The 564250-nt window shown below is 40.7% G+C and overlaps 3 protein-coding genes, 1 long non-coding RNA gene and 2 other non-coding genes across 23 annotated transcripts; 2 read left to right on the top strand and 4 right to left on the bottom strand.

Moving 5' to 3' along the window:
- Nucleotides 1–1713: 1713 nt before the first annotated feature.
- On the bottom strand, nucleotides 1714–109158 carry CCDC158 (coiled-coil domain containing 158). Of its 8 annotated transcripts, none has more exons than XM_087434447.1 (24): nucleotides 109061–109158; nucleotides 102355–102394; nucleotides 93508–93650; nucleotides 86688–86905; nucleotides 82770–82879; nucleotides 82329–82656; nucleotides 81895–81971; nucleotides 80694–80804; nucleotides 79763–79877; nucleotides 72442–72561; nucleotides 69982–70179; nucleotides 68350–68832; nucleotides 62320–62509; nucleotides 60347–60499; nucleotides 58345–58457; nucleotides 56149–56307; nucleotides 55096–55188; nucleotides 54136–54261; nucleotides 15843–16003; nucleotides 13345–13404; nucleotides 9229–9296; nucleotides 6667–6825; nucleotides 4561–4660; nucleotides 1714–1922 (listed from the first exon to the last, which is right to left on the bottom strand). In XM_087434447.1, the coding sequence occupies exons 3-24, from the start codon at nucleotides 93575–93577 to the stop codon at nucleotides 1802–1804; spliced, it is 3333 nt and encodes a 1110-aa protein (XP_087290573.1). In that variant the 5' UTR covers nucleotides 93578–93650; nucleotides 102355–102394; nucleotides 109061–109158; the 3' UTR covers nucleotides 1714–1801. The 8 variants fall into 8 exon arrangements, with proteins under 8 accessions (XP_087290573.1, XP_087290577.1, XP_087290575.1 ...); XM_087434451.1 differs by having other exon boundaries at nucleotides 86688–86800; nucleotides 108989–109158; XM_087434449.1 differs by having other exon boundaries at nucleotides 55096–55176; nucleotides 108989–109158.
- On the bottom strand, nucleotides 59733–59839 carry LOC147916482 (U6 spliceosomal RNA). Its single transcript, XR_015553071.1, has one exon. It is a non-coding gene; the product is annotated as a U6 spliceosomal RNA (small nuclear RNA).
- Nucleotides 109159–125878: 16720 nt separating the features above from the next.
- Nucleotides 125879–436630, top strand: SHROOM3 (shroom family member 3). Of its 10 annotated transcripts, none has more exons than XM_087434456.1 (12): nucleotides 125879–126623; nucleotides 241755–241909; nucleotides 374745–374894; nucleotides 377394–377525; nucleotides 395788–395919; nucleotides 402063–405276; nucleotides 411038–411111; nucleotides 414816–415724; nucleotides 416833–417342; nucleotides 419957–420104; nucleotides 430457–430729; nucleotides 435635–436630. In XM_087434456.1, the coding sequence occupies exons 1-12, from the start codon at nucleotides 126456–126458 to the stop codon at nucleotides 436001–436003; spliced, it is 6234 nt and encodes a 2077-aa protein (XP_087290582.1). In that variant the 5' UTR covers nucleotides 125879–126455; the 3' UTR covers nucleotides 436004–436630. The 10 variants fall into 10 exon arrangements, with proteins under 10 accessions (XP_087290582.1, XP_087290580.1, XP_087290581.1 ...); XM_087434454.1 differs by having other exon boundaries at nucleotides 125880–126623; nucleotides 419954–420104; XM_087434455.1 differs by having other exon boundaries at nucleotides 125880–126623; nucleotides 416836–417342; nucleotides 419954–420104.
- Nucleotides 211174–211303, bottom strand: LOC147916483 (small nucleolar RNA SNORA3/SNORA45 family). Its single transcript, XR_015553080.1, has one exon. It is a non-coding gene; the product is annotated as a small nucleolar RNA SNORA3/SNORA45 family (small nucleolar RNA).
- An 82724-nt stretch (nucleotides 436631–519354) lies between the features above and the next one.
- SOWAHB (sosondowah ankyrin repeat domain family member B) lies at nucleotides 519355–523550 on the bottom strand. Its single transcript, XM_004430856.3, has one exon. It carries the CDS (start codon nucleotides 523275–523277, stop codon nucleotides 520899–520901), a length of 2379 nt encoding a protein of 792 aa, XP_004430913.1. The 5' UTR covers nucleotides 523278–523550; the 3' UTR covers nucleotides 519355–520898.
- Nucleotides 523551–523765: 215 nt separating this feature from the next.
- LOC147916484 (uncharacterized) lies at nucleotides 523766–545333 on the top strand. Of its 2 annotated transcripts, XR_015552936.1 has the most exons (4): nucleotides 523766–523831; nucleotides 542051–542278; nucleotides 544091–544392; nucleotides 544626–545333. It is a non-coding gene; the product is annotated as an uncharacterized LOC147916484 (long non-coding RNA). The 2 variants fall into 2 exon arrangements; XR_015552937.1 differs by lacking the exons at nucleotides 542051–542278; nucleotides 544091–544392 and adding an exon at nucleotides 524085–524185 and having other exon boundaries at nucleotides 523768–523831.
- Nucleotides 545334–564250: the final 18917 nt, after the last annotated feature.

Consider the following 564250-nt stretch of genomic DNA (forward strand, 5'->3'; position numbering starts at 1 on the left):
AGTCAAGATTTCTTCTTCTGCGCATGCTCTGGCTATGTGACTTAGCAAATTTTCTGAAAGACAATTTCTTAATTACTCTGGCGATAAGATGGGGTCAGCCAAGCCAGTCCTGGGGGCCCACGGTTACCCCAGGACCTCACTGTCCACTGTATCCAGCCCCTGGAAGGGGAAATACAGTGAGGTAAAACACCAACGCTTACTAAAACTTTTGGCCAGAAAGTGCCACATATTGATCTGTCTACACGCCATTAGTGAGAACTGGTCAGGTGGCCACACCTAGATGTGAGGGGAGGCGGGGGCTGCGGAACAGAGCCTCTAGCTGGACAGCTGTGTCTGTGTCATCTGTACTATGGAACAGGAATACAGACTTTTTTGGGCAGCTAGCCTTCTGCCACATTGTCCCTGTTGTCTTTGGCACAACTGAAACATTTTTGTATCTGTTCTTGTCTCGTTTTATTTGGTTCACATACTGCGGTATACTCAATATATTTGGTCTTTGTCCCCAGTTGCTGGCACAGAGCTCCTCAAACCCTTGGAACTTCCCGAGTGATAGGAGTGTCTTTTGTTATTCATGAGGCCCTTTAGATCAAAGCTTAGTTTATGCTAATGAGGTGACTGGGGGGCGGGGTGGCTCTCGCCAGCCTTAGGATGGGGCTGGTCACCAGAAAGACCAAGTGATTAGAGGATTGGAACTTTCAGCCCTACCTCCCAATCCCCAGAACGGGGAGAGGGGGCTGAAGATTAAGCTCTACAAAAACTCTGAATAATGAGATGTGATGAGCTTCTGGGTCAGTGAACACATCAAGGTGCTGGGAGGGTGACGGGCCCTGAGAGGGCATGAAAGCTTCACACACGGGGACCCCATACCTTGCCCTATGCATTTCTTACATTTGGCTGTTCCTGAGTTGTATCCTTTAAAATAAACCAGTAATAGTAAGCAAAGCTCTTTCCTGAGTTCTGTGTTTGTTCTAGCAAATTACTGAAACTGAGGAGGGGGCTGTGGGAACCTCCAATTCATAGTCAGTCAGAAGTACAGGCGGCCTGGGACTTGTGATTGGCATCTGAAGTGGGGACAGTCTTATGGGACTGAGCCCTTAAATCTGTAGAATGTGACTCTAACTCCAGGTAGTTAGTGTCAGAACTGAATTGACTCATAGGACACCCAGTTGGTGTCCACAGAGAATTGGTTATTGGTGTTGGAAAACACTCCACATACAAAACCCTCTAATTTATTAAAATCTGATTAAAGCAGACTGAATCCATTCAATCTGTAGAAGTTACCCACTGGCTGAAGAACAACAATTTTTTTCTTTCTTTCTTTATAGTTATTAATATGTAAAAGAGAAACTTTTCCAGAAGTTTTGATTAGGGGCCCCAGTGTTTTGTTATCTGATTACATCCACTGATATTGACAGAACAAACAGTGAGTTCAGGATCACCAAAGGAATCCCTGTCAGTACGCTGGAGTTTGTCCTATGTTCTGGACATTATACCACATCTTTCACCTTCACGTGAAAGGAGTTTTTATAAGCTGAAAAAAAAAAAAAATGACTATCGCCTCAGCACCACTAAAGATAATTTTAAAAAATGTAATTATTTCAACACACCGGTATTAGCACAAATTAATATCTTTAAGGTATGAATACTTTCGCATCTAGCTAGTACTGTGTGAAGTTTTACTGTAAGAGCATTCAAGAATAGTTTATTTCAAAATAGAGTTTACAGGACAGGGTATCTTTTATTAAATTTTCACATAAAAAGAAAAAGGTACACAGGGCACTAATTATAAGTAACACCACAATTAATTGGGCATCATTCCTCTGTAAAGAATAGGCAAGCAATGTATCATTTTAGTAACATTTTTTCCTGATCTTTCACTTTCTGTATCCTCTTTTCCTGATTTCTGATCATTGAAGACATTGCTGAAAATGTTGATAAAATAAAGTTAGAATAGCAACATTTACTCAGGCTTTACATTCTATTATGTTCTTCTTAAAAGGTCAGCTGCCACTATACAATACATACATTCTGAGCTCAAGAAGTTCTTAAAAATTGCAAAGTAGCACATTTTTAAAAAGATTTATGTTATGAAACAGAGCTAAGAGTAAATCTTTTTCAGTTGTTTTAAGTGAGCATGATAATTATTATCATAGAAGTAATACATTCTAACTGTACATACTTTGAACACCTCAGAAAGGTACAGAAGGAAGAAGGTCAGTCTCTGTTTCTGTTCTCTTAATCTGCTGAACTCTCCCTCAGAGGTCATCACTGTAAACAGTCTGGTGAATGTCATCATGTACACATACACACACAGGAGTTTTCTTCTTTACACAAATGGAAATATGTGGTATAAACTGTTCTGGAGCTTGCTTTATTCACTTAACCTTTCCAGTTCAGCTGGGAAGATGTTTTGTTATGACTGCATAGTATTCCATTATATGCATGTACCAACATGTTAGTAAATAAATTTTTAAAAGATGCTTTCTTATTTTCGTTTATAAACAATGCTATAGAAGTACTTTTGTAAACAGACTATACATTTGTACAATTATTTCCTGTAGAATAAATTGCTCGAAGTGGAATTTCTGGGTCACAGCATATGTGCACTTTAAATTTTGATAAATTCTCTCCAAAATATTTGTTTCATAATATCCAAGAGACTTCCCATACAGACAATGCATCCAATAAAAAGGTCTTTTTATTTTTTAAACAAATATAACATGTCTCCCATTTGGACTATTACATGGCGGCATTATTCAAATAAACTCAGAAATATAAGTCAAAGTGTGAGTAAAAATGGGGCCAATAAGATAACGCATCTTCCTTAAAAAACTCACAATAAACTTAAAATCACACATTTTTCTTGATGTTTATATACACAGGGATCTGGGGTTATCATAAGGGATTTGGAATTTTCTTTAGTAACAATTTGTTATAGCTTTAGTATATTAAAAATGTGAATCTTGGAATCAGAAATTGCAAGGATCAAGTGTCAGCTCTATTACTCAGCATATGACTTAGAACTTATTGACTGACTACGATCTTATCTCTGTGTCCTCATTTTCAAATGACATAATATTAGTACCCACCTCCCAGTGTCATCATGAGGCTCCCACGAAGAAACATAAGTACAGCACTGAGTACAAGGCCCAGCATATAGCAGGTAAGTGCTCAATAAATGCTAATAGCAACTGCTAGTATTAATAAGGTTAAACTTATTTTATAAGGATTTTGTTCTTAGAAAAACATTTATTATCCTTCATCTAGCAACTTATATTCTCTAGAGATAGAAAGATGGAATAAGAGTAACATGGATACTCCAAAATTAATTTCTCTCTGACAAAGGCTCCTAGATTCATGAATTTATATCAGAAAAGTATAAAACATGATAGCCCTCCTAAATCCATGGGAAAATATCCATATCCTCCATATGCATGGAACACCCACATAGAACTGATACCCAAAAAGTTGCCTATCATCTGCAGAGTACAATAGTTTCTCATTCAAATAGCTTTTGTATATTTATAAGTAGTTTATCTTTTTATTTAGTGATTCATTGAGTGGCATAGTCTCTTATAGCCCATGCTAATTTAAATTCTATGTAAGGCTAAATACCGTAATTTTGTTTTCTGGCTCTTGACTGCCATCTTATCCTGGCTAACGTCATACAAATGCTTGTCTACAGACCTAACAGAAATGAGAAAGATAGTGTGTGGGAAAGTCTCATGTGAAAAACTACTCAAAACATGTGTCCAAGGGCCGGCCTGGTGTCATAGTGGTGAAGTTCTCGCAGTCTGCTTCAGTGGCCCGGGGTTCACAGGTTTGGATCCCGGGTGCAGACTATGCGCCACTTATCAAGCCATGCTGTGACAGATGTCCCACATATAAAGTAGAGGAAGATGGGCACGGATGTTAGCCCAGGGCCAATCTTCCTCAGCAAAAAAGAGGAGGATTGTCAACAGATGTTAGCTCAGGGCTAATCTTCCTCACACACAAACAAAAAAAACCAAAAAAAAAAAACCCAAACAGCAACCACAAAAAAACGTGGGGGCTGGCCTGGTGGCGTAGCAGTTAAGTGTGCATGCTCCACTTCGGTGGCCTGGGGTTTGCAGGTTCGGATCCTGGGCACGTACCAATGCATCACTTGTCAAGCCATGCTGTGCCGGCGTCCCACATAAAGTAGAGGAAGATAGGCACGGATGTTAGCCCAGGGCCAATCTTCCTCGGCAAAAAAAGAGGAGAATTGGCATCTGATGTTAGCTCAGGGCTGATCTTCCTCACACACACACACACACACACACAAGTGTCCCATTGCAGGTTGGTCAGCAGTATCATCCCTATTAGATGAACATTTAGAGCAGCTCTACAGTGACCTGCCCAAGGTCACCCAATTAATCAGGGGTTAGTCATGGTTAATTAAGACCCTCATATTTTGACTAAGGTTTCTAAATTGCTAATTCAATATCCTTTTCAGTGGGTCTATAGATAGGAGGCTTAACCTGAAGGGAAGGTGAATATTCTTTTGAGCAAGGAAGATCTCTCCAAAAATGTACACTGTACCTTGGTTCTTCATCTGTAAATCTTCTACCAGAGTCTGCAAGCTTTCCAGTCTGTTCTGAAGCTTCCTGCATGTTTTTCCTGTTGTTTCTATTGGCTGAGACTGTGAAGCTATTAGAAAAGTGCTTAGATGTGACATTAAAAGGCTATTCAATATTTCTTTTTAGAAATCTTCCAATTACAGGTTAAACAATATTTCCTTTAAAATAATGGAAACTTTAAAACACTATTTTAAAATAAAGAGGTGTCTTATCTAAATATTGCAATACTAGCTTATCTGATTTTGTTTCAAACCAATCTGATTTACTATTATTCCACTATGTAGCATTAAATGGGATGAGTGAGAGGAACGCTTCAAGTTTAATGGTACATTCTGCACTATCAATGACAGCTTTTCATACCAAACCTTAGGGTTTGGAAGAGCAAGATTTAATAGTGATACTGGCAACATTTTTTAATGTGTGTGAGGCCAAGTGTCCATTTTAGTTGCTGTCACCTCAATGAAGATGGTGTTGTATGACGGGAGAGGGTAGTATGGATGTTGACATGGCCACGTGAACCTAGAATAAATGCGACAGTAGCAAATGTAGAGGGGCTAGAAGCATGTAAGCTATTCTCTAATAAGCATGCTAAGTTTTGTTGACCTCTAAAAAATACTTGATTGACAATCTCAAGATTTTAATTTTGCTCTTAGTCTTTGACTTGCTGTTTAATCTTGAAAATATTTTTTGATGGCTCATTTTCCTATCAAAAAATACCCTTTTGAGAGCCAGCCCTGATGGCCTAGTGGGTAAAGTTTGGCGCACTCCACTTTGACGGCCCGGGTTTGCTTCCCAGTTGTGGAACCACACCACTCGTCTGTCAGTAGCCATGTTGTGGTGGTGGCTCACATAGAAGAACTAGAAGGACTTACCACTAGAATATACAACTATGTACTGGGACTTTGGGGAGGAAAAAAAAAGAGAGAGGAAGATTGGTAATAGATGTTAGCTCAGGGAAAATCTTTCCCAGCAAAAAAAAAACAAAAAAAACCCCCTTTTCATTACAGATATTAGTATTACAGACAATCGTCTAGGAATTATTTTAATTTAAGAGGATAAAAAACAATTTCTCAGAGAGAGATTTTTAACATAAATAATATAAAATATGGGATGTATGATGAGTATCTGACAATAGGAAAAAAAAAAGAAAATGCCATGCTATTATGTAACCACAAATTAATAACAAGGTGACCAGCAGCATTGTTCTACTCCTGCAATAAACACTACTGTAATAGTTAAATAATTTGCTACTCTAAATTTTTAAAAATACTAAAGGATAACTTAGAAACATAAGAGATGAAGGAGGACAAAAATTCAGAAAAAAGACAATAAAAAAGAAAATATACTAAAATCTGTGATTAGGTTCTGATTGTCATATTTTTTTAGGATATAGATACATGTTAGGCATTGAATTTCAAAAGACTAAGAACTGACTTAATGATGCAACCACTTGCCTCGTTTATCCTTTATCAGAGGGAATGATGCCATAGAGCACGGGGGCTGTCTGAGTCACTGTCATATATAATGAAAAACATCTCAAGTTCAATTCAACATATATGTATTTAACGTCCACTGTTTATCAGGCACTTATTCTACATCAAACCATTTTCCCATCTGTCTTAGCAAATAACAAATGAACTTAAATTTAAAAAACGAGAACATTTCAACAAATTTGTATGATAGATATGTGCACTTACAAAGGCAGAGACTGAAGAGCCAGGATTTTAGAGCACGTAAATAAGAAAGAAAAGTCACTCACACCATTTAAAAGAAGACCCAAAATCTTATAATGGAGAAGAAAGTTCACTATTCATGTCAGAGAAGGAAAGACATAATATTTACATATAATATCTACGTATATTTACTAAGGGGTGTGTGTGTGTGTGTGTGTGTGTATACAATAGCTATTCTATTTAAATAAGACTCACTTAAGTTACATAGCATCAGTCAGAGCTTGCATATAAGAACACCATGTAAAATCTTATTAATTCTGATAATGGAAAAGAACTTTCAGTTCACCAGAGTAGGAAACCAATTAATCTCATCAGTGATATCAGACCATTCTTACCTTTAACAGAATCAGATGAATGAACAGCTTTGCTGGATCTATATTGTGATGTGGAACCTACTGAATCTTCAACTGAACTAGTTAGGAGTGAGTGAACTGGAGACTTCTTGGGAGAAGAATGGAATGAACGAGAAGCTGAATTTTTCACAGATGGACTTGCTAAAATTTTGCAAGAACAAAATTAAAAGGATATAATTAATTAACAATAGTACATTGCATCTCTTAAAAAGTCAAACTTGAAGGAGAAAATGTTCCCAATGGTGGAGGGAGGGGAAGTTCTGTTAAATATTCAAGGCTTTGGGTTGGAACTGAAAAGGGCCATGCCTTAGAAACAGGATGAACAGGAACAAGACTTGCCCTTGTGGATCCTGAGGTCTAGCTTCAAATCATCTTAATTCCTGACTGGATTAAAGTGCTTTGGGATTGCTGGTGTCCTTAGATGTGTACCAGAAGCAAGCATGAATGCTGTCTGGAGGAAGGTAACCTCATTCTAAGCCTCAAACCATCTGTACAATTTTTCATATATGTCTGTCATACAATAAAAATCAGGCATATGAGGAGACAAAATGACATGGCAGAAAACCAAGAGGAAAAGTACAGATAATAGATATGGACCCACAAAGTCTGGATAATGGAGGCAAGGCTAGCTTAGATTCAAATGGCATTACTCTAAACCCCAAACAGGTTCTTCTTATATAAAGAAAATTGTACCTGGACATATAAAGAATAATTGCTAAAAAAAGACACAAAAAACACCAAACCAAAGACAAAAGCAATCTTAAAGCTGCCAAAGGGCAAAAAAGACAGATTATATTTAAATGAGCAACAATTAAATTTAGAGCTGACTTCTTAATAGAAACAATGCAAGCCAGAAAACAATGGAATAATTTCAAAGTGAAGGAAAAACGTCAACCTAGAATTCTATACTCAGCAAAAATATTCTTCAAAAATGAGGATGAAATAAAGATAACTTCAGAAAAATAGAAACTGAGAGAATATGTCACGAGCAGGACTTACATTAAAGGAAACATTAAAGGCATAAGTAAAATGATACCAGATAGAGGGTAAAGTGTTAACTATGTGGCTATAGATAAATGAATAGTAACTAAACAAAACAATGCAAATAATCCACTGTGGTATTTACATTCATAATTAAAATATGTGACAACCATAAGTTGGAAGCATAGTGAATAGAGTCAACATGTTCTAAGGTACTCACAGTGTATGAGAAAAGGTAAAAGCACTCATTTATATTAATCTAATAAGGCAAAGATACATGTGTTCTCTTGGGTAATCATTAAAACCACAGTAAAAACATACAAATGAAGTAAATCTGAAGGAATTGTTAAACTTCAAATAAATGCTCTTTTCTTCAAAATATTAGTTCTTAAAAGATTTCTCACAAGTTAAACATTATTTAAAAATTAAGAATTTGTATTTATTTATGAATATTATGTTTTGATTTTAGACCTGATTGATACTCTTCTATAAAAGACAAAAAAATTTGGAAACTTATTTTTCTCCTCTTTTACCTCATTTTCCCTATTTACATTATTACTGTCCAGATTATAGCTAAACTTTTATTGAACAGCCATCATTCTCAGTTTCATTCTTTCCCATTTATTTTGTTCTCTTCCATAGGAAGACTGATTATGTGTCTGTTGGTTTGCCTTTGCCTTCCAAATCTAACATATTCTCTATAATTAATTTCTGTTTCTCTTAGTTTAAAAAATTCTTTTTGTGTAATTTTTTCTGGGGGGTGGGGGTCCATCATGTCCCTGACTATGATTTCAGTCACGCCTATCCTAGTTTTTGATTTCTAAGGCTTTTCCCTGTAATGTTTTAATTTTTCTCTTCCATTTCTAGTCTGAGTTATGCCATTTTGCTTTTCAACAGATTCTGTTATCTTTCAATCTCTTCCCTGACCTCCTTGTTTTATAGAGAGCATTCTCTCAGTCTTTAGAAATCATATGGAGAACCATCTGTCTCTACTCTTCTCCTTTTCTTCTCATCCATTCAATAAGTATTTATTGAGCACTTGCTATGTGCTAGGAAGGTTCTAGGTACCTGAGATATATATATCAGAGAACCAAACAATTAAAGACTTCTGTCCTTGTGTAGCTTTTGTCTAGCAGGGGGTGACACGCAATGAATAACATAAGTAAGTTACATAGTATATTAAAAGATACTAAGTGTAATTTAAAAAAAGAAAAGACAAGGGGGAGTGTGAGAGGGTTACAATTTTTACATAAGGTGGGGAGAGTAAGTCTCCCTGGGAAAGTGACATCTGAGCAAAGGCTTTAAAGGAGGTGAGGGGTTAGCAGTGCAGAGGGAACAGCAGGTGTAAAGGCCCTAATATAGAAGCTGCCTGGCATGTCCAAGGAACAATTCAAGGGTGGATAAAGCAGAGTGAATGAAGACAGAATAGTAGGAAATGAGAGCAGAGGGTTACTGGGGACTTCCAGGCTACTGTAATGACTTTGGCTTTTACTCTCAGGGAAGTGGGGAGCCACTGCAGAGTTTTAAGCAGGCCCCATTTCTGTGGTTTCATTGCAAACTCACCTGCAGATGCGAATGTGAAGCTACTAGATGGATCTTCCAGGTCTCCTGCATGCAATGTGACTGGCTCTCTGGAAGCATAAGAACAGTCATGCAAACATTCCATTTCACAAACACAGCGCTAAGATTTATGGACAGAAGCAAGCGATGGCTTAAAATATAAACTCAAGATGACAGTCATAACCCTAAATTGCAGAAGTCCTAAAATACCCTGAGAGAGATTCAAAGTTACATTATCTTTATTCATCCAGTGCCCATGAATGTTTTGCAGAATCAAAATGTTACAATATATAATCTTGGTTAGAAAATTCACTTTTGTATAATAATGGCTATAAAACCCAAATATTTCTCTTACAGATTCTAAGAGATACAATCCTAATGACATATTTAAAAATGAAAAAACCAAAGACAAAAAAACCAAACCTCTTTCAGCAACTGTAGTTATCACTTTACAAAACTATCAGACTTTGTTAAATCAGTAAGTTGAAATAAACCACATAGTTCTTTGTGGGTTGGGTACCAGTACAAGAATAACGTGGCAGTAGTTCCTAAGGTGGTTTCCTTCCAAGGGGTTTGTGAGGTCATCACTATTTTTATTGTAATACTAAGATATTATTTGCTTTTTAATTCTCAGGCTCTCACAAGTATAGTGGAGTTTCCCAGAGGCTCTATGATATCTGATATCACAACAGACTAAATGGAGATGCAGATATGAGAATCCAGCTATCTTTTATTAAGCCATGCATTAAATATTAAAACAATACCTTCTCAATGATATTTTTGTTTAAAAAAAAGTTTGTTTTTTTTTTTGTGAGGAAGATCAGCCCTGAGCTAACATCCATGCCAATCCTCTTCTTTTTGCTGAGGAAGACCAGCCCTGAGCTAACATCTATTACCAATCCTCCTCCTTTTTTTCCCTTTTTCTCCCCGAAGCCCCGGGACATAGTTGTATGTCATAGTTGCACATCCTTCTAGTTGCTGTATGTGGGATGCCACCTCAGCATGGCCAGACAAGCAGTGCATGGGTGCGCGCCCAGAACCGAACCCGGGCCGCCAGTAGCAGAGCACGTGCACTTAACTGCTAAGCCACGGGGCTGGCCCCAAAACAGTTATTTTTCATAATAAAATGTTATTATGATAATATGTACTTTGTTATTTTTAAATGAATAAATATCAAAATGTTTTAAATTCCAAAAATGCTTAAAATTAAAATTTCTTTTCCGATACTTAAAATAGTGGTAGAAATGACCCATATAAACAAAAGCTCTTTAGGATCCTCAATGATATTTGTGAGTGCAAAGAGGTCATGAGACAAAAAAGTTTGAGAATAGCTATATTAGGAGAAAAGCCCAGGAAAGGAAGGTCATGGCTATACTGTGGATAATCTTCATTATCAGGGCAAAGAGTTTGTTCTTGCTGCAGTAGGCAATGGGGAGCTTTTGAAGGTTTTGGGGAACAGACATAGCCTGAGGTGTACTTAAAGCAGATCAATTTGAAATTGATATGAAGAAGTGACTGGACTGTGCAAGAGACTGGATTTAAAGACATCCACAGTGACCACAGCCGAGGCACCACAACAGTCCATAAGAAAGGTAAACAGGCCTAAAGCAGTGTGGCAGGCTGAATAACGGCTGCCAGATATATCCGCGTGGGAATGCCAAGAACTTGTGAATGTCACCTTATGTGGCAATGGAAACTTTACACATGTGATTAAATCAAGGATCTTGAGATGGGGAAATTATCCTGGATTATCTGAATGGGCCCTAAATGCCTTTATAAGAGGGAGGCAGGGGGAGATTTCACACAGAAGAAAGATGATGTGACGATCTCAGCAGAGAGAGAGATTTGAAGATGCTATGGGCTGTGAAAATGGAAGAAGGAGCCCACAAACCAAAGAGTGCAAGGAATAAAGTTCTAGAAGCTGGAAAAAGGTAAGGAAATGGATTAATCCCAAGAGCTTTTGGAGGGAGTGTGGCCCTGCTAACATCTTGACTTTAGCCCAGTGAAACTGACTTAGGACTTCAGGCCTCCAGGACTGTAAGAAAGATAAATTTGTGTTGCTTTAAGCCACTAATTTTGTTACAGCAGCCATAGAAAATTAATATGGGCAGTTCAAGGGGATGAGCAAAGAAGAAAATGGATTTCAGAACTGTTTTAGAGTCAGAATTCATAAGATCTGGTGACTAGAGAAACGAGACAAGGGAGAAAGAAGAATCAAAGATAATGTTAGGATTTAAGCATAGATGCCCCGGGAAAGCAGTGCTGCCATTTACAGAAATAGAACGAGATGGAGGGGAATGGTTTTGCGGAATGACCATCTTTGTTAAGTTTTGGTCATTATGATCTTTAGGTCATTCTGTTTCATCTCCTGAAATATCCATATGGAGATGTGTAAAAGGGAGCTAGATATTTTGAAGCCTTTATTGGAAATACTTCTCAGGGCATAATGTTGCTCATTAAGTTATAATAACATAGAAAAAGAAAAGTCAATTCTCCACAAAACTTCTGAGAGATGTGGCTCTCAGAATAATTCAAGCACAAATCCACATACCAGAGTTACTCATTTCTTTTTTATTCTGTTCTGGGTGTGTAGACTATATTGATTTAGCTTACATGGCTGCAGAAGTTTCTAGATTAAGAAACATTACCATAAGATGTTGATTAAAGAATAGGTCCTACAATTACAGTGAAATGTAGTAAAACAGTGGTATTCTTTCTCATTCATTTAAGTATTAGTTAAAAAATGGCCAATTTGCCATAGTATAGAGCATTCAAATGCATTTTTAATTTTGTAGTATGTTTCATACTTTTCAGAGCTTCTATTAAATATTTATCTCTTCTTCTCATTTGAACACAGGAAGGGGCTAGGTCCCATCTCTTCCTCACCATTCTCTCTTCTTCACAAACACATCAGTGCTGAAGAAAGCAGATTTTTCTAGTCATGGACAAACTACCGCAGAGCTTTACTTCTCCCAGGGAAGCAGCCCCTCTGTGCCCCAGGCCTAGGACTGGGCCCCTTCCCAGGTAGCACAGTCCAGGTACACAGGCAGAACACAGCAGTCATCACAAGCTTGAGCTCCGGAGCCAGCCAGACCCGAGTTCCAATCTGACTCCACTCTTCATAAGCTGTACGACCTTGGCAAGTTGCTTAAGCAATGTGAGTCTTCATTTCCAACCTATATATGGGAATAATTATGCCTACACTCATAAAGTCTCGACAAAGGGATAAGTCTAAAACACCCAGAAAATAGTAAAAATAAAAATATGCAGTAGAAAGCTATAGATATTAACAGGTACAACGGAGAGCTACACAACCAGCTAAGAAAAAAATCAAAACTCACTTCTTTTAGGCTAAGAGAGAGATATATTTAGAAAGATTCAAGTTCACTGTATATTGATCAAGTAGCAGGGATAGGGAGAAAATATTTATAACATTGTCTTAATTCATTCACTAAACAAATATTTGCTAAATGGCTACTATGTGGTAGGCAATATGCTTGGTGCTGAAGAGACAGCAAGGAATAAGCCTCTGTCTAACTGGAATTTAAACAGTAGAATTCATTTTCATATTCTTATGATATAAAAAGGGCTCTGATAGCTCTATTTTTTATACGTTGTGAAAATAGAAAAGATAAAAGTTAAGTGTTTTTTCCAGGCAGCCAGTCAATAAACATGCCTTATGATGGTAAGCAACTTGAGGACAGGGCCCATGTCTGTCTTGCTCACTGTTATATTCGTTGTTTTTTTTTTTTTGAGGAAGATTGGCTCTGAGCTAACATCTGTTGACAGTCTTTCTCTTTTTTTTCCTTTTTTCTCCCCAAAGCCCCGGTAGATAGTTGTACATCCTTCTAGTTGCTCTATGTGGGACGCCGCCTCAGCATGGCTTGATGAGCTGTGTGTAGGTCCACGCCCAAGATCCAAACCGGCAAACCCCGGGCCGCCAAAGTGGAGTGCACTGACTTAACTGCTACACCACCGGGCCAGGCCTCACTGTTACATTCTAAGGGCCTACCATACAGTGTGGCACACCACGGGCAGTTAACGATCTTCTGAATTAATGAATGAACAGTAGGAAAGGGGACACTCTGAAAGTCAGGGGCTGGTAAGATCATTTCTTACCTGCTAAAAGTTTCACTTGACTTGCTGCCTTCCGTGGAGTCCCTTAATGAGTTGTTGCTTCTGTTGGTAGAGGGATAGAAGAAATTAAAGACTATGCAACTCATTTAAACTTAGTGACAAAACAAAATTGTTCCTCTGAAAATTGCTTTTAGACAAACAGATTCAAAAGAGTTAGACTCGGGCACTGGCTCTTCCAGGTGGAGGAAACAGTATGGAAGAAAGCTTGAAGACAAAAAGAAATGAACTCCTGGGAATCACGAGTGGTCTGTTCTGACTAGAGCATAATATAGGAGTAAAGCAAGCTGGTGACAAGTTAGGGAGAGTCTTCAGTGTCAGACTGAGGGACCAGGTACTTAAATGCAGCAGACAGCGAGGAGCTACTGAAGATCTACAAGCAGTGGCCTCTGCATCTCAAATGAATAACAAATTAATATTAGTCTTTTTTCTTTTTTGGTTAAAGTCAGTTCTCAGAAGTTGTCTTTGTATAGGGGTTATGGATTTCATTTCATTATGGTTTTTTTATGATTTCATTTAAAAATTCAGCTACTCGATTATTGATGAAAATAGAATTGTTTTCAGGGAGAGTCTTATAATCCTATATTGAGGTTGTTCTAATTTCCTTCCAGACCACCTTTCTTTCAAAAGTTATGTAAGCCACTATAAATATGTGTAAATGTAGAAAAAGTCTTCCATTTTTGGTACGGCATACCATATATAAATATCTTCATTTGGGTAAACAGCACCAAAATTTAAAATAAGCACCAAAAAAATGCCTATTACGTTGATTTCTAGAAAGTAAATTACTTTAGTACGTCACTGAGACACTTTTTAGTTTCAATTAAATAATGCAACAGCTTTCCTTCAATGAACCCAAAATGCCCATCAAGTCTGTCCAAACAGACTTCCCAAACTACCTGGTCACGTACAAAATTGTTGGACAATTAATCAGATTCAGAATCTCAGATTCTTCTTACCTATGGCATATCTCTAATCTCAGGCTTAATTCAGTAACGCAATCTCTTACTCTATCATCTCGGTATAGATAAATATAACTCTCAGTGAATTATACAAAGGACAATTTCCAGATTCCACGTATTTTTAGACTAATCAATTGCTCACGAGTATTTAACTCTTCTTTAAGGCACAACAGTAGATTTTAGGCCTCCAAGCAAATTTTGCAAAGGGCTACCCCTGGAGTTCATCAACTCAGAATGCTTTCATTCCATGGACTCTTAAAAGCTTTAGGCTGAGTTTGGCTTTGGTGACAAGGTCACTTGTAGGATGACAGCAAGTTAACATAAACTCTTTAAAGGCAAGGACCAAATATATTCATGTTCAGTACAGCCCAATATAGTTCAAGCCCATCATTAGTGGCTGCAGTCATGGTAATCTTGTGGAATGATTAGTCCCGGGAGCAGGGGCTTTAACTTTACTTCTGGCTTTCCCTCTTTGCTTCATAGGAGGTGGCAACTTAATCTGTGCCTAAATTTACTCATCTGTCAAGTGATAATACTTAATAATACTGCCCTGGATTAGATGGCATATTATAGGGTTATGACAAGAATGAAAGTGCTCTGCACATGTAAGTATTTTTTGATAGAGGGGCCAATGAAATGTTTCTGATGTGATTCTGAGGATACAATGTTATGCTGGTAACTGGGCAGTTACTAATATTTTACAATGACTATTAATAATATTATTAATAAAAGTTAAATAAATCCAGGTAATATTTTGCTACCTTAATATATACTAATTGAACATCTTAAGAAACTGGAGATTGTTTATATATAAGTATTATTTCAGAAATTATTACTTTTAGATATTTGCCATATAACCAGAAAACAAATATTATAACAATAGGTTGTTATAATACTAACAACTAGTATACAACTAGCATTATAATACTAAAAATAAAACATATTAAAATGCTTTAATCTAATAACACAATAAAATTTTAAAACACTATTTGAAAAGAATATGAGAATCTCATTGATTTCTGCAGGTATGTACAGGGAAGGGCTGGTGAACTGGCCTTTCCTATTAGCTTACACTTGGAGAGTTATGTAGCAGTTCTCAGGGTTCTAGTTTCAGCTCCAACATCGAACTGTGTTGGCTGTAGGCAAGTCAATCTTTTGAAACTCGTGTTTTTCTCATTTGTAAAATAGGATAAATAAATCCTGCCCTGTCTTATCTCAAACAGTTGTTGTGGTAATCCAATAAGATTATGAGGTGAAGTTATAAATTACTATATGAATGCAACTTTGGGTAATGCTTTGCCCTAACTACTTTCTGAATAGAATAACTGTATTATTTTCTCTTGATGTCAAGTTGTTTTGCTTTTGCTTAACTCCTCCACTTTCTTATTGTTTTCCCTGATAACATCAGATACTCTTCAAAGGTATTTAAACCTCAACCTCTCAGAGAGTAACACACAGACAACTTAATGGCAAACCACTGATAAGAGAAGCTTTCCCATTCTGAAGTATACTCAGTCTTACACAGCCACATATGAAACCCCCAGAGACGGTGTTCTCCCATCTTCCTCGGTCTTGCCCAGAGGCACAGCTGGCTCCTCGTTGATCACACTTCTCAACTCTTGGAGAAGCTGTTTGAGGTCCCTTGTCGGATCTTCCTTCAGTGTGTTAGGTTTCATAGATTGCTGAATTAAAATAATTTACAAAATAAAGTCACTTTGTTTTTTCAGATTTAAATGCTATTTCCTATTATAAAATTAATTCAACTGGTAAATAGAAACTACGGAAGAGAAAGAAGAGGAAAACAAAATCACCTGTAATCTTACTACTGAGGAATAATCAATAATAACCAATCAATAACCAACATAGTGCCATATCTAATTTATAAATGTGTGTATACTTATTTATACATCTATGTATACATATTCATAAATTAGAGTATACACACACAGGATCAAACTATACACATCTATTTTTAAAACTTTTTCTATTTTTTAATTTTAACAATGTAGAATGAACACTGTACTATGTCATTAATATTTACAACTACATCCAGGCAAAATAATTTCAATATTTTGTTTAGGGCTGAACTAATTTTATAAAGCTATAGAACTTTAGAAGTAAGGAACTCTTTAGAGATGAGTTAATCTACTCCCTACATTTTACCGATGAGGAAAGAGACATTCAATATTTTCAAACTGTTAGTTGGTATTTGAGAATAACATAAAAAGATTTTCAGATATATAGTATCATTTGATGAATATATTTGTAATATCATAAGAAGTACAGACGTTCCCAATAGGCACCTCAAAAGTGAAAACCAAATGACAGTCAGAAGTTGCTCTGGTGAGCAGGTGGACTTAGTTGGAGAACGTTCATGGCTATAAAGTCATCAAGCACCATCGGCTATTTTAGCTGGTCTGTCGCCAAATAGATTGGTTGCTGAGGGATGAACACTACAAAATTTTTGTTCTTTAGGCTTTATTTTTCTAGGGTCCAGGCCAACGAAGTGTTGATGTTACTGGTATAACCCTTGCATTCCCCTCCCCTTTCTAACCCCATGACAAACCACACATAATATCCAGCTGAAGATGTCAAGAGTTCTGACTAACTGAATGTGTACTAAGTACGGTCTTTTCAGTTTATTGATGGTCATCTTACCTGGAAACTGCTGTGAGTTCAGAGTTTCATAAATTAGACACCATTAAATTATTAAATGACTCAATTTAAAATATGTAAAGATGTGAATCATTTTTTAATAGATTTTATTTTTTAGAGCAGTTTTAGGTTCATAGCAAAATTGCGTGGAAGGTACATAGATTTCCCATAAACCCCCTGATCCCACACATGCTGAACCAGCTTCTTAATCATGAATAAAAGCATTTGTCTCTAAGTAGATGATCCAATTTTACCAAACACTGGTTTTTGCTCTTGTCCTAGCCCTGGTGGACATATATCTTGATGTGGAATAAAACTTCAAAAACTTTATCAAGAAAACCTTATCCTATCACAATCTTCAGTCACTTTAGTTCTAACCTTGAAATCTCAATGTACCACCCAGACCTTCATATCTTCTGCCTTCAAGAAAGTTTATTTAATAAGTTTTGGCAATTATTAAAAATTTTAAGCCCTTGACACTTATTATAAATGATCAGTATAATAACCTATAAACATATAAACATGCTTTTTTTCCCCCATGGAATCACGACACTCAGGTTCTTTGAGAGTGACTGGTGCTTTGTAAGACATAAAAGTTTAAAAAGCATTCAATTCTAACATTCATTTAGCAATTAATCATAATCAGCCCTACGAATTCTCTTATTGTGACTTTGTCTTAACTTTTGAAATGTGTGTTGCTTCTCCAATTAAAATGTAAGCTCCATAGAGGCAAGGACTTGGTTTGATCATCACTGTCTCTATATACTCCACTAAAAATAACCCATACTTTGCTTGTGTATAAAATCACAGAACTATCAAGGTTGGAGGGGTCTTGAAGATCATTTGGTTCTCATCCAATCTCCAGTCAGATGTGATGATGAATTTTCTCTGTGGCATCCCAGCAATATACTATGTGGCCTTTGCTTGATCACCAAAAACCAAGGAAGGCAGTTTAATTTTTATATAGCTTTAATCCTTTGAAAGAAAGGCTTATTAAACTGAATCTCCTCCAGACAACTTCCATCCCTGGTCATTGTTTTACCTCCTAGGGTCATAGGGCACAAGTCTAACATGATAACCGTTTAGAAATGGATACTTATTTTATCACTCCAAGCTTTCCCTCCCCCACCCTCCACTTTCTAACACACACTCCAGGCTAAATAATCTCAATTCATCTGTTCTTCTCATATGGCATGGGCTCACAACTTCTTATCAGTCTGGTTGTGTTTCTTTTGACAGACTCTGGTTAATCAATGATTTTCTTGAACTCTCATGCCCAAAAAATGAAATAGAGAACTCAGGGAGAGTCTGACCAGAGCAGAGTGGAGAAGACCTGTCCCTTTCCTGGATCTGGATGCTATCCTTAAAACCTTTTTTGGCTGCCAAATAATACTGCTGACTCAGACTGAGCAGGCAGTCAACTGAGGCTCCCCAGGTCTTTTCCACATGTTATTGGTAAGCCACATCTTCCATGTCCTATACCTTTGTATTTTTGTGTATTTAGTACCAAGTTCAAGATTACATTTATTCCAATCAAACTTTCTCTTCATAGACTTGGCTCATTGTTCCAGACTGTCAAGATCAATGAATAGAGGCACGATTATCTAGTGCTTGTCATGTACCAGGCACTCTATAAATGATCTCATTTAAACTTTAATCTTCAAACCAGCCAATAAGGTAGAAATCATCACCTCCATTTTAGAAATGAGAAAACTGAGGCACAGAGAGGTTAAATAACTTGCTAAAAATTACACAAGGGGTAAATGGCAAAGCGAGGATAAAAAGTGTCATCTGTCTGAATTCAAAGCCCACGATCTTTCCACTGTGGTACATTGCTTGATTACCACCAGATATATTCATTAGGAAATGCGATCAGTGTGTTATGAGATGTCCAAATTTAGGATCTCAAAATCACGAAATTGCAGAATATAGGTGAGGATTAAATAATATAGTGGAGTACCTTACCTCAACACACTTATAGTCTGGTTATTACTGAAAGTAATTCGCAAATCACATGAGGGCAATTATCCCAAACTCAGAAGCATTAAACAAAGATTGATTTATAAGTCAAATGCACCTGGGGAATCTTTAAAACTACTGAAGAGACATTAATACAAATGCCAACACCATTTCCTAACCCATTCCTGAGGTGATAGGGAGTGGAGAGGCAGTGTGGAACAGCGGAAAAGACCACAGGCTCTTCAATCATGGCCTCTACCATTCTCCAGCTACGTGATCCAGGGCAAGTTACCCCTCACACACCAACAAACTTTGCAGGGCACCTACTATGTGCCAGACGTTCTGTTAGAAACGAAAGTAAAACGACAAATAAAACCGGGCCCTGCCTGAAGAGACCATGACCATTGTCGGGGGAAGAGGGAGAATCTCCCTCTGCCCTTTCCCTTAAGGTTCTTCTGGCTGGCCAAATAATCAACAAGACAGGTTATCAGGAGAAAATAATACCAAGTTTAATAACATGTATACATGGGAGAAAGCAGGGACACGGCGTTTCCCAACACAATAGCAGAAACTCTCGTCTTAAATATCATTTTCAGCCAATGACAAAGGAGGATTTTGGGGGTGGGGGGAGTCAGTTACAGGAGATTACCACTAAAGCACAGTAAACAAGAGTAAGGTTTATTATGCAGCCCCAAGGCCTCACCTTCCACATTGATAAGTCACTAGAAATGAGCTCATCCCCCCTTTTCCCAATACAGAGAGGGAGATACCTTTACAAATGGAGACTTCCCTTGTAAATGATTGTCTGACAACTCCTTGCAGGGCCATCCAAAGAATGTGGCCAGAGAGACAGAACTCCCGATAAGATGGGCTTGTTGGCGCCTTTTCTATTGTAACCTCTATCCTAAATTATCTTTTATAGCAGTCATGATGATAACTCCTTCCTAAAACAGATCTTTTGTTTTAAATTCTTTAGGCAGTTTGGGAGGGGAAACTCAAATATTTTTCCTCAGTTCTCTGAGTCCTTATTGCCCTCAGCTCGAAATAATCCGCATACCAGAGTGGTGCTTCCTGGGGTAGCTTGCCCTGAGCACCATCGCCATACAGATTAATATGGGAGGCAAATGCATAAACATAATTTCACTATAATAAGTGAAATGCTTCTTTTAATCTCCATTTCCTCATCTGTGAAGACGAGGAAAATAACTCTTACTTTACAAGGATGGTATAAGAAATGAGAAGTACTTAGTGTGCATAGTAAGTATTCAAGAAAGGATGGCTTCCACTTTCCTCTCTCCTTAGTATAAAAACATAAAGTACTTTAAATGCTTCATATTTACTGATCTAGAATCATCAGAAAGGTACTACAACTTAAGGTCCAATGTGTTAGTGCCAGGGCAAAGCCAGGAATACAAAGTTATCAGGGTTAACTGTGCATTCTGGCTACTACGCTCCTCTTATAAGTAGAGACGTTGTCTTCCTTTTTCCTTTTTCTTTCTTTTTATTTATGTTTCAGGGAAAAAATTACATGGACACAGTAAGAAACTTATCTCCTCTTTGTTTCCAAATAGTTTTTTGAACAACTTCTTGCAAGCGAGGAATATGTTCAACATCTTACCTTTTTCTCTGGAACTCTGCTCTACAGGGAGGAAAGCACTTGAGTGTTTTTACCCAATTCCTTCAACACTGCCATTCAAATAAAGATCCTATGGTGGCTCTGGAACTGAACCTACCGTGAGCCCAGAAGAAGATAATTCTTTCTCTCTTTAGTTTTCCCAGTAAGATACGTATAAGTGAGCCATGTGAGGAAATATTAGCAACAGGATAAAAAGGGATTCAGTAACAGGCAAAATTTTCTAGAAGCTCTAATTAAATCTCAGAAAATTAAATATTTACACTATAAGAAAAATAAATAGCCAATAGCATAAATATCTAGGAACAAAAGTGCAGAGCTTGAAAATTACATCTCAGTGACTTTCATAATTACCACCACTTAAAGAAAGTATTTCTTTGCTATAACTATGTGTTCAAATAAAGTATTAGTTTTATTATTTAAAAAGTATAATTACTTTTCTATGCAAACTACATTATTATTTTTAACTACAGGAAAGGTGAACTTGACATAATTGTAACAAATGTTAAACCATTTAATAAACGAATATTTGTTGAGCCATATATATACATATCTCCTGCTTTATGTAAATAATTTTGGTACATGCTGAGGGATAGGAACTATCTTCAGACACCACATGCATTTAGCTCAAACCAAGTAATCTGAAGGTTTTGCAAAGGTCCCCTAAAGGTTGTGGAATCAAAGCAGAAATGTAATATACCTGTAGACACAGTTCTCATGTATCAATAAATTTTAGAGAATTTAGTTCCATCGGAGTATCTTGTGGAGAAAAACCTCCAAGAAATACTAAATGTAAAAAAACAAAGTCACAAAGCAATATGTATAGTATGACTCCATTTACTTAAAAATCTCTGTGTACATATTTAACTGCTTTTACACTGAGGATTTGTTTATATACTACTACTATCCCAAAATTATAGGAGAGTGGTTACTTCTCAGGGGATGGGATGAGGAGGGGCACAGAGGAAAGTTAACTAGTAATGTTCTAGTTGTTAGGCTGGCAATATGTTCAACTATGTTCACTGTTATTTTAAACAATCAAATAAATAAAGCTGTGTAGGGATCAGCAATGACAGTGTTTCATACACCAAGGATTATAACTAATCCAATTCTATGCATCAATTCTGTGCAAGTTCAGTGTGTGGATCAAAAGTTTTCCTTAACAGAAACATAGAAGAGGACAGAGAAGGAACACGTAAATTATCTGGGAACACTTGAGCAGCATGGTATATATCTAGCATGGGATTAGAGTCAAACAGACTTGGGTACTAATCCTGCCTCCTCTATGTACTAGGTGTGGGACCCTGGGCAATGTTACCTCTCTGAGTGCCCCAGTTTCCTCATTTTGAAAATGGAGACAATACAATCTATTTTGCTGGATTACTGTGACGATTAGAAATAATGTATATAGAGCAAATGACCTATAGTCAGTATTAAATCAATAAGAGCTATTTTTTAAATCAAGACAGAATCCATTTTGATGAAAAATAAATACAATTTTAAATTCCCAACCTGATAAATCAAAAAAGAATTCTTATAGAGAACAAGACCTCAAATGAAATTATACCATGCAACAGCATATTTCTGAAGAATTAATTGCCCATTTATATTTTATAGACAACAAATTAATTCTTGAAGGGTCATTATTAAAAAAAATTTTTTTTCTGAATTATATATATGTTTTCTGATTATAAAGGCATTACATTTCAAAAATTTTTGAAATACATGATTAAGAAAATCCCACATGCCAGAAGACAAACACTGTTAACATTTTGATGTATTTCTTTATCTTTTTGCAATGTATAAATTTATAGAATGAGCTGAGAGGTCTGTTGCAGGCTTGGAAGGCTTCAGGGAAGAGGGGTGTAAGTCGCTTTCCCTTTTTGCCTTACTCCTTCCTCACTTGTACGGTGCTGCTTTGGACCCCTCCAAGGTTGACGACAGAGGGAAGTGGAGGGAAGCAGAGTGTGCAGGTGAGGCCCCACTTGAGAGGTCCCTGGGGTGGTGTGTGGGGACTTCAGAAGCAGGTGAGCTGGTTTATGAGCCCCCTGCTGAGCTCCGTAGCAGTTTATACCTCCGTGGATGTCATGTTGGTTCTCTAGCTTGTTCCCTTGGTTAGAGTCCCTTTTAAGATGACCCTTTTCCTCTAGGGCCTGTATTTGGTCCATGGGAAGTATATGCCTTCCTTTGCCCTCCACTGGGGGCAAAGAGGACCAAGGCAGTCCTCTTTTCTACTTTGCCAGTTACAGAGAGGCTGTTGACTACAGATCTCTCAAGAGGAGTCACAAATCAAATCCCAAGGGGCATCTGTCAAGCTCTGGAAGAGTACCCCTGAAACTCCATCTTTCACTTGGGTGGAGGAGGGTAGGAGAACCATGGCATACTGACAAGTCTCTCCCAAATACTTCCCTCTATGGGCCTCTTTAATTCGCAACCTTTCTTCTTTCAAAACCTTGAACTGATGATAAGCCAAGAGCAGTAAAACTAGTTTCACAATCTTTTAGCTAGTGCTACATAGGTGGTCTAGTACCTTGCTTTAGGATGTCTATGTCTTGTTCCTGGCTTTGGGGCCTCAGGTAAAACTGAGAGACAGGCCATCTGCATATGGATATACTTTGTCATCATATTTTTAGTCATCTGATATAACATGAGCATTTTCCCACTAAACATTAGTTAAAAACATAACTGTTAATGGATGCATTGATGTTTCATAATTGTTAACCAGTGCCCTATTGTCAGATAGTTGTATTATTTCCATCTTTTGCAATGATAAATAATGCTTCAATGAATATCTTCATACATTTACCATTGTGCCTTTCTCTACTTATTTTCTCAAGATCATTTTCCAGAGATGATATTACTGAATCAAAGGGCATTTTTAGGACTTCTGATAACTATTTTCTAGAAAAGTCATAACAGTCCAATCCAGTATGCAAGGAGCTTGGAAGTCATCACCTCTGTCCTCGCAACAAGAAAAAAGCTGAACAAACTGATAATCAACAACTCTTCTTAGATCCATCAGAGAATTGAAGTCACAGGGCACACTGCTGCCCTCAAAACTAGAAAATATACAGAATTACAGCTTACTGGAGTAGAAGTCCAGGAACCCTCCACTGAAGTCAGTAATGGGTGGAAAAACTTTAATTGACGATTTGTTAGAGGCTCAGTGTGGACAAGCTTAAGAGTTAAAAACTCCAGGTTGGGACGTGACATCAGCAACATGGTGGAGTGAGCCGTTCCCTTTGTCTCTCCCCGATCAAACTACAACTAAACAGACAGTCATTGTTCAGCAGAGGATACCCACATAGCACATCAGGATGCCTGAGAGACCCACGCAGCTATACAACTGAAGGTGGATGGACTACCCCTGGGGAGGTGGTGGAGATAGGTGAGCACTCTCCAGTCCCCAGGCAGCCCGGTACACGTGTGTGACCGCTCTCCTGGCTGGAGAGTTCATAGCACTGCTGTGGCCCCAAGGGTAGGAGCACACCTCAGCGTGACTGTGGAAATGGTGACCACAGCCCTGAACCCCTGTGTGATCATTTCCCTTCTCGGTGGGAGAGCCTACAGGGCCGCATGGTCCACAAGGAGTGGTTCACGGCTGGACCCAGTGGGGAGGCCCCATGCACCAGGCACAATGGCTGGTGTTACCTAGGAGCAGATAGTGGCAGAGCTGCATGTCTAGGGGAAGGAGCTCCCGGCTGCCTTGAATGCCCATAGTACTGCTGTGGCCCTGAAGGAGGGCGTGCATCTCGGCAGGACTGTGGGAGCAGGCAACAGCAGCACTGAGCCCCCCCAAGTGATTGCTCTCTGGACCAGGGAGCCCACAGTCCCACTGTGGTCCCAGGGAGTGGCTCTGGTTCGGACCCAGTAGGGAGGCCCCACGCACCGAGCACAACAGCTGGTGCAACCTAGGAGCAGACGGTGGTGGATCTGTGGCCCAGGCAAACAAGCTCCTGGCTGCCACAAATGCTCATAGTACCGCTGCGGCCCCGAAATGGGAAGCACAACTTGGTGGGACTATGGGAGCAGGCGGCAGCAGCCTTGAGCCCCCGTGTAATCGCTCTCTTGTCCAGTGGGAGAGCCTATAGTCCCACCACAGTCCCAGGGAGTGGCTCTGGCTTGGACACAGTAGGGAGACCCCATCCACCAAGCACAACAGCTGGTGCGACCTAGGAGCAGACTATGGCGGAGCTATGTGCCCAGGTGAATGAGCTCCTGGCTACTGTGAACGCCCATAGTACCGTGAATGCTGATAGTACCACTGTGGCTCCGAAGGGGGGAGCACAACTGGGTGGGACTATGGGAGCAGGTGGCAGCAGCCCTGAAGCCCTGCATGGTTGCTTTCCCATTTGGTGGGAGAGCCCACAGGGCAGCTACAGTCCCAAGGAGTGGCCCAGGCTCAGATATGCACAGCTGTCAGGGATTGTGGCAGGCTCAGATTACACAGCTCCTACCCCGCTATCCGTGGTGTTAGGTGGAAACTGTGACCAGATACTATCACTATGTGACAGCACAAATCCACTCCATCAACCAGAATGAAGAAATATATTAATACTCCAGACCAGAAGGAAAAACACAAACACCTAGAAATCAATCTTGAAGGCAAAGAAATCTTCCATCTAAATGACAGAGAATTCAAAACAGCTATCATAAAAAAACTCAACGAGTTACAAGAGAACTCAGAAAGATAGTTCAATGAAATCAGGAACAAAATTAATGAACAGAGGGAATTCTTCACAAAAGAGATTGAAACTATAAAGAAAAACCAATCAGAAATGCTGGAGATGAAAAACACAATGGATGAGATAAAGAATAATCTGGAGTCCTTAAATAACAGAGAAGATATTATGGAGGATAGAATTAGTAATCTAGAGGATAGGAATACAGAAATGGTTCAGATGGAGGAGGAGCGAGAACTAGGACTAAAAAGAAACGAAGAAATTCTCTGAGAAATATCTGACTCAATTAGGAAATGCAACATAAGGATTACAAGTATTCCAGAGGGAGAAGTGAGAGAGAAAGGAACAGAGAGCTTGTTCAAAGAAATAATAGCTGAGAACTTCCCAAACATGGAGAAGGAGGTGGAATTACATATAAATGAAGCCAATAGAACTCCTAATTACATCCATGTAAAAAGATCTTCTCCAAGGCATATATTAGTAAAGCTGGAAAAAGTCAATGACAAGGAAAAAATATTAAGGGCAGCAAGACAGAAGAAAATAACCTACAAAGAAACCCCTATCGAGCTTTGAGTGAATTTCTCAGCAGAAACTTTACAGCCTAGCAGAGAGTGGAATGATATATTCAAAATTCTGAAAGACAAAAATTTTCAGCCAAGAATACTCTATCCAGTGAAAATAACCTTCAGATATTATGGAGAAATAAAAACTTTCCCAGATAAACAAAAGCTGAGGGAGTTCATCGCCACAAGACCCCACCTACAAGATATGATCAAGAAGGCCCTCATACCCAATAAAAAAAGAAGAAAGTGTTTACAAAGCCTTGAGCAAGGAGATAAATAGGCAGACAAAATCAGAAAATTGCAATTCTCTATCAGAACACATCAGAAAACATTTAATTATAACTCTAAAGATAAAGGGAAGGAAAACATCAACAATAAATATAATAACTTCATTTTAACCACAAACTCACAACACAAAATGGAATAAGTTGTGACAACAACAACTTAGAAGGGGAAGAGGAAAGGGACAGAACCTGCTTAGACTAAGGGAATAAGAGGCCATCAGAAAACAGACTATCTCACCTATGAGATCTTTTATACAAACCTCATGGTAACCATTAAACAAAAAATCAGAACAGAGAGATGAATGATAAATAAAGACAAAACTGGGGCTGGCCTGGTGGCTTAGAGGTTAAGTGCGTGCGCTCCGCTACTGGCGGCCCGGGTTCAGATCCCGGGCGTGCACCGTGGCACCGCTTCTCCGGCCATGCTAAGGCTGCGTCCCACATACAGCAACTAGAAGGATGTGCAACTATGACATTCAACTATCTACTGGGGCTTTGGGGGGAAAAAAAAAGGAGGAGGATTGGCAATAGATGTTAGCTCAGAGCTGGTCTTCCTCAGCAAAAAAGAAAAGGATTAGCATGGATGTTAGCTCAGGGCTGATCTTCCTCACCAAAAAAAACCAAAAAAAGACAAAACTGAGAAAACCATCAAAGAGAGCCACCAAATTGAATTGGCAGTCTGAAATACACGAGACAAGAAGCAAGGGAAATACAGAACAACTGGAAAACAAGTGATAAAATGGCAGCATTAAGCCCTCATATATCAATAATCATTCTAAATGTAAATGAATTGAATTCCTCAATCAAAAGACAAAAAATGGCTGGATGGATTAAAAAACAAGACCCTATAATATACTGCCTCCAGGGAACACATCTCAGCTCTAAAGACAAAGACTTAGAGTGAAAGGATGGAAGATGATACTCCAAACTAATGGCGAACAAAAGAAAGCAAGTGTACCATACTTATATCAGACAAAGTAGACTTCAAGATAAAAAAGACAATGAGAGACAAAACGGGGCAGTATATAACGATAAAAGGGACACTCCACCAAGAGAACATAACACTTATAAATATATATGCACCTAACACAGTAGCACCAAAGTAGATAAAGCAACTATTAATTGACCTAAAAGGAGATATTAACTGAAACACAATAATAGTAGGGGACCTTAAACCTCACTTTCATCAATGGATAGATCAACCAGACAGAAAGTCAACAAAGAAATAGTGGAACTTAACAAAAAACTAGACCAGATGAACTTAATAGATATACATAGAACACTCCATCCAAAATCAGCAGAATACACATTCTTCCCAAGTGCACATGGAACATTCTCAAAGATAGACTATATGTTGGGAAACAAGGCAGGCCTCAATAAATTTAAGAAGACTGAAATCATATCTGGCACCTTTTCTGACCATAATGCTATGAAACTAGAACTCAACTACATGAGAAAAGCTGGGAAAGTGACAACCATGTGGAGACTAAACAAAATGCTACTGAACAACCAATGGATGGTTGAAGAAATTAAAGGAGAAATCAAAGAATATCTGGAGACAAATGAAAACGAAAATACACCATACCAACTCATATGGGATGAAGCAAAAGCAGTCCTCAGAGGGAAATTCATAGCAATACAGGCCCACCTTAAGAAACAAGAAAAATCTCAAATAAGGAATCTTAAACTACACCTGACAGAATTAGAAAAAGAAGAACAAACAAAGCCCAAAGTGGGCAGAAGGAGGGAAATAATAAAAATTAGAGCAGAAATAAATGAAATTGAAACCAAAAAAACAGTAGAAAGGATCAATGAAAGAGCTGGTTCTTTGAGAACATAACAAAATTTACAAACCCTTAGGCAGAATCACTAACAAAAAAGATAAAAGGCTCAAATAAATAAAATTAGAAATGAAAGAGGAGAAATTACAACAGATACCTCAGAAATACAAAGGATTACAAGACAATACTATGAAAAACTATATGCCAACAAATTGGACAATCCAGAAGAAATGGATAAATTCTTAGACTCATACAACCTCCCAAAACAGAACCAAGAAGAAATAGAGAATTTGAACTCACCAATCACAAGCAAAGAGATTGAAACAGTAATAAAAAATCTCCCAAAAAAGTCCAGGACCAGAAGGTTTCTCTGGAGAATTCTACCAAACATTCAAAGAAGATTTAGTACCCATCCTCCTCAAAATACTCCAAAAAACTGAAAAAGACAGAACACTTCCTAACACATTTTATGAGGCCAACATCACTCTGACCCCAAAGCTAGACAAGGACAACACAAAGAAAGACAACTATAGGCCAATATCGCTGATGAACATAGATACAAAAATCCTCAACCAAATGTAGCAATACCTCAAAAGGATCATACACCATGATCAAGTGGGGATTTATACCAGGGACACAGAGATGGCTCAACATCTGCAAATCAATCAATGTGATACACCACATTAACAAAATGGGAATAAAAACCATATGATTATCTCAATAGACACTGAGAAAGCATTTGACAAGATCCAACATCCATTTAGGATAACAACTCTCAATAAAATGGGTATAGAAGGAAAGTACCGCAATACAATAAAGGCCACACATGACAAACCCACAGCCAACATCATATTCAGCAGGGAAAAACTGAAAGCCATTCCTCTGAGAACAGGAACAAGACAAGGGGGCTCACTCTCACCACTCTTATTCAACATAGTACTGGATGTTTTGGCCACAGCAATTAGGCAAGAAAAAGAAATAAAAGGGATCCAAATTGGCAAGGAAAAAGTAAAACTCTCACTATTGCAGGTGACATGATTCTATATATAGAAAACCCTAAAGAATCCATTGGAAAACTATTAGAAATAATCAACAATAGGGCCGGCCCCGTGGCTTAGTGGTTAAGTGCGCAGGCTCCGCTGCTGGCGGCCCGGGTTCGGATCCCGGGCGTGCACGGATGCACCGCTTCTCCGGCCATGCTGAGGCCGCGTCCCACATACAGCAACTAGAAGGATGTGCAGCTATGACATACAACTATCTACTGGGGCTTTGGAGGGAAAAAATAAATAAATAAAATCTTTAAAAAAAAAAAAAAAAAAGAAATAATCAACAACTATAGCCAAGTTGCAGGATACAAAATCCAGTTGCATTTCTATATGCTAATAATGAACTAGCAGAAAGAGAAGTCAAGAATACAATCCCATTTACAATTGCAACAAAAAGAGTAAAATACCTAGGAATAAATTTAATCAAGGAGGTGAAAGACCTATACACTGAAAACTATAAGACATTATTGAAAGAAACTGAAGAAGACATAAAGAAATGGAAAGATATTCCATGCACATGGATTGGAAGAATGAACATAGTTAAAATGTCCACACTACCTAAGGCAATCTACAGATTCTGTGCAATTCCAATCAGAATCCCAACGACATTCTTCACAGAAATAGAACAAAGAACCCTAAAATTCATATGAGGCACAAATGACCTCGAATAGCTAAAGCAATCATGAGAATAAAGAACAAAGCTGGAGGCATCACAATCCCTGACTTCAAAATATACTACAAAGCTACAGTAATCAATAAAACCACAGATGTACAGACAGCTAATCTTTGACAAAGGAGCTAAGAACATACAATGGAGAAAGGAAAGCCTCTTTAATGAATGGTGGTGGGAAAACTAGACAGCCAGATGCAAAAGAATGAGAGTAGGCCATTATCTTTTGCCATACACAAAAATTAATTCAAAATGGATTAAATACTTGAAGGCAAGACGTGAAACAATAAAACTCCTTGAAGAAAATATAGGCAGTACACTCTTTGACATCAGTCTTAGAAGGATCTTTTCGAATACCATGTCTACTCAGGCCAGAGAAACAAAAGAAAAAATTAACAAATGGGACTTCATCAGACTAAAAAGCTTCTGCAAGGCAAAGGAAACCATCAACAAAATGAAAAGACAATCCATTGACTGGGAGAAAATATTTTCAAATCATATATCTGACAAGGGGTTAATTTCCAAAATACATAAAGAACTCATACAACTCAACAACAAAAAAACAAAGAACCCAATCAAAAAATGGGCAGAGGATATGAACAGACATTTTTCCAAAGAAGACATACGGATGGTGAACAGGCACAGGAAAAGATGTTCAACATCACTAATCATCAGGGAAATGCAAATCAAAACTTCAGTGAGATATCACCTTACACCTGTTAGAATGGCTATAATCATCAAGAAAAAAAACAACAAATGTTGAAGAGGATGTGGAGAAAAGGGAACACTCATACACTGCTTGTGGGCATGCAAACTGGCACAGCCACTATGGAAAACAGTATGGAGATTTCTCAAAAAATTTTGGTATTTTGAATCTGAGGTAGCCTCAAAAAACTAAAAATCAAAACACCCAGCTATTCCACTTCTGAGTATTTATCCAAAGAACTTGAAATCAATAATTCAAAGAGACTTATGCACCTCTATGTTCATTGCAGCATTATTCACAATAGCCAAGACATAGAAGCAACCCAAGTGCCCATCGACTGATGAATGGATAAACAAAATGTGGTGCGTGTATATATATATATATATATATATATATATATATATATATATATATATATATATATATATATATATATATATATATATATAATGGAATAGTACTCAGCCATAAAAAAGGACAAAATCGTACCATATGCAACAACATGGATAGAATTTGAGGGTATTACGTTAAGTGAGATAAGCCAGACAGAGGAAGATAAATACCATGTGATTTCACTTGAATATGGAAGATAAACAAATACATGGACAAAGAGAACAGATTAGTGGTTACCAGAGGGGAAAGGGGTTGGAGGCGGGCATAAGGGGTAAAGGGACACATATATATGGTGACTTGCAAATAATAGTGTACAACTGAAATTTCACAATGTTATAGACCATTATGACCTCAATAAAATTAAAAAAACAAAAAAGCCCAGAAAACTCCAGGTTAGGACCATCACACTTTTGTGAGTTTTACTCCCAGGAGCTCCACTGGGTTCTCAGGGTGAAGATTACACAGAAATCCCCTTGCGCTTCCAGCAGGAGTACGGGAAAAGTAACTATTTTGAAATATGCTCAGAGCATTCTGTTCTTCTTAACAAATCCAGCTGTCAAGGGACAGTATTAAACCAGAGCCTAAAAACCTTGGATTTTACCAGAGCCTGACCAACCTGGAGAAAGGGAAATACTCAATTCAACTCTCTCTATCCCTCCTGTCTCACTTATAGGTGGTGGTGGTTGTGGGGTAACCAAACTGATTACTTGGGAGGGTCCTAGGTGCACAGGCTCACTAAAAGACTGAGACCTAATCATAAGACTATAGAATGCTTCCCCTTCCACCACACCTTACCATGACATCAATAGGGCTTCTGTATAATAACAAGATTATAATGGAAAGGACTGCATGTCAAAGACCTTATTTAAGAGGTCTCCACAGAAACCCAAAGACAACAGGGGAGACAAAAACAAGGATGCCAGAAGAAATTTTAGCCTCTGACACCTATAGTTACAGCAAGCAGTAAGCAAAGCCTAACTCCTACCCAAATAAACATAAAGCATCACACTAAAGGTCTATTTACCTCAGTTTTTTTAACCCAGTACATCATGTCCAGCTTTCAACAAAAAATTACAATGCATACTAAAAGATAAAAAAAACACAGTTTAAAGAGACAGAGTAAGCATCAGAACTAGACTCAGATATGGCAGAGATTCTGGAATTATCAGACTACGAATTTAAAATAACTATGATTAATATGCTAAGGGCGCTAATGGAAAAAGCGGACAACATGCAAGAACAAATGGGTAATGTAGGTAGAAATGCTGAAATTCTAAGAATCAAAAGAAAATGCTAGAAAGAAAAACATTGTAAAGAAATAAAGAAGGCCTTTGTTGGGCTCATAAACAGTCTGGACAAGGCCAAGAAAAGAATCAGTGAGCTTGAAGATATGTCAATGGAAACTTATAAAACTGAAATGCAAAGAGAAAAAATGATGAAAACGATGGAACAAGAATGTCTAAGAACTGTGGACAATAACAAATGGTGTAATATATGCAGAAAAAAGAGAGAAAGAAATAGAAAAAATATTTGAAGTAATAATGGCCGAGAATTTTCCAAGATTAATGACAGACACCAAGCCATAGATCCAGGAAGCTCAGAGAAAACCAAACAATATAAACACCCAAAAGGTCTACACATAGGCATATCATATTCAAATGGCAGAAAATCAAAGACATTAAGAAAAATTTTAAAGTAATCAGAGGAAAAGAACAACTTACCTATAGAGCAGGAAGGATAAAAATTACATCAGACTTCTCTTCAGAAACTATGCAAGCAAGAAGAGAGTTGAGTGAAATATTTAAAGTATTAAGAGAAAAAAACCCCCACAAATCTAGAATTATGTACCCTGCAAAATTATCCTTCAAAAATGAAGGAGAAATAAAGACTTTCTCAGACAAACAAAAATTCAGGGAATTTGTTGCCAACAGACCTGCCGTGCAAAAGATGTTAAAAGAAATTCTTCAGAGAGAAGGAAAATGATATAGGTCAGAAACTCAGATCTACATAAAGAAAGGAAGAGCATTAGAGAAGGAATAAGTGAAGGAAAAATAAAAAAATTTTTCTTAATTGCTTTAACAGCAGTTTGTTCAAATAATAATAGGAATAACGTATTTGATTATGTATACATATTATATATAATATATAATAATAATGTAATATATGATTATTATATATAATATATATGCTTATGTGTAAGTAAAATGAATGACAACACTGATACAAGGGACAAGAGGAATTAGGACTACAGTCATGTGCCACATAATGACATTTCGGTCAATGACAGACAACATATACGACAGTGGTCCCACAAGATTAGTACCATGTAGCCTAGGTGTGTAGTAGGCTATACCATCTACGTTTGTGTAAGTACACTCTGTGATGTTCGCACAACAATGAAATCACCTAACAATGCATTTCTCTCAGAATGTATCCCCGTCATTAAGTGACGCATGACTGTATTTTGTTATTAGAAGGTACTTGCACTACCCGTGACATGGTATAGTGTTATCTGAGAGTAGATTTTGATTAGTTGTAAATGTATATTGCAAACTCTAAGATAACCACTTAAAAAAAAAAAGAAATATAATCGATATGCTAAAAAAGGAGAGAAAATGGAATCATATAAAATGCTCAATTAAAACCACAAAACGTGGGGCCGGCCCCATGGTTTGGCAGTTGGGTGCGCATGCTCTGCTACTGGCGGCCTTGGTTCGGATCCCGGGCGCATACTGACGCACCGCTTGTCCGGCCATGCTGAGGCGGCATCCCACATACAGCAACCGGCAGGATGTACAACTATCACATACAACTATCTACTGGGGCTTTTGGGAGAAAAAGGGAAAAAAAAAAGGAGGATTGGCAATGGATGTTAGCTCAGGGCCGGTCTTCCTCAGCAAAAAGAGGAGGATTAGCATGGATGTTAGCTCAGGGCTGATCTTTCTCCCCCCCCAAAAAAAAAAAACCACAAAAGGCAGAAAAAGAGTGAAAAACAAAAACAGGAACAAAAACAAAGGCAATGACAAGAAAACAGTAACAAATATGGAAGATATTAATCCAGCTATATGAATAATCACTTTAAATGTCAATGGTCTAAATATACCAATTAAAAGACAGAGATTGTCAGCATGCATCAAAAAACAAGACCCAACTATATGTTGTCTACAAGAAACCCAATTTATTTATTTATTTTTTTGTGTGAGGAGAATCAGCCCTGAACTAACATCTGCCAGTCCTCTTCTTTTTGCCGAGTAAGACTGGCCCTGGGCTAACACCTGTGCCCATCTTCCTCCACTTTATATGGGATGCCGCCACAGCATGGATTGATAAGCAGTGCATTGGTGCGCGCCCGGGATCCGAACCGGCGAACCCCGGGCCACCACAGTGGAGCGCGGCACTTAACTGCTTGTGCCACCGGGCCGGCCCCCAAGAAACCCAATTTAAATATATAAACACACATAGATTAAAAGTAAAGAGATAGAGGGGCCTTCAATGCTATATCAGAAAAAAAGAAAGATCCAAAAACAATAATCTGGGTCGCCCCGTGGCTTAGCAGTTAACTGCTCGCACTCTGCTGCTGGCGGCCCAGGTTCGGATCCCAGGCGCGCACCGACGCACCGCTTCTCCGGCCATGCTGAGGCCGTGTCCCACATACAGCAACTAGAAGGATGTGCAGCTATGACACACAACTATCTACTGGGGCTTTGGGGGAAAAAATAAATAAATAAAATTATAAAAAAAAACAAAACAAGACAATAATCTAAGTTCTTCCTTAGAAATCCAGAAAAGGAAGAACAAATGAAACCCAAAGTAAGCAAAGAAAATAAATAATAAAAACTAGAGCAGAAATCAATGGAATTAAAAACAAGAATTCAATAGAGAAAAATCAATAGCCCAAAAGCAGCTTCTTTGAAAAGATGTATAAAATCAATAAGCTTTCTAGCCAGGCTAACTAAAAAAAGAAAAAAAAAAAAAAGAGAGAATACACAAATCACTAATATCAGAAAAGAAAGAGGGGACAATCACTATAGATCTCATGGACATTAAAAGGATAATAAAGAATATTATAACCAACTCTATGCCCACAAATTCAATAACGCAGATGAAATGGACCAATTCCTTGAAAGACATAATCTGCCAAAACTCACAAAAGAAGAAATAAACCATCTGAATAGGCCTATATCTATTAAAAAAATTAAATCAATAATTAATAACCTTTTAAAACGGAAAGCACCAGGCCTAAATGGGTTCACTGGTGAATTCTACCAAACATTTAAGGAAGAAATTACACCAATTCTCTACAACCTCTTCCAGAAAACAGATGTAGAGGGAATATTCCTAACTCATTCTATGAGGCCAGTATTACCCTAATACCAAAACCAAAAACATTACATGAAAAGTACAGACCAATATCTCTCATAAATATAGATACAAAAATACTCAACAAAATATTAGCAAATATAATCCAAAAATTTATAAGAAAAATTATATGCCACAATCAAGTGGGATTTATCCCAGGTATGCAAAGCTTGTTCAACATTCAAAAATCAATTAATATAATCTATCATGTCAAGAGGCTAAAGAACAACAATTACATGATCATATCAATAGATGCAGAAAAGGCATTCAACAAAAGCCAACACTCATTCATGATAAAAACTCTCAGCAAACTGGGAATAGAGGGGAATTTCCTCAGCTGGATAAAGAACATCTATTTAAGAAACTACTGCTAACCTCATACTTAATGGTGAGAAACTAGATGCTTTCCTGCTAAGATCAGAAACAAGGCAAGAATGTCTCCTCTCACCACTTCTAGTCAATATCATACTGAAAGTCATAGCTAACAAAATAAAAAGAAAATTAAAGGTGTACAGATTTGCGAAGGAAGAAATAAAATAGTCTTTCTTCACAAATGACATGATTCTCTATGTAAAAAATCCTGAAGAATCAACAACAAAAAGAACAAAACTCCTGGAACAAATAAGAGATTATTGCAAGGTGGCAGGATACAAGATTAATATGCAAATGCAATTGCTTTCCTACATACCAGCAATGAATAACTGGAATTTAAAATTAAAAACACATAAAAAAACCAAGTTCATAGATACAAAGAACAGATTGGTGGTTGGGAGGTGGGAGAAATGGGTGAAGGGGGTCAAAAGGTACAAACTTTCAATTATAAAATAAATGTCACGGGGATGTAATGTACAGCATGGTGACTACAGTTATTAATACTATATTGCATATTTGAAAGTTGGTAAGAGATTAGATCTTAAAATTTTTCATCATAAGAAAGAAAAATTTTTTGTAACTATGTAAGGTGATGGATGTTAACTAGACTTATTGTGGTGATCATTTCTCAATGTATTCAAATATCAAATCATTATCTTGTACATCTGAAATTAATATGTTATATGTCAATTATACCTCAATTAAAAAAAATTTAAAACACAACACTATTCACATTGATACCAAAAATACAGAATACTTAGGTATAAATCTAACAAAATATGTATAAGAGATAGTCCATGCTATGGATAAGAAGACTCAATATTGTTAAGATGTCAGGTCTTCCCAACCTGATTTATGAATTCAATGCAATCCCAATCAAAATCCCAGTAATTTTTTTTAATTTTGTGGACACTGACAAATTGATTCTAAAGTTTATATTGTTAGAATAGCTAACAAAATATTGAGGGAGAACCAAGTTGGAGAATTGACACTACTCAAGTTCAAGACTTACCACAATAAGACAGGACAAGACAGTACTGGTGAAAGAATAGACAGATGAGTGGAACAGAATAAAACAGTCATAAATAGTCCCATACAAATATAGTCAACTGATCTTTGCCAGAGGAGGAAAGGCAATTTAATGAAGACAAGGCAGTATTTTCAACAAATGGTGCTGAAACAACTGGACATATACATGCAAAAAAATGAATCTAGATGCAGATCTTACATCTTTCATAAAAATTAACTTAAAATGGATCACAGACCTAAATGTAAGACGCAAAACTATAAAACTCATAAATGATAATATAGGAGAAAATCTAGACGACCTTAGGTTTAGTGATGACTTTTTAGATACAATGCCAAAAGCATGATCCATGAAAGAAAAAAATCAGTAAGTTGGACTTCATTAAACTTAAAAACTTTTCTCTGTGAAAGATACTGTTAAAAAAATGAAGACAAGCCACAGACTGGGAGAAAATCTTTTCAAAACACTTACCTGATAAAGGATTGGTATGCAAAATATACCAAAAAAACTCTTTAAAACTCAACAATAAGAAAACAACTCAACTTAAAAAATGGGCAAAAGTTTGTAACAGACATCTCACCATAGAAGATATACAGATGGGAAATAAGCATATGAAAATATGCTCAACATCATATGTCATTAAGGAATTGCAAATTAAAACAACAATGAGATACCACTACACTCCTATGAGAATGGCTAAAATCCAAACACTGACAACACCAAATACTGACAAGGATGTGGAGCAACAAGAACTCTCATTCATTGCTGGTAAGACTGTAAAATGGTACAGCCACTTTGGAAGACAGTTTGGCACTTTCTCACAAAACTAAACATGTCCTTACTATACAATCCAGCAATCATGGTCCTTAGTATTTACCCAATGGAGTTGAAAACTTATGTCCACACAAAAACCTGCACACGGATGTTTATAGCAGCTTTATTCATAACTGCCAAAACTTGGAAGCCATCAAGATGTCTTTCACTAGCTGAATGAATAAACAAACTGTGGTATATTCATACTATGGAATATTATTCACTGATAAAAAGAATTAGCTATTAAGGCACTAAAAGACATCAAGGAATCTTGTAAGCATATTGCTAAGTGAAAGAAGCCAATCTGAAAAGACTACATACTACATGATTTCAACTACATGACATTCTGGAAAATGCAAAACTATGGAGGGAGTAAAAAGATCACTGGTTGCCAGGGGTTCAGGGGAAGGCAGAGAGGGATGAACAGGTTAGGCACAGGGATTACTAGGGCAGTGAAACTATTCTGTATGATACTGTAATGGTGAAAACACGTCATTATACATTTGTCAAAACTCATATGTACAACACAAGGAGTGAACTCCAATGTCAACTATAGACTTTAGTTAATAATAATGTATCAATATTGGCTCATCAATTGTAACAAATGTACCACACTAATGTAAAATGTTAATAATAGGATAAACTGGTGGGGGTTGGGGGGCCAAGGCAAAGGGAGTCTATGGGAGCTCGCTATACTTTCTGCTCAATTTTTCTGTAAACCTAAAACTGCCCCCAAAAATAAAGTCTATTAATTTAAAAAGAGAAAAGAAATCGTGGGCTTTGGAAGACATCAATTTAGAGTGATGACACTATCATGGCAGAGTGAGTCGTTCCCTTTGTCTCTCCCCTCTAAGTTACAAGCAGTCAGACATCCAGTGACCAACAAAGGACTTCCCGCACAGCACACCAGAATGCCTGCGTGAACCACACATCTATACGTCTGAAGATGAGGGGACTGGACCTCAGGAGGCAGTGGAACTAGGGGAGCAGCACCGTCTCTCTCCCTCAGTGGCGGCGATCCAAAACACGGATCCTCACACCAGCACACACGTCAGTGACCACAGGACGCAAGGACAAATACGACAATCATGGCTTGGCCCCTGCCCTGCCCCTAGCAGTGGCGCACATGTTCTGAGGCTTCAGGACACAGAGCAGAGCCAGCGAACCAGCCCTCTCCCCCACCCCCAGCAGTGGTGCCAGTCTTTCCAGCAGTGGGGACTACATCCAAAGTATAAAATTCCCTGGCAGTGGCAGGGTGCCCTGCTCTGAGGTTTCAGAGCAGAACATCAGTGCACACCAGCACCAACAACCAGAGGCTGCAGCCCCTGCTCCCCTTCAGTTGTGGTGGGTGGCACACATGTCCTGAGGCTTCAGGACAGAGCAGTGTCAGTGATCCAGCCCATTCTCCTCCCCTGGCAGTGGTGCTGGTCTCTCCAGCAGTGGGGACAGCAACCAAAACACAGATTTCACTGGCAGGAGCAAGGTGCCCTGACCTGAGGTCTCAAAAAGCACTGTTGGGCACCAGTGACCAGAGACTGCAGGACCCGCAACAACACTTGTGGCTTAGCCCCTACTCCTCCCCCAGCAGTGACAGGTGGCACCTGTGACCTGAGGCTTCAGGAACCACAGCAGAACCTAAGACTCAGCCCCCAGTGGTAGCACCTTCAACATTGGCTTTACCAGCAGTGGGGGCTGCATAAAAGAACTCAGGTTTCCGACAGCAACAGTGACACCTGTGAACCCAGTGCCCCTGGCAGTGGTGCTGCCAGCATCCCCAGATAACCCAGGAGCAGGAGTGCAGGTGGTGCACAGGGCAGCAGCACCCAAGCCTGTGGAAAGCCCATGAAGAGCAAGTGGGGGAATACGAGACCCAGGCGACCCTGGAAACAGCCGATGTGCTTACATCCTGGTGACTCCAGGGGCAACACCTGAAGCTGCAGTGACATCAAAAGCAGCAAGGCACCAGCAACCTCAGAGGCAAAAGCAGCACAAGGAGGGCACCGACGACACCTCTAGCAGAGGCAGTGGAGGGTGGAAAGTGCAGGCTCTCAAAAACAACCAGAAGCAGCCCAGAACCAAAGTAACCAAAGCTGTACCCAAATAAGAAAGGTGATTACAACCACAAATACACTGGAAGAGGATCAATTCATCAAACATCATGTAGAACTACAGTAACATGGCAGAACACAAGGAAAAGGACAGCTTTCCAGAAACCAAACTTGAAGTGACAGAAGATTACAATCTGACTGACAGAGAATTCAAAATAGCTGTCATAAAGGAACCTCAATGCATTATAAGAAAACTCAGAAAGAGAGTTCAATGAGCTGAGAAATAAAATTCATGAACAGAAGGAATACTTCACCAAAGAGATTGAAGCTCTAAAAAAACCCAACCAAATTCTGAATATGAAGAACACAATAAATGAGATAAAAAATAAAGTAGAGGGCATAAAAAATAAAGCAGACCTTATAGAGGAGAGAATCAGTGAGCTCAAAGATAGAAACCTAGAAATGATTCAAGTGTAGGAGAGAGGACTAAGAATTTTTAAAAAATGAGGAAATTCTTTGAGAAATATCCAACTCAATTAGGAAAAGTAACATAAGGATTATAGGTATCCCAGAGTGAGAAGAGTGGGAGAAAGGAATAGAGAGCTTATTCAAAGAAATAATAGCTGAGAACTTCCCAAACCTGGGGAAGGAACTGGACAGGCAAGAACATGAAGCTAATAGAACTCCTAATTACAACAATCCAAAAAGATCTTCTCCAAGGCATATAATATTAAAACTGTCAAAAGTCAATGACAAAGAAAAAATATTAAGGGCAGTAAGAGAGAAGAAATAACGTACAAGGAACCCCCATCAGGCTTTCAGTGGATTTCTCAGCAGAAACCTTACAGGCTAGAAGAAGGTGGAATGATACATCCAAAATACTGAAAGACAAAAAATGTCAGCCAAGAATACTCTTATCCAGGGAAATTATCCTTCAGATATGACGGAGAAATAAAAGCTTTCCTAGACAAACAAAAAGTGAGGGAGTTCTTCGCCACTAGTCCTGCATTACAAGAAATGATGAATGGAGCCCTCCTACCTGAAACAAAAAGGCAAAAGTTTACAAAGCTTTGAGCAAGGAGACAAATAGGCAAAATCAGAAAATTGCAGCTCTCTAACAGAATAGGTTAGCAAACAATTATAAAATACAGGACAAAGGGAAAGAAAGCAACAAAAATAACTATAAACACTTCAATGTGGTGAGAAACTCCTAACATAAAAAAGAATAATTTGTGAGAACAAAAACATAGCAGGGAAAGAGGGAAGGGATAGAACCTACCTAGGCTAATGGAGATTAGAGGCTATCAGAAAATGGACTATCTCATCTATGAGACCTTTTATACAGCCCTCATGGTAACCACAAAACAAAAAATCAGAGCAGAATCACAAATAATAATGAGAAAACCATGACAGAATACTACCAAACTGAAATGGCAGACAGAAATACAAGAGAAAAGAAACAACAGAAATGTAGAACTGGAAAAAAAAATGATAAAATGGCAGTATTAAGCCCTCATATATCAATAATCACTCTAAATGTAAATGGATTGAATTCACCAATCAAAAGACACAGAGTGGCTGGATGGATTTAAAAAAAAGACTCAACAATATGCTGCCTCCAGGAAACACAACTCAGCTCTAAAGACAAACATAGGCTCAGAGTGCAGGGATGGAAGATGATACTCCAAGCAAATGGCAACCAAAAGAAAGTAGGTGTAGCTATACTTATATCAGACAAAGCAGGCTTCAAGATAAAAAAGATAATGAGAGACAAAGATGGCCATTATATAATGATAAAAGAGAAGACAACACTTATCAATATATATGCACCTAACAGAGGAGCACCAAAGTATATACAGCAACTATTAACAGACCTAAAGGGAGAAATTGACAGCAACACAATAATAATAGGGGACCTTAACACTCCACTTACATCAATAGATAGAACATCCAGACAAAAGTCAACAAGGAAACAGTGGCCTTAAATGAAACACTAGACCAGATGGACTTAATACATATACATAGAACATCCCACCCAAAACTAGCAGAATACACATTCTTCTCAAGTGCACATGGAACATTCTTGAAGATAGACCATATGCTGGTAAACAAAGCAAGCTTCAATAAATTTAAGAAGACTGAAATCATATCAAGCATCTTTTCAGACCACAATGCTATGAAACTAGAAACCAACTACAAGAAAAATCTGAGAAAGTCACAAGTATGTGGAGACTAAGCAACATACTACTGAACAACTATTGGATCAATGAAAAAATCAAGGAGAAATCAAAAAATACCTGGAGACAAATGATAATGAAAACACAACATATCAAAACTTATGAGATACAGCAAAAGCAGCACTAAGAGGGAAATTTATAGCAATACAGGCCTACCTCAACAAACAAGAAAAATCTCAAATAAACAAGCTTATCCTATACCTAAAAGAACTAGAAAAAGAAGAACAGACAAAGCCCAAAGTTACTAGAAGGAAAGAAATAATAAAAATCAGAGCAGAAATAACCAAAATAGAGATTAAAAAACAGAAAAGATGAACGAAACTAAGAGCTGGTTCTTTGAGAAGATAAACAAAATTGACAAACTCTTAGCCAGATTCACTAAGAAAAAAGAGAAGACTCTAACAAAATCAGAAATGAAAGAGGAGAAAATACAATGGACAATACAGAAACAGAAAGGATTATAAGAGAATACTATGAAAAGCTATACACCAACAAACCAGACAACCTAGAAGAAAAAGATACATTCTTAGAATCATACAACCTCCCAAAACCAAATCAAGAAGAAATACAGAATCTGAACACACCAATCACAAGCAAAGAGATCAAAACAGTAATCAAAAACCTCCCAGGGCCGGCCCCATGGCTTAGTGGTTAAGTGCGCACGCTCCGCTACTGGTGGCCTGGGTTCGGATCCCAGGTGCGCACCGACGCACCACTTCTCTGGCCATGCTGAGGCCACGTCCCACGTATAGCAACTAGAAGGATGTGCAACTATGACATACAACTATCTACTGGGGCTTTGGGGAAAAAAAAAGGAGGAGGATTGGCAATAGATGTTAGCTCAGAGCCAGTCTTCCTCAGCAAAAAGAGGAGGATTATCATGGATGTTAGCTCAGGAATGATCTTCCTCACACACACACACACAAAAAAAAACCTCCCAGAAAACAAAAGTCCTGGACCAGATGGCTTCTCTGATGAATTCTACCAAACATTCAAAAAAGATTTAATTCCTATCCTTCTCAAATTATTCTGAAAAACTGAAGAGGACAGATGCTTCCTAACTCATTTTACGAGGCCAACATTACCCTGATACCAAAACCAGACAAAGACAACACAAAAACGAAAATTACAGGCTGATATCGCTGATGAACACAGATGCAAAAAATCCTCAACAAAATATTAGCAAATTGAATACAACAATACATTAAAATGATCAAATACCACGGTCAAGTGGGATTTATTCCAGGGATGCTGGGATGGTTCAAGATTTGCAAATCAATCAACACGATACACTACATTAACAAAATGAGTAATAAAGATCACATGGTCATTTCAATAGATGCAGAGAAAGCATTTGACAAGATCCAACATCCATTTAGGATAAAAACTCTCAATAAAATGGGTATAGAAGGAAAGTACCTCAATACAATAAAGGCCACATATGACAAACCCACAGCCAACATCATATTCAGCAGGGAAAAACTGAAAGCCATTCCTCTGAGAACAGGAACAAGACAAGGGTGCTCACTCTCGCCACTCTTATTCAACATAGTACTGGATGTTTTGGCCACAGCAATTAGGCAAGAAAAAGAAATAAAAGGGATCCAAATTGGCAAGGAAGAAGTAAAACTCTCACTATTGCAGATGACATGATTCTATATATAGAAAACCCTAAAGAATCCATTGGAAAACTATTAGAAATAATCAACAACTATAGCCAAGTTGCAGGATACAAAATCCAGTTGCATTTCTATATGCTAATAATGAACTAGCAGAAAGAGAAGTCAAGAATACAATCCCATTTACAATTGCAACAAAAAGAGTAAAATACCTAGGAATAAATTTAATCAAGGAGGTGAAAGACCTATACACTGAAAACTTAAGACATTATTGAAAGAAATTGAAGAAGACATAAAGAAATGGAAAGATATTCCATGCACATGGATTGGAAGAATGAACCCAGTTAAAATGTCCACACTACCTAAGGCAATCTACAGATTCTGTGCAATTCCAATCAGAATCCCAACGACATTCTTCACAGAAATAGAACAAAGAATCCTAAAATTCATATGGGGCAACAAAAGACTCCGAATAGCTAAAGCATTCATGAGACAAAAGAACAAAGCTGGAGGTATCACAATCTCTGACTTCAAAATATACTACAAAGCTATAGTAATCAAAACAGCATGGTACTGGTACAAAAACAAACACACAGATCAATGGAACAGAACTGAAAGTCCAGAAATAAAACCACACATCTATGGACAGCTAATCTTCGACAAAGGAACCAAGAACATACAACAGAGAAAGGAAAGGTTCTTCAATAAATAGCGTTGGGAAAACTGGACAGCCACTTGCAAAAGAATGAAAGTAGACCATTATTTTACACCATACACAAAAATTAACTCAAAATGGATCAAAGACTTGAATGTAAGACCTGAAACCATAAAAATACAGGCAGTACACTCTTTGACATCAGTCTCAGCAGTATCTTTTCGAGTACGTCTACTCAGGCAAGTGAAACAAAAGAAAAAATAAACAAATAGGACTACATCAGACTGAAAAACTTCTGCACAGCAAAGGAAAACATCAACAAAATGAAAAGACAACCCACCAACTGGGAGAAAATATTTGAAAATCACATATTCAACAAGGGTTAATTTCCAAAATATATAAAGAACTCATACAACTCAACAACAAAAAAACAAAGAACCCAATCAAAAAATGGGCAGAGGATATGAACAGACATTTTTCCAAAGAAGATGGCCAACAGACACATGAAAAGATGTTCAACATCACTAATCATCAGAGAAATACAAGTCACAACTACAATGAGATACCATCTCACACCTGTCAGAATGACTATAATTAACAAGACAAGAAATAACAAATGTTGGAAAGGATGTGGAGGAAAGAGAACTCTCATACACTGCTCGTGGGCATGCAAACTGGTGCAGCCACTATGGAAAACAGTATGGAGATTTCTCAAAAAACTAAAAATAGAAATACCATACGATCCAGCTATTCCACCACCGGGTATTTATCCAAAGAACATGAAATTAACAATTTAAAAAGATTTATGCACTCCTACGTTCATCACAACATTATTCACAATAGCCAAGATATGGAAGCAACCCAAGTGCCCATCAATGGATGAATGGATAAAGAAGATGTGGTATATACACAAAGGAATACTACTCAGCCATAAAAAAAAGACAGAATTGCGCCATTTGTGACAACATGGATGGACAACTGAGGGTATTATGCTAAGTGAAATGTCAGACAGAGAAAGACAAATACCATACGATTGCACTCATATGTGGAAGATAAACACATAGATAAGGAGAACAGATTAGTGGTTACCAGAGCAAAAGGGGGTAGGGGTAGGGTAAAAGGGGTAAAGGGACACATGTGTATGGTGATAGATAAAAACCAGACTATTGGTGGTGAACATGATGCAATATACAGAAACCGAAATAACGTACACCTGAAATTTACACAATGTTAAAAGTCAACATGACCTCAATAAAATTAAAAAAAAATAGGTAAATGGTTAAGCAAGCTGTGGTAAAAAAAAAAAAAAAAAAGACATCAATTTATATTTATCCACAGGATATGATACAAGAACGCCCATTATGCCACACCCTTTCCATTACCATTTGACCATTTTTATATGCAAAGTCGGTAGTTTATTTTTGCTTTAATATGTTTGTTGTTGTTTTTTGTTATTTTTTATTTGTTGTTGTTTTTGTTTATAAATAAGTTTGAACATTTTTCATGTTTATTGGCTATACGCATTTCCTATTTGTGAATTTTGTATCCATATCTTTAGTACACTTTTCTTTTAGAGTATATGCTATCTTCATCCAGGTATGTAAAAACTCTATATATTATAGATATTAACCTTTTATCTATTGGAAATATTTTTATAGTTTGTGATTTCCTTTTAATTTTGTATATCATGGTTTTGTGATTTAAGTTTTATCTAGTCAAAATTATCAATCTTTCCTTTTAATGGTTGTATATTTTGTAATATTATTATTGATTCATTTTTAAGAATTTACTGTTTAATTCATATGGAACATATTTTGATTTATAACACAAGCAAAATTTCCTTTTTAAAAAATTAGAAAATAGCTAGGAAATAAACAATTATAAAACACTCTTTACATATGACTCTTGGCTGGGTGGTAAAGTAATAACTAAGCATAAGCTCTTCCTGAAGTTACTGGAGCCCATCAGAGGATCATGTTCTCCACCCCAATCCTTTGACCTTTAGGAACACATTAAGGCTGTCTCTACAGAACATACATTTTCAGGTTTAAGCTTCTACAGGCTTTTGGTTTCAAGGGAAAAATACAAGCTTTTACTGTCGTTGTTGAACTTCAGGTTTACTTTTTTATTTGATTAATTTCCTATTATATTTTGACCCTGAAATCATTTTATGTTAGATTTGTTTCCAAAATAATTCCTAAATTATATCTCTAATGCACCTCCATCTTCTCCAAACACTGTTCTCTCTAATGGCCTGAGTCCACTGCAGGCAAACTTATGAGTTATGATGTAAGATAAGTTATGTCTAGGGAGAGTGTGTTCTTCTCAACTGGCCCTATCTGCATTCTCCAAAGATAGAAGATAAATGTAAAAGCTAAAAATAAAAGCTTGATCTCATTCAGTTTGAATTAGAGTATTCTATTTTGAGAATGTCTGACCAAATCCATCTCTTATACTTGTATTCCTGTTAGAAGACTGTAATAAAAATGGAATATAAATATGCTATTTAGAATACAAATATGCTATTTAGAATACAAATATATTATTTATATTTTATATTAGGCATATATTATATATTATATATATGGGTTAGTAGGAAACTTCCAAGACATAAGTTATAAAGTCTTGCTAAAAATCTTGCCCCAATCATGGGTACTTCAGTAAAAGCAAGCACAGCTAGTACAAATTACAGTGCACGTGTACAGAGTCTGATATAGAAATATAATAAATTATATTATCCTGGAAATATTTCATTTTTATATGCTAAAATAGCCTTTATCTGAAATATTAATCTAAAACACTTCTATGTGAAGCTATCAATTATACATGTGTGTGTATTTGCATGTATGTGTGTGTATGTACACAGACACATACATATATATATACATGTTCTGGTGTTTGAGGTTGGAACAAATCATGTAACATAATTTTTCTGGTTCTCCTCTTTTCTTACCTATAACACAAAGGGAGTCAATTGGATAATTTTAAATGCCTTTGAAGCTCTAAAATAGTATAATCCTCATTCACAAAGACCTAATGAAATACAATATTAGTTCAGGTATAGTATCTACTTACATTATCCATTATTTAAATTATTTTTTTATAAACAGCATTCAGCAGTGTAGTGTAGAGAATCACTACAGTATAATGGTTAAGAACACAGGCTCTAGACTCAGGCTGTCTTGGTTAAGTCTTGGCACAGTTGTGTTTTTGGTGCGTGCACTCTGTAAGTCACTTAGCTTCTCCAAGCTTGTTTCTTTTTTGTTGTTGTTGTTGAGGAAGATTTGCCCTGAGCTAACATCTGTGCCAATCTTCCTCTATTTTGTATGTGGGTTGCCACCACAGCATGGCTGATGAGTGGTGTAGGTCTGCGCCTGAGATCTGAACCCATGAACCCAGGCCGCCAAAGTGGAGGGCACCAAACGTAACCACTACACCATGGGGCCGGCCTCACAAGCCTGTTTTTTCATCTGTAAGATAGGTATAATAACAGTACTTACCTCAAATAGGTAGTTGTGAGGAATAAATTAGATAGTCTACAGAAAGTACTTTGCACAGTGTCTGGTGTTCAGTAAATATCAGCTATTATTAGAATCATGGAATAAGAAGACTAAAATGAAACAAGATAAATTAAGGGGCAATGCAGAACAATGCAAACAGTAATATTCTACTTCTAAAAATAACACTTAGCATTTATTTCTGCTCTATCTGAAGCCCCACTAAAATGACACTAAAGGAATTAAAAAGGATAAAGAAGAAAGGAGAGATAACACTGGATGAGTAATGATAAAATTTGAGGAGATGGAAGGCAAATGGATAATTTATAACTGATACGGCAGAACAAAGAAGGCTAACACCTGCAGAGAAGTAGCCAACAAGAAGCAAGCTGCCCTGCATCAGAGTATTCCAGAAGACTCAGACACGGGAGGCCTCATGTATTTCCGAAGACCAGGGTAAGAGACAGGGCAGCAGGATGGGAGGATTGGCTAAAAGTCTACGGGAGAAGCTGTTAGAATCCCAAATATTCTTCACGTAGTCAGGTAATTACTCATTCTTTTCCCCTAAATGAATTTAGAGGCTTAATCTTAGGCTCCAAAGGGATATCTGGCATAGCAGGAGTAAGGCTGCAAACTGAAAATATGAGCATTAAGACAGATTGGATAGATAGATAGATACCCCAGATGCACTGCCCCACTCACCTCTCAGAATACTGGCAGATGGATTTATACCTACAAGTCAGTAGTAAGAGAATTCCGCTTTAGGGAAAGTGACAGCACCAAGAAAAAAGACCTATAGAAATTTTTGGGGTCCCTCAACAAAAAAGTAATACCTAACCATCTACCAGTCAACAAATCCTGTCAATTTTACAAAGAGCTTTTAATCAGCTTTTTAGGGCCTCAATCTTAAATATGAATGGACAGTAATTGATCACCAAACATTGAAGGATAGTCTCTAACAGGAAGATAGACATCAAAACAAACAAAAAAATAAATTTGAAGAAACATCAATAATTCAGGTTACAGAAGAAATTATCAAAGAACTGAAGTTAATATCCTTAAACGGAGATGAGAAAGTATCACATCCATGAAAGAAGATAAAACTATATAAAGAAAAGAATTAAAGAACAAAATATGGCTTCTGGAAATTAAAAAAATATGTATTATACTAGAAAAAAACTCAACAGATGTTTAGAAGATAGAATTGAGGAAATTTCCCAAAAAGTGAAAATAAAAGATGAGGAGATGGAAAATGGAAGCCAAAATTAAAGACGACCAGAGAATCAATCCAGGAGGTCTAATAGGTGACTAACAGGAATTCCAGAAAGAGAGAACTGAGAAGATGGAGGGAGAAAATGATCAAATAAGTGATATAAGAAAATTTCGGAGAAGAAAGAACACAAGAGCCTGCTAAGTACCCAGCACAATAAAAAGAAAAAGACTCCCAGACTCTCAGCAGGGAACTTCCTGAAATGAATACCAGGGATAAAGGAAAGACCCTAAAAGCTTTAAGAAAAAAACCCCAACAGGTCACATACAAAGCCTCTGGAATCAAAATGGCACAACAGCAACAACATTTTGAGCATCAATCAAATGTAAGTGAAGAATAAAGGTATTTTCAGACATGTAAGGTTTTAAAACACTTAAAGAATGAAACGCACCTTTTCAGAGGAAGCCACTGCATTATATGCTCTACCAAAAGAAAAAAATAAACCAAGAAAGGGAATTAAACCTAAAACACAGAAAAAAAGATGGAAGAAATTCCCTGGATTTTGGTAGAAGGAAAATCCAAGAAGGCAAGCACACAGCAAGTCTAGAGAGCAACCAATCTAGATTAGAACAGGACTATGGAGGGCTCTAAAAGACATATATACATAATAAACAAATAAACGAAATGATAAAATATCTGATTACTTCTGAAGGGGATGGAATATGGCACCCCAAAATGTGCCACTTTGGCATGTGGATTATTTTAAGCTGAGGCAATCAAAATCCAGCAGACTCAGGAAAAACTTATACCTCTCCCTTAACTGCCAAAAAGGATTCAGGTAGCCTGGCCCAGAAAGAGAGCTATTACCAGATATAATTTTTTTTTTATCTGAAAAACCACCTGCACGGTAGGGCAAACGTCTGATTACCAAACATCTGCTCTTCTCATCTTCCTGTGAATTGCCTTCCTCCCACACCTTTGAAGCCCCAGGCTCCTACTCCATTCCTTAGCTCAAGACGGCATATAAAACTCAGTTGCCTGACTACTTTTGAGTCTCACTGTCTTTGTGGGGCTCCTATACATATGAAATTAAATTTGTTTTTCTCCTGTTAATCTGTCTTATGCCAATTTAATTATTAGACCAGCCAAAGAACCCAGAAGTGAAGAAGGGAAAAATTTTATGCCCCTATGCTTTGCTCATAGTAAAAGGAGTTTCATAGTTTTTTTTCAGAGAATTTTGAGAGATAATTAGTTCTAGATGTCTAGAAAACTAAACAAAGTAAAACAAAACAATTAGTAAATCTAAGAGCTAAAAGAAAATATAATCACAGTTCACTGCACACTTCAGCCAGGGAACAATATTTTACATAGTCACAATAATTTGAACACTCAAGGAAACTTAATCAAAATTTATGATATGATTATATGGGGGGGATTAAATAGGGAAAAGAAATGCGTATGTGTGTGAGGTAAAAAGAGCTCAATTTTTATATTCTCTAGTAGTTTATAGATACTGTCTAAAATTATATGAGCAATGAATAACAGTAGAGGAATTCTTTTTCCAGTAATGGTAGACCAATTCTGTTCAGAATTCACTAGAAAAGTATACAAAATATATCTGTTAAGTCTGCCTGACAACATTAGAGAGATACCAACACAGTTAAGAATTATGGGGCCAAAGTCTGAAACAAAAAATCCAGAGAAGGGAGGCATTTGGGGCCATTTTTCTGTAGAAGCATTTGCCAATTCTAAAAGCAGCAGCTGAGAGGCTGAGAAGGTGAGATGAGCTTTTGGCAGAATCAAGGAGCTAGAGCAATAAAAACTGGAACAATATCAAAGAGGTGGGGAATAATTGGTAAATCTCAGGCTTTGAGATAAGAGCCTTAATCCAAATAATCTCAATCCTCAAATCAATTAAGGTGATGTGGGATTGTTAGTGCCCTAAATTTAGCTACCAGCCAGAAGCAAATGTAAATCCTCTATGAAGGAAAAAAAAATCATCTAGAACCCAAAATTATCCTTGTAATTTTTCATATTCAATATCCAGAACTCATTTAAAAAAGAAGCAAATGATTAAAAAATGGGCCAAAGACCTTAACAGATATCTCACTAAAAAAGATATTTAGATGGCAAATAAGTATATGAAAAGATTATCCACAGCATATGTCAATAGGGAAATACAAATTAAAATAACGAGATACCATTACGCACCTATTAGAATGGCCAAAATCCACAACATTGACAACACCAAATGCTGGTGAGGATGTGGAGCAACAGAACATCTTATTCGTTGCTAGTGGGAACGCAAAATGGTACAGCCACTTTGGAAGATAGGTTGGCAGTTTCTTATAAAACTAAACAATACTCTTACCATATGACCCAGCAATTGTGCTCCTTGCTATTTACCCAAAGGAGTTGAAAACATGTCCACACAAAAACTTGGACATGGATGTTTATAGCACCCTTATTTATAATTACCAAAACTTGGAAGCAATCAAGATGCCCTTCAGTAGGTGAATGGATAAACAAACTGTGGTACAGCTGGACAATGGATTATTATTCAGCGCTAAAAAGAAATGAGCTATCAAGCCATGAAAAGACATGGAGGAACCCTAAATGCATATTACTAAGTGAAAGAAGCCAACCTGAAACAGCTACATACTAAATTAAATGATTCCAACTCGATGAGATTTTGGAAAAGGCAAAACTATGGAGACAATAAAAAGATCAGTGGTTGCTAGGGGTGAAATGGGGGGAGGGATGAATACGCAGAGCACAGAGGATTTTTAGGGCAGTGAAAATACTGAGTATATTATAATGATGGATATACGTCATTATACATTGGTCCAAACCCATAGAATGTACAACACCAAGAGCAAACCCCAAGGCAAACTATGGACTTTGGGCGATTATGATGTGTCAATCTAGGTTCATTTTTGGCAACAAATGTACCATTCTGGTGAGTGATGTTGATAATGAGGGAGGCTATGCATGTGTAGCGGCAGGGACTATACGGGAAATCTCTATAGCTTCTTCTCAATTTTGGTGTGAATACAAAACCGCTCTAAAAAAATTAAGTCTTGAAAAAAAGGAAGCAAAAAGACCAGACAACATGACTAGAAACCAAGAGAAACAATGGCCACAGGCCCATAGAGAATTCAGATAATGGATTTACATACTAATTTAAAAAATAACGTTATTTAATAGTACAAGTCCCAGAAAGAAACAAGAAAATGGGGCAGCAAAAATAATCGAGAAGGAAAGGGATAAAAATTTTCCAAAATTAATCAAAGATACCAATCCACACATCCACGAAGATCAGTGAGCCATAAGAAAGATAAATACAAAGAAGACCACAACTAGGCACATCACAGTCAAACTGCTATAACCAAAATAAAGAGAAAATCTTACAAGTGGTCAGAGAAGAAAATTATCTCCAAAAGAGCAACAGTAAGACTTGAAACTGACTTAGTAGTAGAAACAATGAAAACCTGAACACAATGTTACACAAGGAACTGATTCACCCATTAGATAGATATGTGTTGAATACCTACTATATGCCAGACACTGTTCTAGGTACTTGCAACTATCAGTCAACAAAACAAAGAATGTATGTTATTTTTACTGTATAAAATTATATAATAAACATTTCAAGAGAAGAAATTAATTGTATAAAGCATGCTTGACAGTCTATTTAGAAATATAGTTCATTACTGCTGTTAGAATTATAATTTAAAAATTTAATTTAATAGACTTATAACCAGTACTTTTTTAGAGACAGGATGAGATTCCGTATAATCAAGTGGAGTCTATGTACTAAGGAGCTAGGTAAAATCCACTAGGCTGGTTTTGGGGTAATGAAAAGTTATGAAATTTCAGAGCTGATCTTTCTAGATGACCCTAGAGATTATCTAGTCCAGACTCCTCATGAGAGATGGAAAAAGCAAGGCACAATATATTTAACTGAGTTTCCAAGGTCACTCAAAGTAGTTAAGAGACACATCTTGGGTCCCAATGACGCCTGGTCAAATGTTCCTTGTTGTTGTTTTGTTTGTCTGTTTGTTGTTTGGTTCGTGGGGTTATTTTGGGGAAGGGAGTTTAATTTTTATCAATGTAATATGTACATAGTTTTAAAGGTAAAATGATTTTATAACACTTAAAACAAAAAGCAGCAGTCCCCTGCCTTTTCTCTGCCCACCTCCAAGTTCCAGTCTTCTGGTAGAACCATTTAACTTCTAATATTAATATCATTATTCTATTATTTGATAGAATATTCTATTATTTGTTGTAGGATAGCTTGTTTATCAGTACATACATCTTAAGTGTGTGAGAGGAGTCCATTTCAAGTTTTAGTCATTTCACAGTACATACTTTTCATTTAAATGGCACAGGTAGAATAACTGGTAGGTCACTGGTGATCCTGTACATACATCCTGTTGCTGTACATACGATAGGATCATTACCGAATGAAATTGATTTTTATGTGTGATTTATGAAATAAGTCTCATTTCTTTAGAGCTGGAGCTGGATACTGGTTGCAAGAGATTTGTGGTTCCATAAACATATATATCTTCAGAAGAGACAAAGTGTGAATTTTACATTGCACATATTTTTTCCTGAGCTTTAAAAGTATGAAAGGTTAAACTAAAATTTTTCCAAAGTCTCTAACATTTTAAATAAAGGGAATAAAAATGTTTTAAGATTAATACAATTTTTTGATTATACATAAGTTCACATAAAGTTCCTGAAAAGACAATATACAGCAAATCATGTTCATCTTGGTAGCGTATCAAATACACCACTAATTTGCCTTTGCCATTCAAAATGATGCTTATTTTAGCCATCTCTACATTTGCTTTGTAACCTGGAAATGCTTGTGATGGAAAAAATTGAACAAAGGCTATTCAATAATTTACTTTAACAATTATTGTTAACATTAATCCCACTGAATATTTCATGTTGTTTTTCCCAAAGAAAACACCCAGTAGTGAAGAAAACATTTTCATTCATCTGGTCTGTAGAAATCTAAAATCTAGTAATTGAAAATGGCATAACTAAAGATATATATCTTTTCCAGTTATTTAATTGAGGTCATAACGGTTTATAACATTGTGTAATTTCAGGTGTACATTATTATTTATCAGTTTCTATATAAACTGCATCATGCTCACCACCAATAGTCTACTTTTTTGTGTGTGTGAGGAAGATTGACTCTGCGCTAACACCTGTGCCCATCTTCCTCTATTTTATATGTGGGACGCCCCTACACATGGCTTGATGAGCAGTGCGTATGTCTGCAGCCGGGATTCGAACCCGAGAACCCCAGGCCACCAAAGCAGAGCGTGCGAACTTAACCACTACACCACCAGATGGATACTTTTTATCCATCACCATACGTATGCGCCCCTTGATCCCTTTCGTCCAGCCCCCACCCCCTTTCCCTCTGGTAATCATTAATCTGTTCTCTTTATCCATGTGTTTATCTTCCACACGAGTGAAATCATCTGGTGTTTGTCTTAAAGACATGTTTTTAAAATGAAATTCTTCTTAAAAGTATTTACATGTTATGTCATTTGCATCATGGATTATAAGACTAATTACTTACATGAGACAGGAAGCTGGCTATAGACTGGGACGATGGTACATTAGAATGAGAACGGGTAGCAGATGACGACTGTAGAAGGCGTGGTTTCACAGAAGAATTTGAGGTGTACCCAGGGCCCTGAAGTTCCTGGAAAACAATATATTATGTGAGCAAAATAATTGTCAATCTACAATTAGAATTGGGAAATCAAAATCTATTTTTGCAAACATAATTTCAGTCTTACATGTTGAACTTACAAGGTTATAAACCAAAGTATTAAGCAAGATGATTCTGGATGTAGAAGTTACTCCTGGAGGACGAAGTATGTGCTTAGGAAGATGCCTTCACACTTCTGATTGATAAAAGCATCCCAGATGTGAAAACACACCTAGGATGGTATGCTACTACACTGGTTTCTAACTTTTGCCAAAGACTCCCCACTATTCTGGCATACTACTGAGAAAGATCCTCTACAACTATGGAGTGCTTGTGCCTGTGAAAGTATCCATTATTGCAACTTGAAAGTATGTCTGCAACTTTAAAATATACTTGGAAAAGAGACGTATATTTCAATGGAAAATGTACAATTTTTAAAGAACACATGTTTTTGTCATGCAGATTATATCATTTTTGCTATTCTCCAAACAACCCAAACACACTCTCACTTTGGGCCTTTGTACTTGCTTGACCCTTCTGTATACACAACTCTCCCTCAGGTATTCCCAAGGCAGGTACTTTTGTGTTTCCCTCCCTTATTATAAACTTAAACATAAAGCATGGCACTGCAATTTGTTACTATATATGAAAAGGATAGGTATATTGTATAAAAACATTTGTACATATTTTATAATTGCTAGTATCAGATAATGTTAAAAGTACACTTGAATGTATCTAAGGTGCATGAAGAAGATATACAAAAGTATATCAAACAAAGGCATTATTTTTTTAAACTACTATTTATGATGGAAAAAAAGACCTTACTTTTACATCCAAAGTGTGTTGAAGTTTTAAGCGCACAGATTCTTGTTCCTGACGCTGTATTATATCTTGACATTCTGCAAACTGCAAAGATGCCTACAATCAAGCAACCACATGTGGTTTATCCTCTATTCCTTATGCAATTTTATTTTATTAACCTATAAATGCAAAGTCGCCATCTCTTCAAGGAAGTCCCCCACACTTAGCACACTGTATTACATTTATCTGTTTTATTCAGTAAACTGAGAGCAATTGAAGGTCATGTCTTTCTCCTCTATATCCCCAGCATGGCATTTGATATGTAGAGGGCACTCAGAAGAATGAATGAACTAAGGATGAAATGAGCAAACAGCTTTAGCAATGTAAAAATATTTACATAAAAATAACCACAACTGAAATTCATTGAGTCAATATATTCTGTTTGAAGATCAAAGGTGGCATAGATGGGATCACAGATCATTTTATATAATCATGAAGGTTCTGATTTCTTAAGAATCAAGGACTAGTTTTGGTACATTTTTAGGCTTCCAGAGTTTTCAGGTGACAGAAAGAGAGATTTATGTCTCTATAATCAATGGCAATGACAAATATAGTGTCCTTCATCCTTCTCATTCTTTAAGCTGTGTTTTCTACCTGCACTTTCTGGACCCCACAAAGTGTCAGACATTAGCGTTACTTTATCTATTTATTGATATTATTAACAAACTGTATTCTACCTAGTGTTCAAGTCATTCTTTGGTGATAAGGTAGATTGGTGGCATTTTTAATTATTCAGGCCACTAAGGATACCAAGAGCATCTTACATCTTATATCTTACTACCCCTGTGACCATGTTAACCTGAAAAAGAGGCTTTCTAAATGCATACTTTTTACTGTTTTTAAAGCTCAGAAGAGCCTTCTCTATAGGATGTAGTTTTTCCTCGTGCGAGGTGATTGGGATGCAATCCAATTTGACAGATTTCGTTCCTATCAACGTGAAGCTTTCATAAAGAACAATTCTACCCAGTGAATAACTATTTAGTTGACAGCTACTTTATATATTTAGTTAATAACTACCTTATCAAGAGCAACTTCCATATTTGCAACTTTTTCTTTCAAACGGCGTTCCTGAGATCTCAGGACTTCTAGTTCTCCGGCCATCTTGTTTTTTTCTGTTGCAACAGTACTCAATTCTTGGCTTAATTTATTCTTCTCTTCTTTTAGAAAATGCTTTTCCTACAATTATAGAGAAGAAAATATCAGAAATAATATGCTGAGATGTGATGGAAATTTAAAACAATTATATAAAGATCTGAACTACAGTTTAAGTCATATGCCATTTAATTGCTTTGAGTTGGAATTGGGAGCTGCTAGAATTATGTTACCTTGTACTCATTTTTATCACTACTAGTATTATTACTTCTTTCCAGGCTTAATAAATCTTTGATGAAACCTAAAAAATATGTAATAACTATCTTGTCATAAAAAGAGACAATGTTATGACGAATTGAGATTGAGTAATCGTACACTAAATTTTACTGAGAAGTTTAAAATGACAGAAGAGATTTAAAGATGCATTTATTTGAAAGCTTTATGGGTTTCTATTTTGTTTCAAGGTTGAATATTTATTTCACAAATGCCTACTGCAGACCCTCCAACATAAAAAGAAATGGGACACACAGTTCCTGCCCTCAAGTCACTTACGGTCCAGTGATGAGAATGAACTTACTGATATACTTACAGAGAGTCTTTGGTATTCAACAAAATTTCATTAAAATTAGTTCCTTCCTTTAAAAAACATCATAGATTAGGTAGACAAAAAGAAATGCATAGTAGTCAAGTTAAAATAGACCTCAACTTATTGACTCTATATTTCTTTAAATATATAGTTTTCTCACAGAAAAAATCTTTAATGTAAACAAGGGAGAAGGTACTGTAACTATAACACACATTTTGGATGCAAACAATTTTTCCTTTTCTGATTAGTTAGGCAGAAAAGCTTCAGAAAGAAAGAGGGATTAATTTTACAAGCTGCCTCCTTCCTGTTTGAAGGGAATGTCATTGAGTTTTGATGAATGCCTTCCTTCAGGGGGGCAGGCATCTCTGATGACGGCAGCCAGAAACTTCTCAACGCCCCAAGTACCCTCAGGCAGGACGAGGAAAAGTACTGCTCTAGGTTCCAAATAGGCAAATAATGGAAGAAGAAAAAGAAAAAAGCAAATTTAGGATGAGAGAAAAGGAGGGGAGAAAAGAAAGGGAAAGTGCAAAAAAAAGGAATAAGTCCATATGATGTATGCACAAACGTATGTACATATTGCTAATATTTAGCTTCCTTCTAAAAAAGTATTTCAGCAGCTCATTTGGGTATGAGGAAAGCAATTACTTTAGTTGCACTTATTATTTTCTACTTAAGCTCTTTACTTTCTCACCTCCATTATAGTCAGTTCTAATTCTTCTTCTGAAAATGCAAATTTGTTCCAAAGTGATTGATACATCAGGGAATATTCGAGCATAACACAAATTTCACAGTTACTTAAGCGCAGCTTCATTTATGAGAAATACTAGGTCAACAGAGAAAACTGCACCAGCTAAACAGAGCTGCAGAGGAATACACACAAAGCACACGTGCACACTCATCAAACAACTATCTGTCAACTACCTCAGTTTACCTTGTGTTGTGAGCCACATCCATGCACATCTAGTGTTACAGAAAACACACCTTCTAATCCTTCACAATAACTCACAAGCTGCAACCCTTCGATGCACACACCCAAAGGCAAACTTCAGGTCTTTTTTAAGATAAAGAACCTTACTTATTGTAGTATTTATGTATTTCTTAACCATTTAACATGTGTAAAAGTGTGCTACCATTTTCATTAGGTTGCTATTTTTTTGGTGTCACTGATGAAATGTGTTAGTGTGGAGCTCCAATTCTCATAAGTCCTGTGGTTTTCATTGCACAATTTTGATTAGCACACTGATTTTAGGAATACATATGTCACCTTATAGCAGAACTAAATGTGCTTAATTTATAATCAATCCCTGTCTCTGCCACAAATGTCCTTTTGCTCGTTTCCTGTACTTAAAATACTAACTCTTTCGAGATCCTGCTTGAATGTTCCTTCAGGAACTTTTCCCTCATTCTCTCAGTCAGAAATAACCTCTTGTCTTTTCTCCATTGTACTCTGTTATCTCTGCTACGTCTTATTCTGTCTTGTAGTGTATTAATGAATGAACATATTAGCTTCCCCCACTCCAGGGCCAGGGACCCACCTTATTTGCATTTGTCATTGCCTCTTCCAAAAATTGTATCTTGCTCTGAAGGGCATCTATCTGACCTCTTTTAGCTGTGATTTGCTTTTGCATCCCCATTGCCACTTTCATAGCTGGAAAAAAAAAAAGGAAGTAAACTGTGCTTTAGTTTTTAAAGTTTCTAAATTTTGAGAGGCTACTATCATTTGATGGTTAAACATTATGAGAAGGTGACAAGTAAGATTCTCCTAGGCACCTGGACAGTTTCAAGGCAGTGATCACTGAAAAGGGTCTTCATATTTCACAATTTTGTGATATAACAATTTTCAGCAACTACTCAGAGATTTTGAGCTAAGAAATATATATAAATGATGATGTTTTGTGACTTCTTTGCTATTAGAATTCATTTCGTTGACCATCATAATTTGCCATATTTCAACGGTAATAAATAATACTGATCAAATTCATACTTACATGTAGAAAATATATACATAAAAATATATAGCCATATAATGAAAAATGTATATAGTATTTTTACTAAAATAATTTTTCTAGAAACTACAAGACACCTATTATTAGTGATCTTTTTAAAGATTCCAGTGATATCACAAACCATTCAATTTTGATTCTCATGGTCATAGTCATGTGCTTGGAACTCATTACTGTTTCAACAGTCAAATTGGCAGCATGAGCATATATGTGATCATTTTAGTAAAACTGGTGACAGGATGAGAATGTTCTAGACAGGTAGTAGGCACTAAATACTTAAGACATGGCAGGCCATTGAAAAGACACATGAAGCTCATCTTTGCTTGGAAATTCAAAGTCAGGGACCATATGCTTTTCATAGTCAGCTGAGGAAAGAGGTTTGAAAATGCCACTGCTTTGAGTCAGGTCCAGCTATAGCTTAGAGGTTAAAAAGGAAAAAGAAAATGTACCATTGTTTAAAAACAAACTATTGGAGAGGATGAAAGGTCTGATTTCTTGCTAACGAGATATAGTTCCTACAGCTAAACTGTCAAAGACAAGAGTAATATACAAGCACAGTACATTGATCTATTAATAGATCAAAAGTCTGACATGATTTGCTCACCACTCTGAAGAATTCTGGTCTGATTAAGTAGATCATGATTGGCCTTCAAAGGTAATTTCTTAAATCTTTTTATTTTAAGATGATTTTAATCAATGAAAATAAGCATTCAATGCAAATACAGGATTACCTGGTTAATTTAATAATTGTCATGTGACTGGGGCAGTTGTGGAATGCCTGGAGGGCACTGAGGAAGGGACTCTGTCTGGTGGTGGTAGTGGGGTAATCCAAATGGGCCTCTTGAGTGTCATCTCCAAACCCCACCATTTTCTTGGTTAAGTTAACCAGCAAAGAAAGAGCTGAACCTTTGAGGACCACAGAAAATATGGAATGCTTCAAGAATTTGCATACCATCTTTGTGCAGGGGCCATGATAATTCTCTCTATACAGTTCCAATTTTGGTATACGTGCTGCTGAGTCCAACACAAAAATAAATCTTTGAGATTAAAAAAAAACTGAGCAATAGAAAAATGTAGGCTTTACTTAGATATTTATTCTTATAGTCAGCTAATACAGCTATATCAACAACGATATGAATAATATGAAACAGCAACTAACCCTCTCTCTCTGAATTGATACGAGCAGCAAGGTAAAAAGGGAACAGGTCTAAGTGGTGAGAAGGACCCCTCATCCTGGCAGTTCACTTCCCAGGGCTCCGTCCCATCTTTATCTCCGAGAAGGAATCAGGAACTGACAATTAGCCACAGACACATAGTTTATGTAGATAATGAACATGTGAAAAATAAGGGGTTGAATGAAAGTAACTTGTATTTAGTGGAACTACTGCTATATCACACCCATCATTGATACCTATTGCTGTATCTCACACCACGTGGCACTGTGAAGAGGTGACATGCAATGTATCCAGGTCTGTGTTTTAATAAACCTAAACCAATGGAATTAAAAACAGAAGGAAAATCTAATAAAGCATACCATGACCATCAGATCCTTCCATTGACTTTAATGTATTTCTTGTTTGTTCTAATTCAGCCTGTGCAGACTTTAATTGCATTTTCAGCTTATTTGTAGTAGTTTCCATTTCTTCACTTTTGTTTCGAAAATTCCTTTTTAAGACCTCATAGTCCTCTGTACAACATGATAATCAATAACAGATGGTTACATTTTTCTCTCCCATTGTTATGAAGTATATTTTATTTGTAATTAACAATCATAGAATTTTAGAGCTGGAAGAGACTGCATTTAGTTACACTGTCATTTGTTAACAGAAATTAGATGTACATATACATTTCCAGGGACCTGACTTTTTATTTTTAATCTGCTTGGGTGGATTCTCCTTCTCTACCCACTTATTATTCACTGCTTTTTCCCAACCACTGTAATTGGCTCGCATCTTAAACCTTCTTCTTGGATGATCATATCCACTACAACTGATTTAACCACCATCTATAGGCAGATGAATCTCCGCCACACAATAAGTAACCTGAGGCTGCCACATGTCTTATCTTTTTATCTCCAGTAACTATCAAAATACCTGGCACACATTCATCATTCATATACAAGAATACCCACACACACACATACACACAAACTTATTCAAATATCTATTTATTTATATTTATAAGTGCTAGATAGATTTACATACAACAGGGACAAAGAGAGCCAAGACCTCTTTGCTGAACTGTGTCTATGCAGACATTTCCAAGTGGATGTCCTAGTGTCACCCAAACCAACTGTCTCATACTGACTACATCCAACCCTCCAACCCTCCCACCCTCAAGCCTACCCCTCCTTCTGGTTTTTCTCTCTCAGCTGTTATCATTGCTCTCCCAGTATCACAAACTTAAAACCCGAAAAGCATACACAACCCCTCCAACCTCTAAGTACTATTGAGTCCATCTCCAAAAACATTCTTAATTCTTCCCTTTCCTCTCATTCCCACTGCCAATGCCTTAGTTCAGGCTCTCATCAGATTTCCCTGGGATCCCTGCAAAATCCTCCTTAACTCGTTGGCGTCTGTCCTGTTAGTCTTTCTCTATTTACCTGCCGACACTGTGCTTCTGAAATGTAAATTTGATGACAACAATCTCTTATTTAATGTCTTTTGCTGGCTGCTCATTGTCTGGCTGTGCCTATCTATTTTGCTTCATTTCTTAGTCCTTCTTTCTTTGCACTTTCACTCCAACAAATACTTCTGAGGTCAGATTATGTTACTTCATGCCTTCATGCGTTTGCCCATAATGTTCTCTGCCTAGATTGCCCTTCTACCACTTTTTCACCTGCCCAATTCCTTTTCCTCCTTCAAACTAGTACAGATGTCACCTCCTAACGGAGGCTGATTCTTTACCCTCTCCCACATCTGCACTCAGCACAGGTCCACCGTGCCTCACCCACTGTACCGTAACCCACCCCACAGGACTGGCACCCAACTAGCTAGGAGCCTCACTGTTGTGTTTCTAGGTTCTACCTCAGGATCTGGCATAGTACACACTCAGGAATTACCGACTTTGTGTGTGTGTGTGAAGTAAATGATACCTGTACCATACTAATCGTGAACTAGAAGTGTTTCATTTTTAAAGTTAAGGCCTTGGATTTTTCCTTCAAGAAATTTGCATAAGTCTGTTTCACGTGTTGCTTCATTATTAAACCTCTAAACAGCTATTTGACTCAAAGCACTTGAGGTTTCTACTTTCCTCACCCTTCTCTTAGAAACTCAGTGGACTCTGAGGGCTAATTAACGTTAACGGTTAATAAGTGCAAGATATGGAAGCTCTTCAAGGAGAAGTATCAGGATTTCAGGCGCCGAAATACTCCATTGGGGCAGCACAACTATCCATGTTTGTAACGTGGGACGAGGAACCATTCTTTTACAACAGTCCTAGTATCCACATTGGACTTCACTGATAGGACTCTTATTTTTTAGCAGAATTTAAACTGAAGTAACATACCTGTAAGACTGTTTAACTCATTCCTACTGGTTTTCACCTCATTTAATAACTGATCTCTCTCTTGTTTGATGTCCTTTACTGCACGGAGCCGCTCAGAGCCTGCATTCACCAGCTTCACCTTTTCCAGCTCCAGGTCACTCACTCTGGCCTCGAGCTCTCGTATCTTTGCATCTTTTTTATCTTTTAAAATCTAAATATAGGGATAAATACAAAGGATAGAGTAAGAAACAAAAAATATGTACATATACAGTTATATTAGGTATCATATGAGTATCCTATCTATATTTAATATCTTTTCACTATTTCCCAGGATATTAAATTTGTATTTTATTAGAAAGCATCAATACTAAGTGGGAAAACAAAAGGAATATTTGACCTTTCTTTTAACCTTAGATGTCAATTTCCAGTATCACTTGCCACAATCCTTCATTATTCCTATTCCATACATTCATTCATTCAAAAAAAGGTGTATTGAGCATTTCCTTTGTGCCAGGCACTATTTTACACATTGGGGATGGCATAGCAGGGCAGGTACAAGGGTGAGCAGATGCGGCCCTAGGTGAGCGCCTCCTTAGTAGGAGTTTCCCGCCCTAGGCCTCACTCGCCTTACCCTGTCCTGGCCACACAGAGCAGTAAACAAAACAACGTCCTTGTCCTCACGGGGCTTACATTCTAGTGAGAGGAGACAAACAACAACAAATATTTAATAGTGAGGTAATGATAAGTGACAAAAAAAGAATAAAAGAAGGTGAGGGGTAGAGAAGGAATGCATGGGAAAGGCTGCTACTTGAGATAAGCTGGTACAGTTGTCTCCCAGTATTGTGGGGGATTGGTAAGCACAGGACAAAATCCACGGTTGGTTGAATCCGCGGATGTGGAACCTGCAGATTTGGAGGGCAACTGTATGGAGAAGAGAGCCTGACTGCCTTCCTTATTAAAGCCTGCTAACCAGGTTGGCCCTTGGCTGGTGTCTGGGAACTTGGATTCTGGGAGGATTCCCACCACTCTAACTGATAAGAGTGGCTCACTATGCCTAAACTGTTTCTGCAAACAAAATGATTTATGCTGAACACCTGCTTTCCTTCTGGAAGACTGTATTCATCCGCCAGGCTACGAGGGCCTATGTGACCAGCCCCCAATACAAAAACCCTGGGCACTGAGTCTCTAATGAACTTCCCTGGTTGGCAACACTTGACATGTGTTGTCATAACTCGCTGCTGGGGGAATTCAGCCCATCCTGTGGGACTGTAGGAGATGACTTCCAGAAGCCTGGGCCTGGTTTCCTCCATGCACCTCTTCCCTTTGCTGATTTGTTTTATATCCTTTCTTGTAATAAAGTGTGTCCAGGAGCATGACTATATGCTGAGTCCTGTGAGTCCTCCTAGCGAATGACTGAACCTGGGGTGGTCCTGGGGTCCCTGACACAGTTGGTCAGGAAAGGTCTTGGATCAGCAGAAACCTCAAAAAGGTGAAGGAGCAAGCCATGTGACAGGCTGAGGGACAGCTCTAGGCATAGGTAACCTGTTGTAGGAATAGCAAGGCCATCAGAATGCTGGTGGAGGAAACCAGAATATGCCACCCTCAAATATGCCTCTTTGGTATAAGGATTATTTTGAGAAAAAGCACACACAGGAGAAGCTCTGAAAAGAGACTAGAAGTTACCCTTTGAGGGAAATTTACATTTATAAAAGAAATCTCCATTTGTAAGGGTGTCTCCCTCTCTGAACCAGGAAGAGAAGGATGACTAAATCACAAGAAAATCTTATCAATGGAGAAGGCACTGACTTAAATCTGCATAACGGATCTCATCCTTGTTAACCACAGTTTTCCTGGTCAACTTCCCATGACTTGCCTCCCCCATACTCTTCTTTGTATTAGCTAAAGATGGTACTTAAGCCTGAATTCGAAGCCACCTCTCTAAGTTATTCATTTTTCTGGGTTTCTCCCAAGTGTATATGAGACATACATGTTAATAAACTTCTGTTTGTTTTTCTCTGGTTAATGTGTCTTGTTTACGGAGCCCCAACTGAGAATTTAGAAAGATAGAGGGAAAAGGATTTCTCCTCCTCTACACTGGGGTGGAGTGAGTCTTGGGGGAAGTAGTGGGAAACGAAGTCAGACTGGGATCCATGGGCAAGACTGGCCTTAGAGGCAACGTCTTAAGGATGTGAGAGTTCCTTCTGAGTGAGATAAGAAGCCACTGAACAGTTTTGAGCATGGGAGTGATGTAATGTTTTAAAACTACAACTCTGGCTCCTGTGTGAAGCATAAACAGTGGTGGGGGTGGAGGTACAAGTGGAAGCAGGGAGACCAATGAGAAGGCAACTGCGAGAGCAAGTGAGCACGGTGGTAGCTGGATCTGGTCCTTTGAATTGAGCAGGGAATATGAACATGTAAACTGATTTTGCATCTCCAACTGACTCAGAAATTCCCAGCTTGGTATGCTTCTGCAAACTCTGACCAAACCACTCCTATTCCTTCCTCACAGAGGGCTCTTCCTCTTGACTTTTTCCTAGTTCTTCTGTTACAGGTGCTACCTTATTCCAAGTCTCCAGCCACCTAAGTTTGACACTTCAAAGTCTCCTATGACTTCCTCTTCCCCCTTCCTCCTTCTTTTCAACTATTCACGAAGTCCTTCCCAACCTCCAATTTGGATTATCATTACCTCACATGTGGATTCCTACAATCACCTCTATTTGTGTTGGTAAGGCTTCCCAGGATGAACCTTTCTCTTCCCAGGACCTAGCTCTGCACTGTCTAATACAAAGCCACTAGCCACATGTGACTATTGAGCACTTGAAATGTGGCTAATCTAAGTGGAGATGTGCTGTTAAGTGTAAACCACACCAGATTTCAAAGACTTTCTATAAAAAGAATGTAAAATTCTCAATTTGTTATATTGATTGCAATATAAAAATATCACCATATTTTGGATATATCGAGTTAAATAAAATGTTATTAATTTTATGTTTCTTTTTATGTGTCTAATAGAAATTTTAAATTTACATATGTGGCTCACATTATATTTCTAGTGGACAGAGCTGGCCTAGATCCTTCCAAGCAAATACCATTTGAAAAGAAACTTACTTTTTTGGTCATCAGATTGTCCCCTGAAATTAAGGCCTGTTGGCTTTAAATATAATACTAGCTAATACAGTTTGACTATATAATGGCAGTTTAAATGTACAGGCCAATGCTATATTTAAAATGTAAACATATAACAAGCTTTCAGCTGTTTCAAACAGGATTGGTGGAGAGCTGTAGGCTTGGCTCACTGCCCACCTGTGATGGGCTTGGGCAGTAAATGTCCTAAACAAGGCTATCTGATCCCTGCTTGCCCAGCCACTCCCGGTAATTGTCACACTGGATCCAGCTGGCCTCATGAGGCAAGGCAGGGGAAGGGCTTTACCCGAGACAGCCTGAGGCATCACAACATGTACTGGGCCTGTGCTACTCTCGTCCCACCTCGTGGGACCAGCTGATGGACACTCAGTCCTTTCTTATCCTTCTAAGAAAGGATTCAGCTTTGAGGACCTGCAGTTATTGGGAGAAAGCGCTTCTCTGCTGTCAGGGTGAGCAGGGCTCAGCTTTAAGAGAGGAGAGAAACCATATCTTCTAGGGTTAGGATTCCCCTTTCTTCCTCACTGGATTGTGGAGGGAAGTGGAAGTGGCATCAAAGCTCTTATAATAATAATAATAACAATAATAATAATGAGTTTTTAACTTATATTTTTTGTGTCCCTGTGAAGCTCTTCTCATCTAGGAAATCATTCCCTGGAGCTGCTCCAGCTCCATATTTGGGAATTGAACATTAGTTTCTGCTCTCTCCAATCTATCTTTGCATTCTTTATCCAAACTCTGCCTGATTAACCTACCCTCAACATTGCCTTTTTCATGTCACCTCCTCTTCTCTACCCAAAACCTTTAACGGCTCCCACACCACCTCTATGATAAAGTATAGACTGAGCTTCTTCCCCTTGCTAGGAATGCCTTTCTTCCTTCTCTTTGCCTAGTTTTTACCCATTTCAAATTCCCACTCTTCACTGAAGTCTTCATTGGCCACTCTCATCACAGTAATCCACACTGCTCTGAGGTACTCTAATACTAGAACTTCACGTGTGCTCTCTAGACCAGCATTATATGGAAATTTGTTTAGAAACACTGAGTTTCAGGCCCCATTCTAGACCTACTGAAGTAGAAACTCTGGGGGTGGAGCCCAGCAGTCTGGTTTAACCAGCCCTCCAGGTGATTCTTGTTCTCAGTCCAGGGGATTGAAAACTTCTGGTTCTCAGGTGATCGGAGCCACTGCACTATAACATTTTCTCATATACTGCCTAGATTCAAACTCAAGGTAGCATGGTTTTAAGGCAAGTGATTTAATGTCTCCAAGTCTCAATTTCCTCATTTGTAAAATGGGATAATAATGTGCCACCTCATAAGGTTTTTATGAAGATTAAATTGATTTAATTTTTAGAGTATAAGACTCAATAGGATTTTCCCATTTGTTTGTACTCTTAACAATACTAGAAATCCATCTTTTTTCTTTAACAAGAAGGTGGACCAATCATCTTTTCTCCTCTAATATGTTCTGCAAACCTATTCTAAAGTTTTCATTGTAAGGATTGGCCATTGAGAAGCCTTTAAAAGTCTCTTTCATGGCGAGTTTGGCCATTAAAAAAAAGTTCTTAGGATATAATCAAGTAAAAAACTTAAGCACCATAAAATTCTAGTTCTTTATGCAATGAACTTGTATATCTCTATAAGATAGATGATAATCTATCGTTGGCCCTATTTTTAGAATGAGGAAACTCAGGCATCTTAAATTTATGTGAGATTTGTGGTTACCAGAGGCGTGGGATGGAGGGGGAATTGGAAGCAGGTGGTCAAAAGATAAATTTCCAGTTATAAGATAAATAAGTACTAGGGATGAAATGTACAGCAAGGTGACTAGAGTTAACACTGCTGTATGGTATATCTGAAGGCTGCTAAGAGAGTAGATCCTAAAAGTTCTCATCACAAGGAAAAAAACTTTTTTTTTTTTTTATCTATGTGAGATGATGGATGTTAACTTAATTGTGATAATCACTGCGCAATATTTGTAAGTCAAGTCACTATGTTGTATACCTTAAATGTATACAGTGCTGTGTGTCAATTACGTCTCAATAATACTGAAAGAAAGAAAACAAATTATAGGTGATTTGTCTCTTATTAGACACCAAGGCAAAGATACAGGTGACACAGAGCTTAGGAAATCAAATTTTTAAAAAACTCATTCAATCATTTTAAATTTTGATAAATATTTACTGAGCATCTGCTGGGTGCAAGGCACAAAGACGTGGGGCAGGGGGATAAAGATGAATAAGATGTGTGCCCTGCTTGAGAAGTCTGTAGTCTTACAGGGGAGAGGAGACACTGCTATATAAACACACACAGTGCAATATAGAATGTGATCCAGGTTATAACAGGTACAAATAAAGTGTGATAAGGGTCAGACAAAGAATGGAATGGGGGAAGGGAACTAATATTTTCTAAACATCTTCTACGGGCCAGGATCTAGGCTAAGCCCTTGATATATATTTTCTCATTTAAGCCTCAAGTAACCCAATAAGGTTACTGGGGAATTTTTGTTTTGTTTGTTCTTTGATTTCATTTTGTTTTACAGACATAGGAGTCAAGATTCAGCAAAACAGTCCAGTGTTTTACAGTTACTGAGTGGTGAGAGACGGGGTTCAAATTTAGGTGTGTCTGAAAAGAGAGAAAATACTTCAAACTGGCATCAAGAAAGGCTTCCCGAAGAAGCTGGGGTTTCTGACTTTTTCTCTTTCATATGGATAGTTCTGAACCATTCTGGGGCCACTCCTTTTGGAATCTAATAAAAGTACGGATCATCTCTCACAAAAATACACATATGCACAATTTCAGTGTGTCCACAGATCCTCTTTAGAGAACCCCTTTTCAGTAAATTAGGTCATACTTACTTATGGGGAAAAAGATATTTCAAAAGTTAAACCACCAAAAAACTCTACAGACCTTAAATTCCTGTAGTTCCAGTCTCCTATCATTAATCTCTTTCTCGAGCTGAGCTTTTTCTACTTGCATCGCACCAGCCGTCCGTCCATGCTGGCCTACCAACTGTGTCATGTTTTCAATCTGTTGTCGCAAAATCTCGATCACCTTGTCCTTTTCTGCCATCTGTAGCTTGAGGGCCTCACATTCCGTCTGCACGTTTCTGAGGTGATCCCCTTCATTTTTCAAGTGCTGCAGCTCCTGCAACTTCAAGTCCACCCGGGCGCGGAGCTTTGTGATCTCTGCATTGGTAGCCTCGATGGCTCTCTCTTTTTCCTGGAGGGAAGCTGTCAGGTCCGATACAGTCCTCTCTGAGCTCTCCAGGGTCATTTTCTTGGCTGTCAACTCTTCTACTACTTTGCGGAGCATCTCTTTGGTGGATTCAAGCTGAGCAGTCAGGGAGGACACTTTTTCTAGACTTTCATTCTTTCCCTGAATTGCTGCCATCTGATTGTTAAAGAAGACAGAATTTTGTGGATTTGGGCAGACAGGTAGAGGTAACCTCAAGAGATATAACAAGTTAGCTCAAAAATATGAAATCATGACTCAGATAATATCTATTTAAACTAACTCAAATCAGTTTGCTGACAAAACTCCATAAAGACGATAGACCAACGTGTTAATTAGACCAAGGTGGAGATACCTTAAATAATAATGCTCCTCCAGAATGGTTTTCTAGGGTGGGGGGCTTGGGAAGCTTCCTCTGAGGATGTTTTCTGTACCAATTTAAATTAGGACAACACTAGCTATAGGGCAAAGTGTGGAAGGACTGAAGGTAACTGTCTTCTATTTCCTTCCAACCTGCCCCTTAATTCTACCTCTGAGGGAAAAGTGAATAATGGTTTTTATCCAACATACATTTACATTCTCTGGTCCTTGTTTGGAAAAGAGTAAGATCCTAACTTCTAGTCACTCCTTTCATCTTTCTTCCTGCCCATGTTGGGCCAGAGAATAAGAAATTGGCTTTGCCTGGGTCTAAGCCAAGACTGATCCCTCCGGTTTGCTTTCACATTTCGGGAAGCTTACTCTTTTGTGGGATGCTTTTTATGTCTCTGTGGCAATAACTGGCATTGGAGCCACGTCCTTCCAGTATGAAGGTACACTGCTGTTAATAAAGCATTCCACACTTGACTACTGGTGCACTGAACTGGAGTGCCCCCATCCTGTGTATATATGAGTCTCCATCAGTTTGGGGGAAAAGGAGGGGACAGTCTCTTTTGGGGGAGAAACAAAACACAATATGTTAGAAACCTTCCACCCTGCTGTTCCTCAGATTTCCTTATGGTTTGATGCTCTTCTGAAATAATTATTATGTTACCAATTTCTAGGTGAAAATGAAAAGGCAATTGGATGGGAGTTTCACTACTCAACAGTGTACAAAAATGAGACAAAGCTTAACATCTTTAATAAGTGGTCAAAAATATGAAATAAATAACAGGTTTTTATAACTTGTTCATAGAATCCATGGCACTATTTTAGAGCTATTTTAGGCCCACATATGTTTAAAAAGAAAAAATAGCTCTACCAATAAGACATAAAATGCATTGCCCCCGCAGAAGAGACCACTTGGAGAAGCCGGGCCGCGTCCTGCCTGACCTGCCGTTCCATCTGGCCCTGACACTCGCTCTTCATGGCCTTGAGGAGGGCCTCCAGGCGCTGCACCTCCATGTTCCTGTCATCGAGCTCCCGCCGCAAGTGGTCAATGGTGATGCTGTTGCCGGTGTCCCGGTCCCACAGACGCTTATTCTGCTCCTTCTCCAGACTCAGCTCCTTCTCTCTTTTATGAAGATCAGCCTACAAGAAGTGAGGTATGCTTTCCCCCCTAGTATTAAATAATTAAAATAAAATTCTTATTTTCTTTATATCATCTTTGGAGTTTTTATGTGATTTGAGAAGCCTTTGATTTTGGATCTCATTCCTTTTTAATGGCTCGATTAAGAACAATTATTTCCTAGAAAAATAAGTTAATATTTTTCTTACTTATAATTTCTAGCATTATAAGTAAATCTCAATGGATTAGACTCCAAATAACATATAATGAAAAGGAAAATACAGTAGATTTTAAAGGTCATCCTGTTTTTGAGTTTTGAATTTTCTAACAAAGGCATTATGCTTATATCAAGTGTACTCCTGTAATAAAGAAACGCTCAAAAGCTTGAAGGAATAGCAACAGCGATTTGGTTTACTGCTTCAGAAATGGCAGACTAGGGCCGGCCCTGTGGCTTGGTGGTTAAGTGCGCGCGCTGCGATGCTGGTGGCCCGGGTTCGGATCCCGGGTGCGCATCGAGGCACCACTTCTCCGTTCATCCTGAGGCCGAGTCCCACATACAGCAACTAGAAGGATGTGCAGCTACGACACACAACTATCCACTGGGGCTTTGGGGGGAAAAATAAAATAAAATCTTTAAAAAAAAAAAAAAAAAAAAAAAAAGAAATGGCAGACTAGTGTCTGGTTCTGGGATTGGAGTAGTAGTTGGGCTGTGAATAGAATTACCTGCCTCTTCAGTCACTAAAAAAATACACAGTGAGTGTTTACTGTTAGTAAAAACTCAACAGAGTTGAGAAACAAAGACACACAGATCTTCAAATGACTTATCACCCAAAGAGAAAGATAAGACAGATACAAATAACTGGAAGTGGATTTTCAGTAAAGAGACAGAGATAAGGAACAGCAGAGAGAAATCACTAATGAGATCAAAATGCTTCAAGAAGGCATCTGAGCTGGACCTTGAGAACAGCTTGGAGACATAGAGATTAGGAAGAAAGGACTAGAAAGGGGCACGTGTGGCTTGCTTGGAGCACTGGGTATATGCAGAGAAAAAGAACTGGAAAGGCAGGCTGAGGCCAGATCATGAACAGTCTTGAAAGGCAGGGTGTTAGACTTTAGGGGAAAGTAATGTTTGAGTCGAAGAGTGACACCATCAGAGTTATATTTTAGAAAGATGAATATGGCAGCACTTTACAGTGAATTGAAGAGGGGAGAAACCGGAATTAGGAACCCTAGTAAGGAGACACTGTCATGTTTCAGGTGTAATGAGGGCCTTGGACGAAAGGTGGTGGTAAGAATGAAAAGGAGGGGACAGGTTTGAGGACCTTTGAGACATTTAATCTCTAAGATTTTCAAATCAGATATGAGGACATCGGGAAACACACAATAGGAGGGAAAGAAGTGAAGGATTATCCCAAGGTTTAGAGCTTCTCACACACTGCTGCCAGGTCTACCTTTAGCGCATGCTCATCAAGCCCCTTATGAGACTATGAAGGATGGCTCTACCAGCACAGAGCACTATACCCTAGAATGGGGTTTGGTAGTAAGAGAGAAATTTATTCTCCTGTACCACTGATATCACACAAAACAGTACCAAGCATGTCCTTTCCTAAATTTCTCAGCCTGTAGTACCTCTAACGGAGGGCGGAGGCTGGTTCACTATTATCAGAATCCTATTTTCTTTCTTTCTTTTTAAAAAATTTTTTACCTAAACTTACATTCAAATTTTCTAGATACAGTCATATGTTGCTTAACAACGGGGATACATTCTGAGAAATGCGTCATTAGGCAATTTCCTCACTGTGCAAGCATCCTAGAGTGCACTTACACAAACCTAGACGGTACAGCCTACTACACACCTAGGCTATATGGTACTAATCTTATGGGACCACTGATGTATATGTGGTTCATTGTTGACCAAAATGTCGTTATGTGGCACATGACTGTACATAATTTGTATATGTTTTGAATGTTATTTGGCTTTGAAATGAATACTCAATCCTACTTCGATTTAGCAGAATACAGTATCTAATTGAAAGACTATGCCTATCTAAAGATCAACCTCACCTAACTTTTAAGCCATAACAGTTCTGCTTAAGAAAAAAATGGGTATAGAATATTGTATTTTATATGCAAAACTTGAATAGTGTCTAGGATATTCTACTGTGTACGTATGAACAAATATTTTGTAAAATTTTTAATTTTATAAATGAAACAAGTTTTGTGAAATATTTTGGTTAAAAACTTCCCCAAATTAATCTCATGCATTATTTAGAGCATAATCTTACCACCAGCTTTTGAAGTTGATCATCCAGATTTCCAGACTCCTGACTGAACTGATCACGTTCCGTCCGTGCTTCAGTTAGCTCCGAGTTGGCAAGGACTAACTGCTTCTCCAGCTCTTCTATCTAAAAGGAAAGCACAAATCCAACGGTCCGACCATGTCAGTGGGTAATATAAAATAAATACAGTCTTTGGAAAACAAATGGTATTATTTTGGGGTCAAAAATAAAAGTTTATTGTGATGGGTTTTGCAAAGTTTTCTAAACTTAAGATCTATGTAGAATTTAGCCAGGGAAATTAGCCAAAATGAAATATTTGATACTGTTAGATGTGGGCATTGTCTGTAATACATCTCTGTCATTCTCACACTATTCAAGATTTATCTTCAAAGAATGTGTTCTGTAATTTGATATTTAAGGAAGCTTGATGTGGCATAAATAACATTCTGTAGAGCCCACACAAATGAACTATATTATACTTAGAAGAGCTATTTTGTTTCAGAATATCAGAGGTTCAATAATAAAAGGTATTGAATATAAAAGAATGAATGGAAATATCAAGTTTCAGTTTAGTTTTACATTATTAAATATTCACTCTATTTTGAAAGGATGAGTGAATTCATATACATGTATTAAATACATTAATATATTTATATACATATTATATATTCCAGTCTTCATTTTCTTCAACTATAAAATGGGATAAGAGTACCAATTTTATTTATTTTTTTTGCTGAGGAAAATTCGCTCTGAGTTAACATCCGCTGACAATCTTCCTCTTTTCGTATGTGCTGCCACCACAGGATGGCCACTGACAGATGAGTGGTGTAGGTCCACACCTGGGAACCGAACCTGGGCCGCTGAAGCAGAGTGTGCCCAACTTAACACTAGGCCACTGGGGCTCGCCCAAGAGTACCAATTTTCTTTTTTTTTTTTTTTTTTTTTTAGATTTTATTTATTTTATTTTTTCCCCCCAAAGCCCCAGCAGATAGTTGTATGTCATAGCTGCACATCCTTCTAGTTGCGGCATGTGGGACTCGGCCTCAGGATGGACGGAGAAGTGGTGCCTCGATGCGCACCCGGGATCCGAACCCGGGCCGCCAGCATTGCAGCGCGCGCACTTAACCACCAAGCCACAGGGCCGGCCCTTTTTAGCTCTTCTTTCTTTTTTGGTGAGGAAGATCAGCCCTGAGCTAACATCCTTTGCCAATCCTCTCCTTTTGCTGAGGAAGATTGGCCCTGAGCTAACATCTGTGCCCATCTTCCTCTATTTTGTATGTGGGTCACCACCACAGCCTGGCTTGATGAGAAGTGCATAGTTCTGCGCCGGGGATTCGAACCTGAGAACTCCGGGCCACCAAAGTGGAGTATGCGAACTTAACCACTGCACAACTGGGCCGGCCCTAGAGTACCAATTTTCAAAGACTGTTATAGGTGTATTTTCCTCTCATAGACAGGGCAGCTGTTTGATCTGTGTGACTATGCATTTCCATGACATATGCCAGAAGGCCCATCACTATTAATAGCATTCCTCAGCTCTTACTGTGTAGGTACAGTGTGGGCTAAGAGGTTAAGATCTCAGATAATGGAGACTCCTGGTTTGGATTTTGGCTGAGCTGCACAAATTCATAATTTAGACACTGAGATATTAAAATAATGAGAACATGTTGATACTTAATGTTATGAGGTAATACCTGATCTTTAATACGATACCTACAATACCATCATCATCTACTTCCAGTAATAAGAACTCTTCTGCATAAATGCTACATATTCCTTCTTACTTCTAAGGCATCTATTCAACAGGCTTCCAAATCTACGACGTCAAGAATAAAACTTATTCATAGCTGGATGATGAACTGTGATTAAACCTTCTTAGAGAACATATGAGAAAACTAGGTTTTTCTTGATGACTCTAGTTTATTTTTACCTGGACTAGGTTCACTTAAGATCTTTATTTATTAATTCAACACATACTTGTTAATCATATTATATACACACACACATATGCAACTATCTCTTTGATAAATAAGTATGAACACATAAAAGTTATATATATCTCCTTATCTACACATATATATATCACTTAAGAAAGTATTAATGTAGGACTATCAAACAGTTTCACATTTACCTACAGAGTAGTATCACAGCCTACAGGGATCAGAATATAAATTTTAATATTTATACTGGATATATTTTATTTTATTTTATTTTTTTTTTTTTATTTATTTTTTTTTTTTAAAGATTTTATTTATTTTATTTTTTGCCCCCAAAGCCCCAGTAGATAGTTGTATGCCATAGCTGCACACCCTTCTAGTTGCTGTATGTGGGACTCGGCCTCAGGATGGACAGAGAAGTGGTGCCTCGATGCGCATCCGGGATCCGAACCCGGGCCGCCAGCATCGCAGCGTGCGCACTTAACCACCAAGCCACAGGGCCGGCCCATATACTGGATATATTTTAAAACTGACTCTGTATTTGGTTGTATGTTATATATAAAAAAATATTTCACAAGAACTAGATATACATAAAACATTAGGTTACCAATAGAAATGTGTTAATAGATTCTAGTAATCGTATAAAGAAGTACTTTCACTCTTGTGCTCTTCTGAGGGCCTATACAGAAAAAAGCCCAACAATTCAACATCTGTAGCACAAGTAGCTTCCTAAGAAAAATGACTGAATAATATCAGTTGATATAATCTCTTCAGCTCTATTATTATTGAGAAAGACTAAGTCAGCACAGACTTACCAAGGACATTAGGAATACTTAGGAAAAAAACCCCACAAACTTTTACTTTGGGTAGACAAACGTGATCAGAGAGGTAATATGATCAGGCTAAGAGTCAAACACCTTAGGTTCTGATCCAGGTTCTGTCACATAACCTCACTGAGTCTCAATTTTTTTCATCTATAATTTGAAAAGAGCATTCTGGATGATCTTTCAAATTCCTTTCAATTCTGCTTCGCATAATTTTGTATGGGAGAAGAACAGTATTAATAAAGCTGAAATTCTCTATTTTCCACCTATCTTTGGAAACAAAATATGGTCAAAGAAACCACATTTTGAGCTATAAATTTAACAAGAAAACTTCCAATTTGAAAAGTTAATCATATGACTAAAACAAACATTTTCTACTCCTGGCCTGGGCATAAAACCATTTCTATCTTTGAGCAAAGTATTTGTATATGCACTTTAAAAGCTTAAATTAAGACTTGCTATTTCATGTCTGTTTTCATTTTTTTTTTAAATTCTAGATGACCATTTGATAAACTTGATGGTAAAATCTATGAGACCAAAATTTAAGAAAGAAAAAAAAGAAAAGAAAAAGAAAAGAGCCAAGTCTTATATTTCCGTCCTAGTTCATAAAGTATCAGAAGTTCCTCCAGACCCCCACAGGCACATTGGTTTTGTAGCTGTCAGTACTGACTCAACTGCTATAGCTCTGCTTTTACCTTTCACTTTTTAGAGTAAAAATATTTATATTAATTAATGGATCAAAAAGATAGAGAGTGAAAGGGAAAACCATTGAAGTAGCAGCTGAGCTGATACAAACAGCTGTACAAAACACTATAGAGAAAAGCCTTTTAAAATGTCCAGAATAAATCCTGACATCTGAGATATATTAGGTTTTTTCTTTTTCTTTTCTTTTTAAATAGCAGCACTGGTTTTCCCTTTCACCATCTGGAAATGGATTTTTGTTTTGGATGACTGGACAAATAAGTATTGGGATCTCATTCTAATCTGACAGTGATTTTAGAGATATTACCAATCATACCAAATTGTATCTTTTGTTTTCTGTGCTCAAAAAGACACAGCTAGTGGACAGTAAGGAATGCTGCAGGTCCGCACGAGGTGCATTGGCAGAACTATGCAAAGACGTCTGCACAGAATCTTCCTGCACAGTATACAGCTCCAGCCAGTGCTACTAAATCTTTACTTTTTGAGTACGAAATTCAGCCCCAAATGCTTTCAAAGTAGGAAAAATTAACACATAAACAAGATCATGAGATATTTTTGTTGCCAAAAAGCGAAAGTTAAGAGTAAAGCCAAATCTACAGAGCCAATAGTGACAGCTTCTACTGGTCCAAATTCGTAAAGGGGAATTCTGGAGGTTCTCCTAAAATGGAAAAAGAAGAATAGAAAAAAGCATTACAGTAAAACGCTTTCGTAAGCTACAAAAGCTACGTCTAAAATTTTCCTTGAAACACAATTTCTATTTTCATCACTATGAAAATACTTTTGTTAATCTGAAGAGAAACAACGACCTCCTAAATGAGTTTTCTCTAAATTTATGCATTTCAGTTGGAAAGTTTTGTTCAGATCTGTCGTCATCAATTTTTTTAAATAATTAACTTTTTTCTGAAGGAATATGACCTCAAGAGAAAATACTGATACTGCCTCTCATAAAGCATGTTGATGTGTAATATCAATACACTCTTATAAATTTCTTTTCACACAAATCTTATTTTTAATTATAGCTTTTATGTATTATTTTCTTTGATTTTTTTTTCCTTTTTGTTATTTGGACAGTATATACTAAAATGTGCACTGAAGCAGCAGAAAATAAAATAGATTTTAAAATTTTAATAGGCTTTAGCAATGTAAAGTCAAAGTATATGAAAATGAAAGAAATTAAACGAAGAATTTGTGTTTTTTAGATTTTATATTCAACTCATTACAATAAAAACATTTTATAACAATGGAATTTTTCATGACCCAAAAACGAAATCCTTTTGTTAACTAGCTTGCTCAGGTACACCATGAATTAATGCCATTTCAGGCCACAGTATATTCAACTCTATATTACATTTGACAAGATAATCACCTTTCAGTGTTCCCTGAATAAAGGGAGTTACTATTAAGAGAACCTAGTTAACCAATAACTACGTACCAACTTGAACAGGCTGAATACGCTGTATTATAAATCTCAGTGATCTCAATTAAAATTAATTAAGCTGATACATCCTCCCTTACTTCTATTACATGTTGACTATTTAAGACTATCAAAATTTTTGGTGATCCACTATAGAGCAAAATAAGATAATGATTCTAATAGCATATATATATGTATCATTTATCTATATGACCTCAAAACATTCATATAAAAAAGTTTGCACTCATTCATCTGGCTGCTTATGCTTCTACAATGCCAAATAGATAAATATTTATAAAAATTCAATAACTATTTTTGTATTCTTCGGATGGATATTTCAGTATTTGTTAAAATTTCCTACCAAGCCTAAATTTAGAGTTGATCAGCATGATGCTATATATCAGACCATATGCAAATTAGTAAACAATGGGTGATAGCTTACGAAGGGATAATTTTTCCAAGCAACATTACAATGGAAAGCTATAGCAATTTCAAATTATGTAAGAAAACAAACGTGAGTTGAATTTTATTTAGTTATTGTATGGGACTGTAACAGAATAGTTCTCCTATTTCCTCTCTCACTGTCAGATTATCAGAGCTCGTGGCTACCAATGTGCCTACCTCCACTAGACTCGAGCCTCCTTCCACCCTATGCTGCACTGAAATCATGACCATCCTGCAGGGTGAGATTAAGCCCTTTTGTGTAGGCTTGGTCTGCCCAGAATAGGGTGGACATTCTTGCTATCAATCTTCAGAGGAAAAGTTTGTCCTGAGTTAAAAAACACTAGAACACAAACAGCAAGCCTCAGAGAAGCAGAAAAGGACAACTGTTTCTCTCTGGGCTTTTGTTGCTTGGGTTTAGCCTTTAAGCATTGAAAGGTTCCTTAAGGCTGTTCATAGGTGGCAGTGGTTGAAATGACCCTGACACAAGGATTTAGGCTAAGAGCTAAGAAAGGAGGTTTAGTAAGGCAGTGTTATTCAAACTGCAACCCACCAGTGAATCATGAATCAGTTTAGTGAGCATCAAATCAGCATCTGAAGAGAACAGAGAATAGCCAGCGTCATATGTAACGGAGGTAAATAGTGTTTTGTGAAACTTGCTTCAACTGGATTTGTGTACGAGACCATAAGATAAACTATTTCTTAGTGAGGGTAGTGATCGAAAATGTTTGAAAGCCACTGCTGTAGAGGATCTAAATCTCACAACTGAGATTATAGAGTTTCATGTTACTCTATTGTTTAGACTTTAGTAAAGCCATGTCTAAATTTTCCATTCTTATTTTAGCTGTACCACAGGGAATTAAGGTTGAGGTCTTAGATTCTGTGCTTGAACTAGAAAACCAAGGAGGAACTGCCCCCTCCTGTGGCCAGCACAGGAGTGACAGTGGTAATTAAATGAGGGGTGGCCCAAAGGAGGGCAAATGTCTGGAAGAATGAGAGCTGCAATATTCAACTGCTTCTCCCCATGTGAAGCTTTTTTCTTGTACTGTTATCCTGCAGAACTGGGTTACTTTATAAAGAAAATCTGGCAGCTTCCTTATACTCTATTTCTTCCCAATCAGCTAAGGTGTGAGAAATCGGCTAAAAGCGATGGTTAGAACTGTAAGTTCTCTTATAGGTAGGATGACTATATATAGAATTTATCTTCCAAACTGGGACACTTTGGAGATGAAAAGTGGTTTCACAAAACAGGACACTGGGATAGCAGGTGTATACTGGGACCGTCCCAGCAAATGGGCCTGTACGATCACTCTTCTCACAGGAACAAAGAACACAAGCTCCTCTGAATGGTAGCTCTTCACTTGTTTTTTAGGGTCTCTACTGTTTTATAAATGGTTGAAATTAACAAAAGCATAAGTTCTCGATAAACGGTTGATAATGATAGTGAACAGCTCCTCTTTAGCTATGGAAAGTGAGAGAACAAAAACAACAGAATCAAATATTCATTAATATCCAGTTTTAAGAGGAATTATGTGATGAGAGATGAAGATTTATCTTCCTAATTATTTTTTATTTAGACTAATCTTGAAGTTAATTCAGTTTTCTAGCTGCACAATGATTAATAATTAGGAGTTGAAGTAAGAGCTAGGAGGAAGGCCCCTCAAGTACTGAGTGGTAGGGAGAGACCAACCGGTACCAAAGTATTTCCTAAAGCTAAGCCTTGTAAAAATAATTTAAATGGTCTTATTTTTAAATTTATTTTGAGAAACTTACTTGAAGTATGCAAAATTTTTTTTCTAAGAATGAATGAATTTGAGCAAACAATTTAAATTAAAATTATTTATAATTTAACATACAGATATTTGGGATCTTCCTACTTCATCTTACTGACTGCTTTTAGTTTGAAATTATTACTTTGATTCTTCATCTTCAAATAAACTATTAAAAAGTATATAATTGGTTCTGTGTATAACAGTCTCTGGAAGCAGAACAGCAAAATTGAAGCTCACCTTGTCTTCATACATCCTTTTGGCTTCCCTTAATTCAGAACGTAGCTGAGAAACAGTAGATTCCAGATCACTGAGTTGACGCATATACATTGAATTTTGGTTTCTTGCTTGTTCTCTAAGAAGGGTTTAAAGGGAGAATAAAAGCAAGTAGAAACTAAAAATAAGTGTGATACCTAAGTGTACTCTAGCTTTTAGATACTTCCACTAGCTATTTTGTATGGCATTACTAGGCCAAAAGTCTTTTTTTTTTTTTGCTGTGGAAGATTCACCCTGAGCTAACATCTGTTGCAATCTTCCTCTATTTTGTATGTGAGCCACTGACAGACGAGTGGTGTAGGTCTGCATCTGGGAACCAAACCCAGGCTGCCGAAGTGGAGCACACGGAACTTAACCACTAGGCCACCAGGGCTGGCCCAGCCAAAAGTTTTTTATTTTCCAAAATTGCTTCCTAAAAGCTTCACCTCAAAAATGTCGTCAACTGTTGAAGCTGGGTGATGTGTATATAGGAGTCCATTTGTACTATTTTCTCTCTACGTTTGTGTATGATTGAAAACGTCCATATAAAAAGTTTCAACACAAAAGCTCAAATTATAAAATTATTTATATGCATATATATACATTTTATTTATATATATTCACACACACATATATAGTGTGTGTGTCTTTGATTTATCCTATCAGTTGAAATATGAACAATATTTAAAACATCCAATTCCAACAGGTCCAAATATTTGCAATAAAACTTCTGATATGGTCATATATTATCATTTAAATAATCTTTTCTGTTCATTTGAATGTTAGAAAAGTTTTACTTTCTTGTGGAATTATTAAGCAATTTTTAAAAGATCTTAGAACGGAAAAATTAATTAAAATAATATATCTAACATGAAGATAAATGACTATTAATTTCAAACCACCGGGACACACATACTGAATGATTTCCAGTTGACTCTGGATACTGTTGGCTTGGCTTCGAGCACTGCTAGCTTTCTCGGTAAGTCCTGTTACTTCAATTTCATGTTCACTTATTAACTGCTCAATCCTGTAAAAAGAATGTGATGATTGTTATCTGACACACAAGATTTTGCCTGAGTATGAATTATTTCAAAAATTAATAATTTTCAACACTCTCAAATTCAGTATTTTGTTTTGGCTTTGAATATGCTATTCTTTTTATGAGAAGTTTCTAAGATAGGTCCAGAATCCTTTATTTAAATCCTTTGGAGGCCAGCTAGGTTTTGGAATTTAGACTTTTTTTTATTTTACAATGATAATAAATTACAAGTACTATGTATTATATGACACCCCCAGGGAAGTGCCCTATAAGCCAAACATATTACTAATGCAACAACAGGTTTTTAAATATTCACACTAAATCATAAAGACTACAAATAGCTTTATATTAGCTCAGATCAGGTTTTGCAAACAAAGGAGTGACTGAGACTCTCTCCTTGACCAAGCTTCAGTCAGGCTCCTCTGAGCCCTCTTCTAGGCCTTGACCTTGGCACCCTTCCTCCTGCACCTCCCCAACTTTGGCCTGCCTAGCCCAGGCTTAGTAAGAATCCTGTTAAGTCAGTTTAGTGAGAATTTCTCCACCCTAAGAGGATGTCTCCTCTTGGTGATTTTCCATCCACTGACCCCCTCACCCTCCTCCTTGGCTATAAATCCCCACTTTCCTGGTTGTATTGGGAAGTGAGCCTGATCTCTCTTCCCTAATGCAAATTCCTATTACAATAGTCTTGAATAAAATCTTCCTTACCATTTTAACAAGTGCCAGAATAATTTTTTCTTTAACATGAATTTGCCACAAACCTATGAAAAAAAATTCTGTGTTTCAGAGCTTTTTAGATTTTGGAATTGCTGATAAGGGACTGTAGATATGATGTTTAGTTTCACTATGATTTTCTATACAGTCACGCATTGCTTAACGAGGATATGTTCTGAGAAATGCGTCATTAGGCATTTCATTGTGTGAACATTATAGAGTATACTTATACGAACCTAGATGGTATAGCCTACTACACACTAGGCTATGTGGTACTAATCTTATGGGACCACCATCGTATATGTGGTTCATTGTTGACTGAAATATCATTATGTGGCACATAACTGTACTTCAGTCAGAAACCTACCTATCTTGATGTTGTTGAAGAAGTAGTTCTATTTTGTTCTGTGATTCAGATTTCAGTGCTTCAAGCTGATCCTCTACCTGGTTATAAAAAAGAAATGTTGATTTAGGGACTGGTAAATCTAAAGCTTGGAAAATTTAGAGATTTTACAACTAAAGGAATGCTTTAGAAAGATGCAAATAGAATATTAAAATAAGATACATTCTATCACTACATTTTATGAAATTTTTTACTTTGGTTATACTCTCATGAAGCTATATAGGTAAACCAAGCTAGTTCCCTTTATTTATTGAGAGACCACTGTGGAAGTAAATTGTTATTTTAGAGAACAAAAATGAGAACTTGGCTTACTTTCAAGAATTTAAAAATTTATACACCTAATACTATTCTCTTAATGAATTTTAATATGAAATTGAAGTAGTGTTCTCACCACTTACTGGAAATATCCTCCCTTTAAGATAAGAAATCTCTGTGTCTAATTCTCTTAGGATTTTACTAATGGCTGAGCCCATGTTGCGGAAGTGGAGAGTAGACATGGTGTCGTGTTCGTAGACTTTCTTGCCTGAGGCTTCTTCAAAGTCAACTAGGATTGATCGGATTTCTTGAAGCACTCCCTCATGACTAAGCATCATCTTTCTTAGCTGCTCTATCTGTGTGTTGCTATCTTTCAGCATGTCCTCCTTAAGGCATTTGGCAGCTTCAAGTTCATGAATTGTATTTTGAAGCTGATTTCTTAAATCCTCCTGGGACTGACTCTCCCTTCGTCTATGAAATAAATGAAAAAGAAGAAATAATATTGATAAAATTCATATTCACACAAGTAGTTTTATACTACAAAGAGTCAAACTTTAAAATAATTTCAGGTAACAAATCCCAACCTGATGTCAGCCATGGCATCTCTCTCCATTTGCATCTCTTGAAGTTTGGTTTGCAAATCAATGACTGACTGTCGTAAGTAAAACTTTTGTTTCTCATGCAATTCATTGCTCTGAAAATAATACCATGCAAATTAGTCTTCACTAGAGGAACATATTTCCTTATAGCTAATAATTTCCAAAAAACTATATATTAATTTACTTTTATGTGTACTTCCTTCCCCCTTCACCATAGTTCAGGGCCTAATTAATCATTTCACACCTAGATAACTGGAATAATTTAACTAGTCCCATTCTCTCAAGCTTCCCTTCTTTTGATCCATTCTCTACTTTATAAACAAAACACTGTTTCTAAAACAAATCTGACTTCTGGCTCAAGATAGAGACAGGAATAAGATTTGTTCATGAAAACAGGAGAATTGATTGAAATTCTCTCCAGAAAAGTCAACTCCCACTTCCAACCCACTTAAAATACTTGACAGCAGACTACCATCACCCAAAAATCAAGGTGTTCTACTACAAAGAAATTCACTAATATCTCTTAAATCAGGCACTGAGACATCTTCCAGCATAACAACTGATGCCCATCTAACCATCCCAAAGCAAAGCCATCTAGTTCTGCTCATGAATAGAGAGCTTGCCATCAGCTTTCTCATTGTTCATCCTTGAGTTATGAACAAAAAAACCAAAAGCCACTGAAGGAAGATTATTAAAAAAACCCAGAGACCAAGATTAAACAAACAAGCAAACCCTCAGAAAAAAAGATCCAAAAAACAAAATTAATGCAACAATGGAAGAACACTTCCTAAAACTTGTATTTGCAGAGAAATCTGAAAGACATTACAGCCATAAAGTAAGAACAGGATACTATGCCAAAGAAGTGATCAGGGGAGAAGAAAGAATTCGTGGAAATTAAAAATATGTTTGCAAACCAACAAGTCGCAATAGAAATGTTGGAAGTCAAGAAAAGCTCCCCAAAAGTAGAAAAAGTAGACAAAAAATTTGAAAGAAAAGCTAAGAGATTTAGAGGTTCAACCTAGGAGATAATATGTGACTAACAGGAGCTTCAGAAAGAGAGAACTGAGAAAACAGAGGGAAAGAAATTATCAAAGAAAAAACACAACTGAATTCCTCAAAGCTGAAGGGCATGAATCTGCAGACCAAAATGAGCCACTGACTCCCCAGCACAGTGAATGAAAAAACTAAAATCCACACCTAAGCACATTATGGTGAAATTTCAGAGATAAAGAGAAAACTCTAAAGCTTCCAAAGATGAACCTTAATTAAGTAAAAACATATCATCTATAAAGGAACAAGAATCAGACAGACATCTACTTCTCAGTAGCATTACTGAATGCAAGAGCATAGTATTTTCAAAGGATTGAGAAAATATGATTTTTTTATCCAGCTAAAGTCATTCTAAGAATGCCAAGATTCATAAAATGTATGTCCTATACACTCTTTCTTAAGTCTCTAATGATGTGCTTTGACTCTATGAAGAAGCAGATCAAGAAAGAGGAAGACAGGAAACAGTGAATCCTGGAAATCATGGATCCAACCAGGAAAGCAATGATAGGAGTCTCAGGAAAATAGTTATACAACAGAACTAAGGAGAAACTCATCTAGACTGGAAAAAAAGACAGAAGACTCCTGAAGAGTCGTGGGTCAAAGGAGAATTTGAGATAGAACCTATATGACAGTTTTTTTTTTTCAATGAGGATATGATAAAGGCAAATAATATAAGGAAAAAGAAAGGCAATTAGGAACCACCAGAAAAACAAAACACTACACAGGAAAGAAAATGTAATAGGATACTACCTGATTCTGCAGTTGACAACGTTTATATAGTCAATATAAGGTAAGTCCCTTTTCCTTCACCTCTTATAGTCCAGATGAATGATTACAGTAGTCTGAACTTCAGATGGTAACAGTGGAAATGGAAACAGATTTGAGAAATATATACGAGGTATATTGGACGGACCTGGTGATAAAGTGGATGTCAGGGAAGAGGAAGAGGTATCAAGAATGAATCAGGTTTTTGCCTTGCACAACTACATAAAGGTGGCACCATATATAGTTAGAAGGAATACTGGAGGAAGAGTAGTTTTGGGGGAAAGATCATGCATGCAGTTGGAAATGTTGAGTTTATAGAGCCTGAAAAACATTTTAAGTAGAAATATCAAGTCGGTATGTGGGTATACTAACTGGTGTGAAGCTAAGATAAGAGGTCTGCACTAGAAATATAAGTTGAGCATTCACTGGTGTATAAATGGCAACAGAAGTCATGGGAATCACTATGACTATCTATGGAGGGTTTTGCTGGAACAAGAAACTGAAAAAGAATGAGCTTGAGGAAAATCAGGAGAGTATGTTTCCATAAGAACTAGGAAAAAAGAGTGCTTCAAGAGGAAAAGGATAGTCACCTGTGTCAAATGATGTTGAAAAGTCAACTAAGATAAGGAACATAAAGCATCGATTGGATTTAGCATCATTGCTTACCTCTACTGTAGCACAGATCTCACTGTTACTATCATTTTCTATTTTAAATATCTCAGCCACAAGACTGTAAATGTGTACATGGAAAGGACCACATCTTTTCCATCTTTATATATCCAGTACCTAGTACAATATCTGTTATATAGGAGGTTCATGCTAAATATTACAAGTACCCAAATAGCCCTGTTATTTATTTACTGACTTACATATTCATTGGGAGCCAATCAACTGTCAGATACTCTGCCAGAGGATGGACATAGAAAATGAATTAAGACACTGTTTCTTTCCCTCATTGGTACCTCTGTGCTTCATCCATCTATCTATCCATCCATCCGTCCGTCTGTCCATCCATCCATCTTTATTAGTGTACTTATCATAAGGTATTGTCACTATTTGTTTGTATACCAGCTCCCCTTCAAGTCTATGGACTCTTTATGAGTCCTATCTTATTCATCTTTGTATCCCCTGTATATAATCCAATAGTATATAATTTTCAGCACTTAATAAAGTTGTAGTTTTTTCCTCAAAGTGTTCACACATCTGATAAGGTAGAACAATGTGTTAATGAATACAATAAAATGCACTAAATACTACAAGAAACAAGTGCACATAGGCTGTATGGAGAAGAACACACCTAATGCTCTCTAGAGGAAAGGCTTCGGAGAAGGAAATGCTTGAGCCAAGTCTTGATGGATAATGAGAATTTGCCAGGCAGACAAGGTAAAGAAGAGGAAATGGCCCGGGCAAAGGCATGAAGGTCTAGAATAGCATGGTACATCAAGGGAAGAGCAAGTAGCTTGATACTGCTGGAATGGAGGGTACATATGGGGAACAGGTAGCAGACGAGGCTAAAATGTACAAGGAGAGGTTATATCATGAAGGGCCTTGTATCCGATGATAAGTTTGACTTTTATGCTGTAGACAAACAGGACACATGCAATCGTAAAGCTGGCCAAAGCCAGCTTGATTCTACATAAGGTCTACTTAAAATTTTTAGCAAATAACTTCCATATACTATGTGGCTATCATGTATACACATACATCTAAAAATCTATTCCTACCACTGCTTTGTACAGAAAAACCAGGTATTATGACAGCAGGAGAGCAGGCCTGAACCAACTATTAATTATAATTACAGACAAGTGTCATTAATTATAACATTTTGAACTATTCAAGTTTCATTAAAATTTACCATGAAACCAAGGCATTATGACTAATTATTAACAAAAGAAAGATAGGTATATAGACTTTTCATCACCCCAATTTTTAATACTAAAATAGAAGGCATAGACCAAATTAACAAGTTTAACCAATAAATCCATTGTTAAGTTTTTCTTCCAGGAAGTTTAGGTTCTATTCTAAGGCAATGTGCTCCACTGTCATCCCAAAATGGCATAAAGTACTAGAAGAAGGAATGCAACTCACTTCATTTAGTCTTCTCTGCAAATCTTTGACTTGATGTGAATATTCTTCCAAAACACGTTCAATGTGTTCTTTTCCAGGGTAAGGGATGACTTTTCTATGAGAATCAAGTTCCACTTCATATTTAGGGAAAAAAGGAATTTGTGTCAATGTCCCAACTGAAGATGTGTTTTCAATTATTGTACCACGAATAGACGACATAAAAAACGGACTTGAAGAACCTAAATATTAAGGAATTGATCAATTAATTAACTTATTAAATAATTTTGTGGCAAACATTATTCTAGGTGATTCCTTATTGAACTCCGAGGAGCCCAAGGTCTCATGGGGAAAACAAACAAGAGAAAGATTGGTAAGAGCTCTGAGAGAGGTGAGCACAAGGTAAAAAGGTGGCTTAGGGATGAGGAGGGAGTTTTATTTGATAATGTTCAAGTGACACTTGAGCTGAATGAACCCTGAAGTATCGATGAGCAAGAATTAACTAGTATGGAGGACAGAAGAGGAAAGGCATTCCAGGCAGTGGGAGCACCATAATTATTGGTGAAGAGGCTTGAGAAAGCATGGCATATTCCAGCTGAAAAGAAAGTAATCACCAGATACGAGAATGAAAATATACGTCAGATCATGAAGGGTCTTGTGGTCATGCCAAGGAGTTTAGATTTCATCTTGAAAGCTCTGGGGAATCATTAATGGAGTGGAAAGTAGGGGGTAATATAACTAGGTCTGTGGTTTGAAGAGGCTCTCCGGCATCAGTGTGGAGAATGCATTGGATGGAGGAAAAAACTGAAGGCAGAGAATCCAAATAGGAGAAAGCTTTCAATAATGCAGGCAAGAAGTGGCAAGGGTCTGCTCTAGAACAGAGGCAATGGGCCGGCCCTGTGGCTTGGTGGTTAAGTGCGCGCGCTGCGATGCTGGTGGCCCGGGTTCGGATCCCGGGTGCGCATCGAGGCACCACTTCTCCGTTCATCCTGAGGCCGAGTCCCGCATACAGCAACTAGAAGGATGTGCAGCTACGACATACAACTATCCACTGGGGCTTTGGGGGGAAAAAATAAAATAAATAAAATCTTTAAAAAAATAAAAATAAAAATAGAACAGAGGCAATGGTGACAGATGCAAGGGTATGGATTTGAGAAATACATGTGGTAAGTGGGAGAGAGGGAGGTGTCAAAGATTTCTCTTGGGTTTTGAGCTTCAGCAACATCCAAGTAATGACGTTTCATTTGCAAACACTGTACATGGACTTGAAGTTCAAGAGCGTGTTTTGCTTCAGAGAGCAGGATTTGGGAATCATCAGCATATGAATTTTAGTAAATCCTTGGAGTCAATGGGATCATCCAGGGGCAGTGTAGAGTGAAAAGAGAATGGGATTAAGAAGAGTACTCTGAGGAAATACTAATATTTAAAGGAAGACAAAGGAAGTGAAACACAGTAAGATTCACAGAAGACCCACAAAGATTTTAGAGAATTGTAGTCAAGAAGCACTGCTGGTTTGGACTGAGGGACAGAGATAGTGTGAGACGAAAAAAAGCCTTTCTATAAGCAGGCTGAGAAAACCACTCAGCTGAAAACATATGCTACCTTTCACACAAAACGAAGGAGGACTCATAGTCAGACCCAAGAGTCCAGAGGATATAGCCAAGACCCATGGAGAATTATTCCCAGACCTGAGTTCTAATCAAGGAATGGTCAACCTGTGCCCAGCTGGATTTCAGAATTGCAATGGACCCATGTGCTTCCTGTTTTCCCCTTTCTGAATGGTAGTGTTGACAGTGGTTATCCTATGCCTGCCACCATTGTATGCTGGGTGTCACAGGTCTTCAGATTAAGAGGAACCCTACTCAAGGAGCTGTATTTAAGGTATTACAATTGAGGAGTTTCATCCAATCTGAATCTAATTTAGATAAAGAGATTCTGGCCTTCGAGCAGATGCTGTAATGGGATCAGACTGTTAGAGGCCTTCTTGGGAGACAGTGAATATATTTTGCGTGTAAGAGAAATGTAAATAATTTGTGACCAGAGGGCAATGTAGTGGTTTTAAAATATGTCCACAAATTCTTTGATACTCCTCTCTTTTACGGCGGAGATCAATTTCCCTCCTCTTTGTAAGCAAGGAGAAATAAGAGTGTATGTGTGTATGTACACATGTGTGTATGTATAGCATTTGCTTAATGTTGCAAAAAAGAAACAGTGGAAGACTAAGACAGAAACTTGTGAAAACAGTTATCTATCAGGGTATAGGAATGAGTAGAAACAGAATAGAAGGGGTAGAGATGGCAGCAAGATTACTGAATATACCTTTTTATAAAGTTTTTACTTTTGAGCCATATACATGTCATACATATCGAAAAAATAAAATGAAATAAAAATAACATGAAATTGAATACTAACAGAAACAAACCTAACAGCACAGTAAGTTGATAACATAAACCCACAGAGAAAATATTTCCTTCAAATAACTTTGGAACACAGTACCCTGACCGTATGGCCTCAGTGAACTTTACCTAGTAGGTAAGTTGTTAATATGGTAGTGTTGTTATAATTCTGAAATTATTTTGTGTGTTCTGTAGAAGAGAGAAAATGAATAATTATACTGAAGTTTTTGGAAACTAGAGTTTTCACAGTAGGGGAAATACAGATATAGAATGAGGGATGATGGGGAAGAACTCTATGGTACTGGATTTGAATTTGAGTTATCAGTGTGAATTTATGATTTCAAAAAAGTCTATTTCCAAGCTTTAGACACTGAATGCTCCTAGACACACTGACACTTCAGTAGCAATACGCACATGAAATCTTGGTTTCTAAATACTATTCCCTACTAAAAGGAACCAGGGCTCCTTAGCGAAATGGCTGATTCCAGGTCTGGGGGAACCTGCAAAGTACAGTGTGAGCCTGGAACATATTGAGGTACCAGAAAGCAATGAAGTAGGGTCATGTTTTAAAAAGACACAGAAGTTGCCTTAAAGGGGCTGGCCAAATTTGATACAACTGAGCATCAAAAACAATAGTGACAGCAATGCATTATAGCACTTTGAATTAAAAAACAATCTATGGATCTATAGTAATAATAATAAAAGGAAAGCTTTTCTGTCCTGAGGAACGTCAGCTAATAAAATCATCAATACAATAACTGATTCAGGGAAGGATCTTCAATTGATGCTAAAACCATTGAGATGGTTTGGATGAAAGGTTATTTAGTACTAGGATATTCACAAGGTCTCAAAGGCCATCCCACAGATTACTTATTAATTATAAAGGGGAAAATATAACTTTTAATTAGCGGCATCTGACATTATGTGTTTCCTAAAGTATGATGTAAAAGCATACAACGTCACCTATGCAAAACTCTTGCCAAATGAGTTTAATCTGAATCTAAACATGAGAAACAATCAGAAAAATCTAGAATGTAGGACATTCTATAAAACAACTAGTCTGAACTCTCAAAGAAAATGCCATGAGAAACAAAAACAAAAAAAAAGAAGAGAGAGAGAGAGGATGGTTATATTTTTAAAGAGAATAAAGAGACCAAACAACCAAATACAATTCATGATCTTTGATTACATTTTTTAAAAAAGCTAACTAAGAGTTTTTTGGGGACAACTGGGGAAATTTAAATATTAATACAAATTAGATGATACTGCATTGATAATAATGTTCTTAGAGACGATAATGTGGTGATGCAGAAAATCATCCTTATTCTGAAATGTACGTTCAGGTTTTGAGGCAAGAACCACGATGCCTTCAACTTCAGCAAAATGAAACATAAATTGTAGGTAAAGAGATAAAGCAAATATGATAAAATGTGGACAATTAGTGTATCCAGTTGAAGGGTAAATAAGGTATTCAATATACTAGTTTTCAATTTTTCTACCATTATGGAAAAATTCAAAATAAAATGTTGAGGGGAAAGAGTTCACTGGATTTAGCGAAAAAAGGGAAACCTAGTCATAGTGGCCACTGGACTTCATTGGAATAACTGGGTTCAGAAGTCATAAGGCAGTAGCTTGCAGAGTGAATGGATGGTAAAGACGTGAAAGTGAATACAGACTTGTTTTCCGGAAGGCACAGCTATGAAGAAAAGAAGAGATAAGGAAGGCATTGAAGAAAAGGTTTTATTTTTTGTTGTTTTGGTTTGTCCTATTTACTCATCAGTGTTTTTAGGCTGGGAGAGATTAGCACGTTTATATTGATGGATAAGTGCAAATGGAGAGGAAGAGACTGAAGATATCAGAGTGAGTGGGGCCAGAGATTCTGCAGAGATGCTGGAGCCAAATCTCTGAGGATGCTGAGGTGGTGATGGTGGGGATGGGAATTAAAGCATGGGTAGCAAATTAAGAAGCTGCCTCCTCCATTGAACTATGAAGGAAAGAGGCATAGATTGTGAAAAATGGTGGGTCTTAGGGGCAGGATATGAGACGATAAGAGAGCACCAGGCTAATGGCTTTATTTACTCTGGAAATTAGGAAGTGATGTTATCAGAGAGTAAGAAAGAAGGTGGTGGGGTAAGGGACTTGAGAATGGTATAATTTTGAAATAAGCATTGTGGGAAATTGGAGAGACAACTGGCTAAGATCATGAGAAAGATTCCTCAGCAGCATCAAGGACCCAGCTAAGGTGGGAGATTATAACTTGGAAGTGGCAAATTGGTGAAAAATCCACATTTGCGTATTTTCTCTAGCAGAAGCTTCCAGCATCCCAGTACAAAAATGGAGAAGGCAGTCAGCCTAATAAGGATTGGGGTTTTCAAGTAAAAATGCAACAGAAAAATAAGAGAAAAAGGAAGTTGAGGATATTGGCAAGTGATTGGCTGGAATAATGAATGATACAAAAGAAAATAAAGATAGGAAGAGATTGGTAATTTAGGAGAAAATGGCAGAATCTAGAGCAGTTGTTCTCAACCTTTGTTGCAAATCTGGATCATCTGGGGAGCTTTAAAAAAAAAACAAAATAAAACCAGTGGTGCCCAAGCCCTGTTCCAGACCTATTGAATCAGTACCTCCAGGTGTGGATCTAAGCCATTTAAATGTTTAAAATCTCAAAAAGTGATTTTGACATGGGCCGATAGTTGAGAAGCACTACCCTCACAAGGCAGAAAAATAGGTGTTGCAGGAATTAAGAGAGTGAGAGTGCTAGAAGACAGGAGGCTGGATTTCAGAAGTCCAACAGTTCTTAGTAGTAAGACCCAGGATAGGGAAGTGGGTGGCTAGAGAAAAGGTCAAAATGATAAGAACTATAAAGGTCAAGAAGCTGCGAGTCTAAGATCTTAGGTGGGTCACCCATGAGGACAAGGATATTATCAGATGATCATGTACCTAACGAGGGAAAGACAACCCGTGAGCTAAGTGCCAGTGCCTGTGATGAGTATGAGGAATACAGCATAAGCAAGGAGGTGAGGAAGTGGGCAGGGGAGATGGGTATAGTAGGGTGGAGGTGACGATGGCATCTTTGGATGGCATGAGCATCCTCAGAAGCAGAAGCTTTTACAAAATAAGGCTGCTAAAACAAAGGTTTTTAAGCAGACCAGCAAAACAACAGACCTGTAATAGAGAATAAACTCTGGATGCATACTTTCAGATGACAGAGAAGATAGGGAACGCAGTCAGGACTGTGCATTTGCCTGATTGCCAGGAAATCCATTCTCTGTCCTTCCCCTATTCTGCTGTGTGTTGTAGAGAACTACTTTTCCCAGGCTCTCTTCCCAACTTGTTTCCTGGTAGGTTCACAACAGGAGGTGCTGGGAAAAGACCAGAAGGCAGGAGGAGGTGAGATGCTAAGGTATTGCTCCCTCTCACCTCAGATGGGCTTTTGGCAGTTCTGGTGGCTTCAGCTCCCTCTAGGCAGCCCTCTCTGTGGTTCCAGCTCCTGCTTCTATGCCCTTAGAACAGTTCCCTTTCTCATGGTCCTTCTAGCCCAAAGGCTGGTAGCAGCTTCCTGCAGTTGCTAATCTCTGGGTCATCTCATCCATCCCCTGTGCGGCTTCTCAGCTATTTCAACACCTGTATTACCAATTCCCCGTATTAACTTCTGCCTACTTATTCTACCTGTGTCTGTTTTCCTGACTGCTATCTCTTGATTGAAATAATTTCAGTCAGAGGTGATGGGGGCCTGAAATAGGACAGTAGGAATGGGTAAAGAGAAGGAAAAATGGATTCAAGAGACATTTCTGAGAATAGAAGGAGCAGGACTTAGTGCCTGACTGGATGTGGCGGTGGGTAAGGAAAAAGAAGTCAAAATGATACAAATTCTGGCTTAGAGTGGACCGAGGAAAAGAAGGCATTAGGGAGACATGGAATGTGGTGAAGTGCCTCAACATGGAAACAATTTTTAAACCAAAAAAGTAATGTAAACATACACTAAAAAATAGATATGCTATTTTTAAAAGACTAAACAATTGCTTCCTCAAAAAGTAGAACTATAACCAACATAGTAAACACTCATGACCAAGGTCTGTGCCCTGCACGGTTAAAACCAAAACATCTTTAAAAACAGCAACTTGGGGGGCCGGCCCAGTGGTACAGCGGTTAACTGTGCACGCTCTGCTTTGGTGGCCGGGGGTTTTACAGGTTCGATCCTGGGCGCGCACCGACACATCGCTTATCAAGCCATGCTGTGGTGGCCTCCCATATAAAATGGAGGAAGATGGGCATGGATCTTAGCGCAGGGCCAATCTTCCTCAGGAAAAAGAGGAGGATTGGCATCGGATGTTAGCTCAGGGCTGGTTTTCCTCACAAAAACAAAAAAACCCCAGCAACTTGAATGAATATTATGAGACTGCTTAATTCTAATTTTTTTCCCATCTTGTTTTATAGAGAACACATACCTCCATTGGATGTGATGCCACTACTTGATAAAAGATCTTCATTATTTGATTCACAAGCCTTTTGTTCCATATTAAATATTGCTACCTGTTCTTAGAGATCTTGCAATATGAATGCTTCCCTGTTTGGTTCTTTAAGTTCTTATCTATAAAAGACAGAGATTGAATCTTTATTAATAAGGTATTATGTGAAAAAAATTCATAGAAGAGGAACTGACTTTGTTCATATCTGAAATTCAGTAAATAATTTTTCACCAAGAAAATATTTATACAGAAATATTTTATTACATAGAATTAAGTGATTAATAAGTAAAAATTATTGATTTTAATGGCCACGTGGCTTATTAAAGACACCTTGAAAATCAAAAACTAATACTCTAATTATTATGATAATTGGTACTCTGATTTGGGGCACAGGTTTTTCTCTTCTTAAGTCTCTCATAAAGTTACATTGTCAAATAACGGAAGAAAATATCTCCTTAGTAAAAAGTCACGAATTAGTAAAAAAATCACAAATCAGTAATTTGGAAATCATATACAAAAGTTGAAAAAATTCTTTGATATCAAAAAGTGCTCATAATTTTAGATTAGGCCAAGAAGGGACTTCTGGGTTTGGAGAACAATGGTGGTGGCCTAATTCCAAACGTCCCCCTCATCCTCTGAAAACAACCGTAAAATCAACAAGGATAACAAATAAATAAAACCACATGGGCTCCACACCTTCAGCATCACTAGAAGACAGAAAAGAGTGCAACCTTCAAATTATTTGTAAGCAGGGAGAAAATTTTTTTCGAAAAGAGCTGCCACAGTCTACCTGCCAGCATTGCAGGCCAGTGTGTATGGAGAATGGGAGAGAAGAGTCTGAAAAGGAGCAGAGGAGAGCAGAGGGCTGAGAGGAAGTACACACAAACTCACCCCCAGAAAGTGAACAACAAATGCCAGGACACTAAGCACAGGTCGGAACTTGACAGTCCATAGCCCTGGCTATGCAGTAAGGGCTTGAAAGTGTGCGGGGACCAGAAGTAGCAGCCTAGGAGAAGCAGTGTTTCTGGAGGAGAGTCAGATACATGAGAGAAGAGGTGGTCTCCCCTGGATACATGGCAGTAAAGGGAAAGGAGGAAAAGAGAGGGGAAAATTCTAGGACCAGCAGAAACAAAAAGAGGCAACATATGCCAACCCTCCTCCTCCCCCTCCCACTGCAACACCACCACCATCCATAACAGAAACTCCCTGGAAGAGGGCACTCTCAAACTAGGAATCTTGCCCACCAAATAAACAGGAATAGGTAAAAGCAGACCACATCCATAGAAAACTACTATAAAATGTGGAAACGGTGAAAAAAATCTTTTCTGCTGACGAAAAGTACCCCCCTCGCCCACCCCACAGACAAACATGAAGTCAAGGAAACTGTAACACAACACTGCAAACTGAAATAAATAATCTCCAGTGAGCATCTGGGGATATGAAAAATCACCCTTGAATCAGAAATGTAAAACCAAAGGACGGAAGCGGACAAGAAACAAATAAAACAAGCAAACAAACAGGAAGAAATGAAACGAGAGTTGACTGAAGTCAGGAAAGAAAGAGAAGAAAAAGACAAAATTATATCAGAAATGAAGAGCAAATTACAAAGTACACAAGGGAGGAGAGATTGTAATGAAAACTTAATAAAGGCACTGAAGAAAATCAGGACAACAACCAAGAGAATAAAAACAGGTAAAGATAAAGGGTTGGAGAGGAAGTGAATGAAATGGAAGACAGGCAAAGGAGGTTGAACATAACTGGCGTCCCTGAAGAAAAAAATCAAAACAATGAAACAGAACTATTATTTAAAACTATAATCCAAGACAGTTTCCTACAAATAAAAAAAGACCTGAATCTACACATTTTTCATACCAGGGAAAATTGACCAAGAATGATCAACTCTGAAACATATCCTAATAAACCAATATTAAGACTTTAAATATTATGAAAAAATCCTCAGGGCCTTAGGTAAAAAAGATGAAATAATTTACAAAGGCAAGCGATTAGAATGGCATCAGATTATTCAAAAACAACATATGAAGCAAAGCAACAGTAGAGGAGTGTCTTCAAGAAATATAAGGAAAGAAAGTACAAACCAAGGATTGTATATCCAGCCAAGATCTCCTTCAAAAGATTCAAAGCCATATAAAAACAGTTCTGAATGTGCCAGAACACTGTATACATGGGTCCCTTCTGAAGAATCTACTAGGGGGTGAAGCTTCATCCACCCAAAATGTGGCAAAGTGTTAACAACTGGTGAAAATCCTTTCTTTTTTTCTGTAGGTTTTAAATTTTTCATTTTTGGAAACAAAGGTAAAGATGAACATTACAAAAAAAAGATGACTTGGTAAACTTTGCAAAAGGACTGATGGTGAAGATCTAAATATTCAATTGTAGAGTTGAGACTAAAACACAGGTGGGGTAATGGCATTAAAGAATAATATATAAATATTTATTATATGTGTGACAAAGAACAGATGTAACTAAAAATGGGAAGAGAAGAGAGGAAAAAGGGGAAAGTAGATGATGGTCATTGGTTGTCAAAGGATACCATTTAAAGCAGAAAAAAACCAAAAGGTTAAGTAAGAAAAAAAGGGGTTTATAGGTGCACTATAAAAACTATTAATGCAAAGGTAACCACCAGAACAAAAATACAAACTTTCTCAAGTGGCAAAAGAATTTTAAAAAGAAAAAGTAAAGAAGAAACACCAAATAAACACAGTAAATACAATATCATACATACAGTAATTATAACACAAGACAATAATGTAATAATACGAAAGAGTTTAGACCAAACATAATAGTAATGTCAATAAACATGAAGGGATTTAACTTGCCTATTCAAAGAAAAGGATTTTCAAATTGGCTCTTTAAAAAATTCAACTGTATGCTGTATACAAGGGGACACTTAAACAGCACTGACTCAAAAAGACTACAAATAGGGGCCGGCCCAGTAGTGGTTAAGTTCGTGCGCTCTGCTTCGGTGGCCTGGGGGTTCATGGGTTTGGATCCCAGGTGTGGACCTACGCACCACTTATCAAGCCATGCTGTGGCGGCATCCCATATAAAGTAGAGGAAGATGGGCATGGATGTTAGCCCAGGGCCAGTGTTTCTCAGCAAAAAGAGGATTGGCAATGGATATTAGCTCAGGGCTAATCTTCCTCACACACACACAAAAAAATAAGGACTACAAATAAAGTGATGGGCAAAGATTTGCCAGGCAAATGAAAACAGTAAGAAAGCACAGGTTAAAATCCTGATATCAGACCAAGAAGTCTTCAAGCCAAAGAGTATTAAATAAGACAAAGGGCACTTAAAGTGAAAAGCCACATTCCACGATAAAGATATACTACGTCTGACTCTATACACCATATAACACAGCAACCACTTAGATACAACATAAATTATAGGAAATGCAACACGAACTAGAAACACAGTAATAAGAAGAGACTTTAACAAGTCTCTCAGTATGAGATAGGTCAAGTGGACAAAAAAAAAGTAAGGATATAAAAGATTTAGATGAAATAATCACTAAGGTAGACTTTTTGGATATCTATTGAACACCACACTTTAATACTAGAGAATATACCTTCCCCTCAAGTGCAAATGGAACATTCACAAAAGCCAATCATATTCTAGGGCACAGATAAAAGATCAGTAGGTTTGATAAAGCAGAAATGTTACAAACAACATCCTCTGGTCACAATGTAATAAAACTAGAAACTTAAAGTGAAACCCGAAAACAAAAAGGCCTTTCCACCTGGAAATTAAAATGCCTTCTATTAAATAACTCTTGTGTGATAAGGGAAATATAAACAGAAATTAAAGAATTTCTGAAAAATAATGATAATGAAAACACTACACATCAGAATCTGAGATACAGTAAAGCAATGAAAAGAGGAAAATTCCTAGCCTTAAACACTTATTTCAATAAAAAATGAAAGAATGAAAATAAGTGAATTAAAATTTTAACATAAAAAGGTAGGGGGAAAAAAGTAAAACAAAAGAAAGCACATGGTAGGAAATAATAAAGATAAAAGCAGAAATTAACGAGGCAGAAAACAGAAAAACAATAGATCAAATTAATGAATCAGAATTCTAATTCTTTAAAAAAAACACAACAGATACAGGCAAGGATCATCAAAGTGATGGAAAGAGATCACAGATAAATACTGCTTACCTTTTTATAATAATTCATGATTGTAAGCATAGTGTTAAAAATTTTTTTAAAAAACCTGTGATCTAAAGAGAATTTTTATTGTCACTCACAGTTTCTCCCTTTTGATTACTGAGGTACCACCTGTCAAAACTATAACTAGATAAATTCTACCTTAATATGTTTCCTGCTATCATTTTTAGGAAATAAGTAGTAGATAGGAAGACGTTCCATAAAGAATTATAACAAATAGAATGTTAGTCAAGATTGCTAGGCAATTTAAGTGTTCTAAACAGAAGAGACTGCTATTTGGAAAAGAAAAAAATACCCTCATTTAAACAAGTTTTATCACGAATGTTTGCTGTATAATTTAACTCACACACTGAAATGATGCATATGGAGATTCTTCAGGAAAAGGAAAGACCCTAAGAAAATTCAAATTACTGAGTAATGTTACCATCACAAATTACAGATAGATCGAAAGCATGAAGGAATGAGCAGGACAGAATCATAGCTAGTGTTGGGAAATCATACACTAATCCACAAAAACTTGGTATCAAGCAGGAAACAGAACCTACGAGCAAGGTAAGCAGAACTGGAACTAGAAGTTGGAGAAGAGGGAAAAGAAGAAAGGAGAAGGTTTGACTTTAGAACATTGTGATATAGAAACCACGTTTGTTTACTCTGGCATAAGATGATGAATGTAATAAACTCAATAATTGAATGTCCACTGATTGGTAGTAGGCCACTGAAGAGCGGCAGTCCTTCAGAGGGAAATTTTTTTCTTAGAAAATTAATAGTTTAAAGAAGACAGCATAGGTTTATTTACTTAAATAAGAATTTTAAAACAATCATTTATTTGTAAAAAAGATGCTTAGTACTTCTATTTGCCAATGCTGCTAGTTATTTTACCTTAGAGTAATGAAATCTGTCTTTAAAAAATATTTGTAATTCAGATTTTCACTATTTTAGATTGACTGCATCCTCAATTTGGTCAAATCATTCAATGTTTATCTACTTTCATGACTCTATAAAAATTGAAACATTATTCCTATTTTCAGGCATAAAGCTTATTCAATTATTAAGGATTTCTGGAAAAAGGAAGGTTTTTTTGCCTCAATAAGTCTTAGAATTGTTAAAACACTGCACTTTGTTGATTTGGAAATCATAACATGAACTTATGGGTCTGATTTAAATCTCTGCGTAAAGTACAAAGATGAGATCCTGGCCTCTTACGGCATGCCCAAGATTTATGATGAACAATTCTGCCTAATTTAAAGTTAGGAACAGGTTTACACTAAAAGGAGCCTTCAATTTCTGACAAGAAATAGCTAGGTGAAGATTCTACTCTCGTTGGTTGATTGGAGGGTTGCAGAAAAGGCCTTAGAAACCAGAGACCACAAAAAAGGACTTTTAGAGGAAAATAGTTTATAGGCTTTAGTTTTTGTTATACAGTTCAGCTAAAGGACTTAAAAGTATCTCCTGGGTTTTTATCCCTTCTCCTTGGATTCCAAAAGGCCATGAAGGCTGTGCACCTATACTTCCCCTAATGTGAACAGTCCTCACCTTGCTTTCTTTCCTTAAGGCTACTGAAGGTGGACCCCTCTTGTGACTGTGATAGAATGTGACTGTCTCCATAGTAAGTTATTTAGAATCTATGCTCTATTTTACTTTTCTGTTTTTTTGGATTATAGCAAATGTGGCATGGTTCCGGGGCCAAACTCGGTCTCTGAGGCTTGCTGATTTAGCAGAAATGGTGTCTTGATAAGTAGAAAAGATGGCATGATGTGGGACCCTGAAACTACAGCGGTAGCTTCCTGATTTTGCACACAAGGTTTCCTGATTGGAGCACAGTGATGCAGTTCAGGAACCAGTAACTGTAGCGAATTTAGCAGCTCAGACTGAGGCAGTCCTATCTTTATAGGCAGCTCCTTGGGCAGCCTGGTCCTGCAGTATAGACTTGAGAATAGTTTCTGGAATCTCATCCTACAGATTTTTATTCAACCATCTTAATAACTCTGTAAGCCATCTGACATGCTTTAATAAATCGTTTTACTCAAATTGTCTAGGGTGGAATCTATTCTCTGCATCAGCATATTGACTAATACAAAATCCCAAAGAGAACATACAGAAAACATAAAAGGATAATTTTTAAAGGCTATTTTCTAAAGTAAATCAAGTAATTGAGTTGAATAATAATTGACCCTGATAATAGGTCTCCCATTGTGATTTGTCTCTTTTTCACTCCCATGTATTTTCTGCTTCCTTCTCTCTATTCCTCATCTGCTGCCTTGCCATTCTGAGGAAAGGTAAGAGTGGACTGTACATTCAGCTATAACATCTGCAAGGAAATGTTCTTTTGAAATGCAATGTCCTATTTCTAATTTGCATTGTTTGATTCCTCCTCAAAATGGTCTGACTCAATAAGTCAGACAGAGAAAGACAAATACCATATGATCTCTCTTATATGTGGAATCTAAAAACAAAACAAAACAACAACCCAAGCTTATAGATACAGAGAACAGATTGGTAGTTACAAGAGGCCAGGGACGGGAAGCTGGAGAAATAGGTGAACTGTTTTGTTTTTTAGTTTAAATAAATTGAATAAAATTTTTTTGTGTGTGTGAGGAAGATTGGCCCTGAGCTAACATCTGCCAATCCTCCTCTTTTTGCTGAGGAAGACTGGCCGTGGGCTAACATCCATGCCCATCTTCCTCCACATTATATGGGGCGCCGCCACAGCATGGCTTGCCAAGCGGTGCGTCGGTGTGCGCCCGGGATCCGAACCGGCGGACCCCAGGCTGCCGCAGCGGAGTGTGGGAACTTAACCGCTTGCGCAACCGGGTCAGCCCCTGAGTAAAATTTTTTTTAATGCAATTTTTCAAAAGAAAGAAAAGGGAATGAGGACAAAAAGGAAGTTTAGCAGTAAGGATTTTTTTTAAAGTACAAGAAAAAAGTACGACAATGTACACTTGAGGATAAAGTGGAAAATGAGTTTGATTCGAATTAAGATCATACGCGGGCCAGCCCCAGTGGTCTAGTGGTTAAGTTCAGCATGCTCCACTTTGGCGGCCTGGGCCCAGTTCCTGGGTGCAGACCTACACCACTCGTCTGTCAGTGGCCATGCTGTGGTGGCAGCTCACAAACAAAAAGGAAGACTGACAGTGAATGTTAGCTCAGGGCAAATCTTCCTCAGAAAAAAAAAAAAAAGGGCAGCCCCAGCAGCCTAGTGGTTAAGTTCAGTGTGCTCTGCTTTGGCAGCTCGGGTTTGGTTCCTGAGTGTGGACCTACACCACTTGTCTGTTAGCAGCCATGCTGTGGCGGCGGCTCACATAAAAAGGAAAAAAAAAGGAAGATTGGCAATGGATATTAGCTCAGGGTGATTCTTCTTCAGCAAAAAAAAAAAGATCACATGCTTTATTTTGGTTGAGTACAGATTACATATAATGTATGTTATATTTAGATTCCCAATTCATCAACTAATGACTAAAGCCCCTAGGATGTAAACCATCCTACCTTTCACAGAAGCCCGAGACTGGGGATTTTATAAAACTCGTCCATACTCTCCTAGAACCAATCTGCAGGTATGTTTTCCTTTGAAATTCTAAGGTACCCCAAGATTGATCCAAATACAAAATGTCTGGGCTGGTACAGTCTCAGAAATGTCATGAGAACAGTTAATGCTCAACAGCACCTTACTGCCTGAGCTACAATTAACTGCTTATTAACCTCACACCACTCTTAGCGTCTGCTTTCTCAATCACATTCTTTCTCTCTAGATGTTGTCATTGACTGTTAGGGTTCAAATCTTAGCTATGTGATCTACTAGCTATGTGACCTTGAGAGCAATATTTAACCTATATAAGACTAAAAGATGCAGATAAAGAGTATATACCTCAAAAGAATAAGAGTTAATTGAGATAACTCATGTTAACTTATTATACAGTACCTGCCTCAATCTACATGTATATCGTGCTACATAGTAGGATAGTAAAACATGAATTACAATACCGTCTTTATATTTAAGCAGTGTATACTACCTCACTTCCCCATAATGGCTGTATATTTCTATTTATCTAGAAAGAAGATATAAGTTTCATATAGTCCGCTAACAGGAAAGAAAGTGGGTTTAAATTGCATTAAGTAAACACAGGGACTATTATAATGTAATACAAAATTAAGCCATTTAAGGTCATACTTCACCAGTACAGAATACTGTCTTGTAGGGAGGCAGTAGGGAAGAAGCACAGAACTTAGAATCAGGAAACTTAATTCTGTCACTGGTAACCTGTGAGAACATGGGCGAATCTTTTCATATTTCTGAGCCTCAATTTCCACCATTACTAAATGAGATTACAGTTGGGTTTTCCAATCCTTTTTTAAGCGGTGGAAGCCTTTCTTTAAATCTTCAGAGCCCCAGCTACACACCCTCCTCTCTGCCCCAGAGACACCTTTATAGAATGCAGAAGGCTCCACTGGGTAGAGTTTGAAAACTACAGAGATAAAGCCCTTGTAGCTTTACTATCTTAGATATTCCAGCCTAGGCATTCATCAAGTTCGAGCCTTCGAGTTCTAAAATACATTAGATACAGATATAGATATAATAAATAGTATATCAGTTGTGTACGTTCACAATTTTTAAATATAACCCAAAGTAAAACAAAAGATACCTTAGTATCTGGATATTCTTTTCACTTATCCTATTAACACCTGAAAAAAATAAAATATTTTAAAATCTGCTCATTAATATATAATACTCTATTATCTAACATGTATTATTTTCAAAAATTTCAATTCACAAGTTCATTTTCATCACTTAAGATCTTCACAATACCAAACACACACACAAACAACAACAAAAACCTTTAAATTCTTTTTCCTTTGGGCTTATCTTGTATAGGAAAGTATATTTTTAATTAACAGCCTATGGCAATTATCTAGGCTATGTTTGCACAACAGAACTTGTTCAATTATATGCGGCCTGTTACTCCAATGCTAATTTTGTTGCTACAGGTCTTATTGGCATTACGGAGATACACAGCAAGTACACCTACCGGCACATGCCCCCCGTATCTACATTCCCAGGCTTGGCCTTTCTCTAGGTGCAGTCCAAACTGACTTAGACCAGCTGAATGTCTTCTGACCCTTTAAACTGCTTTTCACTGCTTAGGGATGCTTTGACCAGGCAACAGCTCTTGTGCTTCATTAGAAAAATTACTGGGTTGGGCCGGCCCTGTGGCTTGGTGGTTAAGTGCGCGCGCTGCAATGCTGGTGGCCCGGGTTCGGATCCCGGGTGCGCATCGAGGCACCACTTCTCCGTCCATCCTGAGGCCGAGTCCCACATACAGCAACTAGAAGGATGTGCAGCTATGACATACAACTATCTACTGGGGCTTTGGGGGGAAAAAATAAAATAAATAAAATCTTTAAAAAAAAAAAAAGAAAAATTACTGGGTAGAGGAAATTCTGTGAGTCAGAAATAGATCTATCAATTTTAAGCAGTGGAACTGAGATGATAAACAACTAGGAGTTTCGGAATATCTCAGTGGAATCTAAGTGAGCAGTTGTCACTTTGGAAAAATGAATGACATTATTCTATGTGCACAATTAGGACTAATGAGCAGAAGTAAAGGGAGGTTCTAGTTCAGGGTGGAGGTGGACTTTCTAAAATCTAGAGCACCTAGAATGTATACACGGTGGACTTCCTCGTGAGGTGTTCACACTGAGGGTGGATGAGCATTTGTTGGGTTACAACTGTCACTGCCTATTCTCTCTTGGGCACAGTGTTGGACTAGAAAATTTCTAAAATATTCTCCAACTTAGACATTCTATGATTTCCTATGGAAAATATTCAGCCAAAAAAGACCAAAAATATGATAAGCCAAGTGGCTCATTGGTTAAGTTCGCATGTTCCACTTCAGCAGCCTGGGGTGTGCTGCTTTGGATCCTGGGTGTGGACCTACTCACAGCTCATCAAGCCATTTTGAGGTGGCGTCTCACACAGAAGAACTAGAAGGACCTACAACTAGGATCTACTACTATGTCCTGGGGGCTTCGGGGAGAAAAAAGAAAAAGAAGATTGGCAACAGATGTTAGCTCAGGGCCAAACTTCCTCAAAAAAAAAAAAATATATGATGACTTCGCATAGGTGATTTCAGTCAACAGCAAAGCCAGATGGGAACAATTCCACTGCTTCCAGCTAGTTGCACGCTATTTTGTTAAAAAAACTTTGGCTCTAAGAGCCAGCCCAGTGGCATAGTGGTTAAGTTTGCACACTCTGCTTCAGGGGCCCAGAGTTCACAGGTTGGGATCCTGGGCACGGACTGACAGACTGCTCATCCCACGTACAAAGTAGAGGAAGATTGGCACAGATGTTAGCTCAGGGACAATCTTCCTCAAGCAAAAAGATTGGCAACAGATGTTAGCTCAGGGCATATCTCCCTCACCAAAAAAAAAGAACAAGGCAGGAAGGAGCCAGACAAATAAATTCCCTTTAAAAAAAAAGTTGGCTCTATGAGTATCTGTTCCTTTATCACCTCTGCATATATGTTTACAGTCATCTTAAATTCATCTTATCCTGAATCTGGTCTCTTCACATTTCCACCTAATCTGCTTTCTAGGGTGTTCTCAGATAATGACACCATAAACTCAACTTCCCAAGCTAGACATTTCATTGGCTTCATCTATTCAAACTCCACATCCACTTAGTCACCACATTCTGTTGAGTCTATCTCTGTAATATCTTTTAACTCGGTGAAGAAGACTTAAGTGTAGTCATAAGTCATAAGGAAGCAATCCTTGAATATACAATTTAATTTTAGCCTCACTATTCTGTCATGCTTAATCAACTCTTGCCAGACCTACTACAAAATACCTCAAAATGATCTTCTAGCTTCGGTTTCTTATAATCTTTAAGAGTTTCCTTTAAAACCAGAGCCATTTTGCCATATCTTGCTCAAAGACTAAGGTTTGAACTGAGACTGGTACTCAAGACCCTTTATGATCTGACTGATCACCCTCCCAGCTTCATCTCCTTCATCTTCACGCCCCTGACACATACTGTGCTCCAATCGAAGTCTACTTGCTGTGTCCTGAGCATGCCCTGCTCTTTTAGGGCTCTGCTTTTATTTATACTCTTCTTTTTGTTCCTCTTTTCCTTCCTAGCAAAAACCTCTCCAGCTCAGTGTTTAGGGATGTGGAGAAAGAGGTTCAAGACTATATTACCGGGGGCCGGCCCCATGGCATAGCAGTTAAGTGCATGCGCTCTGCTGCTGGTGGCCCAGGGTTCAAATCCCGAGTGCGCACTCAGGCACCACTTGTCAGGCCATGCTGTGGGGGCGTCCCACATAAAGCAGAGGAAGATGGTCACGGATGTTAGCTCAGAGCTGGTCTTCCTCAGCAAAAAGAGGAGGATTGGCACGGATGTTAGGTCAGGACTGATCTCCCTCACAAAAAAAAAAAAAGACTATATTACGGGGTGGGGGGGGCTGGCCCTGTGGCAAAATGGTTAAGTGTGCATGCTCTGCTGCTGGCGGCCCGGGTTCGGATCCTGGGCGTGCACCAACGCACCGCTTGTCAGGCCATGCTGTGGAGGCGTCCCATATAAAGTGGAGGAAGATGGGCACAGATGTTAGCCCAGGGCCAGTCTTCCTCAGCAAAAAGAGGAGAACTGGCAATGCATGTTAGCTCAGAGCTGATCTTCCTCACCAAAAAAAAATACTATATTACCGGTGGCAATGTACACTGAGGCAGTCTTTAAAATCAATGTTCTAATAATGAGAAAGAAAACTGCCCAACGCCTCTGAAAAAAATAATTTAATGTAGGAGACTGAATTTGGAGAACATGCTCCCCTTACTCTTCTCACATTAAAAGTAGTAAGCTTCAATTAAATCATTCATGCATATAAAGCACTTAACACAGGGCCTGGCACATAGTAAGCATTCGATAATTATTAATTCCTGTTGTTGGCATCTTGATAGTTTAAAATGTATTGCTGCTATGAATAGTACTTCTATAAATACTAGAGTTTCTACCCTCGTGGATCTCATATTCTAATGAAGAAAGAGAGACACTAAAGAAACAAATCAAAAGCATAATTTTAGGGAGTGGTTAAGTGCAATGATGAGAATAACACAGGGTAGTAGTATATGGAGAGACGGAGTTGAGGCTACTTAGGGTAGGTCAGGGAAGGACCTTCTGAGGAGGTGATATTTGAGCTGAATGACAAAAAGGAGTCAGTCCCGCAGAGGACTGAGATGAGAAGGGCTCAGTGTTCACTGACTGGTGAGGAAGAAGGCTAGTGAAGCTGCATGTAGTCAAGGGATGATGAAAGGCCTACTTATGGACAGCCAACTGTGTACTGTGCCCAAAGGAATGCTGTGCTTATTATTAGTTCCTTTCCTAAATGAACCTGAGAAGTTGTTGGTGAGGTGGGCAGGGGCGTGGAACTCATGGGGCCTTGAAAAGGCCATACTAAGGACTTTGGGGTTTATTCAAATTGCAATGGAAAGCCATTGAAGGATTTTAATTAGGGGCATATAATCCTCCAGCAGCTAGGTAGAAAACACACTGAGTAGAAGCAGAGGCCAGTTATGAGGCCACTGGAGTAGCCCAGCAGAGAGACTAAAACCTAACTCTAAAGTAGACCAGTGACCAAAAATGGATGGGTGCTGGTGTTGGGAATTGGGGATTGACTGCAAATGGGTTGGAGGGATCTTTTTTGAGTGATGAAATGTTCTTAAACTGAATTGTGGTGATGATTGCACAATTCTGTAAATTTACTAAAAACCATTGGATTTTACACTTAAAATTGGTGAATTTTATGGTAAGTAAATTACACCTCAAAAAAGCAGTTCAAAACAAAAGTGAGAGCCGGCCCGGTGGTGCAGCAGTTAAGTTCACACGTTCAGCTTTGGCGGCCCGGAGCTCACAGGTTCGGATCTTGGGCGTGGACCTACTCACCACTCATCAAGCCATGCTGAGGCAGTGTCCCACATGGAACTAGAAGGACCTACAACTAGGATACACAACTATGTACTGGGGGCTTTGGGGAGAAAAAAGAAAAAAAAAGAGAAAGATTGGCAATAGATGTTAGCTGACAGCCAATTTCCTGCTCCCCCAAAAAAAGATCTATCAAAAAGAAAATGGATTGGCTACTCTTTTATGAATATTTTCACGATGTTTTGTGGGGTAAAAGTGGGGGTGCAAGTTAGCTGCCTGGGTCCCAAAAGTCAATCAATTAAACCTGAACACTGTTTTTTTTCCTGCATCCTGAAAATTCCAAAGTGCCTATGTTTCAAGATGCCTCGAGGTTGCTTTTAGCTAGATTTTAACATCCCCTCACATGGAGGCACTTCTGCACTGCCTCTTGCCCCAGGCCTGGAACTCAATCCCCAGGTGTCTGCAACTCTTATTTGATATACACATGATGGATATCCAGTAACATCTTAGCTAAGGACCAAGCCTCAGTCACTTTGTACCTTTATTCTCTTAACCAGAGCAAATACATGATATATTAATAGGAATATAGATGAAAGTTTTAAAAATTGCTTTAAGTGCTAGACTACCTCTTTCCTAGGCAAGTAATTTATTTTCTCTTTTTACCAAATTCCTTGTTCAAATCTTCTCCTTAGGATTTACAGAGTTCAGGGAAATATTTAATGGTCTCCAGTACTATACCTGTCTCTGCCCTAGCTGGAGAGCTTTAACACACTCATCAACGCAGGACTGATTCTATGTGATTTATAAGCATGACCATAGGTGCTAGTTTCCTGTAGTTGCCATAACAAATTACCACAAACTTGGTGGCTTAAAATAACAGCCATTTATTCTCTCATAGTTTTGGAGGCCAGAAGTCAAACTCAGTCTCACAGGGCTGATATCAAGGTGTTGGCAGGGCTGCACCCCCTCCAGAGGCTCTAGGAAAGAATCCATTCTTTGCCTCTTCCAGCTTCTGCTGGCTGCTGGCATTACTTGACTAGTGGTCTCATCACTCCAACCTGTGCCTCTGTGGTCCTACTGCCTTCTCCTCTTCTGTCTGTACCAAATCTTCCTCTGCCCCTCTCTTATAAAGACACCTGTGTTTGCTTTTAGAGCCCACCCAGATAATCCAGGATAATCTCCCCATTTCAAGATCTATGCAAAGACCCTTTTTCCTTAGAACATGAACAGGTTCCAGGGACTAGGACTTGATATTTTTGGGTGGCCCTTATTCAGCCTACTACACCATATAATTTGGGGCCATCTAGTTTGGGAAGATGGTTCACAAGAGGCCCTATTTAATCAATTGTGGAGTTTTAAAGTGAATGACCCTAACATTAATTAGACAACACTGAGTCCTCTTTGTAAAACACAATAGTAAGGGCTTTGCATATATCAAATAAATTGTCAATTTCTGCCCTCAATTTATTTTGGGGGTAAATAATATCCCTACAGCATAAAAACCATTTTACCCACAACACAAACAAGCAGATAACTGTACAAGATTAAAAACAGTAAGTGTGGTACCGAGGTGAGAGGACCAGGCCGCCCCATCACTCCCCCACCCCCACCCCATGACTTGACACACACAGAAACAGTCCTGACTAGTTGGGCTCTCGGATAAGTGGAAGGCCCTGAACCGCCCTTTCCTGAGAGAGGAAGAAATGGTTGCTAGTCAAAAAACCTTGAGAAATAGCCGACTTCACTTCTCTTCTACTTTACCCTGACCTTAAGGTACACCAAGATGAACGAACAAAACCTGGAACAGCCCAAGTGGGGACTTGGAGCAGAGTTTTGTGGAAAAGGATGAACTTCATTGAAAACTCATTGTTTCTGATTGATGCTGCTAATGCGGCAGAGCCAGACTCCTAATGTCGCTTACAGGGAGGGCTCCAGCTGAACGGGCCCTTGCACAGGATTTAATACAATCTCATTTTGGATGAGAGGCTGATGACTGTGCAAGGTTGGACAGTCCTCTTTACTTCCATGTCATTCCCATCCCTTCTCCCTGCCCTCCGGAAGCGGGGCAGGAACAGGAGTTAGCAGTAATGTTGGGACAGGGCATTCTGCGGTTATTTCCCCCAAATCGAATACTTTGCACAGGGCCCTGTCGTCCCAGAGTTACAGCCACCGTCCCCGGAGGTCTTGCGATCCCCGAAAACAACAGCAGTCCATCTCGGTAAAGAAACAATTTACGGGGCATCTACCATGTGCAAAGCCAACACAGAGGCCTGGAAGGTCCCAGAAATGAAGACGCGCTGCTCCGGGTCCTCGGGAGAACAACCCACCCCTCACCCTGCCGGGGCCGCTCCCCGCCCCTGTACCTGCGACCAACGCCTCATCCTAAGAGACCGGCCGCATGCCCGCGGGGGCGCCGGCAGGCGCGGCGGCCGCACCTGCGTCGACCGGGCGGCGGCGCGGCGACTCCTCCTCGGCGGCGGCGCGGAACGCTGCCCCGCTCCCCCGGCGCCCGCTCCTCGCGGCGCCCGGGCTCAGGCCGCCCCCTCCACGCGGGCCGCGCGGGCGGCCGTTGGGCGCCTCGGCGAGGCGTGGGGAGGGGGAGGGGTGCTGGGCCGGCGCCCGGCGGGGGCTGACTCCCCGTCAACTCCGCCCCCGACCCGCCGTCGCCAGGGCAACCGAGCGCCGCGCCTGCCCAGGAGCCCTGACTAAGGGGGCTGCTTGCGCCCAGCCGGCAGTCAAATCCTGCCAGTCGTACCCCAGAAACGGCCGTGGAGTCAGGCCCCCACTTGTACTCTCTGCCACTCAAGGCCTCTCATTTTTCTACAGCCTCCTAACGGGTCTCCCCATCCTCCTCCTGCCCCCCACCCGAACGCCCCACGCCATTCCCGCAGTTGTCCCCCAAATGCTCTTCCCAGATTCCTACTGACCGGCACAAATCCTGTCTCTACCTGCGCCGCTTCACCCTGCCTCACCATCTGACACTTCCTCCACCCCACCCCCTCCCCCGCCCCCGCCCTTTAAATTTCCCTTTGACCGTTTCAAGTTAACAGAACTCACATTTTGCAGCTCTGCCTCTGCTTGTGCTGATCCTCTGTCGGAAATGTTTTTCAAGGTTCAGATGCGTTCTTCTCAGAATAGCTGACCCTCTTGCATCCCGAGTTGTTTCCTCCGCTGTGCTTCAGTTGCTCTCTGTCGTCATCCCCAATATAGAATTTATCAGGTTATATGGTTACACACTCAAACCTCTCAGTGCTGCCCAAATTACTGCTCAAATGGAAGGAATCCAGAAAGGCGAGTGTGATGGATGCAACCTGGGGCGCTAATACTATTAGCAGTCACATTACACAGACACCCACAGCAAATAACTTTTTGTGTATAAATTATTTGGAAATATTAATAAATCCTACATTAGATAATGTAGTTATAAATTTGAATAAAAATAGTATTAGAGCCAGCCCTAATGGCCTACTGGTTAAAGTTTGGTGTGCTCTGCTTTGGCAGCCCAGGTTGGGTTCCTGGTGCAGAACCACATCACCTGTCTGTCAGTAGCCATGTTTTGGCTCCACCTAGAAGAACTGGAAGGATCTTCAACTAGAATATACAACTGTGTACTGGGGCTTTAGGGAGGAGAAAAAATAGTATTAAATGCCACTAAAGATTGCTTTTTGTGTGTGTGTGTGAGGCAGATCAGCCCTGTGCTAACGTCTGCCAATCCTCCTCTTTTTGCTGAGGAAGACTGGCCCTGGGCTAACATCTGTGCCCATCTTCCTCCACTTTATATGGGACGCCGCCACAGCATGGCCTGACAAGTGGTGCATCGGTGCACGCCTGGGATGAGAACCTGCGAACCCTGGGCTGCCGCAGTGGAGCTTGTGCACTTAACCGCTTGCGCCACCGGGCTGGCCCCTAAAGATTGCTTTTAATCATACTTATAATTTAAATCTTTCCATTTATTGACTTGGAGAGGTCTAAGATTGCCTATAGAATCAAGCATTTTAACAGAGAATGAAGCCAAAAGTATTAAATGGAAAAGTAAATAGTTTAAGTTTGTGGCTAGACAGAAAGTAAATTTTATTTTGTTTTAATCTTTTATGCTATCCAAGCATGAGTGTGTTCCTATGGCAAGAAAAAAGTTTTGTTACCTAGTATGTGATTTCTATTTATGTCTCAAAATAATGTGTTAATTAGAACAGCATAAAACAATTTAAACCCAATTATATGTATGAAAGTTATGTGCACCTAATTTTATTATAAAATTCTTTGCATTTTGAAGTGTCTTGCAGTTTTACTTCATGGTATGTTTTTAATACTGAATTGAAAAGAGCTTCTTAGCTTTTAAAATAAAGAGTTTAGAGAGACAGGAAAGGGTCCAAAGTTTCTTTATCATTCATTCAGTCATTTCACATATATTCATAGAGCACCTGCCACATGCCATCTGAAGGTGAAGGTGCCGTGTGAAAGTATAGCCAAGAACCAAATAAAGTCCCTACCCTCGTGGAGTTTACATTCTTGGGGAGGAAAATGAGCAATGCACAAAGAGACAAGTTCAAATCTGGCAGATGAGGGTAGTGTTATGGAGACAGTAAGGAGGTTAGAGAGTGGGGTGCTGTTTGTGTGTAGTCTGAGAAGTCCTCATTGATAAAGGGACGTTGAGCAGAGGCCTGTAGGACTGGAGGGAGGAGCCATGTGGATATTGTGGGACAGAGCTTCCCAGATGTGTGCTTGGTGTGTTTGAGAATCAGCCAAGAGGCCAGTGAGGCCCGAGCAGAGTGGACTAACAGGAAGAGGTTGGGGGTTCTGGTCATATAGGGCCCAAGTCACCAAGAGCTCTTTAGTGAGAGTCCATTCCTGGATCCAGGGTTATTATTTGTCTCCCTTCGTTGGGTTCCTACTCTGGACCAGACCCTGTGCTGGGCAGTGAGGGAGATACCAAGAAACTCCAGTTTCTGCCCCCAAGTAACCAGTTCCTTATTGTTGTCAGTCCAAATGGCTGCTGGCCTTTCTGAGGTGCAGTTAAGAAGAGTCGGTTGATTTGAGGATGGTTCAGGAATAACGAACCCAGAGCTTTGGCACTAATGACCTCGGGCAAGGGATTTAAGCTTTTGGAGCATTAATATTTTCATCTGCAAAATGTTAGATGCAGAAATTATTGCAAGAGATTTTTTAACTGAAAAAAATACTACGATTCTATAAAATCAAGGAATAGAACTTTATCTCAGTACAAAAACATTTATTAAAATTGTACCAGCAAAGCACTCCAAACATCATATGCATGAATGTATACATAAGGTCACTTAAAATTAAATCATGATTTGCTTAGTTAAAAAAAAAACTTTCTTCACCCAGCGCAATCAGTTTTGTAAATGAGTGGTAGTTAGAAAAATTACAGTGTAGATTTTGAAAAATTTTTAACCATTGTGTTTCCTTTATGATGTAGCCCTTAAAAGTCTTTTGCCAAAGGGCGGAGTCAAGATGGCGGCGTAAGCAGACTCGAACTCACCTCCTCCTGTGGACACAGCCAATTTATAACTACTCGTGGAAAAATTACCCCTGAGACAGAACTGAAAACTGGATGAGAGGAACTCCTGCAACAACGGACAATCCTAACTGAGGTGGAAGAGGCAGAGACTCCCTTCTGGAGAGGAAAAACGCAGCCTTCACAAACCACCAGCTTCACGGCCGCCGGGAGCAGCTCACAGGTACGCAGCCTCCCTGGAGGCGCGGGGCCCTGAGCCGTGGAGCGCCCCCGCTGTGGGCATTTTGTGCACCCAGCACAATCGAGACCAGCGGCATAATATCTGACTGCGCCTGCTACTAAAACACTGGGGAGCACCCCCAGAAAACCCGGTTCACAAAGAAACTAAAACTGGCTCTTAAAGGGCCCACGCGCAAACTCACCCGTTTCAGAAAGCATCCTAAAATCACCAGAAAGAAAGGTGTACAGTGCTTTGGTGACAAGAGACTCACCTAATAGGCCCTGAGTGCATCTCGGTGAGGGGTGAGACTTCTCCAGGGACTGGGACATTGGCGGCGGCCATTGTTGTGGCCTGGTGTGGGCGTGCTGACACAGACACCATTGGAGTTCTCCCTGAGGCCTGCTAGCCCAGGGTCTGCCCCACCCGCTAGAGCACCGATTTAATCCAGCTCAGCCAGGGCAGGCAGCCCACCCTAGAGACTGACCCCACCCAACAACCAGCCCTCAGGCAACTTGTGGGCCTGCATAGATTGGTGACTGGATTCTCTGCAGCCTGGCAAATGAGCCGACTTGAGTGGGGCAGGGTGTGCACAAGGAGCGGGTGGAGAGTGTGGGGCGGTGGCAGAGTGTGTGGGGCTCCCGCCGTGGAGAGACTGGGTCCACTTGGGGAGGTTGGGGCACTCACACGGGGCAGCACTGTGTTGACTGTGTGTGTGGACCTGTTGGCGGCAGGGCTTCTCAGCCGCAGAAGGCTTGTGCTTCTCAAAGACCCACATAGGAGGTTTGCCCCACCTTCCAAAGCCTGAAACAATTGGGTGCTCCTGTGCCTGAGGCCAGCCCCACCCAGCTGCAATCCTCAGAGAGCTGACAAGAGACCTAATAGGCTAGAGGCTTACAGCAATTATAAGGCCCTGAGCCTAACAACCTGCCACGGTGGGGGCCTACTCACTTAAAAGAAATACTGCAACACAAATGTGGTATTAGAACTTGCAGCCAACTGTGCTGGGGCTCCCCACACCTGATAAGAGACTGAAGGGCCCACAACAACTACAAGCAGCTGAGCATTACAACAGCTGGCCAGGAGCATAACTCAGCCTCCCTGGGCGCCTACAGAGAGAGCAAACAGGCCACAGCAAAAGGATACACGTAGCCCACATAGGGGTCACCCCTGGAACATTGAGAACTGAGGGAAGCACACTGGAAGCCTCCTAAGGCATCACTTACATAAGGTCACCTATCCAAGAGCAGGAGACGTAGCTGACCTACCTAATACGTAGACACAAGCACAGGGAAAGAGGCAAAATGAAGAGGCAAAAGAATACATTCCAAGTAAGGGAACAGGACAAAACCCCAGAAAAGGAACTAAGTGAAACAGAAATGAGCAACCACCTGACAGAGAGTTCAAACTAAGAGTGTTAAGGATGCTCACTGATCTGGGGAGAAGAATAGATGAACTCAGTGAGAATGTCAACAAAGAAATGGAAGATATAAAAAAGAACCAATCAGAAATGAAGAATACAATACTGGAAATGAAAAATTCATTAGAGGGACTCAAAAGCAGAGTAGAGGATACAGAAGAACGGATCTGTGAGCTGGACGAAAGACTAGAAGAAATTACCCGAGGTGAACAGGTAAAAGAGAAAAGAATTAAAAAGACTGAGGACAGTCTAAGGGACCTCTGGGACAACTTCAAGCGCACTAACATCCATGTTATAGGTGTCCCGGAAGGAGAAGAGCGAGACAAATGGGCAGAGAATCTATTTCAAGAAATAATAGATGAAAACTTCCCTAACCTAAGGAAGGAAACAGACATCCAGGTACAGGAAGCACAGAGAGCCCCAAACAAGATAAACCCAAAGAGGCCCACACCAAGACACATCATAATCAAAATGTCCAGAATTAAAGATAAAGAGAGAATCCTAAAAGCCGCAAGAGAATGTCAAGTTACACACAAAGGAAACCCCATAAGGCTATCAGCTGACTTCTCAGCAGAAACCTTACAGGCTAGAAGAGAATGGCACGATATATTTAAAGTGCTAAAAGGAAAAACTTACAGCCAAGAATACTCTACCCAGCAAGGTTATCATTCAAAATGGAAGGAGAGATCAAAAATTTCCCAGATAAGCAAAAATTAAAGGAGTTTGTCACCAAGAAACCAGTGCTACAAGAAATGTTAAAGGGACTGATTTAAGGGGAAAAGAGAAGACCACAAATAGGAAAAATCATCTATTTCCATGATTAGAACGTAATGGATACAAATGCACAACAAAGAGGTTAGATATGACATCAAAAACATGAGGGAGGAGGGGAGTTAAAGAGTAGAGCTTTCAGACAGAGGTCAAACTAAAGTGACCATCAATTCTGTATAGAAGAAGAAAGGAACAGAGAAGGACTACTAAAACACTGAGAAAAAAAAAAAGTTAAAAAATGGCAGTAAGTACATACTTATCAATAGCTACTTTAAACATCAATGGACTAAATGCTCCAATTAAAAGGCATAGGGTGACTGACTGGATAAAAAAACAAGACCCATATATATGCTGCATACAAGAGACACACTTCAGACCTAAAGACACTCACAAACTGAAAATGAAGGGATGGAAAAAGATACTCCATGCAAATAGCAATGAAAAGAAAGCTGGGGTAGCAGTACGCATATCAGACAAAATAGACTTTAAAACAAAAACTGTAAAAAGAGACAAAGAAGGGCATTACATAATGATCAAGGGAACAATCCAACAAGAGGATATAACACTTGTAAATATCTACGCACCCAATGTAGGTGCACCTAAATATATAAAACAATTATATTAACAGACATAAAAACAGAAATAGACAGTAACATAATAATAGTAGGGGACTTTAACACTCCACTTACACCAACGGATAGATCATCCAAACAGAAGATCAATAGGGAAACATTGGCCTTAAACGACACACTACAACAGATGGACCTAGTAGATATATACAGAGCATTCCATCCAAAACCCGAAAAATACACGTTCTTTTCAAAGGCACATGGAACATTCTCCAGGATTGATCACATATTAGGCCACAAAACAAGTCTCCATAAATTTAAGAAGATTGAAATAATACCAAGCATCTTTTCTGACCACAACGGTATGAAACTAGAAATCAACTATAGGAAGAAAATCAGAAAAGCCACAAATACGTGGAGATTAAACAAAATGCTACTGAACAACGACTGGGTTAACAAAGAAATCAAAGAAGAAATCAAAAAATACCTGGAGACAAATGAAAATGAAAATACGACATGCCAGAATTTATGGGATACAGCAAAAGCAGCTCTAAGAGGGAAGTTTATAGTGATACAGGCCTATCTCAACAAACAAGAAAAATCTCAAATAAACAATCTAACAATGCACCTGAAGGAACTGGAAAAAGAAGAACAAACAAAGCCCAAAATCAGTAGAAGAAGGGAAATAATAAAAATAAGAGCAGAAATAAATGAAATAGAGAAGGGAAAAAAAAAAAGAAAAAATTAATAAAACCAAGAGCTGGTTCTTTGAAAATATCAACAAAATTGACAAACCTTTAGCTAGACTCACCAAGAAAAAAAAGAGAAGGCACAAATAAGTAAAATCAGAAATGAAAGAGGAGAGGTTACAACAGACACCTCAGAAATACAAAAGATTATAAGAGAATACTATGAAAAGCTATATGCCAACCAATTCGACAATCTGGAAGAAATGGATAAATTCTTAGAATCATACAACCTTCCAAAACTGGATCAAGAAGAAGTAGAGAATTTGAATAGACCAATCACCAGTAAGGAGATTGAAACAGTAATCACAAACCTCCCCAAAAATAAAAGTCCAGGACCAGACGGCTTCCCTGGTGAATTCTACCAAACATTCAAAGAAGACTTAATACCTATCCTTCTCAAACTCTTCCAAAAAATTGAGGAGGGGGGGAAGCTCCCTAACTCATTCTACGAAGCTGACATTACCCTGATACCAAAACCAGACAAGGACAACAAAAAAAAAGAAAATTACAGGCCAATATCACTGATGAACATCGATGCAAAAATCCTCAATAAAATACTAGCAAATCACATACAACAAAACGTTAAAAAGATTATACACCATGATCAAGTGGGATTTATTCCAGGGATGCAGGGATGGTTTAACATTCGCAAATCAATCAACGTAATACACCACATTAATAAAATGAAGAATAAAAATCACATGATCATCTCAATAGATGTAGAGAAAGCATTTGACAAGATACAGCATCCATTTATGATAAAAACTCTGAATAAAATGGGTATAGAAGGAAAGTACCTCAACATAATAAAGACCATATATGAGAAACCCACAGCTAATATCATCCTCAATGGTGAAAAACTGAAAGCCATCCCTCTAAGAACAGGAACCAGACAAGGATGCCCACTGTCACCACTCCTATTGAACATAGTACTGGAAGTCCTAGCCAGAGCAATCAGGCAAGAGAAAGAAATAAAAGGGATCCAAATTGGAAAGGAAGAAGTGAAACTGTCACTATTTGCAGATGACATGATTTTATATATAGAAAACCCCAAAGAATCCACCAGAAAACTTTTAGAAGTAATAAACGAATATGGTAAAGTTGCAGGATACAAAATCAACATACAAAAATCAGTTGCATTTCTGTACACTAACAACGAAGTAGCAGAAAGAGAAATTAAGAATACCATCCCATTTACAATTGCAACAAAAAGAATAAAATACCTAGGAATAAACTTAACCAAAGAGGTGAAAGATCTGTACACCGAAAACTATAAAACATTTCTGAAAGAAATTGAAGAAGACACAAAGAAATGGAAAGATATTCCGTGCTCTTGGATTGGAAGAATTAACATAGTTAAGATGTCCATACTTCCTAAAGCCATCTATAGATTCAATGCAATCCCTATCAAAGTTCCAACAACATTTTTCACAGAAATAGAACAAAGAATCCTAAAATTTATATGGAACAACAAAAGACCCCGAATAGCTAAAGGAATCCTGAGTAAAAAGAACAAAGCTGGAGGTATCACACTCCCTGATTTCAAAATATACTACAAAGCTGTAGTAACCAAAACAGCATGGTACTGGCACAAAAACAGACACACAGATCAATGGAATAGAATCAAAAGCCCAGAAAGAAACCCACACATCTATGGACAGCTAATCTTTGACAAAGGAGCCAAGAACATATAATGGAGAAAATAAAGTCTCTTCAACAAATGGTGTTGGGAAAACTGGATAGCCATATGCAAAAAAATGAAAGTAGACCCTTACCTTACACCATACACAAAAATTAACTCCAAATGGATTAAAGACTTGAATGTAAGACCTGAAACTGTGAAACTTCTAGAAGAAAACATAGGCAGTACGCTCTTCGACATCAGTCTTAGCAACATCTTTTCAAACACCACGTCTGACCGGGCAAGAGAAACAATAGAAAAAATAAACAAATGGGACTACATCAAACTAAAAAGCTTCTGCACAGCAAAGGAAACCATCAAGAAAACGAAAAGACAACCTAACAATTGGGAGAAGATATTTGCAAACCATACTTCTGATAAGGGCTTAATCTCCAAAATATATAAAGAACTCATGCATCTTACCAACAAAAAAACTACCAACCCAATTAAAAAATGGGCAAAAGACCTGAACAGACATTTCTCCAAAGAAGATATACAGATGGCCAACAGACACATGAAAAGATGTTCAAAATCACTATCAGGGAAATGCAAATCAAAACTACAATGAGATATCGCCTGACGCCTGTCAGAATGGCTATAATTAACAAGACAGGAAACAACATGTGTTGGAGAGGATGTGGAGAGAAGGGAACTCTCATACACTGCTGGTGGGAGTGCAAACTGGTGCAGCCACTATGGAAAACAGTGTGGAGATTCCTCAAAAAATCAAGGCTAGAACTACCATATGATCCAGCTATCCCACTGCTGGGTATTTATCCAAAGAACTTGAAAACACCAATTTGTAAAGGTACATGCACCCATGTGTTCATTGCAGCGTTATTCACAATAGCCAAGACTTGGAAGCAACCTAAGTGCCCATCAAAGGACGAATGGATAAAGAAGATGTGGTATATATACACAATGGAATACTACTCAGCCATAAGAAACGATGAAATCCAGCCATTTGTGACATCATGGATGGGCATTGAGGGTATAATGCAAAGTGAAATAAGTCAGAGGGAGAAGGTCAAATACCGTATGATTTCCTTCATTAAGTAGTAGATAATAACAACAATAAACAAACACATAGGGACAGAGATTGGATTGGTGGTTACCAGAGGGGAAGAGGGGAGGGAGGAGGGTGAAAGGGATAATTCGGTACATGTGTGTGGTGATGGGTTGTAATTAGTATTTGGGTGGTGAACATGATGTAATCTATGCAGAAATAGAAGTACAATGATGTACACCTGAAATTTTTACAATGTTATAAACCAATGTTACTGCAATAAACAAAAAATTAAAATAAATAAATAAATTAAAAAAAAAAAAAAAGTATTTTGCCAAAGATCTTCAAAACTAAATGTAATGCCAAACCAGAATTACAGAATACCCTGGATTTTTAGTATAGTTATTTTCTCTTTCTGACTTTTAAAATTCTCTATTTTAAGTCTGGTTTGACAGCCATATTTCCCCCAGTGCCTAGTACAACACAGACACGTAGAAGTGACTCAATATATATTGTAGAAGAAATAAATGGCAAATTATCTCCAACAATTTTTGCAAGTAGATAGGGTATAACATATTAAAGACCATATAGTTAATGTTCTGATATTCTTCTCTCCACCAAGAACACATGGAAAGAAATATATTTAATAATAAAGTTTGAATTGATTCAACAAATATTTATTAAACACCAACCAGAAACATCAGTGAACAAAACAAACCAAACCCTGCCCTCATGGTGCTTAACCTTCTAGTTGGGAGAGACAGATCCTAAATAATCACTATAACCTAACTGAGATATTAGAAGATGTAAGTGCTGCGGAGACAAATAAAGCAGGGAAGAAGAGGGATTGTGGGATGTATGGAAATTTAAATAGAGCAGGGAAAGACCCACCTGCTTCCCAGGAAAATTGTGATTAGATTTCTAGGAACATTTCCTGGCAGGGCGGACTAAGAAGATGAGCAATTTCTAACTTCGGGTTACTTTTGAAACTAATTTTAAAAGAAGACTTGCATATACCATCCTAAGTGCAGGAATGTTTCTACTCTTTAGAGTGCAAGTCTTTAAAATCAGTTGTATTGAGGTGTACTTCACTTACAATAAAATTCATTCATTTTAAGTGTACGGATTGATGACTGTTGAGAAATGTATACACCTAGTAACCAGCCTTCCAATCTAGAGGCAAAACATTTTTGTCTACCCAGAAGGTTCCTTTGCATCCCTTTGCAGTCATTCTCTCTCCCAACACTGATATGAGTTGAGTTTTTTAAAAAATACACGTCCTTGAGTTTGTTTGTTTTGAGGACAAATGCTTTATTTTACAGAAGTCTGAAAAAGGGGATAGAAGTAGGAGACAGAAGTCAAATAGCTAATACAATAAAGACAGACCGTCTTTTGTCCTCTAGGCTATCTTCCTGCAGTTGAGGGCAATCACCATCGTCACTAGCATCTTTAAAGCTGGCTCTGTTTCTTCCAAAGTAAAGAAAACTTATACCCTTTATCATAACCATCCAGTGTTTAAGATCTTAATACTATTGCTTCTGCTAAGTATATTCTTATTAAGATCTTTTACTTCTCATCTAGGAAATAAAATAAGTTTATGGATATATTTCTACCAGCTTTTTTATAGTAACCTATTACAATAATTCCTGTAACAGTTATAACTTCTGTCAGATGTGTAATGTTTAGTACATGTTGTCAGGTATTATTATTATGTGGTTCTTGATGCATCTGGCAATCTTGTGACACCTACCCACAACCTTGCTCAGCGTGGTTAAGTGATGAATAATGAAACGATTAATTATAGTATCATATTTGATAATGTTTCTTTACCTTTTTTTTTTGTGAGAAAGATCAGCCCTGAGCTAACGCCTGCCAATCCCCCTCTTTTTGCTGAGGAAGACTAGCCCTGGACTACATCCATGCCCTGGACTAACATCCGTGCCCTGGGACGCGCCACAGCATGGCTTGACAAGCGGTGCGACGGTGTGCGCCCGGGATCCGAACCGGCGAACCCTGGGCCGCCGCAGAGGAGTGCGCACGCTTAACCACTTGCGCCACCGGGCTGGCCCCTGATAATGCTTCTTTACCTTTTACCAGTGCTTTTTAAAAAACTTTATATTGTGGTAAAATATACATAACATAAAATTTATGCTTTTAACCATGTTTAAGTATACAGTTCAGTGGCATTAAGTATATTCACATTGGTTTACAATCATCACCACCATCCATCTCCAGAACTTTTTCATCTTCCCAAACTGAACTCTGTATCCATTAAACACTAACTCCCCAGTCCCCCTTCCCCAAACCTCTGGCAACCATCATTCTGCTTTCTGTCTCTATGAATTTGACTACTCTGTATACATCATATAAGTGGAATCATACAGTATTTGTCCTTCTGTGACTGGCTTATTTCACTTAGCATAATATCTTCAAGGTTCATCCATGTTATAGCACGTGTCAGAACTGCCTCCTTTTTAAAGGCTGAATAATATTCCATTGTACGTATATACCACATTTTGTTTATCTATTCATCCATTGATGAAGTCCTTGAGTTTTTTAAAAACTAACTTTACTGAGGTATAATTTTCATTCAATAAACTGCATCCGTTTAAAGTGTACCATTTGATGAGTTTTGACGGATATATGCACCTGTGAAACTACTGCCTCAATCCAGACACAGAACATTTTGATCATTCCCAAAAGATTTGAATTGACTGTGCTTTGATGGTTTCGTGACAACTGTTAGGATAGGTGGTGAGGCAGATGCTGTAAACTGCAGACCCAACATCCATTTCCCCATCCTCCTTTCTCAGAGAATCCTGGTGTTGTTTGAGAATTCAACACAACATTCTACAGAGCCATGATATTGCTTCAGGGGAAGTTCTAGCCTGGGTGGATCCACTCAGGGTGGATCCTGAGTATTTTAAACTAATCTTTGGGCTTTCATTCCTCTTCCCAGTGACTGTTTTCAGGGGAGGCTTCTCGGCATTTAGAGTCAGGAAGGTCTGCTGGGAAAGTTTTCCTCAATCTTAAGGAGACACATGAAGAGATGATTCTTTTATGCCTCTGGAGGGTTGCCTAGAGAGATTCTGCAAACTTTAAAATAAGGTTGATTTTTGTCTATTTGGGATGGTTCTGAGATGATCTTTCTCAGACTAAATAACCTTCCAAACCTACAATTTAACAATTTATTGTCCACAGTTACTTTAATGATTACTTAGGGAGCCAGGAGAACCACTAGATGTCACTCTGACTTTATTTTCAGAGGTAATCTAGTGACATTTTCAGTCTTTGAAATATTAAATTGAAAGGCATTAAAAAAATCCGGTAAGTTAAAAATCACATTTGAAATGCTAGCAAAGATAAAGAGAAAAGCATTAGGGATTACTATGAAAAAATAAAATCAATAAATATGAATTTTTAAAAGAATAAGTTAATTTTTTCTTAAATGATGTTAACAAATAGAGTGATGCACAATATCTAAGAAGTCAAAACAGTGATTAGGCAAATGACATAAAAGTGTTTAAGGCCCGGCCCGGCGGCATAGCAGTTAAGTTTGTGTGCTCTGCTTCGGTGGCCCAGGGTTTGCAGGTTTGGATCGCAGGTGCAGACTGACACACTGCTTGTCAGGTCATGCTGTGGTGGCATCCCATATAAAGTAGAGGAAGATGGGCATGGATGTTACCCTAGGGCCAGTCTTCCTCAGCAAAAAAAAAGAGGAGGATTGGCAATGGATGTTAGCTCAGGGCTAATCTTCCTCACACACACACACACACACACACACACACACAAGTATTTCATATAAGAATTCCAGATGAATAGGAGAGTCAATATGATTGAAATATTTTTCTGCCCTGAGGTCATATTCACAGTAACAGAGCAGCATGACCTCAATTACTAACAGTGGGAATTTTTCATATAGAGACAGAAAGTCAAGTTGTGCTGCGTTGGATCTATTTGTCATGAAAGGAAGACTTTGATTAAAAATATGAGTAATTCTAAGCGAGAGGCAGAAGGAAGGAGGGAAGCAATAGAAAGAGAGAAAACAAGATGCAAAGTTGCGTCTGTGGGACTGCAGTAAGCTTCCTTAAACTTTCTCCTAAACCAGGAAGAATCATGAAGTGTTTCATTGTGTATTGCTTAGAACTCTTTCAGTTGCAAGTAGCAGAAACCCAACTCCAGCTGTTTAAGAAAAACATAAACAGATATTTATGGGCTCAAAAACTGGTAGAAGTGGGATGGCTTCAGGTATGGCTGTATCTGGTTAAGGTAGAAATTCTCAAAGTGTGGTCTGGGGACCTCAGGGATCCCCTGAGACCCTTTTGGGTCCACGAGGTCAAAACCATTTTGATAATAATACTAAGACATTGTTTGTTTTTTCCCACTTGTTCTCTCACAAATGTATAGTGGAGTTTTCCAGGGCCTACATGACACGTGATATCGAACAGACAGAATGCAGAAGTAGATAGTGGGATCCAACTGTCTCTACTAAACTGGCCATTAAGGAGAATTGCAAATGTCGTGCTTCTCAGTAATTTTTTTGTTTGAGAAAATATAGTTATTTTACATTAAAATATATTAGTTAACATGTAATAGATTTTTAAAAATTAATTCATAAATATTTTATATGTTCTGTTTTAATTTTCTAGTACAGTAAATATTGATAAATATAACAGACATAAACAAAATTTCTTTGGAGTCCTCAATAATTTTTAAGAATGTAAAAGGGTCCTGAAGCCAAAAAATTTGAGAATTGCTGGCTTAAGTGAGGTAGAGTTGGGCCCAGGACTGAAATGGTATCACCAGAACACTGTCTCCGTATCTTGGACTGATTTCCTAGGGGTTGGCTTCCTGCTCAGGCTTGTGATGGCAAAGATGACCTTCTACAAATCCAGGATTGTATCTACCAGCTTAGCAACCCGTAGGAGAGAATGCCCCTTTTGGATAGCTCCAGTAAAATTTCTAGTTATTACATTGGCCAAGCTTGAGTCACATGCCCATCCATATACCAATCATTTGAGCCAAGGGACAGTTGACATTTGGATCATATGTCGACTCCTGGAGCTGGGGGCAGGGTCAGCCTACCAGCACCACAGGATAGGTGAAGGAGTGGCTCCCCGGAGAGATACTGAGCAGACAAAAATAGTCCTCCCAGAAAGCCTGAATCCAATGCCAAAGATTTAGGGAGACAACTACCCTGTTCTCAGTTAGAATCCCTGTCCCTTCCACTGTCAGCATCTTGAGACAATAGGGTGGTTTTTCTCTCCCTGGGGAGGATAGAGGGTCCAATTTCATTCTCTAATTAGAGTTTGGGTCCAAATCACATGCCCTAACAGAAGTTCTCCCTGTGAATTAGCAATGCTGGCCACATAGAAAGTTGTCTTTTTGCCATAAATTATGCAAAAGACCTACGTTAAGCTGAGATTCCATTCCTAAGTGTCTGAAGATTTTAATTTCATGCCCACTTATGCTGCTTGCAGGATGACTCTGGTCAGGTCACTTAACATTTCCATGGCCTCTGTGTCCGTACCTGTAAAAACAGGATACATTCTTTGAATCTGAGCAATGGAAGATGGAGAAAAAAGTTATTCTAACCCTGATCTATCAGTTGCTACACTGAATATCTGCCAACTGAAGTTTTACATTTTTTTCAGATTATGTATCAATTTTCATTAAATATGTCTGAAATATTTTTGGTGATAATATAAAATAGATTTCATCAGTCTACAAGCACTGAGTTCTATTCTTTACTGCTTACCTTTTTCTCATTTCCTTTGCCTTTTGTTTTCAGCTTCATTACTTTTAATATTAAATGTTGATTCTGTAAAAATCCCATTTTTTACAAAGCGAATCAGGAGCAAGATCGTAAGTGCCACAAAAAATAATTTTCACGAAAAAACTATTCATTTACTTAGGACTTTTATTTAAATATATATATGTACTTTGAATGATGGAGTGAAAGAAAAGCCAATGTTTCTCCTTTTATTCTTAATTTATAAATTAGGCTGAAAAAGAAGCCCCAATAAAAATTGCATAAATTACTCTCAAGAATCAGACAATATTTGCCATATACTTTCATTTGGTACACTTTATATTTTCACTAAAATACTTACATTCATTACATTACATGACAAAATACAAATCATTACATAAAAATGAGATTTTATTTTTTTCTGTCTTTGAGCCCTTCAGATGAAGTTACTACCGAAAATCAAATAACACTTGTCATGTGTTGTACATTAAATATCGCCTAAACTTATTTACATATTATGTCTACTTCTCTATTATATTAACTTTTCGTTAATTATAAGTACAAACACCAAAATTAAATTGGTATCAAAACCCACAGTAATTTTCAACCTCAGTTTCCAACGTAATTCACATTATCACATACTTTTAAACAGAAAAAGTTTTAGCAAACATATCTCTTGCAAAGAATTCTAAGGTGCCAATAACTGAATAGCGGAGGCTTCTGGGTAAAATATATAGTTATTTTACACTATTCAAATTTTTAATAAAAAGTAGTAATTTGAAATTTTATATAACAGTATTACAAAATTCCATTGATAACCCGAAATCAGAACAACATTCAACCTTGGGTGTCTGTTACTTGCCAGGCATTATTTCTTTTCATTTAAAGAATGGATAGCAAACAGTCTGGGAGTAGGTAACAATTAAAATATAGAAGAAAGCCTGCCTCCTGTTTGTATTGAGTCAAACAAGCAGAAATTTGATTGGAGAGTCCGATTTCAACAGGAGAGGCTGGTCATATAGTATGCGATACTTGGTATTTTCTTCTAATGAAAAGAATAAAGCCCTTGTGCCACCAGTTTGACGTTTACATAAATGTTTACCAAAACCGATTAGGGCACAGCTTCTCAAACTTGGCTGCCCAGCAGAATGGCCCAGAGTTTTAAAAAATACCAATGCCTGTGTCTCACCCCCAGGGATTCAGCTTTAATTGGTACAAGGTGGGCTATTCTATCAGCTATTTTCTACTTCTTGGTGATCAGCCATCTGTATGGTAAGAATGTTTTGATTGGTCAGGTCTTTGTGCTGAACTGAACTCTGCGTCGCAGTGCTTGCTGTGCAGAAAGGTCGGGTGCCTCTATTTGCCTTAATCCATTTTCCTCTCACTTCCTTACTCTTTCTCTAAGAGGAAGCAAGTGGCTGCCTCGGCAGCAGCGGTGGCCAAACATCACTAAAAATACCAAAGAAAGAACTAGGCTGCCTCCTGGATTAATTTACCATACTTTTTTCATTTTTCTCTACATCCTGCAAAAACTTTTCTTTATTTTTTGCAAGAAATAAACCATGAACTTATTGCTGAAAAAACATAAGCAAAATGTTTTATCACAGCTTCCCTGTCTCTTTGGGACAAGTTAGAAAATTCTGAAGCGAGCAGAAGCATAGTAAGTGCTTTCTTGTAAAGCTACTTCTGGGGAGGCGGGAGGCTATTGTAATGGTAAATTTCACTTCGAGAGGAAGAAAGGGTTGATAATCAATCAAAAACCAGGTATTCATTTGCGTGTTTGCAATTTTCTTACTATATTGTAAGACTATTTTAATGTTCTCTGTAAAATATGCAGAAAAAGTTTTGGGGGGGGTGTGTGTGAGAGAAAAGCAGTCTTGAGAGAGCCATTAAAAGAAGTAGTTTCAAACAGAGTGGAAAGATATGTACCACTCGGGGGCTTCAGTGAGAACCCGGAATTCCAGGAGAAGAATTTACATTCAGAAATGTTGAAGTGAAAAATCCTCCCGGTTCAGCATCTTGGAGTTAAGCTCCGAAGGACAGTTTACGTCTGAAAGAATTGTTTTCTCAAAACCTCTCTTTTGGCCGGCGTGTGTCATGAAGGATGGGATAACTTGTGCTATAGAAGCACTGCTTTCCTGAATCTGCTTCAGACATTAAGATTTAACTCCAGGGATCATGTGTTTGGCATGATGAGAACCACAGAGAACTTCGATGAGAGTACTGCCGCACGAGACCCTACCACCCCCCCCAAGGGAAGGTACGTTTATCTGGAAGCGTTCCTGCAGGGAGGAGCTCCCTGGGGTTTTACTTTGAAAGGTGGCCTGGAGCATGGAGAACCATTAATCATCTCCAAGGTAGGTTTCTTTTTCCAATATTGTCTTTATTCAAATTGGTTTTTCAACTTTTAATCTTTTGTCAGATCTGTCAAAAATGCAAAAATAATGCTGAAGATTGCTTGAATATTGCTTAATTTACGGTTTCTGATTATATCTGGATATGTTTCTGATTCTATCTGGAAATATTTTGCATAGCTGGTATTTGAAAGAAAAATGTGTCTAGCTCATTTATTCTGTGAAATCCCAGGGAAAAATTTGCTTGTTTGATGGATCATCTCTTTTTGTGAATGAAATAGTGTAGAACCAGCTACCACATGATCTTTTCAGTTATAAATCAGATTAGAGATTAACAGCGTGGTTAAGGCGGTGGCGTGGTAGGTTGACGTCTGTGCGCCTTTATTTAGCATATGCCTAGAAAAATATCTGCTCTTTCTCCCTGCAGTTGAAAATATCTCGCATTCCAAAATATTTTAGAATTTGTAATTCTGGATAATTGATTACATAAATATGATTTATTGCTTTTTGCACACAGGAGAATTAAATCAGCTTTCAGTATAATTCAAGGGCAAAACACCATTTCTGCCTCTTCTATTTATCTGTGTATTTAAACCAATTTTTAAACCTTAGTCATCCTGCAACATGCCTCAATTCTTTATCAATCTTTGGTGTGGGTAGATATATCCATTGAATGAATCCTTTTTATGCATTAGGCTTAATATTTCTGCTTTTCTTTTAAACTACAGAGATTAAGAGAGATTGCAGAGATTTATTTTAAAATTTCAGAACATTAACAGTCTAAAACAACAGAATATAAGTGCTTTTCACACATATGCATTACTCAGGAAACCTCTGTACTTGAGGCGAAAATTTTTTTTCGTTTGAGGGCAGGAAAGAGAAAAATATGCATTTTGCCTGAGCTCTGTTACCTATTTAAGGTTAATTTTCATATCCCCAAAAATGTGTGTTTTGAGAGAGAACAAAATGATTCTTACTGTGGATGATGCAGCGGAAACTGATTTTCAGCAGTCAACCAAGAGTGTGCAGGATACCACTCTAAGCTGTGTGACATTTCCTTATCTTTCCTAAGAAAACAAAATGTATGTGTATATGTGTGTATATCAGTTAAGAAGGCTTCCAGCTATAAGTAACTGAAAATCTGATTTATAGTGGCCTAAGTAAATTGAGGTTTGTTTTTCTCACATTACAAGAAGTCTGGGGGTAGGCTGTCCAGGCGAGGAGTAGCAGCTCAGCAACGTCAACAGGGACTTCACTTATCTCTCCACCTTGCCTTCCTTATGATGTGGGCTTTTGTCTTCATGGTTGCGTGATGGATGCCACACCTCCAGCATTGCATCTTCATTCTGGGCAGGGTTTTGGCTCTTTGCTTGGAAAGGGACACTCTCCCTATCAGACTTTTGCTTATGTCTCATTGACCAGAACTGTGCCACATAGCTATCCTCAGACCAATTACAGACCAAGGGGAATGAGATTACCATGACTAGTTTAAACCAGTCAGGATTTCTCTCCTGGATTCTGCAATGGGAACCTACCATTCCTGATGTCAAGGATTTTCTGCCCACTATTTAAACAAATTAGAGTTCTGTTTTCAAGAAAATGGAGGGAATGGGTGCTGGGTAGACAACTGAAAATGTCTGCCATAAACGTAAATATCTTCTCTGCATTTTAAAACTCTGGTTGTACATTCAATTGGCCTGGCCTTTAATGATAAGATATTATGTATCTGTACACTAGAGTACGGTGTGCTGTTGGACAGGCCTAATGTTACCATTAACGAGCCACTCCTCTATGTCTCCATTTTACCTGCAGAATGGGAGTATCCTATTATCTCCCTTATCGAAAGTGTGGGGGTTAAATGAGACCATGTGCTTAGAGCAGTTAGCATAGTGCCCGGCACACAGAAGGAGCTCAAAAAAATCTTAGCAAAGATTATGATTATTGCTTTTCATTGTTCTAGGGGACATCTGTACTAGGATACAGATTTGGCTGCTGTACAAACATCTAAAATAACAATAGCTTAAACAATATATGAGTTTATATCTCTCTCATGTAGCAATCTGAGCATAAGCCACACTGGAAGATGGCTGCATGGTGTCAGGGACTCAAGGCCCTTCTGCTTTCTTACTTCCACCCTTGGGGTGATGCCCTCTCTACAAGGTCCAAGGTCATTTGCCACATCTGCCTTCCAGTCAGTAAGAAGTAGAAAAAGGGGAAAGAGAAGGTAATCTCTTTCCTTTCAAGGGTATAATCTGATGCAATCTGCTCTGTCCATTATGGTAGCCACCAGCCACATGTGGCTATTTGCATTTCAATTAAAAGTAACTAAAATGAAATAAAATTTAAAAATCTGTTCCTTATATGCCCTAGCCAGACTTCAAGTGCCACATGCTTCAAAGCTCTTGAATATCTCTCCCCATGCTGTCTGTCCAGCAAACTCATATTTATCTAAGCTCCATTTCTTCCTCTCTCTGAAACTTTCCTGATTTTATCAAGCTGAGTTAGGTGGTCTCTCTTCTATACTCCTATAGAATGCACTTAGTACACTGTTTTTTTTTTTATTTATGTTGATTGTCTTCTCAGAAGTCTAAGAGTCCCTTTAGGGCAGGGACTATTTTCTTTTCATCTCTACCACATTTAACTCAGAGCCTGGGTACACAAATATTTGTTTAGTAAATGAAAGGGCATGTGCTATGTCTTCATCTTGCATTTCCAGGATCTAGCAGAGTGCCTGGCACAGAGTAGGTGCTCAATAACTTTTATTGAATTAATAAACAAAGACAAAACAGAGCAGTGGGCAGTTTAAGCAGGGAGGCAGAGTCCCATGAGATGAGGATGCCAGGCAGATCTCCAGAGACAGAGCGTGTATCAGTCTCTCATTGCTGCTGTAACAAATTACCACAAACTTAGTGGCTTAAAACAATACAAATTTATTATCTTAAAGTTCTATAGGTCAGAAGTCTAACACAGGTCTCACTGGGCTATAATCAAAGTATCAGCAAGGCTATGCACCTTTCTGGAGGTTCTAGGGGAGAATATTTTTCCTTGCCCTTTCCAGCTTCTAGAGCCTGCCCACATTCCCTGGCTCATGGTCCCTTCCTCCATCTTCAAATCCAGTGACAGCAGGTTGAGTCCCTCTCATACTGCATCACTCTGATCTCTAACTTCTGCCTCTCTCTTCCAAGTTTAAGTACCCTTGGGATTACATTGGGCCCACCAGGATAATCTCCCTATTTTAAGATGAGCTGAGTAACAACCTTAATTCCATCTGTAACCTTAGTTCTCCTTTGCCATATGACCTTACATATTCACAGTTTCCAGTGATTAGAGTGTGGATGTCTTTAGGGGGAGAGGGCATTATTCTGCCTACCACAAGGCATTTGAGCATTGATGAAAGTCTATGTAATTAGGACAGTACCGAGGATGAGACTAAAGTGAAATTTAGTGGCTGATCGTGCATATCCCAGATCTTCTTTCTAGGACAATGAAAAATGTGCATATTAGCTCATACATTGCTAACCAAATGTCCACTATTCCCCCAGAGAAGGGTGACCCCCACTGTAGGGAAGGGAAGGGGTAGTACACATTGAGTCATACATATGAAAGGCACGTACACTTCTTATTCAAAGCAATCATAAGCTGCCCGGTATGGACGACAATATAATGAATGAACTATCATTTGTCTTTAGGTACAAATAAGGCAGCAGAATGAATGGAAAAAAGGAAGCACAAAAGGGGAGCAATAAAAGAAATCATGTTCAAATCTCTTTCTTTGAGATTTAACATCTTTGAAAAGGAAAGGTGGGGTTGAGGAAAGAGCCTCTGTAATCTGTGAACTTCAAAAAGAAAGGGTAACTTTTAAAAAAAAATAGTGATTGTATGTGGAAGCTCAAGTAATTCAATAGTTCAGGAAGTTGGCAGCATGATTTTATTATGACTCACTCTGTATTGTGGCTGAGAAAAGCAGGTCCACCTGCCGTGGGGATGCACCTGCCCCCAGAGTTCCTAAATAGGTAAGAACTGTAACAACAGTGAACATCATCAACAACAGCTGGCACTTACCGAGTGCTTCCCATGTGCCAGGCTCTGTTCCAAGGGATTCACATGTGCTAACTCATTTAATTTCCAAACTCCACGAGGAAGGTAATATTATTATGCCACTTGTATACGTGAGAAACTGAGACACAGAATTTGAGTGTCTTTCTAAAGCTCTCATAGCTGGTAGGAACCACAGAGCTGGAATTGGAATCCAGGCATTCTGCTTCCCCAGACTCCATGCACTTAACACACTATACCGTTCAGTCACCATTGCCCACCAAATATTTGGCTCTGTTTAGATTCTAGAGCTATTATCGGGGTAAAATATAGGATTGATATATTGTTAAATATGGTTTTAAATTTGTTCCAGGAAAATAATTTAAAAAAACACAACTTAGTCCTATAAGGTCCCATAAAATAGATGTGACTACTGCTCAAGCAAATGCTTTAAGTAATTCAAGACCCGTTTGAGGAGGGCCCCCTTAGCAGTTCTCAGTAAGTATCTTTGTGGTGTCTTCACCAGGAGAGACATCTTTTTGTGCACTTCAAACATGGGCTTCAGAATTTAAGGTAAGCCGTTGCCTGGGTCTCTTATGTCTCTTACGTCGTCGACACTCAGAGCACATGTTCCTGATTCCTACCCCTCTGGAGATATCTGTGCTCTAGCGGGACTCTCTTCTGTGCCATCTCATGTATAAATCCTGCTGGTTCCATCTTCCACACTATCACCCCTCCTTCTCTGAAACTCCTTCCACCTATAACACCACCATCCTCTTCCTGTCAATCCAAATCACAGCCTTCCCTTAGGCTTTGTCTACCAAGGCTCGGCTCAGTAACCCTATCCCATCCCCATCTTCCCATTCTTTTTTTTTTTTTTTATAATTTTATTTATTTATTTATTTATTTTTTCCCCCAAAGCCCCAATAGATAGTTGTATGTCATAGCTGCACATCCTTCTAGTTGCTGTATGTGGGACCCGGCCTCAGCATGGCCGAAGAAGCGGTGCGTCGGTGCGTGCCTGGGATCCGAACCTGGGCCGCCAGCAGCGGAGCGTGCACACTTAACCACTAAGCCATGGGGCCGGCCCCCCATCTTCCCATTCTTTATCTGTGGCGGTGTGTGTGCTATGTGACGTCAGAGGCCTGATCAAACATATGTCCCTAGGCTTCCCGTTGGCTGACACTACTCAGATTTTAAAATGGAGTCTTTCATTGGGTTTTTCTAGCCTTAGAGATATTATCTAATCCCTCTGTCCTCTTTACAATTCCTCCTCTGGAAAGAATCATCCAAAACATCTTAATCAACCTGCCATTTAAAAGTGAAATGAACTGCTTTCCTGCACTGTTAGAAACCTTGGAAATAGAAATAGTCCGTAGGTTAGGAAATTACTCATTGAAAGATAATAAAATTGTTGAGTTTTCCTCATTTCTGGATTTTCTGTATCCATCTGTCCAGATTCAGTACTTTTCAACCTTCTAGCTGCCTTAGTGCTCCTCAGTTTCAACACATTCAATCTCTCTTGGCCCATTTCTTCTGCACTAAAACGAGGATTATTTTACCAGCTCTTCAGCCATGGTCCCTGAATTCAATTTGAATTGATTTTTAGGCAGTTCCCCAAGACCTTGGGCTAGTTTATTTAGTTCATCCAAAGTCATCTTTTTTGCCTCCTTCCGAGCACCAGGCTAGATCAGCTTGTTATCAGCCTTTTCACAGAGCCAATCCTTTCTGAGGTCCTCTCCTTACTTTCTTGCTTTTTCCTTTAACATCCTTTGCCCTTCATACCAGGGTAGCCTCATCTCTCTGCTGTCTTTAAACTAATTTGTTTGTTCCCTCATTGTTCCATCTCCCTTTGTCCTGTATTTGCACCAATTCCTCCTTCCTCTCATCTCCCCAGCACGTTTATTCATGCCATCTTCTGAGACAGGTAGTGGTTTGCATTTGGCATCCTACCAACAAACTGTAATCTGTTTAAAGCCAAATGAGTTTTACTCATGCTGTATATCCTACTTCTCCCAGCAAAATACTTCTCATTTCACACGCAACAAATGCTTAATAGATGTCAGATGATTTATAGGATTTTAGAGCTATAAAGAATCTCGTCAATCATCTAATCTGACTTCCGCATTACACAGAGAGAAAACTGAGACACAATAGAGGTTATTTATTTACCAAGATGGTTTCTGCCTTAGCAAACAAATTTATGTGTGTGTATGTAAAGCTCAGCTAGTAAGGGAATAATTGCTTTCTGGTTGTGCCGTTCATACTTTCGTATGAATCCTAGCTCCCCTGTTAGGCCGTTAACTTCTAGAAGCTAAGGACGTTTTCTGTCTCCCTCCCTCCCTCCCTCCCTTCCTTCCTTCCTTTCTACCTTCCTTTCTTCTTTCCTCTCTTTCTGTTATCCACAGTGCCTAAACTATGCATAACAGTGATGAAAATGTAAATGTATTATCGAATGAAGAGGCAGACAAATGAATATTAAAGAGGATCTTCTTAAAAATCTTTGTTAGAGAGAGTGTAGGGCAGTGTGCAAATATGATACTAGAAAAACCTGTTTAAAAAAGTAAGGCGAGTAAGTTGAGTTTGACTCTCAATTGAATGTCTTGTACATATTTAATGTTTGGTAAACGTCTGTTGAATTGAATTAGATTGAAAATAAAGAGAAATTTGTGGTTTTATTTGACTTTTTAGAAATTACCTAAACTTTGCTTATGTTGTTATGTCTTTTTAGACACAAACTAAGCTTATGATACTATCAATGTTGTTGGAAATATCTTTTATTCAAGTAGCATGCTGAGGTGGTGTGCCAAATGGATCTTAGCATCAGTAAGAACTCTGCTTTGTTTTAAAGCTAATAGATTCCCCAGGCGTTGCCTCCTATGCAGGGAACACAATTTAAGAAATATTTGTCTGTCTTATTTTAGTGAACCCACAATGTGATTGGAGACACATAATGAGAGACTTTCTATCAATCTTTGAAAAAAACAAAACCTCAAAGGACATTCTGGGTTTTAACTAATTCATAGACAGATTTTTCCACATCTCTTCCTTTGATGTACTTCCAAAGAGCAAACATCTTGATCCGAAGAGCTGCAGAGTCAGTGTCCTCCCACCCGGTCCATCCCAGGAGTCCATCCTTCTCTCACGCTCTGACATCCCAGGCTCTTCTCAATGAAACAAAATGAGGCAAAGATTCTCTGCCCAGTCCAAGCACTGTTTCTCCCCCTCTTCTAATGACTTTCCCTGCAAAAGATAACTTGTGTAGAATGGAAGTGACAATTCTTTCCTGCCTTCAGAGGAGGCTTTTCTAACTTGGCAGACTGATGTACAGAACACTCTGTCCTGGGCATCTGAGCCTGACTTTGCTCTTACGTCAACTGCATTTTTTCATTCCTCAGCCATTCATGCATCTATTCATTATATCCTTCTCCATTTTGAACTGAATTTTATCTTAGAGATTTAAAGTCTATTTTTAAATGCTCTTTGGTATGTTTGTATTGATTTAGGGTTGTAGTTTCTGTTATCTTTTTTTAGGCAAGGCTGTCCAGTGTAACAAAATACACATCCAGACAATATAGGACTTGGAGTGAAAATGAACAAGTTTCATTTCTATCATAGTCTTTACTGGCTATGTGACTGTGGGCAAGTAACTTAGCTTTCCTGGACCTCACTTTCCTTATCTTTAAAAATGGAGGGCCGGCCTGGTGGCGTAGCGGTTAAGTGCACGCGCTCCGCTTTGGTGGCCCTGGGGGTTCACAGGTTCGGATCCCAGGCGCGCACCGATGCACTGCTTGTCAAGCCATGCTGTGGCGGCATCCTATATAAAGTAGAGGAAGATGGGCACGGATGTTAGCCCAGGGCCAGTCTTCCTCAGCAAAAAGAGGAGGATTGGTGACAGATGTTAGCTTAAGGCTGATCTTCCACACACACACACACACACACACACACACACACACAAAGCAAAAAAAAGATAAAAATCGAACATTCTCACCTAATGGAGTTCTTATAAGTATCCAGTGGATTAAACCAAATAACAGTGCTTTGAAATGGCAAAACACAATCCAGAGTTTAGTTATGATGATGTGGACTGGTGGGAGAATAACAGGTACTGAATACAAGGTAGCAACTCACATAACAAAGATAATACTTGGCTGATTTTCTGTATCATGACCAGCAGTCGCCACCTCACACTGAAACACTGAACAGATAATTCTCTGCCCTCGTGGAGCTTATATTCCAGTAGAAAGAGACTGGCAATAAATATATTTGTCCATGATAATTTCAGGGTTGGTAAGTGTTATTTAAAAAAAACCGGAGGCTTTTCTAACTTGGCAGACTGATGTGCAGAACACTCTGTCCTGGGCATCTGAGCCTGAATTTGCTCTTACGTCAACTGCATTTAAAAAAACCAAACAATATGATGGTAGTGTGGTAGTGTCTGTGGGGTGTAGGTATGGGGAGCAGAGTTTACTTTAAATAGGGTGATTAGAGAAGAGTTTTATGATAAGATGACATCTGAGCTAAGACTTGATGGATGAGAAATAAGAAATCAGACATGGAAAGAGGTTTATAAGTTGGGCTGAGGCAGGAAAGTCTTGGAATGTTCCAGAAATAAAAAGAAAGTCACTGTTATTGGAGCATGGTAAGTGTCTTAGTCCGTTCAGACTGCGGTAACAGAATGTCATAGACAGAGTGGCTCATAAACAACAGAAATTTATTTCTCAGAGTTCTGGACATCAAGTCCAAGATCAAGATTTGATGTAGATTTGATGTCTGGTGAGTGCTCACTTCCTGGTCCGTAGATGACCATCTTCTCACCGTGTCCTCACATGGCGGAAGGGGCAAGGGAGCTCTCTGGGGTCTCTTTTATAAGGGCATGAATCCCGTTCATGAAGGCTCCGCTCTCATGATTTAATCACCCCCCAAGATTCGTACCTACACATACCATCACACTGGGGGAATTGGTTTCAACATATGAATTTTGGGGGGATACATATTCAGTCTATAGCAGTTAGCAAGAGAGAGTGGTATGATATGAAAATGGAAAAGTAGGCAGGGGTCGGATCATATAGGGCCTTGGGACTTGGATGTTGTGGGAAGGAACTTGGACTGGATTTAAATGCAGGGTGTAAGGGTATATCACATCATGAGTCTTTCTCTACTTATGGTGAGATGGACGGATTGCTTGTATTTAAACTCTGGGAGATTTTTAGTGCTGGCTCTTAAAGCCACCTTCTCTTCTGTCCCTCATATACATTTCTAGGACACTTCGCGGGTCTACGACAGGATAGGGTCTCCCAAAAGACAACTGTCAAAATTCATTGTAATTTATGTAACAATGCCCAAACAAACAGTATTCTTTTTTTTGATTAGAGGAGAAGGTTATTCTCCTCTACCCCATAACTGTTGATCTCTTGGGTTATTTTTCACTTTAAGTCAATAAGATTTGCTGGGGTTGCTTTTGTCACAGTAGTGTGACTAACTTTACTGAGGTCTTGCTCTGTAACAGGCACACTGCCTCACGTAAGCGTCACAAAACTCTGTGAGGTAGAGGTCCTATTATTATTTCCATTTTATAGATGAAGACACTGGGAGCTCCAGGGCCAGCCCGGTGGTGTAATGGTTAAGTTCACGTGGTCTGCTTTGGTGGTCTGGGGTTTGCAGGTTCAGATCCCAGGCGCGGACCTATGCACTGCCTATCAAGCCATGCTGTGGCAGCTGTCCCACATATAAAGTAGAGGAAGATGGGCACGAATGTTAGCTCAGGGCCAATCTTCCTCAGCAAAAAGAGGAGGATTGGCAGCAGATGTTAGCTCAGGGCTAATCTTCCTCAACAAAAAAAAAAAAAAAAAAGAAACTGGAAGCTGGCTTAAGGTCATAAAACTATTTAGGTGTTGATCTCAGACTTTTTAAACTTTACGTCTGAAAAATACTCTTTAAAGTAAAAACTGCATTGTCACTTTGTAGTTCCAAAGAATACTTCCATCTACTTTATCCCATGTCACGATAAACTGGGAGAAGTGGGATGTGTGCACTCTGAAAAGTCAGGTGGCTCAATGGCATTTCGAAGGCAGCTTGTGCTGTGAAATGAGGAGTGCACCCGAGATGTCAGCCTCGAGAATTAAACTGGACTCCCCACATCTTCCCAGACCCTGCTTCCTGCTACCTTTTACTTCTGCGAAGTTCTAACCTGGGTCTCAGTTCACCTCTCTGATTGTTGGTTTTCAACTGGGATCTTGTGTTTCATCTTAATGCACAGCAATCAGCATTGCCTTGGTTTCTCTATCATGCCTTTGTGTCCTTAACTGACTTAAACTCCCCACTCTCCACCAGCCTAAACCCTAAGGCTTGCCTCTTGGGCTGGATACGTTCCATTACCTGGATAAGCCATGGTAAATGAAACCCTAACTTTCAAATCAGGCCTGTCACCCAAGGAGAAACACTGACAAAATGAACGTGTTCAACAGGGGCTGGATCCAGTTAGTACAGGAAATCAGACTTGAGGTTCAAAATGATAGAGCACTGATTTTCTGGGATACTTCAAATTCACGCTTCCCAACTTAGTGAAGAGACCTGGTTATGAGATCAGCACCACAACAGATGGTCTTTCATGGAGGAAGTGGCCATTGCACCAAGCTTTGTTTTGTTTGTCCCTTTCTCACTCTTGCTTAGTTCATAATATAGTGCCTCTGCTCTGCTCTTCCCGCTTGATCTCCTGCTTAGCTGGCTCTCTCTACTCTCCACCTGGTTGCACTGGTTCTATGACTCTCATTAGCACTCACCTTCCCTGAAAGGTATACTTTCTGGTTCTCTCAATAGTACATTCAATTGACATAATCTTGGGACTGCAATTGCTCAAAGCCATTGCTGCCTGGTAGGGTCCTAGCTCAACTGGACTCATCCCTCAGCCATTCTTGGCTCCTGGGAACTTGGTTCAGACAGATCCTAGAATTCTAAAGATCTCCAAATTTAAAAATAACTATGATATGAATTCAGAATCAAAACACAGACAATTTAAGTGAAATAAGCATTCTTTAGGTTAGTTGGACTAAGTGCTTAGCACTTTGGGTACTAAATTATATCCTGAGCCGCACATTTGCTCGAAGGTGGAAAGAAAGATTGGACTTCTAGAACTAATTGTCTTATTCTTTTCCTTTGAAAAGTTGAAATTTTTAATGGAGGAAGTTGTAAAGTCGTATGGGTATAATTTAAGCTTTTATCTTGTTGTGTATAGTTCTCTGAGAAGTTCACATTTTTTAGGCCTTGTCTCATGGAAACTGGGAAATGAGCTGCCAGAATTCAGACCCAGGATCTGGCTGGGTTCCAGAAATAAATACACATGTTGGGTGGTGAGATCGAACATTAAAAGAATAGGAGTGTGAGCAAACTGTTGGGAATAAGAAGGCAGAAAATACTTGACACTTTCATATTATTCCTTGATTTTTTTGTTTTGTTTTTTGTATTTTTACTTTTGAGTATTTACCGACGAGCAGCAGGTCAAAACCAAGGCAGCCATTCACTTAAGTATAAGCAGCAGGAAGGGTAAAAGAATTAGTCTTGTCCTTCAAGAGTGCATTCATAGTTGCGTAGTGGTGCTCTTGGCTCAGTGTTTACAATTAAATAAGGTGTTGGCACTCTCTTGAAAGAATAACTATCACAGTTTCCCATACATATGTAAGTCAATGAATTTGACCTGTAAGAAGAAACCGTTGGTGTGGGCCCTTCCAGTGGGCCAAGATGCATTGCAAATTTCTGAACCCAGGCACTATAAAGTACTACAGCCACCTCTCCTCTTTATAAGAGAAGGCAATATAAAGGAGAGAGGACTGCATGGTAGAAAGAAGGAAATGGACACATAATAACGATATTTATATTTACTCAGTTGCCTCTATGGGTCAGGCACTATGTTAAGTTCTTTTCTTTATTATTTTGTAGAATGAGATTTGTTTTTATATACGAGAAAAGAGGTTTTTCATAAATGAGGAAGCCAGGATTAAAGCTAAGTTACTTCATGCATTCACTAACACATTTAGTCAACACATTGTTTATGGAATGCCTAAAATATGACAGCATAGGGGAAACAGCAAACAAGGTCCCTGCACCCAAAGATGGCGAGCGTTCTGTTTCCTTTTACACGACTTGAAGCTGACCCAGTGGCTGCCACACCCACATTCCCTCACCTTTCACTTCTGTGCACACTGGCTTCACTTTCAACTGTTAGCATCTGCATTTCTTGGCTGAAGGACTTTATTTTGCCTCCTCAATAGCACCTGGTTAATGATTCTGGGAGCAACCCTCAACCCATGACTGAGTGGAGTTGGTGGATAAAGAGCCCAGCTCTCTTAGCCCTCGGATGGGATAACTCTGAGGTGTGTGTTTTCTACTAGCTCTTAGAGTTGCCCCTGCAGAATTAAGCTGCACTTGTCCACGTTGTAGCTGGCTTGATAATGCATCTGTATGGACTGCCTTTCTTTCTCTGACCTTTTCTGCCTACTTCCCTCTGTTTTCTTTACTTCCCAGATTAACTACTTGCCACCATTGAAGAAGTGCTTAGTAAGTGAAAGCCAGAACCTAAAGTCTAATGTAGATCTGTTCCAAAGTCTATGGTCCTTCCACTCTGCTATGGAACTCAAGCAGGAGGAATCCCATGGTATCTTTTTTTTTTTTTAATTTTTTGTTTATTGCAGTAACATTGGTTTATAACATTGTATAAATTTCAGGTGTACATCATTATACTTCTATTTCTGCATAGATTACATCATGTTCACCACCCAAATACTAATTACAACCCATCACCACACACATGTACCGAATTATCCCTTTCACCCTCCTCCCTCCCCCCTTCCCCTCTGGTAACCACCAATCCAATCTCTGTCCCTATGTGTTTGTTTATTGTTGTTATTATCTACTACTTAATGAAGGAAATCATACGGTATTTGACCTTCTCCCTCTGACTTATTTCACTTTGCATTATACCCTCAATGCCCATCCATGATGTCACAAATGGCTGGATTTCATCATTTCTTATGGCTGAGTAGTATTCCATTGTGTATATATACCACATCTTCTTTATCCATTCGTCCCTTGATGGGCACTTAGGTTGCTTCCAAGTTTTGGCTATTGTGAATAACGCTGCAATGAACACAGGGGTGCATGTTCCTTTACAAATTGGTGTTTTCAAGTTCTTTGGATAAATACCCAGCAGTGGAATAGCTGGATCATATGGTAGTTCTATCCTTGATTTTTTGAGGAATCTCCACACTGTTTTCCATAGTGGCTGCACCAGTTTGCACTCCCACCAGCAGTGTATGAGAGTTCCCTTCTCTCCACATCCTCTCCAACACGTGTTGTTTCCTGTCTTGTTAATTACAGCCATTCTGACGGGCGTCAGGTGATATCTCATTGTAGTTTTGATTTGCATTTCCCTAATAGTTAGTGATTTTGAACATCTTTTCATGTGTCTGTTGGCCATCTGTATATCTTCTTTGGAGAAATATCTGTTCAGGTCTTTTGACCATTTTTTAATTGGGTTGTTAGTTTTTTTGTTGTTGAGATGCATGAGTTCTTTATATATTTTGGAGATTAAGCCCTTATCAGATGTATGGTTTGCAAATATCTTCTCCCAATTGTTAGGTTATTTTTTCGTTTTGTTGATGGTTTCCTTTGCTGTGCAGAAGCTTTTTAGTTTGATGTAGTCCCATTTGTTTATTTTTTCTATTGTTTCTCTTGCCGGGTCAGACATGGTGTTTGAAAAGATGTTGTTAAGACCGATGTCGAAGAGTACTGCCTGTTTTCTTCTAGAAGTTTCACAGTTTCAGGTCTTACATTCAAGTCTTTAATCCATTTGGAGTTAATTTTTGTGTATGGTGTAAGGTAAGGATCCACTTTCATTTTTTTGCATATGGCTATCCAGTTTTCCCAACACCATTTGTTGAAGAGACTTTCTTTTCTGCATTGTATGTTCTTGGCTCCTTTGTCATCCCATAGTATCTTAAACCTAATATTTTATTGGGTGCTGAGAAAAGGAGGAATTCATTCCTAGATCTGATGTTTTGCAATTCCCTTTCATCTTTTACCTTCTCACTGATGGACATGCCTTTCTCTTTTTCTCCACTGAATGGGTTGATGAGCCACATTCTGTTTTAATGATCACTTTTTTCCGTATCAATTAAGCACCAAGAGATTTCATCCTCCCCTCTGAGAGGGAGATCCAGTCTATCCTTTTTTCTATAGGTTCTTCTATTCTATAGGTTTTATAGGTTAGTGGGTAAGGAAAATGTGGTCCTCTGAGCAGAATAGACAGAAAATTATATCTGATTTTTTGGGGCTGTCTGAGCATAGCTTCTTTTCTAGAATTTTATTTATGTTGCTTCTTCTCTATCTCAATTCATACTATAAACGTAGCACAAGAAGAAAAGTGGACAGCTTACTGTTTTTAAGCCCAGAATATTAGACAGTGTAACATGGCAGTGGTATGAGGTTTGGCACCTAAGCAAGCAATAAAATATAACATAATTTCCAACCCATCCCAACCCCAAAATAGCAGAATAACTTTCAACACTAAAATGCGTTTTCCTTGCATAACTTGTACCGCTGCCAAATTCAATACAAGAAGCTTCTTTTCTTTTGGAGCTGTTTCCCCACAATATGAATATTCTTTGACTCCCTATGTTGTCCTTCCCCAATTTCCTTGTTTTTTGCTTAGTTCCTTGAAGACTGACAAACAGTAGCTTCATGTGACAGCCATTAGTCTGCCTTAAACTTCAACTTGATCTTGAGTGAATAGAATAATGAATAGATTTCATGTACCATAATTCATGTTGTCAGCTATATGAAATTGGCAGTTCAAGAGAAACTAAATACGCTTCCAGTCCTCTCTTTTCTAAATTCATATTTGAATATAATAATGCAAAGGCATTGTTTCAGTTAAAGCCCTTTTATAGCAGTCTGAACTCTGAATAAGTGAGCAATAAACATATATTCTATCAAAAAACAAAAGGTAAGCAAGATAAGTATTTGCTTCTTTGTGTTAGTGGAAATTAATAAGTGTTTTAAAAAATTGTGTTTGTGTGTGTGTGTGTGAGCATAGAGAGTGGCATTTCATCATAAAGAGGAAGGTCTTGGCAAGTCAATGTTCATTTTAACATCATGACATTGACTGCTGAACACATTTATGCCTACTCTAGCTCCAGGGAGGCAGTGGAATAGAATATAGATTCAGAAAGTAATACAGAGGGGCCGGCCCCATTGCTTAGTGGTTAAGTGCTTGCGCTCCACTACTGGCAGCCGGGGTTCAGATCCCGGGCGCGCACCGACCCACCGCTTCTCCGGCCATGCTGAGGCCGCGTTCCACATACAGCAACTAGAAGGTGTGCAACTATGACACACAACTATCTACTGGGGCTTTGGGGAAAAAGAGGAGGAGGATTGGCAATAGATGTTAGCTCAGAGCCGGTCTTCCTCAGCAAAAAGAGGAGGATTAGCATGGATGTTAGCTCAGGGCTGATCTTCCTCACATACAAAAAAAAAAAGTAGTACAGAAGAAAACCATCTCCCATCCTCCCATCTCTCAAGCAGGGGGAAAGATGCATTCCTTTTTTTTTTTTTTTTTTGGTGAGGAAGATCAGCCCTGAGCTAACATCCGTGCCAATCCTCCTCTTTTTGCTGAGGAAGACCAGCTCTGAGCTAACATCTATTGCCAATCCTCCTCCTCTTTTTTCCCTTTTCCTCCCTAAAACCCCAGTAGATAGTTGTACGTCATAGTTGCACATCCTTCTAGTTGCTGTATGTGGGACGCGGCCTCAGCATGGCCAGAGAAGCGGTGCATCGGTGCGCGCCCGGGATCCAAACCCCGGCCGCCAGTAGCAGAGGGCACGCACTTAACCGCTAAGCCACGGGGCCGGCCTAAAATGCATTCTTTTTTGTTAAAATTCCTTGGTTTGCCCTATTTAGGCTGTCATTTCATGGAGATTAAAAATGCACATCTCTGAGGCCGGCCTGGTGGCATAGTGGTTAAGTTCCCGTGTTTCCCTTCAGTGGCTGGGGTTTGCAGGTTCAACTCCCGGGTGTGGACCTACACACCACTCATCAAGCCATGCTGTGGTTTTACCACACGTACAAAATAGAGGAAGATGGGCACAGATGTTCGCTCAAGGCCAATCTTTCTCACACACACAGAAAAAAAACCACATTTCAATACATCGCTGGCGGGAATGTAAAATAGTACAGCCACTTTGGAAAAACAGTTGGCAGTTTCTTAAAATGTTAAACATAGAGTTACCTTATCATCCAGCTATTATTCTTCTAAGTACATACCAGGAAAAATAAAAACATGTCTTTACAAAGACTTACTCAAATGTTCATAGCCACATTGTTCACAATAGTCACAAAGTGTAAAAAAATCTGAATGCCATCCACTGGATAAATAAAATGTGGTGTAGCCATATAATGGAATACTATTTGGCAATGAAAAGGAACTGAATACTGAAATATGTTACAACATTGATGAACCTCAAAAATATATACTCAGTTAAAGAAGCCAGATACAAAATAATAATATATTATGTAATTCTGTTTATATGAGATGTCCAGAAGAGGCAAATCTATGGAGACAGAAAGTAGGTTAATGGTTGCCTAAGGCTGGGGATGGTGATGGAGAATGGTTATAAATAGGTACCAAGTTTCTTTGTGAGGTGATGAAAATGTTCTGAAAGTAGATCACAGTGATGCTTACGTAATTCTGTAACTATATTAAAAATCAATGAATTGTAATGATTGAATTGTACTTTTTATTCTGGTAATAAAATTAGAAGAAACAAAAAAAGAAAATAAGAATCACAAAGTAGATTATTACTTGCCATGTTAAGCACTCAGTATTGATTCAATTAACTGAACCTTCAAGTAGTAGAGAAGATGACCAAAATGAAGATCTAACAAACATTGCAGTGTCCTAACTATTTATGGAATCAGGACAATCTAAAAAGTTGTTCATAAGGCAATTTAGGGAATGAGATAGAATGAAGTGTTCTGGTTCCCCAGTGAGGAAGCTCTCAACGAGGAAAAAGAGGGCAACTGCTGTCCTTTTGTGTTTTTATGGAGATTTCATTACGTAGTCATGATTGACTAAGTCTTTGGCCATTGGTGACTTATTCAATCTCAAGCCCCCCTCCCCTCCTTGGAAATCAGGGGCTGGGACTGAAAGTTCCAACCCTCTAACCACATGGTCTCGTTTCCTAGTGACCAGCCCCCATCCTTAGGTTCTTTCCAAAAGTCACCTCATTAACATAACAAAAGACACCTTTATTAATTCTAACGCTTAGGAAGTTCCAAGGGTTTTGGGAGCTGTGAGCTAGGAACTGTGAATGAAGACCAAATATATATGAGAAATATATTTTCATCATTCAGATGACCAAAGAAAAATCAGAACATAGCAAAGGGAAAGGATTATTTAAGAATAATATTGGGACCAGGAAAGATAAAAGCTGGATTCACTTGATTTCTAACACCAAAATAAAGCCAGATGAATTAAAGATTCACATATAAAAAGTGAAATAAATTTACTTCACGTATTTCTGTATTGTCTGAATTCTTTCAGAAAGCATATTTTTCTTCAAATTTTTTTTTGTGTGTGAGGAAGATCAGCCCTGAGCTAACATCGGATGCTAATCCTCCTCTTTTTTGCTGAGGAAGATTGGCCCTGGGCTAACATCTGTGCCCATCTTCCTCTACTTTATATGGGACGCCGCCACAGCGTGACTTGATGAGCGGTGCATCAGTGCACGCCTGGGATCCGAACCTGTGCACCCCGGGCCACCAAAGCAGAGCACGTGCACTTAACCGCTGCACCCGCAGGCCGGCCCCTCAAAATTTTTTTGATTATGGTGAAATATACATACCATAAAATTTACCACTTTAGTCATTGTTAAGTGTACATTTCAGTGGTATTAAGTACATTCATTGTTGTGTAACCATCTATCTCCAGAAATTTTTCATCTTCTCAGACTGAAACTCTGTACCCATTAAACAACTCTCCATTCTCCTCTCTCCCCAATCCCTGGCAACCTCTCCCCACAATTCTACTTGCTGTATCTATAAATTTGACTACTCTAGGTACTTCATGTAAGTGGAATCACACAGTATTTGTCCTTCTATGACTGGCTTATTTCACTTAATGTGTCTTCAAGGTCCATCCGTGTTGTAGCGTGTGTCAGAATTTCCTTCATTTTTAAGGCTGAATTGTATTGTATTCCATTGTATTTTGTTTATCCATTCATCCATTGATGGACATGTGGGTTGTTCCCACCTTTTGACTATTGTGAATAATGCTGCTACGAACATAAGTGTACAAATATTGTTCAAGTACCTTCTGTCTTAGTCTACTCGGACTGCCATAACAAAATACTGGGCGGCTTAAACAACAGAAATTTATTTTCTCACAGTTCTTGGAGGCTAGAAGTCCAAGATCAAATTTCTGGCCAATTTGGTTTCTGGTGAGACCTTTCTTCCTGGCTTACAGACAGGGATAGGGTATGGTGGGATTGGAAGGGCGCTCTCTGGTGTCTCTTCTTATAAGGACACTAATTCTATCAGACAAGGTCCCCACCCTTATGACCTCATTTAATCTTAAATACTTCCTTACTCCAGATACAGCCATACATATGAATTTTGGGAGGATACAAACATTCAGTCCATTATATCTTATTCCAATTTTTTTGGGTATATAAGTAGAAGTGGAATTGCTGGATCATGTGGTAATTCTATGTTTAATTTTTTGAGGAACTGCCCACTGTTTCCACAGTGGCTGCACCATTTTACATTCCTACCAGTAATGCACAAAGGGTTTAGTTTCTCCACATCCTTGCCAAGATTTGTTATTTTCCTTCTTCTTCTTTTTTTTTTTAAATAATAGCCCTTCTAACCAGTATGAAGTGGTATCTCATTGTGGTTTTAATTGCATTTCCCTAATGATTAGTGATGTTGAGTATCTTTTCATGTGCTTATTGGCCATCTGTATATCTTCTTTGGAGAAATGTCTATTCAAGTCCATTGCCCATTTTTAATTAGATTGGTTGGTTTTGTTGTTATCATGTTGTAGTTCTTTATATATTCTGGACATTAATCCTTTATCAGATATATGATTTGCAAATATTTTCTCACATTCTGTGGGTTGCCTTTTCACTCTGTTGATAGTGTCGTTTGATGCAGAAAACTTTTAAATTTTGATGGCGCACACTATTTTTTCTTTTGTTGCCTGTGCTTCTGGTGTCATATTCAAGAAATCATTACCAAAGTATCATCATGAAGCTTTTCCTTTGTATCTTCTTTTAAGAGTTTTATAGTTTTAACTCTTATATTTAGGTCTTTGATCAATTTTGAGTTTATTTTCATATGTGGTGTAAAGTAAGGGTCCTACTTCATTCTTTTGCATGTGGTTATCCAGTTTTACCAACATTGTATATTGAAAAGATTGTCTTTCCAATATTGAATAGTCTTGGCACTCTTGTAGAAAATCATTTGACTATATGTGTGAGAGTTTATTCCTGGGCTCTCTATTCTGTTCCATTGGTCCATATGTTTGTCTGTATGTCAGTACAACACTGTTTTGATTATGATAGCTTTGTAGTAAGTTTTGAAATCAAGAAGTGTGAGACCTACAATTTTGTTCTTATTTTTAAAGATTTTTTTGGCTATTTGGGGTCCCTTGAGATTCCACATGAATTTTAGGATAGGGTTTTCTATTTCTGCAATAAATGTCATTGGGATTTTGATAGGGATTGCACTGAATCTGTAGATCGTTTGGGGCAGTATTGACATTTTAACAATATTGAGTCTTCCAATCCGTGAACATGGGATGTCTTTCCATTTATTTGTGTCTTCTTTAGTCTTTCAGCAATGTTTTGTAGTTTTCAGTGTACAAGTCTTTCGCCTCCTTGGTTAAGTTTATTTCTAAGTATTTTTTCTTTTTGATGTTTTTGTAAATGGAATTGTTTTCTAAAGTTCCTTTTCAAATTGTTCATTGTTAGTGTATAGAAACAGAACTAGGGCCGGCCCCATGGCTTAGCGGTTAAGTGCTCGCGCTCCGCTACTGGTGGCCCGGGTTCGGATCCCAGGAGCGCACCAACGCACCACTTCTCCGGCCATGCTGAGGCTGTGTCCCACATACAGTAACTAGAAGGATGTGCAACTATGACATACAACTATCTACTGGGGCTTTGGGGGGGAAATAAATAAATAAATAAAATTATAAAAAAAAAAAGAAACAGAACTAATTTTTGTATGTTGATTTTGTATCCTGCAGCTTTGATGAATTTGTTTATTCTATCTGGGTTTTTTTTTGTGGCTATCTTTGGGGTTTTCTAAATATAAGATCAAATCATCTGCAAACAGAGATAATTTTACTTCTTCCTTTCCAGTTTGGATGACTTTTATTTCTTTTTCTTGCCTAATTGCCCTGGCTAGAATTTTCAACATTATGTTGAACAGACGTGGTGAAAGTAAGCATCTTTGTCTTATTCCTGATCTTAGAGGAAAACGTTCCGTCTTTCACCATTTTTTTTTTAAAGATTTTATTTATTTATTTTTTCCCCCAAAGCCCTAGTAGATAGTCGTATGTCATAGCTGCACATCCTTCTAGTTGCTGTATGTGGGACTCAGCCTCAGGATGGACGGAGAAGTGGTGCCTCGGTGCGCGCCCGAGATCCGAACCCGGGCCGCCAGCATCGGAGCACGCGCACTTAACCACCAAGCCACGGGGCCGGCCCTGTCTTTCACCATTGAGTGCAATGTTAGCTCTGAGTTTTTTATTTTTTTATTTTTTATTTTATTATTTTTTTTTAAACAATGATTTTTAAAGATTTTGTTTATTTTATTTTTTCCCCCACAAAGCCCCAGTGGATAGTTGTGTGTCGTAGCTGCACATCCTTCTAGTTGCTGTATGTGGGACTCAGCCTCAGGATGAACGGAGAAGTGGTGCCTCGATGCGCACCCGGGATCCGAACCCGGGCCACCAGCATCGCAGCGCGCGCACTTAACCACCAAGCCACAGGGCCAGCCCTGAGTTTTTTATATATGGCCTTTATTATGTCACAATTTAAAAAATCTATAAAAGTACTAAAATACTTTTTAACTTACTAAATACTGAAATAAAATATAGATAAGTATTTACATCATTTGGAGGAAGGAAAGCATGATAACCAAAGGCAAAAATTATAAGCAAAAGAAAAGGGTGATAGATTTGACTATGTAAAAAATTGAAAATATCTATACGGCAAAAGCTCCATAAACTAAAATATGACAAATAGGGGTAAGATCCTTAATATAAAAGAACTCTTACATATAAACAAGAGCCCCACCCCCCCAAAAGCTAAATTGGCAAGGACATGAACATGCAATTCACAAGAAAAGAACGATAGGGAGTCAAACAGTATCTAGGAAAAGTGTTTATTTTCCCTAGTAATTACAGAAATAAAATTGAAATGAGATGGAATTTTTTTAATTTTGAAACTTTTTTTTTAACCTGTAAGACTGACAAGGATGAGGAAGAGTAATAACATGCACTTGGTGGTAGTAATTTCATACATTTTCCATGAGAGTACAAATTGATTCAGTCTTTTCTAGAGGGCACCAAGTATTAACTCTTGAAAATTTGCATACGATACACAACAATTATAGAACTCTGAGTTTATCCTAAAGAAAATATCATGGGAGATGTATGCACAAGGATGTCACTGATATGTTATCTAAAAGAGCAAAAAATTGGAAAATATCTAAATGTCCAACAACAATGGGGCCACTAAAAATGATCCTGCAGATGTAGTGTGTATATGAATACACAACCGTATATATGTATATATGTGTACCTATATATATCAGCACAGAAAGATATATAAATTTATATATTTTTGAGTGAGAAGGAGATTGCTAAATAACATGCCTAGTAAACCCAAGTTTTATTAATTTACTTGTTTTCCACAAAATTTGGGAGTATATATATACAAAAGTATTAAAAATAATTGCATCTCGGTAGTGGGATTTTAAGTGATTTATGTTTTCCTCTTTTTTCATTTCTTTTTCTAAGACTTCTACAATGAACAAGTAATCTTGTAGCAATGGTTTTTGTTAATTAAAAAATAGTGATGGCTTTTTTATTATGGTAAAATATACAACACATAATATTTACCATTTTAATCATTTTTCTAAGTATATAATTCAGAGGCATTAAGTACATTCATATTGCTGTGCAACCATCACTACCATCCATCTTCAGAACCTTTTCATCTTCCCAAACTGAAACTCTGTACCCATTAAGCAATAACTTTCCATTACCCCCTCCCCTAGTGATGACTTTTTAAAATTAGGAAAATTCTATATTCAATTACGTTTATCCATTCTTTCCCCTTCCCAACTACACATATACTTTAAAAAAATAATTTTATTGAGATATAATTCACGTACCATACAAATCTCCCATCATACACTTTTGGAGTATTTTAGCCCTGTCCTTTTTTTTGTTTTAATTGGAAACATTTTAACCATGCATGAAGTACAATGTTGGAGGTGAATGCTCTTAGCTTTCTTTGGGAGAAGTTATAGAGGAATAATTATAAGTGAATTTTACCTGCCACAAACCCGTGTTCTATGTTTGGAAATGGGCTCTGGGTATCTTCAAAAACTGTTCAAACTAGTTTTAGGTTCAGCTCCCCTCTGAAAGCTGAGTTAAGCTCAAGAGGAGGAATCCATTAATAGGTCAACAGCAGGAGAGGAAGCCGGGATTGGAAGGCGCCAAGCAGCTGTGGGTCATTTGGTAGTTTAAAATTGGCTTTTCTTTTATTCTCTTATTCCTGCTACCCCCATAGAATCCGCGAAGAATAGGGATGTTTTCTCCTACACATTTGATTATAATAACAGGCCAACATCTCTTTGAACATAACCAGTAAAGAAAAGAAGCATCCGTGGCCATCAAACTGGGGAAAATAGTAACGTAATCTCTGGTTTGTAGTTTGAATCCTATTAATTATAATTGTGTAGAATTGTACAGTGAGAATGCTCTGGGAGTTTTTAAAGCTCGATTTTTCAAAGACTACATTCCTCATTAGACCTTCCCTATTAAGGCATGCTTGAATGATGCTACACAGCCGAATAGTTGGGATTTTTTTCCACTCTTGTCATGGTCTGAAGACAAAGGATTCTTCCGCTTGCCAAAGTTCTGGGGAGCCTAGGTTGAGCGGCTGTGACAGCGCTTCAGCGGGGAGCTTTTTATTCAGGCTTCGGTTTGCTGTCAGGGCTCATTCACTAACAAGATCAAGTTGGAGCAGTATATGGAGAAAAAAAAAATCAATGGAGGAAAATCCCACACAGCCAGATATGGTGCCATGGATCCACTTTTTCCTTTCGCTGATGCTGAGTCATGAGGCAGTCTAGGCTAAGGCACAGAAATCTTTAAAATCCTCGTTCTAGCTGCATTGCCTATTCGCGGTGATGTCAGCTCACTTGACTTGTCTCTGAGAAGCAGTGAGAGTCTCGTAAAAGAGCTGGGGGCCTGCAGTTGATACCAAAGGTCCCTCCTCACGGCCTTACAGTCTCCCTCCTTGTCAATCTCTCCTTGCCTCAATTTCTGCATCTGTAAAGTATGGATATTGGTTCTTGTGAAGATCAAATAGGGTTAACTCATATGTTTGTTACAATATCAAGGTATACTTCTTATTCATTTTCATTAAAATTTTTATATTTGAATCTAGAAGTCATATGTATATGATTCTTCTGGATTATGTGTGTATGGACTTCAGCCATTACCAAGAGAGACAGCTTTTTAAATATTACTTACCCAAGGAAAAGTGTTGAGGGCTATGTAAGTTTAAAAGTGACTTTAACTTAGGTATAAGATCTAAAATGCTGTCTCCATTTGCCTTCAATTCAGTAAAAAGAGCGTATTTGTGAATGGACCACAGGCATCTTTCTCATTTATGCAAAATCGGGCATAGCATAGTGATGAAGAACATCAGCTCCAGAGCCAGAATTTTTGGGCCCAAATCTGAGCTCTGTCACTTGCTAACCGTGTGCCTTGGACAAGTTATTTAACCATTCTGTCTTTCTATTTCCCCATTTATAAAATTGGGATAAAAGGTGGTAATTACTTCATAAGATCATTGTGAAGTTTTAATAAGTTAATGGAAGTAAAGTTCTTGGAACAGTGGTTAACGCAGAGTAAGTATCATTAGTGTCATCTAGTTAATTGGAAGAGAATTTTGGGGAAGGAAGAAGAAAGAGGGGGTCAAATAAAAACCCCCAGCCCCCAAAAAACAAGACAGGAGTCATCAAGAGAGGGAAAGACTGGGGAAGGTGGGGATCCAGATACAGACACAGATGCACAAACACAACGACAAGACACTTTTACCCTTGTATTGTGACCTTTATGTCTGTTATTACTGAAAGTTTTAAAAGCCATATTATATCTTTATACCACGGGCTGTGTGTTAGTTTGCTAGGGCTCCCGTAAAATACCACACATAGACTGGGTGGCTTAAACAACAGAAATATTTCCTACAGTTCTGGAGGCTAGAAGTCCAAGATCAAGGTGTCGGCAGGTTTGATTTCTTCTGAGGCCTCTCTTCTTGGTTTGCAGATAGCACCTTCTCACTATGTCCTCATATAGTCTCCCATCTGTGTGCGCACATCCCTGATGTCTCTTTGTGTGTCCAAATTTCCTCTTCTTATAAGACACCAGTCGTGGGATTAGGGCCCGCTCTAACAGCCTCATTTTAACTTAATCACCTTTTTAAAGGGCCTATTTCCAGATACAGCCGTCCTCTGAGGTACTGAGGATTAGGGATTCAATGTGTGAATTGAAGGGGATACAATTCAGCCCATAACAGGATTTTTGCCCCACAGACAGTGAGGAATTAGCCAAAGGACCAGAATTTACTCCAGTATCATATAGAGTCAAAGGTAATTGTGAGTCCAGTAGCGAAATTAGTTTGAATAGCTCGTGTGGTACTTATATCAATCATATGAAAGATATCTGACTTTTATGGAGAAACTGAGACTTTCATGGAAAAATAATAGACGCTTGGCAATAATGTTTGGTTAGGTTTAGACATTTGGTCCATAATTTTTGGTTTGGAAAGTGGGATTTGGAGTTGTGTCTGATGGGAAAATAGAATTTACACTAGTTATTTCAGCAGAGGAAATTTAATACAGGAAATAAGCATAAGGATATTTACTACTACCTGCTCATGAGGAGCAATTTAGCATGATATCCTCAATGAAGTAGACAAATGATCAAGATCTCTGGGGACTGGACTATGACAGAGGGCAGACGAGGTGACATAGCTCTGAGATAAGAGAGTGAAGGCATATTGTTGTCCCTGTTAGTAGAAAGCAAAAGGCTTGTAATCCTTGAGAATTGTTTGAAGGGAAAAAATTAAATCAATAGCTGCGTACCAGATGCCAGATACTTGTATTCATTTGCTCAAGTACAATTATCACATCTGGAACAGCAGCTCCAATTGGCATTGCCTGATTAAGTTTACAATAATCCAAAATAACTATCCAAGATGAATATATCTTCTGTGCTGGCCAAACAGGTAAGTTAAATGAGAATATTAGGAATTGCCATGCCTGCATCTTTTAAGTCTTTGGTGGTGGCATTAATCTTGGCAGTTCTCCTAGGGATGTGGTATTGCTTTTAGTTTACTGTTTAGGGTGGGGTGGAGGGAGTTCCAAGAGCTTCCACTTGACCCTCCTACAGTATTAGCTCTTTAGACACATCCCAATGTGGTGATTAGAGCAGTTTCCAAGAGTGTCTACATCAATTATACACTGAACTAAAGCAATAACCATAGAGTGGCTCCTGTAAGATAGACTTGAACCCAAACCTCAATTATCATCTGAGCACCATCAGTTTGCTCTTTGACTATTGACCTCCAGTGATGTTTTGGGTCCCCAGGAATTAGTATCCATTAAGAACCAGTATCTTGAAACTTTCAACGATCTAGAGACTTTAATTTCCCTCAATAAAAAGGTCGAGACTTCACTTGACTCTTATTAGGAAGGTTGATCCACATCACTTGTTTATCCAAGGTACGTGTGTATATACTAGGTGATGCCCGATGACTGCTCTGATAGGCAATCTTTGCTCTAGGGCTCTCCATCAGCCTGGCCAAGACTTTCTCAGAGTTGCACTGCAGGCTGAGTCTCCTCTTACTCAGTCCTCCTTCCTTCCCTCTCTCCTTTCACAGGTGTCAGCATGCATTGTAGTCAGAAGACTCCCCCCTCCTATTCCTGATCTCTGCCCTTTACTTTCCACAGATGTTCCCCCTAATGCGTGTCTTGCACGTCTAGTCACTTTGGCGTTTGTTCCTCAGAGGACCTGATTTGACACAGAAATCAACTAATCATGGAAAAAAGCCTAAAGTCCATTGAATATTAGATTGTTGACAAGTACAAGATTGCTGGGCCCTGGGGACCATAATTTTACTCTTTCCTAGTAACTGAAAGTTTTTTGAAAAATTAATTAAATGTGCCATACATAAAACTCCTGAATAGAGTTGGTTTCTTTCCACTAGAAAAACATCTATGCTCTAAAAGGGAAAGTGTCACTCTTGGAAATAAAATTTGAAAGTGGATCCAGGTAAGAGATTAAATTCCTGGGATTGGGAGCAGAAACTGGGAACCTGGACAGCATTTACACATTTATCTGTCTCTGCTCTCTTTATCTTACTCTTTATTTTACTTTCTATTTTATATCATAAAGTGTTAACACAAGATCTAACATGTCCGAAATGAAAAATGTGGGGTTCCTGTGGTGCTCTCAACAGGCTCCTTGAAGAATATTTTTTCCTTCTTTCAAGGATCAGCTAAAATTGAATTTGGCATTGTTTGCCCTTTGTCGCCTAGGCATTCGGGTCAGACTCTGGTCTGACCTAAGTGAGGCAGTGATGGACAGTTCTGTAGAGGGCATTATCACAGCCTAATCAGATAAACTGAAAGCAAAATTGTTTTTCTCTTCTCCCGTGGCATCTGCTCCTCTATGTTCTTTCTCTTTTATGTTCTCTTCTAACGTGCCCTGTGAATTTTCAAGACATAGTACAATTTATTGTTATTTGCGCGATAGAGATTTTGGTTACAGAAACAGTTGCAGGAATCAAGTGTCTTCTCCCTTGTAGACAGACTTCCCCAGGAGCTGAGCACAGGGTCTGTAAGCCACAGGCCCTGTGGCACTGCCAACTCTCTCATATTTTTTACCTAATGCAAATGCAGAAATAAGGGTCCTGCTGTTTCTTGGATGCTTTAGGCTTTCAGTCATTAATGATAATGCATTCAACCATGGGAGACTCTAAAACACTCACTTTGTAATAATAACAATAAGTCTAAGTCTGGATCAGCAGAAGCCTTGCAAAAAACAATCAAACTAAACAAAACTAACAACAACAAAAACCAAGTCCTAAGGGCAATAAAAGAATCTCTTTTTTGTTTGTTCAACTTTACATTTTAGCAATAGTAAGAGATAAGGAAGGAGTAGGCCTGGGTTTGGGGCTGAAGATGCAATGACAGTATAGGCTTAAGAGAAAGTCAAATATTGATAAAATAGCATTTTGCTTCTCTGCCAAGGGAGTAATAGAAGGAAACTATAATTTATTGCATTTGAGGTTTGTGCTAAGCCTTGTGATTGATGGGTTTTACAATATTATCTTGGCCCTCCTCAAAACCCAGAAAGGTCAGCATGTCATCTCCTTGTTATTGGCGAGTAAACTAAGGCTTAGAGAAGTTAGAGAAGCTGCCTCGGGTCACATGGCCTGTTCGTGGTCCCTCTGGGACTCACACCCAGGCCATCTGACCTTAAATTACAGAGGAGAGAGAAGGAGCAGGAAACTATAAAAGAACGAGCCAATACTGGGAAGAAGGAATAACACTGAGACAGCCAAGTAATGAGCTCCAGCCTAGAGCAAGCAAAGGCTGGGGCTCTGGTGGCCGCCCCTATGTAATTTGCTGATCCTGACCAGGGTCTGAGCCCTCACACAGAAAGCCACTGAAACTGCAACTGCTGATCCCCAAGGAAGTAAGTGAGGAGAAAGGGGAAGCGTAGGAAGACTGGAGATGAAGATATATAGTCCCAACTTTCAGAAACCTAGTCATGATTTGAATAATTTTGATTTGCTTTGAGGCGTGCTGACCCCTCAGTTGCACAGGCTTGAGAAAGTTAAAACCAGGACTTAGGGAAATGACTTGGTTATAAGGCTGACTTCCAAGGCATGCCCCCTACTTTCCGATACCTAATACTGAAGATGGAAATGAGGAGTTTAGGCTTGATTTGGGCTGCCTCCATTATTCTAGAAGGTGCGACATGAGGAAATACAGACAGCAGACAATATTTTGAATTGACATAAAGAGGCAACAAAGAGGTTCCCTTAACAGCTTAGATGACTCCAGTGAACAGCTTAGAGGACAAGATTCAGCCCCCTGGAAAAATGTGCTCTCAACTGCAAGGCAGAGTGATAGGGCTCCATCCAAAGGGCTGGGATTAAGTTTTGCCTATCCTATTGGCCAAGATTTGGCAAGAGTGGGGGAAAACATTCTATATATAGGGGACATTCCTATACATTACTAGTGGAAATGTAAACTGATACAACATCTAGAGAGAAAGCATTTTGGCAGCATCTGTTAGCATTACAAATTGACACAATACCACTTCCAGTGTTTGAACTTATAGAAACACTCACTCGTACACAGCGGTGTCTGTTCAAGGATGTTCACTGCATCATTCTTGGAAAGAGCAAACAGACAGAATTTCTTGTCACTGTCGAGGATTTTTTTTGCACAGTTTTATAATTCTCTCTTAGGGCTTTGAGTAGTTATCACTTAGCTGTTATTTTCTATAATAAACGGGTTCATTTTTACATTAGTAGTTTAATTCATAATTATGATAAAGCCAAAACAAAACAATTCATATATACATGTATAGTATATATATAATTCGTACATTAGATTAACCGAGATTATGTTGTTAAAGTTATTTCTAATTTAAAGTGGTACAGTGTTTTGTTTGTTATGGTGATTCAATGTAGGGCTATTGCCATAAGAAGCATTTCAATATTTAATAAGGAAATTCTGGTTGTGACTATAGGTTCTGGTCAACTCCTTCCATAACTGACAAGGCCAACCTCTGTAAAAGGTGGGTCTTAGAAGGTGGGGAGAGAGCGAGGGGCTGCTGACTGGGGACTGTGTAATAAGCTGTTAGGGGCAAGGCCAGCCAGATTGCCCATTTAAATTTCCAATCATCTCCTTTTCTTCTTTTCTCTTTTGCCCATAACCTTTTAACATAGTACCCTAGATGGGTAAGAGATTTAGGGTCAGGAAGAATTGCCGTAGGTCAAGAATGAATCTAGGTTTAATATGAAAAGACAAGACAATGGGCACTTGAAGATTATGGAGCTCTATAGGAAGGAAGATTGAAATTTAAGGTGAAAATATCAAGAATGGGTCAGCTAAGTTCTAGCTGGTAAAATTCTGAAAAGATCTCATTTAAATCTTCACCCTTCATTGACACACACAGATTTAAAAACATTTTTAAAAACAAAAATTATAGCTAACTCTCTCTTTTTTTTTTTGTGAGGAAGATCAGCCCTGGGCTAACATCTGCCAATCCTTCTCTTTTTGCTGAGCAAGACTGGCCCTGGGCTAACATCTGTGCCCATTTTTCTCTACTTTATATGGGACGCCGCCACAGCATGGCCTGACAAGCGGTGTGTCGGTGCGCGCCCGGGATCCAAACCCCGGGCCACCGCAGCGGAGCGCGCGCATTTAACCACTATGCCACCCGGTGGGCCCTATAGCTCACTCTTAATTAGTACTTGATAAGTGCCCAAACTTAGTGCTCTGTGTGCATTAACTCATTTATTCTTTTTTTTTTTTTTAATTTTTTGTTTATTGCAGTAACATTGGTTTATAACATTGTATAAATTTCAGGTGTACATCATTATACTTCTATTTCTGCATAGATTACATCATGTTCACCACCCAAATACTAATTACAACCACTCACCACACACATGGGTCGAATTATCCCTTTCGCCTTCCTCCCTCCCCCCTTCCCCTCTGGTAACCACCAATCCAATCTCTGTCTCTATGTGTTTGTTTATTGTTGTTATTATCTACTACTTAATGAAGGAAATCATACGGTATTTGACCTTCTCCCTCTGACTTATTTCACTTTGCATTATACCCTCAATGTCCATTCATGTGGTCACAAATGGCTGGATTTCATCGTTTCTTATGGCTGAGTAGTATTCCATTGTGTATATATACCACATCTTCTTTATCCATTCGTCGCTTGATGGGCACTTAGGTTGCTTCCAAGTCTTGGCTATTGTGAATAACGCTGCAATGAACACAGGGGTGCATGTTCCTTTACAAATTGGTGTTTTCAAGTTCTTTGGATAAATACCCAGCAGTGGAATAGCTGGATCATATGGTAGTTCTATCCTTGATTTTTTGAGGAATCTCCACACTGTTTTCCATAGTGGCTGCACCAGTTTGTGCTCCCACCAGCAGTGTATGAGAGTTCCCTTCTCTCCACATCCTCTCCAACACATGTTGTTTCCTGTCTTGTTAATTATAGCCATTCTGACGGGCGTGAGGTGATATGTCATTGTAGTTTTGATTTGCATTTCCCTAATAGTTAATGATTTTGAACATCTTTTCATGTGTCTGTTGGCCATCTGTATATCTTCTTTGGAGAAATGTCTGTTCAGGTCTTTTGCCCATCTTTTAATTGGGTTGGTAGTTTTTTTGTTGTTGAGATGCATGAGTTCGTTATATATTTTGGAGATTAAGCCCTTATCAGATGTATGGTTTGCAAATATCTTCTCCCAATTGTTAGGTTGCCTTTTCGTTTTGTTGATGGTTTGCTTTGCTGTGCAGAAGCTTTTTAGTTTGATGTAGTCCCATTTATTTTTTCTATTGTTTCTCTTGCCCGGTCAGACATGGTAGTTGAAAATATGTTGCTAAGACCAATGTCGAAGAGCGTACTGCCTATGTTTTCTTCTAGAAGTTTCATAGTTTCAGGTCTTACATTCAAGTCTTTAATCCATTTGGAGTTAATTTTTGTGTATGGTGTAAGGTAAGGGTCTACTTTCATTTTTTTTGCATGTGGCTATCCAGTTTTCCCAATACCATTTGTTGAAGAGACTTTCTTTTCTCCATTGTATGTTCTTGGCTCCTTTGTCAAAGATTAGGTGTCCATAGACGTGTGGGTTTATTTCTGGGCTTTCGATTCTATTCCATTGATCTGTGTGTCTGTTTTTGTGCCAGTACCATGCTGTTTTGGTTACTATAGCTTTGTAGTATATTTTGAAATCAGGGAGTGTGATACCTCCAGCTTTGTTCTTTTTTCTCAGGATTCCTTTAGCTATTCGGGGTCTTTTGTTGTTCCATATAAATTTTAGGATTCTTTGTTCTATTTCTGTGAAAAATGTTGTTGGAACTTTGGTAGGGATTGCATTGAATCTATAGATTGCTTTAGGAAGTATGGACATCTTAACTATGTTAATTCTTCCAATCCAAGAGCACGGAATATCTTTCCATTTATTTGTGTCTTCTTCAATTTCTTTCAGCAATGTTTTATAGTTTTCCGTGTACAGCTCTTTCACCTCTTTGGTTAAGTTTATTCCTAGGTATTTTATTCTTTTTGTTGCAATTGTAAATGGGATGGTATTCTTAATTTCTCTTTCTGCTACTTTATTCTTAGTGTATAGAAATGCAACTGATTTTTGTATATTGATTTTGTATCCTGCAACTTTACCATATTCGTTTATTACTTCTAAAAGTTTTCTGGTCTTTAGGGTTTTCTATATATAAAATCATGTCATCTGCAAATAGTGACAGTTTCACTTCTTCCTTTCCAATTTGGATCCCTTTTATTTCTTTCTCTTGCCTGATTGCTCTGGCTAGGACTTCCAATACTATGTTAAATAGGAATGGTGACAGTGGGCATCCTTGTCTGGTTCCTGTTCTTAGAGGGATAGCTTTCAGTTTTTCACCATTGAGGATGATATTAGCTGTGGATTTCTCATATATGGTCTTTATTATGTTGAGGTACTTTCCTTCTATACCCATTTTATTCAGAGTTTTTATCATAAATGGATGCTGGATCTTGTCAAATGCTTTCTCTACATCTATTGAGATGATCATGTGTTTTTTATTCTTCATTTTATTGATGTGGTGTATCACGTTGATCGATTTGCGAATGTTAAACCATCCCTGCATCCCTGGAATAAATCCCACTTGATCATGGTGTATAATCTTTTTAACGTATTGTTGTATGCGATTTGCTAGTATTTTGTTGAGGATATTTGCATCGATGTTCATCAGTGATATTGGCCTGTAATTTTCTTTTTTTGTGTTGTCTTTGCCTGGTTTTGGTATCAGGGTAATGTCAGCTTCGTAGAATGAGTTAGGGAGCTTCCCCCCCTCCTCAATTTTTTGGGAGAGTTTGAGAAGGATAGGTATTAAATCTTCTTTGAATGTTTGGTAGAATTCACCAGGGAAGCCGTCTGGTCCTGGACTGTTATTTTGGGGGAGGTTTTTGATTACTGTTTCAATCTCCTTACTGGTGATTGGTCTATTCAAATTCTCTACTTCTTCTTGATCCAGTTTTGGAAAGTTGTATGATTCTAAGAATTTATCCATTTCTTCCAGATTGTCGAATTGGTTGGCATATAGCTTTTCATAGTATTGTCTTATAATCTTTTGTATTTCTGAGGTGTCTGTTGTAACCTCTCCTCTTTCATTTCTGATTTTACTTATTTGTGCCTTCTCTCTTTTTTTCTTGGTGAGTCTAGCTAAAGGTTTGTCAATTTTGTTTATCTTTTCAAAGAAGCAGCTCTTGGTTTTATTAATTTTTTTCTATTGTTTTTTTGGTCTCTATTTCATTTATTTCTGCTCTGATTTTTATTATTTCCCTTCTTCTACTGATTTTGGGCTTTGTTTGTTCTTCTTTTTCCAGTTCCTTTAGGTGCATTGTTAGATTGTTTATTTGAGATCTTTCTTGTTTGTTGAGATAGGCCTGTATTGCCATAAACTTCCCTCTTAGAACCGCTTTTGCTGTATGCCATAAATTCTGGCATGTCGTATTTTCATTTTTATTTGTCTCCAGGTATTTTTTGATTTCTTCTTTGATTTCTTCATTGACCCAGTCATTGTTCAGTAGCATTTTGTTTAATCTCCACGTATTTGTGGCTTTTCTGATTTTCTTCCTATAGTTGATTTCTAGTTTCATACCGTTGTGGTCAGAAAAGATGCTTGGTATTATTTCAATCTTCTTAAATTTATGGAGACTTGTTTTGTGGCCTAATATGTGATCAATCTTGGAAAATGTTCCATGTGCACTTGAAAAGAATGTGTATTCTTCAGTTTTTGGATGGAATGCTCTGTATATGTCTGCTAGGTCCATCTGTTCTAGTGTATCATTTAAGGCCAGTGTTTCCTTATTGATCTTCTGTCTGGATGATCTATCTGTTGGTGTAAGTGGAGTGTTAAAGTCCCCTACTATTATTGTGTTACTGTCTATTTCTGTTTTTATGTCTGTTAATAATTGCTTTATATATTTAGGTGCACCTACATTGGGTGCGTAGATATTTACAAGTGTTATATCCTCTTGTTGGATTGTTCCCCTGATCATTATGTAATGCCCTTCCTTGTCTCTCTTTACAGTTTTTGTTTTAAAGTCTATTTTGTCTGATATGAGTACTGCTACCCCAGCTTTCTTTTCATTGCCATTTGCATGGAGTATCTTTTTCCATCCCTTCACTTTCAGTTTGTGAGTGTCTTTAGGTCTGAAGTGTGTCTCTTGTATGCAGCATATATATGGGTCTTGTTTTTTTATCCAGTCAGCCACCCTATGCCTTTTACTTGGAGCTTTAGTCCATTAACATTTAAAGTAGCAACTGATAAGTATGTACTTACTGCCATTTTTAACTTTTTTTTCTCAGTGTTTTAGTAGTCCTTCTCTGTTCCTTTCTTCTTCTATACCGAATTGATGGTCTCTTTAGTTTGACCTCTGTCTGAAAGCTCTACTCTTTAACTCCCCTCCTCCTTCCTTTTATGTTTTTGATATCATATCTAACCTATTTTTTGTGCATTTGTATCCATTACCCTCTTATCATGGAAATAGATAATTTTTCCTGTTTGTGGTCTTCTCTTTTCCCCTTAAATCAGTCCCTTTAACATTTCTTGTAGCACTGGTTTCTTGGTGACAAACTCCTTTAATTTTTTGCTTATTGGGAAATTTTTGATCTCTCCTTCCATTTTGAATGATAACCTTGCTGGGTAGAGTATTCTTGGCTGTAAGTTTTTTCCTTTTAGCACTTTAAATATATCGTGCCACTCTCTTCTAGCCTGTAAGGTTTCTGCTGAGAAGTCAGCTGATAGCCTTATGGGGTCTCCTTTGTATGTAACTTGACTTTCTCTTGCGGCTTTTAGGATTCTCTCTTTATCTTTAATTCTGGACATTTTGATTATGATGTGTCTTGGTGTGGGCCTCTTTAGGTTTATCTTGTTTGGGGCTTTCTGTGCTTCCTGTACCTGGATGTCTGTTTCCTTCCTTAGGTTACTGAAGTTTTCATCTATTATTTCTTGAAATAGATTCTCTGCCCATTTGTCTCGCTCTTCTCCTCCGGGACACCTATAACATGGATGTTACTGCGCTTGATTTTGTCCCAGAGGTCCCTTAGACTGTGCTCACTCTTTTTAATTCTTTTCTCTTTTACTTGTTCAGCTTGGGTAATTTCTTCTAGTCTTTCGTCCAGCTCACAGATCCGTTCTTCTGTATCCTCTACTCTGCTTTTGAGTCCCTCTAATGAATTTTTCATTTCCAGTATTGTATTCTTCATTTCTGATTGGTTCTTTTTTATATCTTCCATTTCTTTGTTGACATTCTCACTGAGTTCATCTATTCTTCTCCCCAGATCAGTGAGCATCCTTAACACTCTTAGTTTGAACTCTCTGTCGGGTAGGTTGCTCATTTCTGTTTCACTTAGTTCCTTTTCTGGGGTTTTGTCCTGTTCCCTTACTTGGAATGTATTCCTTTGCCTCCTCATTTTGCCTCTTTCCCTGTGCTTGTGTCTACGTATTAGGTAGGTCAGCTACGTCTCCTGCTCCTGGATAGGTGACCTTATGTAAGTAATGGCTTAGGAGGCCTGCAGTGTGCTTCCCTCACTTCTCAACGTTCCAGGGGTGACCCCTATGTGGGCTACGTGTGTCCTTCTGTTGTGGCCTGTTTGCTCTCTCTGTAGGCACCCAGGCAGGCCGAGTTATGCTCCTGGCCAGCTGTTGTAATGCTCAGCTGCTTGTAGTTGTTGTGGGCCCTTCAGTCTCTTTATCAGGTGTGGGGAGCCCCAGCACAGTTGGCTGCAAGTTCTAATACCACATTTGTGTTGCAGTATTTCTTTTAAGTGAGTAGGCCTCCAGCGTGGCAGGTTGTTAGGCTCAGGGCCTTACAATTGCTGTAAGCCTCCAGCCTTTAGGTCTCTTGTCAGCCTTCTGAGGATTGCAGCTGGGTGGGGCTGGCCTCAGGCATGGGAGCACCCAATTGTTTCAGGCTTTTAAAGGTGGGGCAAACCCCCTATGTGGGTCTTTGAGAAGCACAAGTCTTCTGCAGCTGACAAGCCCTGCCACCCACAGGTCCACACACACAGTCAACACAGTCCTGCCCCGTGTGCACACCCCGACCTCCCGAAGCAGACCCAGTCTCTCCATGGCGGGAGCCCCACACACTCCACCACAGCCCCACACTCTCCACCCGCTCCTTGTGCACACCCTGCCCCACTGAAGTCGGCTCAGTTGCCAGGCTGCAGAGAATCCAGTCACCAATCTATGCAGGCCCACAAGTTGCCTGAGGGCTTGTTGTTGGGTGGGGCCAGTCTCTAGGGTGGGCTGCCTGCCCTGGCTGAGCTGGATTAAATCGGTGCTCTAGCGGGTGGGGCAGACCCTGGGCTAGCAGGCCCCAGGGGGAACTCCAATGGTGTCTGTGTCAGCACGCCCACACCAGGCCACAACAATGGCCGCCGCCAATGTCCCAGTCCTGGAGAGGTCTCTCCTCTCACGAGATGCACTCAGGGCCTAACAGGTGAGTCTCTTTTCACCAAAGCACTGTGCACCTTTCTTTCTGGTGATTTTAGGTTGCTTTCTGAAACGGGTGAGTTTGCACGTGGGCCCTTTAAGAGCCGGTTTTCATTTCTTTGTGAACCAGCTTTTCTGGGGGTACTCCCCAATGTTTTAGTAGCAGGCAAAGTCAGTTATTCTGCCACTCGTCTTGATTGTGCTGGGTCCACAAAATGCCCACAGTGTGGGCTCTCGGCTCAGGGCCCCGCGCCTCCAGGGAGGCTGCGTACCTGTGGGCTGCTCCCCGGCGGCCGTGAAGCTGGCGGCTTGTGAAGGCGGCGTTTTTCCTGTCCAGAAGGGAGTTTCTGCCTCTTCCACCTCAGTTAGGATTGTCCGTTGTTGCAGGAGTTCCTCTTATCCAGTTTTCAGTTCTGTCTCAGGGGTAATTTTTCCACGAGTAGTTGTAAATTGGCTGTGTCCGTGGGAGGAGGTGAGTTCAGAGTCTGCCAACGCCGCCATCTTGACTGGAGACCCACATTTATTCTTTATGACACATCCATGAAGTAGGCCCTATTATAAATCCCATTTTACAGTTGAGGAAAGAGACTTAAAGACCAAGGGATTTGACCCCAGACTCATAATACTCACTGTACTTATTCACTGTGTCTCTCTGTCTACCTCACGGTTTCTGTGAGAATCAAGTGAGTTTTTATGTGTGAAAGTACTTTGAAAACCACAAAGCAATAGACACTTAAAAGCTAGTTCTCAAGAGATAGAATGTTATTCACTCTATTCTGTGGAACAATCCTTTAAATACAGTACTTGGAAAGCAAGTTACGGTCGAAGCTAAAATAAAATAACCCACAAATTAGAGGAGCATTTTTGGATAGCAAAATAAGTACTAAGAAGAATACAAGGATAAGAAGAAAAACTGACATACAATCAAGATAAGTTGTAATTTTTTTAAATGGCCTTTTTTGATGGGGTGAGAGTTTTTCACAGAGCTGTAAACTGTGATTGCATTGCCACATTTTATAGAACGGTGTCTGTAACAGGACTGACCTGGCTATCAAAGGATAATTGCATGGCCTAATAGATTGTTCCCACCTTCAACTGCTAATGAAGCTCTTGGAAAATGTATCCCCACTTAATGAATGAGGCTGAAAATGCCAAGAAGGCTTTTGCCAAGGATGTGTTCTTCAGGCTCAAGCGGAATTCATTATATTATTAGAGTACTTACACCAAGCCGACCATGGGCAATTTAGCACAGCACATTTCAAGCAGAATTTAATTCATTGAATACATGCACTTCTGTGTGCCATAAATGAGACAGAGACCCTATGATCAGGTGACAGCCTGTCAGTAATGCCATAAATAGAAAGTAGTGATGTTAATGGAGAGTTGTTTAGTCCAGTCTTGGTTATACTCCCATTAAAAGCTGGTCCAAAGATTTGCCAAGGATATCACGTTCCTATCTTGTGCTGTGTCTGTGCCTTTTTAAGAGGAAGAGGTAGAAGGTGTGTGTGTGTGCGCGCGTGCTCCTTTGTAAAACTCAACTCCACTTTTGTCATGAAAGGTCACTTATCTTCATACCAAAAAAGAATGGGTAAATTTCTTGACCAAAGAAAGCACCTCTGGGTAACCATTAATCTACTATGGATATCTTTTTATGGAATCACACAGCTCTAAGTTTACCTGAAGATAATTATCTCCTATAAGTAGTAGTTCTTGCTTTCTTTATGGCCACATGCTTTCCCTTATGAGGCAAATCTAAAAGCAGAGATGGTTGTAATGTTAACCAAAATGGGAGGGACCTTACTTAGTCCTAACACCCATGAAGCCTGCTATCCCAATCAGAAAGTGACACGTGAGTGCATCAAGAATGGGTCCAACATCTAACAATAGGAAAATGTGTTATAATAAACACCATTTATTGAACACTTACTGTTCCCAGGCTCTGACATCTGAAAGACCATCTGAAGAGACACCAGGGAGCCAGTGAGCACCTTTTTACGTAAACAGATTTAAGGGCAGCTCTCAGGTACTTTGGGCATCAAAATTACCTGGGAAGAGTTGAGGGTTGTATCATATAGGCTCTGGAGTCAGACTGCCTGGATTTGCATCCTGTCTTTGCTGTTTGTTAGTTGTGTGACCTGGGTTGTGTTACATAGCCTTGGTAAGCCTTAGTGCTTCTGCTGGCAAAAATAAAAGAAGGAGAGGGGATGGGGAGGGGAGTAGGGGGGGATAAAAATAGACTTATCCCATTAAAGGTGTTGTGAAGATTGGCTGATATAGTTCTTGACACAGTTTCAGGTATATGGTAAGCATGTAATAAATAAATATAAGCTATTTTATTATTAATATTATTATTTTCCTTCCCCTACATAGAGTGAGCCATTAATTGATCAAAATGCATCATATACCTCAGGTGGATTGGGGCAAAACAAAAAACAAAACCAGATTGAGAAACACAGCGTTGTGCAATAATTTAAACCTCTTCACCAATCAAATATTTACAGGAAATGCTATTAGATAGTAAAGTTAACTGACTTTCTATTTTTGTTCTTCATTTAGCAATATTTACTATCAAATACTGTAATAAATGCTGTAGGAGCACAAATATGGATCTAACTTGGGACTTGCCTTCAAGAACCACAATCTTGTCGTGGAGATGAGAGAGTGTTATGATTGGGAAGCAGTGGTGGGGCAGTGGAGGAAGCCTTCTGGGGATCTGGCAATACTATTTCTTGACCTGGGTGGTGGTTCTATAATAATTACGTTATGCATTTATGTTGTATGTACTTTTTTTTTTTTTGAGGAAGATTGGCCCTGTGCTAACATCTGTTGCCAATCTTTCACTTTTTTCTTTTTTCTCCCCAAAGCCCCAGTGCATAGTTGTGTATCATAGTTGTAGAGTTGTAGCTCTTCTATATGGAATACTGCCTCAGCATGGCTTGATGAGCAGCGAGTAGATCTGCTCCCAGGATCTGGACCAGTGAACCCCAGGCTGCCTAAGCAGAACGTGCAAACTTAACTGCTACGCCACCAGGCTGGCCCTGTTGTGTGTGCCTTTTGGTGTATGTGCTATATTCACAATAAGAAGTCTTTAAGTATGGTATGTGAATTATATCTCAATAAAAAAAATTATGGGATATTTCTGACCTTGCATTAGGGAATGGTTTCTTGGATCTGGCACCAAAAGCATAAGCAACCAAAGGAAAAAAACAGATAAATTGGCTTTATCAAAATTAAAACTTTTGCTTCAAAGGACACTATCAAGAAAGTGAAAAGACAACCCACAGAATGAGAGAAATATTTTCAAATCATATATCTGATAAAAGTCTAGTATCTAGAATATGTAAAGAACTATTACATTTATTAATTATATCTCAAAAAAGCTAAAATAAAAAAAGAAAAGAAGAAAGAGCTATTACAATTTAACAATGAAAAGAGACAAACCCATTAAAAATGAGCAAGAGATTTCAATAGACATTTCTCCAAAAAAGATATACAAATGGCCAACAAGCACGTGAAAAGAGAGTCAACATCCCTTGTCATCAGAGAAATGCAAATCAAAACCACAATGAGGTACCACTTCACACCCACTAGGATGGCTATAATGAAAAAGACAGACAATAACTAGTGTTGGCAAGGATGTGGAGAAATTGGAATCCTCATACATTGCTGGTGGGAATATAAAATGGTATAGCCACTTTGGAAAACAATTGGGTAGTTCCTCAAAAAGTTAAACATGGAGTTACCACATGACCTAGAAATTCCACTCCTAGCTATATATCCGAGAGAAATAAAAACATATGTCCACACAAAAAATTACACATGAATATTTATAACAGCACTATTGTAATAGTCAAAAAGTGGGGAAAAAACCCTAATGTTCATCAACTGATGGATAAACAAAATATGGTATATCCATACAATTGAATATTATTCAATCATACAAAAGAATGAAGTACTGATTCCTGCTACAACATGGATGAACCTTGACAACATTATGCTAAGTGAGAGACCCAGTTACAATAGGCCACACATTGTATGATCCCATTTGTATGGGATGTCCAGAATAGGCAAATCCATAGAAACAGAAAGTAGATTAGTGTTTGCCAAGGATGGTGGGGAGGGTGGATTAGAGAGCGACTGCTAATGAGTACAGAATTTCTTTTGGGGGTAATAAAAAATGTTGTGGAATTAGATAGTGGTAATGGTTGCAAAGCTCTGTGAATATACTAAAAACCATGGACCTGTACACTTTAATAAGGTGAATATCGTGGTAGGTGAATTATATCCCAATAAAATAAATAAAATATAGAGTATAGGACAGTTTCATGCTTTGTAACGGTTATATTTGACTAAATTGTAAAGTGTATAAAGAAAGTAATAGGAAATAAATTTGAAAATATAAATTGGAATCAAATTATAAAGGCCTTCCATTGCTGGAAGTGGAGAACCATTAAAGGTTATTGAGAAAGTAAGTAATGTGATTAGAGTTTAGTTGAGGAATTTAGTCCAGCATTATTTTCATCACCATCTCTGCATCTTTCCTAGGTTTTGTATTAAAGACTATAAGTTGTTTTGTATTTGGCAGTTTAGTTTTGTGTTGGGGTATATATATAATTTTAGATATTTTCCCCCAAAGGACTTGATCATATTAGCCTGGTAAATTGAATTATATAAACCTTCACAATAATATAAAGCATTATAGATATATATAGACATGACTTTCCTTCACAGGAAAGAAGTGATAGGTAAAATTAGAAGATGAAAGTGAGATTTTTGTCATGTTCACTAATATAGATGCCTGATTTGGAGAGCAGGAAAGGGAAAATATGTTAGTGTATCCATCCAGGTCTCAGCAGGACACATATTATGTTAATTCAGTGAGAGTTGTCAAGAACTGTGAAAGATCTGAGAATTTACCCTACTAGCAAGCTAACAAGTTAGCCTGCCCCAGTTGCATGGATGCTGGTAGAAGACACAAGACTCCTGGGTCAGAGACAAAGGGCTTTTTTACTCTATATTTTACTGTAGTCAATTTCTACTTTTGTTGAAGAGTTAACTGTTTATAGAATTTTTAGAAATATGATCAAATTAGTATTTGGAAGCTTTAATAAATATATTTTAAAGTAAAATATTAAATGCAGAAGATGTATAAAATCTGCTTCCCACATTGCTCTTTGAGTATACTGGACATTTTGAAAGCTTATAGAGCAAATATTGGCTTTTTGGGTTGAAAACTACAGGCTGAACTAGAATGTTAAGGAATTCAAATCAAACCACTTGAACTTATACACAACACTTAACTTCCTCAACACAGTTCTTCAGAAGGACAGGTTCAGTAAAATATAACTGCCAATTCATCGTTCACACCAGCCTTCTTTAATCTAACATTCCATGGTGGGAAAAAAATTTGAATGTGAATGAGTGAATGAGAAAACATTCAGTAGTAAATTCTTCTAGTGTTTTCTACAATAATCCCTGGAATCCATGTGTTTTCTTTGTGTGGGGAAGATTAGCCCTGAGCTGACATCCATGCCCATCCTTCTCTACTTTATATGGGACGCCGCCACAGCATGGCTTGATGAGCGATGCGTCGGTCTGCGCCCAGCATCAGAACCAGCGAACCCCGGGCAGCCAAAGTGGAGCTCGTGAACTTAACTGCTATGCCACTGGGCCGGCCTTGAGATCCATGCGTTTTAGTCAACACAAAACGATACTGTTCTAAAAAAAACCTCCTCTTTCTAGAAATCCCGTGAAACAATCTTGCCTGTATTACAATTCTATTTTATTTTATTTAAACCTGATGAACTGCATAGGTATACAAAACAATCTTAGGGCAGCTGTGCCAGCAGAATATTGCTATGAGTCAGGCAGTATACTGAGTACTAGCATATGTGGGAGAATGAGACTTTGGTGGGAGGACCTCGTATCTGAATCAGGCAGCAATTTTTTAGAGTAATTTGAAAGCTTTTGTTTTGGAGGAGTTAGCTACCTAATTAGGTTAGAGAGGCATGTGTGTTTCATATACAAGGAGAGATGATCTCTCCACTCTTTTCCTAGACTCTCAAAGCCATTTGCTTCGATTGTATGACCTCTCCCGAAGACTGAAGGTCTGGCTTAGGATCTGTTTTCTGTATGCTGATCCATCCATTATTAAAGAGACTTGGCCTCTGAGCATCAGATTACTGCATTTCTTGTAAACCAGCTTAGTGGCAACAAAATCCAGTTCATCTCTAGACATTGAGTTTTTTAGCTGAGCCTCTCTATTTTTCTGTTTCTTGGTTACAGAAGAGCTGCAAATAAGTCCGTGGGCCTATTTGGTTATCAACTTTACTTAATTTCTAAAGATCTGACCATATAACCTGTCTTAGATATTTACTGTGTGTAAATTTTTTTTTTTTTTTTGGTCTACTGTAACGCCTTTATTTTTCTTAAGCACAAATAGCAGAAGATTACAAATTAGGATATGTAGCCTCTCCTTTCATCTCTTAATCCCCCATGTATAACCTATTGCATTAAGATAATGCTTCCTGGAATGTGTTATGGGTTTCTACGATGTGCGTGTCTGCTGGTGAGCTGGGATAGGCTTGGCTACAATTTCTATGAATCTGGAGTTCCTATGAGTTTAGAGGAATAATTAAGAATTAGAGATATAAGAGCATGTTCATGAAATCTATCTTAACTAGTTCAAATGGCTGAAATAAGACAGAGAGACTGGGAGCAACATTTCTTAAACTAAATAAGATTTGCTTAACTTGATGTATCGAAAGAGAAAAGAACAGCCCCCTTTAGGTAAACTCAGACCACTGCCCCTTGCTACAAGACTATGCACAACTTATTGTTTTTCCATTTTTGCCTGCATTGTCTCGAGGCTCAAAACTAATGCTCAGTTACAGCGACTGTATTAATTTTTAAATTTTTAAGTCATTGTCATGATTTTTCCTTTCTACTTTATCATATAGGTGTATGTATGGTTTGCATGATATATATGTGAGTGTATATGTATGTGTGTGTATATATATATTTCTTTCTTATGATGTCATCCATGATTGTTTTTGGAAAGAAGTGAGAAATAAATACGTGGTAAAGAACACATGGTGCAGGGTGGTTCTTTTTCTGTCTATACTTTTAGTTAGCATTTTCTTTTATATCAAGGGAACACTAAGCTCATTGTGAGCAGGAAATATAGAAAGATGACACGAAACAAAGAGTGAATAAAAAAATAGGTCTTGAGAGAGTTGATTATGGTTCAGCAGGAGCAGCCTTTCAACTTTCTTTTCTTTCTAACACTAGGGATTTTACTCAGATTGCAAAGATGTGGTTGTGATGTAGTGACTTGGAGACTCAACATCTGTTAGCAGAAAATAAGAGGGCTGTGATTATAATCTAAGTTTCAGAGCCTGGGCGGTGGGCGACATTTGAGAAAATGGACAGGGCCAGCCCTTTTGTCTCCCTCCTCCCCTCCCCCACTTTCCTCTCTAGGACCCCAGTTCTCATGCTGCCCAGCCAGGCCTGTCAAATCGAGAAAGCACTGAAGCTCTCCATTCTTTCTTCTCTATGCTGCTGACCAAAGCGTAGCCGGCCTCGGTCTGTTCCCTCAGGTCTCTGTTAGGAGATAGTATCTAATGCAATAAACAAATTCACAGTCAATATTAGATCACAGAGGAACTCATTCCCTTCTCAGATCACAGAGGAAACCCATTATAGTCAACTTTCCATGTTGTTTCAACGTCCTGTGTGTTCTCTGGCTTCAGGAGTTGAGATGTCAAATTAGGGGTCAACCATCTCTTACTCCCCCTATCTTATGTCCTCACCTTCCTGCCTCTCACTGACAGCAGCTGCCTGCAATAGCCTGGGCTCTGGGCTTTTTTTTTTTTTCCCACGTGAATAGGACGATTCAAAACTCTCTTTGGCCAGAATTAGTAAGAAGGTTTGGAAAGTAGGTAAGCTCCTAATTGAGTATTTTTTTCCTAAATATAAATAGAAAAATTGATGGAACATTTATGAGAGAAGAGTTATATGTTTAGTTGTTTGTAACATTTTGTTTCAGAAACAAATATTCAGAGATATAGCCATTCTTGGTGTTTTCATGAAGCTGTCCGCTATGAACGGGTAAGATGTGTTTATTGACCTCTGTATGGAGGCTCTGCTGCTGTGGCATAAAAGAGGAACTAGGAGTATTTGAGACATCCTGGCAGAAAGGATCTGGGGCAGCAGAGTGAGCTTAGGCCAGGTAATCCCTTTATATCAGACTATAAAAGGCAGTATCTTTACAGAATGCTGGCTGGGCTGTGACTCATGTTTTGCCCTGCAGTTCCTGAAAAGGATTGTGCATCACCTTTTTGTCCTTTCCCAAGTCATTTGAAAACAAATAGCAGAGAGAATAATGTGATCAGGGGCTCCAATTGTATTTATTGCTTATGTAGGGTGGTAGTAGACACAGGGATGTTTCATTATTCTTTATGCTTTATATGTCTGAAATGTATTATAATAATTAATTAAAAAAAAAAAAAAAAAAAACTAAATACGGGCCTGCCTGGTGGCATAGTGGTTAAGATCATGCATTCCACTTCGGCAGCCCGGGGTTCGCAGGTTCGGATCCTGGGCATAGACCTATGCACCACTCATTAAACCATGCTGTGGCAGCGTCCCACATACAAAATAGAGGAAGATGGGCACAGATGTTAGCTCAGGGAGAATCTTCCTCAGCAAAAAGAGAAAGATTGGCAACAGTTGTTAGCTCAGTGTCAATCTTCCTCACCAAAAAACGAAAAAAAAAAAAAAAACCCACTTAAATAGAACAAATTATTTTGGGAAATTAGTCCTACATAGTGATATGATTCATTTGCATAGGTCCTAATATGGTCGCAGTTTGGTCATTTCCATTTTCTGCTTTCCTACCCCTTAAACAAACACAAATGCTATTCTACGGATGTGACTAGTTGCTTCCTACTGTCTCTGACTTACAGAAGAAAAAATGTGTCCACTGCCATTTGCTTAAACATCAGTGGCTTCCATCACTGTGGGCTGGGATGGAAGTGAACACAAATGTGTTTGATCAATAAGCATAAGTATTTGCATTGCTAACTATATTTACTTCAAAAGTGCAGAAAGTTGTATATTTAATTGGCAATTCAAAAAACCAGAGCAGACAGTGGATGGCAATTAGTATATTTTGAAAAAGATGTTTAAAATATACAGAAGAAGATTGTTTGCCTGTAAATAAGATTGACGATTTATAACCACATGGTAGATTGGCATCTCTTTCATAAATATTTGAATGAGATGGAGTCAAGGCAGTAGGATTGATCATGGAACATTTCCTTGTAGATCCTTATGAGTGCTGGATTCCCTGTGGGGAATAAACCATATAGCCTGGCTGACCAACCACTATCCTTATCCCACTCCATTGGCACATATTCAATAATTCTTGTCAAGTAAAAAAAAAAAAAAAAAAGAACTCGTACTTTGATAGTGATGGGGAGGGGGAGTTCCAGGAAAGAAAGCCACATGTTAGCATCTTAGTGGTAGCCAGGACCACCCTGTATGGCCATGAGATTTTGCTCTGCCAGCCTCCTGGGGGCACCATTCGCATAGATTCCAAAATGAATGACACCCCCTGTAGTTGTGCAATGTCTCAGCTCTAGTGGTAATCATTTATTTGGCGATTTGGAAATATTTCCAGAAGTATCCCTTGTGAGGACAAAGATCTACTGTGTATCTTATATACTTCACTATTAACCCTGTAATTTATACTGAGTAACTACTTCAGAAATACCTATTCAGTGAAGAAATGAGAGAAAAGCAACTTAAAAAAAATCGGTTTATTGAAATGTAATTCATATATCATAAAATTCACCCATTTAAGGTATATAAGTCAATGATTTTTAGTACATTTATGGAGTAGTATAACCATCACCACAATCAATTTTAAAACATTTCATCACTTTCCCCAAAAAACCGCATCCTCATTAGTAGTTACTCCCTGTTCCCTCCTTCCCCCAGCTCCTGGCAACCATAATCTACTTTTTGTCCCTGTAGATTTGCCTCCTCTGGACATTTCATATAAATGGAACCACACATTGTGTGGCCTCTTGTGATTGGCTTCTTTCACTTGGCACAATGTTTTCAAGGTTCATCTACGGTTTAACATGTATCACTACTTTATTTCTTTTTATCGCCAAATTGTATTCCATTATGTGGGTATAACACATTTTATTTATCCATTCATCAGTTAGTGGCTATCTGAGTTATTTCCATTTTTTGGCTGTTATGAATAATGCTGTTAGGAACATTCATGTATCGATTGTGTGGGCATATATTTTCAATTCTCTTGGGTATATACCTAGGAGTAGAATTGCTGGGGAGAAAGGCAATTTTTAATTTAAAAATATCTCCATTATTAACTATTATATTAGAAGTCATCTTATTAATGGTTTGCATCTCGCTTGGCTGGTACTTCTTGGTTCTAAACCAACCTTCTACTCCCCACCCCAGCCATGTTGTGAACCAGTAGGTAAACCAAAAAAAACTGAATTGTGCTAAATGTTTAGTCTCTTCGAATGGGGTCATACTTACATTGAATTCACTCTGATTTATTATTTTGCTACTGCACTTGGAACACAGACAGTATTCACTAAGAATTAGAGCTATAGAGTGGAAACAGAGGTTCCCTGTTTCCATTAGTCAACTCTCAAAGGATGGATGGAGCCAACTTCAGATTATTCTAAGGCCTTTGCTCCCTTAGTTCCTTGCCATCCTTCTTTCTTTTGGCGTTTTCGCTTTTCATTAGTGCCACTTACTAAGCTAAGAGACCTGAAACACAGATAATTCAGCCAAAGTATTTTTATGGTCATTAGGTGAAAAGAACTTTTAATAAGTATGTCATCATGGTTTTTATGTGTCTTGTAAATTGTGTTGTTTATCCTGAAACTATGAAGAAGTTCCAGCCTGCTTCTTTCAACCTATGCTAAGTTTCTAGTATTGTGCTATTAGAGGTATTATTAAGGATGGTAAAAAGAAGTTACAGTATTGGAGGCAAATTGTTTAAGTGTATAAATTATAGCATTATTTTTTTAAAAAAAGGATGTCTAAGTGAGAATAAGAACCACCAGAAAGATTTTTAAAAACAGACCATATTTTTATCATAAGAGTAACTTTATACATAGGTGCTCTGGTTATGACTTTGCAAAGTGAACATTACCTTACAGCTGAAATCCTAGGATTAATGGACTTGTCAAAAGTCTGGTTTTTAATGATCCAAAGCTATTTGAACTGTGCAAACATTAACAATTTTCTTAGTGGCATGTGTATTTGAGAAGGAGGTTATAAACAGTAGGCAGTGAGAGGGATGCTGTTTGACTTTTAAGGAGAACATTCTTGCATTGAAGAGGAATAAAATATGGACTCCCCTTTAAGCAAAGCAGTTTGCATTTCTATTGTCCAGATTTCTTAAGAACATGATAAAGCATGAGCCCCACCGTATCCAGCATTCCCCATTTATTCTTCTTGGACTCTTTTCCACAGAATGAAATTGGTCGATTCATAGGCTGGCCTGAGGTTTTGAATAGAGAGCTTTGGAGGAATGTTTAGGAAGTGTTCCAGCAAGCCATCAAGACTGTTGACAGCTAGCCCAGCCAAAGGAAGGAGTATTAGTGATAACAACAGCTCACACCTACATAGCTCTTAATCCTGTGCAGTGCCCTAAGCATGTTACATGTATTTTTTTTGTGTGTGTGAGGTAGATCAGCTCTGAGCTAACATACATGCCAATCCTCTTCTCTTTTGCTGAGGAAGACTGGCCCTGGGCTAACACCTGTGCCCATCTTCCTCCACTTTATATGGGATGCCGCCACGGCATGGCCTGACAAGCGGTGCATCGGTGCGCACCCGGATCTGAACCCCAGGCCGCCAGCAGCGGAGCGCAAGCACTTAACCGCTATGCCACTGGGGCCAGCCCGCATGTTATGTGTATTAACTCATGTGATTCTCACAGCAATCCTATGAGGCCAGTCAGTTTTTATCCTTAATTTAGATGAGGGAACTCTGGCACAAATAAGTTAAGGAACTTGCCCAAGGTCACACAGCCGTGATTTGAACCCAGGTCGTCTAGTTCTAGAGTCAGTACCCCTAAACACTTAAGTGTTCCTGCACAGACTGGAAATATGGAGAAACTCTCACATCTGCCTCTGGCCAGAGCTCTGGAGAAAGGAGAGAGGGTAGGACTCGGCTGTGTACTAGCACTTTGCCAAAATGAACTGGTGAACTGAAGTGTCCTGGCCTTTCACTGCTTGGATAATTTCAGAGGGCAAAAGAAGCATCAGTTACGTGAAATTCTTTTGTGGCTAGAAAGTATCAGCAGGGTACAGATCTTGCTTGTCTTTAAGATATACCTTTTGTTATTATTATTATTAATTAATTAATTAATTTTTTGTGAGGAAGATCAGCCCTGAGCTAACACCTGCCAGTCCTCCTCTTTTTGCTGAGGAAGACTGGCCCTGGGCTAACATCCATGCCCATCTTCCTCCACTTTATATGGGATGCCGCCACAGCATGTCCTGACAAGCAGTGTGTTACTGTGTGCCCGGGATCCGAACTCTGGGCCACGGCAGAGGAGCACACGCACTTGACTGCTGCGCCACCGGGCCGGCCCCTATTATTTTTTTAAACAGAGAATGAGTACCCTAGTACACAGTATTGTCTTTTATTATGGCTGGTTTGTGGGAACTGGTACAAGAGTCAAATTAAGAGGTGTCAAAATTCGAAGATGAAAAAGCTAAGTCACAAGACCACAGCCAAGTGAGAAGAATGTAATTTGTGTGTCCATTTAATCCCTGGTGTGACCTTTAACCTCCAGTACTTAAAATTTACAGAAACAATCTAACTGTGATATAAGGAAACAAAGAGCCACCATGTTTCATTTCTGCTTTTTAAACTTGCACAGATGTCAGATGAAGATAAACACTGTTAACAGCTCTAGAAGTGTAGTGTGCTTTGAAAGAGTGAGTCAAGACATGAGCCACGGTTTATGGCCTCAAAGCAAATGAAGTCTTCTTGACGACAAAATGAGGTTTTGGGATTTTGGAGGGAGCTTCCTTGAAGAATGAGCATGACCAAAAATGGTGCTACCCTTGGGACTGCCCTTAGTCAAGTAGAGAAAGACAAAGAATCAGTTTATAAAATGGATATTGAGTGGTGAACTAGAGGTGCATCCAGCCAATGGGATAGTTGAATTTTATTTCAGCAATTGAAATCACATTGTCCTTGAAGACAGGCACCAAATATATATTACCCACTCATACATCCTAATATCTAGTAGAATGTCTGCTACTTAATAACAAGAACAACAGCAAAAATAATAATACCATTTATTGACACTTACCATGTGTGCTGTGTGTTATTGTCACCTCCATTTTATGAATGAATAAACTGAGTCTTGGAGCGTTAAGTCAGTGGCCAAATATCACACAAGTCATTTAATTACGGTCAGCTTCCTTATCCACTGCAGCCTACTGTGGCTGACCTCAAGGATTAGGCTGAAAGTTTTGAAATATGTTCTGTGGTTCACGGAGGAATCCTTGAAAGATTTCTGAAGAGGAAACATGAAAAAGTAGAGTCTGGAATGAGGGCAGAATAGTTTGGTGGCTTTTGCACGTTAGTCTGACTGTGAAGTGATGAGTCTGAATTAATATGCTGGGTTAGAACCAAAAGGAGGGGAGGGATAGGGATGATGATTCCTGAGAAGGGGTGATGATCTTGAGACATGGAGACTGATTGGTTGTGGGAACTAGGAAAAGGAAGGAGTCCAAGATGAATCTGGGGTCTCCAGAATAGTGACAGAAAGATTGCTGGCATCACGAATGGAAACAGAGAAATCAGGAGATAAAGCCAGTTTGGAAAGACTTTTAGGCCTGTTTTGGGCCTGTAGTGACAGTGGGGCACTGATGTGCAAGGGATACAAGTTAGGGAAAAGTGTGGCGGTTCTTTCCTTGCTCTCAGAGCCTTCGTCTCACTCCATAGAAGCTAAAAATTCTGGATTCTTGCTTTCCTAGACTCCCTTGCATGTGACTGGTCTGAGACTGTTCATGAGACTGGTCTGAGCTCTGGTCATGGGACACAAGTGGGTACCTGCTGGGGGTTTCTGGGAAAGATTTTCTCTCTGATGACAAAAAGTCTAGTGAGAAAAATCTCTTTCTGCTTTGGGTTTCAAAAGCAAGTTTATCATATAGGGGCGGCTACAGTCATCTTGTGGTCTTGAGGCGTATGTCAAGAAAACAGGTGGGAAGTTGACTCAGAGCCCTAACATTGAGGAGCCTCTGAAACAACACCAGGACCATCCATCTCTTGTCGTGTGAAAAAAACAAACCCCCGTTGTTCAAGCCATTTTCAGATGGGTGTTCTGTTATTTGTAGCCAGAGCATCCAAATTGATGTAGACTTTATGCAGGTCCCAGAATACCTTGGGATCCAAGTCTGGCTATATTTTCTCTTTTAGATACCAACTTTGGAAAAATACCATATGGGGAGTGATCATCAGAATTGTCCACTGAAGCCTCCAAAATAGCAGGAGTTCCTAAAGAGGAGAACACACTTTGGATACCATTTCTAGAAAATGAGGGCTTTTTAACAAAAGTCTGTAATGGTCAAACAGCCTGGCCCCATTCTTAGGCCCAGTTTGCTGCTAGGTGAGGGTCCTTGTGAGGTTTCAGTGTTGCAATGTGCTTCTTAAATGACAACAGGGCTCATTAGTAAATTGAGGCTGTCCCACAGCCCCTAGATACAAACCAGGCCAAGAAGCATTTTCTTCTTTCACAACTGCTGCTGCTCTTTTCATTTGCTTCCTCCCACCTTCCGTGCGTTTGCTGCTGTGTGCGGGCGGGGAGGCATGTTTAGGCCAGTGATGGATGTGCGCTGCTGAGAATTAGCCTGCTTTGGGGAGCTTTTGAATTGGAGCAAGTACGCGTTCTGGAGGTCTGAAGGACTGATTGACCGAAAAGTAATCGATTGCAGAATTTCAAAATGAGATTGAAAAGGTACATTATAAATTAGATTTCACAAAAGCCAGTACTTTCTTTATTACACTCCTCTTTTTACTCACTTTATACTTTTTAAGTTTACAAAACTAGTTTAGAATTTAGTACCCACTTCGCCATCTGGCTCCTGAAGTTTTCTGTGCTATACATAAAGTTTATGATAAGAAAATTCTTGTGAGAAAGGAAGGGAAAAAAAACATAGATTCTAGTCTGCATTAATAACTACCACCCAGGCATTTAATCTTTTAATCTTCCTGAAAATTGTTTAATTTTTCTGAGCTTCCATATTTGTCAACGAAAATGTTTGCCTAAATCATGTGTAAGATCCTGTCCGCACGGGCTTAGAGTTTCTACACCCGTGGGCACAGATTCCTGTGTTCTGCATGACAGGTGGTGTGGGCTGTGGGTCTTCTCTACACTCCTCTCTGACGGAACACGCTGGGAAACAAATAAGAATCTTGCTAGAGGTATAGTCCCAACAAAATTTGGTTCTGATGGTGGGATTCTGGGTGGAGATGCCAGATAAAATACAGGACTCCTAATTAAATTTGAATTTCAGGTAAACAAAAATTTTATTTTTTAGTATAAGTGTGTCCCAAATAGTGCACGGGGCATACTTATACTAAAAAATGATTCATTATCTATTTGAAATTCAGATTTAACTGAGAGTCCTGTATTTTGTGTTTGGTAAATCTGGCAACCCTAATTCTGGGAGGAATAATTCATGGTAATAACATTAGCCTAAGTTGCTCAAGAAGGGGTAAAGGATGAGCTTCCGGAGGATTCTGTAGGTTTGATAGAACTGATGTCCTGGGAGGAGGCTGAGTGAGTTCAGCCAAAGGTGAGGGAAATAAGAAGAGTGGGGTATATATCAGAAACTAGAGAAGAGAGCCCTCCCTCTCCTTTCTAGTTCTTCATTTGTCCTTGAACATCTCTACCCCCTTTCCCTTTTCACCTTTAACTGGCTTTACAAAAATGAAAATATTAACTTCTTATTGTAGGCTATAGTTATGACATCTTTTTTTATGGTCCTTGTTCTGAATTTTGAAATGAGTGGGTTGGCCCCTGTTTATTTTTTTCCTTCTCCATGCTCACTGCTCCCTCCCTAATTGAATTGATTTCTGCTGGTATGTGGCCCAGATTGATTTTTTTCCCCCGGTGGACTAGCTATTTCTCAATAGAAAAATGATTACCAAATTTCTCAAATTCTTTTCTAAATTTCTGAGCCTTTTCAGATTTTATTTATGCTTGTCATTCAGTTGTCTGTACACTCTTTACCCCCAGAGCATGTCTTTAAGGAAGTAAGAAGCAGGAGTCTTTACAGCAAATGGAAGGATGACATTGCACTTGGTTTCCGCCCTGGTGTGTAGCGAGCTGCCTGTAGCACTTCAGAGGCGGAATCAACATTGTGCACTGCTAGGTTTGTTCCTATTTGTCAAACAAGTTCACTTAACACCTCTGGGTTGGGTAACTGTACTTTCCCATGAAACGAGAGGACTGCTGAGCTGGAGAAATAGAAGAGGCCTCTCCCAGATGGTAAGCATTCCAGGGTACAAGGCCCTTATGTTAAAAGTAGCAAAAGAATGAACGAGAAAAAGACAGAACATGCTGATACTGACACACATGTGGCACGAGAAATGGCTGAGGTAGGTGCCTAATGATAAGGGGAAGTCCCCATCCCCCCGAAATATTGGTAACTCAAGAGCAGCCACAAACCCTGGCTTTTTAGTTATTTATTCCAAGGATGAGTAGTAGGAAGGGCTCTTTGTGGTACCTTCTGTGTGCTGCTCTCAGTGGTCCTTGTGTTGTAGCCTTTGGTGCCCAGCATGCCAGATATGGAATTTGGCAAATGGAGGTCATTGGTCAAGGTCGGTTCTAAAGGGGCTGCGTAAGTTCGTCATCTATGCAATCTGATTCAAAGGGTGGAAGGCTCTTCTCTTTTTAAGAAACTCTTACCTAAGTGACTTGAAATTCATGAGACTTGAACCACTAATGAGTGGAAAACATTCATTTGGAACAGCTTTCTTCTATGTGCTAGGCAGCAGGGATACTGAGAAGAATGAATGGCCCCCACTCTCTGGGAGCTTATGAAAGAGAGAAAGCTGATGGTTAAACTACAGTGTAATGGGTGCAGTGGTGATAGTTCTTGGGTGCAGCATATTGGGGGTAGCAGACACTGAGGAGTTCAGCAGCAAGAGGAAGACTATAGATGTAGGTAAGGTTGTGGGATTAGATGCTATAAGAGCTGCTGTTGGTGCTGTGCCCAGGCCCCCTTGATTGATGGGTGTCCCCAACCTTGAGCTGTTGTGTCGGCTGTAAGGCTCCCAGCTGTACTCTCCCATGGAAAATTACTCTCTGCTGAAAGGAGCAGAAAATGCCTAGAGGTTATGTACTTTCCCCCGGGGATGGCCCATAGCCAATGACTGATTGATAAGAAAGTACAAAAATCTGGCCCTCTTGCCTCAAAGTGGACAACTCTGTGGTGCTCTTCATGCTGATCCTATGAGATCAGGCTGAGAATAGACTTCAGCTGGAACCACATCTTCTGTGCCATCCTGCCTCCTTCACTTCCTTAAGGTTTCTCCTGAGAACACCTCTCAGTAAATTACTTGTGCGTGAATCTCTGTCACTGGCTCTACTTCTAGGAAACCCTATCTGATAGTAGAGGAGCAGGAAGTTGATGTGGTTCTGGTGTTGTAGGCTCTTATTTTCTCTGAAGTGGGAGACATAATAGTCAAAGTCGTTGAGAAGGTTAGTGAACGTCTGATGTGGGGAATATGTGGCTAATGTGGGGAATGGGATCAGCTTTGATTGTCAACTTACATGAGAGACCATGATATTTTTGCAGCACCAATCAGTATTGTGGTATCATTTCCTTCAGCACTCAGCAACCTGTATATAAAAACAGGGAAGTAAATGGCACAAGTAGAAGTAGATGAAGATGGAAGTAGATGAATGTCATAGGAAGACAAGGGGCCAGGCATGATAAGAAAGGACTTGAAGGTAGGAAGGAACAAATAGTTTGGGAGAAAATGGTGGTGCCAATGGACCAAAGATATTGTTAAGAACGAAGAATATATGTGATGAGCACAACGCGGAGAACATGTGGCAAGATTAAGCCACTAGGAGGGTGTGTTCAGAGTTCAGAATGTAAAAATTTAAGATTTGTGGGTTAGAGCATTTCTGCCTAATGACAGGTCTAGGATATGCGTGGGCACAGGGGTCTGAATCAAGTGGAGGGAAAGTTTCCGGGGCGAGGAGGTCAAGGCACTGCAGGGTTAGGGAGTTGGACAGGCCATCCTCACGGACACTGTCAGCACAGAGGACTGGCAGTTACCCGAGAAATTCGCACTGAACATGCAGCTCTTACCTGTCCCAGGCCCCCGAGATGCCATCATTTCTTGCATCTGAGCCTTTGGACAGTAGGTATCCCTAATGAAGGCAATGGGCAAAGACAGATTATTGGAGGTACAGGATTTCCTAGTGAGACCCTTCTTCTTGAGGGTATATAACCCAAACCATTTTTTTTTTTTAAAGATTTTATTTTATTTATTTTTTTCCCCCCAAAGCCCCAGTAGATTGTTGTACGTCATAGTTGCACATCCTTCTAGTTGCTGTATGTGGGACGTGGCCTCAGCATGGCCGGAGAAGCGGTGCGTCAGTGCGCGCCCGGGATCCGAACCCAGGCCGCCAGCAGCGGAGCGCGCGCACTTAACCGCTAAGCCACGGGGCTGGCCCGAAACCATTTTTTAACAGCTTAAATATTTTCCATCTTTCAGTTTTCATGGTGTCACAGGTTCCCTTGGACTACTCGATTTCCCAGTTAAATCTCTGTCAGGAGAATTCCCCTCTTATTTGATCTCTCTCTCTCTCTCTCTTTTTTACTATATATTTCCACTTGCTATTCTTATCTCCTAATTATCTTACTGACCGAGGCATTGAAGACTAAGGACCATCACACTATCATGTGAGCGGCAGCTGACGTAGTGTAAAGGATATGTGCCTTTACTTCTGCCTGGAATGTTCCCCATTCCCTTCTTCATTCAGTTAATTCTTACTTGTCTTTTAGATTTAGCTTAACGGTCTCTTTCTGTTTTCCCCAGACTATGTCAGAACCCCGTCCCCCTATTTTATACTCTCAAAACACCCTGTTCCCCTTTGTGACTCTTATCACAGTTGTAATTAAACAAACAAAAAATTAAGTAATTCATTGCTTAAGGTCTGTCTCCTCTGATGGAATGTAACCTCTCTAATGACAAGGACCATCTCTGTATCCCCGGTTCCTGGCCTAATGCCTCACATAAAGAATGTGCTCAATAAATATTTGTAGCACAAATGACGCATAGTGAGCTGAGTGTTAGACAGCTCCAGTTCTATTCCTAGATCTGTTCCTACTTAGCTGTGTGATCTTGGACAAGTCACTTCAGCTCTCTGAGCAAAAGATGTTTTTACTCATTTTAACATTGTATGATTTCTGATCTCACGACATATCAGCCAAACACCATAGCAACTCTTAACCCCAACAGTATGTCTGGGCTAACTAAAACTTCTCCCGGAACCTCTTAAAGTAGCTTATTTGTAGAAAAACTATTTTCCTTTGTATTTCAGTAATCTATTGCTAAGTAACAAAATAATTCCCACATTTAGTGCTTTAAAAATAATTTATTATCTCAAAGTAAGCAGAAAAACAGTAATAATAAAGATTAGAATGAAAATCAATGAAATAGAAAAACAAGGAGGTAAGGCAGTGGACCATGGGGAATTTGAGAAAAGAATATTCAAGGCAGAGGGTACTGCTAGTCCAAGGGTCCTGAGCAGGGCATGCCTGACGTGCTAGGAGATCAGGAAATGGGCCCTGAGTGGCTGGAGCAGAGCAAGCGAGGAGGACAGTAGTGGGCAGCCAGATGGTGTTGGGACCCTTGGCCAGTCTGAGGACTTTGGCATGGAGAACCACTGGAGGGTTTTGAGCAAGGCAGTGTGATTTGAAGTCTTCAGTCTTTTCTTTTGGTGTGAATTCTAGTTTGTTCTCTTGACCCTAATCATGTAGGTTTGTATTTTCCTGGGTAGTGAGATAGAACAATCTAATTTATATGATCAGAGATAGGCTGCTTCTTTGGGCAGGTTTTTATTTCATGTTTACAGATTGAGATTTTGTACTTTCAGTTCACTCAGATGAGTGAACTCAGAGAGTTCACTCAGATAGGGGTAACTTGTTCTAATTGCAATTTTCCTGCTGTATGCCTACCTTCCTTGTGCTGGACTGAGTCTCAGATGGATAGATAGCTCAAGGAAGATAGATAGATAGGTGGATGAATGAATAGATAGATAGAAAGACAGATAGATAGATAGACAGATGAATGTAGAGATGGATGGATGGATGGATGGATGGATGGATGGATGGATGGATGGATGGATGGTTGGATGGATGGATGGATGGATCGATAGAGGTACAGATGGATGGATGGATGGAAAGACAGACAGATAGATAGATAGATAGATAGATAGATAGATAGATAGATAGATAGATAGATAGAAAGGAAGGGAAGGATGAGGAAGAGATCTTCCTCTTTTAGGCAGCATATAAGGAGGAATGGTTGACTTTTTCTTTCTTTGTGAATCACAAACATACTGTTTAGAAGTTGCATGGCTGAATTAATGCTACCTTAATTCCACTCCTTTAATCAACAAATATATTCTAGTTTAACAAAATAGTAATTGGATGTCTGCTTATCTCCCAAAGGCAATGGGAAAGCTAGAGAGATCTGGCACTGGGATATTACCAGTGGATGAGAGGCATATTTGCTAAACAATGAGAGCAGCTAACAAAACTGAACTTTGCCCTTTCAGTGTGAAAATACTCAATAATGCCTGGATCTTTTCTTTTGTGTTCTGGTTTTATGTAAACACAAATTACACTCTTGTTGACTTCACTGTAACCCATGAAACTGAAGCAGGGGAAATTTGAGCCCCATAGGAGGCAGTTTCACAAACCTGCCTCTTGCATTTGCGTGATGGAAACCAAGAACACTTGTTATTTTCTAACTGATTTTATGAAGGAAGAAATGTCCCCAGCAGTAATCAACACAGGCACATGATAGGAATAGGCAAAGCTACTTCTTTAAAATTATATGTTTTAGAACTGGAAGCAATCTAAGAGAGCATCCAATCCTCTCTCATTGTACAAATGAAGCAAGTAGGTAAAGCCCAGAGCACCTGTTCACACCTGACATCAGTCTGTACTAATTGTAGGAAGCTATGTGGGATCATAGAAATAGCAGAGGCTTTGTGGAGGTCTGGGTGGGAATCACAGCTCTGCCACTTACTAGCTGCTGTGGCCTTGGGCAAATCACATGATCTCTTTGAGCCTTACTTCCCTCATCTGTCCCTAGCTCATGGGCTGGTTGTGCGAATTACATGACGTAATATGTGAAGCCCTGGCACAGAATAGACGCTCAGTAAAAAGTAGTTACAATTAGATTCCTTTTGTTGCCAGAGATGATACAGAATAAAAACCAACTCAACAAATACTCAGTATAACTAAGGGATTTTAAAATGTCGACCAATGGTGAACCTGTTTCAAGCAATATTCAATACATCAAAATTCCAATATAATTCAGGGTAACAAACATTTGTAGATAAAGTATTGTGTTAGGCACTATAGTTATCCCCAAAATAAATAAGAATGAGATATGGTTCCTGCTTTTAAGGAAATGAGAATAGACATGTGCACACTGGGCTGTATCTCTGTGAGGACTGTGGTAAGCACCACTGGAGAGGAGTGGGCATGGGTCTCTGGGTGCACAGAAGAGGCTCCTTCTGGGTGAGAGGCCCAGGGAGGTCTTTTTGGAGAAAGCCACATATGAGAGGCATCTCGGAAGCTTCTAGAAAAAAGATTGGGGCACATACGTGTTGAAAGGGGCTCCATAAGCATAGGCACATATATAGGGTTGATTTTTTTTTCCTGGGTAAGTTTCACTCTGAGCTAACATCTGTTGCCAATCTTCCTCTTTTTTTTTCCCTCCCCAAAGCCCCAGTACCTAGTTGTATATTCTAGTTGTAAGTCCTTCTAGCTCTTCTATGTGAGCTGCTGCCACAGCTTGGCTGCTGACAGACGAGTGGTGTGGTTCCGTGCCCGGGAACCGAACCTGGGCTGCCGAAGCGGAGTGCACCGCACTTTAACCACTAGGCCATCAGAACTGTCTCAGGGTATATGTAGATTTAATGAATTTCTCTGTTTAAATGAGCATAGGATAAGTGAAGGGGAATGCTTAAAATAGTGATAGCTACTGCTTATAGGATACTTGTTACATGCTAAATACTTCATGTATTCATTCTTTTGCTTATTATACAACTCTGTGAGGTAGATTATTATTATTATCTCCATTTTATAGATGAGGAAACTGAGGCATAAAGAGGTTAATTGTATTGCCTAAAGGCCTCACAGCTGGTATGCGGGAGACCCAATCTTGAACCCAGGTTACCTGATGCCAGAGTCCGTGCTCCAGTTTTGACACTAGACAGTGTGCTCAACTTCTTCCTTTTACTCCTCCAGATCCATGCTCTGCCCTTCACCCTGCTCTGGGCCCCAGGAGGCTGAGCTGTATGGACTGTATCAACTGGCTCCTTTGCCCTCTGGTTTCCAGTTGGAATAATGGAAGGGAAATTGGAGAGAGGGCCTCAGGTTTCTGGGGCTGCATTCCTCTATGCAAGGCCACAGGTCCTGTTGGCTGGCCTCTCCTACAGCTACAGTTCTTGCTGTGTTTCAGAACCTCCCCTCTCCTTGTCCCTGGGAAGCTATTGCAGAGAGGTTAGCTCAGGGTGCTTCAACATCCTTTGTTGGTTCCTTTAACTCTTTCCCTGTCTTTGTGAAGAGCGGAATTTTGGGGTCATAGGATAATCATATGTTCAGCTCTAATAGAAACTGCCAGATACTTTTCCAAAGTGGTTATACCAATTGATACTCCCACTAAGCAGTGTATGAGAGTTCCAGTTGCTCCACACCCTTGCCAACTCTTGTTGTTTTCTGTCCTTTTCATTTTGGTCATTTTAGTGGGGATATAGTAGTATCTCATTGTGGTTTTAATTTGCATTTCTCTGATAACTAAGGAAGTTGGGCGCATTTTTACGTGTTAATTGTCCATTTGGATATCTTTTTTGGTGAAATGTCAATGTCTTTGCCCATTTTAAAATTGGGTTTCCTGTCTTTTTCTTATTAATTTGTGAAAGTGATTTATATAGTATGGGTACAAGTTCTTTGTTAAAGATATGTATTGCAAATATCTCATCTCACTCTGAGGCTTGCCTTTGTATTCTCTTAATGATATCTTTTGATGAACAGATGTTCTTAATTTTAATACACTCCAATTAAAAATTTTTCATTCTTTATACTCAATACTTTTTTTAATTTTTCAAAGATATGTTTGCTACTCCAATATCATAAGGATGTTTTCCTGTGCTCTAAAAGCTTTATGCTTTTATCTTTCACATTTGGATCTGCAATTTATCTTTGTGTGTGGTGTGAGATTAGCATCCTGACACTTTCTTTCTCATATGGCTATCTAGTGGACCCAGAACCCTGTCCCATAGTTCACTGTAATGTCACTCTTTTCATAAATTGTGTGACTGTATACGTGTGGTTTTACTTTTGAACTCTGTATTATATTTCATTGGTCAGCTTCCTTGTGCCAATATTGCACAATCTTGATTATTATAGTTTTATAATGAGTCTTGACATCTGGAAGTGGAAGTCTCCAGCAGTGTTCTTCTTTAAGGTTGCCTCAGCTATTCTTGGCCCTTTGCATTTTTATATGTATTTTAGAATCAGCTTGTCAATTTCCACAAAAAATCTACTTGGACATTGATTGTGGTGAATGTATAGAGAAATTCATGGAAAATTAACATCTTAACATTATTGAGTCTTTCAATCCATGAACATAGTATATCTCTGCATTTATTTAGCTTTTTTTTTTTTTTTTGTGAGGAAGATTAGCTCTGAGCTAACATCCACTGCCAATCCTCCTCTGTTTGCTGAGGAAGATTGGCCCTGGGCTAACATCCATGCCCATCTTCCTCTACTTTATATGGGATGCTGCCACAGCATGGCTTGACAAGCAGTGTGTTGGTTCACACCCGGGATCCGAACCCGCAAACCCCGGGCTGCCGAAGTGGAATGCACGAACTTAACCACTATTCCATCGGGTTGGCCCCTTATTTAGCTCTTCTTTAATTTTGCCCAATAATATTGTAGTAATCAGTGTAGAGGTCTTGTACATATTTTATCCGATTTATTCCTAGACGTTTGATTTGCTATAGTAAATAGAATTATTTTTAAAAATTTGTTTTCTATTTGTTTGTTCCTAATCTATGTATAATTGATTTTTATATATTTACCCTTTATCTTAGTGATCTTGTAATTTCAATAAAGTATGATATTAATAGAAGGCTTTATGTAGATGTCCTTTACTAGTATAAGAAAGTACCTTTCTATCCCTAGTTTCCTAAGATTTTGTTTAAAACCATGAGTGGGTGCTGACTTTTATCAAATGCTTTTTCTGCATCTCTCAAGATGTCCACTTCTGTTTTGACTCAGCCTTAGAATCCAGTGCTACAGCCCTTTCCTTGGGCTTGACTCTACCCCCACAATCACAAAAGTCCATGAATCAAAACTGGGCAAACAAGGACTTGAACAAGGGAATGGCAGTAAACATGGAAAGGAGAAGATGAATGTGAGAGACCTTGATGTGCTGTAATAGAAAATATTTTGTACAATCCCCAATGGGTTTAAATGAGATAGAACCAACCAGACTTCCCAATTTTTTAAACTCCTGCCTCCTTTTGATAAACATAAAAAGACCCTCATACCTTTAACATTTGTATTATAGAAACAATAAGCAACTTTCCTAATATAAAATTTAATGTCGATTAAGCTTTTTTCAAATTGTAGACATATTTCCCCATTCCCAATGTCTGATACGTTCTCCCTAGAAGAGTCCTCTTCCACACCGCATTCTCCTAGTTGAAAATCATTGAAATAGCATCCACACATTACCACTACAAGGGGGAGGTGCCAACCAGCAGGTTATGCAGTCTATTCTTAATATGGCCTGGGTGTCCCTGGAGGGTTGGGATAGGGAGAAGTGTATGGAGACTCTAACTACAACGGGATTTTATCACTGAAAGGTGCAGAGCTGGTCAATTCTGACCCAAATTGCAAATGAACCCTGAAGTATAGACACTTGTCGGTTTCCAAATTTACTAATATTTAAATAGTTTGATACTATACAGTTACTTCATTCTTTGAACATTGAACTGGAATTTAAACGAGCCCTACTGCCCTCTTGTGGACATAAGAGAATGTACAAAGTATAGCTTGGTGTTTTCTTCTTTTCATTCTAAGGACTACCTTGCGTGCCTGTGTCCCAGTAATCTAAGGTGAACCTGGTGGTAGAAAGACCTCGGTCATGGAGCCAGGCAGAGTGTTGCCACTTACAAGCCCTGTGAACTTAAGATTCCTTATCTGATAAATGGCAATAATAACAGTACTTACCTTACTAAGGTTCTTGAGAAGATTAAAGGAGGTTTAAGGAAGGTCTCTTCCATTCCTAGTTTCCTAAGATTTTGTTTGAAACTATGAATGGGTGTTAAATTTGTTCAAATACTTTTTTCTGGATCTTTTAGGATGTCCACTTCTGTTTTGACTCTAGGACCCAATACTACAGCCCTTTCCCAGTGCTTGGCTTTACTCCCACTTTATATACGTATAATACTTAGCCCGGTACATAGTAGGTTCTCAATAAATGGCCTGTGTAAATATTACCAATAATCTTAACAGTGAACCCAGAGAGCAGGGAAGGTATGTAGAATATAGTATCCTAAAACAATCGGGCTACAGGTACTAGTACCCTCTCCTCCCCCAATCCCATTCTACCTCATTCCTGACTCTCTGAGGCAACCACTCAACTATTTCTTTTTATATTTGCAACCGTATTTTTAATAACATGCCTATATGGCTTTTCCTTGATTTTTTTCAGATGTAGGTACTAATTATTGACTTTCTATTATAGAAGATGAAAATTTAGCTCTCTTACAGTACTCCTCCTATACTCCCCCTCCCACTCTTCCCCATTTATGATCCTATTTATGTAAAGATAATTTAATTACATATTTGTATATTTGGCCCTCCCCCCAATAACCAAAAGGATAGAAAGAAGTATAAAAAGGTGAATACTAACAAAAGAAACCTAGATTCACATTATTAATGTGAAACGAGACTGAACTTGCGTCTTAAATGAGGCAAAGAGATAAATTAATAATGAAAAAGTTACAATTTACAAAGACAATAGAGTTTTCATATAACTCTATGCAGCAATGGTCAGAAAGAACAGGAGAAGATTTTAGTCACCTCTGTTAGTCCATATGTAATCCAACAGAGGAAAACCAAGAAGGATGTGGAAGATCTGAATAATGTCATGAAGATAAATCCAAACATGCCTCCAGATAGATTCACGTGACCAAGTATGAGTAACACATACAAAAATGGACCTTATATCAGGTTACCAATACCGTTTTCTAAAGCAGCTGCTCCTTTTCACGTTCCCACTAGCGAGGTACATGGGCTCCAATTTCTCCACATCCTCACCAACACTTGTTATTATCTGTCTTTGGATTAGAGCAATCCTACTGGGGGTGAAGTGATATGTCATTGTGGTTTTGATTTGCATTTCCCTGATGGTTAATGATGTTATGCATCTTTTCCTGTGCTTATTGGCCATTTGTGTATCTTCTTCAGAGAAATATCTATGTAAATCCTTTGCCCATTTAAAAAATTGGGTTATCTTTTTATTGTTGAGTTCTAAGAGTTCTTTATTTTATTTATGTATTTTTTTTGTGAGGAGGATCAGCCCTGAGCTAACATCCACACTAATCCTTCTCTTTTTGCTGAGGAAGACCGGCTCTGAGCTAACATCTATTGCCAATCCTCCTCCTCCCCCCACCCCCCGCAAAGCCCCAGTAGATAGTTGTACGTCATAGTTGCACGTCCTTCTAGTTGCTGTGTGTGGGACACGGCCTCAGCGTGGCCGGAGAAGCGGTGCCTCGGTGCGCGCTCAGGATCCGAACCCGGGCCGCCAGTAGCGGAGCGCGCGCACTTAACCGCTAAGCCACGGGGCCGGCCCTAAGAGTTCTTTATATATTCTGGATACAAGTCCCTTATCATATATATGACTTATAAAAATGTTCTCCCATTCTGAGGATTGTCTTTGTACTTTCTTAATGGTGTCATTTGAAACACAAAAGTTTTAAATTTTGATAATGTCCAATTTATCAATTTTTTTCTTTCGTTACTTGTGCTTTTGCTATCACATCCAAGAAACCATTGTCTAATTCAGCATCATGAAGATTTACGCCTGTATTTTTTTCTAAAAGCTTTACAGTTTTAGCTCTTACATTTAGGTCTTTGATATTTTGAGTTAATTTTGAATATGGTATGAGTTAAGGGTCCAACCTCTTCTTTTACCCATGGATATCCAGTTGTCTTAGCACTATTTGTTGAAACGATTATTCTTTCCCCCATTTAATTATCGTGGTGCCCTTGTCAAAAATCAATTGAACATAAACGTGAGGGTTTATATTTGGACTTTCAATTCTATTCCATTCTATTTATATCTGTCCTCCTACCAGTACTATACTGTCTTGATGGCTTTCTGGTAAGTTTTTAATTGAAAAGCATTAGTCCTCCAACTTTGGTCTTTTTCAAGATTATTTTGGATATTCTGGGTTCCTTGAATTTATACATGAATTTTATTTTATTTTGTGAGGAATATTGGCCCTGGGCGAACATCTATTGCCAATCTTCCTCTTTTGCTTGAGGAAGATTGTCCCTGAGCTACCATCTGTGCCAATCTTCCTCTCTTTTGTATATGGGACGCCGCCACATGGCTTGATGAGTGGTGTGTAGGTCTGCACCCAGGATCTGAACCTGTGTACCCCAGGCTGCTGAAGCAGAGCGCACAAACTTCACTATGCCACTGGGCCAGCCCCAGCATACATATGAATTTAGAATCAGCTTGTCAGTTTCTGCAAAGAAGCCAAATTGGATTTTGATAGGGATTGCACTGAATCTGTAGATCAATTTGGGGAATATTGCCATCATAACAATATAAAGTTTCCCAATCCATGAATATGGGATGTCCTTCCATTTAATTAGGTTTTCTTTAATTTCTTTTGACAGTGTTTTGTAGTTTTCAGAGTATATGTTTTGCACTTCCTTTGTTAAATTTATTCCTAAGTATTTTCTTCTTTTTGATGCCATTATACATGGAATTATTTTTTAAATTTCATTTTTAGATTGCTCATTGCAACTGTATACAGATTATTTTTTAAATATGAATTTGAATGCCTTTCCTCTGATATACAGTCTACATTTACTGCAAACTGCTGCCTATTTTATTTCTCTGGTTTGTTTTATTAATTTATTTACCTGCCTGACTCCTGAGAACATTTGAGTTTTTGAATCCTGATTTAAAGCATTTAAAAGGTTATTTTTATGTAAACAAGTTAATAAGGATAATTAGCAGGTACTTCTTAGGCTCTTTAAATACTCCATTGGGAATTTTTGGACATTTATCTAATCTTTTCCATACAGAGTTTTATGTATCCAGAAGTGAACTTGTTCTAATTTGATCATTTAGGTTACCCTAGGTCTGGAATTCTCAGATAGAGAAGGATAATGAGATACATGTTGTTCTCATCTTCCAGATCCTTGAATATTGCCAAAATTCAGATTACTCTCAGCAAAGTTGAGAAAATCTGAACACTTCCAACATTGATGAGCAAGGGTTAAAATGAGTACTTTCATGTACGACTGACATAAAATGGGACATAAAATGGTACAGGCTCTTTGAAATCAGTTCGCCGATAACAAAAGCCTCAATAAATGTTGTAACCTTTAACCCTGTAATTCCCTTTCTAGAAGTCTATCATAAAAGTTCTAATATTCAGACAAAGATTTATATATAAAGATCTCATTGGTATTATTTTATAGTACAAAAATGTTGAAATCAATTTAAATGTGCCATAAAAAATATTTATCTCTGCATAGAAGAAAGCTGGCAGGAAATGTACCAAATTGTTAATAACATTATCTCTGAGGAATGGGGGAATGGGTGACTTTAACTTTCTTTATAGTTTTCTAAAGTTTTCGGATTACTAACATGGATTACTTTTATCATCAAAAAAATGTTGTTAAAAAGTGGTTTGAGAGTTTTAGAACACTGTCCAAAACGCCAGGGAGCTTTACTGATATAGCACTTAGCCAGTGTCACTCCTCCTCCACCCCCACCCCAAGGAGAGGCGTCATGATGATGGTGCTGAATGTCACATGAGGAAGGTGCGGGGTGGGTGTGTGTGTGGGGGGGGGAGTGGTGTTTGTCTCCTTTTCTATTGGTCCCACCTGTGCCCAGAGGCAGCTGTTCCTTTTCTGCTTCTCTTGGTGGGTGGCAGACCCTTATCTCTCAAGGCCAAAAGGTAAAAGATCAAGGGGATTTAGAAGAAACTGCAAAAATTGCAAGAGCATTTTCCCTCTAGCTAAATAAGATTGGAGTCTCACTTCTCCTAAATAAAATCTGTTTTCTGTTTTCAGACAGATACCTAAATTACCGTGTCCATTCTTTTTTTTAACTTCAAACCGTTGTTGGAGTACCTAGATGTTCTCAGCAGTAGATCACAAGCTTGAGTGACATCAAAATACCCTGAGGGCTTGTTAAAGCTCAGATTGTCAGGCCCAACTAGCAGAGCTACTGATTCAGGGCTGGCATGCTGGCCGAGAATCTGTGTTTCTAACAAGTTTGTAGGTGATGGTGAAGCTGCTGGTCTGAGGACCACAGTACAGGAGAGCAAAGGGAAGGAAGATCATGGGAAGTAGACAAAGAAAGGCCGGAAGTGAACGAGCCCCTAAGGGATCTCTTCTAGCTTGAACTTTGTGAAGTGGAACTAGACTGGGTAAAGTCAATGTGATGTGTGATGATGAGGAGTTAAGAGCAGACTTTGTAGTGTGCAGACCCAAGTTTGAATTCTCTCTCTACCAGCTGTGGCTGTGTGACTTTGGGCAAGTTACTAAACCACTCTAAGCCTCAGTTTCCTTAAGTGTAAGATGGGGATAATAATAGTTGTTGCCTTATAGGTGACTGGAAGAATTAAGTGAGATAATAGACAGTGCTTAACACAGTACCTGATCCATAGTGAGTGCTCTGTAAGTGTTAGCTCGTGATCGTTTACTTGGCCCTGTCACACACGACTGCAATCCGTTGGAAATGGTTTTGCTTTTTTTTTTAAGCTTCAGTTCATGGTTGTATCCTAGTCCTTAGTTTAATTCTCTACGTGAGCTGCCGCCACAGTATGACAACTGACAGATGGGTGGTGCAGTTCCACACACAAATCGGGGCCGCAGTGGTGAGAGCACTGAATCTTAACCACTAGACGACCAGGGCTGGCTAGGAAATGTTCTTAACGGATGAGACGTGTACAGATTTGGACACGCTGGTTTTCGCTGCCATGTGCATCGATGGCCTGAGTTGTTGAGGAGTTGACCCAAGGCCGTATGCTGTTAGTGTCATTGTCCAGAGAAGTGGTGGCACAGGGGAAGGAGTGTGTGGCTCTTGGTTCCAGTCTCAGTCTTGGTTTCCTTATCTGTGAATTACAGAAAGTTGGATTAGAGAATTTCTAACATGTCTTCCAGCTCTAAAATGCTGGTTTCTCATTGCCAGAGCAACTCTATGAATTTAGACTTTTTTCTCTTAAACACAAGGTGGCAGCAGAAGACAAGACTCTTAGCTGCCATTTGCTACAACCAGTAGGATACACTGATATTCCCCAACTTACACCATGTTATAAAACAAAGGCGGCAAATGGCTTAAGATCACTGCCTGCTCTCAGTGGTTTCTATGAGGCCAAGGTTAGATGTCCCTAGAATGATGCTTCTATCACTATAATCAGGATTTTCCTGTTCTTCTATTATAGCCACAGAAGGTATGGAGCCACCACTCAGCACCTGCCTCCCGTGCACCCACACACCAGCCTCTCCCAAGGCCTTTTCTATGCTGGCTACTGCTTCTCAGAAAAATATCTGTCAAATTCTCACCTGTAATGAGCTGGGGGCTGCATGGCAGGGTGGCAGCTGTATGCTTTACAAGGTGAAAACAACCACTTCTTTCTTCCAGGATCTGGGAGGGTTTGAGGTATCTGGTAGTGCTCACCCAGGGAAATAAGTTTCAAATAAAACACCCCTGTGTTGCCGTTCTATTCAAATGTGTCCTGGTTACAGATGGTGGTAGGACATGCAGACCTGTGGGTTGGGGGACCAGGATCCTTGGTTGGCTGATGACCCCTGGCCAGGTGGGCTGGGAAGGGGTGGGGAGAAGGCGGGAGGCAGACCGTTAAGTGAGATGGGCAACTCTGTGGTGGAAACAGAGTGAGGGGCCTGTCCTCAGAATCTAGAGAAGGTGCTTCTGAGGATCCCTAGGGGCAGAGTCAGGGCCTGGTTCAGGTACAAGTGACCTTTAGGAGAGGAATTTCAACCTGAGGCCAAAGGGAGTGGTGTGAGGCCAAAATAACAAGATCACCTTTCTCTAGGGTCTTAGAGGACTTCAAGACAGAAATTGGCCCAAGCGTGCAGTGAAAGTAGAATGGAAGGGCTGAAAAGATAGGGTCAAGGGTCCAGTAAAGGAAAGGCATGTAGACTAGAAGGAAATTGACATATAAACACCAGGAAGAAGTTGTTTAACAGTTTAGACGTATGCCATATGCCTTGAGCAACTTGAGACTGCGCTTATAATCCCCCTTAACAGCATTCAGCCTGTTTCCTGAGATTTGCTCCCATGATGGTAAAGAATGATGATTGTGAACTTGTACAGATTCTTGGAATGCTCCAGATTTTCCTGGGGAGGGCATCTCCAGAGGAGGAGAAGGAGGGCCATCTTACTGTCAGGCCATGAACTGAGTTGTGATTTTCAGAGATGATCCTCTTCCTTCTTTACTTTTCTTCCTGCAAAGTGGTAAGAACAGAATAATCAGGGAAAGCAGCAGCAGGAAAATGGTAGATTTGGAATGTGGACTATTTTCTGAAAATTCCCTTGCTTTCCACCTTCACACGCTTGCTTTAGAGATCATACCCTTTGCAGGGTGCTTGGAGTTGGAGGGACAAAGAGGGAAAATGCTTAACCTCTGAATTTGGTGGCTTTTTTGGGAGTCTCTACACAAATTACCTCAAAATGAGTGGAGGTGGTGAGGGGAAAGAAAACCTAAGGCCCTGAGGGCTGGGGGTGGAGGGGCACTGCAATGAATGCTGAATCACTCATTTCTCTTAGAACTTGATGAGGCTTTCCCAGGGAGGGAGAATTAGCAGAAAATTTGGTCAAGGCCTTATCACAGACCTGAATTATTACTAACTGGGGAGAGGTTTATGGAGGGGCTAAGGTGGAAAATGGTTAATATTTTGCTAAAACACAGGGAAGAAAGAAGGTGGATTGGATCATAATTGACTTCCTTGGCAATTTCATAAACATACCCCAACCGTAGATCACGCCCATATCTGCGTGGACGAGTCCTGTAAAATGCCTTGATGCTTTGCAGCATGCCACCCACCTCAGGCCAGCATGGTGCTAAGTTACCTTAGCCAATGCTGGGCTCCCAGCTCCCATCTGGGGAGCTGGAGCAGGTGGTTGACTTTGTGTCAAAGACTCGTCATGGATTTCCGTTGACTTCAGAGGACCCTCTGTGGCACTGTTGTACTGTTGGGCCTTTCATGATTCCCTAACAGATATTTGCATGTAAGCTTTAGCCTCTGAAAGGGAGAGAACCCCAACTAAACACAAGAAAAAGCTGTTCAGTCTGATTGTTAGAGAAGGGGAAGCTGGTTGCTGCTTCCAATTCTAACATTTGAGGAAAAGGTAATATTTTTATCTTGTAGTCACGTTTATAGGTAGTTGCTTCAAAGGGGAAAGAAGAGCTGGATAATTGCTGAAGTAAGGCCTTTAAAAGAAAATGACTTCATTGTCATGAGCCACCACCCACAGAGACAAAATCTCTGTCCTTCCCTGGTAGGCACTGAGAAATTGCCAAAGATAAGGGGGAAATTTGGAGGACTTGGGACTTTGACTTTTCTTATCTGGGTCAGACATTGATCTTTAAAAAGTGATACACTACTGTATAGTCATTAGCTAAATATTTAAAATGTTCTGCAATAAAGTCCCTAGAGTAGGGGTAGAACCCTTGAGTTTATTGAGCACCAATGACTCACATTACAAATCAGTCAAAGGCTAAAAGGAAGCAAGAGGCAACTTAACCGACTTAAAAAAATTTTTTTTTCTAAAAGCCATTCACTGGATAAATATTTAAGTGAAAAATATAAAGCATAGTAACATTTTACAGCTACTTTAGAAAACTTCGGAAATTCCTCAAAAAGTTAAACATAGAGTTACCATACGAAGAGGAATTCCACTCTTAAATATATACCCAAGAGAAATGAAAGGGTATATCCACACAAATGTTCATATGAATGTTCATAGCAGTATTATTCATAATACCCGAAAAGTGGGGGAAACCCAGATGTCCATTAACTGATGATGGATAAACTAAATGTGGTATATCCATACAGTGGAATATTATTCAGCAATAAAAAAGGCACAAATGACTGATACATGCTACAACGTAGAGAAACCTTGAAAACATTATTCTAAGTGAAAGAAGCCAGACACAAAAGGCCACATATTATATGACTCCATTTATGTGAAATGTCCAGAATAGGCAAATCCATAGAGATGAAAGGTAGATTAGTGGTTGCCAGGAGCTGGATGGAGGGGAGAATGAAGAGTGACAGCTAATAGATATGGAAGTCTCTTTTAGGGTGATGAAATGTTCTGAAATTAGGTAGAAGTGATGGTTGCACAACAATGTGAATATACTAAAAACCACTGAATTGTATAATTAAAAATGGTGAATTTTATGGTATGCAAATTTCATTTTATGGTGTATAAATTATATCACAATAAAATATGAAGCATGAAACTTTAATCAAGAAATATAGGTTGCCAAGAGAGTAGGTATTAAAAGTTCTCATCAAAAAAAATTTGTAGCTATGTGTGGTGATGGACGTTAACTAGACTTATTGTGGTGTCATTTCACAATATATACAAATATCAAATCGTTATGTTATACACCTGAAACTAATAGAATGCTGTATGTCAATTACATCTTAATAAAAGAAGAAAGAAAAAAGAAATATATTAAACATTTAAAGTATAACCCAATTACAATTAAAAGTGAAGTACGGGAGAGAAGAAAAAGACAATAGGGAAAGATGGAAAACATTTGACACAAGAAAGAAAATGAAAACAAAGAAGAAAAAGGGTGGCTGATTCCACGATTTTTGACATGACAGAAAATTTCTCACATTGTTCTCTGGGGGTCACTTGCCTGTGGTCTTCAGATTGTTACTACCTATTTATTATTGCCTTTTGAACTTTTCTAATGGACACATTGACCATTGTTTCCAGGTCTTCTAATTGCCCTTAAACTCTTCAGTGGCTTGGTTTTTATTCCAATGGAATGAATGAACTGAGGATATGAAATTTTTCTCAGTTTGCAGCATCAGTTAGCGACCAGAGTTAAATATTACATTTAAAAACTGTGTAAAAATCTAGCTGAGACTTGTCTGGATAAAAGTTCTCCATTGCCAAATTTAATTCTATTATTTATAGTCATATTGAGAAATCCAATAGGTGATCTTTTTTTTGACCTTAGATAGACTTATCACTCTCACCCAACTGTTACAATTTTATGAGGTGAGTAATTAATTTGAGGTCTTGGACGTGAGTTGCTCTGGACCTGTTCTCACACTCTAGATGGGTAGAAAGCTCAGCTTATCAACATAGGGCCTGACGTGGACTATGATTATGGAGTAAGCCACTTCTAATAATCAGAAAGGATACTTCATAATGAAACAAAGACAACGAGAGAAGTTGGGAAAGAGTCAGGTTAGTGGAAAATTATGGAAACTAGCAGGAGACTAAGGATGTGGGTTCTGGTCCTTCTTAGAAGTCACCATGGAGTCTTCCCTCTCTTTTATCCACTATGGTCAATCAATCACCAAGGCTGCTGATTTTACATTCTACTATTACTCGAATTTATTGCTTTTTCTCCATCCTTTCTCTCAGTCAGTCCTCTTCATCTCTAGCCTGGTCAATTGCAATAGCTTCGTAACAAGTTTTCTAGTCTCTAATCGTGCCCCCTTAAAATCCATCCTTCACATTATGAAAATGATATTTCTAAAGTCCAAATCATACCATGTCCCTGCCCCATTAGTTCCCTGTGTTGAAAGCAGATGAAGCTATAAGCAGAGATGCTTATTGTATGAATGACTGGGGTTCCCTTGCAAGGCCATCAGACTTTACCTTACCTGAGCCCCCACCCAGGAACCTGGAGGAATCCCTGCACTGAATGGCCTGAGTCAGCTGACACTCTCTGGTAACAGCACTTTGGTCACAATATATAAAAAAAGGAATAGGATGGGAAAAAAAAAAAAGGAAATCAAAACCATCAGCTAATAGATATTATGTAATCAGCACATCACAGGAGTACAAAGTCCCAGTGTACATTTCCAGTGCCAAGCCCTGAGGAAAGTCCAGTCATTAAGTATACTTGAGTTCTGTCTCCAGCCCTGGTTCTCTAAGTTTCTGGTCCTGGGTCCTTTCATGAATTATAGCTTCTACCTCTAATTCTAGCCCCAGTCCCACAAACACAGGGGAAATCTGTGAAAAAAGTTTTACAGGGAGGCATGGGAACCTCCTCTGAGCTAGCCAATGCTGAGAGTTTTGTTTCCAGCCAAATTTTCATCTTACCCAGAATTCAGTGATGAGTTACTTTCTGACTTGTGGAAATCCTTTCCTACCCTGTGAAACTTCTGCTCGTTTCATTGTCATTAAAACTGTCTTCAAGTAGGTTCCCTGGTGCTACACAACAGATTTGGTAACTGTCTCACTCCCTCTTATAAAGGGATTAGGTACTTATTGCCCAAAGGACCATTCCAAGGGTAGCAGTGAGGTTTCTTCTTCTTTTTTTTTTGTGAGGAAGATCAGCCCTGAGCTAACATCTGATGCCGGTCCTCCTCTTTTTTGTTGTTTTTTTTATTTTTTGCTGAGGAAGATTGGCCCTGGGCTAATATCTGTGCCCATCTTCCTCTACTTTATATGGGACACTGCCACAGCATGGCTTGACAAGCGATGTGCCCGGGATCTGAACCTGCAAACCCTGGGTCGCTGCAGCAGAGCGCGCGCACCTAACTGCTACGCCACTGGGCCGGCCCCAGTAAGGTCTCTTCTAAGTGACAGCTGACCGGTCTGCTCTGTTCTAAAAGGAGTCTGACTTTGATAGGTGGAAAATGCCTGCCATGGGCACAGGTGGGGAAGAGTCCACGTATTTGCCCATCCTGGACCACACCCTTGTTGTCCAGGAACTGGCGAGTCACTCCAGTTTACTCGAAATGAGCATTGAATGGGTGTAGACAAATTACCTGGATTATTAAAGACAGAATGTCCAGAGGCCCACTCCCTTCCCTCCCACCTCCCCAGCAGTAAAGCTGTACCCCGAATACAGAACATTCCTAATCCTGCATGTCCAGTGGACTGTTCTCAGCTTTGTTATTCTAAGCTCTGACTGGATGGCTTCTCAGAATTCCTGCCTGGCTAACTGGTCATTTTTCCAGATGATGTGCTAGATAGAGAGATAAGATTTAGGATTCTTGTCCATGCAAATGAAATTTAAAGTATTTCTCTTGGTTGAGTTGTTGACTTTATAGAGAATTCTTAAGGTTTCTTTTGGACATTAAGGCTTCAGTCAGCAGCTGAGGTCATCCTGGAAATTTCTTAAACATCACGGGATCTGTTCCGGAAATTCCCAGATCAATGAGGGCCTATGTGTGCTAGCAGAGAGAGGAAAAGAACCGGTGTTTGCAGAGTAGGACCCTGGGCCAGAACTTGTCACCACCTGACCGTGGACCACTCATTGAACTAAGGCTTCCCAGCCACACCCCCTGTGTGGGGGTGTTGAATTGAATGATCTACTGCATGTAGGAATGGGACTCACAACCTTTTTCCTTCCAAAGTAAATGCTATGAACTGTTTTTGATAAATTTCCTTAAATCAGTTTTTTTTCCTAATTCAGAAGGACAGATTTTAAAATGAGATTTATTTAGGTTATAAGGAAGTGTCTACTCAAATAATTCCCAGAAATTGCAAGATGATTATTTTGATACTGTGTATCTATGTTCCTAGTGAAGAGTGAGAGCTAGACTCTTAAGAATCATATCAAATGTCAAATATCTCAACTCCTGATAAATAGGGGAAAAAAGAATCAATGAACCTGTTAGAGGTATTTTGGGGAGGCTCACAACTCAAGAATCCTCTAGGTGCTGAGCCCCCTGAGGGCAGGGAGTACCTGTATTCCTAGGTATAGACTCTTCCGTGCCACATCAGCATTTGGCACATAACAGGCACTCAACGAATGTTTGTTGGGGTTAAATGAGAGCCTTTCTCCTATGACTTTGAAAGACGGGCAAAGGCGGATTGAATTCTCCTTAAAATACAGGGTTTTCTTTCATTTTCTCTCTTCTCCTCTCCTCCCCTCCCCCTCCCTCCCTCCTTTTCCTTCCTCCCTCCTTTTCTCTCCCACTCTCTTTCTTTCTTGTGTTAGATAATCTGAACAATTTGAGAGGATTTAAGACAGCTCCTCACATTTGGTAGGACTCTATGGAGCCTGCCTGAAAATGAACATATTTCCAAATGTGTGCTGTAACGAGCAGGGGACCAGGCATCCAAACCTATTCTGTGTACACTCTCTTGCCCAGAGAATATTGAGATTGGTACAGGTCAGGGAATCAAATTCTTGAGGACTGTATTAAAATTCCATTTATTGGAAGTGATGGAAACCCAATTAAGCAAAAAGAAAATATTTATTGCATCACCACAGGAAGGGCAGTGACATGCCAGACCCTCGAGTTTACTGGAACATGGACAAGAGTGCAGCCAGGAACCCTCTCTCATCTCTCAACACTGCCTCTTCTGCTTGTCCTCTTCCTTCAACCCACAGGCCGGAACTACTCTCTGGTTGCAAGTGCAGAAATCCCAGCGGAGGCTTCTGATTGGCCTCGCTTAGGTCACAGCCCACCCATGTGGCTAGAATCACTGACTGCAGTGGGGGGAAGGGGCAGACCCCAAAAGAAGGGGTGCCTTTCCCGGAAGAAAGGAGGGTGCTGGGTTAACAAGCACGTGCATCTCCAGGGGCCAGGGAGTAGTCATAGAAACAGTGGACTGAATGAGAGCTATTGCTGACTAAGAAGCCCTGGTTTGCTCCTAAATATTCAGAGAAGTGGGATTAACTTCAGTGACTTCAACTCCGTGCACTTGGATACATAGAAAAAAGAAAAGAAATAGACAAAATAGAAAAATAGCAATATAAACGGTGCAATCAATTCAGCTGGACGTTCTACTCACTGAGAACACATGAGAATGAGTGGGTAACATGAGTCTCATTGGTCTCATTTCCCGAAAAACAAATATCTCCTCTCCCTGACTGAGTGTACCATTTAAACATACGTATTTTTCGTAGAAACTGACACTTAAATTCAAGCCAACTCCTTTATTTACTGCTGAACCAGAAAAGCAGACATCAATTCCAACACTAGAAGGAAGCCAACCGTGCTGGGCTTACAAAGAGGCAGCTACTCAGGTGGTGCCTCCCTAGAATGTTCAGGGCCGTTTAGACTCTATGTGATTTTACCATATACACTGACTGATTTTAGAAACCAAACTCCTATAAGATAAGGTGCTTCTTATGTTTTTGTATGTGCACTTGAGTGTGTTATTCAGATGAAATCTTACTGCGTCTCTTTCCTGTTTATGTAGGTATAGGGTGGAAATGGGAAGGATGACTAATGAGTAGATATGGGAGGTGGGAGATGTGACAGTATTGCAACAGAGGAGTTTTTATTTGTGTAGAGCTTCTTACATTTGAATCGTTTTTTAAAATTCTGCTTGATGCTTTAATAAGTGTTTTTGATTATAGACTCACAAGGCTAGGTTCTTTCGGATCATCCAATTCGGTCTTCCAGCTAATTCTTAAATCCCAAGGGATCATCCAGTGTGGGATCGAATACCCCAGGAACCTAGGACACCCCTCATTTAGAGCAAGCCTCTGGTCTTCAGATAACTCTGACCATTAGAGCGATGTTCCCTGTATATTGCGCCCAAATCTGAATTCCCGTAATTTATACCCTCTGATATTATATGTGCTCCCAGGGTCACATGGAAATCATCTAATCCCTCTTCCTCTTGGCAGCACTTCAAGCCTTTGAGGAGACAAGTCATGTCCCTACAAATCTCCTTTCTGTCTTCCCCTCCTTTATTTTCACCAGTTGTTCTTGATGAGGATGGTGATGATGATGACACTAGTAACAATAATCAACATTTATTGGTTACATATTATGTGCCTGGTGTCGTTTAAGCAATTTATATATATTAACTCATATAAATCTTGTAATAACCCTATGAGGTAAATACTATCCCCATTTTATAGATGAGGAAACTGAGGCAAGAGAGGTTAAGTAATGTGCCCAAAGTTATACAGCCTGTGAGTAACAGAGCCCCACTTTGAACCCAGGTGATTTGGCTCGTGAGACTTCCCTCTTAACACCAGTGCTGGATGACCCTCCTGTGATGTCAGGTTGTCCCCATCTCTGTTAGGATGACATCCAGAAGTGGATACAGTGGTATGAGTCCTGTCTATGGACTGCATTTTTCTACTTAGTAAATTTCTATTAATGCTGTTTCCATTAGCTGCACGCTGTACCTTGTAAACACTGATGAGAAACGATGCTCATCAACGTTCTTTGCCAATGTGGTTATGCCTGTGCCTCATTCAATGTGTGAGTTAACTCAGACCAAGCCAATTAAGACAATCACCACAGCTTTTTCCTGGTATTTGGGCAGCTAAAACTAGGGACCACATATCATAGAAGAGAATTCTCATTGTGTGTGAGAAACAACAACTTCTATTATAGCAGTCAGAGTCCATTATTTCCATCTTTGGATCTGGGGTAGCTTTCTGTAGCTGCTGTTAAATTCAAGAGAGTTAGCTAAATCATATGACTTCATTAGTATTTGGTTCTATAACCAGAGGCTTTTTTTAATTAATTAATTTATTTATTTATTTTTGTGAGGAAGATCAGCCCTGAGCTAACATCCATGCCAATCCTCCTCTTTTTTGCTGAGGAAGACTGGCCCTGGGCTAACATCTGTGCCCATCTTCCTCTACTTTATATGGGACGCCGCCACAGCATGGCCTCACAAGCGGTGCCACCGTGCACGCCTGGGATCTGAACCCGGGCCGCCAGCAGCAGAGCACGCACTTAACCGCTACGCCACCAGGCCGGCCCCCAGAGCCTTTTATTTTTTAAATGATTCCTGGTCTAATCTCTAACAGTCTCTTTAAGAATTTGATTAAAGTTGAGTATCTTTGTAAAAATATTGACCAATTATTAAATATGGTGGACAGAAACTGATTTACAGGAAATAAACCCTGGGGTGTGTGTCGAAAGATAGACAGTTTTCAGAATTAACATTTTATAATGTTGCTATTACAAACATATTGGCTAACTCTGGAAACTGGCCTAAATTGCTGGGACCTAAAATAAAAAAATCTTGGAAGAAAATAATGACATTCAAGTCAGTAACACATAACTTGCTTTATTTTTGAGTGTTATATACAACCACCCTGAGAGCTATGTTCCAAAGCTCCCAAGCTCACAGTTGAATTTATATAAGCCAATACAACTCTGCTTGCACAATAGATTTTAAATTTTAGTGCAGATCATTAACATTGTAGAAGTGGGGATGGCAAAGTTACTGTGCCCTAGTGATGTCCTTGATTAATAAGAGGTGATGTAGATGATTAATAAGAAGTTGCACATATTGCCAAATTTTTAAATTTTTTAGTTTCAGTATGGAGCACTGTACTTCATAAGTCTCATTCATTTATCCATTCATGCATTCATTCAATGAACAATTAAGGGCTCATAGTCCTATTGATAAGTACTGGGAATACAATAAGACACAACCCTGCACCTTAACCATGTGATCAAATTTACCATTACCAATAATGGGTATTGGTAATCAAATCAAACATCACAATGTGCCTCCTGAGGTGATGCGCTCAGACAGACACAAGATCACTCTGTTGTTCCTTGCCAAACTTGTTTCACCGGAATCTAATCATGAGGAAACAATCAGGCAAATCCCACTTTGGGGACGGTATACAAAACTGGTCTGGACTCTGTAAAAATATCAATGTCAAGAAAAGAAAAAAATAGGAAAAAAAGGCAGGGGACTGTTGCAGGATAACATTATAGAACATAATTGAATGCAATGAATGAACCTTGATTAGATCCTGGATTTTTTTAAAAGCTATGAAAGTTTGGATCATTGGGAAGTTTGAATATCTACTCTATATATTATATTATATTATATTATATTATATTATATTATATTATATTATATTGTGTTATATTATATTATCTCTATATTATATATTATCTTATTGTATTAATGTTACATTTTTGGAGTATGATAATGATATTGTAATTATATAAGAGAATGTCTTTCTTTTTAGAAGATATATACTAAAGTATTAAGAGGTAAATGTCATGATGCCTAAAGCTTACTTTCAAATAGTTCAGCAAAAAAAAGATTTTATATCTGTATTGATATATTAATATTCATTTTATATTATACATTGATTTTATATTATTAGATATATTAATGTCTATATTATGTGTATATCTAGCTATATATAATTATTTTATTAATTTCCTAGGGCTACCGTAACAAATTACCACAAGCTGGGTGGCTTAAAACAACAGAAATTTATTTTCTCATTGTTTTGGAGGCTAGAAATCTGAAATCAGGGTGGTGGTGGGGCCATGCTCCCTCTGAAGTGGGGCAGGATCCTTCCTCGCCTCTTCCAGCTCCTGGTGGCTGCCAGCAATCCTTGGCATTCCTTGGTTTGCAACTGTTTTGCTCCAATCATTGCCTCTGTTGTCACTTGATATTGCTTCTGTGTGTCTTTGTCCAAATTTCCCTCTTATTATAAGGATACCAGTCATTGGATTAAAGCCCATCCTACTCCAGTATGACCTCATCTTGTCTTGATTATATCTGCAAAGACCCTGTTTCCAAATAAGGTCATATTCCTAGGGACTGGGTAGACATGAATTCTGGGGGAACACTATTCAACACAGTACAGTGTATAAAGATTTTATGGGGGGAGGGGAGAGGAAGGAAGAGTGTACAATGTGGCAAAATGTTAACAAATGAATTTTGATGAAGGGTGTGTGTTTATTGTACCATTCTTTCAAATTTTCTAAAGATTTTAAATATTTCAAAATAAAATAAAATTTGGAAAAAAATGCTATGCAAAAAAAAAAGGGACACTGCCCTTGCCTCTAAGGCTATCTTGATGTTGTGGAGGGACATGCAACATGGTGATCTCAGTGCACGTGTGACAGGAACAGAGATGACTGTGTTAACTCAGCTTGGGCACGTTAGGAAGGGTTTCCATGAGAAGTGACACCCAACTGAACAGAGTTTTGAAGGACAGTGTAGGAATCAGCTGCAGGGTTGAGGGTGCACTTGGGGAACTGCCCGCAGGCCAGAATGCTTGGAGCAAAGGGCATGTGTGTAAAATAGTGGGCGTGGAGCCCGGAGAGATGCAGGAAGCGTGTCATCGAGGATGCTGCATGGAGAGAATTGGCTTTCACCATGAAGACCAGGGGGAGCCAAGGTGGGACTTTAAGCAAGGTATAACCTGAGAAAATTTTTGTTTGGGGGCTGGGAGTGTGTAGAAGCCTGGAGACAAACCAGTTAGGAGACTAGTGAGACAAGCCAGGTAAGAAACCAGGGGCATCAGAGGAGAGGAGGGTGTGTGAGAGCTGCGGAGGAGCTAGAACTGAAAGGGCTTGGCTGCTGAATGGGTGAAGAGGTTGCAGAAGAGAGAGGGAGAGGGAGGCTGGGGTGACTGGGTGGGAGGTGCCGCCCTTCCCTGCAGCGATACAGGAGGAAGAGAAGGAAGGGCTGCAGACAGAGGCTGGTGGAGGATAAAGGCTATGCTCCATTTGGACGTTCTGAGCTTGAAGGGTTAGGTAATGGGCCTCAGTGAGGTCACCTGAAGTCCAGGAAATGGACCTGGCCTGGTGACTCATGCACATATTGGTATTAAGTGAAATCGTGGATTTTGAAGAGATTTCCCAGTTAGAGTAGAGAGAAGACAAATATAGTGACAAGTAGAAAACTGGGCATGGAACCGTGAGAAACAGGGCAAAAGGAGAAGGCCCAGCAAAGGAGACCAAGGAGAAGCGGACAGAGAGGAGGAAGGAAAGCAAGGAGCATGGCGTCAGGGAAGTCCAGGAGGAGGGTTTTGTGAGAAGGAAGTGGACAGCAATGTCACACAGCACACAGGGGCCAAGGACAATGAGACTGACGTGAGACCTCTCCATTTTGCAATTGGGAAGTCTGAGAGAATAGTTTCAATAGGGCAGAGACCAGATGGCCAAGGACTGGGCATTTAATTAAAAATGAGGGAGCATAGAGCCAATCAAGGCAGAATGTTCATTCTAGAAACTTGGCTGAGAAGAGTGGACAGATAGGACAATCGTTCCCACAGGGCAATAGTTCCGGTTTTCACTGAGATGGTGAGGCCGGGGGCTAGAGGAGAGGGAAGGTGTGGGCCTTGGACCTCCTCAGGGCCTCAAGAGGGACAAGGGAGAGGAGGACAGAGACCAGGCGAGGTCATAACCACAGAGACTGTGATTGGGTTGGACAGGAGAAAGGAGGAGGAGTTAGCCAAAAGGAGGTAAGAACAGAGTTACACATGAGGGAATTTGGAAGCAAAATGATCAGCAAAATGAAAATTCAAAATGAAATGTGGAGTTGGAGGGAGAGATGGGGGCCTAAACATTATCAGCCGAAGGGATCAGTATTCCTCCTTAATTAATGCAACATGACTTCTCCCTGCCCCATTCATCAGGTACCTGCATGGAGGCTGTTAGGTTTCAACGTCACCTCTTACAAGGGTTGCTTCGATAGATTTGTGGCCAGGAGTCCCAGAGAACAGCTTTCCATTAATACCACTGATACAGGGAGTTGGGTTAGTGGGCAGCCACTGAGAGCTTTTTTGTTTGTTTATGAGAGAGTAAAACATTTTCCCTCCCTGTATTACATTAACTGTTAAATATCCAAGTGTTGTGGTAACTGGCAGAGGGCTGCCTGCTCTGGAATTTATGAGATGTGTTGGCTCACAAACAGAGCAGTGTGAAGGCAGGCATGACTGGACGGACGCAGGGCTCAAATGATTTCCTCTGAAATGAATTTCTTTCTCCATTTCTCTTTCATGCTTCCCTGGCAACAGTGCCATGTGCAGCCCCCTCGTGGGGTTCCCAGACCTCCATCCTTCCAGATTTGAGTCCAGTGCAAGAGAGCAATCATCTCTATCCCAGCTCCAGCAGAAGCCCAGCCTAGACTGGCTTAAGGGAATGTGATGTGCTGACCACTCAGGCCCAGGCCCACTGTCTGGGCTGACAGTGGCAAAGAGGGGTCCCACTGAGGAAATGTGGGCACAGTGAACGGGAAACCATTGATGAAGGGATGCTGGAGACTCAAAACCACAGAATTCACAGCATCTGGCTTAGGTCCAGAAACTCTGGGTAGAATTTTAAAAAAATTGTTTAAATGATTATAGATTTACAGGAAGTTGCAAAAAATAATACAAAGAATCCTTCACCCAATTGCCCCCATGGGTATATCTTACATAATTACAGTACAATATCAAATCCAAGAATTTGTCATTGATACAATGGGTGTGTATAGTTCCATGCCATTTTGTCACATATTTAAATTCATGTAATCACCATTGCATTCAAGACACAGGACTTTTCCATCACCACAAAGATCCCCCTCATGCTACCCCCATCATGTCATTCCTCACCACCCCTAACTCCTGGCAACCATTAATCTGCTTTCCATTTCTAATTTTGTCATGTTAAGAATGTTATATAAATGCCATTCCTTTTTATTGCTGAGTAGTATTCCATGGTATGGATGTACCACAGTTTGTTTAACCACTCACCTACTGAGGACTATATGGTTGTTTTTAGTTATGGGCTATTACAAATAAAGCTGCTGTGAATAATGGTGTACAGGTTATTGTGTGGACACAAGTTTTCATTTCTCTGGGATAAGAGCCTAGGAGTGCAATTGCTGGGTCATATGCTAAGTGTATGTTTAGTTCTTAAAGAAACTACCAAACTATTTTCCAGAGGGGCTATAGCATTTTGCATTCTCACCAGCAACGTATAAGTGGTCAAGTTTCTCCATATCTTTGCCAGCATTTGGCACTATCACTAACAGATATATAATGATATCTCAATGCAATCTTTTTTTTTTTTTTTTTTAAAGATTTTATTTATTCAGTTTTTTCCCCCCAAAGCCCCAGTAGATAGCCGTATGTCATAGGTTCACATCCTTCCAGTTGCTGTACGTGGGACTCGGCCTCACGTTGGACGGAGAAGCGGTGCCTCGGGGCGCTCCCGGGATCCGAACCCGGGCCGCCAGCATCAGAGCGCGCACACTTAACCGCTAAGCCACGGAGCCGGCCCTCTCAATGCAATCTTAACTTGCACTTCCCTAATGGCTAGTGATGTTGAACACCTTTTCATGTGCTCATTTACTACCATATATCCTCTTCGTTTGAATGTCTTTTCATGTCTTTTGCTCATTTTCCAATTGGATTGTTTGGTGTTTTTTTTAATGTGGAGTTTTAAGAGTTCTTTTAGTAGAATTATTCAAGGTTCTTTTTTTTTTTTTTTTTGGTAAGGAAGATAAGCCCTGAGCTAACATCTATTGCCAACCTTCCTCTTTTTGCTGAGGAAGATTGGCACTGATCTAACACCTGTGCCCATCTTCCTCTATTTTATATGGGATGCCTGCCACACCATGGCTTGATAAGCTGTGTGTAGGTCCATGCCCAGGATCTGAACCTGCGAACCCTGGGCCGCCAAAGTGGAGCGCAAGAACTTAACCACTACGCTAAGAGGCTGGCCCCTTTCAAGGTTCTTAAATGTCCTTCTTCCAACCATAGAACCTATTCTAATTTAGCTCTTATGAGCAGAGTGTTGATATTAAACCCATCCTTTTTTCAATATGGATGCAAGGATCCAATCCTTTATTATTCGACAGGGCCATTTTCCCCTACATAACATTTGAAAATATTCTGCTGCATCCTCTTCTCTTCCCCAGCCATGCCTGGAGCCTTCCCCATGTGCTGCCTGCAGAGCAGCCTGACCTCTAGCCTTAGACGTCCTCCTGAGCTTATCTTGTTTCGTGAGCTGAAACCAAGCCTTGGGATTTGTACCTCTTTTCCTGGATCCACAAGCCTCAGGATGCAAAAAAAAATGCTAGTAGGTTTCTGTGCGCTGCTGCTCTGTGTACCAGCTAGTTTGGGGTCTGTCTGCTATCCCAAAAGGCAAAGAGTAAATGGGAGAGGGCAGAAACTTACAAATCTGTTGTCCTAAAGACAGTGGCCCCCCCCTTAACCTTGTCAATTTGCAGCCACAGGAAGGAAATAAAAGAATGTGAGAGAGAAGGCCTCTGGGAGGAAGTCTTGAGTACACTGTACACCCACAGGACAATGGCCTTCCCTGACGCACTGAGTCTCTGGCAGGCTATTTTTAACTGCCACATTGTAAGGTCAATGTTTGCACTTTGATAAGTATCCTGTCCAATGGTTTATTCTAAACGCTGGCCTGGGAGGTTACCATAAGAGCCTAAGAGTGGTACGTGAGAGAGAAATGGGTGAGTGAAATACAATAATCCTGTAGCTGCCCGCCCTGATATCCATGACAGATCAAACACTCAGTGTGCATTGTGTTCCACTGCTTGCATCACCTGGTCATGAGTTGTCAGTGGAATTTGTGGAATGGACTGTTCTCTTGGAGTCACCCAATATCCCTGAACAATGAGAGCACACATTCTTAGTTTTATGTAAGAGCTAATAAGAAATGTTCCATCCATCAGATCTGAAGCAGGGAGCCGTCACTAATGCTTGACTGCCTCCCTACCTGCCTTCCTTCTCGCTCTTTCTCCTTCTCCTCATCCTCCTCTCCTGTCTTTAAGGACAAATATTTCTTTGTTGGTTTTTCTCATTGAATACTCTTCTAGAAAAAAGGCATTAAGTTATGAGGTAACTATTGTGAGGCCCAACCTTACTCATACACTGAGATTTAGGAGCTGAGAAAGTCCCTTCTCCAACTGCAATATTTCAGGGTTTTTTGGTTGCAGGTAACACAAAGCCCAACTCAATGCAGGCTAAATAAAAGAGACTGACTGACTCAGCCTGGAAAGTTCAGAAGCAGTGGTTTTAGTGTCGATTTGATTTAGTAACTCACCAGACGTCATTTCTTTACCTTCTATGTTGTCAGTTTCAAGCTAAGGCTGGCTGCATGTTTCAGCGTTCATCTCCAGAGAGAGGACGCCTGTCCTTAGTGCTGGCTGATCGCCCAGGACCGACCCTTCTGGCCCAGGAACCAGTCCCTGCAGCAGCAGAGGGGGGCTCACCCTGGAGACGAGACGTTGTCACCATGGCTGCTTCACAGTGGAGGAAGGGTGGAGTGGATACCAGGGTGACAACCACAATGCCCACTGCTACATCTCTTAAAAAGTTTCTTCTAATTCCTGCACTGAGGATTAAAACTCCTTTAAGAGGGCATCAAGTCTCACATTCGGAATTTGAGATAAAATTGAAATAGAAGCAGCGAATATACACTAAAATGTGTTGAGGGAGTAAATTTTTATTATCTCAAATGTCAATTGAGATAACACATAATTTTATTTTTCTGTAATTGAATTAAATTAACTTATGAGCCCCAATTTCTATTTGTTAATAGAAAACTCAATCTTTCTAATTCAAGATAAATTCAATTACTTCTGGTTTAAAACCTGGTCTTTTTTTTTTTTTTGAAAAGCACTGGTGAGCATTTAATGAACCTCCCTCCACATGACACCAAGCCACCAGGAGACACACCCTTGATCTTCTCCTCGGCTCTTCTGCTGAGGAATTTGGCCTTCACCATGACAGTCTGCTTTTGGGAGCTTTTCCTTCCCCAGAACTTTGTAGTAGCCCTAGAAGAACAGAGAAAAAGGTTGATAATACACCTGGCAGGTACCAACCCCCTGATAGGTATGAGGAAAGATGCCCACTAGCCCACTCCATCTAGGAGCCAGTGAGGCGTGTTCTGATCTGGGCACTACTGGGGGCACTGATTGCCCTCACCTGTGAATCAAGATCAGCAGATTGTCTCCGAGGACGCCAGCACACCAGGACAAGGGTTGTGTCAGAATGTGACTCTAGTCTCAGGAAACCTAGTCCTTCGTGAGTAAATTCTTAGTCAATTCAAGATTCTTCTCCACCTCCCCCTCTTTTTTTTTTTTTAAACCATCTCCCTAAGGATGGTCTTGGTTCCTGGCATTCTTATGTATGATCTTGACGTTTAAGGAGTGGGCAACTGTGAGGTCCTCCTTGTGAGGAGGCCTCTTCTGAGCTGGCTTTGGCTTTTGTCATCTGTCCTCACTGCCATCCACTTTTTTGATGTCCATAGTCTACCCCTGCTGTTTGGCTTCTAGTCTACCATAAGGGCATTCCCAGTCCATTGGCTTTCTCTCACCCAAACTCTTGCCCAGTCTCATGGGGGCAGGGTGTGAGGGAAGCCATGGGAAGAGGTTTGCTGCTCTTCTGTGCTGTTTTGATGCTGCAGGAAACATGGAGGTGGAGGTGGTGGGTCTATCTCAGATGGTCTCTCTGGCTTGACCTGTCCTGCTGCCATTGCTTCTCTTCTAGATCCCTGAATGTTGCATAGGGCTCTCTGTGAGAATATTTCCTTGCAGGATTCTTGATGGGGAATGTAGGCACAAGTCCTGCTCTGAGATCCTCAAATCCTTCTGAGAGTTTCTATCACCCCTACCCCAGGGTTTGGACTTTCCATCAGCCATCCTGAAAAATAACTTGCTTTCTGATTTTTTTTCTTGCTTTTTTTCCAGCCCAGCAAAGATTTTTCAAAAAAGTCAACTCTCTGTCTAGTTGGAGGGAGGGGAGGTTTACATTATTTTCATTCTTTTGACTCTCTTGGTTATGGCATAATCCCTACTACTTAGTAGTTTTGCTCTAGGTCTGGACATTGACCACAGTCATGTGATTTGGAACTGTTCTCTCAGCTTTAGCAATATAATAGATCATTCTCACAAATTGAAGAGTATGGTATACTCAAGCTTTATTTGTTATTGATTTTGTTCCTGGAAACACATTTGTCACAATTTCCCCTTTGCTGGGGCTCCTGGTCCAATTCTCTTGGAGTGGTGATCTATAGAGATCTGATATTCACTTTTTTCTTCAGAGATTCTCATTTTTAACATTGAAAAAAATGGTCTTGTCTGAAAAAGCCATTGCTTGCAAGGCAAATGGGAAGGCATTTAGGAGTAAATGACATCTGTTTCTGCTATTTCAGTAATAGGCTAGTTTTATAAAGCACAGATTAGGAAAGCATTGGATAAACATTGGGTAAAGTCTGGTTGAATACTTTCAGTGTGTGGTGTTGCAACTTCATGTCCATTTCCCTTTTTCTGTGGGGAATATGCTTCATGAAGAGGCACCTAGATATTCTAGGCTCCTAGAACAAGGCTTAGATCAGCTACTATGATGGCCAGTTCACAGCCGCAGCTGTTAATAGGTCTTGTTAATAGATACACACCTCTTGGTTCCTTCAATGTTTAACTGAGAGTAAATACCACTGAAATGGGTAGGAGTTTCCTTAGGATTAAATCTTGTGTATAGTTCTGTTATCTTTAAATATTTAGTTGCTTTTCTTCTTTTGTCAGTAGATATTGAATCTAACATTCTAGGTGAGTAAGTAATAAACATTCACAAGATGAAAAATATAACTTGGAGGAAGAAAACCCAAGGAGATGTTTTGTCTCCAGGTAGACGGACAGAGCACAGGAGGTCTTTAACTCTCACACCCATACAAGCTTCTGATAAACTGACCACGGATCAGAGAGGACCAGCTGAACAAGTAACACTCAGATGAGAAGCCCTGCTCACCCTTGTGGACAGGGATGGTCACACATGGGAGGCTGGGTACTGACTAGCTGGTCTGTAGAGGAATATCCTCCTAACCAGCTTCTCAGTGGACTCAGATGTATAAAAAGGAATGTACTCACTTTCCCAGATTGCCCTGGGGTATGTTAAATTAGGCTGCACAATGACCCCCAATCGTTCTAGTGTAGTAATAGCTGGGCTGTTTGCTTGGCTTTGCTATTTCAACCTCCCACACTCTCCCAATCAGAGTGTACATGTAATAGAATCATTTTACAGTGTAGCCAATGAGACGACACCATTTCCATTAAAACATGAGTCAGATGATGACCCTAAAAGCCCTGAACACTAAAAATACAATCCAATAGGATAACTCAATAAAGTGAGGGTGTGGGCCGGCCCCGTGGCTTAGCAGTTAAGTATGCGTGCTCCGCTGCTGGTGACCCGAGTTCGGATCCCGGGCGTGCACTGACGCACCACTTCTCCGGCCATGCTGAGGCCGCGTCCCACATACAGCAACTAGAAGGATGTGCAACTATGACATACAACTATCTACTGGGGCTTTGGGGGAAAAAATAAATAAATAAATAAAATTATTTAAAAAATAAATAAATAAAAATAAAGTGAGAGTGTGTCCCATGTCCCAACGACAGCATCATAGAGGAACTCAGCTACATTCACTCTTCAAACAAAGACAAATATGTTTGTGAGAATTTTACAACACCATACAAATGAGTTGATGGCACACCGTGGTAGAAAGCAGTGGTCGAGAGCACAGTTTTTGTAGTTATAGCCTGGGATTTATTTATTTTTTTTTATAATTTTATTTATTTATTTTTCCCCCAACGCCCCAGTAGATAGTTGTATGTCATAGCTGCACATCCTTCTAGTTGCTGTATGTGGGACGCGGCCTCAGCATGGCTGGAGAAACAGTGAGTCGGTACACGCCCGGGATCCGAACCCAGGCTGCCAGCAGTGGAGCGCGCGCACTTAACCTCTAAGCCATGGGGCCGGCCCATAGCCTGGGATTTAAATCTCAGCTTGGCCACTTTCCTAATCCCCACAAGAGACTTACTCCTGTCCAAACTTGAGCTTTTCCTCCAGTGTTCTGTGAATGATGTACACATGTGCCGAGAGATTGTTCCTCTCAGCCCTTGGGGAGGTACTGAGATGGGAAAAAAATTGAAAACGTCACCAAAATCTGAGCTTCCACATCTACCAATCATAATTGTATTTTCCTCATGGAGTTGGTTTAAGGATTAAATGCAGATGCCCCCAATGTGTTCAGTACAGCACTTATTAAGCAATTACCAAATGACAGCGTACCCTGTCCGTACAGTCTTCAGCCAGCCATCCAATTTAGCCAGGATTTGGAAAATGTCTAAAAGATAATTAGTTCCCACTTCATTGCACAAAGAGAATCCTGAAAGCCATGAGCAAGGCCATCAAACAAATAATTCCTTTCCAGGAAGGTCATTGGAAGCAACCTCAGCTCTCTCTGCCAACTTGCTCTTAAAGGCTTCCTTCTTTTATAATAAGTAGCTGGAAAGCGTAAACACTTCAATTTCCTCTTCCACTGGGAATAAAATAATTTCCTCAAATTTGAGAGCCTGCTGCAGTTCATTTCCAATATGTGGGAAGAATCAGGGCCAGGATTTATTTTTCCTCGTATAGCAAGTCTTGATGAGCTATCATTTTGTTTTGTTTTACTTATGGACACCTTATAGTAATTTACTTCACTGTTCTGTGCTTATTGTAGGGACGTATATATTAGGGTCAGAGAAGTGGTAAGACTTTAGAAGGGTCACTGAAGTCAGAAACCATTGTTCTCATCACTCTAAAGCCTGTTTCCATTTGTCTCCATGGGGCCGGCTGCTCCAGTAGCTAAGCAGATAGGTGACTGCGGGCAAAAGACAGAGGTGAAGAGTCTGTGGGCATCATCTTAGAGAATATTGTTGTGGAAAAGCCAAGAATGAGCTCAGAACTGGTGCAGAATGTTTAAAAGCAACACATCCTGCAAAGGTTTCATATTTAAAAAACAAAGAGATAAGCATATAAAACCACCACCCTCTCTTCTTGACCCAATCAGCTGTTTGGATGTGAAAAATAATAACCAAATATTACACGCATTTAATTTTTTTTAACAGTTGCACACAATCTGGGAAGCTGTCAACTAAGTGGAAATTAAGGGAGTCTTACTTTAGTCAAGTTTTATTTTTTGCAACTGCAGAACACGCTCCTGTGTCTGGGGTAGCTAGTGTCTTAGAGCAGAGATGGGAATCTGGAGACTGGGTTTCCAATTCCTGCTCTGCAACTAATTAGTTCTAAGGCCCTGGGCAGGACAAAGAAAATCTTGCATCATTCTCCACCCGTAAAATCAGGTTCAAGTGTCCATGGAATGAAATTCAGAGACCCAGGGGTCCAATAAAGGAGATTATGCATGGAAAGACCTACCCAGTGTGTGGTATGTAACTAGATGCACCATAAGGTGGTCTTCTGGTGTGTGTGTAGAGCACAGAGTCTCAGGATTTCAGAGCTGGGTGGAGCCTTAGGAGTTATTCCATCTCTTTCATTTGTCTTTGCTTGTCTCTACTGACCCATTGTGCATTGATTTTACAGATTAAACCCTCATAAAACAATCCAAATTTCCAAATTATTGGGGGTGGGTGTGACCCTCCTTGGAGCTCCCAGGTTCAAACATACGTGCTGACTGTGGTCACAGCACTTACCACATAGCAGATAAATTGTCTGTTTTGTCGTCTGTTTCCCCTTGACCGAGAGTTCCTTGGCATACAGGGCCTCTCACTTTTTGAGCTCTATATCCCCAGGTCTGAGTACAACGTCTGAGGCAGAGCAGATGCTCAATAGTGTTTATTGTTGTCATTGTCAGTTGAAACACAAAGAAAGATGTAGCCCAATCCAACTGAATTTAGACTTATCTGAAGACATAGTAAGTTAGCAAAAGAGTGATGCCCTCGTGGAGCCTAGGGAATGATGGAACACCAAGGGGCAAGCACTGGTCACTGTTATCCGGCACTGCAGGGCGGTCAGCATCGTTAGCCTGCAGTTTCTCATGATGGGCACAAGAGAAGCACAATCTCTGATGAGTGCTCTGTCCTGTGTCCTGTCCTTAAAGCCAGTCTCTCTAGTCAGCCGGCTTCTGGCAGGGTTTGGCCAGTGGGAGACGGATGATTGGAGGGTGGGAGGAAGGCAGAGCCAGGTGTTTCTCCTGTCTCTTGATCTCAGACAGTATCTGTGACAGTGGTTTTGTCTTCTCCAGGACACTAGATCCTGCCTGCCGTGGCTCCACCAGGCTGACCTCCAGCTCCCTGGGGGTGGGGGTGGTGGTAGCTGCCTGCTGTGGCTTGGGAGCTCATCCACTGTCTACATAACCAATTCCCTCTGTTATATTCCCTCTGTTTTAAATATTTAGAGTAATTTCTATTTTTTTAGATCGACTTTGACCAACACATGCACTGTTCTAGCTTCCCCCAACTGGCAGGAAATTAACCAATACATACAGCAGTACGTATTGGACACTTATTTTATGCCACAAACTGTGCTAGGCACTGAGGATACAAAAATGAATAAGATGTTGTCCCTGCCCTGGAGGAGCTTACAGTCTGATTGAGGAGACAGACATGTCAGCAAAGACTCTGTGAGTCAGTGAAACAAATTTATTAGTGAAGTTCACTAAGTTCACAGTGGTACAGGAGCCCCGAGGGAGAAATGACTAACCTAGGGGAAGGGAGAGTCTGGAGGGAAGGGTTTTAAGGAGGAAAGAGTTTAATGTAGTGTTTAGACACTATACAGACTCCGGAAACTGCTAGATTCAAATCCTGCTTACAAAATTTATTAGCTGTATAACCACAAACAAGTGGGCTTGTTGTTTCTTTTTAGTTTTTTAAATCTCCATATGTCTCAATGTCCTTATTGGTCCAATGTAAATAATAATAGTAACTATATCATAGTGTTATATGAAGATTAAATGACTTAATAGACATAAAGCATTTAATACAGTAAATACATAATGCTTTATGTCTAGTAAATGACTTAATAAACTTAATAGACATAAAGCATTTAATACAGTGCCTTGCTCATGGCAAGCCCTAATAAATATTAGCTATTATCATGATTATTGTTGCTTGAACAGCGAGGGAAGTATGGGTGTTCAGCTGCTAATACAGTACCTGGCACACAGGAGGTACTCAACAGATATTGGCTAACTCAATAAATGAATTGACTAAATAAATAAATGAATGAGTGGGTTTACCAAGCAAATGATGAGGGATGGGAAGAAGGGCATTCAGACACTGGGCAAAAGCATGGTGGTTTGGAACGCCACAATTCTGATTGGTTTGGATATACACATCAGTCTCTTATGAGTTTGATTCATGTGAGGTTGCCCACCCTGAACTCACCTCTGGCTGTAATGACCAAATCGAGCTCCCAGTCAGAGAAGTTGAATGGTCTCCTTCCTCTTTCTAATGGTTCTTCTTTTCAAAGTCAATAAAAAACATTCAAGGAAGGCAGTCCTCAATGGGATGTGGTGATGAAAGTAGGATTGCCAGATTTAGTAAATAAAAATACTGGACATCGAGTTAAATTTGAATTTCAGATAAATAATGAATAATTTCTAGACATTAAGACAGCTGTTTTAAAGTCTGTGCCGTGCACACATGGCCTATGACCCATCAGCATTTTTCTAAAAGGAGAAATTGGCCCTTAATACGACATGTGCTCCCCTGTCCTTGTTTCAATTTCCTCCTTGGGACTGTGGAAAAGATTTTCTCTCTGGCGCGTGTTTTATATAATTCAAGAGCCCTTATAGCAAATGGCCTAAGAGCTTTCCAGGTCCAGGCCAATACCCCTTCCCTCCAAAAGACCATCCTAGTCCTGCCTGGCCTCAGTGGTTACTCTCTGGTCTGAACGCGCACATAGAACTTCCCATTTCTAATTCATATTTGACACTTGGGATATGCTACTTTGCATTGCTAGCTATCTTTCTTTTTTATAGGTCATTCCTTTTCAACTAGATTACAAGGGAGCAGAGTCCATTACTGTTTTTGTTATCTTCCAGCCTAGCACACAGCAGGTGCTCAATATGTTGGGTTTTTTACACGCCAAGACATGCAGAAAAAAATGATCATTTCCGTTGGATGTTACCAGCCATCAGGAGGCGCGTTGCCTAATGGACTTTGGAGTTGAACTGAGTCTGAATTACAGCTCCTCCTCCATATTTAATATTGGACTTCGGGCAAGTTACTTCACATTCCTCCTTTGTAAAATGGGTACAATACTAATTGACTTCTCAGGATTGTTATTTGGATTAAATTGATTCACTTTAGACTAATTAGCACCTGGGAAACATTTCCAATTGTTATAGTTATAGTTATATATATATATAACTATATATATATAACTATATGTATATAACTATATATAACTATAGTTATACTAATGGCAATTAATAAAACTTAGGGGACTGCTCCATAATAGCCTGACCACCATTTCATTCCCAAACTTCAACTGTGGGATGTAGAAACCAGTTTTGGTAAGACATTTTCAATTAGCTATTTTGTTGAATTGATTTAATGTTTATAGAAAACCAACCTATGATAGAAACCAGTTCCTCACAGATGGTTCATGGTCATTTAATCAATAACTCATCACCATAAAATAAGTAGGAAGAGACTGGCCAGGAGGCATGCTGCAAACAATTCTATATGAGTCGCTTGATTGTCACTGCTCCCCCACGTCCATCTCCCTCCTTACAGCACAGAGTTTTTGAGTGATTGAAGTTAGTTTGGTCAAGGATTCCAGACAGGGAAAAGCAAATACATGAGTCAGAGGTCAGGCGAGAAGAATAGGCCAGAGGGGGAGGAAGAAATGCCGAGCTGATGACTGAAAGATAATGGATGTGGGGGGTGCCTTACAGCAGCATAATAACAGGGGAGCCAGACACCCCGAGCTTTCTCAGGCATCTGCACAACACCCGGGGTTACAACTCATCTTAAAAGAAGATCTATGGAGCATGGATTTCTAAATATTTGGGCCACCCAGCACGGCATTTTGGAAAATGGCACTGTTGAGTAAGGCCATTAACAAATTACTTTCCTTTCGTTTCCTTCACGGCCAGGACCTTCTGTTTATACCTTCTTAGTAGCAACGGGAAGGAGTAAATTTGCTGACAAGCATTCGTGTGCAGTAGGCCTCTCGATGGAATTTTTATCTTGCAAAAATGATCCCAGATAATTAGTTGAAAGATTGCTGGGAATCTCCGGAATCTAATTAACCCTCCGTTGAGCATACAGAAGTTTCATTTTAGGGTAGAGTCAAGGTGAAGAACTTATAATGATAAGCCATATTGATTACTTTTGCAAATATTTGAATATTGTGATAGGCATCCATTCCCAGCTTGCTCTCAACTACGTAGAAAACTGGAAATCTGTGATGTAGTCGACCAAGGATAGGTTTTGAGGTTAGATTTTTGATTATACACCGAGCTCCACCATTTATTAGAGATTTATTAGAGATTACGACTTAATCCGTTGGTGTCTCTATCTCGTCTGTAAAATGGATATAACCATTCTCATCCCAGAGGTTGTGAGGATTAAACCAAATAATAAAGCAACCAGACCCTGGCCTAATGAGAGGCACTCAGAGTTTAAATATCCCTTTTATTTTCTCTTCTCTTTCTTCTTCCAACCTGCCCCAGCAATTTTCTGCGACTACTCTGTGTATCTGATTAGGAACAGCTTTTGCTAAATTTATGAATAACACAACGGACCTGAAGGAGTAGAGGGAATGAGCCATGAGGCTACCTGGGGGAAGGTGTTCCAAACAAAGAGACCATCAAACGCAGAGACCATGCGGTAGATGTATACTTGGACAGGTCAGGGAATCTCAGGGAAGCCAGGTTGGCTGAACTAGAGTAAGCCCAAGAGAGAATGAAAGGGGAAGAGGTCAAGGAGATACAGAGGGCCAGATTGTGTGCTTGTGTAGGGCCTTGAAGGCCAGTAAGAGGATTTGAGTTTTACTCCAAGTGCATTGGGAAGCATTAGATGGTTCTAAGCTGAGGAATGATGTGTTTGACTTAGTGTTAAAAAGATCATTCTGGCTGCTGTGCTGAAAATACATTATAGGATGTGTATCAAATCATCACATTGTATACTTTAAAGATTTTATTTATTTATTTTTTCCCCCCAAAGCCCCAGTAGATAGTTGTGTGTCATAGCTGCACATCCTTCTAGTTGCTGTATGTGGGACGCGGCCTCAGCATGGCCAGAGAAGCAGCGCGTCGGTGCGAGCCCAGGATCGGAACCCGGGTCGCCAGCAGTGGAGCGCGCTCACTCAACCACCAAGCCACGGGGCCGGCCCTTGTATACTTTAAACTTACATATGTTATATGTCAATAATATCTCAATAAAGCTAGAAAAAATGCAAAAGAAGGAAAACACACTATGGGGTAGGGATGTGGAGTGGTTAGAAGAGATACATGGACAGAAGCAGGAACACCAGTTATGATCCCACTAATTATTCAGGCGGAAGATGGTGGCAGGTCAGAGCAGGTCAGTAGCGGTGTAAATGGTGAGAAGTAGTCAGATTGTGAACGTATTTTGAAGGTAGCAATTTAGGCTTAGCTGATAGATTTGATGTGTCATGAGAGAGAGACTTTCTTAAAGTTTTTGGTCTGAGAAATTGGAAGATAGTGATGCTATTTGCCATAAAAGAGCAGGTTTGAGGGGAACACCAGGAGATTAACTTTAGCCTTGTAAAATTTAAGATGCCAAATAAACATCCAACAGCAGGCAATTGAATATATGAGCCTGGAGTTCAAATGAGATACAGGCTATAGAGTGAAAAAGGGATATAGGTAGATGAGGATGTAGGATTGAAAGGTTTGCTGTTTTTTTTCCCAAGCGGGAGAAATAATAGAATGCCATTTTGTGATGAGAATAATCCAATAGAGGGGGGAAATGTGATAATACCTGAGAAGGGACAATTGTGGAGTAGTGTCCTTGAGTAAGTGATAAAGGATGGAATCTAGTGAACAAATGGTGCAGGTAGCTATAGAGCATAATGTAGCTGGTCCACCCTTTAACAGAAAGGATGACAAAGTATATATAGAGATAAAGATCGAGAGGTCCATGTGGTGGTACAAGTTTGAGAAGTTTTCTTCTGATTGCAGCTGTTTTCTTGGTGAAATAGGAAGCAAAGACGATGTGAGGATGGTAATGAAGGGTTGGAAGTTTCAGGACAGTGACAAAGCTGTGAAATTGAACAGGGGAGTGGAAGAATCCATTTGAGATTGCTAAATTAATGGATTTAGAATTGCCAGGTAGCATTAAGGGCTGACTTGAGGGGCTGGCCCAGTGGCACAAGTGGTTAAGTGTGTGTGCTCTGCTTCAGCGGCCCAGGGTTCGTGGGTTCAGATCCCGGGCACGCACCAATGCACCACTTGTCAAGCCATGCTGTGGCAGTGTCCTATATAAAGTAGAGGAAGATGGGCAAGGATGTTAGCTCAGGGCCAATCTTCCTCAGCAAAAAAAAAAAAAAGAAAGAAAAGAAAGAAAAGAAAAAAAGAAGAGGATTGGCGTCAGATGTTAGCTCAGGACTGATCTTCCTCACAAAAAAAAAAGGGGCTGACTTGAGGTTGAAGGTCATGGATTTAAACTGAGACCAGCCACTTTCATCTGTGTAGGTAAAAATGTGGAGTAGGTGGAGAGCTGGATTTAGCTAAGACTGGAGTTTTGCCAATTGAATATGAGGAAGGGAAAGAAGAGCAAAAGAGCTGAGGGTTTGTGCAAATAACTGATTATAATGATAGTCCATGGACATTAAGATGGGTAAGGAAGGAAGCGAGCACATGAAATGGGTGAGAAGCAGTGAAAGAGCCATAGGACCAATGAAAGGTATGTTTTTATGGGATCAAAACATTGTTGGAGTCAGAGTATTAGAGCAAATAAACTGAAAAGAGAAGGGGGGAAATGCAAATCAAAACCACAATGAGATATCACTTCATACCCATCAGGATGACTATAATAAAAGAGACAGATAGTAACAAGTGTTGAGGAGGATGTAGAGAAATTGGAACACTCATTCACAGCTGGTGGGGTTATAAAATGGTACAGTGATTTTGGAAAACAGTACGGCAATTCCTCAAAATGTTAGACATTGAATTACAATATGAACCAGCAATTCCACTCCTAGGTATAGACCCAAGAGAAACGAAAGCATACATCCACATAAAAAGTTGTACACAAATGTTTTTGGCAGCATTATTTATTATAGCAAAAAAGTGAAAACAACCCAAATGTCCATCAACTGATGAATGGATAAATAAAATATAGGATATCCATACAATAGAATATTATTTGGCAATAAAAACGTATGAATTTCTGATACATGCTATAATTTGGATGAACCTTGAAAACATAAGTGAAAGCAGCCAGTCACAAAAAGCCATGTATTGTATGATATGAAATGTTCAGAATAGACAAATATATAGAGAGAGAAAGTAGATTGGTGGTTGCCTAGGACTGGGAGCAATGGGAGGGTTGGGAGGAGGGGTTGAAGGCTAATAGGTATGGTGTTTGCGGGGGGGAGGTGATTAAAATATTCTAAAGTTGATTATGGTGGTGGTTGTACAACTCTGTGAATACACTAAAAACCATTCAATTATATACTTTAAAAGGGTGAATTTTATGATATGTGAATTATATCTCAATAAAACTGTTACAAAAAAAAGATAGGAGGAGATGGTCAGAGAGCGGCGTGTTTGAAATCGAGATTATGGAGGGTTTGCATATTGGTAATGACAAGAGCTAGGGTCTGACCATGGAAGCGAGTAGCAAGTTGGGTTGGAGGAGGGAGTCAAGGAAGACGGAGGCCCAAGTACCGGCGGATCACCTATGAGGTTATGGGTATCATAAGCGTGGTGGCAGGAGTAATGTTGGTGACAGGTCTCACAGCGAGTCAGTGGGTAAAAATCTTCAGGGAATGAGGAGGAGTGACCTGAGGTTTGCAGATGACTACAATAAGGAAGCATCATAGCAGTGGGAATCTGATGGCAGGCCGTTCAAAGCTGGGGTGGGGTTAGAGAAAATGTTCTGGAATTTGGGTATTTGTGAAGGACTTAAAATATCCTTAAGTGTTAAGGGCTTACTGTACTTTTCCTTCATTCATTTATTCATTCATGCAACACATATTTATTCTCTTTCTGGCACCATTATCTACTCATTTGGCCATCTCTGTCAATGCAGTCAAGTGTGATAGAGCTGACTCTTGGTTGCTGGAGTGTCCCAACTGCTGGATAATGATCTCATTTCAGTGAGCTTCCCCAGAACCTGTTGCTCACTAGTAGGGTGGAGGGCTATACTGATCAGTCGTAACCTTTCCTCGATAACTGTCATCATATTGGCCGTCACTATTGTTTAGTTCCACTAACACAGTGAATGGCTTTATTCTTTTGAAGGAGTGGGTGCTGCCTTTTTTTAAGGTTGAGTGGGAGAATGGGTGATGGGCTTTGGCTTTGGACAGACCTGGGTTTGGATTTGGCTCTGCTATTTACAACTTTGTGACCTTGGGCAACTTACATAATCTTCTAAGTCCTAGTTTTGTTGTTGACAAAATACCTACCTCAAAGAGTTGGTGAGAATTAATTGACATTATGCCTGTCAAGCTCCTAATAGATAGTAGCCACAGCCAGAGATATTCTTTTCCCTCCTTCTATCTTTCCTTCCTTTGCCTTAATGCTGCTGTTGCTTCTACTGTTTTCTTCCCAGCTTCCAGCTGTTCCAGCACCTGGCTTCTAATCAGAAGCCTTCTTCTAGGGATGGTTGAAATTATGAAGCCGACCTCCAGATTGACGTAGAGTCACCCTAATAGTTTACTGTAGTGTACCATGCTACAAAATTCATAAAATTTTTCTAATCTTAACTTAAAATAACCAGTGAGGTATATAAAAGAGGTATTAGGATTCCTAATTTATGGAAGAGAATTTAAGCTACTGAGAGTAACAAACATTTACTGGGTATTTACTAAACAGCATTTTTCTAAGCACTTTACATGCATTAACTTACTTAATCCTCACAACAATCCTGTGAAGGGTATTATTAACCTTATCTCGTGGAAAGAGAAACAGGCACAGAGAGGTCAAATAACTTGTTGAAGGTCGCATAGCTTCTGAGCGCGGGGGCAGGATTTGAACCTGGGCAGTCTGGTTCCAAAGCTTAACCACTATATGGCTCTGATAGAAAGATAAATAAACAAATCATTGTTCAAAACTCCAGAGTGAAGAAATCTTTTTGCCAGTTACTGCTCAGGTATCTTTCTGGCCTCTGGAATGTCATCCAACTTGAAAATGTTGGTCGTTCACAATGGTGACTAATAGAACACTATTGTTATCTTGTACAGGTGGGGAGCCTGCATGAGTTTTATTACTGGTTTCCTTCCAGCTCAGCCACCCCTGAGAATTCTTTTGTAGAGACAAAGAAGTTAGTCCCGCTGAGCTAATAGCAGTAAGAGTAGCCACCCTTGTCCCATTACAGTTGTTTGTCGCAAGCCAAAACTCTCTCAATATCATAAATTTTAAAACATGGGGGAAACTTTGGGAAACAAATAGTTCATGAGGTTAAAATGAATCTCATACTGATTCTCTGATCAAATGGACTTTTCCTTAGGAAGCAGTAGAATATCCAGTTGAACCATTAGGCGCTTAACGAAATGCGTCTTGGAACAATAGAACTAGGGTATCTTTACTAAGTGCTAGCGATCCAATAGCTCAGGCATTTTTTTTAGGAGTGGATGATCAAACATTCAAAACATCTCAAGATTTGTCATTTTTCTTCTTCCTGCCACTGATTTTAGTTTTTGATCACTAGAATTACTCCCAGACCAGGAGTAGGGAAAAAAAGAGAAGATGAAACTAAAGCCTGATCACTTTAGTATGTCAGTAACTTTGACATAAATCTGATGAAGGAAGAGTTGAAAATTGTTAGCTAAAATGAGATGACGTGTGTGTTTTATGTGTGTGTGCATGTGCGTACACTTAACTATTGTCCTATGATTCCTATTCCTATTCGATTGGTGATAAGAAGTGGACTTATCTATACACTTATGAAATGTGTGAAATACATGCGTAATTTGTAGATTGTATTTGTTTTCCAAAGATCCAAGCTCTCCATTGATGGGTTAATGAAAAGAAGTTCTCTTTCTTTTATTTGTAAAACGGTTAATATATGCACTCTCTATATATGTACATTATAATAGGTGTTCTATGCATATATGTACATTTTACATAATATGCTATACTTCCATGAATAAATACAGCAGAATCAGTCTAATGAAAGAAAACATTATGACTTAAACGTAAACAAATGGGGCAACTGAAAGGGTCTTTCTTAAGAACATGGAATAACCATGCCAACTAAGATGCCCAAAATTATTTGAAGAATGGGGTAAGATATAAATAAATGCCTTTAAATTTAAAGAAAGTGCTCGTCCAAGTCTTTGATCTGAATGGAGCAGAAAGAGGGGATTGAGGCCTAGCCGGCTTTGGCCTCTGGTTCTCTGACCAGGCCTGGCCTCTCTCCTCGTTGTAGTTCCGTGGAGTTCACTGGGGTGCGGCACATAATGACTGCAGGGCTCAGGGACTTCACTGAGAGGGAAAACAATACCAGGTACTTGCTGAGGAGGCAAGGACTCACACACACATGGGTACACACAGACACATGGCCACACTCACCCCCGCCCCCCCAGGAACTGGGGAGTTTTGCCCCTGTCACAGCCTAGGGGTTCCCAGGGCTCCTCCGCGTGTTCAGGGGACTCTGAGAAACTTCTTTGGAACTGGAACTACCTCACAAGCCCCTTCTTATGATGTGAGAGCCCAGTGGCCAACTTCAGAGAGAGTTCAAACACCAGAAGCTCAAAGGACTCAACTTGGAGTCCGTGGCCCCTTGTCTGCTGGTGTTGCTCCTCTTTATTGCACCCACTTGAAATAAGGGTAAGGCAAAGAGGATGGGGGAAAGGCAGGAGGCCTCTAGAGGATGCTCCTTCCACTCCAGTAAGGAGTAGAGCATGGAGTGTGTATAACCTCTTTGCCTGCTTCCCCCCTAGCAACGATGATGATGATGATGATGATGATAAAGGCTAACATATATTGATCCCTTACTCTGTGTCAGGTATCGTGCTAAATTTGACATTCATTATCACAACCTACTTTTATTCTCTCAACAATCCCCAGGGGTAGGTGCTGTTATTATCACTTTCTCTATTTTTCAGGAAAGTAAACTAAGGTTTAGAGGAAAGAAATAACTAGCCTAAGGTCACGCAGCTAGTAAGCGGTTATGGTAAGGAGAATAATTCCCCTTCCCCAAAGATGGCCACATCCTAATCCCTGGAACCTGTGAATATGCTATATTACATAGCAAAGAGGAATTAAGGTTGCAGTTGGAATTAAGGTTGCTGATCAGCGGCCCTTGAGATTGGGGCGATTCTCCTGGATTATCTGGGTGGGACTGGTGTAATCATGAGGGTGCTCATGAATGAAAGAGGGAGGCGGGAGAGTCAGTGTTGGAGTGATGCAACATGAGCAAGGCTCGACTGGCCATTGCTGGCTTTGCAGATGGAGGAAAGGGGCCATGAGCCAAGAAATGTGGGCAGCCTCTAGAAGCTAGAAAAGGCAAGAAAATAGATTTGTCCCTAGAGCCTCCAGAAAGAATACAGCTCTGATGATACCTTGGTTTTAGCCCAGTGAGATCCATTTTGGAATTCTGACCTCCATAACTGTAAAATAATTTGTGTTGCTTTAAGCCACTAAGTTTGCAGTAATTTTTTTGTGTTTGTGAGGAAGATCGGCCCTGAGATAACACCTGCTGCCAATCCGCCTCTTTTTGCTGAGGAAGACTGGCCCTGGGCTAACATCCATGCCCATCTTCCTCTACTTTATATGGGACGCCGCCACAGCATGGCTTAACAAGCAGTGCGGCGGCGTGCCCGGGATCTGAACCGGCGAACCCCAGGCTGCCGCAGCGGGGCGTTCACACTTAACCGCTTGCGCCACTGGGCCGGCCCCTGCAGTAATTTGTTATAGCAGCAATAGGAAACTAATACAGTGATAAAGCCGAGGTCTGATGTCTGGAGCTGTGGTCCTTGCTACTAGCCTTATAGTGCAGAGCTGATGTGAGCCATAGGGATAGAGAGTAGCATAGGCCTTGGTAGAAGAGAATATGCCAATCTGCTTAGAGCTCCACTGGAAGGGCCCAGGGCCTAAAAAACCTGGGGAAACACCAAAGAGACTATGAACACTCCAGGAATGGCAGACTTTCTCTCCCCATCAGATAAGGAAATGATGGGGTGGGGTAGGGGCAGGGCAAGCAAGTTCTCATCCAAACAGGAAAGCTCGGGACCATGGCATTCCCCCATTTACCACATTTATTCTTCAAACAGATGTTGAACATCTGCTATGACTCGGCCACTGTGTTAGGTGCAAAGGATACCCAAACAAGTAAGTTGTGTCTGGTCCTTCGAGGAGGTAACAGTGTAGTGGGGGACACAGTCAAGAAAACAGACAACTACCTCAGTGGGGTGGTGCTGTGACAGAGTACAGAGGGATGCATAGGAAAGGCATGTGACCAGTCTCTGGGGTTCAGGTATGGCTCCCTAGAGAAGGTGATCACTGAACTAAGTCTTGAAAGATGAGTTTGAGGGTTGTGGGGTTCTGAGGGTTGGAGAGGAGGCAGCTACATGTGGAAAGTTCTGGAGGCATATGAGAACATGGCTTACCCAAAAGCCGTACACAGATTCGGTGTAGCTGAAGGGGAGGGAGTGGCGAAAAATAAGGCAGGAGAAGCAGGCAGGGACCAGAAAGTGAAGAGCTTAGCTGTCAAGCTCAGGAATTTGGACCATCTCATGAAAAATGTGAAGCCACAAAAGGATTTTACGTCTGGAAGTGCTCTAGTCAGACTTGCTACAGTTAGGCCTCTCTGGTGACCTGTGGAGGACCAATATGGGGCCAGAGGTGGGGCAGGGACTAGACAACTGTCAGGAAGACCAGCCAGGAAGTTGTTGCATGCCTCAGGCGTCCTCTTTGGTTCCCTAACAGGCAGCTGCATATAGTGCAGAAAGGACCTCACTGCGGTGTGTGAAGAGACCTCCTTGAATATTGACCCAGAATCGCTTTACTTAAATGAACCTGAGGATGTGTAAATAATAAGACAATTTAAAAGCCTGGAACTCTGTATGTTTCGAGGGTTGGCTTGGTTCCCTAACCCTAATCCACATGATAGTACCTTCCCTAGGCCTAGTCAGAACTCACTCCCCTCAGCTCACTTGGCTACATAGGAAACCCTCCTGCATAGGGTTCTAGTCCCAGGTTCACCCCTCGATTCTAGAATGAGTGAAGGGCCACCCTGTGGCTTAGCGGTTAAGTGTGCGCGCTCTGATACCGGCGGCCCGGGGTTCGGATCCCGGGTGCGCACCGACGCACCGCTTCTCCGGCCATGCTGAGGCCGCGTCCCACATACAGCAACTAGAATGATGTGCAACTACGATATACAACTATCTACTGGGGCTTTGGGGGAAAAAAAAAGGAGGAGGATTGGCAATAGATGGTAGCTCAGAGCCGGTCTTCCTCAGCAAAAAGAGGAGGATTAGCATGGATGTTAGCTCAGGGCTGATCTTCCTCAAAAATAAATAAATAAATAAATAAATAAAATAAATAAAATGAGTGAACTCTGACCTTGCTTTCTCAATTACTGTCCTGAAGTCCACTCCTGGATTCAGTCCTCAGAATTTCTCTGCCTGGGCCCTAGTATCTTGCAGTCAGTGTTCACTCTCTTTTTCGTGTGTGTGGTTCCCCATTCTTTTGCTTTCAGGATTGCATACTTTTTCTAGCATCCATTCTTTGCAGCCATTCTTACTTTTATTAGCTATAGTTTCTCCAAAACAGGCCCTCTTTCTTTTATCTCTACTTCTGTATTCTCTTTTATGATTAATAAATTTTCCCCAGAGTTGTCCATCCATTTGTTGATAATAATCTTTCAGTCCATCCCAGCTCAATAGGAATAGTTGCATTTCTAAAGCTTAATCTACATTACAAGTATTCACTACATATGTAAGAAGTAGGGACTCTCATGGCCACATATATTTGGGCAAGATTCACATGCCACAAAATGAAGGGAGAAAAATAGGCTGGAGCACACGTCAGAGATCCAGTTTTGTTCCTGGGCCTACTTTTGCCTAAATTATCTAAAATATCATCATTTCCAGGTGAAATCTTTATTGTGGGATCTGAGCAGCATATGCAATTTGTCTCTGCACAACTCATTTATTTTATTTTTTATTTTCTATCACTGGCATGATGATATTTGTATCAGTCAGAAGAGACTAGATTATGCTGCAGTAACAAACAACCCCAGATCTCAGTGGCTTAAACCATAGATTTATCTCTTGCTCGTTCTAAATGCTCATGATATGTCTTCAGGGGGACAGCTCATTTTAGTTACTCAGGGACCCTAGCTGACAGAGCATTCAGCATCTCAAATGTTGCCAGTCACCATGCCAAAGGGAAAGAAAACTCTGGAGGGTCTCTGTCTGGAGGTGACATGTTTCTTCTGCCTAATTTTTTTTTTTTTTTGTGAGGAAGATCAGCCCTGAGCTAACATCCATGCTAATCCTCCTCTTTTTGCTGAGGAAGACCAGCTCTGAGCCAACATCTATTGCCAATCCTCCTCCTTTTTTTCCCCCAAAGCCCCAGTAGATAGTTGTATGTCATAGCTGCACATCCTTCTAGTCGCTGTATGTGGGACGCGGCCTCAGTATGGCCGGAGAAGCGGTGTGTCGGTGCGCGCCTGGGATCCGAACCCTGGCCGCCAGTATTGGAGCACGCGCACTTAACCGCTAAGCCACGGGGCCAGCCCATGTTTCTGCTTAAAACACATTTACTAGAAATAGCTACATGGCTCCAGTGAACTGCAAGAGTCCCAGCCAAGGAAAGACTCAGAGAAAGAGGAACACTTTCACTGCAGCCAAGGTAGAGAGCCAGGAATACTTGTTAAACAGCATTAATGACCACCACTGTGTTCATTAGGCATTTAGCATGTGACGCTGTTAAGCTAAACACAAAGCAATTTAGAAAGAATGGTCTCTACCCTCTTAGAACTCTTCCTAGCCACTAAGGGTCTTAAGTCTCCTCCAAGAGTAGATTTCAATACTATCATCCCAACGCTCCACAATGATTTCCCGTTTTTATATTATGCCCCTATGACTTTTCTTTTCTTTTTTTTCCCCCCTGTTTCTCCCCAAAGCCCCAGTACATAGTTGTATGTCATAGCTGCACATCCCGCCAGCTGCTGTATGTGGGACGCTGCCTCAGCACGGCCGGACAAGTGGTGCGTCGGTGCGCTCCCGGGAGCCGGACCCGGGCTGCCAGTAGCGGAGCGCGTGCACTTAACCGATAAGCCACGGGGCTGGCCCCCTCTATGACATTTCTAATTAAGCCTGCTTTCTTTTTGCTTTTGCCACCAAGAAGCTGAGAGCCAAAACTGCACTATACTATACTCCAGGTAGTTCTTATTAGCTGCAAACAACTGTACTAGAAAAAAACTATCTGAAGGGAATTCACTTTAAAACAGGGACCAAAATATGATTTTATATTATGTCGTTGAAAAACAAAACTAACTTTATTCAACCTTACTTTTAAAATATTTTAAGTTACGATTGCAAGCATGCGCTAAATCCTCAGAATGAAGAATTGATTATGTTTACTTTTTTGGTCCTAATTTTCTCACAAAATTTTAAGATAGCTCGATGTTTTATCTTTTATAGTTTGCCTCTTTTGAAAGATATTCAAGTTAAGTACGCAGTTGATTTGCATTTTATTTTATAGCCCGCCTCTTTTGAAAGATATGCAAATTAACTGCAATTGATTTGCATTTTATTTGCTTGTTGTAATGGTTGTTTGCAACTCCACATCCAACCAGACTGACAAACACATGGATGCAAGAGCAGGAGATGGAGGCTGGTGCTAAACTGTTTGAGTGGGGCCTTATGTCAAAGCTGGTCTCTTCACTAGTGAATATTTTTGAACTATAAGGACTCTGCCTCCGTATGAATCCTTGTAACTGTGAAGGCCTGGATAATGAATGCTCAGATAATAAGAATCCCCATGCATGGAATGCATTTCTTGCAGTTAATCTTATTCTTAGCTTTTATGTTATTGCTTTTTTCCTTTTTGCTCAGATTCCCTCAACTGTTTCCTTTGTTCTTTTGTATTTACAAGGAGTTGCCTCAAATCTTTTGTAAGATGAGGCAGGGTATATATAAACAAACATATAAATGGAAATAAATACTGACTACTCAACTTTTTACAACCCAAACTTGTTTTTTCTTTGGAATCAACCATCCTGGGGGAGATGGGGTCTGTGAACTTTTCTTCAGGCAGTGAGGAAAGTTGAGTGACTGAGGTGAAATCAGTGACGCTTGACTTTTATCCTACCTCTGCCATCAGTACCTTCCGCTCAGTGAGCAGTAAATCAAGAACTGTGGGCATGTCTTGGTTTTCCAGGGCTGCAGCTCATTTGGATGGTCCATAGAGCGTCACTGGGTAACTTCCTGCCCCAGGACCTCTCTCTGAAATAAAAGCTTCCCTCCAAAGGGGACACTGTCTCCTCTTTCACTTATAAATCAAGTTAACTCCTGTTCTTTGACTAAGAAAATAACCTCTCTCCTTCTTCCAGCGAATTTCTTCCCTTTGGTCTCTTGCAGTCGCTAACACATATATTCTTGTGGTGAAAACAGTCAGAAAAGTATTAAACTTATTAAATAAAACCAGAAAACCCCACAATTCATGAAACACACCTTTATGAAGCCCTTGCTCTGTGTAAAGAAACTTCTATGTGTTAGTTCATGTAATCCTCACACTAACTCTGTGTGGTGAGTCTTCTTGTCCCATATTTAGGCTAAAGAAACGGATGCTCAGAGATGATGCATCTTTTGCCCAAGATCGCCCAGTAATGGAAGTGAGATTGACACCCACTTTGGTCTGACTCTAGAACGCCCATCTTTAAACACCACACTGCTTCCACCTCTCTTTTTAGGCTTTCCATCCAGGTGACGAACTTTGCAAAATAAATAATATACCTCCTATTTAGAAAATATCAGGGGCCGGCCCCATGGTGTAGCAGTTAAGTGTGCGTGCTCCGCTGCTGGCGGCCCGGGTTCGGATCCCGGGCGCGCACTGAGGCACCGCTTGTCAGGCCATGCTGTAACGGCATCCCATATAAAGCGGAGGAAGATAGGCACAGATGTTAGCCCAGGGCCAGTCTTCCTCAGCAAAAAGAGGAGGATTGGCATGGATGTTAGCTCAGGGCTGATCTTCCTCACAAAAGAAAAAAGAAAGAAAGAAAATAACAAAAGAAAGTGATTATATAATTTTAATAGCAACAGTTGTATATGTATTTCAATTTAAAATAAAATTATGGAATTTTCCCTGTTGGTCATTTTAAGTGTGAGAAACACACATTTCCATTTCTAAGGCACTGTCTCATCATAATGCACAGCAACAATATTACCCATATTTTATGGATGAGAGACTCATATGGGGCCCTACAGACAAAAAGGGCCAGAGTCGGGATTAGAGCACAGGACCTGACTCCTAACCCAGTGGTCTTTCTTCTACTACAATACATACCATTTTATGATCCAAAAAAGGAATTTTCAACAGTATAAACCTCATGATTTGGGGTTGGATGAGAAGCGGGTGGGGAGAACGGAGGCCTCACGGCTGTACCCTCATGTCACTCGGTGCAACTCATGGGAATGTTTCTCTGTTTTGTTTCAAGCCCAGCAGTTAGTCCTGCATTCCAAAAAATGCTTATTAATTTCATAGGACCTGAGAGCCAGATAGAGTTCCTGGGAGGAACTTTTATTTATTTTGTTTTATTTCATTGTCCCCATTTTACATACAGCTTAAAATCAAGAATACCCACCAGGTTGTGAGTAATGATAATCCCCAGTTAATAAAAAACAACACTCAAAAGCTTTGTTTGAGAGATTCTTAATATATTTCTTTATCTACTTATCTTTCTATCTTTCTGTCTTTTGCTTATTGCTTTAAATACAATTTTTGCACTTATAGAGAACGTATTTGTCATCAAATCACCAACTGCACAAAACAAACAACAAATTGCACGTCATGTTGCATTGACTGTGAATTATTGAATTACCCCTTCCTCCCATGCTCCTACCTCGTCATCATCTAGGAATGAAAGTAGTCAGGAAAGGAAAAAAAATCATTCAAGAATTTAGACATTAGAATGCAGGTGAAATTCAATTGTGGTAGACTTCTGCAGGATGAGTTCAATTTTAATTAAAACTCCAAATTGAATTGCACACAAATGGAAGTCATTACATATTGTATGTGGCAAGGCCATCTCCCTGCCCTGGGAGCAGTGCGTGCCAACTCTTTTTCTCATGTGTAAGCTGTGAGTTCTGCTGACCTGTGAGCTCATATAATAGCTTCAGAGTTCTTAGGATCTCTGAAAGAGAAGGGTCAGAACACAGAAGTACTGGGTGTCAGGTTTCTTGGGCACTGGAAGGATTAGGCAGACAAGTAAAGAAGTGTGAGTTTGGGGACAAAGATATGGGGGTTTCTCAGAGGCACCAGGCTGGATAGCGTGGGCTCTGAAGTCAGAGTCTTGAATTTCAGTCCCAGGTCTGTTGTTTTACTGACTCTGCAACCCTGAGCAAATTGTTTGACTCTTCTGGGCCTTAGTGTTCGCATTTGTATGAAAAGGAGATGATAATGTCTTACAGAGTCTTTGTGACTTTTTTTTTTTTTGGTGAGGAAAATTCCCCTTGAGCTAACATCTGTTGCCAATCTTCCTCTTTTTGCTTGAGGAAGATTCACCCTGAGCTGACATCTGTGCCCATCTTCCTCTATTTTGTATGTGGGCTGACAAGTGGTATAGGTCCACTGCATGGCTGACAAGTGGTATAGGTCCATGCCTGGGATCCAAATCCCTGAACTCAGGCTGCTGAAGTTGAGTGCACTGAACTTAACCACTAGGCCATAGGGCCAGCCCTCTTTGTGACTTTTAAGAAGATGTGATGAAGTTGTTGGAACTGAAAAGGCATTCAACAGCTGGTAGCAATGACAATGAGGATATGTTCACTCTTAGAATAAATATTGAGCGCCTCTGTGTGCCCCACACTGTTCCGGGCACTGAAGATACAGCAGTGAACAAGACAGACACAAATCCCTGCCCTCTTGGGGCTGACAATCTAGTGGGGAGACAGATGACAAACAAAATACATAAGTAAAAAACACAGCGAGTTAGATCATGATTTAAGTGCTAAAGAAAAAAATAAAGACAAGAAGGAAGATAAGTAGTATTAGAGGAGGTGGAAATTTTAGTGGGAGATCAAGAAAGGCCCCCTCCAGAAGCTAAATTTGTGTAAAGACCTGGAGGAGGTGAGGGAGAAAGGTAAATGGTTATCAGAGGGAAAAGTATTCCAGGTTGAGGGAACAGCTGGTACAAGGACGGAGGCGGGAGTGGGCCTGGCATACTCCACATGCCACCAGGAGGCCAGGGGGCTGGTGTTGAGTGAGCAAGGGGGAGAACAGGAGGAGGTGGAGGTGAGGGGGCCAAATCCAGCAGGGTCCTTGGTGCAGAGGGAGGACTTTGGTTTCTACTCTGAGTGTGATGAGGAAGGTCATGTGGAAAGGTGTGACCTGATCTAATTGAGGTTGTAACAGGGTCACTAGGTTGCTGCCAACGACATGCTTATTGATCATGGTAATGCTGCTACGATGATATAAGATGGAGAACAGGGCTGGGGAGGCAGAGGGTCAAGGCGTTTGAGTTTGGAGGGCACAAAACCTGGAGAAGCAGAGCATAGGACCAATCTCCAAATGGCAGTTTCACGCTTCCTCATAGATTGGGCCAGAGGAATTAGGAGAGAGGGCAGGAGACGGGCCTGGCTTCCTGCCCCTCCACACACCATTTCCAGCCGCTGACACGGGCACACACAACTCCCCCTTTGGGCCTATATCTATATTTTGAATGTGTTTTTATAATGGAGTGGGTCGCCCAGTACTGTATTTATTTCTTTATAGTCAGCTTCCCCAGATTTTCTCAACAAATGTTTATCAATCACCTATTTATATGCAGGCACTCTGTTAGGTGCTGAATTTACAGCAACATAAAATGCTATGAATGATTCAAAAACCAACCTCTCACATGGTCATCAAAGCAAAATCAATTTAATCCTATACATGTGGATACATTTAGGATTTGAGACGGGAAGAAGGATGCCAATTTTCCAGGTGTGTACTCACCAGTTCGCTGGCTTAGGGATTTCCCACCCAGTCGTACATGGTGTATTATCTGAAGTCATTTAACCTTTTGACAATCACATTCTTGGAATAAGTAAATTCCATGCAGGTGAAATTCTACAAACAATGCCAGTGACCCCTTTAGCCGCTCAAGTATTGGTCTTAAGGTTTAAAATAATAAGCTTCGTTTTTCACTGAGTCTTGTTGACAGACAGTATCAGCAGGGCTTGGGGTTAGAAGAAGTATAATCCTCTTTGATGAATAGTTCAAGGAAATTATTGTTAAATCTTCTGTAAATATTTTTTTTAAACGTCATAATAATGATTTTAGATAAACTGTGTGAATAATTGACATAAACTTAAGATGCATGCATTTAGTGAGCCTCAGGACATTGAAATCAATTATGTTGTCACCAGTGCACCAGCAAAAGCAGCTCAGTATCTCAATTTATCATTTGTGATAACAAATGGAGACAACCAAATGGATTAAGGTAATTCACAGCCTTGTTTTAGCGAATAGCTTCAATTTTCTTGGCAACCAGGTTTATTACGTGAGTGGCCAACAAACAGGATAGCCACTGACACTGATGCTACCAAACAGAAAGACGGTGAAAGGACCAGCAGCAGCAAGGGAGGAGGAGGGGAACATGAGGGTCCTAAGTAATCCACAAACTGATAGAGCAGCCCTTAATTCAGTTAGCTGAAATGCGTTAGACGAGGGGTCTATACCTCGTGCCCAACTCGCTCAATTCAAGGCCTCACTTGGGGCTACTGGGACTCTACCTTCTGAAGTAGAGCCCCTGGGGGAGTCCTAGGACCAAGCAAACCTCCCAGGGCTCCTTTGATTCCCTAGAAATTGCCTGACCTCCCAGGGAGAGTTATTTATATGGATGAATTTAAGGACCCTAAGAACAGAAGGAATCCAGCCTTGATTTTATCCTGGTGGGCTCTCTGACCTGCCTCAGTGAATGTGCATGTTTTTTAATACATAGGTATGAAATATTTTTAAAATATACTAGAATGTAAATTTCAGAGAGAATACAGTTTGTTTCCTTCATTGACATTTCCCCAGGCCCAGAACAGTGCCTGACACGCGGTAGATGCTCAAAAGATGTCTGTGGGTGAGTAAAAGAATGAGTGTGTTCACCCAGTTTCTGACCTCAAGGAGTTTAAAACCTAGAAGAGGGAATAGGGCATGATCAGCAATACCCACCACGACAAAGGTGGTGATGTGGCTTGTCTCAAGACAGGCAGAAATCAGTTAGAGGAGAAAGAGAGCGATTCTGTCTGGGTTGATAAAGAGAAGTTTCATGATGAAGGAGGGGTATTTGGAGGAAAAATGGAGGAAGAGGAAAAAAACTGAAAATACACGATAGGGGTTTATGGAAAAGATCAGTATTAGAGAAAAGATCTAAAAGTTATCTCTGGTAATAATTAAATCCCAAGACAGCATGAATCACTAAGAGAGAGTATGGAGAGATCTGAGAATCAAAATATACAGTAGGTGCCCAACTAATGTTTGATAAATAAATACCATTTCAAAAAATCGTCCCAGCCCCCACTTTTTTCAAATTTATAAACAATTATATTAATTGACTTTTTAAAAGTAAGCATTTTAAACCTAAAATTTCTGTGCAAAGTGAAAAGAGATGTGAAACTCTGTAAATACAGAGGGTTATAGAAATAGTTCATGAGACCAGTGAACAACAATGAAACTCTTTAATTTTTATTTATTTATTTTTTCCCCCAAAGCCCCAGTAGACAGTTGTATGTCATAGTTGCACATCCTTCTAGTTGCTGAAACTCTTTATATGACATTCTTCCTCATAATGTTTGCTTTCACATTAATCAGTCACAAGAAGGACATAATATAAACTATACAAATGAGCTTTCTTGACTTCCTTTTTTTACATAAGAAGTAGATCATTTCCTAGGTCTCATTTCATTCTCATTTTATTGAAAATATTGGTAAATAATACAAAGAGGATTCAATTCCACAAACTGCCGTTTGAGCAGGACCACATCTGTGGTGTTCATCTTCGTAGCTCCAGCTTTTAGCTCCACACCTGGCACACAGTAGATGCTCAGTAAATCTCTGTTGAATGAGTGAACCAATATTTTCTGAGGAGGTCCTATGTGCAAAGCTCTGGGGAGGCATCCTGGGGTAAGTAAAGACGGAGTAATGGTTCCAATCTTCAAAGAGTACACAGCCCACGCCGGGGATGGGGTGGGACTGTGGTCAGGGAACGGGCACAGACATAAATACTTCTGCCAAAAGCCAGGGTGTGATGACCACAAGCAGCATGTTGAAATAGTATAAAAATAATAAACTATTTAGAAGTCACTTCACAGTTTATGTATTATTTTATTCATTTGATTCTCTGAAAATAGGGAAAAGAGGGATTACTTCTTTTTTTTTTTTTTGTGAGGAAGATCAGCCCTGAGCTAACATCCATGCTAATCCTCCTCGTTTTGCTGAGGTAGACTGGCCCTGAGCTAACATCTATTGCCAGTCCTACTCCTTTTTCCCCCCTTCTCCCCAAAGCCCCAGTAAATAGTTGTACGTCATAGTTGCACATCCCTCTAGTTGCTGTATGTGGGACGCCGCCTCAGCGTGGCCGGACAAGTGGTGCGTCAGTGCACGCCCGGGATCCGAACCCGGGCCACCGGTAGCAGAGCGCGTGCACTTAACCGCTAAGCCAAGGGGCCGGCCCCAAGGGATTACTTCTTAAAGGACAGATTGCAGGGGCAAGGGGATGGGGTGGCTATTGATGAGAGACCTGGAAAGGCTTAAAGGAGACAGGATTTGAACTTGGCCTCAAGGGATGGGTAGTAATTAGAGCTAACCTTTATTGAATATGTACTCTGTGCCGGGCATTGTTTACACACTTGCTTAATCAGTAAATGATGAACTCACATAATGAACTCACTTAATTCTTACAACACTCTCTGTGGTAAGTACTATCACCTTACAGGAGAGGAAACTGAGGACAATAAAGTTAAATAACCTGCTCAAAGTCACACAGCTAGTAAATGACAGAGCCATACAGTCTGGTTCCAGAGCACCAGCTCTTAACCATAATGGTACATTGCAGTCTTTATAGGTGGCTCAAGGGTGCTGCAGATCCGGGGGAGCCATTCAGGTAGAAGGAAACCTGAGCAGCTTGTGTACAGGCCTTGAGGTTAGAGTGTGCCCAGTGTATTTGGGAAGATTGGCAGGGAAGGTTAGTAGGATGAAAAGGGTGGAAAGGAAAGAGGAAATAACCTTCAATAGAAGATGGCTAAATACACCATGTTACGTTCATACCAAGATGTTATAGTAGAATTTTTAGTGTGTGTGTGAGGAAGATCAGCCCTGAGCTAACACCCGTGCCAATCCTCCTCTTTTTGCTGAGGAAGACTGGCCCTGGGCTAACATCCATGCCCATCTTCCTCCACTTTATATGGGATGCCACCACAGCATGGCCTGACGAGCGGTGCCTCAGTGCATGCCGGGGATCCTAACCCTGACCACCAGCCGCTGAGTGCATGCACTTAACCGCTACACCACCGGGCCGGCCCCATATAGTAGAATATTTTATGAATGGAAATATCTTCATGATATGTGATTTATAAAAACAATAACTACTACTTTTGAAATTTTACCACAAGCCAGGAACTGTGTTTACCCATCTAGGTAGCTCATCTCAGTAATCCTCACTGTGGCTCTGTGAAGTGGGTGCTATGATTGTCCCGACTTCATAGATGAGGAGTTGGAAGCCTACAGAGAATAAGTGACTTCCTCTTACTTAGGGTATCTGACTCCTCAAACTCTTTTTTTTTTAAGTTTTTTATTAAGGTAACATTGGTTTATAACATTATATAAATTTCAACTGTACATCATTATATTTCGATTTCTGTGTAGATTACATTGTGTTCACCACCCAAAGTCTAGTTGCCATCCGTCACTGCATACACGTGCCCTTTTACCCCTTTGGCCCTCTCCCCTACCCGCTTCCCCTCTGGTAACCACCAATCTAATCTCCGTGTTTGTGTCTGTTTGTTGTTGCTGCTGTTTTTTTTTATCTTCCACATATGAGCAAAATCATATGGTATTTGGCTTTCTCTGTCTGATTTATTTCATTTAGCATAATACCCTCAAGGTCCATCCATGTCGCAAATGGCAAGATTTCATCTTTTTGTTATGGCCGAGTAGTATTCTATTGTATATATACCTATACCACAACTTCTTTATCCATTCAACTGTTGATGGGCACTTAGGTTGTTTCCAAGTCTTGGCTATTGTGAATAAGGCTGCAATGAACATAAGGGTGCAAATATATTTTCAAATTAGTGTTTTCATGTTCTTTGGATAAATACCCAAAAGTGGAACAGCTGGATCACATGGTAGTTCTTAATTTTTTGAGGACTCTCCGTACGGTTTTCCATAGTGGTTGTACCAGTTTATATCCCTACCAGCAGTGCATGAGGGTTCTCTTTTCTCCACATTGTCTTGTTATTTCTATCTCCACTTTGTTATTTCTTGTCTTTTTAATGAGAGCCATTCTGACAGGCATGAGGTGATATTGTAGTTTCGATTTGCATTTCCCTAATAATTAGTGATGTTGAACGTCTTTTCATGTGCCTGTGGCCATCTGTATATCCTCTTTGGAAAAATGTTTGTTCAGACTCCTCAAACTCACAACCATCTCACTTTAATGCCTCTCTGTTAATGCCAAAAGATGGTTCAGGAGGTACATATAGTGTGATATCAGTTTTGTAAAAAGAAAAAAATATACATATGCAATTCATAAACTAAACTGTAAACAGTGGTTACCTTTAGAGAGTGGCACCAGGGAGCAGGGGTAAGACTCACTTTCTGTATTATTTTCATCCTTTATAATAAATTAATGAATATGTAATGATTTAATAAATTAGTAAACATTACTAATAAACTAAATTATTGATTTTAGCATACATTATTTTAATAGTTAAAAATAAGATAACAGCTAGCAAGGGCGAAATTTAAAAATTCATTATAAGAATTTGGTCCATTTTGTATATGTTAAGACCTATTGAAGGTTTTTGAAAATGTGGGCAATTCTGGAGAGTAATTATCGAAAAAAGAGAAAATATGGGTCAGGTTTTGTTTACTTATTTTTTGTTTCTATTATATTTTTTCCCTTTTTATTCCCTTTCATCATTATTGACATCCTACAAGCACCCATTGGCATATGGCGCTGAATCAAGCATTATTTTGCTCTGTTAGTTTCCAAAGCACGTCCTCAACTTCTAACATCCTACATCAGTTACTTGTTGATTATGTTTAGTGTTTGCTTCCCCATTTCTGCCGTAAGCACCAGATAAGCACGGCTTTCTGTCTGTTTTGTCCACTGTTACAGCCTCAGCACCTGGAACAATTTCTGGCATAAGGCAAGTGTTGAATGACTTTGTTGAATGAATTATAGTTTTTTAATAGACAATTTTTTATAGCAGTTTTAGGTTCACAGCAAAATTGAGCGGAAAGTAGAGAGAGTTCCCATATACCCCAGTTCTCCCCTTCCTTGCATAGCCTCCCCCATTATCAACATCCCCCACCAGAGCCGTACGTTTGTTATAGCTGATGAACCTACACTGACACATCATTACCATCCCAAGTCCATGGTTTACATTAGGGTTCATTCTTGGTGGTGTACATTCTATGCTATCATGTTACATATCCTCCCTTAGAGCATCATACAGAGTAGTCTCACTGCCCTAAACGTCCTCTGTGCTCCCCCTATTCATCCCTCCCTCCCCCCAACCCTGGCAATCACTGATCTTTTCACTGTGTCCATAGTTTTGCCTTTTCCAGAATGTCATATAGTTGGAATTATACAGTACGTAGCCTTTTCAGATTGGCTTCTTTATCACTTAGTTAACATGCATTTAAGGATTCTCCATATCTTTTCATGGCTTAATCGTTCATTTCTTTTTAGTGCTGAGTAATATTCTACTGTCTGGGTGTACCACAGTTTCTTTATCCAATAAATTATAATTTTAGACCAAAAAATGAGGCAAGAAGAACTCAGCTTCTAAAGGAATATAACAGTTGCTTTGAGTGGCCTTGGGGAGTTGAAGATGTAAAGGGCGGTGAGGTGGTGAGCACCGTAGGATAGAGGCTTTTGGATGGAAACTGAGTTCCTGCGTCCCTTCAGCTAATGCTGCTGAGCGCCCTCTGTGGGCAGGCAGGGTGCTGGGTGCTAGAGGGTGTGGAAGACAGGAGGCTGTCTGGCCTTCTCGCAGGCCGCCTACTCTCAGGTTGGGCGCCAGTGGGGTGTGGTCGCAGGTGGTGTGTCGAGGTCTGCGGGTGTCCAGGCAGGGCGCAGGGCTGCTCACGCATGGTTTTCTCTTTTTCCGAGCAGATCGAAGAAGGGGGCAAAGCGGACTTGGTGAGCTCCAAACTGCGGGCCGGGGACGAGGTCGTGCACATCAACGAGGTCGCGCTGAGCAGCTCCAGACGGGAGGCCGTTTCCCTGGTGAAAGGATCCTACAAGACGCTCAGGCTGGTGGTGCGCAGGTAGGCTGGGCAGCGAGCGCCCCACTGTTCCTCCCACACCTGCCCCCGCCCACCCCGCCCTGCCGCACCTCCAGGGAGAGCGCTGGGTTGGGTAGCCTGTTCTTTAAACCTCGCCGTGTGATCCTTCTGCCTCCCCACCCCCCTGTGGCATGTGAGGAGGAAGTTGGGTGAAGACGTTTCACACTCTACTCCCCTTTTGAAACACTGGCTTTCCCAGCAGGTATTGGCTTGGCAGAGGTCCGCCTCACTGTACGTCTTAAATTTCTGGGCTTGATGAAAAGTGACCCTGATTCCAGATGTGGTCAGAGCTCTATGAAGCCTCTCGTTGTGGGACTGGAGACAGCAAGTGGCTTGGAGCTTTAGGTGGCCTTCCCTCCGCTAGCCTCACCTACACCACCACCATCATCAAAACAAATTTCTTCTGTTTGTTTTCTTTAGTGTTTCGGGTTGTGATCGGGGTGGTTCCTTTGTTGGAAAAGGTTTGGCTTGTAACTTTTAATGCCTTAAAGTAAGAAGTTCCCTACTCCCAGGAAACCAGCTCTTTTTTTTTTTTTTTTTTTTTTTAAAGATTTTATTTATTCATTTTTTCCCCCCAAAGCCCCAGTAGATAGTTGCATGTCATAGGTTCACATCCTTCTAGTTGCTGTACGTGGGACTCGGCCTCGCGTTGGAAGGAAACCAGCTCTTGGTGGAGGGAATTGCTCACGGAAAAGGGAAAGGAGTTCATTTTTTTTACTCATTCTTACAAACCAAGCACTGATCCAGGTGTTTTACCTATGTTAGCTCATTTACTCTGCGCAAGAACAGGGTGAGAGAGCTCACTAGCCCTATTTTATAGTAAGAGTTTTCCGAAGGTAGCAGAGCTGATAAATGGAAGAGCCAGAAAAGAGTCTAGATGCCCCTGGTTCCACTTGAGCATCAATACCTTGACCTACCAAGCCCTAGGCTTATTTTTGTTTTTTTGAATATTTCTTCGATAATCAGGTTTCAGCTGCCTCATATGGCAACTAAATCTTATAATGTTTGAGAATGTTCAAGTTGGCTGAAACTTTAGGAGTCACATCGTTTTCAAGATGGGACAAGTTAGCTGGTCTTCTCATCACTCACTCCATAGAGAGTCTATTATGGGACATCCACTCCTACATTCATTCATTCCTCAAACTTTACTGAGTGAGCCCTTGCTCAGGGCAACAGCAGCTCCTCCCAAGTGCAAAACACAGCTGTGGGTGTGGTCCCACCATGTCCCCAGGCTCTAATAACTCTCTGCAGTGTTCTGGGCTATCTGGTTCCTCTTTGGGGCCATCTAACCAGACGTTGCTTCTCTGGTGGCCAGTGATGGAGAGTGGCTCAAAGCATGGGTGCCAGAGTCAGATCAGACCTGGGTTTAAATTCCAGGGCTGTCATCTTCTAGCTGTGTGACCTTGGGCAAATTACTTAACCTCATTGAAGATGCAGTTTCCTCATCTTTAGATGGGATTAAAATATCTACTTTATGAGGTGATTGGAAAGATTAAATGAAATACTCTGCATGGTAACAACAGATGCTGCTATGATTTTTATTATTATTGGCCAACTCTAGGCATAGGCCCATTCCTGGTCAAGATTTCAGTAAAGCAAGCAGTCATCCGAAACATGGTGGTTGGTTTCTCAGATGGGTAGGAAGGCTCAGAACCATTAGACCTATTCCATGTGTCCGGAAGAGTGTTGAAGGTTTTGAACTCACTGTGGCATAGGAACCCAAAACCCAGCCTCAGAACACTGGCGTTTGTCTGTTGAGGACTGAAAGTGGAATCCACACTACCGATGTGTTTTGACAGGACCCTGGTGAGAGATTAACTCCTGGGGAGGGCAGCTCTGTTTCCTGCTGTTAAATAACAAAAATTCAACTGAGTAAATTTTTTTTTTTGGTGAGGATGATTAGCCCTGAGCTAACATCTGTTGCCAATCCTCCCCTTTTTACTTGAGGAAGATTGTTGCTGAGCTAACATCTGTGCCAATCTTCCTCTATTTCTTGTATGTGGGATGCCACCACGGCATGGCTTAGTGAGTGGTGTATAGCTCCGTGCCTGGGATGTGGAGTGTGCAAACTTAACCACTACGCCACTGGGCTGGCCCCTCAACTGAGTAAATTTTAAAGATCTAATTGACTTTATTGAACGACATGAATCGGGCAGTGTGCCATCTAGCAAGTGGAGAGGAGCTCCAAAGGGCTATAGAAAGGGAAAGGTTTTTTAAAGGCAAGACAAGGAAGTCATAAACGAGAAAGATTATTTCAGGCTTCAGTAACCTACCTGTGGAGGACAGAAGGGGTCTATGTGGCAGATTAACTCATCTTCCTTTGGGTGATGGAAAGGATTACCTCAATGGTACTGACCAGAAAATTCCACACTGACTGGTTAATACTACATTACTGGGGAAAGTTGTAACTGCAATTAGGCTAGGGATTAAGTCTTGATTTGCTTAGCACAAGTGACTCCATTTTGGGCCTGTTGTTTCATTTTAACACTGCTATGAAAAGAAGTCTTGCTGGCTTCTGGTTATGCCTGGTGGTTGATGGTAACATGAGATTAGAATTACTTCTTCTAGCATAACAGGAAACAGTTTGGGGTTGAAATCTGGCCTTGTCATTTGCAACTTGTGTGCCATTGGGCCTCTCTAAACCTTAATTTCCTCATTTATAAAATGGAAATAATAATTCCTGCCTCGAAAGGGCAGTATGAGGATTTAATGAATAAAGTATAAGTACATAGTAGATATGCAATACTCGATCATTATTATTCTGGATTGGGTTAGAGAGAAGCATGTGATAACATGGACGAGTATTGCCATATTACCAAATATACTGGCTGCCTGGTTGTCAAGAAGCTCTCCCCTCACCCCCTTATTTCCTTGGTGAATTTACCACCATTAAGGGGCTGGTCCCCAGACTTATAGGTACAGAACTAGTCATGACAGTGCCCAGGAGCTCATGGAATTTAAGAATGTTAATTTACATTATGCAAACTCACAGGGTATTGAAGGATATACACCAGAATGTCAATGTGTTAACTCATTTTGAAAAAGACAACTCTTAAGTGGAACAAGTATCCCAAGTGGACCAAGAATCAGTATACTTTATCTCCACAAGAAAACTAAATAGGAAGTCTGACCATAACTGGGTCAGGAGGTTACATGGTGATGTCAGACTCAGAGTGAAAAGAGTGTGTCTAAGGCACCAGTGTGTGCTGGCATCTGCTCTGACAGCCAGACGGTCCATCATTCCATTAAGGGAAATGTGTGTCGGCGGCCCAGACCTCACACTGCTGAGTCAGGGCACTTTCCCCTCTGGACACAGGGAATCATGCTGCCAAAGTGCTCCTCTCCAATCTCATTTCTTCTCTGAGCCTCCACCCCAAATCCCCTTTCTGAATGACACATTCTTTCTATAGATATGCTAATGTGATCGATAAGGTTACTGGAGAGTCCTTGCACTCTCTGCTTTTGCTGTGGGAAATATTTTGTCTCTAAAATGCCTGTTGAATATGTCTTATCTCATCTATTATGTGTTGATTTTTATAGTTGAACTCTCAGAATTTGAGGAAAAGAGGCTGTCTTTTCTTCTCACACTTACTTAGAGATGGGGATTATGAACATGCTGTGGTAGACATGGGTGGACATTCCTCCCCTACCTTTCAGAGAACTGGGTAAAAGCCCCTCTGCTCTGGATTAATGTGGCTTTGTATTTAGCAGAGCTGTCACTTTCTATTTCCTAGGAATGAACTATTATACCTTGGCACATGTCGTGCCCTAAGATTTCATTTCCTTCTATTTATTCATAAATAGACTTGTGATATTTCATTTATTAGCTTTCCTTCTTTTCCTAAGTGATCTCTATTCTTTTAAAAAAGATTGAGGTGGCTTCCTGGAAACATAATTGAGGGGTCTGTTTCCTGGAGAAAATATTTGCATAGTGAAAATTTTTGTATCAGCAGCTCCATCTGTACCTGCCTCTTTTTCTCTTAAAGTTAGTTTTAGGTGGGTGAGGGCAACACCTCTTGTCAGCTGGCTTCCACGTCCTTCATAAAAATGCCAAGAATGCAGAGCAGAGTAGTGGTGTTGATATAAGTTTGGAGGGTGTCTTACCCAGTGACCAAAAACAATGAAAATTAGAAACACCTTCTTAAAAGGCTACAGTGACAAGAGAAATGCCAAGTCTCAAGTGAGTTGTGGGTCAAAGACCTTGGAAGATCTGCTGACCCATAAAGAAGGCAGAGTTTAGTGCTCTGGGAGGAGGGAATGAAGGGGGCCGTGTGGATGCTGCAAGAGCAGAGAATGTGTGTGCTGCTGGGTCCACAAAGAGGGGAGGTCTGCTGCTAGTGGTGGATAAATGGAGAAGCAATGATAAATAAGAAGTGGGCCAAAGACCTCCCAAAAGGAAAACCAACATCTCCCAGCTGAAGGAAAATTGAAGAGAGAATACCTTTGTGGAATGCAAGGACAGTACAAAGGCTGTAAATTAGGAAAGCAGACATGTACACAAGTAGGAGTCAATACTCCAAACCCCTCTGAGTTCGACGAGACTTTATTGGGCATATAGGTGTCAAATACATGTCCTAGAAGCAGTAACATTTAGAATGGAAACTGAAGACTAAAGGAAGGGTCTTCAGGTTTAATCTAACATCCCTGAGGGGGATGCAAGGTGCTTTTAGTCCAGGGAATACTCACTGCTATTCTCAGATAGCCTAAAATTTAAATTTAAAAAATCAGAGGCTACATTGCCCCTTCAGAACAGACTGGGGGTTAATTACTGGGTATTCACCTAAATTCATGTTTTTACCCTGAATTGGGACTCAGATTCCTGTCCTGAATCGGATAATCAGAAGGCACTGTAATCAATGGATCTGTAATCCCAATTCTCATCTCCCCTACCCCCATTTTTCTTGGCAAATCCAGCCCAACCTTCTGCATCAAAGTGCTGTTTTTGCCAAATACTATCCTACTACTAAGTTTGGTATCAATGGTTTGTTTGTGTGGCAAAGAAAAGTTTGGGGGTGTAAATGTTATGTACTTTTTTTGCAAGGCTCACATAAACCATTTGAAAGTCAGCCTCATTCTTCCTAGGAGAGAGGATGCATGAGATGGGGATGCAGGTTTGATGCTGCCTGGGTTTGAGGTCTGATGGCATTAGGTATCAGATGTGTGGCCCTGGGCAAGCCATTTAATTGATTTGATTCTTGCCTCACAGGATTGTTGTGAGGATTAAGTGAGAAGTGTGTACCTTTGGTATATAGCGTGGTGATTAAAGCACGAACTCTCCTGAAAATAAAATGCATATTTGTTAAGTAACTTATCTCCTGTGAGAAGTCCATTTTAATCTCTAGAACACAGCATACGATTGGAGGTCCCAGTTAATGTGAGGGCTGGGGTGGGGAAATGGTCTTTCTGGGCAGAGGAGGCAGCCTGTCTGATTCATAACAGGAAGCAGCGGGTGGGAAAAAGGGAGTCCCTTTTCAAAATGGAGTCGTACTCCTAACCTTCCCACCAGCTCTGCAAATTTGAAGTAGCTTTTCCCCTTTCCATTCATTTATTCTATGAGTTGACATGTTAGCAGGGAACGTTTATTTCTTATTTGACTGAGTATATGTGTGTGTGTGAGGAGGAGAAGGAGGAGTACGAGTAGATCACATTTTACTGGGAAAAGAGAGATTGAGGAGAAAGGAGGGTTGAATTCGCAAAAGCACGATGAGCATTTGCCTAAAATTTGTGTCCTCCCAGGCTTTGTGACTTGCCCTGTGTTTGGAGTCAGATTCCTGTCCTGCACTATCACAATTATCAGAATTAGTGATTATCAGAATTAGTCAGGCCAGAGTGAGAATCCAGGTCTTGTCACTTTCAGCCCACGGCTCGGCCTGGAGGTAGAAACACGAGAACTGCATCCAAAGATGTGTGGGGACTTGCCTGAGGCCACATGCTAATGGCCAAAATGAGGGTCTAGGTCTCTGAGGAGCCAGTCTTGGAGACTTCTGGCACCTCAAGCAGTGAACTAGTGCTTTCCACCCAACTGTCTCCTCCACTTAGAAATATTTGTGATGCCTAAAAAATAGACTGGAAACAAAAACAAGAAAAACCAAATAAACTGATTTTTAATTCACCTTGGAAAAACTGTTAAATGAGAGGCCATTCCCCGCTGACTTTGAACTTCCTGTGGGAGTTCAGAGGAAACGCACTTCACGGCTGGTGCACCCTGCTGAGTGCACCCCGCTGATGGGAGGGTCTCCATCAGCCTCTGGAAAGAAAACTATTTGTTGCTTTACAGCTGCTTCCTTCCCGCTAACAAGAAATTAAGTTTGCCACAACCCTTGGGCCCACACTCCCCCCAAAAAACCCATCCCACATTTCTGAGGGTTAGCAGAATAGTTCTTTTTATAAATGGGTAAGATGACATTATTGGAATGGAATGGGATGGGTGGCTCACACACTTGTCACCTCCAGGTCAGATTTCTGTGACCTTTTTATGTCTAGATTGAGTTGTGAGACTGTAACTTGCCCAGGATTTGCAAGTCAGTGATCTTGAAAGAAGTATCTGATAATGAACAGAATGCTTTTTAAAGCCCTCTTAAAGGAAACAAAATTAACTCTATTAACTATTAATAAAAAAAGGACTTTGCAAATTAGTTCCTTTTCCAACTCATGGTTACAGTTTATCAGAGAAAATAATTTCTTAGAATATTATTGCTACCTCCTCCCCACATCCTTCACACTGTTTTACCACCTACCCATCCCCCCCTCAGTCTAACTCTATTCCCTTAAAAAGCATCTATATTCTTAAAGCAGCTTACTCTGCTTAACCACCTGATGTCTCTTTTTTACTATTTTAAAGCAGTTTAAAGAAACCGTTCACTAAGAGCTTTAAAAAGTAAATTGAACAGAACTCCCTATTTTTAAAGCAACGAAGTTTGAAGGGAGGGTTGAAACTTTTCTAGAACATAAAACGCATCTGTTTTTTCCTTATAAATTGGCAATCTCTAAACCAGATCGTGCAGCACCAAGTTGCCAGTTCTCAGATATGAAACGGTAAACGGCGTGCGGAAGGGAACTGCAGATCGTTTGGATTCCAGTCTCAGCTCTGCTGTGTTCTGGCCGTGGTATCGTGGGCACAACTCAATCTCTCTGAGACTAAGTTTCTTCTTAAAATGGAGAACAGTAATAATACCTTTCCTATTGAGTTGCTATAAGGATGAAATAAGATAGTGTATATGAAAATGCTTCATTGTAATAAAATATTAAATCATTTTTCCACCAGGAGCTTCTATTGCACAGTCTCAGCTCATGAAAATTTACCTGACTGCATTCTCTTATTATTGTTCTATTTAATGCACTGATTTGACTTGTTTGTGCAAATGAGAACATACTGGTTTTAAAGTTTCTGATTATAACCTTTTTGCTAAGAGGAAATGTAGTTTTAAAGGACAGTACCAACTAGGCCCAAGTTTAGAATGGGGATTTTGAAAAAAAGACCATATTCTCCGGAGAATTTAAGTAGAAAGAGTTTTGATTCTGAAGCAAATCAAAGCTCATTGGTGGGAGGCTGAGCTGCAGAAAAGGATCCAGAGACTGCAGAAGGCAAATGTCTTTCATCCTCTGGTACACCTTTGTTCCAAGGATTCGTCTTTGTTCTGTTGAGTTAACTGGTCAGGTTGTATAGGCATCCATGGCACAGGCTAAGCCGTTTGAAAATGTAATGTTCTTCGGACAGCACAGTATGTGGCCTTTGGAAAAATTACGATGTCCAAGTATAACCATCAAGTGGCTGGCAGTAGGAGTTGAGGACAAGTAGAAAAGGAGCCATGATCTTTTCATAGGCAATTGCAAAAGTGTTCTTGAAGCTCCAGGTCCTCACTCGTGTGCACAATGCATGTGGCCTCCTCCACCTCACCTGGACACAGAAGCCAAGTGAGAAAGATTTTTGCTCCATGTAAGTTCCAAGAATTGCCTCTCAAGATATAAAATAGGGCCCCAGGCTGTGCTCTATGGCTCAGTCCTCTCCGGAGGTGCAGGAAGGGGGTGTGTTATACCAGCCAGCAACCTCTGAGGAGAGCACGGAGCTGCGGTGGCAGCCTATATGGTGGGCAGTCTAACTCTTGTGACTTCCCTGTTGGGAGCTTTTCATGGCTCGCATGATACCTCCCACCTCACATGGCTCCCTAACACTTGTGATGACCCTCTCATCACCCCCATCAGCCCCCACCTTTACTTTACTTGTCCTTTCGCTCTTCTGCTCTGTGTAGTTCTTAATTTGAACAAAGCGCTGGCAAATACCTGGGACGTGAAGACAAATCCCACACTGCAGTACAGTTGGCATCCCATCTTAGGACCCAGGATTAGACTTCCCCAGAGGGGAAATCAGTATAACTGAGAACTGTGGTAACTTAAACATTTTTTCCACTTGAGCAAGTGGTTGAGAGGAGGGGAAGGAGGCAGCTGCAGTGGCCTTTGACCCCTAGAAACTTTCCAAGAGGCCTGGCATCATGGGAATTTGCTCAGTATGCTTTGAGGAGGTATTTCAATCCTGCTGGGACCATACTTAGAGCAGTTTTTGGCTTCCCTGGAGTCCTAGGTTTGAATGTCACTGTCTAGAAGTATAGTATTTGATTTCCTAACCAGTTGTTCCTTCCCATGGAAAATTCATGTAACACATTATTAGGTTTCCTGAGAGGTATGCAATAAGACTCCCTTACTGTAATGTGAAAAGGGACATTTTTTCCTGTAGCACATAATGATAACCACTATTTTTACTCAATGGGTTACATATGCTCACCGGCTATGCACTGAACACTAGCCACATACAAAGGAATGCCATATTGTTTCCCAACGAAGGAGATTTGATGATAAAAGACCTCGTTTCGTTCCTGGGATAACATGGTTTTATTTCAGACAAATGTATTCCAAGCAGGAGTCACTGCACTGTGCCCACCCATTAAAGAATGACACTCAAATATCTGTCTGAGCCTTTATAGGATATGCAGTCTGAGAGCTGAGATCACACACAAGTTATGGTGGAATCCTTTCCCCCAATTCTAAATGTGGGCACATCTGCTAGAATAAGTTTGGATGATTCTGACTTAGAAGATGAACCAAACATTTGTAATTCTGCATCCTTGAATCAAAATGGCTTAAGGCTGCCCTTTCTCAAACTTGGCCACACATTGGAATTATGTAGGGAGTTAATAAAACACAAACAAACAAACTGATGCCTGGGTCCTACCCCGAAAGATTCTAATTTAATTGATATAGGGTGTAGCCCGGCATTGGACATTTTTAAAGCTGCCTGGGTGATTCTAATGTGCAGTCAAGTTTGACACCCACTGGTTTAAGCCATAGGTTGAAATGATCAAGAGAAACAATGAGGAAGTAGAAGATGAGAAGTAGAAGAAAGATATGCAGAGTGGAAGGGGACATAAGGATAGCGGCAGGCAGAGAATCAAGAAGGCGAACCAAGAGAGGCAGGAGTGGAGCAGAGCCTTGTTAAGGGTGGGCAACTCAAGTGCAACAGCATAGAGCCTGGCTGCTGAGGTCTCAGGCCTGCCCGGGGGCCAGGGAGGCCTGCTGGGGTCGGGCCACATCACCGGTGGCTCATGTGCTTGTATTTCTGTGAGCCCTGTTTCTCATTACTGCTGTATAGAGGGGTAATTTTTTCAAAAGCTCAGACAGTGATGTTACTGCTGATAAATGGGTGTGGTGGGGGAGGGGTTGTGGAGGGCCAGCACTTGTTCTGGCCTTCCCTCAGGAACATCTGTGACCTGAGCTGTTACCACATGCCGTTGCTCTGGGAGCTCATCTTCACCGGCAAGTTTTGGGACCGTCCCGACGTTTGAGGGGGTAAAATCATACCCATCATACTGCAGTGGCCATGTGCCCTCTACGAGTCATTTCTGGATGCTGCCCTCAGGAAACAAACCATGAAGGAAAGATGGCTCGATGCCATTGAACTTAGTCTAACGGGACATACGACATGAAGACGTGTCAAGAGGGGCTAGAGTGGAACTAGCATGCGAGCATCTATCTATCCTTATGGAATATTCATTTACTTCATCAGTCCCTGATTTTTTTTTTTTAATTTTTATTTATTTATTTTTTTCCCCCAAAGCCCCAGTAGACAGTTGCATGTCATAGTTGCACAACCTTCTAGTTGCTGTATGTGGGACGCGGCCTCACATGGCCTGAGAAGCAGTGTGTCGGTGCTGGCCTGGGATCCGAACCCCGGCCCCCAGTAGCGGAGCGCGCGCACTTAACCACTAAGCCACGGGGCCGGCCCAGTCCCTGATTTTTAAAAATGACATGTTGGATAACCTTAGCACAAGTCCCCCATTTCTTGGGAGTGAGGGGTAGAGAAATGGTTTCTGGAAAGAATTGTTATATACCACACACTACCCATATCCTTAATGGGACACCAGAGCTTCAAAGGTCTTGGCAGTTTTGTCTTATTCTGGACAATTTCATTGTTTTACTGTTTCCTTTCCTTCTGGGTTATATACTTGTATGTCATTTAATTATAACTACTCCAAGATCACAGGTGTCCTAGCAAGTTCCCGGGAAAAGGCTTTGGTATAGGTCTGGAAGCGCTGAGAGCCCTACGCTGGTACTTAGCCTTAAGGCAGAGAGCCCCTGGGTCTATCTGACTTGAGATGACCCCTAAGATTCTTCTGCCTTTGACCATTGCTAATTAAAGTGGCAACCTCAAATATGTATTTGTCACCACCTGTCTCCTCATGGTTCTATGCCTCTGGTGCCCTAGTGTGGGATGGTTTTGAAAAGCCTAGTTAGTCCTTGGTAAAATTATACCTTTAAAACTAGCCTCGGGGCCGGCCCCGTGGCTTAGCGGTTAAGTGTGCATGCTCCGCTACTGGCGGCCAGGGTTCGGATCCCGGGCGCGCACCGACGCACTGCTTGTCTGGCCATGCTGAGGCAGTGTCCTACATATAGCAACTGGAAGGATGTGCAACTATGACATACAACTATCTACTGGGGCTTTAGGGAGAAAAAGGGGGAAAAAAAAAAGGAGGATTGGCAATAGATGTTAGCTCAGGGCCGGTCTTCCTCAGCAAAAAAAAAAAAAAAGAGGAGGATTGGCATGGATGTTAGCTCAGGGCTGATCTTCCTCAAAATAAATAAATAAATAAATAAATTAATTAATTAAATTAAACTAGCCTCTTTGTGCCTTTGCCTCTGTCACCAAAAGTTTGTTCTACTGCCTTGCTGGTCTAGAGGCCCACGTCACTCTCTCCACTAGCTGCCAGATTGCTTTGTACAGTTCGTCAGTGCATTTGAAAAATGCAACTTTTCCACTCCCCCTTTATTCTGCTGTCAAACTCCTGTCTGATGCTGTTTGCTCAGTGGGTGGGAGGTGTAAAATTATGCTGGCGGGTATGACGGTTGCTTGGTTAATGTGTTTATTGTTTATGTAGGAAGGTTGCTATGTTGTTTTCATGAAGACTGTGATTCTAAGGAGCATTTTAAAAGGATTCTTTGGAATTTTGGAATGTTTCTTTAAAGGTGTCTCTGAGGAATCAGCCATTGTTATTTGTTGATTGTAAATAAGTGGCCCGCAAGCCCTGGCCACCTAGAGTCTTCTATGGAATTGTCACAGGAGTGAGGCATTTTCATAACTCTTCGTCCTTCCCTGCATGACTTAAAGGAGCAAATGGTGAAAGAGAAGCATTGCTTTTTCACTAGTGGCTGTATGTTACTCAAGTTGTTTTAAAAAATAAATTATAATTTTTATCAGTTATGCCCTTTTGACTCGCTCCCTTACTTCTGTCAGAGATTTGCTCAAATCGCGGCCTTCCCTGTACAGCCAATTAAACATTGCAGCCCCCTTCCTACCATATCCCAACACTCCTTGTTTTTTATTTTTCACCTGTGAGACATACACTCACAAAATTATTCATTCTGTTTCCTCTCATCAGAATACAAACTCCGAGCTGACAGAGATTTTGTTCAGTGTGGGGTCCCCAGTGCCTGAGATGGTTCCTGGCACATGATAGGTGCTCCCTGAATATTGGTGAAATGAAACAAAAATATACTCGATAGCAGCTGTGTAGCATGGTGGTTATGAGCACGGGCTCTCAGCCAGTTGCCTGACTTTGAATCCCAGCTTTACTATTTATAAGTCTGGAGTATACGAGTGCCTTAACCTCTACCTTTAGTTTCGTCATCTGTAAAATGGGTACTGTGTAACAACGGTATCTCCCTCACGGGTGTGGTGAGTTATGCATTATGTCATTAGACAGGGTTAGTAGTTTTGGCTGGGCTTATGCTCACTGCCCTCTCGGTCAAGAGTCTCATCACTACACCAACCACACTGCTCACCTGCACCCCCCACTGAGAAGGATGGGATTTGAAAGTTTCTCTCTGTGAAATGAGATCCACCTAACCCCTCCCACCTGTATGCCCCGGGCCTCCCCTCAGTAAGGCAACCGGCTCCAGGCCTCGCTTGGAGGTTAGGTCCTGGGAGCCTGGCCTTCCGGATGCTTCCCGTGGCAGGACCGGCCCTTCTCCGTGCCCCCATCTTCTGCAAGCCTCACTGGAACAAGTGGCCTTTGTAGTCACCTCGTCACGTGGAGGTTGGGTTCCCTTCCAGTACCCCCACTCTCGGGGCAGCGCTGTGCAGTGTCAGGAGCCCTGGCTTAGAATCTGACAGAACTTGGTTTGTGACTCAGCCCCTGACCCTGAGGTCTGGGCCCACTGACTTCACTTCACTTTCCCTTTTTTGCTCTGAGAAGTGAAGACAATCATCTCGCCTTTGTCTGAAGGTTGTGACAATAAAGACAACATATGTAAAGAAAAGAAAAAAACTCGGCCCTGGGTTTAGTGCATTTCCATCCATTCAGTGAGTAGTTATCAAGCAGTTGCTGGCACCAGAACTCAGCAATTACTTGTCAGGTGGAGGTAGCTCCATCCTTTATTAAGAGAAATGGTGTCTTCCCTACTTTTAGCCCAGTTTTACTGCCCCAAAGCCCAAAACATGTGGGTGGGAGAGCAAGATTCAAGGTGGATGGGGGCTATGGTTCCTGCCAGTGAAAGTCAAACCAAACTGGACAGAAATCAAATTTGTCAGAAAAAAAAAGGAATAAGAGGTGACCTGCTAATGACTGTAGATGTAAAGGACTTTAGTGTGGGGGTGGGGGGTCAGAGGTCACTGGCAAAGCCTCTCTCCTGACCCCCAGAGGGGTCGTTCTGGAGAGACTGCTGCCTACTTTATGGAAGTCGAAGCACCCAGAAATTGAAGGACGTAGCCTTAGGTCACAGGACTGGAAACAGACTCAGGAAGAGAAGGCAGGTTTTCTAACACCACGTTGGCTCTCTCAGTGCATGCATGACCACTCCAAGGCCGGTGCTCTTTTTCGCTTTAATCTTAGGGCTTTTCCTCTCTCATTGATGGCAGGAATTGATAATTTGGTGTTTTCATGTTTTATTTAATGATTCTCCCTTCTCACTCTTCAGCTGCTTTCATGTGTTCCTATCTTCTTCCTGTAACAGCTTTTCCTCAAAGTGTGAACTTTAGACAGCTTGCTTCAAAATCAGCTGTGGTCTGTTAACGTGCAAATCCCTGTACTCTTCCCTAAATCAGACTCTCTGGGGGGAAGCCTGCTTTTTAACCAAGTGATTCTAATGCCCACTGAGGCCTGTAGCCTGCAGCGTTGGAAGATGTGCTTCCCAGCCTTCCCCTGGCTGGGGGAAGCCATTCCTGTGGATCTTTCCTTGTCTCTTTGGCCCACATAACACCGCAAAGGATGGGATCAGTGTCAATTTGAGCGACTCCATGGTTATTCCTCAAAATGAAAGAATAGCTTTATGCCTCTTCTTGGCCATGATGTATAAGTAAAATTCAAAACTCAGATTTTCAACTTTAAATAGAGATTGAGGATGGTTCTTATCTTCTCTGAACTCCTTCACAAGCATTGTAGAACACAGCCCAAATGCACAGAAATGTTCAAAAATAGCAGTAATGTGTGGCCTGCCTTCTTTCCAAGGGCATAGCAACTTGCAGCAGTTTCTAAAAATAGACCTTTCTGGTACAGGTCACTAAGCAGGAATGGCCTCCATGTCATTCTGTTTGCACAGTTTCACGTCTGACACCTTCATAACAACAATGCTGACTTGATGAGGCGTGAGGACCAGCATTGGTCTGTGGGAATCCTCGGTAAACACAACCTGGGGCTGCAGCCCGGGAACATTCAGCAGCATCCCTGCTGAGACCCCCGGTGTTTGGATTAAGGGCCCTTTCAACCTTTGCTTCATGATTCCACATCCCCTTTCCATCACTGTCTCAAAGTCAGGGGCAGAGGTCAAAAATGCCAAGTCATTCCACAAGATACTAACCAACAGAAAAATAAGCTCATGTTCAGGAATTTAAGACCCACAGTGTTTTATTTTGTTTTGTTTAATCTATCTTGCATTTTTCCTCTTTGCAAACTTGTGAGTTTACAAGGTATCATATAGTTGCAAATTTAATTTTGAGACCTTTCAATAAAATGTTCAGAAAAGGCTTACTTATCTTTGATATTTTGGGAACAGCCCTACAATGGTGAGAAGTCTTTTTGTGTGTGTGTAATAATGCATGGACACTCCTGTCTTGTCCCCTAAATGCAGACGATGTGGGTGGTATCAGAATTAAAATTTCTTGGGATTAACATTCTAAAATTAAGGAAATGAGATAAAAGAATGGGGGCACTTGAAGTTGAATATACATGAGGTTGTTGAACTGGACCACCGGGCATTCACATTCATAAGATTCATAGCAGGTTCCGAAGAAGTGGATTAATTTGGATCAAATGTAGAATATCATCTCTAGGAATCAATTTTGATTTATGAATTAGCCCACCACCTTTAAATAAAGAATTCTAGTAAGCTCTCTCCTGTTAGCTTTGGGTTTCTAAGCATTTCATTCTCTCATTTAATTCTCACAACAACCCCATGAAATAGGTATTATTATTACTCTATTTTACAGACGAGGAAACAGACTTTCAGTAGGGCAGCCTGGCTAAGGAGATACATCTATTAAGTGTGGATTGCAACTCCAGTCTATCCCACACAAAAGCCCAAGATTTTAAGCCAGTAGGTATTCAGACGAGCTGGTATTCTGTGAATGTTGAAACCCCAAACCAGCGTGAGTTCTTCAGCCTCTGGGTGACCACAGTTTGGGTTCCACCAATGCTTTAATTTGTTTTGCTTTAAAGACAGCACACACTGGTGCCTTGTGTTTTCCCAGCAGTGTTGATTAACATTCCCTTCCATAAATTAACCTTCCCATCTTGTCTAACTCATTTGATGGGAGCAAGTCCACATGCCAATAAAAATAGAAACGGGAGAAACAACACAGCAAGAAGGGAGAAGTGACAGAGGGTTTTATGGTTATTAAGATATGAATACAGGCTCATCATTTTCAACTTTCCCACAAAACAAAACAAAAAAACCCCACAGCTTGATTCCAATCACAGTTTGTTCTGTAATTTTTAAATGGTTGAAATACCTGACTAGTACTGAAATGTTGGAACCTTCATTGTTTTGTAAGAACATTTGAGATTTTATCACCTCTCACTCAAATAATAGATGCTTGATAAATGCTGTTGGGTTTAAGTGCTAGACTCACGAGTCCTTACCCAGAGCCCTAAAAGACTCTGTCCATGGCAGGATAGGCTTGACTGAGGTCTAATGCAGCTTCTGAAGGAGATGGAATTTGTCTTGGTGCTCTGCTCTTGCCAGCACCCTGGTGAAGCCTCCTGGCTTCTCCCCATTTCAGCCCCACTGCTCTCTGCACTCCCCACCCCATCTCTCTCAAATCTTTCCTCTTCTAGGAATTGTTCCTAGACACCTGTCTCTCTCCTGGGTCCTCATTCAGACTTGCCTTTCCATTTCTCGTTCCATCAGAACCTTGCTGGGGGGTTACTTGATAAGTTCTAAAGACATAGCTAAGAATAGATGAAGTCCTTTGAAAACAGTACAATCTTACGCTAAAATAAAATGGCAGTAATAAAGCTATTATTCATATTTTTAACAGCGATTTTGCAGGTTATCAATATCTTAACATAAAGAAATGTGTTCCCAATGGTGTTATCTCTGTGACAAATAGGTTGGCGCTATCTGTGGATAGTGAGGTGGCTGTTGTCATTAGACTCCTTCCAGTCATGGTCAGCAGGTGACCTCAACCTCATAAGGCTGACCTGGGCCGTGTCAGCCTGCAGGGCTGACATAGCCCCCATGAGCTCCTGGCACAGTTGGCAGGAAGCCTTAGTGGCCAGTGACAGTGGGCCCTGGAGATGGGGAGAGAGGATACCTCAGATATCCCGACAGTATAGTTAAAATGCTCGTTTCACAATTTTGGAAATCGTCTTACAGGTGTGTTGTGATACTTCAATTGCGAATATCCATGTTTGAATATATATTGTGAAAGGAAAGTGATCAGTATGTTTCAGGTATGGATTTGCCCCCTTGTAGATTGTCTGCAGGGATGATTTTATCCTGAGCTAGTTTTCCTCTGCTACTTGACTGTTTCTGAAATATTAACACAAGCTTGAAACCCACTATGCGCAGATTGGGGTTTAGCTCTGTCAATTGCCCTCCGTTGGCACAATAAAGAGACTGTATCATGGTCGAGGTTTGTGGGCTGAAGTAGGCAGTGCGATGAAGGGACACTCTGATAACCTTATCACCACATGTGCCCATGCAATAGTAGGTCACATGCAGGGTTGGCAGATTTAGCAAATCACAATACAGGAAGCCCAGTTATATTTGAATTTCAGATAACAAATAATTTTTTAGTGAAAGTATGTTCCTGATTTTATCTAACAACCCTCGTCACATGACAGATATACAGAAAAAAATGTGCGTTCTTTATTCTGTCTAAATCTGGTCTTTTTCACAAACTCACACTTGTTGGTTAGCAAGAAAACAAAACAGTAACTGTTAGTCCCAGCCAAGTTAAGAGCTAGCCTGGTCTAATCGTTTGAGTGGTTCCTTGAGGTAATGCTCAGGCTCTGACATGAAATGTTCCCTTCTCAGATGTCATCTTCATCTCCACTGCCCAGCTGCTTCTGCAAAATAGTGTCTGGGGGTTTGGGGCGGTGGTGACTGCAGGTCTTTGGGCACACCGTCCCCTGGTCCCTAGGTTCTATCCGTGGTCCCCTCTGTCACTGCTGAATTCTGCATCTGGTGAATCTGTGGTCAGCATTGGCCTGGGTGATGCCCCTGGGGATCCCTGGCCACCTCCCACTGGCAGACTCAGCCTCTGCTCAGCACCCATTGGCTTCAGACACCTTAGTGTCTGCCTAGTTCTCCAACCCGGCAACCCCTGGCCCAGGGGTCTACCCCAGGATCATCTCACCCCATCATAGCTGCCTCATTCCAAGTCTGCTGGCTGGGATCTGACGTCTGTCTAAATTGAGCTGGGCCAGGCGCTCCTCGCAGTGACCTTCTCCTAGACTCTCAAACGGAGCCAAGATTCCCTGACTCCCTGCACACTCCCCTCATTTACTCACATGCTTGCCCTCTTCTTCCTGAGACCAGAGAGCTGAAACCAGAGCTGGGTTCTGACGGTGTAGCTTGCCACCATCCTTTCCCTCATTCCCACAATACCCTGGAATCGCAAGGGCTGGACTTTCTCACTCCTTCTTATTCTGCTCTAGGCTTCCCTTCTTCTATAACTGCAAGCCTCCTGTCTTAGGTGGGAGGGGTATCTTCTTTGCACTATGGGAAATATTTGGTGATTGGAATCCTCCAGGCCTAACCCTGGATAGGTTACAGTGGTTCTCAAAAGTGTGGTCACTGGCCAAGAACTCCTAGGAAATGCACATTCTCAGGCCCTACTCTAGACCTTGTCTATCAAACTCTGGGGTTGTGGCCCCGCAATCGATGGTTTACCACGCTTTCCAGGTGATTTTGATGCATCCTAAAGAACCACAGCTTTAAAGATTTCAGTAAATTATATCACTCCCTCTCTTACGGTCTCCAAACCTCAAATCTTATTAAACAGACCAAATACAGATCTTCCTTGACTTACGATGGGATTACCTCCTGATATACCCATCATAAGCTGAAAAGATTGTAACTTGAAGATGCATTTAATACTTCTAACCTACTGAACATCATAGCCTAGCCTAGCCTACTTTAAATGTGCTCAGAACACTTACATTAGCCTACAGTTGGGTAGAATCATCTAACACAAAGCCTATTTTATAATCAAGTGTTGAATATCTTATGAAATTTACTGAATACCATACTGAAAGTGAAAAACAGAGTGGCTGTGTGGGTACAGAATAGTGTGGGTTGTCAGTGTATCGGTTGTTCACCCTCGTGATCGCGTGGCTGACTGGAAGCTACAGCTTGCTGCCGCTACCCAGCATCATGAGAGAGGATCGTACCACATATTGCCAGCCCGGGAAAAGATCAAAATTCAAAATTAGAAGTATGGTTTCTACTGAATGAGCATTGATCTTGTACCATCGCAAAATTGTAAGTGGAACCATCATGAGTCAGCGTACTCCCCTTCAATCTAGTTGATTGACTTGCTACATAAACTTGAAACATTTAATGGTTAAAAAAAGGAATTTGCAGGCTTAAAAAAAAGGAAATTCTGACAAATGCTACAACATGGAGGAACCTTGAGGACATTATGCGAAGTGAAATAAGCCAGTCACAAAAAGACAAATACTGTATGTTTCCACTTATGTGAGGTACCTAGAGTAGTGAAATTCATAGCTACAGAAAGTAGAATGGTGGTTGCCAGGGCCTGGGGGGAGGGGTTACTGGGGAGTTAGTGTTTTATGGGTACAGAGTTTCAGTTTTGTAAAATGAAGGGAGTTCTGAACATGGATGGTGGTGATGGTTGCACAACAATGTGAATGTACTTAATATCGCTGAACTGTACACTTAAAAATGGTTGAGGATAGGGGCTGGCCTGGTGGTGCATAGTGGTTAAGTTTGTGCACTCCACTTCTGTGGCCCGGGGTTCGCAGGTTTGAATCCTGGGCGTGGACCTACACACCACTCATCAAGCCATGCTTTGGTGGCATCCCACATACAACATAGAGGAAGATTGGCACAGATATTAGCTCAGTGACAATCTTCCTCAAGCAAAAAGAGGAAGATTGGCAACAGATGTAAGCTGAGGGCTAGTCTTCTTCACCAAAAAAAAAAAAAAAATGGTTGAGGGTAAATTTTATGTTATCTGTATTTTACCACAATTAAAAATTTTTTTAATTAAAAATAAAATTAGCAAAAGGAATTTGGTGACTAAAGCAAAGATTAAAGTTGTGAGTTAAAAATGGCTTAAGTTCTTAAGCCACAGGTATTGATCTGAGTGAAGGTGGCACGGCTAACTCAGCTAGTTATCCACAAAACATAATCCTGGACATTAGAGTTCAGATCTGAATTTTGAAACAGATGTTTCTGGTAAATTTGGGTATTTCACCAGATCTTAGTTGAGTTTCTAAGCTACCTAAAGTGTAAGAAGCTGGTCAAATAGATCTGACTCTAGAATTTAAATAGGATAGTTGGTCTCAGTGTGGCTATTGAGATAAAAGGTAATATATACTTGGAATTTTTGCATATCTTAGGCTAAAAAGCCTTGGGCATAAATGAACTCCTAGTGGTCTGTATCCTTTTACATAAAAAGTATTGGAACGCCATAAGTTTCTCCCCATCTGCTGAGAGGATGTGCTACCCGGGAGGGCCTGGCAATTTACTCTGCCCATTGGTTTGAATAGGACCCTTCTAGGTCCCTTTATTGTTCTGCTATTCCAATCACTTGGCATCCAGTGAATGAGCCCATTCTCCCTGGAGGTAGCAATGGGGGTGCTATTGGCAGATGGTGGGGCTTTAGAAACCCTCCCCACCACCCAATAATATGCATTAGTTGCCCACCCAATAAAATAATATTCTTTACTGTAAACAATTCATGCTTTCTGAATCTTGTTAAAGGATAGGTGAAAGCATCTTTAGAAAACTGCTCTGGTCTAAGTAAAAACAGTAAACTTACTATGGAGGACACAGCTTCAAGACCAGTTCCCTGCAACTTCTGCATAATCCACTGCCACCAGGAACCCTTCTCATAGGAAATCTGTAGCCACCACTGTTCTGATCTCATTTCTATCCTGCACAAATTTCCTGAGAGACAGGAAAATCTTTAAACACCCAAGTCTGCCTCCTGTCTCAGAACTATATTTGTACAAGATGATGTGTCATAAGCTCCAGGAAATTAGTTTAGGTAAATAAAGAAAGATAAGACCTATGCTAGTAAAAGGTAGTGAGAGAGATATATATATATATATGTATGTATATGTGTGTGTGTATATATATATATTTACTGTGTTTATTAAGTTGTTTTAAAAATAAAAGTACCTAGATAATAAATATCAGCTTTGAATACTTCTACCACTACCACCAATCCTTACAATGTGAAGCATGAACTCCTAGTCAGATTCTAAATTGAATAAGGTTCATTATGTTCCTGGTTAAGAATTAAAGTTTATCTTATTCTTGTGGAAGAATTAAGAAAACACCCATTTATGAATTTTATGGGGGGCCATGTAGTCCGGTGGAAAAGTCCCTGGGCTTTGTAATAGCCCTGCCTTTGAATCTCGACTTTGCACGTGTTGGCCGTGTGGATCTAGCTGCATAACTACCACAGGGCCAGGTCTCTTGAGCTGTACAGCTGGAATAAATTTTATTTGAATTTGTATCTCAGAGGGTTTTGTAATGTTTAAATGAGGTACTCCACGCAGAATGACAAGTGCCTCCTTGGCATATGGTGTTTGCACAGGAAATGATAGTTATCGGGAAGAACAGGGCTGTGGAAGCAACAAGCATCAGAACTGGAAGAAGCACTGGGCTGAGTTTGTGGGCTCCATTGTATTGTTGGGTTTACCTGACTCTTTTTGGTTGTGCCTTTGTTTAAACCCAGTTTTATTTCTTTTAGACCTGAAGCAACTAAATCTGTTATCAATTTCTCGTTTAATTGATTAAGATTTGAACTAAACAACAGGCAAAGCTAATTGATCATGGAGGCCAAAAAAGGGGGTGAGGAGTCTGGAATAGGCTCAAAAAGTCTGGAAGGAACCTTATGTGGAGGCTAGAAATATTCTATATCATTTTTACTGTTTACTTAAGATTAGTACACTTTATACACTGTGTAGGTTACATCTTAATAAAAATTTTAAAATGATTCAAACTAGATGTAACTAAGGATCAGAAGGTCGACACATACCAAAGCCACTAGGAAAGCTATCAGTTTTATTTTTAAAAAGCCAACTCCTTGAATTTAATAAAGTTCTTTGATTGGCAGAGTTCAAAAACTATATCTTACAGAAGTATTTGGCCTGCAGATGTTTGTTTGATCTAGAAGTATTTGGCTTGCAAACATTTGTTTAATCCACATTAAAAATCTGGCAGTTTTACATAAGAATATGGCTTTCCAGCTTCTGGAAAAATCATACGATCTGGCAGCAGTGGCTTGGAGTCATGTGTACCCATGTCGGGTGAGGCGTACCCTCTCCAGTTTGCTCTGGGGGTCCACTGCTTCCTACGACCTTACACCTGCCACTTTGCCCACTTACTCTGCCTGCCCGGGAGCCCAAACACTGGTTGGCCAGTTGTCTTTTTTCATCTCCAGCCAATTGTTCAGACTGAGTCTTTTCCAGTAGAGGGATGGTTGACAATTTCTAATACTAAACTGGGGCAGGGAATCACTGTGTCTTACTCTCTTTGGTCTCTCCAGTGCCCACCATAGCAAGTACTCATGAAATGTTTGCTGAGTGAGTTGAGAAACCCCACATAATGTGCTGAGTGCCTGCTTGTGTACGTCTCCTGTCACATTTCTTTTCAAGGCATGTGGTTGCCTAGCCCCACTGTGATTCAAACTATCTTTTTCTACTGTAGCATAAGATGGAGGGTTAGCAAAGCGAAAGGAAGAATGTTCTCTACACTGTCTAAGTTATGATTTGAAGCAGGTTTTATTATACCAAATCATCATCAGGCTAATTGCTTGACAGCCTCTCTTGTTACTGCTGGCTGGCGCCATTCTACTGATCTACTCTGCTGATATCTGGCTGGGGGTGGCGTGGCATAGTCTCCCTAAGGAGAAATATGCTAGTCGGAAAAATACCCCAAACTCCTAAACATTGTACATGCCATACACATCCCATTTCTAAGTCACAGCAAATCTAACATATGCAGTGGTGTTTAAGAGCATATACTTTGAAATCAGCCTGCCTGGCTTCAAATCCTGTTACCACCACTTGCTAGTTTTGTGATCTTGGGTGAGTTTTCAATCTCTCTGTGCCTGAGATTCTTCAGCCGTAAAGTAGGTATTATAATAATAGTACTTTCATTGTAGAGCTGTTAGAAGAGTTAAAACAAAATATGTAAAGTACTTAATATCCTGCCTGATACATAGTAAGCCCCCTGCTAAGAAACTTAAGTAGTAGACAAGTATATAAATGTAACTGATATTTGCTATTACCTTTACCCTTTATTCTTTTTTTTTTTTTTTGGTGAGGACGATTAGCCCGGAGCTAACATCCGTTGCCAATCCTCCTCTTTTTGCTGAGGAAGATTGGCCCTGGGCTAACATCCATGCCCATCTTCCTCTACTTTATATGTGGGACGCTTGCCACATCATGGCTTGATAAGAGGTGCATAGGTCCGCGCCTGGGATTTGAACCTGCAAACCCCAGGCTGCCGAAGTGGATCGCGCGAACTTAACCACTACGCCGCCAGGCTGGCCCCCACTTTATTCATTTATTATATTAGCTGTGTAATTTTCCTAGAGGTTGAAATGAATCATTAATAATGCTGTAATTTGTGTTCCACAGTACTCTTTCTCCAGAGTTTTCTTTTCATCCCCAGGGGTAAAATGAGAACCCAAAGGTAACTCCTCTACCTGTTATTCTTAGCACTAAGTGGTGGCTTGGGGCTCGCCATCTGGGATGTGGGGGCTTTGAAGGGATGACTGAGCTCAATGCCTTTATTTGCTACCTTCTGGCCACTAACTTTCTTGTGAAGAAATACCTTGGTTTCCCCAAAGAACTACAGACTGTGAAGACAGCAAAAAGAACAGGAGTGATATGATTACTTTAAGCTTGTTAGTCTCTGAGGTCAAAGGTAGCACGATAGAATCAGAATTTAAATTGAAAAGTGTGACTCGCATCAGCAACCAGCAAAGAAAAAGTATCATGCCTTCTGATTTCTGTCTCATAAGTGGTTTATGTCCTCCGGTTATTATACAGGAAAGGTATTGTGTAATAACACTTTGGACTTAACTGACATCTTTTACAGTGCTAAGAGGCCTATAGGCATTATCTCCTCAACCTTGATGTCAATGTGCGGTCAGATTGGGATAAAAAACTTTTACCTCAGTACAAAGCGAGCATGACTCAGCTGCTGTGTGTCCACGTCCCTTAGCGTGCCCTCAAGGATCTGACTCCTTCAGACACACCTGGAGTTCTCCAACAAATACAATTTCCCATGAAATTAAACAAAAATGGACTAGAAAAGTAACTGAGCTTGTTAAGTTTCTCTCTCTCAGCTCACTGCCCAGTTTTCCTTCAACCCGGAACCCGGATGTGGGAATTTGCAGAGTTGGGCTAAATTAACTCTGAACCCCACAAAAGTTTATTCACTTTTTTCGCCTTACACATCATCATCAGCTGGTCATTGTCACTGTCCTCACCAGTGGGATCTATTCTACGTTGCCTCCTCCTTCTAATGATAGCGTGATTTCTAAAAGTGAGGTGTGCAGGGTACCCGTTCTACCTGAGTCATTTCCAGGATTTTACAAAGTTTCACTTATTTGTTGAGCATCTAGTATATGCCAGTCATTGCTCTAGATGCTTGGGACTCAGCCATGGTCAAAACAAACATCTCTGTCCTCATGGACTTGACATTCACGTGAGCAGAGAAAATGAATGATAAACACAATATGTGTATAAATTATACAGTATGTTAGAAGGTGGTGAGCACTCTATGAAAAGCAAGCAGACCAGAGGCCAAGAGGCTGCTTCCATCTCCTCCACTCACAAAATTCTTTCAATTCCTCCTGGGAGTACTGAGGACAAACTTTTAATTTTTATTTATTTATTTTTTTACTATTTTATTTTATTTTATTTATTTTTTTGTAAGGAAGATCAGCCCTGAGCTAACATCCATGCCAATCCTCCTCTTTTTGCTGAGGAAGACTGGCCCTGGGCTAACATCCATGCCCATCTTCCTCCACCTTATGTGGGACGCCGCCACAGCATGGCCTGACGAGTGGTGTGTCAGTGAGCGCCCGGGATCTGAACCTGGGCCACCAGTAGCAGAGCGCGCGCACTTAACTGCTACGCCACGGGGCCGGCCCCACAAACTTTTAATTTTTAAAAACATACTCTGTGAAAGTACTTTGAGCTTCTGGAGCATACCGTAAAAGTATAAGGCCTGGCAAGTAAGTGCCCTACAGCTATCCAAAACTACCATACGTCGTCGAGGAATCTACCTCACAGCCGCTACAGAACAGTGTAACTGTTGTGCACAGACAAGGACACAAAGAAATTGCAGGTGAGTAAGGAAACCACATTTTCTTCATTATCTTGTGAAGCTTTCTCTCCAGATACCCCCATCTCTAACCACAGACAAGCACCTTACAAGGACATGTGCAAATCATTAAGGAAAAATACCAGTGGAAATCTGGTGTTCTGAAATCAAGGCTATCTATCTTGGTCTGCAGTTTGTCAACAGAGTAATGTAAAACTCCCTGACTGTGGCTTTTTTTTTGAAAGGCAATCAAAAGAAAACAGGATGTGCCTGAGTAGATGAGCTACTAGCTTTTAGAATAAAGGAAAATTGAAAACCCTGTATTTCAAAAACTCAACTACATTTTTTTTCTCTTCACCACAGATATTAGAATTGGCAATAAACTTAGTGATGTTCTGGATTGGAATGAGGACTGGAGCCTAGAGATGATAAGTGACTTGTTCAAGGTCACTTAGCAGGTCAGTGGTAGAACGAGAAGGGAAAGCCAAGCCCCTAACTCCTGGTCCAGTGCACTGTGGGTACCACAGCACTGCCTCCAGATTAGACCATCAATGCTTCTTCATACATGGATAGCAGAACCCTCTACAGCTGATTGCCAAAGAAGCTCGACTTCTCATTTAAGATGAGAAGTCTAAGATATTTGTGAAAGCGTTCCGGATTCTCAATAGAAATCTGAAGAAGAGCAAGCAGGAAGTAGAAGATGGGGCTGAGGACAGGGTTTATGGGGGTGGGATGGGCTGGTGGGCAGCATGGTGTGGATGGTTTCTCTTCTAGATGAGGGGGAGCTGGTGCACATTCCAGGGTGAAGAAATTCCTATGTGCCAAAGTAATGTGCACTGACCGTGAAGGGTGTCGCTTCTGGACTTGAGGACCTCAGACTTCACTGTCCTGCCCACGGGTGGCTGCCGGACCATGAGGGGGTGATGGGGACACACATGCTATCTCACTTCAGGTCCTGGTGAAAGTGGGAGAGTGAGCACTCTGCCCATACCACTGCTCTTAGGTAACATTTGAGCACATCCCCTGGGCCAGACACCGTGATGCTAAGTGCTTTACTTACATCTTCACATTCGGTCCTCACATCAGATAGGTTCTATCATCAGTCCCATTTCAGAGGAGAGAAAACTGAGGCTTGGGGAAGTTTAGTAATTGGCCCAGGGTCACAAAGCTAGTGAATGCATAGGTTAGAATTCAAATTCTCCTTTGCAGAGGGTGGTGGTGCAAGGCAGGGGCTCTGGAGTCAGATTGCCAGGTGAATCCCAGCTCTGCTGCTTGCTAGCTGTGAGGTATTCAACACTTTCCTTAACCTCCTCAAGCCTCTGTTTCCTCATCTGTAAAGTTGTTATCAATAAGTATAGTATTCACCTTATAGAATTGAGGTGATGATTAGAAAATATAACATAGTAACTCTTGACACATAGTTAATTACTAGTTGTATAGTAGTTAACTACAGGTTGAATCACATGAAATTGCTATTTTAGTAGGCCAAAAATTGTCAAATATTTACAATTTAATATGGTTCAATCTAATACTACATGGCCATCCATTCTTTGTAAATATAACAATGGTTCCCTTATTCATCTCATAATTTGTGAAAGGACAGGTGATTTAATTGCTTCAATATAATTATTTTCTTTACTTACCTGTGGTTTTAGCTTCTCTAAAGAATCACATAGAGATATCTTCTTTTTTTTTTTTGGTGACGAAGATTGGCCCTGAGCTAACACTGGTGCCAATCTTCCTCTATTTTGTATACAGGACGCCACCACAGCATGGCTTAATGAGCAGTGTGTAGGTCCACACCTGGGATCTGAACCCACGAACTCTGGGCTGCTGAAGTGGAACACTCGAACTTAACCACTATGCTACCGGGCCAGTCCCATATCTTCTCTTCTAATGTAACATAGCTCCCATGAGGTGCTATACACAGTTCCTGGAGCCACTAATCGGTTGAGGATGTTGTCCCAGGGAACTTGGAGGAGAGTAGATTCGAAGTGGACTTAGATTGGACAGACCTGGGCTATGAGGAAATTACTGGTGAAATGAAAAGAGAGTAGACTCCTGGCTCCTTTCAACCTCTGTGAATGTTCGGCTGTTTGAGGTATGGTCATGGCTAATTGTGATAAACAGATGTCAAGCACTGCCATTTATCATTCCACACTGTGGAGATGAGCTCCTCGTCAGCAGCAGGAGGTTGTTAAATTTGAAACAATAACTTTCAAGGCCTGGCTGCTCTTGAACTCTGGCTTGGTGGGAGTAGCCTACGATGGAAGGACATGCAACGCAGCTGTGGCCTTTGAGGATGTTGTAGGGTGGGGGAGGAAATCATAGAACTGGGATAAGAATGGTGCCTTCCTAAAAGGAAAGAAAGCTAACTTTTGATAGAAGGCATCCATGGTGCATGGTCTAGTGGGAGATTTCTCTTCTGAAAGATGATTCTCTGCCCTGCCTGACCACTGTTCTCATCCCACACTTGCCTCAATCCTATTTCCCTCGATTTCAAGTTATAGGAATATAAATAGCTCTGGAATTCAAGTGGAACATTCTGGAGAGACAGGCTTTCTGGTTAATAAAGGAACAGTATTTAAATAAAATTAGTCTCACCTTTGAGATGTAATGACATCTTTGAGGATGCTTTAGACTTTCTTGGTGTCTGTCTTTAGAGTATAGTGCCCCTGCGATTTCAGAATTCTGCCACGTGTGCGTGAGTGCTCCCTCTCCCTCTTCTTTCTTTCTGCATCGAAAAATAATCTGCAAGTCTTTTTAAGATTCTATAGCAAGGAGGTTTACAAATTATTTGTGGATCCTATGGTTTGTTTTTTCCCACCATGGCAGCTGTAAACTAATGAAAATACATTTACATGCCCACGAACTTAGACACACTTGGTGTCCCGTTTTCTTTCTGCGTGCACTGTTCCTTTTCTTTGTGTCTATGGTTACTGTTAAGCTGACCCCTACAGTCTGGGGCAAATACCAAAACTTGAATCAAGCACTGCTTATCCATACAGCTGCAAAGGATTGTGGTTTCAGGGCCTGGGATGATAGATTGAAGTAAAATTCCTTTAGCTGGTTGCAGTTTAGGAAATGTTTTATTCCATCCACAAAGATGAGCCGCATGGCACTCCACTGTGCTGAATTTTAAAATGCAGTGTTTTGTTAATGTTTTGTTTTTTACAAGCACTATCTTTATAAACTGCTGTGTCTGAGGTGATTTTTACAATATTGAATCTTATTGTTGGAAACAATGACTGTAGAAAAGATTTTTCTTTTTGTTTGATTCTCCCTCCAATTTCCTAGCTTCTGTGAGAAACTGCTGCTTGCAAAAACCATAGCTAATTAAAAATTGAACTGATTCGGCTGCAAGGAAGTCCAAGTGGATCCCGACAAGGGGCGGGAGGAAGAGCAGACAGGTTAATTAAATGGTTAAAGCTGCCAACGCGATTCATTCTTCCTTACCTTCACTTGAATTGTCATCACAGTGCATTGTGTTGTTTATGAGTCAAAGGACCTAGAGCGACACTGTTTGGGGAAGGGCAGGACGTGGCTTTCCCGTTGCCACAAGCTCTCCTTACGGCTTCTCCAGAGTGTGGGGCAGGCGTGCGCGCGAGACCTGGCGTGCCAGCGGCCACTGTGGAAACCGGTTCTAGGGTTCTGGCCGCGTGCACTTCCCCTTCCATCGGGGGCCGGCTGCTGTCAGGCAGGCCGGCCGGCGATTGGTCGGCAGGAGGGCAGTAATCCGAACTGCCTTTTGTACGTGGCTAATCAGGGCAGCCGTTTGATTGCAGGTTCCGAGCAGAGGTGCCTTGGTGGTGTCAGACACCTGTGTCTTAGCTCACGCCTTCCTGGGGCTGGCTCCCGTGGATTCTTTCCGGGCCGGACTCGTGCCTCTATGCCACCTCTCCCAAGCCACTGAGCCCCCTCGGTGGGCCAGCTTGGCCCAGTGTCACGCTGGACAGAGCTGTCCAGCAGACAACCGAGGACACTGGAAATGCCGGCTTAGACTTTCTTAAGGTAAGTCCGTTTTAAACCAGATATTTCTTGAGATTATTTCTACATTTATCTTGATGGAATGCCAGTATTGGGAGGGTAAACTAACAAAAGGCAAGGAAGTTGTTTAGTTTAGGCCTTTCTGATGATATCACTGAGATATACTGCTGTCAAATGTGCTGGCCAAATGATACTAAGGCAAAAATAAATATGTAAACGGGGAGGGGCGTACTTGACAAATTACTGTAGCCCTTGCAGGCAATTGACACCTCATTGTGCACTCCTTCCTATTTGACGAGAAGCTGAAGTGACGATGGAATAAAGTAACTTTTAATTAAGGGCAACAAATAGTATGCTAGCTTGTATAATAATATAGTCAGGCTGAATAGCTTGGCTCCCTCCCGTCACGCAGCCCCAGGATTTATAGTCTAATTCTAATTACTACTTATTTTTAAAGCTGTCTTTAACTTTTTCTCTTGTGGTATGAAAGCAGTTTTTCTTTTTCAGGTTTGTTCAACATAGAGGAATTAGTGAATTTCGCTTCAACTGGGGGTGGGGGAGTTGATATTATGGCTTGGTCACTGTGCTCATCCTTATGTTTCAGAGAAAGTCAGATTCTAAATGCGAGCACCTAAATATGATCAACAGTGAGATGCTTAGGAATATTAAGCCATGATTCTGATTAAGCCTAAGCTCTACTCTGATTTCATTTTACTTGTAAGCTGATTGATAGTTTCTTCAGGGACCCGCCTGTCTTCCCTCTTGGATTGCTGTCAGCATACTTGTACTTCTAGGATTTAGTAATCCAAGGTTGCTAAAAAGACTAGTGGTTTGGGACTAGTGCTTACAGCTCTGCCTGTTTCGTCGTGATAGGGAGGAAGTAATTTTCCCTTCGATTTTGGTTTTTTTAAAGAAAACTTTCTGTAAACGGGTAAAGATTCATTTATAAATCCAAAGTAGTTCCCACCTTATTAATTCCGAAGATATAAACACCTTCATGAAACGAAGGTGTTCAGCAATCCTGAGTGCTTCTGTTCAGGTAGTAAACAGGAGTAGAGAGAACAGATAGAGTTGGTGAAAAAGAGGTGATAAGCTTTCAGGAACCATTCACTCGTCATCGATGTTAATCATCCTGAACTATGTCTTTTTCTTCCAATGTTTTTAGCCAGCTGGAAATTTCCATCTTTCTCAGCTGTGGGGTGAGATGTGAGCGTCACACAAGTCGAGGGCGATCATTTTGAATATAATCTGTGTGCAAATAGCACAGATGGTTGGTGATAATTGAAAAATTAGATCCGTTGGTAGGTAGATAGGTAGATACTAAATGAATTTATAAATGTTGAGGGAGTTGAAGGAGAAATGGATATTGAAAAGCTAAAAAAATATTGTGTATTTAGCATTGATTTAAATTTCAAAATTCTGCCTTCGTTATGAATTACAACCTAGAAGGTGTATAAATCAAAGATGATTTCCTGGGTTAAGTCATTTTTGTATGGGGAAGGATAAATACCATCTTAGCCCCAATCACTATCTTAAAAAAAAAAAACTATCCATAAAAATCCCAGTGTCTTAAAAAGGTACAGAAAGGAAGAGAGCTAGTTGAAAAACTTCATCTTTAGTTAAAAAGTAAAGTCACAAAACCCTACATTTCATATTAAGAGTATAGAAAGCCCTTGTACATATCTACAGAGTACCCCCAAATATGTAATTTGACACAATTGTTAATAACTAAGATACACACATGTATATTTCATCCCAAGAACAGTATCATTAGAGAGTTAGAGTGGGGTGGGGGATTAAGTATGTTAAATTCTTTTTTTCCCCAGTGACAACTTTTAAAAGTCTCCTTTCTGGAGCTGTGGAATGCCTGCCCGGTTCCCTCCGCTGCGGCCTGGCGAGGGTCCCCTTTGGTGTCGTGGACAGCACACAATAGGGCACAATAGAGCGCACTCAGCCCCCGCTCCCAGACACAAACTGTGTGCCCCATTGGCTCTGCTTGAAAGGTTCAGCTATGCAAATGAAAGCTGCATACGTCAGACACCTCCCTCCCCCACCGCTCCCTCTCCCTCCCTCATCAAAACAGCCCCAGATCTCAGCCTTTGCCTCTGACTTTTCTGAGTGGGGGAGCCTGTGAGCTCAGAAGCTGAATAGCAGGGTGAAACCTCCCTTTGCTCAATGTGCTATGGCCATAGGGACCAGACAAGCAAGCTGTAGCCCTAGACACTTGGAAAAAGAAGCAGGTTCCTTATCTCCAGTCCTCTATAGATGGCTTCATTAAAATGTCACTGGTTAATGTTCCTATTAAGGAAAAAGTTGGCGCTCTTGTCATGCCAAACCTCTAAAAGTCATGTGTAAAAAAACAAAAAACAACAACAACAAAAAAAAACTTCCAACAACCCTAAGTTCACATTTTGGAGACAAGAGGGAAGCTATACCTCAGGACAAATGGATGATTTTGGAAGGTGGGAACCTAAGCAATCTCGACTCATTTTTTTTGCTTCTTGGTTGGACAGATTGGATTCAAAAACGAACGTCAGATGAGGGCAGTGGTGCGGTATTTGTGGCGTATCATCTGATATCATTGGGAGAAAAGCTCTCAACGAACTTCTGTGAACTGAAACTGGTAGGATTGCTCTGATGTCCCGTCAAGTGATCAAGAGAGCACTGGCGTCAGACACTTAAGTAGGGCTTCGCTTGTACACTCCAGGCCTGGTTTTAAAGCGAAAACTCTGAGGATGGAATTTAAATGAGCCCCACCCTGAAAAGCTATGGTTGTTTGGAATCACTTGTTTTCTTCCAAGTACCAAAGCTCCTTAGTACCCATAAAGCTACCAGTAGACCCCACCAAAAACCGAGGTCAGCATTCTGGACCAGCCCTCCAGGGGAAGTGGTCCCAACAAGTAGACCCCCAGGTGTAGGTCTCCAGGTTCCTCCCTTATCTTTTCCCTGGCAGGGATGGAGGCTGGTCTTACTGACCTGATATGTATGCAATGATTTCTCTATTGTTTATTTATCATGGCTCATTAAATTCTCTGACGCATGTAGGTCAATATCATTATCCCAGTTTAGAAGGGAGAGAAAGGTGATGAAACGGAATGATTTGTCCAACAACACCAAGAAGTTAGTGAGAAAGTAGAATCTTGAATGCCATGCACTTCTCTTTTCCTTTATGTCTTAATATCAGAAGAGAAACCAGGAATCCTTAAACCTCTCACTCAAAATGCTTCAGTCCAAAAATATGCTGCTCTCTTAACTGGATCACTCTGTGACTGGGAGGGGGTCAGAGGCTTAGAAACAATGAAATTAATTGGGTGTGGAGGGGGGTACATGTGCATGAGTGTGTGTACATATGTGTGCACACGTGTTTGTCTGCTCACAATTCAAAACCCCAGGGGTGTGTTGGTCAAGTTTGTCTGAAGCCTAAACTGAGAAGGACAGCACCCTCTCTGCTACAGCCTTTTCCTAGAGAGGCCTGATCATTCATTTATAGCAAATTTCAACCCAGGCCCCTTGACAAGGGAGGCCAGCCTAGGAGCTGCGGGTGAGCTAGTCTGAAGGCGGCTGGCCCGCATTGCCTCCGAAGGTATTTCAGGAATGTTAATGGTATGCCTGAGTGGAGGGCTTCAGAGCCCAGAGCTCAGGGCTGAGAACTGTTCTGTGGCCATCTGTTGAGGCCCAGGAAGTCTCATAGCAACAGCTTCTCAAGAATGGTGCTTTTTTTTTTTTTTTAATTAAAATTAACTAACACAAAACCCAAAACTGCTCCACTGCTCAGGAAGAATCAGGACAGGATTCAAATTCTTTCTCCAGAGTGATGAGCTTTTAGGGAAGAAAAGCCCCCACATCCTTAAATCCTGTTCTTTAAATGAGCAATTTGTACTGGGTTTTGAGGTCTTAATTTTTTTCCCCGGGGTAGAATTCTTTTTTGGAAAAGAGTAGAGGTGAAAACAAGTGTCCAAAGCTGTGGAGAAATAATTGGCAAAAATATGGTTAAGAAAAAAGTGGTCAGAGCTTTGAGATTTTCCTGGTATTTGTTGCGCGTAGCGATGCTGTCAGCAGCTGCATTTTCTCCTCCGTCATAATGTGAGCTTTATGAACCTGGCTGTTTAGTTAGTGAAATGAACTTCAGACAAAGACGCTCATTCTACCGTGACGACGATGTACACGCTCCAATGTGAATCGCTTGAATCTGTGTAACAGTAGACCTTGGAAAAAGAGGGAGGGGGAGTCATATTTGTAGTTTTTGTTGTTCAGTTGACGAGGCGTTAAGGTAGCCATTTACAAAAACGGAGCTCCTTCCTCGGGATAGAAGATCCTGTAAAATGATAAACACCTGAAGCCTAACCAGCAGCTGTGTGTACAGCGGGAGGCACTCCAGATGGAGACAAAAGATTTATATTCTATTCCAAATTCTACCCCTTACTGGGCTATTTGAGGAAGGTGCATAACCTCTGAGAGCCTCGTACCTCATCTGCAAATTGGGTTTCTGCATTGTTAGGAAGGTTAAATATAATCATATAAAAGGAACTCGGGAAACGATACTTGAATCTGAATGGCGTCTGTAAAAGAGTGTTATAAGCTGTCATTCTTGCTGTTGTGCAACCCTGGGAAAATATTTTCATAAGAACTTTTATATCCTCTTCAGTTTTTAGTTTGACATTTTTTAGTTTCCCTCAAGTCTTATCAAATAAAATTTCCCAGTAGAGTCATAAAATATTCCAACAAGTGGTTGTGCCTACACATATATAATTGAATGTAGTGCCCACATGGAATACTTCTGTGGATTCTTGATTGCTAGTGTGTGTTTCTACTCATGAAGTATTATTCAGATCTAATGCCCCCAATGGTCAGAGATAATGCCACCCACCCTCAGGAAAAGGATATATACTCCAAGTTTGGTTTCTGGAATGTGAGTTCCTAATGAAGGCTATTTGTCTATAAAAAGCATGACTGCTTACCCCCTCTGTATCTATGGCCTCATGTAGAAAATTTAACCAATAAATATTTATGGATATTTATTAATATCCATGTGCCAGCTGTGTTTCTAGGTGCTGGGTTTAGAGTTGTGAACAAAAGTAGACAAAAATCCTTGCATACATTCTGATCAAAGGAGACAGATAACAAACCCCAAAATAAGTCAATTGTGTTGAAGGTTATAAAATGCTATCTGCTATGGAAAAACATACAGCGGGGAAGTATGGTATATGATGGAGGAAGGGGATATTGCAATTTTTCTACAGGTTGGTGGCAGAAGGCCCTGCTGAGAAGGTGATATTTGAAGGAAGACTTGAAGGAGGTGAGAGATTTAGCCTTGGAGTGAGCTGAGAAAGAGCACTCTGAGCTGAGAGAACAGCAAGTACAAAGGCCCTGGGGAAAGTGTGGATGACGTGTCTGAGGAAGAATGAGTGCAGGAGGGACAGAGGTCAGGCCTTCTGGGCCCTGGAAGGCATTTGGCTTTTACTCTGAATGAACCTACGAGAACTTCCTCACAACGCTGTTGCCAGGTTTAAATGAAATAATTCGTGTAAAGCCTTTAGCACAGTGCCTACTACATAGAAAATCTTCCATAATTGTTAGCTATTGTCTATTTGTTTATTGTTACCACTACCTAGGATTTAAAGAGAACGCTGTGAGCACACGGGAGAGAGCTTTGTTCTGATCAAAGCTGATTGTTCTTATGAGAATTGAATCCCAACCCTGGCCTCTTAAGTATTCCATTCTACCACCTAAGAAGGTCCCAAAATCTATATCTTCGCACATACAGAGGGAAAACTTTCTTTTTAAAAACTGGCCTCGTTTAAGCTAAACCATTGTTTCTGTTATGAAAGTACTAAGTCCGCACTCTCTAGGGACCGTTGTATTTTGAGACATTTGGTTTAAATTTCAGCTACAAAAGTCCGGTTGAATTCCACTGGATTCACGTGGTATCGCAATGTACTCATTTTGAGTTTTGCTATCAACACCCTTCTCTAGGCCACAGGATTCAAGGTGGGGAGGAGCCTATTTCAGACATAATGAAAACAAGGAATCAATGTCTTTCCCTTTCTTCAGAGCCCAGAAGCAAGATTGGCTTTCCAGGGTACTTCAAGGACCCTCTCTAAAAATGATCTCCCTGGACACCCCTCTGAGTCTCTATATTCTATTTATTTCCTCCTTAGAACTTGGAGGATTTTGATCATCATTCATGTCAAGTTGTGACTAGCTCAGGAAACTAGGAGAAGAGAGGGAATCCTCTTCTCCAGGCATCTGAAGACCATCATTTAGAATTGGGGTTATTCGTGCTCCAGAACCAGGACAAGTGTGTGGGAGCAATAAAAGGAAGTACTTGATGATAACTAGAAATGATCCATAAAGGAAAAGGCCGTCTAAAAATGTCCCAGGAGTGGCTGGATAACCAATGGTCAGAGGGGTTATCAAACATTTGGATTACAGCTTGACTTCTAAAATCTCTTCCTAATTTCTGATTCTTCTTTTTTTCCAAGATCTGCTTATTGAAAACCAAATTCTCTAGATCAAGTCACCGTAAAATCCATTTAACCGACATCTTAGTTTGGGGATTCTGAGAGCAAGAAACAACTGATTGTGGAGCCTCTATTTTACTTAGCGGTGGAGGCCAGGGGAGTCACCCCCTGCAGTGGTGCCGCTGGTCCTGGTGTCTGGAGCCCCCGTCCTCCCCAACAGTGACAAGGCTGGGCTTCCGTTTGCAGATCCTGAGGTTGGCGTGTTGCCATATCACCACTGCTTGCAGCAAAGTTGCTTGGTTATGATCAGTGGGTAGAAGGAGAATAGACTGCAGCTCATTTTTCCTTTTGAACAAACACTTGTATTGTAATTATCATGTTCTAAGTGATTTAGAAAAATGCTAACTCTCATAACAACCCTATGACAAGGCTACAATTTTAATCCTCATTTAACAAGTTAAACCCTTGAGATACCAGTTCAGTAACTGACCCAGGGTCACACAGGGCAGAGCTGGGATTTGAACCCAGGCAGTCTGCAGCAAGGTCTGTGCTCGTCACTGCTACATTGGATGTGCCTGCAAAATGCTTTATCTAGTCCTGTGCACCTTTTTCATATGTTGTAGCTCTCCTGTTGATTGACAGAAAAAAGTAATCTGGCATATCATTACACTTTATTGCCCTGTGTGAGGACAGAGAAGTAACCTGTTGATACCCAGTGCCTAGTGTAGTGCCTGGGGCACGGCAGATACTCAAATATTTGTTGAGGGTGTGGCGTGAGTAAACAGTGGTAAGGCTATAGAAATGCCTTCTTGGTCTCACAGAGCCATATATGATTGCTGGATGTCACTCAGGGCAAAAACTTTAACTTTGAAAAGTTAAAAAATAGATAAAATTAGAGGTGAAGATCTCATGGGACAGTTATCCCTTGTTGGTGCTCATTGATATTTTAATTAATAAGTCACATCACGCTGGAAATAGAGCCCCCAAAAGACCCCAAACTAATTCCTGCCATGTGACAATTGGGAAAGGAGCAAACCAGGGAACCATGAATTCCACTAAATCAAGGTTTTCATGTGGGATTTGGACTAAGTGCGTTTAACAAATGGACATTGAGACCCACAGATTTATGATGGGTGGAGAAAGAAAGCCTGAGTCTGGCCAATGCCCGTGCCTCAGGGAACATTTGGGTGCAGGGAATGTAAACCCACTCAGACTAGCTCAAATAAAAAGAGGATTCTTTAAAAAGATATAAAACAAGGAATCCAAGGGCAGGAAGCCAGGAACACTTCAAAGTTTCACCTAATGGTTAAGTCAGAAGGAGTCAGAAGCCAAAGTGTGAGTCCCCATCTTGGCATTGCTGAGTTTGTGACCTTGGATAAATTATTCAATGTTTTTGGACCTTGTCTACCCATCTGAAAAGTAGAGAACAATGAAAGTATCTACCTTGTTGGGTTGTTGTGTAGATTAAGTGAGGTAATACATGTAAAGTACTTGGAACACGGCATGACACACGGTAAGAGGCCAATAACCATTAGCCTTTACTTTGATTTGGCAAGTAGGCAACTATTCCCTTTCTTGTTGGCCTGCATAGTCCCTTGTTTCAGTTGACTTTGAACATCAGTTCTATTACTTTCCCTGCAGACTAGCTTCCTGGAAGACATGGTTCCAGGGTTAATTTAACGGCATAGTGACATCATTAAAGTGCCAGGTTTATCGGTTTCCTTTCTACCATCCTTAGCATAGTGATTTTCATCCTCAGATTTTCCCCCACCATGATTACAAGATGGCTGCTGCAGCTCCAGGCATCACATCCTCACATAACTTTGTCCGAAGTCAGGAAGGATTGCCTTTTGTGTATTTTATCAAGAATGATGTACATTTTTCCAAAAACCTTCCTGCATACTTTCCTTTCGGTCAGATCTTAATATATAGGGCTGTGTCCTATACCCATGCCTATACTAGTAACTGGCGGGGGAGTCAGAGTACCATGATTGATGTAGATCAGGAATGATTAATCTCTTGGGGCTATGGAAGGATCTGCCTTCCTGAGCACATAGTCATCTGATACTGCGATGGAATCAGAATTATGTTTATGAGAAAGAAGGGGACAGTGACCTTTGAGTAAACCATTGTAAGGACTTGTTTTAGATGAGCACATGTCCAAGCCAGGCAAATCAGAGTCCTCTCCTGAGATTTTATATATAAATCCAGAGCTTGCTTTCTTTTGAAGTGGCTAATATGGTATGAAATAAACCTGAAGGTCTCTGCTCTGTGGTTGTTTTCTGCATAACCGGCCCCCCCACCCCACCCCCACACACACACTGAAAAGCAATCCTATTTGTTGAGAAAAAATATATATATATGGAGAGAGAGGTAGAGAGACACAGAGACGACAGATACTCACACACGCACACACACACACATAGAGTGAGGGTAGAGTGAGGTGAGGGAGAACCTGACAATATTTTTCAGTCCCTGAGGCCATCTCCACTCTTATACTTCCCAAGAAATGCCCATTTTTGCTTAAATTTCTTTGTGGGTTCACTGTCACTTGTGTCATTTGCAATAATAACAACAAGAAAATCCTGTCTGATGCATTTCCCCGGGTTCTGGGTTTCCATCCTCCCACTCCCATCCTCCTCTTGGCTTGCAGGTGGCCCTGGCTCACACGGAGCCATCGTTGGGTTCTACTCCACGTGTCCTCACAGCTCTCAAGCCTTCATCACCTGAGTAACTCAGCCTCTGGGCCCCAGTTCCAAGTTCCATGGGCAAGAACCTGAACCGCTCTGCTCATAGCCAGGGAAGAGCTGGTCCAGCCTCACCCCTTCAGCAGGGGCTTAGTCAGCGCCATGTTCTTCTGGAATAATTGTGAGCAGGGAGACAATAACCTCTATCTCTGATTTAAAACGTGTGATATCTGCCCAGTTCTTCCTAAAATGGTTCTGCGTAAGAGGCCACCCAAGTGAGGCCACTTATTTTTCATAGATAAAATGACTAGATTTCAGGTATACAGTGTCTTTGATAGGGAGTTAAAGTCTGGTACTCCTTTTGGCCTGACTTAAATACGAGAAGAGAATTCAGATTCATATCAGAAAGGAATTAGTGAGGGATTTGAGGAGGGAGTGACTAGGAGAGCGAGTAAAGTCATAAATGAAACCAATGTGCCCATCAGGCGCAGGCCAATTGGGAGAGTCAAACAGGACTAATGTTGAAAATCTCGTGAAAGGCAGAAATATAAGAAGTCAAGCCTGTGGTTCAGTGAGTATGGATAACTCTTTACTTTTTTAGTATTTATTTTTACTTTTTTCTTATGAAAATGTCCGTAGAGAGTACTACAAATTCCCATGCGCCCACCATCCAGCTGGATGGCTCTTGTTAAGTGGAACAAGTCTGGGAGGGGAGAAGATGAAAGAAGGGAGTGAGATCCAGCGAAGGACAAAACAGTCAGTGACAGATGTATTAGTGAACTTGTTAGGCGGGGACAGGAAGTTGAAATCCAAGATGTTTGTTCTTCTTAATCATAGGTTAATGAAATAATTGCTAAATGAGATCTGGCTTCTTGTTATTTGAGTAGGGATTATGTAATTTGAGGAAGCAGACACCGTGGCCTAATCCCCAAATTGCTGGGGGTTGGGGTGGGGGGACTTTCTTATTACACGATGACAAGGCTAAGAAAGCAAGAGGCATCATTCATTTGACATTCAGCGGCTGTTGATCTGCACTCTCCCAGGCACTGTCTTAGGCTTTACTGGCGTGCAGATCTGAAAGACAGGGTCCTTGCTTTCACAAAATACAGCCTCTAGTGGGAGAAATAGACAAGAAAATCTATACCAGGCATGTACGACGAAGTCTTTCTGGTAGCATAGAGTAGGCGAAAGCTTCTTGTAGGATGATGATTGTCTTGATCATTAGAAGGATGAATAGGAGTTAGGTGGATGGATTTAGTGGGTAAAGGCATTCTAGACAAAGTAAACAGAGAGGTGCTTGAACAGAACTTTGAGTCAGGGCTGTGGGCTGATTGCATGCTCGTGACCTACTAAAGATGGGAGGAGATGAGGTGGGAGCAGGGCTGAAATCAAGCCCAGGCTTTGCTCCCTGGAGCAGCTGCATCCACCTGCAGAAGGAGGTGCCTTTGTCTAATTTGCACAAGGTGCCATGTGGGCTGGGGGTAACGTGTCTGAATGTATGTGGTGTTCTTTAACTGGAGAGCATATGTGAGGATGCTCATGAGTTTGAACAGGACTCTGAAGCTGATGGAGAGCTAGTAAAGAATTTAAAAGGCAGAGCAGTGACAAAATCAGATGTATGTTTGAGAAAGACCATTCTGGTTGCATTTTGGAAGGTGGTTTTGAAGATGGCAAGCCTAGAGGAAAAGAAATTAGTGAGGCAGGACTGGTCCAGGTGAGAAATAATGAGGGCCTGCACTAAGGCTAGGGCAGGGGAAGGAGGAGAAGTGGTGGATTTGCTATCTAGAAGGTCGCATAGGTAGACTTGATGACAGCTGGCTCTTTGGTGAGGGAGAGGGAGATGTTAGGATGGCTCCCAGGTTTTTAACTTCAGCAGCTCAATGGAAGGTTATAGTTTCCCAGCAAAGACTGATAAACCCAAGAACTTTGACATAGTGTGTGGTAAGGTGTTAACCGTTGAATAACAATAAAAGTTCCTTATATAAGTGTTGTGGTTAAAGATTAAAAGGAAGGCTTCAATAGCAGCTTTTGAGACAGAGGAAAAACACCCTGATCTTGAGCTGTGCCCCTTCAGAGAATGGCCAACTGGTGTTAAAGGAATTTGTGACTCCCCCTTTCCAGTACAGCAAAACCTGCTGCAGTGGGTAATCACTCCTTTCAAGATAGGACCCAGGGTAATGCCCAGCTGCAGACAGCCAGTTCGCCACCCTTGTTCTTTTTTTCAAGAATGAAATGAGGGGCCAGCCCAGTGGTGTAGTTGTTAAGTTTGTGCGCTCTGCTTCGGCGGCCCGGGGTTCGCGGGTTCGAATCCCGGGCACAGACTGACGCACTGCTCATCAAGCCATGCTGTGGTGGCGTCCCATATACAAAATGGAGGAAGATTGGCACAGATGTTAGCTCAGGGGTAATCATCCTCAGCAAAACAAGAGGAAGATTGGCAACAGATGTTAGCTCAGGGCCAATCTTCCTTACCAAAAAAAAACAGTGAAATGATATAAACCTAGAATATCCCAAACTCTTTCCCATCCCTTTAGAGAAAGTAGTTTTTTGTTTGTTTTGTTTCTGACAGTGGACATGCCAGCAGCATTCTCTCTGTCTCCCTGTGCTTGTCATGATGGTGTAGTAGCCCAGGCTTTGGAGTTGAATGGTCCTGGGTTTAAATTCCAAGTTCATCACCGTCTGTCACTTTGGGCAGGATACTTATCTCTACAAGCCTCATCTGTAAAATGGGGACATATGACCTACCTCCTAGAGCTGCTGTGAGGGTTCAGGGATCATGAAAGTGAAGTGCTTGGCACTGGGCCTGGCAGGTAGTGTGCTGGTCATGAGTGGTGGGGGTAGAGGCGGCCATTGTTGTTGCTGTTCTTGTTATTAATCCCAGTGTTCAGATACTTAGAAAGCATACAGTTTGCTTTTGCAGACTTTAATTCCTTGGGCCTGCATCTACTAGATGGCCAATATATATCATGTAGCCTTCTTTATGGGTTGGCCCAAGGAGAAAGAGGTGCATGCCACGTGAGTCGCAGGGCAGGTTACATACCCTGCCTGCTCCTTCCTTATGTGCCTTGGGATATTGGGCTGATTATGCTTGGGATAGAGAAGCATACCATTAGACTATAGAAACTACCGGGAAGAAGGCAGAGAACTGTGATACGCTCGGTTTTCACATGACCAAGATGTTTTCCTAGGATACAATAGGCCACTGAAGCTACACTTGATATTACATTTAATAATTCAACCAAGAATATTTATTGTTAACTACCAGCATGTGGTTTCATCAGCCAGTTACGCCCAAAGAAAATGTGCTTAACTTTCTTATCAAGAAACGGTCTTGATAAGATACTCAGTGACTGTAACTGGTCATGGCTCTGGAATGTCCCTGATGGTCCTGCCAGTTTTCATTGCCCATAGGTGTGATGTTTTTGTAAATGCTCCCATTTTATGCTTTCATAAATTAAAAATGTTTTTATGCCGCACTGTAACTGAAAATAAACGAGTGTGCCTCTTATCTCATCCATAAAAGGGGAGTGATGAGAATTCAGAAATTATTATTAAAGTGCTAGGGATAAGAAATACATGTTTAAGCATGAAGTATTATTGTTCTTATTGCTGCTGTATCTTCATGAATAACCATGAGAATCAAACAGAGTCAGAGTTAGGAGAAGTGGAAAGTCTGTTTTCTATACTACTCTGAAATCTGGTATGCCTTTGAGAAAGACAAAAACTTTCAAAATGTTTAAAATTAGCCATCCATAATTTGTTTGCTATGAAATAGAAAGGAGAAAATTCAATGACAGTTAAAAATTTGTCAGTAGTTCTCAACAGAGGTGATTTTGCCTCCCAGGGGACATTTAACAATGTCTGGAGATGTTTTTGGTTGTCACAAGTAGCGGGGTGGGGTGTGTGTGCTACTGGCATCTAGTGGATAGAGGTCAGGGATGCTGCTAAATATCCTACAAAACACAGGACAGCCCCCACAACAAAGAATTATCTGGCCCAAGTGGTGCCAAGGTTGAGAAACCCTGAGTTACATAATATTGGGAGCAACAGGTGGTTATTGTCTAATACTGGACTGTCTCTTTCAGCAAGAAATTAGCCTCCCATTGCTTTCTGAGAATTGAAATTATTTTCCTCAGTCTGTATAGGGTAAAAATCAGTATACCTTCTTATAGCTTTAGTCTGGCCTGTCTTCTTTCTACATAGTTCTCAAATTATCAGACAATTCAGTTCAAAAAATCATCGGGCCAGTTGCTTGGGAGATTGTGGGTGGGAAAAAACAACAACCAGATTGACTAAAGTGTTCACCTTTCAACTGGTTGGTTTAGCACTCTGTGAACACACAGCTGTTTAGTGGTGATAAGGGGAGGAGCAGAAGAGAGAGGCTGGGTGAGGAGATGCCTTCACATTTCAACATTCTCCTGCAAGGAAAGGGAAAGTTGGCTTTTCAGGTACTTGCTAAGTGTGAAGCCATCCAGGAGCAATCACAGAACCTTCCTTTTGTTCTATTTTCTCTGTTCTCCTTGATTATCTTTGTTTCACAAACTGTTTATTGAGTACTTTCCAACCCACTCCCTGTGATAAGTATTGCTCATGATACAAAAAACTCAATGATTCTAAGAATAGCTAAAAGAAAATAACAACGTCCTGTAGGTAATCATGTTACCTCAAAAAGAAAAAGTTGGACAGAGGGCTTTCCCCCCGTATTTTGTGTATTTATATCTTACAAGGTATAAAATTAATCTACATTTTGCTATGCATTTAATTGTCTTTATTGAAAGCTATAAAAATATATAAATTCATGATAAATGACTACTGCAGCCATACATCAATTTTCTTGAATTTGTTCTCTTTAGAGGGTTTTTGCTTTATCTCGGAAAGATTACCCAGGCTTACTATTTGAGGTATATTGGTAAATAGTGGGCAAAAGTAAATTTAATTACAAGAAGTAATCAGTTGTATGAAATGGTTTTTAAGTTGAATCCCTCTCGTTCAGCCTGTAGGAAAGCAAATTACTTTTCATTATGATGAATGTTAATACATCTTTAGATACTTCAATGGAACTCACTGTGAAACATGACATAAGAGTTGGAAGGGAGATGCTAGAGCCAGCCTGCCTGGATTCAGATCCTGGCTCTGTCACTGACTCTCTGTGACTCTGGAACTTGGGAGGGATCACTTCTCTCCCAGTGCCTCAGTTGCCTTATCTTGAAAATGCGGATAATAGTATTTTCCTAAGAGGGTGACTGTAAGGATTAAATGGACTAATGCCTGTAACTAGCACAAAGTAAGTGCTCAATGTGTGTTTGTTGTTTTCATTGTCATCATTATCATGGTTGCATTGTATTTTATTATCCTGTATTTGTACTAAGCAGGAGACTGATGGATGGGGCCACTGCGGCTTGTGCAAATCCAATGTGGTGTAAATGCACCTAACTTTGATCACCTCAGGTTCTTTGAGACAGTTATCTTTTAAAAACACATACTTTGGAACTAACTGGACAGAGATTTATTGATTTATAACCAAATCTTCTGGCTTGCTATGCAGTATGACTGTATGAAATACTGGAATAAGATCAGCATCTTGGATTGCCAAGCCTCAAATGCATCCTAGTCTTCAGGCAACAGGGAACATATATTAGAATTTGAGCTTCTGGTGCCTTGGAAGAGAATACTTCAGGTCTTTTAGCCTGTGTACTACTTGGGGGTATTGGATGATTGTGCTCTAAAGGATGTTGCTATCAAATATATTCTGGCTCTATTTATGCCAAGTTGCCAACATGTTACATTTATTGTCCCTAAAGCAAGATAGGATCAAAATGTTTTTCAGTTTATTTCCTAGAAACGTATCTCACTTGCTTTCTTAAGTAAAGATACATGATTGATGTTGAGCTTAACTGCATCCTTTAGGTATGTACCTCCTACTTAGCGTGATATCTATGTTGCCTGTGTGTTATTCCAGTAAACAAAGGTGCTTGACCAAAATGGTCTCTTGAAAGTCTGACTGTTCTTGTTAAAATGTAAAATGAGCACCATCCATCTAAGGAATGCCTTGAAAATATTAGAAATCATTGTTTTTCAAGGATTGATGGTAGTGATTGTTGGTGTCTGAAATTTTTGAAATCATAACCACCTAAAGCACTATGGAGAAGGGAAGAATAAGCATGTAGAAACACTAAAATTATAAGTGTTGTAAGACAAAAGTGATACTGCATTCAAAATAAGAGATCTGGGAATTCTATTCATTTTAGATTGAATTTCAAATAACTAATTACTTGAATATATAAAGCTAAGGATTTACTCATCTCTAACACCCAAAATATGAACTAGTTGATGTCTGAGGTACAGTTTGTCTTTAAAATGTCAAAATCAATTCAATGTGGCTTTTGGATTGAATTCCTCAAGGGGCAAAGCAGATGGCTGTTTGGTTCAGTACTGAACAAAGCCTTACTAGTAAACATTAAACTGTTTTGGATTAAAATACCCTTTTCTAAACTCAAACATGGGCTGTAAAGGTAACGTCCCCTGGTGGTAAGAGCATCAGCATCAGGGCACCTGTGGAAAGATTGCCGCAGGAGGATCAGTCGGCCCTGTTTCACGATGACGTCAGTGGTGTGGGAGCCACAGTGGAGATGACAGCCTCACGGCATCAGCAGAGTGACCTCTGATTAGAAACATGAGTGGAGAGATCAGGAGCCGAGATTTACCCAGGAAACAACTCAGTGACATTCAGCCCAGAGAGGGATTTTGAAGCCCATTTTATTGCATGTTAGTGGTAGAGAATAGTTCTCATTATAGAAATCCTAAGAAAAGTTGGAAAAATAATGAACACGATAAATTAGCTTTGAATTTGACTGGCATTGTAGCCTCAAATTCTGTATCCCTTTTGTTATGCAGTATCCCTTTAAAGTATGAGTGTGCTGTCAGAGAGCAAGCAAGTGTAACCCATCCATCTCGTTTAGGGAGGCAGAAATTATAATAATCCTATTTCAGATATAAATAGCAAAAGGATGGAATAATAAAGAAATAGTTAAATAGAACTGCCCAAGTAATTGAGAGAACTGTGCAGCTCAGCTAAGTGATGAGAGGAAAAACCTAATGGAATTGCTGAAGAAGGGAAAAATATATTTTCAGTGGCATAAAGACATTTGGTGGAAATTCTAATAGCTACAATTAAATTTCTGTCCAATAATAAAATTTTAGATATAGAGTCATTCTTTATTATTTCAGTTTCCAAAAATTTGTTAAAGGCGCAATACCGTATATTTTTAAACAAATATTTTTAAGAACCATGCTTACTACTGACTTTGCTGTTTACCAGTGTGGTGCAAGATGATTGTACTGAATCTCAGTTTTCTTATCTGTAAAATGGGGCTAAACATCTCAGCATTACCCAGAGTATTAATTACATACATATACATTAAATTAATACATAGTATTGTACTGGGTAGTTGGCAGAAGTCCAGTAAATGCTGTAGGATGTTAAACTCTACACAGACTGACAATTTGCATTTATTTTACCAAATCAATTTACTGAGCCTCAATTTCAAAATCTGCAAAAAGAGTGGGAAAACTGTCACGTGTGTGTGTGTGTGTGTGTGTGTATGAAACGTTTGAAATTTGCAATCTGCTCCTAAATATAAAACATCTTGGAAAAAAGATGCCGCTCAGATATAAATGATTACTTGTCATTTCTCTCCTTTTTGTTGACTAAAAACATCAATTGCAACGTCTCATAATAATCTTATCTATTTCTGTTTTATGGAATTAAAACTTGATTCAAGGCATATTTTGTGGTCTTTCTGGGTCTAGGAGATGAACAGGCTGAACTGGAAATAAACAAAGCCAGGAAACTTAAGCAAGAGTGTAGAGACCTATTCACTCCCACTCCCTGAGGAATTTATGACCAGTAAGTTGTTCTCTAATGAGCGCAGAATGAGAGCATTGCATCTTCTCTTAATTAGTTTGACAGATATTCATTTAAATTTGAAAAGATTCTCAGGCTTGGGATACAAAGGAAGGTTCTGAATTCCTATTGCTTCTTAATTCTGTTTTTGTTGTGGTGGCTCTGGGGAATGGCAACATCTGAAGATGAAGAAAGCCCATGTCTTCATCCAGGGACCTCCACATTTTCTCTTTATAAGTGGCTGCTAACCACCACACTTTTGCTTTGCAGCTATGAAGTCCAACACAAAGCCCCAGGTTCTGCAAGAGTACTGTTGGGCTTGGTTTCTATGAGAGGTGGATTTTTTTCTCAGGCCTAATAAGGAATAGAGTTTCAAGGCTGGCCTTAAATAGCCAGCTTTACATCAGAATAAGTCACTGATTTGGGCACAAGGACGTGAGGTACACACTGAAGTTGATGACTTCACTAAACTACAAATTGTTTTTACCCTAAGTTCTTAAAAACATCCTAGATATTAGGTTACCACCAGCCCTTGGTTATCCACAGAAATGAGTAATCAGGAGGCCATATATACTCCCTGTATATATTAGGCCACATATACCCTTTTAACCAACAGTAACACTAACCTTTATCAGGTTGTTAAGGTATAGCAACAGTGGTGATGACTCTTTCCACCTTATCGCCCTTTATCTCTAGCAGACCACTGGTCAGTGCCCACTGATAGAGCACACAGGGACTGAACCCACCCCCTCGCTGGCCTCTCTGGGCATGGTTATGCTGGCTGCGTAGGTCCTGAGGGGCCCCTTCCCCCCACACACAAAGAAAGGCCCCTATGGGCTAGCTGTGGTCCTGACTGAATGCCATCAAGGAAACGTCTAAACACAGCCAGCCTTGGGAGGAAGGCACAACACTTGCCTAATCTACCAAAGCTAAACATTTAGCTCTTGAGTGAGTTCATCCATCAGGTCAGTCTGGTCTAGTTGTCCTTTGGCCATGTGTCCACCCCCGCCTCCAACCACCACCATTTCCCCAACTGCCTTAAAGCAGATTCCTTTTGCTTTATTTACTTATTTATTTATTCATTCATTCATTCATTTATTTATTTTTGGTGAGGAAGATTAGCCCTGAGCTAACATCTGTTGCCAATTCTCCTCTTTTTGCTGAGCAAGATTGACCCTGGGATCCCATCTGTGCCCATCTTCCCCTACTTTATATGTGGGATGCCTGCCACAGCATGGCTTGATTAGCAGTGCATAGGTCTGTGCCTGGGATCTGAGCCTGCAAACCCTGGGCCGCCGAAGGGGAGCATGTGAACTTAACCACTACGCCACTGGGCTGGCCCCTCCTTTTGCTTTATCAACTCAACTCCATGAGCCAGAACATAACATCCAAAGAAAAGTGTCCAGAATTTTAGTCCTGATTTAAAGAAAGAGAGACAGAGCTTACAAAGCATCACCTGTTTTCTCAAGTCCGTTGACTTGGTCATATTCTCTGTGAACCTTATTTGCCCTATTGTGGCAGAGATGGTGTAGCAATGTGTCAGGTCAGAACAACCCAGTGAAAGCCCCTGCTTTACCACTTATTACTGGAATAACCTTGAGCAAATTTTACCTCTTTGAGCATCCATTTTCTCTTCTGTAAAACAAGGATGATAATGTGAGGCTTACATGAGATAATGTATGTAAAGTGCTTAATAATGTTGCCATAGAGCAGTGGTTCTCAAAGTGTGGGCCCCTGGACCATCAGCGTCACCTGGGAACTTGTTAGAAATGCAAATTCTCAGGCCCCAAATAAAAAACTCAGGGATGTGGGAGAAAATCACATATCTGATAAGGGATTACTATCCAGAATGTATATAAAACTTTTCAACAACAAAACAAACAACCGGATTTTTAAAAAGGGCTAAGGACTTGAATAGACATTTCTCCAAAGATGACATACAAATGGCCAATAAGCACATGAAAAGAAAATGCAGAGTTGTTGTTTCATGGGTATAGAGTTTGAGTTTTTCAAGATGAAAATGGTCCTGAAGATTGTTTGCACAACAGTGTAAATGAACTTAACACTACTGAACTGTACACTTAAGATGGTAAATCTTATTTTACCACAATTGAAAAAGCAACTCAAGGGTGGAGCCCAGCAATCTGAGTTGTAACAAGCCCTCCAGGTAGTTCTGATGCTTACTCAAGTTTGAGAACCACTGATGTTGAGCAAGCATTTGATGAATGGTGGCTGCTATAATAATAATAATTATCATTATTATTATATATTCATCAGTAAACTATAAATGATGTTCAGTGCAGTTTGATTTGAAGTATACTTCCTGATATTCTAATTTTTGAAAATTAGTGGGTTGTATTTGGAAAATCTTGCTAAGTGAATTGGGATATACAATTAACGATACTGCTCTTCCCCAACCATTTTACATTTAGGAAAGCTTGAATGTGTTTATAATTTTCTAATAGCCGAATGGAGAAGGGCAGTTATTTCATTTCTGGAGTTCACATTCAGCCTTGGGAAGCCAAGTAATCATTTTTCCTGGCTCCCAAGACCTCATAGTCCATATAGAACATGTCTAGAATCTATTTCTGCCTATTAGTGTCCCTAGGATCATAGTCCTACTTTTTTTTTTTTAATATGTGAAAAGCCAAATAATGTTGTAAACTTTTCCTTTCCTTTTAAACAGCCCCATCAGGATCAGAATAGATGGTAAGGGCAGTGTTAGCAGGCACGTAAGTCTTTGTGCCCATCTACGACTTTTCTGACACTTAACTAAATAGACAGAGTCTAGAATTGTCATATACCCAGCCCATTTGAGATTCCGACTGAAGTTAACAACAGAAGAGACAGCATTAACTTACTTTTTCAGTAGATTCTGCTGAACTGTAAACTTCTTACTAACCTTGAGTTTAGATTCTCAAACTTGTTTCAGGCAGCTCTTGCCACCTGGTACCCATTTTGCTTTATTTTTATTTATCTTTTGGAGGACAAAGGGCGAAGGGCTTTGACGAATCCCCCAGGCAATCAAGGAGAAGCATTTTGTGGGAGGAAAATTGATGGTGCGTTGTTTTCCTTCAGAAAGGGCAGTGAGGATATCATCTCAACACTACACTTGCCCATCATCTGTCAAACCAAAGCAAATAAGCCAGTGCCAGTCTTTCTTTATTGTAAAACTAGAACAGAAAATAGCCACCATGTGGTGGTTGTCCAGCCAAAGAAAACCACCCTCATTTCAGAAAATGTTTACTTTTCTGCTCTCGTTGAGTGACGTGCCATCAAGGTATGAGTTAAGTTACAGCATTTTGTGGAAAGGCTTTGTTTGTTTAGCAAGAGCACAGGTGTTCGTTTTTGTCATTTTGCCTTTCTGAAAAGGAGACAGTAGGTTCTGAGGATTTTTCTGCTCTGAAAATCAGGAAATTGAAACACCAAAAGGAGAGTAGAGTAGTTAGCGTTTTATGTATTAATGAGAAGTTTGGAGATTTAACCCTCTTTTGCAGAAATAATTGCACTCTCTTTTTTTATGCCCTCCACTTTTACATATTTTATCTTGATACACTCTTGTATTGATTCTTGTTTTGTTTGTATGTGTATTTTTTCCAGTGAGATGCCCCCCCCAAACCCATCCCTAACTTTTCCATGTTCTGTAATCTGGGATTTTATTTTAAAATGCTATTGGCGTCCCTGCAGAGAGATCCTGGTGTTAGTCCTCTCCAAGTCATATCTCAAGATGATCTCCCTCTTTGTTGACTAAGAGATCCAGGGTTAAAGGGGGGTCAGGGATTCTGTGTGCAACCTCTCTCTGATGGACAAGCTCTCCCCAGACCCAGCCAGGGTGGGGCTGACGTTCTGATGATGGGTGGTGTGAGGTGTTGCTTCCATCCAAGTTCAGTAGCCTTTGTTCAAATGAGAAACTGTTGAGAGGTTTAACCATCTCAACCTGTTTGTCCTCCACTGTGGGTGCAGACGGGAGAGGGTCTTGCTTGAAGGGTTATAAGGTGATTTTTTTCCCCATTTAAAAAAATTTGAGGAAAGTATACTGACATAGACTGAATATATATCCCCCCCACCTCAAATTCCTATGTTGAAATCTAATCACCAATGTGATGGTATTTGAAAGTGGGGCCTTTGGGATGTGATAAGGTCATGAGAGTAGAGCCCTCATGAATGGGATTTGTGCTCTTATAAAAGAGACCCCAGAGAACTTCCCCCACCCCTCACCATGTGAGGTTATAGCAAAAAGACCCCCTTCTGCCATGTGAGGTTATAGTGAAAAGACAGCCATCTATGAAGTGGGAAGTGGGTCGTAACCAGACACAGAAGCTACCAGTGCCTTGATCTTGGACTTCTCAGCCTCCAGAACTGTGAAAAATAAATGTCTGTTGTTTAGAAGACACCAGTCTATGATATTCTGTTATGGCAGCCTGAACAGACTAAGACATATACATAACATAAAATTGACAATTTTAACCATTTTTTAAGTGTACAATTCAGTGTCATAAGTACATTCACTTTGTTGTGCAACTACCACCACTCTCCATCTCCAGAACTTCAAGGTGATTTTTTTCAACTTTACTTTTAGCCTCAGCTCTCGAATTCTAGTTGACTTTGTACTGTCTTTCTCTCTCTCAAAGTCTATGTTCTGTCCTGATTATTTAGCTTGGAGAGCAGGAAGGATTTTTTTTTTACATTGCATGATGAATTGGTTTCAGTGGAATTCAAACCATCTTGTTGTTTTGGTTATTTCTTATCGGGAATGCTGACTTTTTTCTGAGTGATGGCAGAGGTGAAGGGGTAAAAGGAAGGCACCTCTTCTGTGAGTCAATTTAGCAAAAGAAAGGAAATGGTGAGGTGATATTAAATCATTCTTGGAAATATATTCTGGGTGCTAAAGGGGCATGTGGGCCCTCTCAAACAACTGAGACTCCTAGTTTTTACCTAGTAAACCTTCTGGCTGTACTGAAGGGCAACCTCCTTAGTGACTTTATATTTGCTCTTCATGGATAAGACCTTCTTAAGGTCATGGTGCCCTTGAGTTCCCATTAAACTGGGTGGAGGGAAGTTCTTTAATATTTACTGAGTGTGCACAGCACACCAGGAACCCTACAGCAGATACACGGGACGTGCCTGGGAGGGAAGACTTCCCTGTAGGTGCACCCTCTGCTGGTTCTAACTTCTGGAGTTTCTGGAAGATACCCGGAGGGATTATGACCTTCTTCACCCAGTGTCTAGATTATTGGCCCTGGAAGTGTTTGTACAATACGGGCTGAATCAGTCACGTGTTGAATAAGATACACTTTGCGTTCTGGAATATTCTTAGAACAATTTTAATTGCATTTTGACCAAAGAGAAACTTACTCGGACACATTTCTTTTTGATCCAAACACCTTGCCCCCCTCTGTCTTCCCCCTCCACCCTGCCCCATTGTTGTAAACCCCACATTTCTAGGCCTCTACTCTAAACCGTCTCTGGGGGAATTCTGCATTTGTTTTGGAGGTACTTTTTCTTCAAAATTTGGCAACGTCCAGGAATATTACAACGGAAGCAAGCAGCAAAATTTTAACCTATGTGCGGCTACTTGCACATCTTGCGTCTCCTAAGGCAGGATTTTCTAGTTAAATCTCTGGCTAATTAAGATGATAATATTAGGTATGGAACTAGTTTGTTTAGCCAAACAATAAAAATATGAGTGGAGGGCCGGCCCCGTGGCTTGGTGGTTAAGTGCGCGCGCTCTGATGCTGGTGGCCCCGGGTTCGGATCCCAGGCGCGCACCGAGGCACCACTTCTCCGTCCATCCTGAGGCCGAGTCCCACATACAGCAACTAGAAGGATGTGCAGCTATGACATACAACTATCTACTGGGGCTTTGGGGGGAAAAAATAAATAAATAAAATCTTAAAAAAAATAAATAAATAAAAATATGAGTGGAAGCAGTTCTCATGATATAAGAATACTTAAAACTTTGTGGACACAAACTGAAAACCTAATGGCATGTCAGCCAGTGAGTTTTAATCTCCTGTATAATTGCTCATGAATCCCAGGGCACCACTTGTGAGACGCTCAGTAGCCTCTAAAGGGGTTGTAGTCAGGCTTAAAAGTGTGTTCTTTTCGCCAGAGCTTTAGTGGTCTTCATATTTTGTACTAGTTGCAATTATTATCAAACTTTCTATACTGAAAAATAGTTGAGTACAATAGTGACATTTATTTCAGACAAGATTTAGTCATATGTCACAAATACTCTGAAAAATACGAAGTTATACATTTAGGTTCTTCTTACAACAAGCACTGTTGAATAACCAAGTCAGAGCCTAATCCATGTACTATCAATCATCCCGGCATCTCATGAGGTGGGTAAAAGCTAAATCAGTGGGCTTCTAAGTTATAGAAAAGAAAAGAAAAAACATAGAGAAAGGAGAATTCCCAGCATATGGAACTGGAGGGGGCCTTATAGGATAGGTAGTCCAATGCTCCCCCAACACTTCCCTAGCCCCCACCCTACCACTGTGTCCAATGCAGAAAACTCCTCTACAGTGTCTAGGACAGATGTTCATCCAACGTCTTCTTGCGTAGTTTCAGGGTCAGGGAGCTCAGTACCTGACGAGTCCGCTCGTTCCTTATTTGCACGGCTCCAATTGTTAGAAAGTTGAAACTGTGAGCCCTCAACTCTACCTTGAGCAACCACTGACCATACTCTTGGCCAAGGCAAGCTGTTATCTTATGCTGTCAAGTTTGGGAAACATATGCGTAGTTCACATAAAGTATTTACCATGGACTGTGAGTGTTTTAGCAGAGTTGTGATATTGCCAAGAGTCATGTAGCAACATTACATGAGAGATGTCTTGTCTGTTTCACTAACATTTTCCTTTGCTTTGATAAAAAGCCCAGGTGGTCCTGGAGACATCCTACAGATGGGCAGGTTGGTATGGAAGTTGGAAAAATCAGATAGGACTTTCATGGAAGTCACCCATTCAAACCTGAACTTCATCTTCAACTTCCATTTCGTTCATCTTGTTAATGGAAAGGCAGAGAGGGCCATACCTAGGTTCAAGTGAAGGGCATATCTGAGAGGAGGGCTGGAGGAGCAGTTGGTCACTCAGTCACAGCTATTATTGGCCATGCTGTGTTCTCCACTCACGATTGAGGAAATGGGATCAAGAATGATAAGATATAACTTCTGCTTGGCAAGCTACTAAATCATATAATCATGGAGCTGAAAGGCCAACTCTGGTATTTTACAGATAGGAAAACAGATTTAATAGCCTTTGACAGAATATCTATCAGGCTTGCAAACTTAAATGGCTACAGGACCAAGGAAGAAACACAAATGAATGAAGTGGGCAAGGTACAAAATGTGAAGAGTCCTTTTCCCAAGAGCACAATGGGGAATGGCTAGGACTGGGGTAAACCAAAGGACTCATGCCCCATCTAAAGGGGGCAGCTGATTCTCAACTCTAATCGGTTATTATTATGATGGAATACAGATCCAGCATTGCTGGAAATCTGGATTTTTATGTGAATGATGCCAAATAATTAAATGTTCAAATTGAAAGAGGAAGATTGGCAACAGATGTTAGCACAGGGCCAATCTTCCTCAAAAAAAAAAATTGAAAGTGCTGTGTGGACTAACACAGTGCAGGCCAACCGAAACAAGCCTGTGAGTCAAATTCTGTTTGCAGATGCTGTTCTAGGGTTGGGGAAGCTCATGGATGGGTTGTGTCCTGAGTAAGGGCATCACAAACTGGGACTGTGCGTGGATCCAGATGGTTTTCTACAGTTAGCCTTTGCCAGTCTCTCCCCCTCTCCATAAAAGACTGAGTTGAGCTCTGTGTCACCCGTAGGGAAATGCCTGGTTGCCCTCTAAGATCGATTGACCTTATCAGGGTGCAAAGGAGGAAGCTAGCTGAGAATGGGAGCCGGGGGAATGAATGTGCAATAAATGAGAGACCACAGAAAGGTCAAGCACATATGAAGAGACGTATAAACTTTTGGTGTTAAAAGCTTTAAAATTTTTTTCTCTTTCCTAAAAAAAGTCCCCGTACTGCATATGCAAGTACCACCTTCAACGAAAAGCGTAATGGATTTGAAGTCAGTGCTCTCTAGTCATCTGGGGCATGGTAACTGACTGCTTACCTGTAATTTCAACTGACCTGTGCTCTTCAGGGGCTCAGAGGGGAAACGTGCCTGACAGAAACGCTGGGGAAGTTCAGTCCTGATTTGAAATGAATGATTTATGCCAACTGATGCTGAAATGCAGTATGTTTCCATTTAAGAGGACCTGCTGGAGGAATGCAGCTTTGTGCCTCTCCTCATTTATCATGGTGTTTACAAATCCTGTTTGAAGTTGAAAGTAAATCATCTTCCTGCTGCTTTGTGGCTGTTTTATAGCTAAGAATTTGAGAGGTGACTGAGCATGAACTCATCGATGGAGTCATGGGAAGGAGTGAAGGGAAGGGGGCCCTAGGGAAGCGCCCACGGCATGTAGGATACATAACCTAGGAAAGGTGCCCACGGCCATGTCCTGAAAGAGACGAAGCACTTCTTCCACTAATTATTGTCCTAGTTGAATGGGATTGTTGTATACGATGCAGAATTAGCTGAGATTGAGAGTTTTAATCAGGTGATAGGATCAAAGAACAGTCTGGTCCCTTGGTTTCAAATACATATATAAAATGTGAGTGGTGCATCAAGTGAGGAAGATAAAGCCTTCACTTCACAGACCCTCATGCTAATCTAACTCCCAAGCTTCACGGTTGTCACATCTGGGCATATTTATCTTAGAGTAGAGATGACTCAGAGGGGTTGTGTCTTCCTTTCAGTATGTCAGAGATCATTATGTGAAAGCAGGATTAGACTCCAGAGGGCAGAATTAGGACCCTTGGGCAGAAGCTAAAGGGAGGCAGAAATCAGGTTTGACATTAGAAGAATTTTCTAACAATTAGAGTTGTTTGAAAATAGGCAAAGCCTTGTGTCAGGGTCGAACAACAGCTTGGTAGCCAATGTTCTAAAAGAGATTCATGCATCCTGTGGGGTCTAGGTAAGATGAAGTCCCTGTTCTTATCTAACCTTGACATTCTATGATTCTAATAATGTGGCTTAGAATCCTGAAAGGATCACCCTCCTGTATTTCCTGCTTCCTAGATCATAAATCGTGTTTTAAAAACAGTAATCCAGCTTCTTCGTCTACCAATTGAATTTCCCTAATGCAGAAATTAACATACAACTGATAGTGAAGTTAAACAGGTAATAAAAACAATTTGAAATGTGAGGAAATCTCAGAAGTCAAAGTTAAGTGGATGTGTATTTAAAAATCAACTTACTTTGCAGTTGAAAGCTTAATCAGAGTGGTTTGTATTTTGTCTAAATAAATACAACTAGTGGTTAAGAACACAGACTCTGGAGCTAGATTGCCTGTGTTAAACTCCTAGTTCTGTCTTAGACTAGACAGTGAGCAAATCACTTAACCCTTCAGTGCCTCAGTTTCTTCATCTGTGAAATGGAATTGATGATAGTACCTACCTCATAAAATTTGCGGGAAGAGTAAGAGGGTCAATGACATATAAAACCTTTAGAGGGGCCGGCCCCGTGGCTTAGCGGTTAAGTGCGCACGCTCCGCTGCTGGCAGCCCGGGTTCGGATCCCGGGCGCGCACCGACGCACCGCTTCTCTGGCCATGCTGAGGCCGTGTCCCACATACAGCAACTAGAAGGATGTGCAACTATGACATACAACTATCTACTGGGGCTTTGGGGTTGGGGGGGACCTTTAGAACTGAGCCTAGCACATAGTATGAGATCAATAGTGCTAGCTGCTGCTGCTATTATTATCCAGCAGAATGATAGGCTGTGCTTACAGAGAAGATCTGATGAACTAAATTTTACTTTTTTTTTCCCTAAAGAATTTATTTAGTTCAAATAATAGCCCATGTTGGTGTTTGAATGGTATATAAATATTTTAACTGAATGTTTTTCTGTCCAAGCTGGTGACTTTATAAAGACTCTTTGTCAGAATGATGATACATTTGATAAAAGGATTAAAAGAAGTTTTTGTTTTTAAGGAAATTTACCTTTGACCACAGTCAGATATTTTTCAAACTTCAACCTTATAGACCTGTACTAATATGTTTGAGTACTTCATTGCATTACAGAAATGTAATTTAATCATTTCAGGGTCTTTTGCTTTGTTAATTATCAAAGCATTTAGTTCTTTAAGATGTAGTCTTAGCCTAGTGGTATATTCTGAGTTATAGGAATTAGCCCACATTTATTTTATTTTTTTAACCAATAATTAACACAGAATCTTAATTAAAATATGATAACTAAATTTAAGATACCTGGGTAGTCCTCTAGAACACTTCTTTTTCAGCACTAAAATATGAACTGTTAGAATGACAATTTGAAACTAATAAATACATATGTTTGTATCATATATTGTATTTTACATATGGTATACGTATTTGTATACCTATACATTATATTATGTAATCCTCAGATTTATTTTCACATTAGTATAATTTGAGCTGAATTTAGGAACAAGATGCTGGAAAGCATGGAAAGTTGAATGTCATGAACATGAATGTTACATAAGCAGTTACTAAATTAAAGAAGGTTCATGCAATGGACATCATTCCTCCAATATTTTTTGATTCTCTGCAATGTACTGGGCTACCCTGCTTATCAATAATACAGATATGAAGACTTAATTCTTTAAAATCTTTTAACTTTTTATTTGAAATAATTTCAAAATTATAGAAAAGTTGCCAGAATAAGAGTAGTGCACAGAACACTCATATATCCTTTACACAGATTCACATATCCCTTACCTTTTACTCTACTTGCTTTATCATATGTGCTGTCTGTCTATAATAGTTTTTGAACACTTGAGGGTAAGTTACAAATGGCCCTTTTACTTCTAAATACTTGTGCGTATTTCCCAAGAGGAGGGATGTTCTCTTTCGTAACTACAGTACAATGATCAACTCTGGTAATCGGAACATGGATACAATACTTTAATCTACTGTTTGTACTTCAGTTTTATCAGTTGACACAACAATCCTTTACAGCATATTTTTTCCTTCCAGTACAGGTTCCAGTCCTGGGCCAGGTATTGCAACTAGTTATCATGTCTTTTTAGCCTCTTTTAATCTGGAACATGTGCACAGCCTTTCCTTGTCTGTAATGAAATTGTCATTTTTGAAGAATATAATCTTCTTTTGTTTCAATAGAATACTGAAGACACTCCATTTGACCTTCTGACTTACATTGCTTTTGAATGAGGGCTGATTTACTCTGATGAGTTCTCAATTCTGGTGAATCCCTATGATGGGGCTTGGACCTGGTATTTGAGCTTTCTATAAGGACCAATCCAGTCTTGGGAGAGCCTCCTGCCCTTAAAGAGGTTTAATGAAGCCGTTGACCAAATGTTCTCACCTCTTAGTGAAATTTGTAAACATAAGAATTCGCCTATTTTTTAAATTTCAAAAATACCATATAATCCCATGGTCTCTTGTTCGTTTATTTTTGTAGAAGCATGACAGCAAGTGGTGCAAGACCTGCATTGTGTGGGAAGAAGTTCAGTGGAAACGTGGGGACTCATACTGTTGAGGAATGGCAGTGAGAGGGCAAGCTAATATTTTTGTTGTAAGAGAAAGACATGTAATAGTTTAGGGGAAAGACGATGAAGATGTGAATGAGGGTGGTGATACTAGGCATGAAAGGGACAGAATGGTCAGGACAGGCCCGGTGAGCTGGAGGAAACAATAGAATTTGATCATTAGTTGTTTGTGTAGGATGTTTGAAACACACTGACTCGTGGAATTCTGAGGTCATTAGTAGAAATAGGCTATTCAGAGGGGTGATCTGGAGCTTTTTTGTTTGGGAAAAGATGAGGATGTTGGTCTTGGACTGGTCTTAGGCTCTGCTGGTGCAGTTGTCCAACAGGCCATTGGAAATGCAGGGCAAAGGCGGGGAAAGCATCTGAAGTAGTGTTATAGATTAGGGAATTCTCTACATAGAGATGATCATAAAGATGAGAACCGTGAGGGCCGGCCCCGTGGCTTAGCGGTTAAGTGCGTGTACTCCGATGCTGGGGGCCCGGGTTGGGATCCTGGGCGCGCACCGACGCACCGCTTCTCCGGCCATGCTGGGGCCGCGTCCCACATACAGCAACTAGAAGAATGTGCAACTATGACATACAACTATCTACTGGGGCTTTGGGGGAAAAAAAATAAATAAATAAAAAATTATCAAAAAAAAAACAACAAAAGATGAGAACGATGAGATCCCTGAGGAAGAGAGCAGAAACAGCAAAGAGAGGAGGGCCTTGTCCCTTAGTACTTAGAGGAAGAAAAAATATTGCAAAAATGACATATGGAGGGATAATAAGAACATGCTATTCTGGAAGGCCAGGGGAAAATCTTTATGGGGAGGGAGTGGTTAGCCATGCCAACACTGAAGAGGCGGGGGAGTATGGACACCGAGGAGAGGCCAGATTTGGCAATGGAGGGGGAGCAGTTCGGACAACGATGAACTCCAAAGCCTGACTGCTGACTGTGGGGGGCGTAATAAATGGACGTAGAGATGGAGGCAGAGGCTGAGAGGGCAGAGGACTCTTCGGAGATGTCCAGCTGTAGGGGCATGGGAAGATGGGAGTGCAGGGTCCCAAGGCTGAGGGACCCCACAAGTGTCTTACAGCATAACTCTCAGTCTTTCATTGCAGCTTGGAGGTATTTCCCCACTCTTTAATGAATCTTTTAAATCATTCAGCAGTCACTTCTATCCCAGGAGCAGCTGAAAGAATGAAGGAGCACTTTTCCCTGAGTCAGCCCTCTGGCCTCATAGCTGAGGTTCTGCCAGAGAACAGCACCTTATCTGCACCATTATAGGATGTGAAGGGACTAAGATGACCCAAATTAAAATCTGCGAGCATTCAGCGCTCAAGAGGGAATGCAAAAACACAAAGCAACCCCTTTTGATGGAAGGGGTCCAGAAAAGTGAAGCTGACTGCAGTGGGATTTTTGTGGTTTTCTCCTTGGTTTTTCTGTTTCCGTCTCCAAGAGCCTCTTATTGCCAAGTTTTTTTTAAAGTCTCCTATCAATCAAGGGCAGAGTCTCAGCACTGCAGAGAGCCCCACACTAGGCCTACGCTTGTCACCAGGAAGTCATGACCACAAGTGCTGGCTCAGGTGATCTGATCAGAACAGGCGCAGTCGCCGGAGGACATTAGACTGCGGTTCCCAAGGGCTCACTTCAGAGAAGTGGAACTGACTTCACTCAGTGCGACAAAACACAAACAGTAATCATTCTTGGTAGAAATCTTTCTTTGAACTGTACAAAAAAGGATTTCTGATAAGAATTATTTTATACACTTTCTTAATTCCCAAACCACCACCTTTACACCAAAGCAAACTTGGGACATTGAGCCTTGGAGGTTGTTTATTTATTTATACAGTGGTTTGAGTGAAGCTTTATTTTCCCTCCCCCATTCTTTTGTTTTCCTTCCACCTTAGGTGGGATGCAGGTCCCAGTTGCATAAAGAATGTAGTTCCAGTGTTTTATTTAGGTCTGATGTAATTTGGATTTTCTTGCACTCTTTATATCCTATTTAGTTTTGGTAATTGGATGAGTAGACTGACAAGTTTTCATAGGGGCATTCCTGTCCTTGGTGTCAAAATTATCCTTTTTTTTTTCCTAGACATTTCTTCTTCGTGACTGTCATTTACAGGGTAGCTACATCACAAAGAACTCATCTAGCACAATACCAGTTTGCAGAACTAGTTCCTGTGCTCGCTCCTACCCTCGTTTCCTGGAGTCAATTCTTACTTAAATGTCAATAAAATGGCAGCTCTCAGCAAGGGAACATTCTTGATTCCTGAGCCAGGGAAGGAAGCCAGGCACTTGTACATTTGTTTTCAAATGAACTGGTTCTTATGTTGTAAATATTTAACTATTCACCATAGTATTCCTACCCAAGTTTCCATTAGGTTTTCAGCTAATTCCATTTCCCACAAGCAGATGAATATTCTCTCACTTTCCAGAACCCTCTTTAAGCAAATAGAGATTATACGCTGGGGAGTTTGGTGTGAGAAGGAACCAAAAAAAGGGATCTGGAAGGTATATTTTTCCCTTGTTGAGGCAAGGAGGCCATGGGGAACTAAGTCTTCCAGCAAAGAATAATGGATGTAAGGGTAAATCTTATTGATGGCCATGAATATTTTTATCATTCTGTATGCTGTCTTTGCTTAAATTGTAAAGGTTTTTTTTCTTCTCAGTTTATGGTTTAGAAAATCAGACAGAGGGGCATTAGCTATTAAAGCTACTGCAGAGGGTCAGGTGATCTTATCTCTCTAATGAAAATGACTTGAGTCAGCTCTCTTCTAACCTCTGAGTAGTCTGGGCTCCTGAACGTCCATTTCTCACTGGCGTTTGCTCTCCGGAAGAAACTCCAGGAATGCATTAGGCAGAAGATTTTGATTTACAGCTCACCTCCGTTTACTCTTTTAGTGATATATTTGTTTATTTTAGGGGAAAAGCCTCCTTATAAGACATATTTTATGCTTTTGACTTCTTTTATGACCCTTCTTTTAAGTTTGGAATATTTTCCCTTCAGGAAATGTATTGTGGTTTTTTCTTTTCCTTTCCTTTCCTCTTCCTTCCTTCCTTCCTCCCCATAACGTGTATCTCCTGCTGTCCCAAGTCTATGGACAGCAAGGCAAGAAATCAACCAAAGTCTGAATGTCTCAGCTTTCCGCTCAGTGCACCGCCTTTCAGAAGGGCTGATGGCACTTGGACCACAAATGACTGTTAAGGTCAAAGACCATAAGCATGAGTCAAATTGGAAACATTACCCTGCAGAGCCAGTCTGTCTGCCTGGTCACTTAGCAGTTTATAAAATTTGACTCCTAGCTCGAAAGCTAATTGCCAGGGGGCCCAAGGAAAGCACTGGGCTCCCACTCAGAATGCTTCCTGTGGCCCAAACAATGACCTGGACCTTTTCAAAGAGTTAAGAACATTCTATATTTTCCTTATCTAATTTACACAAATATTTCTTTTAAGGAAGATATTTTAAAAATTATTATTCAGTTGAATATTTCTTAAAGTCCTTTTTTCTGATAACTGACAAATATGATACAGAACTACTTTCTTTCAAGATTATTATGCTTCAAAATCTTTTTCTTCCTCTTTCCAAACAGCTTTAGATTTGCACGAAACACCAAAGTGTTTTCCAGCAGTGTGAGCTGAGAGTGTGAAACTGACAGAACATTCTTGGAATTTGAAATAAGAGATCTTTGGGGGGTGGAGGGAAGGAGCAAATGTATTCCTGCACACTCCGATGTACCAGAACTGAGGATTCTGCCTTTTCTTTCTAAAGCATTCAGTGGAGAGAGTTTTAAGTCCTGTTCTGAAACTCTTGTTTAGGTTTGTTTTGCTTTTAATCCCCAGCATGTTTATATTTGTAATTCATGTACACCGAGTTACATTTAGGTTATTTCAATTTTTCTAATCAAATATTTTTAGAACATTCATTTATGTTGGAGAGAAATAGACATTCTAAAAGAGTTACCCAGTATTTTTAACACGTAAATAAAATTATCGTAAAACCTTCACATTTCCTCTTTATTTCTCATTAAAATGCCAGATTGAAAAACGATTGCAGACGTGCTCAGCATTCAGACATTTCAGTGTGCTGCGCTCCTGTCCTCCCGTCTGGGGCCGCCTCTCTCTGGTCACTGTTTTGTGCTTGTGATGGAGGTTTTCTTCTGGATGCCGTGCCTGCCCTTGGTCCTGTGGCTTTGACACTGAAGCACTGTTGTCTGCAAAAGACAGTATATTACAGCTCCAGGGTTCACTCAGCTGCCTGCTTTGCTGCCGTTACTTCATTCTTGGGAAGTTTCTGAGTTTCCTGGGAGATGAAGCGTGAGCAACGTTTGCTCCAGCCTGAGTAATTTCAGGAGGGCTTGCGTCCTGTTTTGTTATCAGGTTTCCCAGAGTGGACGTGGGGCCTGAGAATTCCCAGCATGGGCGATTACCACTGCATGTCAAAAATTGGAGCCAAGTACCCCTCCTCTGTCACATTTTTATAAAGGTTATCGTGGTGTTTTTATTTTTTTTAACTTATTTTTTCCCCCAAAGCCCCAGTAGATAGTTGTATGTCATAGCTGCACATCCTTCTAGTTGCTGTATGTGGGACACGGCCTCAGCATGGCCGGAGAAGCAGTGCGTCGGTGCACGCCCGGCATCCGAACCCGGGCCGCCAGCAGCGGAGCGCACGCACTTAACTGCTAAGCCATCGGGCCAGCCCTATCATGGTGTTTTTAAAGTTGGGCTGTGCTTGAAGAAGCCAGAAAGAAATTAGAGCAAAATGTTTGAAACGAATCAGTGTTTTAAAAGTACATCTGGGGCCGGCCCCGTGGCTTGGTGGTTGAGTGAGCGCGCTCCACTGCTGGCGACCCGGGTTCGGATCCCGGGCTCGCACTGACGAGCTGCTTCTCCGGCCATGCTGAGGCCGCGTCCCACATACAGCAACTAGAAGGATGTGCAGCTATGACACACAACTATCTACTGGGGCTTTGGGGAAAAATAAATAAATAAAATCTTTAAAAAAAAAAATAAAATAAAAAAAAAAAAAATAAAAAAATAAAAGTACATCTGAACTAATACGGAGTAAATGTATATGTTGCATATTTCAGAGGTGCCTCAAATCCTTTTTGGATTTAATAATAATATTGAATAATGGAAAGGTTATTTGAATTAAACAAGATGAGACTTGCTATATTTGCAAGAATTATTGAGGTAGTCTGTAATGGAGTTTGATATTTACTGAATTAAAGGGAATAATAGCATATGATTTCTAATTTTTACCTTTATGACATATTGTCCCCTCATTAACCTCAGTGCAATGATATTATTCCATTATTATTGGAGGTGAAAAGGTTTCTATGTGCAAAGCTAATATGTAAGCCTTGCTCAGTAATTCAGGCACCCTTGAATTGTATAAGGAGAGAAGAAATATTATAATGTCAGACTCCTAGTTTATTGACTCCTATAGTGCTTTTGGGATGCAGTTCCTATATTAAATGAGGTATTCAGACAAATCTTTGCCTCCCCAGGAGGCCAAAAAAAGTTCTAAACTACAATGGCAGTATGATTACAGTTTCAGCTTTATCATCCCCAAAGTAAATTCTAATAGGTGCTATCAAACATATGGTTTAAAATATCCTGGTGAAAAACTATAGGCCTTAAATGTTTTGTTTTCAGAATTTTTACCTAATCCCAAATAGCTAGCTACTTAGTCATGCAGCTGTGCCAAAGTGAAATACAAGAGAACATTCTTCTTTTGGGGATATGAGACAAATCTTTCCATTTTCAACAATAATAGTCTCACTCTCTCTGTTCCTCCCTCTCCCTCCTTCTCTCTCTCTTTCTCTCTCTCTCTCTCCCGCCTTCTGCTTCTCCTTCTACCTCTCTCTCTCTCCTCCTTACTCCCTTCCTTTCCTTCTGTCTTTTCTTGACTTACTTAAAGCCCTGATTGCTCCACATTATCTTCAAGGTAGAGTCAGGATTTACACACAGTATGCAAAGTCTTTCTCTCCAGCCTCGCTCCTGACCAGAGCCTGCTTCCTTTCCTCCTTCACACTCCAATCACTTCAAGTCACTTCCAGTGCCTGAGCATACCATGCTCTCTCTCTCCTTCTGCCATGGCACATGTTACTTCTCTAGAATGCTCGTCCTCCCCTCCCTAAAGGCTGATGAGTATTCTCATAATACCACATCTCTGTTTATTCCTATAACTAACCACATTGTATTGTAAACTTATCTGTCTTCCCCTTTAGACTCTAAGGAACTTGTGACCAAGAGCTGTGTCCATTTCGTTCTCTATTGTCCCTCTTAGAGCCTAGCACAGTGCCTGGCATACAGTAGGCGTTCAGTAAATTTTTGTTGAAGCCTCGATTGAGTCTGGTTGTCACTCAGCTTACTTTACATGCAGAGAAATTCCTTGACCTTTCATTTTATTAATGGAGGAAGTAGAGTGGAGGGGCAGAATGTACCCTGAGGTATTTCATAACTGCAGGAGTCAGCTCTTTACAGTTTGAGGGTAGGGATGGCATTATGTAGATCTCAGATTGAAGCACAAAAGAGTTGTCATGAGGAAGCACATGGGGCCGTTTCATCAGGCTAACCCTAAATCATATAACACGTAATGCTCGGAAATCAAAGGAAAGAAAAATCACTTCCTTCAAGTGAACACTGCGTCTAGTGGTAAAAATGATTGTGGAACTTTCCGTCTTTAGGTTGAGATTATTTTAAAATTTGCCTCTTATCTTTAGTGAGATCAGGAGAGGATTGTCTGCTACATTAAGAGTAATGCTACTCGCTTAAACATTAATTGTTGGTATTTAAATAAGTTGAATTTCACAAATGCTGCTTGTTGCCGCATTTCCACTAAACAGGTGACTTAAAACTATTCTTGCTTCAACTATGCCTTCCTAAATATACATACCCACTATCTATCTCAAATACTGCTTATCATTCATCTCCAAGTTGTACTAACAATAAAAATTTTCAATAACAGCAATTGCAGTTAAGAAATTGCAATTAAAAAATTGCTGGAACTAAGAAATATAATCTTAGTTTAGCATGAGTAGAATTACCTAAAGTAGCTAACATGTATGCAAAGTTGACGTCAAGTATTTTATCTGCATCGTTTCTGATCATCTCAACAACCCTAGGTGGGTGATATTGTCTCTATTTACAGATGAAGGAATTGAGGCTCATAAAGGTGAAAAGTTAACCAAGGTCCCATAGTATGTGGCAGATCTAGGATTTGAAATTTGGTTGGTCTCCCCAAGGTCTCTGTTCTCTACTATGTATTTTTGCTTCATGATAAAAGCACCATTGTTTTCCCAAGCATTGGATGTTTACATATATCATTGTAGAATACTGTAATTTGTATGTACCGTGACGACACAGTGGCTGATGGTGGCCACTGACAGCAGCATTGTCTCATCATTCTTGAATTTGTAACCACAGACAATGTTTGCAGAACTTTGGGATTTTGATTCAAATTCTTGGGAGTCTATCCAAAAAGCTCAAATGATTAGTAATTGCCAGGCTGATGAGTCTATGATTGTGTTTCCCAGAATTCTATGGACATGTCACAGTACATGTTCACTCATGTTATATTATTTGTTATTATTTGTTAGGATCACACCACTTTTGGGGATGCTAGCACAAGCTTTTTCTCTAACAGTTTTATCAGACTTTCTCCTAACTTCCGGACTAGTCCCAGAAGGTAAATCAAAGAGCTTCCGGAGAACAGCCTGCAGGGGGAGATCTTAGGGTTCATATAAAGCTTAAAAACAGTCTAAAACCTGGGGCCCAATTGGACCCTCCAGAACTGTGGTTTTATTTCTCAGAATAAGATATAATTCAACAGCCGTGTCTTCACGGACTTGTGGCTGAATTAGTTCTAATGCTTTAAGAAACCTAAGTTTCAGGTCTTATAGTTATGCCAGTGAGATGTCCACTGGGTAAAGAGTCTCTCCAGAGTGGTCTTCTCTATTGTTTGTATTCTCTACATGATAATGGTGGTGACAAAGATTTAGAGAGAATGCCTGTCTTAAGCTCTTTGGAAGTCAACTGCCAAGAAAATCAACAATATTCCTAAGATTATCCACAAAGCCTGTGATCATAGGTTTAAGGGCATATACATTCCTCTGTTTTGCAAAAGTCTTACTATTGCTTTTCATTAACAAAGGTAATTCAGAAGATGGGGTAGTGACTCCAACCTATAGAAGCTGTAAATATCAGAACCAAGTGAATTACTATAATTTGACACCAACAACCTCCCCTTTGATGGGAATCTCCTTTCAAATGATTTCACTTCCTTTCTCTATATTGGATTACCAGACAGGCCTTTTGGAATTAGAAACCCTGCCTCGTGATAGTTGGGCAGACTAACAGGTCCATATGAAAAGGCATAGAAAATATAGATATGATTCCCCCAAAGAAATGGCTTTAAAAATTTTTGGAAGGTGAGATATAAAAAAATTATAGAGTTAAAGTTGATATTAGGAAAGCAATCCAGGAAGGGAGCCTAGATCTTACATTAGAATGATATTTAGTGACTTCTTTCACTATTAACAATTAATTGATTGTGGATCACTGGGTTTTTCCCTATTTCTGAAGTCCACAGTTCAATGGAGGAAATACCTTTAGAATCAAAGAAAGCAAACATTGTCGTCATGTGCCATTGTGGTTCAGTGAGTAGGTCAGATCTCATGAGATCCTTGATAGTAGGATGGGATCAGCCAGGAGGGAATTTGGACAATGCTCAGTGAACCTTGGACAAACTTCTCTAGGAAGTGGGCGCAGTGGGAGCACAGACATTAGGATACTCCTGACCCATAGTGATACTCATTCTTCACTCAATGAATATTTTTTGAGTGTCCATTTGTGTGCTGGGCACAAAACATTCCAAAATCTCTGCCTTTATTGAGATTATATTCAGGGCAGGAGTATAGGCAATAAACACTAAACATGGTACATAGCTACATTATAAAGAATGTTAGAAGATTAGTGCATGGGGAGAAAGTGGAGCAGGGGATCGGGAACTCTGGGGCAGGTTGTAATTTTAAATAGGGAGATCAGGGTAGTCCTCAATGCAAAAGCAATAATTGAAGGAAGTGAAGGAGGTAGTCATGGGGACACTGAGCAAAGGGAATTTTCTGTGCAAAGAACTTAAGGAAGGAGCATGCTTGGTGTGTTTGAGAAATAGCAAGGAGGCCACTGTGGCTGGAGCAAAGTGAGAGGGGGAGAACAGGAGCAGATAAGTCAAAGAAGTGATGGGTGGGTGGTGAGGAGGAGATCATGTGAGCACTTGCAGACCATCATAAGCACTTTAGCTTTTACTCTGACTGAAATGAAGAAACATTGCAGGGTTTGAGCAGAGAGTTGACCTGATTTGACTGGTGTTTTAAAAGAATCACTCTGGCTATGAAAAAACTAGAGATGGGAGGCAAGGGCAAAAGGAATCCCAGTGAGGAGCCTATAGCAGTAATCCAGGAGAGAGATGGTAAGCAGACCTGGATAATAGCAGTGGAGATAGTGAGATACTGTTGGATTCTGGATTTATTTTGCAGATCGAAACAATAGGATCTGCTGGAAGATTAAATGTGGAACGAGAGAAAGGAAGGAGTCAAGGTTTTAGGCTTCAGCACCAGATGGATGGAATTGCCATCTACTGAGATAGAGAAGATGACAAGTTGAACAGGCTTTGGGAAGAGGTTTTAAACATTTTAAAATTGGATATACCTGTGGACATCAGGTGAAGATGTTGACTAGGCAGTTGGGTATATGAATCTGGTGTTTAGGATTGGGAACTGGGCTGGAGATATGAATTTTGGAGTCTTCAGCTCATATATGGTACTTAAAACCATGAAATATCCCATGGGAAGTCACTAATCCCTGGAAGTTCCATCTCTAGAAGCTGTAGCCAACGACATAGAACTCATTCCAATTCTGTGGGCCAAGTTGACCCCCACCTTCTATTGTCTTTTGACTATAGTAGGATAACAACAATCATAACCAGTTATACCTATTAGTTTAATTGTTTTGTATTTACTGGATACAAAACATTTACACACCATGCATAGTTAGAGCTGGAGGTCATCCACTAAAAGTTTCTCATATTACAGATCAAGAAGGGAGGCTCAGAGAAGTTAAATGATTTGCCCAAAATTATAGTAAATGGTTATAGCAGATCCAGGAGTAAACCAGCCTTCTAGCTCAGTACTCTTCTTTATACCATCTAGAGCACTTACGATTTCTTTAGGTGGAACAGGAAAGGTGATAACAGAGAGATAAAGTCAAAGATCATTTCTGCCATCCACTGTTTCCTTCAGAGCAGAACTCACAGTAGTGGAGCTCTCTTACGTGTTAACTTGGGCAGCAGTGGCATCCCTTATTGTAAAAAGCTACAGAGTGAAGTTCAGCTGACCTGCTCTCAAAGGGAGAGTTGGAAAGTGCCTCTGAGTTGCTCATGCCCGGTTTTGAATAAATCAGGGCATGATTTTTGCATTATAGGAAGCTGGAGTGCAGAAGGAAAAATTTCTTTTGTCCCAATCAGTCACAATAAATTATTCTTTTCCTGTTAGACCTGGAAACTAGAGGAGGAATGAGAAGAAAGAGAATGTGGGCAACTCTGCCATCAGCTTTTGATGATTCTTGATGATGAATTGGAGAAGGCTGAAAGAACATAGAACTGCACATAATTTTTATTTGACTGTGGATTGCAGTCAGACGTATACTCCACTTCAATTTGCCCCTGGTTCCAGCCCTTTCTTAGCTGTTGGTGAGTTATTTGGATTGGCTGTTGAGTTCCAATGGGTCATTATATATAATTTGCAAACTTCTCTTACACTTAGAGATAATTCATTCATTCAACAGATTTACGAACTACCCACTATATGGCAGGCATGGGAAATTCAATGGTAAATAAGATAGGTGAAGTATTTCTTTTCATAGAATTTACATTCTCATGGGGGAACATAGACAATAAACAAGTATGTAAACAAATAAGTGAAAAGGATAATTCCAGATAGTAAGTGCTTTAAAGAAAACAGAACAGTCATGGGATAGAGAGAGATTGGGTAGGCTACTCTAGGTAGGAGGGTAAGAGAAGGTCAGGTGACTTTTGAACTAAAACCTAAATAATAAGGAGGATCCTGCCACATGGAATGGTGGGGCACTCTAGGTAGAGGGAAAAATCAAGAGCAAGTTTCTTGAGGTGGGAACGATCTTAGGATTTCGAAGGAAATGAAAGGAAGCCAGTATGGCTGAAGCATAGTGAACAAGGTAGGCTGGGGCCACATCATGTACGGCCTCATGGGCCATATTAAGGAATTAAACTGTGGTCTAAGTGTAGCATGAGGCCATTGGAGGATTTTAAGCAAGGGGACAATATTGTCAAATTTATTTCTTTGAAATAACACTGAGATCCCTTTTTGAGGAATACAGTGTATGAGGGCAAGAGTAGAAGTAGGGACACCAGTTAGAAGCTATTCTACTAATGTAAGGAGATGGTGACTTGCTCTAGGATGATAGCAGTGGAGATGGCTGAAGTGATAAGATTTGAGACAGATTTCTGAGATAGCGTCAACTGACTTGCTGATGGATTGAATAAAAGGATTAAGGGAAAGAATAATGAAGGTGACTGTTGGGTTTTGGACTGTACAATTGGGATGATAGTAGAGCCACTAGTTAAGATGGGGAAAACTGGAGAACTACAAGTTTAGAGCATAGGGGTGGGGTGGAGGGTGCTCAAGGATAGCAGAAGGAAGAGTTCTGTTTCCCATATATTGTATTTGATATACCAATCAGATATCTGGGTAGGTAGTCGTTATTAGAGTTTGGAATCCAAGAGAGAGATCAGAGTTAGAGAGAAAGTTGAGAGTCATCAACATTATATAAATAGTATTTAAGGTCTTAGGACCTGATTCACTCACCAGAGAGAGTGTGGATAGAGAAGAGAGAAGACGTGAAGACCAAACCCTGGGGCACATCAACCTTGAGAAGAGGCAGACCCAGCAAAGGCAACTGAGAAGCAACTGTCAGTGAGTTAGGGGAGGGAGGCAAAACCCAGGAGAGTGTGGTGTTGTGGAAGTCAATAAAGGAAAGTGTTTCTTTTTTTTTTTTTTTAAAGATTTTATTTATTTATTTTTTCCCCCCAAAGCCCCAGTAGATAGTTGTGTGTCATAGCTGCACACCCTTCTAGTTGCTGTATGTGGGACGCGGCCTCAGCATGGCCGGAGAAGCAGCGTGTCGGTGCGAGCCCGGGATCCGAACCCGGGTCGCCAGCAGCGGAGCGCGCTCACTTAACCACCAAGCCACGGGGCCGGCCCAGGAAAGTGTTTCTTAAGGAGGGAATAGTCACCTATGATGAATGCTGCTGTTGCAGGATCCTATGAGATGATCACAAACCATTGACCTTGGCAAATAGAGAGTGATAGGACTTAGAGCCTGCACTTACAGAATGCTAGTCCTGTGCATTACTCAACATTCTCCCTCCAATACCCATTTTCACGCTGCCAATGAATTGCCGCTCAAAATGAAAATAAAATGTCATGCTTATATGTTTTTCTTTTGGAAAGCTTTTTGGTATTTTTCCACCTGACAGCTAGTAAAACAGATGGTTGGTTGATTGGTTGCTTTTATTAGTTTTAAGACTGGCTCTTATTTTGGGTGTGGCCCAAGTAAAAATAAGGGCATTTCCTGAGGAGTAATAAGTCTATAGGAGGAGTCCTTCTCCTTTAAGTTAGAAAAGCCTAGCACTTATTGGGGCCCAGGAAGTGCCCCAGACTGGAATTGTTTTTGTTGTTCTAATCTGAAAATGACAACATAGAACACAGCCAACGGCATGCAGCATTTATTATGGGCGATGCAGCTTTAATTGGTATGTAGAGGGCATGCCGGTGGAATTAGTCCTTGGAATATTGGCCAATCAGATTACTTTCAGCATTTCCCAATGTTTAGTTTCATCTTATAATTAAGTAACAACGATCATTTCCTGGCAGCTAATGACTGGCTAGAGGAGTTAGAAGCCTCATTAGGTTTATAATTTATCAAATTCTAAGCTCTTCATCTGCAGTGTTGCAAAAAGAGAAAGCAGTCTCAAATTCCAAAATGATTAAAGATAATCTTCAACCATATTTCATATGTGTGTGTTAACTTGTTCTTCAAAGGCTGACTTTGTTATTTTTCAAGTTTTTAAAAAATAATTGTGTATTATTATATAAGTAGGACAAAATGTTTGTGACTTTGATAGAGATATACTGAACTATGTTAATATACACACACGTGCACGTGCTAAAATAAAAGTAGAATTGTTAGGCCATGTTTCCTTTAAGTCTCTTTTTGTGACAATTCCACACTCTTTCCTGAGAGCAGGCTTGACTATCCATTAGTTCCAGCAATAGCATCCTTATATTCACTCCACAAGTGTAGATTGAGCACCTACTATGTGTTAGGCACTATTCTAAATGTTGAGGATACAGTTGGAGGGGGATTGGGGAAACAAAACCCCTGTCCTTCCTGGGCTGATGTTATCTTAATAATATCTGTCTTCAAGATCACTTGTCACTAGGCCTGGAAGACTAAAAATTAAAGGTTTTCAAAGTGGTCCAGCTAAAGGTAGAAAGAGGGTCCTCACTGGACCCTACCTCTGACCGTCTTCTCATCAGTATGGTCATTGTATTGTAGCCCCAGCTTCTGCTAATTCCAGGGTCACTCACTGATCAACCCTATTTCGGAGATTATAATCTTCCCTTTAGTGAGAGAAAGTACTTCTCTTCTCCTAGAGGACCTACTGCTTTTCTCTTTATTTTGGGACCTGACGTGAGCTGGACACAAAGGAAACAAGGGCTTCTAATCCCTTGATAAAAACATTCATTTCTACAGCTTGATGTAGGGATAGTCAGACCTATAATCTAGGCTCTGGAATTCTAGAAATGTGGAACTCAAGGTACCATGAATCTTCCAAATGACTTCCATCCTGCCTAGACCAGGTCTAAAAGACCTCTGGCAACATGGAACAATATCTTTCTAAGGGTACCCACCCTTAGACTTTCATGAGAGTTACTGCTGGGAATCCACCGGAAATCGTTCCCCTCCCTATTCTCCTGATTTCCTTAGAGCAGAGTAACCTTAGGTACTCAAAGAAACTCCATGGCTCCTCCACCACAGGAGCAACTCAAGATACGATGTCCTCTGGATCTTCGGGGTTGGCAAAAATGCAGAGCAGAACCCCAGGGAAGCTTCTGGCACTTGGTTTGTGCTATCACATCAATCCTGGATTTCAGCATCAGAGATCCCGCCATTGTCCTGTGTAGAATGTGTGGGCACTGGCCCTGGTGCCTTATGTGAAAATTATCCTGGTATCTCAACCAATTCTCTTGGTTATCGACTGTTCACAACTAAGAATTGGGACTACCCAGTTCTCATGCTGCCAAATCCAATTCTTCAAAATGGTTCCTGGGAACTCTTCCTGCCCTAAGTATATTCTATAAACAATGTGTGCTTGATGTCCCCTTTATTTTATTAGAAGCTTGTTTTCTTCTATAGAAATTCTGAAATTTCAAGATGTTCTTCATTACTTTGTTTTAACTGCCATGTGATAAATATTTGAAGGAACATCCAGCTATTTTAAAATCATTTGGCAGACTTCATGGTGCAAAAACATACACCCATCTCTACCAGTTTAACAAATACCCCAACCATTAGGGACCCAAGTGGAAACACGTTGGTAATTATTTACTGGACATCTTGTGTAGCTACTTTCATATAAAGTATATGTAGGGACTCAGAAATGGGCTTTTATTTCATCCCTGAAATTACTACTAATTTAAAGTCTCTTTTCCTAATGTGCCTGGCAATCCCATTTGCCTATAATTTCCCAAGAATTATAGGCTTTGAATTCATTCCTGGATGGAAGAAAAGATAGTTTTATGTAATACACTCTTTTATGTAAGTAACCAGGAGTTTTCAAAAGAAAGAAAATATTACAGTGCTTTTCTGAATGGGTATACTGTCATGGAAAGATGGGGCTGGAGGGATTGAACCAAACACTTACAGATGCAATAGGGAAAGCCTCTCTGTTTCACATTGTTTTTCCAGGTCAAATGAAAACATAAGGATTGAGGGCTTGGCCTCACCCTGGTGATATAATCAGGACTGGAACCTTGGTAGCAACATTTAAGGACAACAGAAGAATCGTTATGTTTAGGGGAAGGAAAGACCTCAAAAAAGAGAGATTATTCTGAATAACTCAGGCTGCTTTTCTCTTTTTGTTGTGTAAAATTCAATGTTTCCCCACTCCTTTTAGCCTCTACAGATGGTGATATTATTTTGAGAAGGATATGCTCCGGCTTTAGAAGCTGTTGGCAACCTCACAGACACTGGCTCCCCTGGGCAATGAGACACTTGCTAATAGAGAAACAAACTATAAAGATAGAAAATTCTACCCTGAATGACAAATCTGTGTGCTAATGATGAATCCAAGCTTTAGAAGTTGTGGGAATGTCCTTAGTCAGAAGTGAGACAAAACTCTTTCAGTTGCTTTCATTAGGGAAACACCCTAGTCACTAGGCTTAGGAATCATGAGTCAAAGCCAAGGACTGAAACCTAAGTATGTGTGTGTTGGGCCTTGAAAGGGAGTGTGCAGGGTTCTAGGTTCAGCACCTCTTCTATAATGCCTTTCCCCTCCCAAGTCTCCAGGTCAGGTCTGGCAGGATGTAATGACTCTGGATCTCTGCAATGAGTGGCATCTGAATAGCTCAGGGGAACTGGGCAACACCACCCAACCTGCACTGGGATTGGAGGTTGGGTGGAGTGACTGGGAGCTGCACGCCTAAGAGGTTGTCTTCTCCCGGAGGTCAAAGAAAGCTTTTGCCAAGCCTGTTAGGTGAGTCAACAGGAGACTTCAATCTCTACTTTTATCCATCCTAATTTTTTTTTTAATAGCACTAATGTATAGAAACTTCAGAAATGAATTATCTGATATTGCATATCTATATTTACCCCTAAAAAGAGATGTTAGATGGTTGGTTGAGTGGTTGTTATTTTCAATGCATGGGTTGTCTTTATACTCTGGGCATAAGTCTTAAATTAAACAAATCAGGGGCCGCTCGGCGGCGCAGCGGTTAAGTGCGCACTCTCCGCCGTGGTGGCACAGAGTTCGCAGGTTTGGATCCCGAGCACACACCGACACACCACTTGTCAAGCCATGCTGTGGCGGCATCCCATGTAAAGTAGAGGAAGGTGGGCACAAATGTTAGCCCAGGCCCAGTCTTCCTCAGCAAAAAGAGGAGGATTGGCATCAGATGTTAGCTCAGGGCTGGTCTTCCTCACAAAAAAAAAGAAAAAAAATTAATCAAAAATATTTTTAGTCAAAATCTTCTTTCAAAAGACCTAGTTAAATTGTCTAGCATACAATGGGACCAGGCCAAGTGGATTCAACACTTTAAATGGCATGAGTCATCCATGAAGACCATCCCTTCTCCTTTTCTCCTGAGTCTTCATCTACAAAGCTTTGAATTTAGATTACCTTGAGGAAGAAGGCAACATAACTGATTTTTTTTTTTAAGCAAATTCAAAAAGACAGAAATAAAACAATCTCTTCTAATCTGTGCTTCCCCTGCAATCTGACCTAGGGAATGGGTCCTCCATGGATCAGCTCAAGAAAGATGATGGTGTATTTACTACCTCTGAAGACCCTAAAGCTTTTGCCAACCCTAAAAGTGACCTAACCTTTTGGGGAGAGAGGGCCATTAGCTCATGAATGACGTAGACCAATGCAGAACTCCATGGACCTATAAGCTCTTGCCTCTGTAGAAACCAAAGTGGACTTGGGGGAAAGAGAGAGAAAGAGAATCATCATTTCATACTTACATTTGTAAGGCAGTACCCTTGAAGCATCCAGAAGCCAGATCTTTGAGAGGTCTCAGAAACTACCTTACCTTGGGTCTCAAAGAACTGCTGACACCTTTGGCTGGCAGCCCCAAGCAGGCAGCTGGTTCTAGTGACAGGGAGACATTCTGAACAACCCCAAACAGAAGCCCATAGCCATTTACTGAGTACCTAATAAATCCATGTATAACTCCATGGTCTCTGTTCTGGAGGGATGTGCATTTTGTTGACGAGCCCCTAGTATCACAAAGCCCCCCCTGCAATGAATGTTTCTCTGAGGAGTGCTTGGGGTCTCTTGTTTGTTTTCTGCCTGTTGGCCATTTCCCCATATCTACCTCTCTTCCCTTTCATGCCCACAGCAGAGCCTATTACTGCAAATTGGTGATGAGGCAAGGTGGCTGGGAGGTGCTCCTGCATGGAGGAGTTCTGTTGTTTTTATAACCAGTGCCAGCTCTGAGTGGATGGTGAGTAAGAGCCTCTTCCTCTTCCCTCTGGGCTGTCCTCCTCTCCCATACCAATGTTGTTGCTGGCTTGTTTCGGTTATGGTGCGAAGCAAGGGTTGCTGCCTGGCTCTGATGTTCCCCAGGCTTAGGACCCACAACTCGAGAAGGCAGCAAAATCTGTAAGTAAGGGCAGCATTGGCCTGTGTTTCTTATTAGCCAATATTCCGGCATGAGGGCTTCTGGGGAGAAGTGGCAAATGTGAAGGCAATAATACAGCATTCATTACTCTTACTTCCTCCATTAGGTAAATTGAAAGTGCTTGCTTGGCACACAAGAGCCAAATAGATGTAGAATGCATCTTCCAGTGACCTTTGGGCTGATTTTAGGTTAGGCAGCCTTTTCTCTAAGAGAATCATATTTCTGGCAAGTTTCTTTTTTTTAAATATAAATGACATCTGAAATAACATCAAACATTCATTCTCATGTTTGAACATTATAATATAAGAGCAATTATGGTTATCCAGACTTCCCTAGACATTGATTTTGCCATTTTCCATCCTGCTTATAGAGTAGTATTCATTTTGGATTTTAGCTGCTCTTTTGTGTACATTGCTAACATATTTGTCAGCTGCCACATTATTATAAGCAGATATAATGGGGAGTTTTCTTCTAGAGAGACCTCCACAGTTCATGCTCACAGAATTTGTTCTGTACACCCTGTAGGGGAAAAAATAATTCGTTGTTTGTGTATACATGAGTGTGTGGTTTCTTTCTGCGTTTTTTTTGGTAGCTGTAATCTGCAAAGTTTCTGCATCTTTAAGCATAAAGATCGGTTTCTCATTTTGTAACATAGTTCTTTTCAAACTTGTAGTTTAATTGAATCCATCTTAGAGTGACACTTTAAAGAATGCTCTCCTGCATCAGAAGCGCTTCTCCAAACCAGGTGCTCTTTGCGCTCACCTGCTGGCGTGTTTGATGAGTAGCCAGCCACAGCCGGGTGTTCTGATTTGTGCCAAATCCATTCTCTATATGGGAGTCTGTGCTTGAGAAGATGAGTCATGCTAATTATTCAGACCTCTTCCTTGGAAGTATTGTGCCAAAATCACAGAAGCAGAAAAGCCAGAAACAGTATGAGGCTTGGTATTGATGGACCATAAAATCAGAATTTCAACTCATAATGTTGCTTTGTTCTCAGATACATCATCTTTCCAGCTATGAGCTCACCAACTCTTGCTCTATCTCTGGGCCAATTGGCATCATTGCCATTCTACTGATGGAGAATGGGAGATGCAGCTGGGCAAGCCAAATTGCCCCAAAGCCAGGTGATCTAGCTAGAACTGGGAGCCAACTCCCTTGCCTTCTCTCCAGCCCCTTGCTGTCTGAGACAACACGGCTTAGAAGAGAGAGCTAGAGGCTAGGTTGAAACTGCCAATGTTGCCTGAAAGTGCTCTATATTTGAATTATCATTCAGAAGCCAGGAGAAACCAAACAGTGGATACACAAATAGAAATGGAGAGAAGACAGCAGAGAAGAAGGTTAAAAATGAGGAAATTTGGGATCAAGAATGTAGGGAATATGCTTGAATACCCTTTTTATGCAGGCCGTGATGCCTCTGTTAACTGTGGGCTGAAATGTGCTAGATAATATCTGTCTCACAGAAAGTACAGAATATCCTCCAGTAGGAAGTGGTAATTAAAGTAAAGCTAATGCATAAACTTAAATCATGAGTTCAATAAATATTTGAGCATCTCCCATGAGCCAGGTCCTAAAATATTCATCTTTGTAGCCTCACTGCCTATCACATGGTAGATAAATAAGATGAATGGATGGGTTGATGGATAGGTGGACACACGTTGACCATGAAATTTTATTTTAAGGATTCCCTGCCTTCTCCTTGCTCTTCCTTCCTTGGGACAGCCCATACAATCCAACAGAAACTCCTACCTCCCCCCTCCCGGAACCACCCACTCACAGGAAGGCGAATTTCCTTAATGAAGGCAAGTAATTACGGGCCTGTGTGCCCACAGGGAGGAAGGCTTGATGTACTTTTACTCAGACTGAATCTGGGAAAACCATGTCAGGAAGTAGGGCACACCCTAACTGACTCAGGGGAGTAATATTTGCATGTCGTGGGCTTCACTGCAGCAAGGCTGACACAGGTGCGTAATCTCTGGGTCAGGCAATCAGAGCAAATTTGCCTCCGTGGTCTCCAGAGCTCCACACCCTTCATGCACTATCTACTGAGCTTTCCTCCTAGGATCCCACCTTCATCTCAGACATATGCGGCCGGGATCTAGGAAAGGCACACCAGGCACCATTATTTATTGAATGCCCTCAATGCATTGGCCTCAAAACAAATGCAGAAATAGATTACTGTACCTGACCAGTTGGTTCACATTTTAAACAAATAAATAGGCAGATAAAGGTGAATTAAGTAGAAGGGAAGGTGGAAATATACTCCAGAGAGATGCTGGTGCTGGAGAGGGGAAACTGGTCAGAGCCTGTCATTTTGAGAGCTTGAGTAGCACAGGATCTTAAAATGTTTCAGATCCAGCTCCATGTTTTTGATCAGCCAGAGGAAGAGCAAATTTGGTTGGAAGAGAGAAAGACGAGCCACACTTCATGCCCTAACGTTAATTCATTCCTTTGTGGTTGTTTCTGTCTTTGGGCCACCACTGTACCTTGAATGTGCCTCTGACAAAACACGTGGCCAGCCGTGGCCAAGCTATTATTTGTTTACTTTCTATCTCCTCTCGTAGAATGTGAGCTCAATGAAGGCAGGGACTTTGTCGACTTCATCTCTGAATTCCCAAAGCCTGATCAATAAATGCTCGTTGAATTTACATATGATACCCACCCCAGTGACTCTAATTGAGTCTCAAGTGAGAGCTTGGGTGAGAATGTTAGATGCTCTAGAGATTCAAAATAGAAGTAACTGGATTTGAGTGGTCAGACAGCTTCCTGGAATATAGCATTACTCACTGGGACCTTGAGATGATGGGATCAAGAGTGGAGGGTGGGCAATCACCTGAGGCAAAGGCTCAGAACTGGGGATGCTCAGAACTAGGAATAGTGAGTAGACCAGAGTGACTGAAGCAGAGGGCTTGTGTCACATATAAGAAGGGTAGGATGTCACATGTGAGAAAGGTAGGATGAGGCCAATGTGTGAAGGGACAAATGAAGGTGTTTGAAATTTAAATTTTTGACAATGGGAAGCCACTGAAACCATTTAAGCCAAGCTGTAAGAGATAAGGGGAAAGCTCAAAAGAGCTGAATCCAGCAGTGCCAGGCAAGATGGGTTGGAGCATGAGGTTGGAGCCAGAGGCAAGGAGCCTGCGTGGGAAGGTACAGCAACAATCTATGAGTTAAGTGATAAAATTCTGGTCTTAGAGAGGTGGCAGTGGGAATGAATTTCAAGATTGTGGGGTTTTTGTTTTGTTTTGTTTTAAGTTAAATATATCATTTGTATTTACAGTTTTCTCTAAATGAGGATTAAAATAATGATGGCTAAACGCTTTATTTAGGGCTTACTGTATGCCAGTCACTGTTCTAAGCATTTTACATACAGTATGTCAATTCATCCTCACAACACCACTTTGAAGTACTATTAGCCCCATTTGACAGATAAATTAACTGAGGCATAGAGATTAAGAAACGTGCCCATGGTCATAGAGTTAATAAGACATAGAGCCAGGATTCAAACCAGGATGTAAGGCTGCATAGCTCAAAGTCTTAACCACAAATACCCACTTCAGCAGGTTCATGGGAGGATTTATGGTATGATGAAAGAGGTTCTAAAATGTGATGTGAGTTAGCATCATTTTGAAAGGAGAATAAGGAAACATTTCCTGCATCAGCTTATCTATCATCATTAATTGCCTACTCCAGTTTAAGTTGATCAGTATACGGGAAAATTTAAAATCTGTAATAGAATAATAAGCCTTTTCTTTTTAAATGTTGATTTTCCAAATTTAAAAATTAATAATATTCATTATAAAAATTCAAATATTACAGAAATAACAGATATAGAGTGAACGTGCTATGCAGTCCTAATTGCCCGCAAATCATCCATTATTGGGTGGAAATTCCTCCAACTCTTTTCTTCTATACATGCTGACACGTTATCATCATTTATGTTAACAGTAATCCTTTTTTCTCAAAGGTGATTGTAGGGGCCGGCCCTGTGGCATAGCGGTTAAGTGGGAGCGCTCTGCTGCTGGCGGCCTGGGTTTGGATCCCGGACATGTACTGAGGCACCACTTGTCAAGCCGTGCTGTGGCGGCGTCCCATATAAAGTGGAGGAAGATGGGCACAGATGTTAGCCCAGGGCCAGTCTTCCTCAGCAAAAAGAGGAGGATTAGCATGGATGTTAGCTCAGGGCTGATCTTCCTCACACACACAAAAAAAGGTGATTATATTGTTTTGTAACATGCTTTTTCATTTAATATATTTTGGACATCTTTCTGTATCAGGACATACAGCTTTATTTCATTTCCTTTAAAAGTTGTATAGGATTCACCTTAACTTTCAGCATGACCCAGTCTGGATTCATGCTCTTTTCCAATCAGCAGAGCAACAGGTCTGATGTGACCTAGATTCTTACCTCAATGCCACTTTTGTCCCTTTTGTGTCTAGGACTCAAGGCAAGCTCAAGTGGAACTCAGTTTTCTGTTTCTGTGAAAATGATAGAAGCTGGCATTTCTCTAGTACTCACTATGAGCCAGCAATTCTTCCTAGCCCCATGTTATAGTTGAGGAAACTGAGGCCTAGAGAGGTTAAGTAACTTACTTGCTCAAGGTCATACAGCTAGCAATTAGAAAGTCAGAACTTGAACCCTGGCTCTTTGACTCCAAAGCTTGTATATTTAGCACCACACTGTCTCTTGATCTCTTTTAGAAGTCTTTAACCTAAACTAGTTAGTGTGAAGCGTCATGTTGACGTTAACTGGAGGGTAAAAGTTAGTCAATTAAGATGAGCTCTGCTACTTCTCGTGATGGCACCCTTCACAAATACCACTAAGCGTCTGAGTAATGACTCCTGAGGTACCAAATATTGGGGCTTCTTTTTTTTTTTTTTTTTATCTGGGTTGTATTTTATTTTATTTTATTTTATTTTTTTTAATTTTTTGTTTATTGCAGTAACATTGGTTTATAACATTGTAAAAATTTCAGGTGTACATCATTGTACTTCTATTTCTGCATGGACTACATCATGTTCACCACCAAAATACTAATTACAACCCTTCTTAAAACTGTCCTGAAAATTCCAGGGATGAAATATTGTAGAATATGTCTTTATACCAGTGATTCATTGAAGTGGATGAGCCCCTTAAGAACTAGGGTATTTTTTTAGCAGCTCCCCCCACCCTCTTCTTACTGCTGCCTTGATGGAGTCAAGTTTCTGTGAGTTCTTTCAGATTACCTTGAAAGGTTTACAACTTCCCTCCCTCACTGCAGGATTTAGGTACCCACTCCAGATCCAGATTAGTTTTTGTAACACTAGAAGAAAGTAAAGTAATAGAGTAGGTTTCCCTCAAAAAGCTTTCTTTGATTAGAAACTGTGTCCATGTCCATGTAGGATTTGATTACACCTCAGACTTCTCTGGAGAAATTACTGCTAGAATATACAAGACACCATGTGGTTAGGGGTACGTGAAGGTGGGAGAATACGTTAGGTGCCCTTGTATCATTTTCTAAAAAGCATACGATTGGAAGGTCTGTATAGGAGAGTCACTGAAAGTTCTTACATATGAGGAAACCACTGTCAAAATTAACACCGCTTCTCAGCCATTGGCTAAATAAACAAAGGAGGACAAAATCTTAAAGACAAATGAATTTTAAATAAAGGCCAACTAATTATAGCGGGGAATGTGTTGGATAAGAGTGGGTAATTGTAATTATATAGTAACTATGTCAAAAATGTAATCACATGCCACCTAAACATTTGCTAGGGGATGAATCCACCCCCTGCAACCATCCCCTTCTGATCTCAAAGACCCACATTGGCTTTGTAAAATGTGTAATATGGTTTCCTCTTCTTAGAAGGGTGACCTTTTCCAGGCCAATTAAAAGGTGCTGCTTTGAGGATATTGGAACCCACGCTCAAAAGGATAAAAGGAAATTGAAACTTCTATTAAAAGGAGCAAATGATGCCTGGAGCAATTGGGATTAGAAAAGAACAAAGTCAATTCTAAAAAAGATCCCCAAATCAAAGAGCTGCTTCTCTCATCAAATACCGAGAGAAAGTAAAATGATTTTTAATGAAAAATGGGGCTATGGAATCAGCCTTTTGCCTAGATCCTGGATTTCAATGAAAACCAGTGAGAAGTTTTGAGCAAAATCCTTTGAACTTCTTGGGAGAAATGTGCTACGTAAATTTAAGATAATGTCATAAAAGATAAACTAGCTTTCTCCCAAATTAGATAAAATGATCCAGAAAGATATTTAAAGAGTAACAGTAAAAAATAGTGTATTATTAGTATTGATTTATAATTGATTTTCCATCTGACATAAAATAATTCATGGGTTAAAATCTAGCATGTTTTAATTGAGATATAATTCACATATAACATTGTATTAGTTTTAGGTGTACAACATAATGATTTGATATATATTATGAAATGATTACCACAATAAATTAACATTAATCACCACACATAGCTACAATTTTTTTTCTTTTGATGAGAACTTTTAAGATTTACTCTCTTAGCAACTTTCAAATATACAATACAGTATTGTTGACTGTAGTCACAATACTGTACATTACATCCCCAGGACTTATTTATCTTATAGCTGGAAGTTTATACCTTTTGATCACTTTCCTCCACTTCGCCCACCCTCTGCCACTGGCAATCACCAATTTGTTCTCTGTATCTATGAGTTTTGCTTTTTGTGTTTTTTTTTTTTTAGATTCTACGTATAGGTGAGGTCATGTATTTGTTTTTATCCATCTGGCTTATTTCACTTAGCATAATGCCCTCAGGGTCCATCCATGCTGTCACAAATGGCAGGATTTCCTTCTTCTTTTATGGCTGAACAATATTCCATTGTATATATGCACCACAACTTCTTTATCCATTCATCCATCAATGGACACTTAGGTTGTTTCCATGTCTTGGCTATTGTAAATAAATGCTGCAATGAACATGGGGGTGCTGATATCTTTTCGAGTCAGTGTCTTCATTTTCCTTCAGATAAATATGCAGAAGTGGAACTACTGGATCATATAGTATTTCTATGTTTAGTTCTTTGAGGAACCTCCATACTGTTTTCTATGGTGGCTATACCAATTTACATTCCCACCAACAGTGCACAGGTGTTCCCTTTTCTCCACATCCTCGCCAACACTTGTTATTTCTTGTCTTTTTGATGACAGCCATTCTAACAGGTGTGAGATGATAGCTCATTGTGGGTCTCATTTGCGTTTCCCTGATGATTAGTGATGTGGAGCACTTTTTCACTACCTATGGCCATTTGTATATCTTCTTTGGAAAAATGTCTATTCAGTTCCTCTGTCTGTTTCTTTTTTCCTTTGGTGAGGAAGATTGGCCCTGAGCTAACATCTGTGCCCATCTTCCTCTATTTCGTGTGTGGGACACTGCCACAGCCTGGCTTGATGAGTGGTGCATAGGTCCATGCCTGGGATCTGAACCTGTGAACCCCAGGCCACCAAAGTGGAGTGCGCGAACTTAACTCACTGTGCCACCAGGCTGGCCCCCTGCCTGTTTTTTAATTGAATTGTTTGTTTTTTTGCTATTGAGTTGTATGAGTTCTTTATATATTTTGGATATTAACCACGTATTGGATATATAATTTGCAAATATTTTCTCCCATTCCAGTTTGCCTTTTCATTTCGTTGATGGTTTCTTTTGCTGTGCCAAAGCTTTTTAGTTTGATGTAGTCCCCTTGTTTATTTTTGCTTTTTTTTTTTTTTTTGTCAGAAAGATCAGCCCTGAGCTAACATCTATTGCCAATCCTCCTCCTTTTTTTTCCCCCAGAGCCCCAGTAGATAGTTGTATGTCATAGTTGCACATCCTTCTAGTTGCTGTATGTGGGACACAGCCTCAGCATGGTCGGAGAAGCGGTGCATCAGTGCGCACCCAGGATCCGAACCCAGGCCGCCAATAGCAGAGTGTGCGCACTTAGCCGCTAAGCCATGGGGCCAGCCCTATTTTTGCTTTTGTTTCTTTTGCTTTTGGTGTGAAATCCAAAAAATCATTGCCAAGACGTATGTCGAGGAGCTTACCGCCTATCTTTTCTTCTAGGAGTTTTATGGTTTTAGGTCTTATGTTCAAGTCTTTAATCCATTTAGAGTTGATTTTTGTGCCTGGTGTAAGATAGTGGTCCAGTTTCATTCTCTTGCATGTATCTGTCCAGTTTTCCCAACATCGTTTATTGAAGAGACTATGCTTTCCTCATTGTATATTCCTGGCTCCTTTTTCATAAATTAATTTTCCATATATGTGTGGGTTTATTTCTGGACTCTCTATTCTGTTCCGTTGATCTATGTGTCTGTTTTTATGCCAATACCATACTGTTTTGATTACTATAGATTTGTAATATAGTTTGAAATCAGGAATTGTGGTGCCTCCAGCTTTGTTCTTCTCAAGATTGTTCTGGCTCTTTGGGATCTTTTGTGGTTCCATACAAATGATTGTTTGTTCTATTTCTGTGAAAAATGCCATTGGAATTTTGTTAGAGATTGCATTTCACCTGTAGATTGCTTTGGGTAGTATGGACATTTTAACAATGTTAAGTCTTCCAATCCATGGGAACAGAATATCTTGCCATTTATTTGTATCTTCTTCCATTTCTTTCATCAATGTCTTATAGTTTTCAATGTACTGGTCTTTCACTTCCTTGGTTAAATTTATTGATAGGTATTTTATTCTTCTTGATGCAATTGTGAATGGCATTTTCTTAATTTCTAAAATCTAGCATTTTGACAACCCGTGATACACACAGTGACAATCAATAGGTGTTCGCTGTGATGGTAATTGTTATAACCTTAGTAGATGGTTCTCTCCTTAATACAGTTTATAGTAATCATCTGTATTAGTCAGCTCAGTCTGAGATAATAGAATACCACAGCCTGCAGGGCCTAAATAACAGAAATTTATTTTCTCACAGTTCTGGGGGCTGGAAAGTCCGAGATCAAGGTTCCAGCAGGGTTTGGTTTCTGGTGAGAGCTTTCTTCCTGGCTTGTAGACAGCCACTTCCTCACTGTGTCCTCACATGGCCTTTCCTGGGTGCATGCAAAAGTGTGTGAAGAGAGAGAGGAAAAAAAATGAGGTCTTCGGTGTCTCTTATAAGGACACTAATCTTCTTTAAATCAGGGCCCCACCCTTATGACCTCATTTAACCATAATTACTTTCTTAGAGGCCCCCATCTCCAAATATTGCCACACTAGGGGTTAGGGCTTCAACATATGAATTTGGGGGGGAGGGGTGCGGTGGGACACACACAAACATTCAGTCTATAACACCAGGCAACAATAACAAAGTAGTCAGAGAACTCCTGGACTTGGAAAGGCTTCCTACCACACTTGCGTATTAATGGGTAATGCCGTTGCCACTTAGAGGATAGCTGGGTGGCTGGCTGGCAAGCCAGGAAATCTAAGAGCAGGCTAGGGCTGCATTTTCTGTTTGTTTAAACTGTAAATGAACTAATTGCTCAAGCCAAGGAGCGTCACATCCTTGGCACACCCAGCAGAAGGCTCTCCATTACGATTTGTTTGAATTCCCTTAAGATATGTTTAATGGCACTGTAGCCAATGGGAAATTCTCTCTCATAAGACATCACTTTGGGACAGTGCCCAGCAAATCAGGGCATTGGCAAAGGAAGCTTCACAGAGTCCAACTTCACTACCCCTGAACTTCAACCTAGTTTTAATGGTGGATAAAACTATCATTTTATAATTGAAAATAAATTATAATTCTAGAAGAAAGCAGGTCACTCCTACTTATACTGGGACTCAAAGCTACCTTAAAGATCCCAGGATGCCTTATCTCAGCTTGGAAATTCTAGGATGAATTAAGTGTTAAATTTAATTACAAAAAAGAAGTACACAGCCACTTCTGTGCCAGTGCGTATTAAGCAAAGGCAAACGTATCCAGCGTTGGCAGTCAGTTTTAGCGGTTCAATAATTCGAGTTAGATAAAAGGAAAAAGGAGCTGCTGAGACAAGAAAGATGGACAAAAGACATCTGGACTGATAAAAGGCCAACTGAAAGAGGAGCTGAAGATAACCAGAAGAAACTGCTCATAAATTTGCCTCAGGGTTCAGACAGGGTCATGCGGCTGAATTATAGGCAAGGGTCACTGTGGTGAATTTAGAACTTATGTCCTGGTTTTGATACCTCTAGGCAGCCTCCTTCTCCATGTACCTCATCTCTAGGCATTGGGTGGTGCAATATGCACAGATGAAAAGAATTGCCCAGTATGGACCTACATTACAGGTTATGCATAGTTGATGGGACTACAAGGTCCCTGAGAAGTGGGTCAGCCTGCGTCCCATCTCACAGCCTACTGCCTCAGCTGTGTTATGTCAAATGGCTAATAAAAAACTCACCTGACAGCTTAAAAGTTTTAATATTTACATTTCCCTTATGATTCCAGGGAGGCCAGGCCTTCCTGGAGAGGGTGTTCCAGGTTATGAGTTCATACAGGGTGAGAAATACATTTGAGTGTACATACATATATGTGTGTGTGTATGTACATACATATATATGTGTGTGTGTGTGTGTGTGTATGTGTTGATATTTCAACAGCATCATTGCTGGTGAGCAAATATAGGTTTATGCATATGGCCCAGGCATTTGGCTTGTTGTTCAGAGATGTAGGCCTGGAGCAGATAAATCATGATGTGTTTTGAGAGAGAAGAGGGAGGAGAGGGCCATGCATCCTACCCCATTGATCCTGATAGGACCTTTGCTTTATTTAAAGTATGAATATAAAAGTAGAATTGAACTCCTTTAGGTCTGATACTGTGAAATGGGTTAATATCACACAGAGCTGCTCAATAAACTTAAAACTTAAAAGCTCAATAATCTTAAAACTTAGTGTAATTGTATGCTATACAATTACATGATTTATATCAAGCATGATTATCCTTTCTGCCATTGGTGCCACTAAGCTGCCAGGGTTAGGAATCCTATATTAAGGTCTTCCACATGCCAGACCCTGTTCCACATCAGGATTTCTTAATCTTGGCTCTTATTAACATTTTGCGCTGGATAATTCTGTGTGGGGTTGAGGGGGGGAGTGCGGAGGGGGGTCTATCCTGGCTTAGCAGCATCCTGCCCTCTACCTACTAGATGCTAGAAGCACACTTCCTCCACCTCCCATTGTGACAAACCAAATGTCTTTGGACATTGCGAAATGTCCCCTGGGAGCACAGTTGCCCCAGGTTGAGAACCGCTGTTCTAGACACATGATGTGTTTGTTTGAGATGGGATGTGATGTATGCAAAGGGCATGAGCTGGGAGTCACATTGCTGTCTTCATTCCTTCGTTCACTTTATTTACTGAGCCCTTGCTGTGTGCCAGGAACTGTGCCAGTTGATGAGGATATAAGGATGGAGAAGACATGGTTTTTGCCTTAAGGAGAAGAGTCTGGTAAGGGAGAAAAACTCGTAAGTAAATAACCAATCGATGTGGTAAATGCAGTGAAATAGACATGGGAGCACGTGGGAGCACATGAAAATGGTCTAGGAGAGAGAGCTCCTGACTCAGCTTGGGAGTAGAAGCCAGAGGCATCCAGGAAGGCTTTTCTGAGTTGCCTCGTCTGAGCTGAGTCTGAAAAGATAAGTAAATGAAAGAGGTGAGAACATTGAACAGAGGCGTGATTCAGTGTTGCATAGGCAACGTTGAAGCGTAAGACCAGAGGCAGAGGTGAAGACAAGCCTGGAGTGTGTTGCGTGTTGGGCAGGGAATGCTAAAAGTCTGGAGAGGGAGACAGGATGAGCTTGTTGCCTGTACTTTATTCGAGAAGGTGGGGAGCCAGTGAAGGGTTTAAGTGAGGGAGAGACGTGTTTGTTGAAACCGATTGCTTTGGTCGGCATGCTGAGAATGGATTTAAGGGGCACAAGAGTGAGCAGGGAGACCAACTTAGGAGGCCATGAGATAGTGAGGGCCTGAAATAGGGCAATGGAAGTAGGGAGAGATCCGAGAAGTATTTCAGAGATGAAATGGTGTGACTTGGTGTCTCTTGGATATGGGAGATGAGGAAGGGGGAGTATTCAAGGATGACCGCCTGTCACTCTTGTTGTAAGTGCCTCTCTCAGTGTCTAGCATGTAGGAAATGCTCAGTGAGGGTAACCGTTGTATTATGCTATCATATCAACTTCTTCTTATCCCTACTTTGCAAATGAGAAAATTGAAGCTCAGAAGAAAAAAATGGTTAGCCCAAAGTCACACAGCTAGTGAGTAGAGAACCAGAATTTGAGCTCTGTTTGACTGTCTATCTTTCTCCCTATCTTACTATGTGGCTTTGGCTAAGTGTGGATTAAACCGGTGAAAATGGCTTCACTCGGAAAGAAGTGGACTTGGTTACCATTCGCTTTTTATGCTTGGTAGGTGCTCAATATTTACTGAATGGAGGAATGATTGATTTTAATGAAAATTACGCCAATATTTACATATCATTTTCATGCTTTCCAAATTGTTGAGGGGAACAAGAAGTAGCTTACCAAGTATTACATGCAAATATCACCCGCCTGAGCTGCAGCTTTAGTCTCTTCTCAGGTTCCTGGCACCTGCGAGTGAAGTCTTCTTGCCCCACAGTTCATTGTTCTGCCTCTTTGTTTAAATGCTCACGTGTCTCTTCAGACATAGGTATTACAAATACTTGTTAAATGATTCAGTAATTTATATTATTTTTTTAGCATCACCATTAAGTTCTGGGCCAATCAGAGGACCTCCAGTCCTACTGTCATTTCTATCTGAAAATACTAAATGTGATCAAGACCAAGAATGACTGCTGGGCAGGAAAAAGGGGAAGATGGTGACTGGGCTAAAGGTTGAATCTTATGGGATGTCGTTAAGATAAACACAAAGACATTCCTATGTTACTTCTCTCTAGGTTTGCTTCCTTAACCTTTCCTTCTCCAAATCTAGACTTCAAAGCTCCTAGAAAAACCAAGATATAAAAGTATAGGATTAGTTGCCCAATTTACTTATATTTTAAGAAAGTGTCCAAAAAAGGCAGTTAAGCCTGTCTGACAGCAGTGACAGGTCTCATCGTCAGAAAATCCAAGAATGATTATAGCTTGTGACCTGTGATGGTGCTAAAGGCCTATAAGAATTGCCAGGGAATGTCTCTGGTATTTCTCTCTCAGGATCACCTTCTTTGTAACTGCTGGAGAGGGAAAGTTCTGGACTTGGATGGAAGACGATCGACAGCACTTCAGTTACCTGTAGCTGCTTATATCTGTTATCTGTGCATGTGAGGATTTGTACCAGACCTGAAAACAGAGAGACATTCACAATTTTGTACTCATGAAATTATGATATAGAGACACACAGAGCCCAGGGCCCTCTGCAGTGGCCCACAGAATCGGGGATTCTTTGGTTTGGGGTCAGGGCCTCAGAGAAAGTGAGCGTACCAGGAAAGCGCATTCCTCATTCCCTATTCCTGCTGCTCCTGCTTGGGTTCCAACTACAAGGGAGCCCTTGGTGGTATTTTTTATGCATTTGTGGCACCAGAGCCTCTTCACCATTCCCAAGGCAGGGCTTGACTCTCCACCTCAAGCAGGGCCTTGTACTATGGTTCTCCTTAGAAACTATCACTGAGAATGGTTCTTAATGTTATGGTTCACACTCAGTCCAATTTAAAAGAAACAGATTATTCCTTTAAAAAATCATCTTTGAGTTTAAATTATAGGTAACCATAATGTTTCTCCACTGGATGCTTAGGCACTGGATATTCCTCCAGGTAGAACACCCTTGCTCTATATTCTCCTTTGTCTGCCATATTTTATTCATTCTTCAGATCTCAGCTTAGAGGTTACTTCCTCTGGGCCTCTTCTGACCTCTCACTTAGTTGCAGAGCACCTGCCAAAAGCCCTCCTCCCTCTGTGTTGTAATATAATTGTCGAAGGCCTTCAAGTTTCTCTGGGGCGGAGATGGCACCATATTCATTGCAGTATCTCCAGTGATGGACACACGGTGGGCTGTCAAAGATCACTTGAACTGAATTGGAGCAACTTGGAAAGTGCGGAAGCTTTGCAGCCCAATAGACGTGGACTTGCATCCACGTAGTCACTCACCAGCTGTATAACTGAAAATGTCACTTACTCTAACTGTGCCCCAATTTCCCCATATGAAAAATGGAAATAACAATACTTACCTGAAAGAGTTGTGAAAAGTCAAACACTGTTTCTGGCACATAGCGGGTGCCTAAAAATATATTTATTCCTTTGATTATTATACTAGGTTGAGGATTAGAAATTCCTTCCAAAACGTTTATGCTGGGCCACTAATTTGGTGAGAGGTCTCACTCTAAGTATCGGCATACGTATTTTTTAATAATTTTGCATATTATCTAATAGTGAAAGGCAGTCATGAAGGGTGAAAGAAATACAACATTTGAAGTCAGGGGACCTGGTTTGATTCATTTTGCCCTCCTTTCCCCTGCTAAGTGACATATGCATTCATTCGTAGCTACCCACTCTGTTCAAAGCTATTTGCCTTAACTTGAATGATTTGCCTTAATCTGAATGTGCCTGCTCATTACTAGCTCTAAAAATTAAAAATGGAATATTAATTACCATCCCACTAAAAATAGTTTCTATTTGGTTCGAAGTGTGCTCTGCTCTGTTAATGTAAGCAAGTAGTGAGTGTGCTGCCAGTCAAGGTCCCCTTGGGGTCGAGATTCTGTTTCTGTGGTGCAACAGTGACATCCATTGGCCTGTTGTGCTCTTTATGGAGGGAACCTGCTTCTCAGCTCCGTGACCACTGGGTTTCTGGATGCAGAAAATACGAAGAGAACCGTCTCCAAGCCCAACAAGTAAGTCAAGCTAGTGGTCAGCACTGGGTCCCCTGCGGACGGGGCTGCTTTCAAGACCTTCCCAAGGACACGCGTGCTCAGGTCAGTGCCACCTGAGTCTTCCTGTGTGGTCACGTGGGACAGTCCTGGAATTCCTCTCTTTGTGGAGTTCAGTGAGTTCACAGGACTGTGGGGAAAGCACTGGTTTGGGATTCAGACATGCTATTGGATGCATAAGCCAGGACAAATCACTTCACCCCTGAACCTTTTCCACACTGATGAAGTGAAGCTGATAACAATACCTGTTTTGCAGTTGCCAAGGGCTTTTCCATATATTTGATACTACATTTCCAATATTCTACAGCAATTGTTGTGAAAATTAGGAAAGCACACATCACATCTGCGTAGCATCCACCAGACTGTGAAGATGGGAAGCTGAGCACCAAATCACAGGTCTTCAAACCTTGAGCCTTAGTGGCCTATGTTCCCTGCCCTACGTGAAGTTAACCAGGTCATTCAGAAACTCCTGCTTCATTTCTGGAAGAACCCTGGGGAAAGGTTCTAAAGATAGAAAATCAAAGGAAAGATTATGTGGCTAGATATGAGATGGAGCAATGAGTGAATGTCTCCATGTAGGAAAAGATATCCACTGCTGCTTTTCATCTCCCTGGAGAACATAACAGGAAATAGCAAGACTAAAAGTATTTATTTCCACCTACTATGTGTCAGATACTCTGTTAAGCATTAAGAATGAAGGATAAGTAAGACAAACCATTGCATATCCTCAAAGACCTCATTTTCAAGTGAGGGATACAAACCAGGAACAGTGAATTATAATAGTGTGGTAAGTGTTATGTCAAGCATTCCTGCAGGATACTATGGGTACACCCCCAGTGTGTGTGTGTGTGTTCCTGTGTGATTGGTAGGATCTGAGTGGTGACTAACATAGGCACCTTTGGATGGAAAAACAGGTGATTAGTCTCACCTGTTTTTAAAGCCAAAATATCAAACACTTCTCGGTATCAAAATCAAGCAGATTGCAAAACTGGCAGGTCAGATACATAACACTTACATAAAAAAACAAAACTCAGGGATTCGATTGCACTTTATATCATTTCCTAGTAAATCTTTTTTTAGAGATAATTAGGGAATTTGTAACTAATGTGCGTGTACGTAGCCAAACCCATTACTGACTTAGTGGTACGGCTTTCTCAAATCATTGTTACGGTTAAACAAACCAAAAAAAAAAATGACTCATCTAAAAAAGAATCTCATTGAGATTCCATTCTTCCTTCTCCAGTTGGCCACCTAACAGGAAAGCTCGGTTCCAGTGTCTACGATAGTTAAATTGTCTCACTTTAACTCTCATTGTAAATACTCAAGGCCCGTCCTTAGCCCACCTCTCCTCTCCCTAGCAACAGCTTTCCCATGGGGACTTACTGACTCTTCCTCTCTGGAGAAGGCCGAGTATCTATCACTTCCCTTTTACAGGTGGAGCTTTCTGTGGACAGAGGCCAACAGCAGACCCAAGACACCTTGCCAAACAGGTTGGTCCCAGGACTATGAGTTCTCCCCCAACCCCACCCCCTGCCCCACTGTCTAACTATTAGGGCTCCTTAGAAAAAGTGGAGCCCACATTTTAAAACATCACTTCCCGTATTCGTCATTTTGGTTTAGCACCACACGTTACACACTGAGAAAATTGCAGCCTACAGTTGCTGGCTCTGTTTAGAGTCCTTCACAAGCACCAAAGTATAAGTCTAAGGAATCCAGCGAAATTTCTATGGGTTTTGAGAAGCCTCTTTCACAAAGTAAGAAAAGATGAATTCATTTTAACTGAGGCAACCCATCCAAAATATATGTATTTCCCAATGTGTTAACGCTAAAGAAACCAAGAATGTAGCTGCACAGCAGTATCCCCAGAGGCCCTCAGTGCTCAGCATGCTGCTATCACATGGAGGCCTCTCCTGCTGGTTGCTTTCCCTCAGCCATCAGATCTGAAAGCTCCACCCACCCCCTCTCCCTCACACGGGAGTCTCGGGGCATTACCCCTTGTCCCTGTGCATCCCACTCCCTTCCAGAGCCCTTCTTGCTCGGGTAGCCCCAGCACCATCAGCATCTTTGCCATTCACCTTTTAGCATTCTGGACTTGGGCATAAAATAAACTCATAGTAGTACTTTGCAGGATTATTTGATTAAGTATGTGGAGAGATTTGAGGCCCTCTAGATAGGCCGCACTGCTCAACAGTCTTTCACCCGGCTGCTTAGGGCCCCATGCGCCTCTATTAGGGACTAGTCTCTGGGTTAACTCTTGCCCTGTCTGCTTTTGAATAGATACCAGTAGGACAGAGTCATTAACACCTTAATGATAACTAGTCTGTCACATACAGGCTTGAATTATTTTTTAAATTTGTTTATAAATATATTTTTATTGAGAGAGAATTTACAAACTGAAATGTATGTATCTTAAGTATTACAGTTCCATGAGTCCTGACAAATGTATACACCTCTGTAATCCACACTTCTATCAAGATATAGATCATTTCATTACCCCAAAAAGTTCTCATGTGCCCCTTCTCAGTCCATCTCCTACCCCCAGGCATCCACTGTTCTGATTCATTTAACCATAGCTTAGTTCTGTCTATTCTAGAACTTCTTATAAATGAAATGACACAGTGTACTCTTGTGATGGTATTTTTTACTCAACATGTTTTTGCACTTCATCCATGTTGTTGCTTATAAGAGTAGTTCATTGTTTATTCATTCTCCTGTTGATAGATATTTGGGCTGTGTCCAGTTTGGGGCTATTGTGAATAAAGCTGCTGTGGATATTAGTGTACAAGTCTTTTTATAGACATGTATTTTCATTTCTCTTGGTAAATACCTAGGAGTGAAATACTGGATCATAGGGTAGATGTATTTTTGCCTTATGAGAAACTTCCATACCATTTTCCAAAGTGATTGTACCATTTTACAATCCAGTTCCAGTTGCTTTACAACCTTCTCAACATTTGGTGTTTGCAGCTGTATTCATTTTCTATTGCCGTGTAACACATTACCACAGACAGCATCTTAAAGCAGCACAAATGTATGAGCTCACAGTTCTCCAGGTCAGAAGTACCATATGACTCACTTGAGTTCTCTGCTTAGAGTCTCAGAGGCTGAAATGAAGGTGTTGGCTGGGTTGGGTTCTTCTCTGGAAGGTCTCGGGAAGAATCCACATGCAGGCTCATAAAGGTTGTTGGTTGAATTCAATTCCTGTGGTTTCCTTACTGACTGTCGCTAGAGGCAGAACTCTGCTCCTAGAGGCAGCTCACATTCCTTCTCATGTGGCCCCATCCATCTTCAAGCCTGCAAAACACGTTGAATCTCCCTCATGCTTTGAATCTCTCTGATTTCCTCTTCTGCTATCAGCCAGAAAAAAAACTGCTTTTCAAAAGGCTCACCTGGTTGGGTCAGACTTACCTGGATAATCTCTGTATCTTAATGTCAATTGACTTGCGACTTGAATTGCGTCTGCAAACTCTCTTCACGGTAGTACCTAAATTAACGTTTGATTGAATAACCAGGAGACAGGAATCTTGGGGCCATCTTTAGAATTCTGCCTACCACAGCAGTCCATGGTGAAGCCTTAAAACCAGCATTACTTTTCACTATCCAGTTGCTTTCAAAGCTTGAGATTCCAAAAATATTTTCCTCCTAAAGAACCATCCCTACTGTGGTATCAATAATTATCTGTTACCACTTACATCCTATGCATTTATAAAACTCCCTGCATGTGAAAACATCCAAGCGCTTCACCAACGTTGAGTTTGACAGCCCCATCCAACATGATCAAATTAACTAGCTAGCAATAGTAAGACTAGAAAACTTAGACACAGGTTAAAGTGATTTGACCAAGTTGATTTTTGCCATTTGCTGGTGCCTCTTATAACTGGTTGCAAAATTGAAAACTAGTATTTAAATTTGGTAACTAGACTTATAGAATTTAGGGTTGAAAAGTCTCAAGATCTTTATACTTCAAGTGAAGATCAGAGAAATTGATTCAGAGTTAGTTAGTCTGAGATGAGCCTAGGGCCATATCTCTAGATTCCTGGGCTAGAGCACTGTCCACTATACACTGTGCCTCGTTGCTTCTTGAGAGGTGTCTGATCCTGCAAGGGGACTTTGAGATTGAAGTCACCATACAAATCTCTGTCAATCTAGGGCCGGCCCCGTGGCTTAGTGGTTAAGTGTGCGCGCTCTGCTGCTGGCGGCCCGGATTCGGATCCCGGGCGCGCACTGACGCACCGCTTCTCCCGCCATGCTGAGGCCACGTCCCACATACAGCAACTAGAAGGATGTCCAGCTATGACATACAACTATCTACTGGGTCTTTGGGGGAAAAAATAAAAAATAATAAAAAAAAATTATACAAATCTCTGTGAATCTAGAAAACATTTATTGAAAATCATGTGTAGACTGTAGTGTTTTTCTTAGCTCCAAATCAAAAATTTTAAACTAGCTAAATCCATTCCAAGAAAAGTTACGTTTTGTCGGCTTGAAACTAGCTGAGGGAGGGAAGAAGCCAATGGAGTTGACATGCCCCTACTTAGGTGCTAGGGTTTTAGGACTCCTTGATTCTGTGTGCTTGCAATTTCACTGGACTTGAGGACTCTGCATTTCCTCCAATAGAGGATATAAGAATTGTATACCTGACTTTCAAGAAACTCTCATAAAGTCCCCTTATTTTTCAAGATGAATTCCAGAGAAGGTGGTTGCGAAGTCACATAACTTGCCAAGACTAGAACCCAGGTCTCCTTGTGGCTACACTAGAGGCAAACCCAGTCTCTCCTGAAGCTGTTTTATTTGGCCCACAGAATGGTGGTATTTTTTATTTGAATTAATTTCCAACATTTAAAAACTGGAAATTTTCATATAAAAACCCAGATGTCCAGCTTCTTTGTGAGAAGTTGGGAGCTCATGTAACAGGGGCCCCACTTTCCACAAGGCCATGAGACAGGGCATGAGCGCTCCAGGCAGCCACAGCCCCAGCTGGTTCGCTTCATCCATTTCCCGTCTCGGTTTCTATGGGAATTGGTCATGACACCTGCCTCACCCCAAGCTTGGAGTTTGGAGATACCTTGTCTGACTGTGCAAACAATTTCTTATCTGGGCTATAAATACCAAATATGTTTGGCTCTCCTTTCCTGGCAGTTGGAGATAATGAGCCAGATTTTCAAAATAGGTGAGCTACTTCCTGGCATGCATTCTGGCCACTTAAAAGCACATTTTCTCTGTAGGCCCACAGTCAAGTTACCATGTGGGATACTCAGCATTCATATAATTTCAAAAAGTATTCTTTTTCTAATGAGCTAGCTTACTCATCAAGAAATTCTGACTTTAAGTAAATAAAACATTTGATATTTGTGAAATCAAAGAGTTCATTTAGGAAAGCCACTTTCTCAACTAAAGAACTTCTGCTATGGGCTGAATTGTGCTCCCCACCCCAGAGACAAAATTCAGATATTGAGGCCCTAACCCCCAGTACCTCAGAATGTGACTGTATTTGGAGATAGGACCTTTAAAGAGATGATTAAGTTAAAATGAGGCCATTAGGCTGGGCCCTAATGCAATCTGACTGGCGTCCTTAGAAGAAGAAATTTGGACACACCAGGAGTCACTAGGGATACACACAGGAAAGACTGTGAGAGGACACAGCAAGAAGGCAGCCATCTGAAGGCCAAGGAGAGAGGCCTCAGGAGAAACCAAACCTGTTGACATCTTGATCTTGGGCTTCCAGCCTCCAGAACTGTGAAAAAATTAACTTCTGTTGTTTAAACCACCCAGTTTGTGGTATTTTGTTAGGGCAGCCCTAGCTAACTATTACAGCTTCCTAAGTTGTGTTTCTTTGGAAGAACCTCTGTGTAGCCTTATGAAATGTATACGGTAAGATAAGTGATAATTCTTTTTTTTTTTAATTTTATTTATTTATTTTTTCCCCCAAAGCCCCAGTAGATAGTTGTATGTCATAGTTGCACATCCTTCTAGTTGCTGTATGTGGCACGCTGCCTCAGCATGGCCGGAGAAGTGGTACGTCGGTGCGCGCCTGGGATCCGAACCCGGGCCGCCAGCAGCAGAGCGTGCACACTTAACCGCTAAGCCACTGGGCCGGCCCGTGATAATTCTTCTTGAGTTTATGTAGCTAGAATCCCTAGTTGACTGACAGCTGTGACTCTCAATCTTAGTTGCACATGAGAATCATCTGGGAGTTTTAAAAGATAACAGTGCCTGGGATCCATCCCCAAAATTCTGACTCAGAATTTGGGGTTGGTCCTGGGCCTCTGGTTTTAAAAGCTTCCCAGGTGGTTCAGAGGTGCAGCCCGGAGTGAGAACCATTGACCTGGAGGGCAGGATCTCATCCCTAAAGAGGGGCCAAGGCTTCTACAGTTCTCACCTGGGACTCCACAGCTGCCAGTGCCTCCGGAAATAGGTGGGATAGGTTTATTGCCTACATAACAGGACCTCTGAGGGCCTTGAGTAAAAATGAGCCTCTGCCCTTGGGCCTCTTATGGTGGAACGATCTCAAGTCTGCAAGCGGCCACAGCTCTGCCCATGAGGCACTCACTCACACAGTGTGGCCTGGCTGAGATCCATGGGTTTTTGATCTCCTGTCTCCCTGCCACTGATATCCTGTGTTTCATTTCTTGTTCCACCCTCCATACCAGTTGAGGGTGGGGCATCTGGGAGGGTGTTCCAGGAAGCTGTGGCCTTCCCTCAGACCCCTGGGCCTAAAGCTTGGAGCCCCACAGAAGAAATAGCCATTTGGAGAAGGGAGAGTACTATTAAGGCCCAGGCCCATCTGGCTTTCCTTCCCCAGCAGTGGCGAGATCCAGGGCCTTGCCTGCGGTGCTGGACTGTTCTGTGGATTTGGCTGCTTTTTGCCACATCTCTTACAATTAAAACGGTGTTTTCTGATGTTTATGGCTAGTCAAGCTTGCTGATTTTATTAACTTAATTCCTGGCAATTCTCATCTCTCATGAGCCTGGTAGAATGAAAACATTGCCCTGTTTTGGTATTTTCCATGAGCTGCCTGCTCTGTTTATGTGTGGAGAGCACTGGTATTTATTTTTTTATTGAGGTCATAATAGTTTATAATGTTGTGAAATTTCAGTTGTACATTATTATTTGTCAGTCACCATATATATGTGCCCCTTTACCCCTTATGCACACCTCCCAACGCGCTTCCCCTCTGGTAACCACTAATCTTTTCTCTTTGTCCATGGAACACTGGTATTTTTGAGAGACAGATACAAGTTAACAGAGCTGGGAAAATGCTTGCCCCTTCCTTCATAACCTCTCCCTGCTGTTTGCTGGTGTATGTCTAATCTTTCTCTCTGCCATCAGGTATGACATCTTGACCCCATATCATAACTTCATTCCCTGATAAGTGCTGCTCTGGTAAATCCAACTGTGTCAGTGCAGACCTGTCTGACCCAGCATACTACAGAAAACTTTAAGTGCATTAGGAACCCACTGAATACCTTTATCACAAAACCAAACAACTGAGTCACTTTCAGGACCCTACAGATTATTGGGAAAAGAAGGAATTTTATAAGGGGCTTTTGGGCTCAAGTATTGGTTGATTTAAGGTGGTATCACCAAAATCCTAAAAAGAAAAAAAGAGCTATTTGCTGCTTTGTAGGTCTAGAGTTTAAGAAAAGTCCAGTGATACCCAGTGTCTCTGAAAGCTGGAGAAAGTTCTGGCCTCACTCAGTACAGATGGATATTTGTAATTACGATCTTGAACTGGTCATGTGACCACCTATTATTCAAGTGGTTATGTATTACAGCTTGCCTGAGTTAAAGTATGACAGAGATCTTTCAACTCTTATATCTTTTAATTTCTCAAAAGGAAATGCTGAGCAAGCAGGGACTGGAAGACATACTTGTACACCCATGTTCATAGCAGTATTATTTACAATACCCGAAAGGTAGAAGCAACCCAAGCAAGTGTCCATTGACAGTTGAATGGATAAGTAAAATGTGGTGTGTACACATAACAGAATATGATTCAACCTTGAGAAGAAAGGAAATCCTGTCACAGACTACCACATGGATGAACCTCGAGGACATTATGCTAAGTGAAGTAAGCCAGTCACAGAAGAACAACTACTGTATGATTCCACTTATATGACGAACATAGAGGAGTCAAATAAATAGAAACAGAAAGTAGAATGGTGGTTGCCAGGGGCTGGGACGAGGGGGAATGTGGAGTTAGTATTTAATAAGTACAGAGATTCAGTTTGGGACGATGAAACAGTTCTGGAGATGGATGGTGGTAATGTTTGCACAACAATGTGAATGTACTTAATGCCACTGAACAGTACACTTAGACATGGTTAAGATGATAAATTTTATGTTATGTGTATTTTACCACAATTTTTAAAAAGGAAATGCTGAGCAAATAGAAGATGTTATTATAATTATTATGCAAACCAAAGTAAGAATTTGATGTGATGTTTTATGAATTTCTTCTTTGGTCAGATTTATATAGAGAAGAGCTGAAGTTACAGAAAATTGCTTTTATTATGCCTGAGAAATAAGTCTTAAACATGAGACAAGCTGCAGAAAAATTAGGCCTTTGATAGAAATTTTGAGGAAGCTAACCTTCCCATGTGTCCGCCTGCCTACTGGGTGTACCCACTCCTGTCTCACAGGCACTTGCCCAAAACTGAGGTCCACTTTCCCACCAAAGCTGCTCCTCATCTAGTCTTCCCATTTCAGTGAATTGTATCATCATCCATCCAGTTGCCTAAGTCTGAAATCTGGGCATCTTCCCTGACCCCTCTATTTTTCTCACCACCTCCTACATCTAATCCAAATTAACAAGGCCTCTGTCTGTCCACTCAAAGACTTGTACACAATGTCCATAGTAGCATTATTTGTAATAGACAAAATGTGGGACAGTCCAAATGTCCATCAACTGGTAAATGGATAATCGAAATGTGGTATATACACAATGGAATACATTCAATAACAAAAAGGAATAAATGATTGAAACATGCTACAACATGAATCAACCTCAAGAATATTATGCTAAGTGAAAGAAGCCAGACAAAAAAGCTTACATATTGTATGATTCCATTTATTTGAAATATCTAGAAAAGGCAAATCTATAGAGACAAACAGCAGATCATAGTTGCCTGGGGTTGGGGGTGGGAGCAGGGATCAGCACAGGGAACTTTTTGAGGTGATGAAATGACCTAAAACTGGATTATGGTGATGGTTGCACAACTCTGTAAATTTACTAAAAATCATTGATTTACACACTTTAAAAACGGTAGGATTTTATTTGGAAAAATAACAGATCATTTATATTGAATCAAATAGATTTATTATGGAAAGGATGCAAAGGAGCATGACTATTTAAATCAAGAAAGACATTTTGAAGGTTTCGAAAAAGGTTAACAAGGCCTATCCACTCCACTTCCTAATTTTTCTGCCCATTTGCCCCTCCCTTTAATCCCCTCTGGCATTACCCTACCTCAGTCTGTTTTTGCTTGTTCTACAAATATTTGAGCACCTACTATTGTGCCACACACACTGTTCTAGGTACTTGAGATACAGTAAATAGACCAAGCAGAAAGCCCTGCCCTCATGGAGCTTACATTCTGGGCTGGAGGGACTACATCACCTCCAGGCTGTACTCCTGTATCCTAACTGGTCTCTACCCTTGCTCCCTTCCCATTGGTGGCCACTGCAGGCAAAGCAGTCTTTCTAAAATGTAAATCTGATCCTGTCCCTCTGCTTAAAAACTTCCAATGCCTTCCCGCTGCCTTTTGGAAAAGCCTCTAACTCCTAACCAGGACTTGGCCAGACCTGCGTGTCCAGGCTGTGTCTGCCCCCTTTGCCACTTCCTCCTTTGTGCTCTCCTCTAGCCATACTGGTTTCTTTCCATTCCTGGGTCTTGCTGGGCTCTCTTCCCTCAATTCTCTTTGCCTAGCTAACTCCCATTCATTCTCTAGACCTCAGGTTAGAATCCTTTCATAATCCCTCAGTTCCAGTTTAGGATGCCTTCCTGTCATCCTCCAGCCTGCCAGACGGATCCCATCACACAGCGCCCATGGCATAGCGCCCATCAATAAAACATGCGTGTTAGATGAATGAACACCCAGAAGGAAACATCCAGGGAGAGACAGGTTTAGCTGGTATGGACTCTGTTATTGATGTGATGCCAGGGCCTCCACACTTAAGGTAAGAGCATTTTTCAGAGTTCTGATCTAGGAAACAGGAGCTTTGTGTGCAATTTCCCTTCAGGACACAGTGAGAAAGTCAAGATGATATATCCCTCTAAAAAAAAGGGAACATAGCAAGATTTTCTGGTCTCAGTGCATATATGAGACTACTATTGATGAAGTGATATTCATACAAAGCTCTGAGTTCATTTGATTAAAATAAACTAAGGTAATATATTTTCAGAGAGAAATAAAACAGAAAAAGTTCTATCCCTACTGTTGGCATTTAAGGTTATTGCTTTAGTAGGCATACTTCTTAAATGTTTTGATCAGATCCTTCTTACTGTCAATTATTGTTGCTTCAAGTTAGGGACAAAAAGAAGAGAAAATATCCTGTTTACTTCCCTCCCTAGCCTGTGTTGGTAGGAACAGTAAGCTCAAACTGTGTGGGAAGTTTCCTGCTTTCAAATTGATTTACTCCCCAAAGAAAAGCTACTTTTATTTCATTATTTTTTTAAGCATGCATGGGTTTTAATTTGGTGAGAAAGTATCCTTGCCATTAAGAGAATTCTGCCTCATTACCTCTTATAAAAAAGCCCTCCCCTCCAAATTTGCAGGACTAAAGGAACCATAAATTTAAACAACATTTGTTGTTTGTTGCTTTGATCAACAAACACCCATCTCCAAAAGAAAAAAACCCCATAGTAGGCCAGATTCAAAAACAGTCCCTTCCCTAAATTAAATCAGTCAATATAAAGAGCTTAGCCTCCCAACTGGATAAGAAAGAAAAAAATGGGAGGGGGTTGGGGGATAGGAAGAATTAGGAAGGACGTAGAGTTGGGTTCCTTTTTTTTGCCTGTTGGCATGACTGTCCTCGACTATTAGCTCTGTGAATCTCTATAGACTTTGGATTTGGAATCAAGTAGTAAGAACTTAATGTATTCTGTTATTTGGACTTTAAAAGCTTCTTTTCCTATTATGTATTATACTATTACATATACATAAAACTATTATGTAATTTTAAAAATATCCTATTGGCCAGTGGTTCAGAAAGAGATGTTCCTTCAAAGAAAGAGAAAGACCCACAGTTTTCCTCTCTGCTTTTGCAAACTCTTATATCTTGCTTTTTTCCCCCTTTGTCCACATAAAGAGAAAGGATATTTATGCGTAACTACTAGGCAGCCTGCTAAAGGAAAGAAGGGGGAGAGCCAAAGGAGCAGTAATATATTTTCCTCTTCAGAATGTATTTGGCTATTTTCTTCTTTTCCTTATTTGTTCTTTATTTTTTTTTTTTAAGGTATTTTTTCTTTTTCTTTTCTTTTTTTTTTTTGTGAGGAAGATCAGCCCTGAGCTAACATCCATGCTAATCCTCCTCTTTTTGCTGAGGAAGACGAGCCCTGAGCTAATATCTATTGCCAATCCTCCTCCTTTTTTTTTTCCCTTTTTCTCCCCAAAGCCCCAGTGGATAGTTGTATGTCATAGTTGCACATCCTTCTAGCTGCTGTATGTGGGACGCGGCCTCAGCGTGGCCGGACAAGCAGTGCGTCGGTGCGCGCCCGGGATCCGAACCCAGGCCGCCAGTAGCAGAGCTTGCGCACTTAACCGCTAAGCCAGGGGGCCGGACCCTCCTTATTTGTTCTTTAATGTTTCTTTTAAGTTTTCAAAAAAATTTTAATTGTGGTAAAAAACACATAACATAAAATTGACCATCTTAACCATTGTAAAGTGTGTAGTTTAGTAGTGTAAAGTATATTCACATTGTTGTGCAACAGATCTCCAGAACTTTTTCATCTTGCAAAACTAAAACTGTATACCCATAGAACAACTCCCCATTTCCCTCCTTTACTGTTGTTTTTAAATTAGAATTTAAAAGATGGACTCTTCTGATTCTGTATAATGTCCTCATTACCTCATATGTCAGGAAGTCAAACATTTTAAGTGTTTTTTTATGTAAGGTAAAAGATACCTGTTTTCCGTGAACAGTGATTACTTGTTTATATTTCTCTAGGTTACTTATCTTTTCCTCTCTCCTACACATTCTAAGATAGGAGAAGGAGGAAGCACATCCTACCCTGAACCTTTAGCAGACTGGCCTCTCTGACTCTCCCCCTAACATGGGGATCAAGGGTGAGGTGTCCTCTGATCACACAGAACGATACTCTTTACCAGGAGCACATGTCAAATTTCCGAAGCCATTTCCTCCCTCCTACCCACCCAGCCTCCTGTTCCCCCCACTCTCCAGCAACTGTGACAAGCTGGCCTCTGGTCTCACATTTCACACCAGCTGCCAGGGTCCCCACTTGGGTTGGCTCCAGTTTTCTGAAGCCTGGCAGTTAGTTAATAAGGAAACCAGAGATGTCAATCACGGGCTCAGACAGTTTCCTGTGGGGGAGCTTTTAAGTTCCCATCAGATCTTTTTATTCCAGCACATGAAAAGGAGACCATTGCTCCCTTCAGATACAAATACGAATATAGACCAGAGATAAACAAGGTGGGGGGTAGGCAGGGAGCAGAGGGAAGCTCAAAGTCAAGATGCTTAGCACAGGCTTTTATTCTTTTCCCTAAAACACATCCATTTAATGAAGAGTGGGGATCTTATGCTGGATTTTAAAATATATATATCGAGGCTGGCCTGGTGGCATAGTGGTTAAGTTCGCGTGCTCTGCTTCGGTGGCCCGGGGTTCACAGGTTCGGATCCCAGGAGTGGACTGATGCATCACTCATCAAGCCATGCTGTGGTGGTGTCCCATATACAAAGTAGAGGAAGATGGGCACAGATGTTAGCTCAGGGCTAATCTTCCTTAGCAAAAAGAGAAGGATTGGAAGTGGATGTTAGCTCAGAGCCAGTCTTCCTCACAAAAAAAAAAAAGAAAGAAAGAATAAAATATATATATATATCAGAATCCTTAATCTGGCAGTTCCAATACTGATAGGGGAAGGATTCCCACTTGATAATTAGTAATACAGAATTACCACTAGTATTTCTAAAAACTGGTTTTAGAGCATTTTTTGTTTTGTGAACTCGGGAGTTCCAAAACTCCGATGGAACATTTATTGGGGATCTATCCTCTACCATGCACTGCTCTAGACTCTGTAGGTTCCCGAGAGATGTGGCCCCTGCCTCCAGAACTGTACCATCTAGTTGTCAAAACCCTGGAGTATTTTACAGTAGAGGAGGCTGAGGGCTGATAGAGGCTGAGAAACAGTCAGGAGACCCGAAGTTCTATAAGGGATAGGATAAGGTAAACGAAGCACTCAGCAGAGTCCCTGAGACATAGTGGTCAATAAATGAAAGTTGTTAATAGCAAGAAGGATAATAGCATCATCCAGACAGACATTAGCCCCAGGAGGAGATCTACTTGGGACTACAGGGCATACGCATAAAAAATAATGCTTCAAAGCAATATATGATAAGCACCAAAAATTTAGTTCATAAATTGGGAAAAGGTCTTGAAAGAATAGGACTTATGTAAACAAAGGGAGACAAGAACAACCCGGACTAGGGGCCGGCCCCTTGGCTTAGCAGTTGGGTGTGCGTGCTACGCTGCTGGCGGCCGGGGTTCGGATCCTGGGCGCACACCGACGCACCACTTCTCCGGCCATGCTGAGGCAGCATCCCACATACAGCAACTAGAAGGATGTGCAACTATGACATACAACTATGTACTGGGGCTTTAGGGGAAAAATAAATAAATAAATAGAATTATTAAAAAAAAAAAACAACAACCCGGACTCAAAAAATGAGAAGACGGGCATGTGTATAACGATCTGGGAACATTAATTTACCCAATACCAACACGTGCTGTGCCCCATGGGCATCAGAGATGAATGAGGCACAATTCCTGCTCCTGAAACCCTTTAGTCTAGGAGGGGAGAGTTTTGTTTTAATGGCACCAATAGTTCTATTCAAGGTAAGAGGTGATAAGGGCTATGGTAGATGACTGAATGATGTATTTTTTTAACATTCAGAGGAGAGAGAAATTGCTTTTGGTTAAGGATCAGAGAAGTTTCATTGAGAAAGGAATGTTTAGGGCCGGCTCCATGGCTTAGCTGTTAAGTGCGCGCGCTCCGCTGTTGGCGGCCCGGGGTTCGATCCCGGGCGCGCACCGACGCACCGCTTCTCCGGCCATGCTGAGGCCGTGTCCCACATACAGCAACTAGAAGGATGTGCAGCTATGACCTACAACTATCTGCTGGGGCTTTGGGGGGAAATAAATAAATAAAATTAAAAAAAAAAAAAAAGAATGTTTTGCAGGTCCTGGGAGGTTGGCTAGAATTTCCTTAGTAGACATTGGGGTTGAGGAAGGAATCTCAACCCAGACAAAGGAAAATGTGAATAAGGTGCCAAGGAGGGAAACCAAGGCATGTTTGCAAAATGGTAATTATTGGACTCGTTAAAGGTAGTTAGAAAAACTCTGTCCCTTATAGTTGGGACAATTAAGATGGAATCAGGCAAAGTTAAGTGCCCTTCGCTTGGTTAAAGGCATAATTTTTAAAGGAAAAAATATACTAGTTTTCCATTTACTGAGGAAAAAGATCATTCTGGAGAGATCTAAGGCTTTGCTCATCTTCCATTAGATTTATTAGGCAAAAGCGCTTTTAAGTAGCTTTCTTTTTCTTGGTCTTCTGAATAACAGTAAAATCTTTGCCTACAGAGAATGGACTTGTCCACTTTCCTTCACCCTCTAGGAGACAAGCATACCTTGTCCTCTTATTAAAGTAGTTTAACCTGCAGTGTTATCTTGGCCATCCAGGGTGGTATAAGAACAAGGCATGGGCTTTGGAGTCAGGCAGACCTCTCTGATTCTTCATTCTGCCTCTTCTTCACTGTTGGACCCTGGCAAGTTACTTAAAATCTGAGCTTCGTTTTCTCTTTTATAAAACGGGACTGGTGGTAGCTATGTTGAGATATTATTGTAAAAATTAGAATGAGGTATATAAAGCCCAAGGCATGGGTAGGACTAACACTGAGCAGAAATAAATGGTGGCTGTGTCTATTACTGATAGGCTGTGGCTCAGCTCTTTCTGGTCTACCATCGAGAAATGGTGGCCAAGAGCCTGCTAGAATCTGCCCAGGATCCTGTTATCTTCTTGCCTTTGGCCAATATAAGCACACTTTGGACACCTCCCAAAGGTCCTGATTACAGGACCTTTAAAAAGAAATTTTCTCTGCCATCTTATCTTCTGGTTCCTAGGCAAGAGCACTAAAGTATGCAGAATAACACTGACATCCGGCTTGGAGTAGAACAGTTTCCTGAACACCTACTGGGAGAAAGTTGTGCTTACAGACAAATAAGCTGGAAAGTAAAGAAAAAATTTCCCCTTGCTTGAATCTAGGTGTGAAAGTATAATAAAACTATATGCCTTGAAGCAAATGAAAGAGATCCTAGAAAATGAACTATTATCATGGTGCTTGGTGGCTAGAATCTTTTTTAAAAGCATGTTGTTTGTGGGTTTTTAAAGAACAAGGGGAGATGAATTGGCTTCCTTAAGTCAATAAAGTGAGACTGCCAAAAAAGTCAACAAGAGCTACATTTAATTTCTCTGTTTTTCTTTTGAGAGCCAGAGGAGCTAACACTTCAAAACCAAAGAAGCTGCCAACTAGCTAGTGGAAAATTTTATTTTCAAAAATAAGTTTACAGATGAAGATAAGGTGATTTTTTTTTAATTTAAAGCAACAAATAGGACTTAACTCCTTTTGAAAAATATGTAGACATTAAATACCATATTGTCTAAACCTCAGTAGCAATAAATCATCAAAGTAAGTCATCTGCGTGTCAAAAATTCCAGTTGGTTTTATCCTAGCAACTTTCTTGTTTTTATCTGTTGAAGTTACACTTCTATAGCACCTTGGGTTGTTCTTAAAGCAGTGTATGGCAATGCTGATGACATTTAAATATTTAAAATATTTATATGTAGTCAACACAGTTTCATATAATACAGTTTTAGGAAGGAAACTAGCCAGTAGAATAGGTGTCTTGATGCTAGAAATAAAATTAATAAGATGTCCTTTTTGAAAGGCCTGAAATTCTGATACAATACAAAGAGAAGTGCCAAATCAATGAGCAATTTAAAAAAAGTAATTTTGGTTTTGTTGATATTTTGCATGTTACGAAGAAATCATTGTTGGTGACTTTGATGAATTCTCTTGGTCAGGGAAGCAGCTCTTCGCAATAAATAAGTCATAGGTTTGTAAGCATGGAATAACACGATACTTCTAGTCATTAAAACAGTTTTCTATAAATCATTTGTGCAATTTGTATGCCAATTTATAACAGTATCACCTGTCTCTATTTCCAGTTCTGCTATCTCCTTATGTATCCTGTATGATTAGATTCAGATACCTCAACTTGGCCTTAAAACCCTCCACCTACTGCCTTCCAGGCATGCAAGTGTTTTCCATCCCAGGTCTACTCTGCCCAGTCTTTCTTCGTTTTTATCTCTTATCTCCTGCACTGTCTTAATGGCTCTCTCTCCCCACCCAATCATCATGCAGGCTCTCAGACAGGGAAGCAGTTTTTGTTAAAATACAAGTTGAAAACCAATGATAGGAATTGCACTGAATTCCATCTCTAAATGGGTTATGCTTCCCCTTCCTCATACCTCCCCCAATCCTATTTATCTTTATCTTCAGAAACATATGAATATTTCTCTGGAAAGAAAAAAGAAAGGTTTATAGCTTCCATCAGAACATATCAGGTTACGTCCCAGAAAAGATTTCAATCCTCAGTTCTTATGCTTCTTAGACACCATTAATTAAAATACTCACTTCCCTTGACAGAAAATAACGTTCATGCTTCTGCTCAGGCACAGGTGAGGTTGAGAATGCTGGCTGGCTCAGCCCTGTCTGCCCTTGCCCACACCACCTCCCTACTTTCCCTGGGCACATTCTCCCTAGTGAGAAGGACATACCGGTATTTGAATGCACTCCAGCTGAACCTATGCTATTAAGGACCTGTCACTTGTGGAGTTTTACCTTTCAGGATACTGGGCAGTCCAGGACTCATTGGCACCTAGATCATATGTCTTTTTCTAAGAGTCAAATGCCCTTCACATACCAGGCCCACTTCACCTTCTTCCAGAAGGTTGCTGCCGCTAATGGGAGGTGGCAGCTGTTAGTAGTTCGTATCAACCTTGTTCAGAGCTTCAGCGTTGAAAAGGAAAAACTTTTTCTCCAGCACAAATAACTACAATCACTTTTGAGCTGGTGAGGTTTAGTTTAAATTGCAGCTTGACCTCTACCTTTTACAAGTGAATTTACAAAGTGGATTTTCTTCCCTGAAATTTTGCTCGGTGACCAAAATTTAAATAAGTACCATGATGAGTTGAAGACTTTACCATGATTCTCTGACATAATCATTATTGTCTTCCTTACAAAGTCGATCATGATTTTAAATTCAGCCTAATTAATAAGAGCTGGAATTCAATAAGCACTTACTTTATGCCAGGCACTGTTCTAAGTGCTTCATATAAAGCATTACATCTAAAACCCTAGCAACTCTGTGACTCAGGTTCAATTTTTAGCTCTCATTTTACAGATGAGGAAGCTGCCTCATGGAGCAGGTAGTGATTAGCCCAAGGTCATATAGTAGGTGCTACAGCCAGGATTCAAATCTAAGTATTCTGCTCCTAGAGACTGTACTCTTAACCATGATGCAACGCTGGCCCCACAGGAGTGTGATTCTACCTTAGGCATTATGGTCAAAATTAACGAGCCCAGCGCCTTCCACTCAATCCATCCTCCACATACCATCATGTGACTTCTTGAAAGTGCAGGTCTGATCATGACACTGGTGTAAAACTTTTAGTGATTTCTCATTGCCTACAAGATAAAGTCTAACTCCTGAAGATGGCCCAAAAGGCTCGCTTCCATCATCTGCCTTTCCATTGACATCATTTGCCACTGGCCCATGCCTTGGCCATGTTACTTGCAGTTCCCCAATTGGCCTGTGCTATTTGATGCTTTGAGACCTTCAAACTTTCTGCCCCGACCTTTTTCTCCGCCCCTCTTACCCCAGTAAGTTCATGCACAACTTCAGGACCTCTCGCAGACATCTTCTCTATACCCTTCCCTGACATAAACACCCTCTCCTCTGTTTGCTGTCAGTACATAGAACTATGAATCAGAATTAAAATTTTTGAGCTCTCATGTGCTATACACAGTGCTGAGCATTTTGCATGTTTGGTGGTACAAATCTTGAGCAACAAACACAATGATGGAAGAAATGTAACTTTCTTTTTTCAAAAACTGACTATAATTTCTGTTTTGAGACCTCATTCATTGAGGAGACAGAAATTTAATATCAGCCAATTCAGTCTCCTCCAGCTCCTGGGCTTGCAGCTGAGGTGTGAGTCTTAGGCAGAGTCCGTGTGTGTGTGTGTGTAGGCCAGGTGAAGTTGCACCTTTTGTCTCCATGTCACCATCTCGCCATGCTGGTCAGTGCTGGTCACCATCCCGGCTGGGATGGTAGTAACCTCAGCCTCACATCCATCAGGCATCTATGCCCTCTGGGCTTTATCAGAAACATTCTGCCTCTCCTGGACCACCCTGGGTTGGGAGAATTGGTAGAAAGCAAAGCGTGAGGCTCTCTCCTGCCTAGGTACACCACACAGACATTTCTTTGACTCCTACTCTGGGTTCTCAGCAACTCTGGGAATGAGCCAGCTCTCCAGACTCCTGGGAGAGTCTTGGGGAGACTTGGGGTCAGGACCCACGTTCTTTCTGCTCTCAAATCTCTAAGCCTATCTGGAGCTTCCATCTTCCTACTCAGAGTTGCTCCAGCTTCTAACTCTCTTTCTTTTCTCTTCTGAATCTCCTTGCCCTTCTTCAATAGTCCTAGAAAGCTGTAATGTTGGGGAGAAAGACTGGCTCTGAATAATTGCATATTCTTCCAAATGTTAAGTCTATGCCTGGATTCCTTTGTTTTTTGCCGAGTCATCCTTTCCTTAGTCAATGAATGGCCCCGACTGGGAAGAAATACAGGACTATAAGGAAATTCAGTGGAGGGAATAAGAACAATTAATATTTAACTATTACTCCTGTCCTCAAGACACACACGCTCAATGATTATCTCATATAATCTTTGCAAAAACCAATAGGAGATATAATTATTCTTATTTTACAGAGGAAAACCTGAGGCCTAGTGAGATCAATTAACCTTGCCCACAGCTGGGGGGGCCGGCCTGGTGGCTTAGCGGTTAAGTGCGCGTGCTCCATTACCGGCGGCCCGGGTTCAGATCCCGGGCGTGCACCGACGCACCGCTTCTCTGGCCATGCTGAGGCCGCGTCCCACATACAGCAACTAGAGGGATGTGCAGCTATGACATACAACTATCTACTGGGGCTTTGGGGAGAAAAAGGAGGAGGATTGGCAATAGATGTTAGCTCAGAGCTGGTCTTCCTCAGCAAAAAGAGGAGGATTGGCACGAATGTTAGCTCAGGGCTGATCTTCCTCACACACACAAAAAAAAAACAACCTTGCCCACAGCTAACAAGCTCTTGAATCCAGTCGATGCTCTTGACTACCACACTCTACTCTCCTTATCACATGGTATTGAAATAATTTCTTTAATTATCTGAGTTTCTGAATTAAACTGTGATCTCCTTGAAGTCCCCAAAGCCTGGCACTTAGCAGGTACTCAGTAGGTGGTATTTGAATTGAAATGGTTCAAGGAGAGAGAAAAGAAGAGAAGGAGGAGGGGAAAAAAGATGAGTGGGAAAATTCCCTTATTTTAAGCTATTCTGAAACTGCCTGAATGATATGTTTTGTCAACTAAAATATAAATGGAATTGGAAGTTTGATGGTATTATCTAACTCATGTCCAGAACTGACCTTTCCTTACATTATGCTGTCAGATTATTTTAGGCATAGATATTAATTCTGTGTGCCCAGAAAAGAATATAATGTCATTGGTGACACAGCAATAACAAGTGGGGATCACATGCATATGTGAGCAGTGAGCAGAACTGCCGACAGTTGTTATCAGCCAATGCGGTGGTCCTTGTTGATTGTTATTTACTTTCTAGACACTGTCATTTAAGATGGTGGTGGTATGTAAATCTGATAACTTCTGGAATTTCACACTTTTCTGTTACATTTTTGTCTGAAAGCTCTTGTTATCCCACATTACATAAATCCCTGTGATAACAAATATCATACGTATTAAGACTATGTATCTAGGTGAAGGGTGAAGGTTTTAGGCTGTGACCTGCCCATTACAATCAAAGCAGTTTTACTGAATAGTTTTTTCTTCTTCATAATCGTCTATCTACAATGTGTTTTATTTTTTAAATGTTAGTTATTTGATGTTGCAACAAATACCACAACACAATAAAAGTAAAACCAGCAAGTTAACATTTCCCCATTCCACCTCTCCTAGGTAACATCTGTTAACAGCCTGGTGTATGTTCTTCCTTGTGCATTTAACACATGTGTTCAACCACACCTTCATGGTTATAGGAGTTTGATGTTTCTTTTTGTATTCTCTCTCCTGCCCTCCAGCTACTCTCATTCTTTCTCTTTTCTCCTCTCCATTCCTTCTCCATGTCTTTTTTTCTCTCTTTCTCCTATGTTTCATTTTCTACCTTTTCCTCTTTCTTTCCATATTAGCTCTGGAGTACTCAGGCTCATAGGAAATTGAATTCACCCTCAAGGTGTGACAGCTCAGCCTAAGCTTTGGGGATGAACTTTATTTCTTGGGTGCCTTGCTGTCTTACAAAGCCTGCGCATGAGAAAGCGAGAGGCAAGGGTGGGCAGAAAGTAAAATATTCAGTTAATCAAAATTACCTTATTTGGTTGAAATATTTCAGAATCCAGGGTGCTTTTGTAATTATTAAAATTTTTATACATTTAATTCAAAAAGTAAATCATACTTATTGTTTTAAAAAATGCCCCAAAAGCCAAAAGGTAAATTTATATTTATCCCCCAGAATTCCTACTCCCCAGGAATAGTTTAGCATCTCCTTCCAGATGTTTTTCTGGACTTTTATAAAACATATAATAAATATTGTATATAATGTATATATAGACAGCAAATGGGAAACTTTTTCTCTTAACCATATGGACATGTGTCCACGTCACTACATATAGGTCTACCTCTTTCCTTTTAAATGCTGTGTGATATGCTTCACAATTAATTTAACCGTTTGCTATGTGAACATTTAGGTTGCTTCCAATCTCTAGGATGCATTTCTAATCTTTCAGCCAAGACTTTCCAAAGAGAATGCTCTCAATCCTTGTCTCCTTAATGACTTGGGGCCGCCGACCTGAGTGACTGTTACTTAATCAGTGACCACCCCGCCCCCCCCCATAATATTGAAAATGTCCTTTGTCTCCTATGTTTCCATGAGAACAAAAACTTGCTGATTACCTTCACCCTCTGAAGCATCCCTTCTAGTTTTATTCTGCTGGTTTTGTTGTTGTTGTTCTGTTCTTCCTTTTTGCTTCTGTTTAGACCGATACTGGTTTGATGCAGGATCCCAAATCTGACCCACTAAGCCATGCACACTGCAGTTGAGTGCTCTACTAACATATGTTGGTAGTGGCACAAATAGTGAACTTTCACCTACCTAGTCCTCTCCTCTCTTTTCCTTAGGTTCTGACCTCTGCAAGATTCTAAGTAGCTTTAGGGGTAACAGGCAGGTTGCATAAAGGCCTTTACTTGGGACCCAGGTCCTGGGGCTACGAAGAACAGAAAACACCAAGGTGCCCTTGTCACTATGCATCAGCTGCCAGCAGCAGAAATGCCTTAAATAAGGAGAGAGGGTGAGGAAGGTGTAGCTCAGTGGACTTGGGGGCTCGCTGGGCTATTTATGGGAAAGGACTATGCAAGAGGGGTACAAGGTGGTTGTAAAGCGTAAACAACTCTGAGAAGCTGAAAGATATTATAGGGTTTTCCCCTTTCATGTTATCACCACTTCATGAAAAAAATTATTTGTCTGTTTTGGAATGATCTTAAATGCATTTCCTTACTTTAAATTTCCATTTTAACATTTTGTTCACTAGGATGGTTGTTTACTTGTTTTTCACATTTTGCTGTGAGTGGTTCAAAGCAATTAAAATATTTATTAAAGTGAATATTACGTTAGAAGTTATATAATGTTCACACTAAACCCAAACACCCATTTGAAAAGGAAGCACACCATACGTTCTTCCTAATATTTTCTTTCCCAAGCAACAATCCATGATTCAAAGGTATTTTTTCTTGGTTATGAGTTGTTTATATTGACCATTAAACAGTCCCTAGAACTGATTTTCAACATTCAACAGATATTGACATTGTTTTTCTAAGGTGTTAACATCCCAAAGAAGAGTATAGATGAACCAGGGAATTTATTGTACGGCTGGGGCAAGAGCGAATTGCTGTTATTATTATTATTACTTAGCAAAGACTCATGTTTCAAGTAGTTATATTTTTCACATGAAAACTTTATTTATTTGGAATAAGAGAAAGAATGCCAAACTGAATTGGTAAGAAGTAATGGTTTACTATTTCTCAGTGAAATTTAGTTTAATATTCTAAAGTATAGAAGTAATGATACACTGTTTCTTAGTGAAATTTAGTTTCATAAAGTACAACATATATTATAAACTATATTACCATAAAATAGAAAAGAAGCTAAATTAGTGAAAAAATTAATTCAGAACCTAAATTATGTATGATTTCTATATGTAGTTTCTTTAAAGATACAATTAATTAAATTTATTAGACTAACTGAAATTAAATAATTCAAAGAATAATAGCTGAATCTGGAATTTAGAGATATAGGGAAGTAATCCTAAATTTCTTAAGCTTTTTGTTTGAAAAAAAATCCTCATTCTTGGGGCCAGGCCCATGGCATAGTGGTTAAGTTCGCATGCTCCGCTTCGGTGGCCCAGTGTTTGCAGGTTTGGATCCCAGGTGTGGACCTACACACCACTTATCAAGCCATGCTGTGGTGGCGTCCCACATATAAAGTAGAGGAAGATGGGCATGGATATTAGCCCAGGGCCAATCTTCCTCAGCAAAAAGAGGAGGATTGGCAACAGATGGTAGCTCAGGGCTAATCTTCCTCACCAAAAAAAAAAAAAAGGCTCATTCTCACAGGTTTCTTCTTACTAATAAAACTTGACAATTGTAATGGAAAAACAAACTTCTAAATATGTATACAGTATGAATCAAACCATTCTGAATTATGCTAGAGCCTCAATTAGAATAATCTAATTTGATGTGATTTTAAATATTTTTAGGTTATCATATTTATCTCAAACTGAAATTTGGGTTTGTAGGTTGAAATATTTCAGACAGGAGGAGATCCATTTGGCCTCTGAATGCACAAAGTGTCTGTACTGGCTGCCACAGCTGCTATCCTGTCACCACTCCTGTTTTTGACTTATGACCCTGCTCCCATCACCACCTCGGTGGACCTTCCACACCTCACTCTGATGTCTCTGTGTAGGCGGGCACTGTGGTCCCCACTCTGTCAGGGACTTATTCCAGTCTCTCTTATATTTTCCTGCCACCACCCACCCCAGCATCAGAGAAGGGTGGGGGTGGGGGAGCAAAAATGTGCTTTGTTCAAAGTGTAAATTTTATGTAAATATTATATGTAAATATAATATGTAAATATTATATCTCAATAAAGCTGTTTTTTAAAAAAAATCATGACTTTATTTTTTTTTTTTTTAATTTTTTTTTTTTTTTAAATTTTTCTTTTTTTTAGATTTTATTTATTTATTTTTTCCCCCCAAAGCCCCAGTAGATAGTTGTGTGTCGTAGCTGCACATCCTTCTAGTTGCTGTATGTGGGACGCAGCCTCAGCATGGCCGGAGAAGCAGCGCGTCAGTGTGAGCCCGGGATCCAAACCCGGGTCGCCAGCAGTGGAGCGCGCTCACTTAACCACTAAGCCACGGGGCCGGCCCCATGACTTTAAATAAAAGAAAAAGTATGCAAATAGCAGTGTCCTGACTGGCCATGCATGCCCTTGTCTCTAAAAGCAGGTTGTGCATTTTTTTCCTATTTGTTACCTTCTCAGAAAAGATCTTAGGTTTTTTTTTTTTTTTTGGTGAGGAAGATTGGCCCTGAGCTAACATTCACGCCGATCTTCCTCTATTTTTATATGTGGGACAGCTGCTACAGCATGGCTTCAGAAGCAGTGCATATGTCCACACCCAGGATCCGAACCGGCAAGCTCCGGGCCACCAAAACTGGGCGCATGAACTTAACCACTACACTACCTGGCCGGCCCCCAAGATCTTAGCCTTTTTTAAAGCTTTATTTCTCGATCAATATATCTGTTTTCATTGAAAAAAAAAAAAACGCTTTGGATTCTAGTGTGATGCACCATTTCTGAGTGTGGTCTTCATACAGGAACTAAAGGGCAGTGTGACTTGATAGAGAGTGGTCTTCATACAGGAACTAAAGGGCAGTGTGACTTGACAGAGACCGTCTTTAATAACGAGCTTGGAGTTTATCCATACACACACTTGATATGTGGAACTATTTCACGGTCATTTATCAGTTGTGCTTTGTGAAGGAAGGGACAGGCCACTTTGCAGGAGAACTGAGGTACCAGGTGAGGGAACTCGCCCCTAGCTCTTGCGGAGACGTTAGCATAATTTTATACTGCTGTGGAGATTTCTGCATTTCTAGTCTCACCTTTGATCCCCTGAGACAGCTTGTTTTCCTTTCTTCTGCAAATAGCTGATGATGACTCTGGATCACAGTTACAAATAAAAAGCATTTTTCCAGAATCTGTGGTACAGTGGAAGCCCAGGGCCCTCCGTCATAGTGATGGATTTCACTGGTATAAGACAGCCTGTGTGGGAGGTAAGATTTGGACCCAAAATGTGTTTTTAATCAGCAATTTAAAGTGATGTTTCACAGAGGAATAGGGGGATCTGTTCCACCCTTAGGAGATTCCACCTGACCCTGAACACTTAAAAACAAGATAAAGCCGCAGCAGGAGAGGAGGTCTTATCTGTTCTGCCTACAGAGCTCCTGGCTGTGTCCTCCAGCTAACACTTCTTATTTCCTCAACATGGTGGTGGCGGCAGTGTGCTTTGTGAACTGTAAGTCTGACCACTTTTTAAAGCTTAAGTTCTGAACATCATCTGCCTCCGCCCAAAACTAGATTCCCACAGGACATTCGGACACAGGACAGGCAACATTAGCTTCCCTGCTTCCAATGCCTAGCAACAATGTGTGTGGGTACCCCGCTGACTGTGTGACAGGTGTGTATGTTTGTACGTGCTTGTGATACCATATTGAAAACAAAATGCGGTTTTAAGGGGATGATACCGTATGGTGAGGGGGCCTGTCCATGAAGATATCAGTAAAGAGGTTTATTCGGTGGTTGCTGTGGCGGCTGATGCTTCTGCATTCGGCCAGGCTATAACAAAGAGCACAGCCACGTAAACGCAAATGCTCTCAGCTCTACGGGAACTGAGGCTTCCAGTTCCTACCTGATTCGGCATTCTCTTCTTGTGTCTATGTGCACATTTATTGCCTAAAATATATAACCTGAAATTTTAACTACAGGGATTCTGCTTAAGTGAGAAGAAATAAAGCCAATTTCAAACCTTACTGTTATTTTAATCTCTGGAGATGACGTGAAAGCAATTAAGAAAGGTACTCTCTAAGGAAAAGAATCTTACCGCCATTGAAAGAGGCTGGCAGAGCTTTGAAGAAAGATGAAACTGAAAATAGCACCATACCTTCCCTAATAATATTAACTGGGAAACTATATCATAGATGGAAAACAAATGCCAATGTTTATTGTCTAAGGCCCAAGTTTGCAAAACTGAATCAAAAATCTCCCTAGGGATCACAGTCATAACCACTGAAATAATCACCTGTCCCTCATCTAGAAATGATGCGCATGGAAACAAAAAGGGGCTGCAAAGGGGGGTTTCAACAGCGTCAGCCAATCAGCAACAACCTGAGTCTCCCCAGTTCACTTATACTGAAAGGAAGACATACCAAGAAAAAGGATGGTTATTTTCCTCGTAATGTGAGCTTTTTTTTTTTTTGTTAAGCTGTGAACTTTTTACCTTGCTTCATTCATGCTTCATTTGATCAGTTACTAACTGTATAGCCCCGGAAAAGTGAGCGCGGGCTTCTTAAAGTTGATATTTTGCTTTTGGATCCCCTTTAGTTTCAAAATGGGGTGGGGTGGGGGGCGGTGAAGATACCTTTCTGTGAACTGATAAAGGGGAGACTGAGAGTGTGCGTCGGTCCCCTTAATATCACCAAGACCAGAGGACATTGATTGCGGAGGGGCGATCGGAGCCCGACTCTTCCATCCCAGAATCCGTTTTCAAACCTTAGGGAGCCTTCTCTGCCATTGAAATGCAAATCCCGTGCTGAGCGCCCGGGCCAATCCGGGAGGCTTCCTGTGGGATTACCTGGTGGCGAGCGCGGAGCGAGCGCGGCCCCTGCGGCGCGGCCCCCGCGGCGGGGAGGCGTGGTCGTCGGGCGCCCCCGCACCCCTCGGGCCCCCGCGCCCGGATTCAGCCCCCTGGAGCCGCGCGCCCCGGGCCCGCCGCGCCGCAGCCGCAGTAGCCGGGGCGCGGCGGCGCTGGGCGCGGCCGGGCCGCCCATTGTTGAGCTCGGCCGAGCCCGCCGGCGATGCCCCGCGCCGCCTCCTCGGAGCGGCGGCGAGGTTTGAACTTGGCGTCGGCCTGCAGCCCCGCGAGCGGCGATGGTGAGTCCAGGGCTCGGCTCCGCTTCCCCGGGCTGGCGGCCGCGGCGCGAAGGCGCGCTGCTTGCTTTGAAGGAGGGAGGGCGTGTGCCCCGCCGTCTGCTTTCTAAAGGGTGTCTATTTCGGTCCCCGCGGCGACTCTGGAAAACCGTCTCGGTGAGCACGGGTCCCAGGGCTGGCTTTCACTGCCAGCAGCCCGCCTGGTGGGGGTAGGGGCTCCTGACGCTCCGGGCCTTGGCTTTTTTATTAGGGAGGCAGAAACTGCCACTCTAAGAGGAAAAGAATTGCAGATTATTGACAGCATGAAAACTTTTCAGAAGAAATCATCTGTGGAATATTTTAATTTTAATAAATTGCTTCCCACGAGGGCCCCTGCTGAGTTTAGAACGACTTGCCTTTCTTAATTTTACTGGATTTGTTTCTGTAGGAAAGGCCCTAAATGTGTTTTGAAGGGCACGTCCCCCCCACTTGTTCCAGATTTTAAGGCAGTTTTTTAAAAAGTGTGTTCCACTGTTATGTAGCAAAAATTAAATCATGAAAATGAAATTGTACCTGACACATGCTTTACTCTGAGTTGTCAGAGAGAGAGAAGTGCTTTCCTAAGGGGTAGGGGAAAGCTTATAAAATTTCAATACATCCAGCATCCGGTGGGGGTGGGGTATGTCCGTTCTTTCTCTCTCTAATGTATTTTGGCATTACATTTTTTTTTTTAAATCGTAGTGTTGTGGTGCACTTCTGTACACGAAGTGGGGGCGAATGAGTGCCCACATGCCTGTAGTCTCCGTGGAGAGACTGCTGTGAGATATCAAGGTGTGACAGGAAATCTTAGCCCAGAGGTTCCTAAAGACAGTTCTGTGCGTTTTCTATTTCTATTTAGTTAATATTTAAAGGCTAGTTAAATTATCATTTCCAATTAAAAGCATGTTGGTTAGACATATGGCTAAGTCTTCCCCCAAATAATTTCACCAGAAGTTGGTTTACATTTTAATTAATTTTGGTGGATATTTTTGTCTTTTAAAATATGGGTTTTTTTTGGATTATAAAAGTATTACGTGATCATGGCAGAAACGGTGGAGTGTACAGAACTGAGCAAGAAGTAAACTCTTATTCCTGACAATGACATGTATGTTCTGTTTGCTAAGGCCTAGTTGTTCATAGAAGCCTAGTCATTTGAAACTTTGCAGCTATGGACATTTTTTAAATTGCTAACAAACCTGGTTTAGGAAGTAAACTAGGAATTGACAAGGAAATAAATTTGTACTTTAAAAAATGTTATAACCAACAGTAACTTATTCACATGGTTCATGGTTCATGGAGCAGAATTTATTGTGGCAATTTCTCTGAATCAACTTCCCACATCTGCTGCTGACAAATGGTTTCTGTTTGTACAGCCTGTTTTGTAAATACATCTCTCTACCATTAAGGCAAAGTGCCCAAGCACATACCCCTTTCCAGTGCGTGTAGTTAGGCTCATAGGGTTAATATTTTTATTGGTTTTTGCATCAGAACTTCCTCACTATACACTTGATAAAACCCTGGAGAAGGTTACCAAGGGATGTTGTAGAGAATTTACTTCCCTGGAGATTTTAAGAATAGGATAAACATCCATCTGCCTAGGATGGCTTCAGTGCAGTACTGTCTAGATAAAGGAAGGCCAGGTCACCTCTGAGAACCCCAAACTGAGGAATTCTAAACATATTTCAGTCCTCAATAACTTGGGACCAAAGGAAATAAAGATTGCCCCCAAAGCACCTGAGTCCGGCATGAGGCGAAGCCCTGTTTTATGTAAAACAAAGATTCTCTTTTGGTAAGAAAGATTTAAAATTATCACTAGGACTCACCATTCCTTTTCTATTTATAGATAGAAAACCAACAATGATTTAATTACTTTTTACGGAGTTATAGGTTGAATACAGTGTAAGTTCTGTGATTTAAAGTAAAGGAATGAATTGATTCGTGGGAATTAAAAGTTCAGCCTCAAAGGCGGGAAGGGCTGTGTGTGTGTCATAAACCTCTGAGCTAAGGATGGTGTGCCTGAGAGCTTTCTCTACTTTGGACCGGAAGTTCTTTTCAGTATCCTGTCTTGTATGTTAAATCTGGTTACATTTTTACATCAACTTTTTCCTTTCTCCCCCAAATGTCTTCTTGACTTTCCATTTTCAATGTAGAAACTTGGTAGCACTTTTACCAAAACCAGGGATTCCTGTAACTTCTGTTGGCGGCTGTTCCTCTGGGCTCCAGCAGTGCTGCCGCTGTGCTGGTTTCTTTCAGAAGGTCAGGATTTCATGGGTTGCTGCTTCCTCTGCCCTCCTGTTTGACAGAAGTATCCTGTAATTCTAACCACTGTGTGACCTCAATTGCGGTGACACCTTCCTCCCTTTCCATAGTGTTACTTGATCAGGAGCAGCCCCCCCCTCTTTCTCCCTGCAGGGTCACTGGGAGGGATTCACTTTCTAGGAAAGGTTATGTCCAAAAAAAAAAAAAAAAAGGGCAAGCGAGGAGTCTCCTGGCTGGGCAGTTTTTCACTTTGCTTGAATGAGCAGTGCCTCCACCTCACACCTCACACCCTTCAGCTTGTCATATTTCTCCATGCATGCCAAGCATATTTTCTTTTGCTATAGTAACGCCCAGTGAAGGACTAGGTGTATGAACAATGGTCATTCATTTGTCCAGCAAACATTTACTATGTGGGAGGCAGCCCAGGAACTGGGAGATGGGTTCTTTGCCCTCAGGAAGCTTGTCATATAGGAGGAGAAATCAAACATGTTAATACGCTAGTGCCATTCAGAGGGAGTAGAGTACAGGGGTTAAGAATTTAGGTTTGTTCTAAGTTAAACATACACCACCCCATGACCCAACATTTCTATGCCTAGCTATTTATCCAAGATAGATGAAAACAAATGTCCACAGAAAGACTTATACAGAATGTTCATAGCAACCTTATTCATAATTGCCAACAACTGGAAACAACCCTATGTCCATTGACAGGAAAACGGACAAACTGTGGTACATCCATACAATGGAATATTACTCAGCAATCAAAAGGAGCAAACTCAGTAACATGCACAACCACTTGGATGAATCTCAGAATGATTATATTAAACTGAAAGAAGACAGACACAAAAGAATACATAAACAATTCTACTTATGAAGTGCTAGAATAGGCTAAACTGATCTGTGACAACAGAAGTTAGTGGTTGCCTCTGGGGAATTGACTGGAAGGATGTAAGGAGAGATTTTCTGGAGCAATGGAAATGTTCTATGTCTCATTTTGAGTGATGGTTACATGGGTATACACAATTATCAAACTATCAAACTGAACACTTAAGACTTATGCATTTTATTGTATGCAAAGCATTAGTTCAATTAGAAGAATAAGAATTTAGGTTCTAGAGAGAGACAAAGGTACATATCCCATCTCTGCCTCTAGGTATGTTTTACCTTGGGCAAGTTATTAAATGCCTCTGAGCCTCAAAACATTGGGCAATAATAAAACATCTCTTTCGTAGGGTTGTTTTGAGGATTGAGTTAGATAATGAAAGTATTTAGCTTAGTAAGAACTCAATAAATGTCAGCTAATCATTCCGTGCACTGTGATAAATATGTGCTTTTGGTGTTGATAAAATTATTTGCAATTTCTGTGAGTCATTTCATTTATTTAAGGTTATCAAGGATCTTGTAACATGTTAACTGATATCCTTAGCATTGTATGTATCTTCATTCTAATGGGTCCCTTTTTGAGAATGTAGGGAATTAAATTTAAAGTTCTTGCCTATCTGATCAAAATACCACTGGGGCTTTGCTTTGCCGACAGAGATAAATCCCAGAGAGAGGAAGTACCCACTAAGCAAACGCCTCTTTTTTTGAAGACTGATTTAATGATATTAGTTAGACTGAACTTCCAGACTAGGCTCACAGCATCCTCTGGGAATCCAGGTGAAAGGTTTACGTTTCACATCCTCTTTCCAAAGACGTAGGTGGAAAAAAACCTCTTAATCTCTATCAAATCAATATTGTGCTTTTTTTAAGGGGACAAATTATATAACTTGAATTTTCAGTAAAATACCTTGGACAGAGTGGTAAATATGATAATAGTTTACTTAATCTATTAAGCATAAATTATTTAAGTTCAACAAAGTGCTTGGTTTAGACATTGTATACTTTGCCAACTCCAACAGAGGCATTTTGTTGTTGAGTTGGTTTAATTCATTCAGCAAACATTTATCAAACATTTACCGAAACCGTATTAGTCTCTGGGAATTCAATGATGAATAGTAAGACATTTTACACTCAAGGGTTCCTAGGCGCCCTGACTGTGAGTGTGAATGTGTATCCATTTCTCTTGGAAATTTTTAGAGCAGAGGGCTCCGTTTTAGGCTAGTCTTGGTTTTTTATTTTGTTTTGTTTTTAAAGCCTCCTGCTTACAGTGGGAGGCTTAAAATCCTGTTTCTCTTTCGTTAGTGCTATTTTCTTAAACATCAGAGTTTCTTGCTGAGGTTCTCTCTTGTTATTCCTTGCTAAAAATAACAACAATGACAACAATGTGGTCTTCTATAAAGAAGGCAGTTTAGTGTAGGGAAAGGTCTTAGACTGGAGACAGAATGACCTAGGTGTGGATTTGAGCTCTGCTTCCTACTAAGAATTTAGGGCAAGTTCTTAAGTTCCTTAAGCCTGAGTTTCCTCATCTGCAAGATGGTGGTAATGATACCTTGAAAGAGGTATTAATACTTACCAGATTAAGGCTGTTATAAGGATTAAATGACAAAATATATGTAAAAATAAATAGGCTGGCACCTGGTGGGTGTTAGTTTCTACTCTTTATTGAGTACTTGCTAAGAGTCAAGCCCTGTCTGAAACTCCTTGTGCCTTCCTTACACTCCTATGAGGTAGGCACTGTTATTCTCTTTTAAAGGTGAGGAAACAAAACACAAAGGAGATTAAATAGCCAGCTGAGGGCATGGAGGTTGCCAGGGTTAGAACCCCTCAAGATCCTGCCTCGCAACTGACGAGGTTCGCAATAGATTTCAGTTACTTTTAGGTAAAATTATTTTTAAGATTTAATTATTGCAGGGAGAAAGTAAGACCATAAGTGGCACCAGTGCCCCCGGTATGGGCTGCATGCAAGGGCGGGGTAGGGGGCAGGTTGCAGGAGAGGCGCTAATGAACTTGTCAGATTCTTTCCCCAGCCCTCAAAAGTGGGCCTCTCTGAATTGTCCTTCACCCCCTACCCCAGTGACTCCAATTAAGAAGTCGATTTGTGAACAAAAAATGTGGAGAACCAGGCCTGTTAGGATTTGACCCAGACTTTGTGAAGCCCATGTAAGGTTCACATAGATGCAGTATTGTCTTGGTCTCCACAAGGAAGGCAAGGTGGGAAATGTGCTCCAGAGCCCTGTCAGAGTAAGAGGAAAAGTCAACTATTGACCCAAGATAGTTCCTATTTCCCATTTCCATTGGCACCTCCCAGGTTCTGGAGAACCCTGAGATGGTACTTTAAGTCAAAATAAATCCCAGGTGGTAGGTTGAGAACCCTGTTGATTTAATGAAGACATACGAAGTCACATTGGCCAATTTATTAAAATAATGTGTAGATGCCCAGGAGAAAAATGTAGTTAAATAAATATACGGACATGATTTCCTATTTAGATATGAGCCTTTTACTTAATACCACCCCCACTCCCACCCCCAAAGTCCTGGTTTTTTGTGCAAGATGCTCTGTATTAATGTTCTTGACATCCAAGCCTCTCATTTGCAGTGCAGCTAGACAGCCCAAATCTCAGCACCATTTCCTCAACCACCCAGGTGGTGCCAGGTCTGTTTACAGAAGCCCCCCAGCGTGCAGAGGAGGCGCTGCTGGAGGCAGTGGGCTGGAGCCAGGGGGTGTGGGAGGAGCCCCTTGGCAGAGTGTGCCTTGCAGCCCCGTATCTGAAGGAATGTCACTGTGTACCAGTTCTGTCCACCCAGGTGAGCCACATTATCTCAGGGCAGAATTACTGGCAGATGAATCTCTTAGAGCTCTGCCCTCTGAAGGGAGAGAAGAAATCTGGAGGAAAACCTACAAGGATCTTAGCTCTCTGGCTGTCCCTGACTCCTCAAGGCTGCTGTGCTGTATGCAAGCTCCACTCGTCTTTCAGTCTGACTCACAATAGATGTGCATGGCTAAAGTTAGGAGAATTGCAGGATTGTCACTTGAAGTCCCTCTCTGCTTCACCATAGCCTCCAGCCTCCAGCCTCTTTCCCTCAACTTTAAGCCCTTTGTGTCGGTTCCCATGGTTACCTCTTCACCACTAGCAGCTGGAATGCCTTGGTGAGAGGAGGCTGCCTCCCCTACTGAGCCAGGTCTGGCTGGGGCGGAGGCCACGGATCCGCCGCTGGATTCGTGACATGGGGTCACAGTCCAGTACCTTCTCTTTGTCGTGAATTCTGTACCTTTCCCAGGCTTGGTGTGTTGGGGTTATAGTGGGAGAGGAGATGAGGGGTAATACACAGCTCACAGAGTATTTCCTGTCCTAGGCTGGCCTGGCCTGCCTGCCCCATGACCCTGCCAAACTCCTGCCTGATGTGGGCTCCTTCTGTGTATTAGTGCCCAGTGGAGGGGGAAGGAGCTGCTCTGCCCAGTCCAATAAAAATGATCACTCACTTCCCAACCTGCTTTCCCTTCAGCTTTTGTACCCAGTACCATCTGTTTATGGGGTAGTCGACATTAACAAGGCCAGGCTCTGATCTTGAAGGAATTGATATCAAAGGCAGGTTTCATCCATCCTGGAAGACCAGGCAGGCCCTGGAAGCTGGAGGATAGGGTGGGGACTTGAGGTTCGGGATGAGAACACAACTAGCTAAGAGTTTGTCTTGAAGCTGCCTCCTGAGATAGTGTTTGGAGGCCTAAATTCCTTCTCTGTCTAATTGGCCCCAAGTTAAAACAAGAATTATAACTACAGTCCCCTGTAGTAAGGGTAAGGGATAGTAGTTACCAGTGGAAACCATTAAAAATCATCATTCCTGTGGAAGACAATACTGGAAGAATTGTCATGCTCTTCCTGGCATACGGCAACTCTCTTTTTATTTTATTATTTTTGTGTGTGTGTGAGGAAGATCAGCCCTGAGCTAACATCCATGCTAATCCTCCTCTTTTTGCTGAGGAAGACCAGCTCTGAGCTAACATCTATTGCCAATGCTCCTCCTTTTTTTTCCCCCTGAAGCCCCAGTAGATAGTTGTGTGTCATAGTTGCACGTCCTTCTAGTTGCTGTATGTGGGATGCGGCCTCAGCATGGCCGGAGAAGCGGTGCGTCGGTGCACGCCCGGATCCCGGGCCGCCAGTAGCCCAGCACGCGCACTTTACTAAGCCATGGGGCCGGCCCTGCGACTCTCTCTTCTAGGGCTCTTTCAGCCTACAGATATCTAAGCCCTTAGGTGATGGGACTGTTGTAGAAGGTGGTTAAGGGCACACTTTGGAGCCCTATAATGTGTTGGGTCCTGGCTTTACCACTTTCTTTGTGATCTTGAGCAACTTATTTAAATTACCTGTCCCTCAGTTTCCTTTTCTGTGAAAGGGGAAGAACACTTCATAGGGTTGTTATGGGGATTAAATTTATGTAAAAATACTTTGTAAAGCCCAACACAGGTGCCGATTTATAATGTTTTTAAATGATATTTTTGAGAGCGCCATGCTAAACTAGAGACAAAGTTTTTTGTTTTTTTTTTTTTTGGTGAGGAAGATTAGCCCTGAGCTACCATCTGTTGCCAATCCTCCTCTTTTTGCTGAGGAAGATTGGCCCTGGGCTAACATCTGTGCCCATCTTCCTCTACTTTATATGTGGGATGCTTGCCACAGCATGGCTTGATAAGAGGTGCGTAGGTCCACACCCGGGATCCGAACCCGTGAACCCTGGGCTGCCGAAGTGGAGTGTGTGAACTTAACCACTACGCTACCGGGCTGGCCCCAAGACAAAGATTTTGCAGTCCCACTTTTGTGTTACATAATTAAGGGGTCCAGAATTCCCTGAAGAGGATAGGATAGTGTTGGGATGAGTAGAGACATACAGGATTAAAACAAAAAACTCTAGACTGCATTACACTAACCCTGTAGTAACGGAAAGAAAGGAAAAATGATGGAGATAAGTGGAAACTCAGCCAAACACCTGAAAAGGTATGCTGTAAACGGCAGTTACTTTTCCATGAATTGGCTGCATTTTGGTACCTTGTCTTCCATTTAAACTGTGCTTCTAAAGAATATAAAGCAACAGCTGAGGAAAGTTTAGGACACAGAGACCCACTTTGGGTGATAGCAAAGGTTGGAAACATTTAGGTTTGAGATTTGGAGGCATTTATATAGCATGGAATGTCTATTATCTACCCTAAAAAGCAGAATGAATCTTGTATATTGTGGACACAAATGCAGTTGGCACGAGCTTAAAAAAAGTGCATGTGAGCTTCCTTCTAAGACCCAGTAATCCTCTTGGGCAAAGTAAGGATTAGGCCTCCCTCACAAACAAGGGGGCGAGTTCATTTTTGCTAAGATTCCTCAGCTGATGCCAAATTTAGCAAGGGACCTATTTTCTCCCAATGAATGACAATCTCCATTTACATTTTTATTTTTTTTATTTTTATTTTTTTGAGGAAGGTCAGCCCTGAGCTAACGTCCATGCCAATCCTCCTCTTTTTGCTGAGGAAGACTGGCCCTGGGCTAACATCTGTGCCCATCTTCCTCCACTTTATATGGGATGCCGCCACAGCATGGCCTGACAAGCAGTGTGCACCCGGGATCCGAACCCAGGCCACCAGCAGCAGAGTGCACCCAGGCCGCCAGCGGCGGAGCGCATGCACTTAACCCCTATGCCAGCGGGCCGGCCCTTCCATTTACATTTTTAATGTCCACTCCTCTTCTCTAGGCAGGTTGAGGACTGGACTGGAGCAACTTATTTGCATGTAGATGGGAGAGAGAAACCCTGGCTTCCATAGATCACATTGTGATCCCAGGGACCTTCCAGAGCCAGAGTCCCTCCACCTCTTCCCACCTGCAGGAGGGGAGGGGTCTCTCGCCCCAGAGCCTGAAGTGGGGGGTCTCCAGGGGCTCAAAAAAACTGGGCCCAAACTCATTATGTTTTTAAAACAGCCACGAGGATATATTCACTGACATGCCATCCCAGCTCAGTGCCTGAGACTCCCTCGAGTGAGAGGAGGCATCTAGAAGAACTCTTATAGGCTAATTCTGTCATTGTTGATGCTTGAGCAACCATTTCTTTCACACCAGTTGCTCTGTCCTCTGTCTAGTTCCTTCCTAAGGTAATGCCCCATGTTTCCTGTTCTTGTATGCAAAAACCCTCCACTCTGGAGTTTAATACTTAGATCCTTCCCCAAATGCTTTGGACATTTGCAGTTTTCCTTTTTAAGGAATTAAAGAGCCCATCATTATACCATCATCCCCTTATATCCCTTGGGTGACTTCCCATATTCATCTCTCTCAGACCAGTTTGACTGAAGGATGATCAACTCTCGTTTTGTAGTGGTTGTCCATATGCCATGGCAGGCTCATTGGGTCCCATAGCAATGCCACCAGCTGGATAAAACTCTGTCCGCATTTTACAGAGGAGGTCCTGAGGCTCAGAGATAGTAGTGGCCAGCGACTGGCAGAGCCCAGATTGGGACCCAGGTCCATCTGGCTCCAAATCCTGTGTGTCTTTCCAGCGAGACTAGAGGTGAGAAACTGTCTTTTATTCCACACAGATTCCAACTTGGAGCCTGCATGTAGAGAGTGCTTATCACTTGTGGATGGAGGTACTCAGAAATTATGTTTTCTCACCCAAGATTTGTTATTTATGCCCTTTTTTCATAGGCCATTAAAGGTAAGAGGAATCCTAAAGCTTCTCTGCACCAACCTGGTGCTGGTCTCCTGGCTGCTGGTCTAGTACACTTGCCCTCTGTAATAGTGCGTGCATATATGGACACTTTTGGTGTCTATTTAACCATCCAAACGCCTTTTTCCTAATGTTTTGTGGGAATAGGGGAGGAAGTATAACCAAATATATCTTCCTGTGTTACCTCCACCACGTTGCTGCTCGCTCTTGCTGCCCCCCCCCCCAAGTAGATCCTTTCCAATATGCTTTCCTAGAGGTCACTGCTGGTACCACACCATGCAGTGCGGCTTGGGAGAGGTATGTCACAGGAATTGGGACTGGGACGCTCTCTCTTTGGCCCCAACCTTACCCTTCCATAAGGGTCCCATAACGCAGGATGTCAAGATTGTTTTGTGTGCCCTTTGCTGTCTCAGCTGAGGGTCTGGGCACTGGTTGCATTATATTCTGTGCACCCCTGCCCACCTGCCCTAGCAGACCAACAACACACTGATGTGGTCCAGGCAGAGCATCAGCAAGAGAACTTCACTCTGGGAGGACAGTGATGCCCATCCAGATGAGAGAGGGTAGACAACTGCAGGGAGCCTACCAGGAAGCTGGCCTAGTGTCCACTCAGCATATTTTTATTAAGCAGATATTTATTGGGCATCATCTCTTCGAGGAGCACCATACTTGGCCAAAGAAGGAAAGAAAAATTTGTTAAGATTAAGACTGTTGCATAGTGGTTAGGAGCATAGGCTTTGTCATCAGCCAGATCTGGATTCACATTCTTGTTCCAATAGAGCTTGAGCAGTTTCCTCTGCTTCTCTTGAGTTTCACTTTTCTCATCTGTAAAGTAGGGATGTAATAGTAAAAGTACCTGCTTTCAGGATTGGTTGTGAAGATTACAGTAAGCTGTGCAGGTAATAATTTAGCACATGGCCTGCCTCAGAGCACTCCATAAGGTAATTACTTCTGGGACTGCTGCTTTGATACCTGCCCTCCTTGAGGTGTATGAATGGAGGGAAACAAGCATATATACAGACAACGTAAGAGTAAATGGAAAGGAGAAGGAGGTGTGCCGAGTGTGGACTGCTCTTGTGGTCTTGTATACTCTATCCCCCTGGCACTTATCATTGTTTGTAATTATATATTTGTATAATCATTTTGCCTGTCTTCCCCGTTAATTTGTAATTCCACAGAGGGAGGGATCATGTCTATTTTGCCACCATTGCAGTCCCAGTGCCTAATCCATTGTGTGGTCCATGGTTGACTCTTAGCAGTTGTTGATTGAGGGAATGGATGATTGGGCTGGGTATAGAAGTGAGCTGTGAGTCTCAGCTGAAACATGTCCTGTATCATTTCGGCACTGTGACCAGTGTTAGGAAGTTCCAAGTCAGGAGCAGGAATGCAGTCTGGGTGGCAGGGGTAAGGGTGGGAGCCCTTCAGAATCTAACCTCAGCTTTTCTCTAGATCTAGGGACATTTGGGCTAGGGACACAGAGGTTCCCATCTGAATTTCAATAACTTTCCACTTTCTTCTGAAGAAGTTTTCCCTTTAAAGAAGGTTTGGTATTAAATGTTTGTCACCTGTGTCAATGGACTTTTAGGATTGTAGAATCCGAAGGCAATATGAAATAAGAGAGAGTAAAAAACTTAGAGTTAAGGACCATAGCTTCATGTGTCAGTTGTGCAGCTTACAAGTCCTGAACTCAAGCAAGTAACTGTCCCTCTATGAGGCTGTCTCTACATCTGTTAAATGGGGATAAATAATATCTGTTCTACTGGCACTTGAGGATTATTATGAGGGCCAAGTGGAATAATGTATGGAAGGTACTTTCAAGCTATGATGGATGATATCAAAGTAAAGAATTATTATGGTTCGCTGTAGAGATTTGCAAGGTTCTTTGGGAGCACTAGAGAGAGAAAGAGGGTGAAGGAAGAAAGGTGGAGGCTGAATTTTCTCAGGAAGCTTTCATCTCCCTCTCCTGATACGGGTTTCCCAGAAATCCTGCTTCCTCCTCCGGTGAGTATTTTCACTGGTTGCTGGCGCTCCCAAAGTAAACCCACCACCAGTGTGAAGTCTTTCCACTGCCCAAATTTGCCCCCAGGATAGATATATCCACTTCCATTTCCCCACAAAGATTTTCCTTTAAAAATATGGAGAAATTAGACTCTCAGACTCATTAGAGTAGGAAAAAGAAATAAGGCTAATTGACTTTTTCTGGTAATTAGAATAATAAATATTAATTGTAAATAATTTGCAAGATATAGAAAAAGAGAAGAGAAATATCACCTATAATCTTATCCCCCAGTAGTAACATTCTGCTATACTTGCTGGTCTTTTAATTTTACGCGTATCTTTTTGTCTCACATGAGTAGCAAAAGGGTGATGTGGAAGGAATGACAGGCCCGCATGGCTTGGCATGTGGCCGATGCCTAAGAAAAAAGTATGCAAAGCCCAGTGATCCTCAGAGACATTTAATGAGAGGTGGAGTGGAGAGGGCATGGCCTTTGGCTGGACCTCTTTTTACTCGTCTTATTTCATTTTGCTTTCTTTATCTGTAAAATGAGGATCATCACTGTCTCAAATGATAAGATTAACTGAATAACTGTTTTTAAAGCACAGTATCTGGCATTACCATGTGCCCAATAAATGTAAGCTTCCGTTCTATTGGTAACAAGTTAACATTCATTGCCAGGCACTATTCTAAGTGCCTTACACGTATTAATCCATTCAAGCCCCACAACTACCCTTTGATGCAGTGCTATTATTATCATCCTTATTTTATGGAGGAGGAGACTGAGGCACAAGAGGTTCCATGACCTGCCCAAGGTCAAACACCTATGAGATGATGGAGCCCAAATAGGAATCCAAGCAGGAGGCTCCAGAATCCACGTCGTCCATTCACATTATGCAGCCTGCCACTTATCAGAGTTGATTTAAGGTCAGGCTCTGAGTGTTTGTAGCTAGGGCCATGTGCTCCAGTGCTGAAGATACATCATCAGTTTAACCGTAAGCCCTGCATGAGGGCCCTTGATTTTCTCATGCACTTGCCTTGGGCTGGCTATGTCACAGGGCTCAGTGGGTGCAGATTGAAGTCGAAAGTAAATCTGTAGCAGATTAAATATTTGTTAGGTAGGTTAAAAGATTTGGCTAGTCATTTGGCTTTTTCCCCTACCTACCCTTTTCCAGTCTTTTTACAAGGTTGACATAGAGGTCGTTGGCTAAGATCTGGAGATAGTTGAGCATATGGTTTCAGAAAGAATCAGAAATATGCTAAATGGCAGTGGTATAAATTGTACATATGGATCCATTTGGATGGTTTCAGGGGAATCAAATGAGAAAAAGCAGCAGCAAGAGCAGGAGGTACAAATGGACACAGAGCTGAGACATACAAATCACATCTACAAGCAGCTGAAGGGTTACGTGTGGCCCTCCTGTAATAACCAAGCTGCCAGACCAGGGTGGGTGAGCCGCGAGGCAGAGAGGTCTTTAAGTCTGAGTAAGTGGCATGCCTGTGATGGAAAGCAGATAGGATATGGGCCTGAAGGAATGCAGAGTGAGCTTCCTAGATAGTAAGTAATGATTAAAAAAGCAAAGAAGGAGAGTAATGAAGGGACAGTGACCTGGAAGGTTAAGTCTAAATGTATAGCTACCAAAAGGTCAGGAACAGGAACAAGGGGCCTTTAAAGAAAGGGCGATCCATTGAGAATGTCTGTGAAACCCTTGATCGGTGTTCAGCCATCAGAAAATGAAGAACAGCAACGCTGAGCTAAGAACAGAAGTCTGGGGGCCAGCCCGGTGGCGTAGCGGTTAAGTGCGCACACTCAGCTGCTGGCGGCCTGGGTTCGGATCCCAGGCGCACACCGACACACCACTTGTCAAGCCATGCTGTGATGGCGTCCCCCATAAAGTGGAGGAAGATCGGCACGGATGTTAGCTCAGGGCCAGTCTTCCTCAGCAAAAAGAGGAGGACTGGCAGATGTTAGCTCAGGGCTGATCTTCCTCACAAAAAAACAAAAACAGAAGTCTGTACCCAAGGGTAGTTCTTAAAAGTCTTCCTCCAGACACTGAAGAAGCCAAGAATTCAGGCCTTCTCCGCCTCCAGGAGACTGGAGGGAAACTTGCTGGGGAGCCTATGGCGATGACACTAGAGACCTGCTAACAGGATCAGGAGATGATAATAAGGCCAGCGTGATGCATGAAGGACACAGAGCAGGATAAAAAAAAAAAAAAAAAAGAAACACAGGAAACCAAGAACAGGGTTTTTCATAAGGCAAATTATGAAAACGAGTGCACACATGCACCCAGCATAAATCCAGAGGAATTTCTGCAAAGGGCTCTGAGGACAACTTAGCCCTGTGTAAATGCACTTCCATCTGCTTAATCTCAAAAAGCATTCTGGCTGCTTCGAAACATAAGGCAGCAAAACTGCACTGAGCTGTGCCAACTGTTTGTCGAAGGGCTAGGCCATGGTCCCCCAGCACTGGTCCTCTCTACTCCATGAAAGCCAGCTGCGAATGACAGGGACCAAAAGTTAGGACTGAATGCTGTTTCCATGAAGAAACTGACTCATGACCTAAATAGAAAGTGACTAAAAGAAAAGAGATCCCCACCTTCCCCAAAAAGTGTACTGAAAATAATTTAATGCCTTTAAGAGTTTAAGGGCATAGAGCTCCATTTTGGGTGCGTTATACAATTATTCCCTTTACAATTTCCTATGATTCATTCTATAAATCTGTATTGTCTGCCTACCATGAGCCACTCACTGCTAGGTCCTGGGTGTGAAGTGGTTTAAAAACACAAAACTGAAGAAAAGCCAGCCGTGGGCCGGTAGGCACTTCCCTAAGGTTGTAACGGTCCATGCCAAGGAGATAGGATTCCTTCTACCACCACCCCCGGGCCCCCCAGGGACAAAATATAACTATTTAAACTCAATAGAAACCAGAAACTACAGGGGTCTGGAGACACCATTTTAATAGGCCTGGCCCAGCTCCTTATGTCTTTCCCTCCAGTCCCCAGTCCTTCCCCAGTTTTCATGGTGTTTAAGAGAGCCACAGGAACGGAATGATCCAGAACTTTTTCGTCTGCTATTGGCCGAAACAGTTCAGAAAGCAGTTAATGACTCTATTAAAATACCAAATAGTAAAGCAGTCAGTATATATTCAGGAGTTATGCATATTGGATGAGGGGAGAAAATATGAATGTACTCATCATAGGAAGTAGAAATATGTAGGTGGTTGGCCTTGATTTCTTGTTAACTATTTGGGGAAGAAAGATGGTACTGGGATTTTGGATCACAATAATTTTCTTTAGCCCCTGCTAACCCTCCTCAAGTCAGCTTTGATTCCTGTTTTATCACTCCTAGTTTGTGATACTGAGACTGGAGAACAGCAAGAAACAATATAATAAAAATAGCCCTCAAAAACATTTCATTAGTTTTGCCAGCAAGTTACTATGTGAATTAAAGGGAGATAGGAGGGAAGAAAAGTTAGAGATCTATTGAACATTTGGCAGTACTTCACTCAACAAATTTTTATTGAGCAACTCTCTGTGTCCTGCAGCGGGCTGGCCTGCTCGCCTTTGAGCGTGTAGTGGAAGAGGAGAGGGGCAGCAAACGGGTGGTCCCAGAAGAAGGTGTGAATTGCACTTCGAAATGCACATTATAGTCAGTGTGCCCCTCTGCTAGCACGGAGGGGGTCACCTCACCCCGGCTTGCACCCAGAGGAAATGATGTCCAATATGAAACCTGAAGGATGAGTGTGGATAAGCCAGGAGAGGGTGGTACCTTTCCAGATCTGGAAGTAACCCCATTAACGCTGGAGAGCTGGATGGTTTATTTCAGTATTTTTCACTTGAAGCTGTTTCATTGATTCCAAGGCTTCTACGATGTATCTTTGGGTATCTTTTTTAAGTAAAATTATGTACCTTTGAGTATCTTTTAAGTAAAAATAAGCTCATTTGGTAGCATGTTTAATTAATGGCCCCATATCACCATTCTCCACCCATTCTGACCAAATCTGGGTTAGTAAGTCCCAGGCCTACAGAATTTGTGACAAACTGAAAATTTTTGAAGCTGCAAAACTGAAAGGAAGAGTAGTGAGTGGGTCACTGATTTTAGTTCCAAGTGAGTATGATTCTCTGTGTGGTTTGAGCCAAGATATACAACCTCCCTGTATCTCAGTTTGTTCATCTGGAAAATGGGGCTTAAAAAAAGCCCATTAATTCTCACCTTCAAAGAGAAGTTATGAAAATAACTCCTGACTGGTGGGAAGGCATGCATATCCTTTTATAGGAAAGGCTTGGTGTCATCTGCCCCAGTCATGTGGCACCACTGGGGCAACATTTCCTGATGAGATCAAAGCACATTGCAGACTTGGTCGAGTCCAGTCTCTTGTCAGGCAGGTAGCATAGTAACCTCAGGTGGGTGGAAAAATGTGCATTCCAGAGACAGCCGGAGTTCAATGTGCAGATAAGATAACTGGCAGGGAGAGAGAAGGGCAAAGGGACCATTCCAGAGTGGGAGTTTCTGGGACAGTGGGCTTCCCAACACTCATTCCAGGACTATTTTCCACCCAGATTCACTATGAAATTTCTTTTTGTTAGAACACATGAATTAAAAAGTGTTTATTTGTTGTCCAGGTTATTCCAGAAAGAGTTTAAGGCAGAAAAGGTATACTCTGGGTCCTGGCGATCTTCCTGTGCTCTCTCCAGCCTGTTTCCTAGTTGGTGTGATGCATCCAGATGTCCCGCTCAGGAGCCTCCGGAGCCGGCCCATCCAGGGTGGGGGAGGTGAGGATTAGCAGGGAGGCTCTGCCGTGACTTAGCCTGGGGGTTGCAGTCAGCAACAAGCAATGTGTGTTTTACGGGTTTCACGAACCCTAGGGCCCAGTTGCTAACCTCAGCTGGGCCCCTGGAGGTGGCAGGTGGCAAGACAACATGTGACCATGGAGGGCAGTGCTGGGGTGCTGATCTCTGCTTTCCTAGAGTTGAAAAGAATCACGCATTAGGAATCCTTAAGATGAGACGATCTCGTGTTCCTCTTGTACCCATCTCTTTCCCATTTGCCTGTTCTTCCTGCCAGCCCTTCAGTGTGACAGCCGGCACCCCTGGACCTTCCGTCCCTCAGAGCCTCCCAGGAAGGGGGAGTGGGAAAGGAAAGAGACAAGGGCTCAGCCATTGTGCAGAAAAGACAGAGCCAACAGTGGTGGTTTAAGCAAAAAATGAGGAAGTTATTAAATGCCACAGAGGTTTTGTGAAAGCTCAGACCTGGCCTTATTGTTTTCCCGCAGCACACAACATTAGGCTCTGGAGGAGAGCTGGAAAGGACAGCTTGCTATCAGAATGGCCTGTACCAATGGGGGGTCTTGGGTGTGCTGTTCACGTTCATGTATTTGATGATGAGATATTTGAATATGCTTTTTGCCTCAGCTTACGCCAGATGGCCATGAGGTTTGGTGCCTCTGAGGGCTGTAGGAGAAATCCTAATTGGAAACCACATGATAAATTCTGCAAGAGGCTTTCATGTGTTAACTCTCTGGCCAAGGCTCTTCTTGCTATTATTTCCAGTATAAATGAGGTCTTTTTAGTAGTGTCTAGTTTACATAACATCTTACCTGAAAGGTGCTCTAAAATGAAGGTAGTGTTTAAGACAATAATGAAAATAATTAGCGAATTAAGCATATACCATGTATAGACATATGCTAGACAGCTAATAGACATTATCTAGAAACTTTATAGCAACTCTGCAAGATAGGTATATAATAGTGGCTAATTTGCTGAGTGCTGAATATGTGCCAGGCTCTATTCTAAGGGCTTTACCTGAGTTAGTTTATTTAAGTTTCCCAACAACCTATGAAAGTGGTTCTTTTGCACCCACTTCCGAGATGAGAGAACGGAGGCACAGAGAGGACAGAGTCACAGAGCTGGCCAGTGGGTAGAGCCAGGACTCCAGCTCAGAGAGGCTAACTCCAGAGCCATGCTCCTAACCCCATGCGCGCTGCTTCATACTTTCACTTTACAAATGAGGAGCCCAAGGCTCAGATGTCACTCAGTTCGTTAAGTGACAGAACCTCAACCAGGGCTTCAGACATCAAGACTAGGGTTATAATGAATATATTAAAAGCCAGGAATCCTAAATTTGGGGAGAAAAGTCAAGTACAGAAGGAGGTGATGGTGCTTAGATATCACTAAGGTAAAGATGAAAACTAAAATAAAGATGAAAGATGGAAACTCCCTGTTGACTCCCTGGTCATCTCCTTCCATGTCCTGAAATAAAAAGAAATCAGCAGTCATTCAGTAATCCCGTGCCCTCTCAGCCAAGGCTTATGAAGAGGAGAAACAGCATGTGTTTGTGCCTCCTCCAGAGTCCTGCTTATAGGACATGTGTGGGGGCCACCAGTCGGCTCTCAGAGGCTTAGAAAGATCTTTGAAGACAGGTGTTGAAAACACACCCCTAGTACCCAGTGAAGTGGAATGATGGTAAACCTGCTTCAGAGCCTGATGCAGGGGACAGTCTGATCAAGAGGAGGTGTTAAGGGTTCAGTCGGGGTATTTGGAAATTCAGTATCTGAGACTCTCCTACGGAGAAGAGACATGCCTGTTCCCATGGCGGAACACGTTGGCCACACAGGGCTTAAAATTTTTCTCTGACTCCCTGGGAGTATATGGAGGAAAAGATTTATAGGATGGTGTTTGGGACCAAGGGTGGGAGGGTAGATTTCAGTGGACTCACAAAAGGCTTGCCTCCAGCACAGTGGAATCTGAACAATCTGAAATAGCTCAGGCTCAAGAGTTGGCATGTGCTTCTGAGCTGCCACCCACTGAACAGAGCGAGGGCTGCTCTGCTTGGAGATCGCTCTCCTTTCAGTGAAACTGAGACATGAGGCAGCGGGATTGGGTCTCAGGGAAACACCTCATCTGACAGTGAGCTTCAATGAGTCCAATTTTCACATACTTATCAATGGATACTGAATTATTGGGGGAGTTCACCTTCATAATAGTTAATGCATCTTCTCCCTTGGTTGGAAAATCTGGTATTCTAAGATTGGGAGGTACGCTTTATTGCTTTGTACACACATAGATGGGAAAGGATGAAGACCCTCAGTAGCAGATCCACTGCCATTCGGGCAGAGAACCTCAGTGGGTGCAGGGTTAGAAGTCTGCACCTAGCTGTGCTGCTTTGCTCTATCTCCAAGGTTAATTTTCACGCATTTTTCTTGTTAAATTCATTTGTGCCCCCTGCCCATGAACACCATCATGCTCAACTTCCTGTTTTCCTGTTTTTGCCAGAGATGCGTGTGCAGACCCGGGCCCTGCAGATACTGGCACCTCTGACTCCTTCGGCCCAGAGCACCTCACCTCTGACCCCCAGCACAGGAAAGCAGCATGGTCGGGAGGAGCTAAGCTTCGGCTGAAGCACAGGTAAGGGGCACAGAGGTCTGTAATGAGTGGCTCAGAAAAGGCACTCGGCTGCTGGAAGAGGGAATTGGGGGCCAAGGCTGGTCAAGATACAGGCTAGTGAGAGGTAAGGAGGGGCCGAACAAGGAGGTCAGATGGAAGCTCAGAGCTCAGAAGGCTAACCGTCTTAATGGCAGCTTTCAAACTAGGTCCTGAAGAACACTAAAGCTCCTGGGAGATCATCCGGTGGTTCCTCAAATCATTTGATTCAAATAACTTTTAAAAAATGCATCCACAACTGTTTTTAAAACTATAATTAAAAACACTCAAGGCGGTATACCAACGTCTTACACTTTGGAAATGACTAATGTGTTAAATTGTACAGCAAGATTCATTCATCTTGGAATGGATATTCATTTAAAACTTCTGTTGTCATCTCTAATTGAGGAATGTCCTGAGATGGCCAAGTTAGCCTAATAAAAATTTGCAGCTACTTATCTGTGCTGTCCCTGTGCTACGCGGGGTCCTGGGGCTCTGCACGTCTCATCGAATTCTGACACCAGTCCTGTGAAGTCTGCAGCAGTGTAAGGGCATTCAGTGAGGGGGTGGTGGATTCAAATTCAGGCAGTTTGACCAAGCTCATAGCCACTACACTCTATTACCTCAATAACAGCACAACAGAACCTGCTTCATAGGACAACTGTGGGGATTCAATGAGGTAAGGTATTCAAAGCACTTAGGACAGAGCCTGCTCATAGGGAACGAGAACTAAATAAATATCAGGTGGAATAAATATTAGGTGGTGGTGTAATGGTGTTGTGGTTATTATCATCATCATGTAAGTCTGTGTGCCAGCGTGAAGAACAGTATAATATAGTGAGTGAGATGGAGTCTGTGGAATCAGACTACCTAGAATTCAAATCTTGATTCTGCCACTTATTATGTAACTGCAGACATGTTATTTAAGTTCTCTGAGTTTACAGTCTGTAAAATGAGTTTAATAACTAATCATAGGGTTGCTGAAAGGATTGAAAGAGCTAATACATGTAATGCGCATAGGTGGTGCCCAGCACATCTTAAGCACTCAACAAATGTTGGTTATCACTGTTGTTAATTATCCTGATTTCAATGTGGGGGCTTCTTTCATGTAGACACATTGACTTGCGTTATAAATAAGTAAACATGATAAATTTGGATTTATGCAGTTATCCATGTTTATGGATATGCAAATATAATTAATGTAGTTATGTTTTGTATAATAAAACAACACTTGTATCTGGTGTCTACATTAAGGTTCTCTGTAAGATTTCATTTGACAAAAAGATTGAAAAGAAGTTTACCTATTGAGGACAGGGCAAGATTCGCAAAGGGCTCTGACAGCAAGAGAACCAGCTGGCAAAAGGTTGTTCCAGGGACAGCCTGAAGAAGCAGAAACCCGAGGTCATCACTATTCTCTTCAGCCTCCTAGGACCTTCAAAATGTAGAGAACCAGAGCCTTCTATCTAACAAGACTCCATTGGGCTCTGTAGGTTAATGTAGCATCAGTGCCGAAGTACTCGAGGCCAGAACATGGTAGTTAGGAAGTTACTACAACAGCCTAGGAGGAAAATGATCAAGACTTAAACTAAGCAAGTGGTGATGGGACAGGTGATGGGACAAGAGATGAGACAGATTTGAGAAGAATTTAGAAATGATCAAGACTTAAGCTAAGCAAGTGGTGATGGGACAAGAGATGAGACAGATTTGAGAAGAATTTAGGAGGCAGATCAATAGCAGATGAGGGTGGGAGAATGGAGGAGAAGGACTAAAGAGTGTGACTCCTAAGTTTCTGCTGTGGGGCAGTTGGAGGTAATTGTAGGCCATTAGCCAGGGCCATGAGAGCAGAGACTAAGTGGGGTTCAGAGGTTGAGCGCTGAAATCACACAGGCCTAGGTTTGAGCTTGAAAAAATTAAAATATTTTATAAAACAGGCTTTAACAATTGGATGAAAGAAATGAACCTAAATGTATATCATGAGGAGATTGTCTTTAAAACAAGCTGGGGTTGCCCTCATCAGCGTGGTCAAAGCCTGGAAATGGTGCTGTGTCTGTGTGAAGGGAGACTGCAAGGGAGCAGAGAGGCAAGCAATTTCCTCTGGAAAAAGGCGTGACCTAGATGTTGCACACATCACTCCTGCGCATATCCTTGTGGCTGGAATTTTTGCTCTGTTTGTACTCTAAGAATTTTACGTATGTGTCTTGTCTCCACAACTATATTGTAAGCCCCTACAATAGTCCACTTCCTAACGCTTTCCTATCCCCTGGGGTCTCACTGCAACCCACGTGTCACTGATGTAGAACTGAACTTGGAAATTGGAGTGGTTCTCATCCAATTATATTCCAATCCTAAATCCTGCCCATTTTGTTTTTTACTTTTTATTTTTAAATAGTTTTAGACCCAAAAATGTGGCAAAAATTGTACAGAGATTTCCCATACACCCGTCACCCACGTTTCCCTAATGTTAACATCTTTTATAACCATAGTACAAATATCGAAACGAAGAAATTAGCATTGGTGTAATACTATTAACTACAGACTACAAGACTTCATAAACTATAGACTTTATTCAGATTTTACCATTTTTTCCACTACTAATGTCCTTTTTCTGTTCCAGGATCCTACGCTGTGTTTAATTGTCGTGTTTCCTTAGTCTCCACTAATCTGTGATATTTCCTCAGTCTTGCTTTGTCTTTTATGTCTTTGTCTTGACACTTTTGAAGAGTATGGGCCAGTTATTTTGTAGAATGCCTTCTATTTGGGTTTGTGTGATACTGTCTCCTGATTAGATTGTTTATGCATTTTTGGCAAGAATACCATGAAAGTGATGTGGCCTTTGTGTGTCCTATCAGGGGTTACATGATGTTCATACGTTTTATTACTTGTAGTGTTAACCTTGATTACTTGGTTAAGGTGAAGTCTGCCAGGTTTCTCCACTATAATGTTATTTGTCTCTGTAATTAATAAATATATTGGGGGCGATAACTTTGAGGCTATGTAAATATCCTGTTTCTTCTCAAACTTTTTCTCACTGATTTTAGCATCCATCGGTGGATACTGCCTGTGATAATTATTACTGTAATGTTCTAAAGATGAGTCTATTTCCTTCATTCCTTCTACATTTATTAATTGGAATTCTTCTGTAAGGAAGAGCTGTCTCTCTGCTCCACTTATTTATTCAACTATTTATAGCAGTATGGAATCCATCATATTATTTTATTCTGTGAGTTATAATCCAATAGTACTGTTATTTATTTTATTGCTCAAATTGTTCTAGCTTTTGTCACTGAGAGTTCTCTCAAGCTGGCTGAGATCTGAATCCTGTTTTGAAATATGGAAAGGGATGAGATGCTGATGTCTTGTTCTTCCACTGAGAGAGAGCAGACATGATGTGCTTATCATCTTCTTAGTAGTCTTACAAGTGTTGAGGTGGGAGGTTAATAGTGGGCATTGAGCTAGTCTAATTTGTGACAAGTCACAGAAGCCTGTACACTGATTTTAGAATTGAAAAGTGCTAGAGTCACCTCATGAGCCAATTCCAAGTCCAATGGGTCATAGTTATATATAGCTCCTTTTTCATAAAGAAAATAGCCAGAAAGGATTTTCTCACTTATTTATAAGAAAAAGGAAAGAGCAAAAGGAAGAAACTCCCTCCCCCCAGGTATACAGGGACTAGTCAAACAACCAAGTTAAAGAGAGAGAGAGAGAAGCTCTTAGTGGATCAAGGCTTAATATTCTACCAGATCCAATCCCATCCTTCCTTTCCTGCTTAGATCCCTGAATTCTCTCATAACTAACTTGTCAGTAGTAATCTTGTAATCAAATTTATCTTGGCAGAAACTTCTCCCTAAAATCTGTCAAGCCTCAGGGTAGGGTAGCTCAATGAAGTGGTAAAGTAGACAAAATGTTCTAGCTTAAAACTCAAGATTTCCCAAGCCAGTGCTTTCCTCTGTAACCTCTCATCCCTTCCTTACCTTCCGCCACCAGTCACCACCATTATTATAATAACTGTCTCATCTAATTATTAAGCTTTTACCCATACATGGTGATATGTTATGTGCTCTGTAAAGTAAATCAAGATGAATGGATAATAGAAGCTCAGGTTTGACTCTTAATTCATTCTCAGTTGGGCAGCAAGGTTAGTTCAGCTGGCACTTTCACTTCCCTTGGCAATGAGTTCTGTCCCTGTGCTGTTGACTTAGTGTACTCAGGACAGCGTGCCTCAGGAAGCCTCGGTGGGTGTTAGCAGAGAACCCTGCTTCAGTAGCCTCCCAAACTGTGGGAAGCTTACAGCAATTAACACACACTTTTGCAGACAGTGACATTTTTGCATGTGGAGGAGGGTGCTGGTTTAGCAGAAATCATTTCAGGAAGCTTCCTGATTTCAGTTTGATGCATTTTATCATAAGCTGATGATTTTCCTTGCTTCCCTCCTCCTCCAGCCCACAAAATAGAATTCTGGCATTTCTAAGCTGGGTGCTATTGTCTAAGATGCTGGTTCTTCTCAGGAAGAGTCACTAAGGGTCACCTTCTCTTCTTCCTTCTTATAGAGCAGGAATTGAATTTTAATTGGCCAGTTTACAGAGGTGATTGGGAATGAGAGTCCCTCCCACTTGTACGAAGCTCAGCAAGTTCAGGGCGGTTCAGGCTGTCTGACGGGAGGCACATGGAGTTGTTGCGAAGACTTTGCAACCCTGGGAGGAGCAGAAAGAGCGGTAGCAGGGTGAAATGGCTTTTTATCCCTCTCCTGAGTGTGACATTCAGTTGGCCAGAGGGTTGTTATCTAGGATGTTACTGTTTGCCACAAGGTAAGTCTACTCCTGTGTTAGAATGAGATTTAGAATCTTTCATTGCAGGATTCTCAACTGACAAGCCTTTCACAGGTGTCTTTTTGATATTGTGCTATATCTCTTGATAAAGAAAAATAAATAAGCAACCACATATTGAATTTAAGCCCATTTCTCTAAAGTGTCATGAAAATTCTCAATATTTGAGCACCTCATGTAATTCAGTGTACTATTAATATTTCTGTGTGGGAATATGCAATCATTCTTTCTCCTGTATATACAGTTGCCATATTTCTTATGATGTGCGTATTTAGCGTGGCTTTTTATCTCATTCAGATTAGCAGTTGCTTTATGTTGTGTACCTTATAGTTTTGCTTCCCCATTTCTGTAGGGAATTTCAGAGTAACTATTTCCGTTTCTCACAAGCAGTGGCTACTTATCTATGTACTAGTTGGCAAGTTCTTCTCTATTCTCACTGCCAATATTTGTGTAAAGAAGAATTTGTGTAAAGAACCTGTGAATATATTCAATTTTAAAGAAAAGAGATGGTCTTCTATTCACCTTTGAGTTTAAATGAAAAGAAGTGTTTATTGAGATTGCCAGTTGTACATTATTTAACCCCATCACAATTGAAAGTTTAAATACTTGATTATCTTTTCCCTTATTCACAGTAATTTGAATTCTGCTTTTATCCTTCTATAATCTTGATTCAAAATTTTTGTTCAGAGTTATGCTTAATGTCAATGCCTGCAGCTAGGGATGCTTTTGCTTAAAAGAAAATATGACATGGAAAAGAGCAGGTGGATGCAACAGTCATGGTAATGTTCTAGATCTCAAGGTGACTTGAATATTTATTTTATTATACAGGCACTCATTTTATTATTATACCATGTAAAAGGTAGAAAAGAAAATATGAACTGTTTATATTATAAAACATATATAGAGAGAGGGATCACAGGGCTGGTTTTTCAAGTTTTATTTGGCATTCTTTCACTTGAAAGTGAATAAAAGAGAACATTCTTCTGAGTTTTATTATTTTCTCCCCAACAGTGTCAAGTTATGTGTGAGTGGTGGTGGCAGTTAAACTCCTCCTTGTAAAATTTATCATGAAAATATTGGTAGGTAGGGACTGGAGCAAGCGTTCTTCAAGTTTTCAGCTTCTCTGCCTTAAAAACGTCACTATTCCTTTCATTCAGATTTCAATAATATTTGAAAACTTTATTTTAATGAACAAAAGTCTTTTCCAGTATCATTTTTAAAAAATGATCTTTTGACCATTGTTTGAAGTTTTTATCTAAAATAAATGCTTTCTGTCCTTTCCTTTGTTTTTTTTGTTGCCTTTAATTTCTCATTTGTGGCCTATTCCTCTAAATGAGGAGAAAGTGAAATAAGAGGAGAAAACCAATACAGTGCATCAAACTTACTCCAAAAGACAATTCAGTTTCTTTAGTGTTGGAGGTTTGGAGGGCATTTATTTGTTTCCGTTTAATGGAATGGTGTTTAGAAAAAAATCACTACCAAAAGGTGAGGCTTCTGCCTCACAAAAAAAAACCCGTTTCTTAACAATTTCATTTGTTTTGGCAAATGAAATTTAATTTGTACTTTGGCATCGTACAAAAATTAATTAGCTTGATTTTGAAATATCTTGGTTGGTATTTGGACTCCTTTAAACCCTCAAAGGGCAATCTTCTGTGGGTTTATACATTAAGGAGAAGTGTTTCCAGCCATAGTCGGGATACCCTTCTTCTCCCGCCCCTCAGCTCTGCAGCCCAGTGGGTGGAGGAGGAGAACCATACATACCTTTTCCAGTGCCCTGCTGAGCTGCTCCTAAGTTATCCCACAGGAGTCCTCTGGGAGAGGCCCCAAGCAACTTCTCCTTTAAAAAAAACCAAAAAAAATGGGGGCCAGCCCAGTGGTGCAAGCGTTAAGTGCGCGCACTCCACTGTGGCGGCCCGGGGTTTGCCAGTTCGGATCCCAGGTGTGCACCGACGCACCGCTTATCAAGCCATGCTGTGGTGGCATTCCATACAAAGTGGAGAAAGATGGACACGGATATTAGCCCAGGGCCGGTCTTCCTCAGCGGAAAAAAAAAAGAGGAGGATTGGCAGATGTTAGCACAGGGCTGATCTTCCTCACAAAAAAAAGAAAGGTAGTAATTCAGGAGCACACACAATATTTCTAGTTCTCTGTCAACTATCTGACCCTCTCTGAGATCCATGAGAGTGCGTTTGTGGGTGTCTGTGTGTGGAAGATGACAACAAACCAGCATGAAAGTGATTTCTCCTGTCTGCGCTCTAGCAACATATTCTATAGCACAGAGAAGTAGTAGAGAAGATTCTAAAATCATACTGTCTGATAGCTGAAGAAATTGTCGAAGGCCAGTCCCTCCTTCCTCCTCCAACAAATAAAATGTCTGGTCCCAAATTGAGAGTTGAGAAGAAGAAATTATTTATTGATAATCAGAGTTTCTGTTATTCTATTGATGCTGTATAATTCTGTTGTAATTGAGTGTGAAAGTCAATGAAAGACAAAGATGAGTGCTCTTACAGATCAAAGATGTTACAGGGTTTGTGGTAACTTCTGCCATGACTTATATGCAAAAGTGTGGGAAGGAGAGTTGACTATTCTGATTCCTCTGTATGTGTCAGAGTTGAGGGGAGAATGATAAAAAGAGGGAAATATTGGTGAAAAGAACATTTCGATGTCATCACCCATTGGTGACTAAGTGAAAGACACCCATCCCATTGCTAGTTCCTCTATTTTATGGTAATAGTTTTTTGTGGTCATCAATAAAATTTAATTAAAAAAAATGTTTCCAAATGGAGGGTGGTGAGGAGGCAAATTAGTAGTGAAAGGATATTGAGATAAGTGTGGAGGAACGGGGTAATGTATTTTAACAGAAAAGGTTTTTTTGCCTTTTATGCAAAGTTTAGATATTAGGGTCTTATGTCTGTTAGCAGACTTCACTTTTGCTTGTGATTCCATTGTCACAGCCAAAAGTCCCCAGGGCATATTATCAGGATGTGACATTTAAAAAGAACTTCTCTTTCCAGAAGGACTGTCTGTTGCTATGGGGTTATATTACCTAATGCGTACCTTTCCTCCCACCGAACCACTTTTTTAAGACACAGATATTAGTGAGGCAATTATAAAAGCCTTAGAAATGTTTACTTGTTAGATTTTTCTGTGAATCCAAAAAGTCTGAGGTTCAGCCTTGAAAAGCCCAGTAATCATAGAAACTAGAGGTTAGGGATGCTATGAAGGGCTAAGGGATTTCTCAAAAACAATGTCTTTGCCAATGGTGTGTTAAGGGACAATTACCACCTTTTTTTAATATTTTGGAAGATGATGAGTTTTTTCAACTTTTATAAGAATTCTTAAGAGCTTTTCTGTCTCCTGTGGACATGCAAAAACATATCTCAACACAGAGTGATTTTTATTCTGGACATACTTCCATCTGGATCTGTGAATGCAAAAGGGTTATGAGTGCAGCTCAGTTAGCTTGACTTTGTCATGGTTTCCAATTGCTGTATACTTGTATCGTCAGTATTTGGGGCCATCATTTTCCTGTGAACAAGAAATGCCTAAAAAGGCATTGTTGTTCAAATATGAATCATCTATTCTTCTAAAGCAAAGAAGATATAATACCCCCCCCCAAATTACTTGTACAGTGACATTTAATTGTTCATATTGAGTTTGTTTCCTCTTTAAAGTGTGAAAGGGGCAATTTAGCAATAACTATCAAAATTGCAAGCACATTTTACTTTGAGCCGGCAATGCCACTTCTAGGAATTTCTGCAGATATGTTGGCATAGGTGGAAAGCAGTATATGGACATGGTTATTCATTGAAGCATTATTTGTAATGGAAACAAAAAATATCTACAAAAAGGATCTGGTTAAATAAATATGATATATGCACACAATGGAATACTAGGCAGCTAAAAGGAAAACAAGGTATGAGGAAGTTCTCTAAGTACTGAAATAGAATGATCTCCAGTATGTATTGTTAGTTAAAAAAAACAAGGAGTAGAACACTACATATGGTTCCTTTTGTGAAAGGGGCAAAGTGAAATTATATATTCATATTTGCTTGTATTTGCATAACAAAACACTAGGAAAGATACATAAGAAATTAACCACAGTGGTTAGCTGTGGGAGGAAGAGAAATGGGGCTGGGAAACACAGAGAGTAAGACTTCTCAATGGCTTTGATCTTTTTTTTGAAACTATGAGTTAATTACCTGTTCAAAAGCATACCTGAAGTAAATATGGGAAAAATATTAAGATTTGATAAATTTTGGTGATGAGTACCTGGGTGTTCTTTATATTAATTTGAATACATTTGTATATGTTTGAAGTATTGCATAATTTTAAAAATAGATGAGGAACAATAGGGGAAAAAATAGCAACACACAAAAAGAACCTTAAGAAGCCTGCTTTATCCCTGGCTAAGCGTATGGTGTTCAGTAAGTGTATCATGAAGACCCTCAACCTAAATCCATGATATGTTAATTCAGATAGACCAGATAGACCAAATATTTACAGAATATTTTGATATATTATTTTTTCTTTCTGTTTTTCGGTTGGGAGGTTAAGACTAGAACCTTGTTATGGTGGACCTGGTTGTCTATTATAGCATTGTGCACTAAACAAATGATGGCAGATGGGTGGGTTAGTAAGTGGATTAAGAAATAGGATGTTTTATTTGGTAGTGCTGGTAGTCTGAGTATAATTTGTATTCTTACACATTCAACTCATGCCCAGTTGCTAGCTGGCATGGTTTTATAATGTCAGTGCACCCAGAAGAGCCCATGCAAAGTCTCAGCATTTATAGCTCATCGAAGGACAACGCCAACAAAAAAATTAACTCTAGCTCTTAGAATTTTTTATTTTCCAAGTTGTGGTTGTCACCTTCTCCACTTATCCAAAGCATAATCCTTCAAGTTCATCTAAAGTCCCTCTCTACTGCCAGGCCGTTTGGCCAACTTCAGACCCCGTTCTTGATCACTGGCAGCCTGTGACCTTTTTGGTGCTTATATCCAAAATGGCTCCAGAGCCCACATGGCCCAGTATAATCTGATGGCTTCTCCTACCATCTGTTCTTCACTCATAATGCTTCAGCCACACACTGTTCTGCTTCTTGAAAACGCCAAATTTATTCCTGCTTCAAGGCCTTTGCATTTCATTGTTCCTTCTGTGCTAAACACTCTGCCCCCAGCTCTTTGCATGGTTGACTCTTTCTCATTATTTAGATCTTAATTCAAATGTCACTCTCTCAAAGAGGCTGTCCCTGACCCAAAGCAGTACCCTCAGTCACCCTCGCACATTACCCGGTTTTATTTCCTTCAAAGCCCTCATAATTCTATGAAAATATCCTATTTATTTGCTTATTGTCTGGCTCCCAAGTCTACCCACCCTTCTCATTTGTACTGCTCATTGCTTAGGAGTTAAAAACACAGGCTCTGGAGACAGATGCCCAAGTTTAAATATCAGCTCTGCTGCTCACCACTCTTGTGACTGTGGGCTTAGTCTCTCTTTTCTCATTGATAGTCCTATATCATAAAGATAGTATGAAGAGTAAGTGAAAAAATATGCGTCAAGTGCCTCGAATGGTGTTGGGCACTCAGTAGGACTGAAATATTTTTTGAGTGAATGGATACTCTGAATCTGTTTAATACTTTTTCTTGCGTCTAAGACTCCTCAACAAGATTATAAACTCCTTGAGGCCATCTGTGACCTCCCAGAGCTCCAGCTATAGCTCAGCAAGGTAGAAGGCACAGAGTAGGTGATCAAGGAATACTTCTTGAAACACCTGAACTGCTTTATTGTAGATTACTCAGAAATATACTTTGCATTCCTGAGTCTCTGGGTTAGGGCAAAATCATCTAAGAAGGACATCGTGTCACTTGCTAGTTCCAGTTTCATCAGCCTACCCATCCCACGCAGTTAAGCTTCCTTGTTTGTGGTTAGGAATGCAACAAAAGGGCTTTGTTTGAATTACACCCATACACAAAACTTGGTTTGCTCAATTTTAAAATTAAATTGTCTTCTGACTCTTATTGATGTGCTCATGATGTAATGTACTTTAGGAAAATATTTCCTTATCATCTTAAAGTTCAAAGTGATCCCAAAATGTAAAAAGCTTGCTGTGCTCTTTAGGAATGCTTATTAAATTATTTGTGTCGTTGAAAAAGTCAGTAAACAGCTGTTTGAGTTTTTGGTTATCTCAAGATACAATGAATTATAATTTTTTAAATGAGAAGCTGTTTTTAAAATATTTTGCTTTTTAATAGGCAATACATGTACGTGGTACACAATTCAAAGGTTACAAAAAGAAATACAGTGAAAAATAAATTTTCCTCCCTATAAATTTGTTTCAAGTTTCTCAAGTATCCTTCCAGAAATATTCTTTACATTCATAAACGTATAAGTGATTATGTATGTTGTCCCCCACATACTGCAGCATAATGTATGTACAGTTCTGCGTCTTACGATTATCATTTAACCGTATATTTTGGAGATATTTGCATATCAATATGTATAGAGCTACTCCATTCTTTTAATATACTCAAGTATTCTATAATATGGATGTAACGCTGACTTAACTAGTCTGCTACTGATGGGCATTTAGGTTGTTTTTCAATTTTTTGATGGAGATGTTATTTAAAAAATTATTTTGCAAGATGTTGCCAAACTGCTCTTTGTTCAGGTTATACTGATTTACACTCCCCCCACTAAGGTGTGAGAGTTGGTGGGCTATATTTTGGTCATCTTTTTCATTCTTTTTCCTCATTTCATCACTTAGCTGTACATATTAGAAGAATCTTATAAAACAAAGATTTATCTCAGAAGCTTTCTCCCAACATATGTTGTGTGTCCAAAAGAAAGGAATACATTTTTAGGACCTTTTGATTTGTTTCTTTCAAAATCAGCCTGTTCTTCTTAATGTAATTAGACTTGTGATAAAATCTGACCCCACCCCTACCTCAGGGTAAATAGCTTCTCCAGTCTCCTCCAGAGAAAAAGCCCCCCAGGTCGGAGCATTGCAAGTCTTGGGCACTTATTTTATTTTTACTGTAGGAGTTATTTCTCTATGATTTATTATTTACTATAGGATTACTTCATTTGGTCTCCCCACCGGAATGTAAGCTCCGTAAGGGCAGAGACCATATCTTAGTCATTAAATCTTTTAAATATCTCTAATCAGTTTCAACTCTTCTGGTCCTCCTTTACCATGCGCCTTGAGCCCCAACCCACCACATCAATCCCCTTACTTTTCCCTCTTTTAGGCTTCATAATGAAAATAGAAGACAGTGGGTGAGAAGTCCCTTCAACTTTCCTCCCACCCGCTCCCTTACATACTTAAGAGCATCAACATCTTACCACCTCCTCATTTCAGTGGAACTGGCTTTACTCCTACATAAGGCTATACCTTCCTCATGTGCTCTGGAATGCCATTCTTTCCTACTTCCTCATGAGTCTTAAGGAATGCCATATTCTCTTCATTCTCTATTTGCAGCTGCACATGCTTATACTCTGTCTCATATAAACTTTTTCAAACTTCTCATTGTTTAAAATAACACAGCAAGAAGAAAACCTTTTTACCCTCTAGCCCACTCTAGTCTTCTAGCTACCATCCTCTTTCTTCCCTTTAGAGCCAAGTTTTTGAAAGAATTATCTGCCCTTTCTGTCTCCATTTTATCCTTCACTTCTTATCCCACCATAATCAGGCTTCTTCCCTTGTCATTCCATTGCAAAAACTTACTAGTTGTCAAATCCAGTGGACATGTCCAGTGGACACCCTCATCAGACTAACCTCTCTGTAGCAGTTGGGATGGTTGGCAGTTCCTACTCCTTGTTCTCCTTCCTAGGATTCTGTGAAACTTTCCTACTCTCTTAGTTTTCCTCCTTCTTCTCTGGAAGCTCCTTCTTGGGCTATTCCCCCAGTTCTTCCTCCCCTAAATTGTGATTGTTCTCAAAGACTCATCCTTAAACTACTTTCTTTGGCTCCCTATGCATTCTCCCCAAGCAACTTACCTTTTCTCAAAGGCCATTTGGTTTGTGACTCCTAAATTTCTATATACAGTCCAGACTTCAGTCCTCTAGACCCTAGAGCCTACCGTACACCTCACATTTGCATGCCTCAGAGTGAGCCATCAACTTCCCCACTCTATTTCCTTCTTCCCCTCTCCACTCCACCCCCTCCATCTAATAGTTCTTTATATAGGTTAATAATAGTATCATTCTAGTTCAAGCTAGGAATATAAAGGCCAGCCTTCCCCCTGACTATACTCTCTTCTACACCACCTACATCCACGTGGTCACTAGGCTGGGCATTTTGCCTCCTCAGCAGCTCTAAGATCTGTCATCTCTTCAAGTTTGCTGCCACTGCCTTAGCGCTGGGCCTTCATTATCTCTTACCCTGGCCAATACAATAGCCTCCAATTTCGTCTTTCAAATTTATTCTTCTTGTTATTGGCAATATGTTCCTGAAGCTCAAATTTGAATATGCCCCTCCTTGGCTAAGGTTCCTTGGTGGCTTCCAATTCCACAGGATACTGTCCAAAACGTTTAGTGAGGCATCTCAAGATCTGACCCCTCCTACCTCTTCACCTTCATCTACTCCTCTTCCCCTTATTCGTCATCTCCTCTCCAGCTACTTGAGTTGCTTGTACTGTGTTCCTGCACATTTCCATGCATTTATCATGCTATTTCTTCTACCTAGATGCCCTTCCCTTCCTTTTCCCCTTCCATCTGGAGAAATCTTTCATGCTGTAGTAAAAAGTGAAGCCTTCTTGACCTAACCCCACAATGTTAATGACTCCCTCCTCTGAGTTCACCGAGCATCTTGTACTCTGTTTATGGAACCCATCACAGTATTATAGCCGTTTACTTGGCTGTCTCTTCTACTGTGCTGTGAATTATTTGGGTCTAATGATATTTTATTCTTTGTATCCCAGGTGCCAGCATAGTGGCTGGCGTGTAGAAAGTTTCTACGGATGTCCCCTAAATGAATGGGAAGGGAACCAAGGAAAGGTCTAGATAGCTTACATTTAAAAGAAAGCCTTGCTGTTGTCTTCAGAGAACAAAGAGCAATTTTCTTCTCCTCACTTAGGTGGAACAGCTCCATTTATCTTCATTGTTCCGCCCACAGCCTCCTTTTGTACTTCAAAGTCTGATTGAGAACTTTCAGCAAGGTGTCTGATCCTTTGTGAACGAGGTGTACTGACTGATGTTAAGCCTGGGTAGCTATATTGTACTTCAGGGCACCTCCTCTCTTCTCTCCTTCGAGATTTCAGGCTAGAGGGCTTCTCTGGAACTCCTGAAGTTATTGGTTAGCATTATGTCACACCTCATCTCCTTGCCTGGAAGAGGGATCTTTTTTCTGTGGAGCCTGTAGAATTTTTCAGGGCCCATCCATTTCCCTTGAGTGGGAAATGCTTCTCAGCACCAGTGTTTTTAGCTTGGTCTGGGCAGATTCCATTGGGGGAAGAGGGGCCGGCCCCATGGCGTAGCGGTTAAGTGCGCGTGCTCTGCTGCTGGTGGCCCGGGTTCGGATCCCAGACGCACACTGATGCACCGCTTGTCAGGCCATGCTGTGGGGGCGTCCCACATAAAGTAGAGGAAGATGGGCATGGATGTTAGTTCAGGGACGGTCTTTCTCAGCAAAAAGAGGAGGATTGGCATGGATGTTAGCTCAGAGCTGATCTTCCTCACAAAAAAAAAAAAAAAGAAGATTCCACTGGGGGATGAAGCTGCTGAAGAGCCATCCTCAGCGTTACTATACTCTTCACTTACATCCATCGGCCTCTCAAAGCCAGTACCTAGTCCCAGGGCTAGCACCCTACTACTGAGAGGGATCCTGGCAACTCCTCACTCTAGATAGCCGGAACATGGGGCAGGAAGAGGACAGTTTGTTGTTTCTTCTTATGATTTTGGATCCATTTGGGTCCAAAATGATATGTATATGAAATGTCTCCAGGTGCCTCATGCCAAAAAGACTTCATATTTTTTTCATTAAGTTCTGGGCTTTTGCTGTATGATTAACCAATAATATTTGTCGAGCACCTGAAGTCATATGTAACTGGGTTGAACCCTGACTCCGGGACTTATAGGCTGTGTGATTTGGGCCAGCCCCTGAGGGGCCTGGGGTGCCAGGGAGAACTTCTAGTCACTGGAACTGGGTGATAAAGCAGGAATCTAAGTCAGTGAGGAACTGGGGCTCAAGGGGGGTAGTCTGGCTTCGAGGAACTGGTTGAAGAGGCATCAGCCTGGTTTCTAGGGAGCTGGGTGTCCAATGTCAGAGTGGGACTAGCAGCAAGAATGCCCATGTGCTAAGTTACTGAGCCACAGGGCTCCCTGATTTCTCCCTCTGAGAAAACGGTGGATTTAACTTTGGGACAGTGCTGAACCCAAAGGTATGGGTTACCTGGGACCTGTTATGAGGCCTGGAAAGGTATGGGGGCAAGGAGCCAGATGAGTTGTAATATATTGGCTTCCGTTGTTGGTCTCTTGATTTTGCATCCTGCTTCATCCCTTTAGCCCAAGGCTGTGCTACTATTTCCTTTAGTTCTTTGCTAATTTCCAGGTGGGCCAGGTCTATTCCTTCTTGGCATGTGTGTACCTCTGTGACTAGAACTCACAGCCACTGCCCTGGCAGCCTCCCTGCCTCACCAGTGTGGCCAGGGGCTTCTAGGCTGTGACCACAGTAAGTCTCAGACCAGCCTCTGCCATAATTATCGACTAGCAATACCTAACTGGGGAGCTCAGAGCTGGGCCAGCCATCGCCACCAGTAGCTCCTGCCTATTCCCCTCTCCTCCTCCATTCACTCAGCCCCTTTTCTGTCCTTCCTTTTAGATATCTCTGACAGGCTTGTCTCCCTGGCCTCTCTATTCTTTGTCAACTCATTAATAATGAATGACTAATGATAATTATACTTAACATTTATTGAGCTTTTACTATGTATGGGGTACATTATCTAATTTTTAATTTCACATAAAACCCTCTAACATAGGTTCTGTTATAACCTGCCTTTTACGGATGAGGAAACTCAGAATGGTTAAGAAACTTACCTAAAATCCAAAAACTAAAACCAGTGGTATCAGGATTAGAATTCAGGTTTGTCTGACCTCAGAGCTGATATCTTGAGCCACATTTCAGCTTCTTTCCGTCCCCAGAATTTTATCAAGAGAGATGTCAGTTTTTCTCACTTTCCCTGGCCCATCTAGCAACCCAGGCATCAGTCCACCTGACTTAAAGGATCCTTCAGTTCAATAAATGTTTATTCACTGACTGCTACACATCTCCTGTGCCTGTGTCCCTTGCTTCACACAAGACCATTTTCCTATCACCATTATCTCTCTTGGCAAGTCCTTAAATGTCTCTCTTATACATTTTAAATGTTATTTCAGATTAAAATTAGGTTAATCCAACCCCTTTGATTAATGTCTTAATTTTTTAGATGAATAAAGGCTTAGGGAGGCGAAGTGACTTACACAGGGTCATATAGCAAGTTAATAAAGTCACGGTAAGAACCCAAGTCTCCTGACACCTGGGCTAGTATTATTCTGATATACTTAACACTCTTGAAATTTTATTGGCCTTGGGGGAGTGATTTTTCATTTATATTACAAAAGCCAATTTATTTTTTCATGTAAAATGAATAGGTGGGTGTACTTACAGCTTTATCTTCAACATATCAAAGTGGATTCCTGGATTCCTGTAAATATGGGATTCCCATATTTATTTAATCCCAAATATGGGATTTATTTAATTTATTTAAATCCCAAATATGGGATTCCTGGATCCCATAAGTGTTTCTAAACTGCAGAAAAATTCCCCTACAGTCTTCAAGTTCAAAAGTTTTCTGCATGAAATGCCTGATAGCTCACCTCACTTTTTTGCCAAAAATAAAGCACAGCCACGCTCTCTTGTCTCTGACCTTCTATAGTAGTGTAATCCTCCTTACGAAATTCATTCTTCAGTATTGCAGTCTGAAGGACACCCACTTCTTCCCTTGGCTGTGTCATTTCTTTGTGTTATAAGGGCAAGATGTTTAAAACTTGAACTCATTGACTTGCAAAATGCGAAACTATTGAGACCATGTTTATACGATGTAGCTTAGATCAATGTTAACACCAAGGTAGCTGCAAATTTTTATGTAGTTTTTACCAAGAAATTAAAATAATACCATTTATCCAGCATCAGGATATGACAGAGGACTTCAAAATCCCCAGAAAGCTTTTACCATATATCCACACAAAGTCCCTTGGGAGGTGTGAAGGAATTATTGCTCCCATTTTTGTATATGGATAAGCAGAGGCTGAGAAAGACCCAGGTAACTCCATGTGCTTTAAATTAATAAATGTTAACATGCAGGAAATCTAGGTGAAGGTTATATGAGAATTCTTTTTTTTTTCAGCTTTATTGAGATATAATTGATACATAACATTGTGTAAGTTTAAGGTGTACAAGGTATTGACTTGATACCTTTATAAATTGCAAAATGATTACCATCATAGCATTAGCTACCACCTCTATCCCATAATATAGTTACCATTTCTTTTTTATGGTGAGAACATTTAAGATCTCTTCTTAGCAACATTCAAGTATGTGACACAGTATTATTAGCTATAATCACCACACTGTACATTACATCCCCAAACTTGTTAATCTTATCATTTGAAATTTGTACCCTTTGACCAAATCTCCCCATTTCCTCCACCCCCTGCCCCCTGGTAACCACCACTCTATTCTTTTTCTGAGTTTGTCTTTTTTAGATTCCACATTTAAGTGATATCATACAGTATTTGTCTTTCTTCGTCTGGTTTACTTCACTTAGCCTAATGACCCCAAGGTCCATGCAAGTTGTTGCAGATGGCAGGATTTCCTTCTTTCTCATGGCTGAATATATTCCATTGTATATATATATACCACATCTTTATCCATTCATCTGTTGACAGACACGTAGGTTGTTTCCATATCTTGGCTATTGTGAGTAATGCTGCAGTGAATATGGGAGGGCAGATATCTCTGTAAGATCCTAATTTCAGTTCCTTTGGATATATACCCAGAACTGGGACTGCTGGATCATACAGTAGTTCTATTTTTAATTTTTTTAGGAACTTCCATACTATTTTCCGTAGTGGCTGCACCAATTTGTATTCTCACCAACAGTACACTAGAGTTTATGTGGGAATTATTTATACTAAGTTTATAACATTTTTATTTTAAGGCTGAAATTATGTCAAAAGGAAAAGGAAAATAAAAATATTAATAAAGTAGACAATAGCAATGGTAAGTAATAGAAACAAACAGTAAGATCTACTTTCCAGTGTTTCCTTGATTGTTTTTGATCTCTGAGAATACAGCAGTCTGCTTCCAAAATCCATAAACCATATTAGTGAAGAGACTCAGCTGAGAATGCTTCTAATGTTGGGCGTCCCTCCCTGTGTCTCCCCAGGCGCAGTGAACCTGCAGGCCGACCTCACTCTTGGCATTCAACCAAATTTGGGGAGAACCAACCCGATGCCAGCATGATGCAAATATCTCAGAGCATGATTGGCACTCCTTGGCCCCAAAGCTACCATTCCAGGTAAGTGGAGCTGAGACCCAGGGGTTCTTTCTTTCAAATGACTTTTCCCAAAAAAGAACATTTTCTTCCGTTTTGAGAACGTTTTCTTAAACTCACCCCAAGTATTAAATCTCTCTACCCACTACCTTCCTCATCCTCTTAAAACTCCTAACATGTATAGGAGTCATCCTCATATCCTGGGCTAGATTGGTGTGAAGGGAGGCCAGAATTATTTTGAGCACTGGCTGGCCATTTGGGATATTTTTGGGGTCTGTTGATTCTCAGTCAGACATTTCTCAATTACACATTATAACACTATACTAGAAATTTCTCAATTCCACATTATAACACTCTACTAGAAAAATTGACAAACTTCTTCCCTCAATGCTTAATGTCCTTTCTTCTTTAGTCAAATATGTATCTGTTTTTTATCTGCATGATTTTTTTCATGTCTTGAACTCTCCACTTGGTTTTTCTCCCTCTGTTAAGGCTGGTTATCCAACTTAGCCCCAAATGAAAAAACTAACACTGAGGACCACTCAGTGTGTACATTATCTCACGTGGTTCTTCATATATGCCTTTAAAACAGATACAGTATCCTTAACGCCATTTTACAGAACAGGAAATTGAAGGCTGGAGAGACTAATTTGTCCGAGGTCAAACAACTGATCAGTAGCTGAGTCAAGCCTCAAATCCAGGCCATTGCAGGTGACCACTAGTTATATTTCCTCGGCCTTTCTGGTCACTGTGTCAGTCAAGTTTGGTCATAAAAAAGCAGAGCCACCATAAGTGTTGTGGGAGAAGCAATCAGACCTTACACAATTGAGAGGGACTGGGGAGACGGGGAGCCAAACCTGACTCCCCAGGCATGTTCAAGAACTTAGCCAGGACTCCCCCACACTTACTACTGACTTGGAACCCCTGCAAATTGGAATCCATCTTCTGATCCCAGGGAGCCGGACTCCATTGATCATCGCTTTTGGGAAGTGCTTGGATAAGAGTAATGGTAGGCAGCTGGGGGGGGTCAAGTGAATGTGGGTCCTACATATAAATGAGATGCAAGTGCTGATCCATGTGTGTGTCGGCAGAGGGGGGAGTGGCTTCTAGAAGGATTACTTAACTAACAGATGTTGGCTACGCATGTGGCAAGGCCAGGACTCAGGGCGCTTAACACTCATGTCTGGTCAAATCAAGGGCCAAATCCTAGACCTCTCATGGTGGACAGGGCTCCCAGTGTATTAGGGTAGGCTGCAGGCCACAGCAAGAGATAATTTCCTCCTTGTTACAGACACTCTTCTCCCTTGTCCATGTCCCTCTCAATAACTCGGAAAGAATTTATTCTCACCCTCTGAGCCATCTGTGCTCAGAGAACAGGTCCCCTAGCAGGGCCCACCTCCACGCAGGCACAGTGCTCCTGGTCTGTGGGCTTGCACGTGTGGAAGCCTTTAGGAGGTTAGGTGTGGGGGTGTCTAACAGTGTGACGGGAGGACAGCATTATGGCAAGGTACTTGGGCTTTCAAGTCAGACTTAGGTTTAAATCTCAACTTCACCACTTACTGCATGAATTCGAGCAAATCGTTTAACCTCTTTGATCTTAGTTTCCTCATCTGTAAATGAAATTAATAATATATATCTCATTGCATCCTAGCGAGGGTTAAACAAAATAACGTAAAATGTTTAGTGCAGTTCCTGGAACACAGTAAGCACTCAATAATTATGACAACTATTTATAATAATTAGGCTGAAGACTTAACTAGAGGCACGGTGAAACCTGGTAATGAACTTCAAGGTTAATGGCATAAACCAGCACACACTTACAAAATGCAAGTGCAATGTATTGACAGAGTACCCCTGAACAGTGAGGCCCTTTGGAGCCTTCCTGACCCCTAACCTTCTTAGGAGGCCCTAAATCTGAAGTCATACTGTGACCTAAAAAACATGCTGGCCCAAAGGCAGAAATAAGACTACTGCAATCAGTGCTTAGAATACCTGCTTATGGTAACTATGGTGAGCTCCCAGAGCCCTCAGGAGAATGGCGGAGTTGGCATCAGAAGTACAATATTCTGAAGGCTGCACTTCCCCACCTCCTGTGTCCTCCTCCCCATCCCAACCTCCAGAGGGGTTTAGGCGGGTGGATCTGCCCTTGTCCTGTATCTCCCACTCTGTCCCTCTAATTCAGACTTCAGAACAGCTCCCCCTGACACAATGACTGTCAGCACAAAAGCACTGTGTGGGGTACGAAGGGAGAAAGGGAAGCTCAGATTACCCAAAATGCTACAGATGTGTGGGTTCTGTTCTGCCCCGCACACATCATCCTGTGGTCTGTTTATTCCATGCCTCGGCTTGCAGCCCTGGCTGAGGGCTTGTTCTGCTCAGAAGGTCTGGCACTGGCAGCTGCAGATGAAGAAGCACTCTAGGCGCGTTTCTGAGGAGCACAGTGGCATCTAGTGGTCTAGTATGCCGAATCGATTGGTCGGCATCCCTCTGACAGCCGTCATTTAGTTCCAGAAACCTGTCTCAGTCCTAAATTTATGGATCTGTTTCTCAAGAAGAAGCTGGAGAATGGGGGAGCTGGAGGGAGGGGAGGGGCAGGAGAGAGGGAGAGAGAAATACAAAGAGACAGAAGACATGTAATTTTAACTGTCTGCAAGCTGGCTTGGATCTGGAATTTCACTGAAATAATATTTCAGCTGCTTCCCGTCAGACCCTTGTCATGGTCTTTTTGCTGTCCTACAGAAATCTCATGCAATGGTCCTAAAGTATTAAAGTACTATAGAAGAGATCTTGAAAAGTCATGTCGTCCAGACTCCTCAGAAGAGGATACTAAAGTACCAGTACTTGTTCACTGATTCCTTCATTCAACAAACATGCACTGAGTACCTGCTATGTCTCAGATGATTTTGTTATTGAGGGTACAAGGCTGAACAAGACATAAAAAGCCCCCACCCTAAAATATTTGTTTCCCAGTGTGTTCCATGGATTAATAATCCATTAGTTGCTCCTAGGAAAAAAGTTTCTAGGGTCAAATAAGTTTAGAAAACACTGCTTAGTATATTTTCCTTTTAGAACATCCCATGAACAATAGTTTATTAAAGACTCAGAAGTCTTACAGTAAATAAAATTGTTTAACTTATTAGCCCAGTATTTTCCAAACATATTTGATCATCTAAGGAATTAACGTTCTGTAGGTACACTTTAGGAAACGTTTTCATACACTTGTTTTGTGCTCTTTGCTGTGTTCTAAGTATTTAGAAAATGCTTTTAAGTACACAAAATAGAGAGTAACATTATAAGAATGCATGTATGTACCACAGAATTAACAAACATTATGTCATACTTGCTTCAGATCCTAAACATCGTAGATACAATTGAAGTCTCTTTCATATAACCACAGGGGCATGATGTAACATCAGGTAGCAGTAAGTGCTATGAAGACAATAAAGCACAGTAACAGGGAGGAAGGAGAGAAGAGGTACTCTTTAGATAGTGAGTTCCAGAAGTCTTCTCTGATGCAGAGAGTTGAATCAAGGAAGCGAGTGAGCCAGGTGAAGAGCATTCCGTGTGGTGGGAACAGTGGGTACAAAGCCCCTGAGACCCTGACGTGGGAATATATTTCATGGGTTGAGCTATAGTAAGGAGGAGGCTGTCACACCAGAGTGCAGCAGGCGAGAACAGTAGAAAAAGAGGTTGGGGAAGAAAGACCACAGTAAGAACTTTGACACACTCGACGCACTCGTCTTGACAGTAAGGCTATCTCTGTGTGAGCTGGAACTATTGCAGGGATTTAAGACCTTCATTCCAAGTTCTTACCCACTATTAACAGTGCCAGCTTTGGGGCCGGCCTGGTGGCATAGTGGTTAAGTTTGTGCACTCTGCTTCGGCGACCTGGGGTTCGCAGGTTCAGATCCCAGGTGCGGACCTGTGCACCACTGATCAAGCCATGCTGTGGCAGGTGTTCAACATATCAAGTAGAGGAAGATGGGCACAGATGTTAGCCCAGGGCCAATGTTCCTCACAAAAAATAAATAAAGTGCCAGCTTGGAAGCAGGAATGGCAACGGTAATCAAAATAACTACTTCCAGAAAGTGGTAGAAGAACTTGTTTCTAGAGGGCAACGTTAGGGCACTCTATGGCATGGCATATGTCACTTGGTCATAGTCCCAGTCAGTTTGGGAAAGGGAATTCTGAGAGGACGGAGCCCTCCCCAAGTAGGAGGGAAGAGCACAGCACAAAAGTCCTCACGTGACACATTCCTCCTGAGGTTCCTTTAGCTACGGGAAGGAACCTACTCTACCCTTGCTCTGCCTGGCTAGAGAGATGTATAGCAGAGAGTTCATGTTTCTAGACACCATCTCTATATTTTGAGATAGAGTAGTGATGACATTTCCTCCCACTCAAAGGTGAGTGTTTCAGTTAACCCATCAGTTTATTTACTTTTATTTTTTGTGTGTGTGCTCCTTAGTTAGATTTGAATTATCCTTTTGGTGGAAGACTGCTAAAATTCTCAGCAGTTGGAAGGAGGATTAAGCAGTGTCTACCACCTGCATAGAATTGGTGAATGAAACAGCCCTTATGGGATCTACTGTTTCCATTTCCCCTCAAAGTATTAGCTCTGAATCTTCTGTTAGAGGAGATAAAGGGAAGCATAAGTGGGTCGTATGGAATTATCCTCAACTGAGCTATGTCATGTGCATTTTTAACACAACCTCTTCATTTGCAGGGGAATGGGGGTAGGGGTTAAAATCTGGCAGTGACACCTGCCATGCATGCCATTGAGTGCCAGGACTCATTTCCCTGTCTGGCTGGCTTGCGAGCTGTTCCCTTCCTTTCTCCCTTGAATTGATACCTGTCCCTCCCAAAGTAGGATGCTCCATTCAGTAAGTTGACTTTCTCTGATAGAGAAAAATTACATTCTTGAGGTGAGTTGCTGCAAATGTAGTCTTCGTTGAATTCTAGCACCAGTTTTGACTCAGAATATGGTCTTTCTAGTCTCTTGCCATATATTCTAGATTTAGTCCAGCCATAAAGTATTATCACATACTCAGCCAATAAGGCACCATATCTACTTACATGAAGTCTAGAAATATAATAATAGCTCCATGAATTTTAATAGTAGAGCCTTAAATGAATGGAAACTCAGGCAAGAACTCTTAGTGATGTACCCTTCTTTAGAGAGCAGTGAGTCACAAATGTTTGAACTACGGAGACTGCTGTTTGACTTTTGAACGACTTATTCCTTCCTAAATGCCCCCCTCCCCCAGCATGCTGGGTAAAGTCTATTTTGAATTTATAATTAAAGCTAATTATAAGTAATTTTGTTTTGAGGCGACTTTGTGGGGTGTGCCATGCCAGGACTGAGAGTCATTCCCCTTCCCCAAGGCCGGCTCTGAAAGCCACCTGGAGGAGCTTGTTGAATGAGAAGGTCTTTACCTTCCCAAGTGTATGAGCCTTCGTCAGACTTGGGAAGCCATCCATAGGTGATGGACTCCTGTGATTAGGACTTCTTACACAGCTTCCCTCTCACATCAGCTTTTTCTGACTGTGATTTCTCTCATTCAGCTTCATGTTTGGCTTTCTCACCACAAACAAATTGTCTCTGGTACAGTTGAGATTCCAGGAAGATTGCCAGGATGTAGCCCTTCAATTCCATAAAAAGGAAAGATATTAACTAAAAACATATACATGTGCACTCAAAGTCTCCCTCACCCGTTCGCGTGCCTAGTCACTTACTAAGCTTTTCCCCTTCTTCCCATAAACAGCCCCAAGAAACACAAAATTTCCGTTTCAATCACCCTTCATCCTCTTCCTCTCTTCTTTCCTCCCCCACCTCTCTCATTTCTTGGCACGTGCAGAATGTCATTTCCAGCAATTAGCAAATGAAATCAGTGTGCTGCCTGTGCCCAAAGGCCACATGCCTTCTTCTGTCCCTCCCCTTGCAAGCTTGGGTGATTAATTAGAGGCACATAGGTTACAGTGTTGGGCAATTACTCCTGGTGACAACACACAGGGAGGCCGAGCAAGGCCCAAATATGGCCCTTTTCACCCACCCTTCCAAAAGCCAAACATCTTGCACAAGATTACGTTTATAAGCTGGGTCCTGTGCCTAAGCCTACTAAATGATAACAGCTCAGTGATGCTGACTGCTTTGTCTCCCGTTCTTCCAGCTCCTCGACAAGTGACCTCTCCAACTATGACCATGCTTATCTGAGACGGAGCCCTGACCAGTGCAGCTCCCAGGGGAGCATGGAGAGCCTGGAGCCCAGTGGGGGATATCCACCCTGCCATCTTCTTTCCCCTGCAAAGTCCACCAGCAGCATTGACCAGCTCAGCCACCTCCATAACAAGAGAGACTCGGCTTACAGCTCCTTCTCCACCAGTTCTAGCATCCTAGAGTATCCACCCCCTGGCATCTCTGGGCGGGAGCGTTCAGGCTCCATGGACACCACTTCTGCTCGAGGTGGCCTCTTAGAAGGGATGAGGCAGGCAGACATTCGCTATGTCAAGACAGTCTATGATCCCCGGAGGGGGGTCTCAGCAGAATATGAAGTGAACTCTTCTGCCCTGTTTCTTCAAGGTCGGGAAGCCCAAGCATCAGCAGATGGTCAGGGCTATGACAAATGGCATAATGGTCCTCGGGGCAAGGGAGCGCCACCCCCATCCTGGAGCCAGCAGTGCCCCAGTTCCTTGGAGACTACCACTGACAACTTGCCTCCTAAAGGGGGTGTGCCCCTGCCCCCAGCTCGGAGTGACAGTTATGCAGCCTTTCGGCACCGAGAGCGGCCCAGCTCCTTGTCTAGCCTTGATCAGAAACGGTTCTGCCGGCCTCAGGCAAGCTCTGCAGGATCCCTGAAATCTCCCTTCATAGAGGAACAGCTGCATACTGTGCTAGAGAAGAGTCCAGAAAACAGCCCCCCAGTGAAGCCCAAGCATAATTACACCCAGAAGGCCCAACCTGGCCAACCTCTGCTGCCAACTGGCATCTACCCAGTACCTTCCCTGGAGCCACACTTTGCCCAGGTGCCCCAGCATTCCGTGAGTAGTAATGGCACGCTCTACCCTGCACTGGCCAAGGAGAGTGGATATACAGCTCCTCAGGGGACTTGCGACAAGATGGCGACCCTTGATGAGAATGGGAACCAAAATGTATCTGGTAGGCCTGGGTTTGCCTTCTACCCACCCCTAGAACATGACTCAGTGTCCTCAGTAGAGAGGAAACTTGAAACTTCAGCCAAATGTGTCCCCTATAAAGTCCATTTCCCTTCAGTGCCTGAAAACGAGGAGGATACATCCCTGAAGAGACATCTCACCCCTCTCCAGGGCAACAGCCCATATCCCAATGAGAAAAAGAGCACCCACAGCAACAAACCATATTCTAGTTACCACAGCCTCAAATCCCCTCAGGCTCCAGCCTGGCAAGTGGGTGAAGACAAGAGATCTTCCAGGCCCTCGGAGCCTTGGGAGAGCAATTTCCACGAAGACCACAATGCCAACCTCCGGCAGAGGCTGGAGAGAGAAGGCCTAAGCCAGAGCCCGTCAAGCAACTTTGGCAAGACCAAGTCAGCCTTCTCCTCTCTCCAGAACATTCCTGAGAGTCTAAGAAGGCAAAGTAGCCTGGAGCTAGGAGGGGGAGTCCAGGAGGGCTACGTGGATGGCCGGCCCACCTGTGCAGTCAACACCAAGGCAGACTCGGAAAGGAAAGCTGTTCCTGATCACAGGAGCCATCTGGACAGGCCAGTTTCTTATCCAAGGCCAGAGGGGAGAACCAGTACCTTGGCCTCGTTCCACAGTTCAGACCCAGGGTATGAAGAGCCGCACTCGCCACCCCACCAGCAGGCGTCCAGTCTGGGCCGGAGGAGGCTCAGCTCGGGCAGTGCCTCGGCCCTGCAGGGCTTTCAGTATGGGAAGCCCCACTGCTCGGTGCTGGAGAAGGTTTCCAAGATTGAGCAGCGAGAGCAAGGGAGCCAGAGACCCCCGAGTGCGGGCAGCTCTAGTTATGGCTGTAACTATAGGCCCAACAGGACGGTCCCAACTTCCAGTATTTCTGGGAATGACTTCGAGGAGACAAAAGCCAATATCCGGTTTTCTGAATCCAGTGAAGCCCTAGGCAATGGGGAGCAGCACTTCAAAAACGGGGAGCTGAAGCCGGAAGACACTTCCTGGCAGCCATGTGGTCCACAGCTGAGGAGGGGCGCCGAGGGCAGCCGTGGCCCCCCACTCCGAGGCGGTGAGCCCCCGAGGCGGGACACTCGCCTGCTCCGCAGCCAGAGCACCTTCCAGCTCTTCGGCGAGGCCGAGAAGGAGGCCATGTGGCGGGACCACAGGACCGGCTCGCCCGAGTCGCCCGTGCTTGACGCCCCCTTCAGCCGCGCCTACCGGAACAGCATCAAGGACGCACAGTCCCGCGTGCTGGGGGCCACCTCCTTTCGCCGCCGGGACCTCGAGCCGGGGGCACCTGGGGCTTCGAAGCCCTGGCGGCCGCGGCCTGCGTCGGCCCACCTGGGTCTGCGCAGCCCCGAGGCGCCGGCCTCCCCGTCCCCGCACACCCCGCGCGAGCGGCACAGCGTCACCCCGGCCGAGGGCGAGCCGGCCCGGGCCGCGCCCCTCGCCGCCCGGAGGGGGCCGCGCCGGCGCCTGACCCCCGAGCAGAAGAAGCGCTCCTACTCGGAGCCCGAGAAGATGAACGAGGTGGGGGTCTCGGAGGAGGCCGAGCCGGCGCCCTTGGGCCCGCCGAGGAGGGGCCTGTGTTTCCCGGAGAGCACGGTGGCCGACCGGCGCCGCCTCTTCGAGCGCGACAGCAAGGCCTGCTCCACCCTCAGCCTGTCGGGGCCCGAGCTGAAGCAGTTCCAGCAGAGCGCCCTGGCCGACTACATTCAGCGCAAGACCGGCAAGCGGCCCTCGGCCGCCGCCGGCGCCCAGGAGCCCGGGCCGCTGCGGGAGCGCGCGCAGAGCGCTTACCTGCATAGCGGCCCCGCGGCGCCCGAGGGCCCCGGCCTCGCCTCGGCCTCCAGCCTCAGCTCGCTGCGGGAGCCCGGCCTGCAGCCCCGCAGGGATGCCACCGCCCTCCTGCCGGCGGCGGGGGAGCTCTCGCGGGCCCCCCGAGACCGAGACCGCAGCGGCTCCTTCGCCTTCAGCCGCCGCCTCGGGGATCTGCGACGTGCGGACCAAGCTCCGAGGGAGCTGCCCGGTGGAGCTGACGGCGGACTGAAGGACACCCAGAGGATGCACAGGACCCCTCAGGAGCTCTCCTCGTGGGGGGCCGCGGCCGGGAGGGCCGGGAAGTCCCTGTCGGCCGAGGACCTGCTGGAGCGCTCAGACGTCTTGGCCGTCCCGGTCCACGTGAGGTCACGGTCGTCCCCCATCGCAGACAAGAAGCTCCAGGTACGTGCAGCCGGGGGTCCTAGGACTGCCCTCTTAGGCCCCAGAAGCTTTAGTGCCTGCGGCTCCCCTGACCCGTCCTACCCCTTCAGTTTTCCTTTTACAGGCAAGAGTAGCATTTGTTTTCATGAGGTGATTCCTTTCTCAGTGCCCTATCTGATATCCTTACAGAGATACAGATACAGAGAGATATCTATATAGGTGTATAGATATCTTATATAAATACATATATCTTGTATATATACACATAAATATCTATATCTGTATATATAGAGACGTAACTTCATTTTAGGAGGTCACCTATCTCTCAGTGCAAGAATGCATGGTTAAGGAAAAGTTAGGGGTTATCTTGTTTTTTGCTTTTTTGTTTTTTTTTAATTGATGGAATAGAGGCTGTGTCTCATTATTTTAAAGATTTTAGCTTTGCACCCTCTGTGTTTGTATTGGAATTTTATATTTACAAAATAGGCAAAATTACTGACTTTGATAGTTATTGAGTTCCTGGCCCTCATCAAAGTGTGTAGCAGGTCCTCAGGTAAGTATGCTTATCATCTCATTAATCCTCATAATAATCCTACGCAGTAGAGTATATTATCCACATCAAACCTATGTCTCTCTGACTCCCATTGGAGTTCTTTCTGTACACTCTGCTGGTGAGATAGGAGAATCACAGACTTGCACATTGTCACATGAAGGGATTTTCTAATAAAGGCTCCAAACCATGCAAAGATTATGAAGTGCTTTCCACTGGAAATTTCAGGCAGAGCTAGGAACAGAACCTGAGCACCGACTCCCAGGAGTCGGTTGATCTCCCTAATTCTCAGCCCATCCTCAGGCTCCGCTTGCCCTGCAGATCAGTGGCCTGCCTCCCGGTTCCCTTCCCACCAAGAAGACACTAGGAATTCACGTATGTGTTAGCACAGGGGAGAACACCCCTCCATTGCTCCTTCTCCAATTCTGTTTTTCCCAGCAGAGAAGTTAATCGTTCAGCAAGCATTTGTAGAGCGTACATTGTATGAAGGACCGTATTTTAGGAGTGAAGGAAACACAAAGGAAAATAAGGCTCATACCTTTCTGAGGTTCACAATTGAGCAAGAATATGAATGAAGAATATGACTGGTGAATGCTTTGGGAGGAGTGATAAATAATATGCTTTGGGAGGGAAAGTGATTAATTCTGAGGGGATCTTCAGAGCTTCTCTTGAAGGAGATGAGATTTGAACCAGACTGTAAAGGAGGGGCAGGATGTCGGAAAGGATTGGGGGTGGTGTGTGGGAGGCATTAGTTGGAGGAAACAGCTTCAGACAAAGAAAGATTCAGCCGTCACTGCCTGAGAAATTTGTTTGCCGCACAGCTTCTGAAACACACATATACACAGCCTTCTGAGAGAAAATACTGCGCCCTCCCAGATATTTTCTGTTCAGAAATATTTTCTCCCTGGTATAAATCCACAAAAAAAATCTATCAAGGCAATCCTCCATAAGCCTCCAATAGCCACTTTCCTCCCCTGAGAATGAAGAACAGAGCTAATTTCCAGTCCTTACCCTACCACCAAAACACATTTAAAACCCACGTATGTAACGTGTGATTTCAGCTAGTTTGATAGGCTTCGTTAGCTTAGCAAAGCAAACATTTTCTTCATTTCTCTCCGTGTGTTCTAAAGAAAAATAGAAATGTTTAGGTGAAAACCAAATTATCTTCTGTTGTTTATTCCTCACTAGATGTCATTATTCTATCCTGGGGAATTGGTTGGATGGCTATGAATGTTATTTTGCCTTCCCTCCCACCAAATATTTCTCAGGTCTGGTAAATTGGGAAATAGAGCTAAATCATAGGTGGTATAAGAAAGTGAAGAGATTTCTCCAAATCCCAATTAAATACTTCACGTTATTTGAAAAACTTTTTAGAAAGACAACTAAATACAGAACATTATTTAGGTACCCTCCTCAATAAAGACAGTACCATATTGAGATACTTAATTTGAGGAATATGATGCCAGAGGGGGAAAATGTTTCAAAATGAAATACTTTATCTGTGCTGCTTTGCTCTTACGAATTCTGAGAATAGGTTCTCATCCCCCAGATTGTAATTGTGCCAGGACTGTGTTCTTGAGCTTTCTTCTTCATCCCCCCACCCAGCAACCAAACCTTGCCTGCCCTGAGACCTGGACCATGGCAAGGTCTGCTCCTTGAATCTTCTCATACAGCTGTCATCTACCTTATTTGTAGAACTAGTTAAAAAGAAAACAAACCAATCTCCACATAATTATTGTGGTTATTGTTTCAAGATATTATATTCTGTTTTTTTATTTGAATAAATTCCAGGAATTTTAGCATTATCACTAAGCTTTGGTGAAGGTGTTAAATACAAATTTTTCTCATCCCAGCTTTAGAGAACTCTGAGAAATTAAGTGACCCTGTAGAGAGTATCTGCCGGACTTAAACCCAAAATATGGAGTCTGTTTCTGGTGCTGGCTCAGTCCATGGCATCCTGAACAAATGCTACTTGCTCCTGCCAGCCAAATGCTAATAGCAGAGCAGGATTTTACACGCTTTTGACAAGGATTCAGCTCATTTTCAAAAGTCCATTAGTGAAGACAGTTTCTGCCTCCAGAACAAGGTCAGCATGGAAATCAATTCCTCTGTTTATAAAAATTGATCATTCTTGGGCCTGATAGAATGACTGCAGAAGGCGCCACCACTTGTAGCCTGAGACCTGCTCAGATGATACTCAGCAGGGCTGGGCCTTCTCTTAGCCAGCTATGGTCCTCTCTGAAACATGCAGCCTCCCATTACCTCTCCTTTAATTCCTCTTCATTTGAAAGGTGAAATTGCAGAACAAATGAATATTAGTGATAGAGCTGAAGAGCACATCAAATTCTTGCTTATTTCCTACTTTCTATGAGACTTTGGAAAACTTAACCATTTTAAAATGGGTGGGCCCTGCAAAGCTGCAGAAAAATATCCAAGAGATGGAAATATAACAGAGGCTATAGAAAGAAACCTTTTGGAGAAATAAGACTCCTGGTTGGGAATTTTTTTCCCAGATGCTAAGTTGTACGCTTCTATGGTTCTCACAGTATTTTCAGAGACCTTGGTTTCTGATAGGTAAAACATTCACCATGTGATGGTGTGACAAATGTTATTTAATTGCTGAGGAAATTGCTCAGTGCATTCTACAGTGTTGGAAGTAGGCTTGATTCTGTAGGATGCAGCTTGTAAATCGTTTTAGCACCTCTCAACAAGCACCCATTCAAGCTTGTGCATAAATAACAGAATCAACTTTCCACAAAATGTTAAGTTACAAATAGCTACTAATAATCAAATGTGTACTATGTGCCAGTCATTATACTGTTTTATAAGCATAAAATTAATCCTTACATCTATGCAAAGAGGTAGATACTATTGTTATCACTATATTACGAATGAGGGAACTGAGCCACAGAAAGGATGAGAAATTTGCACAGGGTACTGGGAGTGAGGTTTTGACCCCATACTGTCTGATCCAGACTATTCATGTCACTATACCATGCTGCCTCCTTGAATAAAAAAAGGCTGGGGGAGGAGGAGAGAGGCGAGAGTTAAACATTTTATATCTGAAAACTTCAGTCAATGAACTGATTTCATTTTGACATTTATCCATTACTGTTATTTACATTTAAATAATATTTTAAGATTTTTCAAATGGATTTCTAATTCATTTTAGCAGATATTTGAAACTGATATTCGAAAGTAGATAAATATTGTCTTCATATTTTGTTGGTCACAGAGATATTAGGATTTCTAACACAGAACCCAAAGCAAGAGTGAAGACTGGGATTCAGTAGGCTTTAGGTTTATAGTTTTAAGTATGCTATGCCTAATGAAGAATAAGAACTGGTGTATTTTTAGGTCATCGGAAGTCAGAGATAATTAACAAAAACAAATAGACATTAAACAAGTGTCTGTTGGTATAGCTATATCTGGTATTTCTCCCATAGCCACTGCTTTTTTCCAAGTCGCTGTAACAAGTACTTTATACTTCTTACCAGTTTATAGAAAATCAAGTCTTCTTTGACAGTGAATATATGCCCAATCAAAGCAAGGAAATGCAACAGAAATGTATCCTCCTTGGGCTTTTACAAGGTTGGGAAGGCATTTTCCTTCTGTCTAAATGGTATTTCGATAGATGGGAGATTTAGAGAGTTCTCTCAATTGCCAGTTACTGGGTCTCACTTCCTTTATTTTACGCACACTCACATCAGTATCAACTTATGCTCATACTGTAATTCAAGGGAAATAATAGAATGGAAAAATACTTTTAAACGTTACTGGGGTAGAAGCTTAAAGGGGACCTAGAGGCTTTTCCACTTAATTATTGGCAAAACTGCACATTCATGTCAACAGAGGGGGTGGGGTGGGGAAAGACTTTAAAAGAACCATAAGGTTTTGTGGAGAGCAGGAATTCCCATTCCCTATAGTGATATCTGAGCAAATCAGATACACATGGAATTCCTTTGTCTCAAAGCATTGAAGTCTGATTGCAGCCAGCTCAGCTACCACTCAGCTTGTTAAGATTCCAAAGAAAGATCTTGGGCTCTGAAGACATCATGGTTTGGATCCTAGCTCCTCCACTTACTTAACTGTGGGTAACATACTTCACCTCTCTGAGCTGCAGTTACTTCCCCCCTCCTCATTCTTATAGATTAAGTTACAGAAGAAATGGCAGGTGCCTAACACAACTCCAGGCACATAATTGGAGGATTGTAAGGAACTTAGCAGAGTGTCTGGCCCACAGTAAATGCCCACTGAGGAATAGCTGCAATTACTAATGACATTCAGGGTTGTTTCTTCTTCAGGCCTACCACCATCTTTGGCTCTTTTTATTGCTTGTTTGTACCTCTGCCGCTGACTGGGCAAAAAAAAAAGAAAAAGAAAAAGAAGATGGAAAGCAGTTAGCCCTTTGGACAGAGTAAATGGTGAAATAAGTTGCTGAAATTAAGTTTAGGGGTTATATATGGATTTAATTTTTCTGTTCTACCTGTCTCCTATTATCATAAATAATTGCGAGTTGAATGTTTTATCATCAATAGCAACATCATTGTCTTCATCAGGGACCTGTTCACGTGGGCCAAATTTTACACTATCAAAAACTGACCCACGGCCCTTTCAGGAAACCAACATATATGCTTATTAAAACTAACTAACAAATGATTACCCCCGAAAAGTCCCCAGAGTTATTGATATTACATGTGGGTGAGATGTTTTTCCTAGAGAGAATATATTACAAGTCAGATTCATATCTTCTCTAATTATAACTCAGAGCATTTGAGACTTCTGCTAAATTCAATAAACTATCCTTTTCCTGACATCTCCCACATTTCCCTATTGCTGTTTCAAAAGCTTGGCCCTTTGAATTTGTTTTCATCATTATATTTCAAGGATAGTAGTTGTTTTGAACCCTGGAGATAATTGTCATCAGACTTTTTGCTTAGAAAATATCCTTGTTAGGAGAGGCACCTGGTGAGACAGACTGAGATTCAAATCCTAGCTCTGCTGCTTGTGAGCTTGGGAAGGTTAACCTCTTTGGGCCTGTCTCCTCGTCGATGCAGTGGGGTTAACAATACTTCCTGGGGCTTTGAGGATGAAATGGGATAGTATGTCAGAGCACTGCCATGGTGCCTGACAATAAATAGCAGCCTCCAATAAATGCTCTACCTCCACCCCCTTGGTAGATTCAAATACCTGTTTGTTGGTAATAACACTGTGCCTTTCTTGTATTTCAAGGATGTGCTTTTGGGGGAAAACAATGGCTTTGGTCTTGTGAAGGATCCATGTTATTTGGCTGGCCCTGGATCCAGGTATGTATGTATATTTTTGATGCCCTCTGCCTTATGAAGGCTGCTGGAGTTAAATGTTTCTGTTCCTTTCTACAAGAAATTGAAATGTGATGTTGTGATATTTCATAGTGTCATGTGCTGCCTTTCCATCTTATCTAAGCTGTGGGGAACTTTTTTATTTATAGATGACTTTCTCTCAGAATGATATTTATTCAAAATAGGTTTTGAATGTGTGCTATTGAGGCAATAGTTGACTTGTAATAAGTTTAGCATCAAAATAGTTAATGGATATGCTCTTCTCAACATAACCTATGGCTCTCATACATGGACCTCTCTTGTGTGGCTGATCTTTTCCACTTCTGTGCACAAAGGATCAGGTCCAGTGACAAAAGTGCTAGGGGAAAAATGAGCATTTCATGAACAGCTTCACAGAGCAAGACATACTCACAGGAAGCACCTGAAGTAAAAAAATAAAACTCAAAATCATAATTTTTAGGCACTTAGGGATAGAAAATAGCAGGTAAGTCATTTTAAAACAAAAAAAACAAAACATTTGCCATCAAAATCATTTCCCCTAGGTAGAAAAATATAATGGACAATTTTTTAGAATTTGAATTTTTGAACTATTCACATCGAGCTTTAATAAGTAGAAATTTCCGTAAAGAGTTTCTCCTGAACCACATGCCTTGCCTATATGTGGTTTTAATGTGGTGTCATAGGGCTATCTACTATATTATTACTAATGCTAATACATTTAAACTCTCCCTACTACCTTCCATGTTTTTTCAAGCTAGTTCTTTAATTTTTCTTATATTTCATTCAGTCACCATTTCTCTCCCTTTCTATATTCCCTTCTCAATAACTCAACCTAATACTAATACTGTCACTTAGAAGCAGCCAGCATGGTCAGGAAATGGGTATCAAGTTACCTCTTTTATTGCCAAGAGCAGACTTCCACAGTTATGTGCTCTTGCTCGCATAGCTGTGCCTAAAGTGAAGAAAGTATTCAAGGTGAGGCTGAGGACTTTGGTTAGCTTGGGTGCGTTAATTAAAAGCTAGAGACAAGGGAAAACTAATAGTGAACTAGAGCACTGCCAAAAGAGAACTGGTCTGCAGACAAAGGTGAAAGTAAACCACAAAAAAATCAAATAGCTCAGTTACAAAAAGGACTTGAATAGACATTTCTCCACAAATGGTAGACGAAAGACTAACAAGTATATGAAAAGATGCTTCACATAACTAATCATCAGAGAAATGCAAATCAAAACCACAATGAGATACCACCTCACACCCATTAGGATAGCTACTATCAAAAAAACATAAAAGAACAAGTGTTGGTGAGGATGTAGAGAAACTGGAACCCTTGTGCACTGTTGAGAGGGTTGCAAAATGGTGCAACTGCTGTAGAAAACAGTATGGAGGTTCCTCAAAAGATCTACCGTATATAATCCAGGAAAACCACTTCTGAGTATATAGCCAAAAGAATTGAAAGCAGTGTCTTTTGAGATATTTTCATACCCATGTTCATAGCAGCACTATTCACAGTAGCAAAGAGGTGGAAGCAACCCAAATTTCCATCAATGGATAAATAAATGTCATATATGCATACAGTGGAATATTATTTCAGCCTTAAAAAGGTAGGAAATGCTGTCATATGCTACAACATGGATGAACCTTAAGGACATTATGCTAAGTGAAGTAAGCCAGTCACAAAAAGACAAATGCTCTATGATTCCACATATGTGAGGTATCTAAAGTAGTCAAATTCATAGAAACAAAAAGTAGAATGGTGGTTACAAGGGCTGGGGGAGGGGGAAAAGAGGAGTTGTTGCTTTAATAGGTATAGAGTTTCAGATTTGCAAGATGAAAAAGTTCTGGAGTCTGTTTCACAGCAATGTGAATATACTTAATATTACTGAACTGAACATTTAAAAATGGTTCAAGTAGTAAATTATATGTTATATTTTTTACCACATTAAAAAAGGTGCTATGAAGGAAACAGACAATCGCTCTCAAACTCCATTCTTGAATATTAGGATTCCTGGATATGTATCAACAGATGCTTGCCTCTCACACTTTACTATAAAGGAGACTCAAACTAAAGCTTTTTTACTGTATTCTTTGTTCTTGGAAAAATACAAAACAGTCACTAAGGAGAAGCATTCTCAACCAAACTAAGCATTTAACTCAAATATTACCTTCAAAATATGCAGTTTAAGTATGGTTCCTGTAAACTAAAAAGATTAGACATAAACTAAAAACATCACATCAAGGTTTATTTGGGCTGGATCCTTAAAGGATAAATATTATATTATTGTGTGTTTTAGGGATGTCTCCCCTTTTTAAAAAGCCTCAAGATATAATAAATAAAATGAAGGTTCCTGAATTAGTCATTAAAACATCAGATTCCAGTGACTCCATGTCCTATTGGAGGATGCTAAGTTTAAAAATAGTTCATGTCCTACAGTCTGAATAGCAGTGGGGCAGAAGAGACATTGTTTGTTCCACAGACATTTCCTGAGAGGATATTTTGTGCCAGGTGTTTGGGGTACCACATTGAATAAGATGTGGGAGAAGAAAGCACCCCAGCGCATCTCCTGCCTCTGGGTTTCTCGTTTACCCATTTGGGAACCCACCAGGAAGAACGGAGTAGCCAAGCTTGGCTATTGAGAGGTTCCTGGTAAAGAAACCGCCTGTAAATGAAAAGGATTGTGACAGGAGGGGAGGGGCTGCATCTGAGAGAGATGGGCCCCTTATTGAACCATCTGCATTTATAATAAAGAAAAAATAACGGCACGAGAAGAGCTAATTTGGCTCTTTGCGGTCTTTTCCTTCCATGTGCAGCCTGACATTCAGACGATTTTGTGGCAGGCAGGACTCGGGTCTGTAAAATGAAAAGTGCCATCTGCTCTCCAGATTCGCTCACATCCTAAGCAGGGAGCTCCAAATCTGGAATTTACAAACTATGGTGGTTTGCTGGAGACTTGTTTTATCCTCATATTAACTCGCGTGTGGCAGGCAGGCAGTGCTGCAGACTCCTCTTTTCTTTGTTTTGTTCTCCTTTTTTCCTTTAGAACACAATAACAAAAGTATTGGAAATTGTTGGGTTTTTCCTTGGAGCCTAGACAGCAGTTGTTTAAATTACTGGGCACCTTGTCTGCTCATTACTGTCAACCTCTTTCTCCAGAGGTAACTGCATGTTAGTTCCTTAGGTGAGACTCTCCCCCTCCTCCTTACTTTCCATTTTAAGAAATGAAAACACTAGGAGACTAACAGAAAGTTGTAAATAAAACCTCCAGATTTAGCAGCCCATGCAAATGCTTTCCAAACAGACCTCCCCGTGGGGCCCACACTGGGAGAGAATGAGGCAGCATTCCTTTTCCCCAGAGTCAGGAGCTGGTTCCCAAAGTAGTCCTAAAAGGAGGGGAAGAAATGTACCTACTTGTTTCTTTTTATATCCTGAAGCCTGTCCTCAAAAGCTGCCTTATATGGGTGCTGGGGGCGGGAGGTGGGGGCTAATACAAGGAAATGCCTTGTGACCCCAGGCTTGCCATGTGACATTTTCCTGTAGGAGGTTACTCCTGTCTGGTACTTAATTTAAACTTGGTTCTTTGTATGAGCAGCCCAGGGAAGATAGTCTGGGGGCCTTCTCCCCATCAAATGCTTTTTTCTGTGTTTGCCCCTTTCTTCAGAGCTGTAACCCTCGTGTTTGTATCCTGCTGCAGGTCACTCAGTTGTTTGGAAAGAGGCCAAGAAGAGATGCCGTTGCTCAAACACCATCCTAGCCCTCGTTGGGGTGGTTCAGGCTGCAAAGCAGTTAGTGGTGCCTCAGTTCCCAGCGAATGTCCTGGACTGCTGGACCATCAAAGGCAGGCCAGCAGAACGCCTTGCCCCAGGCCGTTGCCCACAGGAATGCAGGGGCATCTCACAGATCCCAGGGCTATACCACTGACCCCCCTCAGCTCTGTTCTGCCTTCCCCTGTCCCCTCCAGCTTCTGCTCACAGGCTGCTGCTGATCAGCCGACTGGAAGGGATGGTCAGATGGGGCAGCAGCCTCTTTTGCCCTACACCCCAGCAGTGACCCACAGAAGCAACGGTCACAGCCTGGCCCAGCCTCCCAGTCCGAGGGGCCATGAGCCCAACAGCCCAGAGCATGGGATAGAAGAGGGAATGAGGAAGCGGGTCTCGCTGCCTCAGAAGCCTGTCCCGCCACGGGTGAAATGGGCCCATGCAGTCAGAGAGGACAGCCTCCCCGAAGAATCCTTGTCGCCTGAGTTTGCTGACCTGAAGCACTACAAAAAACAGCAAAATCTTCCAAGTTCAAGCAGCACTTCTGACCCAGACACGCCTCCTGGGGTCCCAAGCACTCTGGGGAGGATTTCCCTTCGAATATCCGAGTCTGTCCTGCGGACCTCCCCCCCACCTCGGGAGGACTATGATGATGAGGTGTTTGTGAAGGACTTGCACCCCAATGCCACTTCCAGCCCTACATTTGAAGCTCTTCCCCCACCCCCGCCGCCTCCACCTAGCCAGGAAACCCCAGTGAATACCTTGGATGACTTTCCTCCACCTCCGCCCCAAGCTGTGTATGAGGCGCAGCTGGACAGCGAGGATCACAAGGAGCCCCATGCCAGGTGAGTGAGCAGACTCTGGGTAAGAGCCTTCCACGGAGGAGAAAAGGGTTTCCCTCACCAGTAAGAGATTTTCACGCTCCAGGCTTCCCAGAGCCTGCTTCTGTTGGCCACAGGACAGCCCTGGTGTGGGTTTTTTATACAAGCTCAGCTCATGGACCTGGCAGGACTGTTTTACTTGTTTACCTTGGGTGGACGGTGTACTAGTGGTCATTGGGCACCAAGGGGTGGGAGCAGTGAAGATGAAAGGCAAGACCCAGGAGGCATAGTTCACTTCTGTGGACGTGGCCGATTCAAAGGGACCACATAAATAGCATCCCTCTTCCCTGCCCGAGTTCTGAGTCAGTTAACAAATAAGACGAAAGAAGAAGGTACATAGATAACAAAAACATTACATTTATCACTGATACAGCTGAGGCTGGAGTGTTAGTGGGCCTTCTGAAACTGAGCCCCCAGATTAAATAGGTTTACCCGCCTAGTCACAGTCCATGCTAGATACACACACACACACACACACACACACATACACATGGAGTGCGAGCACACAGAGTGAGCCTGGAGGCAGCCTTACTCTTAGAAGAGAAGAGGCTGGACTGTGAATGGTCAGCTTCTCTGTCCAAAGTCACCCCCTGTTCATGGGGAGGAATAAAGAGTAGGGCTAAAGGTCAGTAGTGTTTAGGGAAAACTTCTTCTAGGAAGCCAGAAGAATGGGGAAGAAGCATTTCTCAACACATACTCCCTAGGACAAGGGATCTCTCAACACCAAAAAAACACATTGCCCGACCTCACCTTTGTGGTAACTTCCTCTCAACACCATGTAATTTACCTCCACCACCCTCTGTTCACCTGGACCTTTCAGAAGGCTCTGGGTCTCACAGCAACATTCACCAAAACTGAATTCCTCCTTGATCCATCCCCCTTAAAAAGTCTACAACCTCCCTGTGACCAACTACTAGGCTCAGGAGAAGGCTCCTTTGGTGGTTTTGAGGGAATAATAACCTTAGAAGTGTGACCACCTTGCTCCACTCCTGATATGGGAAGGTACAGCCCTGAGTCTTCCTTCGCCCTTCTCTTGACTCTTCTCTTACCACTCTCTTTTTGGTACCCCCAGCAGCTCCAGCAAATTTGCCAAGGTGACTATTGCCAAGGAAAGGCCCAGGCCTGGTGCAGCCCATTTGGTTGGTAGTCAGCTACTAGCTTCCAGATCCCAAACTTCTATCAAGAGTTCGGAGGCCACTGAGACCAACCTGCCGTCCACCGTGGGCGCTCTGCCCCAACTTGCTGGGTCTCTTGTCCAGCAACCGAGCCCTGGGCAGCTGCCTCCCATCCGGACCCAAAGCCTCATCCATGACCCAGTCAGTGGGACTCAGGGTTTAGAAAAGAATGTCAGTTCTGGTCCTCAGAAGACCTCAGAAGACATCAGAACAGAGGCTCTGGCCAAGGAAATTGTCCACCAAGACAAATCTCTGGCAGACATTTTGGATCCAGACTCCAGAATGAAGACAACTATGGACCTGATGGAAGGTTTGTTTCCCCGAGATGTTAATTTGCTGAAGGAAAACAGCATAAAGAAGAAGGCCACGCAGAGAACTGTCAACTACCTAGGATGTGAAGGCAAGAGGTAAGTCTAGGACCATTTATCTGATGTTTTCCTGCTTCCAAAGATCCTGGCCCAAGAGTGACATTCCATTTCAGCCTTAGGGGAATGGCCCTGAGGAGTAGGATGTGGGACAAACTGACCTTGAGTTACCAGGCACTTACCCAACAAGAAAAATATAGTAATAATAATAATTGCTGTTAATACCTGCTGTTCATGTTATGTCAAGCATTGTATTGATTTCTTTATATAAACATTATCTTATTTAATTTTCCCAAGAACCTTCTGAGATAGCTACCAATTTTATCTCCATTTTACACATGAGGAAATGGAAGCGCAGAGAAATTAAGACCATGCCCAACCAAAGTCAGAGAACACGTGAGTGATGGCATCTGGATTTGACCTCAACACTGTGAGCATGCCTGCTCTCTTAACGATCATACAGTGCCTCTAACTCCACAACTGCCCGTTCTCTGTCAGAGTTAGCTTTACAGAGAGTCCTCCAGGGGTCAGTGCTGAGAGAGGAGCAAGAGAAGTGGTGAGTGTGACAGAAGCCCCCCAGGCGGAGGTGAACACCATCTGTTGAAAAAGGATGAGAGCCTAGAGAAATAGATTTATTTACTACACTGACATTCACCTTTGAAGAGTTAGGGTGGATGTTTGCTCAGATCCTGAAAATCAAGAAAGATCTGAATGGGGGCGCACTCGTGGTTTTGTTCGTGAGCCTCTGCTCCTGAAGCTCCCTGAGCAGCACGTGTCTACTGTCCTGTAACATGTGTCCCAACGCCCGGCCGTGGGGTGAAAGGACTGTGAGCCGTCCGAATTTTTTATTCTTTCAACTTCTCCCGGGTTATTGCAATATTTTCTTGCATGTTTGATTTTTGTAAAGGACTACTATGGGAAAGATTTAGAGTGGTTTTTATTTTCTTTTTAATTTTCTATGAAAACTATGTGGCTAGACAGACTGGGGCTCAGCAGTTAGTGGCTTCCAGACTAAATAAAACAGAACATTTTATCTCAATTTGGGCTTGCATTTTAGAAATTTCCAACTGATCCTAACCAAATTACTAACAAGAATACCGTGTTTTGACTTGGGAGGGCCGGGAGAAAGGAAAGAGCTATGTAAGACTTAGAAGTTACGTGATATGTTATTGGAGGCTCTCCTAATATAAGGCCTGAACAGTCACCTGTCCATCCTTCTTTTTCAGATTTGGCAAACAGAGACTAATTGAGGTGAAGTGACTTACCAAGGGTCATGTGTTTAGCAGACATTTACTGAGCACCTACAACGTGCAAAGCAATCCCCTGGGTGCCACGAAGGACCCAAAGATGTGTTTCTGTGGGTGTGCCAGTCAGTTCACCTCGTGTGGTTGTCACAGGTCAAAGTGAGGGGCTTCCATTTACTTCATTCTGTTCTCTGACCACTTGCTGTAGAAAGACCAAAGTAATTTACAAATACATCCTTTGAGAAGCATTTCCTAGCATTATCATTGAGAATATACCTTCTCAGTCAATTTAGAAGTGAAATGGTCATGTAGCTTTTGCGGCACTGAGACCTTCCAGAGTGCTTTTAAACGAGTGACCTGCGCCATCTTCTGGTGAAGATGAGCATGGTCTTGTTGTGCATGAGACTCAGCAGATAGCCATTGTGAGGTTTAGTTCATCAAATGCCCAAGAAGCCCATTTGTAATGAAATGAATACATGTGGGAGAAAAAACATATCAGAAGACCTTTTTCCTATTTTTTCAATTAACTGGATTAAATGTAACTATATTGCTTAGAGGAATAGTCCCATCAAGCAGGAAACTAGTAAAAATAACTTTTTTGTGGTTCTTTATTCCGTAGTAAAATGATGGTCTAGATGTTAAATAATGTCATAAGATTGAATAGTTGAAATACTTCTCCAAGAGAACCTAACTCACTTCCATAGAGTCATTTATTCAGTGGGTAGGATCTGACCTGTAGTCTGAAAGGCAGCTTGATTATAGTAAAACAGAGAACACTAGATATGAGGAGGTTTCTCAATTCCTAATTTGTTCTCCAGCCTTGAAACCCCCTGATATGTAATGAATGAGTAGATTTCACATCTTGTATTCTTTGACCAGAAAGCTCCCAATTTCCCAGGCTTATATGGGGTATCAGGCTTACATGAGAAGGAACATTGATAAGTGTCCAAGCAACAATTATAGTAGGGATCAGAAAGATTATGGGAAATCCTGGAAGAGTAGGAAATAACCTAAAATCTGAGATTTGTGCAGCATCTTGAATATACTTTAACATTGATTGAGTCATGGCTCCTCATTGTCTTTCTGTGAAATAGGGAGTCAGTATCATTCTTTTACTTATCGCAAAAGGAGGACTATGCAGAGAGGTTAAATGACAGGTCCACGGTCCTAACTCCCACTCCTCTTCCCACTACTGCCTTTGGTGGTTTTCCATCCCGTGTTTGCCTGGCTTCAAGAGCCCTACATATAGTAATCACTCATTAGTAAATATTTATTAGTTGGTTCATCCTAATTTCTAGGAAGAAATTGAATAGAATGTTTTACACATTTCTGAATGGACAGACGTGTGATGAAATGAAGCTTCTGTTATGTGCTATGTGTGGCTGTACTTTTTGTTCTTTATGACCCAGAAGTGAAGACAAGGAAGCGCTGGGCATGTTGGTCAACTGCTCTGCCTACTACAGTGTGTCTGCTCCCAAGGCTGAACTTCTGAACAAAATCAAAGATATGCCAGAAGAGGTGAATGAGGAAGAGGAGCAGGCAGATGTCAATGAAAAGAAGGTAAAGAAAGAATTGGGGCCTATGTTCTGCTCTCCCCAGAAAGATTGTCAAGGTCCTAGCAGGGTTACAGGCCCCTCCCGGCAGGAGGGGAAGGTGCCTGGCCATCACGAACCTCGCCCAAACCACCATTGGATTCTGGACTTGCGTGGTACTTTGAGCAATTTCCTCATAGCTCTTCTGTCATTTTCATTTTTACAAGAGACAAAAGTGAAGGTTACAGGGAATAAGTTATTTTCTCTCTCATAGATGAGACTAGAACCCAGGTCATCTGCCTCCTAGTTCAGCACAGGGACCCCAACACTTTCTCAGAGCTGACCAGCCAGTGCCAATGGTCTGTGTGATTTTCATTTCCTGTTTCACAGTCAAAAGGAAAACTAGAAAATCGAGAAACTTTAAGGAAAGAGAGATCGATTATCAAAAGACATTTCTGAGAAAAGCTAATGTTAATCTTTAGATTCCCCAACTCTCTTTCCAATACCCCAATGACCCAATGAATAGCTTGAAAGCACAGTGTTGGAATTTAGTTGTTAGCTTTGATACTCCTACAGAAATCTTAAATGTTAAGCATTTTAAAAATGACCATGTTGGGGCCGGCCCCGTGGCTTAGCAGTTAAGTGCACGCGCTCTGCTGCTGGTGGCCCGGGTTCGGATCCCGGGTGCGCACTGACACACCACTTCTCCGGCCATGCTGAGGCCGCGTCCCACATACAGCAACTAGAAGGATGTGCAGCTATGACATACAACTATCTACTGGGGCTTTGGGGAAAAAAATAAAATTTAAAAATTTAAAAAAAAATGACCATGATGCTGCTGCTGTCTTCCCACATGCCATGGAGATCTAAGCCCAGCTGTGCCTGCAGGGGAGAAAGTTCTTGCCATTCCTCTTTCCCTACGGTCACAGAGGGGCTGCTTGCCACTGTGCTTACTTACAGTTCTTCATATAACTCAAGCGTGCACGCTGAAAAAGGACTCTTTGTTAAAGCTTGCCTCTCGCTGATCCTGGAATGTAAGTGGTTTTCAGTGGTACCAATTCCAGGAGGAACTTTCTCACGTGATTCTGTTTCATGTATTCTGTAACATGTGCTCTAAGCCCTCTTGCTTATGTGCTAAGATGAGACCACAGGATAATGGACCCTGGGCGCAGGGGGTTATGGGGCAGGAGGATTTCGGGGTTTCAGAAGCACCTCCATTGGTAGTGTTCTTCTCTCTCCTGCTGCTCCAGCTCGGGGCTCACGGCGCACGGCCGACATGCTGGCACAGCCGCTCTAGTAACACACGCTCTCCCCGCCCAAGGTTTTCCCACGTACACACCTGCTCCGTAGCACACTCCTGGCACATCCTTTCCTCAGCACTGCTGAGTGCCCCCATTTAATGAGTCTTCTGACTGGGGGGAAAAAAAACACCTACCTTGCTCTAGTCTGTCTATATTTATCCCAAAGAGGGAGCTGTATAAACACCATTACAAGCGTCAGGTTGCCATGACATCTTGAACTGAACATTTTACACAGTTTTTGTTCTTGTTTTGTTTTTTGCACATAGACATATCCTGCTTTACAGTAACAATGTGGCAGATTACTTGTTGCTTTTTTCTCCCATCTTAATTTTGTTTGTTAACCACTTTTCCATCACTTTATTATCACCCTCTCACTCTGAGGATTATGTGGCAAAAAGTATTTTTAGACTGAGAATATGAAGGAATAGAAGATTAATCCTCATGAGAGGTAACATTAGGTACTATTTCTTGAGCACTTTTTATGTTCTAGGTGTGGGCTATGTTTTTTTATGTAGTGCTGTATTATCTATTTACACAAAACTGCCCTGACACCTGTATTGCCACATTTTACACTGAAGTAATCAGCATGTGTCAGAATGAGTCAGGACAAGAGAAGACGGGACATTTAAGACAAAGGAACAGCATGAGAAAGGCCTAGAGGTGTGAAAACACCATAGGGCGTGTGTGTGCTGAAGAAAGGTACTTCCAGTAGTTTGATATTTTGGAATGTAAAACAAAAAGGCTTGTGATTAAATTAGAAATGACCAAATATAGAGAATAACAAAGGAAGGCCACAAATAGCAGCAGAGGAGGCTGGGAGGATCCACAGGAGCCAGAAAGTCATGCAGATCACATGGGGCTTTGTGTGAAATGCCAAAGAGGTTGAGTTTTACCATGTGACAGTGGAGAACCCTATGAGAATTTTGTTTGTTTTAATGAACTACAAATTTATTAATATGTAATAGAATTTTCATTAATGTCACTTGCATTTACATTCTGATTTGGAAACAGAAAATATGTGAGCTTTAAGTGATGTTGTTGCAGGTGTCTATTAATATGTCCAGCATAAAGCTGAAAGTGCGTTTTTCTTCCTGATATACAACAAGCTTTTCCAAGGACGGTTGTAAAAAATGATGCTTGGTCAAGATTGTTCTGAGGCAGAGTGTAGCCTTCCACCAGCTTTTGCAAAGTAATCATTTGTTACCTAATATTTAAAGTTATTAATAACCTCGGATATATTTCTAGGCATGAAACTCACAAAGAGTCAATGGAAACTAGAGTCCTGATTTATGAATAAATATTTTTAAAATTGAAATCAGCATTTTAAATCAATTCTACTTTAATATAGTTTCTATGTATACATCATAGATAATGAATTATAATGTTCCAAGTAAATACAAAAATTACTTAGAATATGAAACACTTCATTGTCTGAACTTCCGACATACATAAAAACTAGAGACAGCTTAATAATTAGAGCTTTCCATTCTTTGGCTAAACTCTGCTATATCTATTCGGCAAAAATCTTCTTAAACAGATCCCATGATTCTCTATTCTGAACGCCAAAAGGCTTTGGCATAGAGACTTAGTGGAATATTTCAAAAAACAAAAAGAAACTGTTGTTCCTCGGAGCTGACTTTCCCCAAGAGATTGTTGGCGACCCACGTGGTTCTCAGCTGCCTGTTTGCTGTTCTTCCTTCATTCTTGAAGTTCCAGGCTCCCCTCTGGTCTGTCTTCCTTTCGGCCTGAAAAACTTCCTTTAACATTTCTTTTAGAATAGGTCTACTGGTGACAAATTCTTCGTTTTTCTCTCTCTAAGAAGGTCTTTATTCTGCTGTCATTCTTAAAGGCTGTTTCCACTGGATATGGAATTCTGGGTTGACTGTTCTTTTTCTTTCAGCACTTGAAAACTGCTGTTCTGCTTTCTTCTTTTTTCCATGGTTTCTGATGAGAAATGCACTCATTTAAATACTTGTTCCTCCTATAGCAACGTGGTGTTTTTCTCTGGCTGCTTTCAAAATTTTCTTCTTTGTCTTTGATTTTCAGCAGATTGATTTTGATGTGTATGGGCCTCATGTCTTTGGTTTATCCTGTTTGGGGTTTGCTAAGCTTCTTGAATCTGTAAATTTAGGTCTTTCACCAAATTCAGGAAGTTTTCAGCCATTATGTCTTTAAATATTTTTTTATGCACTAATCTCTTTCTCTTCTCATTTTGGGACTCCAGTGACACAAATGTTAGACCTTTTGATATTGCCCCACAAGTCCCTAAAGCTCTGTTCTTTTTTTATTGCAAATATTAATAGTTTTCAGTTTTAAAATTTCCACTCATTTATTTTATTATTTTTTTGTGAGGAAGATCAGCCCTGAGCTAACATCCGATGCCGATCCTCCTCTTTTTTGCCGAGGAAGATTGGCCCTGGGCTAACATCTGTGCCCATTTTCCTCTACTTTATATGGGACACTGCCACAGCATCGTTTGACAAGCAGTGACAAGCATCGGTGTGCACCTAGGATCCGAATTCGTGAACCCCGGGCCGCCGAAGTGGAGCGCATGCGCTTAACTGCTTGCGCCACTGGGCCAGTCCCCACTCAGTTTTTTTTTATAGTGTCTGTTTCTTTGCTGAGAATGTCTATGTTTCCATTCACTTCAAGAGTATTTACTTCTACCATGGAGCATGGTTATAAAAGCTGTTTTAAAGACTTTGGTAATTCCAACATTGGGGTTATCTCTGGGTTAGCACCTGTTGATTGTCTTCCCCTGAGAATTGCTCACATTTTACTCGTTCTTTTTATATCAGGTAATTTTGTATTGTATTCTGAACATTTTGAGTATTATGTTGTGAGACTGCTTTCTGTTGAAATCCTTGGATAATGCTGATTTTTTGTTTTTGTTTTTGTTTTTGTTTTTGTTTTAGCAGGCAATCAACCTAGTTAGGTTCAGACTACAGGTTCTGTCCCACCTTTGGGTGATGGTTCTGATGTCAGTTCCGCTTTCAGAGCCCTTGCTGTGTTGTACAGGTCTGTCCCACACATGCACCGTTCGGGGGCTAGTCTGGGACTGGGTAGTTGTTTCTATCGTAGTTCAGTTCTCAAAACCTTTGCTCTGCTGCTTTGGGTCTGACCCACACATGTGCAGCTTGTGGGTGAGCCTGGGACTTCAGTGAGTTCAGACACAGAATTAGGGCATTTTCTTTTCCAGCTCTCTCCTGTCCGTTATTTTCCCCACACCCTGGCCCCCAGCAGCCCATTTTCCTGGGCCTCTGGCCTGTGTGCATGGCTGGGACCACCCTCAATAAAAGAGAAAGAAAACCTAGTGGGGATTCCCTTCATGCTCTTTGGCACCCAGGGTCCTTTTCCCAGTTCCTCTGACCAGAAAGAAGGGTGTTCTCCGGGGGTTTGAAGTGCCTGTGCCATCACTGTGCAGTACAGCCCTGCACGTGGATCTGTCCTTGGGGCAGGGCTGGGAGAGAAAAAAGAAGAAAAAAGAGAGAAGGGGCGGGGGAAACAGGATTTCCCCCACACTCTTTAGCTCACAGAGCTTTTCTAGTCCTCTGGTTTTAAAGGCAGGGCCTTCTCAGCTTTTGCTGCTGCACGCTCTGTGCGCTTCTGCACTGGGGCTGTCCTCAGGTCAAAGCTAGAAAAGAAGAGAGGGGGGCAGGAAACACCCCCATTCGGGATCACACTGCAGGTCTGGCTCGCCACCCCAGTTGTAACTGGACAGAGCCCTCCTCAGAGTCCAGGGATTTTAGCTGTAGTAAGGATGGGGTGGGGAGAGGCTGCAGTGGGCTTGTGCCATCCTGGCCAGCTTTACAAGTTCCCCTCCTGGGTTTATCAGTAGCAGAGAGAAGTGGCAGCCTTGCGTTTTAGAAAAGTCTGTCTGGCAGCTGTGTGTGGAGTCAGACAGGAGGGAGAGCGGGGAGTTGGAGGGGTGTTACAGCTGTCCAGGAAGGTGGGCATATGGGTCTAGGGCAGTGCAGTAGGAGCAGTAAGAAATAGATGGATTTAAAAAAAAAAGTAAAATAGACATAACCTGGTGACAGATTAGACAGGTAGGATGTGGAGCATGGAAGAAAGGAAATAGTCAAGGACTCCTCAGTTCGTGGCGGTGGGATCGTCATAACTCCAATGGGGAAAACGGGGAGGTCATTCGGGAGGGAGAATGATGAGCTTAGTTGAATTTAAAGAAATTTAATATTGTTTCTAGTGTGTCAAAACTTCCTGGTACCCAGAACCAAGAGATGGTACTAAGTAGATGCGACAACTTTCTGGTCACATGCCTTCCTGATAGGAGATGGTAAAGAACCACTCTTTTTTTAAGAAGAGGAAGATCAGTCCTGAGCTAACATCCATGCCAATCCTCCTCTTTTTGCTGAGGAAGACCGGGCCTGAGCTAACATCTATTGCCAATCCTCCTCCTGTTTTTGTTTTTTTTTTTTCCCTTTTTCTCCCCAAAGCCCCAGTAGATAGTTGTATATCATAGTTGCACATCCTTCTAGTTGCTGTACGTGGAATGCAGCCTCAGCATGGCCGGACAGGCAGTGCATCGGTGCGCACCCAGGATCCGAACCTGAGCTGCCAGTAGTGGAGCGCGCGCACTCAACCGCTAAGCCACGGGGCTGGCCCCTAAAGAACCACTCTTGACAGAGAATGTGCTAGAGAGTATTTGAAGTAGCAGTCGAGTCCCCATGATCTTTCTGCTTTGATCAGGTCACACAAGATGAGATGGAGGTTTGATCCAGTTGCTGTCCTCAGGACAGAAACTGCCCCTGACTTCTCTCTTGGGTGAAACTTCAGCTAAGAAAACAGTCGTGTGTGGCTGCCTGGAGCCTCCCATTTAAAACCGGACAAAGAAAGAAACAGCAACAAAGCCTGTGCTTGAAATGTCTTCATCTAGTCCTAGTTTTTACCAGCAGTAGCCTGAATTCCACTCTGTCCCTGAACTCCAGCCATGTGGCTAGGAGCCGTGAATCGCTCTTGTTTGAAATGATGACAGTCAATCAACAGAGGCCAACTGTGTGTTTGTAGTGACATTATTGGCAGCACAAGTCCTCCGAGCAGAAGGCAAAGCCATGTTGTCATGTGTTGGGGAGAAGTTGGGTATTCCCTGGAGGCATCTACCTAAACTGAGTAGGATACGTTCATCAAATTGTTGCCTAATCTTGATAGCACACACACAAAAATAATAACTTGAATGTGTATAATATCTTTATATTTTCCAAAATGCTTGCACAAGCTTTATTTTATTTGAGCCCCATAACATTCCTATGAGCTATTTTAATGTAGTGATTAAAAGCCTGAACACTAGAGCCAGATGACTTGAGTTTAAGCCTGGCTCTGGCACTTTCTAGCTGCATGAGATTGGGCAAATTAGTAGCCTCTATCCACCTCACTTTCCTCATCAGTAAAATGGAGATAATAATAGTACCCATCTCATCAGGTTATTGTGAGTAGTAATTGAATAGTAAAACACTTTAGTGGTGCCTGGAACAGAGAAGAGCTCGATAGTTAAACATTACTATTAATTTTAGGCAGGTAGTATTATGCCCTTCCTAGGATGAGGAAACAGACACACAAGGTCAAGTGACTTGCCTGCAGGTGAGTTTCCTTGAGCCAGGTTTCCTGACTCCTGGTCCGTGTTGGTTTTGGAGCAGGAAGGAGGTGGGAGAGGGCCCAGCAGGATTGCTGCATGCAGATGGTAAGGTGGGAGGGAGGGTCTCTTAAACTATGTTTAGAGAAAGAACTCATAAATAGCATCTCACTGGGCAAGTTAACAGTTTATGCCAGATGAGAAGTAGACAAATGCCAATGATTTTGCAAATTAAGTAGCTCCTGAGAGACTAATATGTTATTAACAAGACAAAACAAAATCCCAAAGAATAGCTCTTCTCTCTCCCCCAGAGAATTCTGCGGGTAGAAGTTGGTAGTTTTTTTGAAGAGATCTCCCTGGCAAAGAAATGGCTATTTAGTACAGCCAACTTTCCCTTGTTGCCTTTACTTACTCAGATCCCTTTTAACAGCATTTTTAAATCCAAATTTCCATATTTTAAGGGCATGTAAAATAAAAAAAGTCAAATACATCCAAATATGCAGCATTGGAGCCAGGAGTGCCTGCTGGGACTGCTCAGCCATTCTTGCGTTAGCGTATATGGCTGAGCTGTGAGATGTCACATGACAGCCCAGCAAATAGCTTTCAGAGATCAAAATGCCACACAATGTGCATTGGTTCTCCCCACAGAAGCCTCCCTGGATCACTCCTAGACGTTTCATCTCATTCTTTCTTCCTTATACCATGAAGCCTGGAGCATACATCAGCTCCTCTACAGATAGGCTTATCTGCCCAGCATTGAGGTCTTTGAAAACAAAAACGGTCTACAGAGGCAAGACTGAGTGGATGGGACTGCTGAGCCTGATCCCTGTTCAGCTGTGTCACATTCTTTGACCCGTCCTCGCCGGTTGAGCTGTGCTTGCTTGGTGGCTGCCCTTTCAGCTCTGCTGACCTGCATAGGAGCCTGAGAGAGTCGGTGAGCAGAGTCTAGTGGAAACGCGGGGGAAGGGTTCTCCCCTCACCGCACCACGCACCCCCACACGTGAGGGCAGACTAATCCTCACCAGTTCCTGCTCATTTGCAAATTAAAAATCATCACACCTGTCCCCAAAAATACCAGCCTCTGAGTCATGAGGATTTTTTAAAATACCAAATTATTAACAAAAGTGCTTTGAAGTTCCTTCCAGAAATGATGACACACAGTATTAGTTTCAAAAGAAGTCATATTTATAGGAATAATGAAAAACATGAGGCTGTTACCTTCTTTTCTTTCTACTATTTAGTTTTTAAAAAGCTTTTTCTAGAAATTATACTTCTCACAACATGAGGTTAAAATGGATCCCAAATCTGAATAAGCAGAAGGCCTTTTCCTGAGGTTGGAGTGATAAGAATGGTGCTGCTCAGTTCACCACCTCTTTGGATTTGGTATAACCTGGTTTTCTATAAGAGGGTATCGTCCAGTAACATTTAGAGTGGCAAGCCTGGGAAATGCAAGCTACGAGGTTAAAAACTCCATCACATCACCTCATGTGATGTCAGTCTCGCTCTCATTATGGGTCTGAAAAACAGGAACGATGACCTTTGACTTGACTTAACCCTGTCCAGCAGGAATGCTGGGAGATGTGTCAGCAGGTGGTGTTTATTTCTCCTACTGCTCTCCTTTCCAGTATCCTTGCTCTTCTCTTCATAAGAACTGTTACCACAGTGAAAGATTACACCTGCTGGGTGTTTTGCTAGAGGTGCCTCGCAGGTTATCTCACAGGCAAATACCACTGCTGCCAGCCAGCATTGTTTTTTTGGAAGAGGATGAGTTTTCCAGGAGAATATAAGGAAAATTAAACATTAAACACTGTTCTCTCCCACCTGCATTTTTCTAGGCTCAGACTCTTCAGTTGAGGAGTAATATACACAATACAGTTTTTTCCACTACTAAAAATTGTCTTTTGGGTTGACTTTGTCTTAACTAAACAGCTTGAGGAAAGCCAAAGATCGTAACCCCTGATGCAATGGTGCAGCAGATGGGAATTTTTTAGCCACCCTTCAGCCTCTGGGATTAGGCAGGTTGAGAAGACAACACAATGTCACCATTAAATCCAGCACCTGGACATTTCAAAAACATTGTAAGCCTTAGTAAGATCGAAGTACCTCTGGTGGTCCAACTCCAAGATGGGCAGATCATGGAGAAATAAATATTTCTCTGTATCATTGTGATTATTGTATTCTCTGGTGCTGATTTTGAAAAAATAGTAGACAAAGTCATCAGTACTCTTCAATTCTGTTAGTCAAAAATATTTATATTTTTTCCCTTTCTTTAAAAATGAAGATTTACTCTAACATAGAAGTCGTGACCCTTTTTTTTTTTTTTTTTTACCAAGTTTCCAGGTGAAGCCACACAGCTTGGATATATATATAGGTAGATAGATAAGATAGAGATATATAAATTTTTTTATATATATGTATAAAGCTTTTTTTTTTTTTTTGAGCTGGAACCTTTTTAGTGGTAAAGAAATAGGTTTTAACCAAAAAAGGTTATATTCTTTTTCCATCTGGCTACTTTAGGCTAAGAGGAAAATGAAAGGCTAATTTCAAAACCCATGGAGTTTAATTTCTCTTGCAGCAAAAAAGTAGCAGACACTTAATATAAATGAACTCAAACTTGAAACAACTAGGACTTTTACTTCATTTCTTCAGTTAAATATATTGGATATTTGTGTAACTGTTTTATCTGTATAGAAATTTGTAACTAAGGTGGCAAATTACATAGCTCTGGTAACTGAAGGCAGTGGGGTGTAGTGGAAAGAGGGAGGGGCTGAATTCTGATAAAGTTCTTGGTGTGAATATTTATAATGATTGTACAAGCCATGACTAAAGTCAGGCTGACGTGAGTTCAGGGCAGCCCCACCTAATGGTATATGTGTCACCTCACTGAGTCTTAGATTCCTCACCTATTGTATGTGGATAAAATAATATCTCCAAGATTGATGGGAGGACTGAATAAAGTCATCCATGTAGAGTTTCTCCCTTCCTCCCAATCACATAGTAATTGCTCTACAGATGGTAGCTGTGATTAATATTCAACTCAGCTCTGTGGCCTTGGGCAAGTCCCTTCACTCCTTTGACTCTTGGCTTCTCTGTTTGTAAAACAAGAATATTTACCCTACCTGCCTGTGGTTTGTTGTGAGGATCAAATGAGAGCATGTCTCAAAAAGACTTGTAAAAGTGAGTAGTTAACAAACCAGTTGGAAAGGCAGAGCTGTACACAGCATGACACAATTGGAAAACAGTACGAGGATACGTGTGATCAAGTGTTGGCCTGTGAGGACTGAATAGGTTCAGAGACAGGCAGTTGTAGACATTCAGGGAAAGGAAAGAATATTGTGGCCTAATGTTGGAGGCAGTCCATAAAAGTCCATATAGGGGTGCCTTTAGTTGAACCTTGAAGAAAAGACAGGATGTGGCTGGGAGAAGTGAATCCTGCTCCCATTGACCACTCTGGCTGGCTAACGTTGCTGTGTGTCTCCTCTGTGGTTACAGGCCGAGCTGATTGGAAGCCTCACCCACAAGCTTGAGAACCTCCAGGAAGCGAAGGGGAGTCTGCTGATGGACATCAAGCTCAATAACGCCTTGGGAGAAGAGGTGGAGGCCTTGATCAGTGAGTTCTGCAAGCCCAATGAGTTTGACAAGTACAAGATGTTCATCGGGGACTTGGACAAGGTAGTAAACCTGCTGCTTTCCCTCTCGGGGCGCCTGGCCCGTGTGGAGAACGTCCTGAGCGGCCTTGGTGAAGATGCCAGTAATGAAGAAAGGGTAGGTGGCCTAGCAATTCAGTTCAATGTTTCCCTCTGTGCCCATGTGCACAGAGAGGTACGATTAGACATGATCCCTTCTCTCGGGAAGATTAAGATCTCTTTGGAGTAGGGAGAGAGTCCAACATAGAGGCAACCAGGAAACAGAGAAGAAGGCACTTTCCATGCCAAGATGTAATGCTGACACTTCAGGCTCAGGAAATGCTTAGTAAGGTAGAAACATGGGTACCAGAGTTTCTTTCCTTCCTTTCTATCCCAGGAAAAAAAAAACATAAAAGCATGATGGGTGTTGACATTAAAAACAGAGAGGGGGCCCGGTGGCGCAAGCGGTTAAGTGCGCATGCTCTGCTGCGGCAGCCCGGGGTTCGCTGGTTCGGATCCCGGGTGCGCACCGACGCACTGCTTGGCAAGCCATGCTGTGGCAGCGTCCCATATAAAGTGGAGGAGGATGGGCACGGATGTTAGCCCAGGGCCAGTCTTCCTCAGCTAAAAAAAAAGAGGAGGATTGGCAGATGTTAGCACAGGGCTGATCTCACCAAAAAAAAAAAAAGAGAGAGGTACAACAAAACTGTTGGGGATGAGGAGAGGGCACAGGAACGTGAGCTCAAACTCCAGGAATCTGCAGGGGAGGGGCTGCAGGCAGTAAGGGTGCACCCAGGGGTCTCCACTGCACCCCTCACTGGAAGGTAGAGGACAGGGAACAGTCATGGTAATACTGGGTAAAATTCAAGTACTTCTTCTTCATCAGGCACTGTGGGCTTACGTGCTTTGTGTGCAGTCTCAGTGAATCCTCACAACAGACCAGTAGGTGATGGAGCCAGGATATGAGGACTCCTGTTATAGACCCCAAGTTTTATTTACTACATTGAACTTAATTCCATAGCTGCAGAGCATTCTTCATCTACTCATCTGTACATCAAATATTTACTAGGTGTCTAATACATGCCACTTACTGGTGTGGGCACTTGGGATACATCTGTGAACAAAGCAGACAGATCATTGCCCTTATGAAACTTATCAAGGGGAATCAGACAATAAATGGAACTGTAACTATTTCATATATATATATATGTGCCAGAAGGTGATAAGTGCTCCAGCCATCAAGAAGCTCCTTTGCTTTCTGGCTCCTTCTCCTATCTACAGCACTCTCTTTCAGTGCTATTAGGGATTTCCCAATTATTTCTCCTAATATATTGCATTAAAAGGAAAGATGTCTTTTTTCAAATAGATTTTAAAAGGATTAGAACAAGTCTAGATGGTAAGCATTTAGGAATGTGACTCTGAGCATCCAGGAACTTTCTGCAGCTCCACTCCCAGCGAGTGCCCTCCTCATGTAAATGTGCTGAGCCTTAGCTTCCTCTTCTAGAAATTGTCTAATAGTACCTGCCTCAAAAGTGCTGTCCTTTCTTCCACTCAGCAAGCAGCTAACGAGAGCCTGTCAAGTAGCAGGTGCTGTGTGCGCTAGGGATGAACACTGGCTAAAACACAGGCCCCGTCCTCAAGGAGCTCAACATACAGTGAGGAAAATCGGTCTGGAAGAAGCATTGTGTCTAGAAGAAGTGTGTCTAGAAGAATTTCTTAATTCTGGGTAGACTAAGAGGGGAAGGGCTTCACCATTTAGAAGCAATGTCATGGACAAAGTCAAGGAGGAGCATGGCATGTTCAGGAACTGATTTGCATATGGTTGGTATGTCTAGAGCATCGAGTAATTGTTTGGTTTGTTTTTATTTTTATTTATTTATTTTTTTGTGAGGAAGATCAGCCCTGAGCTAACATCCATGCTAATCCTCCTCTTTTTTCTGAGGAAGACCAGCTCTGAGCTAACATCTATTGCCAATCCTCCTCCTTTTTTTTCCCCAAAGCCCCAGTAGATAGTTGTATGTCATAGTTGCACATCCTTCTAGTTGCTGTATACGGGACGCGGCCTCAGCATGGCTGGAGAAGCGGTGCATTGGTGCGTGCCCGGGATCCGAACCCGGGCCGCCAGTCGCGGAGCACGCGCACTTAACCACTGAGCCACGGGGCCAGCCCTGATTTGTTTTTAAAAATAGTAAATTGTAAGGAAATATTAGAAAAGTATGTAGTCAGGGAACTGACAGGAAGTAGATGGCTCAAACAAAAGGAATCAACAAAGAAAGTTCTAAGAAGGTGTGGGAAGGATTAAGGGAGACCAGGAAGGGATAATGAAGCTCCCTGTCCCCCCCAGGGCTAGCATCAGTGGGGAAACCGTTACTACCTCTAGACCTCAAGGAGCAGGAGGAAGGGAGCCCTTATCAGAACTGTAGCCATAGCTGCCCTGCAGCACTGAGGCCTTGGTGAAAGAATGCAGCCACCACCACCTGGCAAGGAGGGAGCCGGGGATAAATGCCCCAATTCCTTTCTTCTCCCACCCTCCAGTCTCCTGCCCATGACTCCCACTGGTGAAACCCAGAGGGCAAGGGAGCCCAAGTGATGCAGCCCTCAGAGTTCAGCTTAGCCAGGCCCAGAGCAGGGCTCAGGAGAGTGGATCTGGAGGGGTCAGCAGTATCCAGTGCAAAAAATAATCATGAAGACCTTCTGTGCCCTACTTAAGACTTTGGACTTGAGCCTGTAGGCTGAGAGAGACGTGAACTAATTTCATGACATAACCAGCCTGGGGAGGGGTGAGGATGATGCTTACAGTTGGGAGACTTATATTGTAAGAGTCCAGCAAGGAGGGTTTAGGCTGTTAGTTTAAGCAATTGTCATGGGGATAGAGAATAGGGAATGAGTTAGAGAGTGAGTTTGAATTGCAGGGTGTGTTAGATGAGGGGAAAGATAGACAGAAGGTAATTCAAGTTTCCTGTTTGGCCGCCTGGATGGATCTGCAGATACCTGAGGTAGGAATCCTGGAGCAGTGTTTAGTTAGGGGAAGATGAGTTGTTCCAGGATTGACTTCACCTCAACACTTAGTGCGCACACACACACACTCTTAAATACAAGTGAAAGCTTGCCCACCTGCCAGGTACTACGGTAGTACTGATTTTTGTAATGATTAGTCTTTGTTAAGAAACTAAAAGTATAAACAAATGAGAAAAGGAAGCATATTTGGTTCAATAAATGCCAAATTCAGGACAATAGTTACCAGTGAAGGGAGAGAGGGGGAAGATGGGGGGATTCGAGAAGTATATATAGGCTTCACCTGAACCTCTGATTTATTTTTAATCTGAAACAAATATGAAAATGTTCATGTTAAGATGTGGCGCTACTAATGATGGGTACATGGATATTATACCATTCTCTATAGATTTCGGATGTTTAAAATATTTCGCAATTTTTTTTAAAGGTGAGAAAGAGGTTCTCACTTGTTAACTTACACCTCTACAATATTTTGATCGGTGTCTTCATTCAAATTCAATCCCTAAGGGGTTTTTTTTAGATGTATTTTTCTGATTGGGAGAAAGAAGCCTGTGAAAATGGAGAAGTTTGTAAGATAAACCTGTAACTTTGCACTTTTCCCCCAGGCAGTATGATGTAAGATCTCACAGGCCAGTTCAAGGGAAGTTAGGGTAAAGACACATGAGCCTTTCATAACCCTACATCAGCTAATTTTTATTGAGGTATATATTTAAATAATCTTATTTCTTGATTAATTTTCATTTTAATGTTTCTCAATCACTTTGGCCTGAAAAGTATGAATGGTTAAATATAAAATTTTTGAAAAATTTTAAATGACATTCATTACGTGTCAGCACATTGGGTAAAAAAACCACATTAAAGATTTTTATAGGGCCGGCCCCGTGGCTTGGTGGTTAAGTGCACGCGCTGCAATGCTGGCGGCCCGGGTTTGGATCCCGGGTGCGCATCAAGGCACCACTTCTCCGTCCATCCTGAGGCCGAGTCCCACATGCAGCAACTAGAAGGATGTGCAGCTATGACATGCAACTATCTGCTGGGGCTTTGGGGGGAAAAAATAAAATAAATAAAATCTTTAAAAAAAAAAAAAAAAAAAAAAAAAAGATTTTTATAAAGTAAATTAGCCCTAAAGATAACATGCTACCTTACCATTGGGTTTGTGTAAGAAACTCTCAGAATACGAAATTGCCATCATTGTTAAATAGAATTTCCTCATGTTAGATTCAGAGGGCTGAAAAATGGAAACTGATTTCTTCAGAGATAGTGAATAAAACGTTCCCATTGTTGATTGTGGATTAGGACAGAGGTTCTCAAACTTCAGCTGCAAAAGAATCACCTGGAAGGCTTTTAAACCACAGATTTCTAGGCCCCACCTTCAGAGCTTTTAATTCCATAGGTGGAATAGGGCCTGATAATTAGCATTTCTAACAAGTTCCCAGGTGCTGCTGCTGGTCCACACTTTGAGAACCACCATAAATGTAAGTACTTGATGACTGGCCCTTTTTTTCCCCTTCAGTTTTTTTATTGTGGTAAACTACACATGACAGAAAATTTGCCATCTTAACCATTTTGAAGTATGCAGTTCAGGAATATTCAGTACATTCATATTATTGTGTATCCATTTCCAGAACTCTTCATCTTGCAAAACTGAAACTCTTTACTCATTAAACAGTAACTCATCTTTCCCCACCCCCTAGTCCCTGTTTTCTGTCCCTATGATTTTGACTAAGAACCTCATATAAGTGGAATCACTGATTGTCCTTTTAAGTCTAGAAGCCTAAAGTCATAACCCCTGCCAATTTAATGTAACCTCTCTCAAATTAAAGCTGCCACAGGACAAGTTAGAGAACCCTATGCATGCAACAGAAGGGTAATAAACTGATTTTCCAAAAATTGTGTCCTTACTTTAGAGTGACAATTGAAATAGAAATGTAGCTATTTTGCAGTCCTGGAAAAAGTGTCTTTGCAGACTGTTTGGCTCTTTCCTTCCTTCCCCTTGCCCTTCGCTGATCTGCTTGTTTCGCCCTGGCAGAGCTCTCTGAACGAGAAGAGGAAGGTCCTGGCTGGACAGCATGAGGATGCCCGGGAGCTCAAGGAGAACCTGGACCGAAGGGAGCGGGTGGTGTTGGACATCCTGGCCAATTACCTTTCAGAGGAGCAACTCCAGGATTACCAGCATTTTGTGAAGATGAAGTCAACACTCCTCATTGAGCAGCGAAAGCTGGACGACAAGATCAAACTTGGCCAGGAGCAGGTCAAGTGTCTGCTGGAGAGTCTTCCCCCGGATTTCATTCCCAAGGCGGGGGCCCTGGCTCTGCCCCCCGACCTCGCCAGTGAAATGACTCCCGTTGGGGGAGGTACTGTCAGTGGTATTTTTCCAACATTAACCTCTCCACTTTAACCTCTTCTAAAATACCCAACCAAAAGATCACCCTTTCTCTCAACACTATTTAATCTGAAAAATGTTTTAGTACAAACCACTGTTTAAACTATATGGGTTATTTGGGGGTTTTTCTGGATAAAAGGAAAAATTCTGTCCAGGAAAAAGCCTGTTTTTTTCTTCTTGCCCTTCATGATTGATCTTCTGAGAGCGTGAATGCTGCTGGGAACTTGCCCCTTTCTATTATTACTTGTAGTAGAAAGAAAATTAATGAAACTGTGAGAACTGATTGGAGGGTGTTTGATCATTAGTTTTTAACAGGCTGAGGCAACACAGATCAGTGTGTGTCACCCTCAGGAATGTATCCACAGTGGCCTTCCTTGCTTGTGGGCAGTGTGTTCTGACGACAGGTACAAGTACTCATTAATGAAGGGTCTGCAACATAAAGCCTTAAAAAGAAACACACAGAAGAAAATTGTAAAACCTTGAACATTGTTGTTATTTATATTTTTAAAAATGAAAAAAGATCATTGTTTTGTGTGCTAACCACTTATTTGATTCTATTTTGTGGTGGACGTAGACAATTATGTTTGAGCTTTGTATTTTGTGACAACCTTAATGAAATGAAGAATTCCAAAGATAGTGACACTGAGTGTGGAGACTTTTGTTTTTTCTTAAACTCGTCTGATTTTTACAAATCTGAGTACACCGTCTACACTTGTGTTAAACTGAGTAGGGGGAATCCTAGTTTCCACTGCTGTCAGTCCTCACCTCTTCACTCCTGCAACAAACAGGAACACACGCGCGTTCCTGGGGAAGAAGGCTTTATCGCATGGGTGTCGCATCATTTCCTAGTGCTTCGTGTCATCATCACTGTGGTGGGAAGATAAAGCTGAATTTTACTAACAAGGACAACAACTCTCCAACCTGTGTGACACGAGGAAGGCCAGGATCCAAGTCAATTCAAAAGTGAATTCATGTTGTCCTCCTGTACGGGATTTGGGCTCAATGCACCCTATATTTAGTGAGATATATTTATCAGGCTGTTTCACTGATGCTTTAAAAAAAAGTTTGTTTTCCTAAAATGTCAAACCTATCAACCACACTTTTATTAAAAACTCCCTCCTTGCCATCAAAGACTGACTTTGCACTATCGTGCTTCAGTAACAATGTCTCAGAGGGGACTCGAGAGCCCAAGTTGTAAGTAAGTCTCTTAAAACGGACTAGGAGCACGGAAGGAGGCTATGGGCCAGTGGCCAGGCCATGTAACAGCTGCTGGAGATGGCAACGGCCTAATCCTTGGAGCAGGTGGTGCATCCCAGGCTCTGCGTTATTTTTTGTTGTTGTTTTCACATGTGCTTAATCCGTGGCTGGTGGCCACCTCCGCTGATTTGGGCTGCAAGTACCATAGCAGCCAGTCCTAGAGTATTGGGAGAGTGAAGTTTGTATGAGGGTACAAAATGCCCTTCTTTCTTCCTTAGTACATTTTCATTACTTAATGAAATTTATCTTCTGGTTAAGAACTTGAAAACTGTAGTTTTGGTCCCAGTACAGATGTCTGTTGAAAAACTTAGAACGAATAGGCCACCCAGCAGTTTCTTGGGAGCAGTCAACCCAAGCAGTTGCTTTGTTCTGTGGCGGTTTTACACTCTCTGACTCCATTGATACAGTAGGACAGGACCTTGGTTTTCAGGAATATTTGTTTTTAAAAGCTTGTATCTTATATTCAGAGGTCCCATCTCCCAGGAAATCAGTGGAACCAGCGACCGCACTCTACAGCCACACTGCATGCTCATTTTGAAGTCAAGGTAAACAGTGCACCTTACTGACATTTCATCAGACTTAGACCAACACAGGAGCCTGAAGTCAACTCCAATTGGTAATTAACTGTCTTGCTGATACTGAGTGGTTCCTTGGGGTCAGATCACGTTGAAGCCAGCCAGCAAATGTCTTCAGCTGTTCTTAGTGAAATTCCTTGGAAGGATTCTGGAGCTCCCAATTCCCAACACTCTTCTGAATGATTATTCTTAAGGATTTGACTGGCAGCATTTTACACATACAGTCTTTTTCCATCCCTTTTGTAATTTATACATGTCAAAGTAAGTGATCCCTCCTCCACACAGTAGAATAGCAGGTAATGCTACTTTGCATGCCACAACACCTGAAAGCTTATGACACTCTTGGGAGAACATCCCTTCTTTTGCTACACTGAAATGTTCTGTGACATGAGTGAGTTACCAAGGGTGACTATGAAATCTAATTCTTAGGTAGATGTGATATTTATTCTAACAGGACTTGACCTCCGTGCTCTGATGAGAAGAAACCACTAACCTAGTTTTCATTGTTAACTTTTAAATGCCTTTAGCTAGAAAATAAGCCTGTTCTTTACCCTTTTTCTATTTTGCATTCTTTTCCCACTATTAAAAAAATAATCATCTACAGTAGAAGCCGTCCTTCTTCCTCCAAACGAATCCTCAGCCATGATCATGACACAGCAACCAGGAACGTGTTGGTCAAGATTTCAGGACACACGTGACATCATCAAGAATGTTTGTTCACAGTCTCTAACTGTCCCTGTGGATGTGGTCTTTTCAGAAATACATGTCAGGTGGGAGTGGGAAGGCCTTGCAGTAATCCAAATGCTGATACTCAAGAAACCTGTGACGTTCCAAGAAAGCACCATGTCCTATGACAAAATTGGGAGGCCTCCAACTTCCTCGGCCACTTAAGAAGTAAGTTCCTGGACATGTTGCTACATGTTGGTTGACAGCCTTTTCTGATGCTGTTTTGTTTCTTCTGGTGGCTGCTTACGCCCAAAGAATGCAGGGAGGAGCCGTAGTGAAGGTGTCCGAGTTTCTCCAAGAGGCGCTGTCGAAACCAAACTTTTTTTCCTTTGCTCCAGGGGAACACTTGAGGTTTTGTTTTGCACAACTGGTGTTCAAACTTGAAGATTAGTGAGTTTGGGTCAACCACTAAGAATGAGTGACTGTTGAGGTGAGGAGTGAGGGCTTAAGTGAGGTCCTTTGGGGAATATAAAGGAGAAACCAGCCTGGGACATCCCAGTTTTCCTATTATCCCATTGTTAATATCTGATCTAAAATCTCTTCTGAGTTTAAAAGGTAGATCATGCTTGTTCTTAATATGAGCTCTACCTTTAAGTTTGTATTTTATTCAAGCATCTTTTATTAAGATATTGGGTTTTTTTCCAGATACCTATGAAAACGTTGGCTTTTTATTCTTAGATGTTTCCAGATTTTTCTCTTTAATTTTCCATGACATTATTGGCTTTATTTTGTTAGGTTGGAATTATTTTTCCTTTTTTAGAACACTATGAGTTTTATTCACCTTACTATTGGAAAGAAAAAGGAAGAACTTCAGCCAGAAATAACTTCTCCATCTCCAGCAAGGTATAAAGTAGTCAGACGAACGCAACAGGCCTTTCTACACAGAGATTATTGGGGACAAGTTATTTATTGCTGCCTTAACTCTTTGGGATGAAGCATGGGATAAAATAATAAAGACCAGTCTAATACCAGAAAGGGACACACGAACAGTTTTCTTACTTATTTCTAAATAAAACCTCACTTTTCTTATGGGAGCTCGTTCAGACACTAAGTCAGTCATGGTTCCTCAAAGTGCGGGCAAGATACCATCTGCATCAGAATCCCAGGGTGCTCAAAAGTGCCAGTTGCTGGGACACAACCAAGTAGGCTGGGAATCTGCATCTTATCAAGTTCCCCAAGTTATTCTGATACACTTAACATTTGAGAGCCACTGACAACAACAGTCATGTGTATAGTTTCCATTGTTATGATCACAGTAATAAGACTAGTAGGAATTCATGTAATAATAATACCAGAAATTCAAAGCCAGTCATGTTACTCTCGTTAACGTCATTATTGTGAGTTAATATTGTCCCTGCTAGTTTTATAATCCCCAAGATTGTGATGGTTTTTTTTTTCCCTGCTCACTTTCTCCTAGATCTGTTTTAAATTTAAACAAGCTAAGCACTTTTTCAGGCTCAATTGCACTAATTATTTTTACTCAGAGGGAATGTCAGGAATTGGAAGTTCTGCCATGATATCTGCACTAATCTGAAATCACGACAGACCTTGTGAGTGGGGACCTTCCTCAGATTTCTGTCGCTTCCTCACATCACAGGTCTCATGCTACCTAGGAGTCAGAATTTCTCTTGGTGTGTATTTGACAGTCTAGCCAATGAAACAAAAATGTGTTAACTTCCTTTGAGAAGTGAAAGGAGCTATCACCCAATTTCAAAACCCTAAAATCAAAATTAGGCAAGAAAAAAGTTGAGTGAAGAAATTGGCTCATTTATTCCTACTTCATTCTGTAAGTTCCTCTCAAATCTTCTCTAAGTGGAAAGGCAGCTGCATTTCTTGCTAAAACATCAATATTGCTGTTGCTTTACACAGTGGGGTGAACAGGGGAAGTTTAAGAAATTATTAAATTCTGATAAACAAGTGACTATAGAATGTAAGGAAATTCTATACAATACCCTGGAGCTACGGGAGAGTACCTAAGGAAAGACGAACTTGGAAAGGGGTGTCCTCCTAAGGCTGACGTTCAGACCTCCTTGGAGAACTCAGCCCACTGATAGCAGAGAATTCTGTTGGTTTGCCCAGGCCAGAGCTGGTCTGCAGTTCCTGGGCAAGCAGGAAGCAGTCCTCCAGAGTGCAGGCCTGGTGAGTTCGCTCAGCACCCATGACATGGATGTGCACGCAAGGCAGGTAGTGGGGGCCTGCAGAGAGAGGTGCTGCTCGGGGGAAACCGTCTGAGTAGTAGGTGATCCGCATGGGGCAGTGGGTGTTGGCAGAATGCCCTCGGGGCATCGATGCACACAAGACTCCTTCAGGGCCCTGGGGTTTCTAGTCCACAAGGCAGGGAGAAGGTTACCACTTGCTGAGACTGCACGGTCACTAAGTGAACCCATGGTTGGGGCAGAGCTCCACCAGATGTCCTCACACCCACAGCACTCATGACCAGGCAACAGCCAAAACAGCAATATAGTCTTTTCCTTCCCTCCTGCCCCTCCAGCACCCTCTACTGAGAAAGCTTAACATCATGCACACTGTAAGGGAGAGACTTAAAGTGATTCTGTCCTCTATCACAGAACATATACTAAAGGGTGATTGTGGAGCTAAGAGGCAATAAATTGATAACTGGCAGAGATTTATTCTGCTAGACTATTACCCTAGTGTTACCTTTTGGTATCACATAGAGTTTTGTAGTTGTTGATTCTGTAAGAACTATTTCTCTGACAATAAAGGAAAAAACAGTACATATCAAATGGATAATTTATAACTCTTTAAGGAGAAAGTTTCCAAAGGAAAGCAGTTCTCATTTATGTTTTCTTTAAATGTACTTCATACACTCATATTCCTCAGAGTACCTAAAGCAATAGATTTGAATTGAGGCCTATTTAAGAGCATGTATAAGCTCTGTGTCTGTCAGTCTGTCTGCCCAGCTCTGCCTCTGCACACCTCTGTGTGTCTGTCTCCCAGAGTGTCTCCATGTGTTATACCTTTCTCTCTCCCTGTCTGTGTTTCTATCTCAACCTCTACAACTGTCATCATCCTGTTCTTGCATTTCCCAAATGATTCTAATTATATTTTTTCTTTCTTTTTTGGGGGTGACTTAGAAAGGATAAAGTTGGAATGAGTGAAGAACTGGAAGGGAAAACCTGTGAGTAAAGTCAAGAATATGCTTTTTTTCAATTTAGGGGAAAAAAATTTCACGTAATTCAAGCAAAAAATAAAAAGAGAGAGATACCTAAAAGAAGCCTTTGTGGTATGTTTAAGTATGTATAAGAGTGAATGAGAGCCATTTCCCTTCTCTAATGAAAACAGAATATAGGAACTGGGTTTGTTTTGTAGTGACAGGAAATGAGTTAAGAAGGAATAACCCAACAAAGCAAGCTCACAGGCATTGGAATGAGAACTTAAAAACATGAATCTTCCTTCTTGACAATTAAAAGAAAACAAAAGAATACAGATCCAGCTGGTATGAACTGGTTTGGAAGCAGATGTATTAAAAGACAGGAGGACAGCCATGATATCCCTTCCAGGACGAGGGTTCTGTGCAAGTAGACAGGCAAAAAATGAGCTTCACCTGAGGATATAAATAGACCTGTTCTAAGGTTACTCAAGAGGTTTAATAGTGAGTTTAATAATAAACTCAATTTAATCAGGCATCACTGGATGTGTTTCGATGTTGTTATTTAAACTGAGGAAACTTTCCCCTTAGCAAAGAATAATTGCTTTCATCTAAGTTTGAAACCCTGAATAGACATATATTTTTCACAATGAGAATGCAAATCCTTTTCTTCCTCTACTTGTTTTTCTTTGCTTCTTTTAAAAATATATTCCTTGAATTTTCTACAAATCTTACTGAAGACCTCTTCTTTTTGAACAATAAATTTGGAAGATGATATAACAGGGTTTAAAGACAAATTGTAAGGCCTTCCTGTAAATGTCAGTTAAAGGCTAAGGAATAATGTGCTTAGGATCTAAGGAAATCAAGATGTGATTAAATAATGTGCCTCCACAGGTAGGAGAGAGAGTAGCATGTTTGGCAGATAGGGCAAGAAATGTGCATGATCATCATTATTCTGGATACTTAAATATGTGCACTGCCATGGCTAATTGAGAACGTATATGATATGCTTGTTGATAAAAATAATCCATATTCAATCTATAAATCAAAATTGGGATGAGTTTATTATATGAGCCAGGTCTGAGAACTATAGCCCAGGGACTTCCTTCCCCAAGGAAGGAAGCACACCAAAGAAGTGGGGTGTACAGAGTGGTTATATACCATCTTGGAACAAAGAGCATACATCACATATGATAGGAATATCTCTTTTACTACTGTCACAATATACTTAGCTAGCACAGCAGATCAGTGGTCACAAGGTGAGCACAGCAGATTGGTAATTAATCCTTAGTTTCCAGGAAGAGATGCTCATCCATAAAGAAATTCCGATATGGGGGGAAGTTAAATCCCTATCTTTAAGGGCATCATTCTTGTCTTGGGACTTAGTAAATGTTTAAAGCAGATGTACAATGCATGCTCAACAGGCCACATCAGGGCTTTCCGGAAAAACAAGGTCAGGCTGAATCAGTTTTAAACCAAATGGCTTTTCATTTATTTATCAGCCTGCTAACAAAAGAAGAACCACAGCTCTTCAGATCAAACTGATCAGAAATCAGTAGGAGGTAGCTAACACAAGGACTTCTGTCCCTAATGCTTAAATACAAATATGCTTGACACATGAATACAAATCAGCAATAAAAAGGCAACCTAATTTTAGAAGCTTGGCAAAAGAAATAGACATTCCACAGAAGAAGATACATGAATGGCCAAGAAGCACATGAAAAGGTGATGGATATTTTTAAATTACCAGGGAAACGCAAATTTAAACCACAGTGAGATTTCATTACTCACTTACTAGAATGACTAAAATCAAGTGTTGGTGAGAATGTGGAACAAATGGAGTTCTTAAGCATTGCTGGTGAGCGTATAACCCGCTTTGGAGAACTGTTTGGTAGTTTTTTACAAAATTAAACATATATTTACCCTATGATCTAGCAATTCCACTTTTATGTAGTTACTCTAGAGAAATAAAAATATATCTCCACAAGAATACTTGTAGAAGAATATCCATAGCAGCTTGAATCACAATAGTCAAAAAACTGAAAACAACCCAAATCTCCATCAACGGGTAAATAGATAACCAAATTACAGTACATTAATTCATGGAATACTATCCATCAATAAAAAAGAATGAACTATTGATACATATGACAACATAGATGAAAAACATTATGTTAAGCAAAAAAAGTTACACACGAAAAAGTGCATACTGTATGATTCCATTTATATCAAGTTCTAGAACAGGCAAAACTAATCTATACTGATAGAAATGAGAAAATGGTTGCCTAGGGATGGAGGGAAGCTAACTGATTGAAATTGAATAAAAGAGAACTTTCTGGGATGATGGAAATATTCTATATCTTGCTTTGGGTGGTGGTTTCATGGGTGTATGTAATTGTCAAAATTCATCAAACTGAGCATTTAAGATCTGTGTGTTTTACTGATTGTTAATTATATCTCAATTAAAAAATAGTGGGAAGAAAAAGTTAAAAACTAGGGCAAACTAGTTATTTGACATTGACTAAATAGGTAACTGGTTTTTATCCTTCATCCAATTACTGGAGATCCTGAAGATAGAAACTCCCAGGGATTTTTTTTATCATAGTTAAGGTGTAACCTAAGCTGCTGTAACAAGTAGATAAAATAAAAATAGAGTCCAGTTCAAGATGGTGACACAGGAGGCTCCTGAACTCACTTCTTCCCACGGACACAATGAATCCACAGCTACATATAGAACAATTCCCTCTGAAAAAAAATCCAGAGCTACTTCTATACATCCGGTGAACAAGAAAAAACCCACATCAAAATGGGTAGGAGAGGCTGAAACACAATCTCACCAAACCCCACCCTGAGCATAGTGACACACAACCGGGAGGGAACTCGCAACACCCAGCTTCTCCCTAAAGAGCGAAATGTTTGGAATGCACATCTGGTGCCCCAGCTTTTAAGACTTCCACCTGAGAGATGGCCCCCCAAAACATCTAGCTCTGAAAGCCAACAGGCCTTGCCTCCACAAGACCCACAAGGCTATAGAAAACTAAGAGGCAGTTCCTAATGGGCTCATACAGACTCACTGTAGCTATCCCCCCAGGGCACAGCACAGAGACACCAGCCTGAAAAGCCCAGTCTTTCTGTGAACAAGGCCTGTTTGCAGATCTTAAAGGCTGTAGCCTCATGGACAGGCTTCCAATTTAACATACATGTAGGAGCCAACTGCAATCCTCTCCAGAGACCAATGAGGCCAAGCAGGTGCCATCTTTGCACTCTCTCTCTGCCCCACCTCAGGTCACCAGTGTCCCTGTGAAAGGAGCTTGAGCATGCGCCTGGTGCCCCGGCTTTTGTGGCTGCCACCCAGAGGACACATCCTTTGATAGCCTGGCTCTCGTGGCCAGCAGCACTTGTGTTCACAGGTTCAACAGGATGGTAGTAAAAAAGAAACAGTTCTTAACTGGCTATCAGCCCAGGGCTCAGTGCAGAGGGAACAGATAGAAATGCCCATCTTCCAGTTTTCCCCTAAAGGAGGAATTTTTGCATATTTTAAAAGCTGCTGCTTGAGAGTCTTGCTTTCAACCAACCTGCATCTAGGTGCTGACTGAGACCCTCCCCTTTGGGACATGCACAGGTCTTGGCACACCCTCCACTACTGGGAACCACTAAGAACAAAGAAAGCTGCTTGAACAATCACAAAGGTTTGAGAGACAACCAAGAGGTAGGGCAGGGTTGAATTTTGAGTTTCATCTCTTACACAAGGCCACTCCTTCAAGACCAGGAGAGGTGGCTGTTTTATCTAATGCACAGAAACAAACACAGAGAGTTGAGGAAAATGAAGTAACAAAGGAGTATGTTCCAACAGAAAGAAAAAGTTAAAACCCCAGAACAAGACCTTAATGAAACAGAGATAAGTGATTTACCCAATAAAGAGTTCAAATTAATGGTCACAATGATACTCACCAAAGTCAGGAGAACAATGCATGAACAAAGTGAGAATTTCAAAAGAGAGCTAGAAAGCATTTCTATACTCTAATAAGGAAATAACAGAAAGAGAACTCAAGAATACAATCCCATTTACAATCACAACAAAAAGAATAAAATATCTAGGAATAAATTTAACCAAGGAGGTGAAAGACCTATACAATGAAAACTATAAGACATTATTGAAAGAAATGGATGATAACATAAAGAAATGGAAAGATATCCCATGCACATGGATTGGAAGAATAAATATAGTTAAAATGTCCATACTACCTAAAGCAATCTACAGATTCAGTGCAATCCCAATCAGAATCCCAATGACATTCTTCACAGAAATAGAACAAAGAATCCTAAAATTCATATGGAGAAACAAAAGACTCTGAATAGCTAAAGCAATCCTGAGAAAAAAGAACAAAGCTGGAGGCATCACAATACCTGACTTCAAAATATACTACAAAGCTATAATAATCAAAACAGCATGTACTGGTACAAAAACAGACATACAGATCAATGGAACAGAATTGAAAGTCCAGAAATAAAATCACATATATATAGACAGCTAATCTTCAACAAAGGAGCTAAGAATATAGAATGGAGAAAAGGAAGTCTCCTCAATAAATGGTGCTGGGAAAACTGGACAGCCACATGCAAAAGAATGAAAGTAGACCATTATCTTTCACCATACACAAAAATTAACTCAAAATGGATCAAAGACTTGAAGGTTAGACCTGAAGCTATAAAACTCCTAGAAGAAAATATAGGCAGAACACTCTTTGACATCAGTCTTAGAGGGATCTTTTCGAATTCCATGTTTACCCGGGCAAGGGAAACAAAAGATAAAATAAACAAGTGGGAATTCATCAGACTAAAGAGTTTCTGCAAGGCAAAGGAAACCAGGATCAAAATGAAAAGACAACCCACCAGCTGGGAGAAGATATTTGCAAATCATATATCCAACAAGGGGTTAATCTCCATAATATATAAAGAACTCACACAACTGAACAACAAAAAAAACAAATAACCCGATCAAAAAATGGGCGGAGGATATAAATAAACATTTTCCCATCAAAGATATATGGATGGCCAACAGGCATATGAAAAGATGTTCAACATCACTAATCATCATGGAAATGCAAATCAAAACTACACTAAGATATAATCTTACACTCATGAGAATGGCTATAATCACTAAGACAAAAACTAACAAATGTTGGGGCTGGCCCCATGGTGTAGTGGTTAAGTGCACGCACTCCGCTGCTGGTGGCCCGGGTTTGGATCCCAGGCATGCACCAATGCACCGCTTGTCAGGCCATGCTGTGGCGGCATCCCATATAAAGTGGAGGAAGATGGGCAAAGATGTTATCCCAGGGCCCGTCTTCTTCAGCAAAAAGAGGAGGACTGGCATGGATGTCAGCTCAGGGCTGATCTTGCTCACAAAAACTAAATAAATAAATAAAATAAAATAAAAATTTACAAATGTTGGAAAGGATGTGGAGAAAAGGGAACCCTCATTCACTGCTGGTGGGAATGCAAACTGGTGCAGCTTCTATGGAAAACAGTATGGAGATTCCTCAAAAAATTAAAAATAGAAATACCCTATGATCCAGCTATCCTACTTCTGGGTATTTATCCAAAGAACTTGAAATCAATAATCCAAAGAAGCTTATGCACCCCTATGTTCATTGCAGCATTATTCACTATAGCCAAGAAGTGGAAGCAACCCAAGTGTCTATCGACAGATGACCGGATAAAGAAGATGTGGTATATATATACAATGGAATACTACTCAGCCATAAAAAAAGACAAAATCATCCCATTTGCAACAACATGGATGGACCTGGAGGGCATTATGTTAAGTGAAATAAGCCAGACAGAGAAAGACAAACACTGTATGACTTCACTCATATGTGGGATATAAACTAACACACAGAAAGAACAGTTTGGTGGTTACCAGGGGCAAGGGAGTTGGGGGGTGGGCACAAGGGATGAAGGGGTGCATTTATGTGGTGAATGACAAATAATAATGTACAGCTGGACCCTCACAATGTTATAAACTATTATGACATGAATTTAAAAAAAAAGAGCTAGAAAAATATGAGAAAATCACAAACAGAAACCACAGAGCTGAGAAGACGATAACTGAATTGAAAAATTCAATAGAGGAGTCCAACAGCAGAATAGATAAAGTGGAAGAAAGGATCAGCGAACTCAAAAACAGGGCAGTGGAATTCATCCAAAGGAACAAAAAGAAAAAAGAATGAAAAAGAGTGAAAATAGCTTAAGGGACTTAAGGGACATCAAGCAGACCAATATTTACATTTCAGGAGTCCCAGAAGGAGAAGAGAGAAAGAAAGGGGCAGGAATGCTTTTTGAAGAAATAATGGCCAAAAAACTTCCCTAACCTGGGGAAGGAAACAGACATCCAAATCCAGGAAGACCACAGAGTTCCAAATAAGAAGAATCCCAAGAGACCCATACCAAGACACATTATAATTAAATTGTCAAAAGTTAAAGACAAGAAGAGAATCTTAAGAGCAGCAAGAGAGAAACAACTTGTTTCATATGAGGGAACCTCCATAAGACTATCAGCAGATTTTTCAGCAGTAACTTTGCAGGCCAGAAGAGAGTGACACAATATATTCAAAGTGCTGAAAGAAAAAACTGCCAACTACAATACTCTACCCAGCAAAGTTGTCCTTCAGAATTGAAGGAGAGATAAAGAGTTTTCCAGGCAAGCAAAAGCTAAAGGGGTTCACCACCATTAAATCAGCCTTACAAGAAATGTTAAAGGGACTTCTTTAAGTTGAAACAAAAGGGCACTAATTAGTAACAGGAAAATATATGAAAGTATAAATCTCACTGGTAAAGGTAAATATGTAGTCCAATTCAGAATAATACAATGTTACAATGGTGATGGGTTAATCACTTATAAATCTAGTATGAACGTTAAAAGACAGAGACAGCCCTGATGGCCTAGTGGTTAAAGTTTGGCACACTTCACTTTGGCAGCCCAGATTTAGTTCTGGGGTGTGGAACCACACCACTCATCTGTCAGTAGCCATGCTGTGGCAGTGCCTCATGTAAAAGAACTAGAAGGACTTACAACTAGAATATACAACTATGTACTGGGGCTTTGGGGAGGAAAAAAGAAAAGAAAGAGAGAAAGATTGGCAACAGATGTTAGCTCAGGGCAAATCTTTCCCAGCAAACAAAAAAAAAAGAAAAAGTAGTAAAAATAACTATAACTAGGATAATTTGTTAATGGATACACAAGATAAAAAGGTATAAACTGTGATGTCAAAAACATAAAACATGGTAGGGGGAGAGTGAAAATCTAGGGCCTTAGAGTGCATTTGAACTTATGTTGTTATCAACTTAAAATAGACTACTATAACTCTATGATATTTTATGTAAGCCTCATGGTAACCACAAAGCAAAAATCTACAGTAGATACACAAAAGAGAAAGAGAAAGAAATCATGGCACTATAAAAAAATTATCAAATCACAAAGAGAAAGCAAGAGAAAAACAAAGGAACAAATTACAAAACAGCCAGAAAACAATTAACAAAATGGTAATAATAAGTCCCTACTTATCAATAGTTACTTTAAATGTAAATAAACTAAATTCTTCAGTCAAAAGACATAGAGTGGCTGAATGGATAAAAAAACAAAACTCCACTACATGCTGCCTACAACAGACTTATATCAGCTTTAAGGACATACACACACTGAAAGTGAAGGGATGAATAAAGATATCCCATGCAAATGAAAACCAAAAAGAAAGCTGGGGTAGCTATACTTGTATCAAACAAAATAAACTTTAAGATAAAGATTGTAATAAGAGATAAAGAAGGTCATTAAATAATGATAAAGATGTCAATCTAACCAGATGACATAACATTGGCAACAAGATGACATAACATTTGTAACAACATGATATAACAAGATGACAGAACATTTGTACAAGATGATATAACATTTATATCAAGATGATATAACATTTGTACATATTTATGGACCCAACATAGGAGCACCTAAATATATAAAGCAAATGTTAACAGACTTAAAGAGAGAAATAGACAGCAATATAATAATAGTAGGGAACCTCAATACCCCACTTTCATCAACAGATTGATCATCCAGACAGAAAATCAATAAGGAAACATTGGCCTTAAACTACACATTAGGCCAGATGGACTTAAAAGACATATATAGAACATTCCATCCAAAAGCAACAGGATACACATTCTTCTCAAGCACACATGGAACATTGTCCAGGACAGATCATATATTAGGCTACAAAACAAGTCTTAATAAATTTAAGAAGATTAAAATCATATCAAGCATCTCTTCTGACCACAATGGTATGAAATCAGAAATCAATTACAACAAAAAAACTAGAAATACACAAATATGTGGAGATTAAACAACATGGTAGTGAACAACCAATGTGGCAAATAAGAAATCAAAAAATATCTTGAGACAAATGAAAACGGAAAACAACATACCAAAACCTAAGGGATGCAACAAAAGCAGCTCTAAAGGGAAGTTCATAGCAATAAATGCCTACCTCAAGAAACAAGAAAGATCTCAAACAAACAACCTAACTTTACACCTCAGGAAACTAGAAAAAGAACAACAAATGAAGCCCAAAGTTAGCAGAAGGGAGGAAATAACAAAGATCAGAATAGAAATAAATAAAATAGAAACTAAAATAGACAACAGAAAAGATCAACGAAACTAAGAGCTGGTTCCTTGAAAACATAAAAAAATAGACAAACCTTTAGCTAGACTACCAAGAAAAAAAGAGAGAGGACTCAAACAAGTAAAATTAGAAATGAAAGAGGAGACATTACAACTGATACCACAGAAATACAAAGGATCATAAGAGACTACAATGAACAATTATATGCCAACAAATTGGACAATCTAGAAGAAATGGATACCTTCCTAGAAATATACAACCTACCGAAGACTAAATCATGAAGAAATAGAAAATCTGAACAGACCAAGTACTAGTAAGGAGATTGCATTAGTACTCAAAAACCACCCAACAAACAAAAGCCCAGGACCAGAGAGCTTCACAGGTGAATTCTACCAGATTTAAAAGAGAACACCAATCCTTCTCAAAGTCTTCCAAAAAATAGAAGAGGAGGGAACATTTTCAGACTCATTTTATGAGGTCGGCATTACCATGACACCAAAACCGACAAGGACACCGCAAGAAAAGAAAATTACAGGCCAATATCCCTGATGAACACAGATGCAAAAATCCTCAACAAAATATTAGCAAACCAAATTCAACAATACATTAAAAGGATCATACACCATGATCAAGTGGAATTTATTCCAGTGATGCAAGGATGGTTCAACATCCACAAATTAATCAATGTGATACACCATATTAACAAAATAAAGGCTAAAAATCATATCATCTCAATATAAGCAGAAAAAAATTTGACAAAATTCAACATCCATTTATGATAAAAACTCTCAACAAAGTGGGTATAGAGGGAACATATCTCAACATAATCAAGGCCATTTATGACAAGCCCACAGCCAACATCATATTCAATGGTAAAAAGCTGAAAGCTTTTCTTCTAACATCAGGAACAAGAGGAGGATGCCCAGTATCACCAATTTTATTCAACATAAGTAATGTTAAGTCATAACCAGAGCAATTAGGCAAGAAAAAGAAATAAAAGACATCCAAATCAGAAAGAAGAAGTAAAATGGTCTCTGTGTGCAGATGACATAATATTATAAATAGAAAACCCTAAAGATTCCATCAAAAAACTGGAGAACTAATAAAAAAATTCAGTAAAGTTGCAGGATACATAATCAATATGCAAAAATATGTTGCATTTCTATAGAGCAATAACAAACTATCAGAAAGAAAAATTAAGGAAACAATCCTATTTATAATTACATCAAAAAGAATAAAATACCTAGCAATAAATTTAACCAAAGTGAAAGACCTGTACACTGTAAACTGTAAGACATTGATGAAAGGAATTGAAGGGCAAGTCTCGTGGTGTAGCGGTTAAGTTTGGCACACTCCACTTCAGTGCCCCGAGTTTGTGGGTTTGGATCCCGGGCGTGGACCTACACCACTAGTCAGCCATGCCATGGCAGCAACCCACATACGAAATAGAGGAAGACTGGCACAGATGTTAGCTCAGGGCGAATCCTCCTCAGCAAAAAAACAGAAACACCAAAAACTTAAATAAATTAAAAAAAAAAAAGAAATTGAAGAAGACACAAATAAATGGTAAGATATTCCATGCTTATGCATTGGAAGAATTAACACAGTCGTGCACAGCATAATGATGTTTCAGTTAACAACAGATTGCATAAACGATGGTGGTCCCACAAGATGAGTACCGTATAACCCAGGTATGTAGTAGGCTATACCATCTATGTTTGTGTAAGTACACTCTCTGATATTTCCACAATGACGAAATCACCTAATGACGCATTTCTCAGAATGTATCCCCATCGCTGAGATACCTGACTATATTGTTAAAATATCCATACCACCCAAAGCAATCTATAGTTTCAACACAATCTCTATCAAAATTCCAATGGCATTTTTCACAGAAATAGAATAAACAATCCTAAAATTTGGATGGAATCACAAAAGATCCCAAATAGCCAAAGTAATTTTGAGAAGAACAAAGCTGAAGGCATCACACTTCCTGATTTCAAACTATATTACAAAGCTATAGTAATCAAAACAGGATGGTATTGGCATAAAGACATATTGACATATAGATCAGTGGAACAGATCTCTCTAGAAATAAACCCATGCATATATGGACAATTAATTTTGGACAAAGAAGCCAGGAATATACAATGAATACAATAAATGAATATATAATTTGTCTCAACAAATGGTGTTGGGAAAAGTGGATAGCCACATACAAAAGAATGAAACTGGACCCCTATCTTACACCATACACAAAAATCAACTCAAAATGGATTAAAGACTTGAATATAAGATCTGTAACCATACTCCTAGAAGAAAACATAGCAGGTAAGCTCCTTGACCCAGGTCTTGGCAATGATTTTTTGGATTTGACAGAAAAAGCAAAAATAAACAAGTGGAAGTACATCAAGCTAAAAAACTTCTGTACAATAAAGGAAACCATCAACAAAATGAAAAGGCAACCTACAGAATAGGAGAAAATATTTGCAAACCACATATCCGATAAGGGGTTAATATCCAAAATATATGAAGAACTCATACAACTCAATAGCAAAAAAACATAAATAACCCAATTTTAAAATAGGCAGAGGAACTGAATAGATATTTTCCCAAAGAAGACATACAGATGGCCAACAGTTACATGAAAAGGTGCTCAACATCAGTAATCATCAGACAAATGCAAATCAAAACTACATCTCACAACTGTCAGAATGGCTATTATCAAAAAGATAAGAAATAACAAGTGTTGGAGAGGATGTGGAGAAAGGCAACTCTGTGCACTGTTGGCGGGAATGTGAATTGGTGCAGCCCCTATGGAAAACAGTATGGAGGTTCCTCAAAAAGTTAAAAATAGAACTGCCATATGATCCAGCAATTCCATTTCTGGGTATCTATCCAAAGGAAACAAAATCACTATCTTGAAAAGATATCATCACCCCATGTTCATTGCAGCATTATTTACAAGAGCCAAGACATGGAAACAACCTCAGTGTCCATCAATGGATGAATGGGTGAATGGGGGAGTGCAAAATGGGTTAGTGGTCAAAAGGTACAAACTTCCAGTTATAAGATGAACACATCCTGGGGATGTAATGTACAGCATGGTAACTATGGTTAACAATACTGCATTGTATATTTGAATGTTGCTAAGAGAGTAGATCTTAAAAGTTCTCATGACAATAAAAAAATATTAACTATGTGTGATAATGAATGTTAACTAAACCTATTGAGGTAATCATGTTGCAATGTATACCCATATCAAATCATTATGTTGTACACCTAAATCTAATACAATGTTAAATGTCAATTATATCTTAAAAAAAAAAAAAACCAATGTTTTTTATAACATTTTCAACTGGATCTGTCAGCAAAAGAATCAGAAATCTATGCATAAAATAGAAAACTTTGCATAGATAATTTTCAATTGTTAATGCCAGAAGTCTCCAGGAGTGAAAACCAGCTGTAGTACTCATTGCACGCTATACAGTTAAAAAATGTACTTAAAATACTATTTTTATCTAATTTTTTCCATCTACTATTTTATTTGGGTGCCTACATAAGTGTAAGTGTGCAGAACACAAAATACCATGTAACTTACGAATTTTCTGTATTTTTATTTGATACGATAGTGTTTTTAAACATTAAGCTCTATTCCTTCCTATTACTGAATGAATTAGGAACACATTAATATGGGTTTGCGGCAGACATTGTTGAGTGACTACCCTAGTCATTCCCTCCTCACTGTTTGCTGGCAGATTTTGGGTATCAATTCCTCCTTACAGGGTAGGGGATAAATCCTGATTAGTTTCAATTATTAATAATAATCCCTTTCTCATTGCCAGCAATTGGTTTAGAGTAGTCACAGGGCCCAATTCTAGACAGATAAACAAAGGAGATATCCGACAGGTTATTTCTGGAAAAGGTTTCCTCAAAGATTCAAGGAATCATGCAGAGTAAAGTGGAATCTTATCTTTTGTTGAACATTTCCTTGTCTGGATGTGATGCCTGGTTACGTCTTTTCAAAAATGAATTATAATTTAAGCACAGGAGAGCAGAAAGAGTGGAATAACCTGGTACCTAAATGATGTTATTGACCCACTGAACCAACCAACCTTATAGGCATTCCACCTCTGGACTATTTCTTTTGTGAAAGATTAAATTTATTTTTAAGCCAGTTGATTTAGGATGCTCTGTTAGTAATAACTTAAAATAGAAAGTTCCACTTTTGTAGGAGTTATGCAATTGAGATGTGGACTTTAGGTAAATCATTTATTTTGAGGTATTCATATGGAGATTTATCTTATTTTCTGTAAATTTTGATGTAAATAGTTTGAGCATTAGAAATCAACTTGAGGGCCGGCCCTGTGGCTTAGCAGTTAAGTGCGCGTGCTCCGCTACTGGCAGCCCAGGTTCGGATCCCGGGCGCGCACCCACGCACTGCTTCTCCGGCCATGCTGAGGCCGCATCCTACATACAGCAACTAGAAGGATGTGCAACTATGACATACAACTATCTACTGGGGCTTTGGGGCAAAAAAAGGAGGAGGATTGGCAATAGATGTTAGCTCAGAGCCGGTCTTCCTCAGCAAAAAGAGGAGGATTAGCATGGATGTTAGCTCAGGGCTGATCTTACTCACAAAAAAAAAAAGAAATCAACTTGAAACAAATGTGTATGCTTCCTTGAATTGTTATATCATTGACCCAAGAAATTAACCTTTGAACCTGACATATTGTCAGCATACCTCCCTTTTTATAATGCATGACGTAAATTTTGTTGGGTTAATCTATATTATTCATGGATCATTGCTCCCATGTTAGTTGACAATATTTAGTGTGAGGTAAGGATCTACTTTCGTTTGCTTTCAAATGATTAGCCTGATAGCCTATATTATTTGAATAATTTACCCCTTTACATATTTTTTCATGTATTAAAATCACTCATGGCTCCTGTTAAAAATAAATAAATAAAAATAATGATATAATAATAACTGAACTGAGATTTGAGCTACTGCCCAAAAGATGGAGCTTGAAATTTGATTCCAACCACATTAATTGCCTGTCAAAACAAAAATATCCACACTCTTCAGAGAAATATATAACAGAATACAGAGTTGCCAGGATATGATATTCACATTATCCAGGTTACAATCTAAAATCACTTGACATAAGCAGCAGCAGGAATTTGTGATCCAATCTCAGGAGAAAAGACAATCCGCAAAGACCAACCCTGAGGAAACTCAGAGGTTAGCATTAGCACAAAAAGATTTTAAACTATTATTAATTATTATTAATAATATATGCCTGTGGCTAAAGAATAACTTAAAATCAAAATAAGACATGTGTATGAATTAAAAATGGAAATATTAGTGAAAGAAATTTGACAATAGGTTGCTTATGGAGAAGCATTGTTTGGGAACTATTTCTACTAATTTAGCAATGGTCAATTTTAAATATTTTTTAAAATAGTCAAGTGGATTATATCAAACTAAGAAAAGATTTAAATCATGATTAAAGTATAATCCTGAGAAAAGACATTTTAGAAACAGTCCCTTAATAAAAGTGTGCAAAGGGTTAGAAGAAAGCCTTCCCACTCCTGAGGCTGTTATACTAGATTGGTTTCCTGAAGGAAGCAGTGGAATCTATTTCTTTGAAGACCCTTGCAAACAGAAAGCATACATTATCAGCAGTTCAGGAAGGTTTAGGTGTGTCTCTGCCAGAAGGCAGCCAGTGGATAACCACTTACGGTTTCACCAAGCCTGGTGACTGCATAATGACACTGTTCTTATAGCTGTGAGGCAAGGGCAACACAGCGGCTTTTCTTTTCCTTGGTGATCAGGAACTGCTGTCCAAAAAGTTGCAGAATAATTTGAATGTAATTAGACGAAATTTTCCCCAACAGAAAAGCAAGAATTAATTTTGACTCTAGTTACTGAAAGAAAACTCAGAAGTTCTACACTGGGCTTTTTAAACATTTATGGCCTCCTTACTTAGAAAGTATTCCTCTATGTAAAACTTACAAGTAGACTCGTTTGCTGGATGACTTTAGGCCTATGAGTTGAATTAATACTAAATAAAAAATTCTGAGCATATCTACAAAAAAAAATAAAATAATAATAATAATATATGCAATAATTATATAATAAATATATTTATTATAAATATAATAATATTATATATAGCTCAGTGAAGTAAAGGAAAACGTTCATTAATAAAGACTCTTGGGCTGGCTCCGTGGTATAGCGGTTAAGTGCCCGTGCTCCACTGCTGGCGGCCCGGGTTCGGATCCCGGGCACGCACCAACGCACTGCTTGTCAGGCCATGCTGTGGCGGCGTCCCACATAAAGCGGAGGAAGATCGGCACGGATGTTAGCTCAGGGCCAGTCTTCGTCAGCAAAAAGAGGAGGATTGGCATGGATGTTAGCTCAGGGCCGATCTTCCTCACAAAAAAAATAAAAATAAAAATAAAAATAAATAAAGGCTCTTCATGAGTGTTTATTAATGAAGCTTATAGTGAAATTTCAGCAGATAAATAGAAACTATAAAAAGGAAACAAATGAAAATTGTAAAACCAAAAAATACAATATCTGAAGTGAAAAATACACTGAATGAATTTAAAGGCAAAATAGAGATGATGAAGGAAAGAGTTGGTGAACTTGAAAATAAATCAATAGAAATTATCCCATTTGAAGAATGGAAAAAAAAATAAAGATTTAATAAATTAAAGAGCATTGTGATCTGTAATTATAATCCCTAGATCATCAATTAAAAAATGCAAAAAGCTATAACTACACAGTCAACTCCTAAGTTAAAGATGAATTTTTTTAAATACTCAAACAATCCAAAAGAAGGCAGAAAAGGAAGAACAGAGAAACAAAGAACAGAGGAGACCATGAGAAAACAAATAAGATGGTAGCCCTATAACTCAACATTATGAATAATTACATTACATTTTAACGGCCTAAACACTCCAATTTAAAGGCAGAAACCATCCAAATAAATTATAAAAAAGCAAGATCCAACTATATGTTTTCTACAAGACATATTTAAAATATAAATATATAAAGAAACCAATAGGTTGAAAGTAATTAGATGAGAAAAGATAAACTATGCAAACTAATCATAAAACTAGAGTGGCTTTATTAATATCAGATAAAATAAACTTCAAGATTAAAAGTATTGGGCCGGCCCCATGGCTTAGCGGTTAAGTGCGCACGCTCTGCTGCTGGCAGCCCGGGTTCGGATCCCCGGCACGCACCGACACACTGCTTCTCCGGCCATGCTGAGGCCGCGTCCCACATACAGCAACTAGAAGGATGTGCAGCTATGACATACAACTATCTACTGGGGCTTTGGGGGAAGAAAATAAAATAAATAAAATTTAAAAGATTAAAAGTATTTCCACAGATAAAAAGGGACATTTCATAAAGATAAAAGTCTCAATTCATCAGCAAGATATAACAATCATAAATACGTATGCACCTGATTAAAAGAACTTCAACATACACAAAGCAAAAATGAACAAATTTAAGAGAGAACAATACAAATTCATGAACATAACATCTCTCCCTCATCAACTGACAGAAAAACTAGACAAAAAATCCAGATGGATGTAGATAAATTGAACACTATCAACCACCTAGATCTAACTATTTACAGAAAATTACAGCGAATGAGAAGAATACAATTCTTTTCGATTACACATGGTATATACACCAAGGTAGACGATATGTGTGGCCATAAAACAAGTCTCAATAGAATTAAAATGAGTAAAACCATACAGATTATGTTCTTTGGCAACGGAATTAAATTAGAAATTAATAACAATAAGATACTTAGGAAAACCCCAAACATTTGGGAATTAAACAACACACTTCTATATTATACCTGGGTCAAAAAACAAGAAATCATAAGGAAAATTAGAAAATATTTTAAACTGAATGACAATGAAACATATTAAAAATTGTGTAATGTATTGAAAGAAGTGAATAGAGGGAAATTTATAGCTTTACATGCTTATATTAGAAAAGAAGAATGGTCTAAAATCAACACCTAAGTTGCCACTTCAAAAAGCTAAAGAAAGAGCAACATATACCAAAAGTAAGAAGTAAGGAAACAACAAAGGCAGAAGTAGAAATCAACAAAACAGAAAACAAACAATTGAGAAAATTTAAAAAGGCAAGAGGCAACAAAATTGATAAATCCCTAGCTAATCTAATCTAGGAAAAACAGTGAGAATACAAATAACTATGTCACAAAGGATCTACAGATCCTACAAATATTAAAAGGATAATAAGAATATTATGAACAACTTTACGCAAAAAAAATCCAACAATATAGATGAAATGGGCACTTCCTTGAAAAATACAACTCACCCAAACATCTACAATTAACATCATATATGCATAGTGAAATACTGAATGTTCTCTCCTAAAACTGGGATCTAGGCAAGGATATCTACTGTAGGGCTGGCCCCGTGGCTTGGTGGTTAAGTGCGCGCGCTCCGCTGCTGGGGGCCCGGGTTCGGATCCGGGCGCGCACCGACTTACCGCTTCTCCCGCCATGCTGAGGTCGCGTCCCATGTACAGCAACTAGAAGGATGTGCATCTATGACATACAACTATCTACTGGGGCTTTGGGGGAAAAAAAATAAATAAAAAAAAAATTTTTAAAAAGGATATCTACTGTAACCACCTCTGTTTTAGATTGTACTGGAGCTCCTAGCCTTTGCCACAAGGCAAAAAGAAGAAATAAAAGGCAAAAGTTTGCATATGACAAAATTGCTTTAAAAAAAAAATCCTAAGCAATCCACAAACAACTGTTAGAACTAATAAGTGAATTTAACAGGGTTTCAAGATACATGGTAAATATACAAAAAATAATTGTATTCTTATACATTAGCAGGAAATCATTGAAAACTGAACTAGAACTACATAGTAGATAAATAAGTCCTGGAGATCTAATGCACAGTATAATGATTATAGACAAAACACCATATTATAAGCACCAAATTTGCTAAGACACTAGATCTGAATTATTCCTGCCACAAAAAAGAAATGATAATTATGTGATGTGATAGAGGTGTTAGCTAATGCTACAATGGCAATCAAATTGTAATATATAAATGTATCAAATCAACATGTTGTACACCTCAAACTTATACAATGTTACATGTCAATTTTATCTTAGTTCAAAAAAAAGAAAATTGAACTAGAAATTTAATTTATAATTATAATATATAATTGTGTAAAAATACAAAATATTTAGGAATAAAGTTAGCCAAAGACATATAAGACCTCTATATATAAGTATAAAACATTGTTGAGAGGAAATTAAAGGAGTTTAAATAAACGGAAAGTTTAAATAATCAATTCTCCCCAAGCTGATCATAAATTCAATGTAATCCAGTCATAATCCCAAGAGACATGTTTTTTTTAATTGACAAACTTGTTCTAAAATTTATATGGGAATTTAAAGACACTAGAATACCTAAAGCATTTTTTAAAATAACAACAAATTTGGAGTACTTATATTACTTGACTTCAAGATTTACTATACAATTAGATTAATCAAGAAAGTGTGGGCCGGCCCCGTGGCTTAGCAGTTGGGTGCGCGCGATCCGATGCTGGCGGCCTGGGTTCGGATCCCGGGCGTGCACCGATGCACCGCTTCTCCGGCCATGCTGAGGCCGCGTCCCACATACAGCAACTAGAAGGACGTGCAGCTATGACATACAACTATCTACTGGGGCTTTGGGGGAAAAATAAATAAATAAATAAAATTATTAAAAAAAAAAAAAAAAAAAGAAAGTGTGATCCTGGCTTAATGATCAACAAACAGATCTATGGAACAGAATAGAGGCCAGAAGTAGGCTGGCACTTACATGGTTATTTGGGGGGAACAAAGGGCACTAAAACAATTAAATAGGGGAAAAAGTTCTTTCAACAAATAATGCTGAAATAACTGCATGTCCATATGGGAAAAAATGAATCTGGTCTCTTCTTCTTCACCATACACAGTTAATTTTAAATGAATCATAGATCTAAACATAAAAGCTAAAATCATAAAGTTTTTAGACGAAAACATAAGAGAATATCTTTGAGACTTGAGGATAGGCAAAGTTTTGTGAAACTGGTCCCAAAAAGCAATAAACATAAATTTAACTTCATCAAAATTAAAAACTTCTGCTCATCACAAGCTATCATTAAGATAATAAATACGCAAGCCACAGACTGGAAGAAAATATTCACAAATCATATATCTGACAAAGGACTGGTATCCAGAATATATAAAAAACTTCTACAACATAAGAAAAAGACAAACAACTGATTTTTTAAATGGGCAAAAGATTTGAGCAAATACTTCACAAAAAAGATATACATTTTTCCATACGAAAAAGTGCTCACCATCATTAATCATCAGGGAAATGCAAATTTAAAACACCATGAGTATCACTACACATGCACCAGAATGGCTAAAATTAGAAAGACTGACAATTCCAAATGGTAAGTATGTGGAGCAACCAAAACTCTACACTGTTGACAGGAGTGTGAAATAGTACAACCACTTTAGGAAAAATACTTGGCAGTTTCTTCTAAAACTAAACATATGTCTACCCTTATGACTCAGCAATTCCAATCGTAGGTATTTACCCCTGAGAAATGAAAACATACGCCCACAAAAAGATGTATAAAAATGTTCATAGCAGCTTTACTCATTATAACCCCAAACGGGATACAGCCCAGGTATCCAGCAACAGGAGAACAAACAATTTGGCATATTCATACAATGGAACACTACTCAGTAATAAAAAGATATGAAGTACTGATACAAGCAACAACATGAATGCATCTCACACATATTATGCTGTGTGACAGAAGCCTTTCACAAAAGAGTGCATACTGTATGATTCCATTTGCCAATCAAATCTGCAGTGGAAAAAAATGAAACCCGTGATTGTCTCTGGCACAGGCAGGAACAGGGGTCGAGTGGGCAGCAGCATGAGGGAGCTTTCTGGGGTGACGGTAATGTTCTATATCTTGATAGGAGTTCGAGTTACACAGGTATATGCATTTGTTAAAATTCAGCAAATACACACTACAGATTTGTGCATTTTACTACATGTAAAAGATAGAAAACTGTAAACATCTATCTCTTATTTATGATATGTATGCTGAAGTATTGGAGAGAAAGAAAGTATTAGAAATGCCTCAAAAATTAGGTGGGTTAATGGATAGATAAACAGATAAATGGAGAGATTGTGATAAAGCAAGTATAAGAAAATGTTAATGGTAAAATCTAGGCGGTGAGTATACAAGGGATCATTATAAAATTCTTTCAACTTTGCTATGTATTTGGAAAACTTTTATAATAAAATATTAAGGAGAAACAGTGCATATACTCTATATTTGTACATTTCATTGTATTTAAATTTTACATCAAAATAAAAAACTAAATAAATATTGAACCCTAGTTAATAATAGACATGCTAAAGAATTTAGGGGGCATCTGGAATTTTCTTTGAAATGCATCAAAAATTTAAACGGATTGATGGAGAGGTACAGGGATAGACAGAATGGACAGATTAGTGATAAAACAAAAAGAGTAAAATTTTAGTGGTAGAATCTAGGTAGTGGGTACATGTGTTTTCACAGTAAAATTCTTGTATTTTTGTTGCATGTTTGAAAATTTTCAAATAAATTGTTGGGTAAAAAAAAACTCAGTAAGGGCAAGGTCCTCTATTACTAAACAGAGGAATTAAAAACAGATACGGGGCGGGGGTGGGGGAGGCCAGCCTGATGGCTTAGTGATTAAGTTCTCGTGCTCCGCTTCGGCAGCCTGGGGTTCACAGGTTTAGATCCCAGGTGTGGATCTGCGCACCACTTATCAAGCCATGCTGTAGCGGCGTCCCACATAAAAATTAGAGGAAGATGGGCACAGATGTTACCCCAGGGCCAATCTTCCTCAGCAAAAAGAGGAGGCTTGGCAACAGATGTTAGCTCACGGCTAATCTTCCTCACAAAAAAAAAAGATACTGGGGACAATTAATAGCCTGCCTCAGTAGATAATGTTTACTTGCTCCCTCACAACACGCCTTGCCTGTGAGTTAAATTCCATCCTTAGAGAGTCATTCTTTTAATGTAAACTTTGACCCTTGTTGAAATTCAAATAGCTTGGTCATTCCTTCTTGTCTCTTTTGACTTCTCCCCTTGACCCCCACCCAGCGCTCTGTATTATTCTGTTTTCCCCCTGAGTGATGGCATTCATTCCATGACACTCACTACCAACATGCATCTGGCTCCTGTACCCAGCACTGACCTCTGTCTGCAAGCTCCATTCGACGACAGCCAGTTTATTCACACACAGAACTCAGAAGTATACTGCTGCCACCTCAAAATCAGTATTTTCAAAACCAAAACTATCTTCCCTCCTAAACCCACTTCATTTCCTGTCTCTATTTCTGTTATTAGCGCTACCATTCTTCCCAGGGCACAGATTTATTTCATTCACTCATTCATTCATTTATTCAACAAACAGTTAAGTCTTACTTTGAAATGTTTCTGCTAGAAGGTATTGAACAAAACAGACATGATCCCTGTTCTTGTGAAGCTCATAGTTTCTTAGCATCTACTTGTTCCTTCTCTCTTTTTACCTTTCCAGGTTTAATGAATAGATGAGTAATATTCATTTCATCTTGATGGCTTCCAGGCCCACTCCCCTCCCCCAGTGTCACCCTGAGCTGTGCCAAGGTTCCAGGGGGCTTAGGCAGTGCTAAGGCCTGGGGGAAGGGGGAGAGTACCATCAAGTAATTGTCACCCAGGTTTACCACTGGGACATCCATCCATCACTCCTATTTGCATGCCCCCTTCAGGCCCAGTGGCTTGATGCTTCCATGCCCTGCTTAGGGCATTCAGATCTTTTCTGAGGCAGCCTCTGTTCCCAGTTTACACATCCCAGTTTACCAGGGACAGTCCTGCTTTATGCTTATTGCCCCAGTGTAATTATCAATAGTGCCTCCTTTCACTGTCAGATGTGTCCTGATTTGGTCAATAAGCTAGGAAAGGGTGGTTGTCCTCTCCTAAACCACACACAGCCATTTCTAATCTGAGCACTTACCACTTTTCTTTTTTTTCTTTTTTAGTGCTTTACATTGGTTATTATTTTTTTATTGAGGTAACATTGGTTTATAACATTATATAAATTTCAGGTGTACATCATTATATTTCAATTTCTATGTAGACTACATCACGCTTACCACCCAAAGACTAATTACCATCCACATGTGGCCTAATTACACATGTGCCCTTTTACTCCTTTCTCCCTCCCCTCTTCCCCCTGTTGGTAACCACCAATCTAATCTCTATATGTGTGTTTGTTTGTTGTTGTTGTTGTTTTTATCTTCCATATATAAGTGAAATCATATGCTACTTGTCTTTCTCCATCTGACATTTCATTTAGCATAATACCCTCAAGGTCCATCCATGTTGTTGCAAATGGCAAGATTTCATCTTTTTTATGGCTAAGTAGTATTCCATTGTGTATATATACCACATTGTCTTTATCCATTCATCCATCGATGGGCATTTAGGTTGTTTCCAAGTCTTGGCTATTGTGAATAATGCTGCAATGATCTTTTCACATTAGCGTTTTTGTGTTTTTTGAATAAATACTCAGAAGTGGAATAGCTGGATCATATGGTAGTTCTATTCTTAATTTTCTGAGGAATCTCCATACTGTTTTCCACAGTAACACAGGCAGTACACTCCTTAACATCAGTCTTAGCAGTATCTTTTTGAATACCATGTCTCCCCAGGCAAAGGAAACAAAAGAAATCATAAAAAAATGGGACTACATCAAACTAAAAATCTTCTGCACAGCAAAGGAAACCATCAACAAAACCAAGACAATCTACCAATTGGGAGAAGATATTTGTAAATCATATATCTGATAAGGAGTTAATATCCAAAATATATAAAGAACTCGTATAACTCAACAACAAAAAAACAAACAACCCAATTAAAAAATAGGCAAAGGATCTGAACAGACATTTTTCCAAAGAAGATATACAGATGGCCAACAGGCACATGAAAAGATGTTCAGCATCACTAATTGTTAGGGAAATGTAAATCAAAACTACAATGAGATATCACTTACTACTTCTTAACACGAGCCAGCAGAGCCCCTCTGTTTCCAGAATCTTTTTTTAATCTGAGGGGTTAGGAAATAACACTCCTCCTCTGCTGTTCTAGGGCATTTCCTTTTCCTAAGAGTTTGAAGTTTCAGACATAAAAACCAAAAAGGATTGCAGCCTCCTTCTAGTTTCCCCAGTCAGTCATATCCCTTGCCTTAGATGGGAGAAGGAAAAGAACATAGAGGAAAAAGACCTGACTTGTGATCTCAAAATATTATCCCAGATTTAGAACCCAGTTATTTGTATATGTGCCTTACCTCCTGTAATGACTAAAAGGTCTTTAGAGACAAAGATTTGTCTTATTCCTTTTTGTACCCATATTCCTTATTCCCCTTTCCCATATAGGAATCAAGGCCTTGACAATTTTCAAACATACAACAAAAATAAACAATTTCACAGTGAAAACACATATACTCACTACCTAGATTCTACCATTAATATTTTTCTGTTCATGTTTTGCCACTAATCTATCCATTCTATGTATCCATCTACCTATCAAGTTGCAGGGTGGGCTCATTAAATGCTTGCTGATATAAATGTTATTGGCCATTTGCACCTTACTGTGAATGAGTTACACTTCTTTTCCCAAGTACAGATCTAGACAGGGAGGAAGAAAGCAGTTGGGTATCTAAGAGATTAGAAAGATCTAGGTGGGAAAATGTAGACAACTCAGGGCAGCAAAAATAAGGCTCAATTGGTTCACATTTGTCCAACTGAATATGGCCCCATCTCTTCGCTTTTGCATGGAGTATAATTCTGTACAAAGATACTAGAACTTAGTTTCCCCCTTTCTGTTCACTCACAGCCCCTCTGCACCATGAGCAATTGTGCCTGCGCCACCTGCTCTGGAATTCAGACAGGCAATCGGCCCAACTCCTGGGAAATCGTAGTGAACACAAAACATGAGCGGGTCTTGTAGGATGCCCTACTCTCAACCACCTGAAGAACAGAGGTATGAAAATAAAAGATTCCCCCCAGCCCCCCAAAAGCCCTCTCAGACTCCTAGTCATTCTTTAAGTCCTGAAGGAAATGCTCCTCAATCTCTGAAGGCCTTAGACTCTCCCCGGGAAATCAATTTCTCATTTCAAAATATCTTCTTTATCTACTTACAGAAGTATGATTAAAAACATAGGTTTTGTAGGCAGATAGCCTATATTCAAAGCCAAATTTACTATGTGACCTTGCACAAGCTACTCGATTATCCCATGCCTTAGTTTGATCATCTATAAAATGCTGCTGATATCTCATAGGGTTATGCATAGGATCAGATGACTTCAATAAAGTATATATGTATACTTATATATACATATATACATATACATGTATGCATATGTATATATGCACATATATACACACACTACATATACATAGTTGTAGTTATATATCATAAGCACTTAGTCAATGGACGCTGTTCTCAATATATTTGCCAGGAGTTATTCTAGGTGGGAGTGATTAAGCAGTGAACAAAACAGACAACCCTTGGCCCCTGCCCTCCTCCAGGTGCTTATAGCCTTCCAAAATAAAAGATCATAAACGTTAAATAAATAATGGTAACAACATTGACAAACTCCCTGCTCTTCGACTGCCCTGTGTGAATATTTGCACCCACCACTCTGTTTTGTAATTCTCTCCCCAAAGCCCATCTCCTCCCAGGCCCGTGAGCCCCCGTGTGTTCCTTACCTTTGCGTCCCTGCCCCCAGCGCTGCGCCCGGCACTGGGCAGGCGCCCCAGGCCCTGGGACTGTCCTTGACGGGAGCGAGAGCTGTGTGGGCGGCACTGACAAGTGAAGGGGTGGTCTGCTCCACGTGCCTAGTCGGAGCCATCTGACTCCATCCCCCCGCAGGGCCTCAGTCTCCCCCCAGGTGTCCCCTCCACAGGCAGCAGCCAACCGTCTGCTCCCGCCTTCACCCCTTCCCTCTGCTCTCGGCTGACTCTCAGGAATCCGAAAGATGAAAAAGCCGCTAATCAAGGTCTCGAACCTTGCTTTTCTCTCTAACTTGCCCTCATTTCCTCCCCTCGCTGTATTTACATAAAATCCCAGGCCCGCCTGGTCGCGGCCACTGGCGCGGTCTTCCTCCAAGTCCCCAGCTGTGATTCCCCCACCACATTTGGCAGCTTCCCCAGGGCGTTCGCATTATCTCAAAGGGGAAACATTCGTTGTTAATTACGTTTCCTTTTAACACTAAGCGTCTGCCGCCCGGCACTTCTTTGAGGAGGAGGGAGCGGAGGGAGGAAACCCTGCACCGCGGGGCCCCGTGAGGATGGGGCGTCGCTGTCGCCAAGAGCGAGACACCGTGCGCGACTCTCTGTGTCTGCCCACCTCCGCCCCAACCCACAAACTCCACTGACAGCTCAGGAGATGCTGTGAAACCAAAGAAAAAAACCGTCCTGGAGACCAAGGGTGCCCCTACAAGATGGATTGTCATCTTCCCCTTCGCTTCTTCGCGAGGCAGGCCACTAATGCGGAGAATTTCTACCCTCCAGTCATCAAGGGCGACGCTGTATGAAAGAAAGAGGCATCTTTGCTGTGCGCGCGCGACAACTGTGCGCTCAAGTCTCCTCAAAAGGTGAAAGAGGCCTGGGCCACTTCATTTGGAGGCTCTGAAGATATTTTTTAAATGAAGACATGCCAAAATAGTTACAAAAATTTTAATTGTTATATCTTAGATATCCTTTAATAAATCAATGCTCTTGACACGCATACACTAACATAATGACTGCACGTGTAAGCTCAGTTGGAGATCATGCCAAAAGGCCATATGTGAGGCCCTCCGTGAACATGAGACCAGAACTAAATGGCCCTTCTGCTCCACTCCCACGCCTGAGACTGGCTCTGTGCCTACAAATGCTAGAAGGGGGCTGGGAATTAAGGCTGTAGCAGAGGTAGTGAGGTCTAAAGAAAAGTCTACTTGAAACCAGGTTCATACTGGGCCTCAGTTTGGATACTTCACCTTCTTCATGCCTCATTGCCCACCTGCAAGCTGAAGAATGTTGAAAGAGGCTAGAAGGAGAACAAAGATAAAAATAGAGTTCTAAAGAAGAAAGATGCCATTGGTGTGGGAGGCGGGAATGCATTACTAAATGCACCCTAAAGATGTTTCCTTCCTCCCTCCCTCCCTCCCATCCTTCCCTCCTTCCTGAGTTGGAATCAAAATGCCTTAACAGGCAGTTGGCAAAGAACGTCATTCATCCCAAACAAGTAGTTTAGTTTTTCCTGTGTTTGGTCTTTATTAAAATCTTGGAATTCCATGCCTCATCCGAATTTCCATGTGGCTTCTCTTTATGCATAAACATCAAAAAGAATGCAGCTTGTTACATAAACTTGTTAGACTGCAAAAGCCTACCATGTGTTTATGCATCACAAAGCCCTGCACAGCTTAAAATCTAACTAGGAGGTGCAAGTCAGAAAAAATTTTGAAATGTTGTTAATAATTATATCGGTGACAAAATCACTTTATTTTTAGATTTCTGAGAAATGCATTTCTGATTTATCATTGCTCATGCTCTCCACACTTGCTACTAGAAAAGAAAAAAAAAGTCATACTCTCTCTCAGTCTATCTTCCCGCCCTCTCCTGCACACCCTCCACAGTGAATCACAGCAGAGGAAAGCATCATGATTGCTATTGTTGAGCTCTCTCACCTTCAGCTGTGTGAACTGCTTCTTAGGCAACACAGTCGCCTGTCATTTAACCCGCCTGGATGGATGAACTCACGAACGAGCCACCCCAGGGGCCTTCCTATTGGCTGTTCTCCCAGACCTTATTCTCTTTCTCCACCCAACAGCCGGCACTGCGTGGTCGTAGGCCTTCCGTGTCTGGTGAAGCGAGTCCTCACACCCGGCTCCCTGTGCGCCCTTCCCCTCCTGGAGGAGAACTCAGGGCGGCCGGGAGCCGTCATGCCAGGCATCCCGCTGAACCTGCACTTTTCACGAAGGCCACCCTCTCTCCAGGACACCACCAACTCTGCAAAGCCCTCCCCTGGCTTCCCAGGGAGGGAGGGTGAACCTAGTCAGCAATTCTTACTTCTTGCTTTGCCAAGGGGCTGCTTCCCCGTCGTGGGTTAGAGCTTGTGTAGTAGGAGACCCTGATTTCCTGTCATTGTTCCCCCTTACGGTGAAGCGGCAGCCGCAGATGGCGGGAAAGCCTCAGGGGATCTGAGAGGGCTCTGTCAGAGCTGCCTGCCGGGGGCGGGGGGAGATGGGAAACCAGGGGTTTCTTTTTCCTTTAAGACGCAGAAATTCAGGCCCTCCCTGTCCATATGTCCTGTGGTGAGTGTCTAAGTCTCTAGAGATTTGCTTTCAAGTTTTAAAAAATTTAATTATTAGGATCCTGGCTTTTTGTGCCTTGGTTTCTGCTCTCTAAGAAAGGCGAAAACATTTGGATTAAATAAAAGCTAAATCCAGATTTCCTTCTGTGGACCCGGAGAGCTTGGTGCGCCTCCCCTTGCTCACAAACTAGTCTCAGTATGTCTGCCTCAGCGCTGTCTTATTTTCTCCTTCTTGCTGCCTCTCCAACAAAACACCTCCTGCCACCTCACGCAATGGCTCTCCGTCATTTTTCCTTTTTTGCCACTCTTGGACTCAATTCTAACCCTGGCACTGTCTCCATCAGCTTCAGACAGGAGCTGCTAGGGAAGAAAACCTGGGACAACACCAACCAGAGCAACTTTTTCTGAATCCTTCTAACCCCCACCAGTCTTTCAAAGGCCAAGAGCATCCCAGGCCACTTCCTTTTGCTGAGGCTCCCAGAATACTTTTTTTAAAAAAAATTGATAAATGCCAAAAAAGTCACAAAAATTGTAGACTATTTTAAATGTTTACATTAAACAAATTAATTCTTAACACACATTCACAAAACAATATAATTGGACTGTTTCCAAAAGACATCATCTAAAGTCTAAATATGACTCATTGTGAATTTGGGGCCCCAATCGAAATCTTGGATACACATTTCCTCTTGAAGAACCTTCTGCAATAATAAAGGTGTGAAAAAAAAAAAGTTAACAGCCTTATCAGGAAGTGTGGAGTAGCGCTGTGAAGTACCCAGAGAAACTCAGAAGCAGCAGCGTCCAGTCGGTAGAAGGGGCGCCAGGAAAGGTTTCTCAGAGAAGCTGGCTTTTAGGCTGAGCCTTGAAGGATAAAAGGAATTTCACCGGACTGGGCCAGTGGGAAGAAGCGGAAGCAGTTATTCCAAGGAGGAATTGCATTATGTGAGTTGAAGTTCCAAGGTGAGGGGCCAACATGTTCCAACATGCCGAGTACTTCTGTGTGTATCTGCAGTGTGTGCCTTTGGGTGGAGGACAATGGGGGCAATGGGGAGGACCAGCCCAAGATGAAGCTGGATAGTAAGGCAAAGGTCAAATTATGAGGAACCTTGTAAACCATGCTAAGAAGTTCAAGCCTTACCCTTTGGGCCAGTAAGTGTGGGATGGGGCCCAGGACTCTGCATTTTAACAAGTACCTTAGGTGATTTTGAGCAGGTGGTCCAGAGCTCTCACTGCGAGAAACACTGCTCAGAGGATGGCCAACGTGTGCTTTGGAAACAAACAGATCTGAGTTCCAGTCTCCCTCTGTCTTGTACTAGCTGTGTGATTTGTGGCAGGTTACATAATATGTCTAAGTATCAATTTCCTCACCTATAAAATGGGAATAATAAAAATACTTGCTTTCTGGGGCCGGCCTGGTGGTGTAGTGGTTAAGTTCGTGCACTCTGCTTGGGTGGCCCCGGGGTTTGCAGGTTTGGATCCCCAGTGCGGATCTACACACTGCTCATCAAGGCATGCTGTGGCAGGTGTCCCACATACAAAATAGGGGAAGATTGGCATGGATGTTAGCTCAGTGACAATCTTCCTGAAGCAAAAAGAGGAAGATTGGCAATAGATGTTAACTCAGGGCCAATCTTCCTCACCAAAAAAAAAAAAACAAAAAACTTCCTAAGGTTGTTGTGAGGATTAAATGAGATATTTAGCACAGTGCCTGGAACATTAGAAGGACTCAAAATATATTAGTTTCTCTAATCATTTTGCTTAAAACGTTAGCCCTGGCAGCTCGGTGGTAGGCAAATGGAATTTGGAGGAAGTGACAGAAGATACAAATTCATAAAATGTCAGGCATGGTATTAGGTGTGAAGCACCAAAGATACATAAAGGTTGAAGTTAACCCTCACACACAATCAAAGTAGATTATTAAGACTTATTAGGGCCACTAGGTATGGTTGTGCAGGTTGTGCACTGCACTACGATCCCACATCTAAGTGGGTACCATTCAGTTTTGACATCATAGATTTGCATATTTATTACAATAATTTTGAGGGGCAGATGACAGTTAAGTGTCTTGTTCTAATAAAATGAGTACACTACAACAATTTTCCAATAGATGGAAATAAAGTGTCTTGAGGAAGGTAATGATAGATTGTTATATTAATGGCTCCAATGAATCATGTTCCCTGGTATCCACCCCTTGGGTAGTCCTCTGCCATACTGATTCTGAGCTTGGCTTTAGCCACGGGGACACCAGCAAATGTGATACAAGCAGAACTTGCAGAACTCCCAGGTATCAGCACCAGCATCTCTGTGATTTTCTAGGACTTTCCCTCATCGTCAAAAGATGGCTGCTGTTGATCCCAAAGAGCTATACGTATCACATCTGCATTCAAAGCAGGAAGAAGAGGTGAGGTACAAGCAATGCCAGCTGGTGCTTCTTTTATGAGAAAAGCAAAATTGTTTCCAGCAACATTTGAGCAGACTTTCATTTACAGCTCATTGACCAGATCTGGGTCACATGACCATCCATAGCTGCAAGGGAGCCTGGAAAATGGAATATCTAGCTTTTCCAGCCTCTGTAGTAAAACATGGTGAGGGAACAGGAGTTTGGGGAAGGCTGATGGGTTGGCTAAACAGCAATGTCTGCTGTAGAACTTTTAATCAGGGATCCCAAATGCAGCCATCTCTTAATACCACAAAGGCATACAATCTGGAGACTATAAACTACTAACTAATTTTCAAGCATGACACGTGAAAGCTTTTTAGAGCTGGTTAACGATCTTTGAGGCCAGGCTCAATTCATTTCTATCAAACATTCATAATAGTGCCTTTACAAAGAGATCAGAAAGCTTATAAATCAAAAGTAGCTTTTTGTTAGGGAAAAAAAAGCCTGAATTATCCATCACCAACTCCTAAGCCAGTGACTGTCAAACTTTATGGACTGAGACTCATTAGAAAGAATTTTGTTTTACCTCATAATCTGGAATACACAAACACATATACATGTTTCATTAAAAAAAACCTATCCTTATTACATGGTACATTCTAATATTTTCTGTTATATTTACATTCAGTTTTTTTTCAAGTTGGTTATGACCCACTAAGTCAATTTCACCATGAACAACGTGTAGTTTGAAAAGCAGTACCATAAGCTGAGGCCAGGAACAACATTTTTCTAGGCAAAGGGAACAGCAGGCGCCAAGGCCCTGAGTTTGGAGTTCTCGGAACCTATGAAGGCCAGCATGGCTGGAGCCTATTGGGTGGGAAATGAGGCGGGGAACATAAGCAGGGGCTGTCATGAAGTCTGCACGCTGCAGCAGGAAGTTTGGGAATTATTTTTATTCTAATGGAAGTTCCCGATGGTTTTAAGCAGAGGAGTGAAATGATATGTTCTATTTTCTAAAATAGTTTCTCCTGATCTCATGCACAGCCAAAGGATGATTCCAGAATGATCTAATTTTCTTTAAATTTAAAACAAGTCTGGAATGACTTGAAGACCCTCTATAGAGGATTCTCTCAGTCTCCCCCACATTCATTCAATCAAATTCGTTTCCTGGTTCCTTTCTCTACACATGAGCTCCTAACCTCTGCTGAGCTCCTCTGGAGATTGGTCTTGCAGAAATACTGAAGTTTAAAATTCTCCTTTGACCAAGTCCAGGACTTTTCTTGTCCTTCTATTTCTAGGTATCCACATACTTGCTGGCCACACTGCTCAGCTGACTGGAGTCATGCACACCCAGAGATTTTTTCCCTGATTTGCACGTCGACACTTGGAAGGACATCTCTAAATTTTGGCAACTGGCTCCTCGCAGCTTGGAAGTGCATCTTCCCTCCCTGTGGGGGTCTCCATGTCTGCTGGGACAGCTGCAGCCCCTGCTATTGGGAGCTGCCACACGTGGCCTAAGTCCTTGGGTCACACAGACTGAAAAGGAGGCTGGGAGGAGGGGACGGAACAGGAGACGAGCAGATTTCCCAGGGCCTGGGCCTCCTTCTGGGCCAGACCCCAGGAGATGAGTTCCAGCTGCTTTCCTTTTCTTAATCGTCCTCCTCTCCCCCACCCCCTTTCCGGTTGGGCCCCCTCTGCCTCCCTCCTCTGGCCAACCCCCAAGCCACACAAGATTGTGGGTAGAAAACATCACTGTCAAAAGGGAGGAGTCCACGGACTGGGCAGCTGAAAAGCAGTGGGGAGCCTCTCCTCTTCTGGAGACCTGTTCCATGGGTCTGCCGACTCTCGTCTGGGGCAGGATGGTGGGGTGCAGGAGACAGTCAAATGTGTTTTCCTTTACCTGGTGAACCCCTCACCTCCCTCCATCCCACACCTCCCCATCCACACTCGTGACTCCCCAAGCCCGTGGAGAACATCCAACCAGATTGCTTTTATTTACTTGTGGTTTCCAAAAGAGACATTTTCAAGGCCCGGGGGGAAAAGATACTTTTAGGAAAGGGAGAGAGGAGGGAGGGGAGGAGGAGAGAAGAAAGAGGTTGAAATGGGGAGCTAGTGAGTCAGTAAATTGTAGTGGTTAAGGGCAGAGGGTCCAGATTCACAGCAAATCTGGTTTACAATCCTGTCTCTGCCACTTAGTCACCCCATGAATTAGAGTTGGCTATTTTAACCTATCTGAGCCTCTGTTTCCTTACCTGTAAAATGGGCATATTTGTACCTGCTTTCAAGGCTGAGAACTAAATGGGATTCTTAATGCAATTGTTATTTACTCTAGTAAGTGTTTGATAAACGGTAGGTTTTTTTTTTTTTAAAGATTTTATTTATTTATTTTTTTCCCCCAAAGCCCCAGCAGACAGCTGCATGTCACAGCTGCACATCCTTCCAGTTGCTGTATGTGGGATGCAGCCCCAGCACGGCCGGAGAAGCGGCGCGTGGGTGCGCACCCGGGATCCAAACCCGGGCCGCCAGCAGCGGAGCGCGAGCACCTAACCACCAAGCCATGGGGCCGGCCCAAAGGGTAGGTTTTTTTGTTTTGTTGTTGTTGTTGTTATTGTTGTTTGGTGAGGAAGATTCACCCTGAGCTGATACCTGTTGCCAATCTTCCTCTTTTTGGTTGAGGAAGATTTCCCTTGAGCTAACGTCTGTGCCAATTTCCCTCTATTTTTTATGTGGGTCACCACCACAGCATGGCCACCGACAAGTGGCGTAGGTCTGCACCTGGGAACTGAACCCTGGCTGCTGAAGCAGAGCACATCAAACTTAACCACTAGACCCCAGGGTGGCTCCTGATAAATGGTAGTTTTATTATAATTAATATTATTCATGTAAAAAAAGCATTGGAATAGGAGCTAGCAGGTACTTTCGAAAAAAAGAAAAACAGGAGAGTAGCTGTTGAGGAGCTTCAGAAATACAAGCTATAAGGTGAATACTATATATATATACACACACACACACACGCGTATATATATATATTTTTTGCTGAGGAAGATTGGCCCTGAGCTAATGTCCGTGCCCATCCTCCTCCATTTTGTATATGGGATGCCGCCACAATGTGGCTTGATGAGCAGTACGTAGGTCCACGCCCGGGATCCAAACCTGCGAACCCCGGGGTGCCGAAGCGGAGTGCGCAAACTTAACCACTACACCACCGAGCTGGCCCCAAATACTGTACATATTTTTAAAACTCAGTTTTGGTAGTTTCCCAGGGGCTCTCATATCTCTTATCAGTCATGGTCTTTACAAGTGTGTGAAGTACAAAAAGGTCAGTAGATATGTTGATCCCCACAGATTAAGAAACTGAGGCCCAGGAGGTGATGATAAGATAATGAATGAAAATTACTTGTATATTGCAACATAGTACACAAAAACAAGATTGTTTCTGGGTTTTTGTGGTCACACAAACTGATAAGCAATGGGACAATGCCCAAAACCCAAGTGGCCTAAGTCTTTCTTCAGTGCTCTTTGCACTGGATCTCAAAAGAGGAAGGAAAACTGGGCTGACGTGTGAAGAGAGACTGTCCCAAGTTTAGAAGATGGAAGAAGGCCTTGGGTTTGAGCTTGATGATTTCTGTGGTTGTATCCTCAAGCCTCGGAGGGCCATGAGAAGGAGGGGACAAGCTGGAAAGGCTAAGGCCAATTCAGTGTCCCCAGAAGTAATGTCTAAAGGTTGTAGCCATAGGGCTAATAGATGTAAAATGGGAGGTAAACATAAATAATCAATCTAAAAACTAAGCAAATTAAATAATGGAAATATCTCCCCCATGAAAATACTTTTGAAGGCAAGTTGAGCTTAGATACAAAGAAACCATTCCCAATAACATAAAATTAGGGGGTTGCGTTTTACAATCCTGAAAACTAAAGGGGCTTATTCCTTCCTTTCAAGCACTGGAAATGATGGCTTGGGTTTCAACCAGGAAGACCACATGACTGGTTCTGGATCCCAATCAGTGATTTTGCTAATAAGAACCAAGAGAAGTGAACTGAGTGTGGGTTACTTGCTGCAAATAAACATAAATCAGAAATCAGACTTGCACAGGAAGATGCCAGAATTATGCAAGCTGCACATCTGGTGCTATATTCTCTTTGGAAGGTTTCTGAGCACCATCTTTTTTCTTTTTTTCAAAATCTCAATCTACTCTCCTAGTGGATCCTTCTGAGACTTCTTTGTATAAAATCAAAACTGATATTTCCTTCAGGGTAACTGGCTCCTTGGATACGTGGTAAGCACCTTAAACTCAGCATGTCCAAAAACAGAAAATAGAGCTCATCATTTCCCCCAACAAATACATTCTTCCTCCTGCACCCCACATCTCAGGAGCAGCCTCCCGTCCACCCAGTCACCCAAACCAGAAACCTGGGTGTCCTCCTTGGGTGCTCCTTTTCCTCCTGCTGCTCTTCCCATAGGTCACTAAGCTCTCTCAACCTTTCTCCAATCCCTACGCTTCTCTCTATCTCCTCCTGCCCATGTCTGGTTCAGGCCCCCATCTTCATTCACCTGGATTGCTAAGTGATAGACACGAAGGCTTCAGACCTCAGCTGCTGCGCCCTAGACTGCCTGCACTTTGCCCCAGTCCAGACCTCAGCAACCTGGACAGCACTGGCAGGATTCCTCCAGCCGCTGGCAGCGACAAGCTACTCTACCAGGCTGCTCCGGCCCCTCTAACGCTCCCTTCTGGCTCCCACAGAGCAGCGCTGAGGGCCAAGAGAAGGGAATGCTTCCAGACTGGCCAAGGAAAAGGAGTGAGGAGATAGGCAGAGGTCATATGAGTGACCAAATAAATGAGCAGGCAAAATTGCCCAGGTCGTGTGCCTCTACCCTGCAGCCTCTTAGCAATTATAGCCATTTTTAAGTGTACAGTTCTGTGACTTGAATCCATTCACATACCTGTGCAACTATCATCACCATCCATCTCCAGTCCTTTTTTCCCACACTGAAACTCTGTGCCCATTAGACACCAACTCTCCCTTCTCTCTTCCCCCAGCCCCTGGCAACCACCATTGTATACTGTCTCTATGAGTTTGCTGTAGGTATCTCATATAAGTGGAATCACACAATATTTGTCCTTTTGTGTCTGGCTTATTTCACTTAGAATAATTCCCTCAAGATTCATCCATGTTGTAGCATGTATCAGAATTTCATTCCTTTTTAAGGTTGAATAATATTCCATTGTATGTATGTACCACATTTTGTTTATCCATTCATCTGTTGATGGACATTTGGGTTGCTTCTACTCTTTGGCTATTGTGAATAATGCTGCTATGAACATTGGTGTACAAATATCTGTTCAAGTTTGTGCTTTCAATTCTTTTGGGTCTATACTCAGAAGTACAATTGCCGAATTATATGGTGTAATTGTCTTTTTTGTGTGTGTGTGAGGAAGATCAGCCCTGAGTTAACATCCATGCTAACCCTCTTCTTTTTGCTGAGGAAGACCGGCTCTCAGCTAAAATCTATTGCCAATCCTCCTCCTTTTTTTTTTTCTCCAAAGCCCCAGTAGATAGTTGTATGTCATAGTTGCACATCCTTCTAGCTGCTATATGTGGGACACGGCCTCAGCACGGCCGGAGAAGCGGTGTGTCGGTGTGCACCTGGGATCCGAACCCGGGCCGCCAGTAGTGGAGCACGCAAACTTAACCGCTAAGCCACAGGGCCGGCCCTGTAATTGTCTTTTAACTTCTTATCTCCCCAACGAGACTGCGAACTCTTAAGTCTTAAGAGACAAAGACTGGGTCTTGACACAAATATTTGTTGAATAACTGATCATTAACTCCAGTAAAAAGGATTTTGTAAGAGTCTGAAAGTTACGAAGATAAATGATGGGGAGGGTGGGAGGGGTTTGGGGCCTTCAAAAGGTCTGATCCCAGCTGAATTTACAAAGCTTTGATTAAGATCTTAAATGGATGAGAGGGCAGGTGGAACGCCCCCAGGGAGGCTTTCTCACTCGTGGTTAAGCTCACAGGCTCTGGAGCCAGACCACCTGGCCCCCAGCCTAGCTCTGCCACATCCTAGTTTTCAACGCTGTAGTACATTACTTAAGCTTTCTCTGTAAAATAGGGATAGTAATGGCACTTAGCTCATAGGGTTGTTGTGAGGTTTGAATGAGTTACACACAAAACCCTTAGAATAGTGCCTGGCACATAGTATGCGCTCAATAAATTCTAGCATCATTAACAAAATCAGAATTGGATCAAAATTAGAGTATGGGTTAAGTTTGGAATATCTCAACAAAGTGCCCATTTCACCGGCGGGGGCGGGGAGTCCACTTTCACACAGCCCATTGGTTGGGAAAGTAAGTTAACATTTTTTTAGGTACCTAGATTGTGTGGGGCCTGATTATTATTATTATTGCATATTACTATTAGAGATTATTAACATTTCAGAGGTATGGAAAATGAGGTGCAGAGATGTTCAAAAATTTGTCCAAAATTACATATCTACCAAGCTGAGACTAGTTTCAAATCTAATCTCAAAGGATAATGGTCAAGTGGTGAAGTAGAGGGATAAAACATTCCAGTTGGATTCAGAAGAGATCCTAGGGTGAGTGTGGGGGCTTGCAGGAGGAGGGGGCAAAGCCTTGTGGACCATTCTTATCTGGGGAAGAGGAGCTGCTAACTCTCAGGACAGTACTTTACCCAGGCCTATTACCCAACAGAGCTTCCCTGAGGGACATAGATGCCCCTCACCCCTGCCCATCATTCACACCTACTCTAACACTCAGAGGCAGGTATGGGGACTGTACACTTGTGGCAGAGATGGCTGCTTGCTACCCCTATATTCATTCTTCCCTTCCTTCTTGGTGATTGAACTGTGGTTTTTCTCTGCACACATGATCACCTAGAATAAAGACTACATTTCCCAGTCTCTTGGAGCCTGGTGTTGCTATGATTATGTTCTGGTCAATGCATTCTGGTATTAGTTAAAAAGTTGGTCAACTTCCAGAAACCTTCTTAAAAGGAAGTGGTGTGAGCTTTTTGCCTCTTTCTTGGTTCCCCCCAGATATGTGGCTGGGGTTCCAGCTGCTATCGTGGAAACTGGAGGACCATACCCTAGGAATGGTGGGGTAGAAAGCTGAAAGGAGCCGACACCAGGGCAAGAGCCATTCTTGCCCTGGAGCATCTTCATCTGGAACTCTCTTATGTAGGAGAGATATCAATTATATCTTGCTTTAGCCACTATTAGTTTAGATTTTCTGTCACATTTTCTGTTAACTGAGTCAACACTCATGCCCTCTATTTAACAGAACCCCATTCGTGGTATGTGCACACTTGGGCCTTCTCATACTCGGACCAGGTTTGAGAGACGAATGTCCTGAAACTGGAGTCCCACCCATGGCTCTACCACCCAGAGAGAGAGAAGAACATAGACTCAGGTTCCAAAAAATGCTTCTTAGCCTTGTGTATCTCTCAGCATCTTCTTTTAGACAAAGGTTGGTAGCCATGGGACCAACAACTTTATTAGTCTGTCTTCTTAGCAGAAAAATAAAACATTGATTTCCTAGTGCTGTGCCTATTAGCAGAGAAGCCAACTATATAAACCCAATCATTCTAGCTCTGTTGATTGAACAGTGGTGAATAAGATGCTAGTCATAAAACTGAAAAAATGTTAATAAATGAGTACAATTCTTTTAGCTTTAATCTATACCTGATTTTATCCTTGAAAAATAAATGTGGTTTGTTTGAGGAACCAATTGTTATAGCCAACACTGTAACTGTGTTTGTTCATTTATTCACTGTTCATTTAAAATATAGTCTTTCATTCTTTCATTCAACAACACTTGTTAATATTTCAAAGTTAAAACAACAACACTTAAGTAGGACTCATTTGTCCATCACGCTACACACTTGAGGAATAAAAATGCATAAACCTCAGCCCCTGACAGTCCCAGGAATGTACAGTTTTGTTGAGAAGAGAAAAATAATACTCAGGAAGGAAGTAGAGTTTATAATCCAGACTGGGCTGAGACTTTCCTGCTAAAAGCTGTTCAAATACAGGGCATATTTTACATATATGAATGTGAAGGCTCCATTGAAATAAACAAAGTGGCTGCCCATGGTGGGGCAAAAAGGAAGGCCAACGGGCTAGGCTAAAGGAACAGGCCTCCTCAAACTCACCTCCAAAGTGCCCATCTTACTTGATGAAAATTCTCAGCCATTTTAACATCTCTCATCCCTCAAAAGTCTCCCTTCTGGGAAGCCTGCCTCTGTCTCTCCAGCTACAGGGTAAGCTCCTTAGCGCTTCAGATCCTAAGGCATAAAATTAGGTGTATGTGCGGGGAATACTGATTAAATAATTTCTAAAATCTCCAAAAGTTTAATTATCTAAAATTCATAAGAATAACTATCATTTATTTGAGCACTTGCTAATATGCCAGATATTTCACACTCATTGTCTCATTTGATTGTAATAACAACTGTAAGAGATACATACTTTTATTATGCCCATCTTACAGATAAAGAAACTGAGACATGGAGAGTTCAATATCACGCCTGAGTTCACAGAGAGGTAGCAGAACCCAGGACTGTCAGACTGTATAGCCTGTGTTCTTTTTTCTTTCTTTCTTTCTTTTGTTTTTTTTGAGGAAGATTGGCCCTGGGCTAACATCCATGCCCATCTTCCTCTACTTTATGTGGGATGCCACCACAGCATGGCTTGACAAGCGGTGCGTCTGTCCACGCCTGGGATCCGAACTGGAGAACCCCAGGCCGCCACTGAAGTGGAGCGTGCGAACTTAACTGCTATGCCACCGGGCCAGCCTCAATATAGCCTGTGTTCTTAATGCCTATGTGTTAGGCACAGGCGCCACCCTCTAAATAACCTCCTCCCCATCTCTGTCTCACAGCATTGGTGGCCCCTCCATCACACTTATCCATTCTCCTTGTTACATTACCACTTACATAAATGTCCTTTCAAAATATGACTTCCTTGGGAGAGAGACAATCTTTTCACCGTCTTTGTAACACTCTCTGCTTAGAACACAGGACCTGGCACACAGTATGTGCTCAAATGTTTAGTTAATTAACTATATCAGTCACCAAAAACTTAACAATCATAAGAACACTTCATACTTTTCAACTGTGCATGAAGGTTTTGCACCTTTCTCCTGCCCTGTCGTGTTATTTTTGGAGAATACATCCCAAAAATAACAGTAAGAAGCTGCTGCTTCTTATTTACGGAGCATCTCCTAAAAACCGAGTACTGTGCTAGGTCTCTTAAGGGATACAGATAATTAAGACATAGCGGCTCTCCCTCTGGCGCCTACAGTTTACAAGACAAGATAGACACATAAACAAATGAGTTGGCTGCAAAGCTGATTGCGATAAGACGTATAGAGTAGACATAAATATATCATTTCATTGAATTTGACACCATGGAAGATGAAATCATTATTTTAAGTATTACCAAAAAAGAAAAATTGCTGGTAATTAAACTATGCACATCATTGATTTGAAGATGGATCCTTATTTCAGAGATATTAAAATGTTTTAAAATATGCCTCTTGGGCCGGCCCCGTGGCTTGGTGGTTAAGTGCACACGCTCCGATGCTGGCGGCCCGGGTTCGGATCCCGGGTGCGCACCGAGGCACCACTTCTCCGTCCATCCTGAGGCCGAGTCCCACATACAGCAACTAGAAGGATGTGCAGCTATGACATACAACTATCTACTGGGGCTTTGGGGGGAAAAATAAATAAATAAAATCTTTAAAAAAAAAATAAAATAAAATAAAATATGCCTCTTGAATGAAGTACTACTGATACATGTAACAACATGGATGAACCTTGAAAACATGCTAAGTAAAAGAAGCCAGTCACGAAAGACCACGTACAGTATGATTCCATTTGTATGAAATGTCCTGAATAGGCAAATCTTGAGAGATAGAAAGTAGATTAGTGGTGGCACAGGGCTGGAGCAGATTGGGGGTGGGGGCGGATTGGTGGCTGATGTCTAAAAAGTACGGGATTTTGGCGGGAGGCATGTTGAAAATATTCTAGAATTGATTGTGGGGATGGTTGTACGACTGTGACTATGCTAAAAGCCTTTGAATTGTACACTTTAAATGGGTGAATTGTACAGTATGTGAATTATATCTCAGCATAACTGTTATCAAAAAAATGTGCCTCTTAGAACTGAGAAAATATAATAGCATGATGGGAGTGCAGGGGCTAGGGAGAGATTAAGTCAGATGGGGGGATGTGGAAAGCTCTCTGGAGTGCACATCGACACTTAGAATATGGGTAGGAACTGTGCCATGCAGAAATAGAAAATGGGTGGGGGAAGGTGAGCCAGACAGAGGTGACAGCTCAAGCAAAGTCCAGGAGGCCAGCGTACTGGACAAAGTGCAAGCAGAGACTGGAGGAAAGCAGCTGTGGTTAGAGGAAAGGCTGGAAGGCAGGCTGGTCCGCGTGGAGGAGGGCATTGAAGACCAGGCTACAGGCTGTGGCTTTTTCAACGTGTAAAGAGAAGCCCTGAAATCTTCTCCAAGTGCCCACTTTTAAAACGTTGGAAACTCCATACACAAAGAGAATGCATTAGTAAGCCTTTTCTTCCAGCCACAGGGCACTGTTACCGACCTGATAGGCAGTAAAATCCCCTTTGGAACTTGGAGCCTGATGACATAAAGGTTAAAAAGGCAAAGGTCATCGCCCCCGGAAGCGCGGTGTTTAGACAGATGCTGGGAAGAACCCGGGTTTCTGGCAGGGAGTCACGAAATTCCAAAGGTCACGTCAGCAGAGCCAGGAAGCTGGAAGCAAGAAGTAATCACCCTGCTAGGAGGCAGCCAGGAGGAATTAGAACCGCACTTCTCCTCCAAGGGACTGAAAACTGAATACAAAAGGAATAGGGTGATGGATGTGTACAGAGTTAAGGGAAGGAAAATAGATGGCATCCCAGGCTGAGGAGCCAACTGATTGAAGCAGGAGCTCCTGAGCTCAAATACTGCCGTTTGTGAGCCAGGCCTGAACTGGTCTGCCCTGAGCTAAGTGGCAGGAGCCTGGGGCCCTGGAGGACACCAAAGTACAAAGGAGGCACAGACCAGGGTCTGAAAGACACACTCACCGGTTGTTCCCCTGAGCCCTGCAGGGAGGAGCAGCCCTGGTGCCCTCTTCCTGACCCTGTTCTTGGGAAGGGGCCTCCAGGCAGCTCTGCTAATTCAGTCCTGCTCCCCAGAGGGAGATGGAGGAGTGTGGAGAGGTGGCAGGACTACAGAACGCACAGCAGCCGGGACCCCCAACTTGGTGTGCCCACCTTCAGGCATCTGCACGAATAGGCTGAGAAGAAAATGACAAGGCCCACCGGGGTCTGTCTGTCCTTTAGCTTCTCTCTTCCGTTTCCGGTAGAGCTTTTGTAAATTTTAAGTGAGCCGATTGCTCAATTTAAATAATATAAACAGCACAGTCCACTCTTATGCTTCCCAAAAATGCTGATGCAGTTCTCAAGATGTACGGAGGACCCTGAACTCAGAAAAGTTGCATAGAGAGCCACGAGTGTGCTCAGGCCTTCTTCCTCAGCGGAAAAAGCCTTTAATTTAGAACATTAGTGTTCAGGCTACTCAGTGCAGAGCACAGTGGCAGGCAAAAAATGTCAGCGATTGGCAATGTGTGCTCAGTGGAAGTATTTATTTACCTGAGTGTACACCCGCCCACTCCTGCAAAGGGCTGGAGGCCGCTGCACTGCAGTTTGTGCCCGGGAGTCCTTGCTGCCCTTGGAGATTAAGTGCTGGCTGACGTCACGCAGTTCTGGGTTTTTCCAAACAAAATCTGAAAAGCCTCTCTTCTTGACCTGTGCCCATGCACCGGTATAGAGCAGTAACAGAAAGAAACACTTAGCCAATCCTGTGGATCTGATAAGGCTCTTGCTTTCTTCCTTAAAGTGAAGAGGCCTATACCCTGCCCCCTTCCTGGATCCACCTCAGCTCTGCTCTTCTCAGCCCAAAGGCTGTGACACCTGGGCTCTGGTTCCAGCCGAAGCCATAAAAGTAAGGCAGGGTGGGGCAGAGGAATCTTAGTCTGGAAGGGCTATGGGGTTTTTTAAGTAACGTGACTGGAAGTGGGCTTTCCTGTCAAAATGGTAGGCAGGCTGAATGTGGGCTTGAAGGATGTCCCGAAATCCACTTGGGCTCAGCCCCAGATGCAAAGTACAAGGACCTACTCCCTTGCAGATTCTGATTCTGTCGGGTCTGGGATGAGTGCAGAAATCGCATGTTTACACTCACTCTCAATTCATGCTCAAAAACCAGAACTAAGGAGTGGTCATGTAACCAAGGTCTAGACAATCCATGAATCCTATTGCCCTGGGCACCATGACTGGTTCAGTGATGGGCACATAACCCAAGCCAGACCAATGAGATTTAATTGTAGGAGTTTTTATTGAGCTACTGAGAAAAAGAGAAGCTCTTTTTCAACTGGACTTGAAACTAGGAGAGTGTGTGCCTGCAGCTGTTAGGGGCCACCATCTGGCAAGAGTCAGATCCAAAGGACTGGGTCGATAACATTGTTGAACCCTTGGACCCAGCTGTGCCAGAAACTTCAAAATTACATAAACCAACAAATTCTGAGTTGGGTTTTCCACCCTTTATAATTAAAAGAACACTGCTTAATGCACCCTCTGAAATTCCAATCAGTATAATCTACACACACAAAGCGAATGTGATTAGCCATCTTCCTGTCAAAATGGAAGAATTTGACTATACTCCCAACTTCAATAAAGGAAGATAAAGGATATTTCTAGGAAATGGGGACTAAAATATCATGGTAATTTAGTAAGTAGAAACACAATGAATTATATAGTGGCCTGAATTGTGGGCTATTTGAACAGAAGAAAGGTGGGCAGCCTGGAGCATGGAGCCCAAAAAGTCAGAAATCAGCAATGAATTTTTTTTTTTTTTTGTGAGGAAGATCAGCCCTGAGCTAACATCCGTGCTAATCCTCTTCTTTTTGCTGAGGAAGACCGGCTCTGAGCTAACATCTATTGCCAATCCTCCTCCTTTTTTTTTCTTCCCCAAAGCCCCAGTAGATAGTTGTATGTCATAGTTGCACATCCTTCTGGTTGCTGTATGTGCGACGCGGCCTCGGCATGGCTGGAGAAGCGGTGCATCGGTGCGTGCCCAGGATCCGAACCCGGGCTGCCAGTAGCTGAGCGCGCGCACCTAACAGCTAAGCCACCGGGATGGCCCCTAGCAATGCCCATTTAAACTAAGATAAGGAGAAAAAGTGCCCTGGCTTATGGATTCGCGTACTTCTGGCAGGTCTATACCTGCTGTGGATTAGCCAACCACAGCCTCTTGTTCACATTTCAATGTTCAACAAGCAACTTTGTGATGATGATAACTTCCCCTTAAAATGGTGTCCAGGGAGAAAATATGTTTATCCCATCAATATCCAAGCTGCACAACAGTCTGAGAGCTCATTGTGAACAAACAATTTGACTTTCTGGTTTTATACACCAGAATCCATAAGCTTGGTTAATTTCCTCTTGTGATGTGAGGACAAAATCAAATGTCTGGCCCAGGAAACCGATGGTCAGATCCCAGATGATGAGTTCATCCTGTGAGTGCTCTTTGTACACAGGTGTTCTAGTGTCTGTAATTTATTTTAAAGCATTTCAGCATTTACAATGTGATATTTCATGTGTATTTCTTAGGTTAAGCCAAAACCCTGGGACTACTCAAGAAAGTGCAGTGAAGGGGCAGTCAGCCAGCATTACATCAGAAAATGTCCTGCTGCAGAGCCAGTCTTTGCATTATCACACCTCAACCAACAACCAATAGGTTTCCAATAAGTATGCTCAATATCAGAGATGGGTTTTTATTGGGAAACTAGTGACGTTTTAATGCATATGACTGATGTTAGAAATGGGCTTTCAGCAGTGAAATGAAAGGAATTCAAGGTTGGTAGAGTGGCTAGAGAATACTGTAGAGGAAATCCTTATCCTTATGTGAACAAGGTGTAAAAATCCAGCAAGGCCTTAGCCTGAATCTTTAGTAACAGTGCCTGAGTCTTGATCGCAAACCAGGTCCAAGACGAGCCACTGATTTATGAGGATTTCTGATTGTCTGACGCCCACTAGAAGTCATAGAAGCCTACCTCAAACGAACCTTTCATGTGGAGTATGGTGGAAGCACCTAAAAGGGCTGAGATCTAGGACTTAAGCTCCCAGAACAGTTGTATGAACTGTGCTATGCCTTCTGGCTAATGAATATTTACCTAATGTCTGTATGTGTCGCCGGCTTTGGTCTGAAACTTGCTTTCATTATAACCTGGTAGTGAGGTGTGGGGAAGAAGCCAATCCTTACCTTGCTCAAAACTTCTTTGGGGGCTACCATTATCTGCCAACAAGAACATAAAAGTTTGCTTGACCAGGTGTCTTATTTTAGATCTCGCCAGCAGGCTGTAATTCCAACTCCATACCACAGCCACAATATCTCAGGCCTTTCATATTGAAAGTTAATGGCTGGTACGTAGGAAGGCCCTTAGCAAGTATTGGTTAATAAATTTGGCGAGCAAATAAATAAATAAGTGATTTAAGTGAATGAATGGGTGGAACTGGAAAGTAGTAGACTCATCATTGTAGTTACTGAGGCCCTAATCTCCAACTTCCTTCATAAAGCTTTCCCTTCCTAATCTGCTTCCCTCCCTTATAAACTAGTGAATATTACCCTTTGAGTTAGAGCATCTTAAATCTACTAGGATATAAATTCTCCAAAGGCAGAAATTGCATATTCTATATTCTGTAAAAAATCCAATGTGCCATTTTTATATTCTGAATATTACAGAATATTTCTGAATATTTCTGTAATACTTTATATTATAGAATATTTTCATATTCCGTAAAAAAAAAAAAAACCCCGATGTGCCAAACAGGATGTGTTTCATGAGGACTGACTGATGATGATGTGAGCCTAATAATGATAGTAATAAGCACAGCTAATAATATTAAGCATCTACTCAATGCCAGGCACTATTCAAGTACACTATAAGTGTTGGTCATTTAATCACACAATATCCCATAAAGGAAGCATTATGATTTCCATTTGACCACTGAAAATTCCAAGAAGTTACATTACTTGTCTGAGGTCACATGGCTCATAAATTCCAGGGCCTGTGTAACCCGAGCCCACGCCCTGGTCACTATGGTTGTGGAATCTCTGGCTACCGGATGTTCACCAGAACAGCAGGTCTGGACTCTAGATCAACTGCTGTACCCTGTCTTAAGGAGTCAATCAATCCCTTCCCAAATTCTCTGAGGATTTCAAGTGCATGCCTATTTCTGTCCCTTCCTTGGAGAGCTCCAGATTTCTCATGAAGAACAGTTTTCACAGACTCTGCCAGGACACCTGTCTGCATGACCTTTAAATGTTTGGCATCCCTCAGGACCCCAAGGTTCAGAGAGAAGGACTATTGCCCTCTTAGAGAAGACCCAGCCTTTCTTCAGACACTGATGGCTTTTTTTTTATATTCTGGGAACTGATTTGGAAAGCAGACAATGCTATGCTTTCTGAAGGGTGTTACATAGGAAACAGATGTTCAAATTCACATGTTCCTTTGTGGTGGATAATTTCTTGGCTCACCTCTCTGCCTGAGGCACTGCCATCCAGCTGATGTGTGGTGGGGACTGAGTCCCAACAAAGCCACCGAGGACAATAGCCTTCTGAGCAGGCATTGAGAGGGGACAACCTCTGGCTGATTCACCAGGCAGCAGGCAGAGGCCCCCAAGAGAAGCCAGCGTTGGCCATCGGGGGGTGTCGCTGGCTGCCAGTCTTGCTGGCTGAGAGCCCTGAGCCTCGCGCCGGGGCTTTCAGCGTGATAGATGGCAACAGGCTGGCGGGTCCACTGCACAGCGGAGACTTGAGAGAGTGCAAGCATGGCTCAGACTCTGGGGCCCATAGGAAGAAGGAAATTGGATGGGCAAGAAACTCTCAGTGTATCAGAACTAGGCTGAAAAACTCTGTTCCTAATTGATTGGAAACTAGAAGATAAGCTTCATTTCCTCCCATCTGCCCGCTGACCCAGGAAGACCTCCTGTTTCCAACAGCCACTTGTAGCTGCACTTTGACTGCTGAACATACATAACTCTCCCCACATACCATAAAGTTAACCTTTTAACTCGCTTTCAGAATTATGTGGGAAACTGAACAATGTCAGGGGCTAGGAGGGTCATGGCAAAGAGGATAAGTTTCATCAGGGTTTGTTTGTTTCTCTTTTTTTTGGAGTTGATTGATTTCCTATGTTGAATTTAAACAAATTACCAATAGACTTTTGAACTGCATATATGAACTTTCTAGCCATATCCATTAATATTCCATCTTAGTGACCAAAAAAAGCTCTAGCACTCCCCCAAAATCTGCAACTCTCATTTAGGCCATCAGAACCAATTATAAGTCTAAATTCAGAAAAATCATGTTAGATTTAACAAAACAATAAAAGCTAACACTTATATGGTGCCAGGCACAGAGCTTTACAAAATAATTCATTTAATCTTCACAAAAACCCTATTATCCTGATTTTACAGAAGAAACTGAGGCACAGAGAAGTTAAGGGATTTGCCCAAATTCACACAGCTAATAAGTGAAAGGGCACAGATTCAAACCCTAGCAGCCAGGTTGCAAAATCCAGGCTCTGAAATATAACACTCCATTTCTTGCTATGTTTCAGTTTTGTGTATCTTTAAAGAATTTCTCAATTTCACCTAAATTGTCAAATGTGTTGTCATAAATGCTCTAAGTCTACAGTGACATCCCCTCTTTCATTTCTTTTTTTTTTTTTTTTTTAAAGATTTTATTTATTTATTTTTTCCCCCAAAGCCCCAGCGGATAGTTGTATGTCATAGCTGCACATCCTTCCAGTTGCTGCATGTGGGACACGGCCCCAGCATGGCAGGAGAAGCGGTGCGTCAGTGCACGCCCGGGATCCGAACCCGGGCCGCCAGCAGCAGAGCGCGCGCACTTAACCGCCAAGGCACCGGGCCGGCCCCCCTCTTTCATTTCTAATACTGCATCCTCTCCCCTTTTTTCTTCTTCAGTCCAGCTAGAGGTTTATCAATCGTATTGATCCTTCAAATAAACCAACTTTTATTCTACTTGATTTTTCCATTTTTGCCCATTTTTAATTTCATTGGTTTCTGCTCTTATCTTTATTATTTCCTACCTTCTACTTACTTTGAGCTTATTTTGATCTTCTTTTCTATCTTCTTAAGGTGTGATTCTTAGATGTTGATTTTAGAATTTTCTTTGTGTCTAATATAAGCATTTAATGGTATAAATTTCCCTCTAAGCACTGCTTTAAGTGAATCCCACAAATTCTGATATTTTGTATTTTCATTATCATTCAGCTTGAGATATTCTATAACTTCTCTTATAATTTCTTCTTTGACCCACAGGTTATCTAGAAACGTCTTGTTTAATTTCCAAATATTTTACAGTTATATTTTTCTCATTTAATTACAGTATCAACAAAAAACTCTCATTTTAAACTTATTGAGATTTATTTTATAACCTAGCATATGGTCTCTCTTGGTGAATATTCTATGCGTACGTGAAAAGCACATGTACTTTGCCACTGTTGGGTGGCATATTTTATCTATGCCAGTTAGTCATGTTGATAGATAGTGTTTTCAAATCTATATTCTTACTGGTTGTTTACCTACTTATTTTAACAATTATTGAGAAATGAGTATTAAAATCTCTAACTATAATGGTGGATTTGTCTATTTCTCTTTTTAATTTTGTCAGTTTTTACTTCATGTATTTTGAAGCTCTGTTACCAAGCATACACATAAGGAATGTTATATCTTCATAATGAATTGACCCTTTTATCATTATGAAATTCCCTCTGTCATTGGTAATAGTCCTTTTCCTGAAATCCACTTTAATAAGGCTTTATTTTGATTAATATTTGCATGGTATATTTGAATTTTATTCTTTTATTTTTAAACTCTGTCTTTATATTTAGAATGTGTTTCTTTTAGACAACCTATATGCACCTTGTCTTCTTTCAGTCTGACAATCTGTGCTTTTAATTGATGTGTTTAATCCATTTATATTTAATGCAATTATTGATATTGTTGGGTTTTTTACATCAACCATCTTGCTATTTGTTTCTATCTGTCCTATCTCTTCTTTGTTCATTTTTCCTGTCTTCTTTTATTTATTTATTTATTTATTTATTTCTGATGAAGATTCCCCCTGAGCTAATATCTGTTGCCAATCTTCCTCTTTTTTTGCTTGAGGAATATTAGCCCCGAGCTAACATCTGTGCCAGTCTTCCTCTACTTTTGCATGTGGGTTGCCACCACAGTGTGGCTGATGGGTGATGTAGGTCCTCACCTGGGATCCGAACCCATGAACCTGGGCCGCCAAAGCAGAGTGCACTGAACTTAACCACTACGCCATGGGGCTGGCCCCCTCATCTGCATTTTTAAAGGTTATGTTTATTGCATATAGAGTTCTAGGATAACATTCTCTTTCTATGTTACTCTATGTCTTCTGGCTTACATTATTTCTAATGTGAAGTCAGTGGACATTCTTATCTTTGTTCTCCTGAAAGTAATGTGTCTTTATTTCTTTGGCTGCTTCTAATATATTTTCTTTGTCATTGGTTTTCAGCAATTTGATTAAGATATGTCTTGATGTGGTTCTTTGAGTTTATCCTGTTTGGGGTTTGTTGACCTTATTGCATTTCTTGGTAAATATATATTTTTAAAATCAAATCTGGAATTTCATCCATTATTTCTTCAAATATCTTTTCCACACTCCTCCTTTTTGGGACTCAAATTACATGTGTTAGATTGCTTGACATTGTCCCACAGGTCACTGGGGCTCTTTTCTTTTCCTAGCTCTTTTTCCTTCTGAACTTCAGTTTGGACTTTTCATTTTTTCCCTGCATCTTCAAGTTCACTGATCTTTTCTTCTGTGGTGTGTAATCTTTTGCTAAGCCCATCTAGTGAATTATGCATTTCTGATTTTTAGATCTAGAAGTTACATTTGTTTCTTTTATTGTAATTTTCCCTGTTTCTCATTATGCTGAGTTTTTCTTTAAATCCTTAAACATATTCACAGTGGCTCTCTTAAAGTTCTTATCTGCTAATTTCATCATTTCTGGATCTGTTTCTATTGACTGGTTTTTCTCCTGGATCTTAAGGATCATATTTTCATGTTTTCTCACACGTCTGGTAATCTTTTTATTGGATTCTGGACATTGTGAGTATCATGTTGAGTGTCTGGATTTTTGTTTTTTTCCTTTAAAAAGTGTGAGCTTTATTCTCATAGGCAGTTAATTTAGTTGGGGATCATCTTGGTCTTTTTGAGGCTTATTTTCAAGCTTTTCTCAGGAGGGTCTCAAGTACCCTTTATTTTAGGACTACTTTAGCCTTATTCCTAAGGTGTGGCCATTCTGGAGTCTGCTGAATTTCCAGCTGGTTGGAACTAGAATGTCTCTCAGCTCTCTGCAAGCTCTGGTTATTCTCCAGTTTGCAAGTCCCTGGTGGTTTTTCTTTCTCTGGTAGTTGTTTTATGTGCCCAGCCTATGGAGCCTCTCCTTACACATGTATAGCCTAGTTTTTGGCCAAAGACTCAAGGGGATTCTATGAATACTTATACAGTCCTTTTTCTGCATACCCTCTTTCTCTTGGGTAACTAGTCCCACAAATTCCAGTTGCCTGAATCTCCCCAAACTCTGATCTATGTCTGTCTCCTCATTCAATGATGCTGCCATGCTCTCCTTGTAACCCCCCTCCCTGTACTATAGTCCAGAAAGCCAGGGAAATCAGAGGGCTCGTTAAATTTGTTTTCCTTCTCTCAGAAATCAAAGTTCTGCATGCCTGTTGTCTAATGTCTGAAGACAGTTGTTTCATATATTTTGTCCAGTTTTCTAGTTATTTATTGCAGAAAAGCTAATCAACTACCAGTTATGCTATCATGACCACAGCAGAAGTCAGACTTGGGTTTTATTAAAATAACATATACTGAGCCCTTACTCTCTATTAGATATCATTTTAAAGCTTTATCTGCATTGTTTTTGTTTAATCTTCATATAAACTCCATAGAGTAGGTAAATTTCTTGCTCATTACAGACACAAAGCTGAGGCCTAGGAAGGTTAAGAAACTTGCCCCGGGTCACGCAGCTGGTAAGTCATGAGCCAGGGCCCAGACCTGTCTGATTCTTCCCCTTCTTTTAAAAGGCTCTCCTCCCTTTTAATATTGAATTATTATTTTTGCTGATTATAAAAGTAATACTTGCTTATTAAATTAATGTTTGAAAATATGAAGGAGTATAAAAAGAAAAATCTACAGTTCCTATATTTGTACCATCCAGGGACAGCCACTGTTAACATTTGTTTTATATATACATATATCAGCTCTGTTTGTTTTACAGAAGTGGAATCCTACCATACATCTATACATACTGTTTGATAATCTACATTTTCAACTTAATATTGCCTTATAAACATTTTCCATTAGATGTAAACATTCTTTGAGAACCATGGTTTTTAGTTTTTATCATGGAAAATTTCAACCATACCTTAAGGTATAGAGAATGTCATAATGAACCCTCATATACTCATCACTTAATTTAAAAATTATTAACATTTTCCAATCTTTTTTTTGTGAGGAAGATTAACCTTGAGCTAACATCTGTTGCCAATCCTCCTCTTTTTGCTGAGGAAGATTGGCCCTGGGCTAACATCCATGCCCATCTTCCTCTACTTTATATGTGGGACACCTGCCACAGCATGGCTTGATAAGCAGTGTGTAGGTCTGTGCCCGGGATCTGAACCCGCAAACCCAGGGCCACAGAAGCAGAGTGCACAAACTTAACCACTATACCACCAGGCCGGCCCCCCCAATCTTTGAATATAATTTTTAATGGCCCCCTCATATTCTAATGCATAGATGTAGCATTGTTAATTTAACCAATTCTGTATTGTTGAATATTTGTGCTGTTTTTCATTATTGTTAAGAATACTGCAAAGAAGATCCTTCTGAATAAGTCTTTGTGAAAATATAAGATTATTTCCTCAGGATAAATTCCTAGAAATAGAATTACTTGATTAAAGAGGATGCACATTTTAAGGCTTTTGAAATGTGTTGCCAAAATTCTCACTGGAAAGTTTGTATCAATTTACCTTACTTCCTCTAAATAACAGTTTATGAGAGTGCTATTTTACCACACTTTCCAACGACTAAGTATTATTCTTTCAACATGCATCTGCCTATTGGACAGGTTAATTGACACACTAATATTCTCTCTCCAACACCACTCACCCCTATTCCTCAAATTAGCTACAAAGAGCCCGGCTCTCAGATCAATCAGATTTCCTCAGGGCTGAAAAATCAAAACGAGACTAGAGAACACCATTCTTTGTTCTACATGTTTCTGCTATCAAAACACACACCCTACTTATCCCATACGTGTGGTCCTGGTGCCTGGCATTTGTCCCACTTAGAAAAGCAAGAGTGCTTTATTTTGGCAGCAATGGAGGACAGCTGATGAGCCATAGATCCTGGCAAAGGTGGCACCAGCCACCTGTCTGGGACTAGACCAAAGCATTGGGTCCTAGCTAACACCGTGCCCAGATTTGCATGTACCTTCCTGTTTTCTCGGCCTGCATCCAGACTTACAAACACAATCTCCAGAAGCTGGCTTCAACGTAGTCCACAAATATGTTTAAATGGACAGAGGGAAGTTCAGACAGGGTGGCTTATGAGAGAGAAACAGACTGAGAGAACTGAGATGCCCCTCAAATCACTGTACTCCCTGATCTCCTGGCCTTGGCAGTCAAGAGGACACACTTCTGAAAGGATGCCAGAAGAGTCCCAGCATTGGAAACTGGGCTCCACACAATAAAGGGACAGAGAAAGTTACAGAAACTAGTCTAAAACATGGGGCTAGGGCGCCTGAATTTCAATACATAAACTTAGATTCTCACTAGAAAGTAAGCTTCACAGAGAAAGCATTTTGTCTTTTTTGTTCATGGATTTATCCCAAAAGTAAGAAAAAATGCCTGACATATCACAGGCACTCAATGAATATTTGTTGAATGGATTTATTAAGTAAAAAGAAAGAATTGGGAAAACATACATTCAACAATTATGTATTAAACACTTAATATGTGTATATCACTGAGTTAGGAGCTAAGCAGAGACTCAAGAAGGGATTAAAAAACAAACTTTCCTCCTGGAGAAGCTGACACGCACATGATAAAAACCTAAGACCTCAGCAATGGTGCAAGTCCTCTTGGAGTTCAGAGGATAGAGAAACACGTCTATCTTAGATGATGAGGGAAGGCCACAGAAAGGTGGTAGATTTGGGGCCAGGTCTTTAAGGATGGTGCTTGGGTTTCCTAGGGCTGCTGTAACAAATTACCACAAACTGGGAGGCTTGAAACCACAGAAATTTATTTCTCTCACAGTTCTGGAGTCCAGAAGTCTGAAATCAAGGTGTTGGCAGGGCCACACTCCCCCCAACATCTCTAGAAGAGAATCCTTCCTTGCCTCTTCCAGGCTCTGGTGGCTCCTGGCATTCCTTGGCTTGTGGCAGCTAACTCCAATCTCTTCCTCTGTCTTCACAAGGCCTTCTTCCGTGTGTCACTCTGTGTCTTTTTCTGTCTCTTGGAAGGACACTTTCATTGGATTTAGGGCACATCCTAATCCAGTAGGATCTCATCTCGAGCCTTACCTTAATTACATCTGCAAAGACCTATTTCCAAATAAAGTCACATCCTGAGGTTCCATGACATGAATTTTTGGCTGACACTATTCAACCCGCTACAAATGGGTAGAACAACAGTGATGACCAAAAAAACCCAAAAAACAAAAACTCAAAGGGTATGTATTTGAGACCAGGATACCCCAAAACCAATGCTCAGCTTAAGACTCCAAACTTTCTGAAGTCAAACTACAGAACAACTCCTAATGAATACAGAAGAAAATAGAAAACCTCTAATTGTAGGGTTCCCAGTAGACATGTAATCTTCTGAACAGAATTTCCCAAAACTGAAAACAATTTAAAACACACATGGAATGCATAAAATGAGAAATTTTGCTTCAAAATTATATTTGAGCTTAAAATGGGCTACTTACTCATCAGAAAGATCAAACAATTAAAAGCATGAAGTCTGGGTTGGATTCCTGGTTTCTTAGCTCTCTTGCTCTGTGATTTGGGGCACACGAGGCCCTTTTCCATGCCTCATTTTCCTCATCAGTAAAATAGGGCTAATAATACCACCTGCCTCCTGGTTATGTAAGAAAACCTTGGTCCTCCTCCTGTGTTTCTCCTTTACTCTCACATGACTACCACACTCAGAACACTTCTGACACCAGATATGGGGGGGTTTTCCCCCACCAAGCAATTCTGTGTGACACCAGTTGGGTATCCCACAATTTAAATCAGTTCTAACACTATCTATTTGGAGATAGCATCAGATTCCACACGTTAAGGGCTCAGTCCTACAAGACTGCTCCCCTCCCCCACTTCAGATGCCAATCGGAAGTCCAGGTTGTCACCTGTGCTTCTGACCCATTGGTTATACATTAGAGGTTTCCATGACCCCTTCCTTGCGTTCGATTAATTTGCCAGAGCAGCTCACAGAACTCAGGAAAACAGTTTACTTATTTACCAGTAAATTATGAATGGATATGATAAAGGGTACACATGAACATCCAGATGGAAGAGACACATAGGGCAAGATATGTGGGAACTTTCCATGCCCTCTCTGGGTGTGCCATTCTTTCAGTACCTTCATCAACCTGGAAGCTCTCCGAACCCCGTACTTTTGGGATTCTTAGGCACGATGGATCATTAACTCCATTTTCAGCCCCTCTCCTCTCTCTGGAGAATGGAGGGTGGGGCTGGAAATTCCCAGCTTCTAATCACTGCTTAGTCTTTCTGGTGACTAGCCCCCAACCAGGAGCCCACCAAGAGTTACCTCATTAGAACAAAAGACACTGCTATCACCCAGGAAATTCCAAGAGATTTAGGAACCAGGGTCAAAGACCAAATGTTAGAACAAAAGATGCTCCTGGTGCTCTTATCAGTTAGGAATTTACAAGGGTTTTAGGAGCTCTGTGCCAGGAACCAGAGACAGACACCAACATATATATTTTCTATTATCTCACAGGTTGGTATAAAGATGAAAGGAGATAATGCTTGTAGTCTAGGACCTGGCATGTAGAAACTGCTCAATAAATGTTAACTCACTATTTTAAGATGCTGATAGCAGTGAAGAATGAATTTTTTTTTTTTTTTTGAGGAAGATTCGCCCTGAGCTAACATCTGTTGCCAATCCTCCTCTTTTTACTCAGGAAGATTGGTCCTGGGCTAACATCTGTGCCCATCTTCCTCTACTTTATATGTGGGACACCTGCCACAGCATAGCTTGATGAGTGGTGTGTAGGTCCACACCCAGGATCCGAACCTGAGAACCCTGGGCGGCTGAAGCAGGGTGCACGAACTTAACCACTATGCCACTGGGATGGCCCCTGGAGAATGAATTTGATGAGGGAATGGAGAGGGTTATGAAGCTAGAGACTAAGAGGATATTATAAAAGCCAAGGAAGAGATTGTTTACATTCAAGAAGAAAAAATAATTTATGTTTTCCAAGGCCTGGAGTGGCAGTTCTCAGAGTGTGGTTTGGGGACATCTGGGAATGCCCAAAACCCTTTGAGGGGACCTCTGAGGCCCTTTCACACTCATTCTCTCACGAGCGTGCTGTGAAGTTTCCTAGAGGCTTCATGACATGTGACGTCACACCCCATCAAACACAGCAGCAGAGATGAGAATCCAGCTATCTTGCATTAAGCTAGACATTAGAGATACTTGCAAAAATGTAAAACAATGACGCTTCTATCACTAAATTTTTTGAAGAATATTTATGTTAACATATACATTTATTATTATTTTAAAATGAATAAAGAAATAAAAATGTTAAAGATCTGTTTTAATTTTAAATATAGTGAATATCAATAGATACATCCCACATAAACAAAAGCTCTTTGGAATTCTTAATAATTTTCAATAGTGTAAAAGGCCCCAAAAACCAAAAAGTTGGAGAATCTGTGGTCTAGAGGAGCACATGACATGCCACAGGGCCAAACAGCTTTGCAACATACCAGGCAATCACCGGATAGAAGCGGGCTCTATGTTTATATTCAAAGATTATTAGTCTTATCAGCACGATTTTTAGGAATTTTACGGGGAAAGCGATGTGGAATCAAAGTTTTTATAATATATCCATTTCCTTTGCTTCTGAGTAATTGTTCCCATAAGGGCAGGACGCCATTAGTTGCAAAAATCAGTGATCCACTCAGCATAGTTCAAGCAAAGGGGAACATGAAAGCTACTGCTGAAAACTCAAACTGTGACATGTATTTGTGCTATCAGTTTTCAGCTTAAACTCTCCTTATTTCACATTTTTTGCTTCATTCATATTGGAATTGCCAATTTCATTTACCATAAATTGAAAACCACTTGAGATTTCTCGGAAGTTAGATCACATCTCTGCTTTTTGTTGTTGTTGCTGTGGTTCCAGGACTGCTGACACTTATTTCCATGATATAAGTGGTCATATTTTATATCATGTGACCCCATGCTAACTGACCACAGCAGACTGACCTGGAACTGGATAGCCAGTCCATGGCTGATCTATGACGTGTGTTCTCTGGTCTGATGGTAGCCTCCCTGTCATATTTTTAAAATTCATTTATTTTAGGTAGTCCTCCAGAGCAGCATGCTCAGATTTCTCTGATAATCAAAAAAAAAAACAAGGGGCTAATTAAAAAGACAGATTCTCAGGCCTGTCTTCGAGATTCTGATTCAGGGGCTTGGATGGGACTGTGAACGGTTAACAAGGCTCCAGGTGTGTCTTATCATCAGGGAAGTTTGGGAACCAGGTGTCTGTTTTATAAAGGCATTGGGAAGTCCCAGGTATGGAAAAGAGCAGGGATTTTCAAACTTCAGTGACCGTACCAGCTACCTGGATCCACCGCAGCAATTCTGATGAAGTAGATCTGGCCTGGGGCCCAGGAATCACCTTTTTATTCCCTTGCATGCCTGATGTCTACACTCAGCCAAGAGTGAGAGGGTTTCATCAGATTATTTTGCTTCTGAGATTCCCTACCATGAAAGAATGGAATTCTTTTTTTTTTAAATGAAAGATATGTAACGGAGTGAGGACAATTTTGGAGCAGACTCCGCTATCCCTGCTACAGGGGAAGTTGCGCCCAATGAGGGGCCTTGGGGAACTTAAGGACTCTCTGGGATATTTAGGGCCTGAGGCTGGGGTAAGGCTGAGGCAGGAGGGGCACAGACAGAGAAGCTCCCTCCCCTCCCTCCTAGCTGCTCCACCACCACCCTGACTCGAACACTGAGCAGGTACCCGACGGATTAGAATGGTTGGGACAACTACCATATGATCCAGCTATTCCACTGTTGGGTATTTATCCAAAGAACTTGAAAACACCAATTTGCAAAGGTACATGCACCCCTGTGTTCATTGCAGCGTTATTCACAATAGCCAAGACTTGGAAGCAACCTAAGTGCCCATCAAGGGACGAATGGATAAAGAAGCTGTGGTATATATACACAATGGAATACTACTCAGCCATAAGAAACGATGAAATCCAGGCATTTGTGACAACATGGATGGACATTGAGGGTATAATGCAAAGTGAAATAAGTCAGAGGGAGAAGGTCAAATACCATATGATTTCCTTCATTAAGTAGTAGATAATAACAACAATAAACAAACACATAGGGACAGAGATTGGATTGGTGGTTACCAGAGGGGAAGGGGGGAGGGAGGAGGGTGAAAGGGATAATTCGGTACATGTGTGATGATGGGTTGTAATTAGTATTTTGGTGGTGAACATGATGTAGTCCATGCAGAAATTGAAGTACAATGATGTACACCTGAAATTTTTACAATGTTATAAACCAATGTTACTGCAATAAACAAAAAATTTATTAAAAAAAAAAAAAGAATGGTTGGGACAGCCATATGACATTGTAAATGCCTTTGTAAACTGCAGCACAGGCTCAGTCCTGGTGAAGACAGCAAATTACACCCTGGAGGATCCCAGTCCCTGGAATCTCTGTATTAATATCAGCACTCAGGCCACCATAGCAGGAAATCAGGATGCCAGTTCTCAGCAGGGTGATTATCTTTACTATTAGATCACATCACTTAATTTCCAAGAAGGTCCAATTACACTTTGCTTATTCTCCTTCCTGGAAAGAACTTAATTACTTGTGCCAGCTTGATTTGGTGTCACAGGTATTTGTTTCTCCTTCTAGAAAAGTGTTCTTTGGTCACCTCTCATGATTCACAATGCATCTCTACCTCCTGGTTTCTCTTATTCCTGGTCACTGCCTCTTGGGTCTGGACCCACAGGCTCCATAAGATAAGCTTTATTTTCCTTTGTAGCCCTCTACCCCCATCTATCAAACTATACATTTTGTTTTCTGCCTATTTATTTTGTTTTCTGCCTCCCTCTGCTAGAATGTAGGTTCCATATGAGGGCATAGTTTTGGTCTGTTTTGTTGCCTGGGCCTAAAACAGCGCCTTGTTCTTAGTAGGCCCTTAGTAAATATTTGTTGAAGGGATAAATAAGTGGATTTTGTTTTATCTCTGACCAGTTGCGGGAGGGGAGGGTAGAATGGCTTGAAGCTTGCTGAGCCAAGGGACAGGAGAGAGTGGGGGGTTCTAGGGTCCAGGGTTAGACAAGGAATGTTATTTAAGGAAATAAGAGATACCACAGGCAAAGAAACAATCTGAACTGAAGTTTAACGTAGAGGCGCTCCAAGGCCCTAATCCCGGGGCAAATACAAAGCACTAAGGGACTCGTGGACAGAAACTAACATTGGAGCCACAGAGCCCGGAGACTGGACGTCAGGTCAGAGGGTGAGCAGGAGGGAAAGGGTGTGGCAGATGCCCCAGCGGAGTTACACCTGAATGACAAAATTCTGCTTCCCACTGGTTCTCCTTGAAAAGCAGGACTTTAAAAACAGGTTTTTTTTTTTTTGATTTACATTGAGAAGTAGCAAGTTATTACTGGCATTAGATAAATTAGCACAGAAACTTCTAAGTGATAAGAAAATACAATACAAGATAGGGTAAATTGGTAACAACGGACCATTTTCCTCATTTATTACACAATAAAACTGGACAAATTCATGACCATTGTGAGACCTAGTTTGAATCTCAGAATATTTTTTTATATGTTTCATTTTTTATTTCAAAACAATTCCAGACTTACAGAAAAGTTGCAAAAAAAAAAAAAAAATTCTGTATACCAGATTCCCAAAATGTTAACATTTACCATGTTTACCTTACCATTCTCTCTCTATATATTTTTTCTGAACCATTTGAGAGTAAGTTCTAGAGATAATGTCCCTTTGTCCCTAAACATTTCTGTGTGTACTTCCTAAAAAGGACATTTTTTGACATAATACACTACAATGATAAAAATCAAGAAATTAACATTGATTCACTACTATAGTCTAATTGATGGACCTTATTCAAATGTTGCCAGTTGTCCCACTAATGTCCTTTACAGCATCTTGCAGGAAGGCGCCTGCACTGTAACCCCTGGGGTGTCAGTCACCGGCTGGGAGCAGCTCAGCGTGAACACCATGGGAGATGCAGACCGCTGGAGTTGTCAGTGAATTCTCCCGCAGCAAGAGATCTGGGTGGTGAATGTCTGTGGCTGCCAAAGGCAGTCTTTTTGTGACCAAACAAGAAAGACCAGGAGAACCCCAGAGGCCCATCCTAAACACAGTTGGACTGTTGAACCCATGCCAGCAACCACCTGTCTCTAGACCTCTCGCTACACCAGCCACATAAACCCCTGTGTGTTTAAGCCACTGTAAGCCAAGTCAAGTTTTTTGTTATTTATGGCCAAAAGCATTCCTAACTGATATAATCTTCTAGAAATGGAAATACCAGATTTTTAAACCTATGTGCACATGCATGCCCACGCGCGCGCACACACATATTCAAACTATTCTTAAGAAAAAACTTAACGAATGAACTACGTAATAAATGAGTGCACCTGTTTCCCTTCAGCATGTCCAATATATTTTTATCACTTCAGTTTATTTTGATGACTTTAATAGGCATAACACCTTTCTTGAACAACTCTCACAGGATCACAGAATTTTAGTTAGAAGAAACCTGAGTGATTACCTCATCTAAACTCCTTCACGGTACATATCATTTTAAGAACTGTGTTTACAAGGAACAGAAGTAGTCACAAAAGGGGAGAGAGTGATGTCAGAGCAGGCAGCAGCAGCAGCTGAACCAGGTAAAGGTACTTCAGTTATCTCAAACCAAAGAGTCTAAGACCATATTCATGAATGTTCTCATTAACATTTTCCTACAATATTCTTTATAGTCAGAATCAGTAAACTCTCTTTTTTACAGATAATACAATAGCAACTTTAAAGACATTTACATTGATAAAGTTTTACCATGTCATTATATCAATATAGGGTGGTGGAGAGAAGCAAATTCTTTGATATCAGCCTCAATCAATTTTATTTTAGGCTCTGCCACTTGTGAAGGGTACAACCTTGAGCAGACAATTTGTCCTTTCTTTGCCTTAGTCTCTTCATCTATAAAAGGTTGTTGTGAGAATTAAATGAATTAATATGTGTAAACACTTAGAACACATTAGCTATTATTATTATTATTACAACGTGGTATGCTAAGCCATAGGCGTTAGTTATGTCATAGAAATCAACGTGGCTTATTAAATTATCCAGGCATTTATTGTTCTTGGAGTGTCCACTGCAAGGGTTAATGAAACCAGGCTCTAACTTCCACTGGGTCTGACTAAGCACCAGCCTCCGTGCCTTTCACTTTATCTGGGAAGATTTCACTCAAGTTGCCATAGAAATTGATTCCTTTTCCAAGCTTCTGTCCATACTCTCCAGTGCAGAGTTACTCCTCCTTAGTAGACTTTTTTTTTTTTAATTTTTTGTTTATTGCAGTAGCATTGGTTTATGACATTGTAAAAATTTCAGGTGTACATCATTGTACTTCTATTTCTGCACAGATTACATCATGTTCACCACCAACTCCTTAGTAGACTTTTAAAAGACATTGTAGATACCTTCAGAAGCATTTGAAATACCTAAACCGGGGCCTGGGGCTTTCTGCGTAGTCCCGTTTGTAATTCATACAGATCCTTTCTCTAGAACTTGTGAAATGTTGCAACTCTATATTAATAAGTGGAATGTCTACACCTATGTCTGTACCTTGAAGAGGGAAACGTCTGTGATCCAAGTGTCTGTGCCCAGCTGAGGTGTTGTTCACACATGAAGGCAACAGAAATACATTCTCAGTTATTCAAGGGCCCAGAAATCTACCACTTCCGTGCCATTTCTAAAAAAATTACTCCAAGGCACACTCAGCAAACTGAGAAAGAAGGCAAATTTAATAATGGAAAAGTTGTGGCATAAGAAGCACTAGCGATGCGCATCGAGACCAGTGAATTAAGGCCAAACAAGTGTCACACTAGATCAATAAGTTAACAGTGCCTTAATTATCTGGGCTGTTTGTGCAATGATTTGCACTTTATAGGCTGAAAGGAAGCAAGTCATAGTGATCCTTGGAAACTTAGCTTAGTAGCTATAGACTCCAGGGAAAATTTCCTGGTCCACTTTGTCAAGGTGGTTCAATCTTGTCTGCAGCCTGCAAAAACTAATTAAACAAAAGTCAAATAAGTTTCTTACATTTACTAAGATGGGGCTAATATTGCTTCAATTCTAAGTAAAATATTATTTTTATCTTATGGCTTTGGGTCAGATTATCCATTTTTCCCCACTGTCTCTAAAAATAATACATACAATGAAGAATAAGTTGTACCAAAAGAACTCCATTATTCCCACTCCCTAGCCTTTTGGGAGACCAAATGACACAATGGAAATGGCAAGTCAGGCAGGCCAGGGAATCAATATTGAGTCTACGAATTATTAGTGATCAATGAAAAATCACTTCACTGCTCTTTGCCTCAAATTCTTGATTTATCCCTCTTTCTACAGCAAAAGGAAACAAGGGAGCTTTCCCAATTCTTTCTAGTCTGGACTCTAGGGTGAAAGAGAAAATTCTCAGTAACCAATACTATCTAAACTGATAAACTGCTTGAGCAACCAAAAACAATGGGATGAAGGGGCCGGTTGGGTGGTGTAGCAGTTAAGTTCACGGCTCCCCTTCGGCGGCCCAGGGTTCTCTGGTTCGGATCTTGGCATGGACTGACGCATGGCTTGTCAAGCCATGCTGTGGCAGCATCCCACATAAAGTAGAGGAAGACGGGCACAGATGTTAGCGCAGGGCCAATCTTCCTCTGCAAAAAAGAGGCGGAATGGCAACAGATGTTAGCTCACGGCTGATCTTCCTCACAAAAAAGAAAAAAACAAAACAAAGCAATGAGATGAATTCACACACCAGTAAGGGTTAAGGAACTAGGATTGACATGATAGATAGAGATAGAGATAGAACATAGAGAATTTATATCCTCCCTAACAATGGGCATAGCAATTGCACTCATATTTGTATAACTTTTTGTAGTTTCTTCAGTGGGCCTATATATCTGTGAGTGTATAATTTGAGCTTTACAATTCTCTGGGGAATGAATTATTACCTCCATTTTTTTTTTCAAATGGAGAAACAGGCTCAGAGAAATTTACTCAAAAATGAAGGGCAAAGTAGAGGTGGAGAGGCAGTGACAATAGTGAGAATGGCGGAGTGAGGACCTCTGAAAAGCTGATCTTCCATAAAAACAATGAGAACACTGGCAAAAATTGTCAAAAACAGCTTTTTCAGAACTCAGGCAATTAACCAAAGGGGAGCATTTATTTACAAAAAATGGCTGAATTTCAGTAAGCACTGGGAGCTTTGCGGCATTTTTATTTGCCCTATTCCTACCCCTTCTCCCAGCTCTGCAGCAGCCTTGAAAACAAACAGCACCGCATGCACAGTGAAAACCAGCAGCCTAGCAGCCCCTGGAGGAGGCAGAATGGGTTGGAACTCCCCAAAACACGATTCTCAGAGAATTGTCATTATTTGACATGTCTGGCAGTTCCCCTGAAAACCCTGTTTTAAGGCTTTGTCTTAATTTGAACTGACTCAGAACAGCTTTTTCTCCAGGGACATTTGTCAAAAGCAATCAATCGGCAATTGTTTAACATCACAACTGCCTGAGGCAGTGAGAACAATTGAGACAAACAAGAAGTTGACCAAAAAACTTAAATGGAAAAGCTGGGGAAGGAGATACTCATAGGGGGCTTTGAAAAGGTCCAGAGTATTCCTAGAAATCTAGAAGGACACAAATGGTAGGGCTGAGTGCATGCCCAGGAAAGACCTAAATAAATGGAAAGACATCTTGTGTTCATGGATTGGAAGATTTAATATTGTTAAGATGGCAATACTCTCAAAATTGATAATAGATTTAACGTAATCTCTATTAAAATCTCAGGTGCCTTTGTTTGCAGAAATTGACAAGTTTATCCTGAAATTCATATGGAAATGCAAGGGACCCAGAATAGCCAAAACATTCTTGAAAAAGAAGAGCAAAGTTGGAATCATACTTCCCAATTTCAAAAGTTACTACAAACCTATAGTAATCCATTCAGTGAGATATAAGCATAAGGACAGATATCTAGGTCAATGGAATTGAATTGAGAGTCCAAAAATAAACCATTACATTTATGGCAGTTGATCTCTACAAGGGTGCCAAGAAAATTTAATGGGGAAAGAATAGTCTTTTCCACAAGTGGTGCCTGGACAACTGAAGATCCACATGCAAAAGAATGAAGTTGGACTCTACCTGTATTAGTCAAGGTTATCCAGAGAATCAGAACCAATAGGATATATACATCTAGATAGATAGATAGATAGATAGGTAGAGAGATAGATAGATATAGAGATATGTATACATATATAGAAAAAGATTTATTATGTGGGATTGCCTCACGTGATTATGGAGGCCAAGAAGTCCCACAATCTGTTGTCTGCAAGCTGGAGGCCCAGGGAAGCCAGTGGTGCAGTTCCAATCCGAACCCAAAGGTCTGAGAACCAGGGGAACCAATGATGTAAATATGAATCTAAAGGTCCAAGAACCAGGGGGCTGATGGCGTATGTCCTAGTCTGAGTCCAAAGGCCCAAGAAACAGGAGTGCCAACATCCAAGGGCAGGAGAAGATGGGCATCCCAGCCCAAACAAGAGACTAAATTCATTCTTCCTCTACCTTTTTGTTCTATTCAGGGCCTCAGTGGATTGGATGATGCCCACTGCATTGGTGAGGGTGATCTTCTTTACTCAGTTCACCAACTCAAATGCTAATCTTTTCTGGAAACACCCTCACAGACACACTCAGATATTGTTTCACCAGCTATCTGGGCAGCCCTTAGCCCAGCCAAGTTGATACATAAAATTAACATCACATCATATAAAATTTAACTCAAATATATAAAAGTTAACTCAAAATCCATCAAAGACCTAAATGTAAGATCTAAAGACATAAAACTCTTAGAAGAAAACATAGGAGTAAACCTTCCTGAGCAATGGCTTCCTAAATGAATGCCAAAAGCAGAGCGACAAAAGAACAAATAAATTGTACTTCATCAAAATTTAAAACTTTTGTGCTTCAAATGATTTGATCAAGAAAGTGAAAAGATAATCCACAGAATGGGAGAATATGTTTGCAAATGATATATCTGATAAGAGGCTACTATCCAGAATGTATAAAGAACTTATACAACACACAAAAAAATACCAATGACCCAATTTTAAAATAGGCAAAGTATTTGAATAGATATTTTTCAAAGGATATATACAAATGGCCAATAAGCACATGAAAAGATGCCCAACATCATTAACTGTTAGGGAAATGCAAATTAAAACCACAACAAGATACCACTTCATACCCACTAGGATAGCTATAATCAAAAAGATGGACTACAACAAGTGTTGGTGAAGAAGGATATGGAGATATTGGAACCCTCATACCCTGCTGGTGGGAATATAAAATGGTTCAGCGACTGGAAAGAGCACGAAAGAACTTTTTGGGATGAGGGATCGGGGTTCCAATGTCTTGAGCTGGGTGGTGGTCACCGTGGATGCATGCTATGTAAAATGTTAACCAGCTACACACTTAAAGTGTGGGCATTTTTCTGTATGTAAAGTATACCTCAATAAAGTCCTATTAAAAAAGAAAAAAAAATGGTTCAGTCACTTTGGAAAATAGTTTAGAGTTCCTAAAAATGTTAAATATAGAGTTACTGTATGACTTAGCATTCCACTCCTAGGTGTACCAAAGAAAACTGAAAACACGTTCACACAAAAACTTGTACCTAAATGTTCATAGCAGCATTATTCATAATAGCTAAATGTGGAAACAGCCCAAATGTCCATCAACAGATGAATGGATGAACAAAATGTAGTATATCCATACAATGGAATGTTAGCCATAAAAAGTAATAAAGTACTGATACATTCTACAGCATGGATGAACCTTGAAAACATTACGCTAAGTGAAAGAATCCAGACACAAAAGGCCACATATTGTATGATTTCATTTATATGAAATTTCCAGAACAGGAAAATTCATACAGACTGAAAGTAGATTCATGACTGCCTAGGGTTAGGGGGAGGTTGGGGTGAAACGAGAGTGATTGCTAATGGGTATGGGGACTCTTTTGGAAGGATGAAAGTGTTCTGAAATTAGAGAGTGGTGACGGTTACACTACTTTGAATATTTCAAACCATTGAATTGCACACTTTAAAAGGATGCATTGTATGATGTGAGAATTATATCTCAATAAAAAAAAATTTAATTAAAAAAATAAAAGACAGAGGTGTAGCAAGAAGCAGGTATTCCAACTGCAAGATCGGGGCTCTTCACCACACTCACCAAATGAAATGAGTTAGCCGTCACAAACTTCTGTTTAATGAAGATACACAGAAAGAAAGGGAATTGCTCTTTTTCCTGGATGACAGGTATGAGTAGTTGCGAGACAGTTAACAGCTCTTGTATGGTCCTCCTCCACTCTCATAGCCCCCACCAGGACCCACACATGGTCAGCTCTTAATAAACATCTGCTAATTGTGTAAACGAACTAGGTCTTTTTCTATAAGAGAAAAGTCTTGTCGGCAAGATACGTTTAACAAATTCTCTTTTGGTAATTGTCATCCCTTCCTCCCTGGAATGCTTAGGTTAAAATGAGAAAAGCACCAAGGAATCAGAGTATATTGGCAGTTCTTATACTAAAAAGAAATTGGGTTGGAAATCTTCCCATGAATGTAGCTTGTCTGGTTTATTCTAAACTAATCTTTGAGAGAAGTTCTCTTATTTCCAGGCATGACACATCGACTGATTTTATGGAGTTTCAGAAGAGAAACTCAACCTAAGCTATATTTGTGTGAGGAGCTACTCTGCCAATTATCAAAATACGATTTTTTCTTTTTTTAATTTTGGGCAAATAATATATATATACCAAGTATACCATAGGTGTTAAAATGAAACTCCTGGCAAAAAATAAAAATAAGGAAAACAATAACTAATGGTCAAAGTTTGTTTCATCATTAAGGACCTATCTAGCTTTATGGAAATTCTATGATTATTTGCATTTTGCTGGGAAGAAAAGGGACTTCTTAGCTTGTTTTTTACTTCAAGTGTCAAGATATGAAAATATTAAATTCAATATATGTGTTGAAGGCCTTCTATGTTCAAAGCACTGTGCTAAGCATGGTAAGAAATATATAAATAGGATAAGGGCATGGTGGATCCTGGCATTAAGGAAATTATAGTCTTCTTGGTGAGGCCTTCCCAGATCATCTCAATGAGAAATTTAAATCTCCACACTGCCCTGAGACTCTATGTCCTCGTCCATGCTTTATTTTTCTTCTTAGAAAAATCTAACATACTGTGTATTTTATCTACTAATATTTTTGTTTATTGCTTTTTTCCCAAAACAGAACATAAGCTCCACAAGGACAGGCATTTTTGTGTGTCTTGTTCACCACTGTATCTCCAATGTTTAGAACGGTGATATATATAATATATATACACACATAACGAGAGGTGTACAAATAAGCATCTAACTAGTGAATTGACAACAATGAGCCAGATAGTTCAGCCATGGCTAGTGGATGGAGAGATGGCTTAGAAGTCAGAAGATGGGTCAATTTCTGGGGTGGGTGATCTTGGACAAGGCATTTTTCTTCATCTATAAAGAAATTGGATTATCAGGACACTCAAACTTTCCCATCTTGCAAATCACCAACCACTCCACTAAAGAATCTGAGTTCCTCTATGATAGAAACAAAAAGTCCATTATTTTCCAAGAACAACATTTACATGTGTGTTTGCATTCTGCTACATTTTTAATTTATGACAAGATTTAAGAACATAAAAATTGTAATACCATAGATGGGAGTAAATTTTATTGCTAGGATTTATAATATAGATAATAATAATGCAATAAAGAGTTAAAACTGTAGTGATGCTGTTGAGAATATTTTATTGTAATGCCAACTGTAAAACACACTAGTATTAAATTAAAAATTGCAATGGTATTAGCAGGAGAGACATAATGTATATCTCCTGAAAACTACTTATATATTCTTATAATTTACTTTAAAATATCTCATATTGTAGTTATGTAAGATGTTACCATTGGGGGAGACTGTGTGTGCCTCAAGTGAACTTTCATGTAGGGTGTGGTTGAAGCACCTAAAAAAACCAGAGAACTAGGAACCTCACTGAGCTTACAGAACAGGTGGTATAAACTGTATTCTGCTTGCTAATGGATTTTTCTTTTTAAAAATGTGCAGTAGAATTTGGTCTGAGACTCACTTTTATTATAACCATTTATCCATGTATCACGATTGAGTTGGGTGGGCAGGTAGGTAACTGTCTCCCCCACCTTAAACTTCTTGAACAGTTATTGTTATCTTCCAAAAAAACCCAAATGCTGTGCAAAATTATCTCAGGTCAATTTGCAGTAGTCCTGAACTGATTGACAGCCAGTGGGTAAAATAACCTCTTTGTCCCCTTCCTTTGTAGTCAGAAGATTATTGGAAAACACACATCATCAGGTCAGGTCACCACCCCAGTGCATCTCCTCCAGTGACATCTTTTTGCCCTCCCGTTAAAGCCAAACTCCTAGCGTAGTTTTTACAGCCCTTCAGGGTGTGACCCAGTTACTTTTTCAGTTCATAGCTGAGCCCTCCCCATTCACTCTCTCTGTTCCAGGCTTTCCTGTAATTCAGAGCTGCTTGCAGTTGCTGAAAAGTGCTGAGTTCTTGCTCCAGATTTTTTGTGGGTTTTTTCCCCCAAATTTAAAAAAGTTGAGATAAAATTCACATGACATAAAATTCACAATTTAAATCATTTTAAAGTGTATAATTCATAATGTTGTGCAACCATCATCACTATCTAACATTTCCATCGCCCCAGAAAGAGACACCATACCCATTAGCAATCACTCTCCAATTCTTCCCTGCCCCCATCCCCCAACAACCACTAATCTACTGTCTCTATAGATTTACCTGATCTGGACATTTCATACAAATGAAGTCATATAATATGTGGCCTTTTGTGTCTGGATTCTTTCACTTAGCATAATGTTTTCAGGGTTCATCCATGTTGTAGCATATAACAATACTTCCTTCCTTGTTATGGCTGAATAACATTCCATTGTATGGATATACTACATTTTGTTTATCCATTCATCAGTTGGTGGACATTTGGGTTATTTCCTTTTTTCGGCTATTATGAATAATGCTGCTATGTACATTAGTGTACAGGTTTTTGTATGATCATATGTTTTCAATTCTTTTGGGTATATACCTAGGAATGAATTGCTAAGTCATATGGTAATTTCATATTTAACTTTTTGAGAAACTGCCCAACTATTTTTCTCTGCAGGACGTTTTTATTGGGCCTTCCTGGCATATTTTGAATGTGCTATTCCTTAGCCTGGTGCATTCATCTTTTTAGGTCCCTTTCAGACAGTACTTCCTCTAAGGAGCTGTCCCTGATCACTGAACTCTAAATTAGATGTTCCTAAAATCTGAGATAGAGAATACCATCCCAGCACTCACCATATTATTTTGCACTTGCTTGTTTTTCTCTCTCACCAGCACACCCCAATCTGTGAGTTCTGTTAAGAGCGAATGTATCTTATTCTGTAGCACAGTGCCTGGCATCTGGGAGGCATGCAACGAGAAACTGTTAGATTGAATAGTCACAGTATATATTCTATTCAAAGCAACAAAAGCCTCTGTTGCATGATTCTTCCATTAACAAAGTCTATATAAATTGGTTTATGGAGTTGTCATTGAAGAATGATAATTAGCAAATTGTTTATATACACGTATACATATATATATGTGTATATATACCTATATCACTAATATTCATGACTAATTATTTTAGTGACTGATTTTTTAAGTGTTCAAGAATAAAGTTTAGAGATCATCTATTATGCCCAGATTGAAAATGCATTAATCTGTACAAATGTTTCAAAAACAATTGCTACTTTTTGACCAAGTAATTCCATTTCTGAAAGTCCTAAGGAAATAATTCTAAACGAAGAAAATGTTTTATGCATAAGAGTATTGACTGAAGAATTATTATAAATAATTAAAAATTAGAAGCAAGCTCCCTCAATAGGCAATAGAAGAATGGCTACATGATGGAAATCATATTATACTGTGACTACAACTATTTAAAAAGAGGGAAAAACCCTAAACCTATGGTAAGAAATATATCAAAATGCTAACAATGGTATGGTTTTTCCCTTTTATTCCATTTTCTAAATTTTAAATTTGCTTTTATTACCATTATAATTTTTTAAGTACAATAAACATTGAAGTAAATAACATGAAAACTTTTTTTAAGCCCATATGACTAAAATGGACATCTCTGATGAAGTTTTTGTTTAGGACTTTCACTTTACGAGTATAGGGGCAAAGATTTGTAATGCTTTATGAGATGCTGTAGGGCAACTGGCAATTCAGAAAATACTTAGCCGAAATCACAGAAGTATCGATACTCTTATCTAAAATTTTCCATGTTTCTTATTATTACACAATGCCTAGGTAAGGCAGAGCAGAAGTCGGTCCTCAAACTTCAGTAAACAGAATAATTACCAGAGCCTCTGGATTAAATGAAATTCCCCAGTCCTGGCCCCAGAGACTCAGATTCACTAAGTCTGGGATGGAGTTCAGGCCTCTGCAATTTTTATCTAACAAGCAAAGTAATGATACAGATAAGCCATAGACCACTCGCGAGAAAACATGCTTTCTATCATCTTCCAAGGTCTTGATCTATTTCTAATTTGCCAGTTGTAATGAGCTCAGCTATAGAAGATAAATTCTGTAAAATTCAACAACCTACAGCACAGCTGACCCCAGCAACCCCAAGCTGGAAGTTTTATAGAGCACCTCACATTAGTTTGCTTGCCCTTAGGGAAAAATAGAAATTAGAAAAATAGAGAAAATGCTTATGCTTTAAATTCAAACCAGTGTCTTATGTCATCATTTTGAGATCATAATACAGTAGGTGAGCAGTCGCTTTTATCATTTCTGAACTGGACCCTTTGATAGGTCTGTTAAAATAAAAAACAAGCTAAAAACTCCTTTAAACTTCCTTTCGTAATTCCTAGAACCTTTGCTATTCAGTCACTGTTTGGATATGGACTTTGGATAAACAATGGTAACATCTCATCAGCACTTCAATGTAATTTTATCATCTTAAAACTTGGAGAGTGCAGCGAGAGAGTCTGGCTGTCTGGCAGGGATTCCTCTCCCAGAGATGCCCTGGAGGAGAGAAAGCGGGAGACGCACACAGTCCATGTGATCACAATCCCAGCGTTTGCCAAATACAGATTCAACTGGTTGGAGTCTGTGCTGGAAGGAAATCTATGCTGAACGCTTTCACCTAATTCTAAAGGGAATTTCATTCCATTTATAGCCAGCCCTGAGTTCTACTTCTCCATCAGACGCGTGATTAAGGCGCAATGATTCTTCAAGAGTCAGAGCCACAAAGCGAAGCTTGTAAGAAGAAATAAATTGCCTCCACGAACCTGTTAACTGCTGTGCTGTTGTTGATACACTGTATAGCGTCTTCTTTCTTTTTTTTTCTTTTTCTTTCTTTTTTCTTTTTTCCCACAGGCTAAGGGGTTGGTGCCTGTGTGCATGTCCACCTCTTTCTCAACCCAGAGGGCACGTCTATGAAATTGGAGGGGCGGGGGAGTGTGTCAGGCAGGAGGCCGCAGTCGACAGACTATAGGGAATTTGGGGTCCTTGGCAAACCGCCACCAGAAGGGACTGGGGCTCAAGATTACCCTTTTGAAACTCAAGCGGCTGCCGGGATATACCTCTTGGATCTTTATTTACCTGGCCGGGAAACAGCCACCCTGTGGCTATCCTTGATCAACCCTTTCCCTTTCCCGGTTACCGGGAACCTGAATCCTGCCTAGTAACAGGCCATTTGAGATTCCCATTGGCTGGGACTAACCTTATTTAATAATAACAATAACATGCTCTTTTTACATTGAAGGATTAACTATCGGTGGGCATTTAGATCAGATGTAGTTCAACAAAGGAATAATCAGTTATATATATTTTTAATTTTCTAGTTTAAAATAAACCAAACTTAGAGAAAAGGTGCAAGAACTGTACAAAGAACTATTTACTCTTTACTCCTATCCCTCAGATGTTAACATTTTACCGTCTTTGCTCTGTACTCCTCTTCCTATCTCTTTTTTTTTTATTAATAGATTTTTAAAGAACACCTTTAGATTTACAGAAAAATGGAGCAGATAGTAATAGTGAAGAGATACTCTTCCCCCCACCACACACAAGTTTCCCCTATTGGTAACATCTTACACAGACATAGTACATTTGTCACAATTAATGAACCAACATGGATACCTTATGAGCTAAAGTGTATAGCTTATTCAGATTTCCTTAGCTTTTACCTCCTTGCTGGTGTCACTTTAACTTGACTCAATGTTTCTGAAGTACAAGCTGATAAATGTAACAAAAGCTATAAAACTTCACCTAGGAAAATCGCCAAGAAATAAAAGAACTTCATAATTATTTTTGCAAAGATATTTATATCAGTACCATTTGCAATAGCGACAAATGACCCAAATGTCAAGGAGTAGGGAAATATCAAACTATCATAAAGTAACATAGTGGTACACCTTCTGTCTATTAAAAATGTAAACTAGGAAAATTGTTTTAATATCTGGAGTATGCTGTTAATGAAAATTGTGGAAGGTAAAACAATATTCATGCTGGTTGGAATTAGCCAACTCAAAGTTAAAAGGTAATTTACAGGATCGGAAATGATTAGAACTTATTACTCTTTAGGTTGTATCTTCCGTGAATATGTTTGAATTGCTAAAAAAAAAATTAAAAATTAAATTAGCAACAATTTTCATCTTTGGAAAATGCTTTATGTAAAAGGCCTATATGACCAGAAAAAGAATATTTTAGATTCCTATATTCCCTTCCCCATCCTAATGTTGAATGATAAAGTAGTTCTAAAATATTCTCCCTAGCTAATAGGAAAAATAAAGATAAAAACCAGACCAGTGATACTGGTAGCCCATTTTAAGTTGTAATCAAGCATAGTAAACGTTCTTCAATCATATCTGGCCCACACCTGTCTCATGTCTCCACTGCCCCACAAGCAAATAGAAAAGCTACAGGTGTGAGATGGGCGGTCACAGCTGGGAGTTCCCTCTTGTCTTCCTGCTATGAGTGGGAGCAGGCAACTAGTTTCCTGGAGGACGGGCTTCCTGTCTGAAGAGTCATGCACCCAGAACACTGGGCGAAGAAGCTGGTTAAAAACAGAAGAAAATCATTGCTTCAAGTCAAAGGAATGCAAAGAATGATTTTTTAAAATAATTTAAAACTTAATACATTTAGGATATAGCCCCTAGACTGCGGAAGGACAGTCTAGGGGCTGTAGGAAGTGACATTGGAAGTGGAAGACACTAAAGGAAGGGACATTGAAGCAAGAGTCTGGACTGCAAATGAATACTGAACTGCCCCACTTTCAGCCATTTGAAGACCTACACTTTTCTTTATCTTGAACTCAATTTATAATACCCAATTCAAATGGAAAAATATCAATACATTAAACAATAAAATAGGTTGGAAATTACTATGCACAGTATGGTTTCATTTTTGTTATAAATCCTGGAAGGATATACACCAAAATATTATCAGTGATGAAATTAGGATAGTGAAATTAGGTCAGTTATTGTTTTGTTCTTTTCTTGTTTTTCTTTATCTGTCTTACATAATTCTTTTTACAATAAACATGTATTATTTGTATACTTTTAAAATGCTTTAAAACATAAAAATAGATGTAAAATTTATAAAGCCCAACTTTCATCAATTGACTTTAGTTCTGTGCATCTAAAATGGAATGATAATTGATATTCATGATAAACACAAAGCACTTAAGGATCTTGTATGGTTTTTTGAAACATAAATTACTTTGTGTTTAGTTTTAGTACTGAGTATAGGTAATTGTAGTTCAATTTCTTAAACCATTAATCATGTGAAGTATACGTAAGAAATCCCTATTGACTAGAATAATTTATTATTCAAAGCAATCCATTTCCCAAACCTATACGATAATGGGAGTATTTATTGTGATGCCTTCCATATTACAAAATACTGCCTCACTTCTCCCCATATAAACTTTCTATTTCTTTTTAGGAACACCAACAATCTGTTACTTCAAAGCCATTTTCCATCATAAGCCAGTATCTAGATGCTGTGGCTTTAAATTTATGAAGGATAAGGATTTTCTTTTCTTAACTCATAGAAAATTAATCAAGACATAAGGAGTTATGAACCTGAGAAAGTACCACACAAAGACCTGTAAAGTGGAATTTGAGTCAGACGCGTCCCACAATAAAGAGAAAACATTAACTATGGCAGAACAAGAGCCTCCTGTGCCCACAATACTGCCTCTGCCAGGTGATACTTGTCCACCTGTTCTGTCACTCTGCTTTTCCAGGTGGTCTTGAAGAAGCTTTTAGCAGGAAAACACCTAGACCAAGAGACCACAAGAAGGTATAAAGTGACACACGTGTAAGGAACATAGGGTTAGGTCAGGTGGCACCTAATACAACTTCTGCCTGCAGATGTTTGTCTTTGCCCTGTCTTTAGAGAATTAATCCATTTCTCAAAGAATCCCAGGCTGTTAGAAGGACTAGGAGTTTTAGTAGTCACTCGGTCAGCTGCCTCATGCAGATGCCTTTCTTTACTAAGAATCTGGGAGACATCTTACATAAATACAATAAATCCTGTGGTGTAAGAATATAGATACAACCAAATCAATTCTCCATTATCCGTGCTTGAACATACATGGTGTATGGGACGGTGGAACAACATAGAAGATCAATAACACCGATAACTGAAAATTTCAAATAATTAAGAAATCTTAACAAGTAGCAAGTAGTCTTGAGTTTCAACTCCTCCATCAGCTCCTGACTGAATGCTCCAGTCGGCCAAGAACAAAGATCCGAGGAGAAAATGCCTGTGAAAGATCATCCGATTTGGATACACCGCTCCTGAAAGACGTGTGTGTACCCCGAATGTGAAAAGTGGTTCTAGGACTCAGTTTTCCTAAGATTTCATGACCGTTATCAGGAATCTTGCCCAAGAAATCCAGGGCAATATTTTGTGATCTCTCTGCAATGCATAGAAAGATGGCTCTGCAGGTAGGCTAATTATATGTTATAATGAAACGTTACTTAGTTCATATGCCGCATAGGAATCAAGAGTTAAAATCACCGTGTGAGAAGATTTGGCCTCAGGATAAAGCAAAATCAGCCTTCTGTTCTTTTTTCTCCCATTTTCTGTTACACGTCAATAATATTGTGCATTTTAGCACCTTGCATCCTGAAGATCTGAGGCCAAGTTGATGCTATTGGTATGTTTTTCTCCTTCCTCCCCTCGCCTTTCCTCTAAGGCTCGCAGAGATTTCATATTTGGCGTATAACCAGTTAGGGTCAAACCAGGTGGAAAACTAAAGAGAATACTCAGTCAACATCATGGCTACTCGTAAGCAGGTGAGTATAGTCTAGCTCTTTCCAGAAAGAAAATCAATGTGACTTTCCTTGGGCCATCAGTTCAGACAAAGCTATTGTCATCAGCTGAATGAATATTCATTTTGCTCACTTTTTAAAGTTCATTTTAATTGGAAACTTAAAATACTCTGATCTAGACACCCTTATGTGATTTGGCAAGCCTATATCCTCAAACCATTAAGGAAATGGGACTATTTCTTGCCCAATTGTTCCTTGCCTTAGTCCTACCTTACTGGGCCCACCTGGTGTCGTAGGCAATGAGACCCATCGTGGGATTGTGGCAAGTCACATGGTTCACTCCATTCACGTCCCTGAAGCACATCTCTAATTGATAACAAATGATAGGAGTTCACTAGGACGCTAATTACATTTGGGGACATAAATATAACAGCAAAAAGCTTCAAGTCTTATAAGATTAACAATTATGGTTTCAGAAAGAGTGATGGTACAGAAATACCCGTAAATAGCTGTGAAATTTGGGAGTGTTCACTCTTTTCAAAAAGAGAAATAGAACACAGGGAAGAATTAGCCCCTCTCAAAACACAGTCCTGGCTTTGGTCCCAACAGGCAGTTTGAAAAATATCTTTCTCATTGTCTTATCATTTTCGTGTTTAAGTGAGGCATAATTTACATACAGTAATGCATTTTTTTTTTTTTAAACCAAAGTCTTAAAAGTAGAAAAGAGAAGTCAAACTTGGGAGCTAGGGATCAAGAAGTACTATTTTTATACCAAGGAGGAGGAATAGTTAAATAGGTCAATAATTTTTTTATGTGTGTGTGAGGAAGATTGGCCCTGAGCTAACATCTGTGCCAATCTTCCTCTATTTTGTATGTGGGATGCCACCACAGCATGGCTTGATGAGCAGTGTGTAGGTCCACACCCAGGATCCAAACCCAGTAACCCTGGGCGGCCAAAGCAGAGTGTGCAAACTTAACCACTACGCCACTGGGCTGGCCCCTAGGTCAATAATTTTTAATCCAGTTCGGTGAGACTTTATCTTGACCAAGTTAGTGGAATTTTGATAAAGTTTACTGCATGGTTGAATTTAGAGTTTTCAAGTTTCATGAGCAATGGTGCCTTACACACACACACACACACACACATACACACACACACACACACTTAACTCCCCATAAGCCTCACCCCTTCAGAGCTCTGCCTGGGTTTCAGTTCCAGGCCACACCAGAGCTGCTAATTTGACTGGTGTTAGTTTACATGACTTCAATTAGACCTAATTTTGTCTAAAGACATATCATAATAGCTAATGATTGTTACACATAAGAGACAGTGGAATAGTCTTTTTCATTTGAGGTGAGAAACACAAGCATTTTTTTTATGTAGGACACATAAGGGAAAATATTTGGCTTTATTAGTACATCTTGTTCTTGTAACACCTTTTTAATCAACTAGAGGATTTCTTTGTCTTCAGCGTTGATGGAAACTTAAAGCGAACTGTATATTTTGAAAATGGCGTTAAAAATAATAGTAGCTAACATTTATTGAGGATTTCCTATGTGCTAGGCTTTTTCTAAGGACTTCGTATTAATTCATTTGATCCTCTCAAAAAACCTGTTAAAAATAATAGAACTGATAATTTGAAGGTCTTGTCTAAGCCAGGACAGGAACCCAGGCAGCCTAGCTTTACTGGTGTGAGCTTAAGTACGACACTATGCTACCCTTTCATGACACATTTTTAATCATTTGTTTGATGTTGGCAAACACAAGCACGCACACCAGCACTGCCATGCTAAGCAGCCTTTACAGAGATTGAATTTACACTCTTAGATCAGTGCCACCTGGAACCTAGACCATCATCACAATAACGAAGTGATCTCTTCACTGAACCAGGGCATTTTAGAGATTAGGAAATGGAGAGATCCTTTTGGATCTCACCTAATTCTTTCTAATGCTTATCTATTAAGTCAACCCTTCCAACTAAAATCTTTTCTTCTCATTGTAGACAACCAATCTTATCCACCTTATCCAGCTTTGCTCATGCTCCTTCCTTCTTCTGGAATGTTCTTTCCTCCGTTCTCCACTTGGCCCTTCACAGCCCACCTAACTTCCATTTTATTTTCCTGACTTCCCCGGTCCAGAAAAGTGCCAGAAGAGCAGGAGACAAGTACATCTTATTGAATGTTGAATTTCCAGCATCAACACAGAGTCTGGGACATAGAACACGCTCCACAAATACCCCTTCTCTGTATTCTCGTAGTCTGGTGCACACGTCTATCCACTTATCTCACTGTGCTGGAATGACCTCACACCCTCCTTCTAAATTATATCTTTATCACATAGTAGATGTTCCATAAATATCTGCTAAATTTAGATGAATTGAAAATACATTCTCTAATCTCCAGGTGTTCAAAGGCTTAAGAAAAAAGAAAACATTTGAACAATTTACTAAAAAGCTATGTGACAAATCAGAGCAGCAATAAATGAAATAGAGACTAAAAAACAATAGAAAGGATCAATGAAACCAAGAGCTGGTTCTTTGAGAGATAAGGAAAGTTGACAAACCCTTAGCCGGACTCACTAAGAAAAAAAGAGAGAAAACTCATAAATAAAATTAAAATACTACTGGCAAAAACTGTAAGTGGGGTGTGTGCACAGTATTATGAGAATTCTGATGAAGCAGCTATACGTCTTCTGGCTTGGAGGTGTTTGCCCTGGAATTTTCACCGAGGCTGTGACATTTGAGCTGTCCCCTGAAAAATAAGAGTAAGTTCACCAGGAAACCAGCAAAAGGGATTCTAAGCTGAAGGAATTTAGCATCAAAACAGAAACTGAGAAGGTAGAGCCATTAGCAACCCAGTGGGCTGATGTGGCTTCAGTGAAGGGTTCGTGACAGGGAGTGGTTGGCAGGAGGCTGGAAACATGTGCTGGGCCTGGCAGCCCTCGTAGCCTGGACTTCAGGACATAAGCAAGAGGGTGACACGATCAGATCTGTGTTTTACTCTGCTCTTAACACCCTCTTCTGCCCTGCCTCCTCCCAACATACATGTTGACCATGTAAGAAAGTTGACCAGAGTCGTAGGTATGACATGTGGACAAAGGCCAGAGGGACTTGACTAATCCTCATGAGAACCAACTTCAGAACCAGGACTGTGTTCTAGCCATTGATCAGCTAATCAGCCAACACCAGTGCTATGCAAATCACACAATGAAGCAGAAGTCAAGAATGTGGTAGAACCAACAAAGCTGGTTTCTTTGGAAAGCCAGTATCATTGACTTGAAGACTCCTGGCCTCCATGAAGCCCTCGGTGATTGTTTCAGCCCAAAGGACCCTGTCCTCCAAAATCCTCTGGAGCACTTAATTTCGTACTTATGACACTGAAAATTTTTTCTTGCATTGTGGTTGTTTTGTCCTCATTCCTGGTGCCACCTTTTTTTCTCTTTGCCTCATTTTAAAAGCGCATATCTAATATAACGCAGCTTTAAAAGACATCGTGGGAGCAAGATAGAATATAAATCAATCAACAACAAATCTTGTTAGATTTTAGGTTTCAAGAGGGGAGAGGTCATGTCCCACTCACCTTTATAAATCCCATAACACTAAGCAAAACATATTTCTTGAATAAATTGATGATAATTGATAAATTGATGAATAAAGTGATAATATGGTAAAGCAAAAACATTCTTTGGCTTTTAAAAGAAGTTGATATTTTGGTGATTTTTTTCCCATTTACTAGAGTATTTGTGTAGATGTTTATCTCTCATTCTTTTAAATTTTCATCTCTCCTAACCATGCCCCCACCATCTGAGCTTGTTGCTCTTTTTTCCTGATTTGATTTCCCAAAATTTCATCTTTTGTATAGGTCTTTTTGGAAAAAAAACAACTCTTTAATTGATTTATAATGCATATTTGTCTTGTTTTGTTTTGTTTTCTAATAGAACAGAGATATATTTATTTCAACAAAATTATGAGGTAAATTACAAAAAAATAAAAATACTTGACACTCACTGAGATACCATTTTGTAAAGAACAACAACAATCAGCCTAAGTATAATAAACTATAAAGATCTGTTGATATTTTAATGGAGGAAAATAACCAGAAGAAACACAAAAATACTTTTAAAATACAGCATCATCGCCACAGCACATGAAAACATTTCCATAAAAAACTAACAATTTCCCCTTGGACATTTAATTTTTCAGCCCTCTTTGAATTTACATTCTGAAATTTGATGTTCTACTGCAGTTTATAGACCAGCCATTCTCTCATTCCAGGGACCAAGGAAGATCAGTCCCATCACAAGCAATTAAAAGAAACACGTCCAGTTAGATATATAGCACTTCAAGACTAATATTTAATCTTAATTGGCAACAAGTTTAGTGCAAACAAAATTATGTTTAGCAGCTTAGAAAATTCCTGGTGGGGAGGCATTCACCTCTTAGCCCTTACTACTTCCCCAGAGCAAAATCATTTCTCTCTTTTCATGAGTATGAATGCTGGGCATTCAAACCTATTGAAAACTACTGATGCTAATTCTTTTTTTTTTTTTGGTAATTTTATTTATTTATTTTTCCCCCAAAGCCCCAGTAGATAGTTGTGTGTCATAGCTGCACATCCTTCTAGTTGCTGTATGTGGGACGCAGCCTCAGCATGGCCGGAGAGGTGGTGCTTCGGTGCGCGCCCGGGATCCGAACCCCGGCCGCCAGCAGCAGAGTGCGCGCACTTAACCGCTAAGCCACGGGGACGGCCCACTGATGCTAATTCTGCTCTTTGTTAGATAGGGAGTTTCCATGAAAGATGGTTTCAGTCACTATGCAGATGAGCCACCCACTTTTTACATTTGGAAAGTTCCCCTTAGGTTGATTTTTAAAAAGGGGGGCCTGAATGTTGGTCATAACTGGATCTTACCCAACTGCTTCTCTGATCATGAAGAAGAGACCCAGATGAGGCACTAATCATTTCAGACATTAGCCACCATTCAAAGGAAGGTTGCATTCAAAGGAAGACCCGAGGACTGGGCTAAATTAAGTTCTACTCTCCAGTAATAATTTTATTTCACCGATTTGAATGCCAAAAAGGAAAAAGAAAAGAAGAGGAGCCATCTGACTTCAAACCTGGTGCTTTCCACTCTCAGCCAAGATTTATTCTCCAAATGAATAGAAGCCAGAGAGCTACTAGGCAGAGAGGATTTCATTTGAGCTTCGTCAATTCCTCGAATTGCATCGCTTCTTGTTAGACATCTGTTCCCTCTCTAGCCAAGGACTGGGGTTGCTGCTTCAGAAAACAATGTGGCTTACTGTGCCCAGACCCGTGGTGGCAGGGAAGAGGAAGAACACCTGCGGGGTTTTAAGTACCCCCTCTGCCTCTTGTCTAGATTTCACTGGCCCAAGGACTTGAGCCATCAGAAAGCTTGGATGACCTCTGAGGTCCAAGATGTGCTGACATAAAATCCAGGGAGATAAACACTAGGTAGGCCATCTCACTTGACCTCTCCCTTTACCAAATCCTCAGCAATTTTTCTATTCCCCTTGAATTCTCTCACTGAAGAGCTCAAGGATGGGGGCATGGTGGCTGTGTGTTGGAGAGAGGAGTCCACCTCAGTCACTATACTCTTCTCTTTCCCTTCGAGTGGGAAATTTCTCATACTGGTTGGCCAATTTCCATTTGCTGTGCTGACTTTTGAGTAGTGCAGCTAAGGAAGTCTTTCGGGTGACATTTCTAGATATTTCCTGGCTCTTGGCCTTCCTGGTGGGGGAAGAACTTCGGACTAAGGGATAGACAGGAAAAATGGGCTTGCCCCTAGGGGCTCCCAATAGCTGCCATATTTCCCCAGACGTATTACTGGTCAGATACTGCCACGGCTTCTTCCCACTGCTGTCCCGGACATTCACCCTAGAAGCCAACCTTTGCACTAGCAATTTGATGACTCCCTGGTGGCCATGAATGGCTGCAAGATGCAGAGGGGTATACCCACAACTGGACTTCACATTTACATCAAGGGTGATCCCTGCTTTCTGTGCACCTGCAACCAAGTCCTGAAGGGCCCTGAGGTCACCATGCTTGGCTATCCAGTGCAAGGCAGTGTACCCAGTCAAGAAGTCTTTGTGCAAAGCCAGCTGGGGGTCCTCCCAGAATAAAGTCAACACCTGAATCCAAGAGCCACTGGCAAGCTTCACAATCCATTCATGCTCCCTGGCATCTAGGGGGACCAGGGATGACTTGTGCTCTGAAGGTCTGTGTGGCACCCAGGCTGCAGGCCCCTCCCCACCCGGGACCCACGAGCTGTATGGCCGACCCTGCTCAGTAACAGCAGCCTTAATGTCTGCAGGTTTTAGTGTCAGAGCGGCATCCACCCTTGGGCTGAACACTGCTCCTGCCTTGGAGGGCTTCCTGGACCGTGGTGGGCGCCGGCTCCTTTTCAGCAAGTCCTCCTCAAAGCATTCCTCATCAGAGGAGGACACTTTGGCTCTCCCTGCCTGAGAGCTCCTCCTGAGGGATCTCCTTAACTTGGGAGCTGGCCAGGGCAAAGGCTCCTGGGGGTGGCCTGTAAGGCCATTAGCCCCTGTTGGGACCTGCTGAGAGATGTGACCAGTATCTCTGTTTCTGAGGCCCGGAGGGCTCCTGCTGGGGTTGCCCTCCTTTGCAGAAAGGCCCCGAGCTGGATTCCTGAGCTTTCTCCAATCTGGGGTTCCCAGGGCAACCTGCAGCCCCTCTTCAGAACCTCCAGGGGACTCTTTGGGCCCAGTGCTGCTCTCCTCACTACTGTGGCTCTCCTGGTCCACAAAGTCATCCAGATCTTGGAGGGACAGCTGACAGCGAATGCTACGAAAGACTGTCAATGGAGAGTTCCCGGTCAGGGATTCCGGAACAACAGGAAAGAGAGAATGCAAGGAAAGAGGGGGGTCTGACGGCACTGAATTAGGTTCCTGGACCCAGAAGCCCAGCTCCGAGGTTAGCTGGGGGAAGTTGTCTGGCAGCACCGACCAGGCTCGGATGGGGCCCTGGTTCCGGGCCTCTGGTACCTGAGGGTGTCTGGCCACCCATTCTCGAGTGCGCTGCTGCTGCTGCTGCAGGGTCGAATAACGCAGAGAGCTCTGAGTCAATAGCTCCGGCGGGTCTTCGGGAGGAGTAAGGCGGGACAGGAGAGCAGGCGGGGAAGCCCCGCTGCCAGCAGCCTCGACGGTTGTGGGAGGCGAGCGGGGCGCTGCGGGCACCTGTGCGGGCTCAGCAGGCGCGCCTTCCCGCTGCTGCCTGGGAGCGCCGCGGTCATCCTGGGCACGCGGAGCCCGCGGCGGCTTCTCCCCGGCGGTGGCGGGGTCCGGGACTGCGCCGAGCAGCGGTTCGCCCGGGAGTCCCTCCAGGCCGTTCTGGAGGCATTCCCAGCAGCAGCGGCCCTGCGTCTCCACAGCCGCGCACCTGGCTCCGGCCTGGGCAGCTGCCGCCGCAGCCGCGGGCACCGGCGCCCTGTGGCCGGAGCTGCCCCTCCGCCCGCCGCCTCCCCGGGCCGCCTCCGGGGTGCCGCTGACCGGGAGTCCATTGCAACCTGCGTCCGCGGCTGGGGCTGCGGCACCTGCTGGCTCCTCCTCTGGCTCCTTCTCGCGCCGCCGCCTGGGCTGCTGCGGCGGCGGCGGCGGCTCCCCCCGGCGCGCGCCTCGCGGGGAGCAGGGCGCAGCTCCCCCGGCAGGGGCGGCGGCTGCGGGTGGGTCGCGGAGTCTCTGCAGCCCCTCCTCCCCCAAAAGGTCCCTGTACCTCCTCTTGAGCACCACGTACTTGGTGCCGTCGGGGTCCTGGCGCACTGCGGCGACCGAGTTGACGAAGCCCTTGAAGAGCTCCCGGCGGCGCTGGTGCTGGCTGGGGGGCGCGTCGGGGTCTCGGAGAAAGCTCTTGAAATGGCTCAGCAAGGCGGCGTTGGTCACTCTGCCCCCAGCCTGACACAGAAAGTCCAGTAGTGCCTCCTGGCTCAACTCTCGGGCCATCGCTGCCTTGTCGTCCCCTGCCCCCGGGGTGTCTGCGTCTCGCCCTCCCTGCGCTCTCCCCCGCCAGCAGAAACCCTGGCCTGGTGTGTGTCACCTGCGTCCGGGGCGGCGCCACCCGCCTCCATCGGCCGCGGAGGCCGGCGCTGCTGGCAGCCCGCGAACGCGCCAAGAGCACAGCGGGTCCTCCGGACAGAGGCCCCCGGGCTGAGCCCCCGCGCGCAGCCAGAGTGGGAGAGGGCGGCTCTGAAGCCGCCCCTGCGCGACGCGGGCCTCTCGCAGCCAGTCCCGGCGGCGAAAGTTCCCGGGATAGGTCGGAGTCGGTTTCACCTGCGCCCTGGCGACGCCCCCTCCCTGGCTCTGGAGGAAGGGCCCTGCCCGCCTCCTCCTGTCCCTCCGCCCTCTGAGGTCTCCCCCACCCCTGCCACCCATCCCAGATGAGTCAGGCTGGTCTGAGACAGAGAGCGCCGGTAGGTGAGGTTTCGAGCAAGCGGCAGTCGGCAGCGAACCTCTCTGCAGGACGCGCAGCCGCTCCTGGCCGGGGAAATGGAAGGCAGGTAGGCGATCGGCCGCTCATTTGGGTCTCGGCCACATAGGAAACGAAAGTAGTAGATCTGTTCCTGCCCTCTCCTTTCGCTGCCTAAGTTGTGGCTGAAGTCGATGGGTGGGGAAGAAGGTGCAAATTAACCGGCATCCTGCGGTCTCTCCAAAAGGTGCCTTTATTAACGCTGTGGGGTAGTAATTTCAGGTTCTCTGAGGCAGTATTGAGGTCGGGGAAACTCATTTTGCATCCAAAACAAACCTCTCTAGATCTGAAGATACTACAAGGGCGGCTCCTCCTGCACCAGCTCCCACGGGTCCAAACACACCGAAGTCTGTACTGAAACAAGAAATCACTTTGACGGTTACGGGTTGGTTTTGGCCTTTTTCTTCCTAACGGTCTCACGTGGGGGGGGGGGGGAGGAAAAATCAAAGTTTGATATTTGTTTGCCCCAGCAGCTAAAATGAACAGGAATTATGTCTCAACAGTTCAGGTATTTGGTGCCTAGTGTTACTTTGTTTTTATTTACTCTAAAATTTGTGAGCAGAAGAGATTTGTACAGTCTCTTTTGTGTTGGCTTAAGTGAAGTTGTCGTTTCTCTCCGAATGGAAGGTTTCCTCCACACGTTCAAAATGGTAAGCATATTCCAGGCTGGCCTGCTCTGACCCCACTGCTCCCCGCGTTAGAATGGCCGCTTGACTCGCATTCTCCACTGAGGGGCTGTGAGTTTCCTAATTCCGAGTCCAATTGCAGACTAGAGCTCTCTTTCTCACCGGCCTCTTCAGGACGGCAGAATCGCAGCACTTTTCCTAACAGCTGCTCTCTCCCTTCATTTCATCTGTCCACAGGCTGATCCTGCCCTTTCTTTAATAAACCTCTGGTCTTTGAGTTGAGATCCTATTTCCTTATCACTCCTGTTTGCTTGCCCAAGATACTTGCATTGTTTTATCTATTTACCTATCCGGCTCTACGCCCTCCCCCATTCTTTTCTTTGGCTGTCTTCCCATTTCTTTCCGTTGTGATGTGGTTGTTTAGTCCAAACTGTGACCGCAAATAGGCCTAGTTTTTGAAAACCTCTGCCTGCTGTATTTCCTATTATAAAGTCTCTATTTTCTCCTGCCCTGTCACTGCCCTCTTCATTCCTGTCTTCCTCTCATCTTTCCACTTTTTCTTTTTTTTCTCTACTATTTCTGATTGTTTCATGAGTCCCTGTCCTTTTTACCAAGAGAAGGTATTGAAAGTGTGTTGGCCTCCAAGTGTCAATATGTTTTGGCATGGACCAATCTTAGTGAGTGCCACATAGGCCACATTAGCTGAGCTTTATTTAAAGTCCCCAACATAACCTGGTACTTTTCCATAAATGAATCAGACTCCTTGGCTTTAAATGATCTAGGTCAGAAAGAAGAACTAGGAAATATTTTTGTCTATTTTTGGCATTTTCTAGAATCCAACCCCAATACTAGGTTGAGAGAGGGATAATGGTTTCCACTGAGGTCTCTAAATTAACTTCAAGCCTTTGGGATAGTTATTAAAATAAATGTTTTGTATTAAACTTCAGCTTCCTTTTGGGTTTATTTCCTGGTGTTGAGTCTTGGTGGCATTGAGAGGTGTGTCCACACCTAGGGCAGGAGGGAGTCCAAATGGGAAACTCAGGTGGGCGTTTTAGAGCAGGAAGTGGAGAAAATCCCCCTTTAGTACTTTTCAAAACTTCTGGTTACAAAGGAGGGGACTTGTGCCAAGAAGGGGTGATGATGTAGACAGAGGTTTGAACCTGAAGCATTTAAGAGGTCTAGGGAGAAAGGAAGGGGTCATCAAGGGCATGGTTGTTGAAATCAGATTATCTCTGAGGGTTGAGGGTGGAATTAGTAGGTCTGGAGGAGTAGAAAGCAGGGAAAGAGAAGAAAAAATCCAATTGTTATAGATTTCTGCGTGCCCAAGTAGTTAGCATCTAGACCTCCTCTCCTACTTTTTCTCTTTCTGTCCCAGGTTAAAAGGATAGAATTAGAATGCTCTTCACCTGAACTCAGAGAGCCTTTTTATTCCTTCTGCATGCACAGTTCATTGTTTGCAAAAATATTTATGGAATGCCTATGTTGCCCCAACACTACTGGAAATGAGTACAAAGAAGATAGCATGCTCGAGAACTCACTGTTTATTGGGAGCAACCAACCAGAGAAATGGCCTGAACCTGTGCATTAAGTGATTTAACAAAGTTGTGCACCAGATGCTGGAGAAGTTGAGGGGCAACTCAACTTGCCCCTTGGGGGATCAGGACAGTTTTCCAGTAAGAGGCAACTTTGAGTAGAAGAGGTGAGAAAGAGGCAGAGGAAACCTCGGTGCAAAAGCAGAAAGATCCAGCTCAGCACAGTGTATCTGGGGAACTAACTGCAAATAGATCTGCTTGGCTTTAAGGAAGAGGACATGTGTGAATGTGCTGGAAATGAGAGTGCAAAAGTAGGAGGGAGTCAGAAGATGAAGGGCCTGGGGAGGAGGGCAGATTTGTGTTTTAGAAAGATCATCCTGGAGATAAGTGCTGGCTTGTAATCATGACCCATATTAATGAATAAAAATAGCACACCGTAGAACAATAGTGTATTAAACAAAATCTAAGACACCACTGATTGTATGATACATTTTGGTTTCAGAGATGTTAACATGTGAAAACTATGCCTCTTAAAGTAGAAGAAATACTGGGGTCAGCCCAGTGGCCTAGCAGTTACATGCTCCGTGTGGGAGGCCCGTGGTTGGCAGGCCTGGATCCTTGGCACGCACCGCCGCACCACTTGTCAAGCCATGCTGTGGTGGCGTCCCATATAAAGTGGGGGAAGATGGGCATGGATGTTAGCTCAGGGCCAGTCTTCCTCAGCAAAAAGAGGAGAATTGGCAACAGAAGTTATCTCAGGGCTAATCTTCTTCTTAATAACATCTTGTTTTCAGAAAAAAAAAGTGTGTTTGGGAGTAAAATTTGAGGACTGGGTCAGGGGTGACTTGAACTTTTTCTTTATAGCCTTATAAACTATTTGGCTATTTTACAATGAGAGTATATTACTATTTAGTTTGAAAAAGACAAAGAACTAACAAAGAAAAGTAGGCATAGATGAATAACAAGACAAAGAAAAAAACACTATCAAATCTTAGGCTGGAGTGGGGAGATGAAGCTGCCAGCGGGGAAAATGGTCCAGAAGTGAGATGATCCAGAAAAAGGATGCAAAACGTCTGAGTTCAGCAGTGTCAGAAAAAGGAAGATGAACAGATGTATTAAGGAGATAGTTAGTGGGCAAATTCAACAGGATTTGGAGCCAGAGGAGCCTGGGGTGAGGATCAAGCTTGGCTTCTCTCATGCGTCTAGCTTGAGTCACTGGATGGATGGCTGTTACCATCTACACGGATAGAAAATATAGAATAAAGGGTCTGTTTTGGAAATGGGAAAGATGATAAATTCAGTTTGGGGCATATTAAGTTTGAGGTGCCTGTGGGCCATAAAAACAGGAATATCTAAAAGGTAATATAGGTTTGACGGGCCAGCCCCATGGCTTAGCGGTTAAGTGCGCCTGCTCTGCTACTGGCAGCCCAGGTTGGGATCCTGGGCGTGCACAGACACACCACTTCTCTGGCCATGCTGAGGCGGCACCCCACATACAGCAACTAGAAGGATGTGCAACTATGACATACAACTATCTACTGGGGCTTTGGGGAGAAAAAGGGAAAAAAAGGAGGAGGATTGGCAATAGATGTTAGCTCAGGGCCAGTCTTCCTCAGCAAAAAGAGGAGCATTGGCATGGATGTTAGCTCAGGGCTGATCTTCCTCACACACACACACACACAAAAAAGGTAATATAGGTTTGAGGCTCCAAGAATGTATGACAGTATCATCTATAAATGGTCATTTAAGCCACAGGCAATGATAAAATTGCTTAGAAAAAGATATACAGGCAGTGGGAAGGGAACGGGTGGAGGGTGAACCCACGTTTACCAAAGGGAAAGAGGAAAAGAAACCTGTTAGGGAGACTTAGAAGGAGCGGCTGGAGGCGGAAGAGGAACACCACTGAGTGGGTATCACAGAAGCACGGAGGCAGAAGGAGGAACAGCTTTCTAGAGATGACGCCAAGTTAGATAAGAAGTGAAATATGCCCATAGCCTGTGAGGTCACTGGGGCCTGGTCTGGGGCAGTGTTGGAAGAGTGGTGGGACCGGAAGTCAGGTTACAGGGGGGTGAGGAGTGAATGGGGTTAGAGTAGGGTGAGAAAGACTGGACCGTGAAAGGAAGGAGAAGAGAGAATTCTAGATAAGGAGAATATCAGATCATGTAACCTAAGATTTTTCTTTTTTTTTGGTAGTTGTTAGAAGAGATATGATCATGTCTATGTGCTGAGGGAAAAAAGCCAGGAAAGGATAAGTTGAAGACCTAGAGGAGAGAGTAAATAATTGATGAAACAGGGCTTGGGGGTGGGGCTGGAGTCCAGAGTTCAGGGAGAGAGATTCCTGAGGACAGGACAGGGGAGAGCTGCTTTCCCATCAAGAATAGAAAGAAGAAAAGTGGCTATTGTATTAATTAGGGGGCTAATAGGTCAGGAGAAACGGTTTGAGGAAGACTTGGTGGGGTTGAAAAACAAGTACAATGGGAGTAAGTGAATATAGGGCTAGAAGTTTAGGATATTTTGAGCAGATCAAATATTGTTAAGTCCTGGGGCTTAAGGTTTCCAAAGTGGAGTAGTGTGGAGGTGATGACAAGATTCAGAGCATGACCATGTGGATGAAGCACAGTGGAAGTGAAAGGCATTGGGGGAGAAAACATCATGGAACTGTGAGAGGGGGTGCTGAATGAGTCTTACACAAGCAAGTTTGCTGAAGCCATTTGGCATGCGGAGGAAACAAGAATCATCTGCGTAAATCTTTAGTATCGTGGCATGAGTAACACAGATGGCATTTTGCCAGGAGTACCCACTGTGCTCCTCATCAACAGATGCAGTCAGCAAACAGTGTAATCTAGTGATTTATACATGTGTGTCACATTCCAGATCACTGTCCTTTATCTGATCCTCAGAACAAGTATGGGAAGTGTGTGGAACAGAGGTCCTTACCTTGCAGAAAGTAGTTCTCCTTGCTATTAATTTGTATGTATTTCTTGTAGGATGTGTCTAATGTGCTTATTCTTTGCCTTTGGTCCAAACCTCTACTGTGGATTTAGAGTGGTATCTCCACCTAAGAAGGTGGAACTACCCAATGTCAATCATCCAGGTAGGTGAGTAGATCCCCAGGTGAAACCAGAGCTAAGGTGGACCGTAGAAAGGCAGGAGAGAAAACCAGGGTGCTCACCCACTCTCTCTTTCTACCTCTTTCTCCTCCTCCTCCTCCTCCTCCTCCTCCTCCCCTCTCTCTCTCTCTCTCTCCCCCTCTCTCTCTCTCCCACTCACTCAGGTTTGGATTTCTGCAAGTCTGGGTACTCCCCCGGGCACACTGAAGTAGCAGTGTTGAGGTGCTGAATGCTGAAGTTGAGGGCTCTAACTTACGAGCCAGATAATCCAATGACAGAGGGCTCTCCACATTCATTTCCCTTCTCCTGTCCTGAGCCTTTATTTGTTTGTTTTTTTGTCGTATTTATTGAGGGCCTACGATGCGGATGCACCTTTCTGAAGTTAGGAACACAGTGGTAAACCAAACAGACAAAATCTCTGCTTTCGGGAAACTTACATTCCAGTGGGGAAGTGACAGACAATAAACGTAAAAGTAAATGAGAAAATATCACTCATGATAAGCGACCAGATACAAAAGGTGACTGATAGGATAGAGACTGGCTGGAGAGCTAATCTAGCAAGGATGGACAGGGAAGGCCTCTCTTAGACGAGAGCAGCAAGCAGAGACCTCAAAGATAAGGAGGAGACAGCCATGTCTCCTGGAGGAGAGGGAGCAAGATGGGGAACGCATTCCAGATAGAGGGAATAGTTAATGTTACATCAGAAATGAGCACTGTATATTTGAGGAACAGCAAGAAAACCAGGGGCTAAGCTGGAGCACAGTGAGAGAGGGAAGTGTGGAGTGAGAAGTCAAAACAGTGAGCAGGGTCTGGCTCTTGTAAGGCCTAATGGGGTTTGGGGTTTTTTGTTTGTTTGTTTGTTTGTTTTTGGTGAGGAAGATCAGCCCTGAGCTAACATCCATGCCAATGCTCCTCTTTTTGCTGAGGAAGACTGGCTCTGAGCTCTATTGCCAATCCTCCTCCTTTTTTCGTTTTCCCCCAAAGCCCCAGTAGATAGTTGCATGTCATAGTTGCACATCCTTCTAGTTGCTGTATGTGGGATGCCACCTCAGCGTGGCCAGAAAAGCAGTGCGTCGGTGCATGCCCGGGATCCCGAACCCGGGCCACCAGTAGCGGAGCGTGCGCACTTAACCACTAAGCCATGGGGCCGGCCCCGGTGTTTGGGTTTTAATCTAAGTGTGATGGGAAGCCATTGGAGGTTTATAATCAAGAGAGTAACATGTGATTTATGTAGTAAATGGATTGTCTGGCTGCTGTGTATAATAGATTATAGGGAATGCCAAACTAGAAGCAGAAAATCCAATTGGGAGACTACTGTAGAGGGGCAGGTAACGGATGGTTGTAGCTTGGAATAGCAAGGTATCAGGTGTAGAGAAGGACTGAGATTTGGAAAAGGTTCTGGAGGAAGAACCTAGAGAATGGGCTGGTGGGTGGGTATGAATTTACCATGACTGGGAATATTGAGGTAAGTCCTGATTTGGAGCTAGGAAGTCAAGTGTGCCCTTTTAGAGAGGTTAAGTTTGAGATGACCATTGGACATCTAAGTAATGATCTACAGTAGGTGAGTGGACATATATGTCTGGAGCTCAGGGGTGAAGTCAGAGTCAGAGATATAAATTTGAGAATCTTGTGCATTGAGATGGTATTTTAAAGCAATGGGATGAATTTTTCTATGGGGTGAATCTAGAAAGAGAAGAAAAGAGTTCCATGACCAGCCCCAACATTAGGGGTCTTGCTTAAATATTATAACCTGTCTCAGCCATACTATGGCAATGAGAGGAATTGTAAAATCCATGTTTTGTCCCCCTAAGGCCAGTCTGCTGGTTGTGGCTGCAGCAGACATTAGTGTAAGAGACACCCCAAGAGTAAGGTTCATTTCAGGGTCTGAAGTAAGGTCCAGCTACGCCTCCTCAAGTGGAAAGTCTCCCTGCATTGCCAACTTTAGAAGGTGTGGGTTTAAATTTGTTAAAGGAGTCAGCAGATTTTCCATGTATATAGGAAACCCAAGTTTCAGAGTTTCGTGTCTTGTGGAACTGATGCTCAAATCAAGTTGACCTCAAATCTAGCATTTTGTGCTGGAGTCATAATCTTTCCTCAACTGTCTGGAGTATTCGACCCAGTTGACTATTTTTTCCTTTTGAAATCTCCGTCTTGGCTTCGACAGCCATTACTCTTTTCTGGGTCTTCTTCCTCCCCCCTGACCCAGCTCTGAGTCTTCCTTGCTAGCTCTTCTTTCCATTTCTTCTTTCGACATTCTATGAGTTCTCTCTGAGTAACTTTGTCTATTTTCCCAGCTTCAATTACCACCTATATTATTATGATTCTCAAATCTATATGTGAAGCCCACCTAGAAAAAGCACAGACCTTCAATTAGTCTGATCTTGGCTCTGCCTCTAACTATTTCTTTAAACTTGGCCGATTTACAAACTCTCTGGGCCTCAGTTTCCCCATTTGTACAACAAGGGAATTAGACTCTATGATTCTGAAGTTCCTTCCAGTGCTCACATTCTGATTCTAAACTTGATGCTACTTCTCATAATCTTAATAGCAATAATGACCTTCATTTCATACCATGTGCCTGACATTGAGCCAAGTACTTTACACATATTACTATATTCAATTCTCCTAACAAATTCCTATGAAGTAGGAGCTATTATTTTTTTTATTGATGTGTTAATAGTTTATAACATTGTGAAATATTTTTTGTACATTATTGTTTGTCAGTCACCGTATACATACCTCCCTTCACCCCTTGTGCCCAACCCCCAACCCCCTTGCCCCTGGTAACCACCATACAGTTCTCCCTGTCCGTGTGTTGGTTTATATTCCACATATGAGTGCAGTCATGTGGTGTTTGTCTTTCTCTCTCTGGCTTATTTCACTTAACATAATACCCTCTAGGTCCAGCCATGTTGTTGCAAATGGGACGATTTTGTCTTTTTTTATGGCTGAGTAGTATTCCATTGTATATATATACCACATCTTCTTGATCGAATCGTCAGTCATGGGACACTTGGGTTGCTTCCACTTCTTGGTTATAGTGAATAATGCTGCCATGAACATAGGGGTGCATAAGCCTCTTTGGATTGTTGATTTCAGGTCCGTTGGATAGATTCCCAGTAGTGGGATGGCTGGATCAGAGGGTATTTCTATTTTTAATTTTTTGAGGAATCTGAGGTAGGAGCTATTATTATCCTTATTTTGTAGTTGAGGAAGTCAAGATCCAGATAATGTAATTTCCTACCATTTTATAACCAGTAAGCGGCCGGGCTGGGATTCAAACCCAGACAGTTTTAGTCTGGAGTCAGCACCCTTGAGCCCCTGCTCTGTGCTTACTATTTACCTTCAAAGCCCCTGATCCCTGTGCTGCTTTCTCATCTTAGCTCCATGTCACTGCCTCCTCTAGACCCTTACTCCTTCTGTTACCCTCTCCCTTGCATCTTCATCCTCTTCCTTGCTTCATCTCTGCTGCCTATTTTCCTTTCTGAAACAAACCAAAACAAAAAAGAGCACCTTGCTTTGAACCGCCCTTCCTTCAGTCACTGCCTTAGATCATCCTCATCATTCTTGCCTATGTCACCTCCTCCTCGAGGCCTTTCCTGACCTGGTAAATCCACTTCCTGTCTCCAGGCACCTCCAGGCACTTCTATTTGGGGAAAGTTACGTTTGAGATGCCCAGTAGACATTAAGTAGAGATGGCAAGTGGGCAATTGGATATACAGTTCCAGAGCTTAACTTTCACAGCACTATTTCCACTATTAGAAATAACTTAACGGAGTTGTTCATTTTTGTGTGGCCCTCTCAACAAGAACGCAGGCTCCAGGAGGGCCAGGACTGTGTCCTGTTCACCACTAGCAAAGAATTAGTTGTGGAGAGAACTCAGAATAACAAGGGGTATTACTTTCTTGAGGCTGCTGTAATGCATTATCACAATCTGGGTGGCTTAAAATAACAAATGTATTCTCTCCCAGTTTAGGAGGCTAGACGTTGGAAATCAAGGTGTTGGTGAGGCCACACTCCCTCTGGAGACTCTAGGAGAGAATCCTTCTTTTCCTCTTCCAGCTCTTGGTAACTGTCTGTATTCCTGGCTTCCTTGGCTTGTGGCCACATCACTCCCATCTCTGAGTCCGTCTTCACACGGCCTTTTCTTCTGTGGCCTCTCCACCTCTGTCCTTTACAGGGACATTTGTCATTGGATTTAGAGCCCACTCAGATAATCAGGGATGATCTGATTATAAGATCCTTAATTTAGTTACTTCTGCAAATCTTTACCTTTTTCAAGTAACGTAACATTCATAGGTTCCAGGAGTTTGAATGTAGACGTATCTTTTGGGGGGACACCATTCAACACACTACACAAGGGAACAGGAGGAAGTTCAGGATGTCTTCCTCCAACCCCACCCCTTCTCCCTTTATTCTGGCTAACCTAAATTTCCTTCAAGATTCAGCTCAGTGGTCACCCAATCAAGGGAGCCACACCCCCAATCCCAGTATATGCCCTTCCTATAATGATAATAGCTATTGCATATTCAGTGTTGTTTTAAGGGCTTTATTTGTATGCCCTCACTTAATTCTTGCTACAACCCTGTCAGATAGTCTCTATTACTATCTTTATTTCACTGAATGCTAATAGCCTGTCTTGTTGTCTTTCTTCCCCAATAGACCTCCCCCAGGGCAGCAACCAAGACTTATTCATCTCTCTGTTCCAAACACGCACCATGGCACATCCAGGCTCTCTATAAAGGCTGGTGGGCTGAATAAATGACTGAACAAGAAGTAGGTTGGTACTAGACTAGGGAGGGTTTAGAGTGTTAAATTAAGACATTTGGATTTTCCTTTTTAGATCACAGGTGGCCAAAACCACAGAGTTTTAAAGCTGAGAAGTGATAGGATGGACCCCTCTTTCAAATATATCCTCTCCTTGGGAGACATCTTATCAAATATTGTTTTAATTATCACTTCCAAATATATAGCTCTACCTGGGCCTTCCTCCTGTGCTCTAGTCTCACATTGCCAGCTTCCTGCTGGGTCTCTCGAGGCCCAAATTCAGCATATCCAGACCAGCCCTCTTTATCCTTCTCTTTCCCCAAAGTCACTTTTCCTGTGTTAATGAGCTCACAGGCACCCAAACTAGACAACTTGAATTAATCCCCAATACTTCCCTCACCCCCACTGCCAGTTAGTCCTCAAGTCCTGTCAACTCCGTCTCCTAAACTTCATCTCACATCCACTTTCTTGTTCACTGCCATATTTCAGGCTCTTGCATCCATCACCCAGACTATTGCGCTAGCCTCCTTACCAATCTCCCTGCCTCTAGTCTTCTCTCTCCAACTCCAGTCCATCCTCCACTCTGCTGCTCATCTTATAAGCCTAAACACCAGATCTGATCATGTCATGCTCTTGTTAAAACAATAACAAACAAAGCTCTAAAACAACTCTGCAGTGGTTCTTCACTGCTTATAAGACCAAGATCTTAAAAATCTAACTACAAAGATCTACTTTTCCTCCCTATTCATTCACTCAACACCACGTATTGAATGCCTACTAGATATCTGGTACTGTACTCATTACATTTATATACTAGAGAGGGAGATGCCCCACACATATATAGACGGACATAGGTGTTCTCCCTTGGACTGCCTTATGTCACAGGTAGTAAGGGAAGTACCCTAAGGGAAGATACTACAACTGGAAGAGGCTGATAGTGGCATCCTCACCTGTTTGCTTTCAGTGTATACTGTAACTTTATTGCTATTTGCATGTCTGTTGAGTGGATTTACAGATTATATTATCTAGTTTTAAATTAATCTTCACCAAGAGGGCAAATGATTTAAAATAATTCTCACATATCTTTAATCTTTAAGTATTAAAGATAATACTTAACTTTGGGGCCAGCCCAGTGGTGTAGTGGTTAAGTTTGCACACTCTGCTTCGGCGGCCCATGGTTCACGGGTTTGGATCTCAGGCGCGGACCTACACACTGCTCATCAAGCCATGCTGTGGCGGCATCCCACATACAAAATAGAGGAAGATTGGCACAGATGTTAGCTCAGGGACAATCTTCCTCAAGCAAAAAAAAAAAAAAAGATAATACTTAACTTTAAGCCCAAGGGACTGAGGCTACACCTAGTATGAGCCTTCAGCAACATTAGACTTATGACAGTAACCTGGTAACCACATCAGACAAGAATTGACCCCCAAATTTAAAATTATGGAAAAGAACATTTGAAACAGAGATTTATGCTGGGTCGGCCGTGGCACAAGTGGTTAAGTGTGTGCGCTCCACTGCGGCGGCCTGGGATTCGCGGGTTTAGATCCCCGGCACGCACCGACACACCGCTTGGCAAGCCATGCTGTGGCAGCATCCCATATAAAGTGGAGGAAGATGGGCACGGATGTTAGCCCAGGGCCAGTCTTCCTTAGCTAAAAAAGAGGAGGATTGGCAGATGTTAGCTCAGGGCTGATCTTCCTCACAAAAAAAATAAATAAATAAATATAAAAAACAAAACAACAACAACAAAAAGAAACAGAGATTTACACTCTCCATCTTTAATGATGAGCTCCTCCTTAAGTGTGTATTGGGGCTTGAGATATTAGCTGATAATAATGTAAAAAGCCATCATGATCAGCATATCTTTGTGTGTGTGTGTGTGTGTGTGCAATGTACAAATAGAGTCTGATGTGACTATAATTTTTGTGCTTATAGAGGGATGGTTCATAAACATTCCCAAGCAGAGCATCATGCTTTTATTAGCTCTCACAAGCTTTCCTAATATGTCTCTCCTGGAGAAAGTAAAGCACCCAGACAAGCATAAATAAATTGCTCAGTTTCATATTGTTAGATGTTACAAAGTAGGGAACAAATTAACGAGCTTTCAGTTCTCACTGTTTTTAAACTACTTTATGCTTACCATGTTCATGATTAACAGTATCTTTACAATTGCTTATTTTTTCCTTATAATTTCTACTCATGTTTGCTTTTACAGTGTACATTAGTATAGTAGTGCATGCATATACTTTTAAACAAATAAATTGCCCTGGGCAACTTGTCACTCCCTAAGCCTGTTGCATGTTTTTCTACAGCTTTTCTTTTTTTTTTTTTTTTGCCTGACGAAGATTAACCCTGAGCTAACATCTGCTGCCAATCTTCCTCTTTTTATATGTGAGCCACCGCCACAGTATGGCCACTGACAGGCAAGTGTTGTAGGTCCACACGTGGGAACCAGGCCCCAGTAGCTGAAGCAGAGCATGCCAAACTTAACCACTAGGCCACCGAGGCTGGCCCCTTTTTCTACAGCTTTGTGCACTTGTTACTCTTTTTATCAGTCTGGTTTCTCTCTTCTTCCATTTGGCAGAATACAAATGATTATTCAAGCCTTCCCCAACATCCAGAGACACAAATAATCACTTTCCTATCTCTTCCTTTAGAACGTCCCTCTGTTACGTACATCTCACCTTGAGCTACACTTGTCTTGTTAGTGTCTCTCGTTAGTGGATTGTGAGTTTCCAGAGGGTAAGGATCATTCTTAGTCATCATTTTGTCCCTAATGCCATGCAGTTGCAAGTAGTGGGTGTTGCAAGTGTTAATTGAATTCAATCATCTCATAAAATTCAGTGTCCTAAATTTCAAACCAATATGACATATATAGAAACATATGAGACAATATGATGTATAAAGAAACAAGAAACAGAGAGCTGTGGATTTAAAGCAAGAGCCTTACTTTCACATACAGCATTTTGTAAGAATGATTCTTAAGGTGTGGTGTGTAAGTCCTCCTGACAGACTATAAATTTAACAAATGAACATCCTCATTCATTACAAGTGAAGGTTGTGCAATTCCACGAATTTTCATTTTTGCATGCAGCTAAGGGCTACTTAGTAATCTATTAAATGAGTTATTAAAATTTGATATTTATAAACTAAGCTACAGTTGGCACATATCTAAAGAGTGCTAAGGATTCTAATTTAGCACTCTACAAAAAAAGTCTGGCAGCCACAAAAATGCTTGGCAAATGCACATATGCAGATATTTGGATTTCCCCCAAATTTCAAAAGGCCATCACTATTATATTGAGGTAGCTGAGGTTCTGATTAAAGTTCATCTTGCTTATTAATTGTATATTACCATTAGTTTAGTTTTATCATTATCATTTTGTTCTGGGTGTCATTAATTTGTTGGTGTGTCAGCAGGATAGTTTTAGACATGGGCTGTGGAGGCAGATTGTCTACTGTATAAAATTTGTATAAACTTGGGCAAGTTATTTAATTTTTCTGAGCCTTAGTTTTTCCATCTCGGAAGTACTTCTGTCATTGGCTTAATGTGGGGAATCATTGAGTTAATGCATGTGAAGTGTTTCCATTCGCATGATACTTGGCACATAGAGAAGGTGCCTGGCACATAGTACATGGTTATATTAGTTGGGATTTGGCTCAGGTAAGAGTGACAGAAAACAAAAATAACAGTGACATTAAAATAGATGTTTATTTCTTCACACATAACCATGGGCAGCCCAGAGCTGGTATGACAGTCTGAGATCATCCTCTACCCAGGTTCCTCCCATCTTGTTCTTTCATCGTTTCTCAAAATGAGATTTCTACTCCATAGTCTAGATGGCTGTTCCAGCACCCGCCATCATATCTGCATTCCAGCCAGCAGGAAGGAAGAATGCAAAGAGAATGGCATAACCCCTCTCTCCAAGGACGCTTCTCAGAAGTTACACGCAGCGCTTCTGCTTACGTTCCCTCGGCCAGAACTTGATCACGCAGCCACATCTAGCTGCAAGGGAAGGCTAGCAAATAACATCTTTATTTTGAATAGGCATGTTCCATACTTAAGAAAGGGGAGTTTGTTACTACAGAAATAGATTTAGCAACTGGAGCACTACTGGCCTTTTGGACAGGACAGTCTCTTTTGAATGAGACTGTCTTGCATATTTCAGGACATTTACCCCTCCAGGCCCCAGATACTACCTACATGCCAGTAGCACCCTCCCAGTATTGTATCAACCCAATGGTTCTAGAATTTAAAGTTACCCTTAGGGGGTAGCACTATCTTTAAATTTTAGGTTACTCTGGCAGGCATTTTTTCTGCCCACATAGCCCTGAGCTAACATCTGTTGCCAATCCTCCTCTTTTTTGCTGAGGAAGATTGGTCCTGGGCTAACATCCATGCCCATCTTCCTCTACTTTATATGGGACACTGCCACAGCATGGCTTGACAAACAGTGCATAGGTCCCCACCGGGATCCGAATCCGAGAACCCTGGGCCGCCAAAGCAGAGCGTGCGAACTTAACTGCTATGCCACTGGGCCGGCCCCATGTGACCCTTTTTCTAATAACAGAGTTGAGAAAACAGGTCAGCATTTGGCCCAGGTCGGGCCAAATGAAATCTTTTCCCAGGTTTTTAAAAATTGGACCTAGGGATAGAGTTTTAATTTCTTCATGGGTTGAGATGTAAGATCCAGGGCTCTTCATAAACTACTGGTAGGAATATAAAATGGTGTTGCTGCTTTGGAAAACAGTCTGGCAACTCTTCACAAGGTTAAATATAGAGCTACCATATGACACAGCAGCTCTACTCCTACTCATATATCCAAGAGAAATGAAAACATGTTCACATAAAAATTTGTGCGTGAATGTTGTTAGCAACATTATTCACAATAGCCAAAAAGTGGAAACAGCCCAAGGGTCCATCAATTGATAAATGAATGAACAAAATGTGGTCTGTTCCTACAATGGAATATTATTTGTCAATAAAAAGGAATGAAGTATTGATACATGCTACAACATGGATGGACCTTGAAAATATGCTAGTTGAAAGAAGCCAATCACAAAGGACCATATATGATTCTATTTATATGAGGTGTGCAATACAGGCATACCTTGGAGATATTGCAGGTTTGTTTCAGATCTCTAGAATAAAGCAAATATCGCAATAAAGTGAGTCACACGAGTTTTTTGGCTTCCCAGGGCATATAAAAGTTATGTTTATGCTATGCTGTAGTCTATTAAGGGTGCAATTGCATCATGTCTAAAAAAACAATGTATATACCTTAATTAAAAAGGCTGTTTTGCTTTTTTTTTTGTGAGCAAACGCCTTTGGAAAAATAGCACCCATAGACTTGCTTGAGGCAGGGTTGCCACAAACCTTCAATTTGTTAAAAATGCAATATCTGTGAAGTGCAATAAAACAAGGTATGTCTCTATAGGCAAATCCATAGAGACAGAAAATAGATTACTGGTGGCTGGGGGTGGGCAGGAATGAGGAGTGACTGCTAATGGTATGGGGAGATTGAGTCCAATCACATGGCCAATGATTTGATCAATCATGCCTATGTAATAAAACCTTGATAAAAACTCTACGGAGGTTCAGAGAGCTTCCTGGCTGGTGAATATATCAATGTACTGGGAGAGTGGCACAAGGTCTTGGTTCTTCCTTCATTCCAGACCTGGCCTTATGTGTCTCTTCCATTTGGCTGTTCATGAGTTGTATCCTTTATAATAAAACATTAATTAAAAGTATAGTGCTTTCTTGAGTTCTATGAGTCATTCTAGTGAATTATCAAACCTGAAGGAGAGGTCAAATGAACCCCCAAATTTGTAGTCAAGCTGGTGGTCCATCAGAAGTGCAGGTGGCCCCCTGGACTTGCAGCTGGTATCTGAAGAGGGGGCAGTCTTGGGGTACTGAGCCCTTAACCTGTGGGGTCTTCACAGTGTCAGATGTGAATGGAATTGCTGGACACCTGTGTGGTGGTAGAGGATTGTTGGAGTGCGCTGGGGAAGGTAGCATTTGCTAAGTGGGCCATTATCTAAAAAGGTTGAGGACACTACAGGAAAGTACTGAGTACAAAAGCACCAAACCTTGAATATAGATAGAAGGTAGTAATTATGCAACTTTGAGGCACTTCTTAAAGTGAGAGATAAAAGTATTGACATTTTTAGAGTTGAATTGTACTTTACAACATGAATGTTTACTAGGGATACCTTTCAAAAGATACTTTCTCGTCTTATCAACCTTTTCAAAGATAATGAGGCCTGTGTACCTAAAATTATTTAGGGGTAGATCTGTCTGAAGGTGAAATTAGAGGCTCTCTTTTAGTCATGATTGTATATATTTCTACCAGGAGAAAATTTCCCTGACCCTTGAAACAAAACAGCTGCTGCTATCCAAATAAGTATGAATGCTGATATGAATGCAACATTTTTATTACATTGATTCTTTTCGACAAGTTGGTTATTTACATACTTGCTCTGCACCCTCCCCTCCTCTTTAGTCTCCCCCTTTTATACCCTCCACTCCCAGATAGGAAGAAGGACATTCTTAGAAATTCATCTAGACAATGGCAGAAATACTCCTGAATTTAAAGGGACAAGAAACAGTCTCTTATGAAAAAAATTACATCACTCCAAGCTTCAAAGCAATTCGTGTGGCATAATATGAGCTAAATATTTACAAAATGAATATAAATAATGAGAGGATTTTTTATTTTTTAAATTTTTTTTGTGAGGAGGACTAGCCCTGAGCTAATATCCAATGCCAATCCTCCCCTTTTTTCTTGAGTAAGAAAGGTCCTGAGCTAACATCCGTGCCCATCTTCCTCTACTTTATATGGGACACCTCCACAGCATGGCTTGACAAGCGGTGCGTGGTGCGTACCCGGGATCCGAACATGCAAACCCCGGGAGGCCGAAGCAGAGCACGCACACTTAACTGCTTGCGCCACCAGGCCGGCCCCAATAATGAGAGGATTTTTTAAAGCAACAATTAAAAATAATACAGAAAACAACTAGTCAATGTGTGTGAATATAGCGTCTTCCTATTGAGGAATCATATCACTATCATGTGTGTGACTTTGATGTCAGAATAAAAGAATAAAAGATTTCGGGCCCACTGCTTGGCAAGCCATGCTGTGGCGGCATCCCATATAAAGTGGAGGAAGATGGTCATGGATGTTAGCCCAGGGCCAGTCTTCCTCAGCAAAAAAAGAGGAGGATTGGCAGATGTTAGCACAGGGCTGATCTTCCTCACCAAAAAAAAAAAAAAAAGAATAAAAGATTTGTTTCCCCCTAGACACAAGCAGTGGTTTTAGTGTTATTTCCAATGAGAATATTTACTGTACTTTGTTGAATTAGTTCATCAAATCATGATAAAAATGATATAATGACATTTTTTCCTCATTTTAAAAGGTTGCAATTACAGTCTTATGATGGGTCTTTATAGATTGCCTTTTGCACAAGAGAAACCATATTACTTTCCTCATATTTTAAAGCTCCAGGAATCTCTGTTCATAGCACCTTGAGGAAATGGTGAACGTCAACGAAATTATGTAGACAATTTTTAGTTTGCTAATTGAATAACAATTTAGTTCATCAAAGTGGTTCCTAGAGATTATAACAAGTAGTTTGTTTATTTTTAATTGCTAATTCAATTTCAGCTGTAACAATTTTGTTTAGAAAATGACTGCAAAGGAGAAAGTATTACAGGGCCGGCCCCGTGGCCTGGCGGTTAAGTGTGCATTCTCCGCTGCTGGCGGCCAGGGTTCGGATCCCGGGCGCACACCGACGCACCCTTCTCCGGCCATGGTGAGGCCGCGTCCCACATACAGCATCTAGAAGGATGTGCAGCTATGACATACAACTATCTACTGGGGCTTTGGGGGAAAAAATAAATAAATAAATAAAATTAGAAAGTATTACAGAGCAAGAAGATAAATGATCAAATGTGTAATAATCTTTAAGATTCCAGCAGGCACAGGGCTTGTGATACTATTTAGAAGAAATGAGGCGATTCTGTAATTTTAACTTTCAAATGTAATGTATATTACATTTGTAATAAAAATAAACACATATCGTTCTATTTTCTTAATGAGTTAAATATATTTACATAAAGAGCTGTGCATTGTAGTAGAAGGAGCACCGTGTGGAAGTCTGATGTGTTGGTTCTAGGTCCTACTTTGAAACCATCCTGCTCTGTGATTTCAGACTTACAAGCTGATGTAACATTCCCGATTCCTGATTCCTGATCCTGGGGAACAGAATCAAGAAATCTCTAATGTACTTCCTACGCCCAAATTTCTGTGATGAATTCCATAATCTTCAGGATGTGCCTCCAACATTGACATGTTTTAGGAGCAGTAATGAGCACAGGATTTTTGTCATGCTAAATGGATCCCCAGTCCTGCCGCTTACTTGCAGTGTGATCTTGGGCAGGTAACCTCTCTGAATTCTAGTTTATTCAACATTAAAACCAAGTTGATAATACACAGCAGACACAGTTGATGCCACGCCCCGTAGCCCCACAGCCGACTGCAGCCGCAGGGGACAGCTCCTATGCCCTGTCAGCTGCCCACCTCTGGGCCTGCCTCCATCTCCTTCACTGCCCGTGGGCTTTTTCTGGTGCACACTGACTTGCACAGCCCAGAGGTCCCAGGGATTTAATGTCCCCAAGTGCAACCCTCCACCAGTGAGAGGCAGTCTTCCTGACTGTCAGTGGGACAATTCAGAGGCATGTTAACACAGTTCCTCAGTGGGTCCCCAGCTGGGTCGAGCCCTTGTTCCCACAGTGGTAACCTGCTCGTCAATAAACACTCTACTGGCTTTCCTCACCTACCTGTCTCACTTTCCCCACGATCTCATTTGTGCTTTCTGGGGTCAGCTCCCGAATAATCTACTTGCACACAACTTCTTGTCTCAGGCTTTGCTTTTGGTAAACCCCATTTCACAATTGCTGTGATGATTCATTGAGAACACGTATGTAAAGCACCTGCTAAATCCTATAGTAAGACCCCAACAAATAGCAATTATGATGATATCTGACAATCAAACCAGATTTTCATAGTTCTAGGCAATGTTTAGATTGTGTTTCTATAGTTAAGTGATGTTTACATCCTGCTAAAGCATATTAACATAATATTATGAGGTATCTGAAATGCATAGAAAATTTTTTAAGTGGGGTTACTTTAGGTATGATTAAAAATTTGGCATAGGAAAATAATATTTGTTAAGGATTTTTTTTTGCTTTTTCTTTTCCCTGTCTCATTTCTCCTTTTCATTGTGTCTCTATACTGAAGTTATAATTCTGCTTCTATATGAAATGTCATAAATTGAGTACTATTTCCCTGAATAAAAGGATTGAAGGGCATTAACAATATAATTAACAGCCTGCGTATAAATATAAATCTTTTGACTGATATTCAATGAGTCCACAAGTGTTTAATCATGAAAAGTTCATTTATTTGACTTTTATCTAACATGACAATTCTACAGAAGAATGCTAGGTACTTTGTATTCCCTTCAGTGCTAGGATTGATTACTTTAATCATTTCTTAGTCTATGTCTTTCCTAGGCAAGTGTATTTAACAAGTATGTTGTTTGCTGTTAATATGTCCCTATTCAATTTAAAATGCATTCTTGGCTTGTAAGAAATTCCACGAACAAGCACACAGCTTATGTGAAAGTTCTAAAAAATGATGAAATGGAGTAGAATGAATCTTGTAGCAAGCAACTGGTATGTCAATACTACCAGTTCTTAATTACATATGCTAACTGAAAAGACAGGCAGGGTTTCCTTCCTTCTTGCTCCTGAATAATATACCATTGTATATATATGCCACATCTTCTTTATCCATTCGTCTGTTGATTGGCACTTAGATTGTTTCTATATCTTGGCTATTGTGAATAATGCGGCAATAAACATTGGAATTCATACATATATCTCTTCAATATCCTGTTTTCATTCCCTTTGGATATATACCTAGGAGTGGAATTGCTGGATCGTGTGGTGGTCCTATTTTTAAGGAATCATTTTTCTTTATGAAGGTGTGGTGACCTGGGGAGCCCAATATATTGGTAGTGGGAATATAAATTGGTTAGTTCTTTCTGAAAAATAATTTATGTATCAAGAGTTTTAAAATATTTATACTTTTAGATCCAGTAATTTAACTTCCAGGAACATTTCTTAAGGAAATAATTAGAAATTTAGACACATGTGTGCAAAGATGTTTATTGTGCTTTTTATAATAGCAGGAAGAAGACTACAAGGAAAGGAGGAAAGAAGGAAGAAAGAAAGGGAGGGGGGGAAGAAAGAAAGAGAGAGAAAAGAAAAAAGAAAAAAAATTGGAAACAACCTAATATTCAATAGCTAAGGACGCATTCACATGATGGACTCTTTTGCAGCCAGAAAGATAATTTTATTTATCTGTAGCAATGGTTGATAGCTTTCATGCATAAAAACTTCCATAGCTCAAGAAAAAAAGATAAACATTCCTTATGGAAATAACAGGCAAATGATATAAGTAGGAAATTTACAAAGAATGAAAAAAATGGTGAGTAAAAATATTTCAAAAATTCAATCACTAACTGTCATATAACTTTAAATAAAAAAACTATAAGCTATCATTCTTTACTATGAAAACGGCAAAGATTTTTAAAAATCATAGCCAGTGCTGCCAAGAGAGTAGAGGGCTTTTCTGTAAAACAGCAATATGTATCAAAAGCTTCAAAATGTGTGAAAAAATATTCATAGCCTAATTAAGATTTCTTAAATTTTTTTTTGTAGGAACTTGTTTCTACTCCAAGTTAGTTAGATATTCAATGAAAGGTATAAAGGAAGTATGGTGCATCTGAAAGAAGCCAGTCTGAAAAGGCTACAAATGTATGATTCCATTTCTATGACATTCTGGAAAAGGTAAAACTATAAAATCTGTAAACAGATCAGTGGTTGCAAGGGGTTCGGGAAGGGTTGAATAGGTATAATAAAGAGGATGTTTTAGGGTGGTGAAACTGTTCTGTATGATACTATAATGGGTCATACATGTAACGGATATATGACACTGTGCATTTGTCAAACTCCATAGAACTTTACAACATAAAAAATGAACCTTAATGTATGCAGATTAAAAAAAATCATTTAGGAGGTTGGGGATCCTAGGATGGAATACAGTGTGACAAAAGAATATAACTGTATTACAAATGTATGAAATATCCTCACTGAAGGGGAAAGAATCCTCCAAAAACTTTTAGAAGTAATAAACGAATATGGTAAAGTTGCAGGATACAAAATCAACATACAAAAATCAGTTGCATTTCTGTACACTAACAACGAAGTAGCAGAATGAGAAATTAAGAATACCATCTCATTTACAATGGCAACAAAAAGAATAAAATACCTAGGAATAAACTTAACCAAAGAGGTGAAAGATCTGTACACTGAAAACTATAAAACATTGCTGAAAGAAACTGAAGAAGACACAAAGAAATGGAAAGATATTCCGTGCTCTTGGATTGGAAGAATTAACATAGTTAAGATGTCCATACTTCCTAAAGCAATCTATAGATTCAATGCAATCTCTATCAAAGTTGCAACAACATTTTTCACAGAAACAGAACAAAGAATCCTAAAATTTATATGGAACAACAAAAGACCCCAAATAGCTAAAGGAATCCTGAGAAAAAAGAACAAAGCTGGAGGTATCACACTCCCTGATTTCAAAATATACTACAAAGCTATAGTAACCAAAACAGCATGGTACCGGCACAAAAACAGACACACAAATCAATGGAATAGAATTGAAAGCCCAGAAATAAACCCACACATCTATGGACACCTAATCTTCAACAAAGGAGCCAAGAACATACAATGGAGAAAAGAAAGTCTCTTCAACAAATGGTGTTGGGAAAACTGGATAGCCACATGCAAAAAAATGAAAGTAGACCCTTACCTTACACCATACACAAAAATTAACTCCAAATGGATTAAAGACTTGAATGTAAGACCTGAAACTATGAAACTTCTAGAAGAAAACATAGGCAGTATGCTCTTCGACATCGGTCTTAGCAACATATTTTCAAGCACCACGTCTGACCGGGCAAGAGAAACAATAGAAAAAATAAACAAATGGGACTACATCAAACTAAAAAGCTTCTGCACAGCAAAGGAAACCATCAACAAAACAAAAAGACAACCTAACAATTGGGAGAAGATATTTGCAAACCATACATCTGAAAAGGGCTTAATCTCCAAAATATACAAAGAGCTCATGCATCTCAACAACAAAAAAACTAACAACCCAATTAAAAAATGGGCAAAAGACCTGAACAGACATTTCTCCAAAGAAGATATACAGATAGCCAACAGACACATGAAAAGATGTTCAAAATCATTAACTATCGGAGAAATGCAAATCAAAACTACAATGAGATATCACCTCACGCCCGTCAGAATGGCTATAATTAACAAGACAGGAAACAACATGTGTTGGAGAGGATGTGGAGAGAAGGGAACTCTCATACACTGCTGGCGGGAGTGCAAACTGGTGCAGCCACATGGAAAACAGTATGGAGATTCCTCAAAAAATTAAGGATGGAATACCATATGATCCAGCTATTCCACTGCTGGGTATTTATCCAAAGAACTTGAAAACACAAGTGCATAAAGATACATGCACCCCTGTGTTCATTGCAGCATTATTCACAATAGCCAAGACTTGGAAGCAACCTAAGTGCCATCAAGGGATGAATGGATAAAGAAACTGTGGTATATAAACACAATGGAATACTACTCAGCCATAAGAAACGATGAAATCCAGCCATTTGTGACAACATGGATGGACATTGAGGGTATTATGCAAAGTGAAATAAGTCAGAGGGAGAAGGTCAAATACCGTAAGATTCCCCTCATTAAGTAGTATATAATAACAACAATAAACAAACACATAGAGACAGAGATTGGATTGGTGGTTACCAGAGGGGAAGGCGGGAGGGACGAGGGTGAAAGGGATAATTAGGCACATGTGTGTGGTGATGGATTGTAATTAGTATTTGGGTGGTGAACATGAGAACATGATGTAATCCATGCAGAAATAGAAGTATAATAATGTACACCTGAAATTTATACAATGTTATAAACCAATGTTACTGCAATAAACAAAAAATTAAAAAAAAAAAAAGAATGAACCTTAATGTATGCAGATTAAAAAAAATCATTTAGGAAGTTGGGGATCTCAGGATGGAATATGGTGTGACAAAAGAACATAACTGTATTACAAATGTATGAAATATCCTCGCTGAAGGGGAAAGGCGCTAAGCTAGGTAACTTTAGAAATGAGTGGAGTCTGTAAAGACAAAAGAAACTGTCCGTAACCTGGAGCGCCTAAACACTGGGCTCTAATTGATACAGTTGTTTCTTATGGAGTTTGTTAGCAATTTGAGCAATTTGTTAACAATTCTGAAAGTACTATACAGTAAACTAAAATTGAACAATTAAGTAAATGGATGGCGGATGGTGAGAGCCAGGTTTCTCATTGTGGAGTAAGAGGTTATAGACAAACAAGGAAGGAGGCTACAATGATCTACGTAGTAATGGATTTGAGTTGGAGACAGTATGAACTCACATTCCTCTTAGTATAGATGCAAATGGCTACATATAGAAATATTTATAGATATATGCATATACAGAGGTTAGTATACACACAAGCTGTCCTAACTCTGACAGCTGAGAGGGCGTAGAAGCACCACACCCCAGTTAGCAATGAGCAAACCTAGTGCCCAGATCTTGGTTTCTAATACCATTCTCCAATAAGAGGAACCAGAGCCCATTAGAGAAATGGCAGCTTCTAGGACAGGGCGGGGAATATACAAGATAGGCCTGGAGCATGTTGTAGTGCCAGAAAGCAAGGAAGTGCTCAAACAAACAAAAAACAATGATGGAGGTATGTTAAAGTGACACAGTAGCCAACCAAAAGAGCTCCCAATGCCATTCCCATTATGTCATATCAAGGATACTGTACTATCAACATGATTCATCATTGTTGACACTGACCTTAATTCCCTGGCTGAGGTAGTGTTTGTCAGTTTCTCCACGTATGACGTAACTAGAATGGCGCTTGACCTCTTTATCTTCCTACCACAGACTCGTAGCCTCAGTCTAATCATGAGGAAAATATCATACAAATCCAAATTGAAAGACAGTCTACAAAATACCTGACCAGTACTCCTCAAAACTGTCAAGGTCATCAAAAGCAAGGAAAGTCTGAGAAACTGTCACAGCTGAGAGGAGCCCAAGGAGACATGACAACTAAATGTAATGGGATATCCTGTGTGTGATCCTGGAACAGGAAAAGGACATTAGGTAAAAACTAAGGAAATCTGAATAAATTATGGATTTAAGCTAATAATAATGTATCAATATTGGTTCATTAATTCTTATAAATGTACCATACTAATATAAAATGTTAATAATAGGGGACAATGGGTATGGGTTATATGAGAACTCTATACATCATCTTCACAACTTTTCTGCAAATGCAAAAACATTTTTAAATAGAAAGTTTATTAAAAAATGATAGCCTGGGGCCGGCCCTGTGGCTGAGCTGTTAAAGTTCCACGGGCTCTGCTTCAGCAGCCCAGGTTCACAGGTTTGGATCCTGGGTGGGGACCAATATCACTCACCAGCCATGCTGTGGCAGCGACTCATATACAAAATAGAGGAAGACTGGCACAGATGTTAGTGCAGGGCGAATCTTCCTCAGCGAAAAAAAAAAAAGCCAATAAAAAATAGCTTTGAAACAAGAAAAAAATAAAAAGGACCCGTGGCTTGTGGTAAACAGACAACAGAAATCCCTCTCAAGGAAGGATTTGCTTCCCAGCCACTGGGAGTGCAGTTAACAAACAGTCTCAACCATTAGCTCCTTCAGGGTCTACCTCAATTGTAGAGAGATACCCCTCCTAAGGTCACAGCTCCCAGAAGCAGCCCATCTAGTGACTGAGAAGGTGGGTGTAAAGGCCTGGCCATCTCTGCCCAAAGAGGGACAACTCTGATGGGCACTATTTGCTCCAGAACTCCCCACTGGCTTGGCCGAAGCTTTGTTGGGTCTACATTATGGTTCAAATTCTCCCTGAGCCTAATCCTACTTCATCCCATTCCTTTTCACAAGTTTTATCTCTAATAAGCATCTTGTACCCCAAACTCCGTTTTAGCATCTGCTCCCAGGTCACTATCTCCTCATCATAGGCCTCCTCTCTCAACAAAAGAATTTTACTTGGTGTTAATTTCCCGCTGAGCCTTACCTGGAGGCCCAACTTACACTTAAACATTGAAACATATTTACTTAATGCCTCCTTTGTTATCATTAAAGAAGTTTACAGACATGAACTTATATCCTATTTCATGCATACGTTCTCATCCAAATAGCATCCTGGTAGCACTCACTGTTGCTTTTGCCTGTCCAGCAGCCTATACCCCTTCTTTTGGAAAGAGCATTCCTGTTTTTCTTTTGGGGACTAAATATGTCTGTGCCTTGGGATTTGGGTGGATCCATGAAGGTGCATGTGCACACACGCACACTCACTGGCCAAGGTGTGGGCACCCAATCCAAGCCAGGCCAACTAGGCTTTTACTGGGCATTTGAGTCTGAGCAGAGTGACAGAAAGTTGGGAAATGAAGCTGAGTCCTGCCATTGGTGATGCCTGAGGGATGGTTCCTCTCCTGTGAGGCCTGACTGTTCACTCCTCCTGTGTGGGCTACCCAGACCCTTGTAACGAATATCTGTCTTGATGACTTTAGCCAGTGTCTGTCTCTGTTACTTGAACCAAAACCAAAACACTAACAACAACAAACAAGAACTTAATGGATATATTTCTACTTTGTAATCTTTACACATAGCAATCCATACAAATAAAGACCAATTCTACAACACTCCTGAAATGTAGAGGAAGTTATTACAAAGTACTGAGGGTAGTTAGAGGGAGGTAGCTAAAGATGAAGACTTTTCTCAAATTCCTATAATATCTACCAATCCTATTTCCAGAAATTTATTCTAAGGACATATTTAAATAGGCAGTGAAAGATATATGTGCTAGGCTGTTGACCACAGAGTTCTTTATAAAAATGAAATATAGAAATAATCTAGATATCAATGAGTAGTTGTCATTAAAAATGTAATGAAGATTTGTATGTATTAATATGGAAAGATGTTCCGATATATTTTTAAGTGAAAAAGATGATTATAAAATGAAATACCACTTTTGTTTTTACAAATATATCTATATATGTAAGTATGCATAGAAAAAATCTAGAAATAAATATACAGAATATTGACAGTGGCTATTTGAATGGTAGCATTATAAGTGATCCTTGTTTTTATATTTTTCAAAAATTTCCAAATTCTTTGCAAAGAGGCCATAGTACATCTATAATCAGAAATAATCAGTGGACTAGTAAAAAGTAATGTTATGAAGGGTCTTCAACAGTATAAAAATGTTAAGTAGAAAAAAAAGATAAAGTACTATTTTTAGCATCACCTTAATTATAGAAAAATATTCACTGTTTTAGAAGAAAATACACCAGCACATTAATGTGTTTTTCTCTGAGAGGTTAGATTATTAAAGATTCTAAGATTCTTATATATAAATAAATATATATATATATACACACACACACAAACACACACAAACATACACACATACATAATTTTTAAACAAAAACAAATTAAAAGTAAAAAAAGAGTTAGTAATCCAGACACAAATATAAACCCTGATAGTGCGTAGAACCAGAGAAAGAGTTGATTATACATTTAAATTCAATCCCTTTCTGATTAGTTAGTTTCATCTGACTAGGGAGGATGATGATAAGAAGGATGAGCGAGAGAGAGGTGATCAGATCCAGTTTGGGATTAACCCTAAAAAGAATTAATAGACTTGGCCTCTTTTTCTCTCCCCAGTCCCCTCTGCTGGCCCAATTTGATTCACATTCAATCACTCTTCCAGCTCCCTTAATTATTATCATTAATATAATTAATATAACAATAATATAAATATCAATCAGGCATGCACAGTAGCCATGTCAAACCTTTGTAAAGGTGTTAGCTCTTCCATTTTTTAAAGTTGATTTATTGGATGGATGAATAAATAACTATTTACTGAATGTCTACCATATGCACAGCCTTATAAGACAAATGAAAAATTATAAAATATGGTTAGTCCAAAAAAATTAAACAATAATTTAGCAGTGACATAACAATTCAAAGCCATTCCAAGATTGTATGCCACCACATCAGAGACAGGACTATATAGTAGCCGGTGCATGGGCTTAAGAGTCAGACTGCATTGGCTTCCCATCAGTCTCTACCTCTTTTTTATAAAAAGCATGAGTTTGACATATCTATGGACCCTATGAGCATCAGTTTTCTCATCTGTAAAATGGAGAAAATAATATCTATGTATGGTAGGCAGCCTCCAAGATAGTCCCTAGTGATTTTTGCCTCTTGGCATTCACACCCCTTTGTAGTTACCTCCTACATTGGATAGAGATAATTTGATAACCAAGAGGATATTGCAGGAATGACACAGTGTGATTTTCTAAAGCCAGGTCGTAAAAGACCTCGTGACTTCCACCCTTCTCTTTTCTCTGTCGTGGATCACTTTGTTTTGGGAAAGTCAGCTGCCATGTCATAAGGACACTCAATCAGCCCTATGGTGAAGTCTACATAGTGAAGAACTAAGTCCTCTCACCAACAACCAGTGCCAGCTTGCCAGGCATCTGAGTGAGCCACCTTGGCAGCAGATCCTTCAGACCCTGCCAAGCCCTCAGATGACTGCAGCCCCAAACAACATCGTGACTACAATGTCATAAGAGAACCTGAGCCAGAACCATCCAGATAGGCTGCTTCTGATTTCCAGAGCCACAGAAACTGTGAGATAATCACTGTTTATTGTTTTAAGTCATGACATTTTGGGGTAACTTGGCATACAGCCATAGCCAACCAATACTCCATAACGTGACATTTTAGTGTCTTTTTGTTTTCTTTATCTGCTGCTCCAGCATCAGACAATTGAGAGGGCAGGGTCTGGGGGCAGCATCTTTGGAAAGGAGGAGGGATGCTGAGGGCTATACACACAGGTGTCAGTTTGTACATGAGAGCGAATAAGGGCACTTCTGCTGGGAAGATTTGGTTTTCTCTGTAAGTAGGAAGCATGAACTAGCTGCTAGAGGGAATGACAGGCAATAGAAAAAAACCAACAAAACAAGGGTAGACAGCACGAAAGTGTAGTGATCTGATCTACAGAGCTCTTATCTTTACCCACCAATTCTCTGTGATGTAGGGATAGAAATGATGAAAATAGCCAGCAATTGAGGAAAGCCCCAGTGAAAAGTTCATCAATGGCCAGGATATTCAGGGAATTGGCAGGGGGGACTGATGCCCCTGGTAGTAACATGCATATAATTCTTCTATATGAACACCATGGTTAATGATTTATACTCTAAAATTGCCAATCTTTGACCATTCTGACCTACATAAATGTCAAATCCATATAGTTCAACCTATATCAACTCTGTAAAGTGTAAATCCACATCTTCCTTAGAGAGGAGTTGAGATGGTTGAGCTCATTGAGGGGAAAGAAGCAAGTCTCTTAAGAAACTACAACTTGAGAAAAAACCCTAAGATTAAAGGGGATTGTTCTTGAATGCTCTCGATTTCCCAACACCTGGAACACAGTAAATTCTTTTTTTTTTTTAAAGATTTTATTTATTTATTTATTTTTCCCCCCAAAGCCCCAGTAGATAGTTGTATGTCATAGCTGCACATCCCTCTAGTTGCTGTATGTGGGACACGGCCTCAGCATGGCCAGAGAAGCGGCGCTTCTGCGCATAGATGCGCGCCCGGGATGCGCCCCAGGATCCGAACCCGGGCCGCCAGCAGCGGAGCGCGCGCACTTAACCGCTAAGCCACGGGGCGGGCCTGGAACACAGTAAATTCTTAAAATCTTTTAAAATAGATGTACATGCACATGATTAAAAAAGAAAAATACAGAAAGTATATAGAACAAAAAGTCTGTCTCCAACTGCATTAATTGTTTTCAGCTGTAAGTAACAGAAACTTGACTAAAACTGGCTTAACTGACAGAGAAATGCATTAGTTCACTCATCAGAGATGGGAAACAGAGTTCCGAGTTAGTAAATTTCACAGCTTAACTTATCATGAAGGACCCAACTTTTTCTGTCTTTCTACTCTGTTCTCTAGTCATAGGCTTCAGCCTGAGGCTGAATTTCTCTCATAGTTGTAAAATGGAAACACTTGGGCTTCATGCTTCCTTGTTTGTGTTCAACAGGAGAGAGAAAAGCTGACCTCCTGTGAATTTCTCCTACGAGTGAGAAAGCATAATCCCAGAAACTTCCAGCAAATCTCTCCTCTCATTTCATTAGACAGAATTGGGTCACCTATAACAGGTCACTGTCAAAGGAATGGAATCATACTTATACCAATCAGAGCCATCCCTGGAGAAAAAGTCAGTTTTCCAAATGCATTTTGGTAAAATGCATATGGTTGAGTCACACACAGTGTTTATTACCTTGGTCCAACCCTGCCCCATATGCCCTTTCACAGAGGCAAGCACTATTGCCAGTTTCCTGTGCTTCCTTCTGGAGATATCCTATGCATATTCATTTAGAAGCCTTTCTCTTTCTATCTTCTTTTTACAGAAATGGTAGCATAGTATACACATTGTCTTACACTTTTCTTTTTTCTGTAGTATGTTATTGGTAAATGTTTAATTAATAAATGGTAGGAACACATATTTTGTAAGCCAGATGGTTTTTATCCTAATTATGCACTTTGCTTATTTGTCTTTTGCACTCCACTAGCATTAAAGTCTTTTTTTTTAAGTTCCAGCCAATATCAGTTGGGCTAAGGGGGAACTAGGGAGGAGTTTGTGTCTGGACCGGGGCCAGAGCATTAAATGGGATCTGTAGACCCTGGGCATCAATATGGTAGTGGCTGCAGGAAGGAAGAGAATCCTGAAGGTTCAGAGAAATAATATAACAAAACAACAACAATAATAGTGAATGTATGTTTTGTGCTTCCTGTGTTCCAGGTTGTGCTAAACATACACTCAGTAAGAACCGAGTTAGATCTGCTTGATCAGCTGTCTCTTCACATCTAAAGATCCTCCTTCAAATGCTATGTTTCTTAGTGTTTTAGTAATGGAGGTGATTCTCTTAGACTTGGTAAGTGAAACTCCAAAGAGCTACATTAAGAAAGATGTGGGCCGGCCCCGTGGCTTAGCGGTTAAGTGCGCCTGCTCCGCTACTGGTGGCCCGGGTTCAGATCCGGGCGTGCACCGACGTACCGCTTCTCCGGCCATGCTGAGCCCTCGTCCCACATACAGCAACTAGAGGGATGTGCAACTATGACATACAACTATCTACTGGGGCTTTGGGGGAAAAAAAAGGAAGAGGATTGGCAACAGATGTTAGCTCAGAGCCAGTCTTCCTCAGCAAAAAGAGGAGGATTAGCACGGATGTTAGCTCAGGGCTGATCTTCCTCACAAAAAATAAAACAAAGAAAGATGTGAGTGCTAAGGCGGGGATGTAGCATGATGACGAGGGATGTGGATGAAAGAGTCTAACAAACCTGGGTTTGGATCCTGGCTCTGCCACTTACTAGTGTCACCATGATAATTGGACACTGGAGTTTTCTTAGTGTCTCTGTGCTTTACTATCCTCACCTGTAAAATAGGGAGATATCAGAGGGCTGTTGTGATGACTACATCATATCCTATGCATATTCATTTAGAAGCCTTTCTCTTTCTATCTTCTTTTTACAGAAATGGTAGCATAGTATACACATTGTCTTACACTTTTCTTTTTTCTGTAGTATGTTATTGGTAAATGTTTAATTAATAAATGGTAGGAACACATATTTTGTAAGCCAGATGGTTTTTATCCTAATTATGCACTTTGCTTATTTGTCTTTTGCACTCCACTAGCATTAAAGTCTTTTTTTTTAAGTTCCAGCCAATATCAGTTGGGCTAAGGGGGAACTAGGGAGGAGTTTGTGTCTGGACCGGGGCCAGAGCATTAAATGGGATCTGCAAAATACCTTGCATAGTGTCAGACACAGAGTAAGCATTCAATAAATCTAAACAGAGGTTTGGTGATATATGATGACTTCTAGAGAAAGAGACCTAGTCTTAGAGTTTTTGATATAACAACTACATTGGTAATTTTAAAAATAAATTTCATTGATATATAATTTATATACAATAATACATACCCATTTTAAGTATACAGATTAATGAGCTTTGACAAATTAATTCACCCATATAATCACCATCACAATCCTGATGTAGAACACTTTCATCACTCCAAAAATTCCTCTTGTGCACTTTTAAAGTGAATTTTCCCTACCTGAGAGCCCAGGCCACCACTACTTTGCTTTCTGTAACGATAGTTTTGTGTTTTTAGTATTTCATATAAATGGAATCATATTGTATGTACTTTTTTGTATCTGGTTTCTGTCACTCAGCATAATGTTTTTGAGATTTGTCCACATTTTGCATGTATCTGTACTTTTTTATCGTTGAGTAGTGTCCAATTGTATAGATATTCCACAATTTGTTTATCAACTAACCTGTTGAGGGACACTTGGATTGTTTCCATTTTTTTGGCTGTTATGAATAAAGTTGCTATGAACATTCTTTTTGTGGATACATGTTCTTGTTTCTCTGGTGTAAATATCTCTAATTGGAATTGAATTATATGGTAAATACATGTTTAAATTTATAAGAAACTGCCAAGCTGTTTTCAAAAATGGTTGTATCTTGTACATTCTCACTAACAATGCATCAGAGTTCCACTTACTCCACATCCTCCCTAGCAGTTGGTATTGCTAGTTTCTCCAATTTTCACAGTTCTAGTGGGTGGTAGGTAATTGTGGTTTAGTTTGCATTTCCCTGAAGACCACTGATGTTGAGTATCATTTCATGTGCATTTGGCCCAACATATATCTTCTTTTATGATGTGTATGTTCACACATTTTGCCCATTAAAAAAAACTCTTTTGCAAGCATAGCAGATTTTTTTTTTCCCAGTCTGTGGCTTTCCTTTTCATTTTCTTAATAGTGTCTTTTGAGGAGCAAAAGGTTAAATTTTGATGATGTCCAGTTGGTTAGTGTTTTCTGTCTCAAGAAATCATTGCCTAACCCAAAGTCATTAGGATTTGTCTTATGTTTTCTTCTAGAAGGGTTACTGTTTTAGTATTTACATTTAGGTTTATGATCCTTTTGGATTCAATCTTTGTGTATAAGTAAAATAAAGGTTGAGGTTCTTTTTTTGTATATGGATATACAATGGTTCTGGTATGATTTGTTGAAGACTATCCTTTCCCATGGAACTACCTTGACATCTTTGTCAAAAATCAATTGACCGTTCACGTGTGGGTATATATCTTGACTCTCTATGCTCTTTCAAAGGACTATATGACTGTACTTTGGCCAACTCAACAATGTCTTGATTATTGTAGCTTTTTAGTAAGTCTTGAAGTCAGGTAGTTTAAGTTCTCCAACTTAGCCTATACTCATACCAATATATCAATTCAAAAAATTGCATAGCTTATGCTATTTGGCAGTGCAGGCACATGAACCCAATTATCCTGACTCCCAAGTCCATGTTTTTAACTGTGAATGAATAAGGGGACAGTCTTGCAATGGCGGATTCTGTTATTTTCCTAAAGGGTATAACAATGAGGCATGAAGCATAATTTGCCATATTTATCATACCAACCAACCAATGTCCACTTCTATGATCCAGGTAAACGAAACAGACAGAAGAAACTTGAAATATAGTGCTGGTGACTTTTGAAATCTCAGGTTAGAAATGGAGAATTAATGGCAAAGCAAATTGAACTTGGAAAAATTAAAAGGAGATAAATGCAATCCAACAGATCTTGGTAGATAAGGTAGCAAGGAACTTATGACTGAAATAAGTAAAGGAAGTTTTACTTCATTCATAAGGAATAAGTCTACAAGAAAAGAGATGGAAGTGTAGAGTAGCCCCATGCACTAGAGAGCTATTCAGCTGGTGGAAATTGATGATGATAGAATGCTGGATAGTGAATACGTTGAGACTAAAGGTGAGAATATAGAAGTGATATTGCTGTCAGAATATATAGGTATGTACGTATGATTCTTTTCTAATTCAGTGGCAATATCTAGTAGTCAGAGGGATTTCAACCACACAAATTTTCTAGGCTCACAAAAAGGAATAATAACTGGCACCACAATGATTGGCTGCAGGGAGAAAGGAATTATCTGAGAATTAGAGATGCCAAAACTAGGGGCATTGACCCAGCTCCAGGGCTGGCTGCCAAGGAGACTGGCCAGCAGGCCAAGTCATCATACTCCAGGGAGCATGTCATTTCACAGGATGCTCCCTAATGAGATCAGATTTTAAAAGAGCATGTATTAAAGAGTAGCACAAGTCTACAAGGATTGATACTTTCTTGTAGGCTTAGAATTCTTGCTTTTAAAAAGAATACCAAGAAATTCTCAGTTTGCTTTTTGTTTTTCAAGTAGTACTTGCCACAAGAGGGTGAACAAAGAAAGATGAAAACCACTGCTTGGTGCTGATGATATAGTGCTATCAGATGGCAAAGAAAAGGCAAAATCCCCAACTTGTATTTTATCTCTGCTCTTTTTTTTTTTTTTTTTTTTTTGTGAGGGAGCTCAGCCCTGAGCTAACATCCATGCTAATCCTCCTCTTTTTGCTGAGGAAGACAGGCTCTGAGCTAACATCTATTGCCGATCCTCCTCCTTTTTTTTCCCCCCAAAGCCCCAGTAGATAGTTGTATGTCATAGTTGCACATCCTTCTAGTTGCTGTATGTGGGAGGCGGCCTCAGCATGGCCAGAGAAGCGGTGTGTCGGTGCGTACCCGGGATCCGAACCCGGGCCGCCAGCAGCGGAGCGCGTGCACTTAACCACTAAGCCACCGGGCCAGCCCTATCTCCGCTCTTAAAGAGAATAATATTTTAATGAAAAAAGGTAGAATAAACACGATTAAAAGGCTATTGACACCCAATGTGGTAAATGAGCAACCAATTGTTTTAAGTGAGCTAAACTTTCCAGGCCTAAATGAATTATCCGTGAAAGACTTTGCATAAGTGATTGTAGAATCAATATTAGTCAGCTTTGGGAAGGCAGAGAAAAATAAGAAATGCCAAAAGATTGAAGAGGGGAAAATATTGTCCTGATTTTCAAAGAGAATAAAAAGCAGCAGGAGCAGGAGAGCATTTGAGAATTATTAGTAAATTTAACAATGTCTAGAATGAAATTTTAAACAATGTTTTAACAACAGGGAAAGAAAGATTGAACTCGTGAATGACGATTTCAATTTTTTTGTTTGTTTGTTTCCATCTATATCTGTCAAGGTCTGAGTGGAAAAAAGAACTTATTGCAGATGTTTCAAATAAAGAAACTTAAATAAAGGGACTACTTTAGAACCGTAAACTCTTCTAGTCTAGTATGATCACCAGACCAGCAGTATCGGACCCCCTGGGAGCTTGATGGAAATGGAGAATTGCAGGCCCTATCCCAGACATACTGAATTAGAATCTGCATTTTAACAGGATCACCAAGTGATTCATATGTACTAAAATTTGAGAAGCACTGATGTAGGCAAGGTTATAAGAACAAATAAGGGATGGCAAAGCACCCAAAGAGTAATGACATTAAGAAGTCATTACCATTCCTAGGGCAGAAGAGGCAAAGGGAGGAAATTGTAAGACTGGAACTGGTGAATATAGTAAAAACCATTGAACTGTATACTTTAAATGGGTAAATTGTAGGGTATGTGAATTATATCTCAGTCAAATTGTTAAAAAAGAAGGAAAAAAACAAAAAAATACACGCAAAAATCTGTATGCCGAAATCTCCAAAACATAGAAGAAAGCAAGCAGTGGAAATAAATGGAGTGATATACCATGTACATGGATTGGAAGATTTTATATCCTTTAAATGTTAATTCTTCCCAGTGATTCTATAAATTTAATGCAGTCCCAATTAAATCCCATCATGACTTTTTGGTAGAATTTTATAAGATTATTATAAAATTTATATGGCAAGGCAAAGGAACTAGATTAGCCAAAATAATTTTCAAAGAGAACAAAGTTGAAGAGTTCATTTTCCCTCATTTCAAGATTTATTAGCTACAGTAACCAAGGCACTGTGGTATTGGCAAAAGGGTAGACACATGGATTATGAAACAGAATAAAGTCCAGAAATAGACAAGCACGTATATGCTCAATTGGTTGTGTTTTTTTTTATAATTTTATTTATTTTCCCCCCTAAGCCCCAGTAGATAGTTGTATGTCAAAACTGCACATCCTTCTAGTTGCTGCATGTGGGACACGGTGTCGGCATGGCCAGAGATCCGAACCCGGGCCGCCAGTTAACAGCGGAGCGCGCGCAGTTAACAGCTAAGCCACGGGGCCGGCCAGCTCAATTGGTTTTTGACTAAGGTACAAAGGCAATTCAGTGGAGAAAGGATAGTCTTTTCAACACGTGATGCTGGAAAAATTGCGTATGTGAAAAAATGAACCTCAATCCTTATCTCACACCATATACAAAAATTAACCCAAAATGGATCGTAGACCGACATGTAAAAACTAAAACTATAAACTTCTAGAAGAAAAACAAAGATTTGGCACAGATTGCTTAGATAGACACCAAAAGCACAATCTAAAAAAGAAAAAAAAATCAATAAATTACACTCAATCAAATAAACATCTCTGCTCTTTTAAAAGGTTCTATTAAGAAAATGAAATGACAAGCCTGGGACAGAGAGAAAATATTTGTAAAACATATATTTGATAAAGTACTATATCCAGCATCTACAAGAATAAAAATAAAACAACCCAATTAAAAAACAGGCACAAGACACATAACCAAAGAAGGTATATGCATGGCAAATAAGCAAATGGAAGATGCTCAACACCTTTAGTCACTGGAGAAATGCAAGTTAAAACCGCATTGAGGTACCACTGCAAAACTACTAGAATGACTAGAAATTTAAAAGCTGAATATACCTACTGCTGGTGGAGAGCAGAACAACTGAACCCCATACATCACCACAATAAATTTTAGAACACTTTTATCACCTCAGAAAGAAATCTCATATCTTTTAACTATTGCCCCTCTATCACTTCATCCCCCTCAGTCCTGAGCAACTGCTAATTTACTTTCTGTCTCTATAGATTTGCCTATTTTAGACATGTAATATAAATGGAATGATATAATAAGTGATCTTTTGTGACTGACTTCTTTCACATAGCATGTTTAAAAGATTCGTCTATGTTGTACCATTTATCAGTACTTAATTTTTTTTATGGTCAAATAATAGTCCATGCAATGGATAACGATATTTTGTTTATCTGTCCACCAGTTGATAAACACTGGGATTGTTTCCACCTTTTGGCTATTGTGAATAATGCTATGAACATTCCTGTATAAGTTTTTGTGTGGACATACATTTTAATTTCTCTTGGGTATATACCTAGGAGTGGCATTGTGGAGAGTAATTCTTTGTTTAATCATTTGAGGAACTGCCAAACTGTTTTCCAAAGTGGCTGTACTATTTGACACTCCTACCAACAGTTTATGAAGGAAATAATTTCTCCACATCCTCGATGACACTTATCTGGTTTTTTGACTATAGCCATCCTAGTGGGTATGAAATGATATCTCCTAATGATGTCAAGAATCTTTTCATGTGCTTATTGGCATTCATGTATCTTCTTTGGAGAGATGTTTGTTCAAATCCTTTAACCATTTTTTAAATTGGGTTGTCTTTTATTTTTGAGTTTTAAGATGTCTGTATATATTCTAGGTACAAGTCCCTTATCAGATATATGATTTGCAAATATTTTGTCCTATTGTGTAGGTTTTTTCACTTTTTTGAGTGTCCTTTGAGCATAAAAGTTTTTAATTTTGATGAAGTCTAATTTATCTATTTTTTCTTTTGCTGCTTGTGCTTTTGGTGTCTTATCTAAGAATCCATTGTCAAATCCAAGATCATGAAAATTTACCTCTATATTTTCTTCTACGAGATTTATAGTTTTAGCTCTTACATTTAGCTCTTTGATAGATTTTGAAATAATTTTTGTATATGGTATGAGTTACGGGTCTGAATTTATTCTATTACCTCTGCCTATCCAGTTGACCCAGCACTGTTTGTTGAAATGATTATTATTTCCTCAGTGAACAGCCTTGTCAAAAATCAGTTGACCATTGATACTTAGGTTTATTTCTGGTCTGTCAATTCTATTCCATTGGTCTTTATGTCTATCCTTATGCCAATACCAGACTGTCTTGATTTCTGTTGCTTTGTAGTAAAATTTGAAATCTGCAAGTGGGAGTCCTCCAAGTTTTGGCTATTCTGGGTCCCTGAATTTCTATATGAATTTTAGAATCAGATTGTCAATTTCTACAAATAAACCAGTTAGGATTCTGATAGGGATTGTGATGAATCTGTAAATCAATTTGCCATCTTAACAATATTAAGTCTCCCAATCCATGAACATGAGATTTTTTTCCCATTTACTTAGATTTTTAAAAATGTCTTTCAGCAATGTTTTTAGAATGTAATTTTTGTACTTCTTTTGTTACATTGAGTCCTAAGTATTTTATTCTTTTCGATGCTATTGTAAATGAAATTGCTTTCTTAATTTCATTTTTGGATTGTTCATTCAGAGTGTATAGAAATACAATTGATTTCTGTGTATTGATATTGTAGCAATACAACCTTTTTGAGCTTGTTTATTAGTTCTAATGATTCTTTAGTAGATTCCTTAGGATTTTCTAGATACAAGTTCATGTCATCTGCAAATAGAGATAATTTTACTTTTTCCTCTCCAATTTGGATGTGTTTTAAAATATTGGAACATTTTTACATATTATATTGCAGGAGGGGTTTAGGATCTGTTGTCAGATATACTGTCTGAAATGAAAGTGGCAATAGCTTTTAACTTATTCCCTGTCTCTTCTTGTGTTCCTTTCCAATTCATCATTTTTACTGGAGTCAAGGTGATCTTGTATTAGATAGGGTTATTTGATTGCAAGCCACAGAAACAAACCCTACATAATTTAAGCTAAAAAATAAAAATAGACTATGGAATGCATAAACTCTAACAATTTGTACTGCCTTTGTGTCACTTAATTCAAGATTCAAACTTAGCAGTGTCTGATTGGCCAAGCTTAGATCACATGCTCTCATGGGTGTACTTTGGTGGTAAAAGGAAGGATTTGATGGAAGTAACTTGAGGAACCTCTTTTGCAGAGGCATTTACTGTCCACTAAAGTGGAACATTCATTGGAAAGTCTCCCCAAATAAATTGGGGTTCCACTAAAAAGGGAATAGATCCTGCATTACTAACAATGTCAAATATTCACTAGAGATATTTTCTAAAATGCAAACATGTCACTTCTATGCTTACTCTCCTTGACTCTTCATTGCCCACAGGATCAAGTTCTAAATCCTCAGCATGGTAATAAAGGTTTTTCATAGCCTAGCTCCTACCCTCATCTCCATTTCAATGCAGCTCAGCATTTATGAATATATCAGACTTTGTGCTATAAGCTGAAATACAAATAAGCACTCTTGCTTTGAGACATTTATAGTCTAGTAAAAGATGTATATTAGTGTGATCACCCTTCAATTGCCTAACTTGTCTTATAATAATAGCTAGGGTGACCATAAGTCCTGGTTTTTGCCTATTGTCCTAGTGTAGTTACAATAGCACCAACCCTCTTTCTCAATCTCAAAAGTTTCTAAGTTTGGACAATAAATTATAGGTCAGTCTAATAATAGCATACCTATGCTTCCTCAGTTAACTCTGAGCAAAACAATTCTGTGAAGCACTAAATTTAAGGTCCTAGCAGGAGTGAGATGGTACATTCCTGTTGGATAATTTGAGTAGAGTTTAATAAAAAGACTATTTGTAAGGGTGTGGGCAAAATGTAGAGAAACCCCAAGGGGTTTAGCACGGGTTACCCTACGGGAATAACTGTGACCTTCAGTGGAAGCATGCAGCCAGCCTGCAATGGCGCCACAGCAAGGATGGCTGGGGGATCAATGCCCACACTCCTCTCTTTGTGGTACTGCTGTTGCCTCCCATTGCCTGAACTCAACTGGAACCTAAGAGAAAGCAAGCCCTTTGAGTTCAGGCTCCTGGGGGAAGAAAGGAGGATGGAGAGTGGATCTGACAAACAGACATCTTCCATCAGGACTCACTGTTACTACTCGTTTACAGCAAGAAAAAAATGAGATGAAGAAAGGCTAACTTGCTCAGTGTCACCAAGCTACCAAGTGGTAGTCTGGAGTTGAAGTGCCATGTTTGCCCGACTCTACCAGGCATCAATACCCTTGAAACCACTGAATCTTTGCTCCTTCTATTCCCTTGTTTGGAATGTCTTCATTGCTCTTGCCTCTGTACTATATTCTTGGTGAAGCCTTTCCTGTTCTGACAGGCAGAGTGAATAGATCCTTCTACTGTGCTTTAAAATCCCATAATTCATGTATCTTTTCTAGGATTTGGCTTATTTGTCAGAGCTGTTTAAACATCTGTCTCTCAGCAGACTGTGCATTGATTAAGAGTCAGAGAGCCATCCTCATCTTAAAATTTGTAGTTCCTAGCACAGTGCTAGGCATAGAATTAAAAAGGTAATCAAATCCCTTAGCAACCCTATTAGGGAGGAACTATTATTAGACAGATTTTAAAGATGAGAAAATTGAAGTACTAAAAGGTTAAGTAATTTGCCCAAGGTCACACAGCTATGAAGTGGTAGAGCCAGAATTTAAATAACTTCATAAGGAGAACTGACATTCTGAAATAGCCTTCCTTGGCTATTTCAAGGTAGTAATTAAGTTGTATTTTCTTTTATTGTGTGAGGAAGATCAGCCCTGAGCTAACATCCAATGCCAATCCTCCTTTTTTTTTTTTCCTGAGGAAGATTGGCCCTGGGCTAACATCCATGCCCATCTTCCTCTACTTTATATGGGACACTGCCACAGCATGGCTTGACGACCGGCGTCAGTGCGCCCGCGGGGATCCGAACCTGCAAACCCTCGGGCCTCCGCAGCAGAGCGTGCGCACTTAACGGCTACTCCTCCAGGCCGGCCCTTTAAGTTGTATTTTTATTAAATATGTTTATACCTACCTGTCAAAAAAAACAGGGAGAGGGGAATTTAAGGCATTGCCCCTAGTCAGTGAAAAAATTTAGGCAGAAGCTGGGTAAACTGTGATGATTTGTCCTAAAAGGGTTTCCTCAGATGAGATGTTGGAATAAGGGATTTAAAGCTTTTGTGACGAGAATAAACTAACCTAGCCACAAAAGTAGGGGGTCATATTCTTATAA

The sequence above is a fragment of the Ceratotherium simum genome, chromosome 8 (genome assembly GCF_057802395.1).
Source record: "Ceratotherium simum simum isolate JZ-2026a chromosome 8, ASM5780239v1, whole genome shotgun sequence".
NCBI lineage: Eukaryota > Metazoa > Chordata > Mammalia > Perissodactyla > Rhinocerotidae > Ceratotherium > Ceratotherium simum.

Coding starts and splice junctions, on each gene's coding strand:
- CCDC158 (XM_087434447.1), bottom strand. CDS start 93,577: ATGGAACAAAAGGCTTGTGAATCAAATAATGAAGATCTTTTATCAAGT. Junction 80,805..81,894: donor CTTCAACAACATCAAGATAG/GTAGGTTTCTGA, acceptor TTCTTTTTACAG/GATTGAGCAGTTAATAAGTG. Junction 55,189..56,148: donor TGGAAGTTGCTCTTGATAAG/GTAGTTATTAAC, acceptor GCTTGATTGTAG/GCATCTTTGCAGTTTGCAGA.
- SHROOM3 (XM_087434454.1), top strand. CDS start 126,456: ATGATGAGAACCACAGAGAACTTCGATGAGAGTACTGCCGCACGAGAC. Junction 374,895..377,393: donor GCCCATCCAGGGTGGGGGAG/GTGAGGATTAGC, acceptor TGTTTTTGCCAG/AGATGCGTGTGCAGACCCGG. Junction 395,920..402,062: donor CCCCAAAGCTACCATTCCAG/GTAAGTGGAGCT, acceptor CCGTTCTTCCAG/CTCCTCGACAAGTGACCTCT.
- SOWAHB (XM_004430856.3), bottom strand. CDS start 523,277: ATGGCCCGAGAGTTGAGCCAGGAGGCACTACTGGACTTTCTGTGTCAG.